Here is a 537,841-nt window from a genome sequence, read left to right as displayed (position 1 = left end):
CTACTTCGTGGGAGTTGGGTCCCCTCGTACCTAGCTACTATGTAGCGAACACGAGGGCTTCCCTAAACCCTATACATTCATGGCTTTTTGCCAAAAAGTACCCGCACGACTATTTTTGGTCTTTTCTCCTCTCCATAAGTGATGTTTTAATTAATTGATTGATTGATTAATTAATCTTTTTAATTAATTGATTAATTGATTAATTTTATAAGCATGACTGTTGGTTTTCTTGGAAGTTGAGAAGTCCCCTCACTTCTATTTAAACCGTTTTATTGTATCTTTTATTGTAAGTCCACTGATGATGGGGTGAAATTCCCCAGAAACATGTCTGGACATCTTTTCAATAATTTCAATAAAATTTGTTCTTGCTTATTTCTGGATCTTTCTGATGCTGCAAGTGATACTTTTGTTAAATGTTAAATGTTAAATGTTAAATGTTAAATGTTAAATGTTAAATGTTAAATGTTAAATTTTAAACCCTAAACCCTAAACCCTAAACCCTAAACCCTAAACCCTAAACCCTAAACCCTAAACCCTTAAACCCTTAACCCTAAACCCTAAAACCCTAAAACCCTAAACCCTAAACCCTAAACCCTAAAACCCTAAACCCTCAACCCTAAACCCTCAACCCTAAACCCTCAAACCCTCAACCCTAAACCCTAAACCCTAAACCCTAAACCCTCAACCCTAAACCCTCAACACTCAACCCTCAACCCTCAACCCTAAACCCTCAACCCTAAACCCTAAACCCTAAAACCCTAAACCCCAACCCTAAACCCTAAACCCCAACCCTAAACCCTAAACCCTAAACCCTAAACCCTAAAACCCTAAAACCCTAAACCCTAAACCCTAAACCCTAAACCCTCAACCCTAAACCCTAAACCCTAAACCCTAAACCCTCAACCCTAAACCCTCAACCCTCAACCCTCAACCCTCAACCCTAAACCCTAAACCCTAAAACCCTAAAAGCCTAAAATGTTAAATGTTAAATTTTAAATGTTAAATTTTAAACCCTAAACCCTAAACCCTAAACCCTAAACCCTAAACCCTATTCATTCATGGCTTTTTGCCAAAAAGTACCCGCACGACTATTTTTGGTCTTTTCTCCTCTCCATAGTGATGTTTTAATTAATTAATTGATTGATTAATTAATCTTTTTAATTAATTGATTAATTGATTAATTTTTTAAGCATGACTGTTGGTTTTTCTTGGAAATTGAGAAGTCCCCTAACTTCTATTTAAACCGTTTTATTGTATCTTTTATTGTAAGTCCACTGATGATGGGGTGAAATTCCCCAGAAACATGTCTGGACATCTTTTCAATAATTCCAATAAAATTTGTTCTTGCTTATTTCTGGATCTTTCTGATGCTGCAAGTGATACTTTTGTTAAATTTTAAATCCTAAAGTTCCTTCTTCACGCTGCCGTCAGATTTTTCCAGTTTTCCTGAGGCTTTGCTATCGGTGCTTAATGGCTTCTCCAGTTCACTTTTCTGTCCTGGTGCTTCGCTGTTGATGGCTTTTTTTGCTTCGGGTCTTGGCGGATGGTTCGTGGTTGGTTCCACCCTTGCTGTCCCCCTTTGCGATCTTCGCTGGTGCCGGATTTTTGTGGGTTGATCCTCTTTCCTTCGCCTTCCTCTGGTTTCGGCAAAGGCCCGGGCTGTCGTTTTTTATGCCCTTTAGGGCTTTGCGGCCGCTCTGCTGCTTTTTTGCAGCTTTTTGGCACTTTGTGCCCCTTGGCACTGGGTGCATTTTGCACCCCGTGCCACCTTGGATCCCTACTGGCGATGCCGTGGCCTCCTTCGTCGCGGGTTTGCATTTTCGGCTGGGGGTTCTTCTGCTCCATGCTGCAGTTCTGGGCTTTGTTGCCCCTTCGGACGCCGCCTCTCTGTTGTCGCAGGATGCCGCCTCCTTGGATCCCCCTTGGTGATCCTCTTCTCTGCAACTGGTTCGTGTTTGGCCCCTGCCCTCTTCGTCGACTTCCGCATTTTTGGCGCTCGGTGTTTCCTCTCTCGGCCCCCACGGGCGGTTTTGGTGGTTTCCGCTTCCTTTCGGTGGTTTCCGGTTTCCTGGTTTTGGTCCCGGTTTTGCTGCCTTGGTGGTTTCCATGCTCGTGGTTGCTCTTGGTCGCCTTCACTATGGTTTGGATTTGTGCCTCCTACTTCGTGGGAGATGGGTCCCCTCGTACCTAGCTACTATGTAGCAAACACGAGGGCTTCCCTAAACCCTATTCATTCATGGCTTTTTGCCAAAAAGTACCCGCACGACTATTTTTGGTCTTTTCTCCTCTCCATAGTGATGTTTTAATTAATTAATTGATTGATTAATTAATCTTTTTAATTAATTGATTAATTGATTAATTTTTTAAGCATGACTATTGGTTTTTCTTGGAAGTTGAGAAGTCCCCTCACTTCTATTTAAACCGTTTTATTGTATCTTTTATTGTAAGTCCACTGATGATGGGGTGAAATTCCCCAGAAACATGTCTGGACATCTTTTCAATAATTCCAATAAAATTTGTTCTTGCTTATTTCTGGATCTTTCTGATGCTGCAAGTGATACTTTTGTTAAATGTTAAATTTTAAATCCTAAACCCTAAACCCTAAACCCTAAACCCTAAAACCCTAAACCCTAAACCCTAAACCCTAAACATTCATGGCTTTTTGCCAAAAAGTACCCGCACGACTATTTTTGGTCTTTTCTCCTCTCCATAAGTGATGTTTAAATTAATTGATTGATTGATTAATTAATCTTTTTAATTAATTGATTAATTGATTAATTTTATAAGCATGACTGTTGGTTTTCTTGGAAGTTGAGAAGTCCCCTCACTTCTATTTAAACCGTTTTATTGTATCTTTTATTGTAAGTCCACTGATGATGGGGTGAAATTCCCCAGAAACATGTCTGGACATCTTTTCAATAATTTCAATAAAATTTGTTCTTGCTTATTTCTGGATCTTTCTGATGCTGCAAGTGATACTTTTGTTAAATTTTAAATCCTAAAGTTCCTTCTTCACGCTGCCGTCAGATTTTTCCAGTTTTCCTGAGGCTTTGCTATCGGTGTTTAATGGCTTCTCCAGTTCACTTTTCTGTCCTGGTGCTTCGCTGTTGATGGTTTTTTTTGCTTCGGGTCTTGGCGGATGGTTCGTGGTTGGTTCCACCCTTGCTGTCCCCCTTTGCGATCTTCGCTGGTGCCGGATTTTTGTGGGTCGATCCTCTTTCCTTCGCCTTCCTCTGGTTTCGGCGAAGGCCCGGGCTGCCTTTTTTATGCCCTTTAGGGCTTTGCGGCCGCTCTGCTGCTTTTTTGCAGCTTTTTGGCACTTTGTGCCCCTTGGCACTGGATGCATTTTGCACCCCGTGCCGCCTTGGATCCCTACTGGCGATGCCGTGGCCTCCTTTGTCGCGGGTTTACGTTTTCTGCCGGGGGTTCTTCTGCTCCATGCTGCAGTTTTGGGCTTTGTTGCCCCTTCGGACGCTGCCTCTTTGCTGTCGCAGGATGCCGCCTCCTTGGATCCCCCTTGGTGATCCTCTTCTCTGCAACTGGTTCGTGTTTGGCCCCTGCCCTCTTCGTCGACCTTCGCGTTTTTGGCGCTCGGTGTTTCCTCTCCCGGCCCCCACGGGCGTTTTTGGTGGTTTCCGCTTCCTTTCGGTGGTTTCCGGTTTCCCGGTTTTGGTCCCGGTTTTGCTGCCTTGGTGGTTTCCATGCTCGTGGTTGCTCTTGGTCACCTTCACTATGGACTGGATTTGTGCCTCCTACTTCGTGGGAGTTGGGTCCCCTCGTACCTAGCTACTATGTAGCGAACACGAGGGCTTCCCTAAACCCTATACATTCATGGCTTTTTGCCAAAAAGTACCCGCACGACTATTTTTGGTCTTTTCTCCTCTCCATAAGTGATGTTTAAATTAATTGATTGATTGATTAATTAATCTTTTTAATTAATTGATTAATTGATTAATTTTATAAGCATGACTGTTGGTTTTCTTGGAAGTTGAGAAGTCCCCTCACTTCTATTTAAACCGTTTTATTGTATCTTTTATTGTAAGTCCACTGATGATGGGGTGAAATTCCCCAGAAACATGTCTTGACATCTTTTCAATAATTTCAATAAAATTTGTTCTTGCTTATTTCTGGATCTTTCTGATGCTGCAAGTGATACTTTTGTTAAATGTTAAATGTTAAATGTTAAATGTTAAATGTTAAATGTTAAATGTTAAATGTTAAATTTTAAATGTTAAATGTTAAATGTTAAATGTTAAATTTTAAATGTTAAATTTTAAACCCTAAACCCTAAACATTGTATGGCTTTTGCCAAAAAGTATCCGCACATGCCAATTATTTGGATATTTTTCTCATAGTGTTGTATTTAATTAATTAATTAATTGATCAATTAATATTTTATTGATTAATTAATTAATTGATTCTTGAACATGACCTTTGGTTTTCCTGGAAGATGGAAAGTCATTTGGTTTTCTTGGAAGATGGAAAGTCATTTTCCCTTCTATTTAAACCGTTCATTTTTATTGTAAACATATTGAGTCCACTGATGACGGGGTGAAATTCCCCAGAAACATGTCTGGACATCTTTTCAATAAAAATTTGTTTCTCATGTTCTTCTTCTGGTTCGAATCTTTGCTGCGAGTGATACATTTGTTAAATTTTAAATCCTAAATTGTTTTCTTCACGAATGCCTTCGATTCCTGCTAGTCGTATCGGATGGTGTATGATGTGCTTGGATATTTCATCTTCTCCATCCGTTTCTTGCGATCTTGGTCTCTTGCAGATCTTTCATTGCTGATTCTGGGGTTTTTTGTTGTCACTGTGGCATTTGTTTGCTGTTGTGGCAACCTGCTCGTCTTCTTTTGGCGTGCCTGGTATTCTTCTTCCTCTGTCCATTGTCCTGCCGCATGGATGGAGGCTCGGGCGTCATTTTTGTCGTTAGCCCTTTGGGCTACGTGCATGGTTCACGCCCTTTGTTGGCGCCGCGTTTTGGTTGGCCCCTTGGGGCTTCCTTCTCCTTGCGGCGTCTTTCTGCTGGTTACGACCAGCCCTCGGCACCCGCGTGCATTTTTGCTGGCTGCGTCCAGCCTGCGGCTCCAGCCTGCGGCACCCGCGTGCCCTTGAAGACCCCCCTGCCGAATGGTCTCCTTCCTCGCGTGTCGCGGCTCGGCGCGGACGGGCTTCGGCCCCATTTTGGATGCTGCCTCCTGCGGATTTCGGCTGCCTCCACGGGACGCCCACTGGGTCTCCCTCTTCCGTGCTCATGCTGTTCCCTCTTCACGTGAGAATTTTTCTGTTCGGCTCCCAGTTTCTTCCTGCGAACAGTTGATGGCTTCGGTTTCTCTTGACGGTTTCCGTGCTTTCTTGTTCGTGGGTTTCTCAGCTGGATCGCCCTCACTATGAGATTTTTTGTGCCTCCATATGGAGTTGGGTCCCCTCTTGCCTAGTTACTTTGTGACGACCAGGAGGGCCTCCCTAAACCCTATACATTGTATGGCTTTTGCCAAAAAGTATCCGCACATGCCAATTATTTGGATTTTTTCTCATAGTGTTGTATTTAATTAATTAATTAATTGATCAATTAATATTTTATTGATTAATTAATTAATTGATTCTTGAACATGACCTTTGGTTTTCCTAGAAGATGGAAAGTCATTTGGTTTTCTTGGAAGATGGAAAGTCATTTTCCCTTCTATTTAAACCGTTCATTTTTATTGTAAACATATTGAGTCCACTGATGACGGGGTGAAATTCCCCATAAACATGTCTGGACATCTTTTCAATAAAAATTTGTTTCTCATGTTCTTCTTCTGGTTCGAATCTTTGCTGCGAGTGATACATTTGTTAAATGTTAAATGTTAAATGTTAAATGTTAAATGTTAAATGTTAAATTTTAAATGTTAAATGTTAAATTTTAAATGTTAAATGTTAAATGTTAAATGTTAAATGTTAAATGTTAAATTTTAAATGTTAAATGTTAAATTTTAAATGTTAAATGTTAAATGTTAAATGTTAAATGTTAAATGTTAAATTTTAAATGTTAAATTTTAAACCCTAAACCCTAAACCCTAAACCCTAAACCCTAAACCCTAAACCCTCAACCCTCAACCCTCAACCCTAAACCCTAAACCCTCAACCCTCAACCCTAAACCCTAAACCCTAAACCCTAAACCCTAAACCCTAAACCCTCAACCCTCAACCCTCAACCCTAAACCCTAAACCCTCAACCCTAAACCCTAAACCCTAAACCCTCAACCCTCAACCCTCAACCCTAAACCCTCAACCCTCAACCCTCAACCCTCAACCCTCAACCCCAAACCCTCAACCCCAAACCTAAACCGTCAACCCTCAACCCTCAACCCTCAACCCTCAACCCTCAACCCTAAACCCTCAACCCTAAACCCTAAACCCTAAACCCTCAACCCTCAACCCTCAACCCTCAACCCTAAACCCTCAACCCTCAACCCTCAACCCTCAACCCTCAACCCTCAACCCTAAACCCTAAACCCTAAACCCTAAACCCTAAACCCTCAACCCTCAACCCTCAACCCTAAACCCTAAACCCTAAACCCTCAACCCTCAACCCTCAACCCTCAACCCTCAACCCTCAACCCTCAACCCTCAACCCTAAACCCTAAACCCTAAACCCTATACTTTATCGGCTTTGCCAAGAAGTCCCCGCACTGCGACATCTTCCACTTTCGAGAGTCTATTGGCGTAACTCAAGAAAGTTGGGTTCCTTTCTTCTTCGCAGCAGGTTTTTCTCCAGATCACAGCACTCTTCGATCCACTAGGGCCATTGATCCTTTTTTGATCAAATTTTTTCCCCCGCCTTTTTATAATATACTAAGTTTATAATATACTAAGTTTATAATATACTAAGTTTATAATCTGGCGGGGGTCCCCTTTTCGGGTCGGCCTATTCAAGGGTCACACCTCTTGGATTTCCTCGGAAGATTGATATTTATATCCGTCTTCCTCCCATTCTCTTCCACATATTTCTCTCTTCTCTTGTATCCGTTAAATCCAACTGATGAGGGCTGATAGCCCGAAACATGTTTTGGATTCTGGAGATTGTATATGAGATTTTTAATTGTGGAATTCAATTGTGGAATTTATTTCTTTCTGGATTACTCCTTTCTATCAGTTTTTTAATTCTTTCAGAGCTGCAAGTGATCTATTAAATTTTTTAACACTCTAAAGTTTTGGATTTCTTCACGATGTCCTCCGGAGAATTAATTGTTCATGGCTCTTTGCCATCCGCTCAAGGCCAATCTCCATCTGCTCATGATGCTGCTCTCGCCCAGGGTGGAAATCCATCGAACCAGGATAGAAAGAAACGAAGAGCTGACAGCGGCGCCATTATCTCAGCTCAGGAAAAATCTTTTTTGGCCGAGTTTGCTGCTGAATCATCTCGACAACAAGACTCTTTCTTGCGGAAATTGAATCAATTTATGGTAAAATTCTGTGAGAATACCAATAATTTTTCTTTAAAATTTGATGCATTCTTATTGGACTCCCACAAAGCACAGGAAGAAGTTTGTTTGCAGGCTGATAGGGCTGCCCAATCCTCCAGAATGCATGCAGATTCTTCCGCCTCCGTCTTGACCGATATTTCTTCCATTCTTGAGCGCTCCTTTGATGTCGTTTTAAAACGGCTTGCAGTTTTGGAAGACAGGGTGGCACAGAGTTGTCAACCCCACCCTGCCTGCGCGGATTCTGCCCAAGGCTTTGCTGTTCCAGCTAACGCTGATGCTGCTGTTGCAGCCCAACCGGACAGTGCTGCTCCCCGCGCCAACTCCAACCTAGGCCCGCACGTTGTTGACAGCGCTGCTCCTCGCGCCAACTCCAGCTAGGGCCCGCATGGTTATGGAGTCTCTGTCGCCCATGGAGCCTTTGCTGCCCACGAGACCCCCCCTGCCTCTCCTTTGGTCGCAGAGATGGCTGCAGCTCCTCTGCATGATGATGCTCAACCCTCTTCTCACAGCAGAAGAAAATACCCGGACCAAATTCATCTGCTTGTCAACAAAGCGTTTGTAGACTTTAAACGGGTCTCTCTGGCTGCTGAAAGATCCAAGGACTATCTTGGAAAACTCAACAATTTTAAATCTATTGGCTCTCTTCCAAAAAGCTTGATGATTAAACCACCAAAGCTCTCCATTAACGATGATGAAAGCAATGCTCTCCTCTCTTCTAAATTGGAAACTATTCAGGCTGATGCCAACAAGCTTTTTCTCGATGCCTACATAGATGTTGTTTCTAAAGCATCCATCAATCATAATGCTCAGATTTCCAGCGTTGTTGAGAATTTCGACTCCTCTCTCAAGGGCACTTGCGTCGCTCTCCAACACCTTCCTCTTTTAGGCACTTTCTCTGTCTCTGCTGATGAATGGTATGCTGAAGCTTTGCAAGAATTTCAGACTTTGTGCAATAAATTCACTATCGATCGAGCCATCAAAAAAGCTGCCAAGGAACAGGCTGAAGCTTCTAGGAAAGATTCTCAAGATACAGCTATGTCTTATGCCGAACAGCTACCGCCCGATCCCACTATTGCACAAATTATTAATGATAAGATTAATCAGAAATATGGTCATCTTTCTAAAGAAATCATTGCTCTGAAAAATCTTCTCTCTGCCCCCAATGAAACACAGGTGAAGAATAAGAATAGGAAGAAAAAGAACAAGAAGAAAAAGATCTCCTCTGGTGCCCCTCCAGTCAAGACAACTTCTAATGTGGACTCTACTCCAAAAAATGGGTCTCGTGTAGCCGGGAAGAACACCTCGGCTGCCTCTGGACAGTTGCAATCAAAGGGAAACTCTGCCCCCCGCCAGTCGGTGAAGAATGTGCAATCTGCCGCACATTCAAATCCATCCAACGGCAAAAATCGTGGGCAGAATTCCTACAAGAATCAAACTCAAGGCCATCAAAAAGGAAGAAACAGACAGCAGAACAGACAGTTACACAACTCCCGCATCCGCGATCCCGGCCCCGCTTAAATCACTGGGGACCTGCCATTGATCGGGACTTCATGGCTCGATCATTTTTTTCTAGAAAGACTGCCTCGGAGGTTGAGAATCGGATCTCTAACATTGCCATTCATAACCTCTCTTCTCGGCATCTCTCTGCTGATGAACGCAGATTGTTAGGACTTGGAATTAAATTTATTCCTCGTCCTCCTCCAATTTCTATTCTTGATCTTCATAAGGAATTCAGAGCTTTTGCCAGACTTCTTCGTCTTCGTGCTTTCTTTGGTCCGGAAGCACCTCCCGTCTCTTGTTCTCCTCTTGTTTCTGGAGTTTTTCCTCATCCTTTCTGCCAAAAGAATCCCTTTTGGAATTCGGATGAACAAAACTTCCAACTTGAAGAGATCATCCATAAAGCTGAAGACATTTTTCAGTCTCGCATTGCTTCTTGTTCTGGCTCGTTTGTTCGGCGTCCTCTTCTTCCTGCTAGACTCCTCAAGAGTCTCAATGATTTGAAGAATGACTCTTCCATTGTCATCAAACCAGCAGATAAGAATCTCGGCCTTGTTGTCCTCAATTCTTCTTGGTACAAATATGAAGGTCTTCGCCAACTTTTGGACCCCCTGGTTTATCTTCGTGTTGATTGTGTTCCTTGGAAGCTGATTTGGAGCAGACTCTCTTTTATCATTGATAAGTTTATGTTCTTCCTCAAACCTGTTCGTTGCTTCCTTTTGAAGAATCCTTGTTCTTCAGCTAAAGCCTGTGCTTTTTATCTCCTGCCTAAGCTTCATAAGCCTATTCTGGTGGGTAGACCGATTTACAGCTATACAGGTTATATGTTGGAACCAGCCTCAAAGCTTCTTCATGTTCTTTTGTTTCCGATTCTCCTACAACAGCAGCCTCATCTTCCTGATTCTCTCAGTCTTCTTCGTGAACTTGATCGCAAGACTTTTCCTTCTTCTTGCATCTTGTTTACCTTTGATGTGGAGTCTCTTTATCCGAGCATCCCTACCACTGAGGGCCTTTATGCTCTTCGGGAGATGGTTGTTGAGTATTTTCATACTCATAATCTTAATCTGAGGTTGATTGATCTGATTTTGGAGCTTGCTGAACTTGTTCTTCGTGAACACTATGTTGAGTTCGATGGTGTTTTTTATAAACAACTCCGGGGTACTGCTATGGGCAGCAATTTCGCAGTTGTCTACGCCTGTCTTTTCCTTTGCCATTTGGAAAAGCGTCTCTTCTCTCAGTTTGATTGCTCCTGTCTTATGTTCTACAAAAGGTTCATTGATGATGCTGTTGGTATTTGGACTGGTGATGAGTCCTCTTTGTCAACATTCTTTTCTCAGTATCAGAGCTTCTACCCTGAGATCAGAATTACACCTTCAGTTTCTTTCTCTTCTGTGGACATTCTTGACATTGCCCTCTTCAAGGGAGATCGCTTCCATGCTTGTGGTATTCTTGATACCAAATGCTTCCAGAAGCCCCTCAATGCCTTTCAATACATTCCGTATTACTCTTGGCATCCTCCTCACCAAAAGAAATCCTTCATCTTAAGTGAGCTCAAGAGGTATCTCCTCAGGGAATCAGATCCATTTGGTTTTATGAGACTTCGAAAATAGTTCTACTCTAGACTTCGTGCTCGTGGTTATCCAAAGAAGTTTCTTCTCTCCTGCTTCAAATTGGTCTCTTGGCTTGATAAGTCAGTGCTTCTCTCACGCCTACATAATAGTGCCTCTCAGAGAACTGGGGCCCCCCTCGTTCTTAAGCTTGATTTCAGTTCTTCTGCTAAAGCTTTAAACTTGGGGGCCACCCTAAACCCTATACTTTATCGGCTTTGCCAAGAAGTCCCCGCATTGCGACATCTTCCACTTCCGAGAGTCTATTGGCGTAACCCAAGAAAGTTGGGTTCCTTTCTTCTTCGCAGCAGGTTTTTCTCCAGATCACAGCACTCTTCGATCCACTAGGGCCATTGATCCTTTTTTGATCAAATTTTTTCCCCCGCCTTTTTATAATATACTAAGTTTATAATCTGGCGGGGGTCCCCTTTTCGGGTCGGCCTATTCAAGGGTCACACCTCTTGGATTTCCTCGAAAGATTGATATTTATATCCGTCTTCCTCCCATTCTCTTCCACATATTTCTCTCTTCTCTTGTATCCGTTAAATCCAACTGATGAGGGCTGATAGCCCGAAACATGTTTTGGATTCTGGAGATTGTATATGAGATTTTTAATTGTGGAATTTATTTCTTTCTGGATTACTCCTTTCTATCAGTTTTTTAATTCTTTCGGAGCTGCAAGTGATCTATTAAATTTTTTAACACTCTAAATTTTTTAATCCTACTTCATGGGAGATGGGTCCCCTCGTACCTAGCTACTATGTAGCGAACACGAGGGCTTCCCTAAACCCTATTCATTCATGGCTTTTTGCCAAAAAGTACTCGCACGACTATTTTTGGTCATTTCTCCTCTCCATAGTGATGTTTTAATTAATTAATTGATTGATTAATTAATCTTTTTAATTAATTGATTAATTGATTAATTTTTTAAGCATGACTGTTGGTTTTCTTGGAAGTTGAGAAGTCCCCTCACTTCTATTTAGACCGTTTTATTGTATCTTTTATTGTAAGTCCACTGATGATGGGGTGAAATTCCCCAGAAACATGTCTGGACATCTTTTCAATAATTTCAATAAAATTTGTTCTTGCTTATTTCTGGATCTTTCTGATGCTGCAAGTGATACTTTTGTTAAATGTTAAATGTTAAATGTTAAATTTTAAACCCTAAACCCTAAACCCTAAACCCTAAACCCCAAACCCCAAACCCAAAACCCCAAACCCCAAACCCGAAACCCCAAACCCCAAACCCCAACCCCCAAACCCCAAACCCCAAACCCCAAACCCCAACCCCTAAACCCCAAACCCCAACCCCCAAACCCCAACCCTAAACCCCAAACCCTAAACCCCAACCCTAAACCCTAAACCCCAACCCTAAACCCTAAACCCTAAACCCTAAACCCCAACCCTAAACCCTAAACCCTAAACCCTAAACCCCAACCCTAAACCCTAAACCCTAAACCCCAAACCTGAAACCCCAAACTCAAAACTCGAAACCTGAAACCCCAAACCCCAAACCCTAAACCCTAAACCCTCAAACCCTAAAACCCTCAACCCTAAACCCTCAACCCTAAACCCTCAACCCTCAACCCTCAACCCTCAACCCTCAACCCTAAACCCTCAACCCTAAATCCTCAACCCTCAACCCTCAACCCTCAACCCTAAACCCTCAACCCTCAACCCTCAACCCTCAACCCTAAACCCTAAACCCTAAAACCCTAAAACCCTAAACCCTAAACCCTAAAACCCAAACCCCAAACCCCAAACCCCAAACCCTAAAACCCCTAAACCGTCAACCCTCAACCCTCAACCCTCAACCCTAAACCCTAAACCCTCAACCCTCAACCCTAAACCCTCAACCCTCAACCCTCAACCCTAAACCCTAAACCCTCAACCCTCAACCCTAAACCCTCAACCCTCAACCCTCAACCCTCAACCCTAGACCCTAGACCCTAGACCCCAAACCCCAAACCCTAAACCCCAAACCCTAAACCCTAAACCCTAAAATTTGTATGGCTCTTGCCAATAAAGAACCTGCACATGCCTATCTTTTTGGGTTTCTTTTCCTTCCATTTAGTGACTTTAAATTGATTGATTAATTAATTAATTAATTGATTAATTTATAAGTTTGATGGTTAGTTTTTCGTGGAAGTTGAGGAGTCCCCTCACTTCTATTTAAACCATCTTATTGTAATATTTTATTATACGTCCACTGATGACGGGGTGAAATTCCCCAGAAACATGTCTGGACAATCTTTTCTACAAAATATTCTTTCTTTTTTCTGGATTAATCTGGTGTTGCAAGTGATACTCTTGTTAATTGTTGATTGTTGATTGTTGATTGTTGATTGTTGATTGTTGATTGTTGATTGTTAATTGTTAATTAAACCCTAAACCCTATACCCTAAACCCTAAACCCTAGACTTTGTATGGCTTTTGCCAAAAAAGAACCTGCACACGCCTATCTTTTAGGTCTTTTTCCTTCCTTTTAGTGACGTTTTATTAATTGATTGATTAATTAACATTATGTTAATTGATTAATTAATTAATTTTTAAGCATGATTGTTGGTTTTCTTCGAAGTTGACAAGTCCCCTCACTTCTATTTAAACCGTTTTATTGTAACTTTTATTGTAAGTCCACTGATGATGGGGTGAAATTCCCCAGAAACATGTCTGGACGTCTTTTTAATAATTTCAATAAAATCTAATCTTGCTTTTTTCTGGTTTCTTCTGATGCTGCAAGTGATACTTTTGTTAAATTTTAAATCCTAAAGTTCCTTCTTCACACTGCCGTCAGATTTTTCCAGTTTCCTGAGGCTTTGCTATTTGTGCTTAATGGCTTCTCCAGTTCACTTTTTTGTCCTGGTATTTCGCTGTTGATGGCATTTTTTGCTTCGGGTCTTGGCGGATGGTTCGTGGTTGGTTCCACCCTTGCCGTCCCCCTTTGTGATCTTCACTGTTGCCGAGGTTTTTGTGGGTTGATCCTCTTTGCTTCGCCCACCTTTTGGTTTCGGCGAAGGCCTGGGCGTCGTCGTTCTTTGCCCTTTGGGCTTTCTGCGGCCGCTCTTCTTGCGTTGCTTTCTTGTAGCATTTTGGCACTTTGTGCCCCCTGGCACTGCGTGCGCTCTACACCCCGTGCCTCCTTGGATCCCTGCTCCTGTGCCGTGGCCGCTTCGTCTTCGGCCTGTGTTTTTCGGCCCGGGCTATTCGACCTCCTCACCGTGGATTTGGGCTTTCGCCCGCCTTGGTTGTTGCCTCTCTGCAATCGCAGGATGCCGCTCCCTTCGGATCCCTTTTTGGATCCTCTTTGCGTCTGGTTCGTCGCTTCGGCCCTACCTTCTTCCTAGGCCCCTGGTGTTTTGGTCGCTGGTGCTGTCCTTTCTCGGCCCCTGCGGGTTGTCTCAACGGCTTTCATCTCCATGGCAGTTTCTGGTTTCTCTTGTTGGGTTCCAGCTTTGCTTGTTGGTGGTCTCCGTGCTCGTGGGTTCTCAGTGTTAGATTGCCGTCACTTTTGGTTGGATTGTGTGCCTCCTGTTTCTCGGGAGTAGGGTCCCCTCGTACCTAGTTTTCTTAAAACGAATACGGGGGTTTCCCTAAACCCTAAACTTTGTATGGCTTTTGCCAAAAAAGAACCCGCACACGCCTATCTTTTGGGTCTTTTTTCCTTCCTTTTAGTGATGTTTTATTAATTGATTGATTAATTAACATTATGTTAATTGATTAATTAATTAATTTTTAAGCATGATTGTTGGTTTTCTTCGAAGTTGAGAAGTCCCCTCACTTCTATTTAAACCATTTTATTGTAACTTTTATTGTAAGTCCACTGATGATGGGGTGAAATTCCCCACAAACATGTCTGGACGTCTTTTCAATAATTTCAATAAAATCTAATCTTGCTTTTTTCTGGTTTCTTCTGATGCTGCAAGTGATACTTTTGTTAAATGTTAGATGTTAAATGTTAAATTTTAAATGTTAAATTTTAAATGTTAAATGTTAAATTTTAAATTTTAAATGTTAAATTTTAAACCCTAAACCCTCAACCCTAAACCCTCAACCCTCAACCCTCAACCCTCAACCCTAAACCTTGAACCCTCAACCCTAAACCCTCAACCCTCAATCCTAAACCCTAAACCCTCAACCCTCAACCCTCAACCCTCAACCCTAAACACTAAACCCTAAACCCTAAACCCTAAACCCCTAACCCCTAACCCCTAACCCTAAACCCTAAACCCTAAGCCCTAAGCCCTAAGCCCTAATCCCTAAGCCCTAAGCCCTAAACCCTAAACCCTAAACCCTAAACCCTAAATCCTAAACCCTAAGCCCTAAACCCTAAACCCTAAGCCCTAAACCCTAAAATCTCAACCCTAAACCCTAAACCCTCAACCCTAAACCCTCAACCCTCAACCCTAAACCCTCAACCCTCAACCCTCAACCCTCAACCCTAACCCTAAACCCTAAACCCTAAACCCTAAACCCCAAACCCCAAACCCCAAACCCTAAACCCTAAACCCAAAGCCCCAAAGTTTAGGGTTTAGGGTTTAGGGTTTTAGGGGTTTAGGGTTTAGAATTTAACATTTGAAATTTAACATTTAAAATTTAACATTTAACATTTACAGGGGTTTCCCTAAACCCTAGACTTTATATGGCTTTTGCCAAAAAAGAACCCGCACACGCCTATCTTTTGGGTCTTTTTTCCTTCCTTTTAGTGACATTTTAATTGATTAATTAATTAACATTTTGTTAATTGATTAATTAATTATTTTTTAAGCATGATTGTTGGTTTTCTTTGAAGTTGAGGAGTCCCCTCACTTCTATTTAAACCATTTTATTGTAATCTTTATTGTAAGTCCACTGATGACGGGGTGAAATTCCCCAGAAACATGTCTAGACGTCTTTTCAATAAAATTTAATCTTGCTTATTTCTGGTTTTTTCTGGTGCTGCAAGTGATACTTTTGTTAAATGTTAAATTTTAAATGTTAGATTTGACAAAGGTTGCTCACTAGTTTCTTGTGTCTTTCACCATGCCATGGACAATTACAATACTGTGGAAACTCTGCAGATGCAGCCCCCTCATTCTTCACGTGGGCAATCTGAATGTAGTGGTGGATTTTGTTCTTTATTCTGTGTTGGTAAACAGATTTGTTCTTTTTATTTTCTGTGAAAATATGACTCTTAATGCCTAGATTATGAACAATATCTATTTACAATAGATTTTTGGCGACTTCGTTGGGGAGACGAACTGTCGCTTGATCAAAAAGCCTATATCATGAGGAAAAATGGTACTACCTCATGAAATATTATTCCAGTTCTCCAACCCAACCTTGGTTTTCAAGATGATCAAGAAGATATAATCTCTTCGCTCAACACATTTGTTTGGAGACATAGAAGGAATGCAGAACACTATAGGAACGCAAACCAGGTATTGGAAGAAGAAGAAAGAAGAGCTGAAGTCTTGGAGAGAGATATTCAAAGAAGAAATATCCAAATAGTGGAAAGATAATTGGGGTAAAAGCTCAAGGATAAACAAAGTTCAGCATCCTAGAAATTTTTAGGTTCCTTAGAAGTACCAGGGAACAAGGTGGGAAGGACCCTATTTTTGATAAGCTTACAAAACTCAGTTTTCCTATCTTAGACGTTCCAAAGCAGAAGAGTGAAGAACAAATTCGAAGCAAGCCATCTTCACCTATTAAAGATCAAGATATTAATGCTTCTCATTCTACTTGTCAGGTATTATCACTTCACAGGGTAACACCTCCACCTGTTGTCAATTTTCCTTCTTATAATTCCAGAGTAATCATGGCTGCGCCATGGGCCGCAGTGATTAGACCCTTGGCCTTGAACGCTTATCATCCACTTCCAAATGGATCAAGGAAGAATTTCCCTAAGTTTTCAGGTGATGGGAAAGTTACTACTGATGAACATATTAAAGCTTTCTTTGTAGCCACTCATATTCTTGGTGTTGGACATAAGGATGTAGCTATAAGATTGTTCGTAGAAACTCTTACTGATGGTGCAGTGGATTGGTTTCACCACTTAGATGATGGTTCAATCATTGATTGGAACACATTGAGGACTACTTTTGAAGCAAGGTTTAAGACTACAGAAGATAAACATGCTCTATTGACACAACTTACATCTATTAAGAAGTAGCCAACCATGAGCATGAGAGATTTCGCTGCCTGTTTCTACAAAATTGTTAACAGAATTCCAACTACTGCTAGGCCGACTGCAGGCAATTTGAAGACCTTCTTCATAAGTGCAATGCCCCCTGATATTAACTATGATTTGAGAAGAGCAAGACCCACAGATCTGGCTGAAGCACAAAAGATGGCCATTGAATGCTAAAATGACTTAATTTTCATAGGAAAGTGGAAACAAGAACTTCATACCAAAGGAAGTTCAAGTAGTACTATGTCATTTGAAGATGATTCAGAAATTATCAAATGAGCTAGTATCTATCAAAAAATAGTTACCAGGATTCAATAATTCCTACCAGCAGAACTATCATAATTCACCTAGGAGAAACAATGAGGGTAAGTTTCCACAACTTACCGGTCCGTAACCCAGGTTGCAAATTGAGGCAGCACCAAAGAAAGGAAACATGTGTGTCTTTCATCTTACCACAGACCACGATAGTGAAAGTTGTCTGGAAACAGCCTGCATGATGCAATTATTGTCAACTAATGAGTTGAATAATGTGAATCCTATTTCAAAACTCGATTCCTATCAAACTAGTGACTCTAGAAATTTATTCTTAGAATATGAATCAAATTCTGAACCTAAGGGAGAATGTTACGCAACCATTGATGGGACCTCATATACAGTACTTACTCAAGGGCAAAAACAGAAAAATCAATTCCCAAGTAATGCTCAAAGAAATGATTCTAGTCCGTCAACAAGTAATGCACCTGCTGATCATGAGGTATCTGCTTCACATGTGGGTAAGAATCAATCATCCTTTTATTTTCTTAAGTTTTGTGAAGAATCAAAAATTCAAATTTCTACCATTGATTATTTGAAAACTCATCCTATTGAGCTGAAAAAGCTAATAGACCAATGTAAAGGAAATGCAACAGATGCAAATTTTAGTATAGTGGTTGAAAGAGAAGAAGAAACCTTAACATCTGGTATATTTGATCAAGAGAATCCGATAATCTTAGCAACTTCCCCTAGACAAAAACCTGAGCCTTTTTATATTTCATTATATATAAATGGATGTAAGCTCAGTAATTGTATAATAGATTTGGGTGCTTCAGATAATGTCATACCTTATTCTATGGCCAAAGCCTTAGGTCTTAACCTTACCAAGGTGCATGGAAGATGTTATTCAATGGACGCTAAACAAGTCCCTTTTCTTGGGAAAATTAAAGATGCACAAGTAGCTCTAGCCTCATATCCAGAAAAGAAACTCCTGTTAACCATTCTGGTAGCTGATATTCTTGCAAGTTATGGACTCCTTTTAAGTAGAAGTTTTTGTTGAGACTTAGGAGGAGAAATCAAGCTAGATTGGTCCCAAGCTGTGATACCTATTGGTAATAAGAAGGTCAAGTTAGAAAGTGAAGAAAAAGAAAAATTCACTGTCTTGAAATCGGATGATCCCAAAGCTCAAATTTTATATCAGGAATTGGAGTTTGGTAATTATATGTTATTTACTAAAGAAGATTCAGGTAAACAAATGAATGAGAAATAGGGTGAGAAGGTTCCTGATGAAAACAAAAAGGCTTCTAGCATCTAGACACTCGAATTTGATGGGAGTTGTGCTTCCTTAGGCTCTGGAGCTAGCATAGTATTGATATCCCCAGAAGGAGACGCTGAGCCCTTAGCTTTCAAATTAGAATTTGGTAACACAAACAATACAGTAGAATATGAAGCTTTAATATTGGAGATAGTTACTGCAAAATAAAGAGGGATAAAAATCTTGAAGGCACAAGGTGATGCAGAGCTTCCTTGTTACTCCCACATCCAGATTTTAAGGATAAGAAATATCAAATTGAAATTATATATCGATCTACTATCCCAGATAATATAGAAGCCTAGCAAGTCTTTAATGATGATAAGAGTTTGCAGCTGTTTCTTGAAAATGATAAATCTAGCTTTGAACCTGAGTCTCATGAGGATGATGAACATAACAAAAGTGGTGAGGCCCAACTGAAAAGCAATATTATTCCCCCATATTTTGTAGCTCTGGAAAAGTTATTTAATAGACATGATGCTTATGTTAAGTAGAAAAGAATAGAAAAAGGACCTACCACAGGTGAATATGAAGGATCGAACATTGGAGATGTCCATGGTCCCAAAATGATTAATATTGGAAAATGTTGTACTCTCGAAGAGAGAGAAACTGCAAAGAAATTATTCAAAGAATATAGAGATGTCTTTGCTTGGAGCTATGAAGACCTGAAGAGCTACAGAGGAGGAGAGGTGAAACATCAGATTCCTCTCAAACCGGATGCAGTGCCTTTCTGGCAAAAGCAAATAAACTATAATTCGAAGGTTGCAAATGCCATTTTTTGAGAAGTTGATAAAATGTTAAAAGAAAGGATCATTTATCCTATCCATCACTCTACCTAGATAGCTTACATAGTACCTATCAGAAAGAAGAACGGAGAGATAAGGATTTGTGTAGATTTTCGTAATTTGAATCAGGCATCTCTCAAAGATAATTTTGCTCTCCCGAACATGGACCATTTGTTACAAATAGTTTTTGGATCTGAGATGATCTCTATGCTCGATGGCTTTTCATGTTATAACCAGATCAAAGTAGAAAAGAAAGATCAACATAAAATGACGTTTACAACTCCTTGGGGTACATTTGCATATCACAAGATGCCTTTCAGACTGGTCAACGCTGGGGCTACGTTCCAAAGATGTATGAGTGAGACCTTCACTGAGATGAAAGATCGAATAATAGTCATATACCTGGATGATCTCACTATTTTCTCAAAGAAAAGAAAAGACCATATGGAAGATCTGAGAAGAGTGTTACAAAGATTCAGAGAGCATGGGATTTCTCTCAATCCAAAGAAGTCAATTTTTTGTGTAACTGAAGGAAAGTTGCTTGGACATATAGTGTCACAGGAAGGCATTAAAATTGATCCTGACAGAGTAGAGGCCATCTAGAGACTAAGCCTGCCTATAAACAAAATAGGAGTTAAATCTTTCTTTTGCCAAGTGAATTTCCTTAGAAGGTTTGCTCCCAATTTTATAGAAACCATTAAGCATATAGTAGATATGATGAAGAGATAATCAAATTTCAAATGGAGTGAGGAGGGAAAGCGAGCTTTTCAAGATATAAAAACTACTATTGCCAATGCCCCTGTGCTATGCCATCCAAATTACAAGTAGGACTTTATTATTTATTGTTATGCTTCAAAACATACATTATCAGCTATTCTTGTGCAGGAGAATCATGAAGGAATACAAGCTCCCATTGCTTTCATGAGTGTACCTTTGAAGAATCACGAGTTAGAGTATTCACAGATTGAAAAACATGCTTTTGTAGTGGTTAAAGCCCTTAAAAATTTCCATTTTTACATCCTGCATTCACATTCAATAGTCTTTGTCCCAGAGGTAGCAGTAAAAAGTGTATTGACACAGTAGGATATCGGTTGTAATGCTAGAGGAGCATGGGTGGCAAAGATACAAGAATATGATATAGAGATTAAACCTACCAAGTTGATAAGAGGAAATTCTCTATGCAGAGTAATTGTAGAAAAAAAACTACTGGAGAATTAGAAGAATCAAATGAGAAGCAATTGGTGCTAGCAGTAGGTCTCTATGATTCATGGTTCGAAAACATTTCTTACGTTTTAACATATGGTGAATGTCTAGAAGGTTTGAATGCAAAACAAAGAAGAGACCTTAAATTGAAAGCGGCCAAGTATGTGATTTGGGATGGAAAGCTTTTCAAAAAGGCTATTGATGGTACATTCCTGAGGTGCGTAGATAAACCACAACAAGAAAAGTTGTTGAAAGCATTTCATGATGAGGCCTGTGGAGGAAACTTCTCTTCTTCAGTTATAGCTTTCAAAATACTAAGGCAATGTTATTACTAGCCTGGGATGTTCAAAGATGCATATGCATGGGTAGCGAAATGTGAGAAGTGTAAAATGTTCTCTAGACGCCCTCAATTAGCTGCACTGCCACTAAGACCTGTTATCATCGAAGGACCTTTTCAACAATGAGCCCTTGATTTCATTGGTCTGATTACTCCTGCATCCACTGCTGGTCATCAATACATCATAACTGCAACTGACTACTTCACTAAGTGGGTAGAAGCTAAAGCCACGAAGAAGACTACTACAGAAGTAGTGTGTGAATTTATAAAGGAGAACATTCTAGTCAGGTTTGGTGTTCCTATCAAATTAGTGATGGATAATGCATCTTATTTTTCATCAATTGAAATCACTGATTTTTGTTTTGAATATGGGATTACTATTGGTCATTCATCTGATTATTTTCCTCAAGGGAATGGTCAAGCGGATTCTAGCGACAAAAACTTGATTAATATTGTTAAGAAGTTAGTCTCCGATAATCAGAAAACCTGGCACAAGAAGATCCATGAGGTGCTCTAGGAAGATAGAGTAACACCTAAGAGGGCAATTGGAATATCTCCTTTTGAGTTGGTTTATGGAACTGAAGCTAATCTACCTTTACCATTGGAACTGGCCACAAGCAAACTCAGAATAGTAATTGAAGATGATGTCTATAAAGATGGTCTAGAAAAGAGAATCTTGTATCTGAATAAAATGGAAGAAGAAAGGATGGAAATTGTTGATCATATCACATAGCACCAAATGCGAGTAAAAGAACTTTTTGACAAGAAAATAAGACCTCAAAAATTTATGGTGGGAGATATGGTGCTACTCTGGGACAAAAGAAAGGCTCCAAAAGGAATGCATAAGAAGTTTGATATTCTATGGAAAGGTCCTTTCAGAATTCAACAGGCATTTGAAAATAATTCTTTCAAATTGGTGTATGAAGATGGTGAAGTACTACCCCTGACCTATAATGGTCAGGATCTCAAGCTCTACCAAGTTAGAAATTGAAAATAGGTAACCCCTGTAATGTACCATAGTTAGACTTAGTGTTGTGTGTGTCTTAGTTAGCCTTCCCTTTCCGGTGTCTTTTCCTTGCTTTCTTGTTTTGCCTTGTTTTTGTTGTGTTGCCGCCTTTTATTTTCTTCTATGAAACCAAAGATTCTAAGTCCCTTTGCTTGGGCGTACTCTACCCAAGTCCCCAGTCAGAGCCAGTTGTTGCCCCAATTTTCACCATATACAAATTTTGTAAAGTGGAAATTAAACTAATGACATGTCTTGTCAAAGTCAGGTCAATAGGTCTTTCCTCTTTAGGTGCTAAGTTTCTCCATCATGTTTTCATCTTTTCCCTTCTCTCGTGTCACATATAGCCTGGGTGGGTTTTTTCTGATTGTCATGAGTCTTAGGGGTAGTTTAGAGCCATACTCGATGGAGATTCTTGAATTGTGCTATATCATTTGATTTTCTTGCAGCTCATTTGATCTGGAGATAGAGAAAATTGAATTGGCAGAAAATCAAGTTCTGGCTTCTCCTCGGCGGGTTTTCGCACCCCGAAGTTGAATTTTTGCAAGGACTAGAAAATGCTATTTGTAAGCTTTATTGAAGTAAAGTGAATCATGTTATGGAAGGATCATTCAAATGATGTCATGATTTCACAGCGAGAATTATTTTTAAGTTTGAGAAATGATTGGAATAGTGATCGGCAAAAAATCCGAAAAGAACTTCTCCGTGTCAGGTTCCAAAGTCAGAAGTCAGTTTTTCACAAAGGCTTTTATAAAAGGGTAAAATGACGTAGTGGGTCCCACTCTTTGTCGGCAAAGTTACTTTTATGCTTTCCGAAGGCTTTATATAAAAGGGGTTAAGGCAAAGAAAATAAAAGAAAGACAAGCAAAAAATTAGAAACTGGCTTCTCCACTGCGAGTTTTCTACCCTCGAAGGCCATTTTTTGCATTTCAGGAAAAATCATCCCTGCAAGCATGGTAAGTATGTGAATTGATTGCAGATTGTTTTGGGCAAGGAAAATAGAAGCAAATCAATGAATTGATAGGGTTTTTGCAAGCAGAATTGAGTTAAGCAGATTTTGCCCTAGGAAGTACTCTATTCTTGTTTTTCCAAAAGATGGGTGAAAATGGAAAGTAAACCAGTAATTAATGAAAGTTACTATTGAGCCAACAAAAATAGTGAAAAGACAAAGATAAATCCGTTAGAACCCTTACATTCACCAATCCAACGTATTCACCCTTGAATTCGCTCATGTGGCACAGTTTATGAAATTCAACGGGAAAATCTAAGGTTATTCTATAAAGAGGGATGTAACAAATTTTCAAACTACCATTTTACTGTTATACTATTGTATTGGATAGTGCCTTCAGTGATTTTCAAAGTTACAGAGTTTGCTTCTTATATCATTTTCAATTGTTTGAATTTTTGTTATTGTACATTAAACAAGATGGCAACAAGATTCGTGGGTTTCGATGAATTGGGTGGAATTAAGTCGGTGTGGTCAACTATCACGGGTATTTCACTCCATTTCTATGATATGCAAGATTTTCAAAGGAGATTAAGAGTAGAGCCAATTCATCCCATAACGGAGAAACTTCGAGGAAGCGGATTAGTGGAAGCAACTGGGTTTCCTGTAGCAGTACAAGCCCTGGAGTTGATTTTGGAATGCATCAATCATTACAATCCAGATACAAAGCAGATTCTATTGCTCAACCAAATGGTGTTAATTTTAATTGATCACCAAGTAGTAGTGAATTGCTTGCGGATTCCAGAACGAGAAGAGTTCTCTGATTTAACGATGGGAGGAGCTATGTCTAAATTCTCTCTGAAGAAGATAGTCTAGAGAAAGGAGATCATGCAGTCTTGGTTTCAAAGGCCAAGGGGAGCTAAGAGTAAAGTCCCTAAAACTCTTTTTCGGTACAGACCTCAAATCATAAATTGTTGACATTTTGCTTCTATTGCATTGACTCAAAGGTGAGGTAGAAGCCTTTAATTTTGTAGAGCAATATTTCTTTTTGGTGCAAGTTATTTGCTCAGACACACAGTATATTGACTGGGCGTATGAGGTCAGTGAGCATCTTTCTAGGGCTCTCAGTGTAGCTAAGTTTTATAATTCATTTTATATGTCCTCTTTCTTGATATATATGTTGGCTTCTCTTCAATTGTGGTCAGGACTCCCTAGGATTGAGAATTTTCCTGATAATGTAAAAAGTTACAAGTTTTATCCATGCTTGCAATTACAGAATAGTTATGCAGAATATATCTGGGTAAATGATGCATTCACCATGAGGATTTGCAGAGAGCTCCAAGGGTGTCCAGAGCGAAGATTCAGTCCAAAAGCGATGGCAGCCATCAGCCAATTTGGCAATTATTTCATTCAGTTCTCATCATTTTCTTATTTACGTCTTGCAACGTTTAATGGATTTCCACTGAAGCTGCCCAGGTATCCAAATGATATGATCGCACTCGTGGAGATCGTGAGACAAGAAATCCAAGTGAATCTGTTGAGTGCCAGCCTAAAGAAGAAAGGGTATGAATTCCCTATAAAAGTCAGAGCATACAGTTGTGAGACCAAATCGGATGCAAAGAATATACTCAAAGCATTCAAAAGAAAATACAAATTGGAAGAGTATGAAGTAGTAAGGCCCATGTTTGATCCAAATGGATATGCCAGAGATGTGCTTCAAATTGGAAGCATAATCAAACATGTGACAACCATGAAGGATTATTGGGCAGATTGTAAGAATGAATTGGAGAGTCGAGATCATTACTTTGCCAGATTTACAATTGATCAAGTAAAGACATATGGTATAAATTTAGATGTGGAAGGGTTGGAAGATGATGGTCAAAATATGTACAGTAATACATATTTGACTAAGTTGAGGAATACTCCCATTAGTTCTGAACCATATGTTGACATAGAAGAAGACTTCGATGTCATGATGGAAAGAATTATCAAAAGGACTGGGAAGTGGGTTGAGTGGATAGCTAGGAAAGGTCAGAGCAAGAGCAAAACTACTCAAGCTTCTCCACTTGCAGCTACTCCTGCTTCATCTCAAAGTGCCACACCCAGTGCTACTACCACAGCTGCTCAAGGACCAACCCAATCTGCAGGAGGAGGTGATCAACCCCTGGAGAAGAATGTTCCAATAGCCCCAACCTGTCAAGGTGGATCACTACCGGTCATTGGAGCTCAAGATGAAGCTGAAAAAGGAACGAAAAAGCAAAAAGATGGAGCTCCTGCTCTAGTCTCATCTCCACATGCCACTCTACCCCCATCGCCTCAGCCTTCTCCAACTCAATCTCCTCATGTCACCCTTGTCTTATCACCTCATCATAGCCCTACTCCATCTGTAAGTGCCCTACTTTATAACTTGCATATAAAATTAAATCAACAATGTTGAATAGTAAATATAATTATGCACTAAGAGAACTCATAACACCATTATTTGTTAACTAGTGAAACCCTGACCAAGGGAAAACTTCGGTGGGGATGATACCCACAAGATGATCCACTAAACAAAAGAATCTTGTTAAGGATATTGAACCTGCTAGGAGTCTATGAAATACATATAGTGTCTCGAGTCCTTGTTAAAGGACTAAGCCTTATTAAAAATCTCAACCCTGTTAGGAGTTGGTAGACCAAATACAATGTATGCAAGAAGGGCCCACTACCCTAACATGCAATTATATAATTAACTTCTTCACAAGAGTAGGTGTACATACAATATTGTCTTGCTGATGCATCTCACACTTGCTATGATCATACATCAAATTTTGCATCACATAAGGCTCACATATCATATAAGCTTTCTTCACAATAGTTTGCATCACTTTTCCACTTCACACTATTTGTGCAAGATAAGATCTTTACTTATATCTTGTGAATTGATAAAACTCTACTTAGTTTGCCTTCATGTCTTCACATGTTTAACTTAATATAAAACTAACTTAGGGTAAACATCTAGGATGTTGACCCATCATGAATTGGTAATTATTTTGTCACCAAAATAGTTTCTTAAGTTGTACAATATAAGTCTTTGATATGCTCTATTCTATTCTATTAAATTCCAGAACTAACAAATCAACTATAACTTGCATCATGCAGCCCGTATAGGTCTGTACACTGACATACACGATCACCAAGTTGTCATATGTTGATCCTCAATTGTGCATGAGCTAACTCAAAGTGTGTCATCTATACACATCACATTTGTCTCTATATAGTTGCAAACTGTTTAACACTTAGACAAATTTCTAACTCTAAATACATAAATGAAATACTGAATATATATTTCCATAAATGACAACACTTTAGACATATAACTAACCATATTGCCCATAATCTCTCCCTTTGGCATTGATGGAAAAATTTGGGAAAATTGGGTAAGTCCCAAAATGATGTCATACAAAAATGAATACAAAAAGTAACTACATAAAAATTGCCTTCAAAATAGAAAATATTTTATTCATGTTTTAATGGATCATTACATTCCTTATCACTCTTTACAATGGTATATAGGTGTACTCTCTCTTACATATACGTATACAATTTTTCTTAACTATACTTCTCCCCTTATGACATCAATGCAAAAGGTTTCAAAAACTATATACAAAAACTATATGGCCTTATACTGATCAACTTGTAATCATGGAAAAACACTCTGCAAAATCATGTTTTAGTCATTCCAGATCTTTCTGTTGAAAACAATTGGTTAATTGTGCATTATCTTTGATGTTACACAAAATGTCATATCTTTACCAGTCATTGTATACTGAGCTTACTCAAGCAATGAAGATAGTTTCCTGTCTCTACCAAGCATTCCAGTGGTTACCAAGTTCAAAAGGAAGTGTCTACCAAGTTCACTTAGGTGACGAAGAGAAGTTCACAAAAGTTGAGAGTTAACCAAGCTCACTCGGTTAATTAAGGAAATGTTGGATGGAACTAGTATTAACCAATCTCACTTGATTACCAAAAGAAGTTAGCAAAGATGCAATGTTAACCAAGTTCACTTGGTTAACATAGGAAAATCATTTTTAAGTTAATGTCTACCGAGCATGATCAGCTAACAAAGAATTTTCTTGTTTTGGCATATTGAGTTTAATTATTTTGTTTGTTGGTTCTAGCCAACTAAGGAGATGGATATTAATTATTCTAAGTTGTATTCAAGTAGACTTGACAATACATAAGGTATAACTATAAGGTCAAGTTGAGGATTGCATGTGCACAAATGTATGGAAGAATAGAATATGCTTGGAGGAAGAAAATTAAAATAATAAAAATAATATCCTTGTGGAGCTACAAAAATACATTTGATCAAAAAGGATCAAGCATTCAAGAAAAAATTGAAATATGAAATCAGCAATATAGTTGCATCAGAAATTAGGTAATCTCATTATTACTCTCTAACCATTGTAGAAATGTTCTAAATCTCTTAACAGAGTTAGCTTAACAACTATTTATAAATCCTCTAACAAAGCGACATTTCTAGATTGAAGTGTTTAAAGACCTCCAACAAGGCCACTCCTAACTGGGTGATTAAATCTGCTAATAGAGTCACACCTAATAGTGTGTTTTGTAACCTTTAATAGGGTTGGATCCTAATAGGGCTCACTTCAAAAGAGTGAAAATTAGTAACTAGTTGCAATTCATGATTTTTCCCAAATTGGATTTCCATGTTAAATCTTGGTGTCACTTGTCTTCATGCTATTTCTTTTATGTGTATGCAACTAAGTTAATTAAGGTTAATCACAGATAATATCCTAAGATTTTCATGTTAACAATTTGTAGGAGTTGATGAAATCCAACTCTGCAGAGCACCAAGATCACCTACATGCAAATAGCTTGCCAAAGAGAAACTGAAGGAGGAAGACCTTGGAGCAAACAATGAAAGAGAAAATATTGTAAAAGCAGAAAAATATACTTACAATAAAAAATGAGATGTGAAATACAAAGTGAGAGCCTGAATATAAAGGCCTCATGGAAGGTTGTAGAACAAGCTGGAAGGTGGTAGAAGATAAGGTTGACAACTAAGCATACATCCACAAAAGGTGGAATATCCTCGATCAAGGTGAGAGGATAAGTATGACTTAGATAGGAACAAACTCCCGTGTTGTCAACAACTCATCACTACAACTATTAACTAAATGCATTAACTTAAGTAAGCTTAAGTAATAGAATAGATAATTAATAAATAATTATTTACTCTAACACCCCACCTTAAGTGCAACTTAGGGGAACGCCTTAAGCTCACAAAAAGCTAAGATGAAATGCAGAATGGGTCCTGGCAATGAGGCCATGTTAAGTACCCATGAACAAGGAAATCTCTGTAAAGAGGAGACAAAGGAGAAAATCTAGTGGAAAAAACCCCTCTCCAAAAAGAGATAGCTGAAAATCTTGTGAAGGAAAGAAGAAGCCTCTAACTAGAGAAATGTCCCAACAAACAAGAACAAAAAAGTGATCATGAAGAGCATTAGTGAAGCATGAAGAACCACAACTCTATCATCAAAAATAAACTATTGATCTAAAGAACCAAAATGGAAGAAGAAGGCACAAATCGAGCATGTCTATATAGTAGATGATCCATCTCACCGAAATGCATAGGTAGCCAACCACTGCAATCACTTAGTATATAGGATCAGGTACTAAGTACATAGCTCACACTAATGAACCATCAAACCAAGGAAGCATTAGAACAATAGAATAACCCCCCCTTAATGCAGATGGGGTGAGATGACATGCAACTGAAAAGGTGGGCCAATGTCTCCTACAGAAAGACCCAAGAATGAGGAGAGAGTGAAGAGGTACAAACACCTATAAACACACGGTCACACTAACTGTGCATGGGGCAAAAAAGGAAGAAGGCACAAAAGTGGAAAACAACTATCCCCCCATGGTGCTTTATTAAATAGTGCAAGTACAACTGTCTCAAAACAATGTTCCTGAACCCAAAATGCAAGAGTAGCACTTTATCTCAGTGTGTTTACATAAAGATGCTTACAAATGATAGCTACAATGATCAAAACAAGACAAAAGTTGATACAAAAGATAGTACAACCCAAAACGAAAGATCTCGTGCCAAGAAAATGATCCTCGGACCTGTAATACCCAAGATATGCACCACAGGAAAAAAAAATGCCAAAAACATGATAGAAAGTGCATGGGGTAGAATTTGAAGAAAAATGATAGTATTTCTGAAAAGTAGACAAAACCAACTTTCCAAATATATAACGTTGTCAAAAAATGGACATAGCACGTAAAAGATATGCATGCCAGAGTAAAAAATAGAACTTCAAACTTCAACTACAAAAATGAGCAACAAAATTGCATCAAAACTTAAAAATACTTGCACCAATGTCTCCGTCTCGGAACTCACTTTTCGACACTTATTTTGGATCGAAAAAATACCTCTGTATGCTCAAGATATGGCCAAAAAACTAATAGTAGGTCAAAAAGGACCCTGGAGAGCCTAGCAGGGGTGCTAATGTAGGGTGACATCATGCTGATGTCAACAAAATGCTAGAAAAAAATTGACGGCCTCCACGCCATCGAAGCAAAAAAAAGAGCCACGTACCATGCCACATGGATGCCACATGGTAGGTGGCTAAGGTGTTGGGTGATGTGGCAGGGTCCACATGGCAGTGCCATCATGGCACCCATGCCACGTGTCACCCCCAAAAAATTTCCAACTATGCTCAAAACTACCAAAAAAGCCACCCAGGATGGTGATTGTGTGGAGGCAGCGTTGGAGCTAAGAAAATCGATGAAGAGGTAGTGCAAACGAGCAGAAGTGGAGGAATTTGGGGGTGTTGTTGGGTTGTGGTGGCCAGAAGGAGGCCTGCTGATGGCGGCTAGGTTGTGGTGTCACCATGGCGACATGGCCGCTATGGACTGCACGCTGGCAGGGTGGTGGCACGACGGTGGCTGTCGGGTGGTACGCTAGCAGTGCACCCTATTTATTTATTATTATTATTTTTTACTTGCAAAAAAATCCATACTGTCCATAGGGCCACCTGTAGGTGGGCCTAAAATTTTTTTCCAGATGCCTAGAAGCCAAAATCAAAAAAAATTATATGAATCCTGACTACAAATGGCCTTCCAGATCCAACGGCAATGTCCATTTTAGACCAAAGTGCTCTGAAAAATTGCTCTACCCCCAAATTGAAGAAAAATGCATAAAAAAATTAGGGTTTGTGTCTTCAAATTGCGGCTTCAAAAATCCTTCGAACAAGAAGCAACAGGGAGGCTCTGATACCATGTAGGAGTTGATGAGATCCAACTTTGCAATGTGCCAAGATCACGTGCGTGCAAATAGCTTGCCAAAGAAAAACTAGCAAAGGAAGAGCTTAGAGAAAATAATGGAAGAGAAAATATTGTAAAACTAGAAAAATAAATTTACAATGAAAAATGAGATGTGAAATACAAAGTGAGAGCTTGAATATAAAGGCCTCATGAAAGCTTGTAGAATGAGCTAGAAGGTGGTAGAAGATAATATTGACAACTAAGCATACATCCACAAAAGGTGGAATATCCTCAATCAAGGTGAGAAGATAAGTATGACTTAGATAGGAACAAACTCTTGTGTTATCAACAACTCATCATTACAGCTATTAACTAAATGCATTAACCTAAGTAAGCTTAAGTAATAGAATAAATAATTATTTACTCTAACATAATTTACCAAGTTACAGTTGTTATTTCAGTGGTTATCGAGTTATTACATATTATTAATATTGACTGAGTGCCTATGTGTTTTCTGAGCAACAGTATTTTTAGTAAACTTTATGTTTTTTTCTAAGATCTAAGGGATCTAGGATTTATTTTAGTGTTAACTGATTCACCCCTCCCCTCTCAGTTACTCTTCTTATATTTTCAACACTTTCTTCCAATTCTTCATGACTGCATCAGATATATTGAAGAGTACGCAAAGTGCATAGGATGCCACTTCAATTGCACTCAAGTTAGTATAGGAAAATTTGTCATAGGAGGTCTTAGCTGCAAGACATTCATCCAATTGCCTCTACAAAATGCTAATCTTAGGTGAAAAAATTTCTCTAAGAGTATAGAACCTTCAAATTACCTATTCCTTAACAGCTTCAATGCTCTTGATAGTATTGTGAATCTTCTCTACTTCAGTTCCAAAATATTCAATGCTGCCCTCTTCTAACTACAACATTGTAGTGAGTGTTTGAAGCTCACTCAATTGACCTTTGATCTTATTCTCAAAATCTGATAGGTAATTGTATGACAATGTGCACTATCCATACAAATTCTTACCTTCATCAATGTTTTTTCTCAAATCCTTGATGCATACATCAAGTGATTTTATATCATTTCTCACCTTAGTGCATATTGTATCAAACAACGATGCATCATGCTTGACTTGTGCTTTCACTGAAGTTATTTAATTCAAGGTTGTGAATTCTTTATCAAATGATTTCACGAACTCTTTTGCCTTAGCCTACAAGTCTAGAATTGTAACATTTTTGTGAACTATCCTTTGTATCCTATCCAAGACTTTTGTCAATGTTCTCTCCAACGCCTTAACAAAATTGTTCTCCTCCTGAAGTTTTATTTAGGAGCTCATCAAACCTTTATGATCATCATCATCATCAGATAATACTGGCAATAGTTTGACTATTGATGATGGGCTAGTTGTTGATGTTGCAATAGTTGTGACTACTAGTGCAACATAAGGTATGTTAGCTTCATACTGGAACTCTACCTTCCCAGATTTTATTTCCACATGTTTCAAATTAGGAAAGAATATTTATTCTTGCATTATAATCTTCCATCTCTGATTCAACTCTAATTTTCTTCTTCTTTCTTCTTTTTCTTCTTGCGTCTTCTTTCTTTCCTCTTTTTATGTCTTTACTTCATCTTCCCATTTCTTCCTTTCTTCTTCAATCCTCTTCTCTTATTCTCTTTTCTTCTTTGTTTCCTCTTCTTTCCTCTTCTTTTCTTCTCTATGTTTATTCCTTTTCTCTTCTTCTAACTTTTTTCTTTTCTTCATCCCTTTTTATTTCTTCTTCTTCATCCTCTTCATTTGAATTGGTATATGCAGTAATATTTCCATCAATGTGTATTCCATATGTTGCAAAAGGGTTCTCTTTAGTATCCACTATTATGTGTATACTATCCACTTGCATAGATTTGGTACCCATAACTATGTGAGGAGGTGAGTATTCTTTTTGTGTCTCCTCAACATCTTGTTCACCATCAGATGGTGTATTGTCTTCTACATATAGTGGGCTTGTTGATTGTGGTTGCACACTCTCATTAGGCATGGAAGTCATGTATTTGACTATGGTTTCCTCAATTTCCTTTCTAACTTCTTCGTAATTTCCTCCCATCAAAAGAATAACTCTTCTTTTGTTCCTCAGCAAGGGTTCAATGCCCTTCAAAAGTTTCTCCAAATCATCCTTTTTACTAACCTCACACAATTTATGAATCATGTTCTCTCTCAACTTAGAGTCTTCTTCCACTACTCTCCTATTTCTATTTAAGAATCTATTGTATAGATCTTTTGGGATCTTTCCTTGCATGCTATCAAATATTTTATTTCTCAAAATCATATTCCTCACTATGGAATTTTCTCATTGTCTCCTATCCATATTGCTATACAAACTATAATATTGATTCAACTATACAAAGTTGTCATTTTCTATAATTTGCATTTTCATTTTCTCTACCTTGGGTTTCCATGCTTTATTGTATATAGGTGTTCTTCCTTCTTTAACTACTTGCTCAACTGGCTTATTTGTAGTTTCTTCCTCTGAATCGTTGATTTGAAGCGTCTTTCTCCTCTTTCCTGGTCCACTTGTGGTCTCCTTGACCCTTTTCTTGGAGGATGGTGTAGATTCTTGCTTTACTTTCACCAATATCTCAAAATTTCTCTATGCAAATGATGATTCAACCTCTAGTTGCTTCTTAGGTTGATGAACTTTTACTAGTTGTAGTTATGCAATTGTTGCATAGGGTACAATGGGTACCTGTGCACTAAGTTTTGATCTATTATACCTTCAAATGGTGTTGCAACAATAATTTATGTTTTTGTTATCACCTTAGTCTGTCTGCTGGCTTTCATTTCTACCACAATACCTTTAATCTCATTAAAATCTTCTAATTCCTTGAGAATGGGATCTATCTTCTTCTCCACATTCTTTTTGTTTTCCTTGTTGTGAAGTTTGGAATGTACTTCCCTTACTTTTTCTTCATATGTACCCCATCTAGGGAATTCAATATCCTTCTCTAATTGGAGTATGATCTGCTCATACCCTTCTATGAGTTCTTCACTCATTTCATATCCCATCGGCTCAATGAATTTCACCCTGGACTCTATTGCTTTCATAAAGGTGTTATCAATTTCCATCGTGAAACATATATCATCTTTTTACTTTTCCACCATAGAGGGAGGGATTGTGTATCTCAGTTTCATTTCAATCTAAAATTTCTTCATCATTCTATCAATGTCACTATCTCTGACATTCTCCAATCTGGCCCTGTAACATTATATCACCAACTTCATAGCACATTCATTACTTTCCCAACTTTTCATGCCTAGGATTTTCTTGGTTCAATAGGGGAATAGATAAGTTAACAAAGACTCAAATCTAAAGACTGCATTCTTAGTCTTCTTCAACTTTGCAATGTTGCCTAACAACTATGTTTTGATTATCTCACATAGGTTTACCTTCCTTCTTTCTATAGCCATTACATATGTTGTATGTATAAATGTTGCTAGCACTAAGTTCACTCTAGAACTGTGGTTAAACTTGTATCCTAAAATTTTACTTAACATCTTAACTCCTTTGTCCTGAATCATGTCCACCTTCATGTTCCTCCCATTATACCTAGCATATAGGTTTGTCTCAACTATTTTTCTTACATTTCTATCATTCACTGGATTGCATCCCTCATTACTTAGCGTTATGACCTTGTGAATTAGGTCATTTTTAATTGCAACTGGTACATCACCTATCCAAAAAATCTCATCATGAACTCTATTCAGAATAATCCTAGTCCACTCATGATTATTAAACTTTGTGTTGAACATATGCTTGATCAAATTTAGTTCATTTAGGTGTGTGTACTCAGATTTAAGGGTTAGGTCATTATTACACATGACTCCTAAATCCTTGTGTATGTCCTCATCTCCAATGCTTTCAAACTTCCAATGAATTTAACTTCAAACATCTTCTACATGAAGAACATTCAATGAGATTTGCGAAAATGATCCTAACAGATCATCCATAAGAGAAATAAATGGGTATTTCTTGAACTTCTACATGGGTCTTTCACTAACATCATATATTGCCTAACTTTTCATAATCCTTAATTGTATATACTAAAAATTCAAATTTGAGCTTTGTAAAATATCTTAAATGTTGCACTTAAGGCTTTTACAACTTCACAGTTCAATCACTTCTTTTCACACTTCACCTCGATGTCAAATCACTCATGAATAACACTAAAGTCTTGGCACGATCAAATGGTACTCAAAATCTTTCTCCCACTCCTTAAATCATTTCAAATCTTGCTTTGCATTAAATGTGTATCTACCACAAGTTCAAAGATTGTCATTGATTACCAGTAAACTTATTTTCATCTCTACAGCTTACTACCATCACAAAAATACTTGTGCTCTAGACCATAGATTCCTCTTTAGGTTCTCTACCTTTTGTGAAGTACAACTTCTAATTCACTTTCCAACATTAGTTCTAACCAATTGACACTCTGCCTCTATTGCAAATGCTTAATTCAAATAGGATGAGTCAAAAAATATGTTTGACTTCTATTTCTCATCAAATGCATCAAAATATTGTTGCTCCGAAACTATATAATAACTTTTTGGATCCTCATCTTTCACAAATGCTTCTTTGAATTCATCAAAATGCTCTTTCACTACTTCTTTCCGACTAATATCTTTGATTTTATCATTCCTTATATCATTCATATTATTGTTCCTTCTATAATTAGGATTCCTATTGAAGTTTATTCTATCCATTCTACATAATTTTGTTGTGTATCCAAATTTATTACATAACTAACATACAAGCGCATTTCTTCTTTGATTGGTTCCATTTTGACTTTCAGGTGCTCTATAATTCTTTGCAACATGTCCAGGATTGTTACACTTGTAACAAATAAACTATTTCTTTTCTCCATTAGGTTTTTCGATCATTAGATCTACTTCGTGATCTTCCTCTTTCATTACCTACAGGGTTAGTATTCCTAAACATTCTACTATTTGCATTATTACTATCAAACTTAGGTTTCTTATAGTCTACTACTTAATGTCCATAACCATGACAATTATAATAATAGAAATTAGTAACAGGTTTGAAAGACTTACCTATGCAATCTCTTTTCATATGACCAACTTCATTGCATATGAAACATCTACCTTTGAATTCATGTCTCAATTCCTTAGGTAGTTCATCTTGCTTAGGTTTATCAACTTTCTCTGTTTTCTTAGGTTGATTATGTCTCGTAGAAAAATCAACTAGTTCAATCTCTTTGGATACTTTAGTAGTAGTGCTTGATTCAATCTTACTCAAATCAAATTCTTTTGGGGACTCAATGACTAGATCTAGTTATTTTCTAATGTCAAATTTCTTTACAAATTTCTCTCTACTAAAGTAACGAAGGCTTGTCTTATCATAAGAGGTTCTCTAGTGAAATATGTGTTCATCAATTTTCTCATTATTGGAATAAATTTTTTCTAACTATTGTTTAGCTTGTGTCAAATCTCCTTTCTCAATGGTATTTTACTTTTCTAATTCTGCATGCTCAATCTTAATAGAATCTAATTTAAATGTTACTTGACTTAACTAGGATATAAGGTTTGCATTCTTAGATTTCAGATCAGGTTCATTCCTACAACCATCTTTCATAAGACTCAACTTAAGTTGTACAATTTTCAACTCATGTTTCAAAATCTCATTTTCTTTCTTGAGAACTCTTACTTCATCATTATTACTGATCTACACATTTGATTCCTTACCAAATTTCAGATCATCAATCTTGTCTTTCAGTTTACCAATGTAGATTTTTGCATCCTCATACCTATCTTTTAGGTTGTCTCTTTCTTCTCTAAGAAGATCAATTTGTTTAAGAGCTTCTTCAAGGTTTCTCTTCAATTGTTCCATATCTATAGGGATCTTACTCAAGCTATTAAGCCTCTTTTGAGCAATTGTGCTCTGATACCAGTTGTTAGAAATAGATAATACTGAGAGGTGGGGGTGAATCAGTATTCTACAAAAAAATTTCCACAATGGAATTTTGTTAATGACTTTATAACTTTCATATGAAAGTAAACAAAAAATGTTGAACATTAAATATAAAATTGCACAAAGAGAACTCATAACACCATTATTTATTAACTAGGGAAACCATGGCCAATGGAAAACCCTAGTGGGGATGATACCCACATGATGATCCAGTAAACAAAATAGTCCTATTAAGGATATTGACCCTATTAGGAATCTATGAAATACATATAGTGTCTTGAGTCCTTGTTGAAGGATTAGGCCCTGTTAAAAGTGTCAACCTTGTTAGGAGTCACTTCAACCCTATTAGGAGTTGGTAGACCAAATACAATGTATGCAAGAAAAGTCCATTGCCCTAACATGAAATTATACAATTAAGTTCTTCACAAGAGTAGGTGTACATATAATATTTTCTTGTTGTTGTATCTCGCACTTGCTCTGATCATACATCAGATTTTGCATCACATAAGGCTCACATATCATATAAGCTTTCCTCACAATAGTTTGCATCACTTATCCACTTCACACTATTTGTGCAAGATAAGACCTTTACTTATATCTTGCAAATTGATAAAACTTTGCTTAGTCAGCCTTCATGTCTTCACGTGCTTGACTTAATATAAAATTGACTTAGGGTAAACATCTAGGATATTGGCCTATCATGACTTAGAAATTATTTTATCACCAAAATGACAAAATAATTCCTTAAGTTGTACAATCCAATTCTTTGATATGCTCTGTTATGTTTTGTTAAATACCAAAACTAGTAAAACAACTATAACTTGTGTCTTACAATCTATACAGGTCTATGCACTAACATACATCATCACCACGTTGTCATATGTTGATCCTCAACTGTGCATGAGATAATTCAAAGTGTGTCATCTGTACACATCACATTTGTCTCTGTACTAGTACAAACTATCTAACACTTAGAAAATTTTCCAACTCTAAATACATAAATGAAATACTAAATACATGTTACAATAAATAACAACACTCTAGACATCTAATTGACCATATTGCCAACAGAGACTCCAAAAGTCCTATGAAGAAGGTGAAGAAAGAGTTTAGGGATCTACTTTTGAAAAAGAGATGAACAAAGTGGTTATTTCCTCCAATGAGGAGTATAATGAAGAAGATAATAATATGGAGGCATGTTGGAAAATGAAGATGGGGTAACTGAGAGGGGAGGGGTGAATCAGTTACCACAAAAACAAATTCAACAGTCCCAAAGATGCCTTAAAACTTAGTTGCTGCTGCTACTCGGTAAACACATAAATTACTGCTTAAAACTTGATAGATGTTTAGTTAATTTATTAAGCATTTACTGAAATAAGCAACCATGCAAAGGAAAGTAATCATGAACATAGTAGACACCAGATTTACGTGGAAACCCAATATGGGAAAAAACCACCAGCAACTAGTCACCAATTTTCACTCTTCTGAAGTGAGCCCTGTTAGGAGCCAACCCTGTTAAAGGTTACAAAACACACTGTTAGCTGTGACCCTGTTAGAGGATTTAATCACCCTGTTAGGAGTGGCCTTGTAAGAGGTCTTTAGAACAATTCAACTGAATTGCCACCCTGTTAAAGGATTTATGGAATGGCTGTTAAACCAACTCTGTTAGGAGATTTTGGAATCACTGTTACAATGGTTAGAAAGCAACAATGAATGATCTGAAAATACATGCAACTTATCTTGCTAAATACAGATCTCAGTTTAGCTCCACAAGGTCCTTACTGATTAAGTATATTTTTGCAGCTCCAAGATTTCCCTTTGCTCAACTCTGCTTAGGCACACGCAAGTCTCTTCCTTGCACTTCCTTGCACTATCCGTATCTACTCTCTATTCCACACTTTTTCGCATCTTGAGAACCTCTTTATATACTATACATAATACCAGGTCGGCCCAACCAACTTGACAAAACATTTTCCAAAGTCGGCTTGAACTAATAATCAAAACAAAATTCTTCACTGGCCGACGCTGCTAGAAAAAAAAATTGCTTCCTGTGTTAACCGGCAGAACTCGGTAAAAACTACAATTACCGGGGAATTCGGTAAACCTGCCACTTCCTTTGGAAACTGACTAGACTCGGTAAAAGCTGTCTTCGACTACCTAGTGAGCTCGGTGAAAACTAAGCTTTCCTTAGCTTACCGTGCGAACTCGGTTAACACTAACTGTCCGCTACAAAATCCTTTGATACCCGAGTGATCTCGGTAAGAACTAAACTTTCCTTAGCTTACCGTGCAATCTCGGTTAACACTAACTCACTGTGTGACATACAGGAATGCTTGGTATACACTACAAAAGGCTTTACTGACCGACTGAGCTCGGTATACTCTGTAAACTGTTTTCTTGACCGACAGAACTCGGTAGACTCTGTCTGATAACTGATATGGCATTTGTGTAACATCAAGGACAATACACAATTACTTAATTGTATCCAACAATCTCCCTCTTTGGCATTGATGGAAACACAACATGTCATAGCAGAAATGAAATTTGAAAGCAAGTCTACAGCAACACAACACAATTAACAATTCTCCCTCTAAGATAGAGAACTCTCCCTCTTACAGTAATCTCCCTCTGTGAAGGAATTACATAATCAAATTTTGGAAAGATATGACAGTAAAACTCTCCCTCTTTGACAACACATGCCAAAGACAATCCAATTTCAATGAATTTCATTGTACCTCTAGTACTGATTCATATGCAATATTTTCTTGATTTGCTGCATCAACTGATGATTGTTCAATTTTGTAAGAGCTGATGCATCACTAAAACTTATTTTTAGTGAACTTCAGATAGGGGAATGACCCCTAATTTACCTCTGAGATACAAAAATGCATCCTTAGGTAAAGGCTTTGTGAATATGTCAGCAATCTGTTCCTTTGTATGGACATATTCCAATCTGATTTCCTTGTCCTGCACCAATTCTCTGACAAAGTGATACTTGATTGCAATGTGCTTAGTCTTAGAATGCATTACTGGATTCTTAGATATTTTGATTGCACTTGTATTATCACAAAACATGACAACTGGTTCCTTGATTTCCATCTTCATGCCTTGTAGCAATTGCTTGAACCAAACAATATTAGAATAGTTTACTGCTGCAGCATCATACTCTGCCTCTGTTGTTGATTGAGCTGTACAATTTTGCTTTTTGCTTGTCCAAGAAACCAACCTCTTTCCAAGAAAGAATGCACCTCCACTTGTGCTTTTTCTGTCGTCAAGGTTTCCTGCCCAATCAGCATCAGTAAACACTTTTAAGTCTAGGTTTCCTCCAAATTTATACCATAATCCATAATCTTCAGTTCCTTTCAGATATCTCATTATCCTCTTGATTGCCATCATGTGATTTTCTCTTGGTTTAGCTAAAAATCTTGCCACAATTCCAACTGCAAGAGCAATATCTGGCCTAGTATGAACTACATATTACAACTTTCCAATCATAGATCTGTACAATGTCTAATCTATTTCCTTTGAATCATCTTCTTTGGTAAGTTTTAGTCCAGTACACATGGGAGTTCCAACTGGTTTACAGTCTTCCATACCAAACTTTTTCAATATCTCTTTGATGTATTTTGCTTGAGTGATGTAGATGCCATTCTTGTTCTGCTGAATTTGAAGTCCAACAAAGAATTTGATTTCACTGAACATTGACATTTCAAATTCCTTGCTCATTTGTTCTGAAAATTCTTTGCAAAGATCATCATTCCCTGTGAAAACAGTATCATCTACAAATATTTCTGCCAGGACAATCTTATTTTCTGGTCCTTCCTTCATATACAAACTACTGTTGTTATTATTTCTTTGAAATCCAATTTGAATAAGATAGCTATGCAATCTTTCATATCATGCTCTAGGGGCTTGTTTCAGACCATACAGTGCCTTGTGAAATTTGCAAACCGTGTTCCTTTTATCTGGATCTATAAAACCTTCAGGTTGTTCAATGTAGACCTCTTCATCTAGTATACCATTTAGAAATGCTGACTTGACATCCATCTGATAAACTTTAAAACCTTTGTAAGCAGCATATGCTAATAAGGTTCTAACACCTTCCAATCTAGCAATGGGAGAAAAAGTTTCTCCATAATCTATGCCTTCCTCTTGAGAATATCCTTTGCACACTAATCTAGCTTTGTTTCTTGATACTTTACCATTTTCATCCAACTTATTTCTGAAAATCCACTTTGTACCGATTACATTTTTGTCTTTAGGCCTAGGTGCAAGAGTCCATGTCTTGTTTTTCTCTATCTACTCGATTTCTTCATTCATTGCTTCAATCCAATTATCATTTTCTAATGCATCTTTGACAGTTCTAGGTTCAAAATTAGCAAGTAAACAAGTACCTTTCAACTTACTTCTTGTGATGGTTCCTTCAGATTTATTTCCAATGATCTAATCTGCTGAATGATGTCTCCTGACATATTTGGCTAGAACAGGTTCTTTTCCTTTTGGATGAATCTTGTCGTTATCTTCTTGCATTTCACCTTCATGCTCGATTTGGTCTGGCTCGGTATCAACTGGCTCGGTATGCACATACTCGGTTACCTCTGGCTCGGTAATCTCTAACTCGGTATTCTCTGACTCGATAGACGTTGGCTCGGTAGATGTTGGCTCGGTAGATGTTTCCTGCAACTCGGTTAGTGATGACTCGGAAGAAGAAGGTTTTTGATTCTCAGATGCAGTTGATATTATATCTAGTTCACTGAAGACGAATCTTTTGTAATCTTCTGGTTCTCTTTTGCTTTCTTCTTCAGTCTTTTCTGCAAACTCATCAACTTTCACATGTATACTTTCTATGACTTTGTGAGTAGATAAGTTCAAGCATCTATATGCTTTACTCTTGCATGAGTATCCAAGAAATATACCTCCATCACCTTTTACATCAAATTTGCCTTTTCTAGATTCTTTCAAGATATAACATTTGCTTCCAAATACTTTCAGATAACTTATATTGGGTTTATAGCCATACCATAATTCATAGGGAGTTTTGAATGAGTCTTTTTTCAATTGTACTCGGTTTAAGGTATGAACTGTTGTACTGATAGCTTCCTTCCAGTATTTGATAGCAACATTCTTTTCTATCATCAAGGTTCTAGCACAATCCATGATGGATCTGTTCCTTCTTTCAGCTATGCCATTTTGTTCAGGAGTACCTGGTGTTGAAACCTGTCTTTTGATTCCTCTTTCAATACAAAAGTTATTGAATTCATGTGAAATAAATTCACCACCTCTGTCTGACCTTAGGCATTTCAATCTTTTTCCTGTTTCTTTTTCTACTCTTGCTAAATACCATTTGAACTTTTCAAATGCTTCTGATTTGTTCCTTAGGTACATGACGGTCATCATTCTTGAATAATCATCAACAAAAAGAATAAAATATTTTTCACCAGTATAGCTTTCAGTTTCAATAGGTCCACATAAGTCAGTATGCACAATTTCTAATAAATCTTCAGATTGATAATTTTTTCTTTTGAAACTAGACTTACCCATCTTTCCAATTTGACAATTCTTGCATAAACCGACCTCTGGTTTCTTTAAATCAGGAATGCCTCTCACTTTCTTGAATTTGCTTATCTTTACCAAATTGTCAAAATTCACATGACATAACCTTTTATGCCATAACCAACTCTCTTCTACTTGAGCAATAAAACATGAATGTTCACTAAGTTCAAGATAGAACAAGTTACCTTTAGTTTGAGTACCAGATCCAATCAGCTTTCCTTTACCGTTCAGCAGTCTTGCTTTGCCTTGGATGAATTCTACTTTGAGTCCATTGTTGAGTAACTGTGCCACACTCAACAAATTGTGCTTTAGGCCTTCTACCCAATAAGCATTATCACATACAAGTTCCTGGGTTAGAGTGATTCTTCCTTTTCCTTTGATGCAACAAGGTTCATTGTTTCCAAATCTTACACTGCCACCATCATATTCTTCAAATTGATCAAACTTTGTTTTATCTCCAGTCATATGATGTGAGCAGCCACTATCAATGATCCATGTATCATTCTTACTTATGTTGGAGATGAGTGCCATTTCTTCATTGTCAGATTCATCTTTTACAGCAATGTAAACAATCTCATCCTCTTCTTCATCATTAGAATCATTAGAATCTTTAGCCATAAAACATGATTTCTTACTTTTATCCTTAAATGATTTGAGATCCTTTTTGCTGTTCCATTTATTATCTTTCTTTTCATCTTTATCTTTCTTGTTTGGACACCTTGCAGCAATATGACCAACTTCTTCACATGAAAAGCAGATTAGGGGTACTTTACCTTTGTATTTACCTCTTCTTCTTGAATATTTTCTTGCAAGTAGAGCTTCAATTACTTCAAGGTCACTGTCAGAACTCTGATCTGATTGATCTTCACTCTCTGACTGAGATTCCTTCTTCTTCTTGCCTTTGTCCTTGAGTGAAAGCTTGGCTTCAAATGCAGACTCAATGTTCTTTGTAGTTGGAACATAATTATCAAAATTATCTAGTTCAAATGCTGTCAATCTTCCAACTATGGCCTCTAGGTTTATCTTGTGATTGGCCTCACACCTTCTTTCTTGAATGGCTGATACCCTGATGGCATAAACTGGAAGTAGAGTTCTAAGAACTTTACTTATGACTGTCTCTTCACTGATACTTCCTCCAGAAGCTTTGATAGCACTGACACATGTTTTAATTCTTTCAACATATTTGGCAATGTTTTCATCTTCTTTCATTTTCATCTGATCGAACTGTCCTCTCAGACTTTCAGCTTTGGCTCTTCTGACATTGTCATCTCCACCATAGATCTCTTTCAGTCTTTCCCACATTTCATAGGCAGTAGTGCAGTCCTTGACATCATCAAACTCTTCATAACTCAAGGCAGATGCAATATCAATCATCATAATGTTATGAGTCTTCTTTATAGCAATGTCATTGACTGATAATGTACCTGATGGTTCTATATATTTTTCATCAAGATATTTCAGACCAGTGTCACCAACGGAAGCTAGATGAAGTCTCATTAATCCCTGCCATGCTGAGAAGTTGTTTCGGTTAAGCCTTGGGATTTCCCTCTTGTAAGACATCTTGATCTTTGGCTTAGATCTTTGAAATCTCCTCCTGCAAGCACCAAAGCTCTGATACCAATTGTTGGAAAATGAAGATGGGGTAACTGAGAGGGGAGGGGTGAATCAGTTACCACAAAAACAAATTCAACAGTCCCAAAGATGCCTTAAAACTTAGTTGCTGCTGCTACTCGGTAAACACATAAATTACTGCTTAAAACTTGATAGATGTTTAGTTAATTTATTAAGCATTTACTGAAATAAGCGACCATGCAAAGGAAAGTAATCGTGAACACAGTAGACACTAGATTTACGTGGAAACCCAATATGGGAAAAAACCACCAGCAACTAGTCACCAATTTTCACTCTTCTGAAGTGAGCCCTGTTAGGAGCCAACCCTGTTAAAGGTTACAAAACACACTGTTAGGTGTGACCCTGTTAGAGGATTTAATCACCCTGTTAGGAGTGGCCTTGTAAGAGGTCTTTAGAACAATTCAACTGAATTGCCACCCTGTTAAAGGATTTATGGAATGGCTGTTAAACCAACTCTGTTAGGAGATTTTGGAATCACTGTTACAATGGTTAGAAAGCAACAATGAATGATCTGAAAATACATGCAACTTATCTTGCTGAATACAGATCTCAGTTTAGCTCCACAAGGTCCTTACTGATTAAGTATATTTTTGCAGCTCCAAGATTTCCCTCTGCTCAACTCTGCTTAGGCACACACAAGTCTCTTCCTTGCACTTCCTTGCACTATCCGTATCTACTCTCTATTCCACACTTTTCTGCATCTTGAGCACCTCTTTATATACTATACATAATACCAGGTCGGCCCAACCAACTTGACAAAACATTTTCCAAAGTCGGCTTGAACTAATAATCAAAACAAAATTCTTCACTGGCCGACGCTGCTAGAAAAAAAAACCGCTTCCTGTGTTAACCGGCAGAACTCGGTAAAAACTACAATTATCGAGGAATTTGGTAAACCTGCCACTTCCTTTGGAAATCGACTAGACTCGGTAAAAGATGTCTTCGACTACCTAGTGAGCTCGGTGAAAACTAAGCTTTTCTTAGCTTACCGTGCAAACTCGGTTAACACTAACTGTCTGCTACAAAATCCTTTGATACCCGAGTGATCTCGGTAAGAACTAAACTTTCCTTAGCTTACCGTGCAAACTCGGTTAACACTAACTCACCGTGTGACATACAGGAATGCTCGGTATACACTGCAAAAGGCTTTACTAACCGACTGAGCTCGGTATACTCTGTAAACTGTTTTCCTGACCGACAGAACTCGGTAGACTCTGTCTGATAACTGATATGGCATTTGTGTAACATCAAGGACAATACACAATTACTTAATTGTATCCAACAAGGCAAACATTGAGGAGTTGGATAGTAGCAAGAAGAAGAAGGGCTCTTTAGTCAAGAGTAATGAAAATAAGAGATTTTTTTTTACGAACACCACTAGCAAAGATGGAAAGAAATATGACCTAAAATGTTCAATTAACATCCTCCAAGAGCCTGTTAGGGATTCTCCCAAGGCTATTATGAAGATGTGTAGCAAAGAAGGTAAAAGGAAGGCCAATGAGTCCCATGGTATGTCTTCTTAGGCTCCTCTACCGAATAGCCCTATTAGTTTATGATCAACATATATCTCATTAATAATTATTACATTATCCATTTATCAAAATTACATCATTTGTACATCACTAAAATCATCATCAAGATGAAGATACAAGACCATGAGATGATAAATCTTGATATGTGTCCTTCAGTGTATCTAATCTCCAAAGCCATCAGAAGTCATCCATATGCTATATGAGATAGGAGTGTGGCCCATACGCTTTTACCTCGCCAACCAAGGAATGTTTACTCCCCCAGGATTCTTCCTAACACAAAGAATGCCCATATCCTAGCACGAGAAGCCTAGCTTCCTGGAACAAGATGGATCAAATGGATCTAGTGCAGCCATGAAACATACTACATACAACCATGTTCCTAGTAGCCTAATAACGTAATGTGGTATGAAAAAGAAAAGACCACTACACATCTACTCATATGAAATGAAACAAAAATTGTAACATATCTACCCACATGTACATTTTCTTTTAATCACAACATATGTACTCATATGCAAGATAAAATAAGCATAGTCAAACACATATGCTTCATGTCAAAAACAACATACTTAAATGCAAACAAAAAAGGCTTAGCCAACCACTAAATTCATCAACATTACTCAGATAGAAACAAAATGTAATAAATCCTATCTTCAAAATATGACAAGTATAGATATAATGCTTAGATATTCACCAAAATTTATAGTTAAACATAGCTTTCCATTCCATGCCTATAGGTTCTAAGAAAAGCATGTTTGTTCAAGATTGTGCATGACTGAAATTCCATTATTCCGTGCAATTTCAAGGTCTGGAATTCAATTTGGAACTAGAAAAGGTTGTACAATAGGGGCACTGATAAGTAATAACTAAACAAAAGAAGCTACAAATGCCGTTACAAATCTTAGAGGAATTCAATGATGTTCCTCTATTCTTATTTCCATCTTTGTTTGTACACCCCGCCAAATTATTCTTTTTAGAGAAACACAACTTAAACGTTGCTGACCCAAAACCATCGTTAATTACCTCTCAATGGAAGCCCTTTTTAAATTAAATTTCAAGGATCAACTTGGTATTTAGAGTGAGTACCATATTTGCTTGGGCACTCCAATGATGAGGTCTTATTACAACTAGGGCACAACGTAACTAGTCAGTTTTTGAATAATACATTTACAATCACATCAGCACTGTGTTTCAGATGTGCTTCTCCCTATTATTTTCCCCAGAACCTAGGTTATTATGACTTGGGTTCCCTCATATGATACTGGGACTTCTACTCTAAAACGACAAACTCAAGATTGGTGTCTTCATTCGAATTTGAACTGGTAAAGTCTAAGGTTATTTAAGGTTTTTCCCTTTTAGCCAAACGTTAACCATTCATTCTTAGAAGTTAAGGAGGAAATAAAATATATATGAAGCACTAACTAAAAATGGTAAACAAAGTAGGAGGTATAGCTTCAAATGTTCATTCAATAGCACAAGAAATTACATAGCAAGGAGTTTATTAATAGCAAGAAGAAAAACACTCCATTCGAAACAAAGAACATGCCAATTAAAGGGAGAACCTGGTATTTCCGCCTACATGCCAGACCTCCTTCCCAACTATCACTTCCCTGCTTCCCAAATCTAGCCGCCACCTCCTTCCAATGAGCCTTTGTTTTTTTTTATATACATTCAAAAAAATAAATAACCTAATCGTTGCTTTTTTTCACACAAAAACAATCCGAATTCAGGTGGGTAAGGTTAAAAGCATAGTGTCATTTTTAACAAGTTAAAAGGAGAAAAATGTATGGTGGCAAGATATAGTCATAATATATAGCCAAGATGTGAAGTTTTTTTTTTTTTTCCATTCTCATAAAATCACTCATCATTTTAATGATATAATAAACATACTAACAATACATCTTTCCATAATGCAACATCCATTTCTATCATCTAAATTTCATTTTGAGCATATAAAGATTAAGTCAGAAAAAATGCAACATGAAATAAATATTGAATCCTAAGTGGTGTGTGTGAGTGGCTACGAGAAAATCTGATTCATCCCCTTCCAAGAGGCTAACCCCCTCTACCTCAACTACACTCTCGTCCCGTCGATCCTGCATCCACTCTTATTCTTGCAACAAGAGAGGAGTCTATAACCATCACAACATAATTAGTTACGAGATATGAAATATACTCATGGTGACATAACATGAATCCATATAACAAAATCACATAAAAATGAAATGCGACATCTCATAACATTCATCTATGCATCAATTAATCATTAATCTATCTTCATAAATAAAATAAAGTTACAAAACTTAGAAAATTAGCTTAAATATTTCTTAATTGTTGTCCAACAAAAGGGTTGACCAACCAAAATTTGACTCGATCACCACATAAGCAACCATCTAAGCATGTCAAGATGTGAGACATGATAGATTATGCCTTAATCTACCAAGAATACTCAGATGACATGTGGAATGATTATAAAGAGCATAGTATTTATGCTTTCTAGGAAAGAAGTTCCATTTAGCCCTTTTATCTTCTGAAATAGCTATCCAACTAATTTCCTAAACAAGTATGTACCACCTCCATGGATAAAAATATTATTTACATAGACAGTAAGAATACAAAGTTGAAAGATAAATTATTAAATGGTCCTCCAGTACATTGTAAGGGTTTTAAAGTAAATTTCTTTAATTGGGAATTTAATTTTGCAATGTCTTTGCCTATAGGTGGATTAATTTCCCTAATTTCCTTATAGAATTTTTAAACAACCACATTTTATGGAAGCTAGGAAATTCTCTAGGTAGTCTCAAAGTTCTAGAAGAAAACTTCCTAGACTTGGACAATATTAAGATTCTAGTCATATTTAATACTGCAAACATTTGAAGCAAGATCTTATAACACAATCTTTGAGGCCTTGGGTTTGAATCTACTTGATCTTAACACATGATAATAATTAATCTCAAAAAATAATAATAATCAAATAATAGATTATATAGGCTTCGGCCAATTTTCTATCCAAAAAAAATAGTGCAAGACATTTGAAACCCCTTAAAATTATATAAACCCAGTCAATCTACACCTTGAATCCAAAATTTTACAATGACACAATCAAGTTAAAGTTTTTTTCAAAAAAAAAGAACTTTTAGATGTATTTTATGAATCAATAAACCCTAACCTTAAGGAAGGAAAAAAAAAATCATTCCCACAAAGATCAAATTTAGGGAAAATGGTTGTTTCCTTTTACCTTCCTTTGATAATAATGATATTGAGGAAAGGAAAAGTTTTAGAATATAATAAGTAGCATGATTTGGTAATTAATGCAATAAAAACTAACATGATTAAATAGTCAAATATGAGAAAGACAAAACCACTCCACAGACAATCACAAAAACCTTAAGCAATAGTTGTAAATTGAAAATATTTGATAACCAAATTAACTTATTAGATGTATAGATTGATCCAAATAGCTCAATCTTAAAATATATTCAAGAACTAAAGAACAAAATGAATTTAGAAACCTTCACAAATACAACTCCGGTCAAACTTATCACAAAACTAGAAACACAACTAACCCAAATTACCTAGCCTCTAATATCAAAGGATATTAATATTACTAATAAATCTCAAGGTAACAACCAAGAGCAAGAATCTCCCTAGAATTAGAAACTATATATAATATTATAGGGTTCAATCAAATATATGAAGAAGCAAATTTGTATTTTAATTCAAACACTAATAATCCAAAAATTGATAGACATAATATTTATGACTCTCTTAGTGAAGCATTGGTTAAAATAGAAGGAAAAAATAATAATTTCCCTAGACCAAACGTTACTATCTAATGGCAAAAACAATGTTAACCTAGGTTTGATTTGTAGTGAACAAGGAATTGAGGCTCCTAATTGTGGAAAAATAAGATACAAAAGGGGAAGAAAATATATCAACGAACTTAGGCACAAAGATGGTGAAGCCAAAAATCAATCAAAGATATCCAACATATTCCATGTAGGGAGGCAGGGGGGAGGGGAGGGGAAGTTCCCTCTCACATCGAAATGAAACTCACTTTAGAGAATGTTAGGGGCCTTAATGCCCCCAAACAAAGATTGTTTAAGAGATTCATTAAAAACTTTAAATTATGAAATTATAATGATCTAGGAAATAAGATTAACTCTGATGAGCTTAACAAAGTTAAATATAGATTGGGCTTATGGAAAATGTAAAGTACAAAAAACAAATACAACTTGAGGAGGGTTAGCTATACTATGGGATCCTAGAAAACTAACGTTTGAAAATATCATTATTGAATTAAAAGCGCTAATAGTAATTTAGCTTTCTTCCTTTAATGTTTATTGTCCTATCAATACAATAGGGAAAGCCCAATTATGGAAAAATTGAGGATAGTTTGTGGAGTTACATAAGGAATGGTCAATTGTAATAAGAGAAGACTTTAATGCAATTAAAGACCTAAATCAAAAATCAAAAGGGGTTAGGCACATATCATAATTTAAAAAATATATATATTAATAATTGGATTTCAAATTATAACCTTTTGGATATACAAACAATAAATGGAATGTTTACATGGAATAACAAAAGAGGGGGCCCCAACAACATAGTAGAAAGGCTAGATAGATTCCTTTCCAAAGGATATTTAACGCCATTTGATTATTCTATTTTAGCTTCTATAAATGTTATTTAAGGTTCAGACCATTTACCAATATCATTAGGTAATTTGGAAAAAACTAAACCATCTAGAAATACGTTCAAGATAGAAAATATGTGTTTTTGGATAACACCTTAGGAAATGGTGGCTAGAGGGATCCTTTGAAGGTTCAAAAATATTTTACCTCATTTTCGAACTTAAGTGCTCAAACTTAAAATAAAAATCTAGAACAAAAACCATTTTAGAAGGGGGGTGCTGAATCAAGATCTATAAAACTTTCCACTAATAAAATAATTAACTGCATTCACACCTAACTACCATATAATCATAAAAATGTAATGCTAAAATGAAATCTACCTAAGCATAACATCCATGAAAATATAACCTCATAACACAATAATTTTGGTACCCAAAAACACTTCAAGTTGAAGGTAAAACTGAGGTGGGGATGAAACCCACAAATCTTTACTGCTGCAACAACAAAGTTTGCATGTTAGAGCTACAATTTGATCATATCTTATGATCTAACCTACGAGGAGTTTTCCCTACCAAGGGAGTTCAAAACTATTAGGTCTTACCTTGTTAAAAGATTTTACACTTGCAATAAAGTCAGGACTCTGTTAAGATATTTAAATAAGGCAAGTTAGAACCACCCTGTTAAGAAATTTGCATCCATTTGATCCTTCAGTTTTCTCTAAAAGCTAATTGCAGATCTCCTCTCGAAATCTCAAATATGATCTCCTTTAAATTTTGCCTTGGAAATGACTAAATGATAGACACTAATAGACAACTTGGGCTTAGAGATCAACATAAGATACTATAAAATATGACATGGATTACAATAGATATTTTAAGGAAAAAGAACTATTGAATAGGAAAGAAAATATTTTCTCGAAAGAAGAAATATTTTGGAAACAACAATTATGGGAAACCTGGCTCAAAGATGGCAAAAAAAGTACCAAATCTTTTTATAACAATACAGAACAAAGAAGAATATATAATTGTTGAAGTTGATGAAAGATCAACCCCATAGCTCTTAAGAATCACATGTATGCAAACACTTATCACAAAAGAGAAGAGCAAACATATGGAGCTTGGAATTCTCAGATCCACAAATGAGACATTCTTGATGAGCAAAAAGATAAATTGCTATTATTAAAAATGAATAAAAATAATTACAAAGAGATCAATCCTTATAAAGAAGATTAAAACCTTGAAAGGCAAAACCTAAGTTGCATTATAATAATTAATAAAAAAATTAAATTATTATATGCCTAAAATTTAGCTTAAGTAAAATAGAGTTAATTAGAAATATCTAATTAGTCTTAACACCCCCTCTTACAATAAACTTAGGGAGTAGCAAAAACCCTAGAAACTACCACTAAAAGTATATGTGGGTCCTGATAACAAACTCTAATGAGGTACTCAAACACAACCAAATCTCTACAAAAAGAAGAAATAGAGAAAACCACATGGGAGAAACCCTACTCCACAAAGAGATGGAAAAAATGTTGAAAGAACTAGTGAAAGACTAAAGAAGCCTCCAAATTAACAAATGTCCCAGAAGATAGAAACGCCATCATTTACATTCCTCTATTTAAAACAAATCTAAAGAACAAATTTGAAAAATCAAATCCAATGCCAAATATTTTAATTTACACGACATACTCTTGAATGACTTAAAAATAAATTAAGACCATGTAAATTTTGATACTCTTGGTGGTATGAAATGTTAAAGCTCCTTATAGTGGTTAGTTTCAAAGAAATGTAGTTTATAAACGTGATCCAAATTCGTTCTCTCTTGAATATTGGAAGAGAAGTTTTATTAGTTGTTTCTACCAAGGAATGAGAATTGAATGAAAAAAGAATTTAGAGGCATCTTCAAAATCAAGAAATATGGGACCACGAGGCTTGACCCTATGACACCATATATCTGAAATAAGCATAATGTCAACAAAAAGGTTTGTATTACAAGAATAGTTATCATGTTTATATTATGTAGCATCATAATTTGAGATGGATGTGATCTTCACAATTTTACGAGTATTTTGTTCATTGATGTCATTATATCCATAATTTAATTTTGAAATATTCGCATGTTTTGTTTTCTTTTTTGTCCTTTCAACAGAAGGAAGTCTGCGCACAGCAACACGTATTTTCACCAAAAAAATCACGGGAAAAATTGAAGATAGATAACGGCAAAGATATAGTGCCGGACTTTCTTTTTTAGAACAACATATGGGTTTGAATAACTTCTGAATGCCAAAAACCATATTCAAACAGCCTATTTTGCAGATGCTACTATTTGTGTCTGAGCAGGTAGGCTAGCTAGCCAATTAAGAAGTTTTTCATGAACCAAATCAGGATCATCATCGTGAGGGCAGTGCCCCACTCCTTGGAGGATCACAAACTCCACATTTTGAAACATTGACGGCAGAGAGGAGAAGTATTTTCCAACAGGACCATCGAGTGGAGTAAACGGATCCTCGTCGCCCCATAAAGCAAGGACAGGAACTGAGATGCTGGGCATTAGCGAAATCGGATTTGGCCCTGGTGGCCCTGTCAGTACAGAAACGAATACATCTAGAGCCCCTGGATCATCGGCAGGCTTATTAATCACCTGCACTCATTATATCATGTCATTTACCATGTTCTAAATGAAACCCATTCAAAAGTAAAATATATTTCAGCAGACCAGCATACCTCTACCAACTCATCATCTACAGCCATTTTGTTGCTGTATACTGCCTGTAATATGCTCTTCAAGTTTTCTCTGAATTTTATTAAATGCAAAAGTTAGTTTCGCATTGTAATGCATATACGACTACTATATATTTTACGACTAACCTTGTTTTGACACGTTCGAACAATGCTGATGCAATTCTTCTCTGCTTGAGTAAAATATCTATAATCCAAAGTAAAGGAGTCACAAGTTTAATCTGCCAATCATCAACAATGGCCTTGTTGTTCATGCCTCCAGCACAGTTGAGCAATACAATCCCACGCACCAGGTTTTCTGGAGCCTCTGGTCACCAAAGCAAGATCAACAAAAACTCGTGCACATTCTCCACAGATAAGTAAAACACATCTATAATTTCAAAAAGTGTGTGCGGAATGAATCTTACATCTCATTGTTCCTTGAAACTTGCATATAAAATATTGCTGGCTGAATAAAACATTTTATACTTAAGGACTGTAAACACCTGAACTGGCAATAAGACAAGCCAAGCTCCCAGCGGAGTTTCCAATCAATACAATCGGTTCCTGTATCACATCCTTCGAGAAGTCTAAAACTAGCTGCTTAGAAGTGATAACAGACTTTAATTAGAGGTCGTATAATCATCGCCTGCGGGATTGTGGATCTTCAGGAGCAACTGAAAAGCAGTAAGTATAATGAAACTTTTGTAAAAACATTCTTACCTCAGCCCATACTTCCATTGAAAAGTCTAACTTGGCCGGTTTGTCTGATGCACCAAAACCCAGTAAGTCGATAGCATATACGGTGTAGCTTTCAGCTAACACCGGTATATTCCTGCCAAAATTCACATTGTACTAGCCAATAAGAAAGGGTTCCCTCACTGCAATGTGGCATCAAAGACCAAAAAATTAAGGTAAAAACAGTCAGCTGTATCTGCTAATTCATAGTGTTGATGCAAAGATTCTGAAATAGAAAAAAAAAATAACTGAAAAATTAACAAGAAATTTTATCGTGAATATGGACAAGTTTGTCCATTTGTTTGCATTGTGGACTAATTTTGTTATCTAAAGATCAAACCTCTCACATATGCAACTCCTTGGGTATAAAATTAGTCACTATCATCTTGCAATTTGGAAATATTTAAAATTTTCGATTTTTTTGGCCAAGGTGCAGTTCCTCTTCATCCCTATTGATTGGGGGACATGACAAGGGAGTGAGGCCCTAAAGTCTTGCAACATGAGCAACCGTGGATTACATTCTTTTAGCCAGAAATTTTCATCTACTTCTCTACTTTTGCTTCTTTATCATAGACATATGCAATCTGCCCCTATAGCCTATTCTTAAGCTAGTTGAACTTTCCAATCCCATTGACCTTTCCAGTCATTTCTGGATGTGTTTCCTTCTTTTCAAAGATTCAGATTATGACTTATTTTAAAATAATAAGGGTTTAAATACTTATAACCTCATATATTAGAAGGTATTCTTTGAATTTCTGGAAGAAATACAGAATAGATTTTAAAAGTGGCACTGTGGCACATCTCCTTGGTAGTGGCAGGATGATAAAAATTATAATAGAGCAAACAAGAGAGGAGAAGCCATGGAGAAACCCAAATATGGGCTCTGCTGATCACAGGCCCAGCTTATTCTATTTATAAGCAAATACATATTAAATGCTGTAGCAAAGAGTTGGCAATACAATTAATGTTGGGCGGTGAGGCTGGTGTGTTGGCCGGTGCTTGGACGGCAGTAAACCGTTGCAGATGTTTTTTATTTCCTTCTAGATAATTCTATTGTCTGTGCTGACCATGCTATTTGTTATAATAATTAATTTACTTTTCAACATCCCCCCATAATCAAGAATGGATGGGTCCTGGCTTAAGGCCTTTTTAGGTACCCATTTATAATCAATTATCAAATGCTTTCACTCATTATTTCCCCCATCATAATCACTCTAGGTTTTGTATGGATTACCCATAACCGATGCAATATCAAAATGGTTTTAAGTTCACCACAAACTTCTCAAACATCACACAAGTGGTTTTAAGATCACTACAAACTTCAAGGACTCAAGTGGCTTTTGCTCACCACAAACCTCACTCACAAAATTTTTTTAAAATCGCCATAAACTTTGCACATTTTGGATTACCACAAACCAAACACTCACTAGTTCTAATGACCATGAATCATCACTACGGGGAAACTATCATCACTCTGGGATTTTCACTTTTTGTACTTGCATAAAATTGATTATTGAGTCCATATAAAAAGAAATTCATCTACCGGGATACATGGGTACCCAGCCACTATACTCGTCAGTTCTATAGGAATCCTTTTCACATACATGGTTCGTCAATATGTCAAACCAAAAACCTTTGGGATGTCGGGCACAACCGATAATGCACCCCATACATTCACATATCCCATCAACAATCATCACTAGATTGGGGGATATCAATGCAACAAGCTTCTATTACATGACCACTATCAACAACATCATAGCCTTCAAAATTAGATAGACTCATTCTCTCATCACCAACTCAAACACTTTGCATACCAAATTAGAACACACACAGGCCTTTGCACCATGACAACAAACTCTAGCACACCATCTTATTTCAACCCTGCAAACAACACACTTTGGTGATACTCAATCCATAATAGATAAAAAAACACAACTCACACAATACAGAGACAAACATAGCAAAATTCATTCATTCAGAACATGTTGATCTTATCCTCCTTCAAACTGCCCTCTCTTCACCATATTCTTTTCACTCTCTGCTCTCTCCAAACCCTTGGATCATTTACCATTAGCTATGCTACCACGATGAACTTTGAAATAAAAAGAAAAAAATAGAGCAAGAACAGTAGCCAAAAATAGAGAGATGTAGGGCAAAGAAAATATAAACACTACAAATTTAGAACTTATATTAACAGAGAAATCAGCTATAATTTTTCGTTACATACATGGGCCAAGAGGCTGGGCATTTATAAGCATATTGCAGACCTCCAGAAAGTTCTAATAGGCTACGGTGAAGATAAGGAGAAATCTGGATAGTTCAGGATGTTTCTGGACTGCATATTAAATGCCCAACTACCAAGAGATAAATAAACATTATTTATTCTAACACAGGATACTGTTGAAGCAGAATTAATGGACCTGAACTGCAATTTCTTATCTTTGCAGGAACAAGAATGTGTTAACAGTGCAACCGTCTATGTTCATCCCCTTGGAACTAATATGGTCAGTTTTTGGAATCTATACTCATTGTATTGGCCTTGGAGCCTTTCATAATGTACACAACTGCAGTGGTGGTGATGATTTTTCGTTCTTGGTCTAGCCTTAGGTTCATCTTTTGCTCTTGTTTTGCGGACATGTATAATAATAAAAATTAACCATATTAGGGGTTTTGAAAATGTAAATGGAGTCTCAGCTGAAGTCATGGGCAACAATTTGTAATGGTGGTGGGATAACCCCTCCTATTGTTGGGGTTGAGGCACTTGTCCACTTCAAACTCATTGATGGGAGAGATAGAAGAGCTAGAAAGCTTACTTGAAGGTCTATGGCCTCCCTCCTATTACCACTGACCCACTGGACATGACATACACATTTCTTTGTGACCAGCTAGAGTTTCCTAATATTTCTCTTGATAGGGCATGGATTGGATATGATTCCACTTTGCTCCTATGATTTCACAGTTCTTCAAATTGACTTTGCTTACTCAAGGCACATAGGAAACTGTTTCCTCTACCATCAAACATATATCTTGATGAGGACCTTACAAAATCACAAGTAGTTGAGCTAAAACAGGCTCGGGCTCTTGTAGCACCAACACATCGAGATGGCAAGTAGGTTGTGATATGAAACCTTAAAGAAGTTATTTGTGGGTGAACCAACAACTGTGGCTACTAAGTGATGGTTGGGCATGAAGGAACGTAGAGATGGCTCCTTGCATGTCAACTGCTAGAATGATATTGGATTCTTTTTATCTATTTTGAGTTTGCTTCATGATACGGTTCACTTTGTGGGTCTTCTTCTTGTCACTAAGGCCCATGAGAGTCCTACTTGGCCACTTCCTGGCATTATTGGATTTCAGTGGTTGTCAATTTACAAGGGCAAGGTTCGATGATCTGGGGGTGTCATATGTTCTAGTGGGATTGCTTGCCTCCTTACCAGTACACTTTAGAATACAATTTTTATGGTTCACTCAAACAACATTGCTAGATTTTTGTGGCTTCATGTGTGCTAGGTGGCTTCTCACCTTAGAGATATTTTCATCACAGTTTGTTACTTTCCACTGACCTCCTTTCTATATGCTATATACAATGAGTCACAGGGAAGCCATTCACGAACCTATTTGACAACATTACTAGGTTCTTTGATTTGGGGATATCCATATTGTTGGTGATTTCAACACATAGACTAGGGTCTTGTAGACTCCACTCCATGTTCGGGCATCAATTCTAATAATTACCTCTATGTTAGATCTGGTCCCCTTTTGGTTCTTAGAGGTCCTTAGATGACTCTTTAGTCCCCCTTATGAAGTATAACTGCCATTTGCTTCAGACGTGCGAGTCCTCAGACTTGGTGGTCCTGAATGATTTTCCTAGCCTTCTTGGCTCTGGTTTGTTCACTTGTTAACCTCACTGTGAGGTTGTGAGCATTGTGGACTACGTGCTTGCTTATTCCTCTCTCATTCTTGCTTTCAGTCACCTCGCCATCAATTCCCTTCCTATTGCTGATCGCACCCTCCTCAACCTCACCATCCTGGCACTTCCCTTAGCGTTGACGATGGGGGCCGCAACCTCTTCACCACACACCTCAATTGACCCCTTCCTCCAGATTGCTTCCCCTCCTATAAGAGCACCTTGTCCTAGTACGATTGTCTTGCCAATTTCATTTGGGAAGATACCCTTCTCTCTTTCCCCACCGAACCACACATTGGACCCCCTCCCCTACTTGTAGGATCTCTTGCCCATGAACTAGTGGTATGATGATGACTACAAATTCTTCCACCACAAGTTGTGTGCAGCCTCCACCCTTCACTTAGCTTCCTTCGAGCAATTTAAGTACTCTTGTTGCCACTTCCTCAGCTACAAGGAACACGCTTTCATCTTGTATTGCAGTGGGTCTCTTTGGACCTTTCTTCAATCCCCCAAGGCTTTCTGGCACACCCTTTTTCTTCATAGTTCCTCATTCCCTCTGCCTTAGACCACAACTCGTTGGTCTCTCACACCTCCACCCTCTACGATATCCTTGGACAACCTTCCTTCAATGTCACCCCCCCTCCACTGCTACCTTTTCACCTTCACCGACATCAACAAGGCGATTACCTCCATACACAATAACAAGGTTGAAGATGAAGGGTTCTAGGCAAAGCTCTTCAAGCACAAAATCATAGTTTTGGGCCCATTTCTCACTATTTTTCTTAACAAAGTGGTTTGTATGGGGTTATCTCCATCTTGGTCACACCATAACATCCATCTGATTCATACGGTTGGGTTTGCGTTGGATCCCAACAATTATAGGACCATCACGGTGGGGCGCACTTTCTCTAAACTATACATTTTACACAATATTCTTTCCCAAGAGCTTGATCAGAGACATATTCATGCTAGAGGGCAGGAGGGCTTTCAACAAGATGTTTAGACCATGGACCACATCTTGACTCTTGGAGCTATTTTTGAGGAAGCATGCCATTGTTCCTCGAAGGTTTATTGTTGCTATGTGGATTTCTACAAGGCGTTTGATTCACCCCTAGGACAACCCTCTTCCAGAAATTGTGTAACATTAGTATTTTGGAGACTCTCTTGAGTGTCATCATAAGACTCTACAAGATGGTGGTTGTGTTAGCATGAATGTTGATGATATTCCTATGGGGGAGTATCCTAGCATTGTTGGAGCACTTGAGAGATTGTTACAATGGTTACATGTTGCATTCATGACTGTGCTTGTCATTAATGTCAACATATTGAAGACTGAAAGAGCAACGGATAGAGATAGAGACAGTATGGTTTGAGGATTGAAGATGAGATCAAGCGAAGTTGAGGAAATGTTCTACAGAGTATCCTGATGCTATGGGTAAGAGCGCATGCAGGAAGTTGAAGATTGGTAATAGTTATTCAAGATCTACAAAAGATAGTATACAAACAGAGTTCCTGAGAAGTGGTTTCTGGTAATGAAGTTGTATCTCTTAACAGGGATAGAATCTGGTTATGTGAAGTTGGACAGAGGTAGAAGACATCCTGATGATGACGTCAGTGAGCACACGAAGTTTGAGGTCACACATGTGAAAGATTTGTAAAGATCGTGAGCTGACAATGTTATATAATTATGAAAAGATGTAATGTAGCATGTATTGTTTTATCTTAATGGGGTCCTATTATAAGTGTAAATTGGGAAAGCCTCAAGGCCAACTCAATGAATTGATTTGAGGACTTGGTATAAAGGAAAGTTATTTTCCTTGTGATTGATGGAAAAGTGTTGTATCGAAGAAAGAAAGCGAATTGAATTGCAGATTATATGCAAATAAGCGATCTAAGGGATTATTGTGATGCAAATTTGCAGATCTGGTATTGAGATCTGAGAAGTATTTGGTGCAGCAAAGGCATAGTGATGGAGCGCAGTGATTACATTTGGCAGAAAGTGCTAGTGGACAATTGATCATTTGCTATTTTTCTGAAAGGAATAATGTAGAGGCCAGTTGGATAGTGAGTTCGGTGGTCTTGCCCTTTAAGCTGTTTGGATAGTGGGTCCTTCTGCCTTCCACAACTCCTGACAAAGATTCAAAGTCTCCTAATAGGGACTAATATGTATTGAATGTATTTCATTGACTCCTAATAGGGTCCATCCTCTTATAAGGAAATATTTGTACATCATTTTGTGGGTACCATCCAGAGTTTTCCCTCTGATCAAGGGTTTCCCTAGTTAACATATCTAGTGTTATTGTGTATGGATCATGGGTTTCCCTAATTAACATATCTGGTGTTATTGTGTATGGATCATGGGTTTCCCTAATTAACATATCTAGTGTTATTGTGTATGGATCATGGATTTCCCTAGTTAACATATCTGATGTTATTTTGTATGGTTATCTTCTTACAGTTGTTTATATTGATCACATGCTTGAGAATTAATAAGGTTAATAAAAGTTGTTTTAATCAGATAACCGATTCACCCCCCTTCTCAGTTATCTTGGTGGACTTTACTTTCTAATAGGTTGGTCACATCAGGACCCCTTATGGGTGTTAAGAAATTGGGATCAAATTATAATACATTTTTTTGCTTGATATGATAAATCAATCTCATAGAATCTCCTTCACAATTTTATTGATTTATTTTTTCTTGCAGATTTGTACTATTAGATGTTGCAACTTGTAAGTATATTTTATATTCGATTGAATATGAAATGCTCACTTATATAAAAGAGATCTTTGCAACTTGTAATAATATTGTTTTTTATTAGGAAAACAAGTTTTGATGGGGTCCTAAAACCCATTACATCTTGATTTTGAAAGGGATCTGCAACCCAACATAGATGAAACACTGCAAATAGATTTTCAACAAAACAACAATAAAAAGTCAACCAAAGGCCACCAGAAAGACAACAAGAAGAAGATAGAAAGAGTAACATCTGAGCTACACACAGAAACCCAAAAAGAGCCAAATCATAGGGAAGAAGGGACTTCCTCCTAGTCCCCCAGCATAGGTAATATCTTTAAACACCATCTGATCAACCTTCTAAAAGTAAATAGTCTTAGCTCTAGCTAAATCCTTAAGGGAGAGAAAGCATCATCCAATTTTCCATCCAAACCCTCTTCCACCTCAATAGAAAGGGAACCCTCCATGAAAGAGACTTGAAGAAAAAGGGACTTCTCAAGTAAAACCACTTTAGGTTCATCCACCCAATCCAACAAGTCAAAGGGCAAAGCCCACCACCAACAACACCACCATTATAGAATATGACAACCTCAATAGGTGATACTTGAACCTCAATATGAACTAAGCACTAAAGGACAAGAATCCAACCCTCAAACTTGATAGCCTCCAAAAGAAACCAAAGAGATCTCTGGAGTAGCCTCGTTTCAAAAGAAGTAACTGGGAAGGGAAACCTAATATAACTTTTTTGCCATGATATCAGTCCCCTATATTTTTTAAGATCATAGGATTAGGGTTGTGTTAATGTTTCACGTATTCTATCCTTTTTGCTTACTTGGTATGACACATTAGCAGCTTTCCTTTCAAAATCTGGTCTTCCGCCCTTACACTAAATCAAGATCTCTAGTCTTTGTAACCCCGAAAACACCTTTGGCAAGCAATCATGTTCCTCTGGTGATGCCTTAAAACATCCCAGGTGTAAGAGCATTAAGCCCTTTTAAACACTGCATTGAAATCCTTTTACGCCTTTACGCAACCCTGTACACCATAAGATCTCAAAACTTCTCAACTGACACCTTCACTGTTACGATTTAACCACTCCTCGTATGAGCATAAATACCCTTGTTAAGACTTTCTCTTTACCCTTTACAATCCCACATACACGTATCAGTGAAAACCCTAAAAAAAATTTCTACGTTGCTCCGCTTACTTCATTACCCAGAACACCGTAAGACTTCAAAATTTATCTTCTGATCATACGCTCTTACCTTCACTTGTAGCATCAAAATATCTTTTAGCTTTCTTTTACTAATCCTTTACACCTTTATGGGTTACCTTTACCTCGTATTCTCAGAGAGCCTTCTCGAATGATAGCCCACTCCTACATTTACCCTTTCTCATGAAAGTGTAAGGCCCTTTCATTTATTTCTTTTATTTACCATTTTACGCTTATACGCTGAAACTAAACTCGTAACCATAGAGAAAGGATAAAATAGCCCTTCGCTCATATGCTTACCTTGCAAGCGTAAGGACGTAATGACAAAACTTCTTTTTCCACCTATCAATGACCCAGATCTAATCTAAAAAATGAAAAAATAACATCACCTTTGATTTTGTGCACATGCAAAATTTAGAACTTAAGTTATATGCCACGCGGGCTGGGCCCATCTGACATGGCTATCGTGTCTTCATCTGATTTGCTTGCACCATGGCCCATCTGACACTTCAACAGGTCCCACTCGACACTTTTACTGCTAGAACAGGGCTTTACGGTTGTCTGCGAGTTCAAAAACATATGTACGTAAACACATTTGAACCTTACTTTCGTTCTTACAGAATCCTTTTACCTGTAGAATCGTAAAACCTTTCATGTACCTTTTCAGATCAAGCTTTATGCCATGCCAAGGTATCACACCCTTACGCTATCCATTGAAATGTATATGCATAAATCATAACTCAATATCTCTCCACCTTTTTGCTCAAACTACTTACTCGTAAGCCCGTAATAAGATCTTTCAAAGCGCAACAGATCTTTACACTTCTTTGCTCCAAAGCCCATTCATATGATTGGGAAGCCTCTGGCCAAACCATTTTGCTACTACAAAAAATAAAAGCGTACCCTCATAGAAAATGAAATCCTTTATGCTATTACACTACATTATGAAATGTGACCATGGAAACAAAAGGAATAAGGTACTCTGCTCTTACGTGAAACCCTACACTGTAAGACTGTAAAGGTTGAATTTTAAGCACTTTACAAATCCTTTTCAAAAAATTGAAAGGAAACCTAGGGATTTTCACACTTAGGGTATTTTCATGGCTACATTAAGGGACAAACCTTGAGAATTTAATAGAGTTTGACAGCACACGAAACAGGGCACGACTAGGGCAACCTAAAAATTTAAAACAAAAGAGGAATGAAGACCCTTATCTGCTTAATTTAAAAAACTAAATGATTTTTCACCAAAAATTTAGAGTTTTTCTACACTATGAAAAATCAGACCAATAGGATACATGAGTGTTCTTTTTTCTTCTACAAGTAATTTTGGATTTTAAAAGTGCTTGGCCAAGCCATTTTTTTTTCTAGATATTGCATATGTGTACATGGTTATGCTTATTTGGTTTTACTACATATGTGTAGATGTGTAGTTTATTATTGTTTTCAGCTACATTTCGTGTTTAGACTACTAGGCACATGGTTGCAATGTAGAAATGTTCCATGGTCACACCGGATCCATCTGATCCATCTTTTTTCCAGGGAGCTAGGCTTCTCATGTTAGTGTCGAGTATTCTTTGTGTTAGGAAGAATCCTAGGGGAAGTATTCACTCTGTGGTTGACAAGGTTAAAGTGCCTCAAACCATATTTTATGTGATGATTTAATGGTATGAAGGTCATACATCACAACATGTGCTTATATGTTGGTTAAGCACACTATGGTGACAAGATGGGCTTGAGGGCCTAAGGTCACTAAATTGATAAAAATTGGATTTACTGATTCTTTTAGGTGATTGGTGAGCATACCTAGATGATGTACTTAATGGTGTTGATCATATGGTAGATGACATTGCACTTGTACGATGTGCTTATTGTTCCATAACCGACATGTAGGTTGAAATTTTCTATGATGCCCATTGACGTATGATGCTTTAAATTATACTTTGTATATTTATTAAATCATGCATTTGATGGATGGATTCCTTGGATAATGTCATGCATTACATTCATAAATGGATAATTAATTGTTAATCCTTGATTATGGCAATGAAATAGATGTTAACTAATCAAGCTATGGGTTTTCTTATTTATGTGATTCTCACAATTGATAATGAGGTAATTGCTTAGCAGGACATGGTTTTACATATGATAGAATAAAGTTGGACATGTAGGTCAACTTCTTCTGATATTTTCATCTATGGCATAGTCATGTGATGATATGTTGTGTTTGACAATTTGGTCGATAATTGGTTATGAAATATAACTTTATTTGCACCTATCATTTCGACATGTATGTTAGAAAGTAGAATAAAGTTACAAAATTAATTGGAAGATATTGTATCTACTTGTTGACTCAACTAATTGTAGACAACTTTTGACTAACCTGATTTGAATTTTTTCCCTATGTGGCAAGTGTATGAAAATATGGTCTTCCTATGAGGATGTAGACAGGTATGTATAGATCCCTATTTTATCTATTTTGATAATATTTTTGCATTGGTGTTATGTATATGTGATGATCCACCATGCATGTGACTTTTACTTTATAGAAATTTGTTAACAACTTTTATTTAGTCAATCTAGTCAATGAACAAAAATTGACGATTTGGTCATCTCAAGTTGTATGTTTTGGACTCTTAGTCGACATGTTGTTAGATATAGACTTGGTAATTATTTCTTTGACTTACACCTTTTGGTCAATATATCTAATTGGGATTTGGGTTTATTAAATGATGATGAAGAACTTTGGGTCAATGTTGCCTGATGATAATGTGACCTTTATATCATTTATTTACTTATCATATTGGTTGGATAAATATCATTAATTTTGAGCTATATGATGTAATTACATTGTATATCAACTTTTGCAAGCATATGTATGCATTATGATGATCAAATGTTGATAAGTACATTGATGATTTAAAAAATGACAAAATAGATGTATCGTGATTATATTACTTGATTATGTTTTGTGGACACTAACCTATTGATGTGGATATTAATCACTTAGAGAGCACCACATGTTAGATGGTGTATGGTTGATTATTTAAGTTACTCATGATTAAGATGTGATTAAAATATGAGTTAAGAATTTGTAAAGATAAAGGGAAAAATGTTGACTCCTAAAATTTGAATTGATCTCCTTGAGATACTAATATTGTGAATGGGCTATGAGTGTATGCATATAAGTATGGCAGAAAGTGGATATGAAGTAGCTACTAGTGGGGTCAAATGCAGGTGTCCCAAGGTATGATAAGTAAGCATAGGTATGTGTGTGATATCATAAAATTTTAAGGTAATGTGTTACTTGAATTTTGAAAATCATGGAGATAAGGAAGTATTTGATTAGATATTTCATTTGATATTTGATTTGGATTATGATATATGATAGACTAATACTTTTGTGTTGTTCCTATAATGCAACAGAGGGAACAACACATCATAAGGAAAGGGGAATATTGTCAGAGAGAGGTAGTCTGACCTTGTAAAACTATAGAGACGTAATGGAATTCACACACTCACATAGGAAGTTCTTCAAATGATTGAATAATTTATATATTTATTTAAGTATGTATGTTTTCCATTAACTGTGTCACTTCACTTATGTGTTAATGATGTCTTCGGAAGGTTGTATGTTAATGTATCTAAATGTAATTACATTTCATTCAAGTGATAAATTTGACAATTTTCCTTAAGTAGATCGTATACAATCTTGTTGATTCTTATAGTATCTTAATCATAATCTATGCATAATTTTAAGCATTGAAACAATGGAAGTCAAATTGTAAAAAATGGTTCTCTTTGATTATGGATGCAATATTCATCAAGCATTATGGACGATGCATCTCCTTAGAGGGGAACGATGTCACAACCTATTCCCTCAAACCGAATAAATTGGTGAACTTATTTCCATATAGATTTTATTCTTAAAAAATCTTACTATTTATAAAATTAAAATTTGACATTAGTTGTTGATTATTATTGTTAAAATGAATGTAGTTAATTTTCAAACCTATTAATTTTCACCATTGATAGAATTTCGAGAATCAATTATTGGATTAGTTATGAATTGGTTAGTATTTCCAACACATTTCTGGCAAGAAAAGAAAATTAATATCGTATCCTTAGAACTTCTACTCCCGTAGTAATGTGCTTTATATTGGGAAGCCTAATTCCAACCACACATCAACAATGCATGTGTTAAAGCTCAAAGTATCTTCTACCACAACACAAGAGATTGAAAATAGTGCAAAAGATCTTGTAGGCTCTCTTCTTTCCATGAACTCAAAAACTTCTTGGTATTGCATGCTTTAGGGAAAATGGAAAAATTCAGAAGAATGGAAGGAGAACAATCTAGGGAAACAACACAGGAAAAGGAAACTTAGACATTGCATTCCAGGTTCCTTCTCTCTTTCTAAGTGTTGCATTAATGAACAAATTGTTTGATTCAAGACATGGTGAATCTGTGAAAGTGAATCTCTGGAACATTTTCCTCATAGCTCATTGATATTGTTGGGTTTTTCTCCTAATTGTGGTCAAGTTCATTCATGAAGACAAATTTTTATTTCTTGCCAAGTTAATAAATTTTCAATAGTTCATCGGTATCACCAATGGTGATCTTGATGTTCAAGGGCAATTAATAATGGTCACCCTATAGTTAATAACAAGACATTTTAGCGGTCGGGGGTTTCTTAAATTGGAGGTCAACTAATTTATGTTCTATGTATCTCTTTTCATTATTGGTAGTACAAACTTTGATACTAGAGGTGTCATGTGTTCACAGTAGGGCACATATTAATTTTGTTTCAATTTTGTGTTAGAGAAGGATTGACTAAAATGCTATTTGACAACTGAGCATGTTTGATTTTTTTGCTTTAGACAATTTTGCTGTAAGGTCAATTGGGATCTCATAAATGTGCATCTTATTTTTTTGTTGTATAGGTATATAATCAATTTTGGTGTCTTGGAAAGGTTAACAATTTTCAAATCATGGATTTGATATTAAGATATCTATCCTTCTTGACATAGGGTTTATATAGTTCATTTAAAACTATTTATTTACCTGGGCTAAGATACACCGATGCCTTCTTATTTTGGAGGTACCCAATTAAATCTACCTTGATAAGAATGTTTACTTCTACCTATTGGGTTTTCTTTAACTTATTGAAGTATCCCTTCCACTTCCTTTTGGTTTATAATTTAAAAAAAAAAAACCTTTCATTCTTTATTTTGATAATGTCGAAGCCTTCTTAGTGTAATGAAAATGTCTGAAATATGTCCAATTTTACATTAAAGAATTTTACATTGAAGCTCGGTAACTATGTTTAAAGATGTGTCAGTCTCAAGTATGATACTATGCGAGTTCATTTTATAACATATGACACTTTCATGTTATTTGATAGATTGGAGGTTGGAGAGGCACACTGTAAAAAGGAATCATGTGGTGTGCAGATAATGGAGTCAATGCAGGGTGTTGTTTTTATTTTGTTTGACAAAGTAAAATGAGGCATTGTTTAAATTTTATTGTGATTATTTTCTGTATAGAGAAGTCTTTTCATTGCTTGCTTAGATTTTAGCCTCATTCGCATGTTGTGAAGGCTTTTATATGTATGTGTGTGTGAATTATAGAATTTTCAATGTTAAAGTATGACTATATTCTAATTACTTCCCTTTCAAGATTTGCATCTCTTGTTGCGGAAGTTATACATGCTAGGTGCTGCCATCTTTTAGTTATGTTTCTTATTGTTTTATTTCCTTGTTCTGTAGAGAAGAATTGTGAACATATTTTGTTTGATGTTTGTGAGAAGAATTGTAAACATGATCATTTCTGATCCCATAATTCTTTTATGAATCTTTATTTTGATTGAATGTTGCTTAGATTTCCATGTTTGCAATGTAATGTGTCCTCAGGCCTATTAAAGTAGAACTATATTATTAATTTGATTGATTGTATAGATTCAAGTCCTAGATTGAAGGATTCATATTAATAGTATATGTAAATTCCATGTAAAGCCTTTATGTTCTTGCGTAATGTAGAATGTACATTTGAATTCAGAGCAAAGAAAACTTATGAAATCCATTAAACTAATGGGGTCAAGTCGAGTTGTTTTAAATTGCTGAGTTTATGTATAATCAAAAGAAGAAGTTTGTTTTCACATACATAAATGATGATTATGATGTGAGTTGGTAATAAGGATAAATTATCTTAATTATGATAAGATGGATACTAACTTAATTATGTGGTTATTGTGAATTTCTATGTAGTATATTAATTTTAGAATATGACTTTTGTTACTACACAATTCCATTACTCCTCTAAGTTTACTTGTTTAGACCATCTCATTATCAGGTTGGGTATCTTTCATGTCAAGAGATATTCTAGGGAAGCTTAATAGCTTCATGGTAGGGTGATAAAGCACTCCTACAATATTCTCGCCCTTTTGTTCTTAGGCAGGTTTCGGAGCTCATTTCAACTTGGTCATCTTGGTTAGGCCATCTAGTATCTAGTATCTAGTATTGGTAATCTGGTAATGAATTTATTGTTTCTTTTAGATGTGAGCATATATGTATATGTATCATTTTGTTTAAAGTTAAAGATAGTTAATCAACTAATGTTGACTAGTCAATATTCAAAAGACTTTGACTCCCATTGAATTTTTTCCATTTTATGGAGACTGCAGATGTGGTATTTTTTTTGCAAGGGTAGTCCTTACACTTCCAAAGAAAGTTTTTCTTCTCTTCTCTTCTCTTATCTATAGATAAGATGGGTTTGCAAGGCAAGAAAAATTTGTAGCCCATTCCAAGTGGAAGAATCTATCCACTAGAATAGGAATTTTGAAGAAATGGTTAAAATGGAGAAAGCTATAGTCTCGCAATTTTCCAAACTATTTCCTTCATATATTTTTTTAAAGTCACATATCAACTTCGGGCATGTTGAAGAAGTGTTTTTGATAATCACGTTAAGTTGTTTATAGTTGTTATGAAAAGTTTCATCTGAATCCCCTCCACAAATGTTTCAGTCAAGCAAGGCACTAGAATATGAGCCCACCAAATGTGACAATAACATCAACTAGCTACCCTTCACAATATTAAATATCTTCCAATTTTCCACCACAAATGTCTTTGTACAGTGTGAGATTTCGGCCAAACTAAAAGTTAAAAATCATTAATGTTTTGATGACTCAAGGAACTTGACTATGATTTCATTAGTGGTGACATTTAGAGAGGTGCAAGGGATAGTTTATAGGTAATATACTAGTAATTTTACTTGAGTTTGCAATGGGTAGACATAAGAGGCGGTATGTCAATTGAAGAATAGTTTGGTCTATGTTTTGTATAGATTAGTAAAATACATGAAATAAAATGATAGGCTATTAAATATAAAATATTATTTGTGTAATAAAGTTATTAATAGAAATTAAATATTATCTTAACCAATGGTGAGCCTGGAGGGGTCACCAAATGAGTGTGATAGTGATGTTGGTTCGAATTTAAATTTTTTGAGTGGAAAAAATGGTGGTGGTGAGCAAGAGGCTAGATGTTTGGAGGAAACATCAGGGTTGTCTTTCCCTACTATATGCTTTATTCCTGATAATAATATGTTCCCAAAGGTTCCTCTGATAAAGCATTGAAGGATGGTCTTGTACAAACTCTAGTTGGATGGTCCCACTTTCTTCTAATGATGTCTCTAGATTTGGCAAAGGGGGACTTGAGGTGTCTTCAAAAGTAGGTTATGAGGGTCTTGTGATAGAGGCATTCAAATGGAAACAAAAAGATTGGGGAAGTTTTTTGGCATCACCTTGAACTATTATTGTCATACCCTTGATTAGTGGTGTCACCAAAAGAGTGGGATAGTGATGTTGGTTCGAATTTAAATTTTTTGAGTGGAAAAAATGGTGGTGGTGAGCAAGAGGCTAGATGTTTGGAGGAAACATCAGGGTTGTCTAGGTGATGCCAAAAAACTTCCCCAATCTTTTTTGTTTCCATTTGAATGCCTCTATCACAAGACCCCCATAACCTACTTTTGAAGACACCTCAAGTCCCCCTTTGCCAAATCTAGAGACATCATTAGAAGAAAGTGGGACCATCCAACTAGAGTTTGTACAAGACCATCCTTCAATGCTTTATCAGAGGAACCCTTGGGAACATATTATTATCAGGAATAAAGCATATAGTAGGGAAAGACAACCCTGATGTTTCCTCCAAACATCTAGCCTCTTGCTCAATACCACCATTTTTTCCACTCAAAATATTTAAATTCGAACCAACATCACTATCCCACTCTTTTGGTGACCCCTCCAGGCTCACCATTGGTTAAGATAATATTTAATTTCTATTAATAACTTGATTACACAAATAATATTTTATATTTAATAGCCTATCATTTTATTTCATGTATTTTACTAATCTATACAAAACATAGACCAAACTATTCTTGAATTGACATACCGCCTCTTATGTCTACCCATTGCAAACTCAAGTAAAATTACTAGTATATTACCTATAAACTATCCCTTTCACCTCTCTAAATGTCACCACCACCATTTTTTCCACTCAAAAAATTTAAATTCGAACCAACATCACTAATGAAGTTTTTTGGCATACCCTTGATTTTTGTCAAACTTGTCAAAGTGGAATGCCCGAATAGGGAGTTCTCAATTTTTACTCCTAACCCCCTCTTGGATTCTTCTATTTCAGCATTGGAGATTACACTTATAGGTAAATTTCTTGGATCATATCCCAATATTGAAGAAGTTTTTTCCCATGTTATAAAAAAATGGATTTGAAAGGACAAGTTGACATTGTGGCCCTTCCCAAGGGTTTTTTGTCCATCAAGTTCTATAATAAAGATGAATATAATTGAATCCTTTGTGGGGCACCCTGGATGATTGATAAAATGGCTCTTTTTTTCATAATGGACTCCCAAAAGGAACTTTGAAGAATTTTTTTGCCTCTATCCCTTTTTAGGTAAGACTCCCTAGGTTATCTTTCGATTTTTGGAATGAAGCAGTTTTCAAAGGTATTGCTATTTTGTTTTGGCTAGCTATTGGTTGTTGATTAGTATATGACTACTAGGTCTAGGCTGATCTTTGCTTGTATATGTGTCAATATTTTTAAAATGAATAACATGTCATATATTATTATGAACAATTCTAACTAGGGTTTACTAAAACATGAGTAGGAATTTGAAACCCTTCCCTTTGCTTGTATTATTTGTAATAAGACAGGTCATTGCACTAAAAATTGCCCGAAGAAAGTCAAGAAGCCTACTCAACCTCATACCCAAAGGGAATAAAAAAGGATCCATAAATAGGGATCTATCCCCAACAAGGATTCTAAGTTAGAGGTATTGGGTGAGGTGAATCAAATTATTCATTCCTCCTCATATTCTCCTGTTGAGCCCAATATTACTAGTGGAGCACTGCCTTGGAGCCTCGAGAAGTAGGTATCTTTTCCCCCTTAGTTATGGCTAAGACTTTTGATTTAGATATGAAGACATAGTTGTTGCACTCCTAGAGGGTTGACCCTCTTGTGAATCAGGATCTTCAAGGTGATGGTTCTATGTGTGGGGTTTCTAAGGAAGCAGTTGGTGGGGAAATGCATGAAGCTACATGTCCCTTGGGTTTGGTGAGGTAGTAACTGTGGGATGATCCAAAATTTCCAAGTGGTGTTATCTAGACCTTCAGTCACCTATATAGAGGTAGTTGTGAATTTTTTGGAGCCTGGTTTTAGGCATGGAAGTCCTCTAATTTGTTGGAGGTCCTTTATCAAGTCCCCAAAATGTGTCTTTCTTTAGAGGGTTAGGAGTTTAAAGCTTTGGTAAAGATGAAATCTACACTTTCCTCTTCTAATCAAGCTTTGTAGTTTGTGATTCATAGGAGAAAATTAAGAAGAAAATGTCAACTTTTGTCAATAAACTAACCCAGAATATCATCAAACCTATAGTGGGGGCTAAGAAATGAGGTCCTGTTAAGAAATATTATGGAGGCTTGGGAGTCAACCAATAAACAAGATATTGAGGATGGAAACACTACCATATTTGGGGTCAATTTGGAATGGCAATTTGAGACGAAAATGTAATTTCTAATCAGTTTCATTCTTTTTTTGTAATTGTCCTAGATGCAATCACAATGCCAATGTTAGCATTATAATTGCGATGACATTGAGAGTGTAAATAAAAAGAAAGAAAACATGTCATAAATTATTCCCTATTTGTTTTGATTGTGAAAAGCTATGTAGGGAGGAGGGTGGAGAGCTCCAAACAAGGATTGAGAGATCTAAACATTGTCATGCCCTTGTCATTGGTGCATTTTTGTTGTGATCTTTGAATTTTGTTGTCATGCCCTTGCTCTATGATTTAATTGTTGTGTATATATGCATTTCATTGTTATGCCCTATTGATCTTAGATTAGTTTTGACATATGAGTGAAAATTTACTTAAGTCATTTACTTAGTTCATGTCGAACAAGTAATACATGTCTAGTATAAGTTGTCAAATAGTATATGTCAAGCGAAGGATGTTTAGTATATGCTGAGTAACTAGTAAGCATCGAGTCTCCCGAGTGTAGAGAAGATAGTATATGTTGAGTCATTCAGAGGCCCAATAACAACATTGAAGTTATAGTTGATGCCAAGCATCATAAACTTCAAGTGCTGAGTTATATAGTTTTGACATAGATGTTTGTAATAGCACAAACTTGTATGTAAACCATTTTTGGGGCAACTTAATGATTGATTTACAATCTTAAATGATAAGGATGAATCTTAATTATGAATTCCTATGCATCACATGCATCCAATCAAAAAAAAGGAAGGATTAAGCGGCAATATGGGTGAATCACTATCGTTGATTCATACCTAACCCTAAGTCACCTAGGTCTTCTTCAGAAGAGAAAACCCTAAAAAAATTATGAATGTTGTAAGAAGAAAGGAAAGAAGTTTGCATGCACAAATAGAGAATTCATGGTGACTAAGGAGTTATAATTTGAGTTACATTGCAGAATCAATTGAAGGAGAATAGAGGAAAGGAATCAAAAGACAACAAAGATACATCTGATCATAAAGGATCAAGTGCACATTAGAAAAGAGGTGATCTGACATCAAGCAATAGAGTGCTAACCAAAGGATCATTGTTGAAACATTCTAATAGCTGAATTAGTTAAATTTATTAACAGAGTAGTCTTTGTAGGTTGTTCTAAATCCTTTAACAGGGTTCTTAATTCAATGTAAGTTAAAGTCATTTTACCAGACACACTTTTAATAGGGTGTTGAAATCCTTTAACAAGGTAAGATCTAACAATCTTGTAAGCCTTTAATAGGGCAGGCCTTTCACATGGTAGATCATATTTCATGATCAAAACATTGTAACCTTCATTGGATGCACTTTATTATTGTAGTAGTGAATATTTGTGGGTTTCATCCCAACCCTAGTTTTACCTTCACCTTGGAGGGTTTCTGGGTAACCAAATATCTTGTGTTATACATGTGTTGAATGTTTTACTTTCACATTATTAAGAAATTGACACTATTGAATTGTTTGCAAATGGAAACACCAATGAATTTGATGCAGTAGTTGTAGATCTAATGGAAAAGAATGGAAACCTAACTGAAGAGGTCAAAAATCTCAAGAGAGAACAAGAAGTCCAATCAATATTGCTATGTGAGGTGACCAAGCAGAAAAAAAAATTTGAAGAAGAAAAAGTCATGATTGAAGATGACAAAAGGATTTTGACCAATAAACTCAAAGAGAAAACATCAAAGGTAAATAAGATTGCTAACATGCAATTGGAAACTTTGAGTCAAATGATGATTGCAAATAATGAACTAAATGCAAAGGATATTGATATCACAACACTGAAGTTGCAGAATGAACAACTAAGAAATGATCTAAAAAGAGAAAAATATTTTGTTGAAAGTTTCAACAAACCTAGTGAAGCCATAAAGTATTTTGAGGAATTGATGAGATCTCCTAGATCTAATAGTGATACTTTTGGATTAGGTTACACTATTACTAAAGAAGGAGAATCATCCAAAAGTGGTGAAGAAAAAAGTAACAAAGGTAAGAACACCAAACAGACTTCTCATAATTTTGGTAAGATTGGTCATACTCCCAATGTTTGCAAGAGCAAGACTGCAAATCAGAATCCCAAGCAAAATTTCATGGGTCATTGTTGTATATGAGCAATGTTAGTATGCTAATAGAAACCAAATTTAAATAAAGCTTCTACAAACTAAACAAAATTCATAAACTTCAAGATAGACTAAGATGAACTCTCAATTGAGAATATGAGCCATTAATGGGCTCTCTCAATGAGAAGCTCTCTTGTTGAGTGGCTTTGTCTAAATAGATAGGATGTATGCTCAAGGTTATGCTTCAAAAGGGGCTTCAAATGGAGTTGGAATTTGGGTGTGAGTGTATGGTTTTGATGTAAAATGGCTTCTTAAAATGGCATTATGACTTTACTCCATGGATTGTGTTAAAATGGATTGAGAGAGGATTCCTTAAATAGGCAAAGGGCTTGAGGGATCAAGGGCTAGGATGCAAGGATGGAAAAAAGCTTATGGAAGGCTCAGATTGCATGAGAGGAGAGCACATGGATTGTGCTTCCTTACAACCAATCAAGGAGTGACACATGTCACAGGGTGAGAGGATGGAGGAAAGGGGAAGGATGAGTCAACAAAGGAGGCTGAAGGGATAAAATCTTCATAAAGACCCTCATAATGGCTTGTAAGAGCAATGAAAGGGCTTGGAAGAGTCATTTATGGCCTAGTGGGCTTCATAAAGTTTTATGGTTGGGATATTTTGAGGGAGATGAGAGAAATTTTGACTTGGGCTTGATTAGGAAGGTTTTAAGCTTGCTTAGGATTGTGCAACTGATTAGAGGATGGATTAGGATGGTTTAGGATTAGCTTAGGGATAGGCAAGTGGATGGCATTTAATGAGGGTGGGTGAAGGAGGAGATGTTTGTTAACTTTGCCTTGGGTTAGTAAGTCTTAACCCATGCTTAGGGAATGTGACAAGGTTAGGAAGGGATTAGGATTAGGTTTAAAGACATCTTCTAGAAGAGTCTAGACTTTGGATGAGGATAAAGACTTTCTAGAATAGTCTAGAACTTCCTAGGATGAGGATGAAGACTTTCTAGAAGAGTCTAGAACTTCTTAGGATGAGGATAAATTAGATTTTTAGGAAATAAATAAAGTTTTATTTATTTGAAGGCTTTGGGTTGAGGAGATATTTATTAAAACTTTTTTAATAAACATGAGGATTAATATTTAATCTTAATTAAATATTTTGAGTTGGGATTAGGGGTAGGAAATGATGGGATTAGCCTTTAATCAAAATTAAAAGAAGGATTAGAAGATTTTGGAAGAGGTTAGTGGTCTTAAGGAAATTGGCCAAGTTTTGGGCAAAAAATAATTTTTTATTTATTTTGGATTTTTTTGGTTAATTTATTAATTAAATAATTAATAAATAAGGAAATAATATTTAAATAAGATTTAAACATTTTTGGTAGGGATTCCTTAATTAAATATTTTTAATTAAGATAAAGGGATTTAATGGCATAAAAATAAATAAATTAATTAAATAAATAATTAATTAATAAATGCTGATGTCATCAGGAATTTTTTTAGAAAATAAAAATACTTTATTTTCTAAAGGATTTAGGTGTCTACATTTTGCCCCTCTTTGATGTGATGCCGCAAGTGGCATGGCATCAAAGATAAGAAAATAAGATGCCCAAGGTTAGAGCAGAGGAGGAGAGAATGGACTGCGAGATGCCCCCTCAAGAAGGTGGCGGGGAGAGAAAGCGAGGCTTGACAGCTTCTTGAAAAGTACAAGAATTCGAGATGAGCAAGGAGACTCAGATTGGCTTAAGAGAAGAGGTTTAGTTAGCTCAAACTCTCACTACGAGAGAATGATAAAGGGAGAATCAGAGGCACAAGAGGAAGCAAGCTTAAGATCTCAGGGATTACAGAGGATGAAGGAGCAGAGCGCTATAAAAAGGAATCCAGGATAGGGAGATGGATGATGGGATGATAAAGCTGATGCAACAGGATTTCAAAGAGTCAGATTGGTAGAAGATGGGTTTCAGAGATCCCTAGGACTAGGATTGTGGAGCTCGAAAGATGAGGCTTGGTGGATTGATTGGATTGGTGGATCCCTAAGACTAGGATTGTGGATCCCTAAAACTAAAAGTGCAAATTGATTCAAAGAGATACTGATGCATAAGCTGGGGTAGGAGAGACAGATGCTGGATATGGATGGGGGATAATGGAGATGAAGGGAAACCATTGAATTTTTTTTGAGCAGGGGGATACTTCAAAGAGAAGTACCACCATGTAGTTGAGCACTAGATTTTCTATAGGACTGTTGGTTAATTGCCAAGGTTACCAAGAACATCAAGGCCTTTTCACCAACCTTCCAGAGGACTAACGGACTAACTCAAAACAAACACACAAGGATTGCCCCAGCATCACACATAAATCCCAAAGGAAGCAGCCTGGAACCAACACTGGGTAACCCACAAGCAGAAAAGAAAAACAAATGAAAGACCTGATCAAGACCTTATGCTCAGATTGCCCCATTTGTAGTATACCATGATATGGAAGATCGTGGCAACTTTGAGGAGGGAACAAAAGGATTGTTTGGAAAAGATATTTCAAGACCCAAAAGGGAAGATTCCAAATCAAAAGAAAGCAAAAATTCAAAAGAGAACCATTTGCCAATGAGATGGGTAGGACGAGGTACTAACAAACCAAGATCAGACATGAGGAAAGCTATATCCTACAAGGATCTATCGGAGAGTACCTAAACTGATGGATCTAGATGAGTGATGCATCTAGCAAGTTGAACTAAGAAGGATAACACTTTGGTGACAGGAGATCTACCTAAAGGATGCATTGGAAAAGCTAACCAAGGGTTGTGTGATGTGTGCAAGATGTTGATCAAGGAGGAACTAGCACGAAAGCTAGATAGATACAATGGTACTAAGCTAAAGAGGATGTACAAGCTGACAGACCAAGATATGTTACAAATGTAAAGGATTTTTCATGTTTTGCTTTTGTGAGATGGAAATGTTTGTGAAGGGTGGGATGTTTGTAATAGTTGATAGGCAGATAGGTAGATGGTTTGTGAAAAGCTTAAGTGAAAATAAGGTTCTTTGTGTGCATGTGATAGGATAAAAACTAGGATACAAGCTTTGGACAAGATTTGGATATACAAGATATGATATAAGGGATGATACAAGATTTAAAAGATAGGGTACAAGATTTATAAGCTGAGGTACAGGATTTACAAGCTGTACAGGAGGTATTTACAAGCTTCATTAGATTTTGGATATTTGGTTGGAACACCAAGGGAACAAGCAGGTGTTTTATGGGATGGTGGGTGAATGGATGAGGGATGGGATAGTGATAGATAATGGATTAGTCTTAGTACACAAGGTGCCTAAATTACCAGGTTTTCACCAAGGTACCTATCCAAGGCGCTTGAATTGCCAAGTTTTCACCATTGGACACTTATTTCTCTTTACTATTTTTTTTTTGTATTTTTCAAAAGCTGGGTATACCAAGGATCTTCAAGCATAGAACTTCTTGAGATGAATGATGTTAGTAGGATCATTCAAGAGTTCTCCTTTTGGTGTAGATAGCTGATAGGCTCCAGAGCCAAAGGATGCAGTGACAACATAAGGACCAAGCCAAGTAGGTTCAAACTTGCCTTTCTTTTCTCAATCTGCTTGGACTTTCATGTTTTCTTTGAGGACCATGTCACCCGACTAAAAGTGTCATGGAAGCACCTTCTTGTTGAAATTCCTTTTGAGACAAGTTTGATAGACTATGAGATGATCATAGGCTTGTTGTCACTTCTCATCTAAGAGATCTAGCTGGGTGAGTTGAGCTACTCTATATTCTTCATCTGATATTTGCCCTTGCAAAGATATGTGAAAGGAGGGAAGTTCAACCTTGATGGGTAGTACCGCTTCCGCACCATAGACTAGGGAGTATGGAGTTGTGCCTATGGATGTATGGAAGGAGGTTCGATAGGCCCATAGGACTGGATTTATTTGTAGGTGCCAATTGCGATCGGAATCATTGACAACTTTCTTTAAGATTTTGAGGAGAGTTTTGTTAGTTGCCTCTGCCTGGCCGTTACCTTGTGGGAAATATGGTTTATAAAAGCGGTGATGGATGTAGAGGGAAATGCATAATTCTTCCATCTTGAGATTTTCGTGGTCAGTGAAGATGGTGGATGGGATGCCGAAGTGGCAAACAATGTGGTACAAGATGAACTTGGAGACCTAAACTCCTGTAGCTGAGACTAGGAGGATTGCTTCCACCCACTTAGTGAAATAGTCTGTAGCTATTATTATCCATTTATGTCCATTAGATGAGAGAGGTGTGATAGTTCCAACTAGATCAAGGCCCCAACAAGCAAAAAGCCAAGGTGGTGGAATAGGCTGTAGATCCTATGCTGGAGCGTGCACAAGATTTGCGTGTTGCTGACATGGGAGACACTTTCTGATAAAGTCACAGGAGTCTTCTTCAATGGTAGGCCAATAGTAGCCTGCTCTAAGGATTTGTCATGCTAGGAAAATACCACTCATGTGGGTACCACAAAGTTCGAAGTGTACTTCTTTTAATGCCATCGTGGCCTCATTTTCATCCAAACATCGAGAGAGAGTATCATGATAACCTCGATGATATAGGGTATTGGCTATGATAACATAGCAGGATGATATTCGGATAAGGTTCTAGCATTGGGTACGTGTGAGGTGAGGGGAGATGATACCATCTTTAAGGTAAGCATGAATCTCATGGTACCAAGGGGATTGGGGACCAACCAAGATAAAAACATGGTTTGAGTCATCATTCGCATAGGCAGGTGTGAGGAGTTGCTCGACTAAAAACTCATACTTTGTAACCGCTTGGGGAATTTCCAAGAGTGAGCCGATAGTAGCCATAGCATCTGCTGCTTTGTTCTACATTCAAGGTACTTGTGTAAACTGAAGTTTTGTAAAATGCTAGGTTAGCTGATCAACTAGCTCTTTGTAGGGTAATAGCTTTTCATCTTTGGTTTGATATTCATTTAGGGCTTGCTTGATGATGAGCTGAGAATTGCCAAAGATTTGTAACTCAGTGATGCTCCATTCTATAGATATCTTTAATCCTCCTATGAGAGCCTCATATTCAGCTATATTGTTGGTGCTAGGGAATTATAGCTTGAAGGCTTTTGGAATGTAATCTCCTTGAGGTGTGACCAACAATATTCCTGCCCCTAATCCATGAGATGTGTATGAGCCATCAAAATAAAGTTTCCATGGGGGTTGTTCTCCAATTAGACAGATATGCTCATCTAGAAATTCTGTGATCAAAGGATATGCATCTATTAGAGGTGCATCAACGAGGTGATCTGCTATAGCTTTCCCTTTGATTGCCTTTTTGTCCACATACTGGATGTCAAATTCGCTAAGGAGCATAACCCATTTGGCCAAACAGCTTGTAAGTGCTATTCTGGAGATCATTAAGAGGGTTGATCTTGGAGACTAGTTGGATGGTATGACTTAGCATGCAGTGGCAAAGCTTTTGAGTTGAGAAAACAACTGCCAAACAAGCTTTTTCCATAGGAGTATAATTGAGTTCATAACCAACTAGGGTTCTACTAATGTAGTAGAAGGCTCTTTCTCTATCGTAGTCATTGAGCTGTGCGAGAAGTGCCCCTAGAGCAGTAGGCATTGCTAATATGTACAAGATCAAGGGACGACCAAGAACTGGTGGAACCAAGATAGGGGGATTAGCAAGATACTGCTCTAGTTGATTGAAGCCGCGTTGACATAAAGGATCCCACTTGAAGTTTTCATCCTTCTTCAGTAAATGTGTAAATGGCGTACACTTATCTGCAAGCTGGGAGATGAAGCGCCGAATGGTTTGAAGCTTCCCCTGAAGAAAGTGAAGTTGTCGCAGTGTCTAGGGAGGAGGCATGTCTAAGATAGCCTTGACCTTCTCGGGGTTGATCTCTATACCTCGTTTGGAAACTATAAAGCCTAGAAGCTTGCCAGATGTGACCCCAAAGACACACTTCTTGGGATTCAGCATGAGATGATATTTGGCTAACCTATCAAATACTTTCTCCAGGTCAGCAAGATGATCCATGAAGGTGTGAGATTTAACCAAGATATCATCCACATAATCATCCAAAATGCTATGGATAACATCATGGAAAATGGTTGTCATAGCTCTTTGATAAGTAGCCCTTGCATTCTTTAGGCCAAAAGGCATCATGTTGTAACAAAAGGTTCCCCAAGGGGTAGTGAATGTTGTCTTATGTTGATCCTCTTCTGCAATCTTGATTTGATTATACTCAAAAAATCTATCCATGAGGGACAAAATTTCATGTCCAACTGTAAGATCTACAATCATATCTATGTTGGGCAATGGAAAATCATCTTTTGGACAAGCTTTGTTAAGATCTCTAAAATCAGTGCAAATTCTGATGTCACCAGAAGGTTTAGTGATGGGGACTATGTTGGAGATCCACTCTAAGTAGTCGATAGGTTGGATAACCTTAGCAGCTAACATTATTTCTAATTTAGCTATGACCAGTAAAGCTACCTTGGGGTGCATTTTTCTAAGCTTTTGTCTGACGGGCTTGATCTTTGGATCGACTGCAAGATGATGAACTACAAGATTTGGATCCATCCCTAGCATGTCTTGATATGACCATGCAAAATGGCCAATGTTCTCTCTTAAGACCTCAAAGAGGATATCAACTTGGTCTTGTGATAGGGATGCAGCAATGTGAACAAGTATGGGGATCTCTGAAGAACTGATGTTGACTTCTCTAGTATCATCAATTAGAATAGAAGACACCTCTGGTCGATTATCTTGAGGAGGCAATGCTAAATCTTCATGTTCTACTTATGACTCTAGATTTTCTATCTGAGGGGTTCTCTTTGCTGCCTTAGCTAGTCCCAAATTCACCTTAGTTCCAGTGTTGGGTGTATCAGAACTAGGTTGGGGATTTTCTCCAAAATACCCCTTGGGATCTAGCTTATAGATATAGGCAGAATCTGGCTTTGTTTGCTTTTGAGGAGTTTCAGCTCCCATGAATCTCAGAAGTGCTTCCTCTGATGTGAACTCAATAATGTGTATGATTCTTGGTTGGTCCCAATCTATGAGTTGTGGATGAGCGAGTGGTAGGTCAATGAGGTGGATGGATAGTTCTTGGAGAATAGAGTCTCCCAAGGAGATTTGGTCTGGGATATCATAGTAGGCTCTCTTTTTAACTTCCTCAGGAATGTCTTCAATTTTGACAAGGTCGCGATGAATGTTCGAAAAAGTGTGACCATTCTCATTGGTGCCCCCAGTTGTGGGTATGCCAAAGCCAAGACCTGACTTCGTTTCCCATTGGTGTGCTTTGATGGGGCATTGCATGCCTCTTTCTTTTGTTCCTAGACCACCACCTTGATAGTTCCATTTTTCAGTGATGAGCTTATGTTCTTGAGGATACTTCTAGCTAAAGTGATCAAGGCATGCTTGATTTCTTGGAGGTGCATCCTTATGTAACCAATTGTTGATATCTGGAGTGAGCTCCTCATGAGGAGGGATTTTTGAGGATACAAAGGTTGTTGGCCCAAACTATTTGTATCGAGGAAGTGGAGTCTCATTAGCTTTGTGATATGTCGATCGTCCATGGGCATGTGGATCAAGTGGGAGTGCCCTGACAACAAATGCATCTAACAAACTATACTCTCCACAACCTTTGTTATTGATCTTCACGGTAGACAGGGTGGAGGCAAGGATGGTTTCTGGGTCATTACAAGTGTGGGATGAGCTGGCGATGGTTGTGCCGATATCAATTCCAAGGCAATGGTTTGTATATGAAGCTTCAACCACATTGCAGTAAGCAAAGGGTTCTGGATCGGCATGGATGGTTACCTCAGTGCCCTGATGCGAAAATTTGATGCACTGATGGTAAGTGGATGGAACAGCTTTCATGGCATGAATCCATGGGTGGCCAAGGAGGATGTTGAAAGGTAGGTTTAGATCAATAACATGGTAGAGTGTTTCTTGGATGATTGGCCCAACCTTGATTGGCAACAAAATAGTTCCTTCTGTGGTTCTTCCCAAGTTGTCATAAGCTTTGATGGTGATAACCTCACTGATGATATCTGCCTTAGTATACCTAGCTTGTTTTATGAATTTTAGGGTGCAAATATTCAAGGATGATCCATTATCTATCATTACTCTTTTCATGGAAAAATTGGATACCATGATGGCTATGTGAAGCGGAAGGGTGTGATCTAGCTCGACCACGGGTATGTTGGTGGGTTTGAAAGATAAGGCACATGAGGATGATAGGTGTCCAACAAGATTACGAAAATCAATAGTGTTGATATCTGAAGGGACACAAGATTCTATGAGAGCATTTTCAAGGATGCTTTTGTACACAGGACTGGTGTGGAGAAGGTCTAAAATGGAGATTTGGGCTGGCATGTTCCCAAGGTGTTCCAAGATATTGTATTGGCTTTTTGATGGAGCTGATGGTGCTGGTGGAACTGGTGGACCTGCGATGTTAAATTGTGCTCTTCGAGTGGTGACTGCACACTCATTGTTTGGTCCTTGGATATTGATAACATTGACAGAAGGCTCTTTTTTAGATATACAACTGATGAGGCTACCATAGTCTATGTAGGATGAAGTGTGGTCATTGTTCTTCCCATGCTGTTAGTTTGGCTAGCGGTTGTTGGTGTTGTTGTTGTTGGTTTGTATAGGTGCTTTTCCAAGATTTTGGTTGTTGTGAGGAGGAAAAGCATTTTGATAGATCTGTAAGCCTACATTGGGAGAGGTTTGGGCACCAATGGTGATTTCTTTTCAATCAATGAGGTCCTGCACATAATCTTTCAGTTTCATGCATCTGAGGGTAGTGTGACCTTTTACCCTATGAAATTTGCAGTACTCATTGTCTTTGTACCATGCAGCTTTGGATTGGCTTGGGTCAATTTTCTGGGTAGGAGGAAATTTGATGAGGTTTTCCTTGACTAATTTTTCAAAAATGACATCCAATGGCTCACCAAGGGGTGTATAGTTTCTAGGTGCAAGTTGGAATCTAGGCTTTTGCCCTGTAGCTACATTGATGGCATTAGCTTGATTGCTAGATCCTTGGAAGTTGGGCCTTGGATTGTGGGTTTGATAGCTTTGGTTATTCTACTATTGGTAGTTGATAGCTTGCTAATTGTTTGGTTGATATGGTGGGTTGGACTGATTTTGGGAAGGACCAACAATATTCACACGTCTGGTGTCAGTGACACCATCTGTTGCAACATGCTTATTTTTGTTCCAATACCTAGACTTTTCATTTGAACGTGTTTGATTTTGGTTGGCTTCCTTGTAAATATTGACCACACCATCTTTAATGAGTCCTTGCTCAAGGATCATTCCTTTCTCTTTGATATCTTTGTAGGTCTGCAAATAGTTCATGGTCATGTGGTGAGCCAAGCTAGGATGGGCATTATCAATAAACATTTTCACCAAATGGTGCTCTGGCAAGGTGCAAGATATGCTAGTGGTAAGGTTTCACCATCTTTGCAGATATTCGGGAAGGCTTTCTCCACCTTTTTGCTTAGTATGGACAAGATCAACTACTGATAGCTCTGTTTCAACAAGATGGGCATATTGGGCTACAAATGCCTCAGACAATTCAGCAAAGTTTCTAATTGTGCCATATGGGATTCTATAAAACCATTCAAGAGCTGGTCCGACCAAGATTTTGGAAAAAATGCGCAAGAGGAAGACATCATTGTATGCCACTTCTTGGCAGTGCATGTAAAATTCTTTGATATGTGTGACAGGGTCTCCTTTTCCTCTGAATTTGTCAAACTTGGGTATCTCTAAGTGTTTGGAAAATGGTTTCATGGTAATGGCTTTGTCAAATGGGTAAGGACATACATTCTCAAACTTGAAGGTTTTTGGATCATTTCCCTCCTGGATGTTCTTCAAAGCTATCTTCATGGCTTCCCATTCTGAACTAATGGGTGATGGCTGGGGTGTCCCCAATGTAGGAGTGCCTTGAGGTAGGGATGTGCTAGATGGGGCAATGGAATATGGATGGCTTTGGGGTATGGGCTGGTAAGGATTGTACATGGCTTGGGCAACTAAATGGTGGATGATGGGTTGCTGAGGTGGAGGTGGCACATATTGTTGCATGTGTTGTGAGGCTTGCTACTGATATTGGATTTGAGGTTAGGATTGAGAAACATAAGCTAGCTATGGGATAAATGGATTTCTTTGTGGAGGTAAGGTATAATATGGGTGTGAAGCTTGGGGAAAGGATCGGGGAGCTTGTGGAACTTGACATTGGATTTGAGGAGTTTGACCAATATATGTGGGTTGTGCCCCCATTTGGGAAGGTATCTACATGGAAAAAGAGGCCAAGTAATTGGTGGTTTGTGGTGGTGGATTTCCTCCCAGAAGTGGCATATAAAAATAGTTAGTAATAGGAGGTAGTGTATTAGTTGGTGGTGGAGGTGGTGGGAATTGCAAGCTTGTGAATGGAACTAATGGGGTTTGATAGCTTGGTGGCTGGATTTGAAAGCTTGGTAGAGTGGTGGCAGGAGCTTGGGTCACTTAAGAGCTTGGCAGAACATTGGTAGTAGCTTGTGTGGTTTGATAGCTTTGTGGAATGAGGGTAGTAGCTTGTGGATTTGTGGCTGATGGCACTAAGCTCCAAGGACCTAGTGGAAATGATGGAATTATGTTCTGAGCTGAGGTAAATAGGTTGGGGGTGATAAAAGGTTGATTACTTGGCCCCATGGGTGGCATCCCAGTTGTATATTGTTGCAGTTGGCCAAAGATGCTAGCACTGATTTGGGAGATGGGTGGATTTGGAATACTGGGTTGGGGAGCAGTAGCAGCAATAGTGAAGGGAGTTAATGGTGACATGTTTTGGGCAAAGGGGGTTTGGGATGGAGTGGTATGGACCAATGGTGGAGTGGTGGTGGCTGGATTGGCTTACAGAAGGGAGATTTCAACTTGAGTGGAGGTTGGTATGTTTGGGTCAGTTGGATCATAAGGACTAGTTTGAGGCTCTTCTTTTGGCTCATATTGAGGATAATTTGAATCATAAAAGCCTATTGGGAGTGGTAGTTGCCCAAAAAATGAGTGAGATGGTTCTAATAAGGGAGGAGGTCTTCCAAAGTCAAAGACTCCTATGTTGTCCCTTCGAAAGTTAGCCATGATTGTTTCTTTGTTTTTGTCTATAATGGCGTTCACCAATACTGCATTTCCTGGTTGATTCATGAAAGCTTCGATGTCAATAGGTGATGGTATAGTGTTCTCTGGGCTAAAGGATGGTTGACTGCTTAAGAGGAGCGAAGCTATTTGATCCAAATGATAGGGCTCCATTGTTTCCTTCTTCTTCTTGCCTAAGCGAGTGACGGGTGGCATGAAAATGCAGAATGTTTCCTATGGATGAGATGCAACAATGCTGATGGATGCAAAAGAGGAAGGCTTTATGTAAATGATTTCCTAGGCTGAGGCAAAGCTATATGAAAAAACCTAAGGAGGATTGGGTTGGGAATTCTAACTTCAAAGATATGTTGACAAAGCATGAAAGGTATTTTTTCCTATGTGCAAGCTTGGTGGTGATTGTGTCAACTTAAGGATAGATTGATGATCCTTTAGGAAGAACACGAGATTGACCACTTGTGCATCCCAACCTTTAGCTCAAGGTGATGAGGGATAAAAAGTGACAAAGCTAGATTACCCTAGACAAAGCTCTGTCAAAGGGATAACCTTGGTGAGATCGGTGGATTTGGAAGATGTTTAGGAATGGCAAACTTTTGGCAAGGTGACAACAATTTTGAAGGTTTGGATGGTGAAGTTTTTGGATTGCTGGCTAGATGGTTTGGTTCTAAATGAGATGGATGAGCTAAAATGCTTAAGGGGATGACTAAGGATGTCTGGCTTACCTACAAAGATAACTCTAATGCAAAAGTGAAGCTTATGCAAGAAGATGTGGAGAAACTAGGGGATCTAATCATAGAAATCATGCCTAGTTGGTAAGGTATAAGCAGGGTTAACTCCTGGATGTTGGTTAAGTTGGATGGTGCGATCTAACCAGGCATCTTGAAGGGCTTCGTCGGCAGCTTTGTCCTCTGCTTTGTGGAGTTTAGAAATTTGAGGGCTTGGTGTTATTTCTTTTCTCTTGGTTGAAAGTTCTTGGTATGCTTGAGATGGCTTGAGTTTGGCTTTGTGAAACTTCTATTTGGGTTTGGGTTGTTCTGACATGAATTCCTAAATCTGCTTGGCTTAGAGAGATTTTGGTTGTTTTGCTTCGACTTGTTCAACTTTTGAAATAGGCAGTGACTACACTAAGTATGCCCTAAGCTAGGATTGACAAAGTTTGGCAAACATTCATTCAACAAGTAAAAAAAATCAAACAATAGATAGGAACAACCAGATAGAAGTTTTCGATTCTCAGAATGTGATACTTGCACCGAGGAGTGTATATGTTTTATAAATGTTTCAATCAGTCACTTCAAACACATTAACACCCTAGATGGTTGTCTGCAAGGCTGACAGTTGGTTTAGCTAGGGAGTCCTCAATATACCCAAGGTATGTGAGGCCCAAATCCATAGATGAAAACAAAATGATGTCACACAGCCGAGAGGAGCAGTAACCTACTTCTCCTCTTTCACTTCTCAAGGGTATAAAGTTCCTTGAGGCTTAGCCTGAGTGATAGAATTTTGATTCCAAGAGAGGTGTCTTTGGATTCACCTCCCGATCTTTATACTCTGCCAGAATGCTAGAGTTAAGGTCATTCAAGGGGTGATGAAATTTCCAAGTAGGCCTCCTAAAAAGAGAAACAAGGTTTTGGATCCTAATCTTATGCACCCAAGATGGCCTCAAAAGACGACAAGGGGAGAGAAGACTTGGATGACCTTGGGCTAAAAAACACGCTTGTTCTTTTACCAACTGACTCTTATGTGTGTTGATCTAGATTTTGCAAGCACTCATGTTTAAGAGACAATGTTCAATTCTAACTTGAAGCGTTTAAAAAAAGTAAAATCGATGGAAGAATGAATACATCAAGAAGATTTAGGGTCAAAAAAAGTAAACTCGCGCGCCCGGAGGCCCTCCAAGTCAAGTGTCGATTGAATTTCTTTAAGGCATTCAAGATTGAGTGTTTGTTCGTTTTAAACCCAAAATAAAGATGTGTGAAACTCGATTATTAAGCGCACGCTTGGAGTCCCTCCACGTCAAGATTTTTTCAATTATTATGCTCAAATGAAGTGTTAGTGAGACTAATGCTCATTCAAGAGATTTTCTAACTTAGAAAAACCACTAAAAACCCAAGTGAGTGGAATTTGATTTGCGCGGAGCACTTAACACCCTCTTAGGTAGACCCATCCCCATAGATGGCGCTGAGATTGCAACCAATGGTTAAATTGATGGGTGATTAAAGAGGGTGAGTCCAACTACAAACTCACTCAAAGCATCTTTAATTAGCTTTTGTAACTTAGGAAATTTCTAAAATGTGGATTCTTTTTATGCCCCAAAAGATGAAGTGTGATGTATTGTAATGATTAATTGAACCTTTTGCATTCAAGATTGGATTTGTTGTTTTAATCATGCATTCATAAAAAAAAAAAACTTGATTTTAATTCATGGCACTCAAGAGTGATTTTAGCAACATGCATTCAAAGACGAGTGATTAAATATTCAAGTTTTTTCCTTTGAGCATTCAAGATTGAGATTTTGTGTGTTGTTTTAAGAACTTTGAAGTGCTTTGTGTTAACTTTAGATTATTCAAGATTTTTTTGGACTCAAAAGTGAAAATGACTCTTTGGACTTTGGTTTTCATTCAAGATTTTGTGTTCTAGTTTGCATATTTTAAGCCCAAAAATGATATTCCTAGGTTGTTTTGATACATGAAAAACCTAAGAAACATTCAAGATTTTGCAACAAGACATTTGTTTGGAACAAATAACAAAGCTTTTAGGACAATTTTTGGAAACCATTTAGGACTCTTAGTTTTCATGAGATTTTTAAAAGAACTTTAAAATATTTGCAAATGAGGTTCATTTTATCCTTGATTGATGCTTTGAGTTTGATTTAGATTTTAGTGTGCACTTAGTGTTGATTTTGAACCTTTTAAAATGGAAACTTGAAGTTCTTTTTAAATTCTCAAAAATGAAGTGTTCCTAACTTTGCATGAATGCATCTAAAACCTTGATGTTGCAAGGATGCAAATGATTGGATTGGTTTAGTTTCACTTGTTAAAAGATTTTTTTTTTTTTGCAAATTTTTATATTTTAATGGATTTAAGTATGATTTGGGGGTTCATTTAAAGCACTAAAAAGAAGTGTGTATGATTTTACTTCCTTAAAAAAAAAATGGCCAAGATCTCCCACAAGAAGAAGAAGAAGAAGTAGATGGAATAAGAAGAATATAGACAAGAAGAGGAAGAAGAATTCTAAGTGCTTTGTCCACCTACAAGCTTGAAAATTTTGCAAACACTATGAGATAGACTATGAGTTCCTTTGTCTTCTTCATGCTCATGCAGACCTACAAAACCAATTTATACAATCCTACCAATCACAAAAAACAAGCAAAATTAGTCAAAATTAGCAAATGACATACAAAACTTGACTAAAAAAGTTAATGAAGATGACCCATGCGGGGTCCCACTGGGCGTGCCAAAATGTATATGAGCAATGTTAGTATGCTAATAGAAACCAAATTTAAATAAAGCTTCTACAGACTAAACAAAATTCATAAACTTCAAGATAGACTAAGATGAACTCTCAATTGAGAATATGAGCCATTAATGGGCTCTCTCAATGAGAAGCTCTCTTGTTGAGTGGTTTTGTCTAAATAGATAGGATGTATGCTCAAGCTTATGCTTCAAAAAGGGCTTCAAATGGAGTTGGAATTTGGGTGTGAGTGTATGGTTTTCATGTAAAATGGCTTCTTAAAATGGCATTATGAATTTTCTTCATGGATTGTGTTAAAATGGGTTGGGAGAGGATTCCTTAATAGGCAAAGGGCTTGAGGGATCAAGGGCTAGGATGCAAGGATGGAAAAAAGCTTATGGAAGGCTTAGATTGCATGAGAGGAGAGCACATGGATTGTGTTTTCTTACAGCCAATCAAGGAGTGACACATGTCACAGGGTGAGAAGATGGAGGAAAGGGGAAGGATGAGTCAACAAAGGAGGCTGAAGGGATAAAATCTTCATAAAGACCCTCATAATGGCTTGTAAGAGCAATGAAAGGGCTTGGAAGAGTCATTTATGGCCTAGTGGGCTTCATAAAGTTTTATGGTTGGGATATTTTGAGAGAGATGAGAGGAATTTTGACTTGGGCTTGATTAGGAAGGTTTTAAGCTTGCTTAGGATTGTGAAAATGATTAGAGGATGGATTAGGATGGTTTAGAATTAGCTTAGGGATAGGCAAGTGGATGGCATTTAATGAGGGTGGGTGAAGAAGGAGATATTTGTTAACTTTGGCTTGGGTTAGTAAGTCTTAACCCATGTTTAGGGAATGTGACAAGGTTAGGAGGGGATTAGGATTAGGTTTAAAGACATCTTCTAGAAGAGTATAGACTTTGGATGAGGATAAAGACTTTCTAGAATAGTCTAGAACTTCCTAGGATGAGGATGAAGACTTTCTAGAAGAGTCTAGAACTTCTTAGGATGAGGATAAATTAAATTTTTAAGAAATAAATAAAATTTTATTTATTTCAAGGCTTTGGGTTGAGGAGATATTTATTAAAAAAAAATTAATAAACATGAGGATTAATATTTAATCTTAATTAAATATTTTGAGTTGGGATTAGGGGTACGAAATGATGGGATTATTCTTTAATCAAAATTAAAGAAGGATTAGAAGATTTTGGAAGAGATTAGTGGTCTTAAGGAAATTGGCCAAGTTTTGGGCAAAAAATAATTTTATTTATTTATTTTGGGTTTTTTTGGTCAATTTATTAATTAAATAATTAATAAATACGAAAATAATGTTTAAATAAGATTTAAACATTTTTGGGAGGGATTCCTTAATTAAATATTTTTAATTAAGATAAAGGGATTTAATGGCATAAAAATAAATTAAATAATTAATTAATTAATAAATGATGATGTCATCAAGAATTTTTTTAGAAAATAAAAATACTTTATTTTCTATAGGATTTAGGTGTCTACAATTGCTACAAATGCAATAAACAAGGACATCAAGCACGTGAATGTAGAACTAAAACCATAAACACACAAAGAGTTAAAGGATACTGATATAACTATTAGAAGTATGGACATAGAGCATATGAGTGCAAATCCAAGCTTAAATGGTCATCAAACAAGTAGACAAATGTAAAGCACAATGATAAATCTTATAATTTGGATTATAATACTTGGTATACTTGTCACTATTGTCAAGAGTATAGACATGTTGCTAAAAATTTCATAAGAACCCATTTTATAAGTGACTACAAAAGATGGTTGAGTCAAAGACGTGTTTTAGCTGGTTGAAGACTAGTCACATAAGTACGAATTGTCCAACAAGGTCAAAGACACCAAGCAATGAGTTTAATAAAGGAAAAGGAAAGTCAAATGTTGAAAATGCCACAGATGAGATGAACAAGACATGGAAGAGAAAGGAAGATTATAGCACATCAAGTGCAGATGGGATCACTTCACCCAATGGGTGAAGTGATCACATCACCTCCAATTAAGTAATCAAGAGGTATTTATAGGATTGATATTTAAAAGACATACTATACATCAGTTCCAAATATTTAGTTATGAAAAGATTATATATGTATGAAGAAAGATGCAAGGTGTTGGTTATAACTTGGAAGAAATCTTTAAGTTTCGTCATTTTTCATGTTACTATGGAGCATGAAAACTTTCGCTATGATTGTTGGGTGAAATGTTAGTTGATTTTGAGCTATCAAAGGTGATAGTATTGACCAAGCTCATAGTATTTTTTTAGCATAAAGGAAGTTGAAATTCCTATTGAAGTTGAGCTTACAGTTGTGTAAGCACTAAGCATTAAACAAAAGGTTTTAAGGTTTATATGTTTGATTTCTACTCATTTGACACCATTCAAATTTGGAGAAGAGAACGAAGAGAAAAAAGGAAAATTGAAGGGATCATTCCAACCATTTGCAAACAAGATTCAATAGTTGCTCGACATCATCTTAGTAGATTACAAAGGTATTTATTGTGTGCTGAGCTATGCAGTTTGAATTACCCTAGGTTTTCATAATGGCATCTAGTTCTTTAGCTCCTAAGGTTAAAGAGGGTAAATAAGTTTTGAATGAGCAATTGATAAGAAATGAGATCAGACAACCAAATTTTAGAGCTATTCCTAATTTTTTTACAAGCAAGATCCATCTGGTGTGTTATCAATGATATCACCTTGAGTTTTAATGATTCAAGATGTGAGATGTTTATATACATGCAAGGTGGGTAGCATGGGTGAAACAAAAATTAGGGAAACCTATGGGAAATTATGTCAAAAATAAGTGTTGAAAGAAGAATTTGAAATTGTAGAGAGAAAAGGGTTAACTCATACCCTAGATTTTGACAATGTCTTCAAAACTAAATGGATAAAGATAGTTTTGAGTAGAACTCATGATAATTTTATATGGTTGGATAATGGACTAATGAAGATCACAAAGAAGATTGTTCATCGAGTAATAGGGTATTCAACCCTTGATTGACCTAAAACCATGAGGAGTGAATCTAAATAACTTATTGAGAAGAATATAAGGACAGTGTGGAACAAATGAGGAATGACAATTGACACTATCTCAAATCCCCTAATTGCTTTTGTAGTGATGATTATAGCACATAAATTTTATCAATCCAGAAGGCTCAATAATATACCTTGTATTTCTAGTGACATGGACTATAAAATAATTAAGAAGGATCATACCAATGACCTTGCCAAGTTGCAGATGCAATAGTTGTCAAAAAAATTGGGAGCAATAAGGAAGACCAAGAGTGCACAATCTAAATTTGGTTCAATTCTTGTATGCATATTATTTTATGTATAGAATATATTCCCTACTTTTGGTAAATTTTCATGGAAACAAACAGATCTATTGCAGTGCAAATAGGTGAATTTATTGAGCAACTTAGAAACAATTTTGAGTTTATAATGACCAACTACTTTGAAGATATAGAAAATACTCAAGTTACCACTTTCACTGGCTGAGAAACATTTCAATGATGTTTTCTTTCAAATTGACAATGATTTTACATATGTTCAAGCTGTTGTTTGAAGGGTAAGGTGGCTAAGGCCACTAGGCTATGAGATCAATGTGGATGAAGCCTTTGAAGCAATCACAACATTACTTGTAGAAGATGTAGATGCTAAAGCTACTGCCTTTGGGAATTATGATGTGACAAAATATAAGGTAACAATGGATTTGAAGACTACCTCTATGATAAGAAAGAAAAACAAGATTATCAAGAAGCTTAAAGAGAAATTTGGTGAAGGAGCAGAGGAAAATGAAGAAGATGGTGATGATGAAGCTAAAGAAGAAGATGATATTCCTATTCAAGAACCACTAGCTTTAACTCAAGGTCAAGGTGAAGATCAAGCAGAAGAGATAGAAATTGAAGAAAGTGTCAAAGAAGAAGAAGCTAGTGAAGCACCTGAGTAAAAGAAGAGGAAAGCTAAAGCCCTAGTAGTTAGCAAACCAAGGAAGGTTGTAAAACCTAATCTTACAGTTCAAGAAACTTAGACCAGCACAAGAGATACTACCAAAAAGGAAAGAGAAGAGGGCTAGATCAACTATTAAAAGAGAGGAGCCTGAGAAAAGACCAAAGAGAGGAGCCTGAGAAAAGACCAAAGAGAAGCTATATTTCTCTTGCTAAATCTGATGAAGAGAGGACAAAATCTGATGACAATAGCCAATTCAAAGTGGTAAGTCATTGTCCTTCCTCAGATTTAGACAATACATGTAAGAACATTAGGAATAATGTTGATTTGTGTAGTCTAACAAATATTGAGTTTGAAAACTTGGAAATTTTGAGATCAACCAAGTAGAGGAGGCAATATATGCCATGATGGTAACAATCAAACAAACTCCAATTGAGATTGCCAACTCATTACCAAAAGATCTATGTGATAGAGTTGAGAAAAAGTGGCAATATAGTCTCAATATAGAAAGAAAAATCTAAGAGACTACACTTGTACAAGTAATGCAAAAATTAGATAGGAAAACAATGGAAAACGCAATAAAGAAAAATGTAGGAAAATTTGCACCTATATATAGAGCATTTAGCATACTACAAAATAATATTGAGGATGTTGTACAGAAGACCACTTTGATTTGGAAATCATTATATGGCTTGACAAAACCTAAGGAAATAGTGTAGACACCTATTGAGGTAGGTCAGGAAAAATATGAACAAAAAGTAACTAAGGTTACCATGGTTAACACTAAGATAGTTGCACATGAGGAAGGCATCGAGACACATATGAAACATAGGCACCAACTGAGGATGAGTAGCAAACATAATAGAGTGTACAAGAAGATACACTAGTATCGAGTGCCAGTCCTCAACATGAATTGAATTCAGATAGTGATAATGTAAATATAAAGGATTTTTCTAATATTGTCACTTAGAAAATCAATCCTGTTATAGAGTAAGACTTGAAGAAGATATTGGTAAAATCCATGACCTAGGGCAAACTTTGTGGAAATCCTATACTGGTAAGTGTTGATGAGATTGAGAAGGAAGACAAAGCATCTGTAGGGGAGAAAGTTCACACACAAGAGACATCTACAATGCCTACTCAACTCCCCTTGATACCTACTACATTACCTATTGTAGTCTATTAAAGGAAGGAGAAAACAACTTCTACTATTAGTACATTGGTACAAAAAGCTCTAGTCTCTAGAAATGAAAAGGAAAAGTAAAATAACAAGAGTGAGACACATGGAGAGAAAAAAGAAGAAACAAAAGAGAATAAAGGAATAGAAGCACAAATAGGAGAGGAAGCTACTCCTACACCCACAATAGAAGATCAAGGTGCATCTATGAATGAAGAGCAAGCAAAGGATAGGACTAAAGAGCTAGGTATAACCACAAGCCCTAAGGAGCAAATTGTAATACAAATACTGGTGACTATACTAGAAATTGCTACTCCTCCAAGTCAAGTTCTTCATAGGCTGAGTATAGAAGCTATACCCCTACAATCATCTAAGATGAGTCCAAGCACATCCAAGATAGCTAAACTTACATAATTTGGTGATGTGAACTTAGATAAAGTGATTGAGTTACCAAAATTTAATCTTGAAACCATCACTATTGAACATATGGGCATACTACAGGATGATCTTGCAAGGAAAAAGGAACAAGAATTTCTCAAAAGGAAGCTAAGGCAAAAGAAAGCTTTGTTAGATATCAAGGAATTTTTTCTTGATGCATTTGATCTGCTAGCTCTAGAAAAAACCAAGCCTATCATAGAGAAGCTAGCCAGCTTACTTGAGAAGGTCAGTGACACAGGTCTAGATTCAAATGAGAAATTACTTGCATGGTCTGAGGGAAAATTCCATAGTAACTTCAATGAAAAGATATCAAGTTTTATTGCACTATCATAGGTTGAGTTAGCAACCAAAATTGACAATGTGAAGAAGATACTAGAGAAAATTTTCTCTTTATACACCAAATTGTGCAATCCAACACTCTTCACATAGGAAATTAGGAGACACATACTGAGTTTAGAGAGTCTTATGCAATCATCTAGTATAAATTTGCCAAGATCTCCAACCCAAAGTAAGAAACATTTATGGAATATTTCAAACTCCTAGAGTCAGTTAGCAATGCTACATTTAGATGACAAAAACATAAAGGCTAAACTAATCAACATGCAATCTATCCTAACTCCACATATGGAGATATTGCACAAGGAACTAGCCTTTTCTGAGACACTCATGAAGAAAGATCTGCATCTTTCTACTCATGAAGGCTTAGTTCACCTTGGTGCCAAGCTAGCCATCCAAATTGAATCATTAGATGTAGCTTTTGACAATTAGGATGTTTCTTTGAAAATATATGTCGATTCATTTAGAGGCCAAGTTATAACATTGATGTTGCAGTTGATGTTGAGCACCAGGGACTTCAAGTGTCAAGTTATAAAGTTTTGACATAGTTATTTTTAATGGCACAAACTTGTATGTAAACCATTTTTGGGCCGACTTAAGGATTTTTTTATGATCTTAGATGATAAGGACAAAAACTAATTGTGAATCCCTATGCATTACATGCATCCAATCATAAAAAGGGAAGGATTAAGAGGCAATATGGGTGAATCACTATTTTCAATTCATACCTAACCCTAAGTTACCTAGGTCTTGTTAAGGAGGGAAACCCTAAAATTTTTATGAATGTTGTAAGAAGAAAGGAGAGAAGTTTGCATGTGCAAAAAGAGCATTCATGGTCACTAAGGAGTTATAATTTGAGTTACATTGCAGAATTAGTTAAAGGAGAATAGAGGACAAGAATTAGAAGACAACAGAGATACATCTAATTAGAAAGATCAAGTACACATCAAAAAATCGGTGATCTGACATAAAGAAATAGAGTGCTAACTGAAGGATCATTGCTAAAACATTCTAACATGTGAATCGGTTAAATCTCTTAATAGAGTAGTCTTGATAGGCTATTGTAAATCCTTTAACAAGGTGATTACTTCATTGTAATTTAAAGTCCTTTTACTAGGAACACTTCTAATTGGGTATTTAAATCCTTTAATAGGGTAAATCTAACAATCTTGTAAGCCTTGAACAGGGAAGACCTTTCACAGGGTAGATCATATTTCATGATCAAAATATTGTAACCTTCATTGGATACACTTTATTACTATAGTAGCAAGGATTTGTGGGTGTCATCCCCACCCTAGTTTTACCTTCTCCTTAGAGGGGTTCTTGGTAACCAAATATCTTGTTTAATATATTTGTTGAATGGATATATATACTTAATTTGGTATTTCAGTTTATATGCATAGATTGTGAGATGGATGTGTGGTGAATGATTTTGAGGTTGAAAGTTTTAAGTGTTGATTCACCACCCTCCCCCTCTTAGAGTCTACTTTCCTATTGTATTTCCAACATTCCCTTATTCTATGATTTGGTTGTTGTGCCCTTTTGATCTTTGCATTTAGTTTTTATGCACTTGCTCTACAATTTTATTGTTGTGCCCTTGTTCAGCGATTTTGTTGCCATGTTGTGCCATTAAGATACAATTTTGTTATCATGTCATGCCCATGCTCTATGATTTCATTATCATGCCCTAGGTCTATGATTTCTAAGATTTAGGAATATAATTGCGCACCATTAATGTTCTTTCTCAAACCGGTCTTGCTCTATTCAAAACATGGTTTTTAGAGAGGAATTTGTTTTCCCCACATGCCAACATTTGTAATTTTGATTTGGGAAAGTTAGTGGTTCCCAATGTTTTTATGGAATATGACCTCTTGGAGGCTATTACAAAGAATTATGATCAAGCAGCTAGAATAATAAGGAGAATTGATTGTGTGCCTTTGGTTACAGTTATTCCTAAAGATATTAGAGAGGTTTTCTATCTAGAGCCTTTGACAGATTATCATGTGCCTATTAATTTGCAAGAATTAGAAAAAGAGTACATGTTAAAAAGGGAAGTGGTTAGGGGAGGTGCACTGAGGGCCCATATTTACACAATTGGGAATTTTCCAGTAATTATAGCTGCCTCTAAGGAACCTTCCAAGAAAGAGTTTTTAACTTCCTGGGCTATAGAGGCATACAAGACATTATGCCGAGTTTTGGGTGAGGCTAGATAGAATGTCATGCTCGTCAATCTTATGTATATGATGGTTCAGATTACTTCTTTTGGTGTGAATGTTATTTTTGATTTTGCCTCTTATTTAGCAGAAGAAATTCATATTGACCTAGTAGGAATTGCAAAGGAGTAGAAAAAACTTTTGGCCATTATTCTTTGTTGATGCACACGTTCTTGTTTAAAGAAGTGACATATTTTGGTTGGTAAGGAGATGGAATTGAATAGAGAATAAGATGGAGAAGCACTGCCGGTCCAATTATGGAATATAGCTATGATCTAGGATGCAGAGAATGCTAGCTTTGTTAGGTTTGATAGGTATTTCACTTCAAAGTTGAGATGCCTCATATTAAGTGATAATCGAAGAGTCCCTAAGGCACTAATGAGACTCATTAGGCCTATGGATAATCCTAATGGTTTAAAAGTTTCACACAATTGCGAAGATATTATCCCATACTCTATTTCTACTATCATTAGAATTTGTGGTTTTAAAGGAACCCCTCATGTGTTGCCTTACCAGGTACCTTTAAAGGTAGGAATGGGTAAAGTTTTATGGCAGTTGGGAGGACCAGAAGAAACTTATTTGTTGAAAAGGAAAAGGGGTTCAATTTTCCCTACTTGTACTATAGCCCATTAATTTGTAATCACTAAGGGGGGTTGGCTTTTCTTATATAAAATTTTGGATCAGTACAAAATGGTTCTTTCCCATCCCCATTTTTTTGATACTGAGGGATTTTACAACTTGTTTTTCAGGCATAGAATCAAACTAGTAAAAGTAAAACATGACTTATATTACCTTGAGGACATCATAAGAAATGAGTTCTCATTGTAGGAATAGGAAACCAAGAAAGAAAAATGGAGGGTTTACTCCAAGGTCTTGGAATTTATACATTGTTTTGATAAGGATTATAGTCCTCTAGATAATGCTACTACAGAGGTAGATAAAATAAATAAGCTCATGAATACTTTTCGTGAAAGAATGGAAGCTATGAATGAGAATAAAAAATTCTTTGTGTATTCATACCTATATAAGGCTGGGGAAGTCATGAGGAGGTTGGCATTCATTCCTAATGTAGGAGCTAGACATTTGATTGTCCAAAAGAGGCTAGGTTATACCATAATCTAAAATAAAAAGGCTACTGTAGATAAGGGAAAACAAATAATGAGATCTACTAGTGCTATCCTAGAAGAGAGACACGATGAGCCTTCTCCTAAGAGGCAAAGAATAATAAAGGAATAAGATCCTCATGTTGAGGAATATTCGCCTACACAATCCCCATTGTAGATTGGAGAGGAGTAACTCTCTAGGGAACAAATTGAACAAATAGGGTCACAAGGAGGTGTGTTTATTACTTAGGTAGAATTGGATGAGGGAAACCCTCAAGAGCCTCTTGTGCCAATCCTTGAATTGATAGTAGCATATTAAAAAGGTAGGGAATTGGACCCTATCATAGAGAAAATTAGTCATCAATTTTTATTAGATGATAGCTTTGTTAAATTTATAGCTTTCCACCAATTTGCGTGGTGGGCCAATATGGGAAAATTTGAAGAAAGATGTAATAAATTGAGAATAGAGCATCCAGAAATGGATGAGACTGCCTTGTAGAACTAGGTGAAAGAAGAAATGATGAAAGAATTTCAAAATATAAGCCTTGAAGAAGGAAGGCAGAAGGTGAAAGCATCAAACATTTTATTGTTACCCAATTTGGACATAGTAGATGCTTTAGTTTTCAATTTTGTTTCAAATAAATTAGATTTGCAAGACCATAATAAGAAAGAATTCACAAGCACTACATTCATGAAGACCAGCCTACCTTAGTCATTTGGTCATTAAGGAAAGGGTCAAGAGCTACCTCATCACAGCCAGATGAATCTGGACTGATGGGAAATATTATTGTAAGAAGAGTGGAAAATACCTCCCATGTATAGGCTACACACATGAATGTTGGGACATCTCAATTTGTGTTGGCCATTGCTAAAAAAGAAGAAAAGGCAATGTTTGAATTGCAGAGCAAGTATGAGACATATTTGAAGGCTTATAATAAAGAGGTCCAAAAGAGGATTGAGCTAGAAAATAAGGTGTTGGGAAGGTCTTCTAGACCAAGGATTACATATCCTTGCCCTCTACTGGAACCTTTTAAATCCACTCCCCTTATAGAAATACCAGATACACCACAAAGGCCAGAGTACTACATAGGTAAAGATTTTGAAGAGGAAAAAATAAACTTGTGGGCATTACATGTAGAGCTAAATGTATAGTATGAAGATAAGTTGAGAAAGGCTCTAATGTATTTGGTAGATAAAATTGAATGTCCACTATTCTATGATCAATTAGCAAAAATAATAAGCATATGCAAAGAATTGAAAGCCCATGAAGATATTTTGAAACCCATTGCTAACAAGTGGGGAAAGAGAAAGAAGGAAATCACATTTTTTTGTTACTCTTTTATAAGGTCTTCTCATGGCCAGATTGAAAAAACATATGATGTTGCTAATGATCTATTAGATTTTGATGACAGAAGGGTGCACTGCAACTAAAATTTGTTTCTTATCTCAATAAGTATAAGATTGTAAAATTTTATTTATTCCCTTATGCTTTAGATAGAAAAAATAAATTAAAGAATAAGGACGAGTGGTCGAAGGAATTGAATGACCTATTCTTGTCTGAGAATGAATAAGGTTATTAATGAGACAAGGCATGCTTGGTGGGCCACCACAATAGAGGAATTGGTGAAAGTCTAGTTATTCTTTGATTCTTTGAAAACCAATTTGGTTAGTATTGAAAGGGAAGCTGAGTATGTACTCAAAAGCAAAGTGATATTTTGTAATTCAATTGGCCAGATGATACACTTTTTGACCAATGGATGACAGGTATTTCTTCTGGTGAACAACTTGAGGAAGTTTAAATGAATGATGATGAGGTGCAAGAGGATGAGGTGTATATTATTGAGACAATAGCACCAGATCAGAGAAATGAGGAAGATAAAGGTCACCAATAAATTTCAGCTACAGATTTAGAAGCCCAAGATGTGGACATGATAGAAGAACAATCAAGAGTAAAAGTAGTTTTGTCTATTCAGGATGAAAATAGTTAAAACCCATAGGTAGAAATTGATTTTCAAGCACCATAGTTAGATTCATCATTAGCTAGCTTAGTAGCTACATATTCTGAAGATTCAGAATAGTGGTGGAAAATCAAAGAGCTAGTAGCTTGTAATGATGTAACAAAAATGGGACCTACCAAATAATATCTTGATGTGTTAGCACTCTGTTACACTAAGTCTTGTCTTTTATAGACTATATTCATCTTTTGTTTGGAAGGACAACTATCCTTTTCTCTGATCCTAAAGCTTGTTGCATCTCACACTATATAAGTGAGATCCCAGGGCTAGAGAAAGGGTCCAAATACTTGTGTATTTTTTAACTTCCAAGAAAAGTTCAATCGGTCCAGTTATATAAAGTTGTTTTGAGTTTACTTCCAATTTTGTACTCTCTAATGATATAAAGAAATTATAGAATCAACAAGATATTTTGGGCTTTCCATTGAGTTTCTGTGGGTTATTGTATTAGTCATCTAAAAGGATAATACAAAAGGGTATTTACACTATATTTGTGTCATCAACTTCTATCTCCATTTTATGAGTGTGTTTACTTTGAAGTCATTTAAACAAGATTTAATTGATTGAATGCAGTCTAGATCGATTGTATTCTAGTTCTATTATTTCTTTTAGTTCAAGGAGTTATATAAATGCTTTAGTGAATCAATGGGGTTTATGAATTTATGAAAGGGATATTGCATAAGAATGGAAATGAGTGATTACAATTGATAGATTTGTTTACAAGTTATTTGAACCAGATCTCCTACCAATAGTTAAATTTTTTCCCAATTGATAAGGCACTCGTTACATAAATTAGAAATGGTTCAGAGTAAATTCAACCTTTACATGTCAAATCAATTATAAATTCAAAATCATTTTCATTCCATTTTGTTCAAGGTTGTAATGCTGGTCAACACTCATTTATATCTTATTTATGAGTCTAGGTAGCTTCTATTTCTAGAATTATTTGTAAACTTTAAGGAGAATTGTGACCAAATTTGCTTATGAGGGATGTGTATGAATCAGAGAATATCAAGAAGTGGATAAATTGTGTATATGTCTAGGATAGAAGATAAGAATCAGAATGAAACTAATATAATTCTCATACAACAATATCCCTTTGAATCATTCCCTAGGTATACCCACCTTGGTTTTGTAGAGCCTAAAGAGTAGAAAACCTATTCTAGTTTTTTTGAAGTTGGTTCCAAATGGCTTACCCATGTAATTTTTACTAGGAAGTAGCTACTCCTTAGATTATGTGAGTATTATCATTCTAGTATTGAACATTTTTTTGTTTAATAGTTTTAAACATCAATACACCATATGGTCTCAAACACACTCATAGAGCCTTGTATAAAAGACTGCATAACTATTTGATTCATATTGGTTTTCAAAGAACAAATGATAACAATAGTCTGTATATCAAGGAAGGACCATATAAGAAGATTGTGTTAATATAAATATTTGTTGATGATACTCTATTTATAGGAAATGATGACTTGTGCAAAGAATTTTTAGAAGAAATGAGTAAAGAATTTGAGATGTCCATGTTTGGTGAGATAAAATTCTTTATTCGATTGCAAATAAAATAGAACAAAAATGGTATCTACATCACTCAATCTATGTATATCAAGGAGATACTAAAAAAATTTGGAATGGAAGATTCAAGACCAGTTGGAACTCCCATGTGTATTGGACATAAGCTTACCAAAAATAATGACTCCAAAGAAGTAGATCAGACCTTATACAGATCAATGATTGGGAAATTACAATATGTAGTACATACAAGGTCTAACATTGCCTTAGCAGTTGGGATAGTGACAATATTCTTAGGAAAAATCCAGAGAAAACCACATGGTGGTAATCAAAAGAATTATGAGATATCTAAAAGGTGCTTAAGATTATGGCTTATGGTACAAACTTGGAGGTAATTTGGACTTAAAGGTGTTTACTAATGTTGATTGGACAAGAAGTCTTGATGATAGAAAAAGCACTAGTGGTGGAGCATTCTTTCTTGGTGAAAGACTGGTATCTTAGACAAGCAAGAAGCAAAATTGCACATCTCAATCCAAAATAGAATAAGAGTATATGGTAGCAATAGTAAATTGTTCTAACATTGTTTGGTTCAAACAATTGTTGGAAGAAATGAAGGTTGAAATCAAAGATCCAGTAGTCATATATTGTAATAACACCAATGTAATCAACATATCAAAGAATCCAATGATGCATTCCAAAAAAAAAAATCACATTGCTATAAAATATCACTTTTTAAGAGAATTAGTACATGATAAAGAAGTCAAATTGGAATATGTGAATATAAAATAATAGATTGCAGATATATTCACCAAGCCATTATCTAAGGATGTATTGTTGTATCTAAGAGGTAAGCTAGGGATCATTCTCCTATTTGAAGCTCACTAAATAAAGTTTAGTGATGCATCAACGAGAACTAAGTTGAAGATCAATCAATTGATGCAATATTGACAAAGACATATTGTAGATGATTCACTACTCAAGGTACATTGGTACTAATCAGAGTTGTCTTTGGCATGTGTTGTTAAAGATGGAGAAGTTTACTATCATATCTCTCAAAAATTTTGTCATTCCAAGAGGGAGAAGTTAAGAAGTTCTATCACAGAGGGAGACTACTACAAAGTAAGAAAAATTCTAAAGGAACATCAAGGAATGAAGTTGGTAGAAGACTATTGCAAACTGAAGCTCACTGATAGAGGGAGTCTTATCTTCAAAATTTCATTACGCTATGACATGTTGTGTTGCCATCAATGCCAAACAAGGAGATTGTTGGATACAATTGATTAATTGTGTATTGTCTTTGATGTTATACAGATATCATAACATTTGTTAGTTAGTGTATGCCAAGATCACTTGGGCAACAAAGACAATTCTATGTGTCTACTAAGCATTCCTATGTAGATGACAATGTCTACCAAGTTCACTTGAGCATTGAAGGAATTCATATAGAGACAGAGTGTTAAATGAGCTCACTCAGTTAATGAAGGAAAAGTTGAACAAAGTTAGTGCTAACCAAGTTCACTTAGTTACCAAAGGATTTTCATAAGTTCACAGTGTTAACCGAGCTTTTTTTGGTTAACACAGGAAATCGCTTCAGAGTTAGTTTCTACCGAATAGGGTCGACTAACGAAGGATTTTCTTATTATGGAATCTGAAACTTAATTGTTTTATCTATTTTTTCTAGCCAACTATGATGATGTATATTAGTTATTATAATTTGAATTTGAGTTGACTTGACAATATGGAAGGTATAAGTAAAAGCTCAAGTTGTGATTTCAAAGTGTGAAAGTTGTATGGAATGAATTGCAAAGAATGAAGAGAGGAAGCAAATTTTAAAGATAAGAAGAATATCCTTGAGGAGAAAAGCTATATTCGATCAAGAAGTATTAAGTACAAGACAAAACTGAGATCTATAATTAGCAATTCATTTGCATCTCAATCAGGTCATTTCATTATTACTCTCTAACCATTGTAGCTGTAATCTAAAATCTCTTAACAGAGTTGGTCTAATAGCCATTTGTAAATCCTCTAACAAGGTGGCAATTCTATTGAATTATTTCAAGACCTCTAACAAGGCCACTCCTAATAGGGTGATTAAATCCTTTAATAGGGTCACACCTAACAATGTATTTTGTAACCTGTAGAAGGGTTGGCTCCTAACAGAGCTCACTTCAAAAGAGTGAAAGATAGTAACTATTTACAATTGTTGATTTTTCCCGAATTAGGTTTCCATGTTAGATCCTGGTGTCATATGTGTTCATGTTATTTCTTTCATGCTTGTAATTAAGATTAATTAATCACTCACATTATCTTAAGATCCACAAAGTTAACACATTCTGTATTTACCAAGCTACAGTATTTTATATGTTTATCAAGCATCAACAGTACTCAGTTTTCAAATTATAATTATATATTGACATCTACGGGATGTGGGATTTATTTTAGTAGTAACTGATTCACCCCTCCCCTCTTAGTTACTCCTCTTATATTTCCAACAATTCATATCTATATATTTCTCATTCTTGGTTGTTGTATCTTAAGATGATCGTTCATATATAATAGGTGCTAAATTACTTTCTTGATTCCTTGGATGATTTGAATGCCTATGCTTTTGAAATGTGACACTAAGGAGAAATCAAATGAATTCTCAAAATATTTGATTGATTTATCAATCAACTAAAGCTCAAGAAATACATAAATTTGTTATTTACTTTACTTCATTCTTTAGATTATCTTAATGTTCTCATGACCCTGTAGAATGAAGTTAAGTTGGGGGGAAATCCCTCCAATTTTGAGGCTCTTGGTTGATTCACAATAAATCTCCATCAATTTTTTCATTGGACCTTCTAGTAAACCTCCAAATGTGAGATCTCAACCAATTCAAGGTATGTGTTCTTGTGTTGATCAGCATTGATATCATATATAAAATTTATTCATTCATTTTATTATTATCAATTTTTATAACTCTACCCATCATTCAAAAATTAAATGGTAGAGTTATCAAATGAATGATATTTCTTTACTATACTTGATATGCTTAGTCCTGAGAATATGGTTATAGGTCTCTTATTGTGGTGAGATGATATCAATTGGTTATTTTTCTTTGTGTGAGTGTTAAGTAAGACTCTATCTTGGCTTTTCCAAGCTATATGGAGCATGATGGTTAGTAACTTGGTTAGTATCTTGGCTTTTCCAAGCTATCTTGGTGATAACTTCAAGTTCATAAGGCACTCAAGTTTCAACAACTCCTTTTGCATGGCCATGTACAAAATACGAGTTTTGGATGGTATCATTTTTCATCATGCATGTTAGGATTTCATTTCTTTGGTCATTGTATGCAGTTATTGAAAATTAAAAAAATTAAAAATATAGAAAAAAGAAAAAAGAAAAAACAATAAAAGATCCAACAATGAAAACATTTTGGCATTGTTGACCAGTTAATATCTAAAAATTGGTTTCTAGTGGATGTTAACTACAAAATAAATTCTTAGTGGTGAAAACTATTTTTATAGCACCATTAAGTAGTAAGTGATTGAAAACTAGCTTGTGAGTGGTCACTTGTCATTATACAAATTTATTTCAAAAAAAAAAATGAAAAAATGAAAAAATGAAAATGAAAAATGCAATAATTGGTGTTCTTGATTTTTCTGCTGATCATTCTTTTCTGGAACACTCATTGGCTTCAATGGTTCTTTCCTTCTTGGCACCTCCTATCACTCACTCTTGTAGCTCTGTGTGATCCTCGAATCTTTGATCATCCCTAGTATGTGTTGCATGATCAATTGAGGTGTTTCAGTGGAATTATCTACCTACTATATGATCTCTAGTGATTCAATTGATGGTGGTGGAGCCTTAGCTTGCCCTCTATGTTCCAATTTTGTTGTTCCTTCCAGTGGTCTTCTCTTCAATGCTTTCAATCAGATGGTGGTATTTTGTGGTGTTGTGGTTCTTTTTACCTTTCTTTGTTCATTGATGATGATTCCTCTCTTTTGATAGTGACAGTTGTTGAGTTACTCTCTGTTCCAACCTTGCTCTCTTTGCACATTCATGTTGGTAAAATAATCAATTTTGTTTTTGATTATTTTATCTCTTAACTTTATTTTTATTTCTCATTATGTTAATCATTATGAAACACCCCTCCCTATCCTCTCCTTATTTCCTATGGGCAGTCAACCTTTTAGTTGGGGGGAGGCATGTCATCATATTATCTTTCATCCATCGCCCTTAATAATTCCATTACACTATCCATTCTATGCATCATACCATTTTATGTTGCATATGATATAATATATATTTAATATGGTTTTGGAATTTAAATATAGAAAATACATTATTGATTATTTTACTAGTTATAATCCTAAGCATTTGAAAAATCAAGATTGTAGCATACAGATTACAAGAACATTCTGTAACTTCCTATCACCTATCAATTGGGACTACAACTTCATGTCACCTACTAGACTTCTTGTCGCCATTCAAATTTTATACACTTTGTGTTACCCATGGGTTTATTTTCCAACAAATGAATTTGTGCCATATTATTAGTTTCCATGAGATACTTTTGCTATTTTGTTGTAACTAAATTGATATGTTGTTTATGACTCAATGGAAGAGAATTCACATCAAAAACAATATCATATTTTGTTGTAACTATGAGCTAAATAAGCTCCTACATTTTAGGGAAGTTATTTCCAACAAATAGAAAATCCAAATGTGAGCCACAAAATAATAGAAAAGTGGCATGAAAATAGGGAATAACTTGCAGCCATATTATGATATAAATATGAGCTATGTGAGAGGAAAAAAGAGAGAATAATCTCTTATATCACTTCTTTGATAAATGTAAATTGGAATTTGCATGATCACAGTTGTGTAGAGAAGCTATAATTTAATCTGTTGTGCAAACCAGGAGCAAAGGCCCACTCCTTGGGAAGCTTGGTGATATTTATTTTATGCATTTTTGTTTGGTTTGTTTCAATTTTATTAAGATATATTTCATTTATAATTGCACATTATTTCAATTAGTTTATTTGTAATGCCCCACCTAGAGATCCTTGGAACAAGGATTCAATACAAGCCAAGATTTTTTTTTTTACAAGTATGAATGCACATGAAAACATCATATAGGCATCACAAAAATCACAACTGAAGACTTCACCACAATCCCAGCAACCAATGGATCTTTGAATGCCACTACCAAACTGACATATGCAAACAAAAGTCGACAACGACCACACACAAGATGAGGGCTCAAATAAATGACCACTCATCAACAAAACACCAAGTTGGGGTAGAATGCAGAATCCTAAAATTTGGCTAAGTCTGAAATCCCAAAGCCTTGAAAATTGGCTAAGTCTGGATTTTTAAAGTCCTAAAATTTCCTAGAATCTTTATCTTATCTCTAAGAGCTCTGAAAGCTATCTCAAAAGATTCATTGCATATATTAAAATATATCTTAAGTATAAGGAATTAAATATAATTCCTATAGTTAAATGATAAATTTTAAACCCCAAGAGACTGACTACAGAAACACACATAATAGAAATCAAAATGCAACACCATAGGGTTGAAGAGCACTGAAGAGGGTATCCAAATCAACTCTCAAAAAGTTTAGACCAGACCGAAAAGTGCCTCCTGCCCGCCTGCACAGGTTTTTACAAAAACTAGGTGATACTTTAATACAACATAAAAAAGTACCACATGACATTTATAAAGAAGGAAGGCAACACTTTCAGGGACTAGGCGATACTTCTTCTTAAGGCATGCTACACTTTAAGGGTGTCGTATGACATATCTTATAAGGAGGTGTGATACTTTCTAGTATCGCATGATAATTCTCCAAGAGGCATGTGATAGAATCAGGAGATGCACGACAAAGTTTCAATGGGCATGCGATACATTTTTGTGTTGCACCATGCTAATAAAATGTCACCCAAAGAAACACAAAAACACTTAAGGAAAACACAAAAGGGGAAAAATAGAGAAAAATAGAGTTTAGAACCTCTACACCAGGGAGTACTAGACTGACATAGATCGAGGAGAAAACACTCGAGTGCACAATCAAAAATATGCCAAGGAACAAGAAAGAGGAACATCTATCCATCTAAATCATAGAAATAATAGAACATATTGAAAACAACATCACAGTGAACATAAGCAACATCGCAATGTATAGAAATAACATCACAATAACTGAATAACCAAAACTAAGTACGCATATCCTCCCAACTGTCAATAGCATCATAAGACCATCATGGATCCTAGCCATCCCCTACACGTAACATCCCAAGCCACCGATTAGATCATCAGTACTATTGTAATAGGGATGTCAATACTAAAACATGCTACAATATAAGCATAAGGAAATCTAACATGCTAGTAAAAAAGCATTAGATAATCCTACAAGTAGATAACACCTCCTACCACATGATAATCATCATAATAGGGAATGTGTCAAATAAACTAACATCATCTAAACATGATATCCAAACATTTCAATAAAAGCATACTCCAAAACTCGAAGCATCAGGTGAAAACATCCAGCAATGGTCACACTAGGATACAAGGCCATCTTTGTACACCAGTCCCTAGCAGTGGTGAAAGTAGCTACACCTCCCAACCACATGGCACCCGTAGGTCCACACTTTCCATGCTGATGGAGATAAAGATCCAACCACAAACACACAAAACAACATCCATGCCTAACACTCATGCTAGACAGTATGATGGCTATAACCAAGAACCTAAGACAATGCAAGGAGTATAGGTCCTGGTCAGACACTCAATAGGCTACTAAGTAGGGGTTGACATTATGGAGAGTCATTTGGCATCAAAAAGCCCAAGCTCAAACTTGTGTAGATTCTACATCCCTCAACAGAAAGGCTCTAGCACCCCACATTTTTATTATCTTAAGTTTATATTACCAATCACACATTTTATTTAGTTATCACTTAGTTAAAACTTCCTCTGCCAACCCTCTAGGCACAATGATCACCAGGCTATAGGATAGAAGCCCCCTCCATATGCTACCCTATCCTACCCATGCTCATCCTACGACAAGTGCCCATGGGCATGCATACTCCCATCCCAACCCCAATGATCATAACTTCTGGAAGTACCATGGAAGATCGGCCCTCACAAGTCACTCAACAAATGTACGCGTACATACTCATGTATGGTGCACCACCATCATGAAGATCAAAACACAAGGACATGATGAGAACACAATGCAAAACAAAACACCCAATCAAAAGCAACTCAGGAGGACGGATTCTACATGAATCCCAAAGCCAAAAAAACCATACATCATGAAATCACTCTACCGGCCTCAATCTAGGAGTATGGATTCTACATGAATCCCAATGATGCAACAAGACCAAACCTCATGAACTCACTCAACCAGCCTCAATTTGAGAGCATGGATTCTACATGAATCCTAGTGTCCACAAAACAAAAGCAAAGGTCCAAAAGAAACCATAACACTAGGAATAAAATTACTCAACCAAACACAAAGTTGAGAGTACGGGTACGATATGCATCTCAATGAAACATAAAAGTGCAATAGTGGTTTGACTAATATCCAAACAAATCATCCAGGTCTACGACCCACATTGTGCCAAAAGAACTTGAGAAAATATGGTGGCACACAAAACAAGGTAAACCCCCAAAATTTTGGAAAACTTAAAAATTAAAACCCATTTGACCTTTGGGCGCAAAAACCCCAAAAATCCAAAAATAAATGAGTTCAAACACCGTATGCAAAAATGGCTAGCATAACGGCATAAAACTCCAAACCCTCATGTTGAAAAATAGGAAAATGTTCATACCCACCCAACCAGGCAGAACTAGCATCTAGAAATAGAGGAGAATAGTAGTTCTCAGCCTCCAAACAAATGGCTACCAAAAACAGAAGCAAAAATAGAACAGAAACAATAAAATAGGGAAGCCCTACCTCACAACTAGAAAGGGCAAAACAGGAATCTGAACGATAAAATAAATAGCCTGCAGAAGTAGCTGAAAATCACGGCAATCCAAGGTTTCCTTGAGTTGAATCCAACGAGCCCAATCTCATGACGATCCCACACCCATAGCTCCCACAATGAACAAAACAGTAAATCCTCATGAAGAGGATTTTCGGTTTTACTCTCAAACTTTCTAATTTAAAAGTGAGAAGTGAGGAATTCAATTCCTTTTTGGATATTTATTCACTTTTCAAGTGAATAATCAATTAGGGCAATTAACTAGCCAACCTAGTTAAACCTCGAATTGACCCAAACGAAAACATGCTATTCCTAAAAATAGAAATTCATCTATGGAAAAGCTACCAAAAATTAAAATAAATCAATTAAAAAGCCTGAAAACCCAAAAATACATAAATTTCCTTAACAACTTTCGCGACAATGCAAAACTCTAAATGCACAAACATGCTCACTGGTCTAATCACATAATGCAAATGAGTTTGGATTTAATAATCACTGAAAGGCTTAATTAAACAATTAAAATAAGGATATGTTAACCATACAAGGACGACATTGGTAAAATATGAATGGTTGAATCACTAGGGATATAAATCTTGCACACTAAACAACACGATCAAGTGCAATTGCATATAACAACATAGCCAAAGCAATAAATGCATTAAATCACCTAATTTAACCATTTATTTAATTATATTAAAATAATCTATTTACATCACTCACATTTGAATAAAGCATAACAATGCAGGAATGAAGTAAATAACAATAGCATTAAATCCATCACCTAACATAATTAGAGGTATGTCCAAATACTAGATAACCAGATATCATCATAAAACACACTATCATCTCAAAATGGCATCATCATGCAAAATGATCAAATGAACAACATAGTAGTCTAAAATCTATGATACTGAAATCAAAGTATAACATTTGACTCTCAGGTCCTCTCAAATGTAAAACATAACATAAGTAACACATAACTCTTAGATCAAAATATAACAAGGTAAATGTTCGTAGCACATTACCAAATAATCCAAATGGACAATCCATTTCTAAACATTTAAGCATTTAATAAAGGTAGATTAAAGTACAACAAAAAGGCACTTTAAAAACATAAGTGAACATAGTCATAAACATGACTAACCAGTGCTACAGGAACCTAGTCCCATGTAGCATGGTAATAGTTCACAATGCAATCTCTGCACACATCTCAGGGTAATCATGGAACAACCTCATGATAACATCTCAATCCTAGTAAACGCTGGTACAAACCTCAGTGAACCATAAATCATCTCATAAGCATAATCAAAGTAACTGATATAGAAAGATACATCAAATCACCTCTACAATGTAGAGAACTCATGGTCACAATCATGATCCATCACAACAAAAGATCAACAAGGTTGTATCCATCAGGATGACTTACAAAAGTCAAATGGGAAAGGCACTACATTATTTTTATTAGCTCTAATTGTTTTAATAGTTATGTTATTTTAATTAGTTTTGCTTAATCAAGATAGCTATAATTTATTTTAATATATGTATGATTTAATCAATACAATTTTATTTAACTAAGATTGTTTAAATTTACTTTAATGATCATGAGATTTAGATTCTATTAGTTTAATTTTTATTAAATATTTATACTTTGAGCTTGGTTTGGAAAGTTGATTAATGTTTGATTTTAGTGTTATTGATTTGGTGAGATGATTTTATTAAATTATTATTTTTGTTTCATGTGTGTATAGTTCCAGTTACTAAGAAGTGACAATTCCTATCTTTGGAATTGTTTTATTTGTTTTAGTTTTCCTTTTGTGTGATATAGCTACACTCATCCCCCACTTGGCATGCTATCTTCATCTCTTGAGCAAATTTCCACTATACCTTTCATCAATTTAAGAACTCGAATTGACATTTAGATGCAAGATAAACTAGAACATTTATTATCAATATTAGAACCACAATTTATCCCAAAAATGCCCATCATTGTGAATATCATTTGAATAAAAGGCATAAAGAAGATGAGCATATGATCCGTTTAAACATGTGGTGCAAATCCTTATCGATAATGTCACAATTGAGGTTGATGTTCCTAAAAATAATGAAGATCACACAAAATTCAAAACCCCTTTCTTGAATCATGAGAAAGGAAAACCTTCTAACTCAAATAAAACTAATAGAAGTGGAAACAACAAAGTAATTTTGCCCATACTTATGACAATACCTTAAATTATTTATCCAAGTATGAGAATACCATCAATTTCATAGTGATAAAGGAAAAACAAGAGAAATAATCATCTAATGTTGTAATAGGGGGGGTGCACAGGCACCTTGAGACATAGGGCCCTCACCAATAGCAATTTTTTTGTGCTATTCTCTAATAGAGATTTGCAATTAGAATAAAGGTCTGAGTACCTAGTTGTGTGCCTTGGCAATGTTGGTTAGGTGATAGGAAGTCATAAGTGTCCTAGGAGAGGCCTTGGAATTTGCAAGGTACTCCTTGTCATGAAGTCCTAGGATAGGTCTCTAGCCTAGGAAAGGATCTCTAGCCTTGGAAAGCTAAGGGTTAGCCAATATGGAAAGACAAAGATGTAAACAAAAAGTTGCAAGGAACAAAAGTTGCAACTTTGAAAAAATTACTAAACAACTTTGTAAAACCCCTTCGAAACATGGTGGAGACTGATGGCAACCCTATTATGATGGGAAAAGACCTAGGAGGCAGTATATAAGCCTACAAAACCCTAAAGTTTCCAGGATATGGGTGTTAGTGTACAAACTATATGCTGAAGTGTGGTTTTTGAATGTAAATAGACAAAACAAAGAGCAATGAAAGCCTTTGAGTGTATAATCAATTACTGTATCACTTAGCATTTTGATTTGGTTTGCATAGAATAGTTTTTTTTAGTAAGTTAGGTATGTGTGTGTGTTTCTTTTCCTATTTGTAAATCTTTTTGGTTTTGCCAGTTCACTGTACTGAACTAGGCAGTTGGCATTGAAGAACATGTAACCCACTATCTCATTGTAGAAATAGTATGAACTCTTGGGGATAGGGAGTGTACTTTATGTACTCCTTGCTTGCAGAAGGAAGGGCCCTCAAAAGCCATGGAGGCAATTTTAAGCTCTTGCCCTAGGTGAGCCAATGCATGCCTAGCTAGGAAAATTGATATTACAGAGCTTATAAACAATAGGGTTGTGAAGGTCATTAGCAAAACCAGTATGGAGTAGGAAGGGGAGTGAGTTAAGACTCCTTGGAAAGAAGGAGAGAGTGATAGAAATCTTGTAAAGTGTCAAACTAGTCTATACAACAGACATACCTAAGAAAGGCCAAAGAAACCCTTAAAACCCCTCAAGTTGTACAACGACGTGGATTTTCGTACTGTACAAAATTGTACAAAAATCACAGACATGTCCAGCTGACTGTATGCAGACGTGGGTCGCTGACGAGATTGTGGATTCGATGTGGCAGGCTAACGTAGCTAACTAAAAATGTAGAGATGGTGCATGGCAGGATACGACATGGCCACATAGCGGCCACGTGGATGGCAGCTGTCAGTGAGCTATCACCACGTGGCAATAGGTTGTGACGCCTGTGAGCACTGACTAGGCTTTGCGCAATACACAGATCCTACTGGAGAACGGACGCCTGCGATGCCGAAGGGAACAATTGACGCCAGAATACTCTGCAAGACTGTCGATGTCAAAGTTATACTCTATTGTCGGATTTTGCTTTCGCATTGCTGGAAAATCTTTAGCGACGCCAAAATCAGCAGGGTTTAGTCACACACACAGTGGGAGTCTACTCTCTGCTCTTTTTAAATTCAAGCTTTCGCAAATGCTAATGTGAAGCGGTGCCCAGAGGAAGATTTGGCCGCTGAAATGCGGATTGGCCCCCGGTAAAGCTAGATATTGTAGTGCACCAATATTACAGTCAAAGGAACCAGCACATATAAATATATTTTTTTCTCTTTCAATGAAAGCATTTTTATTTTTATTTTTAATTTTTTTAATTTTCCTTTATCTACTGTATTGATGTGCATTACTACAATACATTTAACTAACTAACTTCACTAACCACTTTAGTTTCTTCCAACCAGAAAATTATTTGAAATTCTAACAGAATGCCTTTATAACCAAATGTAGCAATTTCAAATGGAGACACATTTTCTCTTAGAATCATTTTAGAAACAAAAACATAACAACTTTACTCATTTCTATATACTATAGAATAGTGCATGATATATAAATTTCTTTAATCACTGAATGTAGCAAGATATCAACAAGTACAGTACACTTATACAGTCCACTTATACAATTTCCAGCTTACAAGCTGTTATAAAACACAAGACTAGGGGTTACCCAAGGGTGACTCTCCCTAATACAATAAGAATTCACTTGGAAGTATGTTTTTTTTTTGTTGCACATGAAAATAAGACAACATTCTTCTTCTCTTCAAGTCTTCAATCCATAGATCACAACCTGCAGTACAACACACACCAACAAGCCCATGGTACTCTCCTCCCAACCTTAGGCCTTTTAAAGGCCACCCCCGAGCAGGGAGAACCTTGACTAGGTGGACATACATTACTAACAACCATTTACAACACAATGCACACATTACAAAACTATTCACACATTTTACAGTTGACAAATAAAACCACAAAAATTCCCAACCAAGGTAGACCACTTAGGATCACATGTAGATCCATCTCAAGGGGTAAGGGTGGAAAATGAATGTTGGGGAGACTCCACCTACAACTATGCCTTCATTAGGCTATACATTTTATACACATGCCTTCACAAGGCAACCCAATACCACATACATGCCCTCACATGGCATCTTTACAATACTTATAACTCCAACAAGGTGGCATATGGGGCCCATAACACCCATATGGCATCCCTCTCCTACACTAGGAGAGACTCTCACCCAACACATTCCCTATGCACCCCTTACCCTCACAAGGCTCTCTTTCCCTCCCAAGAGATGAGACTCACCTTGTCACACCCAAAATAGAAAACTGCAACAAGAACACATGAATTCACAACACAAAGTAAATCACAATACACACATACACCAAAACTGAAACATGATCCCTCAACCTTACACAACACAACATTACAACACACCATATTACAACTACATTACAAAAAACTCACATGCATAACACAATAAAAATAATCTACTTGACAACAAGCTTTCATAGCAAGGGTACATAAGGTTACCAACTTGGTTTCCAAGCAAATTTGAGCTCCCTCTCTTTTTACCAGCAATCCTCCTCCTAAGCTATCTTCTTCTCCTTGTTTTTCCCTTTCCCAAAATTTACCCCACTTAGATTCTTTTTCCAAATCTATCCAAAAATTCTCCCCCAAGAACTCTCCAACCAACTCTCCCTAAAGAATGTTTTCTTTTGATGCTTAAGTTTCCAAATTCGGCCAACTTGGGAATCCACAATTTTGGGTGCTCTTTTCAATGCCTAGGGAAGCTTATAATACTTTAAAATGCCCCTACCCCCTAGGTATATCATATGGGCTTTAAAATAAGGCCTCAAACTACCCCTAGGGATGGTGTAAACCTCCTAGAAATTCACAAAAGGTGTGCATTCGACCTAGCATGAAAAGAATCCCTCTTGGACCCATAAATACACCTAGGGAAAATAAATCCTACCAAACCACTCCTTGGTTCACTCAACCACCTACCATCCCACTAAGCATGCTACAAAGGAGAACATGTGTCAAGTGACACCACAATACACACAACACACTTGGCAAGCCATCAAGAAAAACAAATTTACTTTTATAGAATCACAATAATACACACAAATTGGTTTTACAAATAAAATACAAGGGTAAAAAGGTTATACCCTCCTTAGGGTTAACCGTGGTTTTTCCAAACACTTAGCAAGGTTCTCCATAAATCCATGGGCTTCTTTCCTGCACACTTATTGCAAATATCAGTAGTCCAAGAATAAGGTGATAAAATGATAAAGTAAATATAAATCACATAGATTATATCATCCATGAATAACATAACTAATATGAAATATGCATTTCCATTCATATCACATTACACACTTCACATTTGTAGCAATTCTCTAGTCTAGATAGTAAAACATTATGATCATTTATTCTTACAGAAAATTATGGAATTAATCTACCTAAATCAATGCATCAAATATAATATAAGTATACAATTCTAGTTTATTCAAATGATACATGAATTCTTAATGTTACTCTAAATATGCTAAGACATGATAATCTAGCACTATATGGAGACCACAATTCAAAAATTAAACATTCACTTGAGTATAACATAAGCTTTAATCATGACATATGGATCATCAAGAAGGTAAGTAAGCATATCTAAATAACATCATAAAAACTACTTAGAATATTAGTGTCCTAGTAACATCATAAGGAATCATCATATAGCCTAATGATATAGGTATCAATGTCCCAATAACATAACATGAAATCAAATAGTCTAAGGATCAAAATATCAATGTCCATAGGGGGTAATAATGTGTCATCTAGAGTCTAACTATCAAAGTCCAAAAGGAAACAAAATGTCAATAGTGCTATGATGGTCGGGGCGGGACATGACAGATATACCCACGGTTGATTTGGTTGCCGAAATTTTAGTGAAGTGTTCAGCTTACATTTGCAGTACGGCCAGTGATTGTGTGACGCAAAATATATATGATGCCAGATTTAAATGAAGAAGCCCGCCTAATTAATTAAATAATGCCCTGCAAAATTAATATAATAATCTGCACACTGGGGTGTGACGACCCAGCAAAAATATTTTCTCTGTGATCGGGCAATAATAATGTCGAAAATACTTTCGAAAAATACCCAAGATATACAGAGAATAAAATAAATTCAGATCCGAAAATGAATTAAATAGATCTAAAATAGATCATACGTGAACTGCAAATCGGGGCCTTTGGGTTCCGATTTGCAAAAAAAATTTGCCTCACGATCAACTTTAGCCGAACATAGGCAAATTTATAGTCGATTTTCACTGAATCGACACTCCGGACGCAACGGTGAGGTCAGATCTGGCTCTAGATGCTCCCAATTTTTGCGGATCCTCTGAATTCGTGTCAAGATGCTGAAGCATGAACGATCTCGAACGGTTACGTGATGAGAATCTCCCTCAGCTCTAATACCATGTAAGAATTTGGCTTAGGTCAGAATTCACCCAAGAACTAAAGAACTCAACACAAGCACACAGTAGACCAAAATAGATAGAGTATGATCAGAATGACGATATTCATTCAATAACTGGTTGAGAGTACACTAAGAGTGCCTCAATATAAAGGCCTTAGGAGAGCTTCTAGAATGCATAGAAGTCAGCATCATGATATGTCATACAACTAGGCACATGTCCACCAGATATGGGTTATCCTCCATTGAGCATGGGATTAAGTGCGATGATGTGAGGATAAGCCTACAATGGTGTAGCACGCAAATCAGTGGTGTAGACAACATGTGCTAAATGAGGAGTGTTGATAATTGTGTTGTCATCATGACAACTCAGTGAATGATGCATACTCCTGTGTTGTAGACACCATGTGCATAATTAGAGTTGCGTAACTCAATGAGAGTTCACAAACTCCTAAATGCCTCACCTAAAATAATAATAAAATAATGCAAAATAATTAAATAATGCATTAATCTAAGTAAACTTAAGTAAGTGTAATAAGTAAATACTTATTTACACCAACACATGGACACTTGAATCACCCTAAAATGGACTTAAATATACATTTTACATAAATTTGAACCTTTATACGACATTCTTTCATATTTTTATCTTTTTAACCATGTTGACCTCCTTGCACAATTTTGACAACTTATTACAAATAGCTTCTCCAGCCTTTACATCTTGACTTAATGGACTCAAATACATTATAAATGGATCAAATGAATTTAAATATCTCACATTAAGACTCTTATCCTCCTTGTGTTCTTTTTTATTTAGATGCTCCAGCACCATCGTTTCACAACAAGAAGTTCACAACCATAGAGAAGCTGGAGATTGTTCACACAGATCTAAGTCTTCCCTCTAGAACAAGAGGATTCTATGGTGAAAGCTATTTCATGATTTGTGTTGATGATTTCACTAGAATGATGTGGGTATCATTTATTAAAGACAAGTCTAAAGCATTTGAGAAATTCAATATATTTAAAAATAGAGTTGAGAATGAATTTGGTGTTAAGATAAAATGTTTGAGATCATACAGAGGAGGAGAATTCACTTCTAGAGAGTTTAAAATGTTTTCTGAAGAGAATGGATTCAAGAGATAGTTATCTTCACCTAGGACACCTGAACAGAATGAGATTGCAAAAAGAAGAAATAGATCAGTGGCATAAGCAACAAGAGCAATGTTGTTTGAGAATGATGTTTCTAAAAATTTTGGAGAAAAGCAATCTATACAATAGTATACACTATGAATATAGTACATATCAGAAAAGGTATGAATAAGACACCTTATGAATAATGGTTTGGTTTGACCATACATCAATTTTTATTGAATATTTGGTAGTTTACAACTTCCCAACTACCTTTTGAACCAACTCCTTACATTCTTTTAATCATGAATCATTTTCATGACAACATTTTATGCATTTTGCATTACATTTTTACAAGTCAAACTAACATTGAAAAATCTTTGCATGAACACTTGAATCACCCTAAAATGGACTTAAATATACATTTTACATAAATTTGAACCTTTATACGACATTCTTTCATATTTTTACCTTTTTAACCATGTTGACCTCCTTGCACAATTTTGACAACTTATTACTGTTTACACTAATCTAATATGTTAAAAATACTAATTTAATGAAAACAAAAACATTTACACATTAAACTACCATAACATATAAGAGAGACTAAAGAGGAACCCCTAATTGGGAATGTGAGCCAAATGAATGGACTCTCCCAATAGGATTTAACTCTTTGTTTATTAGATGAGTCTAATTAAAAGATTGGTATGTATGCTCAAAGGGCTTCAATTTTTCTTCAATGGATGTTGGGATTTGGATGTGGATGTATGTAAAAGCTATGGAGTTTGTTCTCAAAATGGCATAGTAACTTTAGCTAATGGATTGTGATTAAAATGGCTTGGGAGGGGATTCCTTAAATAGGCAAAGAGCTTGAGGGATGGAGGGCTAAGATGCAAGGGGAGATGAAAGCTTAAGGAGGGCTCAGATTGAGTGAGAGGGGAGCACATGGATTTTGCTTGTCTACAGCCAATCAGGAGGTGACACATGTCACAGGGTGGTTGGGTAGAGCAAAGGGCTATGAGGGGTCAACAAAGGGGGCTCAAGGCTTTAAATGGCCCTCATAAGTGTTTGTAAGAGCATTTAAGGGCATTTAAGGGATAGTGGGCTTCCTTTATGACTAGGTGGCTGGGATATTTTGAGAGGAGACTTTGCTTTGGTTTAGGAAAGTCTTAAGCTTGCTTAGGAATGTGCAAATGATTAGGGGTAGGATTAGGCTTGGTTTAGGATTAGATTAGGGATGTTAGAGATGGGCAAGTGGATGACATTTATGAGGGTGGGTGAATTAGTAGCTAAGCTTGGTGTTAGTATGGGTGGATGGGGTGGATTAGGCTAAATGGAGGTTTAAGGATAGGTTAGGGGCTATTAGATTTGAGGGCTTTATTTATCAAATAGACTTATTTAATAAATGAGGGTTTTGGAATTAGATAGGAGAATAGGATTTAATTGATAAATGATGGGTTATTTGATTTATCAATTAGGACTATAGATGATTAAATAAGATTAATCAGCTAGGGGATGGCAAAGGATTAATTAAATAGGAATTTAATTAATGATGCCTTTAGAGATAGCTAAATAGGATTACCAAAGCAGTGTAATCAAATTTAGGTGTCTACAATTACAAATAGCTTCTCCAACCTTTACATCTTAACTTAATGGACTCAAATACATTATAAATGGATCAAATGAATTTAAATATCTCACATTAAGACTCTTATCCTCCTTGTATTCTTTTTTATTTAGGTGCTCCTACACCATCGTTTCACAACAAGAAGTTCACAACCATAGAGAAGCTTGAGATTGTTCGCACAGATCTAAGTCGTCCCTTTAGAACAAGAGGATTCTATGGTGAAAGGTATTTCATGATTTTTGTTGATGATTTCACTAGAATGATGTGGGTATCATTTATTAAAGACAAGTCTGAAGCATTTGAGAAGTTTAATATATTTAAAAATAGAGTTGAGAATGAATTTAGTGTTAAGATAAAATGTTTGAGATCATATAGAGGAGGAGAATTGACTTCTAGAGAGTTTAAAATGTTTTCTGAAGAGAATGGAATCAAGAGATAGTTATTTGCACCTAGGACACCTGAACAGAATGAGATTGCAGAAAGAAGAAATAGATTAGTGGCAGAAGCAACAAGAGCAATGTTGTTTGAGAATGATGTTTCTAAAATTTTTGGAGAAAAGCAATCAATACAATAGTATACACTATGAATAGAGTACATATCAGAAAAGGTATGAATAAGACACCTTATGAATAATGGTTTGGTCATTCACCATTAGTTAAGTATTTCAGAATATTTGGGAGCAAGTGTTACATTAAGAAAGATGATGATATTGTTAAGTTTGATCTAAAAGTGATGAAGGTATGTTTCTTGCCTATTCATTGAAAATCAAAGCATACAAATGTTTTAATCATAGAACTAAGACAATAGTTGAATGCACAAATGTAAAGATCGATGAAAAGTTTGGAACTAAGGAAAAGATGTTAGATTACAATTCAGATGAAGAAGAAAAAAATACTGGAATTGTTAGACAGAATGTAGAATTTTTCTTTGAGACTAACAATGATCTGCAGAATGATATACAAATTGTTGAGAAAAGAGGAAAACAAAGATCTGAACCAAGAGATAAGAAAAGAGTTGAGTTAGCAACCCCTACCTCTAATAAAAACATGACAAAGAATCACCCTCCAGTGTAGATAATTGGAAGAAAACACAAAGGTGTGATGACAAGAAACAAAGTTACTGGGGAATTATGTCTAATTTTTCATGTTGAACCTAAGAGTGCAGATGAAGCATGTAAAGATGATCATTGGATTCAAACAATTAAGGAAGAACTAGATCAGATTGTGAAGAATGAAATATGAGAATTAGTTCCTAGACCTAAAGACAAGAATGTTATTGGAACTAAATGGGTATTTAGAAACAAGATTAATGAGTAAGGCAAAGTTGTAAGAAATAAGGCTAGACTTGTATGCAAAGAATATTCATAGCAAGAAGGAATAGACTATGAGGAGACATATGCTCCTATAGCTAGAATGAAAGCAGTAAGAATGTTCTTGGCTTTTGCAGCAAATAAGAAGTTCAAAGTATATCATATGAATGTTAAATCAACTTTCTTGAATGAAGAACTTGAAGAAGAGGTATACATTGAGCGGCCTGATGGTTTCCCTCTGACAAAAGACAAATATATGGTATGCAAACTAAAGAAAGATCTCTATGGATTGAAGCAAGCACCTAGAACCTAGTATGCAAGGTTAGACAACTATTTGGCAAAACTTGGATTTGCTAAAGGTACGACAAATAGTAAAACTTGTACTTGAAAGAAATTGAGAATGGTTTGTTGATAATAGTAATATTTGTCGATGACATAATATTTGGAGGTAATGATGAAGCAAGTGATAAGTTTGCTGGAGAAATGAAGAACGAATTTGAGATGAGCATGATAAGAGAAATGAAGTTTTTCCTAGGTTTGCAAATTGTATAGAATAATAATGGTATTTTCATTTCACAAGCTAAGTACTTGAAAGATTTGTTGAAGAGATTGGATTGAAAATTTGTAAGCCTGTTGGTACACCTATGAGAATTGGTCACAAGTTATCTAGCAAGGAGGAGACACGCGTAGTTAAGCAGAAGAAGTATAGACCCATGATTGGAGGTTTGCAATATCTGACTCACACCATACCAGATATAGCAAATGCAGTTGGGATTGTAGCTAGATTTCAAGCTGATCCTAAAGAGTATCATTATACAACGGTAAAGAGGATATTCAAATATTTGAAAGGAACATCAAATTATGGAATATGGTATTACAAATCAAGCGATTTCACTCTATGGTATGTTAGAGGATGGACCCTATTAGGAGTCTATAATATCATTCAGTGCATGTCAATCCCTATTAGGAGATTTTGAATCCCTGTTAGGAGTTGTGGAAGACAGATGGACCCACTGTCCAAACACCTTTAGGGCAAGACCAATGAACCCACTGTCCAAATGATCTTTGTATTATTCCTTACAAAATAATAGAAATGAATAGTATTGCTCCTTTCTCTTTCTTTGTCTTTTCAACCAGACTTCTACTCCTTTTGATCTTGTAACCAGATCACAAATCTCACATCCAACAATCCTTGGATCGTTTATAACAGGTGAATAAGTTATCCAACTAATATCACCATTATCAGTTGTATTAAAATTTAACCACATGAGCAATATAATCGAAAACCACAACAAGATACTCATGCACAATAACACCAAATATGTTAATCAAGGAAACCCTTGATCAGAGGGAAAACCCCGATAGGGATGGTACCCACAAGATATATGATAACAAGTTCTGTAAACTCAATCCTAATATCCTTCAACATATGTTTCATCCACATAACTTGATTACAATTATTAGTTGTTGCTACATTCTCTTTCTCAGTTGTACTCTATGAGATACAATCTTGTTTCTTGCTCAGCCAAGTAATCAAGCTTTCTTTAAGAAAAAATGCTCCACTGCTGGTGCTCTTTTATTTATATTAGTACATCATCTTGTGAGTATCATCGCCATCGGGGTTTTCCCTCTAATCAAGGGTTTTTCTAGTTAACATATTTGGTGTTATTGTGCATGAGTATCTTGTTGTGGTTTCTAATTATATTGCTCATATGGTTAAAGTTTAATAAAGTTGATAATTGTGATATTAGTTGGATAACTTATTCACCCCCCGCCGCCTCACTCTTAGTTATATTGGTGGACTATATAGTCTAACATTTGGTTGCTACCCATGTGTATTATTCCTCTTGTTGGGCTCCTTCCAAGGTCTCTTATTTTAAGTTAAAGAAACTCCCTTTAAGTTGGAGAAACTCCTTGGGATTCTCTTTGGGCTTCATAAGTAAACTGCCATGGATTTCACAGTCTCGCCTAGGAGTTCTATTGTTTGTCAAAAGAGTTTGGTGACCTTGGCCTTATTTCCACTTACAAGAAGGGTATTTCTTTATGTGTCAAATAGGTCATCCATGCTCTTACTTGGACGTGAAGCCTAGAACATTCTTCTCAAGCATTGCATTTCTTTTGGTTTTTGAGTCAACAGACCTGCTCGGAAGGGATTGGTTTTCAAACCCTTCTCATCACGCCTAAACTAGTGCAAATCCAAAGTGCTTTTATCGTCAAAAGCATCTAGAGAGCCTGGGAAGCCATCAAGTCATGACTTTGTTAGGTTTATGAAGGTTTTAGGGATGAGCTATCTATAAACCAACATAATATTTGGTGGTCTCCCCTTTTTGTAGTGCAAGGGGTTCCACTTGCTAAAGTACAAGGTGCCAGTACGTTGCAATTTTTTCAAATGTGGCATCAAGACACCTAAATATTTGTTTTCCAGAGTTACCACGAGCCTCAGAAAATTAGAAGGCATGCAGGTCCAATTTCATTTGACTCTTCCAAACACTAGACATTTGACCTATTGGTCTTTGCTTTGCCTCCTCATTTGCTCCATAAGTTGGGTATTCAACTATTCAAGCCATGGTGGAAGGACTGAAAGTAGTATTCATATAATCAACTTGTTCATTACAAGCCCAAGATGGGATACCTCTGGTTGGTGCCACACTTGCCTATGGTTGATACTCTCAGCCAAAGGTGGCACCTCCAGTCTTTTCAGTAGAACTAGAGATACAAATGTAACACTATTTGGAATGTCATCACTGAGCCGAAGATTGCACACTTTTCTTGGTGTGTTTTGTTCTAGTGGTTGCCTCTAGGTCCTCAACTCAAAGATTGGGGAGTTCTTGACCTTCAGTGTCCCTTTTGTGGGTAACCTAAGTACTTTTTTTCATATTTTTTGGTTATGTTGCAGAGCCCAATAGTATTGGAATCTAGATTTGTGATTTTTTCAAGCCATTTAGGCTGGAGCCTTTTTCTTAGCATATGATTTTGCTAGGGGACTAACTTAGAATTCCCTTCAAGTATACCTAGATTTGACATGCTTTCAGGATGGAGATTCTATTCACACCTTGGAAAGATATGAATGTTGTTCTTTTCACTCACAACTTTCTTGATATAAATGGTTTTATGTATAATAAAGCTTATATATGTAACAATGTAATGATGCAAATACAAGTACAAGCTAATAAGGTGGTCCACCTGTAGGAGTTGCTCAATTAATGGGGTAATGCCCCATTTATGGTGACTAGAGTGCCCCTAGATTTTGGTTCTATTGATCGCACTTCATCCCGTGGCTATCATTGGGGCCGTAATTCTTCTGCCTACCACTCCTAGACACCTTGGTTTCAAGCTCCCCGTCGTTGTCCTGATGATGGTAATGATGGTTGGAATCATCACTCGGCCTCTGCCACGATGTGGGTCCTACTCCTATTGTCGCTGGTTGGTCCACCCCCGATAGTGGTTTTGCATGGTCATTTCCTCACCTAGCCTTGACAATTCCGCCTCTAAGGAATGAGGAGGAAAAATAAAAAGAGAAAAGATGCTATTGATGATGGGTGGTCTTGCTAGACAAACCCATTAATCTCGTTGATGTATGGGGTTCTGACAATCACCAAGATCCTTCATCCTCAACTGACACTGTCTGAGGTTTCTTTATTTGATTTTTTAATGAATAATTTGTAATCTAACCTTGCTACCATCTATACTTTTGCGAAGGTAATCTTGTATCCCTACACCCTTTTTTGTAAATATACTAGCAGTTGCACGTTTTTGTACATGCAACGAGAAGCCGATAGAGGTGATATGTTTAGTGCAATGCATAGTTTTGAAATCTAATTCCTTAAAATAGATGAATAGTAAGAAAGTTTTGCTTAATATAAAAAATTCTAAGTGATAGTTGAATTGTAGAAATTGTTGATATATTAACATTTGGAAATGGAGAATCAAGGTATTTAAGATGTTTTCAAAAATATATTTAGTTTTGTAATGTATATAAATATTCAATTTTAGAATAATAAGATAGTAAAATCTATATAGTTGTTTTGTAAGACAAGTAATGTATTCTGCATAGATAAAAATCAATTTAATCAATGGTAAATAAGTGCAATATTTTTCTATACGTTTGAATGAGAAGAATGAATTTATACATGTATTCTATTCATAATAAATGAGTGATCCCTTAAAAGAATGTAATACCTTACAATTTGACACATTAGTTTTAATAAAACATCTTAAAATCTTAGTTCACCAATTTTTTTTTTCATTTTTAGTTATTTTAATTCTTAATTTTAATATATATATATATATATATATATATATATATATATATATATATATATATATATATATATATATATATATATATATATATATATATATATATATATATATATATATATATATATATATATATACACACATATTTAAAAATTAAAATTGCTAAATAGAAAATAGAACATTAATAATTTTATAAATAGATATATATATTTTTAAAATGCACGTTTAAATAATAAAATCTAGATTTTAGTATAATCTTTCTATAATTTTATACATGTTAGTTTTTTAATTTTATTTTTTCATATTTAAATATTTTTATTGTAATATTTTTATTAAAAATTTATTGACCCACAAATAGCTTTTATGTATAATCTAGATTTTAATAAAAACTTTCTATACTTTTTCATATGTTTTAGATTTTCTTTTTCTTTTTAAATTTGAGTTACTAAATAATAAATAGAAACATTTCAATAAAATTTTTAATTAAATCTTACTATAATTTTTACATGTTTAAGAAGTATTTGTATTCTTTTTAAATTTAATTTATAAAACTATAAAATAAAAAATAAAAACATTAATAATTTTAAATGTGTATTTTTTAAAAAAATTGTAACTATCAATAGTAATTATTTATATCATTCATTACCAATAATTTTTTTTCAATGAGTTTTTATAACTACTTGTAGAAATATGAAATATTATGCGCTAATTGTACTTTCTTACAATCTATTAATCTTCATACATAATGGCTGAACTTTTTTAAAAATTATAACAATTGTAAAAGAAACTCACTAATCCAAAGTTGATGTAATCCATTTTCATTTTAAATCTGATCTAAATAGTATGACTTCACTCTAAGATCAAATTTTATTTTTTCTTGATCTTGGATTGAAGTCACAGTTTTTAGATCAAATTTTTTAAAAAGCTAGGACAATCCATTTTCTTACGTAGAAATTCAATTGTAAAGCTCTAACATCTTATATATTTTATAGTTAACTCATAAATTGGCTTTACAGTACAATCATATTTTGAAGTATAAACAATAAATTGCCCTACTAATCAAAACAACTAAGATGCAAGCCTCTAAAAAGATAATAGAGTAGTAGAGCAAAAATGAGGAATGAGTGATCTCTCTGGAATGAATCATCTACATTGTGATAAATTAAAATCTCAACTATATCCTATATTTTCAAATATACAAGCTGATGGTATGCAACAATGACACACTATAGAATATATCTTAAAAATTTATGCATGCACTATGGTTATCGAAACTGACCAAATGGATAAAAACAAGGTATTTATTGGAATCAACATATTTTTAAAAATATATTTAGTTTTGTAATTTGTATAAATATTAAATTTTAGAGTAATAAGATAGTAAAATCTATATAGTTATTTTGTAAGACAATAATGTATTATGCGTAGAGCATCACAAAAATCAATTTATTCAATGGTAAATAAGCGCATAAAAATTTTAATTGCTAAATAGAAAATAGCAACATTAATAATTTTATAAACAGATATATATATTTTTTAAATGCATGTTTAAATGATAAAATCTAGATTTTAATATAATATTTCTATAATTTTATACATGTTAATTTTTAAAATTTTTTTAAAACATATTTAAATATTTTTATTGTAATATTTTTATTAAAAATTTATTGACCCACAAACAACTTTTATGTATAATCTAGATTTTAATAGAGACTTTTTATACTTTTTCATATGTTTTAGATTTTCTTTTTCTTTTTAAATTTAAGTTACTAAATAATGAATAGAAACATTTCAATAATTTTTTAAATAAAATCTTACTATAATTTTTACATGTTTAAAAAGCATTTGTATTCTTTTTAAATTTAATTTATAAAATTAAAAAAATGGAAAATAAAAACATTAATAATTTTAAATGTGTATTTTTAAAAACAATTGTACTTTCTTACATATATTAATCCATTTCCATTTTAAATATGATCTAAATAGTATGACTTCACTCTAAGATCAAATTTAATTTTTTCTTGATCTTGGATCAAAGTCACAGTTTTTAGATCAAATATTTTTAAAAAGCTAGAGCAGACCATTTTCTTACTTAGAAATTCAATTGTAGACCTCTAACATCTTATATATTTTATAGTTGTCTCATAAATTGGCTTCACAGTACAATCTTATTTTGAAGTATAAATAATAAATCGCCCTGTGGATCAAAACAACTAAGATGCAAGCCTCTAAAAAGATAATAAAGTAGTAGAACAGAAATGAGGAATGAGTGTTCTCTTTGGAACGAATCATCTACATTGTGATAAATTAAAATCTCAACTATATCCTATATTTTCAAATATACAAGCTGATGGAATGCAACAACGACACACTATAGAGCATATCTTAAAACTTTATGCATGCACTATGGTTACCAGATCTGACCAATCTGTTGAAGCAAGAAAACTACTATCAACGACCTTGAAACCACTATATATTGCACCTTCCCTATTTCTCCCTCTGTATTTAATAAAAAATCCTCTACATTAATTTCAACATACTATTAATTAAGAAATATAAAACAAAATGAGCAGTTACCTTCTCCACCTGGATATTCTTATTGACAAATTTGAGGAATATAGAGCCCATATTACTTTTGTTGTATCCTTGAACATATGAAAAATTGCTTCTCTATGACACCACCTCTTGTGTTGTTGCATTTATACCCAAAACATAATTGAGGTAAACAACAAAGGAATTATTAATTTATTTATTTGGTGAAGCAAATCCAACAAAAATAGAAATCGAAAAAGATAGAATGAATTTATTTCTATAATTTAATTTATATCTATAATTTATGTGGCACAAGAATAGGAAGAAATAGATAGAAATATGGAAAACAAATCAAATAGTTAGAAAATAGTTGTAACTCGCCGGAAATAAATTTTAATGATTGAGGCTAACAATTTTCTGACAAAAAATGTAAAAACCGGGAGCAAAGCTCCCACATAAATATTTCTATAATTTATGTGGTACAAGAATAGAAAGAAATAGATAGAAATATGGGAAACAAATAAGCCTATCGGCTTAATAACTTTAATAGTTAGTTAATAGAAATAGGATTGTTCATAGAAAAAATTAAAAAGTTTAAATGATATGCTTTTCAATTAAGGAAACAATTAAAAGAAAGGCAAGAAAGGAAATAAAGAGAAAATTTAGAAAGAAAGATTTACTTCTCAATTAGGACAAATATGCTTTTCAATTAAGGAAACAATTAAAAGAAAGGCAAGAAAGGAAATAAAGAGAAAATTTAGAAAGAAAGATTTATTTCTAAAGAGAAAATTTAGAAAGAAAGATTTACTTTTCAATTAGGACAAAAATTAAAAGAAAGAAAGATTTACTTCTCAATTAGGACAAAAATTAAAAGAAAGGCGGGAAAGAAAATAAGAACAAAAAAAAATTGAAAGAAAACCCTATCATGAATAGATCAGAGTATCAGGTGCGGTTTAAAGTCTGAATTTTTCATTTCCATTTGTTCAACTGCGAGCGACAATGAACGAAAATTTCCAACTACAAGATGGTAGCCCTGCCGATACTGATCTAGAGTTGCGTGACGACTCTAATAATCTGCTTCGTACTCTGCGCCTACATTCCTGTGTCTTGAAAATGGCTCCGCTGACTTATCCAGATTTACATGGAGCATGGTCTACAAAAGGGCCGAATCCCATACTAAACGTATTACCCTATCTCACTGTTGAAGATTATTTGAGATGTCTTCGTGTGATGTACAGCATTTATAATAAAGAACGTGTGGATTTCCATAGTGTAGATGAAGTAATCAATTCCACTATTCCCATTTTTGACAATTTTCTATTTCGCGAAGGCATTATGCAATGTATTGATCATTTGGCATCAGTGCCATGGTCTCGAGAAGAATATCTTGGAATCAGTTCTTTAAACGATGCATATGATTCACTTTTTGCCAAATATGTGAACGATTCTATTGACTTGTAGTCTCGGCTTCAAATATTTGATTCTGTAGTCTCGGCTTCAAATATTTGATTCTGTTTTTGCTGAAGACTCGAATTCCTCAAAACAGAAATTGGAAACATTGTTCCAGGGTGTATGGAGAGATTCTCGGAACCATGCTTCCATACCTGTGAGGAACAGGCGCGTGACGATGGAGCAGTATTTGAAACAACTTTTTGAATTAAATGATGTGCCTCATATGCACAAGGCATGCAGAGAGGTATTTATATCTGAATTCAGATCTAAAATTGCCGATATCAAAAATAGCGGAAATTTTATTGAGGCAAGGATTTTAGACTGCGAAAATCTTCTCTGGCTTCTAGATATTGCATTTCTTTGTAGCAAAGAAATAGTGGAAACATCTTTGTATATTTTGATCAGTGATTCCGAGCTCCCCTTCTCATTACTGGAGGAACAACTCACAGAACCATTCTCTGCTTTCCTTTTACTCATTTTAGATGACAAATACATGAAGAGTTTGGCAGATGGGTACATATGGCTTACCAAGAGATCAAGAATTTTATTTCTAGAGATGTGGGTCCCAGTGATATCACATCACATTTCTAGAATCGGCTTGGGTTGCCATGAAAAATTAGTCCGGCATATTGCTGAAGTGGTGAGGACCCTCTCCTTGTACGATCAGAAGGCACTTTTTGCAGCTTGGGGAGTTCGCGGGAAGACATTCCTAGGCAGGAAGAAGAAGATTTTCAATGGTTGAGTGACGCCATATGGTTAGCAGTGACAACAATAAATGTGACCGTTGGAAGACCCTAAATTACTGGGAGCCGAGCGTTTTTAGCATTTTTTTGTAAAATTAGTTTTTAGCATTTTTTTGTAAAACTCTCGCAGATCTAAGACCTTTATAAGGTTTTGCGATTTTTTTCGTCAGTGGTTTATGAGTATCTCGTTGTTAGAAATATTTTAGGTTCTTTAATAATTCAATTTATTTGATCTGGTGAAGTTTTTTTTATTACAAGCTAAACTATTGCATTGCTTGTTAGAATTTGCAAATTTAATTTGACATTATTTTGTTGTTTCTTGCCGCAATTTTGTATTGGTTGTTCAATGAGTATCCTAGTCCACCCCTTCGAAATTGGCCTTAGTTTTGGCAGTCTCTTATTTGCAGCCAACAAATTGGATATAATACTTTATCAAAATCTCAAACACTGGAGTTCATTCCATTCAGCTTGGGTATTTTTCATGCTAATGCTTGTGTGATGAGTATTTAATTTTTAGATACTTTTTATTATCTAATCTCCTTAATGTAGATGGGACATATTAGGACTTTCATTCTTGTTTCCATGTTAATTCTGGTATGATCATTAATTTAATTTTTAGATACCTTTTATTATCTAATCTCCTTAATGGAGATGGGACATATTAGGACTTTCATTCTTGTTTCGAGATGGGACATATTAGGACTTTCATCCTTGTTTCCATGTTAATTCTGGTATGATCATTATAAATATTTTGTATGCTATTTTTCTATTTTTGATCTAATGTGATTGATGAAGGCAGGACAGATTATGGCCCTTCGTAAGGTTTAGTGGTGTATGGCCATGTTGATACATATTTAAGAAAATTAGAGGGAAAAAAAAGGAAATAATAATAATAATAAACATAAATAGTCGAATCTGCAAATAGTCAACATCAGGATGCCCCCCATCCTTGGTGGAGGTGGTGGAATCTAGTAGCACCGCTGGGGACGGGGGGATGGAGTCCCCAAGTACCTGGTGCGTTGAAGTCTCCGGGACGTGGGGCAAAAGGGGGGGGGGGAGGGGATGCGTCCCTGTGTTACTATGGCTGTAATGCTAAGGAGACGAGTATTTTATTATAGGTCTTCTACTATAATTGAAGAGGTAGGAAAGGGGCTAATCCTTATTTGGTTCTGTGCTGATTTAGTTGGGAGTTTCTTGTCTTGATTTTGACACTCTCTAGAGTGCATCATTCATGCTCGCTGGTATTTAGTTTACTTGAGCTGATGACACACTGTTAGATGGCAGTTTCAAACCACTTTTGTGTGTATTAGGTGATAAGTGGATTGAGGGTTAAACTCTCTTGCAAATGCTCGAGTGTATTCAAAACCTTAATTTTTACCGCTGAGAAAATTCCCAAAATATTCAACTGGGTACCCATTAAGCAGTTTATTTTTTGAGGTTGCCTCCTGGAACTGTTTTAAAAGAAATAGCATCTATCCTCAACGTCACTAGAGTTATGTAATCCTTATAGAGTCTATGTTTCAAGGTTTTTTTAATGGTAGGTACCTACCAATTCATTGCATGGTTCATGTGGCTTGATGTTATAAGGCTGTATACTGTATAGTTATCTGTAGAGTTCGTACAGAGTTTTGACATGCACCAAATGAGTTTAATCAATTATCTGTTTTCTCTGTATGTGAATCTTTATCACTCACTGGAGCAGTTTTCCTTAGCGTTTTTATTCCTTTGGTTGTTACTCAGGCATCCATTGACCCTTGTTTCAGTAGTTTTTGATTTGTATTATTGGCAACTTTCAAATCTAATCTGCCAGCACCACAAACTTTTCAAACCTCAGAACAAGTCTGCATGATTGTCTTGCATTAACATTTCCCATGTCATTCAAGTATAGACAGTACGAGTGTTTTAATAGAACAATCAATTATATGTTTTCTCTGTATGTGAATCTTCATCACTCACCAGAGCAGTTTTCCTTCGCTTTTTTTTATCCCTTTGCTTGTTATTCAGGCATGCATTGAACCTTGTTTCAGTAGTTTTTGACTTGTATTATTGTCAACTTTAAAATATGGTCTGCCAGCACCGCAAACTTTTCAAACCTCAGAACCAGTCTGCATGATTGTCTAGCATCAACATTTCCAATGTCATGCTTTACTTTTTACTTATATTTTAATCTGTAGCAGTGGTCCATTATGTTCTTTAAAAGGTAAAATGGCACTATGATCAGACATCCACACAAAAAGTTTCCACCAAGGAGTTTGGCTTAGAAAAAATATGGCCTTATGAAATAGCTTCCTTCAAGAGTAGTACCAGGCATAAATGTCTACCTTTCGTCATTATCACCATAGGCTTGCATCATGATATTTGAGAATGACATGTTGTTGGCATATCTGAACTAGTCTTTAATGTCAAATAATCATCATGCACAATTGATTGTAATTATGAAACTTTTTAATTAAACTTCAAAAATATGACTAGGTGAGAGCTTCGGTCAGCTCTCCATCAGTGGAGATACTTTGGTTTAACTATCTTGTCATAATTCCACTATAATCACCCAAATCATATCTCAGTTAAAGTGCAAGCTCAATGAGGAGAAAATCTTATATTTGGGAGGCTAACTCTCGGTTTATATTCTAATGAACTTATGCATAGAAGGGGATCATGAGATATCAAATAACACATTAGATAGAAGATAGTTTTTGTGAAGTTATCATGAGATTTTATAATTCGGCAGTACAAGTTTGAACCAATTGCCTATCGATTGCGAGCTGATTTCTAGGTGTTTCCTGTGAATTTGACAACTATGCGTAGTCCAAGATATTGAAAACACTTGCAGAATCTGATTGTCATTTCAGGATGTATTTCCAGTGGTTTCTGAAGTTACAATTTCAGCAATGATTGTATCATGCAGGTTACTAGACATGAAAATATAAAAAGATTACCACAACCATATAATCAGTGGAAGTCTGGGTAAATAGCTTGTTGAGTGTTGTATAATCCTGGACAAACTACACATTTGAGACAGTTCCAAGTTTAGCTAAGAAATAGATGCAAGTAGTTACATCCTCTATATTTAATTTAGCCTGAAATCTATCCTTTATGCGCTATAGCAATATGGTTTTGGATTAGTATACATTTCAGATAAGTTACTTTCTAATTATAACCTAAGAAAGTTTTTGAATGTCAATTTGCATACGTCAGTGCAATAAATAGTCTTCATGGTTTTGTCTTCAATGAGAAATGGTAAATTCATCACATAAAATATCAGAACTGATCAATAGGTAAGTATTTTTCATGATTTATCAAGAATATTCATTTGTATTTACAAAATAAAGCAACTTTAGGGTGTTCGAGTCAATAATTAGGTGGATTCAATTGTTTACCACTGCAACAATCTCCTTATTAACTGTTGATGTAATGTGTTTTTCTGTCTCATTCATTCTTACCTCAGAAAACACATGGATCCATTGATGATTGACATGCCAGTCCTTCCCTTTTCTTTGTCTGCTTTCCCTTGATCTGCTTTTGATTTTAAGCATTTAAGTTACCAGTTGTTTGATGGTAGTTTCTTTCTTTCCCGTATTTTTTTGGGTCAGAGAGTTCAATCTCATCTTTAAAATTACATTGTAAAATCTAAAATTTTCAATTTAAATAGAATAGAAAATTCTGTTTATTCCTGCTGTAAAAATAAAAACTCCATAAGAAATTGAGCTTGAAAACGTTAAGAGATTTATTCTATATTCTTTGATTACAACTTTTTCTCACAATTTTTTGAGAGGCATTCTTAGTGCTCTTAGGCAAATTTCCTTTGGGACTATTTTATGTTTCATCTTATAGGCTAAGACGTGAAACTTCTTCCAATTTCTACACCTGACTGCCTGGAAAGTACAGGACCAGGGATGGGTTTTCAACTACCACATGAAATATGGGCGTATATATATTTGTGCATATGTTACAACTGTTGTTGCATTTATGCAGTTAAACTTCTTAGATCCACATTGTGAATAGTTTGTATGTTATATATATGTCTTTTCATTTCGCAAATATGTCCACCATGATAGTTGTAACCACAAAGAACAACCACCATTAATGGATGTCCAAGACTTGTCAAAGCTCTGATTCTGCTGGAGAGTAGATGGACACAAACCAGATAAGATTACAGAGACTGACTTCACACTTGCCAGCATTCTTCCAGTTTGTAACAAAAATTACGGCCTTGGGAAAAGGCATGGAAATTCATGAAAATAGAAGAAAAATATGTGTTCGATTTTGCAATAGTTTGGTGGGCGTGTTTGCAAAAGATTTTTAATATCACGAACGAGAGTAATTGTGGTAGCACTCACAGAAGTTGGAAAATTTGCTATTTTATATTCTCGATTGCATACTGTGTTTCTTAGAGTAAGGCATGGTGGCTTTCATCCTCAAACTATTTGCAAAGACTAAAATCCTTGGTGCTGACACATTACACAGAATAATCTGCTAGTCCTTGCGTTTTAGGCAGAGCCTAATGTTTTCATCAGACTCTTCGAATCAATGCTGTTCTCGGGAACCATGCTTCTTAGAAATTATTATATCTAAAGCTATAGAGATTGACATCATCATTGTGAAAAATATGTACCTCCATAATATGGCCTAGTGGGTCGAACGGGACTTGATATGTCAGAATATTGAATCAGATAAATTCCTTGGAAGTGAATCATCGGGTTACCAGGATTGTATCTCGGACAAATTTCAATAAGTACCGAGTGAAGACTTTGAACAGACATTGTTATAGAGAAATTCAAAAAATGCTTTTTGTCTCCACGGAGGTGTTACTATGAAAAGTTGTTACCGCTCATGTGCTCTGAAGAATAAGGTCGGGAGTATTATCGTGGAATTGCTTACTTCAAATCATGGTGTTAGAAGAAGTTGCATCTGTTTTGCGTGAATTGTATTTGTTGGGAGTCATCTGGAGAACACTGTTTGTATTTGATGGGAGTCATCTGGAGAATACTGAATTGTATCTAGCGGAAGTTCATCTGGAGATTACATTCCATTTCATCACTGGGATCTTATACAAAATTCACATCAATGGCATCGGTGTACAACTGTTATGGGCATGTTCAAGATCTGCAACTACTCAGTGTATTAGAGGGAATATGCAGGTGCAATAATAAACCTTAATTTATCGTAATTGGCTTCATTCCTGCTTAAATGTGAATTTGAAAGTTCTTCTTTGCATTCCAATTGAATCAAACTGAATATTGATTCTGTTGCATACCATGAGATTACTGTTGTATAAAATAATACTAAATAAAATAAGGGATTGGGAATACAGTCTAACAGATAACAGAATTAAATTATTAACAATTGAGGGTATATCCTGTACATAGGCAGTAAAACTATTTAAGGATTAGATGGAATTTTACATTGATATCGGAGCTTTAATTCTTGCCAGCTTGCGGGTAAAATCACATAGACATATGCAAAAAGGAAATTATAATTTCCGTAATACCAGAGTCAGACAAAACAGAGAGCCTAACACCTCAATAGAGTCATGTAATTCATCCTTACAGGTTGACATTGAAGATGGTCATATTGACATAGACAAAGAAATAATCTTTGAACAAAACAATAACATGGGGGAAGCAAATCATACTCGAAATCTTGTTGTAGCCTTGCTTAGGAGTCAACAAGATATGCAGAACAATGTTAATCGTATGACTCAGTTCATGACTTACAATCTTAATCAAAATTAGAATAATGCAATGAGGAATGGTGGACGGAAGGATCATTTAGTAAATAACCAGCCCGAGGGTTCTACAACCTCAAGGCCTTCCATGCCTACTTTCACCCCTAGGAATCCTCAACCTGAAAGATAACCCTCCATTATAGAATTACAAGAAGAAATATATCTGGATTGGTTACAGTCGGGGGAAGAATTTAGAGCATCAATGACCTTCAGGGAATACTTGGATGTTAGGATAAAACATAGGCCTAAGGGAAACGGGGTTATAACAATGAATTTCAGAAAAAAACTGGTAAGATGTCTATTCCTTATTTTGATGGGTCGGGAAAAGCCATAGCTAGAGCCTGTGTGCAAAAACTTGATACATATTTCCAATTGAATCTTATGATGGAAGATGAAGCAATCAAATATGCATCCTTACATTTAGAGGGGTTGGCACGAGTGGTGGCACCATGGGCAAATAACACTGGGTCATGATCAGATCAACACATATGTTACCCTCAGTGAGAGACTCATAGACAGGTTTGATTCTAAGGATCCTGAACTTTATCTTAAAGATTTAACCTAGCTTAAACAAACTAGGACAACGGAACAATATATCTCTGAATTTAAAAAATTAGCAGTCCTACTAACTGAGATCACAGAGAGACAAAAAACTGTGCTATTCATAGATGGGTTATCTTATGCTCTCAAAGGTTGGGTCAAATCCCTAAACCCTCCTTTACATACAACCATTAAAAAGGCAAGGGAATTGGAACCCTCTTCAAAAGGGAAACCCTTTAGAGGACCACCACCAAAACCTTATAATGAGAAGAAACCTTTTTATAGAGACATGCCTCCTATAGCCAATATAGATAAAGAAGAATGTGATGAACTTAGAAAGAAAATGTTGTGTTTCAATTGTAAAGAGGCATGGGCACCAAGTCATAGATGTTTGGGAAAAGGGAAAATTCATTACATTGAGGTAGTATCAGAAGTGAAGATGAGGAAATCATAGATCCAAATCAAGAACAAGGGTCTCAAACTACAAAACATGCTCAAGAAAGTTCACTAGTGAAAGGTGAAATACAACAAGTTATTGTTATGATTAATAGTGGTGCTACCCATGATTTCATTAATACTACTCTTGTTAAAAAATGCAGTTTACATACAGAGAAGCATGAGGATTCGATGTTTGAGTAGCAATTTGTACTACTTTAGTGAGCACATATAAGGTTTCTCAATTAAGTATTGCTCTTGATAATTATACAGTAACAAAAGATTTTTATGTGTTTGATTTGGCTAACTCTAATGTTATGTTGGAAATTTAATGGTTGGAGACTTTTGATAAATACTCGCAGAGTTTTAAGCGCATGGAGTTCTCTTTCAAAATTGATAGGAAAAAGATATTCTCAGGGGAATGTCAAATGGTTGACCTAGGATCGTGTCTGCTAACAAGATGGAAGCCATTTTCCATCATGACGATGTTGGTTGGTCAACACAATTCCTTATCTCCACTAAGGTAACAGGTTTTGAATCTAAGCATTATCAAAATGATTTGTTGCAGATTTTAGATTCACATAGTGTGGTTTTCAATGACATACCTGTTGGTAAATAGAGTCGTCTTTCCAGTTCTGACTACAACAGTTTGGAAAGTGGCTTCTTGAAGATTTACTTTCCTCTAAATTGTTAGGTACAACTCCCTATTATGAATTTTGTTTATTCCTAGATCTAAGTAGGGTATGTTCTTAACCATAGAACAGAAGAGGAAAACTAAGTCAAACCTATACAGAATTCAACTTAGGCAAGAAGTAATGTTTTGAGGGTTAGTCAAATCTAACGAACTCACACATCTTATGAATTCATAGCTAATATGCACTGAGATTAATTGATCTATCTAGGAACTAATTTGTGGAGAAAGTTATATTGAATGAAAATATCTAAAAAATCTCTTTGAATTTTAAGTGACAATTCCTATCACATTCAACTCACTGTATTAAAACAAGGGAAGTAAAGCTCTATTTATTCCTCGCTTCAATCCCAAATAAAGAGAAATAACAAGCTAATAACAAATATTTCAAATGGAACAGAAAATGATTGATATAAAAATACCATTTAATTGACTCTGCAACATCAAGTCTTTCATACCAAAAATTTGTCGACCCTTTATTAATCTTTCATTATCATACATATAGGATTCCGAGATGACCATTACAAAGGAAGTTTAATTGGTTCATCTTCTCAAAACTGACAAATGACAAAGAATCAGTTTGTCTATTACAATGATTACAAAAATAAAAATGGAAAGGGCAGAATATGAGTTACTTCGCCTTCTTCCCTTTCTCTACTTTTGCCCTACAGGCCTTGGTGGCAACAATAATTGGAATCAGCTCTTCATGTCTTTGTACATGCACTCAAGAGCCATCTGGATTGTTTCCTAGCCAAATCTTTGACGGCATTCAGTCTGTCTTGCAATTCCTCCATGGCCACATGTATGCATCCGCCAAGTTTCTGAAGTTTAGAAACTTTGTTCTGGTGCCCTGAAGATATGCTTGTCAGATTATCTATAAAATTGGAGAAATTGGTTTGCGTGACAATGATTCCAATTACTCCTTTTCCTTGCCCACTATTCTACGAATCTGTGTGCAGTGTTTTTAGGAGTTTTGTAATCTCTGTCTTGATCTTTCTTTACCTTATCTTTAGTCTCCTTTAGACCTTTCTCTGCCTCCAAGATCATTTTTTACTTGAACTGCATGCTTTGTAACCATTCGAACAAAGGCTCATCTCCTTTGGGCAAAATCTTAGCTTCAACAGCTTCCTTTGATTTCATTTGAATAATCATCTTCAATAGGGATACACAATCATCACTCTTAGTTCTCTTCGCGGCCAAGGTATTTCTATTAGATGAAATGTTATCTTTCTCTGTTTCTAGTCTCAAGATAACATTTCCGATTTGCTCTATAATGGAGAGTCCTTGTGATTTAAGCTTGTCACTCCATTCTTTACCAATCTGGCCATAATGCTTATCTTCTTGAAGCTGGGAGATAAGTGCTTGAACATCTGCAACAGTAGGATTGCTAGTCATGGGCATTCCAGAGATACTTGCCAACGGAGTGACCAATTGTCTCATAAACCTATTCAATTCTTGTATCTCCGCCTTCATCCTAACCTTTGACAATTTGAGGCTCTCTGATTGTCCTTCAATTACCTTGTTTGTTGACTTCCGCAAGCCAACCTTGGTATCATGTTTGGCTTCCCCAAGATCTACAGAATGCAAAGTAAAATCATTAGCAGACATATCTTCAATTCTCCCATCTTTGGTGGTTTTTGTAATCTCCATTGTTAGGTGTCTTGTTTCTGGGTCTTGTTCGAGAATAGACAGGGTCTTCTGTTTATTGACCTTAATGCAGATCCAGAGCGAACTGCAAGAGATAAGGTGTCCTTATTGGGAGCCCTTTCATCCTTTCTCTTTCTCTTTCTCTTTCTCTCCAGAGTGTCCTCCAACCAGGAATTAGTGCCTATCACCTTGGAAGTCGTCCCGAGTGAATCTATGCTAAACATTTTCCTCTTGACCGGAGTAATTGTTTTCGCGGTCAAAGAGAATGGATTCTTTTGGGCTTGAGAGACAAGATTTGAAGACTCTTGGCCTTTCTCCATTTCTGTGGTCTTCATAGCTACTTCATCTGACTTGGTGGACTTACTATCATTGCTTCTTCCATCTCCCAAATCTAATACTTGCACTTGAGGGCTACTTGGCAGGAGAAGTATAGCACTCATAGTTGGAACAAAACTACTATGAGGTGAAGGAACTAGAGTAACAAAATTGTCTTTTGGCTCCTCTGCTTTCTTCTCAACTTCTGATTGAGCACCAATCATTGGAGAAGATCCATCTTGACAAGTTTTTGTCAAAGGAATGTTTTTATCTGGGGGTTGATCACCTCCATCCGCCAGTTGAGCTGGTCCTTGAGTAATGGCCAAGGTCACACCTCATGTGTCAGCTTGTGAGGAGGTACGGGAAAGATGTTGAAGGAGCTTGAGTAGGGGTGCTCTTACTTCGGCTTCTTCTCGCTGTAGTCCACTCTACCCACTTCTCAGTTCTTTTAACAATTCAGGCCATCATAATATCTAGATCATCCCCAGCACCTTGATAGGGCTATGAACTAATAGGGGTATTTCTTATCTTTGTTAAATATGTATTACTATACATATTTTGCCCATCATCTTCAATTCCTTAGACATCAAGGTTGACTTGATACATTTTTACTTGATCCACTGTGAATCTAGCAAAAGCACGGTCCCGACTCTCAAATTCATCTTTACAATCCGCTCAGTAGTCTTCGATCATGGTGATGTGCTTGATCACACTCCCAATCTACAACACTTCCCATGCATACCCATTTGGATCAAACATGGGCCTTAAGACCTCATACATTTCCAATCTGTATTTCATCTCGAAGGCCTTCAGCATGTTCTTTGCATCAAAACGGGGCTCACAGCTAAAAGCTCCCACCTTCATAGGGAACTCATATCCCTTCTTCCTCAAACTCCCACTCAGCACGTTCAATTGGATTGCTTGCCTCACTATCTCGATCAGCACAATCATGTCGCTCGGATACCTCGACAGCTTCAAGGGGAATCCATCAAAGGCTACAAGACGCAAATATGAGAAAGATTAGAACTGGATAAAATAGCTTCCAAATCGGCTAATAGCCGCCACTGCTTCTAGACTGAATCTCCTCTTCGGGCATCCTTGAAGCTCCTTGCAAATTCTCATTGTAAACGCATCATTAACTCGTATATTCAGCACACCTATTTTCCAGCTGCAAACATGGGTAGAATTCATAAGACATCACATCGTCAGGGAAATTTTCCACCCTTGGGAGGCCCGGCCATAACTGTAGAGAAGCTAGCATGTAAATCAGAAAAGAAGACATATAGAAGGTGTTGTAGAACTTCAAGAGCATTGGATAGATTCTCACTTACCTCATGAGGCCAGTCAATATATTTTGTGTACCAAAAAAGAAATATTGCTCAACAAAATTTAAAGTTTTTTTCTCACCTTTCAATCTATGCAGAAGAACCAGAATGTCTACAATCTCAGGTTTGAGATTAGTACCAAAAAGGGTCTTAGGAACCTTACTCTTGGCGCTCCGCAGCTTTTAAAACCATGTCTACATAATCTCCTTTCTCCAGATTATGTTCTTTTCGAAAAACTCAGAGACAGCTCCACCAATTGCCAAATCTGAAAACTCCTCTCAATCTAGAATTCGTAGACAATTCACCACTGTTTGTCTATCAATGGAAATCAATACCGTATCATCAGGCAATACAATCTGCCTGGTATCCGAGTTGTAGTGATTTATGCATTTGTAGATTAATTCCGGGGCTTGGACTACTACTTGGAAACCAACTGCTTCGACTAGCCCACATCCTTGGAGCTTCTTAGTTATGGGATGAATTTGCTCCGATTTTACTCTCTTTTGAAAGTCTTACATATTATAAAAATGGAGAGAAGTGTCCGTGAAATTTTGCAATATGGACTTGATTCCATTCAGTTCGTCAAAGCCCGCAAATCTGGTTGTCATTCTATCCGAGAATGAATTGAATTTTGAATCTAGAAGAAGAAAAGAATAGTGAATGCACAAACGCAAGCTATTTGAAAAAGTTGTGCAAATTAATAGAATAACAGTTCAATAAAGAGCGGTAGTTTGTATAACTGTTTATGTTTCCATCTATATAGGAGTTTTAATTCACCCGTTGATCTTTAGGATTTGTGCCACATGAATGAATTAAAGGATAAATCTGTTGAAACAGTAAATGCAGGAGTCTTAATGGATAACTCGGTGTCTCTTCACTGTTCCGTTGGCCCAACGATAAATTTCCATCCTTTCACACTTACTTTCCTGTTTCCTCATTAGGTTTCGAGAAGTTATGAACAGAGTACTCCGTAAGAAAATATCCACCAAATCAAATCCTGCCAATAGATCTTTCTCGCAATGGTTAGATTGTTTCCATTATAATCTTAAGATATTTTGCATGCGAAATGTGGGTCCAATTCACTCGTAAACTTGATTTTCTTTTAAATGTGGAAAATCGTCCTCATGGGTTGGAAACCTACTAAGGAGAAGACGATTTTCATTTCTCCGCCTAGGCCTTCTTTTAACTTTACCTTTTGACTTATTGCTTCCTTCGGGTTCGGAGATGTCCATAAGGAGTGTGAATCTTAGTTAGGGACCCACCTATCGTTTCATTTCCTCTAGAATTGCCTTTTACGGAAAACAAACTTCATGGGTGAAAAACCCGCCGAGGAGAAGTCAATTTTCATTTTTCCGCCTAAGATGATTTTGAGAGCTGCGATGGATCTTTAATACCTCCTGAGGCAAATAATCATAAAAGAAATAGGATTTCATCATAAGGTACTTTATCTTCTTCTTATTGTGGCTCATATGCATCATTTGGTGCTCTTCGCGGGAAATCGCCTTCATGGGTTACAAACCTGTCCAAATTTTCGCAAGCTTCTTCTTTCAATGGAGAATATGATAGACAACAAGCATACGCAACTTTCATAGAATGATCTTTGCATGTTATGGGAATCTCCATCGGATTAGGTACTAAGCTACCCACAAGACTCACATCATAAAGGAAAACCACCCGGCTATGAAATGTGGGGAAGGAGAAAATGAAAAATCCGATGAAGACTCCTCCCACCTAAGGGGACTTGAACTTAGACTAGGACATACCTAGGACTTAACTAGGACACAAAATTTTCCACTTTGCAAAATGGTTACGGGGTGAAAAGTGGGGCAACAATACCTCCAAGACTATCGCTGGATAGATGTTTTGAACATACTATTGAATTAGAAGAAAGGGCAAAGCTAGTGATCACTACTTCATACATATATCCTAAGGCATTTAGAGATGAAATAGAAAAAGTTATTAAGGAGTTGCTGGATATGAGACATATCAGGCCCAGTTCAAGTCCATTTGCTTCTTTGGTAGTGCTGGTTAAGAAGGATGGGATTCTACGCATGTGTATAGATTATTGTGTCCTCAATAAAAAGACCATAAAAAATAGGTACTTGATTCCTTGAATTGATGAATTGTTAGATGAATTACATGGTGCTATGTATTTTTCTAAAATTGATCTAAGGTCAAGGTATCATCAGATTAAGGGAACATGATATTCATAAAAAAATTCTTTCATTGTCATTATGGTTACAATGAATTTTTAGTCATGCCTTTTGGACTAACAACATTTCAGTCTTGTATGAATCATATTTTTAATAAACAATTGAGGAAATTTTTGTTAGTCTTCTTTGACGATATATTGGTTTATAGAAAGACTTGGGAGGAACACTTGAGACATATTGATGAGATTTTGGGTATAATGGAATCATAGTCCCTTTATGCAAAAGCCTCTAAATGTGAATTTGGTATGACAATCATCAGTACTAAAGGTGTGCAAGTACATCAAAAGAAGATTAGAGCCATTTTGGATTGGCCACCTCCACGAAGTCTTTCAGGTCTAAGAGGTTTCTTTGGTTGATGTAGTTATTATAGGAGATTTGTTAGAGGGTTGTCACAACTTGGAGCACCATTAACAAATCTTACTAGAAAGAGGGCATTCAGATGGACTGAAGAAGCACAAGTATTTGATAAACTCAAGGAGGTAATGAGTTCTTGTCCAGTTCTTGCACTTCTAGATTTCAATCAGCCATTTGTCATAGAATGTGATGCTTCTGCTGAAGGAATAGGGGCATTATTAATGCAAAACAAACATCCTATAGCTTATGAAAGCATGAAACCTAATAGTGCTGAAATAAGGAAATGTTAGCAATAATGCATGCATTGGCTAAATTTCGACAATATTTGGTGGGTGGTAGGTTTGTGGTTAGAATTGGTCATAATAGTTTGAAATATTTCTTAAACTAGAAAGATTTGAATGACAGGCAACAGAAGTAGATCAGTAAGATCCAAGCTTATGATTTTGAAATTGAATATGTTAAAGGTAAGAACATGTGGTTGTTGATGCTTTATCCAAGAAACTTGAAATAAATGCTATATCAGGGGTGACAGCTCATTGGAAATCTCTTTTATTAGTAGAATATTCTAAGAATGCATTTGCATGTGAGTTAATATATCGGAATGTACAGGATGACAAATATAAAATTGTGAATGATATTATTTACTACAAAGATGAAATCTTTCTTATACCTAATTCTAAATTAAAATTGAGAATTATGTAGGCACTCTATGATCTACCTTTGGCAGGACATCCTAGTTATTTCAAAACTTACAGGCAAATTTGTGAATGGTTTACATGGAAAGGGCTCAAAAATGATGTATTATGGTATTTGAAGGAATGTATCACATGCCAGCAAAATAATCCCGAGCATTCCTATCAAACAGAGGACTACTTCAGCCTTTACCCATTCCAGAACAGGAATGGGCAAGTGTTTCTATGGATTTCATTACCAGTTTTCCTCGAGTACAAGGTAAAGATTATATTTTTGTTGTGGTTGATAGACTAACAAAGTCTGCACATTTCTTTGCTATCACTACATAATTTACAGCAATTCAGATTGCCTTACTTTTCTTCAAAGAAGTTTTCCACTTATATGAACTACCAAAGAATATAATCAGTGATCGAAGCAATAGATTTCTGAGCATCTTTTGGGAGGAATTAATCAAGTTAAGTGGAACAAGATTGAATCATAGTACCAACTACCATCCCCAAACAAATGGTTAGACCGAAATTGTGAAAAAGTGGATTGAAGGGTATCTTCGCAATTATGTTGCGGGGCTAAAAAGGCTTGGATTTGTTGGTTACACTTGAAGGATATTGCTATAATACAACATATCATATGTCTATTTTTATGACTCATTTAAGGCCTTGCATGGGTATGAGGCTTTATCTTTTGTTGATCTTGCTTTTGACAACAACAGTAAAGTACCTAAATCCTGAGATTGGCTTCAAGAATGTCAAAATATCTTCAAAACACTGAAGGAAAATTTACAGACTGCTCAGAATCAACAAATGGTGTATGCAGATAAGAAACACGTAGAAAGAAGTTTCGAAGTTGGGGAACTGGTGCATCTCAGACTACAGCCTTATCGACAATCTTCTCTTAAATGCAGTGGAGCTGAAAAATTAAAGCCTTGATTTTATGGTCCTTATTCGATTACTCGCAAAGTTGGTGCAGTAGCTTATGAATTGGACTTGTCATAAGGGAGCAGGATACACAATGTTTTCCATGTTTCTTGTCTCAAAAAGGCCTTGGGACAACAAATAATCATATCAGATATTCTTCCACCAGCAAATGACAAGGGCCAATTAGAAGTGGTACCTGAAGAAATATTAGATACCTAAGTAAGGAAGCTCAGGAACAAAACCATTAGGGAATACCTCGTTCGCTGGAAGAATTTACCAATAGACGATGCTACCTGGGAAAATGAGCAAAGGATTCAACATCCAAATTTTAAGTTGCTTTTGGGCAAGCAACATCGAGTAGGGGTAACTATAATGTTCCCAAATAAATCATAGTTGAGGAGGTGAATAATGACAAATTATTCCTAGGATCAGCCTATAAGTCTACCGTTTAGTCTATCTATCGCTTTATTTTGTGCTTGCTCGCTCCTCTTCCTTTGGTCGATTGCTAGCGATCAGCTCGTAACCTTCACTCCGTTCAGATGAGGCCTCTAGTTTTTATGGCCCTCAATAGTGGTTCAAAAGGCTCAATGCATGCATCTACAGAAGGCACCCCCCAAACAGATTATTATAAGGTTGCACCTGCTGGAACAAGATTCTCCTGCTAGAACAACTAGAGATGTGATGGGGAACACTTCGATAGGGACCAGTCAATAGGCGATAGAAGGATACTAGTTTCGTTCGCCCTACCCAAAAATTCTATGAGAATAGTAGAGTATATTATATTAGCATTCCACAATAAACTACTACAATATAATTAGATGTTGCCATAGTTTTAGTTAACAAATGTTAATTTCTTGATTTCGGTCCATTACAGGACAGTTGCACACCTGAATTCGAAAGTCCTACCGAAGACATTCACTTTAAAAAAGGGCCAACGATTGGTAGCAGTGTTGAGATACAAAGTTTGTGAAGATCTAAGAGGACGCGGTTCTTCATCCTTTCTTAAAATAAAAGTTGGCCTAGTGGATCGAACAAAACTTGATCTGTCAAAATATTGAATCTGGATAAATTCCTTGGAAGCGAATCATCAGGTTACCAGGATTGCCAAGAAGTACTCGGTGAAGACGTTGAACAAACATCGTTATAGAGAAATACAAGTAGTCCTTTTTGTCTCCACAAAGGTGTTACTATGAAAAGTTGTTACCGCTCAAGTGCTCTGAAGAATAAAGTCGTGAGTTATACCATGGAATTGCTTACTTCAAACCCTTGTGTTAGAAGAAGTCGCATCAGTTTAGAGTGAATTGTACTTGCCGGGAGTCAGCTGGAGAATACTATTTGTATTTGATGGGAGTCCTTTGGAGAATATTGAATTGTATCTAGCGGAAGTTCATCTGGAGATTACATTCCATTTCATCATCAGGAGTCTTGTACAAAATTCACATTAGTGTCATCGATGTACAACTAACGGGCATGTTCAAGAACCGCAACTACTCAATGTATTAGAGAGAATATACAAGTGCAATAATAAACCTAAATTTATTGTAATTGGTTTCATTCCTGCTTAAATGTCAATTTGAAAGTTCTTCTTTGCATTCCAATTCAATCAATCTGAATATTGATTTTTTTGAATACCATGAGATTACTATTGTATAAAATAACACCGTGAATAAAAGAAGGGACCAGGAATACAGTCTAACAAATGACAGAATTAAATTATTAACAATTGAGGGAATATCCTATACATAGGCAGTAAAACTACTTTATTAGACAGAATTTTACATTGCTACAACTATCCTTGAAAATATAATATATGGGAAAGCAGATGCTGCTATGGAAGAAGTTGAAGGAGGACCAAATGTTGCAAATGCCCGCAGTTTCATAACCCTACTTCTGTATGGCTACAAATTACAATAACGCAGTTTAGAACCTCTTTTCTATATTTATTCCCAAAATGCTTTATTCATATATTAACCTCACAATATCACATTTTATGCATAAACATTTATTGCCTCACTTTTTGTCCATCCCTTGGCATTGATCCTGGATTCTTGCTTGCTTTATGGTGCTATAAATCAATTACACTATGGTAGGAGTCACCAATGGCATTTATAATTTTATGCAATACGCTAACATCCAATCCTATTTTAACCTGTAATGAAGAATTTGAAATACTACAATCAATCTCCAAAGATGAAACTTTCAAAACTAAGTATAGCAATTGATTATAACCATAAATATGCTAGACTTAGCACTACTTAATAGTTTAAGGACTTCTGTGTTGCATTTTGTGCACATGTAGGTTGGGAAAAGAGAGCTTCGGTTATCTAGAGGGCCATATTAAAGAACCTTAAAATTCTTTTCCTTGATGAAGCAACAAGTGCTCTTGATGTAAGCTCTAAGAGAATTGTACAGGAAGCTCTCGACTGTCTTATGATAGGAAGAACCGCTGTTGGTGTTGCTCATTGCAGGGGAACCATTAGAAATGCAGACATTATTGATGTTTTGTAGCATGGTCAGATTGTCGAATTGGGAAATCACAAAAAATTGCTAGCCAAAAATAGCAATGGTGCTTATTACTAGTCAAGGTCCAAGAGAATGGTTTTGAGGACTCTACCTATCTCAGCCACCCATTATCAACCAAATTTCTGAGCCTCCGTTCACGTAGCTTAAGAACTGAAATGTTAGAGGGGATAGGAGATTAAAATGATTTCAAATGCTAGGGTTCAAGACCTCTGCACCAATCAAGATTGCTCCAACAATATTTACATAAATTAGCCCTTCCATACAAATTTATTTATTTTGCTTTTCATTTACTAGTCTTTGCCCAAACAACTTGTTCATAACTGGTTTCTAACAGGCGAGCTCCAACTGCAAGGGCTGCAGCAGATGCTGGTACAATTATGGTAAAATCAATATACCAGTTTATAAGTCCTTGCTTCTGTTTATTTTATGCTTCATGGTCCAGTGATCTGCAGAGAAGTTTTTTGTTTGGGATCAATTTTTGAACAGCATAGCACACATACTATATAGATTAAAGTGCCAATGTTTCCTTAATCACCTAGGGTGGTTGTTATATGGATATACTGGCTTCCTTGTTTTCAACACACTGACATCATTATCGTGCAGATTGTTTCATTTTCCTCAAGTTGCATTGTTGAGGAGATTAGCCACTGGCGATGTTGTTTGTTTTCTTTAACTCGATGCATGTGAACTTCAAACAAATTTTTAAGGGATTCATTAGATCTTGATATTAAAAAACATTGCACTTCACATTTCATTTTAATAAAGGAACATTAACACCTGAATTTGAAGTCATAATATGCCTCTATGTTTTCATTCTTGAATAGATATATTAGAACAGAAATATCTCAGCTGAAATAGCACGGTGTGCAGAGCGTGGACTCTACAAAGCGGTTGATTCAACAATTGACACTCCAAAGCTTGGATGCAGGAAGGTAGACATGAGAAGCAAGGATGCCTTGATAAACTTCTTATAGGCACATAACAATACTAGGCCTGTGCAGGGAGGTTCCAGTAGATATCTACTAAGTTACATATTCGATGGTCCACCCCCAAATTCGGAAGTTGATTCACTCGACATTCGAATTCGTATCAGATTCGCATTTTTCTGGAAAATTCACTGTAGAATCTCCACGCAGAACCCTGGTCAAATGTGACGCGACTTTGACTGACTTCAGACCTCTCCCAACGATTTGGAAACATATTTATGTTTTTTCCAGTGAATTTTGACCGACTTTCTTGTGATGCTGAAGCGGGTTTTGTTTTTTAGATAAGTTTTTAATTCTTATTTTCTGTCTCACCAAATAGGGCACTGGTAATCTTCTAAAGATCTCCATCACATTGTATCTGTTCATCTACAACTTCCACAGATTACCTGGCACCACCCTTATACAGAATATGCACACAGAAAAAACAAAAAAACTGGGACAGCGCTATCCAAACTGGGATAATACTTCTCCACTGTTAATGGCCCTTCGTAATGTTGAAAATGGAAAATCTCTGCACAATGAAGAAATCTGGTCATGCCATGCTCATTCCATCTGGTCCACCCATATTAAAAGTCTGCTAATATGAAATTATATGTTATTTTCCTCCTGACTGCATTGTGCATCATCATTAGTTTTCAATGAAATAGGTTCTTGTTTTGTGAAGGATAGTATATTTATATATAACCTTTCATGGAAAAATAAAATGACACTACTATACAAGCTGATATTAATAATTTTAATAAATGTATATAGAGATATAGATATAAGTTTGAAGGAAAATTATATATATAATTTTTACATATATATAATTTATTTATTTTTAAATCTAGTATGGATGAATCTAAAACGAACCCAAACCCAACCCCCCCACCCCCAAAAAAAAAAGAGCGAATGTCGAATCCGCATCCGAACCAGAATTCGAACTAGCAACTTAGGATATCTATTAACATGTCATTTGATGTTCACACTTTCTCTGCAAGACAAACATAAGGGTTTTCATTTTCCAAATCTTAGTTTCAATATAAAAATGATGGTATCACAAATCACACATCCCTATTGAATTTTTAAATTGACCTTGTGAATTAATATCAATTAAATACCCTTGAGAACTTTATTATTATAGATGATTCAAATCACATTTACTGCTCTTAGAGATCTTTGTCATTGTATGGCCTAGTCATTTATGTGGGCTACAGTTCTTTGCCATTAAGTGGCTTAGCCATTTATGTTGGCTGTCTAGCACTATGTAACATTTGCTCAAGACAGTTTATAAGAATTTTCTTTTATTGATTTTATGTTCGATGGTCGAGTGATTTGCAGAGAAGTTTTTCATCTGGAAGCAGTTTTTGAACAACATAGCAAACTTACTATATAGATTAAAGAGCTAGTATTTCCTTGATCACCTAGGGTGGTTGTTATATGGATACCCCGTCTTCCTTGTTTTCAACTCACTGACATCGTTACTCTGTAGATTGTTTCATTTTCCCCCAGTTGAACTGTTGAGGAGATTGCAGCCACTGGTGATGTTTGTTTTCTTCAACTCTTGTGCATGTGAACTTCAAACAAACTATGGGGTTCAGTAGATATCAAGGATAAACTTAAGAAACCCCCTTTGGATAAAAGTATAAAATTTTGGCAAATCAAACATTAGTTCTGGGGAAAAAAATTAATTTCTATTGGTGATTTTTTTTGAAGTAGGAATTTTTTTAACTTTATTGGCCATTTCTTTCAATTGAATGAAAAATCTATAAAATCATAGCGAATCTTTCATTATTGATGAAAATTGTGAAAAAAGGCACACATACCTAAAAACCATGATTTTATTATTATTATTATACGAAGCCTAATTAATTATCAAACTTTAAGGTTAACTTTAGCCCACTCTTGTCATTACAGTTTCCCTCCAAATTATTGAATGGTGGTTTGGGGATAGCACCCCTATTATTTATAACCATTGGATGATCCTAAATCAATGGCCTAAATCCTATTTTGAGCAAAACTTTTAAAAAGATACCAAGTTTAAAAGAAAGTCCCCAAAACAAAGACATGTGTCCCCAATCAAATCTAGGATAAAAAATTTCATGAACAGTCTTAATAATAGAGTATTAGAGACACATGTAAAATCTACGTACTTAATCTGTAACCTAACTTAAATTTTTACCATCTATTGGTGAATATGACCACCAATTAAGACAAGCCTTGGAAATTGCAGGCGAAAATATTTAATTTATTTCGTAGAAAAATTAGAGTCCATTGGTGAAGTCATCACTAGAATACAAATACTTCTGTGTTATTATAGGCGATTGGCATAAGAATGGGACCCATTTTGGTAAACTGCAGGTGACATGGACACCCCAAAAGTGCAAAACAATTAGCCAAATTTGGGGTCCCCGATGAGTGAGATTAGCCAATTGGCGAATATTAGCCACTAAACTTTTCTTTGGTAGATCTTGATATTAAAAAGATCAGATTTGCACATCACATTTGATTTTAGTAAATGAACACTAACACCTGAATTTGAAGTCATAATATGCCTCTTATGTCTTCATTCTCGAATAGATATATAAGAACAGACATATCTCAGCTGACATAGTGCAGTGCAGAGTGTGCAGGCTACAAAGCGGTTGTTTTAACAGTTAACACCCCAAAGCTTGGATGCGGGAGGCAGACATGAAGAGCAAGGATGCCATGATGACCTTCTTATAGGAACATAATGATAACATGGTTTTAGGCCTGTATAGGGAGGTTCTTATAGATATATACTAACATGTCATATGATGTTCATACTTTCTCTGGGAGACACATAATGAGTTTCATTTACCAAATCTCAGTTTCACTATAAAAATGATGGTGTCACAAATCATGCATCTCTATTGAATTTCCAAACTGACCTTGTGAATTAATATCAGTTGAACTCCCTTGAGAACTTCATATTATAGATGATTAAAATCACATCAACTGCTCTTAGAGTTCTTTGCCATTATGTGGCTTAGCTATTCATGTTGGCTGCAATCTAGCACTGTCTAACATTTGTTAGAGATGGTAAGAGAAGAATAACACCCAACGTAGCTGGAAATCTGTGCTTAAAATATCATGTGGGAAGGGTAGAAATACTTACAAACCACTTGCCAATGCTTTTAGTTTCAGTCTTTCAGATGCTATTATCTGGCTTTGACTAGCATGAAAACTTTAATTTGGTGGGATCTTATAATTTATGCCAGGCATAGCCCATCTAAGTGCATGTTTAAAGTTCTTATTTAGTCTAATGGAAAGCCCCATGGCATGAAAATTGCTGGCAACATAAAAATGACAAGCAACTTCAGTTGTTTTCTTTTGCCAACATCTAATGTGACCAAGCAGTTTTATGCTGTGATGAATCATGAGAAAAGTAAAAGCATGTCTTTATTTACATTGGAGCTGACCTTCATGCTATTCTTTCATACCTGTATCAGCATTTCTTCTTTGGTATTGTGGGCAAGAATCTTACAAAAAGAGTCCAGAAGATGATGCTTGCTGGTAAGTTTAATATCTCTTGTAGGTGTCTTATTCATTCAATCAATTGTCTAAGAATGTAAGAGTTGTTAGTAAAATCCACTGCTTTATTTTGTGAGATTTCTAAGCAAGCTTGGGCCCTATTCATTTGACTTGAACCCTCACCACAATCAATGAAGTAAGCTAGTTTGATGAAGAGGAGAATAACTCAAGCCAGACAGCTTCTCGTTAGGCAACCAATGCAGCCAATGTCAAATCAACAATTGTAACAAGAACCTCAGTTTTTACAGAACATGACTTAATTGCTGACTTCATTGATGGTTGTTTCTTCAATGTGGAGTGGTGAATGGACATTCATACTACCCACTTGCTTTGTAAGTAATATTGTAGCCTAATTCAAATCTGAATGCAGCTGGAACCCTCTTAGACTCTCAGCTTTTTCTTCTATGAACTTAAGGACTTCGCATATGCCTACATTTAAGTTTCTTATCTTTCTACAGAAGACATTCAGACCTCCAATGCCATTTAAATCAACAATTGGAGTAAGAATCTCAGTTATTGTACAGAACGTAACTTCATTGCCGACTTCATTTATTGTTGTTTTTGTTGTGGAGTATGTGATAATGTAGCCTTAGTCAAATCCGAGTACAGCTGGAACCCTTTTAGGCTCTCAACTTTTTCTTCTATGAACTTTAGGATTTTGTATATGCTGACATTCAACTTTCTTATCTTTCTTTTGAAGACATTCAGAGCTCCAATCTCATCAATGCAGAATAAGTAGTTAGAATATGCGGTTGCTTTTTTTCACTTTTTTAAGGCTGTGATTTTTACTCAGCTTTCTGAATAGTGCCCATTTTCTAATAATTTATAAAATATTTTAACAGTTGTCGCCCAATGCTTGCCTCAGTTTGCTGCAAAAATAATTTAAAATGCCCAGTTTTGTGGGTTTGCGTATTTTAGAAGTGATTATATGTTGTGTCAACAAATTTCGGAAAAACTGACTTTAGAACTTGTGGATATCCAAATCAGTGGAATGGTTTGTTAATTGAGGCAGTCAGAAATTGTATTTCTAGAAGTTGAATATTGTCGCAATTATGTAGTAGTAAATTCCCGCATTCGTAAAACTCTAGCATATTTATTCATACTTGTAGACATTAATTTTGATGTTTATGAATCATTTATGGTTTTATTGAGTTAGAGAGGAGCTAATTTTGTAGAAAGTTGATGTCTGTATGAGGCAGGCAAACAATGTAGACCAGCTATGTATGCATTGAGATGTGGCTGATGCTGCCATGTTACGTTATAGTTCATGGATAAAATATTTTAAATTGTTTATCTGGGAAACAATTTGTACCTGCACAATGCTGCAGATGTATATATTGCACATTATGAATGTCATTTGTATGTATGCAAAATGTTGTATATGTTTCTAATGAAGATACAGTAATTCTTTAAATGTCTGCTCAATAACTAGCAATGTTAAGATTTCTTGTGTGGTGTTTTGCTTCAGGTGGCTCGGCTCCTACCAATATTTTCCATTATCTAATAAGTGCTCCAAATTATTGTGTACAGCTGGTTACCCCATGCTTGGTAGAGGCTGGCATTCTTTCTTGCCATCCAATTGCCCAACTTCTCTCATTGCAACCGATATACAACATTAATGCATTAAGTTGTATGTCATATGTAGTCTCTTTTGTTGCAAAATTATATTTACAGTTATTTTTCTCTAGTACAAGACTACAAAAGCCTCAATGTGACTATATATTTATATCAGACAAAATTATACATATATTTGTTTTGTTATTACACCCTAGGACACCGTGGTGTTTGTAAGCACATTACGTTCAGTTGCACTTGGTTCTTACGTGAGAAAATGAGGCACAATTATATAGTTATTTGAATTTTGAATTACTTCTTTCTAATGTTGTGATGTGCTATAATAATTTTGATTTTTAGGCAATTTGTGACGTTTGTTGAAGAATATCCAGTCTCTTTTGTTGCAAACATATTGTCTGCAGTTATTTTTCTCCAGTACAAGACTACAAAAGCCCCTTTTTTTGGGCAAATGGCAGGGACTCCAGCTGCAAGTAGCTCTTGTTAATATTACTACTAGAAATTCTCTTCTACACCTCAACATGTAACCATAAGACAAAATTACACGAATCATGTGAGGAAAATAAAATAGAGTGAAATAGTTCTATAATTCTCTTACAAGTTATTGACAGTAGGCCAGAAGTAAATGGCTGGCATTTTGTACTTTAAGTGGACCTCTCCCCTCACCTAAACAACCACAACAAGCTATCTTTTAAAGCTCTTCTGTAGGCATGTCCCATGCCTGCTAGGATAGCTCATTTGATGTCATTTTCAAAGAATTGGACTGGTCATGGAATCCCTTCGTTTTTTTCCCCTGGTAACTTGCCCATTGGATATTTGAAGTGTAATTTATGCATTTCTTCCATTAAGAATGTGTTCATCCCAGTCGTAACATAAGAAATGGTCTAAGACAAGACATACACTTGTGAGACTCATTGACGTGAATCACAATAATGATTAAAAAATAGCAGGGTCTGGTTCTAAAACTTTGCCACAAGATTAAAAGCCAATGTATACAACAGTAAAAAAAGTTTCCTTGTTACTAAATGGGTCACTCTAAACATTTAAGAGGCATGCTGGCTATGCGGTAACCTGAAAGATTTAACTTTCTGTTGGGAAGTTGGTGCCTCTGTCCCCTCTAGGTGAAGGTACCATTCCGCATAGACTGATGGATTTGTGACATGTGCTCAACCACCTCTTGTAGATCCTTGTCTCTGGCTGTCGTGATGTTCATTGATAGCTCAAGCTTTTGGCGTAATGGCAGTGGTGATTCCAACAAGTAATATCAGAGAGCTGGGTTATGGGTTCAAATTCCTCGAGTCATGTTGAGGGGGCAATTGTTGGGAGGTTGATGCCTCTGCCCCCTCTAGGTGAAGGTACTTTTCAGCATATATTGATGGATTTGTGACGTGCTTAACCGCCTCCCGTGGATCCTTGTCTCTGGCTGTTGTGACGTTCATTGATAGCTCAAGCTTCTTGTGTAACGACAGTGGTGATTCCAACATTCTCCTTTATCTTTAACTATAAAAGGGAATATCTGTGCAATTACTTTTTAACATCAATAAATGTGCCAACTGTACAGTATTTAAGGTAGTGAGAAGTTTTTATGCTCAACCTCCAAGGATCTTTAAATTAAATTGTTTCCCCACATGTAATATTTTATTGTGCTATTTATTTCACAACTCTTGTGGATAGATCAAAATGCTTCTCTGTCCATCTATGTCTGTTCCTCATATGCATCAAATATCTATTCAATCTTTAATTCTACATATGCGTCTCCCTGATTCAATCTTTCAAAAAGCGAAAGATGTCAACAAGCTAGGAAATTTCGAAGAATTGTGCTTTGCTTCACTGAATACACTTGATTGCACTTCTACTCTTTATACAAGATCATTTTTTATTCAAAGGCAAATACTTTGAGAGCTTTCTAGTGACCTATTCACTTTAATTTTTAAGTCCTATTGACATAGCCATCTTATTGTGAAGTAAAAGCAGAATAGACAACTGCAAGGAAAGTCTACTGAGGATGTCAAGAGCTTGTAAGCTATGCAGTTCTCCGTCAAGGGCTATCTCGAGTAGGCTAAAGAGTGATCTCCAGTTGCTTTGGCACTTATAAGACAGAGAAGGTGATAATGTTACCTAAAAAGACTTCAAATTTTCAGGCTGATCAGCCTTTCAAATGTATTTTTTCCGTATATACTATATAAATAGTAGGCTCTCCTTAAAGACCTCCATGACAACAAGAAGTATTGCAAAACATGAAGACATAACTAATGTCATACACCAGTTGTGCGGATACAAGAGAGCATTGAATAATGTAATGTCTGACCTAAGTCACAAGGTTTGAATTTGAATTCAAGTTCGTCGATCATAAAACTGTGATGAAATTTGGCAAGGGTAGAAAATGAGGAAAAATTTGACATTAAGTTTAACTTATATAAATTTATTTATTTTTAGATATAAGTAATGTATCCACAAAATTGTCAAAATATTTTGACATTGCTAAATAATTAAGCTAAATAACACAATATTATTTTATTTTATTTTAAAATAATATTATTATAAAATAACAATATTATATTAAGTATCATAATATTCAGATGAAGTTCAGAATGGGTAAATATTTGATGAAATTCGAACTTCATGGATGAGATTTGGTGTATCCCGTTCCTTAGTGTCTGACCATGACTGTGCTAACTCTTCAATTAATGAAGAACTCTCTTCTGAGCTAACAGCTTCCATTAAGGATTTTTTAACTGCTGAATATTTTCAAAATAAAGAATTGTCATAAGGTTTTTGAATAACTAAAAATTGAAGGTTGAACATTTTCCATCTGCACTTTTGATGTTTTCATAACCTACAGCTCAAATAAATTGTATTAAGAAGTGAAATATAGTTAAAAGTAGGCAAAAGCCTACAACGCAACAGTAACTTGCGAGCCTCTCATGTGGGAGGTCTTAGGTTCGAATCTGCCTTTGCTTAACATATAATATTGATTAATTCTAACAAATAATAATAATTAATCTAGGCTTCGGCCGATTACCGATCAAAAATAAAAATAAAAAAATATATAGTTAAAAGTAAATGACTAACGTATGCATAAATATAAAAGAGTGACCACAAAGTATGTTTCCATAACAATTCTAACTTTAAATAGTCCCAGTTCATTCAAAGACAAAATCAATTGATGCTTACATTTAGATTGGTGGTAGGAATAAGTCAAGTTGATGCAGAGGTAAAACACAACGGAAGCAAACACAATAGCAATAGGAACCAGCACTAGCAAGAGATAGATTATAAAATTCTTCTATTTAATTTATCAAATGAACAGTACATACATTAGCTCTCCTGCAGATTTCTTCTCTCTGTAACTTAGTATCCAGAAACTTTGCTCTCCAACTTGACCTAAACCTAAACCTAAAACTCTATTTATACTTGCTAAGATAATCTATGACACCTTCTAGATTATTACAAAATAGGAAGAACAACTTATAGAAAATTCTAGATCCAGTATAGAATGGGGAAGAGTGACCCCACAATGATCTGTACAAATTCCAAAAAAATTATCTTATCCTAATGATGAAATCAAGATAAATTTCTCAAGTCGGCTCGTGCATAAAACTTGACCTAAATACTTTATATGAAACTTTGACCTAAATACTTTATGTGGGTGCTCCTGCACCACAAGTCCCGTTCAGTCATTTGGTTAAACACTTTATGAACATTAACTGCACCTGACATGCATGATGTCAATGTGTTTTTGATAACATTCGCCCCTAGGAAAACTGAATCCCCTCTTATGATGAAAGAATGGATTAGCCGATCACCACAATCGCTAGTTTTGGTAATACTTGTCTGTAACAATTGAAAATAAGTGGAAGAGCATAAGCATGAGTAAAAATTGAAAGTGATTTTTTCCCGATGTAAGTAGTAAGCACAATTACATAATCACAGCCATTTACTTTTAAGTTTTCTGTAGCAGTTGTGAGAGGTTTTAAAACTATCATTCAACATATAGCACAAAATATTAATTGAGAGTTACACATTATAATAAAGGGGAGAGAATAACATTTCAAAGCTCTAATCATTTCAAATCGACAATGTTTTAGGTGAGCAATAAGCAAATCAATGAACGTTCATGTACAGAATCTATACATGCACATTAATCCACACATTTAATGTTTTTGCAGAATTAAATGCATCTTTGCTTTATGGACATATATCCATAAAGCAAAGATGCATTTAATTCTGCAAAAACATTAAATATAATCTAAAATGCAATATTAGATTAGTTATGTGAGATGTATCAATCTACTTACAAGATGTATGCAATTTGAGCAATAAAATGGAAGCACCGGTAACGCCTTGATGAAATGCCTGCATCAATAACACTTTGATGAAATGCCTAATTGCAATCTTGTTTGAAAAGGTGAAATAATTCCGTGTGCGTGAATTTGTTTGAGTTAAAAAAAGTTCAATTATTGAATCAATTAATTGCACAAAATGCATAGTAAGAATCAATTGCGAACACAAACCTTGTGAAGGTACGTGAATTATTTGCCAAAATGCAGTCTCACAGAAGGTTGAATAAATTGAGATACAAATAAAAAAATAGATTTGTTGATGAAATCTAAGATATTCTTAAGAAAATATCATGCGAAAGCGTTGAGAACAAATGAATTTTTTGTTGAATGAAATAGTGTTGCATTCTAAAAAAATATATTTTTTTGCTAAATCAATCTTTAGTCTCCAATATTGTGCTATGTTTGACATTTCTGTTCAAAGCAAGAAATAAAACATTGAAGTTCCACTTTAAAATGCTTGATCTTTAATTGAAACTTGGTCAATTTTATGACTTAAATGTCTCCGGTTTTTCCTCAGCTCTATCTTGCATTTCAAGTTTTTGAAAAAGCTCTTCTGAGCCAAAAGGTACCTTGGTTAAGCATGTCTCTTTTTCACGTTTTCTATTGAATTTGTTAACCAAAACAAGTCGAGCGGATTAATCAATCATGTCAAGTTATATGTTTTTAATCGATTCATTAATTTCACTTAAATATTAATTTAGAAAAAAGAAAGAAGGGAGGAGGTTAATATGCTTTTCTAAAACACTGAAAAGGAAAAGATTGCTTAACCTGTTTAAAAATTATAACTACCGTTTTGAAAAGTAATTCAAAAACATATGCAGGTACAGGGGAATGTTGTTACCGTACATCTGTATTTTACAAATCCGGATCAGATTTCTGGTCGGCCTACTTATAATGAGAGAACCAGGGAAGGCCAATCTGTTCTGGGGAGCCTCTGGAATGGAGAAGAAAAGGTTTGTGCATTTCCAAATATTATGTTGGATGAAATTCTGGTAAAACATCTTTTATCTTCGATAGCTGGTGAAGATCTTCCATGTTAGGGATGGTAGACACCTCTTCAAGAAATATGAAGTTTGAGAAAGTTGTGGAGCCTGATGGTAAGTCCGGAATGACCCCATCGGCAGTATTGGCAAAGATAAATAGAAGTATAGGCAGGAAAATGGAAGAATAAGGAAAGTCGTGGTCGGAAGATCTCCATTGCATCAGGCAAGGCCAAACCCAAAGCGTTGGATATGCACACCGGACTCATTTTTGACCACTCGAAGTAAGGGTTTAGGATGGATTTATTTATTTATTAGTTTGGCAGAAATACTATTGTTTTTGTTTTCATTCAATTCAATTTTTCAATTTAACTGACCAAAATCAATGTATGGGATTTAAAAAGGCAGAAATACTATTGTTTTTGTTTTCATTCAATTCAATTTTTCAATTTAGCTGACCAAAATCAATGTATGGGATTAAAAGATTAAAAAAGAAACTTCAAATGTTTATATCATTTTTTAATTTTTCATTATTTTATAAATCACATTTTCCATTTTTGGCAATGCTTTTGTTTTTTGTTTTCATTCAATTCAAATTTTCAATTTAACTACCAAAATCAATTTATAAGATCTAAAAATTAAAAAAGAAACTTCAAATGTTTATATCTTTTTCTAAGTTTTCATTATTTTATAAATCACATTTTCAATTCATTCTATTGGACCATTCTATTTTTGGCAATGAAAAAATTCAATTTTCTCCGACAAAAATACAAATATTTTCTAACATCTTTATCATCTATTAATGAATGCATTAATTACAACTTTATCTTTTCTACATTTTTGAGAAGTGGATTAACTTTTTAAGAACAATCACAAATGAATATCTAATCAATATTATTAATTATTACTATTTTTTTTACCAAGTTCAAATATAGATATTTTAATCAAGTTAAATGTTTTATATTTCTTATTTTAAATACATTTATTATTTAAAATAGTTTATGAGGAAGAAGTCATATGAATTTATAGAGTTAAATATTTTTAAAGTTGTATAATTTAGATATTTTAATGAAATATAGAGTTAAATGTTTTAAATTTCTTATTTTAAATATATTTATTATTAGTTTTACATTGATGTTTATTTTTGTAATTTGTAAAATGTTATTTCTTAAAGTCAGTTTTCAAATAGAGTGGAGTCGTTCCTATACCTACCGAGAGCATCTCTCTTTTCTGACTCATCATATTCCTTCCCACCCATCTTTTCACTATGTTCAATTTTTTTTATACCATTAATATTATCCCTCAAACTTACTACATATTTTGGTACTTTGATTTAAGTAATCAACAATTATTATTTTTAAATTAAATATTTCAACTTATAATTGAATTGGTAGAAATGAGTAGTTCATTCATATAATATAATTTTTATTATTATTTATATATATTTTTAAAATAATAAAATAATTAATATTTTTCAAATTCTCTTCAACTCTCTCTATTATTCTACCTTTACTTGACATATCATTCTCTCTTTTAGCTCTCTCTTCGTATACTTCCTTTCTATCTATAAATCTATATTTTCCTTCTTTTCCAATTATATGATTGAAGTGTTCAAGTTTTTGCTAAAAATTGTAACTAATTTAATTCCCCCTTCATGCAATACTACTTCAGTCAACCATGAAAACATGAAGGCAGGAACTTTGGCACATGCGCCCCTTTTTTATTTTTCAAGTGGTTAGTTTCATGACTTTTATAATAGACTTCAAGTTTTGAAATATTTAAGTTAGAACTATAATTTAATGAAATGGGTGGTGTCATGATTTTTTTTAATTTAACATACTTAATTTGTTTACTAAATAAACACAAATGTTTAAAAATTTTATTAAATAATTGACATGTCACAGAAGAAAAGTCTAAACATATGGGGTAATTTTTAGCCTCCACCTTTTCCACCCTAAAAAGTAGCAGTTCCTATTTTCAAGGAGATGATTCTAATTAGTCTTGTAGCAAACCTTTTTTTGCTTCTAGGGATCACTAGCTCCTTAAAAATAGACCATGCAACCCCCCTTATAGGATCACACCCTAAGAGCTTAATAGGTAGGAGATAGTTGGTATATGTTGATGTGAGCCATTAACAACATTGGTTTAGCCCGTGTATGATGTAATCCTACTTTTAGCACCTGAGTTTTAAACTTTCAAGGTCAAGTCATAAAGATCAACTCTCTTAATGCTTCCCGGTCTTATATTGATCTATGTTGGAAACACCCTTCCAGATTTAAGGTTGAGAAACATGATGATAGTGATTCAAATTTGAAAGATTCTTTAGGAGCATTATTGGTTAGAAAAATAAGAAATAAATATCAAGGAAAGCCAAAATGCTTCGGTTGTAGTCAATTGGGACATTTTGCTGCAAAGTGTTCCTATGCTGATCAAGATGATAATTATGAGAAAATTGAAAAGTTTTCCAAAAAGAAATCTTGGAATCAAAATAAAAGATTCAAGAATTTTAAAAATAAGAATCTCTTGTCAAAAGAAGACTCAAATGAAGAGTCAAGTGATCGAGATGAAGAAAGAGAAAAGTTGTTAATAGCTAAAATAATAAATTTTCCTAAATCAAAATCTAGTAAATGATGACCTTCATTTGATTTTGATGAAGAATTTGATCTTGTGGAAAAACTTCTTCATTCTTTACAAGAACTAATGAGATAAAATAAATTAATCTCAAATCATGAAACAAAAAATAAAATGTTGTAGGCCAAACTAGAAAAAGAAAACCAACTCATTGAAAATCAAAGATTATTATATGATGAAAAAGAAAAAGAAATGGTTCAAAGATTATTGCTTCTGTTGGGACTCAAAATTAAAGCCTCGATTTTGAGTACCATTGAAAAATTAAGCCCTATAAGCACTTTTTGATGCATATGTACCTGACTGCCCTTTTGAGGTCCATGAGGTGTTTAATGTTTCTAACACCTTGCATTTAGTGTGTTTATGTGTCCCATGATAATAAATTGTCATTCTGAGCCATTTTATGAAGTCTCATTTTGAGTAATTTTCAATTCCACATTTTCACCTAAGTGTCAAACAACGACGAGAGGCCTTGTTTGCATTTGGATATCTTGCACCCAGTAATGTTTCATGACTCACTACTTTGAGAGTGTTTAGTGTCCATACAGAGAGCCTATGTTTCAAATTTTGAGTCTGTTTGACTAGGTTTTGAATCGCTCAAAGTTGGTCATTTATTGATGTCACGCTGATGCAATTTGTTCTGAACTCTGGGAAGCCCGATTTGACTTATCATAACTTTAACCCAGTTGATCAAAATGCTAAAATTCCTTTTGCGTTGCATTTTAGAGGTTAGAGACTTGTTATGTTTCAATTTTGAGCTTATGATGAATCCGTTTGATTAGTTTTTAAATGCAATTCCAAATGCAATTTCTAACTTTTTACTGGTGTCAAAAGGTACAGAGTTGTCGGTACCCTTGTTCGTGATGCATATCTCAAAATCTGTGATAAGTGAGATCGAATGGATTGTACCACTGTGTTCTTCTCTAAAAATACTTTAAGTGTGCCAATTTTCAAAACTTGATGAATCTGTCTGCACACTTTCCCAAGTCAATTCCATTTGCAAAAAATGCTTTTCTTCAGTGTTTCCAATCTGCAAATTCTGAGTAGCCTACTTTGATTGCTAGCCATTTGCATCCTATTTTTCATCACGAGCCCAAATCGTAGATTTATACCCTCCTCATGAAAGTGAACTAATGCCCCAGTTTCTGTGCCCCCAAATGTCAATTTTCCCTATTTTCAGAGCTAATTCTAAATGTGATTTAGTGTTTTCTGACATGTTTTCTTGCAAGCAGTTCTAAGAGGGCAACTTTGACAATCAATATCTTTTGACCCTGAATTCGTCATGGCACGAGATTCAACGGGGTAAAAGTATGTGGAACAGATAATTAGTGTTGTTGATTTCAGAGCCTAATTATTTGTTTGGGTTAGTTTTTAAAGCTAGTCGACAGGCCTTGTTAGCAGAAAATCACAGTTGGTAGATAAGATTTCAAATGAGTTTTAATGATAAATTAAGAGCTCAAAATTAATCCTAGTCAGTATTAGATGTTCTATGGATCAATTTGAGGGATCAGTTGTTCGAATTTTTTTTTTTTTTTTTTTAGTTGAACCCACTTTGGGGCCCGACTAATCCCATCACATTGATATGATGTTTGGAGATAAGGGTACTTTGATATGAGAGCAATATTATGAGTCAAATTGGTGAGCAAGGTCTATTCATGGTAAATCATAACATAACAGAGTACCTACATGGTCTTTTACCACCAATTTACCTATCACAAGATCTTCAAGCAAAGAAGCCCATGAATATGATTCGTCAATATCAGGCTCCTTTACAGAAACACATGGTAATGATGGACCTTGAGGAAAGGAATGAAAGATTGTTTTATAAAATCTTAGTGGACCATGTAGAAGAGTTACTTTCCATAGTTTATGCTCCAACTATTGGTGAAGCCTATTAAAAATATGGATCAATCTACAAATTCCTACAAGGTCTTTATATCAGCTTGAAAGAGAAAGGCAAGATTCTAGAAGTCTTGAAGAATTGGTATGAGAAAATATTGGGGTTATTGTTGTACATATGGTGAATGCATTTTGGGACTTAGGGATTGGGTATGAGCATACTAGTTGGCAAATTAGATATGCACACAGCACTAGGTGTTGTTAGTTCTTTGGCGTGCCTTCCCATTACAATTGATGTGGGAACCAACAATGAGGAGCTGTTAAATGATGAATTTTACATTGGACTTCGGCGAGAGCATGTTACTAGACAAAAATATTATGACCTCCTTGATGAGTTCATATCTTCCATCAAAGTTGCAGGGGAAGCATCTCATTTCAAAAGGAGACCAACAAAAATGTATATTCCATTGGACTTGCATGCATCATTAGAGAGTTTGCAATCATTTTGTCCCATCAGAATCTAAGCCAAGTTAGTAAAGGAAACAACAATGAAGTTCCACACTAGTAGGTATGTAAAGAAGTAGGATAGACAACATATGGAGAAAGAAGCTATGATATTTTGCAAAAGATAAGTGTCCACATTAGAAAGGACCACTCCATGGCAGCAAGGAAGGCAAATATTGTAGGGGAAGTACGTGGGAGGAGCCCCTATGTTAAAGAATGAAGGAGAGCCTTTGCGCAAGGAGACCATGGAAAATAATATAAGGAAATAAAATGTTCCAACAAGAACAATAACAAACAACATAGAAATGAAACAGTTTAATAGTGATCAAGACCTGTGAATGTGATGTATTGCTACCAGTTTCGTGCATAATGTAAGCAGATAGGCTATGTTTGAACTTGGAACATTGACAACTCAAACAGAAGCCATGGCTACTATATTGATCTTGCACGCATGTAGAGCCTCTTACACCAATATTTAACATAAGGGCTAGGAACGTGTGCTTCAATACTCGTTCTACAACCTTTCCAACCCTAATGCCATACACCTATGTAAGCTTCCACGCAAACCCTAATGAGGATTTGTCGATACTAAAAGAGAAAAATGGGTAGCATGAGGAAGTGGAGTGTTAGGATAGACTTCTATAGCCACCGATGTAGTTGGTCCTAGGCATGTATGTTCCCATGAACAAATTCCCCAAAAATATAAACACTTTTCCATAGCTCACAAAGTGACCAAGTGCCAAAGCTTCTACCCTCATGGAGATCAGAGGGAGATTGCCACAATAAATGAAGAAAGGAGGCGCAGTCATGGCCGTAGCCCATAGAGGAGGAAAAAGCCATAAAAAAATGTTTGTCCCACATTCATTATGTGGTAGAAAATTGTAGTGTTTAAATACCTTGCATTGTGTTATGTTTAATGTCTTCAAGATAAAGGCTTTTGAAACGTCAAGTTTGTGTTGTGGGGCCCGAAGTGGATGACAACTGGATAGAGGGTGCAAGAAATAAACTTTTGAACATAGGCTCACCGAAAGAAAATCACCAAGTTGACATCACCAGAAGAAAAGCATCGAAAAAGTTGAGGTTTCTGGTGGTCACCATCACTGGAAAATGGGAGGATCTTGCCGGTAGTGATATGTTGACCTCTCGAAAAGTTGAAATTTTGGCAAGCGACCTCCCAGAAAGTTGAAATTCTAGCAAGTGGTTGAGATAAAATATGGGATCTGGCGGTGGTTAGAGAATGAATTAGAAACTAACAAGTGTCAATATGTGGCAGGTGGATTGAAGTAGATCTCATTGATGTATATGATGACAACACATGGCAAATCTGACGGTGGTCGCCATGTCACCAAAGCAAAGTTGCTCGATCATTAATATAGTGACACGGTGACTCAATAAAAAACTAACACGTGGTAATGAGCTAGTGGTGAGGTGGTGTTGATGTGGCATGATGAGGTGGATTGATGATCGAATGTTGAGGTGGCAGTAGGTGACACGTGTCGCAAGGTCGCTATGTTGCTGATGATGTGGCAGAATGTTGACTAGGATAGCAACATAGCAACCAACGATGTGGCACGGTGACATGGAAAAGTAGGTTGCCAATGATATGATGCCATGTGGCATCCAGGTGGCAAGGGTCAGATGAAGAAGCAACAATCAACCAATCAGGGCATGTCACATGTCAACATGGTCAAACCAAGTTTGACCTGGATGAAAAAATAAGGAAAATACAAAATTGCATAAAATTCGTTCTTTTTAAAAAATTTCTCTGAAAAGTACATGCAAACTCAAATTTTAAATAAATTCTAACTTATTCTATAGTTTGAAACTTTATATAAAGATAAATTTATGCAATAATGTTATACAAGGGCATAACAGGAGCCTGAAACTTTGAATGGCCACTAGAGGGGCGATTTTTATCCAAAATAGGCACTTCAATCTACCATTGGAACCAGGAGGAAATGAACTTTCCAAATATGAGGTCGAATTTTGCACAAATATTCACTGGTTTGCACTATAAGTAGATTTATGTTTTCTAGGGCATTCTCAGTAGAATGGGTAGATTTCACCATTAAGCATCAAGGTTGGTTATGAAGCAGATATAAAAGCTTGTTGAAGCTTAATTGTGGAAAAAAATGATTCTGATAAGTTTATTGTGCCTCTAGAGACCATTTAACTAATTTTTCATTTTTGTCTTGAGTTCAAATTTGGCATCAAAATTAGTTATGATTCTCATCAAATATCTGAGATATTTTGTGCTTTTGGAGGCCAAATGATGAGGATTTGATTTACCAGTTGCAAAGAGAGATTAGAGAGATTCTTTTCACTACTAGGGGATGCTTTCCAAGTGGACACATGTTGTCTTCACAATAGATCTAGGAATTCATTAGTCTATATCACTCTCTTTCTCATTCTTTGTAGAGGTTCTAGTTTTGGAAAGAAAAAGATTCATTGCTGTGATACTATTTGGGGGTTCCAGTTTTTCAGTGTGAGACCATTGGTTCTAGTTTTTGATATGTTTTCATGACTATGACACCACATTCTTTAGCATATCTCTTGTATGAACAATAGTAGTGAAGATAATATAGCTAGTTATGATATGTTAGGCATTTCTATATTTTAATTTCATGCATTTGAATGTATAGTTTGAAGGAAATGAATACAAATGAGTAAGAATTTCTTTAGTTTCATCCTGATTCTTGTCTCCTACCTCTGTAATCTGAAATCTTATGTGGTCTAGGAACAAAGAACTGAGACTCATTTGCATCCCCTTAAGGTTGTATGTCTAATGCATTTTATTGTTGGAACAAAGGGCCAAGTAAATGCTTGATGTGTTTGATAAGATTGTTGGTTATTTTGAGAATGATACTTCATAAGAATGAGGTCTTTATGAACACTGATCTCTAATTCACAAAGTGATTAGATAGATCTGATATCTGGGTGTATAGAATACGTCATTGATATCACATATGCATGTATTAGATTCATGGAATTTCCCAATAGATAAGGCATTGATCAACTACAGGGTCAACTTGTTCTTACTATTGCATTTTTGGGGTTTTGCTGAAATCAACATCATTTATCAAACATTTTTCCCTTTTTTGTTGAAAATTATTCAAAGTCTAACCCTCACTCAACTTATGAATTGCATTATCTTGCATTTAGTTACTGCAGATCTATGTTGTTGCATGACTTAATAGGAGAAATAAGGGTTTCATCTACTGTTAATAGATTCAAGAATATTCTTAGTACTGGTACCATATTAATTGAATCTAAGGTCCACCCACCTAGGTTTTTCAAAGCCTAAAGTAGAAGAAGGGTCTAGCCTTATAGTTGGTCTAGTGTTTGAAATAGTATGTTGAAGATGGGAGTTAGCTGCCTCTAGATGTACTTTATTCTCATCAGAGTAATTTGAAACCTATAGCATTTCAAAACACCAACAGCTTCAATTATAATTGTTTTGATCATAAGGCATATCATTGTAAATGGACATAAATGATTGTGAGATTAAGGCATATCATTGTAAATGGACATTAATGATGTATATTTTGTAGAAGGTTTGAAACATAATATTCTAAGTGTAAGTCAAATTTTTGATAGCAGATACTCAATTTCTTTTAATGCTAAAAAATGTTCAATAAAAATGAAAAGAATAAAGTTATTGCTAGTGGTTTAAGAACATGAGGAAATCTTTATAATTTGATTGATTCTACAATTCAAGAGTCAGCATTGATTAATACTTGTCTTGTAAGTCAAGTTGAAGAAAATGGTTATGGCATAAAAGATTGGGGCATCTAAATTTCGAGAATCTTGCTAGGATCAGCAAGAATAAAAAGGTTAGAGGTTTACCTCTAATTTACAAACTAACTAATGTTTGTGAAGAGTGTGTAAAAGGAAAACAAACAAGAATGTCTTTCAAAACTAAAGAATACCTATCCAACATACCACTGAAGCTTGTGCATGCTAATATTTATGGTCCAACTAAAACTCCACCCTTGAATGGTGAAAAATATTTCATGTTATTTGTAGATGATTATTCAAGAATGGTTTGGGTAACTTTTTTGAAACACAAATCTAAAGCCTTTGAATGCTTTAAAATATTCAGAAAAATGGTGGAAAGGGAAATTGATCTAAAGTTGAAATGTTAAGGTAAGATAGAGGTGGAGAATTCACCTCCTAAGAATTCATCAAACATTGTGAAAAATGTGGTACTCAATTGCTCGTACACCCCAGCAAAATGATACTATGGAAAGAAAAAATAGAATTGTTAAAGAAATGGAAAGAACAATATTGAATGAGGCTAAACTAACTGATAAATTTTGGAAAGAATTTTTTCATATAGTTTTATATATTTTAAACATGGCTCAAATAAGAGTAAGAATATGGAACATTCGTAAAACAACAAATTCTATGTATGCTTCTAGGTAAGATTGTTTGTTATTTTGACAACATCAATGTTTCAAATCATACTCAATGATCCATCATCAGGATGAGAGAGCTAAGAGAACATAATGATAGGTTGCAGACTTAAGCAGAATAAAAAGAGAGAGAACGGTGGGGGGCAAAGAGGGTAGCACGTAGGTCGAGGAGATAAATGATTAAGATAGGAGGGGAACAAAGATAGAAGGGAGAGCTCAGAAAAAGAAAAACATGAAAATGAATGAATAAATATGAGAAAAAGAGAGGTTATAATAATAACAATAAAATACAATATAACAAAAGTAGAGAGATAATAATTTAAGAAAAATAAGTTGAAGCCAAAAAATTGATAATAATAATGATAATAAATAAGTCACCTAAAAGAAAAGAAAAAAAAAGAAGACTTTTACTAATATATATATATAAAAACACAATAAAAATAATAGAAGAATCAATAAAGATAATAGAAGAATTAATTGAGTATGATCCGAAACGTTGATGCTGTCAAAATAACACACAATCTCACCCAGAAGCATACATAGAATAGCATGGATTGTGGAAATCTGTTACAAAACAACAAATGTCAAGAATTTTAAATTTTTTGGTTGCAAATGTTTTACCATAAAAGATAATGATTCTTTAGAGAGTTTCAATTCAAGATCTAATGAAGGTATCATTTTAGGATAATTTAGACATAGAAAAGATTTTAAATGCTACAATAAAAGACTAAATAAAGTTGTCGAAGCTATAAATGTAGTATTTGATGAAAGTTCCTTGTTAAATAATAGAAATGAAAAGAATATTGATGAAAATATTTTTCAAAGAATAAAACAAAATTCTAATGATCAAGAGTTAGACAAGGCTGATTTAGAAATTTCTGATCAAAATGAACAAGAAACTTGCTCATCTCCTAAAGAGATGAAACAATCCTTCTATAATTATTGCAAAAAGACATCCTGAGTCTCAGGTTATAGGAGATAAATAGGCTGAAGTCTTAACAAGAAGAAAAGCACAAAATAATGAACAAGATCACATAATAGAACATTTAAGTTTAATATCATATTCTGAACAAAAAATGTGGTTGAAGCACTCATAAATTCTTGTTGGTTGAATGTTATGCAAGATGAAACTAATTAGATTGAGAAAAATGAAACATGGGAAATTGTTTCGAGACTTGATGAAAAGAATGTCATAGGTGAAAAATAGGTGTTTCATAATAAATTGAATGAAGATGGAAAGGTTGTAAGAAATGAAGCCAAAGTTGTATGTAAGGACTACGGTCAACAGGTGGGTATTGATTTTGGTGAAACCTTTGCACAAGTTACAAGAATGGAATCTATTAGAATATTTCTTGCATATGCTAGTTATAAGAAACTCACTCTTTATCGAATGTATATTAAAATAAAATTCTTTATTGGCTATCTTGAAGAGGAAGTCTACATGGAACAACTAGAAGATTTTGAATCTTCTGATAAACCATATTATGCATATAGTCTTAAAAAGGTATTATATGGCCTGAAAGAAGCTCCTAGAGCTTGGTATTCTAGGCTAGATAAGCATCCCATTTCTAATGACTTTACTTGTGGTAGTGCCGACAATACCTATATACAAAAGTTGTGAAAGATGATATACTAGCTATTGGAATCTATGCAGATGATATTATTTTTGGATCTACTAATGATGATTTGTTAAAGAAGTTCTCTATCATTATTGTATTTGAATTTGAAATGTCATTTTTGGGTGAACTTACTTTCTTCCTTGGCTTGCAAGTATCACAACTTGAACATGGTTTATTTTTATCTCAAACAAATTATGCCAAGGTAATGTTAAAGAAATTCAACATGGTTGACAACAAACTTGTAAACACACCTATGGAAACAAGTTGCAAGTTGGTTAAAGAAGATGAGTAACCTTTTGTTAATAAAACTTCTTAGATATCCATGATTGACAATCTATTATACCTTACAACATCTAGACTTAATATAATGCAAGCAGTTTGTATGGTTTCTCATTTTCAATCTAATCTTAATGTAGTTAATAAAATATTTAAGTACATTCAAGGTACTCTTGATTTTGGCATAATGATGATTTCACCCTGCTTGGTTATACAGATGTAGATTGGGGTGGTTCTAAAGATAAAAAGAGCACTAGTGGTGCTGTATTTTTTCTTGGTGATTGGTTGGTTGCTTGACACAAAAAAAGGAGCGTGTGACCTTATCTAATCGTGAATCTAAATTTGTTTCTACTACAAAATATTGCACTCATTTAATTTGGATGCATTATCATTTATCTAATCTAGGTATTCATGTACCAAAACCTATTTCTATTATGTGTAACAATATGAGTGTCATTCAATTGAGTAAAAACCTAGTAGTGCACTCTCACACTAAATATGTGGCCATAAAACTACATTTTTTAAGAGACAAAGTCCTTGACAATGAGTTTAACTTGATATATGTTCCTACTTAGGCACATGTGCCTGATATTTTTGCTAAAGCCCTACCTAGGGGCATTTTTGAACAACTACACACTTGATTGGGAGTTTTCTCTCAATCCTTGTTGCACTCAATCTCTTATTTTGGGGGAGTTTGTTATAGATTTATGCTCCTATTCATAGTCATATATCATGTATACAAGTAGTGTTGATAGTGTATCTTACCTTTGATTATGATTATATATGCAGTGATATATGACAATGTTTTTCTGACCAATTTGATCAGTCTTGTGTACCTATAATTTTTGGTCCTTGATACAAAATGGGGGAGAACATCATTTACTCTCCAGATTTATTTTTTATGGTGACTGGTACATGTGACACAATCTTGATGTGGTGAATGGATTATGTGACATAGTATTGACATTAATCAGTTGGTTTCAAATTTTGGCATAGATTTTGGTTTTGATTAGCTCATAGATATACGTATTGATCAATTGATGGTTCACAAGGTATACAACATTTCATTTGTTTTTACTCCATATATCATGTTCAACATAGTCAAATGTACATGTTGGTTTTGGTTATCATGTATGCAAATAAGTATACATTCTTGCTACTTATATATACTTATTTTTTATACGATCTTCTTAAAATGTTCACCTTTATTTATTCAAGTGTAAACTCAATTTTTTTTCCTCAAGAAAAATAAGGGAGTTTTTAATATTTTTTTTCTTGATGCAAATTAGTCGAGAAAGGTTATGTTGATTGTTTTATTTACACGTAAAACATTTAATATTATATTGGTTGTGTAAAGTAACAAAAAAATATTTCATGCTTTGACATACATGATGAACATGGTTAGTAATTACTAAGCTTGAGTTAAGTAACTTAACTTGTGTTAGAATTTAACTTGGCTATGAAAAAGGCACTTAGCAAAATTTTATGGTGGATTTGAAATAATTATGAAACTCAGTTGAGGAAAATAAAAGAGTTGTGAAAGTAAGTGTTTAGGGTTTATTATTTAATTGTTTAGGAGTCCTAGAGGCTTCCGCCATAACATTTCTTGATAGTCTAGAGAAGTTCCTTCTTGACAATCCTTAGATCTTTGAATATATCATCAACATGCTCTTAGGAAATAATGATGGAATTCTTGAATAAAAATGCTAAAGGTCTTCTTCAAAATAGGGGTTTATTTTGAACAAAAATGATTGCATTATTTTTGTTGTTTTACTACTAACAATTTTTTTTGCTTCCTCATGTGTTGGATAAGTTGAGGGTTTGATAAAGATAACATGGACAACTCTCAGTAATGTTTTTTTGACAAAGGAAATGATTGCATTCAATGTTTTCTTTCATGTATGTGACTCCAAGGTTCATGTGTTTGATTTAGTTGATCAACAACAAAAATGATGTGCAAATATTTTTTTGAGACCAATTGTTAGAATTGTTGGCCTTGATATAAGAATCATTTTTAAATAGAAGTTTAGATTTCTATTCATAAAAGGGCACATGGGTTTTGATGAACATTTTTCTATATACTGATACAAACATTTAAAATAAGTTTTTTCTTTTATTCTCAATATGATTTTGTACAACACGCAGTAATTATGGAAGAACATAGCAATTTTTGTTGTGATTGTTTACTCTAAAATAAGAAATGCTAGTTTTTTTCGTATAAAAACTTTGGCGGTTATTGCTTATCTAACAAAAAGGGATTATGGAATCAGTTACATATAGCTATGCAATTTTTGAGGTTTATCTAATGCATCTTGTCTATCATACAAACATACAAAGGTCTTTGTAAAAGATAATGTTAAATACTTGTTAACCCCAAACAAGAGTTTAATTTGGTGACAATTTGTGAAGATCATAATATTGTTTATACTTTGTGGTTTGATTGGTATAAAGCATTATCAATTTTTTTAAAACTAATTACTTGAAATAATTGTAAACATTATTCATTTGAAGCTAACCCTATCAAAGGTTTTTTGGTTAAAATTGGTAACAATTATAGTCAAGTAAGTGATATTCAAAAAAAAATTCATTATAAAATTCTAAAATGTATCCCTTTTTAAGGGGCATAGGTGTGTGTGTGTGTGTGTGTGTGTGTGTGTGATATGAGTATGAAGTAACAAAGACACATCTATTCTTCCTTATGTAAAAAACATTTGAATTATTTTAAAAGATTTGTTATAATATTACCTATGCATATAGGTGAATGAAGTTGAAAGCATATAGTTAAATGTGTATATAATATTGGAACCAAATACAAAAGAAGAAAATAGGGTTTTAGCCCTGAGCAGTTGTAGTTGCAAATGTAAAGAAGATTTGTAACTCAATAAAATGACAAGTTCCCACATTATTATTTTTTCTCTATGCAAAAACTAAAAGGTTTTGAGGGTTTCCCACTCAACACAAAAAACTCGTGTCTCTCATTTGTGAGTTGTATAAAAGGTTTAAATTTTAAAAATCTCCATATTCTGATTCACCCCACTCTCATAACAACATCTACTTCCAATAGGTTGGTCAGTTCTAAAGTTTAACTTCAAGGTTCAAAAGTGCAAGTCTAGGTTCAAGGTTCAAGAGTTCAAAAATTTGAAGACTCGGGTGGCCAAATAATATAGAATTGTTCTTCAAAATTTTACGTCAGAAAGTTATCATATTGAACTTTGAACCTCAAACCACATAGTTAAATTTTGAAGTTCAAATTCACTAGTTCAAAAGTATAGATCCAAGTGAAAAACACAAAATTGAAATGTGGCTTAGGACTCCCAAACCATAAATTTAGTTTAGAATCATTATGGTTCGAAGTTTAGGACTAATAAGTTCAATTTCAAAGGTTGAGAATGTGCAGGTTCAAGTTTGCAAGTTCAAACTATTCAATTTTAACAAAAACAAATTGTAAGTAAAAGATTTCTAAAATTGAAAAAATGGGTCTTAAGGCGGGATATAACTTTTAGCTCCACTATTGGATCTTTTTGATTTTTGGATATGTTGTCCAATACCAAGTTTTCTAAATAATTAAAATTTTGATTTGAAAAATATGTCCATATTCAAAAGTTATAACTAACTATGTGCAAAGTAGACCAATAACCATGAATTTACTAAAGCCAAAAATAGTCATGTTGCAGGGGGCATAAATTTTAATCATACTATTGGATGAGGTAAGTTTTGGATATATTTTTAAAAAAACATAATGCTCTAGATTCTCACCAATTTTTTTTGCAAAATTATTTATAGATCAAAACCTATGAGCATCTAAGTGCAACACTATCAAAATTGTCAATGTCAGTTATAAGATGATAACAACACTTTGTCATCAACATGTGTCACCTATCCAAGAATACATATGGTCTTCATTTTAATTTGGTAAATGTATTTTTTATTATCATTAGTAACTTTAAATGGGTGAAATATTAAAGATTTATTAAGTGATAAGAGGGAGATGATTTACAAGAACCAATTTTGATAACTAAAAAAGACCGGCTAAAGAGAAATAAGTTTAATATGCAAAATGATAACAAAGAGAGGGTCTTCTTTTTCCAAGAGTCATGTGGCTATGAGAAGAGGGAAAATATCTATGCGCTAATTGTAGTAGAGATAATGGGGAGATAATTTACTTTTCTACAATTTGATTGTAATAACATGGATGATATGATCTTGTCGTCATGTCATTTTCTAACTAAAATAAAGAGTTAAGTCATATTTTGGATATGTTGGTCCAAATGTTGATTTCTTTGATTGAGATAAGTCATATGGTGATCTCTTTTAGACCTTAGTTACTATCATGTATTTCTCATCATTCATTTCATGTTGATGAATAAATGTTAATCACCTTCATGTCTTCAGGTTAAAGGAATACCAGTTTATTTGATTCATTGCATATTATTTAAGAGGGAGTTGTACCTCATAGTTCAAAGGAAAACTATCAACCTCACAATAGAATTTCCAAATATTGGTTCTATTTGTCTTCTCATTTTAGAAATTTAAGGGTTATTTGTGGAGCTTTTGTAAAGAGGACAAATATGTTTTGCAATAGTTTTTTGGTAACTTTGCTAGGGACATTTGAAACAAAGATTAGTGTCTAAAATTTGGCTCTTAGGTTTTTATTTTGTCTCTATATGCAAGAGACTGGCAGCTCCATGCAATGACCATGCCAAATGCAAAGGTCACAAGATAGATGATATCTAACCCTACCGTTTTGGACTCATTTAAATGAATGACAAAGTATTGCAAGATTTCTTTGAGAACTACAAAGAAAGCATCTCTCGTGTAGGAAGGATCAACTTCAACATTGAAGATGACCACACCTCTACCTTGTTGTGGAAAATCCTATGCTTTAGATTTCAAAAATCAAAGGACCTCCAAGAACACAAGAAAAGAGTGGAAAAAATTGAAAAATAATTGGAGGTTAATGATGAAGAAGCCGAGGTGACCTCATCCAATTTTATTCCTCACAATATTTTGGTCTTGAGTGAGCACGAGGTCCAAAAATGAAAATAACCTAGAAAAAGACCTACTAATGAAGAGATAAATGAAGAGGAGGATCAAAAACTCTAATATTTTTGTAATGCCTATAAGGGGAGTATATGTGAAGCTAAAAGGAATAAGCTCCACCCCTATGAAGATCATCGCTCCTATTTTCTAGTGAAATATGTTGATAATGATATAATATTTAGAACAATTGAGAGGGGGGGGGGATCAATTATCCAAGGTCTAGATGTGCCAATTGAGAAAACAACCAATTAAACAACTTTAGATTTAATCAATCCACTACTCAATCTCCACTGCAAACTTTTAACAACATTAACAAGTAATTCATAGTCTTAAATAACAAACTTGCAGAATGTAAACATTTAATCAGTAAAACACCATAATAACATCCATGCAAGTTTGACACTAGGATTTAACATGAAAACCCAATTTAGGGAAAACCACCAGCAGCATGTCACTAATTTTCCCTCTTCTAAATTGAGCCCTATTAGGAGCCAACCCTATTAAAGGTTACAAAATACACTGTTCAATGTGACTTGGTTAGAGGATTTAATCACCCTATTAAGAATGGTCTTGTTAGAGGACTTTAGAACATTCCATTAGAATGTCACCCTGTTAAAAGAATTAGACATGTTTAATTCATAAGATGATTCATTGATAGGCCCTCATTTCCATCTTTGTCCCTGATTCACTTGGCAACCTTTCAAGCAACCACTTTTGTTAACTCTTTTCAGCCTTCTGCTTAGATTCACCTATCAATAACATCAATGACCTATTTCAAGTTTATAGAACACTCTCTCTATGCTTTCCCCTTCTTCTTACTTGAGCACACACACTTTCTCATTGAATTTTTGGCTTGGAACCTCCTTAAATAGGCAATTATGATCATTTACTGCTTAACCATCACCATAGATCTTAGGGTTAACAATTAGATCCATAAAATACAATGTATTTGATCACCAATTTTCTCTCTCTTCTTTTCTAGAAGCTTCTCTAGGAATCTATCCATTAGGTCATTTACCTAATCCTCTCCTAAAATTATATGGTCCAACTCATTAATCTTTATCTTCAACACACTTTCCATATCCCAAGAAATCAACTTAGTCGATTGGAAATTACAATTTTTCATAAACAGTTAAAATGATGTTCCTCAGCCAACACTATGTTTTGACACTTGGTCAACTAGGTTACTTAGTCGATAATAGATTTATTGCTCGACACATATACTATCACTCGGTCGACATTGATGCTCTGTCAACATTAAATTTGCTTATCTTGTTTTGGCACGATTGACACTAGCATCAGGCATCATAGACTTCAAGTTCCTTAATCTTTTGCATTATTGCTCACTCATGCCTATGCATTTAGTCTATCTTTGATCACCTCTTCAAGACTTGAACATTATTGTCTTCTCCACTTGTAATATGATTGAAACAATCAATTTGTCTTGTCAAAGTTCAACTAATCAAATGTCCATTTTTAGTTTCCTTTTCATAACTCAACCTTTCCTCTAGGTTCTTTTTTATTAGAAACTTCTGAAATCCTCTTCATCAATCAAATAGATATGATAGTTAGATTAGATAGAAAATTCTCACACCAATAGGTTTGACATCAATGACGATATAATAATTGTTCCAGTTGTAGTTTCTAATATATAAAAGGTACTATGACCTTAAGAGTCTCAAACAAGAAACTCATGCGAAGGCTGTAATTGTAAGAGAAAGATCTAAAACTAAAGAATCCTTATCTTATGATTTTCTTGATTATAAGAGTAGAAGATCTTGGGCCGGCATTGATTGGGCCTTCTATACCTTGGGATCACAATCAAAAGAAAAGTCACCTGTATCAAGCTAAAAATATAAAACTTGGATTTTTTTGTGATGGATTAAGGTCAAGCAAGAAGAAAGGTCATCCACATTCTTGGAAGGAGAGAAATTACTTGCTAGACATAAGAATATCTACATCTCAAGGAGGTTCTTAAAAGACTCAAGTGAGTTTTAGCACAACATTGAGACCTATAATGAAAACATTTTTGAAATAGGAGCAGAGGTATTCTCACATTACAATAATGACTTCCAAGAAGTGAATCTTCTTGCATGTCAAAGTGAAACAATCAAATTTAAACAAGATAGAACAACATCAAATGAGGAGATAAAGAGTTTAAAATTCTAGGAAATATAATCATTGACAATTGGCTATATGTAGATATGTAAATTTTGTCATTATTGGCAACACATGATTTACATGCTTATAGTAAACCTTGGAAATAAAGATACTTAGCTTTTTGGTACTCAGAAAATTTTCTAAGTATGGAAATGGTTTGCAACAGTGTATTGATTTATGCATAACTTTTTTATACGATGTTATTCCTGAGAGAGAAGATATTTGGAGATAATATACATGTTGATGATGATGTTATAACCTCAAACATCAATACGGACAGTATGAAAAAGAGATATGTAAGATCTACAAGACAAAAGAATGAAAGGTAAAGGAATTATTTTGTTTACAAAACAATTACTTGACCAATTAGGGATGACATCCTAGATGCTTACTCTATATTGGAAAGTTTATTTTGGTATTAGCTGATCTAGCAAAAATTTGTGAAAAGGCATGGTATTTATGCAAAGACATCTTACAAGATTATCGTAAATTAACATGCGAAAGTTGTGAATGAAAAGTTTTGTATCATATACAGAAGCAAGTTTTTGATAACCTAATTTTGTGATATGAGATTGAGCTAAGGTCAAAGATCAACTATAAGAAGGTACAACATCCACTTCTATATTTAAGCAACTTTAATTACTTGTTTGGGTAGTGAGCTCTTCTTGTAATTGAAAGTGCATGTTTGGCTAGTGAGCTCTTCTTGCACACATTGTACCACAACTCCTAATAGGGTTGGAATCTCCTAACAGGGATTTAAAGTCTCCTAATAGGGACTCATATATACTGAATGTGTTTATAGACTCCTAATAGGATCCATCCTCTAACAAGGAACATTTATATTAGTACATCATCTTGTGGGTGTCATCGCCACTAGGGTTTTCCCTTGGCTAGGGTTTCCCTAGTTAACAAAATATGGTGTTATGAGTTCTCTCTATGCATGGCTACTTCTTCTATTCAACATTACTTGTTTAATTTCTTATGCATGCCTCAAAGTAATTAATAATATTTATTTGGTGACAGAAGTTTGTAGAATACTGATTCAACCCCCCTCCCCCCGCAATCTCTATTTTTAACAATTGGTATCAGAGCTCAACTACTCACAAGAGGCTTAAAACTTGAGTAAGATCCCTATGGATATGGAATAGTTGATGAAGAACCTTGAAGAGGCACTTGAACAAATTGATCTCCTTACTAAAGAAAGAGATAAGCTGAAAGATAGATATGAAGACTCCAAAGTAAACATTGGACAACTAAAGGACAAGATTGAACATCTCAAATAAAAGCCCGAATCTACTAAATCTAAAACTAGTGATGATAAATATTTAAAACTAAAAATAGAGTATAAGATCTTGAAGCATGAATTGAAGATTACCAATCTAAATTTGAGTTTGAAGAATGATCCTGCTAAAGTTGAATATGATTTGAAGACTAAAAATTCAGATCTTAGGGTGAATCTAGCAAAAAGGACATTTGAATTTGAAACATTAAAAGCAGATCGTGAAGAACTTCACAAGTACAACACTATTGTGAAAGGCAAACTAACTAAAAACAAGATACAACTTCAAAATCTTGATTAATCAATGTCAATACAAAGACCTACCTATTATAAGATTGGTATTGGTTACTTCTTTAACATGTCTATGAAGAAACCTAAAAGTGGATCATATCTGAAAAGAAAAGATAAATTTGATGATAAGATTGAATCTGATCAATCTTCTGATAAATGTAAAGAAGTTGGACAAGAGAAGGAAACAGAGAAATTGGATGAACCTAAGCAAGTGGAATCTCCTAAGGAAACCAGGTATGAATTTCAAGGTAAGTGTTTTTTATGTAATTGAATAGGTCATATGAAAAGAGATTGTACAAATAAGTCATTTAATCATATTACAAATTTTGATTGTCATAATTGTTATGGTATTGGTCATAAAGCAATTGATTGTAAGAAGCCTATGTATGATAATGATAAAAGGAATAGTATAATGTCTAGAAATACTAACCTTGCGGATAGAAGAAGATCTAATGAGAGGAAATCAAGAGAAAGAAGACCTTATGAAGAAAGAAAGCAGATATTGTGTTATAAGTGTAACAACTTTGGACATAGAGCCCAGAATTTTCAAGCACCTATTGATCAACATAATCCTAGAAGCAGAACCCTAGTATGTCAGTCATGCAACAACTTTAGATATATAGTGAAGTATTGTGGAATAGAAAGAAGCAACAATGGAAGAAAATTCGAAAACAAAAGCAACAATGGAAGAAACTTTGAAGATGATAGAAGGAATCATGAAAGTAACTCCGGAACTAAGACAGATAATGAAGATTAAACAAATGTAGTTAGTGAACTTTGAGAAGAACCTGATGAGACATTTGTAAAGGAATTAATTATTGGATTTAAAAAAAACTCAATTAATATTGAAAAATGAAGATTGAAGTCAAGAATCAAGTTTGATTCAACCAAGTTCAATTAAGCTTGTTCACAACACCAGAATTTGAAACTTCATTTAGAGACCAAACTATGAGTAGAAAGGTTGAGATAAGATGTATCTAGATGAGTTTAGATTGTAGCTAAGCTTGCTTGCAATTTGGAGCTTATCAAAACAAGTTACGAAAGAAACAAGAGTTACTGTTTCAACAAAGAAAGTTTATTCTATGACAAAAGCTGGAATCTATGTTTTCACAACAAATTTCATAGAGAGAATTTTTGTGGAGAATTGTAATGATGAAAGGAAGTTATGATTAACTTCAGGTAGCATTGAAGATTGGACAAATGATTTTGAGAAGATATTTGATTTCAGAATGAAATTAATAGCTTTTTCAATTTAGCAAAAGTATGCAATTAATGCAAGTTCAAGTTGGATAAATAGAGTATGAAATTGATTATTTCCACATTGTGATCATCTTAGAAGCTTAGAGCACTCAAAAGTGATTTCGAGCAAAAACATACTCTAAAAAAAGGCATTTTATCATTTTTTGCACAGAATTTCTTCGATAAATTTATATTTGGTGAACTCATGGATATGAAAGTAATTCATAATGTTGAGGATATTGAGAGACCCAAATTGAAGGTTGCCCCTATGAAACCCTTAGAAGGAAACCTTAATTTGACTCAGTCAACAACTCTGAACAACATAGTATATTTGGAAGACGTAGGAAGTTATTTGTCTAGCAAGTTTGAAACTATTGGAAGTGAATTTATGAACAATGATATGGAAATTATTTTCAAGCATGATATGACTGAGAAGCCCAGATTTGAACATCTGAAGGATTTAGACTTATTTAGATATCATTTATACTATGAACTTGATAATGAAGAATGGACTCAAATTATATTAAGCAAAATTCATAATGGAAAGTTATGGATGGGAGATAATGTAGTTGACATTTCAATCAACCTTATTCATGAGGTTACTAGCCTTAGCAAACAAGGTAGTGTACCTATTGGTGAAAAATTAGTTAAGAAAAAGGTTGAAAGTTATACTAAGGTCATTTATAATGGAAAGGCAATGATGATCAACACCATCAGACAACATGATGTGATATTCTTGAGTAGAACCATTGCATATTCTATTTGCACAAGTTCTAAGAGTGATGAGTTGCCAAGAATATTTATCTATGTAGCCTACAAGATTTGTGTTGAGAAAGAACAAGTGAATTTGAGTGAGATTTTGAGAGTGCAACTCCTTGAGAATATGGAGAAGATTAAGAGAACTAGGAATGATGTATTCATATTTTAGTCACTAATTAATCACATTTTCTTTCATGTACTTAAAAGATTTACATTTCTATTAGTTATATAGATTATGAGCAGTGAAAGATGTACTATGAATAAGATAACAGATGTATGCAGAAGGCATCCTATAGATAAAATTTTGGATAGTGGCAATTTGATTATGAGAACATTCTAGAATGAAATGAAAAAGACATTCATAATTGTACCTGCAATTGTCAAAAAATTTAAGGATGACATGTTTTTATGGTAGATACAGACCTAACTTATGTTGAAGCAATAGGACCAAGAAAACAATTTTTGAACCCTTACGTTATGAATTGAATGATGATGTAGCTATTGGTTAGATTGATCTATTGTTGAACTTTAGAAAGGACAAAGCATCTTACAGATTTTGAACATATGAGGAGATAACTCAGTCAGCTTACAAGGCATCTTTAGACAAAGCATCTCATAAGAAGGTTGAGACTATGATGAAGAAAGCATTAATTGAGGTTGGTATGTCAGAAGAAGAATCACAGGTAGTTAAACAAACTATCTCCAAACTAAAGAAAACTAGTGAACAAGGTGTGATGTATGTGATACCTCTATCAGTTGGGAAAGCATCAGATGTATCCATTGCAATAACTCTTGCAAAGCAGAGCATCCCACATGCTGCTATATTAGCCAAGCAAACTAGTGAACCCAAAATGAAGTATGAAAGGTTAGTATAAGTTGAGATTCATAAATCAAAGAGAGTTAAGCAACTAGCTACTGAACCTGAGAAGAGGAAGACAACATTGTTGACAATTGAAGACTCCAGTGAGGAAGATGATGATGATTGATCTAAAGGAAACACCTACCACAATAGAGAAAACTTTGGAAGTATCAATAAGTGGTGATACAATGAAAATTGATCAAACTAATATTAATATTAGTATTGAAGATGATCCTTTTAATCAACTTGTGTCCCATTCTAAAAACATTCAAGATCAGTTAAAACTGATTGAGGAAGAGAAAAGGTAGTTAGAAGAAGAAAAGAAAAGTATTGAAGAAGCCAAGCTGAAATTGACTGAGGAGGATAAAAGGCAAAAGAGGAGAGCAAAAGAAAAACAAAAGAAGCTAGAAGAAGAAAAGAAAGAGGAAAGGAAAGAAAAAGAGAAGGAAGGAGAAGAGATAAAATAAAGGGAGGCAATAGAGAAGAAGCAAAAGGAAGATGAGACTAAAGCATCTAGCTCATCCACTCCACTATCTCTCACCGACCTTGCAGGTGATGATGATGATCAATCTAACTTGATCTCATCTTTGAAAAATTAATTGAGAAGAACAAGAAAGTCAAGAGTCTACAAAGAGCATTAATGGAGGTGACTAATAGATTGCACAACACTCAGGCAGCCAAATATATAGAGGTATACCCCAAATAGAGAGCCAAAGCAATACTAAAATCATTTGATGATGAATTAACCAATTTGTTGAATGTTGCATAGTCTAAGGCACAAATCTCCCATGATGCTAATCTTTTTAGCATTGTTTGTCAGAACATGAAGAATGATTTGATGAGTCTTGATACTTATATCAAGGAACTCCAAAGATGTCAAAAAGATGGAAAGGTACTTGTACATAAAATCTACTTTATCTCACAAGTTGACTAAAGTTTGTGACAATAAGATGGAAGAGAAGCTAAGTGAGCTAGAAGCTCTGACAAGTCATATACATCAACCCTCTAGTAGAGTTGATGATTTTGAAGGACAAGTTTCCAGTGTTCTCACTAACATAAAAAAACTACAAGTTGAGAAAGAGCTAATTTTGAGAAGATTATCAGATTTTAGAGAATCTATAACTCTGAAACTATCAACCATTGAGAGACAACTGGAGGAATGCATTAAAGCAAAGGATACTTATTCCAATTTTATATACTCCAACCTTAATTTAGTTGAGATTGCATCATATGCCTTATGTGAAATTCTCACTACTACTAAAGTAGTCAAGGACACATGGGAGAAAGGTATGGATAGTCTAAAGGCAAATTTTGATGACTGTATGAAGATGATACCAGCTGGAGGCAGCAAGGCAAAAAAAATTGACAGTTTTTGACAGCAGTTAGCAAAAACATTTGACAATTTATTTCTGGAAATTTTGACCTATATCATTGATGTCAAAGGGGGAGAAGTTGTATAAGAAAATTGTAAGTTATTTATTTGTAGTCATGTCAAAAGGGGGAGCATTTGTAAGATGAACTATTTGTAATAGATAGTAAGTATAGTAATGTTGTAAGTTTTGGTAAAGTTTTTGATACTTAGCCAATTTTCCTATTTTGTTGCCATCAATGCCAAAGGGGGAGATTATTGATAATTGGCTATATGTAGATATGTAAATGTTGTCATTACTAGAAACACATGATGTACATGCTTATAGTAAACCTCAGAAATAAAGATACTTAGCTTTTTGGTACTTAGAAAATTGTCTAAGTATGGACATGGTTTACAACAATGTATTGATTTTGTTAGAAATAGCAGTCCTCCAATATAATTGAGGTAGGAGGGGGGTGGGGGGTTAATCAATTATATATCAATAATTCTTACTTAATCAACCAAAGAAAAAAATAATCATAAATATGTGTGCATACACAAAAACACTAGATATGTTGACTAGGGAAACCCTTGATCAGAGGGAAAACCCAGGTGGGAATGATGCCCACAAAAGTAATGTACTAATTTGAATATTCCTTGTTAGAGGATGGACTTTTTTAGGAGTCTATTATAATACTTAGTACAAAGAGTCCCTGTTAGGAGACTTTGAATCCCTATTAGGAGATTCCAACCCTATTAGGAGTTGTAGAAGGTAGCTAAACCCACTGTCCAAATAACTTCAAGATCAGATCAATGAACCCACTGTCCAATTGATCTTAGTACTATTCCATTTAGAATAATAGATGTAAAACAATCTCTTTTCTCTTTCTCTATCCCCTACGTTAGACTTCTTCATGTTCAGATCATACAAATAGATCTGAAACTCATTAGTAACCCTTAAGGTCACTTACATGCATTAGCAAATTACTCTACTCTTCTACTTTGTAATTTGCAAGTATTCTCTTTACTTTTCGATCATAATTATGGGTGGAAATTTTTTTTCCTTTATACCACACTCAATATTAATTCTTTGAGTCGGCTCCATACACTTAACATTAATTCCTTGAGTTGGCTCCATGAAATATACATTTAATGTTGTCGGCTCATAGTTATACACAAACTTCCACACATGCAACTTCCATACCTATGCACTTTCTGAAATCATCAGTGGTTAGTATACTTCCTCCAGTTAACTACACAACCCTTCATTCCAAACATAATGTGCTATATTGATCATACAATATAAATTGTTTTCCCAATACTTTGTTTCCTTATGGTTCTCTGTAAATTATTAATATCTTCTGTATGTTGTTGACTTAGATTCTGCGCACTCTCCCACATGTCAAATACATGTTGTAGTATATGCTGATAACTACACATAGGTAGATATGCAATGTGATTGTCATGCCCAATTTTTTTCTTTTCTTGGACAAGACACACACATACACAATATTTTCTTTTCTTGAACAAGACACACACTATAATAATATTCCATTTTAATTCTTGGAAATAGTTTAAGAAATATTAAAACTAAAATATATTCACTGTTACCCTCATAATGGTTTTTGACAATTGAGTGCCAACACACTTAATCACATGCTACACCATGTAAGCCGAGTACACCATGTAAGCCGAGGCACAACATAAGCCTAGTCAGGAAGGTATTTAGGTGTCGTGCAACTTTCAGATGCCGAGTGAAGATCAGGTACTGAGTAATGTTTAGATGTCGAGTAAAGTTTAGATGCCGAGCAAAGTTTAGATGCCGAGTGAAGAACAGATGCTGAGTGATATCAAGTGCCGAGTAGCATAAAGTGCCGAGTGATACAGTTTTGTGTAAGTGACGAGTAATCTAGAAAATAGCATGTGCTGAGCATCAGGAATGCTTTAGGAGCTGAGTAACTCAGGATATGAGCATAGGAATCTGTACTTGCACATATTATGATGTAAATCATTTTTACAGCTGACGTGAGGTAAATATCGAAGGATTTAATGATAAGATCAAATCTTTTATCCTTCCTATGCAATCTACATGCAGCCAATAACAAAAATGATAAAGGCATGCAACCAATAGAAGAAGTGCAAACAATAAGCGAAAAATGAAGATTGAATATGGATTGTAGATCCATACCTAACCCTAAATCCTCAAATGTCTTTATAAGGAAGACGAAATTTCATTTGTAAATATATATGATAATGAGTGGATGGACGAGGGTATGAAAGGTAATCTATTTTCAGAAGCGAAAGTTATCAGATCACAAAGGATCAAGATCAGACAAAGCGGAACAGAGCCTGCATTCAGCAATCAAGGATTGCAAACAATCAGGTTCATTATACCTAATACTTTCTAGCCATTGTATTAGAATGAAAATCCTATGGTGATAGGCTAGCTTAACATCTATTTCATAGATCCTTTGAATAGGTGATTAAATCCTTTAACAGGGTGACACTTCATGTTAAGTGTTTGTAAATCCTCTAACCAGGTCACTATTGATACAGTGTAAAGCCTTTAACAGGGTAGACCATCAGAAGTGGTTAAACAATATTGCTGCAGTAATTTTTGTGGGTTATCATCCCCACCCCAGTTTTACCTTCTTATTCCTGGAGGGTTTCTGGGTTACCAAATTCCAGTGTTAAGTGTTATTAATGCATGTGTTTAGCTTCATGTTTACTTTATGTACATACATGCATGCAATTTACTTTCACCTAGAAGTTTTATTGGATAAAGTGTGGTACTTCTGATTCAACACACCCCCCCCCCCCCCCCCTCAAAAGTACTCTTTCCATATTTAAATATTCCAACAATTCACAGTATAAAAAAAAATTCCTTTCAAATATTACAATCACTTTTGGATCCTTACATCAATTTACAATTTACAAGAAGATCTACTTCTGATCTTTTACAAAACATAACTTTTACAAATGTCCATAACAAAACATCTTCAAATCTCCAAAAGAAGGTGAAAAATCTTCCAAGCTTTTCTTCACACACATCCATTTTAGAAAACCTATACAAAATGACCATGTAAACCATGGAGAGCTCACCTCCCAGCCTAGGTCTCTAAGAGACCACCCACCGAGCTTGGAGAACCAAGACCAACCGGGTAACAATCAAACACACACATATAAATCAACAATACAAGATACAAAATTTAACACCCTTTTTTTGAGCTTACACAGTAGGCTACCAGATGAACCAATAGAATGGGTGAAGGTGTGCCTAAAACCACGATGAGAAGCCAAGTATAGAAAAATCAAATCTGCCTTCACAAGGCATACAAAATAAATACCAACTCTCACAATACTTCTCCCCTTATCACCCCCAAAATGCATAACAAAGTACTGACACATGCTCTCCTTATCACCATCAAAGTGCATAACAAAGTAGTGGCACATGTAGCCCATACTACATGCTTATCCCTCTTCCTTCTAGGGAAGAGACTTTGCACTCAGAGGATAGGCCCAACTAACCCCTTCACCCTAAAGGCCACTTCTTCCCTCCCATGGGTGAGTGATGTCCTTCCACACCCATAACATCATACTCTCAAAAATCAAATGAAAATAAGGCAATAGAAAATTCAACCACATCCAGCAATACAACAGGGACAATGAACAACACACATATGCATCTGTAGAAAAATTTACACATTTTATATTCAGAAAAACAATGCAACACATAATTTCCAAAACATGGCAAAAGCTCCAATCTTTCTCCAAGCTATGGTAAATGACCCGATTTGAGAAGAGCCCTCTATCCTTCCTTCAATCCATTCTCCAAAACTAAAAATCTCTAAAACTAGAGAGTGGGTGAATGAAAACCTATTTTCCAATTTCCCTCTAAAAGAAGAACATTCCTAATTTTTCTCCATCATAAAAGGGAACAACCACTTCAACTCCACCTAAGTTTCCCTATTTTTTTGGAATTATTATCTCACTGGAGATAAGGTAGGAATTTGGGTAAGACTTCTTTCATTTTCGCAATACTTAAAAAATGGAATTTTATGAGTGTTAGAAAAGAGATTTTAACTCCAATAAAGCCAAAATTAAAGCCCTAACATATAGTACTAACATGTAGGTAACTTAATTTCACTAAAAGAACACTCTAAGACTCAAACAAAGCCCTCTAAAGTCACCGCAAACTTGAAATCCAAAATTTAACTCAATTTAAACCTTTATAAGATATTTTATGCAAGGGGATGAAAACTTAAAACATTTCTAACTAGTTAGGAATAAGGTTGGGTGTCTTTTGCCAATATCACAACCTGACTTGCCGCTTAACACATAACAACACAAGTGTCAAGTTACACTATAAAATACACATTTAACATTATGAGTGGCAAATCAATTTTCACAAAAAAAAGAAACCTAATTTTAAACATCCATTCACATCACGTTCACAGAGTAAAATACTTAACAACGAGGTTAAGATCTCTTCATTAGATCTAACCTTGGAAATCTCAGTTAATACAAAGGTATAGTCTTAGTTCTCCATTTTACCATGGTTATTTCCTACACACTCAAAACAAATATTAGTAGTCCAAGATAAATAAAACATATGCATATATATAAATCCTTAATGAATTCTATATTCATAATTGAATCAAAAAATAAGGCATTCTCAATTGAATAACATTTTTCCATTTCTAAACATTGTGCATATATAATACTACCATTATCGAACTAACCATCACATGACTCTTTTGTACATTTCATAATTTTCATATATATATATATATATATATATATATATATATATATATATATATATATATATATATATATATATATATATATATATATATATATATATATATATATATATATATATATATATATATATATATATATATATATATATATATATATATATATATATATATATATATATATATATATAATCCATCTAACATTTATATTCAAATATAACTTCCTACTCATTAATAAACTAACCAACCAAGTACATGAACGTAACTAATCATCAAGCATCATAAATAAGTTCTAACATCATGAACGATTACCATAAAATAAAGTGTCCCATAGTATCCAATAGTCTGAGTAATAGTCCAAAATAGTCTAACATATAACAAAGTCTCAAAATATAAAGTATCTGTAATGCAAAATATAAAGTATCTAAAATGTAAATAAACTACTATGATATTCTGTGACAAGGTATGTAAAATGCAAATGAACTGCTATGATATGCTATGATGGGCCAGGATGAGGCCTCACAGTGATGACTTTAACACATAATTCTCAATTTGCTGCTATATCAATCTTCTGCAATGTTATTGCTATGTTGTCATCAATGACAAACACAGTCATAACATTATTCTACACTACTCCCCCATAGGATCAACATTCATGCTAACAATCTCCCCCTTTGGCATTGATGGTAACATAGATGAAAAACATCTAGCTCCAAGAATACCTATAAAAAAATTTTTATAAATTTTTTTTTATCACTCAAATCTTTATGCAAATATTTTATTGCAATAAAAGTCTCTCTAATGTTTTTCATTTTTCATATCACTCTCTAGCAAAACTCTCTCTAATGTTTTTCATATCACTCTCTCTCCCCCATTGACATCAATGTCAAGGGTAGTACACAATTTGAATTAATAACAATCTATTAGCACAACCATAAGCCAATTTGTTAATTTAAAATTTTTGCATATCATTCTATAAATAATACAAGTGTCAAAAGACATTGTTGCATACCAATTACCAATTGCCAAGAGTCCTTGATTGACTCTTTTCATCACAGATACTCCCCCATTAAGGAGGCATCATCATTCAGTCCAGTCTAACAATGGTGCTATGTACCCTAGATCGATGCACTTTTGCATCTTCTACTCTAAGCTAGGTAGGGTAGGGGCATAACCCCAAGCATACCTTTCAGGTACTCAAATGTATCCTTTGGTAAAGCCTTTGTGAAAATGTCTGCAATTTGTTCCTTAGTGTTGATGTACTCTAATATGATTTCTTTCTTTGCAACTCTCTCTTTCAACACATGATACTTTATTGTGACGTGCTTTGTTTTAGAATGCAAAATAGGATTCTTAGACATGTTGACTATACTTGTGTTATCACAGTAAATGATAATAGGTTCTATGAATGTTATTCCAATATCCTTGATCATTTGCTTCATCTACATGACTTGATTACAGTTGTTTTTTGCTACAACATACTCTACCTTTGTACTACTTTGTGAGGTACAATATTGCTTCTTATAGAGCCAAGAAACTAGTCTTCCTCCAAGGAAAATGATCCTCCACTAGTGCTTTTACTATCATCCTTGTCTCTGCCCAATCAACATCTATATAAGTGCAAAGAGTAAAGTCATTGTTTCTGTCATACCAAATACCATAATCTAATGTTCTTTTCAGATATCTGAATATTCTTTTTACTACTGCATAGTGATATTCTTTAGGATCAACTTGAAATCTTGCTACAATTCTAGCTGCACTAGTTATATCTAGTCCACTATGAGTCAGATATTTCAATCCTTCAATCATGGATCTATACTTCTTTTGTTCAAAAATAGGCATCTTATCTTTGCTTGATAACTTATGGCCAGTTACCATAGGAGTCCCAACAAGTTTACAATTTTCTAGACCAAATCTTTTCAAAAACTCTTTGAAGTACTTGGTCTATGAGATAAAGATACCTTCTTTGTTCTGAACAATCTTTAATCCCAAGAAATTTTTTATTTCACCTATCATGCTCATTTCAAATTCATTCTTCATGTCTTCTAAGAAATTGTTACTGGCTTCATCATTTCCACCAAAAATGATATCATCAACAAATACAATGATTATTAGCAAGTCATCTTCTATTTTTTTCAAGCACAAGTTACCATCTATTGTTCCTTTAGAAAATCCAAGCTTTGCTAAGTATTTGTCCAACCTTGCATACCAGGTTCTTGGTGCTTGTTTTAATCCATACAATGTTTTCTTTAGTCTGCAAACCATATTCTTTTCTTCAATTAAAGGAAAACCCTCTGTTTACTCAATGTAAACTTCTTCTTCAAGTTCTCCATTTAAGAATGCTGACTTAACATCCATCTGATGTACCTTGAAATTCTTGTTTGCTACATATGCTAGAAACATTCCGACTGCTTCCATTCTTGCTACAGTTCCATATGTCTCTTCATAATCAATTCCTTCTTGCTGAGAGTAACCTTTTGCATACAAGTCTTGCTTTGTTTCTTATTACTTCTCCTTGTTCATTCATTTTATTTCTAAATACCCATTTAGTGCCAATCGCATTTTTATCCTTAGGTCTAGGAACTAATTCCCATGTATTATTTTTGATTATCTGTTAGAGTTCTTCCTTCATTGCTTCTTTCCAATAATAATCTTTGATTGCTTCATCTACGCTTCTTGGTTCTACTTGAGATATTAGATAGTTCTTCATTAATTTTGTTCCTTGTTATGACCCCTTTTTCCTTACTCCCTATTATCTGATCTACATAATTGTTTCTTATCAAGTTCTTGTTTAGAGTAGGAGTTGTTGCTTCAATTCTTATTTCTAGTACTGCACTCTAATTTTCTCTCATATCTTCAATTTGCACATTATTCTACATGTCATTATTAGTCTTGAAAAATAATTCATTATTTATGTTAGTCATTTTGGAGTAATCATCTTCATTAGAGTTGCAATCCATTATCTTTTCCTTGGTACCGAACTTTTCATCAATTTTAACATTTGCACACTCTACTATAGTTTTTGTTCTATAGTTGAAACATATGTAAGCTTTACTTTTCAATGAATAACCAAGAAACATACCTTCATCACTCCTTGGATCAAATTTACCAATATCATCATCTCTTTTGATGTAACATTTGCTTCCAAATATTCTAAAGTACTTAACTGATGGTGAGTGACCAAACCATAATTCATAGGGTGTATTGTCCATACCTTTTGTAATCTGCACTCTGTTTAGTGTGTATACTATTGTATTGATGACTTCTCTCCAAAAGATCTTTGGTACATCATTCTCAAATAGCATATCTCTTGCTGCTTCAACAATTGATTTGTTTCCTCTTTTAGCAATCCCATTATGTTTAGGTATATGGGGTGAAGATAATTGTATCCTAATGCCATACTCTTCACAAAATATATTGAATTCTCTAGAGGTGAATTCTCCTCCTCTATCTGATCTTAAGCATTTGGTTTTAACTCCAGTTTCATTCTCAACTTTTTTCTTAAATATCTTGAATTTCTCAAATGCCTTTAATTTTTCTTTAAGAAAGGCTACCCACCTCATTCTAGTGAAGTCATCAACAAAAAACATAAAGTACCTTTCTCCATAGAATCCTCTTGTTCTTGTAGGACCACTCAGATCTATATGAACTAGTTCTAGCTTTTGTTTAGTACAAAACTTCTTGCTAGGAAATGAGACTCTCTTTTTCTTAGCCAAAATACATTCCTTACAAATAATGTCAATGGGCTTAGTGATCTTGGGTAAATCTCTTACAACAAGTGTATTATTGGCCTTAACAATGTTATCAAAGTTAATATGACAAAATCTTATGTGCCATAACCAACTATTGTCAATCTTTGCTATAAAACATGTTATCTCACTAAAGTCTAACTAAAATAAATTACCTCTAGTTTTGTGCCAGTGCCAAGTAGTTTTCCTTCCTTATTCTTGATAATGCATGTGTCATTACCAAACTGCAGTTGATAGCCTTTGTCCATAAGCTGTCCAACACTCAACAAGTTATGCTTTAGTCCATCAAAAAAATAAGCATCATCAGTGTATGTTTTACCATCAAGTGTTATAGATCCAATTCCTATAATATGACAAGCTACATTATTCCCTACTCTGACAATTCCTCCATCCTGGCTTCTAAATTTGACAAACTTGCTTATGTCACTAGTCATATGATGTGAACAACCACTATCAATGATCCAATATTTTTTTTCAACTTGTGAGATTAGCAAAATTTCTTCTCTTATTTCTCTATCAAGATCATCCTCTTTTATAGCTACAAATCCTAATTCATCTTTACTCAAGTTTTGATCAGATTCCTCTTCTTCTTCTTCTTCTTCATTAGCATATAAACAATTTCTAGGTCTTCTAGATTTGAACCTTCCCTTAAACTTTCTTTCTCTTTTAGGACACTTAGATGTTAGATGCATAATGACCATACTCATCAAAAGTCCAACATTTAAAGATATTCTTACCACCTTTTTCTCTTTCCACAAGAAGAGCCACTCTTCTTGGATCTTTTCTTTAATGGATTTGTTGCTGCTAGCAATGTCTTCCTACACTTTTGTGCTCCTTGCTAAACGAGGTTTGATGTTTAATGCACTGAATGTTGTCTTAACTTTTTCCAATTCTCCATATTATTTTAGGTCAAATTATGTAGCTTGCAATCTACCAAGCAATGTCTCTTTGGTAAAATTAATAGTACAGGGTATCATCAGTTCAATCATTTGAGCTACTGATTTGAAAGGTGGTGTCAAACCTTTCAAGATCTTCTATATCACTTCATCATCAGATTTATTTTCATCATGAGATGTGATTCCTGCAATAATCTTAGATATTCTCCCAAAATAGCTTTTTTCATATTCATCTTCTGTCATTCTAGCATCTTGAACTGTGCAATACAAATTTTGAAATCTAACCCTTTTTGCATGTGTATCACCTTCATAATTAGCTTTTAAAGTTTTCCAAATTTCATGAGATGTTTTGAGTAGCTTTACCTAGCTGTACTCACTTTTAGGTAATGTTGACAGTATTTTCTCTCTTGCCCTTATGTTGCACATAAACACTTCTCTCTATTCCTCGGTGCAAGTTTCAAGATTGTCTTCTTCTGCAATGTTCTTAGAAGTCTTGGTCACAAGCCAATATCTTGGACCCATGCACAAGAGATGAGTCTTCATTTTATCCTTTTAGCTATTGTAGTTTGTGCCATCAAATATAGGACTTTCCTTCCTAAACACATTTGCCATGGATCTCCCAAAGTTATTAAACTTTCTTTCAAGGACCTAATGCTCTAATGCCAATTGTTAGAAATAATAGTCCTCCAATACAACTAAGAGAGGGGGGGGGGGGGGGGGGTGGTGGGGTGAATCAGTTATACATCAATAATTCTTACTTAATCAACCAAAGAAAAAAACAACCATAAAGAAATGTGCATACACAAATACACCAGATATGTTGACTAGGGAAACCATTGATCAGAGGGAAAACCCCAGTGGGAATGATACCCACAAATATAATGTACTAATTTGAATATTCATTGTTAGAGGATGGACCCTGTTAGGAGTCTGTTACAATACTTAGTACAAAAAGTCCTTGTTAGGAGACTTTGAATCCCTGTTAGGAGTTGTAGAAGGTAGCTAAACCCACTAACCAAACATCTTTAGGATTAGATCAATGAACCCACTGTCCAATTGATCTCGGTACTATCCATTCAGAATAATAGATGTGAAACAATCTCTTTTCTCTTCCTCTATCCAATATGTTGGACTTCTTCACCTTTAGACCATACAAACAGATCTAGAACTCATCAGTAACCCTTAAGGTCGCTTACACACATTAACAGATTACTCTTCTCTTTTACTTCACAATTTGCAACTCTTCTCTTTACTTTTTTATCACAATAATGGTGTGGAAAACATCTTTCCTTTATACCAAACTCAATATTAATTCCTTGAGTTGGCTCCATACACTTAACATTAATTCCTTGAGTCGGCTCCATGAAATACACATTTAATTAATGTTGTCGGATCACAGTTATACACAAACTTCCACACATGTGACTTCTGTATCTGTACACTTGCTAACTTTATCAGTGGTTAGTATACTTCCTCCAGTTAACTACACAATCCTTCATTCCAAACACAATATGCTATATTGATCATACAGTAGAAACTATTTTCTCAATGTTCTGTTTCCCTGCGGTTCTTTGTAAATCATTAATATCTTTTGTACGCTGTTGACTTAGGTTTTGCACACTCACCCACATGTCAAATAAATGCTATAGTATATGCTGGTAATTGTGCATAGGTAGATATGCAGTGTGATGTATTTAACACATAATTCTCAGTTTGCTGCTCTATCAATCTTCTACAACCTTATTGCTATGTTGTCATCAAGGAAAAACATAGTCATAACATTATTCAACACTACTCCCTCATAGCATCAACATTCATGCTAACATATTTATGTATAACTTGTTTATATGATGTTATTGTTGAGAGAGAAGATATTTGGAGATATTATACATGTTGATGATGATGTGTATAACCTTAGATATCAGTATAGACATTACAAAAGAGATATGTAAGATCTAGAAGACAATGTAATTAAATGTAAAGGAACTATTTTGTTTACAAAATAATTACTTGAACAATTAGGGATGACATCCTAGATGTTTACTCTATATTGGAAAGTTTATTTTGGTCTTAGCCGACCTAGCAGAAATTTGTGAAAAGGCATGGTATTTATGCAAAGACATCTTGTGAGATTATTATGAAGTAACATGCGAAAGTTGTGAATGTGAAGTTTTGTATCATATGTAGAAGCAAGTTTTTGATAACCTAATTTTGTGATACGAGATCAAGATGAGGTCAAAGATCAGCTATAAGAAGGTACATCATCTACTTCTATATTCAAGGAACTTTAATTACTTGTTTGGGAAGTGAGCTCTTCTTGTAATTGAAAGTGCATGTTTTGGAAGTGAGTTCTTCTTGTAATTGAAAGTGCATGTTTGGGCAGTGAGCTCTTCTTGCACACATTTCACCACAATCCTAATAGGGTTGAAATCTCCTAACAGGGACTCATATATACTGAATGTTTTTATAGACTCCTAACAGGGTCCATCCTCTAACAAGGAACATTTATATTAGTACAACATCTTGTGGGTATCATCCCCACCGGGGTTTTCCCTTGGCTAGGGTTTCCCTATTTAACAAAATATGGTGTTATGAGATCTCTCTATGCATGATTACAATTACTATTCATCATTACTTGTTTACTTTCTTATGCATGAGTCAAACTAATTAATAATATCCAATTGGTGACAAAAGTTTATAGAATACTAATTCGCCCCCTCTCTCAGTATTTCCTATTTCTAACAATAATTTCTTGGGGTGAGATTAAGGCATTGTATCTTCCTATAGGGTTTTATGAAGATACCATGATTAGGGAAAATCCTCTATTTTATCTCTATGATTCCCTATCAATTCATGAGAATTTGCTTTCTTCTCTTAGAAAGATAAATCCTAAAATGAATACGGAGCAAGGTGGGGATCAAGTTCTCCAACTCTTATAGGCTTAAGATTCATTAGAAGTTTCAACAAACACCTTGTCTAGTGAGGAAGAAGTAATGCCTTAGTTCTTTCCAACCATTGAAGAAAGATATGCTCCAATAAAAACTTCATAATCTTGCCTAGGAAAAGAGTCCTTTATTTATGAAAATCTACTCAGAAAGGAATTATCTAAAGTAAGTAGAGAGTGTGTCAAAGACTTAGTTGAATTATTGCAGCTCCAAGGGTTGTTAGACATCTAGGGAAGAATTCCTTATGAAGGATAAGTGAATGAAAAGTTCTTCTTATCCACTAGGAAAGAAATGGTGTAGACTTGAAGGGACTGAGCTCCAACAATAAAGAATGATGTAAGTGAAAAATATTTTTCTTAGTTCTCTCTTTCTCTTGAGTTTATGACTGCTAAAGATTCCTCCTCTTTAAGAAAGTTTGAGAATAAATTCTTTTATCCTTATTTACAATCATAATTCAAATTCTATCACTTTACTCGGCTCGAGGTGGAATATAGCTCTTCTAATCAAATTGTTTTAGAATCCATCCCAAACCCTTGTGGTGAAGGTAAAATTAATTTATGACCATCTGAAATCTTTCTAGATTCTAATGACTTAGAAGGAAAGAGAAAATGTAAGATGAATCCAGAGCTTAATGATGATAGGAATGTTAATATATTGTAGCCCCCACCATTATCGACCTACTTGGATGGTGCTTCTCTACATAGGTAGAGATTATTAATGAATTCTTATCAGTAATCAAGAAAGAAAGTCCCTATATGTAGGAAATCCTACCTATTGGAAGCAAGAGTGAACAAGAAAATGTTAGACATAATAGATATACCAAGCATTCAAAGTAAAACAAAGTCTAACTAACACTTGCTTGAGTTTTGCAACTCCAAGCAACCAAAAGATATGGTCATCAAGAAACATCAAACAGCTCAACAAAGGCACCCATGAGAGGCCTTGTTGGTGTGTTTAGATTGGAGGGATGTTGGTGTGCCCTCCCAAAACACAACTATCTTGAACCTCTTGATATGGAAATGCAAGCATGATAATGATCTTATGCTAAATGAATGGAGAACACCTCAAACAATGGCTATGAAAGTAACCATGCTTGAGAGTATTCAAGGATATGGATATGGATGCAAGAAAGAAAACTAAGCTAATATGCAAGATTAAATGAACATAGAAATGTAAGAAACAAAGCTAATCTAACAATGAAAATGTAAATGCAAGCTATCAACTACCAAAGATTAGTACACAATATGAAAAATCACTATGAAAGCTCTAAATTCAAACTAGCATGATAATAATGCAAATGAGGGAGATGATCAATGCTTGAGACAAGGGCTCTATTTATAGGCTTGAGAGAGGCCTTGGGGAGATGGCATCTATGTGGCATCCACATAGGTGTCACAAGGGAGACATGTAAGCAAGTCATGCATATGGATAACATTCAAAGTTTTCTCACACATGTGTGAGAAAACTTGAAGAAATGAGTGGGGGACAAAGGTATAAGAGGTGTGAGAAGTGTGAGGGGTGTGCAAAATGTGAGGCTTCCTCACATGTGTGAGCACACACTTAGGCTTAAGAGGAGGTTTAGCAAGGTGATTAGGGTAAATAAGTAGGATTAAATAGTGGATAGGCTTAGAAGGATGAAAGTGATGGGTGTAGACTAGGTTTTAGGGTAGGTTTAAGACTAAATTAAATAAGATTTAATTTAATCATCGGTTTAGAGAAATTAATGAGATGAGGGGAATTAAATAAATGAGATTTATTTAAAAGGGGATTTATGGAGGGTCATGTATTAAATAAATTTAACACATTAAGGGTGAGAATATCTAAATTAAATTTAAATACTTTAGGAAAGTGAACCTATTTAATTAAATAAGTAGAAGAATATGACAAATATAATTAATAATTAATTAATTAATTACAATGTCAAGGGAAATATTAAATAAATTAATATAGTGTTTAGGACAATTTTAAGTGTCTACAGTCCCAAAAGGAAAGACTCAAGTATTGATCCACCTCATGTATTGATTTTAGATGAAGGTTTTCAAACTTTGTAGCAAATAATTATGATGAAGTTATTCTAGTTGACATTGACCCTATGTTACATGAAGTTTGTTTATGTGTTGAAGAGATTTTAGATGCTGGAGACTCTTAAAGGTGGTGAAATTGAAAATATAAATCTAGTTAATGATATGATTTTTCCTTTGGGAAAAGATGACCTACATTTTTTTTCAGCCATAGGTTGGAGATGGTCTCAAGGATCCCATGATATCTAGAAGGATAAAAAATTATGACGAGTTATGGTTCTTTGGGCCTAAATATTTTCTCTCTAAACTCCTGCACATAATTAGTTTGACCTACAATAATGATGACCACTATTTTTTTCAGCCATAGGTTGGATATGGTCTTAAGGATTCCATGCTAGAATCATAAATCTATGATGAGTTGTGGTTGTTTGGGCCTAAATATTTTCTCTCTAAAATCCTACATATAATTAGTTTGACCTGCAATGATAAAGGGTTTTCCAAATGGGTTTGATATGGAATGCTATTTAGGAAAGGATAATTCTTATCCCACCCTATATTGACCTTGTGTAAGTACTCTTTCTTTCTAGCTCTTTGTGGTGAGGTCTTCACACTTGTGTATATTTATAAATAAATTTTTGCTCTCTTAGTTTTTGTTGTATGTATATTAGGTTGCTTGGTGTCATCTTGGGTTTATATTTTTTGTGGTGTTGGTAGTTTAGGTGTTTTGGTGTTCCCTTGTCCATCACCATCTCTACAAATAGTCTCTTGATCTCTACTTTGTGTTGATTCTATTTCCCCAATGGCTAGACACTAATCTCTACCAAATATTGTTGGATTCTTCATGTTCCTCATGACCCATATCCCTAATCAAAGCCAACTATAAGAATTATTTGAGGACCTAAATTTAAAACTTCAAAAGTTGAGTTGTAAAGATCAACTCTTTTATTTTTTATAGACCATGTTGGAAGTAACAATGAGAAAGTAAGTATTGAGAGGGTGGGCAGGTGGGGAGTGGGGTGTTAATCAACACTTAAAACTTTTCACCATTCATCCATCTCATAAATTAACATGTAAAATGAAATAAGTAACCATGCATCACATCCATAGCATAATGTAAATAGCAACATAAAAAAAATATTGATTATCCAAAAACCCTTCAATGAGAAGGTAAAAATGGGGTGGGGATGAAACCCACAAATCTTCACTACTGTAGTTGTAAAGTGTGTCCAATTATGGCTACAATGTTATGATCATAAACTATGATCTACCTTATGAAAGTTCTTCCCTATTAAAGGCTTACAAGACTATTAGGTCTCATCTTGTTAGAAGATTTCAACTCACAATTAAGTAAGCACTTTGTTAAGAGATTTACAAAATCTTGTTAAGACTACTCTGTTAAAATATTTGCTCTGTATCACCTGTTAGAATGATTCAACACCTAATCCTTCAGTTAGCACCTTGCTACTTCATGAAAAATATCCTCTTAACAATTTATTTCTTGACCCTCCTGATCAAATGTATCTTTCCCAACCTTTCATTGCTTGCCTTCATTCTTCTCAAACTGATTCTACATTATGTAACTCTGTCTTAGCCATCTTTACCACCATGAATGCCTTTTATATTATTAAATTCATCTCTGTCATACATTCTTAAACCTCCTTAGGTTTTACCTCCTTAAATAGACATTATGGAGATGGGCTAGGGCATACTCAATGACTGTGGTTGATCCTTCTTGCCACCTAATTGTTTCCCTTTTCTGACTAGTTGCATGCATTTCATTAGGATGTATAATATGACTCAATCCTTATCTCTTATAATAAAAAAATAAAGTTTATGTCAACCAAAAATGGTTTACATAGTAGTTTGTGCCATTACAAACAACTATGTCATTGATTGGTTACTCGACATCAATAGGCTCTGATGCTCAACCTTCTTTGTGCTCTTTGTGTTGATACTACGCTCCTGAATAACTTGGCACTTACTATTTCTTGACACATGAATCACTTGACACATACTATTTACTTAGCACCTTTTGTTGGCTTGGCACCTGAGTGAATCATCACAAATTGACTACTCGACACCTACCAGTGCTCGACACTAACTATCATATTACTTGACATGTACTGTCTGGAAACTTATGCTCGACACAGTCTGCTCAGTCATCTCACACCATTCACTCAGCATGCACTATGCACTCAACTTTCACTAGTCTTTGCTAGATAATGACAAAGTGTTTTGTCACTGCCTTGTTAAAACTAATATGCGATCAACAATCTCCCCATTTGGCATGAGTGGCAAAAACACTTTGTCATAGCATATACAATCTTGTTTTGTGTTGGAAGTATAAGAGGAGTAACTAAGAAGGGAGGGGCGAATCAGTTACTACAAAAATTAATCATAGATCCCTTCAATGTCAAAACAAGTCAAAACATAAAATCTTATTAAACTATATTCTATTGTTACTCGACAAACACAGACACTCGGTTAACACTAGTAGATATTGCAACTTGACAAGCACTGAGAATCAACTATAACTTGGCAATAACTGAATATAGTGATCTTAATGTAATTAACCTTAAAATTAGTTGCATACACATAAACAAAATAGCATGAACACAAGTGACACCAAGATTTAACGTGGAAATCCAATTTGAGAAAAACCACCAATTGCAACTAGTTACCAATTTTCACTCTTCTAAAGTAAGCCCTTTTAGGAGCCAACCCCATTAAAGGTCACAAAACACACTGTTAGGTGTGACCCTATTAGAGGATTTAATGACCCTACTAGGAGTGGCCTCGTTAGAGGTCTTTAGACACTTCAATCTAGAAATGCCACCTTGTTAGAGGATTTACAAATAACTGTTAAGCTAACTTTGTTAAGAGATTTAGATAACAATTACAATGATTAGAAAGTAACAATGAGATGACCTAATTTCTGATACAACTAAATTGCTGATTATAGATCTCAACTCTGGCTTGTATACTTCATCCTTTCTGATTGAATGTATCTTTGCAGCTCCACAAGGATATTCTAGTTATCCTTCTAATTTGCTCCCTCTAAGCGTCTTCAAATGTTCTATTTACCTCCACATTCAATCCTCAACTTGACCTTATATTTATATTATACACATTGTCAAGTTGACTTGAATTCAAATTAGAATACTTAATATTCATCTCCTTAGTCAGCTTAGAACCAAGAAACAAATCAAATGAACTCAATATGCTAGAACAAGAAAATCCTTCGCTAGCCAACCCTACTCGGTAGATCACTAACCAAAATATATTTTCCTTCATTAACCAAGAGAGCTTGGTTAACATTGGTTCCATCCAGCATGTCCTTCACTAACTAAGTGATCTTAGTTAATGCTCAACTTTTGTGAACTTCTCTTTGTCACCCGAGTGAACTCAATAGACATTGTCTTATGAACTTGGCAAACTCTAGAATGCTCAACAGACATAGGAAACTATCTTCATCACCCGAGTGAGCTCGGCATATATTGACTAGCAATGACATGATATTTTGTGTAACATTAAAGACAATATATAATTGATCAATTCTTTTCAACAATTTTGTGCATAAGTCATACAGTGTATCTTCTTTTCTTAGCTCCTATAAAAAATCTCAAAATTTTCAATTATACCGTTGTCCCCCATACCTTATTGCTCCCCCTAAGTAAATACTTAATTTCATTTTTGTCACTCCTTTTGAGTAGATATCTACCTTGACAAAATTCTTAAAAATTCACAAAAACTTCATAATCCCCCTTTTTTGACACTTATGTCAAAGGGGGAGATTGTTGATCTCATTTTGGTTTTGACAAGGTAGTGACATAACCAAAATGAGATCAATAGATCGTATATTGAACTATGTTGGAAACACCCTTGTAAAACTGATATTTTGTAGAAAGTGTTATTAAGGTGAACTTTTGGAGTCCTAAACTATTCAAATTTTAGGTTCAACATTAACTGACTTATGATTCCTAACACATACTACATTTCTTGACATCCATTTTCAAAACACTCAGCACAAACTAAAGTTTACTGGTGCTCGACATCAACTAAACTTTACTCAGCTTACACTGTTTCACTCGACTTACACTAAAATTGACTTTTCTTGGCTCCAACTACTTTTCTTCTTGGCTTGCACTAACTTTTCTCGACACCTACTATCCACTCGGTCAAGCTTGGTAGACAAACTTCATTTAACTTGTTCTTCCAAACTTACTCAGTGTAATCCAACCTTTGCAACCTTAAGTAGACTATCAAAACTTAGCCTTTCCTCTAGGTGCTATTGTTACCTGATTTAATAAAATCCTCTTCATTAATCAAATAAAGCATAGTACTTAAATCATATAAGAAATTGTCTTACCAACAAGTAGCAGGTTTGAGATCAGTGACAAAAAAATGATTGAAACACATTTATCATACTTATATCAATCTATTTTCAACAAGGGTATGATAGATAAAGTGATTTCACTTTATGTGCTTATACTAATGCAGACTAGGTAGACAATATGGATGATAGAAAGTGCACTAGTGGTGGAACATTTTTCCTTGAAGGAAGATTGGTTTATTGGCTAAGAAAGAAACAAGATTGTATTTCACAAAGTACAACTAAAGTAGAGTATGTAGCAACAAAAAATAATTGTAATTAGATCATGTGGATGAAGTAGATGTTGAAGGAGATTGGGATAATTTTTTAAGATCCTATTATCATACACGAGTATAGTAAGTATGTCTAAGAATCCCATATTGCATTCTAAGTCTAATGATATATCTACTAAGTATCATGTTTTGAGAGAGAAAGTTGTAGAGAAAGAAATTAGATTAGAGTATGTCAGTACAAAAGATCAAATTGTAGATATCTTTATGAACCCTTGTCTAAAGATATATTTGAGTACTTGAGAAGTATGCTTGGAATAATGCCCCTACCTACTTCTGAGTAGGTGATGTAGAGATTGCATCAGAATAGTGGTACAAAGCACTATTGTTTGACTGGACTAAATGGTGATGCTTCCTATATGGGGGAGTATCTAAGATGAGAAGAGTCATCTAGACTCTTGGTAGTTGGTCTAGAATAGTGTCTTTGGACACTTGAGCTAATTGAAGAATTGGATGGATGATTAACATAATGACGCCTTTGTCATTGATGTCAATGGGGGGAGTATGCATGAAATAAATCTCCTTATGATCTCCTATGTATGAATCAGGGAGAGTATGAAGAGAAAGTATAATGAATGGGGGAGAAGATCCTCTAATGGAGGAAAGATTGATCAATGGGGAAATACATTAAATGGGGGAGAAATTGAGAGTTATTTATGTGTGAAAAAATGATGCGAGTTTTTTGGTGTGCAAAAAATTGATGCCGATCCTAAAGAAATATGATTGGTGATATGAACAAGTTTGTTGACCTCAAAAGTCAAGATGGAGGCATTGTCAAAGTTGGAAACAATGTAGCATGTCAAGTTAAAGCTATTGGATCCATAACTCTTTCTTGTAAAACTAACAATGAGGATGCATATTTTGTTGATGGTTTGAAGCACAATCTTCTGAGTGATGGACAACTAGTAGAAAAAGGTTATTAGTTGTAGTTCATAGAGAAGACATGCATGACCAGAGATAAAGATGGAAAGGTAATTGGAACAAGAACAAGATATAGAGATAATGTATTTTAGTTGAATCCTACTAAAATGACATGTTTGGTTGCAAAGGTAGATGAAAGTTGGTTATGGCATAAGAGATTTTGTCACATAAACTTTGATAATATTGTGAAGACCAGTAGTATGTTTGCAGTTAGAGATTTGCCAAAGATTGTAAAGCCTACTAACACAACTTGCAAGGAATGTGTGTTGGCAAAACATAACATAACTTAATTTCCCTGCAAGAAGTTTACTACTACAACAAAGATTGAGATTGTACACACATATCTAATTGATCCTATGAAGACTAAAGAATTCTATGGTGAAAGGTATTTTATGATTCTAGTTGATGACTTTTCTAGAATGATGTGGGTTGTATTTCTTAAAGAGAAATTTTAGGCATTTGATAAGTTTAAGATATGCAAGAATAGAGTTGAGAATGAATCAAGTATGGAGATTAAATGTTTAAGATCAGATAGAGGAGGAGAATTTACTTCAATTGAGTGTAACATATTTTGTAAAGAAAATGGAATCAAAGGATAGTTATAAGCCCCAAGAACCCCTGAACATAATGGTATTGCTGAGAGAAGGAACCAATTAGTTACAAAAGTGGCAAGAGCTATCTTAGCCGAGAATGATGTATCCAATATGTTTTGGAGAGAAGTTATGAATATAACAGTCTACACTATGAACATAGTGCAATTCAAGAAAGACATAAATAAGACCCCTTATGAACTGTGGTTTGGTCACTCGCCTATAGTTAAGTATCTTAGAATTTTTGGGAGTAATTGTTATATCAAAAGAGATGATGATATTGGTAAGTTTGATGCTAGAAGTGATGAAGGTATGTTTCTTGGTTATTAATTAACATACAAGGCTTATAGATGTTATAATCTGAGAACTAAGACTATTATGGAAAGTGCAAATGTAAGAATTGATGAGAAATTTAGGATACAAGAGAGAATAGTTGATTACAATTTAGACAATGATTTTGTTACTAAGCCAAGGAATAATATGGTATTTCTTGAGCCTAACAATGATTTGCAGAATGGAGGAAAGCTAAGGAAGGAACAAATCTTGAAACCTTCAGTAAAGTCAAGATTTGAGATAACAACTCCTACTTCAAGAAAGAACAAGATAAAGAATCACCCATCCAAGAAAATCATTGGAAGCAAAGACAAAATTGTGATGAAAAGAAGAAAAGTCAATGAACAACTATGCTTGATATATCAAGTTGAACCTAAGAATGTAGATAACTTTGAATATTTCATGAAATCAATGAAGGAAAGAATGAGGATGCTAGTTTCTTTAGTTGAGAAACATTATAATGATATATGCTTTCTTTTTTATGCTGATTACATCGTTGTGCAAGTTGCTACACCAAGGGTAAGATGGTTGAGACCACTTGGGTATGAAATTAATGTTGATGAAGCCTCAGTAGCCATCACAACACTACTAAAAGAGTAAATTGATAATAGTGCAAAGATATTTGGCAACTATGAGATGGTAAAGTCAAAGATTACCATGGAGTTGAAAACTAAATTAGTTATTAAGAAGAAAGATAAAATACTGAAGAAGCTTAAAGAAAAATTTGGAGAGGGTGTAGATGAGGAAGAAGAAGAAGAAGAAGAGGATGAAGAGGAAGAAAAAACACAAGCACAAACACCTCTTGCAATATTGACCCAAGGCATGGGAGAAGACAAGGAAGAGGTGGAAACTAAAGGTGCCAAGGGAGAAGAAGATGAGGTATCACCTACTCTTGCCAAGCCAAAGAAAAGGAAGGCTAAGGCACAACTAGTGGCAAGGGAAAAGAAGATTGACAAACCTAGCCCAACCAAGCCCACTGCTCCTACCAATAGAGCAAAAGAAAAGAAGGAAATATGTGGCATAGCTAGAGACAGATGAAGAGAAGACTGAATCAGATGACATCAGCCAATTCAAGGTGGTAAGTCATAATCCTTTGTCATATCTTGAGAACTTATGTGAAAATGTAAAGAATAATGCAGACATGTTAGGGTTTTCACATACTAATTTTGATAAATTAGATAAAGTGGAGAAAAACCAAGTAGAAGAAGCCATATATGGTATGATGGAAATACTAGAATTTTCCAACTCTATACCTAAAAGTCTATATGACATAGTTGAGCAAAAATGACATTATTGTCTAAAATTGGAAAGACAAATCAAGGAAACACAATTAGCCCTAGTAATGCCAGAGTTAACCAAGGGATAGATTGCTAAGGTTGTCAAGAAATATGCAGTTAGGTTCACACCTAAATATAAAGCCTTTAGAATTCTTCAAAATAATATTGAGGATGTTGTGAAAAAGTCAACACATATATGGAAACTCATTTATGGGTTAACCATAGTAAAGGAAGGAGAAATTGATCCTTTAGAGACTAAAGATGATGATAATAAGGATGATGATAAAGAAGATGATGAAAAAGATAATACTATAGGATGAGAGATAAAAATGAAAGAAGATGACATGGCAATAGTTGAGCTTGAGCAGCAAGAAGAATAGAGTGTGCATGACACACAATTATCGAGTGTTAGTGCTCCTCATGACATAAGTGTAACAACTGAGACAATAACTATAAAGGATGTTCCTGATGCTTCAGCTCATAACATTAATCCACTTAATGTAGAAGATTTGAAAATTATTCTAGACCAATCTACACTCCAAGCTAAAATTTGTAAAAATCTAGTTTTGGTTAATGTAGAAGAATTGCAGAAGGCACTAACTGAGGTCACAAGGGAAAAGGTGAGTGCAAAAGAACTACCTTCTATCATCCCTTTAGTTACTAATGTATAACCTTGTTCTTAACAATAGTATATTAATCTATCAAGGTTGATAAAAATGTTATAGTTTATACTGTTGAGAAGAAAGCAGAAGAGAAATATAATACAGGACAGTAAAAAATAGGATAGATAGATTCATCTATACTTACAACACAAGAACAACGTACTATTCAAGTCTTAGTCGTAGATAAGGGAAAGCTTGAAAAGCATGAGAAAACACTAAAAATGAAGGAACAAGAGGCCATCCAAGCACTAGTAGCCTTACCAAATTCTGGCACTCCTTCTACACAAATTCTTCAGAAGTTGAGCACAGAAGCCATTCCTTTGCAAATATCAGTTCCGAGCCCTAGCTCATTAAAGGTTGATAAGCTAATTCACTATGGAGATATCACTATTGATGAAGAGATTGCTATACCTAAGTTTTATTATGATACTATGACATTAGACCAAATAGGCATATTGTAGCAAGCATTAGAAAGAAAAAAGCATCAAGAAATGCTTAGGAGAGAACATAGGCAAAAGCAGACACTCCAAGATATTAAGGACATCGTTCTAGATGCATTTAGTCTACCAACTCCTAAAGAGACCAAACCACTAATAGAACAACTAATAGATATAGTGGAAAAGGTCAGTAATGAAGACCTTGATACAAATGCAAAACTTTTAGAATGGTCAGAAAAAAGTTTCCAGGCAAAGTGAATGAGAAAATATCTAGTAAGATAGCACTAACTCAAGTTGTATTGACAACTAAGCTTGAAGAGGTGAAGAAGGTACTTGAGAATATCTTATCATTGTACATAAAGCTATGCAATCCTACACTCTTCACCCAAGAGACCAGACATCACATTTTGAGCTTGGAGAGAAACCTCAACATATCAGGTACCAAGTTACCTCAGAATCCAACTCAGAGTGGGAATCATTTTAGGACATTTCTTTAGACACAAAGTCAATTAGCTATATTAACAATAGAAGAGGCTAGCATAAGAGCCAAATTGACATGTATGTAGGCATATCTTACCCCACATATGGAAATACTACACAAGGACCTAGGCTATGTTGAGACTCTACTGAAGAAAGACCTCAATCTTTCTACTTTAGATGGTCTAGTGCATCTTGTTGCCGACCTTTCTATACAAATCAAGTAATTGGATGTTGCATGTGACAAATAGGATGCAACCCTCAAGATCATAATGGAGGTCCATAAATCCTCTTTGGACAAACACACAATCAGTGTATAGCCCATTTGACATAAGTGTCAAAAAGGGGGAGACTAAAGGAGAATAAAGAAAGGAGGAGAGACATCATTGGGGGAGACATAGAAAACAAAGATATCAACTAAGGGAGAGAATGAAGGAGTATCAGTATCTCAGTAGAGACAAATTTACTCAAAAAGGAGCATAGGTTTTGGTAACAGAATAGATATATTAACTCAATGTGAGTTATCAAATTTTTAGGTATATAGGCTATTGCAAAATTTTGAAAATTTCAAGTTTTGTATATAAGCCAAGTCATGGACATGTTATGCTTGTAAAGATCAAGATTGATAATGTATATTCAAGTGTTTTTGACACTCATGTCAAAGGGGGAGATTGTTAATCTCAGATTGGTTTTGACAAGTGAGTGTCAGCACACTTAAACCATTTACTTAGTTCATGTCGAACTAGTAATACATGTCGAACACAACATATAAATATTAGACAATGTTGAGTTACAATGAGTGTCTTGCCACTCATGTGCCTAGTCATTCAAGTGCCAAGCAAATAGACCATGTAGAGTGATTTAGGAGATGAGTAAATAGTGGATGTCAAGCAGTGCAGGTGCCAAGTTAGAGCAGAAAGAATAGTGCATGCTGAGCATCAGTGACTTCTTATGCCAAGTGACACAATTTTGACATATTTGTTTGTAATGGCACAAACAACTATGTAAACCATTTTTGAGCTAACATCAAATTAAATTACAATATTTTGGAGATAAGGATGAATCTATATTTGGATTCCCTATGCAATTATATTTAGCCAATCAAAAAATTGGAAGGTTTAAGAGGCAATATGGATGAATCTCAGCCATAGATTCATACCTAACCCTAAGGCTCCTAGTCTTCTTAAGGAGGACAAAGCCCTAAACACTTTATGGGCGAGTGATCAAATTGGAGGAGTGAACAAGATAGTTTGTAGAGCATTCAAGGTGACTTAGAAGAAAGAGTGAATTGTAGAATCAGTTAGAGAAGAATAGAGGATAGAGCAAACGATACAACATTGAGACATCTGATCAAGAAGGATCAAGAAAATAAGTGTTTAGAGGTGATCTATCATTAGGAAAGAAAGTACCAATTGAAAGATCTATACAAAGACATTTTAACAAGTGATTTCAATCAAATCTCTTAATAGAGTAGTCTTAATAGGCTATATGAAATCCTTTGACAGGGTGTTAACTTAGTTGTAAGTTGAAGTCCTTTGACAAAGCACACTTCTAATAGGGTGTTGAAATCCTCTAACAAGGTGAGACCTAATAGTATTTGTAAGCCTTTAACAAGGTAGACCTTTCATAGGGTAGATCATAATTCATGATCAAAACATTATAACCTTAACTGGATACACTTTACAACTGTAGTAGTGAAGATTTGTGGGTGTCATCCCCACCCCAGTTTTACATTCTCACTTGGAGGGTTTCTAGGTAATCATATCTAGTGTTATATGTGTGATTGCTTATGTGTTTACATGATTTAGATGTATGTTCTTTATATGTTATTTTAGTTTATCTATTGAATACATGAGATGGATGTGTGGTCAAAGTTTTATGGGTCCAAGTTTGAACTGCTGCTTCACCCCACCTCCCCCAGAAGTTTAGTTTTCCTATTGTAATTCCAATAGATAGTAGTCTATATTAGAAAGAAACTGATGATGGTTTGATGATTTTGGTAATATTTGTTGATGATATCATATTTGGAGGAAATGACGAGGAAAGTGAGAAGTTTGAAAAAGAGATGAAGAAAGAATTTGAAATGAGTATGGTAGGAGAAATGAAATATTTTTAGGGATTATAGATTATATAGAATAAAGAAGGAATCTTTATTTCTCAGACTAAGTACTTGAAGAATTTATTGAAAATTTTTTGTTTGGAACCATGAAAACCTATTGGAACACCTATGGCAACTAGACACAAGTTATCTACAAAGGATGAGAGATCTACTGTTGAGTAGAACAAGTATAAATCTATGATTGGAGGATTGTAGTATCTGACTCACATAAGGCCAGATATAGCAAATGAAGTTGGAATAGTTGCAAGATTCCAAGCTGATCCTAGAGGAGCACATTATGTAGAAGTCAAAAGGATAATTAAATATTTGAAAGGAACATCTAAGTTTGGGTTATGGTATGATAGATCTAATAATTTTACTCTAAGTGCTTATATTGATGTTTGTTGGGTAGGCAGTATGGATGATAGAAAGAGCACTAGTGTTGGAGCTTTTTTTCTTGGAGGAAGATTGGTTTCTTGGCTTGTTCGATGATTGTTTTGACAAATGTCTTTTGACACTTGAGCTAAGCAAGAAATAGTTGTTGCTAAGTTTGATGTAGTAGAGTTGGTTGCTAAAACCTTTAACATTGATGTTAATGGGGGAGATGTTTGACATGAAAAATATCATGTACAACATGATAGTTTGATAGAAAGCACATTCAGGTATATCAATGGGGGAAATTTGAAAAGTAAAATGAATAGTCTTTTGTTGGTATTCTTGGAACCAGATGTTTTCATCTATGTTTCCATGAATGCCAAAGGGGGATATTATTATAAGATTGTTGGAATCATGATGCTAATGATATTCCTATGGGGGAGTATTGTAGATATGCTACTATGATGATATGTTACATTCATGACTAAGTTTTCCATTGATGTCAACATAGTAGTTTTTTGTGGTATCTAATAGAAGAATAGTGAAAAGATCAAGTTGGTATGGATGGCTAGTTGAGTCTTCTAACTATCTGAGGTTATGAGAGATGCATCTGAGTATCTAGTATATGCATTTAACATTGGATGAAGAAATATTAAGTTTGGAAAAAGTTATGTAAGTTTTGGTGATGTTTGTTCTGAGATAGATTTTATAGAGGCATGTTCTAGTAAACTTATTATATCTCTTAGTAGAGTGGTTATTTCGAGAATCAAAGTTGAGGACATGTAGAAGACATGTTGTAATGATGTGGCTAAGTTCACTCATCATAATGACACATGTATGAAAAGTTATTCGAGTTGCAAGGTAGAAGATTAATGTTATTGCTAAATGTATCATGTTTGTAGTGGTCCTATAATAATTAATTGAGAAGGTCTAACAGCTGATTCGGGGAATTTTTTGAGGACTTGATATAAAAGAAGGACATTTTCCTTTGTCATGGCATGGTTTTTTGATTGATGATAAGAAGCTGATAAGAAGCAGTACAAGTGGAATGTGAATTTGACCAGAGTAGTGTGAATGTGATGGAAACTTTTCCAAGGTTTTTTTGAATGATCTGAGGTTTGATATTTGGATCTGAGGTTTGTGGCCTAGTTTACAAGGTCTAACATTGATTGGTTTGGTTGACAGAACAAAGGAAAGTAGAACATAACAATTAATTACTTGTTTGAGTAGTGAGCTCTTCTTGTAGTTGAATTTTTATTTTTGGGCAAGGCAACGGGGGGTTGCGGTAGTCCCGACTTGCCGCCGTCGAAATGACGGATCCCTGGCGCAGCTAAGAAGACATTGATTATAAAGAGACATATGCACACGTGGAAAGAAATAATAAGAAATAATTTCAATGTTTATCAAATGGATGTAAAGTCATCTTTTGTGAATGGAGAATTTGAAGAAGAATTCTATATTGAGCAACCTAATGGATTCCCTCTTATAGAAGATAAAGATTTTGTATGTTGACTAAAGAAAGCAATGTATGGTCTAAAGCAAGCACCTAGAACCTGGTATGCAATGTTGGATAGGTATTTGTCTAAGCTTGGATTTATTAAAGGTACAACAGATGGTAATTTGTATTTGAGGAAAATTGATGATGGTTTATTTATCATTGTAATATTTGTGGACGATATAATATTTGGAGGAATAAAGAAAGTGATAAGTTTGTTGAAGAGCAGAAAAATGAATTTTAAATAAGCATGATAGGAGAGATGAAGCTTTTCCTAGGATTGCAGATTGTGCAAAAGAAAGATGGGATATTTATTTCAAAAACTAAGTATCTGAAAGATTTGTTGAAAATATTTGGTTTAGAAAGTTGCAAACCTATTGGTACACCCATGATAATTGGTCGCAAGTTATCTAGTAAAGGTGAAACTCCTACAATTAGGCAGAAGAAATATAGCTCTATGATTGGAGGATTGCAATATATGACTCACACCAAACTAGATATAGAAAATGTAGTTGGGATTGTGGCAAGATTCCAAGCTGATCCAAAAAAGTATCATTATGCAACAATAAAAAGGATATTCAGATATTTGAATGGTACATCCAATTATGGAATTTTGTTTGATAGATCAAGTGATTTCACCTTATGCACATATATTGATGTAGATTGGGCAAGCAATATGGATGACAGAAAGAGCACCAATGGTGGAGCATTCTTTCTTGGAGGAAGATTGGTTTCTTGGTTGAGCAAGAAACATGGTTGTATATCTCAAAGTACAATTGAGATAGAGTATGTTGTAGTATTAAATAACTGTAATCAAGTTATGTGGATGAAACAAATGTTGAAGAATATTGGAATTGAGTTTACAAAACTTGTTATCATTTATTGTGATAACACAAGTATAGTAAGTATGCCTAAGAATCTGGTATCTTATTTTAAGACAAAGAACATATCCATAAAGTATCATGTTTTGAGAGAGAAGGCAACAGAGAAACAAATGAGGTTGGAGTATGTAAGCATTAAATATCAGATTATAGATATCTTTATGAAGCCTTTTCCTAAAGATACTTTTGAGTGCCTAAGAGGTACGCTAAGGGTTATGACCTTACCTATGTCAGAGTAGATGAAGTAAGGAGTGCATCAGTCCAGTGGTAAAGAGCACTATAGTTAGACTAGACTAAATGCTGATGCTTCTTGAATGGGGGAGTATCTAGTATGTTTTGAGTCATAAAGGACTCTTGGTAATTGGTATTGAATAGTGTCTTCGGACACTCAAGCTAGTTGATGATTTGAGTAGCTGATTAGCAATTGGTATATAACAATTGGTATTATGATAGACACCTTTGACATTGATGTCAATGGGGGAGAAAATGTACATGAAAAACATATCGAGAGAATGTACATAAGAAATAGGAAGAGAAGCACCTATTGAGATGGCAATGGGGGAGAGTTATCTCTTTAGGGAGATTTAGAAAGATTCATGTAAGCAAACATAAGGAAATGCAAGTGCACATAAAGAAATGTAAGTGCACAGTTAGAAGTGCAATTATGTAGATGCAGCTAGAAAGTATTGTAAGTTGTTTACTATGAACAACTATTTCTGATCCTACAAAAAGAGGAAGAAAAGTACAATATTCTAGAAGATTTAGATTGATGAAGAGGATTTTAGAAGATGTTAGCGACAGTGTACAATTTGGTGTTCTTGGAACTTAGAGGTTTTTCATCTATATTGCCATTAATTCCAAAGCGGGATATTTTTAGCATGAATCTTGATGATACTACATTAGGGGACTATCCTAAGAATTGTAAAGTATTTTTGTGTTGCATTCATGATTGGTTTTGTCATTGATGTCAACATAGCAATAATTATGTTAAGACTGGAAGAATAGCAATTAGTAATCTTAGTATGCACAGAAGCTGAGGAAGTTCTAGATGATGCAAAATAGAGGAAATGTTCCTGAGGTTTTCCTAATGATGTGATTAAAAGGACTAATTTTGATTAGATGGTGTATGGAAGTTACACTTGATTTACTGAAAGCAGTGTAGAAATAAAGCATATGTTTTGCAATTTATAATGTTTGCATTATATCTTTTAGCCAAGCTATAATGAGGTGATGCGCAGTTAGCTAGAGAAAAAAGATAGTCATGTGATGATGGCAATGTGTGTGCAAGATGTGGTTTCACATGTGTGAATTTTTTAATAGACTGTGACCAAATAGTGCTGTTATAATTGTGAACTAATTAATTATCTTATTTTAAATAATTGGGAAAGCCTCAAGGCTAACTCAAGTAAATATTACGAAGATATAGGTGATCAAAGAACTCATGAGAATATTTAAAGGTGGTAGAAACAATTTAAGCAACTAGAGCAAATAATCTCAGCAAGTCATCAGAAAATTTGTGAAGTGAAGTAAGTGTTGTCACTTAGGTTTGCACCCTTGTCCAAGGCCTATGCGCGAGGACAACCTAGTGAAACATGGAAACAACCTCCAAGTTGTGGGACTTGAACTATGAGGTTGAGTCTCCGGAGAAGGTCGGCTTCCTCTTACTATCAGGGCACACCTAACTACTTCTTGGAGAGGAAAAGCCAGAAGGAGGGCATGAAAGAAAATCTACCTACTCTATTCTAAGGAGGTGATGCACTGAAATAGAGTGTTGGACCAATTCCTTGCCCATACATACGCTAATGAACCAGAATGAAACTAAGGATATTACACATCCAGACTTGCTTTGATCAAATAACTACACACAGATCAGAAAACCAAGATGAATGACACAAGGAAGAAGTTCACTTATATGTCATTCATAGGCCAGCAGAGATACAATTATATGAGTTACAGATTTCCACAAAACAATGGTACAGGCAAAGAATTCTTGCACTTTAACACCAATGGCTGAAGGAGAATAGTAAGAATCAAACAATTCAGAGGCACAAGGGAGTTCACACTAGAATTGCAGAGCAATGATCAAGGAGAAAATCAGAGAGAGGGTCCCCCAAATCTTTTTACAGAACTGCCTTTATAGCTCAGGCATAACTGAGATCTCTTTTTTGCTGAAATGACCCTGCAGCTACCTACCATTAAGTCCTATGGAAAGAAATCATGGAAAAATCTCAAGAAAATTTGATCTCTTTGTCAATATTTCCTTGAGAAGACTAAAAACGGCGCCATAACTACACTCTGACCCGGTAGACGAATCGACCAAGACGATGGAGTGTTTCCTTTATGCTTTGCATTTATCTCCGGTAGGTCAAGATTGATCATGGAGATCAGATCACTCGACAAAATCAATTATCTTCGCTTCCTGGTTCATGAATGTGTCGAAGTCAAAAGGTCAACTAGGCTCCTTATGCGTCAACTAGGCCACGCGGGCCAATTGCATTTCTTTACTTTGCCACCTGGGGGTCCTCCCGCGGTTGACCACCCTTCATTGGACTAACTGCACCACCTTTGAATACTATCATGGCTGTGACAGTTACACTAACCGCCAACCGCCATCCTCGATTGGGCCGACAAGACACGTGGTGCCCGGGTGTTATGTCGCCAATGTTATTTCCTGAGGGGTTCCTGATGGTGAGATAGTGCCAGCCGTAGATCCTTGCAGATCTGACGATCATGGGAGCTCGTCCTTTGACTATGTTGGCCGAACTGAGATCTGGCGCCACCTCATGTCTGCATTCTGAACCAGCACACGTGGTTGTTCCTAAGTCACCGTAAAACTAATTGCCATCGGCACACCTTTTCGACGACGCAATCTACCCATTGTGAGACTTCTGACCCATCGTGAACCTTTCAATCTGCGACTGGGCCCATCCTATTTGGCGCCACCTTGGCAACCGCACCACACTTTGAATGACACCTGGCGATATCTGGTGAGACTTGGCCTTGCTGATCCACGTGGCAGATGGGTGCTATGTCGCCATGGTAAAGACTATACAGTTTCACCATAATGAGATGGCGCCATCTGTTGATACAACTTAATCCAAAAATTGTGAGGACTCATCGCACTTCGCACCTTCACTCCCCATTGTCGGCACACCTGGCATCACCCTGAGGTTTATGAGACAACATGACCCTACCTGACGTGTGTCATTGAGGCGTTATGTCGCCATGGTAAAGACTGTGCAGTTTCACCATAGTGAGATGGCGCCATCCGTTGATCTGAATTGATCTGACGGTGGAGATCTTAACTTCTGACGGTACTGACAACGCAGACGATCTGGTCCCATGCACTGACTGTGTTCTGACTTGGTACATGTGGTAGTTCTTCATTAGCCCAGCAAAAAACCTCCTCGGTGGACTTAAGGCTTGACCCCATGGGGCGGCTATGTGTCCTGGTCTGATTTTCCCCTATGGTGCTGGACCCTCTGACTGTGCAGATGAGATACCTATTGGGATTCGCTGTGCTAAGATTATTCATCATCGAACATCCTCCGGCCGGTCGGGTGCTATGTCACCAACGAAGAATTCGTGAATTTTCCGTTAGTGCAATGGCACCTTGCTGTCCTTTAGATTTTTTGGCCTGTCGCTGGACCCACCGGACACGTGTCAACTGGGCGCGATGTCGCTAATGTAACTTTCGCACAACTTTGCCATAGCGAGATGGCGCCCTCCATAGATCTCCCTTAGATCTGACGGCCAAAAAACTTGCAGGCCATGGAAACTTTTATATGGTTTGATCTTTGGCATTAAAATAATATTTTTGCGGGCGTTTGAATATGGGTGTTTCGAAGGCGGGAAGGGCAATATGAATTACAAACTCTGGTGGGAATTTAGGATATAACATTTCTGGCAACTCTCAGGGGGCATGAGTCTGCTTGATGCATAAGACCAGTGCCTGCAAAAAACTCCATTAGGCTACAGGGTCAGAAGATAAGGCAAAATCTGAGCATTATGTGACCCTAACCCTACCATGAAAGGTCAAAAAATGAAACCCTATTCTCTGAAACCTGGAAACAAAAAACCCAAAACTGCCAAAACTTTCAAAGGCTGGCAACTCTTAGAGATAACTGTGTGCCCGTGCACTTATTGAAAGCAGGAAACAACAAAAGGAACCTAAAATGATATGTACATGTTTTCAAAAAACTTTAGAGACAGGGCTTCAGATAGATCCCATTAACTGGAATGTGCAGTATTTCTCCATTGGGCCTGCTCAGCTAGAATGCATTGGCCTGCTTGCAACTGGATATTAGATAAGGGCCACTCCATAATGCATGAAACTTGGAATGTCTTCTTGGTTTCGCTCTGTCTGAATCCCATTTGAGGACTAAATCCCCTTCTTTGAAAGTTCTGACCCTAGCTTTCTTATCAAAGTTTCTTTTCACCTGTTGCTGATGTATCTCCAGGGTCTTCATAGCTTTATCCCTTTTTTCTTCTAGCTCCATCAGCTCTGCCATCCTTACTAACATGACATTATCTTCAATCAATTCCAGTTGATGAGCCAATTCCAAGGATGGGAACTCCAATGAGATTGGGAGTCTGGCCTCCCTACCATATACCAGCACAAAAGGTGAATTCCCAATAGATCTCTTGGGTGTTATCCTATCAGCCCACAGAGCAGTTCTTAATTTCTTATGCCAGACCCTCTGATTGTCTTCTATTGTCCTCTTCATGATTCTAATCAAATTCTTATTGGAAGACTGAGCCAAACTATTGCCCTGGGGATAATAATTTGATGATGTGCTCAGGTAGATATTGTGATTCATTTCCCATGCAAAATCTGGGTTCCAACAAAAGATTTAGCATTATCTGAGATGATAGTAGAAGGAGCACCAAACCTGGACACAATCCCATCAAGGAATTCAACAACTGATGGTTATGTGGCATCCTTCAAGGCAACTGCCTTTGTCCACCTAGTGAAATAATCAGTAGCAGCCAAAATCCATTTATGACTTGCACTAGATGGAGGATTAATGGGGCCTATGAAATCCAAACCCCACTGGGTAAAGGGCTGATCCACCTGAATAGGATGAAGGGGGAGAGCTGCAAGCCTTTGTTTTCCTGAAAAGAAAGCACCTTTTTCACATTTTCTCACATACCTGTAACAATCATGGAATAGAGATGGCCAATAATAACCAACCCTCATGATCTTCATGGCAGTTGTTTTTGCAGAGAAATGGCCGCCATCAGGGCCATCATGAAGTTCTTTAATCATCCTTTTAGCCTGATCCTCTTCAATGCATCTCAATAGGGTCCCATTAAAATCCCTCCTGAATAGGATGCCATCAATCACAACGTAGGGAATGGACTGCAGTCTATATTGTCTCCTTTTAGTTCTATCCAATCCCTAAGGGTATCTATTCACTGATAAGAAGTTCTTCATGCCATTTATCCAGCTCCTTGGACCATTAACATTTCTTTCCTCCTGCTGCTCTGCTATTACCATAGCAACTACTTCATCTGAATCCCGACCTGATAACATTTCTTTGCACAATCCTCTCCCTCTTACCATCTTGGTAATCTAAATATCAACATCATACTCCATTACCCTAGTGATCCATCCAGCTATCTTTTCACTGATATCCTTGTTTAACAAGAAGTCTTTTACACTGGCATGGGGCACCAACAAATGGATCTTATTGTGGGATAAGAGGTGTCTAAACTTCTTCAAGGCTCTGATGACCGCAAGGGCTTTCTTCTCAACAAAGCTACACTTATCTTCATATTCCTTAAGCCCTTCACTAAAGAAGGCTATGGGCTGCTCCTCATCCTTGTCATTTGTTTGAGTCAAGACAGTAGAAATACTTGACTCACCACCTAGAGTGTAGAGGATGAAATCTTTCTCAAAATTTGGGTTCATGAGAGTAGGGGTTGAGGCTATGGCTGCCTTGATCTCTTCAAAACTATCCTTCCCTTCCTTGGTCCATGAGAAGACCATATCATTCTTAAGCATAGCTGTAAGGGGTTTCACCATGGTAGCAAGATTAGGAATAAACCTTCTTACAAAATTTTTCCTACCAAGAAAACTTTGTAGCCCCTTCTTGTGTTTAGGAAGAGGAAGGGCAAGTATTGCCTTTGTTCTTTCTGGATCAATAGTCAACCCATCCTTAGATACAATGTGACCTAGTAATTTTCCTTGGCTTGTAGCAAAGACACACTTGGCTAGGTTAAGGGAAACCCCAAACTGTCTACATCTTAGAAATACCTGTCTCAAATGATCAAGATGATCTTCTACATTCTTTGAATATACAGTTATATCATCAAGGTATACTAAGAAAAACTTGTCAATTAATCTTTTGAAATCCATCTCCATTTCCTTTTGGAATGTGGCACCTGCATTTGTTAGCCCAAATGGCATCTTACAATAAGCATAGGTGCCCCATTTAGTAGTGAATGCTGTCTTATATCTGTCAGATTCCTTAACCAACACTTGATTATAACCAGAGAATCCATCAAGAAAAGAGAATCTCCTTGACCCACTGACCTTGGATAGAATTTTCTCCATGGAAGGGAGAGGATGGTGATCTTTGAGGGAAGCCTGATTAAGATCTCTAAAGTCCACACACAATCTAATTTCTCTGTTCTTCTTCCTTACAGGGACAAGGTTAGCTACCCATGATGAGTGCTTGATAGGAAAAATTATGTTAGCTTCAATCAACTTGGATAGTTCCTTCCTCATTAAAGGTTCAATCTTGGGATTCACTAGCCTTTGTTTTTGTCTTACTGGTTTGACCCTATCAACTAAATCTATGGTATGCTGAAACAAACTAGGGTCAAACCCTTTCAAGTCATCATATGTCCAAGAAAATACATCGTTAAATTCTTGACATAGATGAATGAAATTTTCTTGCTCAGTTTCAGAACATACCTTCCCCATATTAAGATATTTTCCATCAGCAATTGTAACTGGGGCATGATCATCTTTTTCTGCAGCTAGATTCATTCCTTTGCCTCTTGTCTGATCATCAGGATTAAAGACACTTTCCAAGGTAATGAGACCCCTGAGCAACTTATTGGAACTGAGGTGAATAATCTGATCGTCATATTGGTCTTGCAACCTTGACTGATTCCTTTCTGAAAACTTTGCCTCATTCTGCAAGAAGCTCACAATCTGCTCATCAGAATCAAACACTTGCCAATGAGTGTTGTTGTCAGGGATGGCAGGCCTTACTACCACCTTAATTTGTTGCTTCTTCTCTTCCTCAAGATTCCTTGGTACATCATAAGATGCACCCACTGCTGCAAGTCTATCAGCATGTTTATTTTCTTTCCTAGGAATGCTTTGAATATTAAATGCTTGGAAGCCCTCAAGCAAATCCTAGACTTTGTGTTTGTAAGACTTGAGCAGGCTGTTTTTGGTGATGTTCTGATTTCTCACTTGGTTCACTACCAACTCACTGTCTCCATATACTTTCAAAGCTTGAATTCCCCTCTTTTGGGCAAGTAAGAGACCTTGAATCAAAGATTCATACTCGGCCACATTGTTGGTACAACTGAATTGGAGTCTAAAAGAGAAATAATATCTTATTTGTGCAGGAGAGATCAACATAAAACCAACCCCTGATCCATTTCTATTCCTTGAGCCGTTGAAGTACATACTCCATATTCCATTTATATCATCATTAGTCCCAACAAGATCAGGAACTTGAGCCTCTTTCTCTATTATGCAATATGTACTAAGGCCTGTCTCAAGAGTTTCTGACATAGGCTCAAACTGATATGCATTTGCCCACTCATCCAAGAAGAAATTAGGAATCTCTACTATGGAAGTGATAGGCTCACTTACTATGTCATTTTCATCTATCTCTAGAATAGGGCAATTCATATTGATGAAGTTGGGGGTGTAGGGTTCAGTGTGATGAAGGGCTTGAGGTTCTGCTCTAATTGAGGCATTGGCTCCATATCTAGTCCTAAATGACATATATGACCAATCAGCAGATATGAATCCACCAATTTGAGCAGTGAAGTCTCTTGAAAGATAGATGGCAAAATAGGGCTTGACTTCAGCAACAGATATATCTTGAATCACAGTGCAACCAAGGCATGCATGTAGGGCCATCTCCACATTCCTAAGGATACCTATAGTTTTGACAGTACTACCATCTAATTGTAACACATCCCTAACAATGGGTTCATATTCCATTCCTAAAGCATCAACAACACACCTAGGCATTACTGAGCTACTAGCCCCTGAATCTATCATGCAATTATGGACTAATTTGCCTCCTATAATCAGAGAAACATAGAATGGGGGAGGTCTAACCTTTTTACTTGTCTCCACATCTCCGGTTGGTTGTACTAGACTTGTGGCACTCTCTATGCTAGATGGCTGATCCTTGGGTTCAATCTTCTCTAATTCTTTCTGCAGCATCCTCTTCTGCATTGGTATGGTAGCAACAACATCCCACATAGAAATATTCACATTGGTTTTCTTCATTTTCTCTACAACACTGAAAGGTGTATTAGGAACTTTGGTAGAAACTTTGGGAGCTGCACTTATAAGGGGTTGAGATGGGGAAACATAAGGATCACTTGCATCTTTCTTTCTTGGATCTTGCTTTTGCTGTTGTGAAGTACTTGTCTGCTCATTTGCTGCTTGTATATGAGGTGTAGCACTTGAAGTTGAGGTCTTCTTAGGAGAAAGAGAGGCAACATGTTCCATAGCTCTCTTCTTGCTTCTTGTGTTATGAGCGATGGAATCCTGGTTTACATTACAATGCTCCCCAACCTAATGATTCATGAAAGAACAATCATCCTATCTTTGAATATATGAGGCCTCCTTGGGATGGTCTTCCTTGTATGATTGCTTTGCTACAGGTTCTTGGACAGTTAGGGCCATATAAGATTCTGCCTTCTGGCACATGCAATAGGTATACAAATAGTTGCAAGAAGGACAAAAATCTTGATCTTGGGCCAAGTTATTTTGAGGGACTACAGCTCTGTTTTGATTTGAGATTGAAGCAGAAGCATGACTATTTTGCCTATTCTGATCAAAAGAGCTATTCCACTGATTAGGAGGCCTACCACCACTTGGAGCTTGATATTGTAATTGGGGAGGCTTACCACTTTGAGCTTGCTACATTTCTAAGGCCACCACCTTGTTACTCATTTTTTGTATTAGAGAAAAACTATCCTCTAATCTCTTCCCTTGGTCCTTCAACTCCCTCCCCTGCTCTTGCAATTTTTTATCCAGGGTCTTCTTTCTTTTATCTGTATTCAGCACTAGGCCTTGGAGCATTTCTTTGAGTTCATCCATCCCATTTGAGGATATAGAAGCTTGAGGGACTGGGGTGAGGGCTTGTGACGTAAAAGTTGTAGGAAGAGGGGCTATTGCTGGTTGGTGGTTGGGAACATCAGGAAAGAAAGGCATAGGGGGCCTTGGAGCCAACTTTCCTCCTTGTATTAGGATGTTCTCAGCTTTTATGGCTGTCTCATAAGCATCAGGCAAGGTATCTCCTCCCATAGTTTGGATTGTAGTGGCAATATCACTGTTGAAAGCTCTAAGGTAATGCAAGAAGGCATTACCAGGGGTAGGTTTCACCGAAGTAGGTATTCTATCCCATGTCTTTTGAAATCTATAATTAAAATCAGTCATACATTCATGGGGGGCTCTTTTATTGTAGTCAACTACTCTAATAGTGACAAATGGTCACTCTTATCCTCAAAATGTTTGCATAATCCTGCTCCTAGTCCATCCCGATCAGTTATAGAACCATGAGCTAAGCCTCTATACCACTGTAATGCTTTTCCTTTTAAAGATGAGGCTAGAAGTCTGACAACAACATCATCTTCTGTAATACCATGGATATTACAAACATTTGCTATTTCTTGGGTATGCTCTAAAGGGGAGATGAAAGTTTCACCAGTAAAATTAGGTATACTTTTTAGTGCAGATACTGGTATATCATATCTTTGGGCTAACAATAGAGGACTTCCACCATTAAAGGTGGAAAAAGCATGAACTCTTGGCTGTGCCATGTAAACAAGTGTTCTATTGATGAGTGCTGATGGCAATCTAGGCTGAGTTTGAATAGTAGGAGGAGTAGAGATAGATCTTACAGGTATATTAACTGTTATTCTACCCCTAACTGGTGATAATGAAGTTCTAGTCCTCCTTCTTCTAGGATCTGAAAGAGAAAGTTCTTGATATTGAAATTTACCTCTAGAAGATGCCCTTGTTTCATCTCTGGGCATGAATCACTGCAACTTTGGCCTGGAACCAAATTTTTTTTTATGTTCAGAGTCGCCAAGTACTTGAAGAATCAGCCTCTTAAAGGCTTGAATACTTAAGCTAGTACTACCTCTTCAGCATTAATCTCTGAAACTCTTTCTTCTTGACACATTTAGACTTTAAATCTTCAATAGGATAGTCCCACTGGGCGTGCCAAAAACTATTGTCACTTAGGTTTGCACCCTTGTCCAAGGCCTATGTGCGAGGACAACCTAGTGAAACATGGAAACAACCTCCAAGCTGTGGGACTTGAACTACGAGGTTGAGTCCCCGGAGAAGGCCGACTTCCTCTTACTATCAGGGCGCACCTAACTACTTCTTGGAGAGGAAAAGGGAGAAGGAGGGCATGAAAGCAAATCTACCTAGTCTATTTTAAGAAGATGATGCACCGAAATAGAGTGTTGGACCAATTCCCTACCCATACATATGCTACTGAATGAGAATGAAACTAAGGATATTACACATCCAGACTTGCTTTGATCAAATAACTACACACAGATCATAAAACCAAGATGAATGACACAAGGAAGAAGTTCACTTATATGTCATTCACAGGCCAGCAGAGATACAGTTATATGAGTTAGAGATTTCCACAAAACAATGGTACAGGCAAAGAATTCTTGCACTTTAATACCAATGGGTTAAGGAGAATAGTAAGAATCAAACAATTCAGAGGCACAAGGGAGTTCACACTAGAATTGCAGAGCAATGATCGAGGAGAAAATCAGAGAGAGGGTCCCCCAAAACTTTTTACAGAACTGCCTTTATAGCTTAGGCATAATTGAGATCTTTTTTCTGCTGAAATGACCCTATAGCTACCCGCCATTAAGTCCTGTGGAAAGCAATCATGGAAAAATCTCAAGAAAATTTGATCTCTTTGTCAATAATGCCCTGAGAAGACTAAAAACGACACCATAACTACACTCTGACCTAGTAGACAAATCGACCGAGACGATGGAGTGTTTCCTTTATGCTTCACATTTATCTCTGGTAGGTCGAGATTGATCATGAAGATCAGATCACTCGACAAAATCAATTATCTTCACTTCCTGGTTCATGAATCTGTCGAAGTCAAAAGGTCAACCAGTCTCCTTATGCATCAACTAGGCCACGCGGGCCAATTGCATTTCTTTACTTTGCCACCTGGGGGTCCTCCCGTGGTTGACCACCCTTCATTGGACTAACTGTGCCACCCTTGAATACTATCATGGCTATGACGGTTACACTAACCGCCAACTGCCATCCTTGATAGGGTCGATAGGACACGTGGCGCCCGGGTGCTATGTCGCCAATGTTATTTCCTGAGCAGTTCCTGATGGCAAGATAGCGCAAGCCGTAGATCCTTGTAGATCCAACGATCATGGGAACTTGTCCTTTGACTGTGTTGGCCAAATTGAGATCTGGCACCACCTCATGTCTGCATTCTGACCCAGCACACATGGCTATTCCTGATTCGTCATAAAACTAACCATCATCAGCACACCTTTTCGACGATGCAATCTGCCCATCGTGAGACTTTTGACCCGCCGTGAACCTTTCAACCTGCGATTGGGCCCATCCTATTTGGCACCACCTTGGCAACCGCACCGCACTTTGAATGACACTTGGCGATATCTGGTGAGACCTAGCCCTGCTGATCCATGTGGCGGATAAGCACTATGTCGCCATGGTAAAGACTGTGCAATTTCACCATAGCGAGATGGCATCATCCGTTGATACAACTTAATCTGACGATCATGAGGACTCATCGTACTTCGCACCTTCGCTCCCCATTGTTGGCACACCTGGCATCACCCTGAGGTTTACGAGACAACACGACCCCACCTAACATGTGTCACTGAGGCATTATGTCACCATGGTAAAGACTGTGCAGTTTCAACATAGCGAGATGGCGCCATCCGTTGATCCGAATTGATCTGACGGTGGAGATCTTAACTTCTGATGGTACTGACAATGCTGACGATCTGGTCCCATGCACTGACTATGTTCTGACTTGGTACATGTGGCTATTCTTCATTGGCCCAGCGAAACACCTCCTCGATGGACTTAAGGCTTGACCCCATGGGGTAGCTACGTGTCTTGGTCTGATTTGCCCCTATGGTGCCGGACCCTCTAACTGTGCAGATGAGATACCTGTTGGGATTCGCCATGCTAAGATTATTTTCCATCAAACATCCTCCTGCCGGTCGGGCACTATGTCGCCAATGGAGAATTCATGAAGTTTTTGTTAGCGCCATGGTGCCTTGCTATCCTTTGGATTTTTTGGCCCGTCACTGGACCCACCAGACAAGTGTCAACTGGGCGCGATGTTGCTAATGTAACTTTCACACAACTTCACCATAGCGAGATGGCGCCCTCCTTAGATCTCCCTTAGATTTGATGACCAAAAAACTTGCGGGTCATGGAAACTTTTATAAGGTTTGATCTTTGGCGTTAAAATAATATTTTTGCGGGCATTTGAATATGGGTGTTTCAAAGGCGGGAAGGGCAATATGAATTACAAACTCTGGCAGGAATTTAGGATATAATAGTAAGTATTACTCTCATTACTGAGTAAGGTATTTTGTGAAAAGATTTTATTAAAAACCCTAGTTTACAATGTCATCTGGTAGTGAAATTGTAAAGTATATCACTGCACAAATCATTAGGAATGATCATGAACCTCCACCAAATTTTAGAAATTTAGTTAACATTGAAACTCCTATTAATGATATTGGAGTGTTGTCATTAGTTCCACCCAAAGTCTTGACGGTTCAAGATATCAGATCATGCTATCAATGTAAGATTGGAGAGATTGGAGATTATGAAATAAGAGTAGCATACGAGAAGTTATGTGTTGATGAAATTCTAAAAGATGAATTCAAGATTGTTGCTAACAAAGGACTTATCTATGCCCTAGGTTTTCCTAAAGTTTTCAAGATCAAATGGATCAAGATTATGCTCAGCCAAGTGCATAACAAAAAAATATGGTTGGAAGGGGGACCAATAAAGATAAACAAGGCAATCATTTGAAGGGTAACTAGGTACCCTACATTAGATCAACGAAGAGAATAAGGAGCATAACCAAGAATGAGATTGAAAACTTGACCAAGGCGAAGTGGAATGGTCATGGAATGTCAAAATATAGTATTGAGGATCCACTAATTGATATTTTTGTTCATGTGATTGCACACAAATTCTATCAATCAAGAAAATTGAACAATGTACATTGCATAGTAGTTGATTTGGACTACGTGATTGTGAAGCAAGATCATTTACATGACCTTGCTGAGCTGCAGTTGCATCAACTCATAGAGAACCTAGAAGTAATAAGGAAAGTGAAGAACTCATATTGTAATTTTGGCTCCCTATTAGTTTGTATATTTTTCTATTTACAGAATTATTTTCCTACCACTGGAAGGATTGGATGGGATAGAAATAAAAATGTTGTGGAATAATTAAATGACCTAATAGACAGGTTGGGAGAAAATTTTGAGATAGTAATGGACAACTATTTTGAAGAGTTTAAAGCTAAAATGAAGAACATGATGAGGATTCCAAATTATATTGTAGACAAATATTATTATGAAATATGTTTCATGATAGACACAGATTTTGTGTATACACGGATAGTATTATCGAGGGTATCATGGTTGAGGCCAATGCCCTATGAAGTAAATGTAGATGATGTTATGGTTGCAGTTACTGCACTATTGGTAGAAGATATTGATGCTAGTGTCAAGTAGTTTGGCACATATGAGACTATTATTGTTGAGCTAACTAAAGATGATGACACACCTAAGGTAGGAAAGAAAACAAAAACAAAATTTATCGAGGCTAGTAGGATGGAACAAGGAGAAGGGTCTAGACAACCCTCAGAGGATGAGGAAGGCAAAATAAAAGAGCTAGTAATTGTGAAGAAATGCCAGTAGGCAAAAAAAAGGTTGTAATAATTGAACCTAAGGTGAAGGAAGACCTTCAAAAAAACATGCAAGAAATGGTGACACCACTGAGGGAAAAAGGAAAGGTGATCATTGCTAGAAGAAGGTTAGCACAACCTCTTGTTGAGCTAGTACCAGGAAGTAGTCAGATGTGCAAGTTAAACCAACAAGGAAACTGATCATTGCACAAGAGGAGGAGGAAGATGAAGAAAAGATAGAGTCTGATGATGCTAGTAAACTACAAGTTGTGAAGAGACTCCCTCCAATGAATGTAGATTAGGTATGTGAAAAACTGAAAGAATCAACAAATATTTTGGCACTTAAAGACTTACAATATGATTCTTTGGGCAATGATGATCAAGTCAAACTTGAAGGCACAATAATTTATATGTTAATTAAATTCAGGCATATACCCATGGAATTGGGAACTGGAGTTCTAGTAGGATTGTACAACAAAGTGGATGCCAAGTGGAAATGGGCATTAACCACTAAAAAGAAAATAAGAGAAACAATATTGGCATAAGTTATACTAGGTTTGGGAAAGACACACATGACTATATCCTTTAAATTTTTTGTTAAGAAGTTTATGCCAACAAAAAGGACATGTAAAATTTTGAAGAATAAAGCTCCTGAAATTGAGCAAGACAATGTAAGAGTATGGAAAGAAGCATTTGGAGTGCTTACTCTAATAATAGAGGAGAGGGAAGGCCAAGATGTTGTAGAGTTCAAAGATGATTATAAGCAAGAAGTGGTCAAGCTAACAATAGAAATTGAAGAACTTGTTAGTGGATATGAACAAAAGGACATTATCATAATTGAGGATGACATTGACACCCCTCTACCTAATCCTAATATATTGACTGTAGAGGAAATTCAAAGTTTGATGAAGGACTCAACCAAACTCTGTACAAACCTAATTTTGTTACATATAGTTGAATATCCAATGTTTGAACTCAAGCAAACTAATGATCTAGTAGTCACACTAGTTATTGGGGTTGTAAGTTGCAAGCACCTTGGTAAGGCATTAATTGTATATACACCACCAATATATATGAAAAATTTGAACAAGGATATAAATTTTATGAAAGATTCATGCACCCAAAAGACAAAGGATGAAGTCACACTAAAAGAGCAAGATGCCATTCAAGCTCTTATTCAATTTCCATTGCAAAGGTTTTCAAACATATCCATGTGGCACATATGCAATAAGTGATATCTACACCAGTGTAGTAGCTAAAGGAGAGATCAAGTGAAAAGGGGAAACAAATGCAACTATCTATGCCAAGTGAAGCACCCTTCAAATCTCAGGATGCGACTCATACAGAGCAAGATGATGATGAGTTAGTGAATCTTGATGAGATAATCATATTGCCTAAATATTATTTTAATAACATTACATATGAAAAATTTCAAGAATTACAAGTCTTTTTGAGCCGTAAGGAAAAAAAAAGAATAGTTGAAAATAGAGCAGAAGAGAAGATAGGTATTACATACTATAAAAGATATTTTTTTAGATCTATTTGGAATTATAGATGTAAACAATCAACATCCAATTTTGGACTGGCTACCATATGTGGTTGACAAAATTTAGACATGTGATATAGAGACGAATAAGAAGTTGTCACAATGGTTTGAAAGGAGGACGGAACATAAAGTGTTGCAAAAAGTCTTGCATGAACTAAAATAGAGACAAGCTGAGCTTTCTACATCTATTACATAGTTGGAACCAATTTTGAACACTATCAATTCTTTATGTGTAAAATTGTGTGATATCAATTTATTTATAGTGGATACTTCATGCTCATTAGAGCTATTGCATGCAAGCATGAAATCTAATGTTCATTCATTGGGCAAGAACACGAGTTCAAGCTCATATTCTTACAATGAACTTACATTCAATCAGACAATGTTAGCTGAGCTCATAGCTAAAGATGTAGTGATAAGGCATAAGTTGACATTGATTCAACTTCAACTATTGCCACATATAGAAGTAACTGAGAAGGTAATCTTTGTAGCTGGAGATATTTTGAAGAGAGAAGATTTATTGACCTAGTTTCTAAGCTAGAGATTTAATTCATTATTTTGGATCAGGTAAAACAAAGATGGAATACTAGCTATGCCAATATTGTGGTAAGTCATAAATAGTTTTTTGTGAAATATGAGCTCATCCCAATAACCCCAAGTTCCATCAGTGACAAAAACAAAGGGAAATGACGAGAAATGAGAAATGATGAGAAAGGATGAAAGATCAAAGGGGGAGATATCCAATAATGCAAAAGGGAGAGATAAGAACAAATTGAACATAAATGATTTCATGACAAAGTAGTTTTTTGCCACTAATGTCAAAGGGGGAGATTATTGATCTCTAAGCCTATGTTGTTGACTAGTGTCCCAACACTTAGTCATTTGTAAGTCATTTACAAGGCAATATTACAAGGTCATCACTGCAACCAAGTTATCTAGTAGCGGCTGAGCATACAACACTTATAGTGAGTGAGATAGTGATTTCTAAGCATTCAGTAGAGACCGAGAAGATATGCGAGCTGAGAAATATAATATGAGACAAGAAATATAATAAAGAGTAGCATATTTAAATGTTATTTATATCTTAGCAAACAGACATATAGAAGCCAAGTAATAGCATAAAGGTTTATGCAAGATCAAGCATTAAAATATTCAAGTGTCAAGTAACTCTGTTTTGATATACGAGTTTGTAATCACACAATCTCATATATAAACCATTTTGGTTGAAATTTATATGAAATTTAATATTTGTAGAGTTAGAAAATATGTTGATTATGTGTCATTACAAAAGGTAATGATCCCTAGGCATACAATTCAACCAATCAGAAAAAGGGATGTAAACGAAAAAAGATAATGAAGTTTAAGTCATTGATCAAGATCTAGAAACTTCACATGGTGTCTATTTAAGGATGATTCTAACCCTAGAATAAAATACAATAACAATGCATTAGGGATATGTGCAAGTGAAGGAGTGAAGAAAAGTTTCAAAAGGTAGATCCAACACAAAGAAATCAGAGTAGTGAAGGATTGAATAGATTTATTAGATTAGGAGAATCAAATCAGAGATAAAGGAAAGAAGAGACCTGTTAGTTGATATTTCAACCCCAATTTTTAAACTTGTAAACTTTATCCCCTTGATAAATTTTTCATATTTTCTTCTTTAGTCTCCCTTAATCCATATTGAAAAGTGCTTTGTGGAGTTTTTTTTTATGAAGGCAATGTTCAAATTAATTATCATAACATCAAACCAAAGGACACATGTGCCAAAGTTTAAGATTAAGAAAATAGGTAAAAAGTGGTTCTGAATCACTTTGTACCAATTGAACTAATTAAAAGTGGTTCAAAATTTTAGTGGGTATACTTCAAACAAATTTTTAAAAGACTTCAAAACTATGTGGGACCCATTCTGAAGGCTCAGATTTAATGACTCAGAACGCCCAAGAGGTCATATACTTATACTTAGTTGCCAAAAAAGGAAATCCTATGTCCTAAATCTTGATTGAATTATGTAGGAATTTGTATATGCAAAGGATTTAAGGTATCCTTTGTAATGCTCAAAGAAAATTAGAGTCAAACTATAATCAGTTCAAATAGATTATAGAATGCAACTCAATGATGGGAGCAATGTATGATAGAAGAATGTGCCCCACATTTTGATGAAATGTCCATGACAAGTCATCATGAATATAACTAGAATGAGTATAATCTCCATACATTCTTAAGCATGATGAAGATGCAAATATGCATAAAGGATTTGGTTCATAATGCAGTCATGAATAACTCATCCAAACTATAATGGAAGGTGTTTGACAAAGTAACAAATTCAAGCCCCATGGATGCTGAAAGGAATGCTTTGTGGTTGGTCAACTAAGAAAGTTAGGTAATATAGATGGTCTCTCATAGCCCCAAAGGTACCCAGTTCAGGCATCATACCAAGACATGTGCAATGGAGATAGCTGACATCATGTATAGTGGTGACACCCTCTACACCTCATTGACATATTTGTAGTCCAACATAGAGGGTGGAGCCCATAAAATGCATACACAAAATATCACATATTAACGTGGAGAGTGGTTGGTTGTGAACTATTTGGTTAAATGATGATAAATTTCCCATTCAAAGAATGAGAGGAACCCACAAAGGTGGAAGGAAGAAAACCATTTGGCTAAATGTTGAGAATGGTAGATATTGGGTTGCAAAGAGGAATTCTTCATTTCATGCAAAACACACTAAGACATATAGTCCTAGTATCGTCTTGGAAGGAATACCCTTTCAAATAAAAGATCGATACTCAAAGTTGGACACAAACACTCAAGCCATGGACGTGAATCAAGATGTTTTTTAATGTTGAAAATATATGATAGGCTAAGTTACTGAGAGGGGAGGGGTGAATCAATAACCAATAAAACTTAATCTTTACTTACCAATTAATCATTCATGTGTATTCTGATCTAATTACATGCATGAAAAATTGAAAGCATTAAAACATTGATAACAGTTTGACACACAATATGGTGACCCAAAAACCTTCCAAATAGAAAGTAAAACTTGGGTGGCAATGATACCCACAAGCTTTAGTATTGCAGTATAAAGTTGGCATGTTAAGGCTTACAATGATCACTTCTGATAATCTACCTTGTTTGGAACAATAAGGAATGCTAGGTCCACCTTGCAAAAGGATTTACAAACATACAATGAAGTATGCACTTGATAAAGAGATTTACAAAAGACTATTAAGTCTACCTTGTGAAAGGATTTAATTGATCCACCTGTTAGGATGAAACAATGGTTGATCTTTGATCTATAACTTGGTTTGTTGAATGAGATACCTTGAGTGTAATGATCACCTTGATGTGATAGATAAGTCTTTGCTTCTCCTTATACTATTGTAGCCTTTTTTTACTTCTCACTTCTACCCTTTTCTTCTTGTTAAATACACATTAGGATGTGATATAATACATTATATATATACTGATCCAATTTAAAATTCATCAAAGTCGACGACAATAAAAGTTTACACAAAATATCCAAAGTTGGCCCAATTGTTGGTACTTGGGTTCTAAAGACTAACTCAGTGAGGTTCAGACACTCAACATCAATTGTCAATTCTTAGCATCATCATGCACTCAATAGACATAGAAGCTTAGTCCATACTAATCACTTCCAAGTAGTCTAAACTGGGTCTGTGCTGGTGACTCGGTGAACACTGCGAAACTTGACATATAAAATGAATCACTTGATTCCCACTACATAGCTTGGTCAATGCTATTACAATGAGCTTGGTATAAATTGAATCACTTGTTTGACACTATATGGCTTGGTTAACACTGGATTGACATCACTAAAACTATGAACTCGATAATGACTATAAAGCTCAGTTTGCACTGAGAAACTTGGTAAACACTAAGAAGCTCAATTTATACTAATAATTGTAGACACCTAAAAATCCTTTAGAAAATAAAGTATTTTTATTTTCTGAAAAAGTCCTGATGACATCATCATTTATTAATTAATTAATTATTTAATTAATTAATTTATTTTTATGCCATTAAATCCCTTTATCTTAATTAAAAATATTTAATTAAGGAATCCCTCCCAAAAATGTTTAAATCTTATTTAAACATTATTTCTTTATTTATTAATTATTTAATTAATAAATTGACCAAAAATGCTAAAATAAATAAAAAATTTATTTTTTGCCCAAAACTTGGCCAATTTCCTTATGACCAATAACCTCTTCCAAAATCTTCTAATCCTTCTTTAATTTCGATTAAAGGCTAATCCCATCATTTCCTACCCCTAATCCCAACTCAAAATATTTAATTAAGATTAAATATTAATCCTCATGTTTATTAAAAAAGTTTAATAAATATCTCCTCAACCCAAACCCTTGAAATAAATAAAACTTTATTTATTTCCTAAAAATCTAATTTATCCTCATCCTAAGAAGTTCTAGACTCTTCTAGAAAGTCTTCATCTTCATCCTAGGAAAGTCTAGACTCTTCTAGAAAGTCTTTATCCTCATCCAAAGTCTAGACTCTTCTAGAAGATGTTTTTAAACCTAATCCTAATCCCCTCCTAACCTTGTCACATTCTCTAAACATGGGTTAAAACTTACTAACCCAAGCCAAAGTTAACAAATATCTCCTCCTTCACCCACCCTCATTAAATGCTATCCACTTGCCATCCACTTGCCTAGTCCTAGACCATCTCTAACCCTTCCTCTAATCATTTTTACAACCCTAAGAAAGCTTAAAACCCCCCTAAACCATCAAATTCGAATTTCATGGTATCTCTGACAAATATCTTCAACCATAAAACTTTATGAAGCCCACAAAGTCATAAATGTTCTTACAAAGCACTTATGAAGGGTCTTTATGAAGATTTTATCTCTTGAGCCTCCTTTGTTGACTCATCCTTGCCCTTTCCTCCATCCTCTCACCCTGTGACATGTGTCACTCCCTGATTGGTTGTAAGGAAGCACAATCCATGTGCTCTCCTCTCATGCAATCTAAGCCCTCCATGAGCTTTTTCCCATCCTTGCATCCTAGCCCTTGATCCCTCAAGCCCTTTGCCTATTTAAGGAATCCTCTCCCAAGCCATTTTAACACAATCCATGAAGTAAAGTTATAATGCTATTTTGAGATCCAAATCCATACTAAAGCCATCTATCCACACTAAAAATCCACAATCATCCATTGAAGCCTTTGGAAGCATATTGAGCATACATCCTATCCATTTAGATAAAGCTACTCAACAAGAGAGCTTCTTATTGAGAGAGTCCATTAATGGCTCATATTCTCAATTGAGAGTTCATCTTAGTCTATCTTGAAGTTTATGAATTTTGTTTAGTTTGTAGAAGCTTTATTTAAATTTGGTTTCTATTAGCATACTAACATTGCTCATATACAATAATCACCAACCTGGTAGAAATTTCTTGGCACAAACTGAATACTATTCCTGATAGTCAATAGCATCTGTAGAACTTGGTAGAGCCTAAATTACTTGGTTAACACTATTAACTGTACAATAAGCTCAGTAGCTATTAGCTATCTAATTAAGTGTGTGTGTCACTAATAAACTAACTTGACTGATATGTCAACAATCTCCCCCTTTGTAATTAGTGACAAAAACACTTACCAATCAAAATTGCATTCTCAAAAATAAATTCAAACAATCCTTAGTCTTCAACTTGTGTCTTCAACTTGTGTCTTTAACTCGGTAGCATACTTCATTTTTGAGATTTTTCAAAATTTCTTTTGTAAGAGATGTACTCTGTTCATCTGAATATCTATACAAGTATATAATATGATGATTCTCCCCCATACATATATTTTCAATATACTTTACATTATATACATCTTCTCATGTCTTATCTTCTTCCTTTATATTACATGTTCTCCTCCTTTGTATATTACATATTAAATTACATCTTCTCCCTTTTTACAATATGTTATATACATCTTCTCCTCCTTTTTGACATAAATGCCAAAGATGTGTTCTACATGGTAATGCCAAAATGAGATAAGAAATCAGAATGTATCTTTAGATTTAGTGTCATTGTCTTGTCCCAATTTTCTTGCAACACCTTGCTTGTGTGCAATGCAATCTAAACTTCTGCTGATAATTCATTCATGTGATCAATAATAGAGAAGTTGTTATCATGGACTAGAGTTTTAGCATGTGCAATATATTTTTGCAATGCATCCATGTTTAGGATAATCATTCCTTGTATATCTACAAGTGTAGCCCTTATCCTAGCTTCTTCTCTTACCAATTCATCCTGCATATCAGTTAGAAATTTGATCTTTGTATAGTGAGTAGAACTGTAGCTCCGGTCAAGTGACAATTGTTATTCACTTTCCTTCAGAACTTCATCAATCTTGGAAATTTTATCTTGGATTTCCTATGTGAAAATGGATGTGTCATAAAGTTTACCAAATAGAGAAGTCACATTGTTGATAGAGGTTTCCAATGAGCCTAGAATAGTAGACAAGTCTACTTGGTATATTGTAATCTTATGTGCAATTAGCTCCAATACTTTATTTTCAAATTTCTTCTCTTCTCTCTACAAAAATTTCTCTTGTACATTCAAATCTTCATTGAATTTCTAGACCACTTCTACTAATTGAGCCAAAATTGGTTGAGAAATATCAACCTCTGTGTTGAGTGCCTCTACAAGAATGTTCTTTGCATCTTCAAGCACTTGAAATTCTTTGTTTCTTTCCTCTCTAAGCCTCTGTTTCTTAGCTTTCTTTTATAGTAGCTCTCCTACTATATGCATTTGATCAAGATTTAGATTGGATATATCCCAATTTGGGATAACTATATCCTCATCAAGATCAATGTCTTCTTCCTTATCTTTGCCTTTATTGGAAAATTTTGTACTCAGTTGAGGCTTGCTCTCAACTTTCTTAGTACTTATTATTTGCATGCTTTGAATAGAAATAATGGTAGAAATAGTAGGACTGGCAATAATAGTAGATATTGAGCTTATTGAGGAAATATCTTGTTGCCAAGTGACCAAAATTGATGGTGGATGAGGTATTGACTGCTTGGTAGATGAAGTGTTGGTCACTTCTATCAATGAAATACTAAGTTGAACAAGTGCAAAGATTGGTTGAGTGCATGGATTTTCAGTGTTTGACACAACCAATTGGGTAGTAGCTTTCTCTGAGCTTGATGTTTTTAATGCTTTGCTCGAAGAGTGAGGAAGTGAGGCTATTACTACTGCTGCAATCTTCTCAAGGTCGGCATCCTCAATGCTCTAAATCTCAGGATTATAGCCACTTAGGACCATGTGTGTTTGTTTTAGTGGAGTTAGTTTTCTTTACATTGTAGTTTGAGTGTGCAATGATTTAAGAATCCAATCATATCCTAAAAAATGACAGATAGTTGGTAGCAGGAATATTCATAATTTTTGAAAGAGTCTCTTATTATTGGATAGGGATGTTTCATATTCCTTATATAGGGAGTCAATTTTTAGAGAGGAAGAGAGGGAAGAATGTGATAAGTAGATTGTTAAATTTTGAATTCCATTCAGAAGGGAAAAAAACAAGTTTTAGTTTTGGGTCGAATTCGGTATGTTTGCAGAAATATGTACTCTGATGCGTGGTCAATATATCAAGTTTGAACTGTTGGATTTCTCTCAAATTTTTATAGGTTGTTTGAAACCTAGTTACACCAAATATCAATGGTTGGATTGAGAAAATATTGTCTAGTTCAAAATTTATTCATATCTGAGTGCGGGTCTATCCAGAAGACAGCAAGAATGTATTTTCTGGGCAATTTGTTTTAAGAGTTTTGTTTAATGGATTTAGTGGATGGAAAAGTATATGGAATGGATTTATGGAGTATAATTGATCAGAGGAATATCCCTAAATGTTCAAGGGTTACACAAAATTCAGTTTTCAATGTGTAATACTCTTGGTTATTCAAATTAAAATGCTTGACTTGCTACAGGAAGATGAGTTTATGATAGTCCATATATGCAAATTTGAATTTACTCTGAAGTTTATAATTTTGTGATGTAGAGAAGAAGATATACTATTGATTCCCTTGAGTGTTTAATTCCTTAAGGAGAGTTCTAGTGTTGATCGCTCTACATCAGATTTTCCTCGATAGCTTCCTATTCCTATTCCTCATCATCTTTATTGTCATAGTTTGTTACTTCTTCATTATCAATTTCCTCTTGTTATTTTCTTCATCATCTTCCTTATTAATAAAATTGACAACAAAATTACTCTATTTATGAAGATTGTAGATGGTTTTCCATGTGTTGGTGGCATTCCTTACCACATGTTCAATGTCATTGATCAATATCAAGCAAAGTGTTAAACTTCAAAGTAAGTTTCTCTTCATTCTTCTTGATAGATTCTTTGACTTCTTTGTCACTCAAGGTTGGCATGAGTTGCCTTAGGGTCTTCTCATATATGTCCTTAGTAGATTTATTTGCACACTCCCATCTTGGCTTAATTTTCTCCATTCATTCATTGGGAATCTATTGTACAAGTTGGTCTGGAGAGTATTTCCATTTTCCTAACTTTGCTATGACCATGTCTTCAACTTGTTGCTTCTCCTTTACATTTATTATTTTATACTTTAATGATCTAAACAAATTTATGTAAACTTTATAATCAATTTCTTTCAATCTTTCTTGAAAGGTGGGTGGAGGCTTTTTGAAAATCACATCCTCTGCTTCTTCACCCAACTTCAATTTCTTTTAGGATGTTCTTCTTGTAAACATTGCAGTGGATGTCTTTGTAGGTTTGGTTATTATAACCTTACCTTTCTTCTTTACTATCTCCTCTTCTTCTAACTTTTCTTCATCTTCTGCATCATCATCTTCTATGTCATCTCCTTTACCTTTTGTCAACAATAGAGTAGAGTTGGTTTGTTTCAATTTTTCTATTCTTTTATTTCCTTTGTTGACTGCCTGAGGGAGTTTTATCTCTAGTTAAATTATAGCCTTAGCTTCTTCATATGCTCCAAAATATGTAGCCTTTAGATCAATAGGTTCATTTAATAATGCTTCAATGATGTCCTTGGTTTCATCTATATTAACCTCATAAATTAGAGGTTCGACCCATAAAATTCTTTCTTTGACTACTTGTAATACACTTTATCACAATCAACCATAAAAAAAATATCATCATTGTAGTCTTGTACAAGTTTCTTTAGTATCCAGAACCTATTGTTCATATTCTTTTTGAATGCATCAAAATAGTTGTCCATGATACTAACATAATTTTCTCCCATTTCTACTATATACTCATTGATTTGATAAAGAACAGGTACATCTTTTCTCCATACAACTATACCTCTTGATGGGAAGAAATCTTGTACAAAGAAAAATAAATAGGTTAAGAGTGAACCAAACTTACAAGGGTTATTCTTTGAAGTGTTGATGCTTTCCATATTTTTATTGAACTAGTTCAACATCAACTTGGTAAGGTCAAAGGACATATTATTCTTGATGACATTGAAAGTGAGATCCACTGCTTCACATGATACATTGTTGAGATGATTGGAGTTGTATATCTTATGTGCAATTATATGAATACTGAATTTTATATCCATATTGCTAACACAATTGATCTTCATAATCCTTCCATCCCATTTGGAAAGGGTTTTTTTCTCCGGTTCCACCCAAATGAGGGTTTTAGTTGTTTTAGCCTTTACCAATATTGGAAGCCCTATGATCTAATGGATCATTTTCTTTGTTATCAAAAAAGGTTGCTCCAACCATAACTACATGTTATGCACACAACTGAGGATAAAGCTTATCTACTTTATCTAAAAAATTTGGGGCATGTGTGGAATGTGGGTTAAACCCTTCACTTCTAGATGTTGATGCTCTAGTTTTAATGCACCATTCACATGCAATTTCTCCAAAGATTCATCCATATCTAGGGTTCCTATGTCTTGGATAGAACATCAAAAATGTGAACAAAGATCATTTATTAGAAGTACCTTTGGTGGAATATAATATTGTGCTCTAGTGGGATCAAGTGTTTTTGCAATAGCTGGACTAAGCTTAAAATTAGGTGCCTTCCATTCAACACCTCAAACCAACATTTCTGACCCTTTCTTTGTCTTTTTGTTGGAGGATGCCATCGCTTAGTAGGGTTTGAAAAAGCATGAAAACTTCAATAATAATTTGCATAGATCACTCTGATGTACTAAAATTTCTCTGCACAAATAGCTCTTGAAAATTCATGATGAAAAATGAATTTGATTTTTCCCTTTTTTATCAAATTATGCCTTTCAATCGCCATAAATGTTTGGTACAATAGATTTCTCGATGATAGACTTTCTTCCACTCAGCTTGCATTAATATCTTAGTAGAGTCATCCATGACTCGATGTCCACACAATAATTTAGTTACTACCGACTGTAGACACCTAAAAATCCTTTAGAAAATAAAGTATTTTTATTTTTTGAAAAAATCCCTGATGACATCATCATTTATTAATTAATTATTTAATTTTTATGCCATTAAATCCCTTTATCTTAATTAAAAATATTTAATTAAGGAATCCCTCTCAAAAATGTTTAAATCTTATTTAAACATTATTTCCTTATTTATTAATTATTTAATTAATAAATTGACCAAAAATCCTAAAATAAATAAAAAAATTATTTTTTGCCCAAAACTTGGCCAATTTCCTTAAGACCAATAACCTCTTCCAAAATCTTCTAATCCTTCTTTAATTTCGATTAAAGGCTAATCCCATCATTTCCTACCCCTAATCCCAACTCAAAATATTTAATCAAGATTAAATATTAATCCTCATGTTTATTAAAAATATTTTAATAAATATCTCCTCAACCCAAACCCTTGAAATAAATAAAACTTTATTTATTTCATAAAATCTTATCCTAGGAAGTTCTAGACTCTTCTAGAAAGTCTTTCTCCTCATCCAAAGTCTAGACTCTTCTAGAATATGTCTTTAACCCTAATCCTAATCCCCTCCTAACCTTGTCACATTCCCTAAACATGGGTTAAGACTTGCTAACTCAAGCCAAAGTTAACAAATATCTCCTCCTTCATCCACCCTCATTAAATGCCATCCACTTGCACATCTCTAACAAGCTTAGTCTAATCCTAAATCACCTCTAATCCCCCTCCTAACCTTGTCACATTCCTTAAGCAAGCTTAAGACTTTCCTAAGCCAAACAAAGTCAACAATCTCAACTCCCTCCAAAATATCCCAACGACCCAACAATAAATGCTCTTACAAATCCATAAATGACTCTTACAAGCCCATTCATTGCTCTTACAAGCCATTATGAGGGTCTTGATGAGCTTTGAGCCTCCTTTGTTGACCCCTCAACCCCTCTTGCTCTAACCAATGACCCTATGACATGTGTCACTCCCTAATTGGTTGTAAGGAAGCACAATCCATGTGCTCTCCTCTCATTCAATCTAAACCTTCCATAAGCTTTTTCCCATCCTTGCATCCTAGCCCTTGATCCCTCAAGCCCTTTTCCTACTTAAGGAATCCTCTCCCAAGCCATTTTAACACAATCCATGAAGTAAAGTTATAATGCTATTTTGAGAGCCAAATCCATACTAAAGCCATCTATCCACATCAAAAATCCACAATCATTCATTGAAGCCTTTGGAAGCATATTGAGCAGACATCCTATCCATTTAGATAAAGCCACTCAATAAGAGAGCTTCTCATTGAGAGAGCCCATTAATGGCTCATATTTTCAATTGAGAGCTCATCTTAGTCTATCTTAAAGTTTATGAATTTAGTTTAGTTTGTAGAAGCTTTATTTAAATTTGGTTTCTATTAGCATACTAACATTGCTCATATACACCGACCTTACTCGGCATGGTCTTGCATCCTGACCTTGCTCAATAATGTCAAAAATTTCCTTGGATGCTTGGTGATCCTTTTACATCTTGATTGCTGATATGGATCTTTCCTTTTTTACTGATTGGACTAATGTAAGACGTCTACTTCAGAATCCTAGTTCTGGTTCTCCTTGTGGGAGATCAAGTAGAGATGCTTGCATCACCCATTTCTTGAGTGACATGAGCTTCATTGCTCAGACTTACATTCTTAGAAGATTTCAGAATCCATTGCTCTCTCATTTTCTTTCTGATGTTGTCAACCTTGGATTTCTTTTCATCTTCAATTCTTCCAATTTTCATATAGTTCTTGGCAACATGACCAAGTTCTATATAAATAAAACATCTCCTACAAGATGTGTTGTAGTCCTAACCAAATATAGCTTTTACAATGTGTTTTGCTGGATTCAATATCTTAGTTTTTCATTTAGAAGATTTGTGCCCATGCTTCTTGCATTTGTGAAATTTGCCTTCAAATTTAAGTTTCTCTCTGCATTCATTAGCTTTATGACCATGTTGATTACAATTTTAGCATTTTCCATTGAATTTAGCTTTGCCATTGCTCCAACATTTGTTTGATGTATGACCTAGCTTACCATAGTGATTACAAGTAGGTCTTTAATTATTTTGAGCTCCTTGCTTGGATGATTCACCTTCTTCTGTGTATCCAATTCCTACTTTTCCCTTTTGTCTGTATTGGATTTTCTCATTCAATTGATTCATGTCGACTTGAAATTTCATCATCCTTTCATTGGCTTTCTTTCTAGTGTTTAGATCATTATGCAATCTTTCATTCTCTGATCTTAGATTCATGATCTCTTCATTTGCATTAGTAAGATGTTCAATGAAGTCTTCCTATTTAAGGGATAGATGCTAAATTTCATTGTTCTTTCCTTCCATCTCTTCCTTTATCTTGTTTTTCTCTTCCATGACTTCACACAATCTTACTAACTAAATTTCTTGTTCTCTTTTTAGTTTTCTAACTTCTTCTTGAAGGTTACCATTATTTTCTAATAGTTCTCTGATTGCTTCATTATCTTCATTTGAATTACATTCTACATGGATGCCTTCATTTCTTTCTTCAATGTAGAGTTTTTCATTCATCTATATTGCAAGATCTTTTCTTCTTTTCAAGGATTGAGAGAGTTGCTCCTTTTCTTTCTTGAGTTTCCCAATAGCCAATCCCAAATCTAGCTTTTCATTATCAATAACCTTATCAAGTCTGAATACCTCCATTGCTTCTAATCTTTGCTCAAGCTATCAAACTTCTTCTTTGAGAACCACAAAGCTTTGATACCAATTTTTGGAGATATATGATAGGCTAAGATACTAAGAAGGGAGTGGTGAATTGGTAACCAATAAAAATTTATCTTATTTACTAGTTAATCCTTCATGTGTATTCTGATCTAATTGCATGCATGAAAAACTAAAAGCATTAAAACATTCATAACACTTTGACTGATGCAGGAGCATCCAGAGGTATAAGGGTAATCCCGTGTCACCCAAAAAAAAATGTACTTAGACTTAGTTTCTGTTTCATGTGTTTTCATTTTTGGATACCCATTTGGGTCAAATAAAGGTTCCAACTCTCATAGTTCCACTATCAGTGTTCGTGTAAATCTCAAAAAAATAGGAGTATGTAATTGAGCCATCATTTTGGTGAACTAGGAGGTGTAAATTGTCTAGATGAATGTAATTGTAATTTAGAGAATTCCAGAAAAAGAAACAGGTCAAAAGGCCCCATGGTTTGAAAGTTATTGCAATTTTTTGAGTTTTGGAGACCTCCTAAGAATACTTCAAAGTCAGGTTAGGGGCATTAAATGACCTCAAAAAGGACCAAAAAATGGGAGACAAACAGAGCTTGTCCATAGGGCTATAGAGCACTTTGAGAGCTTTCTGGAAATGTAAATGGTTCGTCAATCGGAGCTACGGTTCAAAAGTTATGCCTCCTGGAAGTTCAATTACCGTTTCTGGATTCCTCTAGATTTGCGTCGACTTCTAACGCAGCTTCTGGAACCTTCTATTTGGTTGGTGGATGCCTACTAGCACTTTCTAGAATGTACTCCTGGTCCTTAACCCTTCGGGGTCTATTTAAGGAGGTTTTTTAGCATTGTAAAAGGCAGTTCGGAGTGGAGATTGAGAGGAGGTACTGAAAGGAGAAATTATCTCCAGATTTATGCTATTGTAAGCCCTTAGGGCATGTTTTGAAGTTTATTTTATCTGTCCTATTTGTACTAGCTTATTTTCTCAGTTAATATAATTTCCCCTTTTTTGTTGTGTCCATTTTGGTTGTGGGTTGAGTCCCCATCAAGTGGTATTAGAGCTGGTTTTCTTGAGTGTGTAGACAGAGCGCCGGCTGTGAGGCAGTTTGCACCAGGACTGTGTGGTTGTGGGTTTGAGTTAAGAAGATGCCTCCACAAAGAGAGCATGGTGGAAGGGCCAGAGCTATTAATTCTAAGGAGGTTAGAGACCTCCAAAGGTAGGTACAAGCATTGCAGGAGGAGCTCCATAGAGGAACAACTGTGGCCGTAGGTGATGAAAGTGAGGATGATAATGAAGAACACAAAATGGGACCAGAAGGGGAATTTGATGGGGAAGTTTTGAATCATGCAGAGGAAAGGATTTTTAGGGCCATTACTAAGTTTGGGAAAAGACCTACAATTGAAGTGGGCGTATTTTCAGGAAATCTAAAACCAGATGAGTTGATCGATTGGATCAATGATCTGGAAGAATATTTTGAGTATGAGGATATTAGGGACCCAGATAGGGTTAAGTTTGCAAAGGCCAAACTGAAAGGCAATTCCAAAATCTGGTGGCAAGAGGTCCAATTGGAAAGAAACAAAAGAGGAAAGGAGAAGATCACAAGGTGGGATCGCATGGTGGACAAATTGAAGAAGCAGTTCATTCCTGTGGACTACAAGCTTGATTTGTTTAAGAAGATGCATGGGTTAAAGCAAGCAGGAAGATCAGTCCAAGAATATACAAAGGAGTTTTACTAACTCTTGATTAGAGTAGGGCATGTAGAAGCAAATAAGGAGAAGGTTGCTCATTATATCAGTGGGTTGCGACCTAGCATCCAAGAGGAATTAAGTCTGGTAAGAATGACTAGCGTTGAAGAGGCATACCAGTTTGCCCTGCGAGTTGAAGAGAAGCTGAATAAAAGGTATGAAGGAAGACAAAGAGGGCATGGTCAAGGAGGGAGGGGAAGCAGTAGGTCATCTGGAGGTCACAATGAAACCCAAAAGAAAAATGAAGATGAGGGTACTAGTAGGAACCAGAGGAATGAGGGTTTCAACCACTCCCGTGATCAAGACTTTGGCAATCAGAGAGGAAGAGGTAGAGGACATGGACAAGGAAGAGGAGGCTTTTGTGGTACCTATTTCCATTGCAATGAAGAAGGTTATCATGCCTTTGAATGCCCTCAACAACAAGGAAGGACAGATAGGAGAGCTGAGGGACAAACTAGGGTTGCTCATGTGGATGAGGATGCACAATCATCACATTCAGAGGATGCAGAAAGAGGAGAGACCTTGGTAAATGAAAGAGTCCTACTAAGTGGCGAGATTGAACTAGGACAACGGAGGAGTTTTTTCCATACCAGATGCAAGTGTGAGGATAAATGTTGTGACGTGATTATTGATGGTGGTAGCACTGATAACTTGGTATCAGAAGAGATGGTCTCTAAGCTGAAGCTCAAGAGGGAGAAACATCCCCAGCCCTATCGGATTACTTGGGTAAAAGATGATTATAAGGTCCTGGTAAGTGAACAATGTTTAGTGAAATTCAAAATTGGGAGTTACCATGATGAAGTTCTCTGTGATGTTATTCTGATGGATGTTTGACATCTATTGTTGGGTAGACCATGGCAGTTTGATAGACATGCAGTACATGATGGACATGCAAACACATACTCTCTAACAAAGGATGGAGTTTGCCATAAATTGAAGCCCATGAAAAGGGAAGGTGAAAAGGTATGTAGCAGTGCTAGGATTTTTCTTGTTGATGGAAGAAAGTTTTTAGATGGCATGAAACATCAACGTATGTGCTATGCTTTGATTCCTAGGAAAGATAAAGAAGGTAGTAGTGAAATACCACTTGAAGTTTCAGATTTACTAGGTGAGTTTGGAGATATTATCTCTGATAATGTTCCAAATGGATTGCCACCAGTAAGGAAAATCAGTCATCAGATAGATTTAATCCCAGGAGCTAGTTTTCCTAACAAGGCTACTCACAGGATGACTCCTACTAAAATAGAGGAGCTAAACAGACAGGTTCAGGAGTTGTTGAGTAAGGGTTTGATTCGAGAGAGCCTAAGTCCATGTGCAGTACCTGCAGTACTCGCACCAAAGAAGGATGGAGAGTGGAGGATGTGTATAGATTCTCGAGCTATAAATAGGATAACCATCAAGTACCGGTTTCCTTTGCCAAGGATGGATGATCTTATGGACTGCTTGAGTGGAGCTCAGTACTTCACAAAGATAGATCTGAAGAGTGGTTATCACCAGATGTGGATTTGAGAAGGAGATGAGTGGAAAATAGCCTTCAAGACCAAGGAGGGTCTTTATGAGTGGTTAGTCATGCCCTTTGGATTGATGAACGCCCCAAGCACCTTCATGCGGCTCATGAATGAGGTACTTAAGAAGTTGTTGGGAAAATTTTTTATTGTTTATTTGGATGATATTTTAATTTTCAGCAAGACTTTGGAAGAACATTTATTGCATATTCGTAGTGTCCTTGAAAGGCTAAGGGAAGAGAAACTATTAATTAATCTGAAGAAGTGTATCTTTGCAAAAAGGGAGTTAGTCTATTTGGGGTTTGTTATATCACCTGAAGGTCTCAAAATGGATCCAGAGAAGGTAAAAGCCATCTTGGAATGGCCTACTCCAAGGTCTGCTACTAAGGTAAGATCATTTCATGGTCTGGTTAGTTTTTACAAGAAGTTTATTAAGAATTTCAGTGGCATATGTGCACCCCTAACTGACACAATAAGAGGGGATAGAAAAGGGTTCAAATGGACTGTAGCAGCTGCGAGAAGTTTTGAATTGCTAAAGAAGAAGGTGATAGAACAGCCTGTGTTGGCACTTCCAAATTTTAGAAAAGTGTTCCAAGTGGATTGTGATGCTAGTGGCAGTGCTATTGGGGCTATATTAAGCCAAGAAGGTAAGCCTATTGCATATTTTAGTGAAAAATTGAATGATGCAAAGAAGAAGTATTCTGTTTATGATCAAGAGTTCTATGCAATAGTTCAGGCCTTAAAGAAATGGAGGCATTATTTATTGCCAAAGGAATTTGTTTTATATAATGATCATCAAGAATTATAGTACCTAAATAGCCAAGGTAAATTGAATCAGAGGCATATGAAGTGGGTAGAGTTCTTGCAGAGCTATACATTTGTGTTGAAGCATAGAAGTGGAAAATCTAACAGGGTTGCAGATGCACTAAGTAGGAGACAGTTGTTGCTTACAGTAATGCAGGTTGAAGTAGTTGGGTTTGATGAACTCAAGAATTTGTACCCTGAGGATCTTGATTTTGCTGAAGCATGGAAAGCTTGTAAAGAGCTTGTTGTTGTAGATAGAACCAAGTGGTTAGACTATTTGATTTAGGATGGCATGTTGTTCAAGGGTAGTCAATTGTGCATTCCAAGGAGTTCCATGAGAGAAAATTTGATTAAGGAGAAACACAGCAGAGGGATGGCAGGACATTTTGGTTGAGATAAGACCATTTCCATTCTTAGAGAACATTATTTTTGGCCTTAAATTTCACAGGATGTGAAGAAGTTTGTATAGAGTTGCCAGATTTGTCAAGTTGCCAAGGGATTTAGTCACAGTATTGGCCTATATCAGCCAGTGCCTGTTCCATCAAAGCCATGGGAGGACATAAGTATGGATTTTGTTCTTGGATTGCTGAGGACACAAAGGCGTAATGACTCAGTATTCGTGGTGGTTGATAGGTTCTCCAAAATGGCACATTTCATTCCATGCCACAAAACTCATGATGCTGTCCATATTGTAGACTTGTTCTTCAGAGAGGTGGTGAGACTACATGGTCTCCCAAGGAGTATAGTTTCTGACAGAGATACTAAATTTGTGGGGTATTTCTGGAGGACATTGTGGAAGAAGTTAAGAACAGACCTAAAATTTAGTTCCACGCATCACCCATAGACTAACGGCCAAACAGAAGTGGTAAACAAAAGTCTGGGCAATTTGCTGAGATGTTTAGTTGGGGATAAGCCCAAGGGATGGGATTTGATTCTACCACAGGTAGAGTTTGCTTATAATAACTTTGTAAATAGGAGTATTGGAAAATCACCATTCCAAATTGTATATGGGAATAGCCCAAGGGCTGCACTAGAATTGAGGAAGATAGAGCAAGGGGAGAGGACAAGTGCTGAAGCAGAAGAATTTGCTGAACATATCATGCATCTACATGAGGAGGTTCAGACACACATTACCAAGATGAATCAAGAGTATAAAGCTAGGGCTAATCAAAGGAGAAGACATAAGGAATTCCAAGTAGGAGATTTAGTCATGGTGCACTTACGAAGAGAAAGATTTCTAGCTTGTACTTACAACAAGCTGAAAATGAAGAAATTTGGCCCCTGCAAAATTTTGAAGAAACATGACTCAGGAAATGCATATGAGGTGGAGCTGCCAGATGGTATTCACATTTTTCCTATTTTCAACATTGCAGACTTAACAGAGTATCATGATGATGGTGTAGATGACGAGCCAGTGTTAGAGCCATGTCCAATTCCTTCTTCCAAGAAGGAGGAGATAGAAGACATTCTAGATCATTGTGTGGGTAGGAGTACTAGAAATAGGCAGTATAAAGAATATTTGGTAAAGTGGAAAGGATGATCGATCGAGGACTCAACTTGGATTTCAGCAGCTAAGGTTTCCCATTTGGGATTTCCTCTACCATTCATAAAGTGACAGGGTCACTTTTCAATCTACCCTAGGTGTCTGATGCAGGAGCTTCCAGAGGTATAAGGGCAATCCTGTGTCACCCAAAAAAAAATGTACTTAGACTTAGTTTCTGTTTCATGTGTTTTCATTTTTGGATACCCATTTGGGTCAAATAAAGGTTCCAACTATCACAGTTCCACTATCAGTGTTCGTGTAAATCTTGAAAAAATAGGAGTATGTAATTGAGCCATCATTTTGGTGAACTAGGAGGTGTAAATTGTCTAGATGAATGTAATTGTAATTTAGAGCATTCCAAAAAAAGAATCAGGTCAAGAGGCCCCACGGTTTGAAAGTTATTGCAGTTTTTCAGATTTTGGAGACCTCCTAAGAATACTTCAAAGTCAGGTTAGAGGCATTAAATGACCTTGAAAAGGGCTTAAAAATGGGAGACTAGCATAGCTAGTCCATAGGGCTATAGAGCGCTTCAAGAGCTTTTTGGAAATGTAAATGATTTGTCAATAAGAGCTACGGTTCAAAAGTTATGCCTCCTGGAAGTTCGGTTACTATTTCTAGATTCTTCTAGATTTGTGTCGAATTCTAACGCAGCTTTTGGAACCTTCTATTTGGTCGGTGGATGCCTACTAGCACTTTCTAGAATGTACTCCTGGTCCTTAACCCTTCGGGGTCTATTTAAGGAGATTTTTGGCATTGTAAAAGGCAGTTCGGAGTGGAGATTGAGAGGAGCTACTGAAAGGAGAAATTATCTTCAAATTTATGCTATTGTCAGCCCTTAGGGCATGTTTTGAAGTTTATTTTCTTTGTCCTGTTTGTACTAGCTTATTTTCTCAGTTAATATAATTTCCCCTTTTCTTTTGTGTCCATTCTGGTTGTGGGTTGAGTCCCCATCATTGACACACAATATGGTGACCCAGAAACCTTCCAAATAGAAAGTAAAACAAGGGTGGGGATGATACCCACAAGGTTTAGTACTAAAGTATAAAGTTGGCTTGTTAAGGCTTATAATGATCACTTCTGATGATCTGCCATATTAGAAGCAATAAGGACTACTAGGTCCACCTTGCAAAAGGATTTACAAGCATACAATAAAGTATGAGACTGTTAAGTCTACCTTGTGAAAGGATTTAATTGATCCACCTGTTAGGATGTAATAGTGGCTGATCTTTGATCTGCAATTTGGTTTGCTAAATGAGATACCTTGAGTGTAATGATCACCTTGATGTGATAGATAAGTCTTTGTTACTCCTTATAGTGTTGTAGCCTTTTTTTACTTCATGCTTCTTCTCTTTTCTACTTGTTAAATACATATTAGGATGTGATAAATAAATTACATATATACCAATCCAATTTACAATTCATCAAAGTTGGCTACAATATAAGTTTATACAAAATACACAAAGTTAGCCCAACTTCTGGTACTCGAGTTCTAAAGACTAACTCGGTGAGGTTCTAATAGTCAACATCCATTGTTGACACTCAACATTGTCATGCACTCGATAGACATAGAAGCTTGGTCCATACTAATCACTTCCAAGTAGTCTAAACTCAGTCTGCACTGGTGACTTGGTGAGCACTACAAACCTCAACATATAAATTGAATCACTTGATTCACACTGCATAGCTTGATCAATGCTATTAGTATGAGCTCAGTATAAATTGAATCAGTTGGTTGACACTATATGGCTCGGTCAACACTGGATTCACATCACTAAAAATGTGAACTTAGTAACCACTGTAGAACTCATTTCGCACTAAGAAACTCGATAAACACTAAGAAGCTTGGTTTACACTGATAATCACAAACGTGGAAGAAACTGCTCGATGCAAATTGAATATTGTTCCTGATACTCGATAGCAACTATAGAACTTGGTAGAGCCTGAATTACTTGGTTAACATTGTTAATTGTACAATAAGCTCGGTAGCTATTAGTTGTCTGATTAAGTGTGTGTGTCACTAATAATCAAACTTGACTTATATGTCAATAGTTAAGTACATACAAACCATTTAACACAATTCCTACTTGAACATGGTTAATAGTCTATGTCTTAATAAAAACAAGGCAAAGATAAAGCACAATACTTGGAATGTTGTGTATGAGCTCAAGTCTTTTAAGGGATGGTAGGCGACATGTTTATCTTGAAGGTAGAATTGATAAAAAGTGATGGTGCTTGAATAATGACACAAAATGTCAAGGTCAAACCTCTGATCTAGATAAAGTATGGAGGATGACATAGAAGTGTTTGACATAAAGCATGCTTGTTATATATGCTTAAAGTCGGCCCATACATAGAAATATTTTTAAGCTGTAATTAATTGCGAGAATCATAGGCTCATTTAAGATGGAGGTACTATTAGGAGTCTTAGAACTAGTGAAAGAAGTCCAAATGAAGCTTTATAAGCATCATCCATGCAGTTGAAGATTGGTTCATGGCAGATCACATTGCTAACAACTACTAGAATAGATGTGAAAGGGTGTGCTAGAATACTAATATATTCACAAGGGAAAATCTTGAATCTTTGTGACAACTTTCATGATGCTTATCACAAGGTGCATACTTGGAATACAATCATGACTTATGTAATCTATTCCACAAAATGATCGAATATGAGGAATACGAGGCCTTCATTAATCAAAATCAACTCTCATATCACTGCCAGACATGTCAAATATGTATTGAATGTTCAACAGAATATTTGAACCAAAGAAGCATATGGAATGATGTAGATGACAAAGATTTTGAGGAGGATAGGTATTGGAAATTTATTGGGATCATTCAAATACTTTTGGATCTATATGAAGTAACCCACATCTATTGAGGAAGTATTCTATGAGCAATTTTGTGTCTAACACTCTTGATGACATTTGTCAATTAACATCTATCAATGAATTATGTATAATCATCAGAGCTATATGTGGTAAAAGTTAGGTGTCTAAACATTGAAATGAAATCATAAAATTATTAAAATGATTTGATATTTCATTTGTGGTGAAATAACATGCAAAGGAATAATTATGGTTTTCAAGATTGAGTTATGATAACTAAATAATGGTCGAGTGAGTCTATTTATTGTAAATCTTTTGGAAAGAGAAGAGTTTTAGTTTTCATTCTTTTTTCTAAAAGATGTAGACTATGTGTTGCATATGATAGGAAATGTAGAATGTATAGAGATGAGTAGTTTTTGATGGTGATAAATGCTGATAGTTTTAATTTAGATGTCTTTTTCAATTCTTTGTCAAATATTTTGAATGTTTAGCAATATAACTTGTTCAAATCAATTTAGGATGAATGAAAATCTCCATAGCTTATTTGAAGGTTGTATACTTTGAATCTTTTTCTATGGCTTATCTTTGAATCAAGATTGGATTATGGGTTCATCTTGTATTGTTGGGTTTGTATATTGGGAAAAGTTCTGGTTCACTTAGTCATTTTTTGACTTTTCTAAAAGCATAGATGAGGGGAGGGAGTGTGTGTTTTTATTATCACATATGTAGGTTCCTTTTCATTTATGTTATATTTATTTTCCCCCTATCTAAGAATAGTGAGGGTATTCTTTACTTTCAGGTTAAAAGGATTTCCTAATCTCATTCTTTGCATATCTAATTGAGGAGATATGCCCTATAAAATTCAAAGGGCGCTTGGAAAATTCAATGGCAAAGTGACCCAATTTTTGGTAGTTTTTTGTGTCTTTGTTGTTGGGTGAATAAGGGTTATTTTGGAAGTTTTGTGTGAATAAAATCTATTTACCAACAAGACCCAAGATCATCTTGTAGAGAAAATTGAGGCTTAGGTACTAAATAATTATTTTGTAATTGAGATAGGGTAAATCTCTTAACAAAGTGGTCGTAAGAAGCCTATGTAAATCTCTTAACAGAGTCCTTAATTTATTGCAAGTGCAATATCCTTTAACAAGGTGAGACCTAATAGTCTCTTAAGCTTTTAATAGGTTAGAACCCTCACAGGGTAGATCATATCTTATGGTCAAACATTATAACCCTAGTTGGTTAATGTTATTGTTGCAACAGTGAAGATTTGTGGGTTTCATCCCCGCCCCAATTTTACCTTCATCTTGGAGTGTTTTTGGGTAACCAAATAATTTTTTAATCTATTGAAATATTATGGATTTGATGTATTACATTTATGTTTCATCATTACTCTTTTATAGATAGATCAGTGAAATTATTTGGATATGAATTAAAGGAATTATTTTAATGATAAAAGTTTAAGATACTGATTCACCCCCCTCCCAATATCTTGTTTCTCATATACTTATTCTAATAGGTGTCTCTTAGAAAGAAATTTAAAAAATCCTTTAACCAGGTAGATGTTATAATAAAAATTAGTGACCCTAACAAGTTACAAACATTCCTAAAAGGATGTGCTTCCAAAAGTACCATTTGTAGCTCTTAACATGGCATCTATTACATGCATTAAAAGGGCTAGTGGCTATATTATTCCCACTATGGTTTTCACCCTCTCATCGAGGGTTTCCATGTAAAAAATATCTATGCAACTTGATGAATGCTTTTGTGTGTGAGTTAATATGTTTCTACTTTACATTAGTTTTCTTGTTTCAAAGTGTAAAGTAGGTTATAATAAGTATAGTTGAAAGGATAAGAAGAAGAACCAACTTTGCAAATGGTATGTATTTGACCACCCCCCCACTTCCCCCCGCCCCTCCCCCCCCCCCCCCGCCCCTCGCCTTCCCACCACCTCAAAACCATTAAGGAATAATAATTGGTATGAGAGCTAATCCTTATTGCAACAAGTTTAACAACTTGAGGGAAGACAAAATGACATTGATACAAAGACAACTAGAAGAAGCCTTAGATACGTTTGAGGACTTGAAAGAGAAGTTAAGAAAGTCCCTAGCTAAAAGGAAGAAGCTGATGAAAAAACTTAGTGAAAGCCAAGAAGTCATTGAAAAATAACATAGTGGCTCTGAAGAGTCATACAAAGTCATCTTTGATTTAATGGTTGAAATATAATAGATGAAGGGAACCTCTGCTTAGCTAAGCAAGGATAAAGATGAGCTAATTAGAAAAGTTTCCAAACCTCAAGACAAATGAGATGTCACCATCTTAACTAGAGATGAAGTCATTACAATGAAAAGGAGAGTGGGCAAACTAAAGAGTGAAGAGTGTAGTCTCCCAATATGGAACAATTTATGGAACTTTCTAAGCAAGTGCTCAAGCTTATTGATGAGATAAGAAGCAAAAATGAATGAAATGAAAAGTTGAGATAATTCAATAAAATCTCCAAGAAGATTGATGAGAAATTGAAAGCTCAGATGAGATAAAAAATCATAGTCAATCTTTCTTACCAAGGCATTATCAAGACTGAAGAATGGAAGGCATATGAAGGAAAGAACCCAAACTATGGAAGATTAAGGCGAAATTCTCAAAAAGGTAAGGGTACTACTAAACCCACTTTTACTTTTTGTGATAAGATATGGTACACGTGTAGTTTATGTTGGTTTAAGAAGATAACACCGATTCAACAATGCACCTATGAAGGGTACTGTAACAAATTCCATCTCTATGACCACACCACAGTAGTGTATATCTCATTTTAATGAGAAAAGAATCAATGGATGTTGCTACAAGTATGGACATAGGGTAGAAATTGCAAAAATAGAGCTCGAGACAATCAAAGGTCTCCTAAGACAACAAGTCTAGTTGGAAGAGATAGGTTTCCTAAACTAATCTACATGACCTGTGGAAATGAAGGGCATATAGCAATCCACTGCAAGATGAGGAAAAATATAAGGAACGACACTAGACCATGGAAAGGTACTGGAGTAAATTATTATGTCTTCCAAAATATTGGGCATATTGCAAGAGATTGCTGATGTAGTAGAAGATGAGGCAGTAAATCTCTGATGAGAAAGGACTAGACCATGATCGTAGAGAAATTAGAAGAAGGATTTTCCACCAAGTGGACAAAGAAGATTGAAGTGGCTGAGAAAAAGCCAACTAAGGTAAAGGACTTACTAGCCACTAGTGAGATCTCACAAAAAATCTAATCTTGCACAACATAGAGGGGTAAAAAGAATAAGGAAATAATCTAAATTTGGTCCCCTAATTCAAAATAGGTAGCAATGTAAACAAGGAATGCAAACACTAGGTGCAACCTATTGATCAAAGACTAAGAAAATGTGACTGTTGCAAAATAACTTAGTGAATTTATGATATATATCATCTAGTAGGTAAGTCATTTTTTGACCATTATAACCCTAATGGTGCAATTTTTATGATATAAATATAAGAACTGTGAGTCATTTGTTACTTTGCATTTTGAGAAAACGTGTGCTTTCAAACTACAAAAATCCTAAGTGATGAAAGGTAAAATATTGTGAAAAATATCATCTACTAGAATAAACTCTTACAAAATCTGTCTGCACCATAAAGAATCTCAAATCAAGTAGAAAATGGTGGAGGAAATCAATAAAGTGGACCTAATTGATAGTAGGGTACATAGTCAACTAGAATACAAAGGAATCATAGCAAGAGGAAGAGATGTTGAAAATGAATAGGCACTATCATCACTATATGATGATGTCCAACTCATAAAAGATGTGATCATGTATCTATAAGCTGAGATACAAGAAATTAGTGATGAGGGAATAAGTGAGTTATAGGACATTCTTCTCTAAAGGATCCCTAAAAGAACACAAAGATTTGGTGGAGTCCACACTGAATAGAGCAATGGAAGTACCCAATTTATTCCATAAGGAATGGGTAAGGTTTTTTTTGCAGAATCCACAATCAACATATGTGGTTGGATGACAACATAGGATCACTAAATCCATAATTAAAGGATCACCAAAGCCCTAATTAAAAGGGTAACTAGGTTCAATGCATCTAGTATTGATCTATCTATGAATTTTGTCTCTGCAAAATAAGAAGTCTCATTTATGAGAGGAAATATTCCACGAGGTGGAATGGGGCACCATAAGCAACATTTAAAACCCTAAGTTGAGGCTTGTGGCCATGGTGTTGGGTTCCAAGTTGTGTCACAATAGAAACATTGATAATGTTCTAGGTCAAATAACCTACAGAGAAGTTCAGATAATCCACAATAAATTGAAGCTTGATCTATGTGGGTATCTTCATAGAAATATAAGGGAAAATATTGGGAAAATAATGAATGGTCATTAGAGTCAAAAAGTAAGATATGGATCCATACTAGTATGTATGTTCTTCTAACTCAAAGGGGAATTCCTCGAATCTCCAAAAATCAACTAGATCAATGATCAACTGGTCATCACTCAAATAGGAGACTTATATAGGAAATTGGGAAGAAAGGGAAATGCCATGTTATAGGATTACTTCAAACAATTCTAGAAGGAAATGGATTAGGGAGAAAGAATAGCCACAAGTCTAGTAGAAAGCTACAAGGACAAGGTATTCTTTCTAAAAAGTACAGATAAATGCATTGTGTGCCTAGTACAATCTAGAGCTATGTGGCTAACACTTTTTGGCTATTAGGTGAAAGATAAGGAAGTAAGACATCACATGGGTTGAATTTTGGCCTCTGAGGAAATCATCAATTTGCCAAGGTTTGGTACCTGTGCATAAATTAGAAACAGACTCTTACTAGAGTGGAAGGCATTGTGAAAGCCCACTCCACCAATGATGATAAGGATTTGGGAAAAAAAGAAAGGGAGAGAATCATCTTCTGAGGCACCAGAAATTGAAAAAACTAAATCTAATGAAAATGCAATTGGAGTAGCTATGATTACTAGAGCTATTGAAGAGGAAGCAACACCAACACCTAAGAAAGGTAAGAAAAAGCCTAAAACAATACCTATCAGTAAGGTTGTAGAAAAAATTATAAAGAATCATGATTACACTATTCTTAAGAACATATTTACATGGTTCACAAAGGAAAATAAAGAAAAAGATGTAAATTTCATCTTATCTAGTCTAAGAATCGGGGATAGAAGGTCAATTGATGTTGGATTGGAGTTTCCCAAAGATGTAAGGAAGGCATTAAATGATAAGTGGAGTACTAGAGTACGATATTTTGAGAAGATGATGGAAGAGTCACTAATGAAAATGAGACCCAAGATGAACGTGTCTCAGAAAAGGTCCATAATAGGGGTATACAGAGTGAAATTCAATAACACAGGAGATATAATCGAGCTCATAACAGGTAAAAGGAGCTAGAAAAAACAAATATTATTCAGAATTTGAAAGAGTTAACTCCAAAAATAGATGCCTAACTGAAAGGAAATCAACTACCAGGAAGTGAAGCAACTAAGATAATGGATAAGCCCAAGCAAACATGCACAACAACCCACCCAAGGAAATAAGCAAAGAGAAAAGAACAAGAAAGGTGTCAAGGAACTCATAGTCCTCAAAAGGAGTAAGATGTTTAAGAAAAATATCAAGAACCAATAAAAGAAACATGAAAGGAGATAGTGGTGCCCAAGGAAATAGTTTCAAACAAGTCCACATTTGGTTGGATGAAAAATGGCCAATCAGTAGATCCCCATCGACCATTCAAACTAAACAACACACAACAAAGAAAAAGTTAGGTCACCAAAAGATGTGACTCATTGAAAAAATTCAAGAGATGATAAAGACTGCAACCATTTCTATTTATTCATCACAAGAGGAGGAAGAAGGTGAAGGGTGTTAGAAATAGAGACTACTGGGAGGGGGGTGAATCAGTAATCTACAAACTTTAGTTGCCAAATGGATATTATTACTTACTTTAAACTATACATAAAAAAAGTAATAAAGTAATGCTAAATAGTGACAGTAACCATGCAAAAAGATAACTCATGACACCATATTTTGTTAACAAGGGAAACCCTAGCCAAGGGAAAACCCCAGTAGGGATGATACCCACTAGATAATATACTAGTATATAAGTTCCTTGTTAGAGGATGGACCCTATTAGGAGTCAATGAGAAAATTCAATATAAGGAGTCCCTATTAGGAGACTTTGAATTCCTATTAGGAGATTCCAACCCTATTAGGAGTTGTGGTATAGTAGATGCAAGATGAACCCACTACCCAAACATGCACTTCCAATTACAAGAAGAGCTCACTACTCAAACAAGTAATCAAACTTCTAAAAATAGGTACTGTAACTTCTTCCTCGACTAATCTCTGAACTTCATCTTGATCTCAAATCACAAAATAGCTTTCACAAAACTTTGCATATATCACTTTCATAGTAAGTTCGCATATCACAATACTTGCACAACTTACATAACCTTTACAACAAAATACTTCACACTCTTCATCGCAAAATGTCCTTTGCATATATACTATGCCTTTACACAAATTTCTCCTAGGTCAAGTAAGACCATAACGCACTTTTCCAACTTAGAGTAAACATCTAGGATGTTAGCCCTAATTGGACGAGTAATTATTTTATGAACAAAATAATCCTTTCCTTTAATTTTGCTATCTTGTTTCACTTAAATAGGAATATTCCTTTTTCATACAGTCTGTACTAACTTTTGAAGTTATACATGTCATCATTAACATGCATACAATCTCCATCTAACTTTGCTAGTCATAATATGACATTAGCAACAAATTATAAATAAAACAATATGTTGTTGTATACCAAATTCATACTTAGATAATTTTTTGAGTGCCAAAATCTAAGCATCTTTATTTTTGAGGTTTCCTATAAGAATGTACATAATTTATTTCCATAAATGAAAATAATTACATATCCTCATTAGCCAATTTTCAAAAATCTCCCCCTTTGGCATTGATGGCAACAAAATAGGAAAAATTGACTGAGTAACAAAAACTACATCTATTATTTTGTTAAGTTTGTACATAAGCTCCCCCTTACAATATACTTTACACTTTTATCTTGTTTACCCGATTTACAATTTTCCATTGTACTTCTCGCCCTTTGACATTAATGACAAAGGTCAAAATGTTAAAAACTATTCAAAAACTGTCCATCCGCTATCAAAAATGTTGTCCCTCTGCTTAAGCTGCTAGAATCTTCATGCAATCATCAAAATTTTCCTTAAGAATATCCATACCTTTAGTCCATGTCTCCTTGGTAGATTTAGTAGAGGTGAGAAATTCACATAAGGCATATGATGTAATCTCAACTGCACTAAGGTCTAAATACAAACGGTTAGAATAAGTGTCCTTGGCCTTCACACATTCCTCCAACTATTTTTCAATAAAAGAAATTTTTAGAGCAATAGACTCTCTAAAATCTGATACTCTTTTCAAAATATATTCCTTCTGAAGTTATATTTTCTTGATATTATTGTGAATAATGGCCACTTGTCCTTGAAAATTATCAACTTTACAATTTGGATGTTGTATTTGGCTAGATAAAGCTTCAAGCTCACTTATTTTTTGTCCAATCTGACTGTCAATGTCTTTAGTGAATTTATATGATAAAGTACACTTAATGTACAATATCTTACCATCCTATTGACACTTTTGAAGTTCCTTAATACAAGTTTCAAGACTTAACAAGTCATTCTTAATATTTTGACAAATGGTGCTAAACAAGTTAGCATCATGTGAAATATATGCCTTTTCTTCTGTAACATTCAACAAATTAATAAATTCTTCATCAAATGACTTTAGAACTGCTTGTGCCCTTTGTTCTAGATCTACTATTGTATGCTGCACTGCCATAGTACTATGTAATCTGTCAATAACCTCCATCACAATTTTTTGTAGGTTCTTCACCATTATGTTCTTCTTAATAAGTTTTGATAGGGATGAGATCAAATCATTTTGATCATCATCATCAGTTTCTAAGCTGGCAAGTGAAAGCAATGTAGATAAACCAGAAGGTTTAGTGTCATTCTCCCTTTTCTTCTTCTTTCTTCTTCTTCTTTCTTTTCTTTTTCCTTTCTTTAATTTTCTCTCTTCTCTTCCTCTTCTAGTCTCTTCTTCTTGTCTTCCTTTGTTTTCCTTCTCATTTCTTCTTCTGGTACTCTTTTCTTTTCCTCCTCTTCCTTTCTTTTCTTCTCATCCTCAAGCATTTTCTTCTTGACGTCTTCTACTTTCTTCTTTTCTTCTTCAAGTATTCTCTTCTCCTCTTTAATTTTCCTTAGTTTGTCTTCTATATCCTTGATATTAGGCTCATTATGTTTGGAACCTTCAAATGGATTAGTATCATCAATATTAATGGTAACATTAGTCCGATCCTGCATAGTGTCACCTCTTATTAACACTTCCAAGCTTCTCGATGCTGGTGAAGATGTTGTTCTAGTCTCTGTCAACATCTGACTTATTACTGCCATAGTTTCACTTCTTAACTTGCCTTTCTTACCCACCATAATTAAAAATGGTCTCACTTTATTTCTCAGATAAGGTGCAAGATTATTTAATAATCTCTTAATTTCTTCTTCATCACCAGTCTAGAATTTTGAAGTTCTAAATCTTCTTCTCTTGCTGGCACTTTCTTCTCGATAAGTCTACCATAGACCTTTTGGTTTACTATGCCTTCAATATCCTTCAATTTTAGATTATTGGCTATAATGTATCTCAAAGTAGAGATAACAATTTGATCTTTCCCAAAATTATAATACAAATCATAAAATTTGTTCATCTGAACAAAGTTACCCTCAATAGCAATAGTTGAGTTTATCTTTTCTATCTTTGGCTTCTAGGGTTGTTGATCTTTTCTTGTTGATTGCTTTGATGTTGTCACCTTATATGCTTTCTTGACTTCTTCTTCTTCTTCTTCATCACTAGACTCAACAATTGTCAACAATGTCTTGTTTCTCTTTCCTAGTCTAGTGGCTTGTTGCTTGAGTGTTTTAGTCTTTGTGGTCACAACTTCCACTAATCTCTCAAATTTTCTCTTTCGTTCACTAGGTTGCACATCTAATACTACTGCATACATAATGCTTTGTTTCAAAGATGTCTCTATTAACAAAGGTTGCACATTCAGTATAAATTGTTGCACGGTTTGCCTGACTACCTCAAACTCACTCTTAGTCATATTGGCTTCTAATAAAGCTTTCTTCATAATAGTTTCTATTTTCTTATGAGATTCCTTCTCCAAGTATGCCTGATTAGCTGACTGGGTAATCTCATCATAGGTTCCAAATTTGTATTCTACTTTATCCTTTTCTTATTTCAATAATAATTCAATGTATCCAACTACTATATCATCATTCAATTCATAACCTAAGGGATCAAGAAATGTTTCTCGAGGCTTTACTGCTTGAATATAAGTATAATTTGTATCAACCACATTAAAAATGTCTTCTTTAAATTTGTCTAAAATTGCAGGTGCAATTTTGAATCTCTGTCTCATTTCATTATGAAATATCCTCATTATCAGGTTTCCACTATCCAATATCTTATCTATAGGATGTCTTCTGTATAATTCTATGATCTTCTCCATTGTTCACTTACCACTGCTCATTATCTTTGTGATCGATAAACATGAAAATATTTTAAGCACATGAAATAATAAGTGATTAATTAGTGACTAAAATCTAAACACACAATTCTTAGTCCTCTTGACCTTCTCTAGGTTCTCAAGTAGTAGCATTCTCAAAATTTCATTGAGGTTTACTTGTTCCTTCTCTACACATATCTTGTAGGCTACATAGATGACTCTCCCTGACAATTCATCAATCTTTGAGCTTGCACATACAAAGTAGGCAATAATTCTACTGAGAAATCTTACATCATTTTGCTTAATGGTGTTGATCACCATGGCCTTTCTATTATATATTGCTTTGGAATAACTCTCAACTTTCTTCTTAACCATTTTCTCACCTATAGGTACACTGCCTTGTTTACTAAGACTAGTTACCTCATGAATAACATCGGCTGAGATATCAACTACACTATCTTGCATCCATAGTTTCCCACCATGTATCCTACTTAGTATAATCTATGTCCAATTCACTGTAGAAATGATATTTGAATAGGTCTAGTTCCTTTAAATTTTCAAATCTAGGCTTCACAGTCATGTCATGATTGAAAACCAATTCCATATCCTTGTTCACATATTCACTCCTAATAGATTTGAATTTACTATTTAGATAACTTCCTATATCTTTCAAATATACTACATTGTTTAGAGTAATGGATAATGCTGAGTTAGGGTTTCCTTCCATAGGTTTCATAAAAATAACCTTCAACTTAGGTATTTCCTCATTCTCAACATTGTGCACTACTGACATATTCATGTTTCTAATAGATATGAACTTTTACCAAATAAATTTGTAGAGAAATGATAAAATACCCTTTCTAAAAAGAGGGTTTGCTTTGAAATCGCCTTGAAAAGTCACTTCTGAGTGTTATTTTCTTCAGATGTATTCATAATGAAGTGAAAATCAAGTCTATAATCCATTTATTCCATCAACTTGAACTTTCATTAATTGTGTACTTTACAAATAAAAAAAATCTATCAATTACAATCTGTAATCAAATATCTGCTCAAGCTCATCTATCTGATCTTCAGATGCCATTTGAGGTTTTCCATAAATTTCTTCCACTGTGACAAAGAACCTCAAGACCTTGCTTCACAAAATTCTTTGCAAAAACATAGTCTTCATCTTCTACTACAAAATTAACTTTTCTGTAATAACAGTAACTCTTACTTCCTCCATAACTTGTTTAGATGAGCTCCAAATTACAAGCAATCTTAGGTACCATCTAAACTTGATACATCTTTTCCTAGCTTCAGTACCTCTAATTTGATCTATGAACGAAGTTTTCAAATTCTAGTGTTGTAAACAAGCTTAATTCAACTTAGTTGAATCAAACTCGATAACTAACTTCAATCTTCCCATGTCACCATCATCTAACTTATCTTTTAAGATGTCCAATATTTTTACGAATGCCTCATTGAGTTCTTCTAAAAGTTCATTGACTAAATTTCTTTGTTTCTCATTTTATTTGTTAGTTCTAGAGTTCCTCTCATTGTTCCTTCTATCATTTCCTATGTTTCTTCCATCATTCCTTCTATTTCCAAAGTTTCTTCCATTGTTCCTTCTATCTCTAAAGTTTCTATCCATTCTACAATACTTTGTTGTATGTCTGAAGTTGTTGCATAACTGACATACTAGTGCTTTTCTTCTAAAATTTTGCTAATCATTAGGTGTATGATAGTTTCAAGCAATGTGTGCAAAATTGTCAAGGTCTTCCTTCTCTTGATGTCCTTTCATTAGATCTTCTCCTATCTATAGAGTTAGTATTTATAGACATTCTACTATTTCTTCTATCATTATCATACTTAGGTCTCCTACAATCAATTACTTTATGACCCATACCATGGAAATTATGATAATAAAAGTCCTTAACATGATAAATGACTTATTTGTACAATCTATTATCATATGACCAATTTCATTACATGAAAAACACTTACCCCTAAACTCATACCTGGTTTTCTTAAGAGATTCCACTTGCTTTGGTTCATCCAAAATTTCAACTTCCTTGTCTTGTCCAACTTCTTTAGGTTTGTCAAAAAGATTGAATGGATTCAATCTTATCATCAGATAGGTCTTTTTCTTTTTGATTTGATCTAATCTTTGGTTTCTTTCCAGAAATGTTAATTAGATAACCAAGACTAGTCTTATCGTAAGTAGGTCTATGTATTGACATTGACTCATCAAGCTTTTCTCTACTAGAATAAAGCTTCTCAAGTTGTTGCTTGCTCCGAGTTAATTCACCTTTCACAATAGTATTGTATTTTTGAAGTTCTTCATGATCTTATTTCATTATTTCAAGCTCATATGTCTTCTTTGCCAGACTTTCTCTATGATCTGCATTCTTAGTCTTCAAATCAAATTCAACTTTGCTAGGATCATTCCTCAAAGTCAACTTTAGATTCATAATCTTCAATTCATGCTTCAAAATCTTGTACACTATCTTTAGCTTTGAATAATTATCATCACTAGTTTTAGATACAGTAGATTCAGGCTTGGATTTGAGATGTTCAATCTTTTCCTTCAATTGTCCAATGTATACTTTGGAGTCCTCATATATATCATGTAGCTTATCTCTTTCTTTAGTAAGGAGATCAATTTTTTCAAGTGCCTCTTAAAGTTTCTTCGTCAACTATTCCATATCCATAGGGATCTTACTCAAGCTATTAAGCATCTTCTGAGTAAATTTGCTCTGATACCCATTGTTAGAAATAGGGATTACTGAGAGGGGCGGTAAATCAGTAATCTACAAACTTTAGTCATCAACTAGATATTATTACTTACTTTAAACCATACATAAAAAAGTAATAAAGTAATATTAAATAGTGATAATAACCATGCATAAAGATAATGCATGACACAATATTTTGTTAACTAGGGAAACCCTGGCCAAGAAAAAAACCCCCTGGGGATGATACCCATTAGATAATATACTAATATATAAGTTACTTGTTAGAGGATGGACCCTATTAGGATTCATTGAGAGAATTCAATATAAGGAGTCCCTCTTAGGAGACTTTGAATCCCTATTAATTCCAACCTTGTTACGAGTTGTGGTACAATAGATGCAAGATGAGCCCACTACCCAAACATGCACTTCTAATTACAAGAAGATCTCACTACTCAAACAAGTAATCAAACTTTTGAAAATAGGTATTGTAACTTCTTCCTCCACTGATCTTTGATCTTTAGCACATTCTCAGATCACAAAATAGCTTTCACAAAACTTCATATATATCACTTTCATAGTAAGTTCACATATCAGAATACTTACACAACTTACATCACAATTACAACAAAATAATTCACACTCTACATTGCAAATTTTCCTTTTCATAAATACCATGCCTTTACACAAACTGTTGCTAGGTTTGGTAAGACCATAATACACTTTTCCAACTTAGAGTAAACATCTAGTATGTCAGCCCTAATTGGACAAGTAATTATTTTGTGAACAAAATAATCCTTTCCTTCAATTCCATTGTCTTGTTTCACTTAAACACAAATATTCCTTTTGCTACAGTGGTAGAGAAGAGAAACGCTATAGGAGGCAACATTGTTAAAAATGTAATAGGAAATTTAATGTTATGTTTTAAATGTTTTAGTTTTTGAAGTTTGTAATAATTTGCTACAATGTGGTGGCATAAAGGGAGGAGTGAAATAATAAACTCTCCAATTATACCCACTTAGGACCATGTGTGTTTGTTTTAGTGGAGTTAGTAGTGTGCAATGATTTAAGAATCCAATCATATCTTGAAAAATGACAGATAGTTGGCAGCAGGAATATTCATAATTTTTGAAATAGTCTCCTATTCTTGGTTAGGGACGTTTCATATTCCTTATATAGGGAGTCAGTTTTTAGAGAGGAAGAGAGGGAAAAAGACAAGTTTTTAATTTTGGGTCGAATTCGGTATGTTTGCAGAAATTAGTCTCAGTGCGTGGGTAATATCTCCCAAATGCACTGTTGGATTTTCATGAGCTTTGGATATGTTATTATAGGCCTAATTACACCCATCTTCAGTAGAGCGATCGAAGAGTTTTGATCTGGTTCAAAAGTTATTCATGTCTGAGTGTAGGTCTATCTAGAGACAATAAGAAGCAATGTTTTGCAGAAAAATGTACTCTGATGCGGGGTCAATATCTCAAGTTTGAACTGTTGGATTTCTCTCAAATTTTTATATGTTTTTTAAAATCTAGTTATGCAAAATATCAATGGTTGGATTGAGTAAATCTTGTCTGGTTTAGAAGTTATTCATGTCTGAGTGCGGGTCTATCCAAAGGCAGCAAGAAGATATTTTGGAGGATTTTATTTTCAAAATTTTGTTTATTGAATCTAGTGGATGGTTATAGGAGTCTTATGAGTTGAGTCTAGGGTATCTCTGGTTGTTTTTTCATAATAATAATAATGATAAGAATAGTTGGTTCAAATTACAATGGGTGGTTATAATATATCGTGTGTGATCCTGAAGGTTGTAGATGCCCCTTGAAGCAACTCAGTTGAGTGACTGATTCCTCCTGAGTTTTCCAAGGTGTGGCTCTGCATCACCTTTTTCGTACAATTCGTACTAACTTCTAAAGTTATACACATAATCATTAACATGTATACAGTCCCTGTCTAAATTCTCTAGTCATAATATGACATCAACAAAAAGTTATAAATAAAACAATACACTGATGTATACTAAATTCATACTTAGACAATTTTCTAAGTACCAAAAGCTAAGTATCTTTATTTTCGAAGTTTCTTGTAAGCATGTACATCATGTGTTGCCATAAATGACAACAATTACATATCCTCATTAGCCAATTGTCAACAAAGGGAAGGAGTCACATTTTATAGTTCAGATTCTAGATGAGGAACCCTTGAAGGAAAAGTTTCCATTTATGGAAGAAGACATGGTATCCACATCGAAGATAGGAGTACATCAAGGTGAATCACAAAAGAAGAGGTAAGAAGTCATAGCTAGACCAAAAGTGTCATAATCAAAGGTGTCCAAGAGTAAGACACACAATCTGGATAGTAAAAGAAAAACACCAATGAATACATGGATAGTAAAAGAAAGAGAAAATTTAGAACATGGATTTAGAAGAAATGAATCAATACAAGCAACAACTGAAAAGACAAATAGAAATAAAAAAGGAGCAACAAGCCACTACACTAGTGACAACTAGGAATATCATCATGGAACTAGCCTCTGACATGCAATATGATCCAAACACAGATCTCATCAACTAACTCTCCACATTATTTGATAAAGTCAAAGACAACCAAGGAATTATAGAAGCATTGGTTGAGAAGAATATTGAATCCAAGAGGATAAGCATGCTACAAGAAAAAGTGGCCAAGAATCAGACCACACTACAATAAATCACCAAAAAGATGAAAGAAACCTTATAGACCACAATCACAATTATGAAGAAGTCATATGATCCACATACCCTATTACTAGATCTAGAGAAGGAACTTCAAAAAGCTCAACAAGAACTATTGAATCTAAAAGATAATTACAATGTGGTCACTAACTCTGCAATTGACTATCTATCCACAACACAAAAGACACTACATCTCATACACAAGATTAAGAATGAATAGGATAAGAGAGATCTAGGGATCATAGAAATTCAATGAAAACTATCTCCATTGATAGGCATCATCCAAACACAAATTGCAAGTGTCAAAGTCATTATCAATCAACTCCTCAACACAAGAATGACTAAAGTAGAGACAGTTTTGGGAGAAATAGAGAGTGAGATCATTTTTCTCAAAGCATTTTAGGCATAATCGAACATCCATTTTCCACCATCCAATGATAATATCCAAATGTGTTCAACAACATATAGTGACAATGAAGAGGAGAATACACAAAGTGAGAATATGAAGAATATATAAGCACTTACACCTTTATCATTGATGACAAAAAGGGGAGAATACACATGAAGCAAAAATGAAAAAAAAACAATATACATGGGGACTATATACACATGAATCAGAGAGGAGAATATAAGGAGATGAAGAACATCAAAGGGGGAGAATATATAAAAGAAGGAAAATGATAATATTAGTAATGGTGAAAATCAAAGGAAAGAGAACTCAAACAAATAGGAGCACAAAGTCCATCTACCAACAGTGTTCATTGGTACATGAAAAAGGGAGAGGACTTCATAAAGAGGAAAGTGGAAAAATGGTGGTAAACAATGTTTTTCCATCAATTTGAAGGGGGGGATTCTTAACCCCACATGCATCATTAGCATGTAGAATAAGAAGAAGCATTAAGTGTTTTCATTGATGTCCAAGAACATCTATTTGGGAAAATGTGTGATAACCAGTCAAGAGGAAATGTAATCACCCAAAAATGCTCACTAATATTTTAGCTAAATTATTTAATCATTTGCCTAGATCAAATAATCAAAAATCAATTTATTCAAAAATAACCTATTGGTTAACTATTATATTCTAAGTCCATATTTGATTAAAAGAACATTTCCCCTTTTAATTAAATAAAAGACTCATTCCCACATATTCCTAAGTTGCATACATAAGTCATTTCTCCTATTTTCAAAATAAAAGAAAAAGACTTTGTCTCATATGAAAAGTCAACTCATTTCTATTGGAGGAGATGAATGTGCACATGGATCATGCCAATTAACCCCCACCCTTGATCATTCATCTCTTTATCTTGATCTCAACCATTGGTACATCTTTAAAAGGGAGAGCTCTCTCCTCATCTAGGGATCTTGATCTTGAGATATTGTTATACTGTAAGTTTCCTCATAGGTTTACTTGGAGCATTTTGTGATGAACTTCTATCTTCTACCTTCATATTCTTGCATACTCATAATTAGTTTAGTTCATTTGCATTAGCTTAGTATTCCCTTTCTACAATAGCATAGCTCACTTACTTTAATTAATATGGTTGTAATTCTCTCATATTCTTAGCTTAGTTGCATCTTTGCACTTCATCCTATAATATTAGTATTTGCATTGCATCATTTGAGAGTTATTTGGCATTAAAACTCATGCTCTTGTGTAAAGAATCTCTCATTTCATGGTTTAATACCAAGGGTTGCATCTCTAAGCCTCAACTAAGAGCTATTTTCATGCTTATGCACATGACTTTCTGCTCCATGACTAGCAATCTCTACACCACAATTCAAGCTTTCCAATCCATGGAATACCTTGGATAGAAGGGCTTCGAGGACTATACTTTCTTAGTGTACATTTTTTGTGCCCACTATGGGGTAGGAAAATGTTTTTTTGCCTCTCTGATTGCATTTAGTCATGAATTTTAACTTTTTGCTTTGTACTTTTTTTGGTTTCCAAATGAAATTGTCATGCGATATTTTCTTAGTATTGTACAATACTTTTTTCCACTATGGTGCAATACTTGACAAATAAAGGTATCATACCCCCTTTCATAACTTTCGCACTATAGTTGTGAAATATATTACACAAGTATTATAGAGAGTATTGCACAAAGGAAAAGTGTTGCTTCTATATACAAAAAAGTATCGTACGATACTCTCTTGGCATAAAATATCACCCTATTTGGAACTAATTTTTGTTTGGGTTATTTGATCAAATTTTGAGTCTTTAACATTTTTTTTAATGTTTTCTCCGAGTTATTTGTTGTCTAACAGAGATCTTTTGCATGTTTATTCAATTTTTGGCTAACCCCTTGATGGACTAATACATTTTTTTTGGTGGGTTGCCTAAAAAAATGCTTGCCAATCATTATAAATAATGCATGTCAAAGACCTAATGCTAAAAGGGATACTAAATCTTGTTTGCATGGCAAGACAAAGCAAAAAAAAACTACCAAGAATGCTTGTTCATTATTTCATTTTACGTGTTACAATATACTAGTTATTTATTTTTCATAGACACATTAAACTTGTGAGTAGGGTATTTTGGTAGTAGGAAAGTATGATCTTCATGCTTGAAGTGAATCAAAAATCTTGATCCACCCTTAGATCCCTATACTCCACATTTTAGCAATTTTAATTTAATTTAAAGTGAAAGTAGGAACATTATATCTCTGTACAAGTCATATTGTACCTTCTAATTTAATTGTTTCAAATAAAAATGAATGTTTAGGAATAGTTGTTGCAGTTAAGCAAGGAGAATAAATAGTTATTGTAAATTTTGGTACAGTGCTATGGCACAATAGACTTGGGCACATGAGTGAGAAAAGTATGAAATTACTTCATTCAACAAGTTTTACCAAGTTTGAAATGTGTTAATATGGATTTTTGTGAAAGTCGTGTGTATGGAAAACAAAAGAGAGTGAGTTTTGTGAAGAGTAGGAAGGAAAAGAAAAGTGAGAGATTATAGCTTGTGCATACAGATGTATACGGACTAGATCAAGTATATTCCCTTGGTGGCTCTCATTTTTATGTTACATTTATTGACGATGCAACTAGAAAACTATGGGCCTATTTTCTTAGGTAGAAATCTAATGTATTTCAAACTTTTAAGAAATGGAAATGCTTGATTGAGGATGAGATTGGTAAGAAATTAAAATGTCTTAAATCTGCTAATGGTGGTGAGTATTATAATCATGAATTTGAAGATTATTTCTCCACTAATGGTATTCATAGACAAAAAATTGTTCCAAGGACTCCGTAAAAAAAAGAAGTGGTTGAATGCATGAACATGACTATAATGGAGCATGCAAGGAACATGAGGTTACATGTTGGGTTACCCTTAAACATGTGGGTGGAGGCTATCAATAATGTTGTATATTTGATTAGTAGAGGTCCCTCTACTCCTTTGGGCTATGGTATTCCAAAGGAAGCATGGACTGGTAAGAAGGTGAGTTATTCTTTTCTCAAAACCTTTGGTTGTGAAGCATTTTATAATATAGATTCTAAAAATACAACCAAGTTGGAAGCTAATTCAAAGAAATGTGTATCTGTTGGATATAGGATTGATGAATTTGGTTATAGGATTTGGGATCTTGAAAATCATAAAATTATAAGAAGTAGGGATATCATATTCAATGAGAAAGTGTTGTACAAAAATCTATTGTAGCAACATGAGAAGAAAGAAGATGATTATGTAGTGTTCGATGATACTCCAAAAGATGATGTTCCAGCAATTCCTCATGATGTACAACAACCACAACAATAAATACCATACACCTTAGTGAATTCTAGATGGTCAACAAGGCTAGGTAGACCTATAGAAAGATTTTCTCCTTCTTTGTACTCTATTTTACTAACAAATGCTAGTGAACCCGAATGTTATGATAAAGTTGTGGAGGCAGATACTAAGATTCAACGGGAATCTAAAATGGAAAATGAAATGTACTCCTTGCTAAAAAATAAGACTTGGGATTTATGGAAGTTGCCTGTAGGTAAAAAAGATTTACAAAATAAATGGTTTTACAGGTTGAAAGAAGAGGATTAAGGTAAGAAAAGATTTAAAGCTAGGTTAGTTGTAAAAGGATTTGAATAGAAAAAGGACATTGATTTTGATGAGATATTCTCTCCTTTTGTAAAAATGATTTCTATTTGTACTATTTTAAGTATTGTGGCTACTAAAGATTTGCATTTGGAGGAGCTTAATGTTAAAAAAACCTTCCTTAATGGTGATTTGGATGAAAAGATATATATGGCATAGCCATAGGGATTTGAGATCAAAGGTAAGGAGAACTTAGTGTGCAAATTGAAGAAAAATTTATATGGCTTGAAGCAAGCACCTTGGAAATGGTATCTAAAATTTGAAGGTTTTATGCATAAGCATGGATATAGTAGGTGTCATTCAAATCATTGCATTTATTTTAAGAGGTTGGATGATGACAACTACATTATTTTATGTTTATATGTTGGTGATATGCTTGTAGTTGGGTCTAACATGGATCACATTAAGGGGTTAAAAGAACAATTAGCATGTTCATTTTCTATGAAGGATTTGATGGAAGAAAAATAAATCCTTGTTATGAAAATTTCAAGAGATGGGAAGAATAGGAAATTGAAATTATCTCAAGTTGATTATATTGTGAAGGTGTTGGAACATTTCTCTATGACAGCTTTACCTTTACCTAGTCATTTGAAGTTGACTAAGGAGATGTGTCCCAAGACACAAGAAGAGGAGGATAAGATGTCTAAGGTACCTTATGCTTCAGCTGTAGGAAGCTTGATGTATGTTATGATATGTAAGAGGGCAGATATTGCACATGCAGTGGGACTCATTAGTAGGTATATGAGTCATCTAATAATTGAGCATTGGAATGCAGTAAAATGGATTCTCAAATATTTGAGAGGTGCATCCTTTAAGTATTTACACTTTGGGGGCTCTACTACTGATTTAAAAGGACATGTTGAATCAAATTTGGTAGGGGATATTGATACCAGGTAGAGTACTACAAGTTATGTATTTATTGTTAGTAGAGCAGTCGTGAGTTGGGTTTCTCATTTGTAGAAGGTTAATGCCTTATCCACTACAGAGGTAGAGTATGTTGTTTCTACAAAGGTAGAGTTCCCTACACTTTCGGCTCTGCAAAACTGAGGTGGGTGTACCTAATTTTCTAAGCCAATAGTCTAGCTTATTTACAATCTTGACAAGCATAGCATTCCACAAATCAACTAGCAAAGCTTGAAAAGAAAAAGGAATAACTAGAAAGTGGAAAATTTCCTTGTGTGTAACCCATTTTCATTCAAACTAGTTAAGCCAAGGTGGAGCTAGCATAAAAGACTGGCTATAATAGAGCATTTTATGCCATTGAAAAGTAGAGCCAGAGGCTTGGCAAAAAGTGTCAAGGTAGTTCAAGGCATTAGTGATATTTTCTTCATCCTCCAAAAGAGTGAGAAAGGAATCATCAGCAAAATAACCATTGACCAACTGGGAAGAGGAATCTTGTAAGGAAATGCCATGAACCAAACTTGAAGAGATGGAGTTGGCTAGCAAGTAACCAAACCCTTCAGCAACAAGAATATATGTTAGAGCTAGAGGGAAACCCTACTTGATGGAACAAAAGAGCCCAAAGCCTTCAGATTGGGAGCCATTGATAGTAATACAAGCATCAACATCTCCAAAAATAATCTCCATAGATTGAAGAAAAATGAAATTAAAACCAAGAGCCTGGAGTATTGCTAAAATGAAAGGTATTTCAATCTAGTCATAGGCTCTAGAAATATTCATTTTCTAAAAAATAGATAGCTTATTTGACTTGCATGCCCACTCCATACCTTCCCAGATAGCAATGATGTTGTCAAGAGTATACTTGGATTTGATAAAGCCATTTTTCTCTAGCCACACAAATAAAGGAAGGAGATGGCAAATTTTAAGAGAAATTTCCTTAGCAATGATCTTATAGGACACATTATGCAGGGAAATGGGCTGCCAATTACAAATATCCTCATGATTGCTAGCTTTTGGTGTGAATTTGATGTTTCCTTTGTTGATAATAGCTCCTAAGCTTTTAGAATCATAGGCTTTGAGATAAAATTTATGCAGGTTGGGACCAATATACTCCTAGAGGTGTTCATAAAATTCACAAGGAAACCCATCGCACTGGGGGGACTTGTCATCAGCCATGAAAATAACTACCACTTTAAGGTCTTAGATGGTGAGAAGTCGCTCATAGAAAGCATGTTCCTGAACCACTAGGTGGTTTGGAGTAACATAAATACACTTTCTAAGGGCTTCCTCTTGTAGACACTCAAAAATGGTTTGTATCTATAGTTTCATCACTTCTTCATACTAATTTGTCCCATTTTCTCATTCTACTAACTTTAATCTTATGGCCAAATTGATCATACTTTATCATTTGTATCCTCTTTCACATCAATTTCATGTCATTTCAAAACCATTTCATATCAACTCAAAACCATTTCATATCAACTCAAAATCACTCTAAATCAACTCGAAATCACTTAGAATCAGTCCTAATCAACCCAGAACATATCAAACATCCCAAATCAACCATCACTTATCAATTTCTAGGCATTGTTGTGGCTTTCAGTGCCTTGGAAACCTATCAACCTATCAATCTTATCAATTTGACCTTAGTACTGTCATGGCTCTCAGTGCTAGGTCAAACTATCATTCATGTCATTCAATCTTTGACATTGTTGAGGCTTTCAATGTCAAATAATAGCATCATCAACCATTTTAATAATATTGATAGTGTCCATCGATGTTATTATGATCAAACTATTTCAATCAACTTCAATCCTGTAGCATTTACAATGTCAGTTAAATGTTAGATATCAACCAATTCATGTCATGTGTCCTTGGCATGTTATCAATTGCGATCAATCAATCAATTTGAGCATGGCTTTGGTCCATCTATCATCATCATATTCAATCTATATCATTATCACATTTTCTTCAAAGGGTACTGTCGCATTTCTTTTAATCAATTTTGGCCAATCATCTACTAATTTCCCCTATAGCTAGATTAAATAACCCATAATTTAATCCTATTATTCTTTCTAATTATTCTTCCTAATTATCACCCTCAATTAATTAATTTTATTAATTAATTGATTCATTATCCGAAACCATGGAAATTCACAATTTTCTAAGTTCCATTTTCCATCATTAATTCCATTTTTTACTAATTGTTATTTTGTGGAATAAAAGGATTTTAAATTCAAATATTCCATAAAATATTGCATCATAATGACACTTGGATATGACACCTCATGGATTCTCCTTTGACACTTGGCTAAGATATTTCATAATTCAATATTCTTATTCTCTTACGCATGTCCTTAGTTGGCTTATTTGTCATAGATTCTTGGCTTTAAGTGGGTTGAGTTGTCTTATGACGTGTCATAGATTCTTTGCCTACAATTAGCCAAGTTTGACTTCCATGCATCATAGAATCCTACATTTGGCATCTTTTTTCCTATGCATCATGGATTCTCAAAGGAATCTCTTGCAACATTGCATATCTAAAGGTGACAAATCCAATGCTCTCATCCTCCATGCCCATTATAAAATGAGCATTCTTTCTCTCATTTTCAGTCCTTAGGTCCTAACTCTCGAGTCCTTAAGTCCTAACTCTTGAGTCCTTAGCTCATAATTCTTGAGTCCTTAGCCTCCTTGTATTATCACACCATTTTCTCTCAAGCTTAAATCACATCTTCAAGTATTCTCATGGCATTATCCATATCATAGACTTTTGCTTCAATATTGTGTGCACTATCGGCAACTTTTGAGCTACATCATTTGGAGAAGAAAGAAGGACATGAGAGCTACAAATGAAAGAGGGGGTTTCTAACCTTGTGTTTGCTTCTTTTGATTAGTTTGGCTTTAATGGTAGACTAGTGGGTGCTAACTTATTTTGATTGAGTTTGTGATTTCTCATAGTATGTTATGCATTTAGCCCATTTTCTAGGTACTACATTTGGTGAACCCGACGTGAACATGCATATCTAACTTGGGTTCTCTTGTTTTGTGCTTGTAGGTGCAAGGAAGGAGCTCACTTGGAAGGGTATAATGACTATCTTCTCTTCCTTTTCACACCTAGATTAATTAGGGGGTCCTGTAACATGCTTGTATGCTCTTTTTTCATGCATTCTATTAGCTTGTTGTCTTAGGTTGCACTCTGCTTTGTCAGGGCACACTTGGGACCCCTAAGAGCAGTTTTAGGAGTGTAGAAGCCACCAAAACCTATTTCTGCTATTTTTGACTTACCAACTACATCCAAAATTTGCCAACTACATCATTGATGTAGTCTACACTATTTGGACACAGTTGGGAGTGTAGCTTTGAAAATTTGCAGCTTTTAGGTCTCATTTAGGGTACCATTTCCCCATAGTTTGCACCTGACCTCTCAACTGCATCCTAAAATTACCAACTACACCCAAATGGACCCCAACTACATCATTGTCTTAATCTACACTATTTGGACACACTTGGGAGTGTTTTGAGCCATTTTGGCCTTCTAGGGTACCACTTACTCTGTCAAAGCATACCTAGTTCATAGTAAGCACATACATCAATCAGAATCCACATATAAGGTTTCCAATTCCTTCTAGAACATAGATTAGATGATTTTATGTTACTAATGGTCTACTTGTAGCATGTGGCAATCTTGGGATGAACACATGATCATAACAAACTACTAATGTTTACTTTGCAGGATGTTGTTGAAGACCATTGTGTGTTTGTCAAAATAGTGTATGTGGATTTTGTAGCTTAGATAACACTTTTTTTGGTGCTTAAAATGAAAATTTTATTCTCTACCTAGCATGTCTATAGTTTTTAAATCCCTAGGGGTTACATTGTATGTATCCTCTCCCTCACCATTCATGGATCTTGGGTGTAAGAGAAATATGTGTAACTTCTATAGGAGGCTTGCCTTGGACTAAGATACTCTATATTGGGTATGCTAGGGGACGACCTCAGAGTGGTAACAGGCCAAAAGCCAGATCAACATTACAGCTAATATACAAAATTTGATTATAGTGAAAGTCATGTCAATGGTATTGCTGTGTGATAGCTCTCCTCTAGTACCCTTGTGGTGCGTCAAACCCTGGTTCTTAGGGCTAGGAGACCTTCTGTGAAAGTTTATCATTCACTTGCTGAATAGAATGTCCTTACTAAAAGCTATGTTTTAGTGGCCAAAATCCTTTCTATCCACTAGCTCAAGGGGTCACCCATGCCCATGAAGACATCCTACATTCTTGCGGTCCTTAGTAGAGGCAACAGTCCCTTGGGAAGTCATGCCCCTTGGGAAGCAGATCTTGGTAGCCCTGAGAAGTGAGTGCACTGTAAGGGGGAGCCTGTGGTGCCAAGATCTTAGGTTGTTTGCTCTGGATAAGTGTGGATAAACTTTGGTTGAAGTAGGAATTTAGTGGATACAGTCCTAAAAGCCTAGGTTGTGGTGTGTTTGTTCACTTTTAACAATAGCTACTCTTGTCTTAATGTGTCTTGCGTGTGTGTAAAACATAATCAAGATAAAAACCAAACTTATAAATTTACACCTTGGATATCATTTGAAATTGTCAAAACATTACACATTGTCAAAATCTTTCAACATTTGTCCAAACTTTGCAAACTTTGGTTCAACACTTTCAAACCTTGGAAAACATGGCAATTTGTGCTCTTAAGTGTGCTTGGGAAAACATAGAATTCATCCTTGTATAGAGCTCCACTTGCATTTAACCTAGTCTAGGCCTCATTCTTGCATCATATAGACTTCATATTGGACCTTTTAGTCCTCATTTAGTATCCATTACTTTTCATGTTGTACCCATTTGGGTTTAGTTTACCTTCCTTAGCTTTTACATTCCAATCTCAAAATCTGCACTTTGCATCCACCACCTTGTATCTTGGCATACTTAACCATCATATTTCACACTTTAACCATAATTTCAGGTACCTTAAGCATCATTTTGAGCATTCATACTAGTCTTAACACTGTCCCCTACTATTTACCTCTCTATAGCATCAATCTGGAAAACATAGCTCCCAAAATTGCCTTAGTTTTAGCCCAGTTTACCAACTGTGTCCTGAAACTACCAACTACATCCTAAAACTACCAACTATGTCATTGACATAGTCTACACTATCTAGGCACACTTGGTGGTCCTCAGACCCAGTTTTGGATTCCAAATAACATTTTGGGGCTTCAACTGTGTCTTTAGGTACCTGGTTAGCTCCCCTTGCATTAGCTTGCCCAGATTTGCATTCTACATCACCTTGTCTTTATTTACCTCACATAGGACATCAATCCTTAGGTAATAACCTCTATTTTTCATCTCCCAATCCATCCTAACAAACAATCCAAACATCTTGTCTTTCTGGCATATCAGTTTGGCAACCATACCTTTCAGGATCAGCAAACATTCTTCCTAGCTTACCAACTGCACCCAAACTGGCTCCAATTGTTTCAATGATTTATTTTTTACTATTTGAGTGCACTTGGAATTTCTAGGGTGCACTTGGGAACATGCATGACCATTTTGGGCCACCAAATTGCACTTCAGGACCCCACAACTACATCTAGGAGCCTCTGTACCTCCCCATTCTACACTTGACCCAAAACCACATCTTGCACCCAAAATCCTATTTTGCATCATAAGAATTGTCTTTATTGCATATCCACTTAGCATCACCACCATTTTGAGTACCTGAAGCATCATTTTGAACCCCAAAACCTTTGAACTTAGTCAAAAATCTAAATAAACATATAAACTCTAGAGTATTACATTGTATAAACGGATGATAGTTCTTCACCATGGTCATTTTATAATTTTTTCTTATCATTTTCTTTGGTCAAACACTACCTATGTCAAGGTAGATTTGACTTTGTCATTTTGATCTTATTACTTTTGTCTTTTTTTGGTCAAGATCCAAAGTCTATTGTCATAACGTTAAACTCTTAGGTTAATACCTTGTAAAGATTCCACATAAGTTCAAACCTTGCATATACCCTTGTCATTGCATTGTGATACTCTTAGTGTCCCTAAAAATCATCTTGACTTACCCTAGTGGTATATCTCCTTCATCTTGCATTGATCAATCCTAGCATCATTTTCATTACCAAACCCTATCAAATTGTCCATCAACCAAATTGCCTTCTTGAGCATTTACCCTCATTTTTCATGTCCCAAACTTCATTATCAACCCTTGGAAACCATCCCTTGCATAGTCTACCTTGCATACATCAACCTTTAGCATCCTTATCAAGTCCAAAACATAACCCTAATTGCCATTGTGCATACCTTAGAATCATTTTCATCCCCTCTAGTCAGACTTCAAAACCACACCTTACATTCGCATTTGCATAATATCCCAACACATTTGCACTTTGCATGCCAAAACCCTAGCTCATTTAGCATTTCCTCACATTTTATAAACTCCCTAAAACACTTAAAAATCCTAAAAACACTCATATCTTGCATACCCACATCTTAGTTATCAAGTTTTGACCTCTTTTACCAACTGCAACCCTATTTTACCAATCACAACCCTATTTTACCAACTGCACACTTCAAGTGCACAATTGGTGTTTTCAAGATGTACTTGGTAGTTTCAAGATACACTTGATAATTAGGTGTTTCATTCTAGGTTCCAGAACCCTAATCTGCACTTCCACACCTTGCATTGCATCCCAAGACCTTAGGAAACACTCTAAATCACTCAGAACACTCAAAATTTGTATTGTATCTGCATTCTTAGGTATCATGCTAGCACTTACTAGGACACATTCAGCCTAGAGACCTGAGGAAATTTATCAACCTTTTTTTTCTAAGGCACAAACACAACCAAAACCTCATCCAAGATAGAAGAAGAGCAAGAAAACCCAACAAACCATTGACGAAGAAAAAATTGAGGCATCACAACCTTTACTTGCAAACCCCTTAAACATGTATCCACAAGAGCACCATAATCAAACTATGATGCAACAAACCTTAAATAATGCACCTACCATGATATTTCTTCCAAAAACTTCCCCCACACATGGGATGGTTTAGTGGAGTGCTGACTTTGAACTTATATTCATGCCGATACCACCTCATGGAGGTGGAGGTGTACCAACCACACCTGAGGATGAACAAACACATTCCTTTGAATTCAGCAAACCCAATGCAAGTACCTTCAACTATAACACATCAAAAATACAACAAGGTAATATACACCTAAATGATGACTCTAACACTGATTATGGCATCACTAACAAAGAAATGGCTAGGGCATGTCAAGACAAAAACTTTCGTAAAAAATTCAAACTTTTGGTAGCCCAAGAAATTGTCAAATTCAACCCAAATGTGGAAGGACCTAAGTCCAAACATCAAACCAACATAGCCATTGAAAACATACAACCCACGATCAATTTGGACTTAGATAAGGGAAAACAACCTTTGGAGTTTTCAAACACAATAATGGCACCTATAAGGTCCCATCAAGAACCAACAATTAAAATCCTCCAAAGTACATTTGAACACATCAATGTTAATCTTTTCTTTGATGAAATACCACCAATTCCTAAACACCCCAAAAGGACATTGAGACTTGATTTTAGTCACATGATGCAACAACAAGATGCACCTAAAGGGACTTGTGATCTAGGGATGCTAGATATACCTTCTTTGGAGGCAAATCAACAAAGTGCACCTTTGATCCTAACCCTACCAAGTGGTATGACATCAAGTGTTATCGAGCCTCACATGAGTACACTATGTGCAACATCAACTACAACAATCCCTATTGATGTGCAAAGGAAAAGCCTTATTGACATTACACCTATTCCCAAAAGAAATGCACCTCATTGTCAAGTCAATATGATGTCCCATGGAGAACCCTCCAAAACAAAAAGGTATCAAAGAAACAATACCAACATGATGATCACTTCTCAAGGACATAACCAACTACCCCAACAACATCAACCTATGATGATACAAAGACTTAATACTTCCAACCCCCAACCAAGTCTCCATCCACTTAATGCACATCCCACATATCAATAACAACATCAACCACAATGACAACAACCTCAAGTGGGGCAAACATCCAACATTCCTAATGCACAGTCCCATGTGAACACATTTGACTTACACACAATTTATCAACAACAATTTTAGCAGCAATTCCAACAACAACAAACCATGTTTGCTAAACAACAAGAACAACTCAAACAACAAATGGAATATCAAAGATGCCTTGAGCAACATATTGCATACTAGCAACATTTATTACAACAACAACATGTGCCACAACAACCTCAACAGATACCTCTACAAAAATAATCACATACATGGTCTCACATACAACCAACAGAGGTATCCCAACAACAACCACAACAAATGGAACAACAACAATACATGGTACATCAATCGCAGTAGATACTACAACAAGTGCCACATCAAATACCCCAACAAGTACCCGAACATGTATCACAGTAGCAACCCTTTTGTCTTCAAGGTACCAACATACCTCCACCACCAAGTGACACATCACCAGACTCATCAAACATAGAAATGTCAGAAGCAAGCAGACATAGTTCATGCCATAGCAAACGATCTACTCATAGACACAAAAGACTTGAAGGAAAGACCATCATGAAAAACCCCAATGAAGAACTATTACAACAATTCAAACAACTTTCCAAACAAGTCGAGGCAATGGGAGTCCAAAAGAAATAGGCTCTTTATATAGAAAGGGACCTACATCCTAATCTATTCAATAAAATTCTATATATGCCTCCATTCCCAAAACACTTTGAGGCTCTAAGGTTTGAAAAATACTAAGGAAAAGGCAACCCTATTGATCATATTAGAGAATTTTGTGCTTCATTTACCAAACTCAGTGATGAGCCCACTTACCTCATGAGATTGTTCCCTCATTACCTAGGTGGGCTCGCACTTGAATGGTACTCCAATCTACTCGATAATATCAAATCTTGGTTGGAACTCGCAAACAAGTTCATCTCCCACTTTACCTTTAACATTACAAATGAGGTGACACTTTCTGACTTGTTCTCAACTAAACAAAAGGCAAGACAACCATTCATCACATTCTTACTTCACTAGAGAAGCTTAGTCAGTCAATGCTCTCTAGACATTCCTAAAGAACAACAAGTTAACTTGTGCATTGAAAACTTAGTCCTGGACTTAATGTATGAACTCAAAATCAAGAGTCCAAGCACCATTTCTAAATTGATGAAAAAGGGGGCTGGTATTGAAGATGCTCTTATCCGTATGGGAATCCTCAAGATAAAAAAAGAAAACACAAACACCAGTTCCTCTAATGACAAGCCAAAATTTTTCTCCAAAAATAAGAATGTGACTAATGATGGTATTGTGGATGCATGAACAATTACCACATCACAACCTCAACTGAATTTGAAGGGTGCAAACTCTGCGAATTCACAAACCTCCAATCAAACATCAAGCCCACAATAGAAAACTGAGACTTCCACATAGGACAAACCCCACAGACATCCTATATCCAAGGACAAGGAATTCACACCATTGGGGATACCTCTTGAGACTACACTATAATAGTTACTGAGTAATAACTTCCTACAGTTACCCCCAATCAAAGATGAACTGTTGACTAAAGCTGATTGGTGGGATGAAAAAAAGTATTGTGATTACCACCACACCAAAGGACATAAAACTTCATCATGCTTCCAACTGAAACATGCAATTCAGACCTTATTGATGATGGTATAATCATGGTTGATCCATCACTATTAGCATCCAAATCTAACCACACTATATTCAGAGATCCTTTGGGTAATCATGACAAAGAGAAACCCTCAAGTTAAAACTCAAACTCACAAGGTAATGTGAATTACACACGCACCAGATATGACTACACTATCAATTGTTTCAATGAGTCTAATTCCCACATATCCACATTCAAATTGAAGGTTGAAGACCCTTGTTGCACTATCACTACACACCGTAACAAGATCACCCTACCTGGACCTCCATCTAGACCTACTGCTTCTACTAGACTTGCACCCCCTAGTAGACCTACTACTCCTACTTTATCTAATTATAGCCTTTTTGAATAGGTTGGTAAGACCCCTATGCAAATATCCATTTTGGACCTCCTACGTGCATCTCCCCAACATCAGAAGATCTTGGATCAAGCCCTTAAAGAGTTAGTAGTCCCAGATAACGTTGATGTTTCCCAATTCCAAGCCATGGTTTGGAACCTATTCACATTACAACATATCACTTTTCCCCCTCGAGATATTCCTAAAGACAAAACCAACCACAATGATCCCCTCCCCCTTGAAGTTTTCATCCATAAGGCCAAACTTAGATGTGTCTTAATAGATGGAGGACCAATACTGAACATCTACACTCTTAAGGTTGTCAAAGGTTTGAGTTATTCTGAAGATGATGTGGATCCCTCTCGAAGAATCATAATAAAAGCTTATGATGATGGTGAATGCTTCTCCAAGGGTGTCATCACATTACCTGTCAGAGTTGGCCCAACTACTGAAGACACATTGTTCCATGTCCTAGATATCAAAATGAACTGCAACATGATACTAGGACACCCTTGGCTTCATGATATGAAAGCAATCCCTTCTACATATCATCAATGTCTGAAGTTTTCTTATGACAACATGGAGGTTACCATCCTCAGCGATCCAGATCCTTTCTAGTTTTGTGTTAATCTAAGAGATGCTACTGCATACTAGATCCCAAAAAATAATGAAGCACAACCCATAGATTCATCTAAGTATGTGGATGCTATTATACTCCTCAATAAGGCCAAGGAAAAGATGAAAATTGGAGACAATGGGTGTGGAGAGTACTTTATGTCTCAAGTCTCTCACATTAGGGAGCTGCCACTTTCTCCTCAATCTCATAAAAAATCACAACTATTTCAAGCACAACACTCTGAGATTAGTATGCAAAATACCACTTCTACTAATGAGAATACATCCATATGTATTGAGAAAGCAAAAGAAAAATGAGAACCCACCTTGATATCTCCTACCAAGCATGGACTTGGTGTTGGAAATATTCAAGATATAATAGGTTACTGAGAGGGGAGGGGTGAATTAGTAACAATAAAACTTTTAAGACAATTCAGAATAACCATATAAAACATTCACTCATCTAGACTGCTGCACAAAAGAACTATTAAACATTTAAACCATATATGCACAGAGATTTGGTGACCCAGAAACCTTCCAAAATAGAAAGTAAAACTGGGGTGGGGATGATACCCACAAAGCTTCGTTACTGCAGTATGAAGTTGGCTGGTTAAGGCTTACAATGATCACTTCTCGTGATCTGCCCTGTTAGGAGCACAGAGGATTGCTAGATCCACCTTGTTAGAGGATTTACAAACACACTTTACAAGTATGCACTCTGTTAGGAGATTTGAATAAAGACAGTTAAGTCTACCCTGTTAAAGGATTTACAAGAATGATTCATCTATTAGGATGAACCAACAGATCAACTTACAATTTGACTAGATTCTTTACTGTAGATCACCTTCTGTGATTGATGAAATCATTTTTGCTCCTTGTAGACCTTGCTAAGTATTCTTTATTGTTGATGAATTTGCATTATCATAAGTCCCCCTTTTTTTTTTCTACATTCTATATGTTTTGAATGATATAATACATTACATATATTTACCATTCCAATAATTATTCATGCAAGGTCAACCAAACACAAGTAAACAAAATATAACTGAGTCAGCCAAATAGTAAAATAAACTCAGGTTCTTTAGACAGACTTGATGACCTTCTGATACGCAGCATCCACTATGTTACTTGGCATTGTCATGCACTCGGTAGAGGTAGGGGCTTGGTTCATACTAATCATACAACATTGCCTAGAACTCGGTAACCATTGGTGACTCGATAGATATAGTGTCACTCGGTAGAAACTAACTTCTTTGTTAACCTTTTGAGATCAGTTATCATTGAGTCCTTCTTTACTCGGTCATCACTGAGTGCTTCCTCACTCGATTAATACTAAGTGCTTCTTCACTCGGTTAACACTAAGTGCATCTTCACTCAGTTAACACTAAGTGCTTCTTCACTCAGTTAGAACTGTGTCTTCGACGCTCGGTTTGGACTGTATCTTTGATGCTCGGTTTGAACTGTGTCTTCAGTGCTCAGTTTGAACTGAGTCTTCAGTGCTCGGTTTGAACTAAGTTGCCATCACTCGATCTGAACTATATTACTCGGTGCTTGGTTAGAACTGTGAGATGAGTGTTGTCACCAATGGAAAATAACTTTATGCCAACACTTGGGTTTACTATCATGTAGAAACAAGGCTATGATGGCTATAACAGTCTTGGATATCAGAACCAAGGAATAACTAAACCTATCACTACAAAAGGACAACCTCCTAGCTTGGGGCTTGGATTTAAACCATTACAAATAGGTCCTCCTAGTACTATAGTACCTACATGTAAGACTATGGATGTTTTGAACAATGAAAAGGCATCTGAGGATATTCCAGCTGAAACCAACAATCCTCTAGCTTCTGAGCATAACACTGATGACCCAATTGAATCAGATACCCATATATCTACCTTCAACCAAAGCCCATTCAATGCTGATGATGAAATCCTCTCAAGTTATCTTGAACTATTGGATTGGGACCAATGTGGACCACCAATTTTTGTTCGATTTGACAATGATGACACTCTTATAATAGACTTTGAAAGATATGAAGGCATTATTATTGACAATCATAAAGAAGTAATTTCTTCTAAAGAGAACATATTGGCATATTTTGGGGAGCCAACTCCACCTTCTAGTTACAAAGCAAAAAGAGAAAAAGATAGCAAGCATAGGTCTCTTGGTGAAAACTAGAAGGCACCATTAGACTATGAAAGATCAAAAGCTAAGCAGCTCCCAAAGATACAAAATGAAAAAGATGATGCCATGAATATCAGTGTTCCAATGTTCAACATGCCACAAATTTTTTTGGAGCTCTCTTGATCAGCATTCATGTGGAAGGTCATTGGTCTCAACTCTCCCAACCCTCCCTTATATCTAGTTGTTTATTCCCAAATCCAGCAACCTAATTTTCCCAACACCTAAGATCAAATCTTTATCCCACAAGCCTTTGCATATGTCATTATGAGTGACATCCAACATGACATATTTGTTGACCCATTTATCCTCAAATTCCTTGATTCACAAGAGGTAGACATTGTATTACATATGGTACATGATGGTATATCTCGAGGCCTTTCCATTGGTTTGATTTCAGCTACAAACTCAGAACAAATCCTACATAGTTATGGTCAGTCATGGACCTCGAGATTATTAGCTAGTAGTAGCAACAATATATTTCTTATCACCAATTGTTAGAAACATTCTTGATTCCATCTAAAAGTCCTAAAAAAAAATCAAAAAAATAGTAAAATCTCCTTAAAAAATGAAAAGAAAAAAGTGAAAAAAGTAAAAAAAAAATGGATGCCTTGAAAAAAACCTGGCAAACAGGCATCTTGGCACAAAAATTTGAGTCAAGAGAAAAATTTCATCCATAGGTGAAAACTTGGGAAACAGGCATTTTGGGCAAGTACCATGGTGAAAACTTGGCAAACAGGTGCCATGTGTAATCAGTTGTTGCTCCTCCATCTATCGAGATTCCATCTAGTTTGTTCCCCTTTTGTCATTCCTTGATCATATCCATCATCCTACGAGACATACTTGGCTCCTTGACCATGGCTCACAAACTAATTAATATCCATTGTTATCCCACTTAATGCATCACCCGTCTGTACATACTCTGTCATTGGCCTTTGTACATAGTTTGTGTCTTGTTTGGGGGTATATCACCTTCATAGTACATGAGTTTAAATTTGAATTGGGGGCATATCCCTAAGCACTTTTTATCCATTGGAACTATCACATAAAATCACATAAAATCACATAATATCCTTAAAAAATCCTTAAAAAAATCAAATATGATCCTAAAAAAAATCCTAAACATTCAAATATGATCCTAAAAAAATCACTAAAAATTGTAAAATGTCCTAAAAAATAAGTCACTCAAAAAAATCAAATATCCTCAAAAATCCTAAAAATCACAAAACCCTTCAAAAATTTGCAATAAACCTTGTACATATTCACTGTGGATAACCACCCCTTTTGCATACACACTTGCACTTTGTCGATTGAAACTCAAAGCACTACAATGACAATCACACTATTTAAGCAATGTGAACCAACAATCAATCCAACATATCACTATGAACCTATCAACTGAATCAACAACCAGAACTATCACACCATCAACCTGTCAAACACCATCTAAACACTTAAAACATTAAAAAGAAAGTAATAAAAGAAAATCATAGTTGTTGGCTCATGCTATTTAGTGAGTGATTTATTTATTTTTTTGCTTTGTCTTTCTTCGATCATGTTCCTATGCTACTCGATGATACAAACTGATCTATGAGAGTGGCCTGGATGGTTCATGGTCATCTTTTTCTGTTTCTTTCTATTACAATGTACCTTTGAGAGTCTGGGGCATGTACATATGCTTCAGGAAGGACAAGCTAATTTTTTGTCTGCATCGTGCTTGTTTATGCAAAAGGCTTGCATTTGCACTTTGGCCCTTTATGCCATGATGCGTTGCATTCTGTTTGCCATATCAAAATAAAGCTCCATTTGAAATATAGTGCACTTTAAAAAAGAAAAATTCTTTCCATCATACTAACATCTCCTCATCTCATCATTCTTCTTCATCTCATTCTCCATCACCATGATCATGTCTTCCAATTCACCAAATCATCTTTATCTTGCATCCATGCATTCCTGCATCATCCCACACTGTCAATCAACTTTTTGTGGCTTTCCACCTAGTTCAGTCTCATCATCTTTGACAATATCTAAACATTTTTGATGATTTCACATATGTTATGACATCTTTCCATCATTTTGGGCATGCACGCAAAGTTTCGGGGCATTCCAAGTCCAATTGGGCTATTTTTGGCCCCTAGAGCCTTTTAGGGTGCAATCTACACTTTTAGAGCATAGTTGGGCTAATTCCCAAGTGCATCTAGGAAACACTTGGTACTGTCATGACGTACTTGGGCTTACCGAGTGCGTCTAGGATTTCGGGACCTAGGGTACCCAAAACTACTCTTGGAACCCCTATGTTCCACTCTGGAGGCCATAAATTTTGTATTTCAACTCCAATTTATGAACCATTAGTTATTTTGGACTCATGTATTTTTCATGAACATAATGAGCTATCATTTTAATTATTTGGTCACTATATGGAGTGGTAATCCTTGAAACTACTCTTGGGCTCCTGGTTGCCCCCTATAATGTTGATTTTGGCCCCCGGAGCCTTCTTAGGCACATTTTGCACTTTCTAAGTCCACTTGGGCTTCCCAAGTGCATCATGGACGCACTTGGTACTATCATGATGCACTTGGGCTTACCAAGTGCGTCTAGGATGCACTTGGTTGAGTTTTGGACGCACTTCGGGACCTAGGGTACCCAAAAATGCTCCCAGAGCCCCTATGTTGCACTCCGGAGCCCATAACTTTTGCGTTTTAGATCAAATGTGCAATCTGTCAGTTGCATTGGATTCATATCTTCATTGTGGAAAAAATGAACTATAATTTTCTTCATTTTGTGTCTTTCTTGAGTGGTACACCATGCAATTACTCTTGGGCTCTTGATTGACCTTGTTCTACACTTTGGACCTCATAACTTTCACATTTTAGCTCTAATTTGCGATCCGTCAATTGCTATGGTCTTGTCTTCTCATTGTCAAAAAATTGACTTATCATTTTCTTATCTTAGTCAATTTCTCAAGGGGCCACCCATATATATCATCCCTAATGGGGCATGTTCTAGCTTTCTCACTAGTTATTCTTTGACACAATGCTCTAAATCACATTGTATCAAAGAGGGGCAAAATGTAAATGCTCAAAAATGGTTTGCATCTATAGTTTCATCACTTTTTCATACTAATTTGTCCCATTTTCTAATTCTACTAACTTTTATCTTTCGGCCAAAGATCATACTTTATCATTTGTATCCTCTTTCACATCAATTTCATGTCATTTCAAAACCATTTAATATCAACTCAAAATCACCCCAAATCAACTCAGAATCACTTAAAATCAGTCCTAATCAACTCAAAACATATCAAACATTGCAAATCAATCATCACTTATCAATTTCTAGGTATTGTTTTGGCTTTTAGTGCCTTAGAAACCTATTAACCTATCAATCTTATCAATCTGACCTTAGTATTGTCATGGCTCTCCGTGCTAGGTCAAACTATCATTCATGTCATTCAATATTTGATGTTGTTGAGGCTTTCAATGTTAGATCATGGCATCATCAACCATTTTAATAATATTGACAGTGTTCATCGATGTTATTATGATCAAACTATTTCAATCAATTTCAATCTTGTAGCATTTACAATGTTGGTTAAATGTTACATATCAACTAATTCATGTCATGTGTCCTTGGCATGTTATCAATTTTTATCAATCAATCAATTTTACCATGGCTTTGTCTATATATCATCATCATATTCAATCTATATCATTATCACATTTTCATCAGAGTACTATCACATTTATTTAATCATTTTTGGCCAATCATCTACTAATTTTCCCTATAGGATTAAATAATCCATAATGAAAGGATTTTTAATTCAAATATTCCATAAAATATTGCATCATAGTGACACTTGGATATGACACCTCATGAAATCTCCTTTGACACTTGGCTAATATATTTCATAATTCAATATTCTTATTATCTTACGCATGTCCATAGTTGGCTTATTTGTCATAGATTCTTGGCTTTAAGTGGGTTGAGGTATCTTATGATGTGTCATAGATTCTCTTTCACATTTAGCCAAGTTTGACTTCCATGCATCATAGAATCCTACATTTGGCATCTTTTTTCATATGCGTCATAGATTCTCAAAGGAATCTCTTGCCACATCGCATATCTAAGGGTGACAAATCCAATGCTCTCATCCTCCACGCCCATTATAAAATGAGCATTCTTTCTCTCATTTTCGGTCCTTAGGTCATAACTCTTGAGTCCTTAGCTCATAATTCTTGAGTTCTTGAGTCCTTAGCCTCCTTATATTCTCACACCATTTTCTCTCAAGCTTAAATCACAACTTCAAGTATTCTCATGGCATTATCCATATCATAGAATTTTGTTTCAATTTTGTGTGTACTATAGGCATCTTTGGAAATACATTTTTTGGAGAAGAAAGAAGGACATGGGACCTACAAATGAAAGAGGGGGTTTCTAACCTTGTGTTTGCTTCTTTTGATTAGTTTGACTTTCATGATATACTAGTGGGCACTAATGTATGTTGATTGAGTTTGTGATTTCTCATAATATGTTAGTCATTTTTGCCTTCCCGCCAGAATCACCACATTTGAATTCAACGTAGTAACGTTCACAAGTTTTAAAAATTCAAATATTCAAAAGGGCATGAAATACCTTATGCTAACCTTATGATTTTTTCTTGTGCATTTCAACTATTTTGGCAGGCCCGCAAGACCTCATCGTTGGATCAAGAAATATCTATGGTTGGCACTATCTCACTATGAAAAGTTACATGTCATTTTGCCATAGCGACATATCACCTTTTGGCCACGTGGCCGGTGGGTCCTCCCTTTTTCTTGATTGTTTCTTGAGCACTGAGTTTTGATATATCAACGGTGGGTGCTATGGCGCTATCAAAAAATTTGTGTTCCTCATTGTTAGTGACATAGCACCTAGATGGAAAGTGATAATGCGGCAACATTAGAAGGAAGGTGGGTCCCAAGTACGAGTTGTTGGATATTAGCAATGAAACTTGGTACACATTGGCAGTTGGTCATTTTTTCATTGGCTAAGGTATGACTATCTAGAATGTGGGTCCTACTTCCCTTGGCAGCCACAAATGAGGACTTGTTCGATAGGTTGGCACGTGGCCAGTTCTTATTGATTGATACACTAATAGGTCAGATCCATCCCACCCACCTTCAGATCTTGAAAAATCAATGGTGGGCAATATCTCGCTATGGAAAGCTACGAGGATATTACCCATAGTGACATAGTGCCTCCATGATGTGTGGTAGGGTGGGGCCAAATGTTATGAAACCACAAGGATGGTGCTAGATTGGGCCAAGTCAGATGCCAAGTGTGCTGAGTGGTTTGTGGGCCCAAGTTTTCAAGTTCTTTTTTCATAGGAGATAGCACAGTAATACGATGAGTCTTCACGATCGTCAAATCCAAGGAAAATCAATGGTAGGCGCTATCTTGCTATGGAAAGCTGTGAGGATGTTACCCATAGTAACATAGCACCTCAGCAATGCATGTCCTTGTGGGCCCGACCAAGATTGGTAGTTAAGGGTTGGCAATTATGTTGAAGCTATCGCGATCAGGTTTTTAAGAAGATGGCGTAGTTAGTTAGAGAAAGGCATGGTCAAACTCATAAGACCTTGCGAGGTGGCAAAATGAAAAGAGATCATTGGTCCACATGGCTCATCCTGGTGCCAAGGATAGGTTGACCTACTGATCATGCTGATTCATGTGTTAAAAGCAGGGGAAATTGAGGTTTTTCATGAATTTGATCTTCATGATTGATTCCAACCACTAGAGGTGAATATGAAACATGTAGAGATGCACTCCACTTCCGATCTAATCCATCTACTTAGTCAAAGTGGCCTAATGGCACCGTTTCTATCTTCTTAAGTCATTATTTGACTCAGAGGATCAGATATCATTGCATTTGGATTTGCACCCAGATTAGATTTGCTCCATGATTTTTCTCTGAAGGACTTCAATGCAGTGGTTGTAGAATAATTACAATTAAAGGACATCTCAGTTGTGCATGAACTATAAAGGCAGGTTTTGTAAATTTGGAGGGGGTCGGCCTTTCTCTATTTTCTCTATTATTGCTCTGCAGTTTCTCAGTGTAAATTCCCCTATGCCTTTGAACTACATGATTTTCTCCCTTATCTCTTTCAGCCATTGGTATGAAAGTACAAGAACTCTTTGCCTCTTACTAGTGTTTTGTAGAGATCTATGATCTGCATGACTATATCTCCTTGGCCTATGAATGATAATATAAGTGAATCTCTCTTTCCTTATGTCATTCATGTTGGTCTCCTAATCTGCATGTGATTATTAGATTAAAGCAAGTCTGAATGTGTATATCCTTAGTTTCATTCTAGTTCAATAGTGTATATATGGGAAGAGATTGGTCTGAACACTCTATTTTTGTGCATCACCTCTTTAGATTAGATTAGGTAGATTTTCTTTAATGCTCTCCTTCTCCCTTTTCCCCTTCAAGAGTAGTTAGGTGCATCTTGATAGTAAGAGGAAGCCGGCCTTCTCTAGAGATTCAACCTCATAGTTCAAGTCCCATAGCTTGGAGGTTGTTTCCATGTTTCACTAGGTTGTCCTCATGCATAGGCTTTGGACAAGGTTGCAAACCTCAGTGACAACAGTTATACATTTAGCCCATTTTCTAGGTACTACACCTCTTGAGAACCAAAATTTCCCTATAAAGAAAACATGTTTTCATAATGGTGAACAAAATTTTGCAAGATGTTAGGGAGATTAGAAAGAATAGAGGTGCCTTGTTTGCTTTGTGAATCCCAAAATTGATGTGACAAGCTTGAAGAGCCTGAAAAACTCCTTTGAAGCTTTATTGCCAACATCCAACCAATGGAGGTGAGGTTTGATTTGGTTCCCTCAAACAACATATCTATCCACAACCTATTTTTCATGGCATAGTTGAGCAGGTTGAGTTTGTAAATTAACATCAAAAGGGTTAAGGGTGAGAGCCTTAGAAGCTTTCTTGAGAGTAGTGGTAGTGGATTCATAAGACTACCTTCTAAAAAATGCTAATTTCTGCCCATAGATGCACATAAATTTAGTGGTTCTGGTAATGGCATCATTCCACCACTAAATCCACCCTATCTAAGAATGTGGATGTGGCTCCAAATTCCAGACACATAGGATATGAGCAATAGTGGAAGCATGCATCAACACTAACGTATTAAGGAAAACTTGAGTCCTGACAACTCATTGGATAGTTATGTGCCACGAAATAGAAAAATAAATGGGATAGTGGTCTGATGATGTCACATATGGCAAGGGAAAAATAGGTAAATTTTGATTCTCAAAAAAAGAGAAAAAATATTGTGCAATAATCATGGCGCAATCGAGACATTTTAAAATGAGATCAGAGCCAGCTTGAAAGTTGGACCAAGTGTGCCAAACCCCACTATGTTGGTTATGCATTTAGTACTAGGCTTCCCTTTCCCTAGTTGTCTAGTGAAAGGGAAAATTGTCATCTTTTTTAGAGGCCAGCTCAACCATATTGAAGTCACCATACATAACCCAAGTAGTTGGAGGCAAGTTGTCAACCATCCAACCTCACTATTAAGATCTTTCTACATTATCATTGGAAGCATAAGCATTAACTAATCCAAAATAATAATTGTTGATAGAAAGAAAAAGTCAAATGATTCTGTGCATGGGGTCAGAACCATGTAAATTAATAGCAGAATGAAGACAAGGTGATAGAAGAGTAACTACACCACATCTACTAGAATTGTGCTGAGAGGAAAACATAATGCCATCTGGCCAAATGACGCGACATGCAAAGGAAAGCATGAAACTAGGAATATTAACTTCTTGCGTATAGAGAAAACCTAAATTACCAAGTCTATGATATGTATCCCTAAAATAGTACTTTTTGGAGAGATCTTTAAGACCTCGCATATTCTATGATAAAAAAGTTCGTGAAAATTCTTCCATATCTTCCTCATCCTTGAGAGAGGATTAGTTATTCTACAAGAAAGTTGAAACTTGGTTAAAGCCAAAAGGATAATCCTCTAGACTGATGGCCTGACATTTCTCCTTTGGTTTTTCAGCACGTTCGGGAGGACTGCAAGAATGCCTCACATTTTGAGTCATAATGGAGGAAGCATTAAGAGGATTTCAAATCATAATCAAGGTGTTAGCCCTAGTAGCCACCTTGATCCCCTATGAACCAAAGTTTGAAACCTATGAAACACCAGGGTTTGGTTTAGAAAAAACTACTTGCATTCTTATAATGGTTGGGATTTGTGCTCATGTTGAAATAGGAGGAACCAAAATGATAGCAGCATTAGCATATGACTATTTAGGATCCAAGAGAGCCTTGCCCTTGCACCCAATAGTGGTCCATTCTTCTCTTTTCTCCCTTTTTCTAGTTTGATAGAAGCCTCTTTAGGTAGGGTTTTAACCTTGGGTATAGCCAAAGAGCAATCCCTAACCTTATATTTCACTGATTGGCACCTATAATGTAAACTAGGATTCCATTGCTCATAACACTAGAAGCAAAAGAAGAGCTATGGAAGATGTTGTCCCTCCTCCTCCCAATCAGGCATCAACTTCAAGTACAACACCTCATGAACAAGCAGTCAATAAGAAATCAAATGTTTCTCGGCAGCAAAAGCAAAATAATGCAAATGATCCTCTAGTTGTTCCACCTCAACCTCCTACAAGGACAACTCCCAAGGCTTCTACCAAGCACCTGCTATGCCATTTAGTGTGGTAGAGAAAATGAAGAAGAAAAATGTGAATATCTCCATGTGGGATGCTATTGCTACTATACCCATGCAAAAGAGATTGCTGTAGAAAGAATTGGAAAAAATTGAACCAAAGGATCAGAAACCTAGTATGGAAAGTGCCACAAGCCTAGTACAACCATCAAGGGAGATAGAAACAAGTAAAAAGGTTAGACCTCCTCCATTCTATGTTTCTCTAATTATAGGGGGCAAACTAGTCCATAATTGCATGATTGATTTAGGGGCTAGCAATTCAATGATGCCTAGGTGTGTTGCTGATGCTTTGAGAATGAAATATGAGCCCATTGTTAGGGATGTATTATAGTTGGATGGTAGTACTATCAAGACTATATGGATCCTTAGGAATGTGGAGATTGCCTTACATGCATGTCCTGGTTGTACTATAACCCAAGATATCTCTATTGCTGAGGTCAAGCCATATTTTGCCATCTGTCTGTCAAGGGATTTTACTGCCCAAATAGGTGGTTTCATATCTTTTGATTGGTCATATATGTCTTTTAAAACGAGATATGGAGCCAATGCTTCAATTAGAGCAGATCCTTAAGCCCTCCATCATACTAAATCTTACACCCCCAATCCCATCAACATGAATTGCCCCATCCTAGAGATGGATGAGAATGACATAGTGAATGAGCCCACCACTCCCCTAGTAGAGATACCTGATTTTTTCTTGGATGAATGGGCTAATGCGTATCAAGTTGACCCTATGTTAGAAACCCTTGAGATAGGTCTCAGTATATATTGTATATTGGAGAAAGATGCTCTAGTTCCCAATCTTGTGGGTACTAAAGAAGATACGAGTGGGATATGGAGTATGTACTTTGATGGATTAAGGAATAAGATTGGGTCAGGGGCTGGTGTGATGTTGGTTTCTCTTGCACAAGTAAGGTATTATTTATCATTTAGGCTCTAGTTTAGTTGCACTAATAATGTAGCCCAGTATGAATCCTTGATTCAAGGTCTCCTACTTGCTCAAAAAAGAGGAATCCAAGCCTTAAGGGTGTATGAAGACAGTGAGTTGGTGGTTAATCAAGTGAGAAATTAGAATACCACCAAGAATGGTTTGCTCAAGTCTTATAAAAATAGGGTATGGGATTTTCTTGAAGGTTTCAATGCATTTAATATTCAAAGCATCCCTAGAAAAGAAAATAGACATGCTGATAGACTTGCAGCAATAGGTGCATCTTATGATGTACCAAGGAATCTTGAAGAAAAGAAGGAGCAACAAATTAGAGTGGTAGTAAGGCCTGCCATCCCTGATAACAACATCCATTGGCAAGTGTTTGACTTTGATGAGCAAATTATCAGCTTCTTGCAGAATGAGGTAGAATTTTGAAAGAGAAATTAGTCAAGACTGGAGGATCAGTATCGTGACCAAATCATTAACCTCAGTTCCAACAAGCTGCCTAAAGGTCTCATTACTCTAGAAAGTGTTTTTAATCTTGATGATCAAGCAAGAGGCAGGGCCATGAACCTAGCTACTGATGAAGATGATCATATTCCAGTCATGGTTGCTGATGGAAAATCCTTGAACATGGGTAAGGTATGTTCTGAAATTGAACAAGAAAATTTTATTCATCTATGTCAAGAATTTAATGATATATTTGCCTGGACATATGATGATTTAAAGGGTTTTGACCCAAGGTTATTTCAGCATACTATAGATTTAGTTGATAATGTAAAACCAGTAAGACAAAAATAGAGTCCAATGAATCCTAAAATTGAACCCTTAATGAGAAAAGAGCTATCCAAGTTGATTGAGGCCAATATAATTTTTCCCATCAAACACTCATCATGGGTAGCAAACCTTGTCCCTGTTAGGAAGAAGAACAGAGAAATTAGATTGTGTGTGGACTTTAGGGACCTTAACCAAGCTTCCATTAAAGACCACCATCCTCTCCCTTCTATGGAGCAAATTTTGTCCAAGGTCAGTGGTTCAAAGAGATTTTCATTTCTTGATGGATTTTCTGGCTACAATCAAGTGCTGGTTAAAGAGTCTGATATGTATAAGACTGCATTTACCACTAAATGGGGTACCTATGGTTATTGTAAGATGCCATTTGGGCTAACCAATGCAGGTGCTATATTTCAAAATGCAATGGAGATGGCCTTCAAAAGATTGATTAACAAGTTTGTCTTAGTTTACCTTGATGATATCACTGTGTATTCAAAGGATGTAGAAGATCATTTTCATCATCTAAGACATGTATTCTTAAGATGTAGAGAGTTTGGGGTTTCCCTTAACCCAAGCAAGTGTGTCTTTGCTACTAACCAAGGAAAATTATTAGGACATATTGTATCTGAGGATGGCTTAACCATTGATCCAGAGAGAACAAAAGCAATACTTGCCCTCCCTCTTCCTAAACAAAAGAAAGGGCTACAAAGTTTCCTGGGTAGGATAAATTTTGTGAGAAGATTTGTTAGTGTAGTTTTTTATTTTTCCTATTTTGCTAGGTTTTTTCTATACTTTTAATAATCTCGCTTAGGTTAATAAAGCATGTCTTATTAGGTGAATGGTTGTGAGGTGTCACCTTCCTATATGTGAGCATCCATTAGCTATCTTGGGAAGATACGTTGCTATCTTTAGTCCGATAGATGGTTGCTCCTCATTGGTTGGTGTTGCCACCTCCTCCCTCTTCCTATCCTATATAAGTATGCTACCAGGCTTGTATTTGCATCTCTTATTTTTGCATCCTCTTAATGCTATTTTGCTTCCAGCATTTGCATTACTCTCTTGGAGACTAACTCTATGATGCTATTTTGATTTTGTATCATTTGCATTCATAGTTTAGATATTTACTCTTTGTACTAGTTTTCTGGGTTATTAATCTTTTCAGATTCTAACATGGTATCAGAGCTTTTCTATGTGCAAGAGTAAATTTTAGTTTCCTTATTTGAGAGATTCGGGGGGGGGCAAATAAACTTTATTGTAGTTTTTTGAAAAAAAAAGTATGCTCTTCTCTTGCATCTTTGGATGATCCTGAGAATCAGAAAAGTTTTGACAAAAACAGTTTTTCTCTGGGGTTTCAATCTCAAATCTGACAACCAACTTGCATATTTGGAGTTTTCAATCAGTTTTGCAGGTTCCAGCATGCCATTGATGGACTTAAGAAGCTGATCCAACATTTGCATGTCATATTTTGGTTGCTGGGGTCATTTTTTGATTTTTGGAGCTGTTTTTTACTGTTAAAGGCGTCTAATTTACACTACAACAACATCTTCTGTACATCAGCAAGAAAAATGCTTTTTGAGTTTTGTTCGCAGCTCTGAAAAACCATCTGGGTATCTTTTAGAATTTGCATGCAAGCTGTATATTTTTCAGAAGCGAGCATTCAAAGCTATAGCCATACCCCTCTCCGTTGGTAGTCGCAGATTTGAATGCAGTTTTCAAATGACTCATTCTTGCTCATACGGACTCTGATTTTGATGATTCTTGTTATGAACTTGGCTATTTTTTTGTGCTCTATCCACTAGTGGAGTTGTTTTTTGATTTTCATGCATGAATTCTTCAAAAATTGTAGATTCTCAGCCGTGACTGTGCATAGTTCTCGTTTTGGAAACTTCGGAGGATCATAACTTTCTCATACGACCTCGTATCGAGGCGATTCTTTTTTTGAAAGTGCATGATTTTTCAAGTAGATCGTAGTGGTGATATTTTTTTCCTTGATTATTGTGCCCAAGTTTCACTTTTAGCATATACTCTTCATGAGGGTTTGTAATGCATTGAAATCAAGACCACTAAGTATCTCTTTCTAGTGGTAGTTGTAAATGCACTAAAATAAAGTACCAAATCATATTTCTTTAGGGGAGGGTTCTTTGATTGAGTAAAAAGGGGGGGGGCATTGTCGTGGCTGGGTTCTCTTCTTTTTAGCATTTCTTTGCATTTCTTCATCATGGATCAAACAAAGATGCCCATCCTAACTCCATACAATTACTTTGAGTGGAAATCACGCATGATAATTCACTTAAGGAAAGCTGGATTAAATAGGATAACTATGGGATTTGAAACTGAACCTGCTAAAGATGAAGACAAGCCTAAGTGGTTTAACAAATGTGATGAGGCATATGGAACATTGTGTTTGTCTATTTCTCCTGACTTGCTATTTCACATTGAGTCTTTGGATACACCAAATGAAGTATGGACAAAGCTAGAAAAATTATTTGGCACACAAGATTCAATGAGGGGTCATATGTTGGAAAATGAATTAATTAGTTTGAGTCCAAGATTTTTCAACACAATCCAAGATTTCTTCACCAAATTGAAGTCACTAAGGCTATAGTTAAAACAATGTGGAATTGAAAAGAAAGATGAACAACTGATTCTCAGTATTCTCTCTAAGCTAAGTTCAGAATATTCTGTGTTTGTCTCTACCTTCTATGCTACTAAGGGTGCACTTGGTACTCAATTCACCATGCCATCTCTAGATGATTTTTCTGTCAATCTCACTCGAGAACAAGACAAGCTAATCCAGATGGGCACTCTTAAGTCCTCTAAGTCACATGCCTTAGCAACCAACCAAGGCACAAAAGAACAAAAAGGACAAAGTAGTAACAACAATAGTAAGGATGAGAAACAAAATAATAGTGAGGAAAAGAAGGATCAGATACCAATTGCTTCAAAAGAAACTATTGATGCCTCATCCTCTAAGGGTGATAAGCCTAAGAAAGAAAAGGTTAAATGTGCCTATTGTAAAAGACTCGGTCATGATGAACATAAATGTTTGAAGAAACAAATTGATCACTTGACATACATTCTTGAGAAGAATAATATTAGTGTTCCTAAGTCTATCAAACAAAGTTCTAATGAAGAGTCTAACAAGGCAAAAGAAAACAACAAGGGGAAAGGAAAGGGCAAAGCTCTTGTTGCAGTTGCTTCCTCACCATCCACTTGGGTTCTTGATTCGGGTGCTTCGCACCACATGGCTTCATCTAAGGAAGAACTTGCATCCTTGGAGCCACGTACTATGCCTTCTATTTTGATGGGTGATGACACTCCTATTGAGGTGTGTGGGAGAGGGTTTGTTGATGTGGGGGATGGCACATTCCATGATGTTCTTTGTGTACCCTCATTATCAACTAATCTCCTATCAATATACCAAATCACTCACATAGGTTTAGGCAAGCGGGTTGAGTTCACTCCTGATTCAGTGGAGATACGTGAGTTGCATAGTGATTCTGTAGTTGTAGTTGGGAGAGCAGATCATCAGTCACGACTCTATCTATTTTCTCACTTTGTTCCTAATCCTCCTTCATCTGTTTTGCTCACTCACTCTAATGATGTGAGTAAATTATTGCATGAGCGGTTTGGCCATCTTAACTTTTTCTATTTGCATTAGCTCAATCAACAGAGCATGGTCACAGGGTTGCCTTCGGTTCAATTCTCAGGAGGTGTTTGCCAAGGTTGCATTCTTGGTAAGCATCCTAAGGAAAAGTTTGAAAAAAGTAAGGCATGGAGAGATTCACAGATACTAGAGTTAGTTCACAGTGATTTGGCTGGTCCATTTCAACATCCTTCTTTCAGCAGGGCCCGATATGTTCTCACATTCATTGATGACCTTTCTCGATATACATGGGTGTACTTTCTCAAATAGAAGTCAGAGGTATTTGATCATTTTCAAGACTTCAATTTTTTTTTAGAAAAGCAATCTGGGAAAGCCATCAAGGTTTTGTGCACAAACAATGCAAACTGTATGATTCACTGTAGATCTCTTGCACCATAGTATTGGGCAGAAGCCATTAACTGTGCTTATTATATCCAGAACCGTGTTCCTCACCAAGCCTTGAAGGGAGTTACTCCTTTTGAAGCTTCGAGCGGTCGAAAACCATCAGTTAAGCACTTTCAAGTTTTTGGCTCCCTTGCATGGGCCCACATTCCTACAGAGAAATGTAAGGCCTTGGATCCGCAAAGCAGACCTTGCATATTTGTAGGTTATCCTGATGGTGTGAAGGGTTATCGGTTGCTCCACCCTACTACACATGAGTTATTCATTGAGAGGAGTGTTCAGTTTGAGGAGGGATCTTCAAGCTCACTTTCTATCACTTCTCCAGCTCCTTCTACCTTGACATTAGAGTCACTTGGAATACATGACAGATCTTTTGATGAGTCAGATTCACCTGAACAGTCTTCTACCTCTACTTCTGATGTAGAAAGTGATTCTAGAACTCACCTCCTTCCTCTCCTAGTCATCATTCAGAGGTTAATGATTCCCCTCCAAATTCTCCATCTTCTTGCCCACTTTGGGCTAGAGAGACCTTGCAGTCTGCAGATGATTGAGCTGGGGATCCATCAGACACCAGGCGAACTCGTTCACAATTCCAGGATGCTCCACATGTCTTCATTGCTACTGCCTCAGATCCATAGTCCTTTCATGAGGCTTCTGGTATTTCTGAGTGGGATACAACTATGCAGGAAGAGTATAGTTCCTTGATGAGGAACCACACTTGGGATCTTGTCCCTCTTCCTAAAGGAAGAAAACTTGTTTGATGTAAGTGGATCTATCGAACAAAATTTGCAGTAGATGGGCCAGTTGACAAACACAAGGCTCGCTTGGTCGCCAAAGGATTCTCCCAGGTTCCTAGGATTGACTACTCTGAGACTTTTGTGCCAGTTCCTTGAATGAATTCCATTCGAATTGTTCTTGCCATTTCTGCAACTAATCATTGGGAAGTACATTAGATGGATGTGAAGAGTGCTTTTCTTCATGGTGACCTTCATGAGGAGATCTACATGGAACAGCCACAGGGCTTCCTTCAGGATTCTTCACTTGTGTGTCATCTTCGAAAGTCTCTCTATGGCCTCAAACAGGCTCCTCAAGCTTGGTATGCCAAGATGGACTCCTTCCTTCTATCAGTTGGGTTCACATGGTGCCATTCTGATCCTAATGTGTACATTTTGCAATAGGGTGATTCACTTCTATTTTTGGTTTTGTATGTTGATGACTTGCTGATCACAGGAAGTTCTTCACCCACCATTAAGGCTGTCAAAGTGGCCCTTCAGGACAGTATTTTGATGACTGACTTGGGCTTGTTGCATTACTTTCTCAGGATTGAGATCCTTCAGTCTCCTTCTGGGATCACCATCACACAATCCAAGTATGCTCTAGATTTACTCTCGAGGTTTCATATGGCTGACTGTAAGCCTGCTCCGACTCCCTTCCTTTCTGGAGTCAAACTTGAGGCTCAATGTTCTTCTCCACTTGTTGATGGCACTTTGTACCGCCAACTTGTTGGGAGTCTCCTTTATCTGACTCATACGAGACTTGACATCTCCTATGCTATAGGCATGGTCTCTCGATTCATGCAGGAGCCCCATGAGTTACACTGGAAAGTAGCCAAGCGGATTCTTCACTACATTCAGGGTTCTCATAGCTATGGGATTCACTATGCAACAGGTATTGAGCTTGATTTGGTGGGCTACACAGATTCAGATTGGGCAGGTGATTCTGAGGATCACAAGTCTATTTCAGGGTATAGCTTCTCACTTGGGTTAGGTCCTGTTTGTTGGTCGAGCAAAAAGCAGTCTGCTATTGCTTTGTCCTCTACTGAGGCTGAGTATCGGGGGGCTGTAAATGCCTCCACTGAGGCCATTTGGCTTCAACATCTTCTCACTAAGTTTGGTATCCAAATCAGATGGCCATCAGTCATATTTTGTGACAACCAAAGTGCCATTCAGATCTCATGGAATCCAGTTCATCATTAGCGAACCAAACACATAGAGGTCCACATGCACTACATCCGGGAGCTCATCCATGGTCATGTCATTGACCTTTTCTATTGTCCGACTTTCAAGCAAGTTGCTGATATCTTCACCAAACTCTTCATTGAGAACAAGTTCCTTCATTTGCGAGCTTTGTTGGGTGTGCGAGATGCTTCATCTTTTGGGGGGGCCTCTTCCTCTCACTCGGAGTCCTGACTTTTTTGTGTGGGGGGGTCTCTTTTCTCTCTCTTTTGGGAAATCTTATGTACATGGGTACCTCATCAGGCTTGACTTGCTAGGACCCATTTCTACATCCACCTAAGCTTCACTTATGGGGGGTGTTAGTGTAGTTTTTTATTTTTCCTATTTTGCTAGGTTTTTTCTACACTTTTAATAATCTCGCTTAGGTTAATAAAGCATGTCTTATTAGGTGAATGGTTGTGAGGTGTCACCTTCCTATATGTGAGCATCCATTAGCTATCTTGGGAAGATACTTTGCTATCTTTAGTCCGATAGATGGTTGCTCCTCATTGGTTGGTGTTGGCACCTCCTCCCTCTTCCTAGCCTATATAGCATGCTACTAGGCTTGTATTTGCATCTCTTGTTTTTGCATCCTCTTAATGCTATTTTGCTTCCAGTATTTGCATTACTCTCTTGGAGACTAACTCTATGATGCTATTTTGATTTTGTATCATTTGCATTCATAGTTTAGATATTTACTCTTTGCACTAGTTTTTTGGGTTATTAATCTTTTCAGATTCTAACAAGATTTATTCCAAATCTTGCTACCATGGTGAAACCTCTTATAGCTATGCTCAAGAAAGGTATGATCTTTGCATGGACCAAGGAAGGGAAGGAAAGTTTTGAAGAGATCAAGACAACCATAGCCTCAACCCCTACTCTCATGAATCCAAATTTTGAGAAAGATTTCATCCTTTATACCCTAGGTGGTGAGTCAAGCATTTCTACTGTCCTAACTCAAAGAAATGATAAAGGTGATGAGCAGCCCATAGCTTTCTTTAGTGAAGGGCTTAAAGAGTATGAAGATAAATACAACTATGTAGAGAAGCAAACCCTTATAGTTATCAAAGCTTTAAAGAAATTTAGACACCTCCTGTCTCATAATAAGATTCATTTGTTCGTACCCCATGCCAGTGTGAAGGATTTCCTTTTGAGAAAAGTTATTAGTGAGAAAAGAGCTGGTTGGATTACTAAAGTGATGAAATATGATATTGACATTTAGATTACCAAGCTGGTAAGAGGGAGGGGGTTGTGTAAACAGATGTTATCATCTCAAGAACTTGATGAGGAAGCTGCTATGATACTGACAGAGCAACAAGAGGTAAGAAATAGTGACTCAAGGAATTGGATGGATGATATGAAGAATTTTTTGCTAGGAAATGGATACCCTCAAGGGTTAGACAAAGCTAAAAGGAGACGGTATAGATTGCAGTCAATCCCTTATGTCATAATTGATGGTATCCTTTTTAGGAGAGATTTTAATGGAACTTTATTGAGATGTATTAGTATAGACCAAGCTGAAAGAATAATCAAAGAGCTCCATGATGGTCTTGATGGTGGTCACTTCTTAGCTAGAACAACTGCAATGAAGATCATGAGGGCTAGTTACTTTTGGCCATCCTTGTTCCATGACTGTCATAGGTATGTGAGGAAGTGTAAAAAATGTGCCTTTTTCTCTGGCAAGCAAAAGCTTACAGCTCTTCCCCTTCATCCTATCTAGGTGGATCAACCTTTTGCTCAATGGGGATTAGATTTCATAGGCCCTATCAATCCTCCTTCTAGTTCTGGTTGCAAATGAATTTTAACAGCTATAGATTACTTCACCAGATGGACAGAAGCAGTTGCATTGAAGGATGCCACAAAATCTTTAGTTGTGGAATTCCTTGATGGAATTGTGACCAAGTTTGGTGCCCCTTCAACCATTATTTCAGATAATGCAAAGTCTTTTTTTGGAGCTCAGATTTGTACATGGGTAGTGGATCATAATATCTATTTGAGCACATTCTCAAATTACTATCCTTGGGGTAATGGTTTGGCTGAGTTCTCCAACAAGAACTTGATCAAGATCATGAAAAGGAAAATAGAAGATAACTAGAGGTGTTGGCATCAAAAATTGAAGACCACACTGTGGGCTGATAGAATAATGCCTAAAAGGTCAATAGGGAATTCACCATTTGTGTTAGTTTATGGCAGAGAAGCAAGGCTTCCAATCTCATTAGAGTTCCCATCCTTAGAGCTAGCTCATCAGCTAGAGTTGATTGAAGATGATGCCATGATAGTAAGAATGGCAGAGCTGATGGAGCTAGAAGAGAAGAGAAATAAAGCCATGCAGACCCTAGAGACTCACCAACATCAAGTAAAAAATAGTTTTGACAGGAAGGCTAGGGTCAAAATCTTCAGGGAGGGAGATTTGGTTCTGAAATGGGATGCAGATAGGGAAAAACAAGGAAGACACTCAAAGTTTGATGCATTATGGAGTAGTCTCTATTTGATTGTCAGTTGCAAGTAGGCCAATGCTTTCCAATTAAATAAGCTTGGTGGTGAAGTTTTGCCCATCCCAGTCAATGGGATCTATCTCAAGCCATGTTTCTGAGGGTTTGAGATTCCATGTACTTAGTTAGCTTAGTTTCATTTCCAGTTTTTTTCCTACTTTTTCAAGAAGTGCACAAGCACAAGATTGTCTCCAAGAGATAGCAAGTTTTCACAATTTTGAAGGACACAGAGGAGGAGCTTTGGTCTCTGGTTCCAGTTGCAGAGACAAGGGTTTTAGAGTTTTCCTCTTGGAGGTCAGGTTAGGGTTTCACAGTGTACGCAAGATCCACATCTTTTTGACTCTATAGCCCAATGGATGCATGAGGTCATAGGTCTATGCATAGCTGGCTTGTGTCACCTTTGAGTTGCCAGATTTGTTGGCCATTTTTACCTTCCCGCTAGAATCACCACATTTGAATTCAACGTAGTAACGTTCACAAGTTTTAAAAATTCAAATATCCAAAAGGGCACGAAATACCTTATGCTAACCTTATGATTTTTTCCTGTGCATTTCAACTATTTTGGCGGGCCTGCAAGACCTCATCGTCGGATCGAGAAATATCTATTGTTGGTGCTATCTGGCTATGAAAAGTTACACGTTGTTTTGCCATAGGGACATAGCGCCTTTTCGCCGTGTGGTTGATGGGTCCTCCTTTTTTCTTGATTGTTTCTCTGGCCCTGAGTTTTGATAAATCAACGGTGGGCACTATGGCACTATCAAAAAATTTGTGTTCCTCACCGTTAGTGAAAATTTCCAAGACGAAAAGTGATACTGTAGCAACATCAAAAGGAAGGTGGGTCCCAAGTACACCCAGTCGGATATCAGTGATGAAACTTGGTACACATTGGCAGTTGGTCATTTTTTCATTAGCTAAGGTATGACTATGCAGAATGTGGGTCCTACTTCCCTTGGAAACCAAATATGAGGACTTGTCCGACAGGTTGGCATGTGGCCAGTTCTTATTGGTTGATAGACAGATAGGTCAGATCCATCTTGCCCACTGTCAAATCTCAGAAAATCAATGGTGGGCACTATCTCGATATGGAAAGCTAAGAGGATATTACCCATGGCGACATAGTGCCTCCGTAACGCGTGGCAGGGTGGGGTCGAATGTTATGAAACCATAGGGATGGTACTAGATTGGGCCATGTCGGATGCCAGGTGTGCTGAGTGGTTTGTGGGCCCAGGTTTTCAAGTTTTTTTTTCATAGGAGATAGCACAGTAATACAGCGAGTCTTCACGATCGTCAGATCTTAGGAAAATCAATGGTGGGTGATATCTTGCTATGGAAAGCTATGAGGATGTTACCCATAGCAACATAACACCTCGACGATGCATGTCCTTGCAGGCCTGACCAAGATTGGCAGTTAAGGGCTAGAGGTTATGTTGTAGCCATCGCGGTGAAGTTTTTAAGAAGATGGCATGGTTATTTAGAGAAAGGCATGGTCAAACTCATAAGACCTTGCGAGGTGGCAAAATGAAAAGAGATCATTGGTCCATGTGGCTCGTCTTGGTGCCAAGGATAGGTTGACCTGATGATCATGCTAATTCACGAGCTGAAAGTAGGGGAAATTGAGGTTTTTGCACAAATATGATCTTCATGATCGATTCCAACCACCAGAGGTGAATGTGAAACATGCAGAGATGCACTCCACCTCTGATCTAATCCATGTACCTGGTCAGAGTGGCTTAATGGCACCATTTCTATCTTCTCAAGGAATTATTTAACATAGAGGATTAGATATCATTGCATCTAGATCTACACCTAGATTAGATTTGCTCCATGATTGTTCTCTGAAGGACTTCAATGCAGTGATTGTAGAATAATTATAGTTAAAGGACATCTCAGTTGTGCCTAAACTATAAAGGCAGGTTTTGTAAATTTGGAGGGGGTCAGCCTTTCTCTATTTTCTCTGTTATTGCTCTGCAGTTTCTCAATGTCAATTCCCCTGTGCCTCTGAACTACATGATTTTCTGCCTTATCTCTTTTAGCCATTGGTATGAAAGTGCAAGAACTCTTTGCCTCTTACTGGTGTTTTGTAGAGATCTATGATCTGCATGACTGTATCTCCTTGGCCTATGAATCATAATATAAGTGAATCTCTCTTTCCTTGTGTCATTCATCTTGGTCTCCTGATCTACATGTGATTATTAGATTAAAGCAAGTCTGAGTGTGTATATCCTTAGTTTCATTCTGGTTCAATAGTGCATATATGGGCAAAGATTGGTCTGAACACTCTATTTTGGTGCATCACCTCTTTAGATTAGATTAGGTAGGTTTTCTTTCATGCTCTCCTTCTCCCTTTTCCCCTCCAAGAGTAGTTAGGTGCATCCTAATAGTAAGAGGAAGTAGGCCTTCTCCGGAGATTCAACCTCACAGTTCAAGTCCCATAGCTTGGAGGTTGTTTCCATGTTTCACTAGGTTGTCCTCATGCATAGGCTTTGAAAAAGGGTGCAAACCTCAGCGACAACAGTTATGCATTTAGCCCATTTTCTAGGTACTACACCTCTTGAGCAACAAAATTTCCCTATAAAGAAAACATGTTTTCATAACGGTGAACAAAAGTTTGCAAGATGTTAGGGAGATTGGAAAGAATAGAAGTGCCTTGTTTGATTTGTGAATCCCACAATTTTTGTGACAAGCTTGAAGAGCCTGAAAAAACTCCTTTGAAGCTTTATTGCCAACATCCAGCCAATGGAGGTGAGCTTTGATTTGGTTCCCTCAAACAACATATCTATCCACAGCCTAGTTTTCATGGCATAGTTGAGCAGGTTGAGTTTGTAAATTAACATCAAAAGGGTTAAGGGTGAGAGCCTTAGAAGCTTTCTTGAGAGTAGTGGTAGTGGATTCATAAGATTGCCTTCTAAAAAGTGCTAATTGCTACCCATAGTGTACCTATGAAATGTGGGCCTCTGAACCTCACAGACACTTCGACATAGTCATTGTATGCGGATTCATCCCGAAAAGAACATTGGATTGTTCATCCAAAAATCAGCCCTGCAAAGCGACCTGTTGCCTTCTATCTAAAGGGAATTGCTTGTCAGATATCCTCAGATTTGAGGTGTTTAAGCAACCAGACCCTCTAAGAATGAAGGATTTGAAAGAAAATATGACTAATCTATATGAGAATGCAGATTAATCTAGAATGAAAGATGCAATGTAATCTAAGAACAAATAAAGAAAACTAGATTAAGCATATGCATGATTAAACTAAAATGAGATTAAACTAAGAATGAGAATGCATGCAAGAAATGTAAGTAAATGTGAGCATGAATTTCAACAGCAATCCGATAGCAAAATCCATTCATCCCTTTTTGAAATGAAGAGAGGAGGGTCTCTTAAATAGACTTTCCTGGAATCCATCAACGGTTGAGATTGATTTCAATCAACGGTTAGGATTGAAGATGAGGTTCAATCACTATTACCTCTTATGCATGTCCCTATTTGGCTTATTCATCATAGATTCTTGACTTTAAGTGGGTTGAGGAATCTTATGACGTGTCATAGATTCTCTTCTAGATTTGACTTTTGGTGAGATATTTAATTTAATAAAATGAGATATGCTCTCATAATTACCTTTTTCATTTAATTAAATAATTTTATTTAATTAATAAAAGATGCTTTTCTCATTTAATTAAATAAATTCATTTAATTAATTAGGAATGACTTCCCATTTAATTAAATAACTTCATTTAATTAATTAGAAATAGCTTTCTCCATTTAATTAAATAATTTTGTTTAATTAATTAAAATAGGCACATTTATTAAATTAAATAAATTTAATTCCATAGTACATTAGCCTTAGGATATGATTTAATTTAATTAAAGTATAAATACTCAGTAATTAAATTAAATATTAATCAATAGGTTTAATGTGACTAATATGACTCAATACTATAGGAATTAAATAAAGAGTATGATGAATGCAGATTTGGGTTTTCTGCATCTGACAATTAAGTCAAGTAGCGAGTAGTCGAATAAGAATTGCCTATTAGAATAGGTCTTAGGATTGATTAAAAATAGACCAAAATTGGTTGAAGTAGCAATGAGCCAATTTTGGGATATTACATTTTTCCCCTCTTTGAATGAATGTGCAAGCAGCACGTTCAATTCAAAGAAAATCAGAAAAGCGTGATGCGAAGATCAAGAGGACGAGATTGGTTCTATAATTGATAACATAGAGACCAATTGATAAGCTTTTAAGGACCATCTCTAGAACAAAGCTTAATCCTAAGTGATCCAAGTAGAGCACCTAGACACCTAAGAGTGATAGCATTTAAAAGACTATCTCCATAATGGAGCGTAATCTTTAAGGATCCAGACAGAACATCTAGATGCCTAAAATTGAAAGCATTTAGAAGATTATCTCCAGAATGGAGCTTAATCTTCAAGGATCTAGATAGAACACCTAGATACCTAAGATTGAAAGAATTTAGAAGACAAGGCTCATAGGATTCCAATCTATGGTTTTGGGAAACAACAGATTGGCGACTCTACTAGGGAGACTTGCAAAACAAACCCTAAGTGTTTCTGATTGTAGACTAGTAAGAGTTAGATTCTATTTAATTTCTCAAAACATTTTGATAAGTTTATTATAGTGAATTTAATTTCCTTGAAGATTTCAAACTTTCAGAATTATTTTATAAAAAGTGCTTTATGAAGATTTGATCTTGTAGAAGCATTGTATGTTTTTCTTTAAGCCTTTTGTGCAGATTCAATCTTTGGTGAGAAATACTATACTGGAAGCAAGAATTCAAATTCTTGAAGATTATTCATTTCCTCCATTTGGAGGTGGTAACTCTATTGTATTTTGATTGGTACTTTAACAAAAGGAGTGCCCGAATCATTAGTGGCTCTGTTGAGGGAGTAGACTCAAAAGAAAATGGTAGATGGTTTTTCAGATGTATCGATCATTTGAAAGAAAACCTTTTCTTTCAAATGGCATCAGGCCATTGGATTTCAGCAAGTTTGATTATGAACCTTACAAGTTATTCCCAAAGCTTTCACAACTAGTACCAAAGTTCCATGGAGAATGGGATGAATTGCCAATTCGACATTTGGATGCATTTTACTCATTTATGGAAGATTATGAGATTTGTTCGGAAGATAAAGTAATGAAATTGTTTGCTAAGAATTTGAAGGACAATGCAAGGCAGGAATATGAATCATTACCCACACAGTGTATCTCGTCTTGGAAGAAAGTTGAACAGTGGTTCCTTTATGAATTTCATGATACAAGCAATGAAGAAGAGATGTGTTATCAACAATATAAAGATCAGAATTGCAACATGGAAGACGATCCTGACATGTCTCCACTTGACTCTTTTCTCAATTTGGAAAGATATGAGGGCGAGACTTCAGCACATTTGTTTTTGAGGGTGATGAACACTTATCATGAGATTTCATCAAACCTCAAACCTCCTTACAAGGAATTTCTAAACAAAATTGTTAAGTTGAGAATCTCGCCGAAGGACCCTGACGTGAAGCTTCTTCTTCAGATATGGGATCAAGCTATTAAAGATGAAGAAAAGGATACTAAAGTAATACAAGACCATAATGATATTTCAGATCCAAATGTAGAAGAAACCGAAGAAAAGTCCGATCATGATGAGACCCATAAGGAATTAGATAATGAAGGGCATGAAAATAATGAAGAGGATTCCTTCAGTGTGGATGAGATTTCAATCTTGTTGGACATGGAATATCAAAAGTATGTTGAAAAGGGTGGTCAAATTTTTCTTCCTGTATACAAAGAAAAGCATATTAATGAAATAATAAATGTGTCTTATGAAATATTCAACGAACAAGAAAGTTCAATCATCTCTACAAATCCATATTACTTTCACAAGATGGCAACCAATGAAAGATCCTTGATGGATCTCTGCCGCTAATCTGCTGTAGCTTTATTATATTTTTTCTTTTTAATTTTCTTTCTCCTGTTTATTAAAGTTTTCTTGCAGAACTAAATGGAAATACAAAAGAGTTTATTTGTTTTTGCATTTTTGATGATTATTCAACATAGAAATGAGAAGGAGAAAATGATATGAAAAGAGTCTGAAAATAAATAACAATATGCAGCAAAATCAAAATTGATACAAATCGTACTAGGCAGATCTCTGAATTATAGAGCCAAATAAAGGATCCAGTACATTTTTCCTAACAATGACGCCAAACTGGCTGATGGAAAAGGACTGAACATGCAAATGTCTGCTGCTGATTATCCGACTCTCTATATTTCAAAGTGTTGCAAATGGCGGCTACTGCTGCAAGGCTCATTTTCCCATGTACCAATAATCGTGCCCAGCTAAACAATTCTGTAGACCCAAGCTAAAATGGTGTCCTCCTTCCCTGATAATAGCTGATACCACTAAAAATTCCAAGACCAAATACTATTGAGGGTTACGTCCCAGCCAGTAAATACCCTGGGGTTTGCATCCCAGAATAAAATCGCCCAAGCAGAGCAAATTTGTAAACAAGTTTAAAATGCATAATATGAATGAGGAATCGTGCCTCCATCTCCTTATAACCCCTTCCAAAGAAAAATGAACCCTAAAGTGACTTCAAAAGGCATTGGGTTACAAAAGTGATTTAAGTCTTATTTTAAAGTGGCAATGTTACTAAAAATGACCCTTTTTCTCCATAGACATAAATCTGTTCTCTGAATCACCCTGAGACCAAAGAGAAAGATTTAGAAAAGTTCAAGACCTTTCCAACGAGCTATCACACCAAGGGGTATGCATCCAAATGAGGTCAAAATTCCCCTTATTACTCCAAAATGGCTATTAACTTAGCCTTATTTAATTATTAAATGCTAACTTAGGAAATATTAAAAATATAACCCAAATAGCTACAAAATGCCCAACTAACATCACAAACCATAAAATCATCTTGTCACCTGTCTGTGATTGAAGTTGAAAATCAAGGATCCACTGGCAGTCTCATCCCTAAAATCTAGGGATGCTCCTAAATGTTAGGAAACAAGCTCTATCCCTCTGAAACTGAACCCAAAGAGCAAACTCATGGAAACCCAACCCTGTGCATGATCATACCTCCTAAAAAGTAGGAATGAACCCCATAAATATAGGAACTGTCTCCTAAAAACAAGGAACGTCTCCCAACTGATCAATAATCTCCAGAACACGAAGTCCCCAACATTGAATAACCATACTGGGTCTTTATCCAACCCTGTCAGCCTACAAGACCCCATAATAAGTTGACTCACATGTCTTTGCTAGACTAAGCTAGAGTGGGAACATGACAGTCCTCCCCTCTCGGAGACGCTTGCCCATAAGCAACTGTAATGCTAGATGCTATAAAATGCTCTCACCCTCCCAGGTGGCATCCTTTATGGGAAGATCTCTCCATCAAACCAAATACTCTCGAATCACCTGGCTTCTTAGCCGTCGTTCCGTCACCTCAAGAATCTCATCGGGGACCAAAATCAATTCACCTTCCTCATCCATAGGAGGTAACTCGGGTGAAATTGTAATATGTTGTCCAAGGGCCTTTTTCAGGTTAGATACATGAAATACATTATGAACTCTGCTGCCAGGTGGTAACTCAACCTCATATGCAACCTCTCCCACTCACCTGAGTATCCTGTATGGACCATAAAAATGTGGTTTGAGCTTCTCAGCTCCCCCCCTTTTTAAGTTGCTCTGTCGATATGGTTGTAAGCGTAGAAAGACCATATCATCCACCTCAAATGCTCTCTCATTCCTGTGCCTGTCAGCATACATCTTTTGTTGATTCTAGGCCTGCTGTAAATTCTCCCTAAGAGATCTCATGACATCCTGGTTTTTCTGTAACCAATCTTGAGCCAAGGGTACTCTACTATCACTAAATGCCAAATCAGTGAAAGATAATGCCTCATATCCATAGAGAGCTCTGAAAGGTGCCATACCAATGGACATATGATGCGTAGTATTATAAAAATACTCGCCCAAATGCAACCAATGCACCCATGCTTTTTTCTGTCCTGACACATAGTTACGCAAATATCCCTCAACCCACTTGTTGACTATTTCTATCTGCCCATCAGTTTGAGGGTGGTAACTAGTACTAGGTGTCAACAAAGCACCTGCTAGCCTAAAAAGTTCCTGCCAGAAGGAACTCGTGAATTTGCTGTCCCTATCACTCACAATGGTCTTGGGAAGACCATGAAGTCTAAAGACCTCTTTGAAGAATAATTCAACCACCTGAGATGTTATAAAATCTAACGCAATCGAAAAGAAGTGGGCATACTTTGTTAGCCTCTCCACAACAAAGTAAATGCAATCTTTCCCTTGAACCCTAGGAAGACCTATAATGAAATCCATTGAGATCCCCGTCCACTTTTGTTTCAGTATAGGTAATGGCTGCAATAATCCTGCTAGGTAGGTATGCTCCGACTTGTTCTGCTGACAAGTCATACACTCACAGACATGGTGTAAAACATCATCTTTGAGACCCTTCCAAGAGAATCCTGGGTGTCCTGCTGTATGAGTATCATGGAGAGCATGCAAAATTTGTTCCTTCAACTGAGAACCTAGAACAAGGTAAACCCTGCCTTTGTAGTAGATAATATCATCTACCACACTGTATCTGTCATCCACTATCAACCCTTCCAAGATCTCACAAGCATACTGATCCTTGGAGTACTCAACTAAAAGTTGAGCCTTCCAATCCGCTGAAATCTCACTCAATGAACATAGGGCAACCAATGAAGGTTTCCTAGAGAGTGCATTAGCCACAGTATTATTCTTCCCCTTTATGAATTCAATGTCAAAGTCATAAGCCTGAATTTTGCTAACCCATTTTTGTTGTCGATCATTGAGCTCTGTTTGATTTAGGAAATACTTCAGACTATTATGGTCTGTTCTCACCACAAATTTGCTGCCAACAAGATACTGTCTAAACTTAGCTAACGCATGCATAATAGCCAACATTTCCTTATCATAGGTAGAGTACAACTTTTCATTATTTTGCAGCTTCCTACTCTCATAGGCAATGGGGTGTCTATTCTGCATCAACACTGCTCCTATACCCAAACCCGAAGCATCACACTCTAGGACAAATGCCTGTGAGAAATCAGGTAGTGCCAAAACGGGGCAAGTACTCATAACCTCCTTGAGTCTATCAAAGACCCCCTGTGCTTGTTCTATCCATCTGAAAGCCCCTTTCTTAGTGAGATCTCTCAAAGGTGCTGCCAACTGCAAGAAACCCTTCACAAATCTTCTATAATAAGCACACAATCCAAGGAATCCTTGTAACTCAGTAATGGTCCAAGGAACAGGCCAATTCTGAATCGTTTGAATCTTCTCTTCATGCACCTTCACCCCCTCAGCATTGATCACATGACCCAAATATAACACCTCCCTCAATCCAAACTCGCATTTGGAGAGCTTAGCAAATAGAGACTAACTCTCCATTATGCTAAGTACCTCCTCGAGATGTCTGAGGTGGTCCTCCCAAGTACTACTGTAAATTAATATGTCATCAAAAAAACTAGAACCGATTTCCTCAACTGCTTGTTGAAGATATGATTCATGTAGGACTGGAACGTAGCTGGTGCATTAGTAAGGCCAAAAGGCATTACCAGAAACTCATAGTGCCCGTAGTGACAATAGAAGTCAATCTTGTGTACATCCTCTGCCCGTACCCGTATCTGATGATAGCTTGAACGGAGATCAATCTTAGAAAAGTAGATAGCCCCATGTAACTCATCTAACAACTCATCAATGCGTGGAATGGGATATCTATTTTTTATTGTCTTCTTGTTCAAAGCTCTATAGTCTACACAAATCCGTAGAGTCCCATCCTTCTTCTTAACCAGCACTATAGAAGAAGCAAAGGGGCTAGAACTAGGCTGAATGAAACCCATGTTCAATAGCTCATGAATAGTCTTCTCAATTTCATCCTTATAGGCTCTAGGATGATGGTATGGGGTAGTAATCACTGGCTTCGCTCCATCCTCCAACTCTATACCATGCTCAAACCCTCTATCTGGTGGTACTCCAGGAGGTATATCACCAAACACTCTACTGTGACAACCCATCACTGACTAAATGTCCACATGAAATACACGGTCATCCTGAGATATGGGTGTTTTGGATTTAACCAAACAGTGTGTAGCCCAAAGCACATCAATATGGCTAAGGATGGTCTCCATCCTACGAGAAGTCACCTCTCTAGGTCCACCATCTGACGCTACCCTCAAAATCACCTTCTGCCCACCAGAAAGAAACTCTAATTGCATAAGGTGGTGATCAATAATGTAATGCCCAATACCTTGTAACCACTGCATGCCCAAAACCACATCATAATCTTCTATGGGAAGCACATAGAAGTCATCCATCAAAGTATAATCTCCCATCTGAATACTAAGTTATGGAATCCGCTTGGTACAACCCAAGATAGCACCATCAGCCACCTTCACTCCAAAACCACCAAACTCCTTGTACTGTAAGCCACGCCTCTCAACTAATTTTTGATCAATAAATTTATGCGTAGCACCTGTGTCTACCAAACTGGTGATCTGCTTACCCTTAAGTGTACCTTTCAACCAAAAGGCATGAAACTTAGGATAACTGGAGAGGGTAGCCATAGCTACTTTAGCTGATGCCACAGGCTCAGGGGTGTCTAACTCCAACTGTGTCTGAAATTGCTCAACATCCTCTATATTATCCTCAATATCAATATCAAGAACCTCCTCATCCCCTAACTCAAAAGTCACCTCAATCAAATGAACCTTTCCTTTACCCATACAACAGTATCCTAGTTCCCATGGTTCTTTGTAGGAAAAACACAACTTTTTCCTCCTCAATTCATTCCTTGTCTCCTGATTCATCCAAGGATTTTTAGATGAGGTCCCTCCTTTGTTCTGTGATGTATTGGCCTTCTGTGCAGGCTGTGAATCTCTAAATGGTTTCTTATCTGCTTGATAAGAAGTGGGAAGAGTATCCAATCTCAATGTCACATCAATAGCCTCCTTAAGAGTAGCTGGTTGGAAAGCACGTACCAACCCCTTTAGCCTATCCTGCAAACCCTCAATGAACAACATCAAACTATGTTTCTGGGGCATATCAGGTACCATAACTGCAATATGTTGGAACTCATTAATAGAGGCTTCTACATGACCAGTTTGTTTAAGGTGAGCCAACTCTCTGTAATAAAGTTCTGTATCCTTACGGTCAAACCGTGCAATGAGTCGCTTGGTGAACTCAGCATAGGAGTGAACTAAGGCATGATCCTGGGTGACCAATCCATGGTGCTACCAATCATAGGCATTCCCCTCTAAATGCAACATAGAAAACTGAATAGCCTCACACTCAGGCATGGGCCTTAATGAAAGATATATGTCTAGCTTGTGGACCCAAGCTCGTGCGCTAGTGTCTCCTGAGCCATTATATGGGGCCAATGTAATCTTCCCAGTAGCTCTATTGAGGTCATAATTTTGCTACTACTATGGTAGTCTATTACCATGATCTCCCCTGAACCTGTTTGTATCTCTATGTTGTGCACAATACTGGGGAAGAGGGAAGATGTCCCTAACCTCAGGAGGTAGAGCTCTCCACTCAGCTGTGGCCACCAAAACTGACTCTTGAAACCCCACTTATGGTGGTTCCACCTGTGCTATCTATTCACCTAGTATGAATTGGGGAAGCAATGGCCTATTTGTAGTAGGTGTATGATGGAGATGCCTCCTACTGGAATGAAGGGAGCTCCCAACTAAAGAATGGGACTGATGGCTGCACTGACTACCAACCACTGAAACTGATCTACCTTGCCTGCCTCTGTGTCCACCCATCTCCAAATGCTCCAAGGTATCTTGTAATCTGTCTAAAGCCTGAGCAATCCTAGGCTGAGTAGTGAATAGGGTCTGCACCATCTCTCTTTCTTCTGCCTTTGTAGGCATGCCGTCGCCAGCAGCACCCTGTGCCTCACCCATAGTTAGTATTTGTGTGTCTTTGGTGGCCTCTGCTTGCCACTGGTTTCTCTTGTGCTCGTAGAACCTATGTATTTCTCCACCAGGATGCATAGATTTGTATTCAATCCACCAACTAGTGACTACCCAGATGCCAATATGAATTATTAAAACTTTTTAGCTAGTACCCAGATGCTGAAATGAATTATCAAAACTTTTTATCCAATACCCAGAAGCCAAAAATTGTTGTAATAATTTCTCACAAACCCTACAAGCTGGCAGGATGTAAGCTCTGATACCATTGAAAGATCCCTGATGGATCTCTACCGCTAATCTGTTGTAGCTTTATTATATTTTTCTTTTTAATTTTCTTTTTCCTGTTTATTAAAGTTTTCTTGCAGAACTAGACAGAAATGCAAAAGAGTTTATTTGTTTTTGCATTTTTGATGATTATTCAACATAGAAATGAGAAGGAGCAAATGATATGAAAAGAGTCTGAAAATAAATAACAATATGCAGCAAAATCAAAATTGATACAAATCGTACTAGGAAGATCTCTAAATTATAGAGCCAAATAAAGGATCCAATACATTTTCCCTAATAATGACACCAAACTGGCTGATGGAAAAGGACTCTAAACATGCAAACATCTGCTGCTGATTATCCGACTCTCTATATTTCAAAGTGCTGCAAATGGAAGCTACTGCTGCAAGGCTCACTTTCCCATGTACCAATAAGCATGCCCAGCTAAACAATACTACAAACCCAAGCTGAAATGGCGTCCTCCTTCCTTGATAACAGTTGATACAACTAAAAATTCCAAGACCAAATATTACTGAGGGTTACGTCCCAGCTAGTAAATACCTTGGAGTTTGTGTCCCAGAATAAAATCGCCCAAGCAAAGAAAATTTGTAAACAAGTTTAAAATGCATAATATGAATGAGGAATGGCACCTCCATCTCCTTATAACCCCTTCCAAAGCAAATCAAACCCTAAAGTGACTCCAAAAGGCGTTGGGTTACAAAAGTGATTTAAGTCTTATTTTAAAGTGGCAATGTTACTAAAAATGACCCTTTTTCTCCATAGACATAAATCCGTTCACTGAATCGCCCTAAGACCAAAGAGAAAGATTTAGAAAAGTTCAAGACCTTTCCAACAAGCTATCACACCAAGGGGTATGCATCCAAATGAGGTCAAAATTCCCGTTATTACTCCCAAATGGCTATTAACTTAGCCTTATTTAATTATTAAATGCTAACTTAGGAAATATTAAAAATATAACCCAAATAGCTACAAAATGCCCAACTGACATCACAAACCATAAAATCATTCTGTCACCTGTCTGTGACTGAAGTCAAAAATCAAGGATCCACTGGCAGTCTCATCCCTAAAATCTAGGGATGCTCCTAAATTTTAGAAAACAAGCTCTATCCCTCTGAAATTGAACCCAAAGAGCAAACTCATGGAAACCCAAACCTGTGCATGATCATACCTCCTAAAAATTAGGAATGAACCCCATAAATATAGGAACTGTCTCCTAAAAACAAGGAACGTCTCCCAACTGATCAATAACCGCCAGAACACCAAGTCCCCAACACTAAATAACCATACTGGGTCTCTATCCAACCCTGTCAGCCTACAAGACCCCATAATAAGCTGACTCATATGTCTTTGCTAGACTAAGCTAGAGTGGGGACATGACAACCAATGAACCCCAAGAGGCATACAACTCTGAGGAGGATAATATATTTGTTGAAAATGGGAATTATGGTCTAAGTTTAGAAACATATCAAATTGGATACAATTTCAAAGAATTTTCAGATCCCATATATGATGAATTAGCACAAGGGAATGAAGAATTTAGCTCTTATACAATTCTGGATCTTGAGGGTAATGCAAACATTCAGGGAGAGGAAGAAAGTACATACGATGCAATATATGAATGTGAAAAGGTTTCAAATTAAAGCTCTCATAAAGATATGCCCGGGGTTTCTTTCTTGAATTCATTATTTAAAGATCTTTTATGCAATCATAAATATCATCACTATCACATACCTAATGATTTTGAAGTTGACAAAATTCATGATATGTATTTAGAAGATGAGACATCTCCTAGTTTATTATATGAACAAGAAAAGCAATCATATGAGCATGGTTCCGAATATCTTCCAAATTTCATATCTGACCAAATTCTTGATAAAAGAAAAGTTGCATCCCTTGAAGAAGACCCATTTTCAAATCAATTTTATGATCAATTTTTGCATTTAAAATGTGAAGATGAAATGGAACCGAATGTACATAATAAGGAGGAAGTGTTGGAAGCTAGTCCTGAATTTTTTTCTAATTTTTCAATTGATCAGATTCTTGACAAAATGAAAGTAATGATGCTTGAATGCGGGTTATATTCAAAATTTTCTTGTGGGGAGAATCATTCGGAATGTGGGGTAGATTGTGTGCCAAAGGAAAATCGGACAAAGGTGACTTGTTCTAATGAAAGTATGACTAATTACATACATAAGAACCCTCCAGTCAGCAAAAATCACAATATACTTAATTACTTCTCAAAGGCTAAACAAGAGTTTGATGCAAAGGATTGCATTCATGGAGCAGAGACAGTAGATATTACTCATAAGAATGATGCATTTGATATAGGTATGAAGTACGAGTGGCCTACTGAGGTAAGTATCCCCGAAGACTCTGTGATGGCATTTATTGAAAAGATGCTCAGGGAAATTTTTTTAAGTTATATTCATAATTCTTTTAAAGATTTTATTTCTCTATATACTAATCAAATCAGTGAAGTAAGATATCAGATGTTTGGATTAAATGACACTGAAATTTATTTCTTTTCAAGTAATCTTGTTGATAAAGCAATGGTGAGATTTAAGTCAAGACAAATGATGAATGAAATGCACATGTTATCTAATGATTGCTTTCTAACACTTGTTAGTGGATCAGATTTTATCAAAGAACCATATAATACCGTATTTAGTAGGTTCAAAGTGTTACACAATCAGAATCGAGTATTTGATAGAGGAAAGAGGCAATGTTAACTTTTTGGAAGGTCGAGGGCCACCCAATTTCACTGTGCACCATGTTAAGCATGGATGCTCAGTCTGCTCCTCCAGAGATAGCTAGAATTTTCACTATGCCCACAACGGGCATATGTCCCCAACAAGAGCCACTGATGGAGCCCAAATTTTTAAGGCTTCCATTTAAAAAAATAATGTTAGAGATTGATGAGGCATTGAAATTGATGTCAAAGAATGTGAATAACTCTTCTCACAAAAAATTAGTTATGTGCTAACAGTACTCATAATCAGTATGATTGTCTATGGATAGGAATTTGTTGTTGCTTAGAAGACACTATAAGTAGTAAGAGAGCTTATAGATTTGAGGAAGTTGAGCAACAATAGTTATAATCAATAAATTGAGGAATGCTGGAAACAACAATACAGAGCACTGATTATAAACAAGAGTTCAAGTGGACTGATATGCATAAAGACATATCTGCTTAGGAATCATAATAAATGAATGACAACAGAAAATATATTTTTAATATTCAAGAACTATGTTCATGTGCAATAGCAATAAAAAAGAGTATGATATCTAAATTGATATACTAGGTTATCAGATAGTGATGGAGACAACAGCAAGTATGTAATCACAGTATATGTAACATACCCAACAGTTTATCTTCAGTCATGAATAATAGTAATCTCAGTTTGGATTTAGAAGATATGGGACTGTAAGGCAAAAAATGACATATTTGAAAAGTAATACGCAGGATATATTAGATTCAACAGCAGTACACCATGAGGATGATAGCCATATTTGAAGCCCAACATACCTGCAACTGTGGCAATCACATACTATGTGAAACGCATTTTCCATCCTGTGGCATAACTAAGGGACTACTATGCTCATCCTTTGCAGCAGTATAGAAGTATGGATGATCTGTCTCCCAGTCTTCATAGGGCCTCTTGAGCGGGAGAGATGTATTGTCTACTATCAATCATTTCTTTTTTTAAAATTATTCCTAATGTGATTTTATGTTATGTTGCAGATCTTTGAGCACATACACAAGAGTCACTGGTAACGTCTGCAAGTTGGAGACAAGGAGTTAAGAAGTTTTCAATGCCAATCAAAGAGAACAAGCACGAGATGAGGAGCAGAGGATTTTCTGAAAATTGAGGCCCTCAAATATGGAGTCGCAAATAAAGATATGAGAATTTTTGTTAAACCATTGCAACTAAAGAATTGAGAGCTTCCGTCAATGATATGTGACTATCCGGGCTAAAAGCATATTCATGCAATCCTCCTTCCAATTTAAATTTCAGAGGCAAATAATTATTTATGATTTGCTCTTGCAAAAGGCCCGATAGGAGGAGGAACCGTCCGAATATGAATAAATCAAGAAAAGGAGAAAGAAAGTGTATTTTCAAACTCACACACGTCATCAAACAAACCACTTAATTCATGTCCGGGAGAATGTTTGGTATCATCGGCAAGGATTGAAAAGTGAAGCAAGTTTAGGATTTTTGTGAGTATTCAGATTACGTAGGTTGGAATGTCTCGTATTTCTCCAAAGATCAGACAACTCTCCATCCTCGTATGCGGCTGAAGATGTTTTATTATTGATTAATTTCCTTCATGTCGAATTTATGATTTGTGGATGAATTAGCCAATCAGTTATTTGTTATGAAGAGGTGCAGAGGATAGGATGTATTCTTTCATCCTCTATAAATATATGAGCCATAATTGGCGAAAAGGGGCATTCATATTTTATTTTAAAAAAATTATATACTATGATGCACTTATGATGTATTATATTTTTTGATTGGTAAAGGAATGAGTGATTGAACAAAGCTCCTGGATTTTGGATCATTGAGCAAATTTATATACGATTCTAGAGTTGAATTCACAATAAATTGATCATCTATAAGGAGTACCTTTATTGTGATTTATTTTTGGCATAATTATTTATTTTATATTTCAAAGTTTTAAATTATTATTAAGTTGTGTCCTTTGTAAATATTTTTTATTAATTTTTATAAATATTTTAATAGTCGGATAACTGGATTGGGTCATTATTGCATTTTAAATTTGATAAACATAAATATTGTGAAATATTTTATTATTTTTGTATTTATGTCTAGTTTGTCTCCATAGGAGTTAAAGTGCATCCTAGACTAGTTCAAAATTGCATTCATATAATTGATCCGTCGCATCTGAATTATTTAAATTGTTTATAGTTTAAGTGTATTGAACTTTATAAAGTTGTACATTTCAACTAATAATATTGACTCTGATTGCCCATTTAATTAAGCACTGGTCTTTTACTCTTGATTCATAATCCATATGTTGGCAACTATTTCATTTCTTTTCATTGAGGAAATAATATATTCATTTGTTGCAATCATCTATAATAGTCACTTTTATTTCAAAAACTCTCATATATTCTTTTATTATTCTTAATTCGTAATCCACAAATTTGAAGTTTTCTATATTTCTTGCCATTAGGAAAACTTTCATTATATTTGTGTTTTAACCGATCTACCTTAAGCATCTTGGATATAAGGTTGTTGTCCATGATCAGGTACACCCACCTTTTTGCAGAGCTGAAAGTGCAGGGAACTTGGACCCTATTGTTCAATTTTGTCAAGTTGGCCTTAACCGGTTGGATATCCTAGCATCGAGTAGGCAAGGCTTGTAGGATTCCAATCTGTGATTTTGGGAACCAACACAGCTCATCACCCCATTTTTTATAGTGATTCTCCCCACACAAGGTACCAAATAGGTGCTAGATCCCCCTTTTGGGTTTCTCAGGGATGTGAGATCATGTAGATCCTTTACTTAGCAACAACCTTCTTCTTCTAGTGCTTCCAGGGACTCTTCAAGACAACTTGGGATTTCCTATCCTACGACTTATCTCTCAATTCTAGACATTTTCCCAGTTGATTTGTTGAGTTGTTAGATTTCCTCTTGCTCTGGTTCTTTATTTCTTTTCTTTATATTTTGTCTTTCTTCCAGACATTGATTGGTGTTCTCGCTATTCACTGGGTTGCTGCTCTATTTCTTGTAGTCCCTTAAACCCTTTTTGTGATCTTTTGTCAGAAATTAATAAGATCATCTTAGCTTTATTTAGAACATTAGTTCTCTTAATCAATTCTATTTTTAGATGTTGTCATTATTTAGACTTTTCTTTTAAGTAGAAGCTTTTTATAGCATCTATAAACTCTATTTATTTTTGCATTTTTAATACAATCATTCATCCCACATTTTGAAGTTTAAAAATGAAGCTGCCTTAATGTGGAAAATCATGCTAGGTTCTTCTTAATGATTCCAAAAATCAGCCTATATAGTATGCCTAATAAACATATTGTATATGAACTTAAAACAACAAAAAATAGCAAATAACATCAGCATAAGATAACAGCAAAGAGACAAAAATTGTTAAATTTATTAGCTTCATATGAAATTTTGTGTGATTGTTTTTTGCTCACTTTGTTAGTGTGATTTATGAGTTGAGTATCTGCACTTACAATTTATAGGTAGAGAACTTTGTATTTGGTTTCATTTCAAATGAACATTCCTTAGCCAAGTGTCACCGTGTTAGTGATTTGGAGATGTCTTTGTAAGTTAACTATGTTGCTTCACCGCTTCGATTAAGTTTTGTAATTCATTCATATTCATGTGTTCTTTCTAGCAATGGTTATATTTAGCGTGTCTAATATAACGTAAAAGGAAAAAGAGCCTTCTTTTCGAACGGAGTATGAGTGAAGAGGAAGATCAAGGTTCAATTCGTCATTCTTGCCATCATAGAAGATAGACGTTATTCGAAGAAAGCAATATGATGTGTTTGCCTCCATTGGACCACCGTCGTTAGTCACTTAATAAGTAACTTCTTTCATATTTGTATTCCTGTTGGGCAAGGATACAATCTCTCACTTGCGTCTAGTTTTAGATGTTTGTTGTTTTCCAAATTTGTGGTTAAAGGCTTCTGAATATCAATTATCTATAATATGCTATTATCCTTAGTGCTTTAATTCGATTCTTCTGGTGATCGCTCAGGGCATTGAATATTGAATGATCGTATTTCTACTTCTTTTTATGCAACATCGAATGATCGTATTTCTACTTCTTTTTATGCAACATCGATTGATCGATGTTCTCAATCAATATTTTTACAAGCTTCTTTCTTAAACATAAGTGATATTCATATCACTTTGATTATGCTATTGTAAACCATTTGATTTCTTCAATATAAGTTTTCATTTGTTGGGGCTGGGTTGTTTCCCTCAGTGAAGAGGGGTTTTCCCAAGGTAACTAGTTGTGCATAGTTAATTATTTATATTTCTAGTTCCAGTTTTAACAAAAATCAACAACATAGGAACACCACATAATGAAAAAATTACATGAAGAAACCCTTGCGAGAAAAAGCTCCACCAAAAAGATAGGCTAAGCATGCATTATCAACAATAAATGCAATTGCAATACATTCACTTTCATTCTCCACTTTGCTTTTAACATAGCAGCACCTGAGGGCTTGTGAACAACTTGTTGATGTGAGTTTTTTACCACTACAACATGCATAATCAAATGCTTAGTATCTCAAGATGTAACACTAAATCTCTAATTCTCTCTTGAATAAGGTCACGTCTTACGCTAAACTTGCAAAGAAAGAACATGAAATGACTTCAAGGTTCCTCCTATTGTGGATACTCACGCAATGAAATAATATGATTTTCTGGTAATCACTAAGGGGACTTATGTTGTTCAATCAATGGATATCAACTTCTTCCACTTCTAAAGATTTCCCTTCACAATGTGCAATGAAAATATAGTTTGATTTTCCAATTCTCCACTTAAACTTTAACTTCTACTTCTATTACTAACTAGGAAAAAGTAAACATTGATGAACTTGGACTCTACTAGGTGCAATCTTGTCAGTGACTCCACCCACCTAATGCAAGCTTCTAGGGAACGCTCAAGTGGTTCTCACATCAATATATCCTCTTCAATCCCATCAAATGGATGCAAACTAAATATTGAATATTAATAAAAGATAAGTGTAATCAATCATCGGCTAACCATACAAGGCACACTTACATTCACTTTCATAGCTCCTCTTTTCCTCTAACATAACAAAACCTAGATACTTGTGAACAACCTGTTAAAGTGAGTTTTGTTTCACTACAACATGCATAATCAAATGCTTAGTATTCCAAGACAAAACACTAATCTCCAATACTCTCTTGAATAAGGTCACTTCTTATGCTAAGTTTGCAAAGTAAGATCATGAAATGACTTCAACATTCTTCCTATTGTTGATACTCGCCTAGTGAAATAATGTGATTTGTTGGTAAACACTAAGGGAACTTATGTTGTTCAATTGATGGATATCAACTAGTTGCACTTTTAAAGATTTACCTTCAGAATGTGCAATAAAATTATAGTTTGATTTTCCAATTCTCCACTTTAACTTTAGTTTCTCCTTCTAATTCTATTTCTAACTAGGAATTAAAGGAAGCATGAATGAACTTGGACTCTACTATGTACCATCTTGTCAACAACTCCACTCACCTAGTGCAAGCTTCAAAGGAATACTCAAATGATTTTCACATCAATATCTCCTCTTCAATCCCATCAAATGGATTGAAACTAAAGATAGAATATTAATTGAAGTTAAGTGTGTTCAATCATCCGCTAACCATGCAAGACATACCTAAAAAATTGGCAAGATGCTAGCGGCCCAATATTGCTCGAGTTAAGAAACACTTCAAAGCAACATTAAGTAATTCCCCATGAAGAGCCAACAATGAATTATCACTTTGAAAGCATTACAGCAACAATTTGATCAAGTCTCTCCCTTAGCTAAAATTCTATTTCTAGCTCTCTAATCTAATCTCTTCTATCCTTCTAACTCTTCTATAATTGTTACAAATGAGGATGGATGTTTAATTACAATGAAGGGCCAAGATCAGTTCAAGATCAAGGGCCAAGATTGTTAGATTGTGGTGACTGATCAGGAAAGTACTGTACATACTTCATAAATAGTGGGGTTCGGGGCATCGCCCCGAAAAAAATTTTTTTTGGAAGTAGCCGACATCGACATGGTAGCCGACATATTATGGCCGACATGTTATAACCCTAAAGCGGTTTAATACTTGTATAAAAAGGGCTTAGGGTTGGGTATTTTTTGATATGTGGTGATACGAAATTGGTTCTTGCGGCGGTATTGAGCTGTAAGGGATTACGGATTGTAATCAGGTTGTAATCACTGGATTGTAATAAGATTGGACTTGCTGTTTGGTGGACGTAGCCCAGGGATTGGGTGAACCACGTTAAATCTTGGTGCCTTGTGTTCATTTCTGTGTGTTCTATTATTTTTTCTGTTATTGGTTATATTTGCATGTAGTTTTTATTTCTGTCCGTGGTTTATCCTAACAAAGATTAATCCCTACAAACCCTAATTAGGGTTTCCATAATATCAACCAATTACATGAAGCCAATAGGAAAATGTTTTTGATAGCCAATGATAAAATTGAACACTTATCATGCTTTGATTGACCACACTTGAAATGGGAATTTTTTGATTGCAGAAGACAACTAGGTGCCACCTCATCATTCTAATCTTGTAGATTAGATCAATCTTTTGGTGATGGGAAGATATCTCTTGATACTCAACATTTTTAAGCTATCCCACATGATAGTATATTCCCAAATTGCTTCACCTTTTCAATCCTCTTCATACCTTGAAAATTTTCTCATTGACATGACTTCAATTGCTTGCATCTTGAACCTTTTAAAGTAATGAGGCCTTCATGTAGCTTGCATTCCTTTATGGTAAAATTGGATTTTGAAAGGAAATCCAAGTTGATAAAAATTCTTCTCTGATTCTTCTTCCTTCTTGGATTCCTTCCTGATCTTGAACTTGAATTGAACTCTGATCACCTTGGTGTTGAATTTCCTCCCTATTTGAAACGTTTGAGCTCGAACATGAAGTAGGCACTTTCTTGAAATCTTGAGTTTGAGCAACCTCCTTGCATCCACTTGAAGGCTTTATGTTGGTCTTGATCTCTTCGAATATCTTTTCTTCCTAAGCTTTCGAAAAGAAAATTTTCATTAAACTTACGAAGTAAAAGTCATCATGTAAGAAATCCTAGATTTTCATGAAAATAAACTTCATCATATCAAACAAGAACGGACCAAGTTATAAATTATCTCAAGTTGGAAGCTGTATCCTTTCATTTCCTTGCAGATTCTGAGATAAAAACCTGCTGAAAAGATTTAGAAAATAAGTAAGTCACATGCCCAGATTTGTTTTCTTGTCATTTTTCATCTTTGATCTTAGAAAATCAGCCTTTATGTTAAAAAAGGCTGCTCCTTTGGTGTCTTAGAATCACCCTTCAATACAGATTTTAAAGTCTTCCTGTTACATCAATTTGAACCTGCTACCTCTTAGAAGATAAAGTTGCTATTGATTGTTGAGTAACATGGATCGATTTCTGCAAACGTACTAATATGGCCATTGTAATTGGTGTGTTCCAAATACAGATTTGAATCTCATATAAATATGAAAGAAGACATGTCTCATGAAGATACATGTCTCTAAGGTTTAATCATTATTTAATTAATATATTAAAAATAATAATTTATATTATATATATGTATAGTATATATATGTATCATATATAATATTATATGTATATATATATATATTATATACTATAATATATATAAAATAATGTATTTAAAGCATGAATAAGTATATATAGGAAATGATGATTTACCAATAACAACAATTTATAATTAATCCGACTGAACCTACATTTTAACACTCCCTCTTAGCTAGGGAGGATTTATAGAACACATTATGCTCTCAAGCATATGGAAAGATATCATCTCAATACGATATTTTGGAATGGCATATCAACATATATCCATCAACTTAGATGTTATCATGACTTCCAACACTTTAGAACAACAACTTAATGAAGCCTATCATGATAATAGGTCTACCATTTATAAGATCATCACCTTACAATTGTTACTTTCTATCTATATATGTCAATGAAATATCATCATCTTTCATTACATATCATATGTGAAATGGTAACCACCATGAACCAAGTCAAAGGGTGGTACAAGGGCTTTCACCTCAATTCTCTCTCACAGAGAAAAATGCATTACGAGGAATTTCACTTTGAACTTCTCACAGAGAAGATATCATTCACAAAGGATTGCACCTCAACATTCTCCCTCTAAACAATGATCGTGGGAAGTCAAGTCGAATAGTTGCTCCCTTAGAGGCTCTCTTCCCCCAAGGATTCTTGTCAAACTCACTCTAAATTTGATATCAATCTTCTGATTTTCTAGTGATAAGTTGATACTTCCTTATGATGCACTCAAGAGTAGGCCCATAAAAATCATGCAATCACACATGTATTTCTAGACTCCTCTGAGTATCAATCTTCTAAACTCCTGTGTTGCCTTCAAAGAAGGGTCATACTCCCTCTTAATGTAGAAGAATTCTCATAATCTCAATCATCAAAGATAGTTGCTTCAAGAGCCTCACTTTATCCTGCCTGATCACAAAATCTTTTAAGCTACTGTCATAAGACTGAGTCTGCACAATATTTGGTAGCATGTTCAAGTACCTTTTCCTACAAGAACATCCACAAACACAAATGAATAGATCAAGGCATATAGCTCTTTATAGTATATATAGAAATGCAAATCAGAGAGAGAGAGAGCGAGAGAGAGAGAGAGAGAGAGATTATAGTGAATAGATAAATGTAATACTCAAAGATAATGAATACTTATCTGTGTATCCTTTATACAAGTTGCTCTAATGAAGGTCCATATGTATTAAATCAAAAAATACCTCCAATGCGAATGAAACATTGGTTAAGGTAATTATTCCCCACACAATGTAAAATACCCACATACTTCATTATATAGAGTTTTCAATCAATTTGAACCATCAACTGGAACACCACTTCCACTTCTAGAAGAATATCTACAATTACATTCCTATTCAGTCCTCTTGAAATGATCATTGTATTCTTGCTTTCTTTCTATACCATAATGCATATCCTTGTCATCTGATAATTTTGTTGTGTTCTCTTAACATTCCATAATACCAATCTTCAATTCAAAGTTACTTAGTTAACCATCCAAATTTGACCTTATAGTAGGCCCAACATTGGAGTTCCACCACCAACTCACTATACTGAAAGGCTCTCATCCGACTCTTCCTCTAGCATTTCTTTCACTCTACAAAGATCCTCATCGTGTATCTCCACACATTTATTCTCTTGCTACCACATTACTTTTGATCAGCTTGACCTTCCGTAGTGGACAAGTTGAATCTTTGTAAAGCCTCGGTCAATCGCTTGTAACACCTATGGGAAAATCTACTCTCACCTAATGCTCAGGATGATTGATACTATGCTTAGGTTCAAGTTGACATCTTTAAGAAATTCTTTTGCTAGTAAGACTCCTTTGATAGTTGTTGGCGAGCATCAATCTATTCGAAAAAATATGATTCAAACTCTTGTGCCTAGGAAATCAATCTCATAAAATTTGGGAGCTTAATAATTGGACTTCAAAATTTCTAGTAAATCCCTTGCATATACTTCTAAATTTTTACACTAATCCTATGCACAATTCATCGAACACTTTGATGGCTTTTCAAATGCCTTTCACTATCGATTTTCATGAGGATAAGAGACAACGATTTATCAGTGAACATAAACTGCTATATGCTTTATCATACGACGATAATATTGTTCTTGTCTCTGTTAGAGATCCCATACTTCATTGATGTAGACATTTTGGTTAGCTTATGCCTTATACCTTGACACTATGTTTTATCAATTGGGTGCCTCTGTTGAAGTAGCTTTATATTTTATAGAAACACATTTAATCTATGTTAGATTCCGATGCACGATATCACCCTTTAACAAGTCTATTCTGCACACATAATGTTAGTTCACATGTGCAAAATTCTTCATGATATTAGCTGAGTTGTTCACGTGCAACTCTGGTAAAAACAAACTCCATAAGTTTACGATGTTGTCTTTAAACAATCTCTCAGTGACTCTTATAAGATACACTGGGTTCCATATGACCAATAAAGCAATTTCATCTGGAAATAACATTTTCTCGACTGCTGACTTATAAACATGATGTGTTTAAGGTATTTTTAATCATAGTCATGACTTAGAGTGACTGTAATATATTGTCCCATTGTGATTTGAAACTGGAATGTCCATATGATCTGTTCAACTGTATTGAATTGATATGATATTACACTCACAGTTTGCAAGGAAATAATCGATTAAGTCTTTCAACAAATATGACTTGATATCAAACGCTATTTCATAGTGAGTTGTGTACTTCCTATATTTAAATTGGCTTTGGTAATTATTACCCATGATAAATTATAATATCATGTCACTGCTATATAGTAGAAAACAGGTTTCGTTGATACACTTGAGCATTAATGTGACCTTGCTAAAGGTATCTCCTAATGTGAAAGTCGATGCAGATTTTAAACAATTTGTGCATGAATATCATAGGTTCACATTCACTCCACAAGTCATATAATCAACTTAAGGATCTGCTCCTACAATAATCTCCAAATTTAGATGAAGGTAGCCATCATCAAACTCCAATGTTATTTATGGGAATGAAACTCTAGTTTCGCTAATGGGAATGGCTTAGCAGATAGATTTCATGACAACCACAACATTTGTATGAAGAGTTTGACATAATTATTATATATTGCACACCATTAATGTTTCGTCTATACTATATATTTGCAATGTCTAGAAAAAACAAGTTGTGTAACTTAAATCTAACGAATCCTCTTACTAAGTGTGCCCTACCACTAATGGTATAATAGTGTGTTGATGTCTATTTATAATCTTCTTCACCCGATGTTTAAAAAATACACTGAACTTGTTCCATCCATCAATAATATGAATATACTCCGAATGTAACTTGCTTCCCTCGTGTTGTCATAGACGGGATGGTCGACTTATGCCTTGTGTGGTTTGTGCTTTTGTTCTACATGTGGTATGTCAGTTTGTGATTCAGTTGATATTTCCAAAATATGTATTATCTGATGCTCCATCCATGTGACCTTCCTTGACCTTGGAACTCATAGTATATCTTCCCTCTATTATATTAGCACGAAGGATTTTCATATTATGTTTTTGGAGTCATTCTCAAGGCTCAAGTCTGATTACAGCCACATGTCCAGAGTTGGCATCACAATAGAAAATAATAATCTCTTCCTTTTTCTATCTTTTTTCTTTTTATCTTTTTTCTTTTTTAAACATTTGCAGTTTGACTTTGATACCATATTGAGTAACATGGATCAATTTCTGCAAAAGTACTAACATGGCCATTGTAATTGGTGTGTTCCAAATACAAATTTAAAACTCATATAAATATGAGAGGAGGAGACATGTCTCATGAATATAGATGTCTCTAAGGTTTAATTATCATTTAATTAATATATTAAAATAATAATTTGTATAATATATATATGTATATATGTATTATATATATATATATATATATAAATTATATATAATAATATATATTTATAACATGAATAAGTATATATAGAAAATGATGATTTACAAATAACAACAATGTATCTCAAACCAAATTAATCCAACTGAAGCTACAAGCATTGATCAGGCCCAATTTTCTGTCTGCTACAGACAGAATTTGATGCTATAGGCAGAGAGAAGATCACTGCCTTATCTAGGGAACCTTGATGCCAAAGCAAGGGGAATTCACTTCTTAATCAGAGTCCCTCACTGCTAATTAGGAATAACTTGCAACCTATAGAGCAGAGGGAAGACTGTGTTTGCTTGATGTTAAATTGAATTGGAGTTACATTTCTTACATAGGTGATGGTGTACATGAAGGCGCCCAACCCCCAAGAGGACCAACCTTGGCCTTTTGGCTAAACAAAATTATTTATGTAATTGCTTTCAGGGCCTGCAGGCTGACTTTGGCAATGATTTTAACTTAAAATCAAGAAAATTGCCCTTTCCCTTAGTAGAAAATCTTGGGTAGAATTCCTCTAATTCAAGGAATTCTGCCAAGAAATTTTTAGACCTTTTTATCAGACTCCAGTTTACAAAAATGACTTTCAAACTCAAGCCTGCCCATGAATGAATGAATTTTAGCAAGAAACTCTACTTTGTTTCTTTTTTTCTTTTTTCTTGTTTTTTTTTGCGGGGTGGGGGGGTGGGTGCAATGGGTGCGGAATTTTTATAATCAGAGGAATTCCACCACACTTGGCTTCATCTATCCTTGACACTTCATCTTAGGAATCATTTTACTGACATCACTTAACTACCCCTTCATCCATTTTTCTTTTGCAGCACCTTGGCTATCAATTTGATTTAGTTTTAATCACCCTTAAAAAGGGGCAGAAATTTCTAGATTAGAGAAGAAAAAATGATGGGTGAAATTCCTAAGGTTGGAGGGATTCTGCCACTTTCCCTTCATGCACAATTCTGGCTTAGTTGATCCACTATGTGTCCTTTGCTCATCAGCTACTTTGCAACTTAGACATTTTCCATCCTAGAAGGGGTCAGCTCTCATAGCAGAATATTTGGGATTAGAGGAACTTTCATGTGCAGAATCCCAACCAGAACTGATGCATATACATTTATCTTCAAAATGCTCGACTTCATTTGTTGCCCCACTTTGGTTTCAATTCCCACCTCCCTCACTTAGGCACTTCAGTTGCCATTGAAATCAGGGACCCTATGCTGGGGGGAACTTTAGGAAAGAGAAATTTCATTAGGCAGAATTCCACTAATAAGAGGAATTCCTACCTGCCTTCTATGGTCTCAAATTTTCTTCCAACTTTGCCACTTCACCACTTTGACCCTCACAATCAGTTTGCCTCTCCCAAACCTTCCGATTTGAATCAAAATTCAGGACTTTAGGCTGGGTGAATAATCCTGAAGTTGAAGAATTTCCCTAGCGGAATTCCACTAGTCAGAGGAATTTTGACTAGAATTTTAGCATACACCAAAACCTCCTTTCCTAACCTCAAAAGTATCCTAGCTTGACCCTTCATTATTTTGATTCTTTTTCCACATGTAGGCAACTTCATTTGCTTTCAAAATCAAGGCCTTGTAGGTGAAGATTCCTGACGTTGAGGAATTTCCATGGCGAAGTTCCCTAATAAGAGTCAGAGGAATTCCAACCAGAATTTTCTTCACTTAGACTTAGCCAATTTTTGTCTTGTAACCTTTGCCCATTTCCTTAGCTGGACACAAGACCATAGATTTGGCTCGAATGAATCTTTGTTACATGCTCATGATGAAGTCTAATTTGGCCTTTGATTACGCTCCTCTCAATCAGATCAATAGTCACTCTCATAACCTCAAGAATTCCTCACTTGAATTCTAAGATTTGACTGGTTTCAAACTCCATCTCTCTAACTAGAACAAATTCCTCTTCTAAGGTATATAGATTTGAGGTTGCTACCACCTAAGACTCCTAAAGCACTTAGTCCTACAACTGCTAAAGCAAAGAGGGGGTCCCCATTTGCAATGGGGCGATGGTGTGAAAACCTCACAACACAACCTCCTTATGCTCCCACATGTCCTTGTTCCTATAAAGAGTCCCTAAATTCAATTGTTCTTCATTTAATTGTGCATTCTACATCTAGAGAACTGAATTTATAGGATTTCAAGAACTCCAACTCCACTAATAAAGGTGTACAAATAAGAGCCTTCATTCCAGCAACCACAACCTTTGGAAGACCTCCACAGAAGCTAAAAGGACACAAATTTTGGCTCCAATACTTTTCCTACATCTTGGGCACCCAATCTTGCAAGTAAATATTACATTAAATGTAATAAATGATGGTATACCAAGAGAAACATGTTGCCTCTTCTAAATCCCCGCTTGGAGAAGACCAAAGGTCACTTATTTGTCTTCTTCCCATATCATTGATTATCCCCTTCTAGGCATCTAGTGGTGGTGAAAATAATATTAAATAATTCTGTTCACAAACCATTTTTGTTCCTTGTAGTAGAACCCATCACCCCTTATTAATCTATTAAAGGCAAGCACATATAAATATTACAAAATACTTTCCCAATACACTTTAAGTGCCTTAGGAAAATTTTCAAGGTTGTCGAAACCATGCCATGACATTTACAAGGTAGATAGCACCTTAGTCCTAACAACAATGTATTTGAGAGACTTTCCTATAGTCTAGCTTCCCATTACAAATTGCTCTCCATGATCTAACAAGTAACCTAAAAATAGCCTAGTGTTAGCAACAAGTAATAGCATGTGAGATTTTCTAATCCATAGAAAACTCTTCCTATGATAGAATGTTTCAGGTAGTCTACTCAAATCTATCAAACAATGGAAGGCTCTTAACATAGCGACTCTCTGTATGACAAAATGAACCTTTGCCACTCGGGCATACGTAGAGGGGAAAGTTTATAACTCAAGGATGAGCTTTCTATTTATAGCTTGTGGAGACAACACTCACCCCATGGGTGATTGATACATGCATTTTTTGTTCCTTTCATATTTGAGCTCATACACAAAAATTAAAGTGAATATAAAGGCATAAGAATACACAGGCACAAGCTTGCAACCTTAAAAGTCCCAAATGTTAGTACACATGCACATGTACATTGAAGGCATTATGTACATAAAGTTACAAAGTAGTATCAACATAAATGTTTTATGTGACTACACAAAGTAGAACACTCTATCTCGAAGAAGAAAGCGACAAACAAATAGAAAAAAGAAATAGTAGAACGAAAAATTGTTGACATAATATCATGCTTGGGTTTGCCTAAAGGAATCAGTCACCATCTTTTCCTATTCAACATTATATGGGAAGTACATAGAGAATGCATTTGTAATTCACCAAAAGACACTTCCTAACGAGTCTTTTCTATTGATATAATCTCATTTACAAACAGTATAGCCAACAATTTTGAGATAAATCCCTTTGCAATGTTGGTTAATTCCCGAAATGTAAGGAAACTACTTTCATTTACATTTTTTCCAAAAAACATGGATAAAGGATTCAATATCCTTTAACCATTCTTCTTTACACCTTGATGCTCCATTTTTGATGAAATAAGAGTGTTGGGATTAAGGTTTCTCAAGCTTTGAGAGTCCTGACATTTACTTGATTGGTTTAGTTGAAATGAAAGACCATGATAATTTCCACGAGAATGACAAGACAATTGCATTAAGATACAAGAATGGTATTACTAATAATAAACATTGGACATTAACCTATTAAAATGTACATAATATGCTTTCATATATAGGAAAGGCAATAAGAGACGATGATAATAACTAGATAAGTTATCACCTGCACAAGGTGGAATCACATGTCCACAAAAGGTGGATCATCCTCCATTATGCAATGAAGTATGTACCATGATGGGGATGATAATGTGAAATGTGCACTAGAGGTGGATCTCACACATAAAAGTGGAATTAGATAATAACTATAACCACCTAATGTGGAATTCTCCTACACCATTTGCTTAAGTGAGGTGCAAACTCCTAGGTGTGTCAATGACAAATTACTATGCAATGCATTATCCTAAGTAAGCTTTAGTAAAATGTAATTGGTGAATATTGAATTACACCAATACCGCCCCTTAAGTGCAACTTAAGGGAATGCACTTAAACTCACAAAGAAAAATGTATCCTGACTACTAGGCCATATTAGGCACCCATGTACAATATGCAATGTAATACATGAAATGCAATCTCTTATACAGCAGAGGAGGGAAACCCTCATTGGAAAAACCCTCCCCCAGAAAGAGAGATTAAAAACAGATGCATGGATGGAGGGAGTACTCCAGACCCCCCAAGAACTACATATATGATGTGTATACCAGAAATTATCACCCCATAAGAAGGATAGTAGGAGTAATAATAGCCCCCCATAATAAAGAGTCTCTTGCAAATATGGTGAGTGTTTGAAGACAAAACATAGTCCAATGCCTAACAACAATATCTCTTCCCTTGCGAAGAAAATACATCAAGTACAAATGCAAGAATGCTTCCCATTGTGGTTAGGAACTAGGAAGTGGAATCCAAATGAATAATGACAATGATGTCATGAACCAATCCACATCCAAATAAAAAGGAGGAAGGTCTCCAAATATGCATTTCTGTAGACTGAACAGGTATCTCCAAGTTCACATCATCAAACTAAACCATGAGATTTAACAAACCAAGTGAAGGAGAAGAATCAAGAGTGCCAATCTCCAAAGAAGGTGAAGAAGTATCAACTCCAACTGTGATGAAAGTGTCATCGAAGAGAAGAGAAACCCCCTCAAATATATCTCCCAATTCTGAAATGTGATACTCCAAAAATAATGAACCAATATCTGGCAAATAGGAATCCCAATCAAGAAGACAAATAAGCATCTCTAGTAATGAATCAATGAAATCACCAACAAGAGATGGATGTGTGGTCTCATCCAAATAAGTCAAAGTTTATGATGGAGTCACTGGTATTAGAATAGTATCATGTTATTAATTTAATGGTCAATAATGTATTATATTTGATTATTTGTAGATAAGATCATCTTTACGATCTTCTTAAGTTTCTATTAGACAATAGAAACTTTCTATTTTGTACATTTGTAAATTCCTTATAATGATCTCTTTAATCATTTGTTAGTACATCAAATATTTTACCAATTACTTTGCATAATATGGTATCATAGCAAATTCTTTTTTTCAAAAAATTTATAATTTATTTATTGAAATTTTGTCTAAGGTTTTTCAAAAAGCTTTTCTTTGATTTGTTTGCAAGATATCTTTGAAACCCAAGTAGGGTTTTCATGGCCAAAATTAGGTCATTTTTTGGGATGTCAATTTTACTAGGTGTTTTTACAGATTTTCATTCTCATGCATTTTTGTTGAATCTGCAACTTCTAAGCTATTTTCTATTCTAGGAACCTCCAAACAAGTTTTTTCCTAAGCATTGTCGACCAATTTGTAGTTGTTTTCTTTTGTAGACAATTCTATGCTCATCATATCTACAACCCACGATGGACATTTTCTCTTGTATTTCACATTCACAGCTTCTTTTATGCATTTTGTGTCATGTATGGGCTTACATTTCTCAAACACGACCAATCTTCTACAACCTACAGCATTTTCAAACGGCCTGTGATTTTCCTCTACAAGATCTGTAGAGTTTACTAGATCTTAATTGGTGGAGACTTAGAATTTATGTATCAGTCTGTTTTCCTTAATTCAGCAGACTTCTGAATTGAGCGCTTGACTTCTTAAGTATGTATTCTTGTTGTGGTAATATTATGTTCTCATCTGAGATTTGTATGCCAAGTTTATTGATATCATCTCAGATACAAAATGGAACTAATATATATACATATTGAACCACAACCGAGTAGAGGCATAACACTACGTGATCATGCCTCAACATGCATACATATTAGCACCTCTTCATAATTGATATTAGTTAGACCCGATAACAAATTGTGAAACACAACCGATGCCAAAGGATGTCTCCCAATAACTCAATTGGTGTGATCAAGTTAATCATCATTGGAGGAAATTATTAACATTCAATCATTGGATAGCAATCGATCTATGTTTATCGGTGATGTATCATCTATAATTGATATCTTCAATATTAGAATGTACAAGATTTTACATTATAATAAGAATGGAAATACACTGCAGTAATATAGTGACAGAAATTAAAAAACTATATATATATATATATATATATAATATCAACTACTAACTTCTGAGCAGATGTGTCAGTACGCTTAACTGCTAACATTCTTAACAAGATCCACATTTTAAAACACATTTTTGAACTTGTCTTATGCTCATGGTGCCATTTGGGTATTCCTCTCTGCAAACATGCCAATTAAGCTCCATTTTTTACCTTACATGGTCACTTTTCTGCCTCCATTGTTATTTTTGTAATTTTTTTAAGGTTTGCTAATGTCAGCTAGGGTTTTGTTCAACCATTTTAGCTGTCTTGCTGGATTTGAAATCTAATTGTAGAATCTTTGTGGGTTTTTCAAGAGCTCAACTTCAGTCCCAATTTTTTTGAGTGTCTCATTTTTTGTGCACTGATTTTTGTGCTAGTAGGTTTGAATTTTGACATCAAACTCTTTCTATGTTTTTTGCAAGGATTTCTAGGTTATCTTTGGATTTTTCTAGGTCAGCCAAAAATTTCTCTCAAAATTTGTGCCAGTCGTACTTCATTTTTTTTTAAGTTTATACTTGCATTTGCCTCAGTTTTTTGCATTGGGATTCATGGTTTTGAATCCATGCCATTGCCTCTCCAATAGTTTTCATTTTTGTGCATTGGTAAATGTGCAAGATGGCATCATTGACAAACTTAATGTTGGAGGGCAATCAAAGATTCAATGGCAAGAATTATAACACCCGGAACTAACACATGTTGACAATCTTCAAATATTGTCAACTTGAGATGATTGTTTTGGGCACAAAAACTTGTCCTAAAACTGTAGAAGCAGATATAAACAAGTTTGAAGATTAGAATCAAGAAGTTTTCATGCTTCTCAAGTTCTTTGTCATAGATGATCACTTGCCTCAGATTCCTTCTAGCTAGTTTGCAACAGACATTTGGTAGTATTTGAAGGAGTTGCATGAGACATCCAATAAAAATCAAGCATTCTTTTTGAAGAGCCAGTGTTTTTCCATCATGATGGATGAACACGTCCTTACAACAACATCTCACAAAGATTAAGGGCATTCAAGATCAGCTCGAAGCTATTGGTTAGAAAATGGAGGAAGAAGAAATGGTAGTCATCACCTTGAGGAGTCTACCAAAACCTTATGAGAACTTTATAAAGACTCTCAACATTACTTCTACTAATGTTGATCTGAAATTTCTAGAGTTATACACCAAACTTCTACAATAGCATTGTTGGAAACAACAGTTTAGTAGCATTGCCACCTCATCCTCCTCAGAGCATGTCTTTTCAACCAAATCCTTTCAAAAGGATAAAGGAAAATCTCAACACTCTCAGTCATCTCAACAGAAGGGCTCAAATTAGTCATAGGATAGAAGAAGAAAGTGCAGTGTAATTATTCTCACAAATATGGCCATTTGCTCAAGGAATGTCACAATCGGTTGGCTTCTGAACAACAAAAGCATGTTGGGTCTCAACATAAAGAAAATGTTGTTGAGCACATAGAGCAAAAAGAGTCCACCTTTTATGCCTTCATGGCTAAAAGACCAGCATACCATGTAAAATATTTTGCTTGGCACATAGATTTTGGTACATCTTGGCATTTCACTCATAGGTGTGATTGGTTTACAGATTTTTCTCCCTTTACTTATTCAATTATCTTTGGAGGAAGCGAAGAGTATACTGTTATCCACAAGGGCAACTTACAAAAATAGTATGGTGGGAGGAATCTCATTTTCCTCAATGTATACTACGATCTTGGCATGGAACTTAAACTATTCTCTATGAGTCAGATCATGCGGCATTCTCCTCAACTTGATGTGGTTTTCAATTCCCACAAGTGCTCGATTGTTGATCGTGTGACACGCACTACTACTATTGTTATTGAGGATCATGGTCTATGTAGACTCATGGATACTAATGATTCTCTTAAGCATGTTTTTGTAGCTAAATCATCTTCTATTAGCAGTATTTGGCATCGACGATATGGTCACCTGAACATTCACCATCTATCTCAATTTGTTCAAGATGATTTAGTACTTAGCCTACCTAAACTTCAAACTCTAAAATAGCGAGTTTGTGGAGCTTGTTAGGCTAGAAAGCAACACAGGACGTTGTTCAAGGGGGGTGACTCATGGCAAACCTCTAAGGTACTGCAATTGGTTCATGCTGATGTATGTGGTCTAATGAATACTCCTTTTGTTACTGGGTGAGAGTATTTCTTACTTGTTGATGATTTCAGTAGAAAAATGTGGGTGTACCTTCTTAAATAGAAATTAGAGGTGTTTATAGTATTTCAAAAATTTAAGGCCTTAATAGAAAAAGAGTTTGGTTGTTTTACTATATCTCTTAGGTCTGATAATGGGAGTGGAGGGTTGTTTTATTGCTTTCTCCACTTTCTGTGATACACATGGTATAAAATAACAGTTAACCACACCATACACCCCTCAATAGAAAAACATTGTAACCATACTATTATAGAAATGGCTGGGTCTATGATGAGGCACATAAATGTTCCTAAGAAATATTGAGCAAAAGAAGTGTTTACTGTGGTCTATCTCCTTAATAGGTCTTCCACACATATTAAGGGAAAGACTCTTGAGGAAGCCTAGGCTGGTCCCAAACCTAGGATCTGTTGAATTTGATGAAAAATCAACCCCACAGCTCCCAAGAATCACCTGCATGCAACCACCTGTCACAGAAAGAGAAGCAAAAAGCTATGGAGGTAGGAATTGCTAGATCCGTAGATGGAACATTCTTGATGAACAAAAAAAGAGATTGCTATTATCAAAAGTGAATGAATAAAATTACAAAGAGATTAATCCTTATAAAAGGAGATCAAACCCCTAACAGGAAAAAAGCTAGGTTGCATGAAAATAATTAATAAAAGAATTAATTATTATATGCCTAAAGTTTAGCTTAAATAAACTAGAGATAATAAGTAACTTAATAATTAAATCAAAATGATTTAATTAATAAGGAAATATCTTATTACTCTAACACCCCCTCTTAAGATAAACTTAGGGAGTAGCTAAAAACTTAGAAACTATTGCTGAAAGTAAAGTTGGGTCCCGGTAACAAGGCCTGATGAGGTACCTAATCACAACAAAATCTCTATGAAATGGAGAAATAGAGAAAACCTAGTGGGAAAAACTCTACTCCAAAAAGAGATAGTTGAAAATCTAGTGAATGACTGAAGAAACCTCCAACTAGAGGAATGTCCCAAAAAATAGGAACAAAGAGTGATCATGAAAAAAACCACTAAAGCATGAAGAAGCCGCAAACTTCGTCAAAAGAAATCGTTGATCTATAGAACCTACTTTGAGATGGAACCTAACTAGGTAGAGAAGACTGTAATCTGCATCAAATAGGAGGCGAACAAAGGCAAACAACTGCACTCAAAAAATACAGATGGCATGAAATACCAAATCCTGAAAGCTTGATCAATCGAACCAAGGAAGCATGAGAAACAATAGAAGAATCCTCCCCTAATGCAAACAGGGTAAGGTGATAGGAAACTGAGAAAGTGAGCCAAAAAGAACTGCAAGTCAAGGAACCACAATCAAGATGCACAAAAGAGTACATAACTATGTACTGAGGTGATCAATTTCAAACACGTCATGAGGCTAATGTCACAGAAGAGACACTCACTAGACAAAGGAAGATGGAAAACAAAGGCAAAACATCAACCCCCCCATGGCACTTTATTAGAGTAGTGCATGTACAATAAGGCAAAAGATATGGTGAATCTCCAGAATATAATAATCTGTACGAGTATCCTTATATGACACTGCTCGAATCAAAAGGCTAAACAAGGCAAACAACTGGAACGAAAATACAGATGCAGTATGGTACTTTATCTTAATGCATTTGAAAGAATTCATACAAATGATGTCTAAATAGATTAAAAGAGACATAAAACTAATAAAGTAGTAGTACAAGTCATGACAAATCATCTGAAGCAAAGAAATCGATCCCCAGACCTAAAACAACCAAGTTATCCACCAGAATGCAAAAATGCAGAATACTGAATAGAATGTGTCTGGAGAAGAATTTGGAAAAACAACCAGCATCAATAAAAATAGGTTGGAAAGACCTTTTCAACGATATAAAGAATTCCCAAATCGGAGATCGGATGCTCAAGATATGTCTCCCAAAGTGCAAAATAGAACTTCTAGTTTTGACTGCGTAAATAGGAAACCAAACAGCATCAAAATTCCAAATAATCAGCACCATCGTAATGGGCTCGAAAAGAGCTTTCAAATGATATAAGATTTGTCAAAAAATATCTCCATATGACAAAGATACGGCTAAAAAACCACAGCCAGCTTTTTAAGACAAAACAAATCATAGAAATGATGGTTTGAAGACCATCAAATTTCAGCCCAAAAAAGGATGATGTTAGCACTTGTGGCTGTTATTATTTGGATTGACATGTGTCAATACCTTGCTGACATAAGCATCACATGATTTTTATTTTTATTTTAAAAAGAATAAAAGAAAGCATGTAAGTGCTTTTTGAAACTTTTATTTCATAATTTTTTGGAAAAAATATGCTTTTTTTTCTTTAAAAAGTGCTTTCTTTTTTTTCCTTTTTTTTTCTGATTCAATTTTTTAATAAAAAGATAAATCATCACCTCGTGAAGTGTGCCCAAATTTGGAAGCAATTTTTTGCCTCAAATTTCAACTTTGTCCAAATTGGACAAATTTTATATGAAAAGAGGAGTTTTTTGGGTGCTACGAATCCAACGGTGAGGCCTGTTTGGGCTCAAAATGCAACGAAAAAATGAGCCCCCCAAATCTAATACAAAATAACTCTAAAGATTGAAACCCTCTGAAATAAAAAAGTACAGATGTGAAAGCCAAGAAAAAAATCTCATAAACTGATTAGGGGCATGAAGATCTAGAGCTCTGACACCATGTTGAAGTTGATGAAAAATCAACCCCACAACTCCCAAGAATCACCTATATGCAAACACCTGTCATAGAAAGAGAAGAAAAAAGCTCTAGAGGCAGGAATTACCAGATCCATAGATAAGACATTCTTGATGAGCAAAAAAAATAAATTGCTATTATCAAAAGTGAATGAATAAAATTACAAAGAGATCAATTCTTATAAAAGGAGATCAAATCCCTAAAAGGAAAAAAGCTAGGTTGCATGAAAATAATTAATAAAAGAATTAATTATTATATGCCTAAAGTTTAGCTTAAATAAACTAGAGATAATAAGTAACTTAATAATTAAATCAAAATGATTTAATTAATAAGGAAATATCATATTACTCTAACAGGATCAACCACCTAAATTTTTTTGGCTCTTTAGAATATGTTTGGATTCCAAAAGCTCAATGCTTTAAGTTGGATTCCAAGAGTTAGAAGCTTATGTTTACAAGTTATAGTGACAACAATAAGGCTTACCAACTTTGCGTTATATGATATCATAGCAAATTATTTTTTCAAAAAAATTATTATTAGCCTACAAATGACTAGCAAGCTGATTAATGGGTTTATCTCTGAGATTATAGGCCGGTTGACACTTTCAATAACATTTTGGTTTGAAGACTTTTTAGGTATCTTCAATCCAATTTTCTTTTAATAATTAGAAGTGGAAAAATAAGTTTTTTTAATCAATCCACTTCAAATACAACATATTAATATTAATGGCAAGTAATTGAAAACAAAATGTTTCATTCAAGGTTGCATGGGCACTCGTACCCACACCCCTAGCACTCGTACCCACATACCCAAGTACTGGGTACACGTATCCTACGTACTGGGTACTCGGTGGAGAACATCATAGCTAAGGACCTTGATTAAGATTCTGATTTTTTTTTTGGTTTTTTGATTTTTGTATTAGCTTGTTGTTTATCAAACTTAATTCAATACCAAATCAGTTTGAAACTTTGATACTTATTAACAATAAACTTTTTCACTGTTCAAGTCATAAGTTTATCATTTGCAATATGTCATTGTCATATGATTTAGGATCTTCTTGTTCATGTTTAAAGTTTGCCTTCTTTGTTATGCATATAAGCATTTATCATGTATTATTATTTCAAACATATAGAAAATCTGAAACTGAAAACAATACATTACATTTGCAAACTTTATCACTGTTCTTGTTTTGAAAAACCATTGTCATGACTCATAATTTCAGATTTTTTATAAATATAAAAGTATAATTTTTAAATAAGTTTGACATACCCAAGTACCCCCGTCCCCTATTATGAAAAATACTTTAAACATTAAACATTCAGCAATAGCATATATATATATATATATATATATATATATATATATATATATATATATATATATATATATATATATTTGACTTATGGCTCATATTTTCAAATTTCTTGTTTTGAATGCTCAATGTCATGACTCATGACATATATTTTGATTTTTATATTTTCTATAAAATATTAATTATATAGAAAAAAATTAGGCATACACACGTAGCCCCGTACCCTATTTTGAAAAATATGCGTACCCGTACCCACGTACCCATGCAACCCTAGTTTCATTAAGTACAACATGGTTAGTTGCATGATTTTGGTTCAACTTATTTGAAAAAAGAACTCTACAACATGTGTCTTGGATTTGCCACGACAGCTTTGCTCGAATCCTAACTCACGACATTTGTAATAAAGAAGATGCTTCGTAAAAGATAAAAGTTGGTTTTACTTTGTGGAAACTATTAAGGAAACGATTTTTCATCTATGACAGATTTACTAAAATATTTTTTGTTGAAACCCTAATATGGGTATGTGATTATTCAACAAAATAAAAATCCTACGCGGGTGTTGGTGTTTGAAAACGTTACCCATTTCCAATTACCCTGATGAGAACAAAACTGCATCTAGGGGCAGCTAACTCCCATTATCAACACATCCATTCAGACACCAGGCCAACTATAAGGCTATACTCCTTCTACACTTCAGGCTCTGCAAAACCTAGGTGGGTGAACCTCCAAATTCCTTATATGGTACCAGTTGTCAAAGCATACACTGAATCTAATGCAAAGCAGATAGAAACCCTTATTTCTCCTAATAACTTATGAAATAATGTATATCTGCAGTAGCTAGATGCAAAACAATGAAATTCATAAGCTGAGTGAGGGCATTCTGTTTAGAGCTCTTCAACATGAAAGGGAAATTCATTTGATTAAAGATGTTGATTCAACAAAACCTCAAAAATGCAACAGTATAACTAGTGATCCTATAACTGATCAGTGCCTAATCCATTGGGCAATTCCATGAATTCAAAACATACATCTGTGACATCAGGGTGTATCTCATATACCCAGACATCAGATCTATCCAACCACCTTGTGATTCAGACATCAATGTTCATTCAGGTCTCATTCTCACAAAATATCCTTCTCAAACAACCAGTAACCTTGTTTAAACATATTGAGCATTTACTTGGCCCTTTGGTCCAACAGCAAAATACATCAAACATACAACCTGAAAGGGATGCAAATGGGTCTCAAATCTTTTTTCCAAAACCACATAAGATTTATAGAATGCTGAGATAGGAGACAAGAACCAAAACAAAACTAGTGAAAATATTGCTCATATGTATTCATTTCTTTGAAACTATACATTCAGATGCATAAGATTAAAACATGAAACAACCTAATATCTTAGAACTATCTATATTATCTCTACAATGCTGTTCACATGAGAGTTCTACTAAAGAAAATGGTGTCACAGTCATGGAAACATTTCAAAATACTGGAACCCCCAATGGTATCACAGCAATGAACTTTTTCTTCCCAGAAATTGGAACCAACTGGTTTCTTAGTGACAAAAATTGGAACCCCTAAAAATGAAGAAAGAAATAAAGATATAGCAAGAAATGAATTCCTGGATCTGATATGCAATTGCCAGGTGTCCACTTGAAATCCAATCCTCTGTAACTGAAAAACTTCTTTCTTCCATCTCCCATTCTGATCTGATCTTGTTTCATCATTTATATTACTGACTTGCACAATATCTCTGTTGAAATGATGAAACCTTGCTGAGTCACCAAAATATCTGATTTACCCATTGAAATGTTTGGCAAAAATTGGGTTAAATTGGGTGAATGCGAGAAAAGTGAACTCCAACTGCATTCTTTCCAAGTTTTACTGATCCCCTAACTAGATTTTCAATTTTTTACCCATTCCATTGAGGAAACCCCAAAATTCATGTTTCTGGCTATAGCTCAAACTAGGAAGCACCTGTGCAAAAACTGACTTCAAAAATGGAAAATTTGGATTCTCATGATTCCGGCGGTATATGATAAGGCATATCTAGCCTCTCAAAAACGCCCAGAATCTCAATTTGAAAAATGCTCCCCTGGTAGAAAATATTCAGGTCTGCAACTTTGATTTTAAATTTTGAAAAATTTAACAATATTCTAAGGTTTCAGACATCTATTAAAAATCCCCTTTGATTTTAAAACTCATTCACGTGCAAACCTCTTTAGAAAATAATTAAAAACTATTTTTTACATTCTTCAAATTTTCTCCTATCCTTTGAATTCGGGGTCAAACCTGTTGACCAAGCTGATGACACGTGGCACTTTCTGATTTGCCCCTTCAATGTACAGTCATTACCCAATCACTCATGCCACATCATCATTGCTACCTCGTTATATTAAACCTCGTGCATCTTCTACTTGGCGAGTAAGCGAGGACCGTTGGATGTGCCACGTGGCACAATCTCATTGCAACCGATCTGATCATGCATATCACCTCCTGCTCGCTCAACCATCTGCCACTTGTCACGATCTAATTTGCTAACGGCACTGCAATGGGACCCACGTAACATTTTTGATCTTGCCAGATTTTTATGGTTTTTTGGCAACCTCGCTACTTCGCTAGCCGGATTTACCAAGATTTTTCAACTAGCGAGTTGGTGAACTAGCCGGATTTTTGGTTTTTCGACGCCTCAAATCGTGCTGACGTCACCAACTTAGACTGTGCATTTGTTTAAAATTATACTTATCTTCCAACTGGCCGGATGAATGGGACCCATACCATGCAGTTGCCTTTACAAAAGGCCTTTACTTGAATTCATATTGAACAATGTGTTGCATGGTATTTAAAAACTATATTGTCCTCTTCCACAGTAAATGTGGGAATAATGTTTATCATTGTTTTCCCCTCCATTCTCTGCGTGAATGATCTTTTTGTATGATGGTGGCTTGCTACTTCGCTAGATACGCCTCTTTTTTTTATGCATGGGTAGCCTTTTATACTTCTGCCGCTGCCTCCATTTGCATTTGGTTTCTTATTTGCTAGTCGTTACTTTGACTTTGGCGTCTTCTCAACAATAAAACAGTTCACCTGCAGTCTATATCCTTTTCATTGAGTTCCCTCTCTGCGTTTTCAATTGGCTTGCGTGGGTGCTTTGTTTTAATGCATGGATTGTTTTATCTTCTTTTTTGATATATTTTTATTCACTTAAGGCATTCTACTCAGATTTTGACTGCGGTTAAGAATCTCCTACCTCCATTGTTGCCCACGGCTTCCTTGCATATGTCGTTTCTCTGTCTTAGCATGGAATTCTTCCTCAACATGCCGCCTCAATATTCTTCAGATGGATTCCTCTCTATATTGCGTGGTCTACTCTGAAAATTACCTACTGAAGCTGTGGGATCCTTTTAAAACATCTGGGCTCACATCTTCAATACGCTGCCTCCTTCAGCATGGGATGTGGGCATTGCAAGGGATTCTACTTGCATGGGTGTGAGTGAATAAATTTCTTGTTTTGACTGTTCTTTATTGTCTGTGCTGCCTTCTTCTTGTGTTAGCTTTCAAATTGATGCGTGGGATCTCACTTTCAATTTGCTACCCTCCCTTTGCTTCTTGGGCATCTCTTCTAACATGTGGAACGTTGCTTCTTAATGGCTGACCTTGCATGGGCATCTTTATACTTTTTCATGCGTGGAGTGTTTCCTTCAATGCACTTGGCACAATCTGTCCATTGCAATTTGACTGGCATCTTGTCCTCCTTTAACTGGCATAGATGGTGCCTTTTACATTGGCGTCCCATGTTTAGCACTTGACTGCGGCTTACTTGGCCTAAAACTTCTACGTTGTTGCTTCAGTTTCCATTAATGGCGTGATAATCTTTATGATGTGTTCTTCCTCTTACTTAAGCTGCTGTCCTATTTTAAAAAGGCTTCCTCATTGAAGCGGCCTCCCCTGCCATTCACTTTTGAAAATCTGGGTTTAAAAAGAGAGAAACCATTTAACTCTGTATTCCCATCTTTGTCCCCAAAATTCATGTTTCTTCTCTATTTCAAACCTTCTCATTTCGTCATGTTCATGATTGCTTTGTCTAAACCATCTTAAAATCTCACCAGCTATCAAAAATTTGATGAATTTAGCCGGGCCCCAAAGTGGGTCTGGCTAAAAAATTTCGTTTTGGAACGATTGAAATGCAAAAATGATCCAAAAATCTCCTTGAATTGTTTGGAACCAAATTTTAAGACAAACATGCCACAGAAACTCATTTTAAATCACTTCTGCATTACTATGAAATCTCAATCAGGAGGCTTGTTTCCTGGCTTTAAAAACTAATTCAAACACCTAACCAAGCTCTGAAACTTAAGATCTTTGTTCTCTCTGACATGTTCAATAGGTCTGCCTGATCTCGTTGCATGACGATATTAGTGTAAAAAGATATCGACCTCTAAAGTTGCTCACTTGAAATCATCTGCAGATAAACATGTTAGAATGCAAGAAATTGCGTTTGGTTTCGGCCTTGAAAACTAGGCAAACAGGCACTTGAGATTCTGGAAATTGGGGCACTGGTATATTGTCATGAGGAGCATATGATTCTATGATTTGGGCTCTTGAAGAATCACGCGCATATTAGGCGAAGGTCTGAAACTGGCTACTTGGATTTGCAGGACAGGAAACAATGGCAACATAACAATTTTTATAAATGGATTGACCCTAGAAAAGTGTGAAGACAGATTCATCAAGTTTTGAAAACTGGCACACTTGTAGTATTTTTAGTGGACAATATAAGAGAACAAACCATTTGACTTGACCAATCATGGATTAGGAGATAAAATGTCACGAACAGGGCTACCAATCAATCTGCACTTTCAAACACCAGTGAAAGGTTAGAAATTCCATTTGCAATCACCCTTGAAAACTGCTCAAACGGATTCGTCAAGAGCTGAAACTTGAAACATAACAATTTTTTGACGTCTACAATACAGTGCAATAGGAATTTCAAGATTTTGATCAACTGGTCAGAATTTATAGTACGTCAAACAGGGCTTCCTAGTATTGTGTACAAAGTGCAAATGAATGAAAATAGTGAATGACCAACTTTGAGGGATTCAAAACCTATTCAAACGGATTTGAAATGACACAAAATCTGGAACATAGGCTGTTATGTATGGATATTAGATATTCTCAAAGTGGCAGGTCATGAAACATTTCTGGGTGCAAGATATTCACTGGCAAACACAGCCTCCTGTCGCTGTCTGACACTATGGTGGAAATGCAGGTTTGGCAATTGCTTAAAACAGGACTTCGCCAAACAGCTTGAAATGATGTTTTAACTTCATGGAATAGGTAGACAGGCTGAATGGAAGGTGTTAGAAATATTAAACACCATTTATGCATTAACTCAACAGCGGGGCACAAACTGACAGCCATGTACAAAGTCAGTTTTTAAGCATTTATAGGACTCAAAATTTCAATGGTGCTCAAAATTGACCATGCAATTTTTTAGCACCAACAACGGGTTTGTTGTACAGAACAACTCTCTTTGACATAAATAATTAAAAAATAAACTGAAATAAGGTGAAAGCATATGCAAAATAGTTTTTGTTGAACAAGAATTTATCATGTTTCTAATATCCTTCATAGGGTTCATCTTACCCTAGTTCGGGTAAATCTAGCAGACAGATACATTCAGTTACTTTCAGTTGGAAAATATATTCTAAATCTATAATTATTTCATATATTTAGAATCACAGGCATGCATGCAATATAGAGCAGTATGTGTGTTTATGTATCTATATACATGAAATTGTATCTGTATTGGATTCATTGAAAGTCTTAAAGTTACTACTGATCTCATGACTACAAGACCACTAGTGATTTGATAACATATCAGTTGAATATTTGAAAAGGGGTTGGTGCTCCTTGCAGTCGGAGCTGCAAAAATGCATTTGTAACAGAGTTGGTGCTCTTGCAGTAGGTGTTGCTTAATGAATTGTAAGAGTTGGTGCTCATTGGATCAATAAAGATACAGGTGTCTGGAGTGGTTTTTCTCTCTATGACAAAGCCTGATAAGTTTTGAGGGTTTCCCACTAGGCAGAAAACATGTGTTATGTGATGTTTCTTTTTTATTCACATGTCTTCATGTTGTGATAGATTTTAGTTTATTTATATGTTTTAATACTTTCAGTTTCTTCTTTAGGTTTCTATAGTTAAATGTTCAAACTAGTCATCGTGTTTTATGTCTTACATTGAATCAGCACATTTCTTGCATCATCAAGGTCATCTTTTCATATTGTATTTCACTTCATTCTATGTTCACAAGTTGGTCAGTGTAAAACATTCTAAAATTGATCATGATTACTTTTACTTTCAGTTTAGTAATATATGTGCTTAATCAGTTCATCAATTTTTGTTATGGTACACAACACTATCAAAAGTTGTGTAGTGTTAGATAGATTCAAAAATAAATTTATTCACTCAGAGTGAATCGATTCACTTCCAACACTACTTACTCTTAAATATTCCTAAAAATTATCAGCGACCATACTCTAATTTTAAGATAGACCCACTCTATGAGACCCCAGCCTTATTTTCATTTCCCAAACAATAAATGCTCCACAAATATAAGAACGGATTCCATATTTATCCATTTTTTACTTTTTTAATTTTCCATAAGAACACTTTAATTACTTAAATTTAAAAAGAAAATGCAGCCGAATGAGACATGGGGTTATTCTGTCCTTGTTCCCAGCTATAACTTGGTATAACACTGTTATCAATAAGGATTGACATAACACTATTAGTTGTGAGCAATTCCAACTAAAATTGTCTACAGATACGATAGAGTAAGACAGAATACCTGCACCAATGACCAATGGAAGCACCGAAGCCATGAACGAGCAGTAATGCTGGTCCTTTTCCTTCGACAAAGTAGTATATATTGTAACCTTTCCACTTCCACATTTTACATCTTGCGTAAATTGAGTCCAATTCACTCCAATTACCATCTACGCGTCCACACCCCACTCTACTTTTCCTCCTATTAAAAGGCCATAATACCTTGTCAAATGAATAAAATCTTGTCCCCAACATAAAGTAAGCTTGTGCAAGAGGCAATTTAGGGGATGAAGAATAACAGGCAATGCCATTGCGATGACTGAATTGAGCAGTAGGGCAAGGGATCTGGCGCATAATTAATATCTGATTCATACTTGACCACCCTCTTCTTTACCCCTCCTAGCTAATTTCTTCAGCTCTGCTTAGAATGCTTTGGCGGAAAGAAAGCAGCATTGTGAACGCAAGTAACACTTACAAAAATCTGATAGTTAAATAAGAAAACAAAGCGATGTCGCCGTACGAAAGTGAATATTTTCCTCCAGCTGAAGTTTGATCTGCAAATCTCGAAGTAAAAAACTATACAGTAGTTTAGGGGAGAGAGGTAGCGATGGGAAAAGATATCTTGGTCCATTCCACTTTGTGGTTGTAAATCGGATATTTATTTGCATTTACGGAGACACTCATTTTTTTATATCTATTTGTTACTGTAAAGCTTCTTGTGGGCGACTCGAGATTTTTATATGGATATTCGTATATTGAAAATTTCCTTAAATTTGATGGCTTATTGTGGGCCCATTTGCCGTTGCACCAAAATCCATGACTGTTAGTGAACATGGAACACCGCATAATTAACCACCTGTGGGCAGGGGAGCGTGTTGCATCACCCAACAATCTCCCCCTCGACGCGCATACCAGGTGCTTATGCGGGTCGGGAAGGCACCGGGGAGATTTGAACCCATGAATAAGCCAAAACCAGGCTCTGATACCAATTGCGGGGCCCATTTTTCGTTGCACCAAAAGCCATGACTGTTAGTGAACATGGAACACCGCATAATTAACCACCTGTGGGTAGGGGAGCGTGTCGCATCACCCAACACTTATGATAAAATATAAATTTGTTTTAAATATTTTAAAATACTGGGTATGAATATTTTTAAATATTTAAATATAATTTTTATTAATAAAATTCTAACTAGTGATACTAACTTAAAAATTAAAACTTTAGGAAAAATAGTGAGAGGAAAATGTCACTCTTGAAGAATCCTATAGATAATAAATATAGTCTACAAGTCAAAGTTTTTGAAAACATAAGGGTCAAGCTCTAAAGAAAGAACAATATAAACGCACCAAGGCATAGTTCAAAAGGAAAGCACCCTCATGCAACTAAAGTCATAGCTAAAGGAGGGGAAGGTATGGTTCATTCTTCTTTGCTTGTCGTGGCTCTTGGTCTGACTCAGGGCCAAATGATGTCTAACAATGTGCATTTTCCGCTTCAATCTTCTTCACTTCAAGCCTTGGGAGACAACCACCAATCTAGGAAAGCCTTTGGAAGACAAAGGCCAACCTAAGCCTCTACTAGGCCACCCACAAAAGTCCAGCCAAAGGGTGTTGAAGAAGCACGACTTGTCGTAGGCCACCGAAACCAGGACCCATAATAATCACAATTAATAATTGTTAGATAATCATCATTTAATACTAGTATGAGATATAGTTATTTTATAATATTTATTATTTTAATATTAATTTAGATTTCTTTTAATATTATAAATTTATTTTAGCAACTTCCTTGGTAAATTTGAGAATTTTTGTATATAATACTAATTTATATAATATTAATATGTAATATACATGATTGTACATATTGCTTATTATATATGTATATTAATTTAGAATTTGTTAAAATAAAATATTTGAAAATGCATGAAGTGCATGACCCTTAAAGCCCAACATGGGTCCCTTGACACACCATCCATCATAGTGGCTAAAGATAAACTGAAGGAAAAGAAAGGAATGACCCCCTTTTAAATTGAAAGTCAAGGCTTACAAAAAAAGCTAATTTTTTAATACAAGAAATAGATTTGGATATCTAAACTACTGGAGAAAATTACACACTTTTTTGATCTAGTAGATTGGCTATGAAGGCTATAAGATAGGGGAAAATTGAGAAGGTGGAATCAAATTTCAAGAGGGCGTACAAAGTAAGTATGGTAAAAAATATCAAAAAGAGGAGAAAATTGTTGAAAGGAGTTTACTCTATAACTATGAGTATTTCCTCCCATGTTTCTAAGAGCCTCAACCCTAGTCCTTACTAAAAAAGTTGTTATCAAGGTGAAAGTTAAGTCACCTAGTATAAGCAAGGGCAAGGCTACTCTCAATGGATTAGGTGATAATTTGGAGGACACTTAGAAGAAATAAAAAAAATAAAAAAATGAATTGCAGGTATGGAAAACCAACTTTATGATGTTACTCACTTTTCACTAAGGATTATCCATAGATTGACTACCACATTGTGCCTATTGCAAAAAGATACACATGGAGCAAAGGATGAGAAGGATGGAAACTACAAGGAACTTTACAAGCTCCTTGATAAGATCCAATTATGTTTCATTGTTACATCATAGTTTAGCCTCTTTCATGCACCTCCATACCTAGTCTTGCATTCCATATTCTATCATTTTACCAATTTATGTTCTATATTAGTGGTATTTAATATAGTTTTTGGATAAGATAAGGAAAATAATTATTAATTGTCTTCAGTAACAAGCATTGTGATTATAAGCCTTGGAAATACATCTTCCAACATACAAATTTCCTATCATCATCATGTAGACTTCTTGTCATCAACACATAGACTTCCTATCACATTCTTGACAAGATTGTGCATACTGACAACTAACTTTATAAATTAATATTATTTTATAAATTATTTATTATATTGCTCATATGACATAAAATAACATATATTATTTGTTGGTATAGTGAATGAAGGCAAAGCAAATACTAATTTTTAGGGCACAAAAATCCCTATTTTTATGGCACAATAGATTCCATTCTTGACACACACAAAAATGATAATATTATGCAAAAAGACTCAATAGTTGCCCAGGCTAACTTCACGCACCTAGAACTCCTAATTCGTAAGTTGGATTTTGGTGATTTTTTTGATCTACCTTCATAGGTGAGTGAAGAGCTTAAATCTAAGGTTTTATCTTTTGGTAATTCATAGATCTCTCTATAGGGATCGTGAAGAGCAAAGTGGTCAAAAAGTGTTATTTCAAAATGCTCGCCTGATACCCACTATGTTCATGCACCAATAGTCTTTCACTCAAAAAAAACCAATATGTAATGAAATAACTTGTACAATGGAAGAAATAATATGAAATATTATATAAATATTTGATAATTGCTAAGAGTAATAGGCTACTTCGAGGAGGCAACCTCCAAATATCTCCAATGAGAACACACATAACAATATGATGCTAAAGTAAGACTCACAACCACCTATATATACCTAATTAAGCTTAGGTTGAATAGACACAACCCTTCATAACACCTAGTCCAACTTACCTACTTAAATTATAATATAATAATGATAACATGACTTAATTAAGGATTAAGATAGCCACAAGTTGATTATTCATAACCCTATATACAATAATATTAAGGGCATAACATGCCCCATCTCTTGAAAGAAGCATTTTACTCAATGCTAACCAAGTGGATTCTTTTGAATGAACTCCTCATCCTCCCATGTGGCCTCTTCAACTAGTAAATTTTTCCATTGGATGAGATATTGAGTCAGGGTTTTGTTCCTTAGCTTCTTTGTGCTTGTTTGAAGAATGCACTCTGGTTCCAAAATTATTCTTCCTTATTCATCAAGTTCTAGTAGTACTATTTGAGTAGGAATATTCTGCCTAATTACCTTCTTCAAACAAGAAACATGAAAAACTGGATGTATCTTTCTTGTTGGTGGCAACTCGAGCTTGTAGGCAATAGTACCAATCTTTTGCATGATTTGGTATGTTCCATAATACCTTGGAGACAACTTATTATTCTTTTTTTGTTGCTTCATTGAGATTTGAATATAAGGCTACAATCTCAGAAGACCCAATTCCCAACTTCAAATTTTCTTTCACTACGATGTTGGTCTCCTTGTTGCATTCAATTTTGTGCCATACCTAAATTTTCCTTGAGTCCTGTAAGTACCTATTGTTGATGAAGCAAATGATCCTCTACTGCTTGAACTCTTGGTAACACCTTTAATGATGATGTGATGGAAGGAGGATGATATCCATAAAATGCCAAAAATGGAGACATTTTTGATGAGCTATGAAAAGAAGTATTGTACCACCATTTTGCAAGAGGTAGCCAATCTACCCATTGAGATTATCTTTATGAAGTGAAAAAATGTAGATATCCTTCCAAACATTTATTAACCACCTCAGTTTGCCCATCTAATTGTGGATGGTATGAAGAAGTATGAGCCGATTGAGTACCCAAACGTGAGAATAAATCTTTCCAAAAGTGACTATAAAGATAGGATCACGATCACTAACAATAACCTTAGGTGTACCATATAGCTTTTGGATATTCCAAGAAAAAATTTTCCACTATAATTGGTGTAAAAGGATGTGATAATGCAATAAAATGTGCATATTTAGTGAGGTGATCAACTACTACCATTATGACATTATGACCTTTAGATTTGGGGAGCCCTGTGATGAAGTCCATGGATACCTCTTCCCAACGTTGGCTAGGAATAGATAAAGGTTGCAAGAGACCTGGTGTCTTAATTGTTTTCCCCTTATTTCTTTGAAAAACCAAACATTCAGCCACAAACTTTTGAACATCATCTTTTAGCCCTTCCCAAAAAATCTTGCTTGACCAGGTATGATATGTCTTCAAAAATCTCGAATGACCACCAATTGGGGACTCATGTAGTTCTTTGAGAATCTCGTGTTTAAGAGTGGAATTCTTGCAAAGATATAAGTGCTCTTTATATCACAGAATATCCCCCTTTAAACAAAACTTATCTAAACTACTAGGGTCATTTTTATTTTGATGGATGAGATTACTTGTTGCAACATCATTTTTTCACTCTTCTTTGGCTTCTACCACCCAATTTTCTTGTAATTTTGAAAGGACACACAATAAGGATTCATCTTATTCATCCTTCCTAGAAAGTGCATCAGCCACAATATTTTCCTTCCCTTTCTTGTATGCAATTTCAAAGTCATATCCCAACATATTAGTGACCCATTTTTGTTTCCCTTCTAATGATAGTCTTTGTTCCAAAAAATATTTTAGACTATCATAATTTGTCTTAACCTTGAAGTGTTGACCCATTGAATAAGGCCTCCATTTTTTTACTGCATGAAGGATTGCTAACATTTCCTTCTCGTAAATAGGTTTGAGTTGATTTTTACCTTTTAATTAATGACTCAAAAGAAATTGGTTGATTTTCTTGCATGAAAACTACTCCTATCCCATTTCCAGAAGCATCACATTCCACAATGAATTCCTTGGTGAGGTCTGTAGTGGCAAGTACTAGAGTTGTGCACATAGTCTTCTTCAATTTCTCAAATGATACATTAGTAGATTCATTCCAATGAAAAGAATCCTTCTTCAACAAAGTTGTAAGGGGCACTGCTATACGACCATAATTCTTCACAAATCTTCTATAGTATCTGTATATGAGCAATGTTAGTATGCTAATAGAAACTAAATTTAAATAAAGCTTCTACAAACTAAACAAAATTCATAAACTTCAAGATAGACTAATATGAGCTCTCAATTGAGAATATGAGCCATTAATGGACTCTCTCAATAAGAAGCTCTCTTGTTGAGTGGCTTTATCTAAATGGATAGGATGTATGCTCAATATGCTTCCAAAGGCTTCAATGGATGATTGTGGATTTTTGGTGTGGATAGATGGCTTTAGTATGGATTTGGCTCTCAAAATAGCATTATAACTTTACTTCATGGATTGTGTTATTTTGCAAAGGGGAAGGATCCAATTTATAGGCAAGAGGCTTGAGGGATTGAGGGCTAAGATGCAAGGATGGGAAAAAGCTCATGGAGGGCTTAGATTGCATGAGAGGAGAGCACATGGATTGTGCTTCCTTACAACCAATCAAGGAGTGACACATGTCACATGGTGAGAGGATGGAGAAAAGGAGAAGGATGAGTCAACAAAAGAGGCTCAAGGGATAAAATCTTCATAAAGACCTTCATAATGACTTGTAAGAGCAATAAAAGGGCTTGTAAGAGTCATTTATGACCTAGTGGACTTCATAAAGTTTTATGGTTGAGATATTTTGAGGGTGATGAGAGCAAATTCAGCTTGGACTTGATTAGGAAGGTTTTAAGCTTGCTTAGGCTTGTGCAAATGATTAGAGGATGGATTAGGATGGTTTAGGATTAGCTTAGGGATAGGCAAGTGGATGGCATTTAATGAGGGTGGGTGAAGGAGGAGATATTTGTTAACTTTGGCTTGGGTTAGGAAGTTTTAACTCATGTTTAGGGAATGTGACAAGGTTAGGAGGGGATTAGGATTAGGTTTAAAGACATCTTCTAGAAGAGTCTAGACTTTGGATGAGGATAAAGACTTTCTAGAATAGTCTAGAATTTCCTAGGATGAGGATGAAGACTTTCTAGAAGAGTCTAGAACTTCTTAGGGTGAGGATAAATTAGATTTTTAGAAAATAAATAAAGTTTTATTTATTTCAAGGGTTTGGGTTGAGGAGATATTTATTAAAACTTTTTTAATAAACATGAGGATTAATATTTAATCTTAATTAAATATTTTGAGTTGGGATTAGGGGTAGGAAATGATGGGATTAGCCTTTAATCAAAATTAAAGAAGGATTAGAAGATTTTGGAAGAGGTTATTGGTCATAAAGAAATTGGCCAAGTTTTGGGCAAAAAATAAATTTTTTATTTATTTTAGGATTTTTCGTCAATTTATTAATTAAATAATTAATAAATAAGGAAATAATGTTTAAATAAGATTTAAACATTTTTGGGAGGGATTCCTTAATTAAATATTTTTAATTAAGATAAAGGGATTTAATGGCATAAAAATTAATTAATTAATTAAATAATTAATTAATTAATAAATGATGATGTCATCAGGACTTTTTCAAAAAATAAAAATACTTTATTTTCTAAAGGATTTTTAGGTGTCTACATTTTGCCCCTCTTTGATGTGATGCCACAAGTGGCATGACATCAAAGATAAGAAAATAATATGCCCAAGGCTAGAGCAGAAGAGGAGAGAATGGACTATAAGATGCCCCCTCAAGAAGGCGGCGGGGAGAGAAAGTGAGGCTCGATGACTTCTTGAAAAGTACAAGAATCTGGGATGAGCAAGGAGACTCAGATTGGATTAAGAGAAGAGGTTTAGTTAGCTCAAACTCTTACTATGGGAGAATGATAAAGGGAGAATCAGAGGCACAAGAGGAAGCAAGCTTAAGATCTCAGGAATTGCAGAGGATAAAGGAGCGGAGCGCTATATAAAAGAATCCAGGATAGGGAGATGGATGAAGGGATTATAAAGCTGATGCAACAGGATTTCAAAAAGTTAGATTGGTGGAAGATGGGTTTCGGAGATCCCTAGGACTAGGATTGTGGATCTCGAAAGATGAGGCTTGGTGGGTTGATTTGGATTGGTGGATCCCTAAGACTAGGATTGTGGATCCCTAAAGCTAAGAGTGATGAGTGATTCAAAGAGATACTGATGCATAAGCTGGGGTAGGAGAGACGGATGCTGGATATGGATGGGGGATAACGGAGATGAAAGAAAACCATTGAAGCTTTTTGAGTGGGGGGATACTTCAAAGAGAAGTACCACCATGTAGTTGAGCACTAGATTTGCTATAGGACTATTGGTTAATTGCAAAGGTTACCAAGAACATCAAGGCCTTTTCACCAACCGTCCAAAGGACTGACAAACTAACTCAAAACAAACACGCAAGGGTTGCCCGAGCATCACACATGAATCCCAGAGGAAGCAGTGCGGAACCGACACTAGGTAACCCACAAGCAGAAAAGAAAAACAAAAGAAAGACTTGATCAAGACCTTACACTCTAATTGCCCCATTCGCAGCATACCATGATATGAAAGATCATGGCAACCTTGAGGAGGGAACAAGGAGATTGCTTGGAAAAGATACTTCAAGACCCAAAAGGGGAGATTCCAAATCAAAAGAAAGTGAAAATCCAAAAGAGAGCCGTTTGCCAACGAGATGGGTAGGACGAGGTACTAACGGACCAAGATTAGACTTGAGGAAAGCTATATCCTGCAAGGACCTATCGAAGAGCACCTAAGTTGGTGGATCAGGATGAGTGGTGCGTCTAGCAAGCTGAACTAAGAAGGATAACACTTTGGTGACAGGAGATCTAGCTAAAGGATGCATTGAAATAGCTAAACAAGCTATGTGGTGTGTACAAGATGTTGATCAAGGATGAAATGACACGAAAGCTGGATAGATACAATGGTACTAAGTTAAAGAGGATGTACAGGTTGACTGACCAAGATATGTTACAAATGTACAAGTTTGTTCATGTTTTGGTTTTTTGTGAGATGGAAATGTTTGTGAAGGATGGGATGTCTATAATTGTTGATAGGTGGATAGGTAGATGGTTTGCGAAAAGCTTAAGGAAAATGGAATTCTTTGGGTGCATGTGATAGGATACAAGCTAGGATACAAGATTATCTACAATTTGGAGTATGGTACAAGCTTTGGACAAGATTTGGATATACAAGGTATGGTACGAGATTTACAAGGTATAATACAAGCTTTGGTACAAGATTTTACAAGTTGTACAGGAGGTATTTACAAGCTTCATCAGATTTTGGATATTTGGTTGGAACATCAAGGGAACAAGCAAGTGCGTCTAATGGGATGGTGGGTGAATGGATGAGGGATAGGATAGTGATAGATAATGGATTAGTCTTTAGTACACAAGGTGCCTGAATTACCAGGTTTTCACCAAGGTACCTATCCAAGGTGCTTGAATTGCCAAGTTTTCACCATTGGACGCTTGTTTCTCTTTACTATTTTTTTCTTTTGTATTTTTCAAAAGCTAGGTATACCAAGGATCTTCAAGCATAGAACTTCTTGAGATGAATGATGTTAGTAGGATCATTCAAGAGTTCTCCTTCTGGTGTAGATAGCTGATAAGCTCCAGAGCCAAAGGAAGCAGTGACAACATAAGGACCAAGCCATGTAGGTTCAAACTTGCCTTTCTTTTCTCGATCTACTTGGACTTTCATGTTTTCTTTGAGGACCATGTCACCTGGCTGAAAGTGTCGTGGAAGCACCTTCTTGTTGAAATTTCTTTTGAGACGAGTTTGATAGACTGTGAGATGATCATAGGCTTGTTGCCACTTCTCGTTTAAGAGATCTAGCTGGGTGAGTCGAGCTACTCTATATTCTTCATCTGATATTTTCCCTTGCAAAGATATGCACAAGGAGGGAAGTTCAACCTCTATAGGTAGTACCGCTTCAGCACCATAGACTAGGGAGTATGGAGTTGTGCCTGTGGATGTACGGAAGGAAGTTTGATAGGCCCATAGGGTTGGATTTATTTGTAGGTGCCAATCACGGCCGGAATCATTGACAACTTTCTTTAGAATTTTGAGGAGGGTTTTGTTAGTTGCCTCTGCCTAGCCGTTACCTTATGGGAAATATGGGCTAGAAAAGCGATGATGGATGTGGAGGGAAGTGCATAATTCTTCCATGTTGAGATTTTCAAAGTTACCTTTGTGGTCGGTGAAGATGGTGGATGGGATGCCGAAGCGGCAAACAATGTGGTACAAGATGAACTTGGAGACCTGAACTCCTGTAGCTGAGACTAGGGGGACTGCTTCCACCCATTTAGTGAAATAGTCTGTAGCTGTTATTATCCATTTATGTCCATCAGATGAGAGGGGTGTGATAGTTCCAACTAGATCAAGGCCCCAACAAGCGAAAGGCCAAGGTGGTGCAATAGGCTGTAGATCCTGTGCCAGAGCATGCACAAGATTTGCATGCTGCTGACATGGGAGACACTTTTTGACAAAGTCACAGGAGTCTTCTTCAATGGTAGGCCAATAGTAGCCTGCTCTAAGGATTTGTCGCGCTAGGACAATACCACTTGTGTGGCCACCGCAAAGTCCAGAGTGTACTTCCTTTAACACCATCGCGGCCTCATTTTGGTCTAAACATCGAGAGAGAGTATCGTGATAACCCTGACAATATAGGGTATTGGCTATGATAACATAGCGGGATGATTTTCGGATGAGGTTCTGGCGTTGGGTAGGTGTGAGGTGAGGGGATATGATACCATCATTAAGGTAAGCGTGAATCTCATGGTACCAAGGGGATTGGGGACCAACCAAGATACAAACACGGTTTGAATCCTCATTCGCATAGGCGGGTGTGAGGAGCTGCTCCACTAAAAACTCATACTGTGTAGCTACTTGGGGAATTTCCAAGAGCAAGCCTATAGTAGCCATAGCATCTGCTGCTTTGTTCTGTATTCGAGGCACTTGTGTAAACTGAAGCTTTGTAAAATGTTGGGTTAGCTGATCAACCAGCTCTTTGTAGGGTAATAGCTTTTCATCTTTGGTTTGATATTTATTTAGGGCTTGCTTGATGATGAGCTGAGAATCGCCAAAGATTTGTAGCTCAACAATGTTCCATTCTGCAGCTATCTTTAATCCTGCTATGAGGGCCTCATATTCAGCTATATTGTTGGTGCTAGGGAATTGTAGCTTGAAGGCTTTTGGAATGTAATCTCCTTGAGGTGTGACCAACAATATTCCTGCCCCTGATCCATGAGATGTGTATGAGCCATCAAAATAAAGTTTCCATGGGGGTTGTTCTTCAATTAGACAGATATGCTCATCTGGAAATTCTGTGATCAATGGATAAGCATCTATTAGAGGTGCATCAGCTAGGTGATCTGCTATAGCTTGCCCTTTGATTGCCTTTCTATCCACATACTGGATGTCAAATTCACTAAGGAGCATAACCCATTTGGCCAAACGGCCTGTAAGTGTTGTTCTAGAGAGCATATACTTGAGAGGGTCAATCTTGGAGACTAGTTGGATGGTATGACTTAGCATGTAATGGCGAAGCTTTTGAGTTGAGAAAACAACTGCCAAACAAGCTTTTTCCATAGGAGTGTAATTGAGTTCATAACCAACTAGGGTTCTACTGATGTAGTAGATGGCTCTTTCTCTGTTGTAGTCATCAAGCTGTGCTAGAAGTGCCCCTAGAGCAGTCGGTGTTGCTGATATGTACAAAATTAGGGGACGACCAAGAACTGGTGGAACCAAGATAGGGGGATTGATGAGATACTGCTTGAGATGGTCGAAGCTGTGCTGACATAAAGGATCCCACTTGAAGTTCTCATCCTTCTTCAGTAAATGTAAAAATGGTGTACACTTATCTGCAAGCTGGGAGATGAAGCGCCGAACAGATTGGAGCTTTCCTTGAAGAGAGCGAAGCTGTCGTAGTGTCTGGGCAGGAGGCATGTCTAAGATAGCCTTGACCTTCTTGGGGTCGATCTCTATACCTCGTTTAGAAACTATGAAACCTAGAAGCTTTCCAGATGTGACCCCAAAGACACATTTCTTGGGATTCAGCATGAGATGATATTTGGCTAACCTATCAAAGACTTTCTCCAGGTCAGCAAGATGATCCATGAAGGTATGAGACTTGACCAAGATATCATCCACATAATCCTCCAAAATGCTATGGATGAGATCATGAAAAATGGCTGTCATAGCTCTTTGATAGGTAGCCCCAGCATTCTTTAGGCCAAAAGGCATCATGTTGTAGCAAAAGGTTCCCCAAGGGGTAGTGAATGCTGTCTTATGCTGATCCTCTTCTGCAATCTTGATTTGATTATACCCAGAAAATCCATCCATGAGGGACAAAATTTCATGTCCAGCTGTAAGATCTAAAATCATATCTATGTTGGGCAAGGGAAAATCATCTTTTGGACAAGCTTTGTTAAGATCTCTAAAATCAGTGCAGATTTTGATGTCACCGGAAGGTTTAGTGACAGGGACCATGTTGGAGATCCACTCTGAGTAGTCGATAGGTCGGATAACCTTAGCAGCTAACATTCTTTCTAATTCAGCTTTGACCAATAATGCCACCTTGGGGTGCATTTTTCTAAGCTTTTGTCTGATGGGCTTGATCTTTGGATCAACTGCAAGATGATGAACTAAAAGCTTTGGATCAAGTCCTGGCATGTCCTGATATGACCATGCAAATTGGCCAATGTTCTCTCTTAAGACCTCAAAGAGGAGGTCAGGTTGGTCTTGTGATAGGGATGCAGCAATGTGAACAAGTCTGGGGATCTCTAATGAACCAATGTTGACTTCTCGAGTATCCTCAATTAGAATAGAAGACACCTCTGGTTGATTATCTTGAGGAGGCAATGCTAAATCCTCATGTTCTTCTAGATTTTCTTGCTGAGGGGTTCTCTTCGTTGCCTTAGCTAGTCTTAGATCCACCTTAGTTCCAGTTTTGGGTGTATCGGAACTAGGTTGGGGATTTTCTCCAAAATACCCCTTGGGATCTAGCTTGTAGATATAGGCAGAATTTGGCTTTGTTTTCTTGTGAGGAGTTTCAGCTCCCATGAATCTTAGAAGTGCCTCCTCTGATGTGAACTCATCGATGTGTATGACACTTGGCTGGTCCCAATCTATGAGTTGTGGATGGGCGAGTGTTAGGTCAATGAGGCGGATGGATAGTTCTTGGAGAACAGAGTCTCCGAGGGAGATTTGGTCTAGGATATTGTCGTAGGCTCTCTTTTCAACTTCCTCAGGAATGTCTTCGATTTTGACAAGTTTGCAGTGAATGTTTAAAAAAGCGTGACCGTTCTCATTGGTGCCCCCAATTGTGGGTATGCCAAAGCCAAGACCTGACTTCGATTCCCACTTGTGTGCGTCGATGAGGCACTGCATGCCTCTTTCTTCTGGTCCTAGACCACCACCTTGATAGTTCCATTTTTCAGTGATGAGCTTATGTTCTTGGGGATACTTTTGGCTGAAGTGATCAAGGCGTGCTTGATTTCTTTGAGGTGCATCCTTATGTAACCATTTGTTGATATCTGGAGTGAGCTCCTCATGAAGAGGGATTTTTGAGGATACAAAGGTTGTTGGGCCAAACTATTTGTATCAAGGAGGTGGAACCTCCTTAGCTTTGTGATATGTCGGTTGTCCATGGGCATGTGGATCAAGTGGGAGTGCCACGACAACAAATGCATCTGACAGACTATACTCTCCACAACCTTTGTTATTGATCTTCACGGTAGAGAGGGTAGAGGCAAGGATGGTTTCTGGGTCATTATAAGTGTGGGATGAGCTGGCAATGGATGTTTCGATATCAATTCCAGGGCAATGGTTTGTATATGAAGCTTCAACCGCATTGCAGTAAGCAAAGGGTTCTAGATCGGCATGGATGGTTACCTCAGTGCCTTGATGCAGAAATTTGATGCACTGATGGTAAGTGGATGGAACGGCTTTCATGGCATGAATCCATGGGCGACCGAGGAGGATGTTAAATGGTAGGTTTAGATCAATAACATGGCAGAGTGTCTCTTGGATGACTGGCCCAACCTTGATTGGCAGCAAAATAGTTCCTTCTGTGGTTCTTTCCAAGTTGTCATAAGCTTTGATGGTGATAACCTCACTGATGATATCTGCCTCAGTATACCCAGCTTGTTTTATGAATTTTAGGGTGCAAATATTCAAGGCTGATCCATTATCTATCATTACTCTTTTTACAGCAAAGTTGGATACCATGATGGCTATGCGAAGTGGAAGGGTGTGATCTGGCTCGACCACGGGTATGTCAGTGGGTTTGAACGATAAGGCACATGAGGATGAGAGGTGTCCAACAAGATTACAAAAATCAGTAGCATTGATATCAGAAGGGACACGAGATTCTATGAGAGCACTATCAAGGATGTTCTTGTACATAGGACTAGTGCGAAGAAGGTCTAAAATGGAGATTTGGGCTGGCATGTTCCCAAGGTGTTCCAAGATATTGTACTGGCTTTTTGATGGAGCTGATGGTGTTGGTGTAACAGGTGGGCCTGCGATGTTAAATCGTGCTCTTCAAGTGGTGACTGAACACTCACTGTTTGGTCCTTGGATATTGATAACATTGACGGAAGGCTCTTTCTTGGATATACAACCTATAAGGCTACCATAGTCTATATAGGATGAAGTGTGGTCATTGTTCTTCCCATGCTGTTGGTTTGGCTGACGGTTGTTGGTGTTGTTGTTGTTGGTTTGGATAGGTGCTTTTCCAGGATTTTGGTTGTGGTGTGGAGGAAAAACATTTTGATAGATCTGTAAGCTTGCATTGGGAGAGGTTTGGGCACCAACAGTGATTTCCTTCCGATCAATGAGGTCCTGCACATAGTCTTTCAGTTTCATGCATCTGAGGGTAGTGTGACCTTTTACCCTATGAAATTTGCAGTACTCATTATCTTTGTACCATGCAGCTTTGGATTGGCTTGGGTCAATTTGCTAGGTAGGAGGAAATTTGATGAGGTTTTTTTTGACTAATTTCTCAAAAATGACATCCAATGGCTCACCAAGGGGTGTATAGTTTCTAGGTTTAGGTTGGAATCTAGGCTTTTGTCCTGCAGCTACATTGATGGCATTAGCTTGATTGCTAGACCCTTGGAAGTTGGGTCTTGGATTGTGGTTTTGATAGCTTTGGTTATTCTGTTGTTGGTAGTTGATAGCTTGTTGATTTTTTGGTTGATATGGTGGGTTGGACTAGTTGTGAGAAGGACCAACAATATTCACATGTCTGGTGTTAGTGATGCCATTTGTTGCAACGTGCTTGTTTTTGTTCCAATACCTAGACTTGTCATTGGAATGTGATTGATTTTGGTTGGCTTCCTTGTAAAGCTTGACCAAACCATCTTTAATGAGTCCTTGCTCAAGGATCATTCCTTTCTCTTTGATATCTTTGTAGGTTTGCAAACAGTTCATGGTCATGTGGTGAGCCAAGCTAGGATGGGCATTATCAATAAACATTTTCACCACATGGTGTTCTGGCAAGGTGCAAGATATGCGGGTGGTAAGGGTTTGCCATCTTTGCAGGTATTCGGCAAGGCTTTCTCCACCTTTTTGCTTGGTGTGGACAAGATCAACTATTGATAGCTCTGTTTCAATGAGATGGGCATATTGGGCTACAAATGCCTCAGATAATTCAGCAAAGTTTTTAATTGTGCCATAGGGGATTCTATAAAACCATTCAAGAGCTGGTCCAACCAAGCTTTTGGGAAAAAGGCGCAAGAGGAAGACATCATTGTATGCTATGTCCTGGCAGTGCATGTAAAATTCTTTGATATGTGTGACAGGGTCTCCTTTTCCTCTGAATTTGTCAAATTTGGGTACCTCAAAGTGTTCGGGAAATGGTGTCATGGTAATGGCTCTGTCAAATGGGTAAGGACACACATTCTCAAACTTGAATGTCTTCGGATCATTCCCTTCTTGGATGGCTTTCAGAGCTATCTTCATTTGCTCCCATTCTGAATTGATAGGTGATGGCTGGGGTGCCCCCAATGTAGGAGTGCCTTGAGGTAGGTATGTGCTGGATGGGGCCACTGAATATGGATGGCTATGAGGGATTTGCTGATAGGGATTGTACATTGTTTGGGCAGCTGCATGGTGGATGACAGGTTGCTGAGGGGGAGGTGGCGCATATTGCTGCATGTGCTGCGAGGCTTGCTGTTGATATGGGATTTGAGGTTGGGATTGAGGAACATAAGCTGGCTGTGGGATAAATGGATTACTTTGTGGAGGTAAGGTATAAGATGGTTGAGAGGCTTGGGGAAAGGATCGGGGGGCTTATGGGGTTTGACCAATATATGTGGGTTGTGCCCCCATTTGGGATGGTATCTGCAAATAATTGGTGGTTGGTTGGGGTGGTGGATTACCTCCTAGAAGTGGCATTGAAAAGTAGTTGGTAATTGGAGGTAATGGATTAGTTGGTGGTGGAGGTGGTGGGAATTGAAAGCTTGGGAATGGAACTGATGGGGTTTGATAGCTTTGTGGTTGGATTTGGAAGCTTGGTAGAGTGGTGGCAGGGGCTGGGGTCACTTGGGAGTTTGGTAGAAAATTGGTAGTAGCTTGTGGGATTTGATAGCTTTGTGGAGTGAGGGTAGTAGCTTGTAGATTTGTGGCTAATGGTATTGAGCTCCCAAGACCTAATGGAAATGATGGGATTGTGCTTTGGGCTATAGTGAACAAGCTGGGGGTGATGAAAGGTTGATTACTTGGCCCCATGGGTGGCATCCCTGTTGTATATTGTTGAGGTTGGCCAAAGATGCTAGCACTGATTTGGGAGATGGGTGGATTTGGAAGGCTGGGTTGGGGAGCAACAGCAGCAATAGTGAAGGGGGTGAACGGTGAGCTGTTTTGGGTAAAGGGGGTTTGGAGCGGAGAGGTATGAACCAAGGATGGAGTGGTGGTGGCTGGGTTGGCTTGCGGCATGGAGATTTCAACTTGGGTGGATGATGGTATGTTTGGGTCTGTTGGATCATATGGATTGGCTAGAGGCTCTTCTTTTGGCATATATTGAGGATAATTTGGATCATAAGAGCCTATGGGTGGTGGTATCTGCCCAAACAATGGGTGAGATGGATCTGATAATGGAGGGGGTCTTCCAAAGTCAAAGGTTCCTACATTTTCCCTTGGAAAATTAGCCATGATTGTCTCTTTGTTCTTGTCTATAATGGCATTTACCAATACTGCATTTCCTGGTTGGTTCATGAAAGCTTCAATGTCAGTACATGATGGCATAGCTTTCTGTGGGCTGAAGGATGGCTGAGTGCTCAAAGGGGGTGAGGTTGTTCGATCCAAATGATAGGGCTCCATTGTTTCTTTCTTCTTGGCTAAGCGAGTGACGGGTGGCATGAAAAATGCTCCTAGGGATGAGATGCAATAATGCTGATGGATGCAAAAGGGGGAAGGCTTCTCTATGCAAATGATTTCCTAGGTTAAGGCAAAGCTATATGACAAAACCTAAGGAGGATTGGGTTGGAGATTCTAACTTCAAAGATATGTTGCCAAAGCACGAAAGGTCTGCTTTCCTATGTGCAAGCTTGGTGGTGATTGTGTCAACTTAAGGATAGACTGATGATCCTTTAGGAAGAACACGAGATTGACCACTTGTGGATCCCAACCTTTAGCTCAAGGTGATGAGGGATAACAAGTGACAAAGCTGGATTACCCTAGACAAAGCTCTGTCAAAGGGATAACCTTGGTGAGATTGATGGATTTGGAAGATTTTAGGAGTGGCAAACTTTTGGAAAAAGTGACAACAATTTTGAAGGCTTGGATGTGAGGTTTTGATTGCTGGCTAGATGGTTTGATTCTAAATGAGATGGATGAGCTAATAATGCTTAAGGGGATAACCTAAGATGGCTGGCTTTTCTACAAAGATGACTCTAAAGTGAAGCTAATCCAAGAAGATGTGGAGAAACAAGGGTGTCTAATCATAGAAATCATGCCTAGTTGGTAAGGCATAAGCAGGATTAACTCCTGGACGTTGGCTAAATTTGATGGTGCGCTCTAACCAAGCCTCTTGAAGTGCTTCGTCGGTAGCTTTGTCCTCTGCTTTGTGGAGTTTGGCAATTCGTGGGCTTGGTGTTATTTCTTTTCTCTTGGCTGAAAGTTCTTGGTATGCTAGAGATGGTTTGAGTTTAACTTTGTGGAACTTCTGTTTGGGTTTGGGTTGCTCTGACATCAATTTATGAATCTGCTTGGCATTGAGAGATCTTGGTTGTTTTGCTTCAACTCGTTCAACTTCTAGAATAGGCAATGACTACGCTAAGTATGCCCTAAGCTAGGATTGACCAAGTTTGGCAAACATTCATTCAACAAATAAAAGATCAAGCAATAGATAGAAACAACCAGATAGAAGTTTTTGATTCTCAGAAATTGATACTTGCGCCAAGGAGTGTGTATGTTCTACAAATGTTTTGATCAGTCACCTCAAACACATTAACATCCTAGATGGTTGTCTACAAGGTTGACAATTGGTTTAGCTAAGGAGTCCTCGATATACCCAAGGTACGTGAGGCCCAAATCCGTAGATGAGACCAAAAAGATGTCACACAGCCGAGAGGAGCGGTAACCCACTTCTCCTCTTTCACTTCTCAAGGGTATAAAGTTCCTTGAGGCTTAGCTCGAGTGACAAAATCTTGATCCCAAGAGAGGTGTCTTTCGATTCACCTTCTGATTCTTATACTCTGCCAGAACGCTGGAGTTGAGGTCATCCAAGGGGTGATGAAATCCCCAAGAAGGCCTCCTAAAAAGAAACAAGGTTTTGGATCCTAATCTTATGCACCCAAGATGGCCTCGAAAGACGACAAGGGGAGAGAAGACTTGGATGACCTTGGGCTAAAAAACATGCTTGTTCTTTTACCAACTGACGCTTAAGTTTTCTGATCTAGACTTTGCAAGCACTCATGTTTAAGATACAATGTTTATTCCAACTTGAAGTGCCAACAAAAGTAAATCGATCGAAGAATGCAAACAATAAGAAGAGTTAGGGTCAACAAAAGAAAACTCGCGCGCCCAGAGGCCCTCCACGTCAAATATCGATTAATTTTCTTTAAGGCATTCAAGATTGAGTGTGAGTTTATTTTAAGCCCAAAACAAAAGTGTGTGAGATTCAATTTCAAGCGCGCGCCCGGAGGCTCTCCACATCAGTTGTTGTTCAATTTTAGTGCCCAAACTTGAATTGTGATCGATTTAATCTAGAGTTTTGATCATTTAAGAATTTTGATAAAGTTAAAGCAAACATTCAAAGACCAAGTGAGTGAGTTAGATTGTGGAACATTTAACACCTTTTTCAAGTAGACCCATCCCCATAAATGGCGCTGAGATTGCAACCAATGGTTAATATTTGATGGGTGATTAGAAAAGAGGTGAGTCCAAAGAACTACTCAAATTGATTTTTGCAAATTTGTATTTTAACTTAACAAGGTTTCTTAAATGTCCAAAAATCAAACTTTACCTAGATTGCATGTGGAAAAGAGATTTGTTTTGTTCAATTTTTAGAAGCTCCAAATGAAGTGTTTGATATTGCAATGGTTAATTGATCCTTAGAATTCAAGATTGGATTTGTTGTTTTAATCATGCATTCAAGAAAAATTTGATTTTAATCCATGGCATTCAAGAGTGATTTTAACAACATGCATTCAAAGAAAAGTGGTTAAACATTCAAGTGTTTTCTTTTGAGCATTCAAGATTGAGATTCTGTGTGTTGTTTTAAGAACTTTGAAGTGCTTTGTTTTAACCTTAGATCATTCAAGATTGTTTTGGACTCAAAAGTGAAAATGACTCTTTAGACTTTGGTTTTCATTCAAGATTTTGTGTTCTAGTTTGCATATTTTAAGCCCAAAAATGATATTCCTAGATTGTTTTGATGCATGAAAATCCTAAGAAACATTCAAGATTTTGAAATAAGAAATTTGTTTGGAACAAATAACAAAGCTTTTAGGACAATTTTTGGCAACCATTTAGGACTCTTAGTTTTCATGAGATTTTTTAAAAGAACTTTAGTGTGCACTTAGTGTTGATTTTGAACCTTTTGAAATGGAAACTTGAAGTTCTTTTTAAATTCCCAAAAATGAAGTGTTCCTAATTTTGCATGAATGCATCTAAAACCTTGATGTTGCAAGGATGAAAATGATTAGATTGGTTTAGTTTCACTTGTTAAAAGATTTTTTCTTTCTTGCAAATTTTTAATTTTTCAATGGATTTAAGTATGATTTGGGGGTTCATTTTAAGCACTAAAAAGAAGTGTGTATGATTTTGCTTCCTTAAAAAAAAATGGCCAAGATCTCCCACAAGAAGAAGAAGAAGAAGTAGATGGAATAAGAAGAATATAGACAAGAAGAGGAAGAATAATTTCAAGTTTTTTGTCCACCTATAAGCTTGAAAAATCTGCAAACACTATGAGATAGATTATGAGTTCCTTTGTCTTCTTCATGCTCATGTGGACCTACAAAACCAATTTATACAATCCTACCAATCACAAAAACAATAAAAATTAGCCAAAATCAGCAAATAACATACAAAACTTGACTAAAAAAGCTAATGAAGATGACCCATGCGGGGTCCCACCGGGCGTGCCAAAATGTATATGAGCAATGTTAGTATGCTAATAGAAACCAAATTTAAATAAAGCTTCTACAAACTAAACAAAATTCATAAACTTCAAGATAGACTAAGATGAACTCTCAATTGAGAATATGAGCCATTAATGGACTCTCTCAATAAGAAGCTCTCCTGTTGAGTAGCTTTATCTAAATGGATAGGATGTATGCTCAATATGCTTCCAAAGGCTTCAATGGATGATTGTGGATTTTTGGTCAATTTATTAATTAAATAATTAATAAATAAGGAAATAATGTTTAAATAAGATTTAAACATTTTTGGGAGGGATTCCTTAATTAAATATTTTTAATTAAGATAAAGGGATTTAATGGCATAAAAATTAATTAATTAATTAAATAATTAATTAATTAATTAATGATGATGTCATCAGGACTTTTTCAGAAAATAAAAACACTTTATTTTCTAAAGGTTTTTAGGTGTCTACAGTATCATGTCAATCCCAATAAACCCCTCAACTTCTTAATAGTTTTTGGAATAGGTCATTCCATGATAGCCTTAATTTTGTTAGGCTCAACCTTTACTTCTTCATGTGAAACTATGTGTCCCAAATACTCCACCTCCTTGAGACCAAAAGCACACTTAGATGGCTTAGCATAGAGTTGACGATCTTAAAGTAATTTTAATGCTTGATCTACATGCTGCAAATGTTCTTCCCAAGTCTTGCTATAAATTAATATATCAACCAAAAACACTAACACTAACTTGCTCAAGAACTTCTTAAAAATGGATTTCATCAAACTTTGGAATGTAGATGGTGCATTGGTAAGACTGAATGGCATCACCAAAAATTCATAATGACCTTCATGTGTTCAAAATGTTGTCTTACAAATATCTTCCTCCTTAATCCAAATATGGTGATAACCTGATCTAAGATCTAACTTGGTAAAATACATAGCTCCATTTAATTCATCTAGAAGATCATCAATGACTAGAATAGGAAACTTATTTTTAATGGTGTACTTATTGAGCACTCTATAATCTGGACACATGTACCAAGTTTCATCCTTCTTACACACTAGCACAACAAGTGAGAAGCAAGCACTTTGGCCATGCCTGTAATAATTCCTATCTCTAGCATTTCCTCCACAATTTTTTCTTTCTCACTTTTTTATATGTGTGGGTACCTATAAGGCCTAATGTTTGGTGGTTGACTCCCTAGAACTAGTTGTATGACATGGTTATGAACCCTCTTAGGAGGAATTCCTTTAGGCATATCTCCAAGAATCACTGAGTGATGATCAATTATTGCTTGTAAATCTGGATTAATAAGAGCATTAGATTGAGACTTCTAACAAACATAGCTTGGCCACAAATCCATCTGCACCTTTCTTAAGAAGTTTTTACATTTGATGAGAGCTTACCATTTGTGGGGATTTTTCCTTCAATCCTCTTAGCTCCACTACCTTTCCTTATGATTGAAATCACACAAATAGTTCTTGGAAGTTCATCTCAATTATTCCCAATGTAGTAAGCCATTGTACTCCCAAAACAATATTTGTTGCACCCATGGATATCACATATATTGGGGCATCAAGTTGATAATCTCCCATGGATAATTTGATGCTATGACACTTTCTTGAACAACTAACTATGCCCCCATCTACAATCAAAACCTAAAACTTTGGGGCTAGATATATAAAATAATTTAGAAGAGTTGCCAACTTTTTATTGATGAAATTATGAGTACTACCTAAGTTGATCAACACTATTACTTTCTACTTCTTTAGGAAACCCACTACCTTGAGAGTTTGTGGTGCACTAGAACCTAAAAGAGCATGACAAGAAATGATTGGTTGAGAATCATATGATTCCTCACCTGACTCCCTATCCTCCTCTGATATGGGACCATCCACTTCTTCCTCACTTGGACCTTCAATATAGAACAATTTCTTTTCACTACATTTATGTCCTTGACTATATTTGCTATAATAATTGAAACACAACCCTTTTGCTCTTTTCTCCTCAATTTGTTTTGGAGTCAACCTAGTAGGTTGAGGAAGATAAGGTGTTGAATATCCTTTGTCTCTTATCACATTAGCCCCCTACTTTCTAGAAATCAAGAACTTCTCCTCTACCCTGCATACCAATATAAAAGAATCATTTATTGAATTGGGACAAAACATGTGTACCTCATGTTTAATGTGATCCTTAAGACCACCCAAGAATAAATCATTTAAGTTCTCCTTTGTAATTGTATCCACTCTTAAGGATAGATTTTGGAATTATTGAATATAATTCTTAACTGATCCTATTTCTTAAATCTGAGCAAATTAGCTAAAGAAATTTTTTGTCATGCTATTGCTATATTGTGCTTGGAGTTCTTCTGTGAAAACTGACCATGATACAGTGAGACCCTCTTTCCTGTTATGAGTACAAAGCCAAAAATACCAAATGAATTGATTTGGTTCTAGATATAAGGAAGCCATCGTAACCTTTTGTCCATATGGGATTTGATGTATTTCAAAAAAAAAACTCCATTTGATTTATCCATGTTAGAGGATCCTTGCCATAAAATTTGTGCATATCCACCTTTGGAAAAAAATTCCTAGATCTCATAGGATTAATAAAATTTGTGTCATTATTAAGTCGACTTGAAGGTTCCACCTTGATTGCTTGAGAGCTCCTTCCTTGTTAAATTCATATAGGTGCTTAACATGCTTCATATATTTGATATATCTCCTCATAGGTCACACATACCCTTCTTAACCTCTTCCTTGAACTTACTAAGTTCCTCATTGGGCTTACTATCCTCTGTTGCTTCCCAATCTTGATCAAAGGATTTCCCCATTGTGGTAGAATTCTTTTTGCCTCTTCTTGGAGGCCCCATCATGATGGAAACCAATATTTTTGAAATAAATCACACAAATATAATGTAAATTCTATGATTTATTTATTCTTTCATTGTAACTTACTTGGGTCAAGAAATCCTTGGAAAAAATCCCCAAAAAAATTAACAAATTTTTTGCCTTGAGAGAAAATTTTCCTAATTTTACAATATCTTGTTTATTTTGTTTTTCACTTTTTCCAAGCTTTGAATTTAGGCTTCTCTACTATCTATTAAAAAACCCAATACAAGTTTTACTCAAATTCGGCAGGATGTGAAAGATATGAAGATCTCAAAAAATTGTGTAGAAATAGTAATTCTACAATAATTTTCTCTAATTTGCTCCAATTCCTCTAAATTTTGGATTATAGCTTCTTTAATATGTTCTTTGAAAACCCTTTAAAAATCTTTGAAAAATTTGCTAAAATCTGAAAGTAATGCTCTTCCCAAAATTGCCCCAATGTTGAGAAAAAAATCTTGCCTCTATGGTGGCAAGATCATGTTCTGATACCGCTTGTAATGAAATAAGTTGTACAATAGAAGAAATAATATGAAATATTATATAAATACTTGATAATAGCTAAGAGTAATAGGCCACTTCGAGGGGGCAACCTCCAAATATCTCCAATGAGAACACACTTCACAATATGATGATGAAATAAGACTCACAACCACCTATATATACCTAATTAAGATTAGGTTGAATAGACACAATCCTTCATAACACCTAGGCCTACCTACCTACCTAATTATAATATAATAATGATAACGTGACTTAATTAAGGATTAAGATAGCCACAAGTTGACTATTCATAACCCTATATACAATAATATTAAGGGCGTAGCACAATACTTATGGTTAAATGTCTCATTAGTCTTTATGAAATGTCCCAATAGAGATGCACGAATTGGTCAATCACTAACCAAAACATTTTATTTTTTAAATGATTGATTATTAGTACATGTGTGATCGGCTATTAGTACACATGTTTTCATTTTTTGGGGTTCTAATTAAAGGGGTATCTATGCAAAACTATTGTGGTTATTAGGCTTGGTGCAAGGGCACCCTAACCATTTTGTTGCGAAATGTAATTATTTGATGTAATAAGGTCTACAAGCAAACAAATTAGTGAGATTGAGCCTAATTGGACCCATTTTGGTTTGTAAACCTTAATTGGTGGACATGATTTTGGGGTCTTGAGCCAACAAGGGTGGTCATAGTGTAAATATTGCTTAGGAAGGGTGTCCCAAGGTGTATTAGGTGTTTGGAATAGTTTCTGGTTGATTTGGTACACTTGGGTAAAGATTTGAGCATTAGAAGTGCAAAATTGCAAAATGCTCCTTTGCAAATTTTGTAACATTTTTTGCAAAATATTGTAAGAGTACAAATTCAAGCTTGAAACTTAGTTGGGAATGAGTACAAATGATTCAAAACAAATATGAGCCCTTGGAAAACTATTTTAAAGTTAGTTGGATCAATCAAAGCAAGAATCATGTTTTTGTGTTTGAATTTTACTTTATTTTTCCTTTTAGAAGACATTTTCCATACTAAAACTCATAGCATATTGATTAGTTGTGTAAATAAGTAGTTTAGATCTTAAATCTTAGTCTTTTAGCTTTCTTTTTCACCTAGTTTGAGGCTCTAAAGTTATGTGTATGAAGAGAGTCATGATTTTCAATCCACATAGGTCTAAAACCCTCAAAACCTAGGTTTTTGTACTTAAATGCATTTTTCCGAGAATTCCATAGTCAGAATTCATTATGCCTTCTTGGAATGCTAGGTACACATGTATAGTAGTTTTTTTTTAAAAAAAAATTCTAGTTTTTTGGTCTTTCCAAGATTGCTTCTCTATTTTTGCAATGATGCCCTAATTTGATCATTGTGTAGTGGTAAGATATGAAGAGAGAAAGATAAGTTGACTTTAATGAACAAAAGATCGAATGGTAAAATCTAAAGGTAGATTGGGATTCCTTAGACTTGTGCATATCCCATTCAAGTGTCTAGACTTCAAGATGATTGATCTGGTGATGGACTACAAGTATAGTTTGTAAAATTGCTTTAAAGATGATCAATAAGCTTATAAAGTGCTTAATCTGGGTTTAGGATCTTAAAGGCAAAATCCAAGTGTAAATCCTTGATATTGTTTGGAACACCCAAATGGGTGGTAGAAACTATAATTTGATGTTGGGGTCATTTAGCCAGTTAGTAAGGTAAAGGCTAAACACTCAATACGCAAGGCTAATCAGATTAGACCTATTAGGACTTCTTATAACAACTTGGAGTATTAAGTAAGTTTGAATACAACCCATTTAACCATTGCCTAAATTGAATGAAACCAACATATTTAAATTCCACAAAGGGTATTAAAAAATTAAGATCCTAGTTAGTGGAGGAATTGTGGTAGTAGTCCTTTGGTAGGAGAAACTTGTTAGTTCAATAAGGTTGTGCAAGGTCTACAACCTAGTACCAAGTGAATTTTTTGAATAGAAATCTTGGGAAGGTCTAAACAAGTCCTTACTGGGTCTTTAGGAAGTCCACTATAGTCATAACCATTAGCAATATGGTTAGATAGATGTCTTGATGGTTTTTATTTATGGCAACACACATTCAACATTTCATTTATGCATTTAGAGTTAGAAATTTGTCTAAGTGTTAAACAATTTACAGTAGCACATTGTACAGATGTTAAGTGTATGGATGACTCATTGAGAGTTAACTCATGTGCAATTTAGGGAAGCTTCATGATAGTATCATGATGATGTGTATCAGTGCACAAGTGTTTACAGATAGTATAGCTCAAGATATGGTTAAAATACCAATGCAGGTATTAAACAGTGTAGAACAGATCATAGTAGAGAATTGGATTCTACAGCCTTAAGAATTATTGTGGTTATGAAATAATTACTAAATTGTGATGAGCCAAGTATGTGGACATTATTATGTCAAGCATGTGAACACATGAGGCCGACAGAGAAGATTTTTGTAATGTGCAAGGTATAAGTAGAAATCTTATATTGTGCAGTAATTGAAATATGTGTGAAGCAATATGTGAACTATAGTGTGAATGATCTAAAAGATATGCAAGCCTTATGTGATGCAAATTTTGATGTATGAAGAGTACAAGTGTGAAGTACAACATACAACAAGTATTGTATGTATATCTATTTTTGTGAAGAACTAAATTATATAATTGTTGTTAGGATAGTGGGCTCTTCTTGCATACATTGTATTTGTTCTACCAATTCCTAATAGGGTTGAAGCAACTCTTAATAGGGTTGAGGCTTCTAACAAGGCCTAGTCTGCTAAGAGGGACTTGAGACACTATATGCACTTCATAGACTTCTAACAGGGTCAATATCCTTAACAAGATCCTATTGTTTAGTGAATCGTCTAGTGGGTATCATCCTCACTAGGGTTTTCCCTTGGCCAAGGTTTCCCTAATCAACAAATAATGGTGTTATGAGTTCACTGTGTGCATAGTTATATTTACTGGTGATCATTTTTGATTTACTTTCATATGCAAGTTATAAAATAATTAACAATATTCAATTGTGGCCAAAAGTTTTTAGAATACTGATTCACAACACCCCCCCCCCCCCCCCAGTATTATCTATTTATAATAATTGGTATCAAAGCCCAATTACTTTGAATAAGTTTAACAACTTAAGCAATATCCTTGAAGATGTGGAATAGTTGAAGAAAAACCTAGAAGAAGCTCTTGATTAAATTGACCTTACTAAAGAAAGAGATAACCTGAAAGATAGCTATGAGGATGTGAAAGTTTTCATTGGCAAGTTAAAGACAAGATTGATGATTTAAAATCTGGCAAGGAATCTATTACACAAACTAGTGATAATGATGAAGTAGGAGATCTTCAAAAGGAAAATGAGATCTTGAAACATGAACTAAAAATCGTTGAACTTAAGTTGAGTCTTAAGAGAAATGGTAATAAGAATGAATTGTAATTGAAAATTGAGAATGCAAATCTTAGATCCCAATTAAGTCAAGTTACATCTAAATTAGATACTATTAAGATTGAACATGTTGAGTTAGAGAAGTACAAAATTATTATGAATGGAGTATTGACACAAGCTAAGCAATAGTTAGAGAAAATTTATTCTAGTAGGGAAAAGATAGAGCAGTAGATATTTCATCATAGACATTCTGATGACAAGATAGGACTTGGATATCTGATTGGAGATAAATCAACCAAGAAAGTTGAAATCAGAAGAGAACCAAATCCAATTATTGAATCCCCTATGAGATTTGATCTGAGTAAAGTAGAATAAAGCACATCTATTGAAGTATCAAAGGAAGTTGAGTTGATTGATTTGTCAGCTAAACTTGATGAACCTAAGAAACCATAGCAAGTTGATAAACCTAACCAAGATGAACCACCCAAGGAAGTAAGATGTGAGTTCAAAGGTAGATGCTTCATTTTTAATGAGGTTGGACACATGGAAAGAGATTGCACAAGTAAGTATTTTAAACCCATTACTAATTTCTATCATTATAATTGTCATGGTTATGGACATAAGGTAGTAGAATGTGAGAAACCTAAGTTTGATGGTAATAATGTAAATAGTATAATGTCTAGGAATACTAACCCCACAGATAATGAATGAGGGAGATTACAAAATAGATCCAATGATGGGGAGACATCTAATGGAGAAAAGAACCAGTTTGTGTGTTACAAGTGTAACAATCCTGGACACATTGCAAGGAATTGTAGAGCACATGTGAATCAGAATGGAACTAATCAGAGGAGAAATGCACTTGTATGTCAATTATGTAATAACTTCAAACACACAACAAGTTATTGCATAATGGATAGAAGGGGCATTAATAGGAATCCAAATAACAGAAGGAACAACAAAAAAAATGACAAAAAGAATATTAATGAAAATGGCAATAGTCAAAAGGAAGCAATTAAGGAACATGTTGATGAATTCAAGGAAGCATTTGTGACAGCTAAAGATCCAAAAATCTCTCATACTATTTTGGAGGAACAATTTTTTGATGCACTTGATAAGGCATTGAAGTCACATATTGTTTGTGACTCATCTTACCTAAAATAAGCAACTCTAGCAGTAGTTAAGAATCAGTTGGTCAAAACTAATGTTAGAGAGAGAGTTGGAAGTTGTGTAGTTAATAGGAGCTTAAGGACATAGATAGAAGGCTATGGTCAAGTGTGCAAGTCTTGATATGATCACAGTGAGTAAGAATTGAGAAATCAAGCTTACTAGTAAATAGAGATAGTATTTGAATATGTGGTAGATATTCATTTAATGCACAGTGAGTTTTGAAATGATTTAAGGATTGCAAACAAGATTTTATGTACCATTTGTTCATGCAAAGTGTCTTGAGAGAATTAAAGAGTGATTTGACAACAAACTAAAGTGTGAAGTGTAGTTTGAGAAGTAGAGCATAAGCCCTAAATCATGTTTTTAAGGTATTTTGTGAAGCTTGAATCAAAAATTTTAGTAATTCCAGTCATAGTTCAAATGACAAGTAAAAAAGTGCATGATATAAGTGATAGACCACATTATGAATTCAAGAAGCATCTATTTGTGTCTTTATTGTATGATCTGATGGGCACATTTTTGCAAGTTCCAAAAAATGTGTTACATGTTGAAGATATAAGAAGCTACATTCACTGTAAGATTGAGAACATAGGTGATGATGAAATCCACGAGGACTTGGGAAAGATGTGTAACAGTGACCTATACCTAAAGTCTGAGTATGCACACCTAGAGAATTTGAATTTTGAGTAGGATACATGATGATATATTTTGATTAGGAGATGAGAAGATTGTTATTGACACTGACCTAATTCACAAGGTCACAAGATTGAGCAATGAAGGATGTAATCTTGTAAATATGAAGAATGTCAGGAAAATGGTTGAGATGGACCTAAAGACAAAGTTCAAAGGGAGGAACATGAAGGTTGAACCTATTCAAGATAGAGGAGTAAAGTTGTTAACCAAGATATTAGGGTACAAGTTGAACCATGGATCAAGGGTTAACTCAATACCAACTGGATTTCTTCATGAAACTTATGTAATTGCAGCTAAAGGAAGAAAGATCAACCTATGTGAGATTATTAGACTACAATTTTTGGATAACATTGCAAGGTTGAAGAAAGCTAAGAATGCAATATTCAAATTTGAGTCCTTGTTGACTCATATATTCTTGTACAAGGAAGTTTCTTGAATTGATAAATTGGGTCAACAATGAGTGTGCAATGAAGATGGTGACTCAATGCTACAGATCCAAGATAGAGAATGTTAGAGATGATGACATTGATAGTATGATGAAAAGTTTCCAATCAGAGATGAAACTAAAGTATAGAATACCTCCCTCTATGGTAGAGAAGTACAAGGAAGATTTATGCTTCATGGTGGAGACAGACAACACCTACATGGAAGTAGTGATTCCTAGAGTCAAATTCATTGATCCTATGGGTTATGAGATGAGTGTAAAGCTCACAGAAGATTATGCAAGATCATATTTGAATCTAAGAAGGACATCGAGTGCCCTAGATGGGGAACTTATGAGGAGAGATCAAGAATAGTTTAGTATGAACTATACAAAAAAGAAAGCAAGAAAAAGGTTAAAAAAGAGATAGATTCCATTCTTAAGGAATCTAGCATGACAAAACAAGAGTTCAATGAGATTAAAGGAATTGCACTAGAGATGACAGCTAGTGTTCAAGCTAAGGTGTTGGTAGTAACTCCTATTTTTGTGGTAGGACCTTCAAAAGGAGTAAATGTGGCACTACCTTTTACGCAAGCTCCTACTACACCTTATGCAATAGTTGCTCAAGTGCAACTAGTGAGAGCAAGATATATACAGACTAAAAAGCATTCAAAGGTGGAAGCACCTATTGCGTAGAGGAAATCAGGGAGATTGTTAAAGGTTAAGAAAGAACCAGAACCACAAGTCAAGAAAAGGGTTAAGTAGATTGCCAATAGACCAGGAAGGAGGAGGAAAACAATACAGATAAGTAGATAAAAAAGTTTTTAAGATCAAGTTGGAGATAAACATGTTGAACAAGATAGATAGGAAGCAAGAACAATAGTAGGAAAGAAAGCTTGGAAACCCAAGGTAGAGAATTTGAATATGCAGATATTAAATGATGATAATTTTGTACATTTGAATAAATATTACAATATGCATAGTAATATGGACAAAAGGTAGTTAGAGAATGCTATTATAAGAAATATGATATTGAAGAAGAAGAAATTTGAGAATACACAAAATAAGATTCCTGAAGACCTATACAATAGATCGATTAATTGGACAAAGAGAGTTTTGAAAGAGGATTTGAATATGAGGATCACAACAATAAATAAACTATGTGATGTTGGATCCAAAGAGGAATCATATAGATTTTTGAAGGGTATTGAGCCCTTGCTAAGAAACAAAAGAAGATCAATTCTTCTGATGGGAGGCAATTATGAGGAAGTTAGATAAGAATTAGAGGAGGTTATATTAAAATACATGTCCTCAATAACTAAGGTGAGTGCGCAAACAAAGGCTGATAGTCCAGTGTATGTATAGGCAGATACACCTTCTAGTGAAATGGAAGAAGAAGAGGAGACATGACAGGCACCCTCACCACCTCACATCATTATGGGTACAAAATTAATGCAAGTGGATAGTACATGCATAACTATAGATATAAAGGAGAATCCTTTTGCAGGATATGGAGTGACTATTGTTTGATGTAAAGGAGAATCCTTTTACCAGTACCATCTGATGATGATTAGAAGGGTTTGATGAGCACATTGAGTAAGTTATTTGAGAAGAACAAATCAGTAAAGTATTTGGAGAAGACTCTCACTAAAGTCTTTGAAAGAATGTAGAAGACAATTACTACAACTGTAGCTATTCTAGACTTGCAGTTAAAGGCCATGGAGGTGGTGAAAACCTTAGATAAGGAATTCACAACTTTAGCAGAAGTAGCTTCAATGAAATCTCAAGTAAAACATGATACAATTCTATTTAACATAGTATGCACCAATGTGCACAATGATCTGAAGGCACTTGATGGAAACATAAAGGGACTGAGAAAGCATATTAATGAAGGAAAAAGAGTGTATGGACAATGTGCACAGTTATACAAGTAGCTTATAGACTTTAAGAGTCAGATTAGAGGCAAGTTAAGTGAACTTGAATTTTTTTTTTTGTCAAGTTCCAACTCCCAAAATCCAAAATTGAAGACTATAGAGTAGAAGTGGAGAAGATACATGGTATGATCAAAGACTTGAAATCTAAGAAAGAGAAAGCAACAAGGAGATTATCTAGTCTTAGAGAAATTTTGTTGTCTAAAATTATTATTTTGCAAAGACAACTTGAGGAATGTCTTACAACTAAGGCTTCATATGATAAGTTTTATTATAGTGATTTGAGTGCAGTTGAAGTGGCATCCTATGCACTTTTCACACTTAGTATCTCAGAGATAGTAAAGGACAACTAGAAGAAAGAGATAGCAAGACTACAGGTTTCTTATGCAGATTTTTTTTCCAGATTAATAGGTTGATCAATAATAGAACACCCAATTTTTTGTACACAAATTTTGGCACCTTTGTCATTATGTCAAAGGGGGAGAGTAATATGTAAGAAAAATTACATATTTGTTTATATAAGTACAAAGGATTATACACAAAGGAGGAGTAATATTGTATATGTAAGCTATTGTAAGGACAAGTGCACTTATGAATCAATCTAAAGGAGTGATAAGGGATGTAATGATACATCAAAACATGAATAAAACTATTATGTTTTGATGGTAATTTTGTAGTTACTTTTATTTATTTTTGTTATGTATGACATCATTTTGGGACTTTGCCAATTTTCCCAAATTTTTCCATAAATTTCAAAGGGGGAGATTGTTGGAAATATGGTCAGATATATGTATTGACCATTTTCATTTATGAAAACACACATTCAGAATTTCATTTATGCATTTAGAGCTAGAAAATTGTCTAAGTTTTAGATAGTTTATAGCAACATAGTGCACAAATGTTAAGTGTACAGATGACTCATTGAGAGTTAGCTCATGCACAGTTGAGGGAAGCTTCATGACAGTATCATGATTACGTGTATCGGTGTGCAAGTTTGTATGAATAATATGATACAAGATATGGTTAAAATACCAGTGCAAGTATTAAATAGTGTAGAACATAGCATAGCAGAGATTGAATTGTATGGCTTTAAGAATTATTTTGGTTACAAAATAATTACTAAGTTATGATGAGCCAACTATGTGGACATTATTATGTCAAGTGTGTGAACACACGAATGTTGACAGAGAAAAGTTTTGTAAATGTGCAAGGTATAAGTAGAAATCTTATATTGCGCATTAATTGAAATATGTGTGAAGCAATATGCAAACTATAGTGTGAACGATATGAAAGATATGTGAGCCTTATGTGATGTGAATTTTAATCTATGATCACAACAAGTGTGAAGTACAATAGAAAACAAGTATTGTGTGTATATCTATTCTTGTGAAAAACTGAATTGTATAATTGCATGTTAGGGTAGTAGTCTCTTCTTGCATACACTATATTTGTTCTACCAACTCCTAATAGGGTTAAAGAAACTCTTAATAGGGTTGAGGCTTCTAACAAGGCCTAGTCTCCTAATAGGGACTCAAGACACTATATGTACTTCATAGACTCCTAATAGGGTCAATATCCTTAACATGATCCTATTGTTTAGTGTATCATCTAGTGGGTATCATCCCTACTAGGGTTTTCCCTTGGCCAGGGTTTCCATAGTTAGCAAATAATGGTGTTATGAGTTCACAATGTGCATGATTATATTTACTATTCAACATTGTTGGTTTACTTTCATATGCAAGTTATAAAGTAATTAATATTATTCAGTTGTGGGCAAAATTTTGTAGAATACTAATTCACCCATCTCCCTCCCCTAAGTATTATCTATTTCAAACAATGTGTTTTTACATGTCTTAATGAAACTTTGTTCAAATGCAAGGCTACAATATGGAGAAACCATTTAGAATAGATGATGATGATCCTTTATACACTTCTTCTTCCCAATAGGTAAACCTCATTGTTATTATACAAATTAGATACAAGAAAAATGCTAAATAGTGTTTTTTTAAAAATGTTTTTTTTCTTTACTACATGTTTTGGAGTAATTTTACCAGTGCTAATGTTATTGTTCTCAGAAACATATGTTGATTAGAGAAAGGAAAAAGAACATTTAGTCCCTTAGGAGGAGTCCTATGAGGAAAACCCATTCACTATTGATCTCACATTAGCCCCTAACCCAATAGCTCTAGTTCAAAAGGTCCTCCATAAAATTGGACTAGAATTGAATCAATTGGCAACTATATACCCTTAGATTGCTAAATTAATGCACATAGATGAAAATTATAGAGTAACTATTAATAATGTAATTTTTAATTATAAAAAAAAGCTCAATAATTATTTTTATGTTATACTCTTTTATGTCATTAACTAACATTTAGATGTGTTGTTTTTACAGACTTTTCTAGCTAATTATATATCTCATGGCCTTGATGAGGGTGCTTCAACTAGTTCAAGTAGATCACATCTTCTACCTCCACTTGTGTCTTCCACTATATATATAGGAATGATCATAATCAATGATAATATGATTGAACAATCTTTTTTTCACGCTCTAACAATCTTTTCCATGCTATTCCATGCTTCTCTTATGCTCTAACAATCTTATGTTGGTCCTAATCAGTATTGAGGGGGTGGAAGTGGGGGTGAATAGATACTATTCGTAAATATGGTTGTTCTTCTTATCCTTTCAGCTATACTTATTATAACCCACTTTAAACTTACAAACAAGAAAAATGTTGTTAAGTAGAAACATATTAACTCACACAGAAAAGCAATCATCAAGTTGACATAGATATTTTGTATGTGGAAACCCTTGATGATAGGGTGAAAACCATGGTGGTAATTGTAGATGCTCAAAAATGGTTTGCATCTATGGTTTCATCACTTCTTCATATTAATTTGTCCCATTTTCTCATTCTAATAACTTTGATCTTTTGGCTAGATTGACCATATTTCGTCATTTGTATCCCCTTTCACATCAATTTCATATCAACTCGAAATCATATCAAATCAACTCAAATCCATTTCAAATCAACTCAGAATCACCCCAAATCAACCCGGAATCACTCGGAATCAGTCCTAATCAACCCAAAACATATCAAACATCTCAAATCAATCATCATTTATCCAACTCCTAGGTATTGTTGTGGCTTTCAGTGCCTTGGAAACCTATAAACCTATCAATCTTATTAATCTGACCTTAGTACTGTCGTGGCTCTCAGTGCTAGGTCAAACTATCATTCATGTCATTCAATCTTTGATGTTGTTGAGGCTTTCAATGTCAAATCATGGCATTATCAACCATTTTAATAATATTGACAATGTCTGTCGATGTTATTATGATCAAACCTTTTTCAATCAATTTCAATCCTATAGCATTTATTATGTTGGTTAAATGTTACATATCAATCAATTCATGTCATGTGTCCTTGGCATGTTATCAATTTCAATCAATCAATTTGACCATGGCTTTGGTCTATCTATCATCATCTTATTCGATATCCATTATCATTACATTTTCATCAAAGGATACTGTAGCACTTATTTAATCAATCTGGTCAATCATATACTAATTTTCTCTATAGGATTAAATAACCCATAATTTGATCCTATCATTCTTACTAGCTAATTACTCTTGCTAATTATCATCCTCAATTAATTAATTTTATTAATTGATTCATTATCCGCAAACCATGGGAATTCTTAATTTCCTAAGTTCCATTTCCCATCATTAATTCCATTTTCTACTAATTCTTATTTTGTGGAATAAAAGGATTTTTAATTCAAATAGTCCATAAAATATTGCATCATCATGACACTTGGATATGACACCTCATGGATTCTCCTTTGACACTTGGATAAGATATGTCATAACCAAATATTCTTATTCTCTTACGCATGTCTCTATTTGGCTTATTTGTCATAGATTATTGGCTTTAAGTGGGTTGAGGTGTCTTATGACGCATCATAGATTCTCTTCCACATTTAGCCAAGTTTGACTTTCATGTGTCATAGAATCTTACAATTGGCATATTTTGTCATACGTGTCATGGATTCTTAAAGGAGTCTCTTGCCACATCCCATATCTATGGGTAACAAATCCAATGCTCTCACCCTCCATGCCCATTATAAAATGGACACTCTTTCTCTCATTTCTGATCTTAATGCTTGAGTCTTGAAAATCCTTAAGTCTTGATTCTTGAGACCCTAGCTTCTTTGCATTTTGAATTCTTGCTCTCACACTAAAATCACACTTCTAGTATTCTCATGGCATTATCCACATCATAGACTTTTGCTTCAATTTTGTGTGCACTATAGGAAACTTTGGAGCTACATCATTTAGAGAAGAAAGAAGGACATGGGAGCTACAAACGAAAGAGGGGGTTTTTATTGCTTTCTTTATTAGTTTGGCTTTCATGGTAGACTAGTGGGTGCTAACATACGTTGATTGAGTTTTGTGATTTTCTCATAGTATGTTATGCATTTAACCCATTTTCTAGTTGCTACATTTGGTGAACCCGATGTGAACATGCATATCTAACTTAGGTTTTCTTGTTTTGTGCTTGCCGGTGCAAGGAAGGAGCTCACTTAGAAGGGTATAACAACTATCTTCTCTTCCTTTTCACACCTAAATTAATTAGGGGGTCTAGTAAAATTCTTATATGCTCTTGTTTCATGCATTCTATTAGCTTTCTGTCCTAGGGTGCACTCGGTTCTGTCAGGGTGCACTTGGGACCCCTAGGAGCAGTTTTAGGAGTCCAAAAGCCACCAAAACCCCTTTATGCTATTTTTGACTTACCAACTACATCATTTATGTATTCTAAACTATTTGGGCACACTTGGTAGTATAGGTGTCAAAGTTTGCAGTTTCTGGGTATCATTTAGGGCACCATTTCCCACAGTTTGCACCTGGACTCCCAACTGCACCCATATACTACCAACTATGCCCGACTGGGCCCCAACTATGTCATTGATATAGTCTGCACTATTTGGGTGCACTTGGTGATGTTTTGAGCCATTTTGGCCTTCTGGGGTGCCACCTGCTTTGTCAAAGCACACCCGGTTCACAGTGAGCACATACATCAATCAAAATTTGCACATAATGTTTCCATTTCCTTCTAGAACTTGGATTAGATTATTTTGTGATACTGATGGTCTATTTTCAGCATGTGGAAATCATTGGATGAAGATGTGATCATAAGAAACTACTAATTCATGCTTTGTAGGACGTTGTCGAAGACTTTGTGTGTCTGTCAAAACTATGTGTGTGGATTTTCTAGCTTAGATAACACTTTATTTTGTGCTTAAAATGAACTTTTTATTTTTTTTCCTAGTGTGTCTATAGTTTTTAAATCCCTAGGGGTTACATTGGACGTATCCTCTCCCCTCGCCATTCATGGATCTTGGGTGTAAGAGAAATCTGTGTCACTTCTATAGGAGGCCTGCCTTGGACCAAGATACTCAATATTGGGTATGCCAGGGGATGACCTCAGAGCGGTAACGGGCCAAAAGCCAAGTCAACATTTTAGTTGCTATATAAAATTTGATTACGGTGAAAGTTGTGTCGATGGTATTTCTGTGTGATAGCTCTCCTCCAGTACCCTTATGGTGCATCAAACCCCGATTCTCGAGGCTAGGAGGCCTTCTGTAGAAGTTTATCATTCACTTGCTGAATGGAATGCCCTTACTAAAAATTGTGTTTTAGTGGCCAAAATCCTTTCTATCCATTGGATTAAGGGGTCACCCATGCCTGTGAAGACATCCTACATTCTCACGATCCTTAGTAGAGGCAACAGTCCCTTGGGAAGTCATGCCCCTTGGGAAGCGGATCTTGGTAGCCTCGAGAAGTGAGTGCACTGTAAGGGGGAGCCTATGGTGCTAAGATCTTAGGTTTTCCACTCTGGATAAGAATGGATGAACTTTGGTTCAAGTAGGAATTCAGTGGATACAGTCCTAAAAGCCTAGGTTGTCATGTGCTTTTTCACTTTTAACAACAGCTATTCTTGTCTTAATGTGTCTTGCGTGTGTGTAAAACATAATCAAGATAATAGCCAACATTCAAATTTACACCTTGAACCTTCTCCAAACATTACAAATTGTCAAAACTTTACAACCTTTATCAAACTTTGCAAACTTTGGTTCAACACACTCAAACCTTGGAAAACATGGTGACTCGTGCTCTTAAACGTACTTGGCAAAACGTAGATCTCACACTTGCATAGACTTCACTTGCATTCAACCTAGTATAGGCTTCATTAATTCATCATATAGACTTCATATTGCACCTTTTAGTCCTCATTTAGCATCTATTACCTTTCATATTGCATCCATTTAGGTTTAGTTTACCTCCCTTAGTCTTTTGCATTCCCATCTCAAAATCAACACTTTGCATTCACCACCTTGCATCTTTGCATACCTATTCATCATCTTGACAACTTTATCCATCATTTTGAGTGTCATAACCATCATTTTGAGCATTCATACTGGTCTTAACATTGTCCCCTACTGTTAACCTCTCTGTGATATCAATTTGGAAATCATAGCTCCCAGAATTGCCTTAGTTTCAGCCCAGTTTACCAACTACGCCCTGAAACTACCAACTTCATCATAAAACTACCAACTACATCATTGACATATTTGGCACTATCTAGGTGCACTTGGTGGTCCTTAGACCCAATTTTGGATTGCAAATAGCATTTTGGGGCTTCAATAGTGTCCTTAGGTACCTGGTTAGCTCCCTTTCCATTAGCTTGCCGAGATCTGCATTTTGCATCACCTCATCTTCATTACCTCCACTTAAGACATCATTACCTAAGCCATAAAATTTTTTTTGCACCTCCCAATCCATCCTAACATCAACCCCAACATCTTAGCTTCCTGGCATATCAATTTGGCAACCATACCTTTCAAAATTAGCAAACATTCTTCCTAGCTTACCAACTGCGCCCAAAAACTACCAATTGCACCCAAACTAGCTCCAAGTGCATCAATGATGTATTTGGTATTTTTTGAGTGCACTTGGAACTATTAGGGAACACTTGGGTACCTTCATGACCATTTTGGGCCTCTGAACTGCACTTTAGGACCCCAAAACTGCATCTAGGAGCCTCTACACCTCCCCATTCTACACTTGACCCAAAACTGCATCTTGCACCCAAAATCACATTTTTCATCATAAGAATTGTCCATATTACATACCCACTCAGCATTACCACAATTTTGAGTCCCCAAAACATCATTTTGAACCCCCAAAACCTTTGAATTTAGTCAAAAATCTAGACAAAGTATGACTCTTAGAGTATCTCCTAGTGTTGACGGATAATGGATCTTGACTAGTCTTTTTATCTTTTCTTATCATTTTCTTGGGTCAAAATCTATCTATGTCTTGATAGATTTGACCTTGTCATATTTTATCAATTTGATATTTTCATCTTTTGTCACTTTTTGGTCAAGATCCAAAGTCCTTTATAAAAAGGTTAAAATCCTAGACAAAATACTTTCTAAAAGGTTTTACCTAAGTTCAAAACTTTCCATATATCCTTGTCATAGCATAATCATATCCCTAGCATCCCCAAACATCATTTTGACTTACCCTAGTGGTATATCCCCTTCATCTTGCATGGTCCAAACCTTAGCATCATTCTCACTACTAAACCCTATCAGATTATCCATCAACCAAATTGCCTTCTTGATCATTTACCCTCATTTTTCATATCCTAAATGTCATTATCAACCCTTGGAAACCATCCTTTGCATAGTCTACCTTGCATACACCTACCTTTATTGTCATTACCAAGTCCAAAACATAACCCTAACCTTCATTTTGCATACCCTCAAAACAACACCTTGTATTTGCATTTACATAATATCCCTAACACATTTGCACTTTGCATGTCAAAACCATAATTCATTTAGCATTTCTTCACATTGCATAACATCCCTAAACACTTAAAAATCCCAAAAACACTCATATCTTGCATACCCACCACTCTAAATCACCCAAAACACTCAAATTTTCCATTGTATCTGCATTCTTAGCTATCATGCCAGCACTTACTAGGACACAATCAGCTCAGTGACCCAAGGAACTCTATCAACCTTTTTTTTCTAGGGAACAAGCACAACCAAAACCTCATCCAAGATAGAAGAAAAGCAAGAGAACCCAACAAACCATTGACGAAGAACAAATCGAGGCATCACAACCTTTACTTGCAGACCCCTTAAACATGTATCCACAAGAGCACCATAACCAAGCTATGACACAACAAACCTTAAACAATGCACCTACCATGATATTTCCTCCAAACACTTCCCCCACACATGGGATGGTTCAGTGGGGTCCTAAATTTGAACCTATATTTGTACCAATACCACAAGTAGGAGGAAGTGTGCCAACCACACCCGAAGATGAACAATCACATTCCTTCAAATTCAACCAACCTAACACAAGTACCTTCAACTATAACACATCAAACATAAAACAAGGTACTATACACCTAAGTGATGACTCTAACACTAATTATGGCATCACTGATGAAGAAATGGCTAGGGCTTGTCAAGACAAAAACTTTCATAAAAACTTCAAACTTTTGGTAGCCTAAGAAATTGTCAAATTCAACCCAAATATGGAAGGACCTAAGTCCAAAAATCAAACCAACACAACCATTGAAAACCTACAACCCATGATCAATTTGGACTTATATAAGGGAAAACAACCTTTGGAGTTGTCAAATGCAATAATGGCACCTATAAGGTCCCATCAAGAACCAACAATTGAAATCCTCCAAAGTACATTTGAACACATCAATATTAATCCATTGTTCAATGAAATACCACCAATTCCTAAACACCCCAAAAGGACATTGAGACTTGATTTTAGTCACATGATGCAACAACAAGATGCACCTAAAGGGAATTGTACTCTAGGGATGCCAGACATACCTTCTTTGGAGGCAAATCAACAAAGTACACCTTTGCTTCTAACCCTACCAAGTGGTATGACGTCAAGTGCACTATGTGCAACATCATCTACAATAGTCCTTATTGACATACAAAGGAAAAGTCTTATTGAAATTACACCAATTCCCAAAAGGAATGAAAGAGGAAGATACTTTTAGGGATTGGTCAACGCATCTCTTAAGGGCATACGATACTTTACAAGTATTACACGATACTTCTTCAATGGGGGTGTGATACTGGAAAGTATCGCATGAAAAAACTTCAAGAGGCATGCGACATAATCAGGGAACACACAATAGAACTCCATTGGGCATGTGACACAAAATCCTATCACCCCATTCTAACACATGGTCACCCAAGAAAAGAGAGAAAACTACTACGAAAGAATAAAAGAAGAAACTGAGCACACAACCTCCACACCAAGGAGTACCGGATCCACATAAATCGAAAAGTGAACACTCGAGTGCATAAACAAATAGATGTCAAGAAACAAGGAAGAAGAACATCTAACCATCTAAACCAGAGTAGTAAAAGAACATACTAAAAGAAACATTGTAGTGTACAAAAGCAACATCGCAATGTATAGAAATAACATCTCAGTAACCAAACAACCAAACTAAGTACATGGTTCCTCCCAACCATCAATAGCATCATAAGACCATTGTGGATCCTAGCCATCCCTCGTGCATAACATCCCAAGCCATCAACCAAATTTTCGATACTATCATAATAGGGACATCACTACTAAAACATGCTACAATATAAGCATAAGGAAATCTAACATGCTAGTAATAAAGCATAAGATAATCCTACAAGTAGATAACATCACCTATAAACATCAATAAGCAATAGATATACCAAAAAAGCAATTCACATCATCTAATCATATGCTAAACATCATAATATAAGAATGTGTCAAATAAACTAACATATCTAAACATGATATCCAAGCATTCTAATGAAAGCATAAATCACAAGAAAGCATACTTCAAAACCTGAAGTACCAAGTGAAAACATCTAGCAATAGTCGCACTAGGACAAAAGATCATCTTTGAACACCAATCCCTAGTAGTGGTATGGGTAGCTACGCCTCCTAATCACGTGGAACTCATAGGTCCACACCCGCTATGTTGATGGAGATAATGATCCAACAACAAACACACATAAAGCACAACATCCATGGCTAACACTCACGCCAGATAGTATGATGATTGTAACCAAGAACCTACAACAATGCAAGAAGTATAAGTCCTGGTCAGACACTCAAAAAGGCTACTAAGTAGGGGTTGACATCGTGGAGAGTTGCTTGGCATCGACAAGCCCAAGCCTAGATTGTGTCGATACAACATCCCTCAACGAAAAGGCTCTCACACATACATTTTATTGTCTTAAGTTTTATTAACACACACATTTTAATTTAGTTATCACTTAGTTAAAACTTCCTATCCTCTGTCAACCTCCGGTGCCATGAACGTCGAGCTATGAGATAGAAGCCCCCTCCAGATGCTACCCTACCCTACCCATGCTTATCCTGTGACAAGTGCTCATAAGCATGCATACTCCCAATCCAACCCTAATGATCATAACTTCCATAAGTACCACAGAAGATCGGACCTCACAAGTCACCCGACAAATGTACACGTAAGTGCTCGTATGTAGCGCACCACCATCATGAAGATCATAACACAAGGATAGGATGAGAACACAAAACAAAAGATCACTCAACTGAAAACAACTCGGGAGGATAGATTCTACATGAATTCCAAAGCCAATAAAACCATACATCATGAAATCACTCAACCGACCTCAATTCAGGAGTATGGATTCTACATGAATCGCAATGATGTAGCAAGACCAAACATCATGAACTTACTCAACTGACCTCAACGCAGGAGCATGGATTTTACACGAATCACAGTGTCCACAAAACAAAAGCAAAAGTCCAAAAGAAACCATAACACCATGTATAAAATCACTCAATCTAACACAAAGTTATTAGTACGGTTGTGACACTCATCCTAGTGCAACATTAAAGTGCAATAGTGGTCTAACTGATATCCAAATGGATCATCCAAGTCCACAACCCACATTGTGCCAAGAAAAGCTGAGAAAATAGGGTGGTATGCAAAACAAGGCAAAACTCCAAAATTTTGAAAAAGTTTGAAATTAAAACACATTTGACCTTTGGGTACAAAAACCCCAAAAATCTAAAAATAAATGAAATCAGACACCGTATGCAAAAAAGGCCAGCATAACGGTGCAAAACCCCAAACCCTCATCCCAAAAAATAGGAAAATGTTTGTACCCGCCCAACCAGGTAGAACTAACATACCAAAATGGAGGGGAACACTAGTTCTCAACCTCCAAAAAAATGGCTACCAAAAACTAAAGTTGAAATAGAGTAGAAACAATAAAATGGGAGAGCCCTACCTCACAGCCAAAAGGGCAAAATGGAAATCTGAGCCATAAAATAAATAGCCACAAAAGTAGCTGAAAATCATGGCAATCCAAGGTCTCCCTGAGCTGGATCCAATGAGCTTAACCTCACAATGATCCCACGTCTGTAGCTCCCGCAAGGAACAAAATAGTAAATCCTCATGAAGAGGGATTTGGGTTTTACTCTCTAACTTTGTAATTCAAAAGTAAGAAGTGAGGAATTAAATTCCTTTTTGGATATTTATTCACTTTTTGAGTGAATAATTGGTTAGGGCAAATAACCAGCCAACCTAGTTAAACCTCGAATCGACCCAAACAAAAACATGCTATTCCTAGAAATAGGAATTCATCTATGGAAAAGCTACCAAAAATTAAAATAAATCAATTGAAATCCCAAAAACCCAAAAAAATAGAAATCTCCTTAACAACTTTTGCGACAATGTAAACCTCTAAATGCACAGACACACTCACTAGTCTAATCACATAATGCAAATGAGTTCAAATTTAATAATCATCGAAAGGTTTAATTAAACAATTAAAATAAGGATTCATTGACCATACAATGATGAAATTGGTAAAATATGAACGGTTGAATCACTAACTCCATGTGCCACTACTAGGGATATAAATCTTGCACACTAAACAACACAATCAAGTGCAATTGCATATAATAACATAGCCAAAGCAATAAATGCATTAAATCACCTAATTTAACCATTTATTTAATTTTATTGAAATAATCTATTTACATCACTCACATTCGTATAAAGCATAACAACGCATGAATGAAGTAAATAACCATAGCATTAAATCCTTCACATAACCTAATCAAAGATATGTTCAAATACCAGATAAACAAATAACATCATAAAACACATTGTCATCTCAAAATGGCATCATCATGTAATATGATTAACTAAACAACATTGTAGTCTAACATCTATGATACTAAAATTAAGGTATAACATCTGACCTTCGGGTCATCTCAAAAGTAAGCATAACATGAGTAACAAATATCTCTCAGATCATAATATAACAAGGTAAATATCTGCAACACATAACCAATGAATCCAACATGGAAAATCTATTTATAATTATTTAGGCATTTAATAATGATTGTTTATACAACACAAAAAGGCACTTAAAAGATATAAGCAAACATAGTCATAAACATGACCAACCACTGCTACAGGAACCTAGTCCAGTATAGTATGGTAATAGTACCCAGTGCAATCTTTGCATGCATCTCGAGGTAATCATAGAACAAAATCATGATACCACATCGATCTTGGTAACCACTGGCACAACCTCAGTGAACCATAAATCACATCATAATCTCATAAATCAGCCATAAGCATAATCAAAGCAACTGATACAAAAACATAAATCCAATCACCTCAATGGTGTAGATCACTCATGGTCCCAATCATGATCCCATCATAATGGAAGATCAACAAGATTGCATCCATCCAGATGAATTACAAAAGTCAAATGGGAGAGGCACCACATCATTCCCCCCCCCCCCCCCGCCCCCCAAAGACTAGGCTTACTCCTGGAAGCCTACAATCCAAGAATAAAAACTGAAACACACCAAGAGAAACATCAAAATTGAGTAATAGGGATGACTCACTGACTCCTTCTCAAGTCCAACCAAATCACTCCAACATTCTCAAACCATTACATCAACCGCTAAGCAAGTCAACCACAAGAGAAAGGTGTCACACTGACATAAGGTCCTCCAACAAGGAACATTCTATGTGCTAGGAAAAAAAACCATCTAGCCATAAAGTCAACAATACAAGGTAAGGAAAAAGTCACTCTACCTTGTCCACAGGTGTCTACCACATGACCACAAAACAAGGTCAAAACATGACACACTTCCAACAAGAGTTGGAATCATGGGGAATAACCATCCCAAAATTCCCAAGAATACTATCATGTCACACATGACCATCCTTGAATCTAAGTAAAATCACCCTTAGAACAAAGAGGATGGCTGTTTACTAACAAAATTACACACTCCAAAAGGATACTCACCACTATTAACCACCAAGCATAGGAGAAAAATGCCTCTCCAAGTTACAAAAGTTCAAATACCATCGGGAACAAGGTTACATAACCCAACTAGAAAAATATCACCTTTCCACAAGGTTGCAAAGACTTTTGTTAGTGGACACAATCATGTAATATCTGCATACCAACTCATAAGATGGTAACATGTGTCCAATGATACCATGTCCTTCCAGCACCATGGTGTGAGTACTACACCCAACTTACTACTAAAATCAATCTCCAACCTCAAGCCGACTGTCAAAGAGAAACTTGACTGAGATAAGCCTCTTGAAGAAACAAGCTTAGGGAGAAAGAAACTACAGAGATGCGCCAAGGTCACCATCCCAAATGGTGAATCTAGACTCATCAAATGATTGAGTCACTTCCAAATGACAATACAACATCAACCTCGAGCAAGGAATGCTCACAAACCACATTTCACCTCACGAGGGTGGGTTGGTGCTATAGGAAACACATAATCCCAAGCACATATCCCAACAAGTACCTAGTAGATTATGAAGATTGTTAACACCTCCCTTTTAAGAATAACATGAAGAGTTAAACTTCTTCAATGGCCATAAATGTGATATGTCATGATTGAATTGACCTCTACTTGATAAAGGGTCCTCGAAACATTGATCTGCACCTTCAGAAGTGTTAACGAGTTGCTCATTGTTCCCCAAGAAAAATTTTGCATTAGCACAATCTCGCGCAAAGTTTCTCATCAAACCAAGTGAGAAAGTGCAATGAACCACTTTCTCACGTGGAATTTCAAATCAGCATAAAAATTGCCTTCACTCCGAAGGCCACAGCTTTCAGATCCAGACTCAGATTGACTCCATTCAAAAAGTGTCGAAAAGATAGAGTCCTAAGATCTAAGAGTTTGAGTCACCACTCAAGACAAAACAACATAGGCAAAATCAACAGTCTTGGTCACCAATACAAGCAACAGATGAAACGACCAAAACTATTCAAGAATCCCACATTCCCAAAACAACATAAGACATGGAAAGAAAGGTAATTCACACACTAAAAACTATCATCACTTATCTTTCATAATTTTATTAATTAAACATAACATAAGCACTAATGTACAATGAAAATGAAAGGTTTTCAAAGCAAGGGTTCAAGAGTCACCATAAAACAAGTACATATCTTTCAATTTCTTTCAAGAATAACATTAGGTTTGCTCATCTTTTAAACCATCCAATTACATTAACAACTTTAAATTTACTATAAGCACACTAGCATGTTCTCTATGATATTATCCCTTGTATGTACTACCAGAGGTTCGAGATGAACATAGTAAATATAAAAAAAGTGCACATTTCAACAATAAGTCAAATGTGACAACAATCACAAAGAGAGCAATAGATAAAATTTGATGACTATTCCAAGAGAGGAAAATACTATAAACCAATGCTAGCCCAACAACATGAAGAAAATGCCTCCAGCCAAATAAAATAAGGCATCAATCAAATCACATTACATTTGATGACTGAGGACAGTCACAGGAGAGGCATAAATCACCGCACAATGCTAAGGAAAACATCATCCCAACAGTGTTAGAGAACAAACTCACACACATCAAGCAATATACCATTAGTAATCTCATGCATATGCAGACAAAAATAATTTCCATAATTATTTTTTCATGCAATGGAATATTTAAATATTCATCAATTTAATGCAAATTTCCATAAACTTAAGAAATATTTAGATTGGGGACTTAAGTCATTAACCCAAAAGATCCTAATACAACACCTATTTAATTACAATGATTCAAGATAAACACTCATTTCTCAATGAAATGAACCATCTCATTATTAAAATGACAAAGCATAGAATCACAAAAGATTTTCATTTATTTACATACAATTAGGAGAAAATAGGGAAACAATTCACCTAACTCCGCAAGGAGAAACAAAAGAGGCACTCAAAGCCAATACATAAATCGAGGAGCAAGCATTCGAGTGCATAAACAAATAGATGTTAGGAAATAAGAAAGAAGAACATCTAACCATCTAAATCATAGCAGTAAAAGAACATACAAAGCAACATCCTAGTGTATAGAAGCAACATCGCAATGTACAGAAATAACATCTTAGTAACCAAACAACCATACTAAGTATGCAATTACTCCCAACTGTCAATAGCATCATAAGACCATCATGGATCCTAGTCATCTCCCATGCATAACATCCCAAGCTACTGACCAAATCATCAATATTATAGTAATAGAGACATCACTACTAAACATGCTACAATATAAGCATAAGGGAATCTAACATGCTAGTAATAAAGCATAAGACAATCCTACAAGTAGATAACATCACCTATCACATGCTAAACATCAATAAGTAATAGATATACTAACAAAGAAATTCACATCATCTAATCATATGCTAAACATTATAATATAAGAATGCATCAAATAAACTAACATCATCTAAACATGATATCCAAGCATTCCAATGAAAGCTTAAATCACAAGAAGCTTACTCAAGAACCCCAAGTACCAAGTGAAAAAAGTCTAGCAACGGTTGCACTAGGACAAAAGATTGTCTCTGAATACCGATCCCTAGCAGTAGTATGGGTAGCTACACCTCCCAACCATGTGGAACCTATAGGTCTACACCCACCATGCTGATGGAGATAATGATCCAACTACAAACACACATAAAGCACAACATCCATGGCTAACACTCACACCAGATAGTATGATGACTATAACCAAGAACCTAAGACAATGCAAGAAGCATAGGTCCTAGTTAGATACTCTAAAAGGCTACTAAGTAGGGGTTGACATCATGGAGAGTCTCTTGGCATTGACAAGCCCAAGCTCAAATTGTGCAGATACAACACCCATCAACGAAAAGGCTCTCACACATACATTTTATTATCAAAGTTTTATTAACACTCGAACATTTTAATTTAGTTATCACTTACTTAAAACTTCCTATCCTCTGTCAACCTCTGGTGCCATGAACACTGAGCTATGAGATAGAAGTCCCCTCTAGATGCTATCCTACCTTGCCCATGCTCATCCTAGAACAAGTGCCCATGGGCATGCATACTCCCAACCCAACCCCAATGATCATAACTTCTAGAAGTACCAAAGAAGATCAGGCCTCGCAAGTCACTTGACAAATGTACGCACACATACTCATGTGTGGGGCACCACCATCATGAAGATCATAACACAAGGATTGGATGAGAACACAATGAAAAAGATCACTCAACCAAAACCAACTCGAGAGGACAGATTTTACATGAATCCCAAAGCCAATAAAACCATACATCGTGAAATCACTCAACTGGCGTCAATCTGGGAGTATGGATTCTACATGAATCCCAATGATGCAACAAGGCCAAACATCATGAACTCACACAATCAGCCTCAATTCGGGTGTATGGATTCCACACGAATCATAGTGTCCACAAAACAAAAGCAAAGGTCCAAAAGAAACCATAACACCAGGTATAAAATGACTCAACCGAACACAAAGTCACGAGTACTAATGTGACACACATCCCAATGCAACATAAAAGTGCAATAATGGTCTGACTGATGTCCAAACAAATCATCTAGGTCCATGACCCACATTGTGCCAAGAAAACTTGAGAAAATAGGGTAGCACACAAAATGAGGCAAAAACCCTAAAATTTTGGAAAACTTCAAAATTAAAACACATTTGACCTTTGGGTACAAAAACCTTGAAAAATCTAAAAATAAATGAAATCGAACACCATATGCAAAAATGGCCAGCTAACGATGCTAAACCCTAAACCCTCATCTTGGAAAACAAGAAAATGTTCGTACCTGCCCAACTAGGTAGAACTAACATATAGAAATGAAAGGGGACACTAGTTCTTAGCCTCCAAACAAATGGCTGCCAAAAACAAAAGTTGAAACAGAGTAGAAACAATAAAACAGGAGAGCCCTTCCTCGCAGCCAAAAGGGCAAAACAAAAATCTGAGCCATAAAATAAATAGCTCACAAAAGTAGCTGAAAATCATGGCAATCCAAGGAGCCAAGCTGGATCCAATGAGCTCAACCTCGCAATGATCCCACGCTCGTAGCTCCCACAACAAAAAAAATAGTAAATCCTCATGAAGAGGGTTTTGGGTTTTACTCTCCAACTTTCTAATTCAAAAGTGAGAAGTGAGGAATTAAATTCCTCTTTGGATATTTATTCACTTTTTGAACAAATAATCGATTAGGGCAAATAACTAGCCAACCTAGTTAAACCCCGAATCGACCCAAATGAATTTAGGTTATTGTTAGAAATAGGAATTCATCTATAGCAAAGATGCTAGAAATTTAAATAAATAAATTAAAATCTCAAAAACTCAAAAACACAAAAATCTCCTTAACAACTTTCATGACAATGCAAACCTCTAAATGCATAGACACGCTCACTAGTCTAATCACTTAATGCAAATGAGTTTGGATTTAATAATCACCGAAAGGTTTAACTAAACAATTAAAATAAGGACACATTGATCATACAATGATGACATTGGTAAAATATGAACGACTAAATCACTAACTCCATGTGCCACTGCTAGGGATATAAATCTTGCACACTAATATAATAACATAGCCAAAGCAATAAATGCATTAAATCACCTAATTTAACCATTTATTTAATTTTATAAAAATAATCTATTTACATCACTCACATTCGTATAAAGCATAACAACGCAGGAATGAAGTAAGTAACCGTAGCATTAAATCCTTCACATAACCTAATCAAAGATATGTCCAAATACCAGATTAATAGATATCATCATAAAACACATTGTCATCTCAAAATGGCATCATCATGCAATATGATTAACTAAACAACATTGTAGTCTAACATCTATGATACTGAAACTAAGGTACAACATCTGACCCTCGAGTCATCTCAAAAGTAAACATAACATGAGTAACAAATATCTCTTAGATCAAAATATAATAGGTTAAATATCTGTAACACATAACCAATGAATTAAATATGGACAATCCATTTCTAATTATTTAAGCATTTAATAATGATTGTTTATACAACACAAAAATGCACTTAAAAGATATAAGTGAACACGGTCATAAACATGACCAACCACTACTATAGGAACCTAGTCCAGTATAGCATGGTAATAGTGCCTAGTGCAATCTCTACACACATCTCAAGGTAATCATGGAACAACATCATGATACCATATTGATCCTGGTAACCACTAGCACAACCTCAATGAACCATTAATCACACCATAATCTCATAAATCAGCCATAAGTATACTCAAAGCAACTGATATAGAAACATAAATCCAATCACCTCAACAGTGTAGACCACTCATGGTCCTAATCATGATCCCATCACAATGGAAGATCAACAAGGTTGCATCCATTTAGATGACTTACAAAAGTCAAATGGGAGAGGCACTACAAACTTGTTAGGGTCACTACAACTCTATTACAACTACCTATTCAAAAGATTTTTCAAATCTCTTTCTAAGAGAAACCTTGTTAGAGGATTTCACAACAAGCTTCCCTATTAAGTTGGCCTTGTTAGGAGCTTCCAAGTAGGTACAATGATAAGTCTCATGGAATTCTCGTTAATCCTATGCCTAGGGTCTAGATTGGTAGCATTGCCAATTCTTGGTTGCACGATAATGAAATTTTTCTATCCTTTTCTTCTTCCACCATATAGCTTTTCTCTTCTATCACATCATAGGTGACTCATTGTATTGAAGACTCAGATCAACTAATATCCATTTCTATCTTGTTGTCAAGTGTGCTAGAGTATATCTCAATGCTTCTCGACTGGTAACCTTAGACATCTTCCTATACACTAAGATAGTGCACTCCTCTAAACCCTTTTATCCAAGGTATTTCATGGATTGGAAAGCTTGAATTGCGGCTTTGAGCTCCCTAGTCATGGAGTGCAAAGGCAAGTGCATAAGTATGAAAAATATCTCTTAGCTGAGCCTTAGAGATGCAACCCTTGCTAGTAAACCATGAAATTGGAGACTCTTTAGACAAGAGAAAGAGTGCTAATGCCAAATAACTCAAAGGATGCAATGAAAATGTTACTATTCTAGGATGAAGTGCAAATATGCAACTAAGCTAAGAATATGAGATTATTACAACCATACTAATTTAACTAAGTGAGCTATGCTATTGTGAAAAAAGAATACTAAACTAATGCAAATGAACTAAAATGAGTATGCAAGAATATGAAGGTAGAAGATATAAGTTCTCCACAAAATTCTCCAACTAAGCCTACGAGAAAACCTACAACATAACAATAGGTCAAAATTAAGATCCTTAGATGAGGAGAGATCTCTCCCTTTTAAATTACAAATGATTGAGATTAAAATCAAGAGATTAATGATCAAGGGTAGGGTTTAACTTTTGGCATGATCCATGTGCACATTCACCTCCTTCAATAGAAATGGGTTGACTTTTCATATGAGACAAAGTCTTTTTCTTTTAATTTAAAAATAGGAGAAATGACTTATGTGCGTAACTTTATTTTATTTAATTAAAATGGGACATGTTATTTTAATCAAATATGGACTTATAATATTATAGTCAAACCATAGGTTATTTTTGAATAAATTTATTTTTGATGATTTGATCTATGCAAATGATTTAATAATTTAACCAAAATGTTGACAAGGGGGATAATAGTCTAAGTGACCATTTTAGGGTGATTACATTCACCCCTATTTTAGTAACATGTGATCGATCTAGGAACACATTATGTCAAAGAATGAAGAATCCAAGTAGCCAAAAATAGATAGAGAGATTTGATTCCGAAGAATGAAAATGCAGAGTGAACCAACAAGTCCTTAGTGCACAACCTGGTAGCAACAATACTAAACACTAGGAGAAAGAGATGATGTTAGGACTCAAGAATAGTACTAATAACAAGAAAAGAAGGTAGATCAAGAGGAAATGGAAAGGTCAAGCATATGCTCCTGAGAAATAGATAATCAGAGCAAGAAAGCAATTTGCAATATTAATAGAATATTCCTACCCCCTTAGGATCAAAATTGAAATGAGGTAAAAGGGATGCATAAATGAGGAAAATATGATTTAAAAAAAAAATTGAGGTCCATAATGACAAATAAGACATTGAAACCAAAGAGTGACCACTAAGGAGTGATATAATGCCCCATTTTGACTAGTGTTGACCACATAGGATAAGGTATTACAACTAGGTCAAATCAAGTAGAAAGTTGATACAGAAGTGAAGTGAAGTGAATTGGAGTAAGTGAGAAGTGTGGAAATGATGAAGACATGAAAAAATGGTGATGCCCTAGTGAAATTTTGAAGAATAGTCCTCCAAAGTTCAACTAACTGCATAGAAGAAGGTAGAATTTAAAATGAAAATTTGACCATAAAGATGAACTCAAATTTTAATTTTGATCTCGAAAATGGATTTAGAATGTTAAAATTAGCTAGTGGTTTAATTTTTGTGGAATTTCAAGGAGTTTGAAAAATGGGTCAAAATTGGGCCAAAGGACAATATAAGGGGTCCAAGGGTCATTTTCAACTCATTTTGTCTTTTGTGATTTTGAGAGATTTGAGTGATCTAAGAGAGATAGTGATGGCCCAAGCAGGTATTCCAATCAATCGACATTGATTCAAGCTCTGTCGGTTGCACAACCGGCCTCCACAATACAAGGATCTGATGAGTTAGCAAAATCTTTGAGCTTTTTAGTCATTTATTGCACATTTTAGCACATTTTTATTAATTTTTTATAAGTTTGGTGTAGAATATTGTATGATTTATTGCACACCTACTATGAAAAATATCGCATGATACCTTTGACAATGCAATTGTATCTCGTGAGTATTAGAGATTGTATCATATGTGGACTACCCATAAGTTGTACGACATTGTGCAAAGTATCATATGACACAAAAGTGTCACACACATATTATGAGACATATTGCAAGACACATTATCAGCCAAAATTATCGCATGGCTATTGTAAAAAGTATCACACAATTTATGTTTGAGCATTTTCACATGTTTAAAGGCAGAGTTTGATCATGAGGCTTTTGATTTCTCACTTGGTTGGATTCTTATAGCATTACTTGACTCGTCATGATTGGTACTAAAACTTTTTGCTTCTTGATTTAGTCATGTTGTTGGTTTTTTTGACATTGCTCATCAGAGCCCCCAAGGTGGTGGGGTTACAAGTCATACGACATCTAGATGCTCATGAGACTGTAGTACTAGAGACCATGGGCTTTTGTTGGCTATTGCATATAACCCGTATCTAGGTGAACCATGACCTATTGAAAGTTGTGGCAAAAAGGTGGCACAATGATCATAACACCTTTTACTTACCAACTGGTGAGGCCATGATCACTCTTGATGATATGTATTGCATCCTTTAGGTACCATCTCATGGACATCCAGTGAGTAAGATCGATATGTCTTTGAGGTTTCTATTTTTAGTGCATGGTTTCCATATAATGAGTACTAACATGAGTGTTTGTGTGTCATAGGTATATTATGATTAAACCCTGATAAAGGGGAGGATAGCCATGTAGGAGCTATTTGAGGATGTCACCATCTTGGATCAGCATCACAGCTAGAATCGATTAATAGATGAGTATGAGGATTAGTATCTCATAGCTTGTGTTGTGTGTTTGTTGGTAACCCAAGCCCTAGTCATAAACAAGAGCCAGAAGGGCTTCCCTTTGGGTTGGGGTCAGCTAGTAGCAGATCTGATCGGACAACCTCAAAGGATGGCATGGGGACCAGTGAGCCTTGCTGACATGTACCTTGAACTCTATGGGATTTTTTATATAGATGGGAGGACATGGGCTTGTGACATAGTTTTAACCCAAATTTGGGCATGGGAGCATATAGTAGTAGTGTGGTCATGGGTACAACCTTGAGAGTGAAGACTTCCATTCATTTATAGATATACCATATTTATCCCTTAGACTCATAGTGGGGATTTGAAATATTACAAGAGACTTTTTAATGAGCTAGCATCATTTGAGTGGAGGCCCTATTGACAATGTGTGAGATTATTTGATGCTTGGGAGCTAGAGTAAATATTCTATAATAGATATCTTATGGGAAGACACTTTGAGATTATTGAGAGATTTGTCATTATCCAGGTATGGAGATAGTTTGGGCACCAGCAAGGTGTATCTATAGAGATGACTACATATGCCTACTTCAGGGGTGAAGAGGATTAGGGGTGGCTACCCATGTTGGATTATCAAGCAGCTTTGAGGAATACTGTCACACTATAATAGGATACATGGGATTATTGTCCTGATGTCATGGTTGTAGGAGCAGAGCCAACATATCTTCATGAGATACAGAGACACTTGTTTCCCCATTTTACTAGACCAGATGCATTACCTTGCATAGGAGGATAGGGAGGGGATGATGGAGATGGGGAGATGGTGAAGGTAGAGGGGTTAAGCAAATAGAGGTTGGAAGAAGCTCTTGGGGAATTGCAGGTAGGCTGACATGGTCACGAAGTCAATCCATAAGGGAGGAGGCCGAGGAGGAGGAAGGGGATGAGGAGAAGGAGGAGAAGCCTAAGGAGGAGAAGAGGCTAGTTAGACATAGTAGGGTGGAGAGGACTAAGCCTATGCAGGAGAAACCTATAGGGGGAGATGGGGAGGATTTGAGGAATGATTAGATTCAGGCACTAGAGGTGGAGGTTAAATAAAAAAATATTATCATCATTGTGTGGGACTATCAACACACTAATGAGTGTACACACAGTGAGGAGTTCCACATGGAGAGAGACGTAGCTAGGCAAGAGGTAGAGCATCATGGTGTGTGGGTGAATTACTACTATGACACATATAAGGGTGTGGTACCTCTAAGATAGGGGACTTCTTGACTACTTAGAGCGTGTAGGGAGATTAGAGGGTGTGGGATAACTACCAAATAGGAGACATGCTCCTCTACCATGACCACCGCTAGCACAAGAGGACGAGAGTCAGTCCTAGGTATAGGACTAGATCTAGGCTGATGTTCTTGAGAAACATTTTAATGTATATATGTATTTCAAGATATGTATCCAATTTTTTGGATCTCACATGTGTATGTACTTGATTCATGATGATATATATGAGATACTAGATTTGATTGGTTTCATTGTGTACTTATCTCATTTTCTGCTCATGAGATGGATTTGTATGGATGTTTCAACACTTGTGTTTATATTTCTATGTGATAATGCTCATATGTGATATTGCTCATATGTTTTCATGCTCATACTCATGTTTATATGTTCATGGATGTATCTCTCTCATAGATGTTTTAGCTCTCATGTTTATGATGTTTGAAAATGTGATACTTACTTAGATTATATTTGATGATGACATTAACCCCTTGTAATGACAGGTATATAAGAGATAAGATAGTGGTTGTGATTGAAGAACATGATCAAGAGGAAAGATTACAAGAAATGAATGTAGTTGGTTGATGTATCCATGAAAGGTGAAGAGAGAGAACTCTCCATATGTAAAATGCAAAACTAAGGTAGAGTGATCTCACAATGTAAACTAATATGTAAAGTAGTTTCTTGCAAAGGACACATAACTTTTAGACTCTAATTTCATTATTGAGTATTATTAGGGACATCAAAAGATCATACAATGCTCACTAGTATAACTATGAGGATATGAATATGATCTATATCAGATAGGTATGTGGGAATCCAACCTAAGAATCAAAGCCATGTAGGTCAAGATGACTAAAGCAATTTGATTCCCTAAGTTTAGTATAGCAAGATTACACATGTATCAAGGCATAAGCACTAGGATAACCCTCAAGTGCAGTCTTGTAATAACATACAAGGATGATACATTGTAGGCCCAAAGTGTCAAGTAGGACAAGCAAGAAGGCTCTTAACACTTTAGACTAACAAAGTACCCAGAAGAAAAAAGTAAGGAAAACATGCCCCATGCCCCCAATCTTCTAGTCTGTGTCATCCTTGAAAGGCTATTAAGGAGGGAACACTTAAAAAAAATCATCATAGACAATACCAAAAAAAAGGGTTCACCATGTCTTAGCAGGTTTAATGTTAAGTGTGTGTATGTAAGTGACATGGTCATTTCCTTAGGACTTGAATCTGCTAGTGAGAAATATTGTAGCATCCTAGACTATAGCCAAGGTATCTGAAAAGTGTTGAGAAACACTTGATGTCAAAGGGGGGAAGTGTTTAGAAACATTGTTTTAACTAAGTTTCTAGAGAAACCCTAATGTACAAGAAGACCCTCATAAGCTAAGCAATTGTGCCCCCTAGACGAGGATAAGAGTCAATTCAAAGCTAGGAAAGGTAGCATAAAATTAATAAGCATAAAGTGAGACTGATAGACATAGGTGCAAGGATCTCAAGTAGCACTTGTTTCTAGGTTTTCACCACTTGCCATTTTTTTAGGACTTTTTGTAATTGGTTTTGTATTTTTTGTATTTTTTGATTTTTTTTGGTGATACATCAAAGCACCTATTGCTAGGTTTTCACTGAGATGATCATTTTTCAAGACATTTTATACTTTTAAAGATTTTTTTAGGATCATATATGATATTTTGGATTTTTTTAGGATCATAAGATATGTACAAATAGTCAAGCCATGAGAGCCTTAAGCATAGCACTTCTTCAAATGTAGGACATTGATGGGTTCGAGGAGTTGTTTCCCCTTAGGTGTTGAAAGTTGATAAGCACCAAATTTGAATGCAATAGTGATAATGTAGGGACCTAACTAGTTAGGCTTGAACTTTCTATTATGTTCTCTATTATGTTGATTCTTAGGGTTCTCTCAAAGAACAAGTTCACCCACTAAGAACTTAAGAGGATTGAATTTTTTATTATAGCTAGTGGAAATCCACTTCAGATAGGCCCCCATGTGATCAAAAGTGATCGTGCAACTCTCATCTAGGGTTTCTAGCTCATGGATCTTCATAGCTCTATGGTCCTCATCAGTAATTAAGCCATGTAGATAAACTCACAAAGAGGGAATCTCAAATTCTAGAGGGAAGACAACTTCATAACCATAGACCATTGAAAAGGATGTAGCCCCCATAGGAGTACATATAGTAGTTCTATATGCCTATAGCACTAGATTTATTTGCAAAGGCCAATCCCTTCCTAATTTGTGAACTATTCTATGCAGGATTTTTAGTAGTATTTTGTTTGAGGCCTCGGCTTGGCCATTCCCTTGCCAATAGTAGATAGAGGACCAATGTTTCTTAATCTTAAATTTCTTTCATAATTACCTAAGGTCCTTATTCCTGAACTACCCTCCATTATCAATGAATATAGAGGATGTAATACCATAGTGAACAATGATATGGTTGAGTAAAAATAGGGAAACATGTTATCCTATAGTAGTAGATAATGGAATAACTTCAACCCATTTTTGTGAAGTACTCAATCACTATAATGATAAACTTATATCCATTAGATGAGCTTGGGTAAATTTTATTGACTAGATCAAAGGCCCATTGCTGAAAAGACCAATATGTAATGCAAGGAATAAGTTCATGCCTAAGATAATGAATCAATTTGTCATGTAATTGACACTTCTTGCATGATTTGGTGTACCAGATAGCATCAACCTACAGAGTTAGCCACTAGGAACCCACCCTAAGCAATGTTTGAGCAAGTGCAATACCCTTAGAGTGTGACCCACAAATGCCATCATAGACTTCAAAAAACTCATTTTTGGACTCTTCTATCTCAAGGAACCTAAGAAGTGTTCCATCTAGACCCTTCTTATACAAGTCACCAAAGACAAGGGTTTAATGTGAGGTATTGTGAATGAGTTGGCATTTTTCATTATGCATGCGGTTTTCAAGATTAACTTGGTCATATAGGTAGGAAAAGATGGTGGAATAGTAGGAGGAGTCATGGATGGTAATAGTGCAGATTATGTAGGTGTCAAGGGAGTTATAGGCAGGGTGTTGTAGTTCATCCACTAGGAGCTCAAAGAGAGACTCATGTTCTTGCAATTGTAATATAGATGCTAAAGTAATCACAGCATCTACAGCCTTGTTTTTAGTCCTAAGAATTTGCTGGAATGTTACAAATGTGAAATAATTCCTTAGGGAATCAATCAAATTCTTATAAGGTATTAAATTGTCATCCTTAGTTTGGTACTCATTATTGACTTGATTAATGACAAGTTGGGAGTCTCCATAGATATGAAGTTATGTGATTCTCCATTCAAGAGCCAATATAATCCCATTAGTCAAAGCCTCATAATCAACTATGTTGTTAGTGCATGGAAACAAATTTTTTTAAGACTTTGGGATTATATAGCCATGAGGTGTAGTAAAAAAATCACAGCACTGACTCCATTTTGAGTGTGTCAGCCATCAAAGAACATCTTCCATGTCCTCTCTGTGACATACATAATAGAGGTGTCTGGAAAGTCAATCTGCATTAGAGCACTATCTATAATTGGGAATTTAGTCGATTGATTGGAAATTGCTTGTAATTTAATAGCTTTACATTCAACATATTGAATGTCAAATTCTAAAAGAATCATCATCGATTTGGAAAGTTGACCCATAAGCGTAGCTTTACTTAAGAGGTATTTTAAGGGATCTATCTTTCCAACTAGTTGTGTGGTATGTGCAAGCATATAATATCTAAGTTTATGGGACACAAACACTACTATTAGGCAACCTTTTCCATATTGTTATAGTTAAGTTCATAGGTCACCAAGGTGCAACTGATATAATAAATGACTCTTTCTTTACCATTTCCATATTGTTGTGCCAATAAAGCTCCTAGTGAATTTGTTGTAGTTGAGATATAGAGGACCAACATTTTCCCTTGAATTAAAGGCATGAGAATAGGAGGATTTGCTAGATATTCCTTGATTTAAGCCAAGATTTTCTCACATTCTTCATAACAGCTATTGACAAAACCCTTATGTAGATTCTTATTGAAAGCTTGTGACCTATTAAAAAGTTGAGAGATGAACCTCCAAATTGACTGAAGGCATCCTTGTAGACTCCTTAGCTGACTAATATTTCTAGGAGGTGACATGTCCATGATAGTTTGTACCTTTTCAAGATCAACCTCTATGCCCTTGGCCGAGATGATGTACCCTAGAAATTCTCCCAATGTGATGCCATAAGCACACTCCTTTAGATTAAGTCTAAGTTTAGATTGTTCCATATGCTCCAGTATCAAACTCAGGTCTGACAACTGAGTGCTTCTTTGTTTAGATTTTCCCAGAGTGTCATCAACATAATCTTCCATGTTTCTATGCATCATATCATGAACGATAGTGATCATAGATCTTAGATAGGTAGCACTAGCATTTTAAAGCCAAAATGACATTACATTCTAGCAGAAGGTTCTCCATGCACAAGTAAAAGCTATTTTCTCTTGGTCTTCTGGAGCTATCTTGATTTGATTATACCTAGAGAAACCATCCATCAGGGAGTACATTTTGTAGCTTGCAATCGTGTCCACTATCATGTCAATGTTAGGTAGTGGAAAGTCATCCTTTCATAATTCTTTATTGAGATCTCAAAAATCGTACATACACAAATGGATTGTCATGTTTTGAAACAAGCACAATATTGGAGATCCATTTTGCATAATCACTAGCTCAAATGAATTTGGCACTTAATAGTTTTTCAAGCTCAACTTTAACTAACAATTCCACATGAGGGTGCATTTTCCTTAGCTTTTGTTTGACTAGTTTAATGCTAAGGACTATGGAGAGATGATACATGATGAGTCTTGTATTTAGATCAAGCATACTAGCATAAGTCCATGATAAATTGAATTTAATTTCCTTAAAGAAATCTATAAATTATTCTTTCTCCTCTTTTGATAAGGATTGAGCCACATGTATTAGCGTAGGAGACTCTTTAGTACCTAGATTGATTGGTCATGTTGGTTCTATTAGAACTGATGACCTATCTTGAAAATATCTTGGGAGACTACCAAGCACCTCATCCTTGGGTGCCTCGAATAGGATTTCACCCTCATTTATGTCTTTATTTGTACTATTTTTAGGTTCAGATATCACCATAAAGTGGTTTTCGCTATTTGAATACTTGTTTTTTTATTTTCTCTTTATTTTGTGACTAAGGTACTTGATATCCATCTCTGTCATATTAGTCATTGGTTCCTTGGTGGAAGACGCCATGTTTTCAATAGCATTTAGATAATGGAAAATCTCATAATCATTTTGGAAGGATGGTAGTTTTGATCTTTGATGCTAGAGAAACCAATCTATGAGATTAGGGTGTACGAATGAAATGGAGGTGGAAGTTTCAAGATTGCTGACATGAAAGGAATCATCTCTGGTGACAAGAGAATTTGAGCTTATAAAGAAATCTATGTCAAGAGGAGGCCTAGAGAGATTAGCACGATCTACTAAGAAAATTATGAGTCAAATTCATCTGGCCCTACACTAGACTCGTCAACTATACTAGGTTAGGTGACACAAGAATTTATTACATCTACTCCCAATTCACAAGAGGCATCTAAAAGAGATTCTCATTCATAGTCACCAGAATTGGTACTCTAATTTCAAGCTAGCAGACGAGCAATATTTTCTCTTATTCTACCTCTATTAGGATTTTCATTATTAGATTCATCAGATTCATTTTGTATAGATGTAGAGGCTTCAACATCATTTTTGGTAATTATTGTTTGTTCTCCCCAAAGATGGAAAGTAGAGGGTGTGAAGTCTTCTTATTGTGTAGTGGAGGTAGCAAAGGCTTGATCATCATCTTCTGATTCACTAGCCACAAGGACCTTTCTATCAAGCCTTGGAAAGTCATCATCTACCTCAAAGACTAGACCAACAGTATCCTTTCTTTTTCATCCCTTAGTGTGACTTAGGGGTTCCACAAGAGCCTTTTTGTCACCATTCAAGGATCCTTGATCATGATAGCCCATTATTTGAAAAGCTTATAGCCTTTCCCATATAATTTATGAGAAATGGGAGTAGTAAAAATAACTTCCTCAACACCATCTTCTTCTCTATAGATCTAGTCCCTTATAGCTTGTTCTTCCTTCTCTACTTCTAAAGGGATGGATGATTGGACAAAGGTCCCAAAGATAGTCATTGGAAAAGTTGAGGGTTTCATTTTCTCAAAAGGTTTCCCATAAGATCGTGGATAAATCGGTAATGTAGTAATAGAGTATAAAGTGTACTTCCTCATACCAATGCTCATCATTTTTAGTTTATGTTCACATTCTATAAGGCATAGTTTGATCTTATAGGAAGAACAATTATGTGGTACTAGCATTTCTATAGTAGTAAGCATGTTAATAGACATGGAGTTGCCCCTTGGAATGACAATATCTACAGCATTGAATGAGAATTTTATGCATTGGTGGTATGTCGCTAACACAACTTGCATTTTGTGGATCCATGGTCTTCTACACTAAAGATTGTATGCAATTGGGGTATCTAGGACTTGAAAGACCACATCTTTCTCTACATGATCCACATAGATAGGTAGCACAAGTAGGCATTTAGAAGACCATTCAACTTTATTGTATGCCTTGATAGTGAATATTTGTCTAAGATCAATGGAAAAATCATACATTCTTAGTTGTTGGATAACATTGAAAGATATAATATTTATCCCAACACTATTGTCTACCAAGACTCGGTGAACTCGAGTGCGAAAGATTTAGACTTCAATATGGAGGGATAGGTTGTGTGGATGACTAAGAGACATGTCATCTTCATCAAAGAAATTGAGATAATGAGGTGAGGAGATATGATTGACCATTTATTGGAACCTCTCAGAATCAATATCTATGGGAATGTTGGTTGTTCATAAAGCCTTTTCAAGGATCTCCTCATGCAAAGGAGACAACCCTAGTAACTCAAAGATAGAGATTTGTGTAGAGGTTCACTAGAATTGATTGACAAGTTCATAACTAGATATGGCTGATACAACCACCTATTTGGAGGAAGAGGAGTTCTTGATATCATTTGCTACTTTGAGGACAACCTTAGATTGCCCCCTAGTGACAATGTTTAGCATCTCACCATGTGAAGAGGAATATTTTTCCACCTTAAGAGTCACCCTAGCCATAGTGTCTCTATAGTTTTGCAAAGAGCTAAATGTTCTCAAGATTACTTTAGGCCATTTGTATCATACTTTGGTTCCTTGTCAAATTTGGGACCCATTATGTAGATGCTTTCAAGGAGTTCCAACATGTTGATGACATTGTCTATTTCAATGTAAGTATAGTTGATCTTAGCATCATGATTCTTCTTCTTAGTGTGAGACAACTCCCCTTTTTCATACTTGAGTAATGGTTATGATCATAATTCTTGACTAAGCCATATGTAACAACCTTGTCTCCATCAATGAGGTTTTGGATGACATCCTTAAGCTTGTAACAATTATCAATGTTGCTTCCCTTACTCTTATGATAGTTGTAAAAGTGATAATCTCTCCATCAATTAGGCTTGATGGGTGGGTCATAGGGTCAAGAATTTTTAGGTAATGTGATAATCTTTTTAGCATGTAAGGTATTTAAAACTACCTCATACAATTCAACCATCAATGTGTAGACATATTTTGGCTTAAAAGACTTCTTAGTCTTGTCAAATGATTGAGACTTTGAAGTCTCCTATTGTTTAGCAACATAAATAGCATTAGAAAAATGGAGGATGGATATTTTGTCTTAGGAACATCTATGAATCCATCATTTACTATATATTTATTCTTGCTCCGAGGTTTTCCTTTATCCTTTCCATTTCCATTGCCATTCTTGTCTTTGTTAAGCATGTTGTCACCCTTCTTGATGGTAACATCCTCGATAAGGTAAGAACTCCCAATCATGTCACTAAATGATGTGAATAATTATTTTCTAAGATTATAATATAACTCAAGCACAAGCGTGTTAACAAAAATGTCAATTTTATTGGTTTCAAGAATCTACCTAGGGTACCTAGAGTGTAATGATCTCCAGTGTTGTAGGTATGTAGCAAAGGGTTCACCCTATTTTTTCTTGATATTGCACAAGTCCAACATAATGATAGGATTTTGAATATTTTAGGAATATTTTTGGATGAATCATTTTACAAGCTGATTAAAAAACTTGAGGGGGTATGACAATTTAATGAACAATTCTATAGCTTGTCCCCTCACGATTCTAGGAAAGAACTTCATGAGATAAGTGTCTTTCTGCATAAAATCCATGGTAAGAGCATAGAAGTGGCATACATGATAATGGGGATCACCATTTCCACTATATTTATCATATTTGGGAACCTCTATTCCCCTAGGAAATTGGACCATGTAGAGACTCCTATCAAATGGAAGAGGGCATATATGATTGACAAAAGAAGTCTTAGGTTGCTCTTTGGCTACTTGCAATTTAGCAAGTTGGTTTTTGAGCTTTTGCATCTCTTTCCTTAGGAATTCAGCCTCAGTGGACTCTCTCTTTTGTATGATCCTTTGAACATCATAGTCATAGGGGAGTTTCCATCCCCTATAGGTCATATATTGGAAATAGTGGTCATTTTTTTGTTCTAAGGCCTTGAGCATGATTTTTTGAAGGATTTCATCTTGTTGGAACCTCATGAGTTCTTCACTAGTAATTTCTTCATCCACCTCAATTTCATGATGATATTGCGAGTGTCTAGGTGGTGAGGGACATGCTTTTGTGTATATTTTTTGAGACCTTGGTGGTGTATTATTTCCATTATTACCAATGGTTGGGTTATCCATGAAGGGATTTTTGTAGTGACCATGAGCATGTCTATTCTCAAAGTTATGTGCATGAGTGTTAGTCTCAATGTGTTGATGAGACATCTCTCTAGAAGCCATGCGTCTAGTGTCTCTTAACTTTTCCCTATCTTGTTAGGATTAACCTCAGACAGAAATAACAATTACATGCAAATATAATTAATGTCAAAAAATAATAAATTGAATAGAATAGAACACAAGACACCAAGATTTAACATGGTTCACCAAAACCCTGGGCTTCATCCACTAAATAATAAGTCCAATATTATTATGATCCAGTTATTACAACTTGATTACAATCCATAATCCCTTACAACTCAATACCACCACAAGAAGTAATTTTCACATCACACATCATATAAAATCCCTAACCCTAATCTCTTTTATAAAAGTATTTTTGGCTCTTTAGGCTTATAATTAATTATTATATGTTGGCCCAAAATCTTGATAAAATAGGGCCCAAAAATTATTAAGTATGTAGAATACTTCCCTGATTAGTCACCACAAACTAACAATCTCCCACTTGGGGACTCATCAGGCTCCACACTAAACAACAATCTCCAACTTGGAGACTGATCCTATAGCTATGCCACTACTCCATGAGGCTCCCACTGGATCAAACCACCTTGGACTCTATTGTTTTTTTTATTCTATTTAGTCTAGAAGACCAACCAAAGTTGAGAGGAGTTCAACTTCTCCCTTGTCACTACCTTTGTAAACATATCCACTGGCTTGTCATCTGTATGTATTTTTTTGATCTTAAATTGTCTAACATCCAAAACTGACTGAATGAAATGGTACCACAACTGTACGTGTTTTGTCTTTGAATGCAGAGAATAATTATTTGCAAGATCGATGACACTTTGACTATCTGTAAATAAATAATTATCCCTCTGAGGGTGTCCCAATTCTTCCAAGAATAATTGAAGCCATATCATCTCCATGGATACCTTTGTAGCAACAACATACTCTACCTCTGTAGTGGATAAAACATTAACCTTCTACAAATGAGAAACCCAACTCATGACTGCTCTACTAACAATAAGTTCATAACTTGTAGTACTCTACCTGGTATCAATATCCCCTACCAAATTTGATTCAACATGTCCTTTTAAATCAGTAGTAGAGCCCACAAAGTGTAAACACTTAAAGGATGTACCTCTCAAATATTTGAGAATCCATTTTACTGCATTCCAATGCTCAATTCTTAGATGACTCATATACCTACTAATGAGTCCCACTGCATGTGCAATATCTACCCTCTTACATATCATAACATACATCAAGATTCCTACAGCTGAAGCATAAGGTACCTTAGACATCTTATCCTCCTCTTCTTATGTCTTGGGACACATCTCCTTAGTCAACTTCAAATGACTAGGTAAAGGTAAAGTTGTCATAGAGAAATGTTCCAACACCTTCACAATATAATCAACTTGAGATAATTTCAATTTCCTATTCTTCCCATCTCTTGAAATTTTCATACCAAGGATTTATTTTTCTTCCATCAAATCCTTCATAGAAAATGAACATGCTAATTGTTCTTTTAACCCCTTAATGTGATCCATGTTAGACCCAACTACAAGCATATCACCAACATATAAACATAAAATAATGTAGTTGTCATCATCCAACCTCTTAAAATAAATTCAATGATTTGAATGACACCTACTGTATCCATGCTTATGCATAAAACCTTCAAATTTTAGATACCATTTCCAAGGTACTTGCTTCAAGCCATATAAACTTTACTTCAATTTGCACACTAAGTTCTCCTTACCTTTGATCTCAAATCCCTGTGGCTATGCCATATATATCTTTTCATCCAAATCACCATTAAGGAAGGTTTTTTTAACATTAAGCTCTTCCAAATGCAAATCTTTAGTAGCCACAATACTTAAAATAGTACAAATAGAAATCATTTTTACAAAAGGAGAGAATATCTCATCAAAATCAATGTCCTTTTTCTATTCAAATCCTTTTACAACTAACCTGGCTTTAAATCTTTTCTTACCTTAATCCTCTTCTTTCAACCTGTAAAACCATTTATTTTGTAAATCTTTTTTACCTATAGGCAACTTCCATAAATCCCAAGTCTTATTTTTCATCAAGGAGTACATTTCATTTTCCATTTTAGATTCCCATTGAATCTTAGTATCTGCCTCCACAACTTTATCATAACATTCGGGTTCACTAGCATTTGTTAGTAAAATAGAGTACAAAGAAGGAGAAAATCTTTCTAGAGGTCTACTTAGCCTTGTTGACCATCTAGCATTCACTAAGGTGTATGTTATTTATTGTTGTGGTTGTTGTACATCATGAGGAATTGCTAGAACATCATTTTTTGGAGTATCATCGAACACTACATAATCATCTTCTTTCTTCTCATGTTGCTACAATAGATTTTTGTACAACACTTTCTCATTGAATATGACATCCCTACTTCTTATAATTTTATGATTTTCAAAATCCCAAATCCTATAACCAAATTCATCAATCCTATATCCAACAGATACACATTTCTTTGAATTAGCTTCCAACTTGGTTCTATTTTTAGAATCTATATTATAAAATGCTTCACAACCAAAGGTTTTGAGAAAAGAATAACTCACCTTCTTACCAGTCCATGCTTCCTTTGGAATACCATAGCCCAAAGGAGTAGAGGGACCTCTACTAATAAAATATACAACATTATTGATAGCCTCCACCCACATGTTTAAGGGTAACCCAACATGTAACCTCATGCTCCTTGCACGCTCCATTATAGTCATGTTCATGCATTCAACCACTTCTTTTTCTTACGAAGTCCTTGGAACAATTTTTTGTCTATGAATACCATTAGTGGAGCAATAATCTTCAAATTCATGATTATAATACTCACCACCATTATCAGATTTAAGACATTTTAATTTCTTACCAATCTCATCTTCAATCAAGCATTTCCATTTCTTAAAAGTTTGAAATACATCAGATTTCTACCTAAGAAAATAGGCCCATAGTTTTCTAGTTGCATCGTCAATAAATGTAACATAATAATAAGAGCCACCAAGGGAATATACTTGATCTGGTCCATATACATCTGTATGCACAAGCTATAATCTCTCACTTTTCTTTTCCTCCCTACTCTTCACAAAACTCACTCTCTTTTGTTTTCCATACACACAACTTTCACAAAAATCCATATTAACATATTTCAAACTTGGTAAAACTTTTTGAATGAAGTAATTTCATACATTTCTCACTCATGTGCCCAAGTCTATTATGCCATATCACTGTACCAAAATTTATCATAACTATTTATTCTCCTTGCTTAACTGCGACAACTATTCCTAAACATTCATTTTTCTTTGAAACAATTAAATTAGAAGGTACAATATGACTTGTACAGAGATATAAGGTTCCTACTTTCACACATTTTTCTACTACAAGGGAACCTTTTGAAACCTTCCAATTTTTATCATTAAAAGTAACTACACAACCCTCATCACCAAGTTACCTTGCTGAAATTAAATTCCTACTCAGCCTTGGAACATGTCTTACCTCATGTAGTAGCCAATGATTCCTATTCTGCAACTTAATCTTAACTTTTCCCTTTCCAACAATCTAATAGGGTTCATTATACCCCAAATAAACAAGTCCAAAATCCCCTTGGACATAATCAATAAAATAACCTCTATGATGTGTAGCATGAAATGAAGCAATAGAATCTAAAACCCATGAATCATCAACACTTTCTAAAGATAGAAGAAAAGCATCTTCTTTGGATTTGTTACTTACCACATTTACCTCCTTGTCTTCATCTTTCTTTTCTACTTAATTTTTCTTTCGAGTCCAACAATATTTCTTCTTATGCCCTAGTTTCCCATAGTACCAGCAATCAGTTGGTCCTCTTAATTAAGACCTCTTCCCCTTTGATTTTCCTCTCTCAATTTTTCTACCTTTTCTTTGTGCATTCAAAACACTTCTTGATGTAGATCCACCTGACATTTTCCTACAAGTTTTCTCACTCAGAATAACACCAATCACAACATCAAATTTTAGAGTATTAGTTTCAGAAACAGAATTACTCACAACCATTACCAAGACATTCCAACTTTCAGGAAAAGAATACAAAATCAAAAGAGCCCTAATTTCTTCATCAAAATTAATACCCATAGAAGATAACTGACTAGTAATAGTATTAAACTCATTTAAATGATCCACAATAGATCCACCTTCTTCCATCTTCATATTAAATAAATGCTTTAGGAGAAATAACTTATTTGAAGCAGAGGGCTTTTCATACAATGTCACTAGGGTTTCCATCAACTCTTATGTCACCTTCACTTTTGTAATGCTAAAAGTCACCGATGGTGCCAGGCATAACTTAATACTTCCAAGTTCCTTTCTATCAAAAATATCCCAATCCTCATCTGTCATAGTTCCTTATTTCTTGGATTTTCCTTCGAATGGCTTCCATAAATCCTTTTGATAAAGATAGTCTTCCATTTGCATCTTTCATAACTGAAAGTTTTGCCCATTAAACTTGTCAACCTTCAACTTGCCCTCATCTTCCATTGCTCCCACTCAACCTAAGACTCCGACTCAACCACGAGACTTTCCTATAGAGGATAACTAAAAAAACCAACCTCATTCTGATAACAATTATTAGGATTAACCTTATATAGAAATAACAATTAGATGAAAATATAAACAATATCAAAAAATAATAAATTTAATAGAAGAGAACACAAGACACCAATATTTAATGTGGTTCACCCAAACCACGGACAACATCCACCAAACAATAAGTCCACTATTATTATGATCCATTGATTACAACTTGATTACAATATGTAATTCCTTACAACTCAATACTACCTCAAGAATCAATTTCCAAATCACACATCATATAAAATCCCTAACCCTAAGATCTTCTATACAAGTATTTTTGTCTCTTTAGGGTTATAATTAATTATTACATGTCATCCAAAAATCCTAATAAAATAGGGTCCCCAAAGAATTATGAAGTATTTACAATACTTCCTTAATCAGTTACCACAAAATAACATATCTAAACATTCGTGTTCCTCCTTTTGTGCAAAGAGTGCTTCTAGGTGGTGATTCCTCTCTTCAGCATGCATGGTGAGTGAAATGTTGTCTTTTGTCCAAGGGGTGTCAAAGGAGCATCAAAGAAGTTATCAAAGCTATAAAGTGGATTGTGTCAAGTGTTGGCTTCTCCTGGCCTATCAAGGATGGGTTCTTCCTCACAAGCTTGACTACAAGGACGTCTAGTTGGAGTTGTCAATTGTTCAAAAGTGAATGAGGGATAAAGCTTTATTTAATTAGATGAGATAAAGCTTTTAATATTTATAGTTTACATAGTCAAAATGATCACTTGTCAAAGATAAAATAAGTGAGTGGCTTGTAAAGAGTCCTCAAGAACTTACAACACTAATGACTCAAACCAAGAATTTGAGTAAGAAGATTGATAGCAAGTAGTTAGAATAGTAAGGTAACCAAATTTCAACAAGTGATTGTTAGTGACATTTTAGCTCAAATCCAACAAACTAGGTCCATATTTTGAACTTAGAACAATACCAAACACACAGATTTCAAACCAAATTCAAGTAGGAGTAGACAAAAATACCCTAAATTTAACTAAGATGCAATTAAACTCTATTTTGACAACACTAAGAACCACGTGTTATTTCACAGTAAAGCATCTAATACTTGTTCAAAAAATAGTATTGTATAATATTTCTCTTAATAGCTAGGTGATACTTCTTGTACATATGATACTTTCAAACAAAGGATGTGATAGAACCTATAACCAAAGTGTGATAGAGTTTTATACTGATAGGCAATACTTTCTCAGGTGAGAAGTATTGCACAATATTTCTCAGGAATGTAACTTAATGCATATAATGCCTATGTTTTAGTTTGGTTTTTTGGGTTTTTTGGACCAAAATGTAATAGTGATAAAATAGAAATTCAGTTTGTAGCAATAAACACCATGGTTTGAAAATAGTAAGGGAAATGAACATGTCTCAAAAAGTTGAACAAGGGACAAAGCAACCTTGTCAGCACAAGCAATTGGGATATCAAAAGAAAAATCCTACAAATGTTAACACCATGTTTGATATTTGAGAAAATTTACATGATTCATCACATTGGAGTACACATTCCAAGAAGAACTACCCAAGGTCATAACTCAACAACTTGGCCCATGTTTGATTTTTCTCACCTCACACAAAGTGGTTTCCCACAATAGATGTTGGATTTGTCATGAAGGTGCCATTGGGACAACCAAAGGGACACAAATGATGAGTATAAAATCTTGGAGTGATCTAGGTAGTCCACTAGGATCAATCCTTACACTAGGATGTTGAGTGGATAAATAAGGTAGCTTCTATTCCTATGGTGTTTAGAAAGGGTCCCGTTTGCAACACTCCACTTGCACCTATGAATAAGATACCCTACCTTGTGGTAGGTAATGGACCTCATGGCCACAAGAGTACCTTAAGCATTATTGCTTAGTATTTTCCTCATGGTCCCAATCTCACAAGTACTTCTACTGAGTGAAGACAAGTACTATGCCCCCCATGGCTTTGGCCTTTGTAAAGGAGTTTGTGATTATAGTGGGTCGGGTTAGCTAGGTTTTGCTTGATCTCACTTTAGGTCATTCCTATTTGTATCTTTCCACCAATAGAAGGCTCTCTAAAGGTAATATCTCTCTAGGAGATAGAAATAAAATGGATCCACTCTTGGAGGTCAAGATTTTTGATTCACCCAAAGATGAAGAGCGTACTCTCCTATTCCAAGAGCTTCTCCCAAACACACCAAGAAGATAAATTAAAATTGCTAAAAAGTGGAGTATAGGGATCTAAGGGTGGGTCAAGATTTTTGATTCACTTCAAGCATGAAGATCATACTTTCCTACTACCAAAATACCCTACTCACAAGTTTAATGTGTCTATGAAAAATAAACAACTAGTATATTGTCACACCTAAAATGAAATAATCAACAAGCATGCTTGGTAGTTTTTTTTTGCGTTGGGTAGCCATGCAAACAAGATTTAGTATCCCTTTTAGCATTAGGTCTTTGACATGCATTATTTATAACCATTGGCAAGCATTTTTTTAGGCAACCCACCAAAACAAATGTATTAGTCCATCAAGGGGTTAGCCAAAAATACAATAAACCTGCAAAAGATCTCTGTTAGACAACAAATAACTCGGAGAAAACATTAAAAAAAATGTTAAAGACTCAAAATTTGATCAAATAACCCAAACAAAAATTAGTTCCAAATAGGGTGATAGTTTATGCCAAGAGAGTATCGTACGATACTTTTTTGTATATAGAAGCAACACTTTTCCTTTGTGCAATACTCTCTATAATACCTGTGTGATAGATTTCACAACTATAGTGAAAAAGTTATGAAAGGGGGTATGATACCTTTATTTGTCAAGTATTGCACCATAGTGGAAAAAAGTATTGTACAATACTAAGAAAATATCGCATGACAATTTCATTTGGAAACCAAAAAAAGTACAGAGAAAAAAGTTAAAATTCATGACTAAATGTAATCAAAGAAACAAAACAACATTGTCCTACCCCATAGTGGGCACAAAAAATGTACACTAAGAAAGTATAGTCCTCGAAGCCCTTCTATCCAAGGTATTCCATGGATTGGAAAGCTTGAATTGTGGTGTAGAGATTGCTAGTCATGGAGCGGAAAGGCATGTGCATAAGCATGAAATTAGCTCTTAGCTGAGACTTAGAGATGCAACCCTTGGTATTAAACCATGAAATGAGAGATTCTTTACACAAGAGCATGAGTGTTAATGCCAAAGAACACTCAAAGGATGCAATGCAAATACTAATATTATAGGATGAAGTGCAAAGATGCAACTAAGCTAAGAATATGAGAGAATTACAACCATATTAATTAAAGTAAGTGAGCTATGCTATTGTAGAAAGGGAATACTAAGATAATGCAAATGAACTAAACTAATTATGAGTTTGCAAGAATATGAAGGTAGAAGATAGAAGTTCATCACAAAATGCTCCAAGTAAACCTATGAGGAAACTTGCAGTATGACAATATCTCAAGATCAAGATCCCTAGATGAGGAGAGAGCTCTCCCTTTTAAAGATGTACCAATGGTTGTGATCAAGATAAAGAGATGAATGATCAAGTTTGGGGGTTAATTGGCATGATCCATGTGCACATTCATCTCCTCCAATAGAAATGAGTTGACTTTTCATATGAGACAAAGTCTTTTTCTTTTATTTTGAAAATAGGAGAAATGACTTATGTATGCAACTTAGGAATATGTGGGAATGAGTCTTTTATTTAATTAAAAGGGGAAATGTTATTTTAATCAAATATGGACTTAGAATATAATAGTTAACCAATAGGTTATTTTTGAATAAATTGATTTTTGATTATTTGATCTAGGCAAATGATTAAATAATTTAGCTAAAATATTAGTGAGCATTTTTGGGTGATTACATTTCCTCTTGACTGGTTATCACACATTTTCCCAAATAGATGTTCTTGGCCATCAATGAAAACACTTAATGCTTCTTCTTATTCTACATGCTAATGATGCATGTGGGGTTAAGAATCCCCTCCTTCAAATTGATGGAAAAACATTGTTGCCCACCATTTTTCCCCTTTCCTCTTTATGAAGTCCTCTCCCTTTTTCATGTACCAATGAACACTGTTGGTAGATAGACTTTGTGCTCCTATTTGTTTGAGTTCTCTTTCCTTTGATTTTCACCATTACTAATATTATCATTTTCCTTCTTTCATATATTCTCCCCCTTTGATGTTCTTCATCTCCTTATATTCTCCTCTCTTATTCATGTGTATATAGTCCTTATGTATATTGTTTTTTTTTTCATTTTTGCTTCATGTGTATTCTCCCCTTTTTGTCATCAATGATAAAGGTGTAAGTGCTTATATATTCTTCATATTCTCACTTTGTGTATTCTCCTCTTCATTGTCACTATATGTTGTTGAACACATCTGGATATTATCATTGGATGGTGGCAAATGGATGTTCGATTATGCCTAAAATGCTTTGAGAAAAATGATCTCACTCTCTATTTCTCCCAAAAGTGTCTCTACTTTAGTCATTCTTGTGTTGAGGAGTTGATTGATAATGACTTTGACACTTGCAATTTGTGTTTGGATGATGCCTATCAATGGAGATAGTTTTCATTGAATTTATATGATCCCTAGAGCTCTCTTATCCTATTCATTCTTAATCTTGTGTATGAGATGTAGTGTCTTTTGTGTTGTGGATAGATAGTCAATTGCAGAGTTAGTGACCACATTGTAATTATCTTTTAGATTCAGTAGCTCTTGTTGAGCTTTTTGAAGTTCCTTCTCTAGATCTAGTAATAGGGTATGTGGATCATATGACTTCTTCATAATTGTGATTGTGGTCTATAAGGTTTCTTTCATCTTTTTGGTGATTTATTGTAGTGTGGTCTGATTCTAGGCCACTTTTTCTTGTAGCATGCTTATCCTCTTGGATTTAATATTCTTCCCAACCAATGCTTCTATAATTCCTTGGTTGTCTTTGACTTTATCAACTAATGTGGAGAGTTGGTTGATGAGATCTGTGTTTGGATCATATTGCATGTTAGAGGATAGTTCCATGATGATATTCCTAGTTGTCACTAGTGTAGTGGCTTGTTGCTCCTTTTTTATTTCTATTTGTCTTTTCAGTTGTTGCTTGTATTCATTCATTTCTTCTAAATCCATGTTCTAAATTTTCTCTTTCTTTTACTATCCATGTATTCATTGGTGTTTTTCTTTTACTATCCAGATTGTGTGTCTTACTCTTGGACACCTTTGATTATGACACTTTTGGTCTAGCTGTGACTTCTTGCCTCTTCTTTTGTGATTCACCTTGATGTCCTCCTATCTTCGATGTGGATATCATGTCTTCTTCCATAAATGAGAACTTTTCCTTCAAGGGTTCCTCATCTAGAATCTGAACTATAAAATGTGACTCCTTCCCTTTGTTGACAATTGGCTAATGAGGATATGTAATTGTTGTCATTTATGGCAACACATGATGTACATTCTTACAAGAAACCTCGAAAATAAAGATACTTAGCTTTTGGTACTTAGAAAATTGTCTAAGTATGAATTTAGTATACATCAGTGTATTGTTTTATTTATAACTTTTTGTTGATGTCATATTATGACTAGAGAATTTAGACAGGGACTACATGTTAATGATGATGTGTATAACTTTAGAAGTTAGTACGAATTGTACAAAAAATGAATATTTGTGTTTAAGTGAAACAAGACAATGGAATTGAAGGAAAGGATTATTTTGTTCACAAAATAATTACTTGTCCAATTAGGGCTGACATACTAGATGTTTACTCTAAGTTGGAAAAGTTTATTATGGTCTTACCTGACCTAGCAACAGTTTGTGTAAAGGCATGGTATTTATGAAAAGGACAATTTGCGATGTAGAGTGTGAATTATTTTGTTGTAATTGTGATGTAAGTTGTTCAAGTATTCTGATATGCGAACTTACTATGAAAGTGAAATATGTGAAGTTTTGTGAAAGCTATTTTGTGATCTGAGAATGTGCTAAAGATCAAAGATCAGTGGAGGAAGAAGTTACAATACCTATTTTCAAAATTTTGATTACTTGTTTGAGTAGTGAGATCTTCTTGTAATTGGAAGTGCATGTTTGGGTAGTGGGCTCATCTTGCATCTATTGTACCACAACTCGTAACAAGGTTGGAATTAATAGGGATTCAAAGTCTCCTAAGAGGGACTCCTTATACTGAATTCTCTCAATGAATCCTAACAGGGTCCATCCTCTAACAAGTAACTTATATATTAGTATATTATCTAATGGGTATCATCCCTAGGGGGTTTTTTTCTTGGCCAGGGTTTCCCTAGTTAACAAAATATTGTGTCATGCATTATCTTTGTGCATGGTTATTATCACTATTTAATATTACTTTATTACTTTTTTATGTATGGTTTAAAGTAAGTAATAATATCTAGTTGATGACTAAAGTTTGTAGATTACTGATTTACCACCCCTCTCAGTAATCCCTATTTCTAACAATGGGTATCAGAGCAAATTTACTCAAAAGATGCTTAACAACTTCAGTAAGATCCCTATGGATATGGAATAGTTGATGAAGAAACTTTAAGAGGCACTTGAACAAATTGATCTTGTTACTAAATAAAGAGATAAGCTACATGATATATATGAGGACTCCAAAGTATACATTGGACAATTGAAGGAAAAGATTGAACATCTCAAATCCAAGCCTGAATCTACTATATCTAAAACTAGTGATGATAATTATTCAAAGCTAAAGATAGTGTACAAGATTTTGAAGCATGAATTGAAGATTATGAATCTAAAGTTGACTTTGAGGAATGATCCTAGCAAAGTTGAATCTGATTTGAAGACTAAGAATGTAGATCATAGAGAAAGTCTGGCAAAGAAGACATATGAGCTTGAAATAATGAAATAAGATCATGAAGAACTTCAAAAATACAATACTATTGTGAAAGGTGAATTAACTCAGAGCAAGAAACAACTTTAGAAGCTTTATTCTAGTAGAGAAAAGCTTGATGATTCAATGTCAATACATAGACCTACTTATGATAAGACTAGTCTTGGTTATCTAATTAACATGTCTGGAAAGAAACCAAAGATTAGATCAAATCAAAAAGAAAAAGAACTATCTGATGATAAGATTGAATCCATTAAATCTTTTTGACAAACCTAAAGAAGTTGGACAAGACAAGGAAGTTGAAATTTTGGATGAACCAAAGCAAGTGGAATATCTTACTACCCTGCACTTTCTTATCCTGATGATGGATCATGTAGTATGATCTGAAACGTTGATGAAATAAACAAACACAATCTAATCCAGAAAACTTAGTACTTAACCAGGTATGAGTTTAGGGGTAAGTGTTTTTCATGTAATGAAATTGGTCATATGATAATAGATTGTACAAATAAGTCATTTATCATGTTAAGGACTTTTATTATCATAATTGCCATGGTATGGATCATAAAGTAATTGATTGTAGGAGACCTAAGTATGATAATGATAGAAGAAATAGTAGAATTTCTATAAATACTAACCCTATAGATAGGAGAAGATCTAATGAAAGGACATCAAGAGAAGGAAGACCTTGACAATTTTGCACACATTGCTTGAAACTATCATACACCTAACGATTAGAAAAATTTTAGAAGAAAAGAACTAGTATGTCAGTTATGCAACAACTTTAGACATACAACAAAGTATTGTAGAATGGATAGAAACTTTAGAGATAGAAGGAACAATGGAAGAAACTTTGGAAGTAGAAGGAATGATGGAAAAAACATAGGAAATGATAGAAGGAACAATGAGAGGAACTCTAGAACTAACAAATAAAATGAGAAAAAAAGAAATTTAGTCAATGAACTTTGAGAAGAACTCAATGAGGCATTCATAAAAATATTGGACATCTTAAAAGATAAGTTAGATGATGGTGACATGGGAAGATTGAAGTTAGTTATCGAGTTTGATTCAACTAAGTTGAATTAAGCTTGTTTACAACACTAGAATTTGAAAACTTCATTCATAGATCAAATTAGAGGTAGTGAAGCTAGGAAAAGATGTATCAAGTTTAGATGGTACCTAAGCTTGCTTGTAATTTGGAGTTCATCTAAACAAGTTATGGAGGAAGTAAGAGTTACTGTTATTACAGAAAAGTTAATTTTGTAGTAGAAGATGAAGACTATGTTTTTGCAGAGAATTTTGTGAAGCAAGGTCTTGAGGTTATTTGTCACAGTGGAAGAAATTTATGGCAAACCTCAAGTGGCATCTGAAGATTAGATAGATGAGCTTGAGCAGATATTTGATTACAGAATGTAATTGATAGATTTTTTGTATTTGTAAAGTACACAATTAATGAAAGTTCAAGTTGATGGAATAAATGGAGTATAGACTTGATTTTCACTTCATTATGAAAACATCTGAAGAAAAGAACACTCAAAAGTGACTTTTCAAGGTGATTTCAAAGCAAACCCTCTTTTTAGAAAGGGTATTTTATCATTTCTCTACAAATTTATTCGATAAAAGTTCATATCTTTTAGAAACATGAATATGTCAGTAGTGTACAATGTTGAGAATGAGGAAATACCTAAGTTGAAGATTACTTTTATGAAACCTATGGAAGGAAACCCTAACTCAGAATTATCCATTACTCTAACAATGTAGTATATTTGAAAGATATAGGAAGTTATCTAAATAGTAAATTCAAATCTATTGGGAGTGAATATGTGAACAAGGATTTGGAATTGGTTTTCAATCATGACATGACTGTGAAGCCTAGATTTGAAAATTTGAAGGAACTAGACCTATTCAAATATTATTTCTATAGTGAATTGGACATAGATTATACTAAGTAGGATACATGGTGAGAAACTATGGATGCAAGATAGTGTAGTTGATATCTCAGCCGATGTTATTCATGAGGTAACTAGTCTTAGTAAACAAGGCAGTGTACCTATAGGTGAGAAAATGGTTAAGAAGAAAGTTGAGAGTTATACCAAAGCAATATATAATAGAAAGGCCATGGTGATCAACACCATTAAGCAAAATGATGTAAGATTTCTGAGTAGAATTATTGCCTACTTTGTATGTGCAAGCTCAAAGATTGATGAATTGTCAGGGAGAGTCATCTATGTAGCCTACAAGATATGTGTAGAGAAGGAACAAGTAAACCTCAATGAAATTTTGAGAATGCTACTACTTGAGAACCTAGAGAAGATCAAGAGGACTAAGAATTGTGTGTTTAGATTTTAGTCACTAATTAATCACATATTATTTCATGTGCTTAAAAGATTTTCATGTTTATCGATCACAAAGATAATGAGCAGTGGTAAGTGAACAGTGGAGAAGATCATAGAAGTATACAGAAGACATCCTATAGATAAGATATTGGATAGTGGAAACCTGATAATGAGGATATTTCATAATGAAATGAGACAAAGATTCAAAATTGCACCTGAAATTTTAGAAAAATTTAAAGAAGACATTTGTAATTTGGTTGATACAAATTATACTTATATTAAAGCAGTAAAGCCTCGAGAAACATTTCTTGATCCCTTAGGTTATGAATTGAATGATGATATAGCAGTTGGATACATTGAATTATTGTTGAAATAAGAAAAGGATAAAGTAGAACAAATTTGGAACCTATGATGAGATTACCCAGTCAGCTAATCAGGCATACTTGGAGAAGGAATCTCATAAAAAAATAGAAACTATTATGAAGAAAGCTTTATTAGAAGCCAGTATGACTAAGAGTGAGTCTGAGGTAGTCAGGCAAACCATGCAACAATTTATACTGAATGTGCAACCTTTGTTAATAGAGACATCTTTGGAACAAAGCATTATGTATGCAGTAGTATTAGATGTGCAACCTAGTGAACAAAAGATAAAATTTGAGAGATTAGTGGAAGTTGTGACCACAAAGACTAAAACACTCAAGCAACAAGCCACTAGACTAGGAAAGAGAAACAAGACATTGTTGACAATTGTTGAGTCTAGTGATGAAGAAGAAGAAGAAGAAGAAGTCAAGCAAGCAGAGAAGGTGACAACATCAAAGCAATCAACAAGAAAAGATCGACAACCCTAGAAGCCAAAGATAGAAAAGATAAACTCAACTATTGCTATTGAGGGTAACTTTGTTCAGATGAAATTTTTTTATGATTTTTCTTATAATTTTGGGAAAGATCAAATTGTTATCTCTACTTTGAGATACATTATAGCCAATAATCTAAAATTGAAGGATATTGAGGGCATAGTAAACCAAAAGGTCTATGGTAGACTTATTGAGAAGAAAGTGCCAGCAAGAGAAGAAGATTTAGAACTTCAAAATTCTATGCTAAGAACTATATGCAAGACTGGTGATGAAGAAGAAATTAAGAGATTATTAAATAATCTTGCACCTTATCTGAGAAATAAAGTGAGACCATTTTTGTTTATGGTGGGTAAGAAAGGCAAGTTAAGAAGTGAAACTATGGCAGTAATAAGTCAAATGTTGACAGAGACTAGAACAACATCTTCACCAGCACCGAGAAGCTTGGAAGTGTTAATAAGAGGTGACACTATGCAGGATCAGACCAATGTTACCATTAATATTGATGATACTAATCCATTTGAAGGTTCCAAAAATAATGAGCCTAATATCAAGGATATAGAAGACAAACTAAGGAAAATTAAAGAGGAGAAGAGAATACTTGAAGAAGAAAAGAAGAAAGTAGAAGAGGTCAAGCAGAAAATGCTTGAGGATGAGAAGAAAAGAAAGGAAGAGGAGGAAAAGAAAAGAGTAGCATAAGAAGACATGAGAAGGAAAAAAAAGGAAGACAAGAAGAAGAGACTAGAAGAGGAAGAGAAGAGAGAAAATTAAAGAAAGGAAAAAGAAAAGAAAGAAGAAGAAGAAAGAAGAAGAAAAGGGAAGATGACACTAAACCTTCTGGTTTATCTACTCTGCTTTCACTTGCCAGCTTAGAAACTGATGATGATGATCAAAATGATTTGATCTCATCCCTATCAAAACTTATTAAGAAGAACATAATGGTGAAGAACCTGCAAAAAATTGTGATGGAGGTTATTGACAGATTGCATAGTACTCTGGCAGTGCAGCATACAACAGTAGATCTAGAACAAAGGGCACAAGCAGTTCTAAAGTCATTTGATGAAGAATTTATTAATTTGTTGAATGTTGCAGAAGAAAAGGAATATATTTCACATGATGCTAACTTGTTTAGCACCATTTGTCAAAATATTAAGAATGACTTGTTAAGTCTTGAAACTTGTATTGAGGAACTTCAAAAGTGTCAATAGGATGGTAAGATATTGTACATTAAGTGTAATTTATCATATAAATTGACTAAAGACATTGACAGTCAGATTGGACGAAAAATAAGTGAGCTTGAAGCTTTATCTAGCCAAATACAACATCCAAATTGTAAAGTTGATAATTTTCAAGGACAAGTGGCCATTATTCACAATAATATCAAGAAAATATAACTTCAGAAGAAATATATTTTGAAAAGAGTATCAGATTTCAGAGAGTCTATTGCTCTAAAAATTTCTTTTATTGAAAAATAGTTGGAGGAATGTGTGAAGGCCAAGGACACTTATTCTAACCTTTTGTATTTAGACCTTAGTGCAGTTGAGATTACATCATATGCCTTATGTGCATTTCTCACCTCTACTAAATCTACCAAGGAGACATGGACTAAAGGTATGGATATTCTTAAGGAAAATTTTGATGATCGCATGAAGATTCTAGCAGCTTAAGCAGAGGGACAACATTTTTGATAACGGATGGACAGTTTTTGAATAGTTTTTAACATTTTGACCTTTGTCATTAATGTCAAAGGGCGAGAAGTACAATGGAAAATTGTAAATCAGGTAAACAAGATAAAAGTGTAAAGTATATTGTAAGGGGGAGCTTATGTACAAACTTAACAAAATAATAGATGTAGTTTTTGTTACTCAGTCAATTTTTCCTATTTTGTTGCCATCAATGCCAAAGGGGGAGATTGTTGAAAATTGGCTAATGAGGATATGTAATTATTTTCATTTATGGAAACAAATTATGTACATTCTTATAGGAAACCTCAAAAATAAAGATGCTTACATTTCGGTACTTAGAAAATTATCTAAGTATGAATTTGGTATACAACAACGTATTGTTTTATTTATAACTTGTTGCTGATGTCATATTATGACTAGCAAAGTTAGATGGAGATTGTATGCATGTTAATGATGACATGTATAACTTCAAAAGTTAGTACAGACCGTATGAAAAAGGAATATTCCTATTTAAGTGAAACAAGACAATAAAATTAAAGGAAAGCATTATTTTGTTCATAAAATAATTACTCGTCCAATTAGGGCTGACATCCTAGATGTTTACTCTAAGTTGGAAAAGTGTGTTATGGTCTTACTTGACCTAGGAGAAATTTGTGTAAAGGCATAGTATATATGAAAAGGACATTTTGCGATGAAGAGTGTGAAGTATTTTGTTGTAAAGGTTATGTAAGTTGTGCAAGTATTGTGATATGCGAACTTACTATGAAAGTGATATATGCAAAGTTTTGTGAAAGCTATTTTGTGATTTGAGATCAAGCTGAAGTTCAGAGATTAGTCGAGGAAGAAGTTACAGTACCTATTTTTAGAAGTTTGATTACTTGTTTGAGTAGTGAGCTCTTCTTGTAATTGGAAGTGCATGTTTGGGTAGTGGGTTCATCTTGCATCTACTATACCACAACTCCTAATAGGGTTTGAATCTCCTAATAGGAATTCAAAGTCTCCTAATAGGGACTCCTTATATTGAATTTTCTCATTGACTCCTAATAGGGTCCATCCTCTAACAAGGAACTTATATACTAGTATATTATCTAGTGGGTATCATCCCTACTGGGGTTTTCCCTTGGCTAGGGTTTCCCTTGTTAACAAAATATGGTGTCATGAGTTATCTTTGTGCATGGTTACTGTCACTATTTAGCATTACTTTATTACTTTTTTTATGTATAGTTTAAAGTAGGTAATAATATCCATTTGGCAACTAAAGTTTGTAGATTACTGATTCACCCCCCTCCCAGTAGTCTCTATTTCTAACACCCTTCACCTTCTTCCTCCTCTTGTGATGAATAAATAGAAATGGTTGGAGTCTTTATCATCTCTTGAATCTTTTCAATGAGTCACATCTTTTGGTGACCTAACTTTTTCTTTTGTTGTGTGTTGTTTAGTTTGAATGGTCGATGGGGATCTACTGATTGGCCATTTTTCATCCAACCAAATGTGGACTTGTTTGAAACTATTTCCTTGGGCACCACTATCTCCTTTCGAGTTTCTTTTATTGGTTCTTGATATTTTTCTTAAACATCTTACTCCTTTTGAGGACTATGAGTTCCTTGACACCTTTCTTGTTCTTTTCTCTTTCCTTATTTCCTTGGGTGGGCTGTTGTACATGTTTGCTTGGGCTTATCCATTATCTTAGTTGCTTCACTTCCTGGTAGTTGATTTCCTTTCAGGTAGGCATCTATTTTTGGAGTTAACTCTTTCAAATTCTGACTAATATTTTTTTTTTCTAGCTCCTTTTACCTGTTATGAGCTCGATTATATCTCCTGTGTTATTGAATTTCACTCTATATACCCCTATTATGGACCTTTTCTGAGACACTTTCATCTTGGGTCTCATTTTCATTAGTGAGTCTTCCATCATCTTCTCAAAATATTGTACTCTAGTACTCCACTTATCATTTAATGCTTTCCTTACATCTTTAGGAAACTCCAATCCAACATCAATTGACCTTCTATCCCCAATTCTTAGACTAGATAAGATGAAATTTACATCTTTTTCTTTATTTTCCTTTGTGAACCATGTAAATATGTTCTTAAGAATAGTGTAATCATGATTCTTTATAATTTTGTCTACAACCTTACTGACAGGTATTGTTTTAGGCTTTTTCTTACCTTTCTTAGGTGTTGGTGTTGCTTCCTCTTCAATAGCTTTAGTAATCATAGCTACTCCAATTGCATTTTCATTAGATTTAGTTTTTTCAATTTTTGGTGCCTCAGAAGATGATTCTCTCTGTTTCTTTTTTTCCCAAATCCTTATCATCATTGGTGGAGTGGGCTTTCACAATGCCTTCCACTCTAGTAAGAGTTTGTTTCTAATTTATGCACAGGTACCAAACCTTGGCAAATTGATGATTTCCTCAGAGGCCAAAATTCAACCCATGTGATGTCTTACTTCCTTATCTTTCACCTAATAGCCAAAAAGTGTTAGCCACATAGCTCTGGATTGTACTAGGCACACAATGCATTTATCTGTACTTTTTAGAAAGAATACCTTATCCTTGTAGCTTTCTACTAGACTTGTGGCTATTCTTTCTCCCTAATTCATTTCCTTCTAGAATTGTTTGAAGTAATCCTATAACATGGCATTTCCCTTTCCTCCCAATTTCCTATATAAGTCTCCTATTTGAGTCATGACCAGTTGATCTTTGATCTAGTTTATTTTTGGAGATTCGAGGAATTCCCCTTTGAGTTAGAAGAACATACATACTAGTATGGATCCATATCTTAGTTTTTGACTCTAATGACCATTCATTATTTTCCATTATATTTCTATGAAGATACCCACATAGATCAAGCTTCAATTTATTGTGGATTATCTGAACTTCTCTGTAGGTTATTTGACCTAGAGCATTATCAATGTTTCTATTGTGACACAACTTGTAACCCAACACCATGGCCACAAGCCTCAACTTAGGGTTTTAAATTTTGCTTATGGTGCCCCATTCCACCTCGTGGAATATTTCCTCTCGTAAATGAGACTTCTTATTTTGCAGAGACAAAATTCATAGATAGATTGATACTAGATGCATTGAACCTAGTTACCCTTTTAATTAGGGCTTTGGTGATCCTTTAATTATGGATTTAGTGATCCTATGTTGTCATCCAACCACATATGTTGATTGTGGATTCTGCAAAAAAAACCTTACCCATTCCTTATGGAAGAAATTGGGTACTTCCATTGCTCTATTCAGTGTGGACTCCACCAAATCTTTGTGCTCTTTTAGGGATCCTTTAGAGAAGAATGTCCTATAACTCACTTATTCCCTCATCACTAATTTCTTGTATCTCAACTTATAGATACATGATCACATCTTTTATGAGTTGGACATCATCATATAGTGATGATAGTGCCTATTCATTTTCAACATCTCTTCCTCTTGCTATGATTCCTTTGTATTCTAGTTGACTATGTACCCTACTATCAATTAGGTCCACTTTATTGATTTCCTCCACCATTTTCTACTTGATTTGAGATTCTTTATGGTGCAGATAGATTTTGTAAGATTTTATTCTAGTAGATGATATTTTTCACAATATTTTACCTTTCATCACTTAGGATTTTTGTAGTTTGAAAGCACAAGTTTTCTCACAATGCAAAGTAACAAATGACTCACAGTTCTTATATTTATATCATAAAAATTGCACCATTAGGGTTATAATGGTCAAAAAATGACTTACCTACTAGATGATATATATCATAAATTCACTAAGTTATTTTGCAACAGTCACATTTTCTTAGTCTTTGATCAATAGGTTGCACCTAGTGTTTGCATTCCTTCTTTACATTGCTACCTGTTTTGAATTAGGGGACCAAATTTAGATTATTTCCTTAGTCTTTTTACCCCTCTTTGTTGTGCAAGATTAGATTTTTTGTGAGATCTCACTAGTGGCTAGTAAGTCCTTTACCTTAGTTGGCTTTTTCTCAACCACTTCAATCTTCTTTGTCCACTTGGTGGAAAATTCTTCTTCCAATTTCTCTACGATCATGGTCTGTTCCTTTCTCATCGGAGATTTACTGCCTCATCTTCTACTACATCAACAATCTCTTGCAATATGCCCAATATTTTGGAAGACATAATAATTTATTCCAGTACCTTTCCATGGTCTAGTGTCGTTCCTTAGATTTTTCCTCATCTTGCAGTGGATTTCTATATGCCCTTCATTTGCATAGGTCATGTAGATTAGTTTAGGAAACCTATCTCTTCCAACTAGACTTGTTGTCTTAGGAGACCTTTGATTGTCTCGAGCTGTATTTTTTTAATTTCTACCCTATGTCCATACTTGTAGCAACATCCATTGATTCTTTTCTCATTAAAATGAGATATACACTACTGTGGTGTGGTTATAGAGATGGAATTTGTTACAGTACCCTTCATAGGTGCATTGTTGAATCGGTGTTATCTTCTTAAACCAACATTAACTACACATGTGCCCTATCTTATCACAAAAAGTAAAAGTGGGTTTAGTAGTACCCTTACCTTTTTGAGACTTTCTCCTTAATCTTCCATAGTTTGGGTTCTTTCCTTCATATGTCTTCCATTCTTCAGTCTTGATAATGCCTTGGTAAGAAAGATTGACTATGATTTTTTATCTCATCTGAGCTTTCAATTTCTCATCAATATTCTTGGAGATTTTATTGAATTATCTCAACTTTTTATTTCATTCATTTTTTCTTCTTATCTCATCAATAAGCTTGAGCACTTGCTTAAAAAGTTCCATAAATTGTTCCATATTGGGAGACTACACTCTTCACTCTTTAGTTTGCCCACTCTCCTTTCCATTGTAATGACTTCATCTCTAGTTAAGATGGTGACATCTCATTTGTCTTGAGGTTTGGAAACTTTTTTAATTAGCTCATCTTTATCCTTGCTTAGCTAAGCAGAGGTTCCCTTCATCTATTATATTTCAACCATTAAATCAAAGATGACTTTGTATGACTCTTCAGAGCCACTGTGTTATTTTTCAATGACTTCTTGGCTTTCACTAAGTTTTTTCATCAGCTTCTTCCTTTTAGCTAGGGACTTTCTTAACTTCTCTTTCAAGTCCTCAAACGTATCTAAGGCTTCTTCTAGTTGTCTTTGTATCAATGTCATTTTGTCTTCCCTCAAGTTGTTAAACTTGTTGCAATAAGGATTAGCTCTCATACCAATTATTATTCCTTAATGGTTTTGAGGTGGTGGGAAGGTGAGGGGCGGGGGGGGGGGGGGGGGGGGGGAAGTGGGGGGGTGGTCAAATACATACCATTTGAAAATTTGGTTCTTCTTCTTATCCTTTCAACTATACTTATTATAACCTACTTTACACTTTGAAACAAGAAAAATGATGTAAAGTAGAAACATATTAACTCACACACAAAAGCATTCATCAAGTTGCATAGATATTTTGTACATGGAAACCCTCGATGAGAGGGTGAAAACCATAGTGGGAATAATATAGCCACTAGCCCTTTTAATGCATGTAATAGATGCCATGTTAAGAGCTACAAATGGTACTTTTGGAAGCACATCCTTTTAGGAATGTTTGTAACTTGTTAGGGTCACTAATTTTTATTATAACATCTACCTGGTTAAAGGATTTTTTAAATTTCTTTCTAAGAGACACCTATTAGAATAAGTATATGAGAAACAAGATATTGGGAGGGGGGTGAATCAGTATCTTAAACTTTTATCATAAAAATAATTCCTTTGATTCATATCCAAATAATTTCACTGATCTATCTATAAAAGAGTAATGATGAAACATAAATGTAATACATCACATCCATAATAGTTAAATAGATTAAAAAATGATTTGGTTACCCAAAAACACTCCAAGATGAAGGTAAAATTGGGGTGGGGATGAAACCCACAAATCTTCACTGTTGCAACAATAACATTAACCAACTAGGGTTATAATGTTTGACCATAAGATATGATCTACCCTGTGAGGGTTCTAACCTATTAAAAGCTTAAGAGACTATTAGGTCTCACCTTGTTAAAGGATATTGCACTTGCAATAAATTAAGGACTCTATTAAGAGATTTACATATTCTTCTTACGACCACTTTGTTAAGAGATTTACCCTATCTCAATTACAAAATAATTATTTAGTACCTAAGCCTCAATTTTCTCTACAAGATGATCTTGGGTCTTGTTGGTAAATAGATTGTATTCACACAAACCTTCCAAAATAACCCTTATTCACCCAACAACAAAGACACAAAAAACTACCAAAAATTGGGTCACTTTTCCATTGGATTGTCTAAGCGCCCTTTGAATTTTATAGGGCATATCTCCTCAATTAGATATGCAAAGAATGAGATTAGGAAATCCTTTTAACCTAAAAGTAAAGAATACCCTCACTATTCTTAGATAGGGAGAAAATAAATATAACATAAATGAAAAGGAACCTACATATGTGATAATAAAAACACACACTCCCTCCCCTCGTCTATGCTTTCAAAAAAGTCAAAAAATGACTAAGTGAACCAGAACTTTTCCCAATATACAAACCCAACAATACAAGATGACCCCATAATCCAATCTTGATTCAAAGATAAGCCATAGAAAAAGATTCAAAGTATACAACCTTCAAATAAGCTATGGAGATTTTCATTCATCCTAAATTGATTTGAACAAGTTATATTGCTAAACATTCAAAATATTTGACAAAGAATTGAAAAAGACATCTAAATTAAAACTATCAGCATTGATCACCATCAAAAACTACTCATCTCTATACATTCTACATTTCCTTTCATATGCAACACATAGTCTACATCTTTTAGAAAAAAGAATCAAAACTAAAACTCTTCTCTTTCCAAAAGATTTACAATAAATAGACTCACTCGACCATTATTTAGTTATCATAAATCTTGAAAACCATAATTATTCCTTTGCACATTATTTCACCACAAATGAAATATCAAATCATTTTAATAATTTTATGATTTCATTTCAATGTTTAGACACCTAAATTTTACCACATATAGCAATGATGATTATACATAATTAATTGATAGATGTTAATTGACAAATGTCATCAGGAGTGTTAGACACAAAATTTCTCATAGAATACTTCCTCAATAGATGTGGGTTACTTCATATAGATCCAAAAGTATTTGAATGATCCCAATAAATTGCCAATACCTATCCTCCTCAAAATCTTTGTCATCTACATCATTCCATATGCTTCTTTGGTTCAAATATTCTGTTGAACATTCAATACATATTCGACATGTCTGGCAGTGATATGAGAGTTGATTTTGATTAATGAAGGCCTCGTATTCCTCATATTCGATCATTTTGTGGAATAGATTACATAAATCATGATTGTATTCCAAGTATGCACCTTGTGATAAGCATCATGAAAGTTGTCACAAAGATTCAAGATTTTCCCTTGTGAATATATTATTATTCTAGCACACCCTTTTATATCTATTCTAGTAGTTGTTAGCAATGTGATCTGCCATGAACCAATCTTCAACTGCATGGATGATGCTTATAAAGCTTCATTTGGACTTCTTTCACTAGTTCTAAGACTCCTAATAGTACCTCCATCTTAAATGAGCCTATGATTCTCGCAATTAATTATAGCTTAAAAATATTTCTATGTATGGGCCGACTTTAAGCATATATAACAAGCATGTTTTTTGTCAAACACTTCTATGTCATCCTCCATACTCTATCTAGATCAGAGGTTTGACCTTGACATTTTGTGTCATTATTGAAGCACCATCACTTTTTATCAATTCTACCTTCAAGATAAACATGTCGCCTACCATCCCTTAAAAGACTTGAGCTCATACACAACATTCCAAGTATTGTGCTTTATCTTTTCCTTTTTTTTATTAAGACATAGACTATTAACCATGTTCAAGTAGGCATTGTGTTAAATGGTTTTAATGCACTTAACTATTGACATATAAATCAAGTTTGATTATTAGTGACACACAAACTTAATCAGACAACTAACAGCTACCGAGCTTATTGTACAATTAACAATGTTAACCAAGTAATTCAGGCTCTACCAAGTTCTACAGTTGCTACCGAGTATCAGGAACAATATTCAATTTGCATCGAGCAGTTTCTTCCACGTTTGTGATTATCAGTGTAAACCAAGCTTCTTAATCGAGTTTCTTAGTGCAAACTGAGTTATACAGTGGTTACTGAGTTCGCATTTTTAGTGATGTGAATCCAGTGTTGATCGAGCCATATAGTGTCAACCAACTGATTCAATTTATACTGAGCTCATACTAATAGCATTGATCAAGCTATGCAGTGTGAATCAAGTGATTCAATTTATATGTTGAGGTTTGTAGTGTTCACCAAGTCACCAGTGCAGATTGAGTTTAGACTACTTGGAAGTGATTAGTATGGACCAAGCTTCTATGTCTATCGAGTGCATGATAATGTTGAGTGTCGACAATTGATGTTGACTATTAGAACCTCACCGAGTTAGTCTTTAGAACTTGAGTACCAGAATTTGGGCTAACTTTGTGTATTTTGTATAAACTTATATTGTAGCCAACTTTGATGAATTGTAAATTGGATTGGTATATATGTAATTTATTTATCACATCCTAATATGTATTTAACAAGTAGAAAAGAGAAGAAGCATGAAGTAAAAAAAGGCTACAACACTATAAGGAGTAGCAAAGACTTATCTATCACATCAAGGTGATCATTAAACTCAAGGTATCTCATTCAACAAACCAAATTGTAGATCAGAGATCAACCACTGTTTCATCCTAACATGTGGATCAATTAAATCCTTTCACAAGGTAGACTTAATAGTCTCATACTTCATTGTATGCTTGTAAATCCTTTTGCAAGGTGGACCTAGCAGTCCTTATTGCTTCTAATATGGTAGATCATCAGAAGTGATCATTATAAGCCTTAACAAGCCAACTTTATACTTTAGTACTAAACCTTGTGGGTATCATCCCCACCCTTGTTTTACTTTCTATTTGGAAGGTTTCTTGGTCACCATATTGTGTGTCAATGATGGGGACTCAACCCACAACCAGAATGGACACAACAGAAAAGGAGAAATTATATTAATTGAGAAAATAAGCTAGTACAAATAGGACAGAGAAAATAAACTTCAAAACATGCCCTAAGGGCTTACAATAGCATAAATCTAAAGATAATTTCTCCTTTCAGTACCTCCTCTCAATCTCCACTCCGAACTGCCTTTTACAATGCCATAAATCTCCTTAAATAGACCTCGGAGGGTTAAGGACCAGGAGTACATTCTAGAAAGTGCTAGTAAGCATCCGCTGACCAAATAGAAGGTTCTAGAAGCTACGTTAGAAGTTGACACAAATCTAGAAGAATCCAAAAACGGTAACCAAACTTCCAGGAGGCATAACTTTTGAACCTTAGCTCTGATTGACAAACCGTTTACATTTCTAGAAATCTCTCGAAGCGCTCTATAGCCCTATGGACCAGCTTTGCTCATCCCCCATTTTTCAGCCCTTTTCAAGGTCATTTAATGCCCCTAACTTGACTTTGAAGTATTCTTAGGAGGTCTCCAAAACCCAAAAAATTGCAATAACTTTCAAACTGTGGGGCCTTTTGACCTGATTCTTTTTTTGGAATGCTCTAAATTACAATTACATTCATCTAGCCAATTTACACCTCCTAGTTCACCAAAATGATGGCTCAATTACATACTCCTATTTTTCAAGATTTACACGAACACTGATAGTGGAACTGTGAGAGTTGGAACCTTTATTTGACCCAAATGGGTATCCAAAAATGAAAACACATGAAACATAAACTAAGTCTAAGTACATTTTTTTTGGGTGACACAGGATTGCCCTTATACCTCTGGATGTTCCTGCATCAGACACCCAGGGTAGATTGAAAAGTGACCCTGTCACTTTATGAATGGTAGAGTAAATCCCAAATGGGAAACCTCAGCTACTGAAATCCAAGTTGAGTCCTCGATTGGCCGTCCTTTCCACTTCACCAAATTTTCTTTATACTGCCTATTTCTGGTACTCCTACCCACACAATGATCTAGAATGTCTTCTATCTCCTCCTTCTTAGAAGCAGGAATTGGACATGGCTCTAACACTGGCTTTTCATCTACACCATCATCTTGATACTCTGTTAAGTCTACAATGTTGAAAATAGGAGAAATGTGAATACCATCTGGCAGCTTCACCTTATATGCATTTCCTGAGTCATGTTTCTTCAGAATTTTGCAGGGGCCAAATTTCTTCATTTTCAGCTTGTTGTAAGTACAAGCTGGAAATCTTTCTCTTCGTAAGTGCACCATGACTAAATCTCCTACTTGGAATTCCTTATGTCTTCTCCTTTGATCAGCCCTAGCTTTATACTCTTGATTCATCTTGGTAATGTGTGCCTGAACCTCCTCATGTAGATGCATGATATGTTCAGCAAATTCTTCTGCTTCAGCACTTGTCCTCTCCCCTTGCTCTATCTTCCTCAATTCTAGTGCAGCCCTTGGGCTATTCCCATATACAATTTGGAATGGTGATTTTCCAATACTCCTATTTACAGATTTATTATAAGGAAACTCTGCCTGTGGTAGAATCAAATTGCCCAGACTTCTGTTTACCACTTCTATTTGGCTGTTAGTCTACAGGTGATGCATGGAACTGAATTTTAGGTATGTTCTCAACTTCTTCCACAATGTCCTCCAGAAATACCCCACAAATTTAGTATCTCTATTAGAAACTATACTCCTTGGGAGACCATGTAGTCTCACCACCTCTCTGAAGAACAAGTCTGCAATATGGATAGCATCATGAGTTTTGTGGCATGGAATGAAATCTGTGTCCTCGGAAATCCAAGAACAAAATCCATACTTATGTCCTCCCATGGCTTTGATGGAATAGGCAATGGCTGATATAGGCCAGTATTGTGACTAAATCCCTTGGCAACTTGACAAATTTGGCAACTCTATACAAACTTCTTCACATCTTGTGAAATTTAAGGCCAAAAATAATGTTCTCTAAGAATGGCAATGGTCTTATCTCGACCAAAATTTCATGCCATCCCTCCACTGTGTTTCTCCTTAATCAAATTTTCTCTCATGGAACTCCTTGGAATGCACAACTGACTACCCTTGAACAACATGCCATCCTGAATCAAATAGTCTAACCACTTGGTTCTATCTACAACAACAAGCTCTTTACAAGCTTTCCATGCTTCAGAAAAATCAAGATCCTCAGGGTACAAATTCTTGAGTTCATCAAACCCAACTACTTCAACCTGCATTACTGTAAGCAACAACTGTCTCCTACTTAGTACATCTGCAACCCTGTTAGATTTTCTACTTCTATGCTTCAACACAAATGTATAGCTCTGCAAGAACTCTACCCACTTCATATGCCTCTGATTCAATTTACCTTGGCTATTTAGGTACTGTAATGCTTGATGATCATTATATAAAACAAATTCCTTTGGCAATAAATAATGCCTCCATTTCTTTAAGGCTTGAACTATTGCATAGAACTCTTGATCATAAAAAGAATACTTCTTCTTTGCATCATTCAATTTTTCACTAAAATATGCAATAGGCTTACCTTCTTGGCTTAATACAGCCCCAATAGCACTGCCACTAGCATCATAATCCACTTTGGAACACTTTTCTAAAATTTGGAAGTGCCAACACAGGCTGTTCTGTCACCTTCTTCTTCAACAATTCAAAACTTCTCATAGTTGTTGCAGTCCATTTGAACCCTTTTCTATCCCCTCTTATTGTGTCAGTTAGGGGTGCACATATGCCACTGAAATTCTTAATAAACTTCCTGTAAAAACTAACCAAACCATGAAATGATCTTACCTCAGTAGAAGACCTTGGAGTAGGCCATTCTAAGATGGCTTTTACCTTCTCTGGATCCATTTTGAGACCTTCAGGTGATATAACAAACCCCAAATAGACTAACTCCCTTTTTGCAAAGATACACTTCTTCAGATTAATTAATAGTTTCTCTTCCCTTAGCCTTTCAAGGACACTATGAATATGAAATAAATGTTCTTCCAAAGTCTTGCTGAAAATTAAAATATCATCCAAATAAACAATAACAAATTTTCCCAAGAACTTCTTAAGTACCTCATTCATGAGCCGCATGAAGGTGCTTGGGGCGTTCGTCAATCCAAAGGGCATGACTAACCACTCATAAAGACCCTCCTTGGTCTTGAAGGCTATTTTCCACTCATCTCCTTCTTGAATCTCTATCTGGTGATAACCACTCTTCAGATCTATCTTTGTGAAGTACTAAGCTCCACTCAAGCAGTCCATAAGATCATCCATCCTTGGCAAAGGAAACCGGTACTTGATGGTTATCCTATTTATAGCTTGAGAATCTGTACACATCCTCCACTCTCCATCCTTCTTTGGTGCGAGTATTGTAGGTACTGCACATGGACTTAGGCTCTCCCAAATCAAGCCCTTCCTCAACAACTCCTGAACCTGTCTGTTTAGCTCCTTTGTTTTAGTAGGAGTCATCCTGTGAGTAGCCTTGTTAGGCAAACTAGCTCCTGGGATTAAATCTATCTGATGACTGATTTGCCTTACTGGTGGCAATCCATCTGGAACATTATCAGAGATAATATCTCCAAACTCACCTAGTAAATCTAAAACTTCAAGTGGTATTTCACTACTACCTTCTTTATCTTTCCTAGGAATCAAAGCATAGCACATACGTTGATGTTTCATGCCATCTAAAAACTTTCTTCCATCAACAAGACAAATCCTAGCATTGCTACATACCTTTTCGCCTTCCCTTTTCATGGGCTTCAATTTATGGCAAACTCCATCCTTTGTTAGAGAGTATGTGTTTGCATGTCCATCATGTACTGCATGTCTATCAAGCTGCCATGGTCTACCCAACAATAGATGGCAAACATCCATCAGAATAACATCACAGAGAACTTCATCATGGTAACTCCCAATTTTGAATTTCACTAAGCATTGTTCACATACCAGGACCTTATGATCATCTTTTACCCAAGTAATCCGATAGGGCTGGGGATGTTTCTCCCTCTTGAGCTTCAGCTTAGAGACCATCTCTTCTGATACCAAGTTATCAGTGTTACTACCATCAATGATCATGTCACAACATTTATCCTCACACTTGCATTTGGTACGAAAAAAAATCCTCTATTGTCCTAGTTCAATCTTGCCACTTAGTAGGACTCTTTCATTTATCAAGGTCTCTCCTCTTTTTGCATCCTCTGAATGTGATGATTGTGCATCCTCATCCACATGAGCAACCGTAGCTTGTCCCTCAGCTCTCCTATCTATCCTTCCTTGTCATTGAGGGCATTCAAAGGCATGATAACCTTCTTCATTGCAATGGAAACAGGTACCACAGAAGCCTCCTCTTCCTTGTCCACATCCTCTACCTCTTCCTCTCTGATTGCTAAAGTCTTGATCACGGGAGTGGTTGAAACCCTCATTCCTCTGGTTCCTACTAGTACCCTCATCTTCATTTTTCTTTTGGGTTTCATTGCAACCTCCAGATGACCTACTGCTTCCCCTCCCTCCTTGACCATGCCCTCTTTGTCTTCCTTCAAACCTTTTATTCAGCTTCTCTTCAACTCATAGGGCAAACTGGTATGCCTCTTCAACGTTGGTCATTCTTACTAGACTTAATTCCTCTTGGATGCTAGGTTGCAACCCACTGATATAACGAGCAACCTTCTCCTTATTTTCTTCTGCATGCCCTGCTCTAATCAAGAGTCGGTAAAACTCCTCTGTATGTTCTTGGACTGATCTTCTTGCTTGCTTTAACCCATGCATCTTCTTAAACAAATCAAGCTTGTAGTCCACAAGAATGAACTGCTTCTTCAATTTGTCCACCATGCGATCCCACCTTGTGATCTTCTCCTTTCCTCTTTTGTTTCTTTCTAATTGGACCTCTTACCACCAGATTTTGGCATTGCCTTTCAGTTTGGTCTTTGCAAACTTAACCCTATCTGGGTCCCTGATATCCTCATACTCAAAGTATTCTTCCAATTCATTGATCCAATCGATCAACTCATCTGGTTTTAGATTTCCTGAAAATATGCCCACTTCAATTGTAGGTCTTTTCCCAAACTTAGTAATGGCCCTAAAAATCCTTTCCTCTGCATGATTCAAAACTTCCTCGTCAAATTCCCCTTCTAGTCCCATTTCATCTTCTTCATTATCATCCTCACTTTCATCACCTGCGGCCATAGTTGTTCCTCTATGGAGCTCCTCCTGCAATGCTTGTACCTGCCTTTGGAGGGCTCTAACCTCCCCAGAATTAATAGCTCTGGCCCTTCTACCACACTCTCTTCATGGAGGCATCTTCTTAACTCAAACCCATAACCACACAGTCTTGGTGCAAACTACCTCACAGTCAGCGCTCTGTCTACACACTCAGGAAAACCAACTCTGATACCACTTGATGGGGACTCAACCCACAACCAGAATGGACACAACAGAAAAGGGGAAATTATATTAACTGAGAAAATAAGCTAGTACAAACAAGACAGAGAAAATAAACTTCAAAACATGCCCTAAGGGCTTACAATAGCATAAATCTGGAGATAATTTCTCCTTTCAGTACCTCTTCTCAATCTCCACTCTGAACTGCCTTTTACAATGCCAGAAATCTCCTTAAATAGACCTCGGAGGGTTAAGGACCAGGAGTACATTCTAGAAAGTGCTAGTAGGCATCCACTGACCAAATAGAAGGTTCCAAAAGCTGCGTTAGAAGTCGACGCAAATCTAGAAGAATCCAGAAACAGTAATCGAACTTCCAGGAGGCATAACTTTTGAACCGTAGCTCCGATTGACGAACTATTTACATTTCTAGAAAGCTCTGAAAGCTCTCTATAGCCCCATGGACAAGCTCTGCTCGTCTCCCATTTTTTGGTCTTTTTTGAGGTCATTTAATGCCCTTAACCTGACTTTGAAGTATTCTTAGGAGGTCTCCAAAACTCAAAAAATTGCAATAACTTTCAAACCATTGGGCCTTTTGACCTGATTCTTTTTCTGGAATGCTCTAAATTATAATTACATTCATCTAGACAATTTACACCTCCTAGTTCACCAAAATGATGGCTCAATTACATACTCCTATTTTTTTGAGATTTACACAAACACTGATAGTGGAACTGTGAGAGTTGGAACCTTTATTTGACCCAAATGGGTATCCAAAAATGAAAACACATGAAACATAAACTAAGTCTAAGTACATTTTTTTTGGGTGACACAAGATTTCCCTTATACCTCTGGATGCTCTTGCATCAGTCAAAGTGTTATGAATGCTTTAATGCTTTTAGTTTTTCATGCATGCAATTAGATCAGAATACACATGAAGGATTAACTAGTAAATAAGATAAAGTTTTATTGGTTACCGATTCACCACTCCCTTCTTAGTATCTTAGCCTATCATATATCTCCAAAAATTGGTATCAAAGCTTTGTGGTTCTCAGAGAAGAATTTTGATAGCTTGAGCAAAGATTAGAAGCAATGGAGGTATTCGGACTTGATAAGGTTATTGATAATGAAAAGCTAGATTTGGGATTGGCTATTGGGAAACTCAAGAAAGAAAAGGAGCAACTCTATCAATCCTTGAAAAGAAGAAAAGATCTTGCAATATAGATGAATGAAAAACTCTACATTGAAGAGAGAAATGAAGGCATCCATGTAGAATGTAATTCAAACGAAGCCGATGAAGCAATCAGAGAACTATTAGAAAATAATGGTAACCTTCAAGAAGAAGTTAGAAAACTGAAAAGAGAACAAGAAATTCAGTTAGTAAGATTGTGTGAAGTCATGGAAGAGAAAAACAAGATAAAGGAAGAGATGGAAGGAAAGAACAATGAAATTTAGCATCTATCCCTTCAATAGGAAGACTTCATTGAACATCTTACTAATGCAAATGAAGAGATCATGAATCTAAGATCAAAGAATGAAAGATTGCATAATGATCTAAACACTAGAAAGAAAGCCAATGAAAGGATGATGAAATTTCAAGTCGACATGAATCAATTGAATGAGCAAATCCAATACAGACAAAAGGGAAAAGTAGGAATTGGATACACAGAAGAAGGTGAATCATCTAAGCAAGGAGCTCAAAATAATTAAAGACCTACTTGTAATCACTGTGGTAAGCTAGGTCATACATCAAACCAATGTTGGAGCAATGGCAAAGCTAAATTCAATGGAAAATGCTAAAATTGTAATCAACATGGTCATAAAGCTAATGAATGCAAAGAGAAACTTAAATTTGAAGGCAAATGTCACAAATGCAAGAAGCATGGGCACAAATCTTCTAAATGAAAAACTAAGATATTGAATCCAGCAAAACACATTGTAAAAGTTATATTTGGTAAGTGTAGACACCTAAAAAATCCTTTAGAAAATAATATTTTTATTTTCTGAAAAAAATTCCTGATGACATCATCATTTATTAATTAATTATTTAATTAATTAATTTTATGTCATTAAATCCTTTTATCTTAATTAAAAATATTTAATTAAGGAATCCCTCCCAAAAATGTTTAAATCTTATTTAAACATTATTTCCTTATTTATTAATTATTTAATTAATAAATTGACCAAAAATCCTAAAATAAATTAAAAAATATTTTTTGCCCAAAACTTGGCCAATTTCCTTAAGACCACTAACCTCTTCCAAAATCTTCTAATCCTTCTTTAATTTTGATTAAAGGCTAATCCCATCATTTCCTACCCCTAATCCCAACTCAAAATATTTAATCAAGATTAATTATTAACCCTCATATTTATTAAAAATATTTTAATAAATATCTCCTCAACCCAAACCCTTGAAATAAATAAAACTTTATTTATTTCATAAAATCTTATCCTAGGAAGTTCTAGACTCTTCTAGAAAGTCTTCATCCTCATCCAAAGCCTAGACTCTTCTAGAAGATGTATTTAACCCTAATCCTAATCCCCTCCTAACCTTGTCACATTCCCTAAACATGGGTTAAGACTTGCTAACTCAAGCCAAAGTTAACAAATATCTCCTCCTTCACCCACCCTCATTAATTGCAATCCACTTGCCATCCACTTGCCTAGTCCTAAGCCATCTCTAACCCTTCCTCTAATCATTTTTAAAACCCTAAGCAAGCTTAAAACCCCCCTAAACCCTGAAATTCGAATTTCATGGTATCTCTCACAAATATCTTCAACCACAAAACTTTATAAAGCCAACAAAGTCATAAATGTTCTTACAAAGCACTTATGAAGGTTCTTTATGAAGATTTTATCTCTTGAGCCTCCTTTGTTGACTCATCCTTGCCCTTTCTTCCATCCTCTCACCCTGTGACATGTGTCACTCCCTGATTGGTTGTAAGGAAGCACAATCCATGTGCTCTCCTCTCATGCAATCTAAGTCCTCCATGAGCTTTTTCCCATCCTTGCATCTTAGCCCTTGATCCCTCAAGCCCTTTGCCTATTTAAGGAATCCTCTCCCAAGCCATTTTAACACAATTCATGAAGTAAAGTTATAATACTATTTTGAGAGCCAAATCCATACTAAAGCCATCTATCCACACCAAAAATCCACAATCATCCATTGAAGCCTTTGGAAGCATATTGAGCATACATCCTATCCATTTAGATAAAGCTACTCAACAAGAGAGCTTCTTATTGAGAGAGTCCATTAATGGCTCATATTCTCAATTGAGAGCTCATCTTAGTCTATCTTGAAGTTTATGAATTTTGTTTAGTTTGTAGAAGCTTTATTTAAATTTGGTTTCTATTAGCACACTAACATTGCTCATATACAGTTAGGACTACAACACATCTTGTAGGAGATGTTTTATTTATATAGAACTTGGTCATGTTGCCAAGAACTATATGAAAATTGGAAGAATTGAAGATGAAAAGAAATCCAAGGTTGACAACATCAGAAAGAAAATGAGAGAGCAATGGATTCTGAAATCTTCTAAGAATGCAAGTCTGAGCAATGAAGCTCATGTCACTCAAGAAATGGGTGACACAAGCATCTCTACTTGATCTCCCACAAGGAGAACCAGAACTAGGATTCTGAAGTAGACGTCTTACATTAGTCCAATCAGTAAAAAAGGAAAGATCCATATCAGCAATCAAGATGTAAAAGGATCACCAAACATCCAAGGAAATTTTGGACATTATTGAGCAAGGTCAGGATGCAAGACCTTGCCGAGTAAGGTCGGTAGTAACTAAATTATTGTGTGGACATCGAATCATGGATGACTCTACTAAAATATTAATGCAAGCTGAGTGGAAGAAATTCTATCATCGAGCAATCTATTGTACCAAACATTTATGGCGATTGAAAGGCATAATTTGATAAAAAAGGGAAAAATGAAATTCATTTTTCATCGTGAATTTTCAAGAGCTATTTGTGCAGAGAAATTTTAGTACATCTGAGTGATCTATGAAAATTATTATTAAAGTTTTCGTGCTTTTTCAAACCCTACTAAGCGATGGCATCCTCTAACAAAAAGACAAAGAAAGGGTCAGAAATGTTGGTTTGAGGTGTTGAATGGAAGGCACCTAATTTTAAGCTTAGTCTAGCTATTGCAAAAACACTTGATCCCACTGGAGCACAATATCATATTCCACCAAAGGTACTTCTAATAAATGATCTTTGTTCACATTTTTGATGTTCTATCCAAGACATAGGAACCCTATATATGGATGAATCTTTGGAGAAATTGCATGTGAATGGTGCATTAAAACTAGAGCATCAACATCTAGAAGCGAAGGGTTTAACCCACATTCCACACATGCCCCAAATTTTTTAGATAAAGTAGATAAGCTTTATCCTCAGCCATGTGCATAACATGCAGTTATGGTTGGAGCAACCTATTTTGATAACAAAGAAAATGATCCATTGGATCATAGGGCTTCCAATATTGGTAAAGGCTAAAACAACTAAAACCCTCATTTGGGTGGAACTGGAGAAAAAAACCCTTTCCAAATGGGATGGAAGGATTATGAAGATCAATTGTGTTAGCAATATGGATATAAAATTCAGTATTCATATAATTGCACATAAGATATACAACTCCAATCATCTCAACAATGTATCATGTGAAGCAGTGGATCTCGCTTTCAATGTCATCAAGAACAATATGTCCTTTGACCTTACCAAGTTGATGTTGAACTAGTTCAACAAAAATATGGAAAGCATCAACACTTCAAAGAATAACCCTTGTAAGTTTGGTTCACTTTTAACCTATTTATTTTTCTTTGTACAAGATTTTTTCCCATCAAGAGGTATAGTTGTATGGAGAAAAGATGTACCTGTTCTTTATCAAATCAATGAGTATATAGTAGAAATGGGAGAAAATTATGTTAGTATCATGGACAACTATTTTGATGCATTCAAAAAGAAGATGAACAATAGGTTCTGGATACTAAAGAAACTTGTACAAGACTACAATGATGATATTTTTTTTATGGTTGATTGTGATAAAGTGTATTACAAGTAGTCAGAGCAAGAATTTTATGGGTCGAACCTCTAATTTATGAGGTTAATATAGATAAAACCAAGGACATCATTGAAGCATTATTAAATGAACCTATTGATCTGAAGGCTATAGATTTTGGAGCATATGAAGAAGCTAAGGCTATAATTTAACTAGAGATAAAACTCCCTCAGGCAATCAACAAAGGAAAGAAAAGAATAGAAAAATTGAAACAAACCAACTCTACTCTATTGTTGACGGAAGGTAAAGGAGATGACATAGAAGATGATGATGCAGAAGATGAAGAAAAGTTAGAAGAAGAGGAGATAGTAAATAAGAAAGGTAAGGTTATACTAACCAAACCTACAAAGACATCCACTGCAATTTTTACAAGAAGAACATCCTGAAAGAAACTGAAGTTGGGTGAAGAAGCAGAGGATGTGATTTTCAAAAAGCCTCCACCCACCTTTCAAGAAAGATTGAAAGAAATTGATTATAAAGTTTACATAAATTTTTTTAGATCATTAAAGTATAAAATAAGAAATGTAAAGGAGAAGCAACAAGTTGAAGACATGGTCATAGCAAAGTTAGGGAAATGGAAATACTCTCCAGACCAAGTTGTACAACAGATTCCCAATGAATGAATGGAGAAAATTAAGCCAAGATGGGAGTGTGCAAATAAAACTACTAAGGACATATATGAGAAGACCCTAAGGCAACTCATGCCAACCTTGAGTGACAAAGAAGTCAAAGAATCTATCAAGAAGAATGAAGAGAAACTTACTTTGAAGTTTAACACTTTGCTTGATATTGATCAATGACATTGAACATGTGGTAAGGAATGCCACCAACACATGGAAAAACATCTAAAATTATCATAAATAGAGTAATTTTGTTGTCAATGTTAGTAATAAGGAAGATGATGAAGAAAATAACAAGAGGAAATTGATGATGAAGAAGTAACAAACTATGACAATAAAGATGATGAGGAATAGGAATAGGAAGCTATCGAGGAAAATCTGATGCAGAGCGATCAACACTGGAACTCTCCTTAAGGAATTAAACAATCAAGGGACTCAATAGTAGATATTCTTCTCTACATCACAAAATTATAAACTTCAGAGTAAATTCAAATCTACATATATGGACTATCATAAACTCATCTTCCTGTAGCAAGTAAAGCATTTTAATTTGAATAACCAAGAGTATTACACATTGAAAACTGAATTTTGTGTAACCCTTGAACATTTAGGGATATTACTCTCATCAAATATACTCCCTAAATCCATTCCATATACTTTTCCATCCACTAAATCCATTAAACAAAACTCTTAAAACAAATTGCCCAGAAAATACATTCTTGTTGTCTTCTGGATAGACCCGCACTCAGACATGAATAACTTTTGAACCAGACAATATTTTCTCAAGCCAACCGTTTATATTTGGTGTAATTAGGTTTCAAACAACCTATAAAAATTTGAGAGAAATCCAACAGTTCAAACTTGATATATTGACCACGCATCAGAGTACATTTTTCTGCAAACATACCGAATTCGACCCAAAACTAAAACTTGTTTTTTTCCCTTCTGAATGGAATTCGAAATTTAACAATCTACTTATCACATTCTTCCCTCTCTTCCTCTCTAAAAATTGACTCCCTATATAAGGAATATGAAACATCCCTATCCAAGAATAAGAGACTGTTTCAAAAATTATGAATATTCTTGCTGCCAACTATCTGTCATTTTTTAGGATATGATTGGATTCTTAAATCATTGCACACTCAAACTACAATGTAAAGAAAACTAACTCCACTAAAAAAAACACACATGGTCCTAAGTGGCTATAATTGGAGAGTTTATCATTTTACTCCTCCATTTATGCCACCACATTGTAGGAAATTATTACAAACTTCAAAAACTAAAAACATTTAAAACATAACATTAAATTTCTTATTACATTTTCAACAATGTTGCCTCCTATAGTGTTTCTCTTCTCTGCCACTGCAGCAAAATCATCCTGAGATTTAGAGCATTGAGGATGCCGACCTTGAGAAGATTGCAGTAGTAGTAATAGCCTCACTTCCTCACTCTTCGAGCAAAGCATTAAAAACATCAAGCTCAGAGAAAGCTACTACCCAATTGGTTGTGTCGAACACTAAAAATCCATGCACTCAACCAATCTTTGCACTTGTTCAACTTAGTATTTCATTGATAGAAGTGACCAACACTTCATCTACCAAGTAGTCAATACCTCATCCACCATCAATTTTGGTCACTTGGCAACAAGATATTTCCTCAATAAACTCAATATCTACTATTATTGCCAGTCCTACTATTTCTACCATTATTTCTATTTAAAGCATGCAAATAATAAGTACTAAGAAAGTTGAGAGTAAGCCTCAACTGAGTACAAAATTTTCCAATAAAGGCAAAGATAAGGAAGAAGACATTGATCTTGATGAGGATATAGTTATCCCAAATTGGGATATATCCAATCTAAATCTTGATCAAATGCATATAGTAGGAGAGCTACTACAAAAGAAAGCTAAGAAACAGAGGCTTAGAGAGGAAAGAAACAAAGAATTTCAAGTGCTTGAAGATGCAAAGAACATTCTTGTAGAGGCACTCAACACAGAGGTTGATATTTCTCAACCAATTTTGGCTCAATTAGCAGAAGTGGTCTAGAAATTCAATGAAGATTTGAATGTACAAGAGAAATTATTGTAGAGAGAAGAGAGGAAATTTGAAAATAAAGTATTGGAGCTAATTGCACATAAGATTACAACATACCAAGTAGACTTGTCTACTATTCTAGGCTCATTGGAAACCTCTATCAACAATGTGACTTCTCTATTTGGTAAACTCTATGACACATCCATTTTCACATAGGAAATCCAAGATAAAATTTCCAAGATTGATGAAGTTCTGAAGGCAAGTGAATAACAGTTGTCACTTGACCGGAGCTACAGTTCTACTCACTATACAAAGATCAAATTTCTAACTGATATGCAGGATGAATTGGTAAGAGAAGAAGCTAGGATAAGGGCTACACTTGTAGATATACAAGGAATGATTATCCTAAACATGGATGCATTGCAAAAATATATTGCACATGCTAAAACTCTCATCCATGATAACAACTTCTCTATTGTTGATCACATGATAGAATTATCAGCAAAAGTTTAGATTGCATTGCACACAAGCAAGGTGTTGCAAGAAAATTGGGACAAGACAATGACACTAAATCTAAAGATACATTCTGATTTCTTATCTCATTTTGGTATTACCATGTAGAACACATCTTTGGCATTTGTGTCAAAAAGGAGGAGAAGATGTATATAACATATTGTAAAAAGGGAGAAGATGTAATATAATATGTAATATACAAAGGAGGAGAACATGTAATATAAAGGAAGAAGATAAGACATGAGAAGATGTATATAATGTAAAGTATATTGAAAATATATGTATGGGGGAGCATCATCATATTATATACTTGTATAGATATTCAGATGAACAGAGTACATCTCTTACAAAAGAAATTTTGAAAAATCTCAAAAACATAGTATGCTACCGAGTTAAAGACACAAGTTGAAGACACAACTTGAAGACTAAGGATTGTTTGAATTTATTTTTGAGAATGCAATTTGGATTGGTAAGTGTTTTTGTCACTAATTCCAAAGGGGGAGATTGTTGACATATCAGTCAAGTTATTTTATTAGTGACACACACACTTAATTAGATAGCTAATAGCTACTGAGCTTATTGTACAGTTAATAGTGTTAACCAAGTAATTCAGAATCTACCAAGTTCTACAGATGCTATTAACTATCAGCAATAGTATTCAGTTTGTGCCAAGAAATTTCTACCAGGTTGGTGATTATTAGTATAAATTGAGCTTCTTAGTGTTTACCAAGTTTCTCAGTGCAAACCGAGCTTTATAGTGGTTACCGAGTTCATAGTTTTAGTGATGTCAATCCAGTGTTAACCGAGCCATATAGTGTCAAACAAGTGATTCAATTTATACCAAGCTCATAGTAATAGCATTGACCAAGCTATGTATTGGGAATCAAGTGATTCATTTTATATGTCAAGTTTCGCAGTATTCACCGAGTCACCAGCACAGACCCAGTTTAGACTACTTGGAAGTGATTAGTATGGACTGAGCTTCTATGTCTATTAAGTGCATGATGATGCTAAGAATTGACAATTGATGTTGAGTGTCTGAACCTCACTGAGTAGATTATCAGAAGTGATCATTGTAAGCCTTAACATGCCAACTTTATACTGCAATACTAAAGCTTGTGGGTATCATTGCCACCCAAGTTTTACTTTCTATTTGGAAGGTTTTTGGGTCACCATATTGTGTGTCAAACTGTTATGAATGTTTTAATGCTTTCAATTTTTCATGCATGTAATTAGATCAGAATACACATGAATGATTAATTGGTAAGTAAAGATTAAGTTTTATTGGTTATTGATTCACCCCTCCCCTCTCAGTAACTTAGCCTATCATATATTTTCAACATTAAAAAACATCTTGATTCACGTCCATGGCTTGAGTGTTTGTGTCCAACTCTGAGTATCGATCTTTTATTTGAAAGGGTATTCCTTCCAAGACAATACTAGGACTATATGTCTTAGTGAGTTTTGCATGAAATGAAGAATTCCTCTTTGCAACCCAATATCTACCATTCTCAACATTTAGCCAAATGGTTTTCTTCCTTCCACCTTTGTGGGTTCCTCTCATTCTTTGAATGGGAAATTTATCATCATTTAACCAAATAGTTCACAACCAACCTCTCTCCATGTTAATATGTGATATTTTGTGTATGCATTTTATGGGCTCCACCCTCTATGTTGGACTACAAATATGTCAATGAGGTGTAGAGGGTGTCACCACTATACATGATGTCAGTTATCTCCATTGCACATGTCTTGGTATGATGCCTAAACTGGGTACGTTTGGGGCTATGAGAGACCATCTATATTACCTAACTTTCTTAGTTGACCAACCACAAAGCATTCCTTTCAGCATCCATGGGGCTTGAATTTGTTACTTTGTCAAACACCTTCCATTATAGTTTGGATGAGTTATTCACGATTGCATTATGAACCAAATCCTTTATGCATATTTGCATCTTCATCATGCTTAAGAATGTATGGAGATCATACTCATTCTAGTTATATTCATGATGACTTGTCATGGAATTTCATCAAAATGTGGGGCACATTCTTCTATCATACATTGCTCCCATCATTGAGTTGCATTCTATAATCTATTTGAACTGATTATAGTTTGACTCTAATTTTCTTTGAGCATTACAAAGGATACCTTAAATCCTTTACATATACAAATTCCTACATGATTCAATCAAGATTTAGGACATAGGATTTCCTTTTTTGGCAACTAAGTATAAGTATATGACCTCTTGGGCGTTCTGAGTCATTAAATCTGAGCCTTTAGAATGGGTCCCACATAGTTTTGAAGTCTTTTAAAAATTTGTTTGAAGTATACCCACTAAAATTTTGAACCACTTTTAATTAGTTCAATTGGTACAAAGTGATTCAAAACCACTTTTTACCTATTTTCTTGATCTTAAACTTTGGCACATGTGTCCTTTGGTTTGATGTTATGATAATTAATTTGAACATTGCCTTCATAAAAAAAAAACTCCACAAAGCACTTTTCAATATGGATTAAGGGAGACTAAAGAAGAAAATATGAAAAAGTTATCAAGGGGATAAAGTTTACAAGTTTAAAAATTGGGATTGAAATATCAACTAACAGGTCTCTTCTTTCCTTTATCTCTGATTTGATTCTCCTAATCTAATAAATCTATTCAATCCTTCACTACTCTGATTTCTTTGTGTTGGATCTACCTTTTGAAACTTTTCTTCACTCCTTCACTTGCACATATCCCTAATGCATTGTTATTTTATTTTATTCTAGGGTTAGAATCCTCCTTAAATAGACACCATGTGAAGTTTCTAGATCTTGATCGATGACTTAAACTTCATTATCTTTTTTCGTTTACATCCCTTTTTCTGATTGGTTGAATTGTATGCCTAGGGATCATTACCTTTTGTAATGACACATAATCAACATATTTTCTAACTCTACAAATATTAAATTTCATATAAATTTCAACCAAAATGGTTTATATATGAGATTGTATGATTACAAACTCGTATATCAAAACAGAGTTACTTGACACTTGAATATTTTAATGCTCGATCTTGCATAAACCTTTATGCTATTACTTGGCTTCTATATGTCTGTTTCCTAAGATATAAATAACATTTCAATATGCTTCTTTTTATTATATTTCTTGTCTCATACTATATTTCTCAGCTTGCATATCTGCTCAGTCTCTACTGAATGCTTAGAAATCACTATCTCACTCACTATAAGTGTTGTATGCTCAGCCACTACTAGATAACTTGGTTGCAGTGATGACCTTGTAATATTGCTTTGTAAATGACTTACAAATGACTAAGTGTTGGGACACTAGTCAACAACATAGGCTTAGAGATCAATAATCTCCCCCTTTGACATTAGTGGCAAAAAACTACTTTGTCATGAAATCATTTATGTTCAATTTTTTCTTATCTCTCCCTTTTGCATTATTGGATATCTCCCCCTTTGATCTTTCATCCTTTCTCATCATTTCTCATTTCTCGTCATTTCCCTTTGTTTTTTTCACTGATGGAACTTGGGGTTATTGGGATGAGCTCATATTTCACAAAAAACTATTTATGACTTACCACAATATTGGCATAGCTAGTATTCCATCTTTGTTTTACCTAATCCAAAATTTGGAATTAAATCTCTAGCTTAGAAACTAGGTCAATAAATCTTCTCTCTTCAAAATATCTCCAGCTACAAAGATTACCTTCTCAGTTACTTCTATATGTGGCAATAGTTCAAGTTGAATCAATGTCAACTTATGCCTTATCACTACATCTTTAGCTATGAGCTCAGCTAACATTGTCTGATTGAATGTAAGTTCATTGTAAGAATATGAGCTTGAACTCGTGTTCTTGCCCAATGAATGAACATTAGATTTCATGCTTGCATGCAATAGCTCTAATGAGCATGGAGTATCCACTATAAATAAATTGATATCACACAATTTTACACATAAAGAATTGATAGTGTTCAAAATTGGTTCCAACTATGTAATAGATGTAGAAAGCTTAGCTTGTCTCTATTTTAGTTCATGCAAGACTTTTTGCAACACTTTATGTTCCATCCTCCTTTCAAACCATTGTGACAACTTCTTATTCATCTCTATATCACATGTCTAAATTTTGTCAACCACATATGGTAGCCAGTCCAAAATTGGATGTTGATTGTTTACATCTATAATTCCAAATAGATCTGAAAAAATATCTTTTATAGTATGTAATACCTATCTTCTCTTTTGCTCTATTTTCAACTATTCTTTTTTTTCCTTACGGCTCAACAAGACTTGTAATTCTTGAAATTTCTCATATGTAATGTTATTCAAATAATATTTAGGCAATATAATTATCTCATCAAGATTCACTGACTCATCATCATCTTTCTCTATACGAGTCGCATCCTGAGATTTGAAGGGTGCTTCACTTGGCATAGATAGTTTCATTTGTTTCCCCTTTTCACTTGATCTCTCCTTTAGCTACTACACTGGTGTAGATATCACTTATTGCATATGTGTCACATGGATAGGTTTGAAAACCTTTGCAATTGGAAATTGAATAAGAGCTTGAATGGCGTCTTGCTCTTTTAGTGTGACTTCATCCTTTGTCGTTTGGGTGCATGAATCTTTCATAAAATTTATATCCTTGTTCAAATTTTTCATATATATTGGTGGTGTATATACAATTAATGCCTTACCAAGGTGCTTGGTACTTACAACCCCAATAACTAGTGTGACTACTAGATCATTAGTTTGCTTGAGTTCAAACATTGGATATTCAACTATATGTAACAAAATTAGGTTTGTACAGAGTTTGGTTGATTCCTTCATCAAACTTTGAATTTCCTCTACAGTCAGTATATTAGGATTAGGTAGAGGGGTGTCAATGTCATCCTCAATTATGACAATGTCCTTTTGTTCATATCCACTAACAAGTTCTTCAATTTCTATTGTTAGCTTGACCACTTCTTGCTTATAATCATCTTTGAACTCTACAACATCTTGGCCTTCCCTCTCCTCTATTATTAGAGTAAGCACTCCAAATGCTTCTTTCCATACTCTTATATTGTCTTGCTCAATTTCAGGACCTTTATTCTTCAAAATTTTACATGTCCTTTCTGTTGGCATAAACTTCTTAACAAAAAATTTAAAGGATATAGTCATGTGTGTCTTTCCCAAACCTGAACTTATGCCAATATTGTTTCTCTTATTTTCTTTTTAGTGGTTAATGCCCATTTCCACTTAGCATCCACTTTCTTGTACAATCCTACTAGAACTCCAGTTCCCAATTCCATGGGTATACGCCTGAATTTAATTAACATATAAATTATTGTGCCTTCAAGTTTGACTTGATCATCATTGCCCAAAGAATCATATTGTAAGTCTTTAAGTGCCAAAATATTTGTTGATTCTTTAAGTTTTTCACATACCTAATCTACATTCATTGGAGGGAGTCTCTTCACAACTTGTAGTTTACTAGCATCATCAGACTCTATCTTTTCTTCATCTTCCTCCTCCTCTTGTGCAATGATCAGTTTCCTTGTTGGTTTAACTTGCACATCTGACTGCTTCCTGGTACTAGCTCAGCAAGAGGTTGTGCTAACCTTCTTCTAGCAATGATCACCTTTCCTTTTTCCCTCAGTGGTGTCACCATTTCTTGCATGTTTTTTTGAAGGTCTTCCTTCACCTTAGGTTCAATTATTACAACCTTTTTTTTGCCGACTGGCATTTCTTCACAATTACTAGCTCTTTTATTTTGCCTTCCTCATCCTCTAAGGGTTGTCTAGACCCTTCTCCTTGTTCCATCCTACTACCCTCGATAAATTTTGTTTTTGTTTTCTTGCCTACCTTAGGTGTGTCATCATCTTTAGTTAGCTCAACAATAATAGTCTCATATGCGCCAAACTACTTGACACTAGCATCAATATCTTCTACCAATAGTGTAGTAACTGCAACCATAACATCATCTACATTTACTTCATAGGGCATTGGCCTCAACCATGATACCCTCGATAATACTACCCGTGTATACACAAAATTTGTGTCTATCATGAAACATATTTCATCATAATATTTGTCTACAATAGAATTTGGAATCCTCATCATGTTCTTCATTTTAGCTTTAAACTCTTCAAAATAGTTCTCCATTACTATCTCAAAATTTTCTCCCAACCTGTCTATTAGGTCATTTAATTATTCCACAACATTTTTATTTCTATCCCATCCAATCCTTCCAATGGTAGGAAAATAATTATGTAAATAGAAAAATATACAAACTAACAGGGAGCCAAAATTACAGGATGAGTTCTTCACTTTCCTTATTACTTCTAGGTTCTCTATGAGTTGATGCAACTGCAGCTCAGCAAGGTCGTGTAAATGATCTTGCTTCACAATCACGTAGTCCAAATCAACTACTATGCAATGTACATTGTTCAATTTTCTTGATTGATAGAATTTGTGTGCAATCACATGAACAAAAATATCAATTAGTGGATCCTCAATACTATATTTTGACATTCCATGACCATTCCACTTCACCTTGCTCAAGTTTTCAATCTCATTCTTGGTTATGCTCCTTATTCTCTTCATTGATCTAATGTAGGGTACCTAGTTACCCTTCAAATGATTGCCTTATTTATCTTTATTGGTCCCCCTTCCAACCATATTTTTTTGTTATGCACTTGGCTGAGAACAATCTTGATCCATTTGATCTTGAAAACTTTAGGAAAACCTAGGGCATAGATAAGTCCTTTGTTAGCAACAATCTTGAATTCATCTTTTAGAATTTCATCAACACATAACTTTTCATATGCTACTCTTATTTCATAATCTCCAATCTCTCCAATCTTACATTGATAGCATGATCTGATATCTTGAACCGTCAAGACTTTGGGTGGAACTAATGACAACACTCCAATATCATTAATAGGAGTTTCAATGTTAACTAAATTTTTAAAATTTGGTGGAGGTTCATGATCATTCCTAATGATTTGTGCAGTGATATACTTTACAATTTCACTACCAGATGACATTGTAAACTAGGGTTTTTAATAAAATCTTTTCACAAAATACCTTACTCAGTAATGAGAGTAATACTTACTATTATATCCTAAATTCTCGCCAGAGTTTGTAATTCATATTGCCCTTCCCGCCTTCGAAACACCCATATTCAAATGCCCGCAGAAATATTATTTTAACGCCAAAGATCAAACCTTATAAAAGTTTCCATGGCCCGCAAGTTTTCTGGTCGTCAGATCTAAGGGAGATCTACGGAGGGCGCCATCTCACTATGGCAAAGTTGTGCAAAAGTTACATTAGCGACATCGTGCCCAGTTGACACTTGTCCGATGGGTCCAGTGACGGGCCGAAAAATCCAAAGGAGAGCAAGGCGCCATGGCGCTAACAAAAAATTCACGAATTCTTCGTTGGCGACATAGTGCCCAACCGGCCAGAGGATGTTCAACGGCAAATAATCTTAGCATGGCAGATCCCAATAGGTATCTCATCTGCACAGTCAGAGGGTCCGGCACCATAGGGGCAAATCAGACCAGGACACGTAGCTACCCCATGGGGTCAAGCCTTAAGTCCGTCGAGGAGGTGTTTCGCTAGGCCAATGAAGAACAGCCACATTTACCAAGTTAAAACACAGTCAGTGCATGGGACCAGATCGTCAGCATTGTCAGTAGCATCAGAAGTTAAGATCTCCACCGTCAGATCAATTCGGATCAATGGATGGCACCATCTTGCTATGGTGAAACTGCACATTCTTTACCATGGCGACATAATGCCTCAGTGACATGTGTCAGGTGGGGCTGTGTTATCTCGTAAACCACAGGGTGATGCCAGGTGTGCCAACAATGGGGAGCGAAGGTGCGAAGTATGACGAGTCCTCACGATCGTTGGATTAAGTTGTATCAACGGATGGTGCCATCTCGCTATGGTGAAATTGCACAGTCTTTACCATGGCGACATAGCGCCCATCCGCCACGTGGATCAGCAGGGCCAGGTCTCACCAGATATTGCCAAGTGTCATTCAAAGTGTGGTGCGGTTACCAAGGTGGTGCCAAATAGGATGGGCCCGGTCACAAATTGAAAGGTTCACGGTGGGTCAAAAGTCTCACGATGAGCAGATTGCGTCATCGAAAAGATGTGCCGACAACGGTTAGTTTTACGGCGAATCAGGAAAAGCCACGTGTGTTGGGTCAGAATGCAAACATGAGGTGGTGCCAGATCTTAGTTCGACCAACATAGTCAAAGGACAAGTTCCCATGATTGTTGGATCTATAAGGATCTACAGCTGGTGCTATCTTGCCTTCAGGAACTGCTCAGGAAATAACATTGGTGACATAGCGCCCGGGCGCCACGTGTCCTATCGGCCCAATCAAGGATGGTGGTTGGCAGTTAGTGTAACTGTCACAGCCATGATAGTATTCAAAGGTGGTGCAGTTAGTCCAATGAAGGGTGGTCAACCACAGGAGGACCCCCAGGTGGCAAAGTAAAGAAATGCAATTGGTCCGCGTGGCCTAGTTGACGCATAAGGAGCCTGGTTGACCTTTTGACTTCGACGGATTCATGAACCAGGAAGTGAAGATAATTGATTTTTTCAAGTGATCTGATCTCCATGATCAATCTCGACCTACCAGAGATAAATGCAAAGCATAAAGGAAACACTCCATCATCTCGGTCGATTCGTCTACCGGGTCAGAGTGTAGTTATGGCACCATTTTTAGTCTTCTCAGGGCATTATTGACAAAGAGATCAAATTTTCTTGAGATTTTTCCATGATTGCTTTCCACGGGACTTAATGGCAGGTAGTTGCAGGGTCATTTCAGTAGAAAAAAGATCTCAGTTATGCCTGAGCTATAAAGGCAGTTTCGTAAAAAGTTTTGGGGGACCCTCTCTTTGATTTTCTCCTCGATCATTGCTCTGTAATTCTAGTGTGAACTCCCTTGTGCCTCTAAATTTTTTGATTCTTACTATTCTCCTTCAGCCATTGGTATTAAAGTGCAAGAATTCTTTGCCTATACCATTTTTTTGTGGAAATCTGTAACTCATATAACTGTATCTCTGCTGCCCTATGAATGACATATAAGTGAACTTCTTCCTTGTGTCATTCATCTTGGTTTTTTGATCTGTGTGTAGTTATTTGATCAAAGCAAGTCTAGATGTGTAATATCCTTAGTTTCATTCTGGTTCAGTAGCGTATGTATGGGAAGGGAATTGGTCCAACACTCTATTTCGGTGCATTACCTCCTTAGAATAGACTAGGTAGATTTGCTTTCATGCCCTCCTTCTCCCTTTTCCTCTCCAAGAAGTAGTTAGGTGCGCCCTGATAGTAAGAGGAAGTCGGCCTTCTCCGGAGACTCAACCTCGTAGTTCAAGTCCCACAGCTTGGAGGTTGTTTCCATGTTTCACTAGGTTGTCCTTGTGCATAGGCCTTGGACAAGGGTGCAAACCTAAGTGACAACAGTTTTTGGCATGCCCGGTGGGACTATCCTATTGAAGATTTAAAGTCTACTGGTGTCAAGAAGAAAGAGTTTCAGAGATTAATGCTGAAGAGGTAGAACTGGCTTCAGTATTCAAGCCTTTAAGAGGCTAATTCTTCAAGTACTTGGCGACTCTGAACAAAAAAAAAAATCTGGTTCCAAGCCACAGTTGCAATGATTCATGCCCAGAGCTGAAACAAGGGTGTCTTCTAGAGGTAAATTTCAATATCAAGAACTTTCTCTTTTAGATCCTAGAAGAAGGAGGACTAGAACTTCATTATCACCAGTTAGGGGTAGAATAACAGTTAATATACCTGTAAGATCTGTCTCTACTCCTCCTACTGTTCAAACTCAGCCTAGATTGCCATCAGCACTCATCAATAGAACACTTGTTTACATGGCACAGCCAAGAGTTCATGCTTTTTCCACCTTTAATGGTGGAAGTCCTCTATTGTTAGCCCAAATACATGATATACCAGTATCTGCACTAAAAAGTATACCTGATTTCACTGGTGAAACTTCCATCTCCCCTTTAGAGCATATCCAAGAAATAGCAAATGTTTGTAATATCCATGGTATTATAGAAGATGATTTTGTTGTCAGACTTCTAGCCTCATCTTTAAAAGGAAAAGCATTACAGTGGTATAGAGGCTTAGTTCATGGTTCTATAACTGATTGGGATGGACTAGGAGCAGGATTATGCAAACATTTTGAGGATAAGAGTGACCATTTGTCACTATTAGAGCAGCTGACTACAATAAAAGAGCCCCCCATGAATGTATGACTGATTTTAATTATAGATTTCAAAAGACATGGGATAGAATACCTACTTCGGTGAAACCTACCCCTAGTAATGCCTTCTTGCATTACCTTAGAGCTTTCAATAGTGATATTGCCACTACAATCCAAACTATGGTAGGAGATACCTTGTCTGATGCTTATGAGATAGCCATAAAAGCTTAGAACATCCTAATACAAGGAGGAAAGTTGGCTCCAAGGCCCCCTATGCCTTTCTTTCCTAATGTTCCCAACCACCAACCAGAAATAGCCCCTCTTCCTACAACTTCTACATCACAAGCCCTCACCCCAGTCCCTCAAGCTTCTATATCCTCAAATGGGATGGATGAACTCAAAGAAATGCTCCAAGGCCTAGTGCTGAATACAGATAAAAGAGAGAAGACCCTGGATAAAAAATTGCAAGAGCAGGGGAGGGAGTTGAAGGACCAAGGGAAGAGATTAGAGGATAGTTTTTCTCTAATACAAAAAAATGAGTAACAAGGTGGTGGCCTTAGAAAGGCAGCAAGCTCAAAGTGGCAAGCCTCCCCAATTACAATATCAGGCTCCAAGTGGTGGTAGGCCTCCTAATTAGTGGAATAGCTCTTTTGATCAGAATAGGCAAAATAGTCATGCTTCTGCTTCAAGCTCAAATCAAAATAGAGTTGTAGTCCCTCAAAATAACTTGGCCCAAGATCAAGATTTTTGTCCTTCTTGCAACTATTCTTATACCTATTGCATGTGCCAAAAGGTAGAATCTTATATGGCCTAACTGTCCAAGAACCTGCAGCAAAGCAATCATACAAGGAAGACCATCCCAAGGAGGCCTCATATATTCAAAGACAAGATGATTGCTCTTTCATGAATCATCAGGTTAGGGAGCATTGTAATGTAAACCAGGATTCCAATGAAGAACAGCCACATGTACCAAGTCAGAACATAGTCAGTGCTTGGGACCAGATAGCCAGCGTTGTCAGTACCATTAGAAGTTAAGATCTCCACCGTCAGAACAATTCAAATGAATGGATGGCGCCATCTCACTATGGTGAAATTGTACAATCATTACCATGGCAACATAATGCCTCAGTGACATGTGTCAAGTGGGGTTGTGTTGTCTCATAAACCTTAGGGTGATACCAGGTGTGCCAACAATGGGGAGCGAAGGTGCAAAGTACGATGAGTCCTCACAATCATCAAATTAAGTTGTATCAACAGATGGCGCCATCTCGCTATGGTGAAACTGCATATTCTTTACCATGGCGACATAGCGCCCATCCACCACGTGGATCAGCAAGGCCAGGTCTCACCAGATATCGCCAGGTGTCATTCAAAGTGTGGTGCGGTTGCCAAGGTGGCACCAAATAGGATAGGCCTAGTCGCAGATTGAAAGGTTCATGGCGGGACAGAAGTCTCACGACGGGCAGATTACGTCATCAGAAAGGTGTGCCGACAATAGTTAGTTTTACGGTGAATCAGAATAGCCACGTGTGTTGGGTCAGAATGCAGACATGAGGTGGCGCCAGATCTCAGTTCAGCCAACACAGTCAAAGGACGAGTTCCCATGATCATTGGATCTGCAAGGATCTACGGCTGGTGTTATCTTGCCATCAGGAACTGCTCAGGAAATAACATTCGCGACATAGCGCTCGGGCGCCACATGTCCTGTCAGCCCAATCAAGGATGGCGGTTGGTGGTTAGTGTAATCGTCACAGCCATGATAGTATTCAAAGGTGGCATAGTTAGTCCAATGAAGGGTGGTCAACCGCGGGAGGACCCCCAGGTGGCAAAGTAAAGAAATGCAATTGGCCCGCGTGGCCTAGTTGACACATAAGGAGCCTGGGTTACCTTTTGACTTTGATGGATTCATGAACCAGGAAGCGAAGATAATTGATTTTGTCGAGTGATCTGATCTCCATGATCAATCTCAACCTACCAGAGATAAATGTGAAGCATAAAGGAAACACTCCATCATCTCGGTCGATTCATCTACCGGGTCAGAGTGCAGTTATGGCACCATTTTCAATCTTCTCAGGGCATTATTGACAAAGAGATCAAATTTTCTTGAGATTTTTTCATGATTGCTTTCCACAAAACATAATGGCAAGTACCTGCAGGGTCATTTCAGCAGAAAAAAGATCTCAGTTATGCTTGAGCTATAAAGGCAGTTCTGTAAAAAGTTTTGGGGGACCCTCTCTCTGATTTTCTCCTCGATCATTGCTCTGCAATTCTAGTGTGAACTCTCTTGTGCCTCTAAATTGTTTGATTCTTACTATTCTCCTTCAGCCATTGGTATTAAAGTGCAAGAATTCTTTTCCTGTACCATTGTTTTGTGGAAATCTATAACTCATATAACTGTATCTCTGTTGGCCTGTGAATGACATATAAGTGAACTTCTTCCTTGTGTCATTCATCTTGGTTTTCTTATCTGTGTGTAGTTATTTGATCAAAGCAAGTTTGGATGTGTAATATCCTTAGTTTCATTCTGGTTTAGTAGCGTATGTATGGGAAGGGAATTGGTCCAACACTCTATTTCGGTCCATCACCTCCTTAGAATAGACTAGGTAGATTTGCTTCCATGCCCTCCTTCTCCCTTTTCCTCTCCAAGAAGTAGTTAGGTGCGCCCTGATAGTAAGAGGAAGTCAGCCTTCTTCGGAGACTCAACCTCGTAGTTCAAGTCCCACAACTTGGAGGTTGTTTCCATGTTTCACTAGGTTGTCCTCGCGCATAGGCCTTGGACAAGGGAGCAAACTTAAGTGACAACAATTTTTGGCACGCTCGGTGGGACTATCCTATTGAAGATTTAAAGTCTACTGGTGTCAAAAAGAAAGTGTTTCAGAGATTAATGCTGAAGATGTAGTACTGGCTTCAGTATTCAAGCCTTTAAGAGGCTGATTCTTCAAGTAATTGGTGACTCTGAACACAAAAAAAAAATCTAATTCCAAGCCAAAGTTGGAGTGATTCATGCCCAGAGCTGAAACAAGGGCATCTTCTAGAGATAAATTTCAATATCAAGAACTTTCTCTTTCAGATCCTAGAAGAAGGAGGACTAGAACTTCATTATCACTAGTTAGGGGTAGAATAACAGTTAATATACCTGTAAGATCTATCTCTACTCCTCCTACTATTCAAACTCAGCCTAGATTGCCATCAGCACTCATCAATAGAACACTTGTTTACATGGCACAGCCAAGAGTTCATGCTTTTTCCACCTTTAATGGTGGAAGTCCTCTATTGTTAGCCCAAATACATGATATACCAGTATCTACACTAAAAAGTATACCTGATTTTACTGGTGAAACTTCCATCTCCCCTTTAGAGCATATCCAAGAAATAGCAAATGTCTATAATATCCATGGTATTATAGAAGATGATGTTGCTATCAGATTTCTAGCCTCATCTTTAAAAGGAAAAGCATTACAGTGGTATAGAGGCTTAGCTCATGGTTCTATAACTGATTGGGATGGACTAGGAGCAGGATTATGCAAACATTTTGAGGATAAGAGTGACCATTTGTCACTATTAGAGCAGCTGACTACAATAAAAGAGCCCCCCATGAATGTATGACTTATTTTAATTATAGATTTCAAAAGACATGGGATAGAATACCTACTTCGTGAAACCTACCCCTGGTAATGCCTTCTTGCATTACCTTAGAGCTTTCAACAGTGATATTGCCACTACAATCAAAACTATGGGAGGAGATACCTTGCCTGATGCTTATGAGACAGCCATAAAAGCTGAGAACATCCTAATACAAGGAGGAAAGTTGGCTCCAAGGCCCCCTATGCCTTTCTTTCCTGATGTTCCCAACCACCAACCAGCAATAGCCCCTCTTCCTACAACTTCTACATCACAAGCCCTCACCCCAGTCCCTCAAGCTTCTATATCCTCAAATGGGATGGATGAACTCAAAGAAATGCTCCAAGGCCTAGTGCTGAATATAGATAAAAGAGAGAAGACCCTGGATAAAAAATTGCAAGAGCAGGGGAGGGAGTTGAAGGACCAAGGGAAGAGATTAGAGGATAGCTTTTCTCTAATACAAAAAATGAGTAACAAGGTGGTGGCCTTAGAAAGGCAGCAAGGTCAAAGTGGCAAGCCTCCCCAATTACAATATCAGGCTCCAAGTGGTGGTAGGCCTCCTAATCAGTGGAATAGCTCTTTTGATCAGAATAGGCAAAATAGTCATGCTTCTGCTTCAATCTCAAATCAAAACAGAGCTGTAGTCCCTCAAAATAACTTGGCCCAAGATCAAGATTTTTGTCCTTCTTGCAACTATTCTTATACCTATTGCATGTGCCAGAAGGCAGAATCTTATATGGCCCTAACTGTCCAAGAACCTGCAGCAAAGCAATCATACAAGGAAGACCATCCCAAGGAGGCCTCATATATTCAAAGACAGGATGATTTCTCTTTCATGAATCATCAGGTTGGGGAGCATTGTAATGTAAACTAGGATTCCATCGCTCATAACACAAGAAGCAAGAAGAGAGCTATGGAACATGTTGCCTCTCTTTCTCCTAAGTAGGCCTCAACTTCAAGTGCTACACCTCATATACAAGCAGCAAATGAGTAGACAAGTACTTCACAACAGCAAAAGCAAGATCCAAGAAAGAAAGATGCAAGTGATCCTTATGTTGCCCCATCTCAACCTCTTATAAGTGCAGCTCCCAAAGTTTCTACCAAAGTTCCTAATACACCTTTCAGTGTGGTAGAGCAAATGAAGAAAACCAATGTGAATATTTCTATATGGGATGTTGTTGCTACCATACCAATGCAGAAGAGGATGTTGCAGAGGGAATTAGAGAAGATTGAACCCAAGGATCAACCATCTACCATAGAGAGTACCACAAGTCTAGTACAACCAACCAGAGATGTGGAGACAAGTCAAAAGGTTAGACCTCCCCCATTCTATGTTTCTCTAATTATAGGAGGCAAATTAGTCCATAATTGCATGATAGATTCAGGGGCTAGTAGCTTAGTAATGCCTAGGTGTGTTGTTGATGCTTTAGGAATGGAATATGAACCCATTGTTAGGGATGTGTTACAATTAGATGGTAGTACTGTCAAAACCGTAGGTATCCTTAGGAATGTGGAGATGGCCCTACATGCATGCCCTGGTTGCACTGTGATTCAAGATATATCTGTTGCTGAAGTCAAGCCCTATTTTGCCATCTGTCTTTCAAGAGACTTCACTGCTCAAATTGGTGGATTCATATCTGCTGATTGGTCATATATATCATTTAGGATGAGATATGGAGCCAATGCCTCAATTAGAGTAGAACCTCAAGCCCTTCATCACACTGAACCCTACACCCCCAACTTCATCAATATGAATTGCCCTATTCTAGAGAAAGATGAAAATGACATAGTAAGTGAGCCTGTCACTTCCATAGCAGAGATTCTTGATTTCTTCTTGGATGAGTGGGCAAATGGATATTAGTTTGAGCCTATGTCGAAAACTCTTGAGACAGGCCTTAGTACATATTGCATAATAGAGAAAGAGGCTCAAGTTCCTGATCTTGTTGGGACTAATGATGATATAAATAGAATATGGAGTATGCACTTCAATGGCTCAAGGAATAGAAATGGATCAGGGGCTAGTGTTATGTTGATCTCTCCTGCACAAATAAGATATTATTTCTCTTTTAGAATCCAATTCAGTTGTACCAACAATGTGGCCGAGTATGAATCTTTGATTCAAGGTCTCTTACTTGCCCAAAAGAGGGGAATTCAAGCTTTGAAAGTATATGGAGATAGTGAGTTGGTAGTGAACCAAGTGAGAAATCAGAACATCACCAAAAACAACCTGCTCAAGTCTTACAAACACAGAGTCTGGGATTTTCTTGAGGGCTTCCAAGCATTTAATATTCAAAGCATTCCTAGGAAAGAAAATAAACATGCTGATAGACTTGCAGAAGTGGGTGCATCTTATGATGTACCAAGGAATCTTGAGGAAGAGAAGAAGCAACAAATTAAGGTGGTAGTAAGGCCTTCCATCCCTGACAACAACACTCATTGGCAAGTGTTTGATTCTGATGAGCAGATTGTGAGCTTCTTGCAGAATGAGGCAGAGTTTTCAGAAAGGAATCAGTCAAGGTTGCAAGACCAATATGATGATCAGATTATTCACCTCAGTTCCAATAAGTTGCCCAGGGGTCTCATTACCTTGGAAAGTGTCTTTAATCCTGATGATCAGACAAGAGGCAAAGGAATGAATCTAGCTGCAGAAAAAGATGATCATGCCCCAGTTACAATTGCTGATGGAAAATCTCTTAATATGGGGAAGGTATGTTCTGAAACTAAGCAAGAAAATTTCATTCATCTATGTCAAGAATTTAACAATGTATTTGCTTGGACATATGATGACTTGAAAGGGTTTGACCCTAGTTTGTTTCAGCATACCATAGATTTAGTTGATAGGGTCAAACCAGTAAGACAAAAACAAAGGCCAGTGAATCCCAAGATTGAACCTTTATTGAGGAAGGAACTATCCAAGTTGATTGAAGCTAACATAATTTGTCCTATCAAGCACTCATCATGGGTAGCTAACCTTGTCCCTATAAGGAAGAAGAACGGAGAAATCAGATTGTGTGTGGACTTTAGAGATCTTAATCAGGCTTCCCTCAAAGATCACCATCCTGTCCCTTCCATGGAGCAAATTCTATCCAAGGTCAGTGGGTCAAGGAGATTCTCTTTTCTTGATGGATTCTCTGGTTATAATCAAGTGTTGGTTAAGGAATCTGACAGATATAAGACAGCATTCACTACTAAATGGGGCACCTATGCTTATTGGAAGATGCCATTTGGGCTAACAAATGCGGGTGCCACATTCCAAAAGGCAATGGAGATGGCTTTCAAAAGATTAATTGACAAGTTTGTCTTAGTATACCTTGATGATATAACTGTATATTCAAAGAATGTAGAAGATCATCTTGATCATTTGAGACAGGTATTTCTAAGATGTAGAGAGTTTGGGGTTTCCCTTAACCCAGCCAAGTGTGTCTTTGCTACAAGCCAAGGAAAATTACTGGGTCACATTGTATCTAAGGATGGCTTGACTATTGATCCAGAAAGAACAAAGGCAATACTTGCCCTTCCTCTTCCTAAACACAAGAAGGGGCTACAAAGTTTTCTTGGTAGGATAAATTTTGTAAGAAGGTTTATTCCTAATCTTGCTACCATGGTGAAACCCCTTATAGCTATGCTTAAGAATGATATGGTCTTCTCATGGACCAAGGAAGGGAAGGAGAGTTTTGAAGAGGTCAAGGCAGCCATAGCCTCAGCCCCTACTCTCATGAACCCAAATTTTGAGAAAGATTTCATCCTCTACACTCTAGGTTGTGAGTCAAGTATTTCTGTTGTCTTGACTCAAGCAAATGACAAGGATGAGGAGTAGCCCATAGCCTTCTTTAGTGAAGGGCTCAATGAATATGAAGATAAGTATAGCTTTGTTGAGAAGAAAGCCCTTGCGGTCATCAAAGCCTTGAAGAAGTTTAGACACCTCTTATCCCACAATAAGATCCATTTGTTGGTGCCCCATGCCAGTGTAAAAGACTTCTTGTTAAACAAGGATATCAATGAAAAGAGAGCTGGATGGATCACTAGGGTAATGGATTATGATGTTGATATTCAGATTACCAAGCTGGTAAGAGGGAGAGGATTATGCAAAGAAATGTTATCAGGTCGGGATTCAGATGAAGGAGTTGCTATGGTAATAGCAGAGCAACAGGAGGAAAGAAATGTTAATGGTCCAAGGAGTTGGATAAATAACATGAAGAACTTCTTATCAGGGAATGGATACCCTTAGGGATTGGAGAGAACTAAAAGGAGACAATATAGACTACAGTCCATTCCCTACATTGTGATTGATGGCATCCTATTCAGGAGGGATTTTAATGGGACCCTGTTGAGATGCATTGAAGAGGATCAGGCTGAAAGGATGATTAAAGAACTTCATGATGGCCCTGATGGCGGCCATTTCTCTGCAAGAACAACTACCATGAAGATCATGAGGGTTGGTTATTATTGGCCATCTCTGTTCCATGATTGTTATAGGTATGTGAGAAAATGTGAGAAATGTGCTTTCTTTTCAGGCAAACAAAGGCTTGTAGCTCTCCCCCTTCATCCTATTCAAGTGCATCAGCCCTTTACCCAGTGGGGTTTGGATTTCATAGGCCCCATTAATCCTCCATCTAGTGCAGGTCATAAATGGATTTTGGCTGCTACTGATTATTTCACTAGGTGGACAGAGGCAGTTGCCTTGAAGGATGCTACAGAACCATTAGTTGTTGAATTCCTTGATGGGATTGTGTCTAGGTTTGGTGCTCCTTCTACTATAATCTCAGATAATGCTAAATCTTTTGTTGGAACCCAGATTTGTGCATGGGCAATGAATCACAATATCTACCTGAGCACATCATCAAATTATTATCCCTAGGGCAATGGTTTGGCTGAGTCTTCCAATAAGAATCTGATTAGAATCATGAAGAGGACAATAGAAGACAATCAAAGGGTCTGGCATAAGAAATTAAGAACTGCTCTGTGGGCTGATAGGATAACACCCAAGAGATCTATTGAGAATTCACCTTTTGTGCTGGTATATGGTAGGGAGGCCAAACTCTGAATCTCATTGGAGTTCCCATCCTTGGAATTGGCTCATCAACTAGAATTGATTGAAGATAATGCCATGTCAATAAGGATGGCAGAGCTGATGGAGCTAGAAGAAAAAAGGGATAAAGCTATGAAGACCCTGAAGATACATCAGCAACAGGTGAAAAGAAACTTTGATAAGAAAGCTAAGGTCAGAACTTTCAAAGAAGGGGATTTAGTCCTCAAATGGGATTCAGACAGAGCAAAAACAGGAAGACATTCCAAGTTTGATGCATTATGGAGTGGCCCTTATCTAATATCCAGTTGCAAGCAGGCCAATGCATTCTAGCTGAGCAGGCCCAATGGAGAAATACTGCCCATTCCAGTTAATGGGATCTATCTGAAGCCCTGTCTCTAAAGTTTTTTGAAAACATGTACATATCATTTTAGTTTCCTTTTGTTGTTTCCTGCTTTCAATAAGTGCACAGGCACACGGTTATCTCTGAGAGTTGCCAGCCTTTCTAAGTTTTGGTAGTTTTGGGTTTTCTGTTTCCAGGTTTCAGAGACTAGGGTTTCATTTTTTGACCTTTCATGGTAATGTTAGGGTAACATAACGCTTAGATTTTGTCTTATCTTCTGACCCTGTAGCCCAATGAAGTTTTCTATAGGCACTGGTCTTATGCATCAAGCAGACTCATGCCCCCTGTGAGTCACCAAAAATGTTATATCCTAAATTCCCACCAGAGTTTGTAATTCATATTGCCCTTCCCGCCTTTGAAACACTCATATTCAAATGCCCACAAAAATATTATTTTAACGCCAAAGATCAAACCTTATAAAAGTTTCCACGGCCTGCAAGTTTTCTGGCCATCAGATCTAAGGGAGATCTACGGAGGGCACCATCTCGCTATGGCGAAGTTGTGTGAAAGTTACATTAGCGACATCGCGCCCAGTTGACACGTGTTCGATGGGTCCAGCGATGGGCCGAAAAATCTAAAGGACGGCAAGGCACCATGGCGCTAACAGAAAATTCATGAATTCTCCATTGGCGACATAGCGCTCGACCGGTCGGAGGATGTTTGACGGTGAATAATCTTAGCATGGCGGATCCCAACAGGTATCTCATCTGCATAGTCAAAGGGTCTGGCACCATAGGGGCAAATCAGACCAGGACACGTAGCCGCCCCATGGGGTCAAGCCTTAAGTCCACCGAGGAGGTGTTTTGCTAGGCCAATGAAGAACTGCCACATGTACCAAGTCAGAACACAGTCAGTGCATGGGACCAGATCGTCAGCGTTGTCAGTACCGTCAGAAGTTAAGATCTCCACCGCCAGATCAATTCGGATCAATGGATGGCACCATCTCGCTATGGTGAAACTGCACAGTCTTTACCATGGCGACATAACACCTCAGTGACACGTGTTAGGTAGGGTCGTGTTGTCTCGTAAACCTCAGGGTGATGCCAGGTGTACCGACAATGGGGAGCAAAGGTACAAAGTACGATGAGTCCTCATGATTGTCAGATTAAGTTGTATCAACAGATGGCGCCATCTCATTATGGTGAAACTACACAGTCTTTACCATGGCAATATAGCACCCATCTGCCACGTGGATCAACAGGGCCAGGTCTCACTAGATATCGCTAGGTGTCATTCAAAGTGCAGTGTAGTTGCCAAGGTGGCGCCAAATAGGATAGGCCCAGTCATAGATTGAAAGGTTCACAGAGGGTCAGAAGTCTCACGACGGGCAGATTGCATCATCGGAAAGGTGTGCCGACGGCTGTTAGTTTTACGGTGAATCAGGAACAACCACGTGTGCTGGGTCAAAATGCAGACATGAGGTGGTGCCAGATCCCAATTTGACCAACATAGTCAAAGGACGAGTTCCCATGATCATCAGATCTGTAGGGATCTACGGCTGGCGCTATCTCGCCATTAGGAACCACTCGGGAAATAACATTGGCAACATAGTACCTAGGCGCCACGTGTCCTATCGGCCCAATCGAGGATGGCAGTTGGCAGTTAGTGTAACTGTCATAGCCATGATAGTATTTGAAGGTGGCGTAGTTAGTCTAATGAAGGGTGGTCAACCGCAGGAGGACCCACAGGTGGCAAAGTAAAGAAATGCAATTGGCCCGTGTGGCCTAGTTGACACATAAGGAGCCTGGTTGACCTTTTGACTTCGATGGATTCATGAACTAGGAAGCGAAGATAATTGATTTTGTCGAGTGATCTGATCTCCATGATCAATCTTGACCTACTAGAGATAAATGCGAAGCATAAAGGAAACACTCCATCATCTCGGTCGATTTGTCTACCGGGTCAGAGTGTAGTTATGGCATCATTTTTAGTCTTCTCAGGGCATTATTGACAAAGAGATCAGATTTTCTTCAGATTTTTCCATGATTGCTTTCCATAGGACTTAATGGCGGGTAGCTGTAGGGTCATTTCAGTAGAAAAAAGATCTCAATTATGCCTGAGCTATAAAGGCAGTTCTGTAAAAGTTTTGGGGGACCCTCTCTCTGATTTTCTCCTCGATCATTGCTCTGTAATTCTAGTGTGAACTCCCTTGTGCCTCTAAATTGTTTGATTCTTACTATTCTCCTTCAGCCATTGGTATTAAAGTGCAAGAATTCTTTGTCTGTACCATTATTTTGTGGAAATCTATAACTCATATAACTGTATCTTTGTTGGCCTGTGAATGACATATAAGTGAACTTCTTCCTTGTGTCATTCATCTTGGTTTTCTAATCTATGTGTAGTTATTTGATCAAAGCAAGTCTGGATGTGTAATATCCTTAGTTTCATTCTGGTTCAGTAGTGTATGTATGGGTAGGGAATTGGTCCAACACTCTATTTCGGTGCATCGCCTCCTTAGAATAGACTAGGTAGATTTGCTTTCATGCCCTCCTTCTCCCTTTTCCTCTCCAAGAAGTAGTTAGGTGCGTCCTGATAGTAAGAGGAATTCAGCCTTCTCTGGAGACTCAACCTTGTAGTTCAAGTCCCACAGCTTGGAGGTTGTTTCCATGTTTCACTAGGCTGTCCTCGCGCATAGCCCTTGGACAAGGGTGCAAACCTAAGTGACAACACTTACTTCACTTCACAAATTTTCTGATGACTTGCTGAGATTATTTGCTCTAGTTGCTTAAATTGTTTCTACCACCTTTAAATATTCTCATGAGTTCTTTGATCACCTATATCTTCATAATATTTAATTGAGTCAGCCTTGAGGCTTTCCCAATTATTTAAAATAAGATAATTAATTAGTTCACAATTATAATAGCACTATTTGGTCACAGTCTATAAAAAAATTCACACATGTGAAACCACATCTTGCACACACATTGGCATCATCACATGACTATCTTTTTTCTTTGGCTAACTGTGCATCACCTCATTATAGCTTGGCTAAAAGATATAATGCAAACATTAGAAATTGCAAAACATATGCTTTATTTCTACACTGCTTTCAGTAAATCAAATGTAACTTCCATACACCATCTAATCAAAATTAGTCCTTTTAACCACATCATTAGGAAAACCTCAGGAACATTTCCTCTATTGTCCATCATCTAGAACTTCATCAGCTTCTGTGCATACTAAGATTGCTAATTGCTATTCTTCTAGTCTTAACATAATTACTGCTATGTTGACATCAATGACAAATACAATCATGAATGCAACACAAAAATACTCTACAATTCTTAGGATACTCCCCTAATGTAGTATCATCAAGATTCATGCTAAAAATATTTCGCTTTGGAATTAATGCTAACATAGATGAAAAACCTCTAAGTTCCAAGAACACCAAATTGTACACTGTCGCTACCATCTTCTCAAATCCTCTTCATCAATCTAAAATCTTCTAGAATATTGTACTTTTCTTCCTCTTTTTGTAGGATCAGAAATAGTTGTTCATATTAAACAACTTACAATACTTTCTACCTGCATCTACATAATTACACTTCTGACTATGCACTTACATTTCTTTATGTGCACTTGCATTTCCTTATGTTTTCTTACATGAATCTTTCTAAATCTCCCTAAAGAGATAACTCTCCCCCATTGCCATCTCAATAGGTGCTTCTCTTCCTATTGCTTATGTACATTCTCTCAATATGTTTTTCATGTACATTTTCTCCCCCATTGACATCAATGTCAAAGGTGTCTATCATAATACCAATTGCTAATCAGCTACTCAAATCATCAACTAGCTTGAGTGTCCAAATACACTATTCAATACCAATTACCAAGAGTCCTTTATGACTCAAAACATACTAGATACTCCCCCATTCAAGAAGCATCAGCATTTAGTCTAGTCTAACTATAGTGCTCTTTACCACTGGACTAATTCACTCCTTACTTCATCTACTCTGACATAGGTAAGGTCATAACCCTTAGCGTACCTCTTAGGCACTCAAAAGTATCTTTAGGAAAAGGCTTCATAAAGATATCTATAATATGATATTTAATGCTTGCATACTCCAACCTCATTTGTTTCTCTACTGCCTTCTCTCTCAAAACATGATACTTTATGGATATGTTCTTTGTCTTAAAATAAGATACCAGATTCTTAGGCATACTTACTATACTTGTGTTATCACAATAAATGATAACAAGTTTTGTAAACTCAATTCCAATATTCTTCAACATTTGTTTCATCCACATAACTTGATTACAGTTATTTAATACTACAACATACTCTACCTCAGTTGTACTTTGAGATATACAACCATGTTTCTTGCTCAACCAAGAAACCAATCTTCCTCCAAGAAAGAATGCTCCACCATTGGTACTCTTTCTGTCATCCATATTGCTTGCCCAATCTACACCAATATATGTGCATAAGGTGAAATCACTTGATCTATCAAACAAAATTCCATAATTGGATGTACCATTCAAATATCTGAATATCCTTTTTATTGTTGCATAATGATACTCTTTTGGATCAGCTTGGAATCTTGCCACAATCCCAACTACATTTTCTATATCTAGTTTGGTGTGAGTCATATATTGCAATCCTCCAATCATAGAGCTATATTTCTTCTGCCTAATTGTAGGAGTTTCACCTTTACTAGATAACTTGCGACCAATTATCATGGGTGTACCAATAGGTTTGCAACTTTCTAAACCAAATATTTTCAACAAATCTTTCAGATACTTATTTTGTGAAATAAATATCCCATCTTTCTTTTGCACAATCTGCAATCCTAGGAAAAGCTTCATCTCTCCTATCATGCTTATTTAAAATTCATTTTTTCGCTCTTCAACAAACTTATCACTTTCTTTATTCCTCCAAATATTATATCGTCCACAAATATTACAATGATAAATAAACCATCATCAATTTTCCTCAAATACAAATTACCATCTGTTGTACCTTTAATAAATCCAAGCTTAGACAAATACCTGTCCAATGTTGCATACCAGGTTCTAGGTGCTTGCTTCAGACCATACATTACTTTCTTTAGTCAACATACAAAATCTTTATCTTCTATAAGAGGGAATCCATTAGGTTGCTCAATATAGAATTCTTCTTTGAATTCTCCATTCACAAAAGATGACTTTACATCCATCTGATAAACATTGAAATTATTTCTTATTATTTCTTTCCACTTGTGCATATGTCTCTTTATAATCAATGTCTTCTTACTACGAGTAACCTTTGCAAACAAGTCTAGCCTTGTTTGCCACAACCTCTCCTTGCTCACTTATTTATGAATACCCACTTGGTCCCTATAACATTTTTATCTTTAGGTCTAGGAACTAATTCCCATGTGTCATTATTCACAATTTGATCTAGTTATTCTTTCATTGCTTGGCTCCAGTGATCATCTTGTTAGAAACAATAGTCCACCAAGATAATTGAGAGGGGGGGAGGGGTTGAAATTAGTTATTTGATAGTTAAAACATTTATCTTTCTTAAATAAACTTAACCATTCAACCAAAGTAAACATAAAACACATAAATCATACAAAGATGCACATAGACAATTACACTAGATATGTTGACTAGGGAAACCCTTGATCATAGGGAAAACCCTAGTGGGAATGATGCCCACAAGATGATGTACTAATATAAATATTCCTTGTTAGAGGATAGGCCCTGTTAAGAGTCTATTACAACAATTAGTACATAGAGTCCATGTTAGGAGACTTTAAATCCCTTTAAGGAGATTCCAATCTTTTTAGGAGTTTTGCCAACCATGTTAGAAGTTGTAGTATAGTTATGCAAGATGAGCCCACTGCCCAAAAATACAAATTCAACTACAAGAAGATCTCACTGCTCAAACAAGTAATTTATTGTTATGTTATGCTTTCCTTTGTTCTGTCAACCAAACCAATCAATGTTAGACCTTGTAAACTAGGCCACAAACCTCAGATCCAAATATCAAACCTCAGATCATTCAAAAAAACCTTGGAAAAGTTTCCATCACATTCACACTACTCTGGTCAAATTCGCATTCCACTTGTACTGCTTCTTATCAGCTTCTTATCATCAATCAAAAAACCATGCCATGACAAAGGAAAATGTCCTTCTTTTATATCAAGTCCTCAAAAAACTTCCCTGAGTCAGCTGTTAGACCTTCTCAATTAATTATTATAGGACCACTACAAACATGATACATTTAGCAATAACATTAATCTTCTACCTTGCAACTCGAATAACTTTTCATACATGTGTCATTATGATGAGTGAACTTAGCCACATCATTACAACATGTCTTCTACATGTCCTCAACTTTGATTCTCAAAATAACCACTCTACTAAGAGATATAATAAGTTTACTAGAACATGCCTCTATAAAATCTATCTTAGAACAAACATCACCAAAACTTACATAACTTTTTCCAGACTTGATATTTCTTCATCCAATGTTAAATACATATACTAGATACTCAGATGCATCTCTCATAACCTCAGATAGTTAGAAGACTCAACTAGCCATCCATACCAACTTGATCTTTTCACTATTCTTCTGTTAGATACCACAAAAAACTACTATGTTGACATCAATGGAAAACTTAGTCATGAATGTAACATATCATCATAGTAGCATATCTACAATACTCCCCCATAGGAATATCATTAGCATCGTGATTCCAACAATCTTATAATAATATCCCCCTTTGGCATTCATGGAAACATAGATGAAAACATCTGGTTCCAAGAATACCAACAAAAGACTATTCATTTTACTTTTCAAATCTTATTCATCAACCATTTTCCCCCATTGATATACCTGAATGTGCTTTCTATCAAACTATCATGTTGTACATGATATTTTTCATGTCAAACATCTCCCCCATTAACATCAATGTTAAAGGTTTTAGCAACCAACTCTACTACATCAAACTTAGCAACAACTATTTCTTGCTTAGCTCAAGTGCCAAAAGACATTTGTCAAAACAATCATCCAACAAGCCAAGAAACCAATCTTCCTCCAAGAAACCAAGCTCCAACACTAGTGCTCTTTCTATCATCCATACTGCCTACCCAACAAACATCAATATAAGCACTTAGAGTAAAATTATTAGATCTATCATACCATAACCCGAACTTAGATGTTCCTTTCAAATATTTAATTATCCTTTTGACTTCTACATAATGTGCTCCTCTAGGATCAGCTTGGAATCTTGCAACAATTCCAATTTCATTTTCTATATCTGGCCTTATGTGAGTCAGATATTGCAATCCTCCAATCATAGATTTATACTTGTTCTACTCAACAGTAGATCTCTCATCCTTTGTAGATAACTTGTGTCTAGTTGCCATAGGTGTTCCAACAGGTTTTCATGGTTCCAAACCAAAATTTTTTAATAAATTCTTCAAGTACTTAGTCTGAGAAATAAAGATTCCTTCTTTATTCTATACAATCTATAATCCCTAAAAATATTTCATTTCTCCTACCATACTCATTTCAAATTCTTTCTTCATCTCTTTTTCAAACTTCTCACTTTCCTCGTCATTTCCTCCAAATATGATATCATCAACAAATATTACCAAAATCATCAAACCATCATTAGTTTCTTTCTAATATAGATTACTATCTATTGGAATTATAATAGGAAAACTAAACTTCTGGGGGAGGTGGGGTGAAGCGGCAGTTCAAACTTGGACCCATAAAACTTTGACCACACATCCATCTCATGTATTCAATAGATAAACTGAAATAACATGTAAAGAACATACATCTAAATCATGTAAACACATAATCAATCACACATATAACACTAGATATGATTACCTAGAAACCCTCCAAGTGAGAATGTAAAACTGGGGTGGGGATGACACCCACAAATCTTCACTACTACAGTTGTAAAGTGTATCCAGTTAAGGTTATAATGTTTTGATCATGAATTATGATCTACCCTATGAAAGGTCTACCTTGTTAAAGGCTTACAAAGACTATTAGGTCTCACCTTGTTAGAGGATTTCAACACCCTATTAGAAGTGTGCTTTGTCAAAGGACTTCAACTTACAACTAAGTTAACACCCTGTCAAAGGATTTCATATAGCATGTTAAGACTACTCTATTAAGAGATTTGATTGAAATCACTTGTTAAAATGTCTTTGCATAGATCTTGCAATTGGTACTTTCTTTCCTGATGATATATCACCTCTAAACACTTATTTTCTTGATCCTTCTTGATCAAATGTCTCAATGTTGTATCCTTTGCTCTATCCTCTATTCTTCTCTAACTAATTCTACAATTCACTCTTTCTTCTAAGTCACCTTGAATGCTCTACAAACTATCTTGTTCACTCCTCCAATTTGATCACTCACCCATAAAGTTTTTAGGGCTTTGTCTTCCTTAAGAAGACTTGGAGACTTAGGGTTAGGTATGAATCTATGGCTGAGATTCATCCATATTGCCTCTTAAACCTTCCAATTTTTTGATTGGCTAAATACAATTGCATAGGGAATCCAAATATAGATTCATCCTTATCTCCAAAATATTGTAATTTAATTTTATGTCAGCTCAAAAATGGTTTACATAGTTGTTTGTGCCATTACAAACAAATATGTCAAAATTGTGTCACTTGGCATAAGAAGTCACGGATGCTCAGCATGCACTATTCTTTTTGCTCTAACTTGGCACCTGCACTGCTTGACATCCACTATTTACTCATCTCCTGAATCACTCGACATGGTCTATTTTCTTGGTACTTGAATGTCTAGGCACATGAGTGGCAAGACACTCATTGTAACTCAACATTGTCTAATATTTATATGTTGTGTTCGACATGTATTACTAGTTTGACATGAACTAAGTAAATGGTTTAAGTGTGCTGACACTCACTTGTCAAAACCAATCTGAGATTAGCAATCTCCCCCTTTGACATGAGTGTCAAAAACACTTGAATATACATTATCAATCATGATCTTTACAAGCATAACATGTCCATGACTTGGCTTATATACAAAACTTGAAATTTTCAAAATTTTGCAATAGCCTATATACCTGAAAATTTGATAACTCACATTGAGTTAATATATCTATTCTGTTACCAAAACCTATGCTCCTTTTTGAGTAAATTTGTCTCTACTGAGATACTGATACTCCTTCATTCTCTCCCTTAGTTGATATCTTTGTTTTCTATGTCTCCCCCAATGATGTATCTCCTCCTTTCTTTATTCTCCTTTAGTCTCCCCCTTTTTGACACTTATGTCAAATGGGCTATACACTGATTGTGTGTTTGTCCAAAGAGGATTTATGGACCTCCATTATGATCTTGAGGGTTTCATCCCAGTTGTCACATGCAACATCCAATGACTTGATTTGTATAGAAAGGTCGGCAACAAGATGCACTAGACCATCTAAAGTAGAAAGATTGAGGTCTTTCTTCAGTAGAGTCTCAACATAGCCTAGGTCCTTGTGTAGTATTTCCATATGTGGGGTAAGAGATGCCTACATACATGTCAATTTGGCTCTTATGCTAGCCTCTTCTGTTGTTAATATAGCTAATTGACTTTGTGTCTAAAGAAATGTCCTAAAATGATTCCCACTCTGAGTTGGATTCTGAGATAACTTGGTACCTGATATGTTGAGGTTTCTCTCCAGGCTCAAAATGTGATGTTTGGTCTCTTGGGTGAAGAGTGTAGGATTACATAGCTTTATGTACAATGATAAGATATTCTCAAGTACCTTCTTCACCTCTTCAAGCTTAGTTGTCAATACAACTTGAGTTAGTGTTATCTTACTAGATATTTTCTCATTCACTTTGCCTGGAAACTTTTTTCTGACCATTCTAAAAGTTTTGCATTTGTATCAAGGTCTTCATTACTAACCTTTTCCACTATATCTATCAGTTTTTCTATTAGTGGTTTGGTCTCTTTAAGAGTTGGTAGACTAAATGCATCTAGAACGATGTCCTTAATATCTTGGAGTGTCTGCTTTTGCCTATGTTCTCTCCTAAGCATTTCTTGATGCTTTTTTCTTTCTAATCCTTGCTACAATATGCCTATTTGGTCTAATGTCATAGTATCATAATAAAACTTAGGTATAGAAATCTCTTCATCAATAGTGATATCTCCATAGTGAATTAGCTTATCAACCTTTAATGAGCTAGGGCTTGGAACTGATATTTGCAAAGGAATGGCTTCTGTGCTCAACTTCTGAAGAATTTGTGTAGAAGTAGTGCCAAAATTTGGTAAGGCTACTAGTGCTTGGATGGCCTCTTGTGCTTTCCCTTATCTATGACTAAGACTTGAATAGTACGTTGTTCCTGTGTTGTAGGTATAGATGAATCTATCTGTCCTATTTTTTACTGTCCTGTATTATATTTCTCTTCTACTTTCTTCTCAACAGTATAAACTATAACATTTCTATCAACCTTGGTAGATGAATATAATATTGTTAAGAACAAGGTTATACATTAGTAACTAAAGGGATGATAGAAGGTAGTTCTTTTGCACTCACCTTTTCCCTTGTGACCTCAGTTAGTGCCTTCTGTAATTCTTCTACATTAACCAAAACTAGATTTTTACAAAGTTTAGCTTGGAGTGTAGATTGGTCTAGAATAATTTTCAAATCTTCTACATTAAGTGGATTGATGTTATGAGCTGAAGCATCAAGAACATCCTTTATAGTTATTGTCTCAGTTGTTACACTTATGTCATGAGGAGCACTAACACTCGATAATTGTGTGTCATGCACACTCTATTCTTCTTGCTGCTCAAGCTCAACTATTGCCATGTCATCTTCTTTCATTTTTATCTCTCCTCCTATAGTATTATCTTTTTCATCATCTTCTTTATCATCATCTTTAGTCTCTAAAGGATCAATTTCTCCTTCCTTTACTATGGTTAACCCATAAATGAGTTTCCATATATGTGTTGACTTTTTCACAACATCCTCAATATTATTTTGAAGAATGCTAAAGGCTTTATATTTAGGTGTGAACCTAACTGCATATTTCTTGACAACCTTAGCAATCTATCCCTTGGTTAACTCTGGCATTACTAGGGCTAATTGTGTTTCCTTGATTTGTCTTTCCAATTTTAGACAATAATGTCATTTTTGCTCAACTATGTCATATAGACTTTTAGGTATAGAGTTGGAAAATTCTAGTATTTCCATCATACCATATATGGCTTCTTCTACTTGGTTTTTCTCCACTTTATCTAATTTATCAAAATTAATATGTGAAAACCCTAACATGTCTACATTATTCTTTACATTTTCACATAAGTTCTCAAGATATGACAAAGGATTATGACTTACCACCTTGAATTGGCTGATCTCATCTGATTCAGTCTTCTCTTCATCTGTCTCTGGCTATGCCACATATTTCCTTCTTTCCTTTTGCTCTAGTGGTAGAAGTAGTGGGCTTGGCTGGGCTAGGTTTGTCAATCTTCTTTTCCCTTGCCACTAGTTGTGCCTTAGCCTTCCTTTCTTTGGCTTGGCAAGAGTAGGTGATTCCTCATCTTCTTCTCCCTTAGCACCTTTAGTTTCAACCTCTTCCTTGTCTTCTCCCATGCCTTGGGTCAATATTGCAAGAGGTGTTTGTGCTTGTGTTTTTTCTTCCTCTTCATCCTCTTCTTCTTCTTCTTCTTCCTCATCTACACCCTCTCCAAATTTTTCTTTAAGCTTCTTCACTATCTTATCTTTCTTCTTAATAACTAATTTAGTTTTCAACTCCATGGTAATCTTTGACTTTACCATCTCATAGTTGTCAAATATCTTTGCACTATTATCAATTTACTCTTTTAGTAGTGTTGTGATGGCTACTGAGGCTTCATCAACATTAATTTCATACCCAAGTGGTCTCAACCATCTTACCCTTGGTGTAGCAACTTGCACAACGATGTAATCATCATAAAAAAGAAAGCATATATCATTATAATGTTTCTCAACTAAAGAAACTAGCATCCTCATTCTTTCCTTCATTGATTTCATGAAATATTCAAAGTTATCTGCATTCTTAGGTTCAACTTGATATATCAAGCATAGTTCTTCATTGACTTTGCTTCTTTTCATCACAATTTTGTCTTTGCTTCCAATGATTTTCTTGGATGGGTGATTCTTTATCATGTTCTTTCTTGAAGTAGGAGTTGTTATCTCAAATCTTGACTTTACTGAAGGTTTCAAGATTTGTTCCTTCCTTAGCTTTCCTCCATTCTGCAAATCATTGTTAGGCTCAAGAAATACCATATTATTCCTTGGCTTAGTAACAAAATCATCGTCTGAATTGTAATCAACTATTCTCTCTTGTATCCTAAATTTCTCATCAATTCTTACATTTGCAGTTTCCATAATTGTCTTAGTTCTCAGATTATAACATCTATAAGCCTTGTATGTTAATTAATAACCAAGAAACATACCTTCATCACTTCTAGCATCAAACTTACCAATATCATCATCTCTTTTGATATAACACTTACTCCCAAAAATTCTAAGATACTTAACTGTAGGTGAGTGACCAAAGCACAGTTCATAAGGGGTCTTATTTATGTCTTTCTTGAATTGCACTATGTTCATAGTGTAGACTGTTATATTCATAACTTCTCTCCAAAACATATTGGATACATCATTCTCGGCTAAGATAGCTCTTGCCACTTCTGTAACTGATCGGTTCCTTCTCTCAGCAATACCATTATGTTCAGGGGTTCTCGGGGCTTATAACTATCCTTTGATTCCATTTTCTTTACAAAATATGTTACACTCAATTGAAGTAAATTCTCCTCCTCTATCTGATCTTAAACATTTAATCTCCATACTTGATTCATTCTCAACTCTATTCTTGCATATCTTAAACTTATCAAATGCCTAAAATTTCTCTTTAAGAAATACAACCCACATCATTCTACAAAAGTCATCAACTAGAATCATAAAATAACTTTCACCATAGAATTCTTTAGTCTTCATAGGATCAATTAGATCTGTGTGTACAATCTCAAACTTTGTTGTAGTAGTAAACTTCTTGCAGGGAAATTAAGTTATGTTATGTTTTGCCAACACACATTCCTTGCAAGTTGTGTTAGTAGGCTTTACAATCTTTGGCAAATCTCTAACTACAAACATACTACTGGTCTTCACAATACTATCAAAGTTTATGTGACAAAATCTCTTATGCCATAACCAACATTCATCTACCTTTGCAACCAAACATGTCATTTTAGTAGGATTCAACTAAAATACATTATCTCTATATCTTGTTCTTGTTCCAATTACCTTTCCATCTTTATCTCTGGTCATGCATGTCTTCTCTATGAACTACAACTAATAACGTTTTTTCTACTAGTTGTCCATTACTCAAAAGATTGTGCTTCAAACCATCAACAAAATATGCATCCTCATTGTTAGTTTTACAAGAAAGAGTTATGGATCCAATACCTTTAACTTGACATTCTACATTGTTTCCAACTTTGACAATACATCCATGTTGACTTTTGAAATCAACAAACTTGTTCATATCACCAATCATATTTCTTTAGGATCGGCATCAATTTTTCACACACCAAAAAACTCGCATCATTTTTTCACACATAAATAACTCTCAATTTCTCCCCCATTTAATGTATTTCCCCATTGATCAATCTTTCCTCCATTAGAGGATCTTCTCCCCCATTCATTATACTTTCTCTTCATACTCTCCCTGATTCATACATAGGAGATCATAAGGAGATTTATTTCATGCATACTCCCCCCATTGACATCAATGACAAAGGCTTCATTATGTCAATCATCCATCCAAGTCTTCAATTAGCTCAAGTGTCCAAAGACACTATTCTAGACCAACTACCAAGAGTCTAGATGACTCTTCTCATCTTAGATACTCCCCCATAAAGGAAGCATCACCATTTAGTACAGTCAAACAATAGTGCTTTGTACCACTATTCTGATGTAATCTCTACATCACCTACTCAGAAGTAGGTAGGGGAATTATCCCAAGCATACTTCTCAAGTACTCAAATATATCTTTAGACAAGGGTTCATAAAGATATCTACAATTTGATCTTTTGTATTGACATACTCTAATCTAATTTCTTTCTCTGCAACTTTCTCTCTCAAAACATGATACTTAGTAGATATATCATTAGACTTCGAATGCAATATGGGATTCTTAGACATACTTACTATACTTGTGTATGATAATAGGATCTTAAAAAATTATCCCAATCTCCTTCAACATCTACTTCATCCACATGATCTAATTACAATTATTTGTTGTTGCTACATACTCTACTTTAGTTGTACTTTGTGAAATACAATCTTGTTTCTTTCTTAGCCAATAAACCAATCTTCCTTCAAGGAAAAATGTTCCACCACTAGTGCAATTTCTATCATCCATATTGTCTACCTAGTCTGCATTAGTATAAGCACATAAAGTGAAATCACTTTATCTATCATACCCTTGTTGAAAATAGATTGATATAAGTATGATAAATGTGTTTCAATCATTGTTTTGTCACTGATGTCAAACCTGCTACTTGTTGGTAAGACAATTTTTTATATGATTTAAGTACTATGCTTTATTTGAATAATGAAGAGGATTTTATCAAATCAGGTAACAATAGCACCTAGAGGAAAGGCTGAGTTTTGATAGTCTACTTAAGGTTGCAAAGGTTGGATTACACTGAGTAAGTTTGGAAGAACAAGTTAAATGAAGTTTGTCTACCAAGCTTGACCGAGTGGATAGTAGGTGTCAATAAAAGTTAGTGCAAGCCAAGAAGAAAAGTAGTTGGAGCCAAGCAAAGTCAATTTTAGTGTAAGTCGAGTGAAACAGTGTAAGCTGAGTAAAGTTTAGTTGATGTCGAGCACCAGTAAACTTTAGTTTGTGCTGAGTGTTTTGACAATGGATGTCAAGAAATGTAGTATGTGTTAGGAATCATAAGTCAGTTAATGTTGAACCTAAAATTTGAATAGTTTAGGACTCCAAAAGTTCACCTTAATAACACTTTCTACAAAATATCAGTTTTACAAGGGTGTTTCCAACATAGTTCAATATATGATCTATTGATCTCATTTTGGTTATGTCACTACCTTGTCAAAACCAAAATGAGATCAACAATCTCCCCCTTTGACATAAGTGTCAAAAAAGGGGGATTATGAAGTTTTTGTGAATTTTTAAGAATTTTGCCAAGGTAGATATCTACTCAAAAGGATTGACAAAAATGAAATTAAGTATTTACTTAGGGGGAGCAATAAGGTATTGGGGACAACGGTATTTTTGAAAATTTTGAGATTTTTTATAGGAGCTAAGAAAAGAAGATACACTGTATGACTTATGCACAAAATTGTTGAAAACAATTGATCAATTATATATTGTCTTTAATGTTACACAAAATATCATGTCATTGCTAGTCAATATATGCCGAGCTCACTTGGGTGATGAAGATAGTTTCCTATGTCTGTTGAGCATTCTAGAGTTTGCCAAGTTCATAAGACAATGTCTACTGAGTTCACTCGGGTGACAAAGAGAAGTTCACAAAAGTTGAGCATTAACTAAGATCACTCAGTTATTGAAGGACATGCTGGATGGAACCAGTGTTAACCAAGCTCTCTTAGTTAATGAAGGAAAATATATTTTAGTTAGTGATCTACCGAGTAGGGTCGGCTAGCGAAGGATTTTCTTGTTCTAGCATATTGAGTTCATTTGATTCGTTTCTTGGTTCTAAGCTGACTAAGGAGATGAATATTAAGTATTCTAATTTGAATTCAAGCCAATTTGACAATGTGTATAATATAAATATAAGGTCAAGTTGAGGATTGAATGTGGAGGTAAATAGAACATTTGAAGACGCTTAGAGGGAGCAAATTAGAAGGATAAGTAGAATATCCTTATGGAGCTGCAAAGATACATTCAATCAGAAAGGATGAAGTATACAAGCCAGAGTTGAGATCTATAATCAGCAATTTAGTTGCATCAGAAATTAGGTCATCTCATTGTTACTTTCTAGTCATTGTAATTGTTATCTAAATCTCTTAACAAAGTTAGCTTAACAATTATTTGTAAATCCTCTAACAAGGTGGCATTTCTAGATTGAAGTGTCTAAAGACCTCTAACGAGGCCACTCCTAGTAGGATGATTAAATCCTCTAATAGGGTCACACCTAACAGTGTGTTTTGTAACCTTTAATGGGGTTGGCTCCTAAAAGGGCTTACTTTAGAAGAGTGAAAATTGGTAACTAGTTGCAATTGGTGGTTTTTCCCAAATTGGGTTTCCACGTTAAATCTTGGTGTCACTTGTGTTCATGCTATTTAGTTTATGTGTATGCAACTAATTTTAAGGTTAATTACATTAAGATCACTATATTCAATTATTGCCAAGTTATAGTTGATTCTCAGTACTTGTCAAGTTGCAATATCTACTAGTGTTAATCGAGTGTCTGTGTTTGTCGAGTAACAATAGAATATAGTTTAATAAGATTTTATGTTTTGACTTGTTTTGACATCTAAGGGATCTATGATTAATTTTTGTAGTAACTGATTCACCCCTCCCTTCTTCGTTACTCCTCTTATACTTCCAAAACAAAACAAGATTGTATATGCTATGACAAAGTGTTTTTGCCAGTCATGCCAAATAGGGAGATTGTTGATTGCATATTAGTTTTAACAAGGCAGTGACAAAACACTTTGTCATTATCTAGCAAAGACTAGTGAAAGTTGAGTGCATAGTGCATGCTGAGTGAATGGTGTGAGATGACTGAGCAGACTGTGTCGAACATAAGTTTCCAGACAGTACATGTCAAGTAATATGATAGTTAGTGTCGAGCACTGGTAGGTGTCGAGTAGTCAATTTGTGACGATTCACTTAGGTGCCAAGCCAACAAAAGGTGCTGAGTAAATAGTATGTGTCAAGTGATTCATGTGTCAAGCAATAGTAAGTGCCAAGTTATTCAGGAGCTAAGTATCAACACAAAGAGCACAAAGAAGGTTGAGCAACAGAGCCTATTGATGTCAAGTAACCAATCAATGACATAGTCGTTTGTAATGGCACAAACTACTATGTAAACCATTTTTGGTTGACATAAACTTTATTTTTTTATTATAAGAGATAAGGATTGAGTCATATTATGCATCCTAATGAAATGCATGCAACCAGTCAGAAAAGGGAAACAATTAGGTGGCAAGAAGGATCAACCACAGTCATTGAGTATGCCCTAGCCCATCTCCACAATGTCTATTTAAGGAGGTAAAACCTAAGGAGGTTTAAGAATGTATGACAGAGATGAATTTAAGAATATAAAAGGCATTCATGGTGGTAAAGATGGCTAAGACAGAGTTACATAATGTAGAATCAGTTTGAGAAGAATGAAGGCAAGCAATGAAAGGTTGGGAAAGATACATTTGATCAGGAAAGTCAAGAGATAACTTGTTAAGAGGATATTTTTCATGAAGTAGCAAGGTGCTAACTGAAGGATTAGGTGTTGAATCATTCTAACAGGTGATACAGAGAAAATATTTTAATAGAGTAGTCTTAACAAGATTTTGTAAATCTCTTAACAAAGTGCTTACTTAATTGTGAGTTGAAATCTTCTAACAAGATGAGACCTAACAATCTTGTAAGCCTTTAATAGGGAAGAACTTTCACAAGGTAGATCATAGTTTATGATCATAACATTGTAGCCATAATTGGACACACTTTACAACTACAGTAGTGAAGATTTGTGGGTTTCATCCCCACCCCATTTTTACCTTCTCATTGAAGGGTTTTTGGATAATCAATATTTTTGTTATGTTGCTATTTACATTATGCTATGGATGTGATGCATGGTTACTTATTTCATTTTACATGTTAATTTATGAGATGGATGAATGGTGAAAAGTTTTAAGTGTTGATTAACACCCCACTCCCCACCTGCCCACCCTCTCAATACTTACTTTCTCATTGTTACTTCCAACACGGTCTATAAAAAATAAAAGAGTTGATCTTTACAACTCAACTTTGGAAGTTTTAAATTTAGGTCCTCAAATAATTCTTATAGTTGGCTTTGATTAGGGATATGGGTCATGAGGAACATGAAGAATCCAACAATATTTGGTAGAGATTAGTGTCTAGCCATTGGGGAAATAGAATCAGCACAAAGTAGAGATCAAGAGACTATTTGTAGAGATGGTGATGGACAAGGGAACACCAAAACACCTAAACTACCAACACCACAAAAAATAGAAACCCAAGATGACACCAAGCAACCTAATATACATACAACAAAAACTAAGAGAGCAAAAATTTATTTATAAATATACACAAGTGTGAAGACCTCACCACAAAGAGCTAGAAAGAAAGAGTACTTACACAAGGTCAATACAAGGTGGGATAAGAATTATCCTTTCCTAAATAGCATTCCATATCAACCCCATTTGGAAAACCCTTTATCATTGCAGGTCAAACTAATTATATGTAGGATTTTAGAGAGAAACTATTTAGGCCCAAACAACCACAACTCATCATAGATTTATGATTCTTCATATGATTCTAGCATGGAATCCTTAAGACCATATCCAACCTATGGCTGAAAAAAATAGTGGTCATCATCATTGTAGGTCAAACTAATTATGTGCAGGAGTTTAGAGAGAAAATATTTAGGCCCAAAGAACCATAACTCGTCATAATTTTTTATCCTTCTAGAGATCATGGGATCCTTGAGACCATCTCCAACCTATGGCTGAAAAAAAATGTAGGTCATCTTTTCCCAAAGGAAAAATCATATCATTAACTAGATTTATATTTTCAATTTCACCACCTTGAAAAGAGTCTTCAGCATCTAAAATCTCTTCAACACATAAACAAACTTCATGTAACATAGGGTCAATGTCAACTAGAATAACTTCATCATAATTATTTGCTACTAAGTTTGAAAACCTTCATCTAAAATCAATACATGAGGTGGATCAATACTTGAGTCTTTCCTTTTGGGACTATAGACAATTAAAATTGTCCTAAACACTATATTAATTTATTTAATATTTCCCTTGACATTGTAATTAATTAATTAATTAATTATTAATTATATTTGTCATATTCTTCTACTTATTTAATTAAATAGGTTCACTTTCCTAAAGTATTTAAATTTAATTTAGATATTCTCACCCTTAATGTGTTAAATTTATTTAATACATGACCCTCCATAAATCCCCTTTTAAATAAATCTCATTTATTTAATTCCCCTCATCTCATTAATTTCTCTAAACCGATGATTAAATTAAATCTTATTTAATTTAGTCTTAAACCTACCCTAAAACCTAGTCTACACCCATCACTTTCATCCTTCTAAGCCTATCCACTATTTAATCCTACTTATTTACCCTAATCACCTTGCTAAACCTCCTCTTAAGCCTAAGTGTGTGCTCACACATGTGAGGAAGCCTCACATTTTGCACACCCCTCACACTTCTCACACCTCTTATACCTTTGTCCCCCACTCATTTCTTCAAGTTTTCTCACACATGTGTGAGCAAACTTTGAATGTTATCCATATGCATGACTTGCTTACATGTCTCCCTTGTGAGACCTATGTGGATTCCACATAGATGCCATCTCCCCAAGGCCTCTCTCAAGCCTATAAATAGAGCCCTTGTCTCAAGCATTGATCATCTCCCTCATTTGCATTATTATCATGCTAGTTTGAATTTAGAGCTTTTATAGTGATTTTTCATATTGTGTACTAATCTTTGGTAGTTGATAGCTTGCATTTACATTTGCATTGTTAGATTAGCTTTGTTTCTTACGTTTCTATGTTCATTTAATCTTGCATATTAGCGTAGTTTTCTTTCTTGCATCCATATCCATATCCTTGAATACTCTCAAGCATGATTGCTTTCATAGCCATCGTTTGAGGTGTTCTCCATTCATTTAGCATAAGATCATTATCATGCTTGCATTTCCATATCAAGAGGTTCAAAATAGTTGTGTTTTGGGAGGGCACATCAACATCCCTCCAATCTAAACACACCAACAAGGCCTCTCATGGGTGCCTTTGTTGAGTTGTTTGATGTTTCTTGAGGACCATATCTTTTGGTTGCTTGGAGTTGCAAAACTCAAGCAAGTGTTAGTTAGGCTTTGTTTTAATTTGAATGCTTGGTATATCTATTATGTCTAACATTTTCTTGTTTTCTCTTGCTTCCAACAGGTAGGATTTCCTAACTTTCTTTCTTGATTACTGATAAGAATTCATTAATAATCTCTACCTATGTAGAGAAACACCATCCAAGTAGGTCGATAATGGTGGGGGCTACAATATATTAACATTCGTATCATCATTAAGCTCTGGATTCATCTTACATTTTCTCTTTCCTTCTAAGTCATTAGAATCTAGAAAGATTTCAGATGGGCATAAATTAATTTTACCTTCACCGCAAGGGTTTGGGATGGATTCTAAAACAATTTGATTAGAAGAGCTATATTCCACCTCAAGCCGAGTAAAGTGATAGAATTTGAATTATGATTGTAAATAAGGATAAAAGAATTTATTCTCAAACTTTCTTAAAGAGGAGGAATCTTTAGCAGTCATAAACTCAAGAGAAAGAGAGAACTAAGAAAAATATTTTTCACTTACATCATTCTTTATTGTTGGAGCTTGGTCCTTGCAAGTCTACACCATTTCTTTCCTAGTGGATAAGAAGAACTTTCCATTCACTTCTCCTTCATAAGGAATTCTTCCCTAGATTTCTAACAACCCTTGGAGCTGCAATAATTCAACTAAGTCTTTGACATACTCTCTACTTACTTTAGATAATTCCTTTCCGAGTAGATTTTCATAATTAAAGGACTCTTTTCCTAGGCAAGATTATGAAGTTTTTATTGGAGCATATCTTTCTTCAATGGTTGGAAAGAACTAAGGCATTACTTCTTCTTCACTAGACAAGGTGTTTGTTGAAACTTCTAATGAATCTTAAGCCTATAAGAGTTGGAGAACTTGATCCCCACCTTGCTCCGTATTCATTTTAGGATTTATCTTTCTAAGAGAAGAAAGCGAATTCTCATGAATTGATAGGGAATCATAGAGATAAAATAGAGGATTTTCCCTAATCATGGTATCTTCATAAAACCCTATAGGAATATACAATGCCTTAATCTCACCCCAAGAAATTATTGTTAGAAATAGGAAATACTGAGAGAGGGGGCGAATTAGTATTCTATAAACTTTTGTCACCAATTGGATATTATTAATTACTTTGAGTCATGTATAAGAAAGTAAACAAGTAATGATGAATAGTAATTGTAATCATGCATAGAGAGATCTCATAACACCATATTTTGTTAAATAGGGAAACCCTAGCCAAGGGAAAACCTCGGTGGGGATGATACCCACAAGATGTTGTACTAATATAAATGTTCCTTGTTAGAGGATGGACCCTGTTAGGAGTCTATAAAAACATTCAGTATATATGAGTCCCTGTTAGGAGATTTCAACCCTGTTAGGATTGTGGTGAAATGTATGCAAGAAGAGCTCACTACCCAAACATGCACTTTCAATTACAAGAAGAACTCACTTCCAAAACATGCACTTTCAATTACAAGAAGAGCTCACTTCCCAAACAAGTAATTAAAGTTCCTTGAATATAGAAGTAGATGATGTACCTTATTATAGCTGATCTTTGACCTCATCTTGATCTCGTATCAAAAAATTAGGTTATCAAAAACTTGCTTCTACATATGATACAAAACTTCGCATTCACAACTTTCGCATGTTACTTCATACTAATCTCACAAGATGTCTTTGCATAAATACCATGCCTTTTCACAAATTTCTGCTAGGTCGGCTAAGACCAAAATAAACTTTCCAATATAGAGTAAACATCTAGGATGTCATCCCTAATTGGTCAAGTAATTATTTTGTAAAAAAAACAATTCCTTTACATTTCATTACATTGTCTTCTAGATCTTACATATCTCTTTTCTGTACTATCTATACTGATATCTAAGGTTATACACATCATCATCAACATGTATAATATCTCCAAATATCTTCTCTATCAACAATAACATCATATAAAAAAGTTATACATAAATATGTTAGCATGAATGTTGATGCTATGAGGGAGTAGTGTTGAATAATGTTATGACTATGTTTTTCCTTGATGACAACATAGCAATAAGGTTGTAGAAGATTGATAGAGCAGCAAACTAAGAATTATGTGTTAAATACATCACATTGCATATCTACCTATGCACAATTACCAGAATATACTATAGCATGTATTTGACATGTGGGCGAGTGTGCAAAACCTAAGTCAACAGCGTACAAAAGATATTAATGATTTACAAAGAACCGCAGGGAAACAGAGCATTGAGAAAATAGTTTCTACTGTATGATCAATATAGCATATTGTGTTTGCAATGAAGGATTGTGTAGTTAACTAGAGGAAGCATACTAACCACTGATAAAGTTAGCAAGTGCACAGATACAGAAGTCACATGTGTGGAAGTTTGTGTATAACTGTGAGCCGACAACATTAATTAAATGTGTATTTCATGGAGCCGACTCAAGGAATTAATGTTAAGTGTATGGATCCAACTCAAGGAATTAATATTGAGTTTGGTATAAAGGAAAGATGTTTTCCACACCATTATTGTGATAAAAAGTAAAGAGAAGAGTTGCAAATTGTGAAGTAAAAGAGAAGAGTAATCTGTTAATGCGTGTAAGTGACCTTAAGGGTTACTGATGAGTTCCAGATCTGTTTGTATGATCTAAAGGTGAAGAAGTCCAACATATTGGATAGAGGAAGAGAAAAGAGATTGTTTCACATCTATTATTCTGAATGGATAGTACCGAGATCAATTGGACAGTGGGTTCATTGATCTAATCCTAAAGATGTTTGGTCAGTGGGTTCAGCTACCTTCTACAACTCCTAACAGGGATTCAAAGTCTCCTAACAAGGACTTTTTGTACTAAGTATTGTAACAGACTCCTAACAGGGTCCATCCTCTAACAATGAATATTCAAATTAGTACATTATATTTGTGGGTATCATTCCCATTGGGGTTTTCCCTCTGATCAATGGTTTCCCTAGTCAACATATATGGTGTATTTGTGTATGCACATTTCTTTATGGTTTTTTTTTTCTTTGGTTGATTAAGTAAGAATTATTGATGTATAACTAATTCACACCCCCCCCTCTTAGTTGTATTGGAGGACTATTATTTCTAACAATTGGCATTAGAGCATTAGGTCCTTGAAAGAAAGTTTAATAACTTTGGGAGATCCATGGAAAATGTGTTTAGGAAGGAAAGCCCTATATTCGATGGCACAAACTACAATAGCTAAAAGGATAAAATGAAGACTCGTCTCTTGTGCATGGGTCCAAGATATTGGCTTGTGACCAAGACTTCTAAGAACATTGCAGAAGAAGACAATCTTCAAACTTGCACCGAGGAATAGAGAGAAGTGTTTATGTGCAACATAAGGGCAAGAGAGAAAATACTGTCAACATTACCTAAAAGTGAGTACAGCTAGGTAAAGCTACTCAAAACATCTCATGAAATTTGGAAAACTTTAAAAGCTAATTATGAAGGTGATACACATGCAAAAGGGTTAGATTTCAAAATTTGTATTGCACAGTTCAAGATGCTAGAATGATAGAAGATGAATATGAAAAAAGCTATGTTGGGAGAATATCTAAGATTATTGCAGGAATCACATCTCATCATGAAAATAAATCTGATGATGAAGTGATATAGAAGATCTTGAAAGGTTTGACACCACCTTTCAAATCAGTAGCTCAAATGATTGAACTGATGATACCCTGTACTATTAATTTTACCAAAGAGACATTGCTTGGTAGATTGCAAGCTACATAATTTGACCTAAAATAATATGGAGAATTGGAAAAAGTTAAGACAACATTCAGTGCATTAAACATCAAACCTGGTTTAGCAAGGAGCACAAAAGTGTAGGAAGACATTGCTAGCAACAACAAATCCATTAAAGAAAAGATCCAAGAAGAGTGGCTCTTCTTGTGGAAAGAGAAAAAGATGGTAAGAATATCTTTAAATGTTGGACTTTTGATGAGTATGGTCATTATTCATCTAACATCTAAGTGTCCTAAAAGAGAAAGAAATTTTAAGGGAAGGTTCAAATCTAGAAGACCTAGAAATTGTTTATATGCTAATGAAGAAGAAGAAGAAGAAGAGGAATCTGATCAAAACTTGAGTAAAGATGAATTAGGATTTGTAGCTATAAAAGAGGATGATCTTGATAGAGAAATAAGAGAAGAAAGTGTGCTAATCTCACAAGTTGAAAAAAAATATTAGATCATTGATAGTGGTTGTTCACATCATATGACTAGTGACATGAGCAAGTTTGTCAAATTCAGAAGCCAGGATGGAGGAATTGTTAGAGTAGGGAATAATGTAGCTTGTCATATTATAGGAATTGGATCTATAACTCTTGATGGTAAAACATACACTGATGATGCTTATTTTTTTGATGGACTAAAGCATAACTTGTTGAGTGTTGGACAGCTTATGGACAAAGGCTATCAACTGCAGTTTGGTAATGACACATGCATTATCAAGAATAAGGAAGGAAAACTACTTGGCACTGGCACAAAACTAGAGGTAATGTATTTTAGTTAGACTTCAGTGAGATAACATGTTTTGTAGCAAAGATTGATAGTAGTTGGTTATGCACATAAGATTTTGTCATATTAACTTTGATAACATTGTTAAGGCCAATAATACACTTGTTGTAAGAGATTTACCCAAGATCACTAAGCCCACTGACATTATTTGTAAGGAATGTATTTTGGCTAAGCAAAAGAGAGTCTCATTTCCTAGCAGGAAGTTTTGTACTACACAAAAGCTAGAACTAGTTCATACAGATCTGAGTGGTCCTACAAGAACAAGAGGATTCTATGGAGAAAGGTACTTTATGTTTTTTGTTGATGACTTCACTAGAATGAGGTGGGTAGCTTTTCTTAAAGAAAAATTAGAGGCATTTGAAAAATTCAAGATATTTAAGAAAAAAGTTGAGAATGAAACTGGAGTTAAAACCAAATGCTTAAGATCAGATAGAGGAGGAGAATTCACCTCTAGAGAATTCAATATCTTTTGTGAAGAGTATGGCATTAGGAGACAATTATCTTCACCCCATATACCTGAACATAATGGGATTGCTAAAAAACGAAACAAATCAATTGTTGAAGCAGCAAGAGATATGCTATTTGAGAATGATGTACCAAAGACCTTTTGGAGAGAAGTCATCAATACAATAGTATACACACTAAACAGAGTGCAGATTACAAAAGGTATGGACAATACACCCTATGAATTATGGTTTGGTCACTCACCATCAGTCAAGTACTTTAGAATATTTGGAAGCAAATGTTACATCAAAAGAGATGATGATATTGGTAAATTTGATCCAAGGAGTGATGAAGGTATGTTTCTTGGTTATTCATTGAAAAGTAAAGCTTACAGATGTTTCAACTATAGAACAAAAACTATAGTAGAGTGCGCAAATGTTAAAATTGATGAAAAGTTCGGTACCAAGGAAAAGATAATGGATTGCAACTCTGATGAAGATGATTACTCCAGAATGACTAACATAAATTATGAATTATTTTTCAAGACTAATAATGACATGTAGAATAATGTGCAAATTGAAGATATGAGAGAAAATTAGAGTGAAGTACTAGAAATAAGAATTGAAGCAGCAACTCCTACTCTAAACAAGAACTTGATAAGAAACAATTATGTAGATCAAATAATAGGGAGTAAGGAAAAAAGGGGTCATAACAAGGAACAAAATTAATGAAGAACTATCTAATATCTCAAGTAGAACCAAGAAGCGTAGATGAAGCAATCAAAGATAATTATTGGAAAGAAGCAATGAAGGAAGAACTCTAACAGATAATTAAAAATAATACATGGGAATTAGTTCCTAGACCTAAGGACAAAAATGTGATTGGCACTAAATGGGTATTTAGAAATAAAATGAATGAACAAGGAGAAGTAATAAGAAACAAAGCAAGACTTGTATGCAAAGGTTACTCTCAGCAAGAAGGAATTGATTATGAAGAGACATATGGACCTGTAGCAAGAATGGAAGCAGTCAGAATGTTTCTAGCATATGTAGCAAACAAGAATTTCAAGGTATATCAGATGGATGTTAAGTCAGCATTCTTAAATGGAGAACTTGAAGAAGAAGTTTACATTGAGTAAACAGAGGGTTTTCCTTTAATTGAATAAAAGGATTTGGTTTGCAGACTAAAGAAAACATTGTATGGATTAAAACAAGCACCGAGAACCTGGTATGCAAGGTTGGACAAATACTTAGCAAAGCTTGGATTTTCTAAAGGAACAATAGATGGTAACTTGTACTTGAAAAAAATAGAAGATGACTTGCTAATAATCATTGTATTTGTTGATGATATCATTTTTGGTGGAAATGATGAAGCCAGTAACAAATTCTTAGAAGACATGAAGAATGAATTTGAAATGAGCATGATAGGTGAAATAAAAAATTTCTTGGGATTAAAGATTGTTTAGAACAAAGAAGGTATCTTTATCTCATAGATCAAGTACTTCAAAGAGTTTTTGAAAAGATTTGGTCTAGTAAATTGTAAACTTGTTGGGACTCCTATGGTAACTGGCCATAAGTTATCAAGCAAAGATAAGATGCCTATTTTTGAACAAAAGAAGTACAGATCCATGATTGAAGGATTGCAATATCTGACTCATAGTGGACTAGATATAACTAGTGCAACTGGAATTGTAGCAAGATTTCAAGTTGATCCTAAAGAATATCACTATGCAGTAGTAAAAAGAATATTCAGATATCTGAAAAGAACATTAGATTATGGTATTTGGTATGACAGAAACAATGACTTTACTCTTTGCACTTATATAGATGTTGATTGGGCAGAGACAAGGATGATAGTAAAAGCACTAGTGGAGGATCATTTTCCTTGGAGGAAGACTAGTTTCTTGGCTCTATAAGAAGCAATATTGTACCTCACAAAGTACTACAAAGGTAGAGTATGTTGTAGCAAAAAACAATTGTAATCAAGTCATATAGATGAAGTAGATGATGAAGGATATTGGAATAACATTCATAGAACCTATTATCATTTACTGTGATAACACAAGTATAGTCAACATGTCTAAGAATCCTATTTTGCATTCTAAAACCAAGCACGTCACAATAAAGTATCATGTGTTGAAAGAGAGAGTTGCAAAGAAATAAATCATATTAGAGTACATCAACACTAAGGAACAAATTGCAGACATTTTCACAAAGGCTTTACCAAAGGATACATTTGAGTACCTAAAAGGTATGCTTGGGGTTATGCCCCTACCCTACCTAGCTTAGAGTAGAAGATGCAGAAGTGCATCGATCTAGGGTACATAGCACCATTGTTAAACTGGACTGAATGATGATGCCTCCTTAATGGGGGAGTATCTGTGATGAAAAGAGTCAATCAAGGACTCTTGGCAATTGGTAATTGGTATGCAAAATTGTCTTTTGACACTTGTATTATTTATAGAATGATATGCAAAAAATTTAAAGCAACAAATTGGCTTATGGTTGTGCTAATAGATTGTTATTAATTCAAATTGTGTACTACCCTTGACATTGATGTCAATGGGGGAGAGAGAGTGATATGAAAAACATTAGAGAGAGTTTTCCTAGAGAGTGATATGAAAAATGAAAAACATTAGAGAGACTTTTATTGCAATAAAAGATTTGCATAAAGATTTGAGTGATAAAAAAAAATTTATAGGTATTCTTGGAGCTAGATGTTTTTCATCTATGTTACCATCAATGCCAAAGGGGGAGATTTTTAGCATGAATGTTGATGCTATGGGGGAGTAGTGCAGAATAATGTTATGACTATGTTTGTCATTGATGACAACATAGCAATAACATTGCAGAAGATTGACATAGCAGCAAATTGAGAATTATGTGTTAAAGTCATCACTGTGAGGCCTCACCCTGGCCCATCATAGCATATCATGGCAGTTCATTTGCATTTTACATACCTTGTCACAGAATATCATAGTAGTTTATTTACATTTTAGATACTTTATATTTTGCATTACAGATACTTTATATTTTGAGACTTTGTTATATGTTAGACTATTTTGGACTATTACTCAGACTATTGGATACTATGGGACACTTTATTTTATGGTAATCGTTCATGATGTTAGAACTTATTTATGATGCTTGATGATTAGTTACGTTCATGTACTTGGTTGGTTATTTTATTAATGAGTAGGAAGTTATATTTGAATATAAATGTTAGATGGATTATATATATATATATATATATATATATATATATATATATATATATATATATATATATATATATATATATATATATATATATATATATATATATATATATATATATATATATATATATATATATATATATATATATATATATATATATATATATATATATATATATGTATGAAAATTATGAAATGTACAAAAGAGTCATGTCATGGTTAGTTCGATAATGGTAGTATTATATATGCAAAATGTTTAGAAATGGAAAAATGTTATTCAATTGAGAAATGCCTTATTTTTTGATTCAATTATGAATATAGAATTCATTAAGGATTTATATATATGCATATGTTTTATTTATCTTGGACTACTAATATTTGTTTTGAGTGTGTAGGAAATAACCATGGTAAAATGAAGAACTAAGACTATACCTTTGTATTAACTGAGATTTCCAAGGTTAGATCTAATGAAGAGATCTTAACCTCGTTGTTAAGTATTTTACTTTGTGAACGCAATGTGAATGGATGTTTAAAATTAGGTTTCTTTTTTTTGTGAAAATTGATTTGCCACTCATAATGTTAAATGTGTATTTTATAGTGTAACTTGACACTTGTGTTGTTATGTGTTAAGTGGCAAGTCAGGTTGTGATATTGGCAAAAGACACCCAACCTTATTCCTAACTAGTTAGAAATGTTTTAAGTTTTCATCCCCTTGCATAAAATATTTTATAAAGGTTTAAATTGAGTTAAATTTTGGATTTCAAGTTTACGGTGACTTTAGAGGGCTTTGTTTGAGTCTTAGAGTGTTCTTTTAGTGAAATTAAGTTACCTACATGTTAGTAATATATGTTAGGGCTTTAATTTTGGCTTTATTGGAGTTAAAATCTCTTTTCTAACACTCGTAAAATTCCATTTTTTAAGTATTGAGAAAATGAAAGAAGTCTTACCCAAATTCCTACCTTATCTCCAGTGAGATAATAATTCCAACAAAATAGGGAAACTTAGGTGGAGTTGAAGTGGTTGTTCCCTTTTATGATGGAGAAAAATTAGGAATGTTCTTCTTTTAGAGGGAAATTGGAAAATAGGTTGTCATTCACCCACTCTCTAGTTTTAGAGATTTTTAGTTTTGGAGAATGGATTGAAGGAAGGATAGAGGGCTCTTCTCAAATCAGGTCATTTACCATAGCTTGGAGAAAGATTGGAGCTTTTGCCATGTTTTGAAAATTATGTGTTGCATTGTTTTTCTGAATATAAAATGTGTAAATTTTTCTACAGATGCATATGTGTGTTGTTCATTGTCCCTGTTGTATTGCTGGATGTGGTTGAATTTTCTATTGCCTTATTTTCATTTGATTTTTGAGAGTATGATGTTATGGGTGTGGAAGGACATCACTCACCCATGGGAGGGAAGAAGTGGCCTTTAGGGTGAAGGGGTTAGTTGGGCCTATCCTCTGAGTGCAAAGTCTCTTCCCTAGAAGGAAGAGGGATAAGCATGTAGTATGGGCTACATGTGCCACTACTTTGTTATGCACTTTGATGGTGATAAGGAGAGCATGTGTCAGTACTTTGTTATGCATTTTGGGGGTGATAAGGGGAGAAGTATTGTGAGAGTTGGTATTTATTTTGTATGCCTTGTGAAGGCAGATTTGATTTTTCTATACTTGGCTTCTCATCGGGGTTTTAGGCACACCTTCACCCATTCTATTGGTTCCTCTGGTAGCCTACTATGTAAGCTCAAAAAAAGGGTGTTAAATTTTGTATCTTGTATTGTTGATTTATATGTGTGTGTTTGATTGTTACCCAGTTGGTCTTGGTTCTCCAAGCTCGGTGGGTGGTCTCTTAGAGACCTAGGCTGGGAGGTGAGCTCTCCATGGTTTACATGGTCATTTTGTATAGGTTTTCTAAAATGGATGTGTGTGAAGAAAAGCTTGGAAGATTTTTCACCTTCTTTTGGAGATTTGAAGATGTTTTGTTATGGACATTTGTAAAAGTTATGTTTTGTAAAAGATCAGAAGTAGATCTTCTTGTAAATTGTAAATTGATGTAAGGATCCAAAAGTGATTGTAATATTTGAAAGGAATTTTTTTTTATACTGTGAATTGTTGGAATATTCAAATATGGAAAGAGTACTTTTGAGAGGGGGGGGGGGGGGGGGGGGGGGGGGTTGGGGGGTGAATCAGAAGTACCACACTTTATCCAATAAAACTTCTAGGTGAAAGTAAATTGCATGCATGTATGTACATTAAGTAAACATGAAGCTAAACACATGCATTAATAGCACTTAACACTGGAATTTGGTAACCCAAAAACCCTCTAGGAATAAGAAGGTAAAACTAGGGTGGGGATGATAACCCACAAAAATTACTGCAGCAATATTGTTTAACCACTTCTGATGGTCTACCCTGTTAAAGGCTTCCCCTGTTAAAGGCTTTACACTGTATCAATAGTGACCTGGTTAGAGGATTTACAAACACTTAACATGAAGTGTCACCCTGTTAAAGGATTTAATCACCTATTCAAAGGATCTATGAAATAGATGTTAAGCTAGCCTATCACCATAGGATTTTCATTCTAATACAATGGCTAGAAAGTATTAGGTATAATGAATCTGATTGTTTACAATCCTTGATTGCTGAATGCAGGCTCTGTTCCACTTTGTCTGATCTTGATCCTTTGTGATCTGATAACTTTTGCTTCTGAAAATAGATTTCCTTTCATACCCTCATCCATCCACTCATTATCATATATATTTACAAATGAAATTTCGTCTTCCTTATAAAGACATTTGAGGATTTAGGGTTAGGTATGGATCTACGATCCATATTCAATCTTCATTTTTCGCTTATTGTTTGCACTTCTTCTATTGGTTGCATGCCTTTATCATTTTTGTTATTGGCTGCATGTAGATTGCATAGGAAGGATAAAAGATTTGATCTTATCATTAAATCCTTCGAGATTTACCTCATGTCAGCTGTAAAAATGGTTTACATCATAATATGTGCAAGTACAGATTCCTATGCTCATATCCTGAGTTACTCGGCTCCTAAAGCATTCCTGATGCTCGGCACATGCTATTTTCTAGATTACTCGCCACTGACACAAAACTGTATCACTCGGCACTTTATGCTACTCGGCACTTGATATCACTTGGCATCTGTTCTTCACTCGGCATCTAAACTTTGCTCGGCATCTAAACTTTACTCGACATCTAAACTTTACTCGGCACCTGATCTTCACTCGGCATCTGAAAGTTGCTCAGCACCTGAATACCTTCCTAACTAGGCTTATGTTGTGGCTCGGCTTACATGGTGTAGCATGTGATTAAGTGTGTTGGCACTCAATTGTCAAAAACCATTATGAGGGTAACAGTGAATATATTTTTGTTTTAATATTTCTTAAACTATTTCCAAGAATTAAAATGGAATATTATTATAGTGTGTGTCTTGTTCAAGAAAAGAAAATATTGTGTATGTGTGTGTCTTGTCCAAGAAAAGAAAAAAATTGGGCATGACAATCACATTGCATATCTACCTATGTGTAGTTATCAGCATATACTACAACATGTATTTGACATGTGGGAGAGTGCGCAGAATCTAAGTCAACAAAATACAGAAGATATTAATAATTTACAGAGAACCATAGGGAAACAAAGTATTGGGAAAATAATTTATATTGTATGATCAATATAGCACATTATGTTTGGAATGAAGGGTTGTGTAGTTAACTGGAGGAAGTATACTAACCACTGATGATTTTAAAAAGTGCATAGGTATGGAAGTTGCATGTGTGGAAGTTTGTGTATAACTATGAGCCGACAAAATTAAATGTATATTTCATGGAGCCAACTCAAGGAATTAATGTTAAGTGTATGGAGCTAACTCAAAGAATTAATATTGAGTGTGGTATAAAGGAAAAAAAATTTCCACCCATAATTATGATCGAAAAGTAAAGAGAATACTTGCAAATTGCAAAGTAGAAGAGTAGAGTAATCTGCTAATGCATGTAAGTGACCTTAAGGGTTACTAATGAGCTTCAGATCTATTTGTATGATATGAACATGAAGAAGTCTAATGTAGGGGATAGAGAAAGAGAAAAGAGATTGTTTTACATCTATTATTCTGAATGGAATAGTACTAAGATCAATTGGACAGTGGGTTCATTGATCTAATCTTGAAGCTGTTTGGACAGTGGGTTTAGCTACCTTCTACAACTCCTAGTAGGGTTGGAATCTCCTAATAGGGATTCAAAGTCTCCTAACAGGGACTCTTTGTACTAAATATTATAATAGACTCCTAAAAATGTCCATCCTCTAACAAGGAATATTCAAATTAGTACATTACTTTTGTGGGCATCATTCCCACCTGGGTTTTCCCTCTGATCAAGGGTTTCCCTAGTCAACATATCTAGTGTTTTTGTGTATGCAGACATATTTACGATTATTTTTTTCTTTGGTTGATTAAGTAAGAATTATTGATATATAATTGATTAACCCCCCACCCCCCTCCTACCTCAATTATATTGGAGGACTGCTATTTCTAACAAAATCAATACATTGTTGTAAACCATTTCCATACTTAGACAATTTTCTAAGTACCAAAAAGCTAAGTATCTTTATTTCTGAGGTTTACTATAAGCATGTACATCATGTGTTTCTAGTAATGACAACATTTACATATCTACATATAGCCAATTATCAATAATCTCCCCCTTTGGCATTGATGGCAACAAAATAGGAAAATTGGCTAAGTATCAAAAACTTTACCAAAACTTACAACATTACTATACTTACTATCTATTACAAATACTTCATCTTACAAATGCTCCCCCTTTTGACATGACTACAAATACATAACTTAAAATTTTCTTATACAACTTCTCCCCCTTTGACATCAATGATAAAGGTCAAAATTTCCAAAAATAAATTGTCAAATGTTTTTGCTAACTGCTGTCAAAAACTGTCAATTTTTTTTGCCTTGCTGCTTCCAGCTGGTATCATCTTCATACAGTCATCAAAATTTGCCTTTAGACTATCCATACCTTTCTCCCATGTGTCCTTGACTACTTTAGTAGTAGTGAGAATTTCACATAAGGCATATGATGCAATCTCAACTACATTAAGGTTGGAGTATATAAAATTGGAATAAGTATCCTTTGCTTTAATGCATTCCTCCAATTGTCTCTCAATGGCTGATAGTTTCAGAGTTATAGATTCTCTAAAATCTGATAATCTTCTCAAAATTAGCTCTTTCTCAAGTTGTAGTTTTTTGATGTTAGTGAGAACACTGGAAACTTGTCCTTCAAAATCATCAACTCTACTAGAGGGTTGATGTATATGACTTGTCAGAGCTTCTAGCTCACTTAGCTTCTCTTCCATCTTATTGTCATAAACTTTAGTCAACTTGTGAGATAAAGTAGATTTTATGTACAAGTACCTTTCCATCTTTTTGACATCTTTGGAGTTCCTTGATATAAGTATCAAGACTCATCAAATCATTCTTCATGTTCTGACAAACAATGCTAAAAAGATTAGCATCATGGGAGATTTGTGCCTTAGACTATGCAACATTCAACAAATTGGTTAATTCATCATCAAATGATATTAGTATTGCTTTGGCTCTCTATTTGGGGTATACCTCTATATATTTGGCTGCCTGAGTGTTGTGCAATCTATTAGTCACCTCCATTAATGCTCTTTGTAGACTCTTGACTTTCTTGTTCTTCTCAATTAATTTTTTCAAAGATGAGATCAAGTTAGATTGATCATCATCATCATCTGCAAGGTCAATGAGAGATAGTGGAGTGGATGAGCTAGATGCTTTAGTCTCATCTTCCTTTTGCTTCTTCTCGATTGCCTCCCTTTATTTTATCTCTTCTCCTTCCTTCTCTTTTTCTTTCCTTTCCTCTTTCTTTTCTTCTTCTAGCTTCTTTTGTTTTTCTTTTGCTCTCCTCTTTTGCCTTTTATCCTCCTCAGTCAATTTCAGCTTGGCTTCTTCAATACTTTTCTTTTCTTTTTCTAACTGCCTTTTCTCTTCCTCAATCAGTTTTAACTGATCTTGAATGTTTTTGGAATGGGACACAAGTTGATTAAAAGGATCATCTTCAATACTAATAGTAATATTAGTTTGATCAATTTTCATTTTATCACCACTTATTGATACTTCCAAAGTTTTCTCTATTGTGGTAGGTGTTTCCTTTAGCTCAATCATCATCATCTTCCTCACTGGAGTCTTCAATTGTCAACAATGTTTTCTTCCTCTTCTCAGGTTCAGTAGCTAGTTGCTTAACTCTCTTTGATTTATGAATCTCAACTTATACTAACCTTTCATACTTCATTTTGGGTTCACTAGTTTGCTTGGCTGATATAGCAGCATGTGGGATGCTCTGCTTTGCAAGAGTTATTGCAATGGATACATCTGATGCTTTCCCAACTGATAGAGGTATCACATACATCACACCTTGTTCACTAGTTTTCTTTAGTTTGGAGATAGTTTGTTTAACTACCTGTGATTCTTCTTCTAACATACCAACCTCAATTAATGCTTTCTTCATCATAGTCTCAACCTTCTTATGAGATGCTTTGTCTAAAGATGCCTTGTAAGCTGACTCAGTTATCTCCTCATATGTTCCAAATCTGTAAGATGCTTTGTCCTTTCTAAAGTTCAACAATAGATCAATGTAACCAATAGCTACATCATCATTCAATTCATAACGTAAGGGTTCAAAAATTGTTTTTCTTGGTCCTATTGCTTCAACATAAGTTAGGTCTGTATCTACCATAAAAACATGTCATCCTTAAATTTTTTGACAATTGTAGGTACAATTATGAATGTCTTTTTCATTTCATTCTAGAATGTTCTCATAATCAAATTGCCACTATCCAAAATTTTATCTATAGGATGCCTTCTGCATACATCTGTTATCTTATTCATAGTACATCTTTCACTGCTCATAATCTATATAACTAATAGAAATGGAAATCTTTTAAGTACATGAAAGAAAATGTGATTAATTAGTGACTAAAATATGAATACATCATTCCTAGTTCTCTTAATCTTCTCCATATTCTCAAGGAGTTGCACTCTCAAAATCTCACTCAAATTCACTTGTTCTTTCTCAACACAAATCTTGTAGGCTACATAGATAAATCTTCTTGGCAACTCATCACTCTTAGAACTTGTGCAAATAGAATATGCAATGATTCTACTCAAGAATCTCACATCATGTTGTCTGATGGTGTTGATCGTCATTGCCTTTCCATTATAAATGACCTTAGTATAACTTTCAACCTTTTTCTTAACTAATTTTTCACCAATAGGTACACTACCTTGTTTGCTAAGGCTAGTAACCTCATGAATAAGGTTGATTGAAATGTCAACTACATTATCTCCCATCCATAACTTTCCATTATGAATTTTGCTTAATATAATTTGAGTCCATTCTTCATTATCAAGTTCATAGTATAAATGATATCTAAATAAGTCTAAATCCTTCAGATGTTCAAATCTGGGCTTCTCAGTCATATCATGCTTGAAAATAATTTCCATATCATTGTTCATAAATTCACTTCCAATAGTTTCAAACTTGCTAGACAAATAACTTCCTACGTCTTCCAAATATACTATGTTGTTCAGAGTTGTTGACTGAGTCAAATTAAGGTTTCTTTCTAAGGGTTTCATAGGGGCAACCTTCAATTTGGGTCTCTCAATATCCTCAACATTATGAATTACTTTCATATGCATGAGTTCACCAAATATAAATTTATCGAAGAAATTCTGTGCAAAAAATGATAAAATGCCTTTTTTTAGAGTATGTTTTTGCTCGAAATCACTTTTGAGTGCTCTAAGCTTCTAAGATGATCACAATGTGGAAATAATCAAGTTCATACTCTATTTATCCAACTTGAACTTGCATTAATTGCATACTTTTGCTAAATTGAAAAAGCTATTAATTTCATTCTGAAATCAAATATCTTCTCAAAATCATTTGTCCAATCTTCAATGCTACCTGAGGTTAATCATAACTTCCTTTCATCATTACAATTCTCCACAAAAATTCGCTCTATGAAATTTGTTGTGAAAACATAGATTCCAGCTTTTGTCATAGAATAAACTTTCTTTGTTGAAACAGTAACTCTTGTTTCTTTCTTAACTTGTTCTGATAAGCTCCAAATTGCAAGCAAGCTTAGCTACAATCTAAACTCATCTAGATACATCTTATCTCAACCTTGCAACTCATAGTTTGGTCTCTAAATGAAGTTTCAAATTCTGGTGTTGTGAACAAGCTTAATTGAACTTGGTTGAATCAAACTTGATTCTTGACTTCAATCTTCATTTTTCAGTATTAATTGAGTTTTTTTCAAATCCAATAATTAATTCCTTTACAAATGTCTCATCAAGTTCTTCTCAAAGTTCACTAACTACATTTGTTTAATCTTCATTATTTGTCTTAGTTCCGGAGTTACTTTCATGATTCCTTCTATCATCTTTAAAGTTTCTTCCATTGTTGCTTTTGTTTTCGAAGTTTCTTCCATTGTTGCTTCTTTCTATTCCACAATACTTCACTATATATCTAAAGTTGTTGCATGACTGACATACTAGGGTTCTGCTTCTAGGATTATGTTGATCAATAGGTGCTTGAAAATTCTGGGCTCTGTGTCCAAAGTTGTTACACTTATAACACAATATCTTCTTTCTTTCTTCATAAGGTCTTCTTTCTCTTGATGTCCTCTCATTAGATCTTCTTCTATCCACAAGTTTAGTATTTCTAGACATTATACTATTCCTTTTATCATTATCATACATAGGCTTCTTACAATCAATTCCTTTATGACCAATACCATAACAATTATGACAATCAAAATTTGTAATATGATTAAATGACTTATTTGTACAATCTCTTTATATATGACCTATTCAATTACATAAAAAACACTTACCTTGAAATTCATAGCTGGTTTCCTTAGGAGATTCCACTTGCTTAGGTTCATCCAATTTCTCTGTTTCCTTCTCTTGTCCAACTTCTTTACATTTATCAGAAGATTGATCAGATTCAATCTTATCGTCAAATTTATCTTTTCTTTTCAGATATGATCCACTTTTAGGTTTCTTCATAGACATGTTAAAGAAGTAACCAATACCAATCTTATAATAGGTAGGTCTTTGTATTGACATTGATTAATCAAGATTTTCAAGTTGTATCTTGTTTTTAGTTAGTTTGCCTTTCACAATAGTGTTGTACTTGTGAAGTTCTTCACGATCTGCTTTTAATGTTTCAAATTCAAATGTCCTTTTTGCTAGATTCACCCTAAGATCTGAATTTTTAGTCTTCAAATCATATTCAACTTTAGCAGGATCATTCTTCAAACTCAAATTTAGATTGGTAATCTTCAATTCATGCTTCAAGATCTTATACTCTATTTTTAGTTTTAAATATTTATCATCACTAGTTTCAGATTTAATAGATTTGGGCTTTTATTTGAGATGTTCAATCTTGTCCTTTAGTTGTCCAATGTTTACTTTGGAGTCTTCATATCTATCTTTCAGCTTATCTCTTTCTTTAGTAAGGAGATCAATTTGTTCAAGTGCCTCTTCAAGGTTCTTCATCAACTATTCCATATCCATAGGGATCTTACTCAAGTTTTAAGCCTCTTGTGAGTAGTTGAGTTTTGATACCAATTGTTAAAAATAGAGATTGCAGGGGGAGGGGGGTTGAATCAGTATTCTACAAACTTTTGTCACCAAATAAATATTATTAATTACTTTGAGGCATGCATAAGAAATTAAACAAGTAATGTTGAATAGAAGAAGTAGCCATGCATAAAGAGAACTCATAACACCATATTTTTTTAACTAGGGAAACCCTAGCCAAGGGAAAACCCTAGTGGCGATGACACCCACAAGATGATGTACTAATATAAATGTTTCTTGTTAGAGGATGGATCCTATTAGGAGTCTATAAACACATTCAGTATATATGAGTCCCTATTAGGAGACTTTAAATCCCTGTTAGGAGATTCCAACCCTATTAGGAGTTGTGGTACAATGTGTGCAAGAAGAGCTCACTACCCAAACATGCACTTTCAGTTACAAGAAGAGCTCACTACCCAAACAAGTAATTAAAGTTGCTTAAATATAGAAGTAGATGTTGTACCTTCTTATAGCTGATCTTTGACCTTAGCTCAATCTCATATCACAAAATTAGGTTATCAAAAACTTGCTTCTGTATATGATACAAAAATTTTCATTCACAACTTTCGCATGTTAATTTACGATAATCTTGCAAGATGTCTTTGCATAAATACCATGCCTTTTCACAAATTTTTGCTAGGTCAGATAATACCAAAATAAACTTTCCAATATAGAGTAAGCATCTAGGATGTCATCTCTAATTGGTCAAGTAATTGTTTTGTAAAGAAAATAATTCCTTTACCTTTCATTCTTTTGTCTTGTAGATCTTACATATCTCTTTTTCGTACTGTCCGTACTGATGTTTGAGGTTATAACATCATCATCAACATGTATATTGTCTCCAAATATCTTCTCTCTTAGGAATAACATCGTATAAAAAAGTTATACATAAATCAATACGCTGTTGCAAACCATTTCCATACTTAGACAATTTTCTGAGTACCAAAAAGCTAAGTATCTTTATTTCCAAGGTTTACTATAAGCATGTAAATCATGTGTTGCCAATAATGACAAAATTTACATATCTACATATAGCCAATTGTCAATGATTATATTTCCTAGAATTTTAAACTCTTTATCTCCTCATTTGATGTTGTTCTATCTTGTTTAAATTTGATTGTTTCACTTTGACATGCAAGAGGATTCACTTCTTGGAAGTCATTATTGTAATGTGAGAATACCTCTGCTCCTATTTCAAAAATGTTTTCATTATAGGTCTCAACGTTGTGCTGAAACTCACTTGAGTCTTTTAAGAACCTCCTTGAGATGTAGATATTCTTATGTCTAGCAGGTAATTTCTCTCCTTTCAAGAATGTGGATGACCTTTCTTCTTGCTTGACCTTAATCCATCACAAAAAAATCCAAGTTTTATATTTTTAGCTTGATACAAGTGACTTTTCTTTTGATTGTGATCCCAAGGTATAGAAGGCCCAATCAAGGCCGGCCCAAGATCTTCTACTCTTATAATCAAGAAAATCATAAGATAAGGATTCTTTAGTTTTAGATCTTTCTCTTACAATTACAGCCTTCGCATGAGTTTCTTGTTTGAGACTCTTAAGGTCATAGTACCTTTTATATATTGGAAACTACAATTGGAACAATTATTATATCGTCATTGATGTCAAACCTATTGGTGTGAGAATTTTCTATCTAATGTAACTATCATATCTATTTGATTGATGAAGAGGATTTCAGAAGTTTCTAATAAAAAAGAACCTAGAGGAAAGGTTGAGTTATGAAAAGGAAACTAAAAATGGACATTTGATTAGTTGAACTTTGACAAGACAAATTGATTGTTTCAATCATATTACAAGTGGAGAAGACAATAATGTTCAAGTCTTGAAGAGGTGATCAAAGACAGACTAAATGCATAGGCATGAGTGAGCAATAACGCAAAAGATTAAGGAACTTGAAGTCTATGATGCCTGATGCTAGTGTCAATCGTGCCAAAACAAGATAAGCAAATTTAGTGTTGACAGAGCATCAATGACGACCGAGTGATAGTATATGTGTCGAGCAATAAATCTATTATCAACTAAGTAACCTAGTTGACCAAGTGTCAAAACATAGTGTTGGCTGAGGAACATCATTTTAACTGTTTATGAAAAATTGTAATTTCCAATCGACTAAGTTGATTTCTTGGGATATGGAAAGTGTGTTGAAGATAAAGATTAATGAGTTGGACCATATAATTTTAGGAGAGGATTAGGTAAATGACCTAATGGATAGATTCCTAGAGAAGCTTTTAGAAAAGAAGAGAGAAAAATGGTGATCAAATACATTGTATTTGATGGATCTAATTGTTAACCCTAAGATCTATGGTGATGGTTAAGCAGTAAATGATCATAATTGCCTATTTAAGGAGGTTCCAAGCCAAACATTCAATGAGAAAGTGTGTGTGCTCAAGTAAGAAGAAGGGGAAAGCATAGAGAGAGTGTTCTATAAAGTTGAAATAGGTCATTGATGTTATTGATAGGTGAATCTAAGCAGAAGGCTGAAAAGAGTTAACAAAAGTGGTTGCTTGAAAGGTTGCCAAGTGAATCAAGGACAAAGATGGAAATGAGGGCCTATCAATGAATCATCTTATGAATTAAACATGTCTAATTCTTTTAACAGGGTGACATTCTAATGGAATGTTCTAAAGTCCTCTAACAAGACCATTCTTAATAGGGTGATTAAATCCTCTAACCAAGTCACATTGAACAGTGTATTTTTTAACCTTTAATAGGGTTGGCTCCTAATAGGGCTCAATTTAGAAGAGGGAAAATTAGTGACATGTTGCTGGTGGTTTTCCCTAAATTGGGTTTTCATGTTAAATCATAGTGTCAAACTTGCATGGATGTTATTATGGTGTTTTACTGATTAAATGTTTACATTCTGCAAGTCTGTTATTTAAGACTATGAATTACTTGTTAATGTTGTTAAAAGTTTGCAGTGGAGATTGAGTAGTGGATTGATTAAATCTAAAGTTGTTTAATTGGTTGTTTGCTCAATTGGCACATCTAGACCTTGGATAATTGATCCCCCCACTCTCAATTGTTCTAAATATTCTATCATTATCAACATATTTCACTAGAAAATAGGAGCGGTGATCTTCATAGGGGTGGAGCTTATTCCTTTTAGCTTCACATATACTCCCCTTATAGGCATTACAAAAATATTAGAGTTTTTTATCCTCCTCTTCATTTATCTCTTCATTAGTAGGTCTTTTTCTAGGTTATTTTCATTTTTGGACCTCGTGCTCACTCAGGACCGAAATATTGTGAGGAATAAAATTGGATGAGGTCACCTAGACTTCTTCATCATTAACCTCCAATTATTTTTCAATTTTTTCTACTCTTTTCTTGTGTTCTTGGAGGTCCTTTGATTTTTGAAATCTAAAGCATAAGATTTTCCACAACAAGGTAGAGGTGTGGTCATCTTCAATGCTGAAGTTGATCCTTCCTACACGAGAGATGCTTTCTTTGTAGTTCTCAAAGAAATCTTGCAATACTTTTTCATTCATCTAAATGAGTCCAAAATGGTAGGGTTAGATATCATCTATCTTGTGACCTTTGCATTTGGCATGGTCATTGCATGGAGCCGCTAGTCTCTTGCATATAGAGACAAAATAAAAACCTAAGAGCCAAATTTTAGACACTAATCTTTGTTTCAAATGTCCCTAGCAAAGTTACCAAAAAACTATGGGAAAACATATTTGTCCTCTTTACAAAAGCTCCACAAATAACCTTTAAATTTCTAAAATGAGAAGACAAATAGAACTAATATTTGGAAATTATATTGTGAGGTTGATAGTTTTCCTTTGAACTATGAGGTACAACTCCCTCTTAAATAATATGCAATGAATCAAATAAACTGGTATTCCTTTAACCTGAAGACATGAAGGTGATTAACATTTATTCATCAACATGAAATGAATGATGAGAAATACATGATAGTAACTAAGGTCTAAAAGATATCACCATATGATTTATCTCAATCAAAGAAATCAACATTTGGACCAACATATCCAAAATATGACTTAACTCTTTATTTTAGTTACAAAATGACATGACGACAAGATCATATCATCCATGTTATTACAATCAAATTGTAGAAAAGAAAATTATCTCCCCATTATCTGTACTACAATTAGCGCATAGAGATTTTCCCTCTTCTCATAGCCACATGACTCTTGGAAAAAGAAGACCCTCTCTTTGTTATCATTTTGCATATTAAACTTATTTCTCTTTAGCCGGTCTTTTTTAGTTATCAAAATTGGTTCTTGTAAATCATCTCCCTCTTATCACTTAATAAATCTTTAATATTTCACCCATTTAAAGTTACTAATGATAATAAAAAATACATTTACCAAATTAAAATGAAGACCATATGTATTCTTGGATAGGTGACACATGTTGATGACAAAGTGTTGTTATCATCTTATAACTGGCATTGACAATTTTAATAGTGTTGCACTTAGATGCTCATAGGTTTTGATCTATGAATAATTTTGCAAAAAAAATTGGTGAGAATCTAGAGCATTATGTTTTTTTAAAAATATATCCAAAACTTACCTCATCCAATAGTATGATTAAAATTTATGCCCCCTGCAACATGACTATTTTTGGCTTTAGTAAATTCATGGTTATGCTCTACTTTGCACATAGTTAGTTATAACTTTTGAATATGGACATATTTTTCAAATCAAAATTTTCATTATTTAGAAAACTTGATATTGGACAACATATCCAAAAATCAGAAAGATCCAATAGTGGAGCTAAAAGTTATATCCCGCCTTAAGACCCATTTTTTCAATTTTAGAAATCTTTTACTTACAATTTGTTTTTGTTAAAATTGAATAGTTTGAACTTGAAAACTTGAACCCGCGCATTCTCAACCTTTGAACTTGAACTTATGAGTCCTAAACTTCGAACCATAATGATTCTAAACTAAATTTATGGTTTGGGAGTCCTAAGTCACATTTCAATTTTGTGTTTTTCACTTGGATCTATACTTTTGAACTAGTGAATTTGAATTTCAAAATTTAACTATGTGGTTTGAGGTTCAAAGTTCAATATGATAACTTTCTGACCTAAAATTTTGAAGAACAATTCTATATTATTAGGCCACCCGAGTCTTCAAATTTTTGAACTCTTGAACCTTGAACCTAGACTTGCACTTTTGAACCTTGAAGTTAAACTTTAGAACTGACCAACCTATTGGAAGTAGATGTTGTTATGAGAGTGGGGTGAATCAGAATATGGAGATTTTTAAAATTTAAACCTTTTATACAACTCACAAATGAGAGACACGAGTTTTTTGTGTTGAGTGGGAAACCCTCAAATTCTTTTAGTTTTTGCATAGAGAAAAAATAATAATGTGGGAACTTGTCATTTTATTGAGTTACAAATCTTCTTTACATTTGCAACTACAACTGCTCAGGGCTAAAACCCTCTTTTCTTCTTTTGTATTTGGTTCTAATATTATATACACATTTAACTATATGCTTTCAACTTCATTCACCTATATGCATAGGTAATATTATAACAAATCTTTTAAAATAATTCAAATTTTTTTTACATAAGGAAGAATAGATGTGTCTTTGTTACTTCATACTCATATCACACACACACACACACACACACACACACACACACACACACACACACACACACACACCTATGCCCCTTAAAAAGGGATACATTTTAGAATTTTATAATGAATTGTTTTTTGAATATCGCTTACTTGACTATAATTGTTACCAATTTTAACCAAAAAACCTTTGATAGGGTTAGCTTCAAATGAATAATGTTTACAATTATTTCAAGTAATTAGTTTTAAAAAAATTGATAATGCCTTATACCAATCAAACCACAAAGTATAAACAATATTATGATCTTCACAAATTGTCACCAAATTAAACTCTTGTTTGGGGTTAACAAGTATTTAACATTATCTTTTACAAAGACCTTTGTATGTTTGTATGATAGACAAGATGCATTAGATAAACTTCAAAAATTGCATAGCTATATGTAACTGATTCCATAATCCCTTTTTGTTAGATAAGCAATAATTGCCAAAGTTTTTATACGAAAAAAACTAGCATTTCTTATTTCAGAGTAAACAATCACAACAAAAATTGCTATGTTCTTCCATAATTACTACGTGTTGTACAAAATCATATTGAGAATAAAAGAAAAAACTTATTTTAAATGTTTGTATCAGTATATAGAAAAATGTTCATCAAAACCCATGTGCCCTTTTATGAATAGAAATCTAAACTTCTATTTAAAAATGATTCTTATATCAAGGCCAACAATTCTAACAATTGGTCTCAAAAAAATATTTGCACATCATTTTCGTTGTTGATCAACTAAATCAAACATATGAACCTTGGAGTCACATACATGAAAGAAAACATTGAATGCAATCATTTCCTTTGTCAAAAAAACATTACTGAGAGTTGTCCATGTTATTTTTATCAAACCCTCAACTTATCCAACACATGAGGAAGCAAAAAAAATTGTTAGTAGTAAAACAACAAAAACAATGCAATCATTTTTGTTCAAAAGAAACCCCTATTTTGAAGAAGACCTTTAGCATTTTTATTCAATAATTCCATCATTATTTCCTAAGAGCATGTTGATGATATATTCAAAGATCTAAGGACTATCAAGAAGGAACTTCTCTAGACTATCAATAAATGTTATGGCGGAAGCCTCTAGAACTCCTAAACAATTAAATAATAAACCCTAAACACTTAATTTCACAACTCTTTTATTTTCCTCAACTGAGTTTCATAATTATTTCAAATCCACCATAAAATTTTGCTAAGTGCCTTTTTCATAGCCAAGTTAAATTCTAACACAAGTTAAGTTACTTAACTCAAGCTTAGTAATTACTAACCATGTTCATCATGTATGTCAAAGCATGAAATTTTTTTTGTTACTTTACACAACCAATATAATATTAAATGTTTTATGTGTAAATAAAACAATCAACATAACCTTTCTCGACTAATTTGCATCAAGAAAAAAAATATAAAAAACTCCCTTATTTTTCTTGAGGAAAAAAATTGAGTTTACACTTGAATAAATAAAGGTGAACATATTAAGAAGATCATATAAAAAATAAGTATATATAAGTAGCAAGAATGTATACTTATTTGCATACATGATAACCAAAACCAACATGTACATTTGACAATGTTGAACATGATATATGGAGTAAAAACAAATGAAATGTTGTATACCTTATGAACCATCAATTGATCAATACGTATATCTATTAGCTAATCAAAACCAAAATCTATGCCAAAATTTGAAACCAACTGATTAATGTCAATACTATGTCACATAATCCATTCACCACATCAAGATTGTGTCACATGTACCAGTCACCATAAAAAATAAATCTGGAGAGTAAATGATGTTCTCCCCCATTTTGTATCAAGGACCAAAAATTATAGGTACACAAGACTGATCAAACTGGTCAGAAAAACGTTGTCATATATCACTGCATATATAATCATAATCAAAGGTAAGATACACTGTCAACACTACTTGTATACATGATATATGACTATGAATAGGAGCATAAATCTATAAAAAACTCCCCCAAAATAAGAGATTGAGTGCAACAAGGATTGAGAGAAAACTCCCAATCAAGTGTGTAGTTGTTCAAAAATGCCCCTAGGTAGGGATTTAGCAAAAATATCAGGCACATGTGCCTAAGTAGGAACATATATCAAGTTAAACTCATTGTCAAGGACTTTGTCTCTTAAAAAATGTAGTTTTATGGCCACATGTTTAGTGTGAGAGTGCACTACTAGGTTTTTACTCAATTGAATGACACTCATATTGTTACACATAATAGAAATAGGTTTTGGTACCTGAATACCTAGATTAGATAAATGAGAATGCATCCAAATTAAATGTGTGCAATATTTTGTAGTAGAAACAAATTTAGATTCATGATTAGATAAGGTCACACACTCCTTTTTTTGTGTCAAGCAACCAACCAATCACCAAGAAAAAATACAGCACCACTAGTGCTCTTTTTATCTTTAGAACCACCCCAATCTACATCTGTATAACCAAGCAGGGTGAAACCATCATTATGCCAAAATCAAGAGTACCTTGAATGTACTTAAATATTTTATTAACTACATTAAGATTAGATTGAAACTGAGAAACCATACAAACTACTTGCATTATATTAGGTCTAGATGTTGTAAGGTATAATAGATTGTCAATCATGGATATCTAAGAAGTTTTATTAACAAAAGGTTACTCATCTTCTTTAACCAACTTGCAACTTGTTTCCATAGGTGTGTTTACAAGTTTGTTGTCAACCATGTTGAATTTCTTTAACATTACCTTGGCATAATTTGTTTGAGATAAAAATAAACCATGTTCAAGTTGTGATACTTGCAAGCCAAGGAAGAAAGTAAGTTCACCCAAAAATGACATTTCAAATTCAGATTCAATAATGATAGAGAACTTCTTTAACAAATCATCATTAGTAGATCCAAAAATAATATCATTTGCATAGATTTCAATAGCTAGTATATCATCTTCCACAACTTTTGTATATAGGTATTGTCGGCACTACCACAAGTAAAGTCATTAGAAATGGGATGCTTATCTAGCCTAGAATACCAAGCTCTAGGAGCTTCTTTTAGGCCATATAATACCTTTTTAAGACTATATGCATAATATGGTTTATCAGAAGATTCAAAATCTTCTAGTTGTTCCATATAGACTTCCTCTTCAGGATAGCCAATAAAGAATTTTATTTTAATATACATTCGATAAAGAGTGAGTTTCTTATAACTAGCATATGCAAGAAAGATTCTAATAGATTCCATTCTTGTAACTTGTGCAAAGGTTTCACCAAAATCAATACCCACCTGTTGACCGTAGTCCTTACATACAACTTTGGCTTCGTTTCTTATAACCTTTCCATCTTCATTCAATTTATTATGAAACACCTATTTTCCACCTATGACATTCTTTTCATCAAGTCTCGAAACAATTTCCCATTTTTCATTTTTCTCAATCTGATTAGTTTCATCTTGCATAACATTCAACCAACAAGAATTTATGAGTGCTTCAACCACATTTTTTGTTCAGAATATGATATTAAACTTAAATGTTCTATTATGTGATCTTGTTCATTATTTTGTGCTTTTCTTCTTGTTAAGACTTCAGCCTATTTATCTCCTATAACCTGAGACTCTGGATGTCTTTTTGCAATAATTATAGAAGGATTGTTTGATCTCTTTAGGAGATGAGCAAGTTTCTTGTTCATTTTGATTAGAAATTTCTAAATCAGCCTTGTCTGACTCTTGATCATTAGAATTTTGTTTTATTCTTTGAAAAATATTTTCATCAATATTCTTTTCATTTCTATTATTTAACAAGGAACTTTCATCGAATACTACATTTATAGCTTCGACAACTTTATTTAGTCTTTTATTGTAGCATTTAAAATCTTTTCTATGTCTAGATTATCCTAAAATGATACCTTCCTTAGATCTTGAATTGAAACCCTCTAAAGAATCATTATCTTTTCTGGTAAAACATTTGCAACCAAAAAATTTAAAATTCTTGACATTTGTTGTTTGGTAACAGATTTCCACAATCCATGCTATTCTATGTATGCTTCTGGGTGAGATTGTGTGTTATTTTGACAGCATCAATGTTTTGGATCATACTCAATTAATTCTTCTATTATCTTTATTGATTCTTCTATTATTTTTATTGTGTTTATATATATATTAGTAAAAGTCTTTTTTTTTTTTCTCTCTTTTCTTTTAGGTGACTTATTTATTATCATTATTATTATCAATTTTTTGGCTTCAACTTATTTTTCTTAAATTATTATCTCTCTACTTTCGTTATATTGTATTTTATTGTTATTATTATAACCTCTCTTTTTCTCATATTTATTCATTCATTTTCATGTTTTTCTTTTTCTGAGCTCTCCCCTCTATCTTTGTTCCCCTCCTATCTTAATCATTTGTCTCCTCGACCTACGTGCTACCCTCTTTGCCCCCCCACCGTTCTCTCTCTTTTTATTCCGCTTAAGTCTGCAACCTATCATTATGTTCTCTTAGCTCTCTCATCCTGATGATGGATCATTGAGTATGATTTGAAACATTGATGTTGTCAAAATAACACACAATCTCACCTAGAAGCATACATATAATTTGTTGTTTTACCAATGTTCCATATTCTTACTCTTATTTGAGCCATGTTTAAAATATATAAAACTATATGAACAACTTCTTTCCAAAATTTATCAGTTAGTTTAGCCTCATTCAATATTGTTCTTTCCATTTCTTTAACAATTCTATTTTTTCTTTCCATAGTATCATTTTGCTGGGGTGTACGAGCAATTGAGTACCACATTTTTCACAATGTTTGATGAATTCTTAGGAGGTGAATTCTCCACCTCTATCTTACCTTAACATTTCAACTTTAGATCAATTTCCCTTTCCACCATTTTTCTGAATATTTTAAAGCATTCAAAGGCTTTAGATTTGTGTTTCAAAAAAGTTACCCAAACCATTCTTGAATAATCATCTACAAATAACATGAAATATTTTTCACCATTCAAGGATGGAGTTTTAGTTGGACCACAAATATTAGCATGCACAAGCTTCAGTGGTATGTTGGATAGGTATTCTTTAGTTTTGAAAGACATTCTTGTTTGTTTTCCTTTTACACACTCTTCACAAACATTAGTTAGTTTGTAAATTAGAGGTAAACCTCTAACCTTTTTGTTCTTGCTGATCCTAGCAAGATTCTCGAAATTTAGATGCCCCAATCTTTTATGCCATAACCATTTTCTTCAACTTGACTTACAAGACAAGTATTAATCAATGATGACTCTTGAATTGTAGAATCAATCAGATTATAAAGATTTCCACATGTTCTTAAGCCACTAGCAATAACTTTATTCTTTTCATTTTTATTGAACATTTTTTAGCATTAAAAGAAATTGAGTATCTACTATCAAAAATTTGACTTACACTTAGAATATTATGTTTCAGACCTTCTACAAAATATACATCATTAATGTCCATTTACAATGATATGCCTTAATCTCACAATCATTTATGTCCATTTACAATGATATGCCTTATGATCAAAACAATTACAATTGAAGTTGTTGGTGTTTTGAAATGCTACAGGTTTCAAATTACTCTGATGAGAATAAAGTACATCTAGAGGCAGCTAACTCCCATCTTCAACATACTATTTCAAACACTAGAGCAACTATAAGGCTAGACCCTTCTTCTACTTTAGGCTTTGAAAAACCTAGGTGGGTGGACCTTAGATTCAATTAATATGGTACCAGTACTAAGCATATTCCTAAATCTATTAACAGTAGATGAAACCCTTATTTCTCCTATTAAGTCATGCAACAACATAGATTTGCAGTAGCTAAATGCAAGATAATGCAATTCATAAGTTGAGTGAGGGTTAGACTTTGAATAATTTTCAACAAAAAAGGGAAAAATGTTTGAGAAATGATGTTGATTTCAGCAAAACCCCAAAAATGCAATAGTAAGAACAAGTTGACCCTGTAGTTGATCAGTGCCTTATCTATTGGGAAATTCCATGAATCTAATGCATGCATATGTGATATCAATGATGTATTCTATACACCCAGATATCAGATCTATCTAATCACTTTGTGAATTAGAGATCAGTGTTCATAAAGACCTCATTCTTATGAAGTATCCTTCTCAAAATAACCAACAATCTTATCAAACACATCAAGCATTTACTTGGCCCTTTGTTCCAACAATAAAATGCATCAGACATACAACCTTAAGGGGATGCAAATGGGTCTCAGTTCTTTGTTCCTAGACCACATAAGATTTCAGATTACAGAGGTAGGAGACAAGAATCAGAATGAAACTAAAGAAATTCTTGCTCATTTGTATTCATTTCCTTCAAACTATACATTCAAATGCATGAAATTAAAATATAGAAATGCCTAACATATCAGAATTAGCTATATTATCTTCACTACTACTATTCATACAAGAGATATGCTAAAGAATGTGGTGTCATAGTCATGAAAACATATCAAAAACTAGAACCAATGGTCTCACACTGAAAAACTGGAACCCCCAAATAGTATCACAACAATGAACCTTTTTCTTTCCAAAACTAGAACCTCTACAAAGAATGAGAAAGAGAGTGATATAGACTAATGAATTCCTAGATCTATTGTGAAGACAACATTTGTCCACTTGGAAAGCATCCCCTAGCAGTGAAAAGAATCTCTCTAATCTCTCTTTGCAACTGGTAAATCAAATCCTTATCATTTGGCCTCCAAAAGCACAAAATATCTCAGATATTTGATGAGAATCATAACTAATTTTGATGCCAAATTTGAACTCAAGACAAAAATGAAAAATTAGTTAAATGGTCTCTAGAGGCACAATAAACTTATCAGAATCATTTTTTTCCACAATCAAGCTTCAACAAGCTTTTATATCTACTTCATAACCAACCTTGATGCTTAATGGTGAAATCTACCCATTCTACTGAGAATGCCCTAGAAAACATAAATCTACTTATAGTGCAAACCAGTGAATATTTGTGCAAAATTTGACCTCATATTTGGAAAGTTCATTTCCTCCTGGTTCCAACGGTAGATTGAAGTGCCTATTTTGGATAAAAATTGCCCCTCTAGTAGCCATTCAAAGTTTCAGGCTCCTGTTATGCCCTTGTATAACATTATTGCATAAATTTATCTTTATATAAAGTTTCAAACTATAGAATAAATTAGAATTTATTTAAAATTTGACTTTGCATGTACCTTTTAGAGAAATTTTTTAAAAAGAACGAATTTTATGCAATTTTGTATTTTCCTTATTTTTTCATCCAGGTCAAACTTGGTTTGACCATGTTGACATGTGACATGCCCTGATTGGTTGATTGTTGCTTCTTCATCTGACCCTTGCCACCTAGATGCCACATGGCATCATATCATTGACAACCTACTTTTCCATGTCACCGTGCCACATCGTTGGTTGCTATGTTGCTATCCTAGTCAACATTCTACCACATCATCAACAACATAGCGACCTTGCGACACGTGTCACCTACTACCACCTCAACATTCGATCATCAATCCACCTCATCATGCCACATCAGCACCACCTCACCACCAGCTCATTACCACGTGTTAGTTTTTTATTGAGTCACCATGTCACTATATTAATGATCGAGCAACTTTGCTTTGGCGACATGGCGACCACCGTCGGATCTGCCATGTGTTGTCATCATATACATCAGTGAGATCTACTTCAATCCACCTGCCACATATTGACACTTGTTAGTTTCTGATTCATTCTCTAACCACCGCCAAATCCCATATTTTATCTCAACCACTTGCTAGAATTTCAACTTTCTGGAAGGTCGCTTGCCAAAATTTCAACTTTCCGAGAGGTCACCATATCACTACCAGCAAGATCCTCCCATTTTCCAGTGATGGTGACCACCAGAAACCTCAACTTTTTCGGCACTTTTCTTCTGGTGATGTCAACTTGGTGCTTTTCTTCCGATGAGCCTATGTTCAAAAGTTTATTTCTTGCACCCTCTATCCAGTTGTCATCCACTTCGGGCCCCACAACACAAACTTGACGTTTTAAAAGCCTTTATCTTGAAGACATTAAACATAACACAATGCAAGGTATTTAAACAATACAATTTTCTACCACATAATGAATGTGGGACAAACATTTTTTATGGCTTTTTCCTCCTCTATGGGCTACGGCCATGACTGCGCCTCCTTTCTTCATTTATTGTGGAAATCTCCCTCTGATCTCCATGAGGGCAGAAGCTCTGGCTCTTGGTCACTTTGTGAGCTGTGGAAAAGTGTTTATATTTTTGGGTAATTTGTTCATGGGAACATACATGCCTAGGACCAACTACATCGGTGGCTATAGAAGTCTATCCTAACACTCCACTTCCTCATGCTACCCATTTTTCTCTTTTAGTATCGACAAATCTTCATTAGGGTTTGCGTGGAAGCTTACATAGGTGTATGGCATTAGGGTTGGAAAGGTTGTAGAATGAGTATTGAAGCACACATTCCTAGCCCTTATGTTAAATATTGGTGTAAGAGGCTCTACATGCATGCAAGATCAATATAGTAGCCATGGCTTCTGTTTGAGTTGTCAATGTTCCAAGTTCAAACATAGCCTATCTGCTTACATTATGCACGAAACTGGTAGCAATACATTGCATTCACAGGTCTTGATCACTATTAAACTGTTTTATTTCTATGTTATTTTTTATTGTTCTTGTTGGAACATTTTATTTCCTTATATTATTTTCCATGGTCTCCTTGTGCAAAGGCTCTCCTTCATTCTTTAACATAGGGCTCCTCCCACGTACTTCCCCTGCAAAATTTGCCTTCCTTGCTGCCATGGAGTGATCTTTTCTAATGTGGACACTCTATCTTTTGCAAAATATCACAACTTCTTTCTCCATATGTTGTCTATCCTACTTCTTTACATACCTACTAGTGTGGAACTTCATTGTTGTTTCCTTTACTAACTTGGCTTAGATTCTGATGGGAGAAAATGATTGCAAACTCTCTAATGATGCATGCAAGTCCAATGGAATATATATTGTTGTTGGTCTTCTTTTGAAATGAGATGCTTCCCCTGTAACTTTGATGGAAGATATGAACTCATCAAGGAGGTCATAATATTTTTGTCTAGTAACATGCTCTCACCGAAGTCCAATGTAAAATTCATCATTTAACAGCTCCTCATTGTTGGTTCCCACATCAATTGTAATGGGAAGGCACGCCAAAGAACTAACAACACCTAGTGTTGTGTGCATATCTAATTTGCCAACTAGTATGCTCATACCCAATCCCTCAGTCCCAAAATGCATTCACCATATGTACAACAATAACCCCAATATTTTCTCATACCAATTCTTCAAGACTTCTAGAATCTTGCCTTTCTCTTTCAAGCTAATATAAAGACCTTGTAGGCATTTGTAGATTGATCCATATTTTGATAGGCTTCACCAATAGTTGGAGCATAAACTATGGAAAGTAACTCTTCTACATGGTCCACTAAGATTTTATAAAACAATCTTTCATTCCTTTCCTCAAGGTCCATCATTACCATGTATTTCTGTAAAGGAGCTTGATATTGACGAATCATATTCATGGGCTTCTTTGCTTGAAGATCTTGTGATAGGTAAATTGGTGGTAAAAGACCATGTAGGTACTCTGTTATGTTATGATTTACCATGAATAGACCTTGCTCACCAATTTGACTCATAATATTGCTCTCATATTAAAGTACCCTTATCTCCAAACATCATATCAATGTGATGGGATTAGTCGGGCCCCAAAGTGGGTTCAACTAAAAAAAAAAATAATTTTCGAACAACTGATCCCTCAAATTGATCCATAGAACATCTAATACTGACTAGGATTAATTTTGAGCTCTTAATTTATCATTAATACTCATTTCAAATCTTATCTACCAATTGTGATTTTCTGCTAACAAGGCCTGTCGACTAGCTTTAAAAACTAACCCAAACAAATAATTAGGCTCTGAAATCAACAACACTAATTATCTGTTCCACATGCTTTTACCCCGTCGAATCTCGTGCCATGACGAATTCAGGGTCAAAAGATATTGATTGTCAAAGTTGCCCTCTTAGAACTGCTTGCAAGAAAACATGTCAGAAAATACTAAATCACATTTAGAATTAGCTCTGAAAATAGGGAAAATTGACACTTGGGGGCACAGAAACTGGGGCATTAGTTCACTTTCATGAGGAGGGTATAAATCTACGATTTGGGCTCGTGATGAAAAATAGGACGCAAATGGCGAGCAATCAAAGTAGGCTACTCAGAATTTGCAGATTGGAAACACTGAAGAAAAGCATTTTTTGCAAATGGAATTGACTTGGGAAAGTGTGCAGACAGATTCGTCAAGTTTTGAAAATTGGCACACTTAAAGTATTTTTAGAGAAGAACACAGTGGTACAATCCATTCGATCTCACTTATCACAGATTTTGAGATATGCATCACGAACAGGGGTACCGACAACTCTGTACCTTTGACACCAGTAAAAAGTTAGAAATTGCATTTGGAATTGCATTCAAAAACTAATCAAGCGGATTCATCATAAGCTCAAAATTGAAACATAACAAGTCTCTAACCTCTAAAATGCAACGCAAAAGAAATTTTAGCATTTCAATCAATTGGGTTAAAGTTATGACAAGTCAAATAGGGCTTCCCAGAATTCAGAACAAATTGCATCAGCATGACATCAATAAATGACCAACTTTGAGGGATTCAAAACCTAGTCAAACAGACTCAAAATCTGAAACATAGGCTCTCTGTATGGACACTAAACACTCTCAAAGTAGTGAGTCATGAAAAATTACTAGGTGCAAGATATCCAAATGCAAACAAGGCCTCTCGTCATTGTTTGACACTTAGGTGAAAATGTGGAATTAGAAATTACTCAAAATGAGACTTCATAAAATGGCTTAGAATGACAATTTATTATCATGGGACACATAAACACACTAAATGCAAGGTGTTAGAAACATTAAACACCTCATGGACCTCAAAAGGGCAGCCAGGTACATATGCATCAAAAAGTGCTTATAGGGCTTAATTTTTCAATGGTACTCAAAATCGGGGCTTTAATTTTGAGTCCCAACAGAAGCAATAACCTTTGAACCATTTCTTTTTCTTTTTCATCATATAATAATCTTTGATTTTCAATGAGTTGGTTTTCTTTTTCTAGTTTGGCCTACAACATTTTATTTTTTGTTTCATGATTTGAGATTAATTTATTTTATCTCATTAGTTCTTGTAAAGAATGAAGAAGTTTTTCCACAAGATCAAATTCTTCATCAAAATCAAATGAAGGTCATCATTTACTAGATTTTGATTTAGGAAAATTTATTATTTTAGCTATTAACAACTTTTCTCTTTCTTCATCTCGATCACTTGACTCTTCATTTGAGTCTTCTTTTGACAAGAGATTCTTATTTTTAAAATTCTTGAATCTTTTATTTTGATTCCAAGAATTCTTTTTGGAAAACTTTTCAATTTTCTCATAATTATCATCTTGATCAGCATAGGAACACTTTGCAGCAAAATGTCCTAATTGACTACAACTGAAGCATTTTGGTTTTCCTTGATATTTATTTCTTATTTTTCTAACCAATAATGCTCCTAAAGAATCTTTCAAATCTGAATCACTATCATCATGTTTCTCAACCTTAAATCTGGAAGGGTGTTTCCAACATAGATCAATATAAGACCGGGAAGCATTAAGAGAGTTGATCTTTATGACTTGACCTTGAAAGTTTAAAACTCAGGTGCTGAAAGTAGGATTACATCATACACGGGCTAAACCAATGTTGTTAATGGCTCACATCAACATATACCAACTATCTCCTACCTATTAAGCTCTTAGGGTGTGATCCTATAAGGGGGGTTGCATGGTCTATTTTTAAGGAGCTAGTGATCCCTAGAAGCAAAAAAAGGTTTGCTACAAGACTAATTAGAATCATCTCCTTGAAAATAGGAACTGCTACTTTTTAGGGTGGAAAAGGTGGAGGCTAAAAATTACCCCATATGTTTAGACTTTTCTTTTGTGACATGTCAATTATTTAATAAAATTTTTAAACATTTGTGTTTATTTAGTAAACAAATTAAGTATGTTAAATTAAAAAAAATCATGACACCACCCATTTCATTAAATTATAGTTCTAACTTAAATATTTCAAAACTTGAAGTCTATTATAAAAGTCATGAAACTAACCACTTGAAAAATAAAAAAGGGGCGCATGTGCCAAAGTTCCTGCCTTCATGTTTTCATGGTTGACTGAAGTAGTATTGCATGAAGGGGAAATTAAATTAGTTACAATTTTTAGCAAAAACTTGAACACTTCAATCATATAATTGGAAAAGAAGGAAAATATAGATTTATAGATAGAAAGGAAGTATACGAAGAGAGAGCTAAAAGAGAGAATGATATGTCAAGTAAAGGTAGAATAATAGAGAGAGTTGAAGAGAATTTGAAAAATATTAATTATTTTATTATTTTAAAAATATATATAAATAATAATAAAAATTATATTATATGAATGAACTACTCATTTCTACCAATTCAATTATAAGTTGAAATATTTAATTTAAAAATAATAATTGTTGATTACTTAAATCAAAGTACCAAAATATGTAGTAAGTTTGAGGGATAATATTAATGGTATAAAAAAAATTGAACATAGTGAAAAGATGGGTGGGAAGGAATATGATGAGTCAGAAAAGAGAGATGCTCTCGGTAGGTATAGGAACGACTCCACTCTATTTGAAAACTGACTTTAAGAAATAACATTTTACAAATTACAAAAATAAACATCAATGTAAAACTAATAATAAATATATTTAAAATAAGAAATTTAAAACATTTAACTCTATATTTCATTAAAATATCTAAATTATACAACTTTAAAAATATTTAACTCTATAAATTGACTTCTTCCTCATAAACTATTTTAAATAATAAATGTATTTAAAATGAGAAATATAAAACATTTAACTTGATTAAAATATCTATATTTGAACTTGGTAAAAAAAATAGTAATAATTAATAATATTGATTAGATATTCATTTGTGATTGTTCTTAAAAAGTTAATCCACTTCTCAAAAATGTAGAAAAGATAAAGTTGTAATTAATGCATTCATTAATAGATGATAAAGATGTTAGAAAATTTTTGTATTTTTGTCGGAGAAAATTGAATTTTTCATCGCCAAAAATAGAATGGTCCAATAGAATGAATGGAAAATGTGATTTGAATGAAAACAAAAAACAAAGGCATTGCCAAAAATGGAAAATGTGATTTATAAAATAATGAAAAATTAGAAAATGATATAAACATTTGAAGTTTCTTTTTTAATCTTTTAGATCCCATACATTGATTTTGGTCAGTTAAATTGAAAAATTGAATTGAATGAAAACAAAAACAATAGTATTTCTGCCTTTTTAAATCCCATACATTGATTTTGGTCAGTTAAATTGAAAAATTGAATTGAATGAAAACAAAAACAATAGTATTTCTGCCAAACTAATAAATAAATAAATCCATCCTAAACCCTTACTGCGAGTGGTAAAAAATGAGTCCGGTGTGCATATCCAACCCTTTGGGTTTGGCCTTGCCTGATGCAATGGAGATCTTCCGACCACGACTTTCCTTATTCTTCCATTTTCCTGCCTATACTTCTATTTATCTTTGCCAATACTGCCGATGGGGTCATTCCGGACTTACCATCAGGCTCCACAACTTTCTCAAACTTCAAATTTCTTGAAGAGGTGTCTACCAACCCTAACATGGAAGATCTTCACCAGCTATCGAAGATAAAAGATGTTTTACCAGAATTTCATCCAACATAATATTTGGAAATGCACAAACCTTTTCTTCTCCATTCCAGAGGCTCCCCAGAACAGATTGGCCTTCCCTGGTTCTCTCATTATAAGTAGGCCGACCAGAAATCTGATCCGGATTTGTAAAATACAGATGTACGGTAACAACATTCCCCTGTACCTGCATATGTTTTTGAATTACTTTTCAAAACGGTAGTTATAATTTTTAAACAGGTTAAGCAATCTTTTCCTTTTCAGTGTTTTAGAAAAGCATATTAACCTCCTCCCTTCTTTCTTTTTTCTAAATTAATATTTAAGTGAAATTAATGAATCGATTAAAAACATATAACTTGACATGATTGATTAATCCGCTCTACTTGTTTTGGTTAACAAATTCAATAGAAAACGTGAAAAAGAGACATGCTTAACCAAGGGTACCTTTTGGCTCAGAAGAGCTTTTTCAAAAACTTGAAATGCAAGATAGAGCTGAGGAAAAACCGGAGACATTTAAGTCATAAAATTGACCAAGTTTCAATTAAAGATCAAGCATTTTAAAGTGGAACTTCAATGTTTTATTTCTTGCTTTGAACCGAAATGTCAAACATAGCACAATATTGGAGACTAAAGATTGATTTAGCAAAAAAATATTTTTTTTTAGAATGCAACACTATTTCATTCAACAAAAAATTCATTTGTTCTCAACGCTTTCGCATGATATTTTCTTAAGAATATCTTAGATTTCATCAACAAATCTATTTTTTTATTTGTATCTCAATTTATTCAACCTTCTGTGAGACTGCATTTTGGCAAATAATTCACGTACCTTCACAAGGTTTGTGTTCGCAATTGATTCTTACTATGCATTTTGTGCAATTAATTGATTCAATAATTGAACTTTTTTTAACTCAAACAAATTCACGCACACGGAATTATTTCACCTTTTCAAACAAGATTGCAATCAGGCATTTCATCAAAGTGTTATTGATGCAGGCATTTCATCAAGGCGTTACCGGTGCTTCCATTTTATTGCTCAAATTGCATACATCTTGTAAGTAGATTGATACATCTCACATAACTAATCTAATATTGCATTTTAGATTATATTTAATGTTTTTGCAGAATTAAATGCATCTTTGCTTTATGGACATATATATATATATATATATATATAATTATTGAATATGTGGATTAATGTGCATGTATAGATTCTGTACATGAACGTTCATTGATTTGCTTATTGCTCACCTAAAACATTGTCGATTTGAAATGATTAGAGCTTTGAAATGTTATTCTCTCCCCTTTATTATAATGTGTAACTCTCAATTAATATTTTGTGCTATATGTTGAATGATAGTTTTAAAACCTCTCACAACTGCTACAGAAAACTTAAAAGTAAATGGCTGTGATTATGTAATTGTGCTTACTACTTACATCGGGAAAAAATCACTTTCAATTTTTACTCATGCTTATGCTCTTCCACTTATTTTCAATTGTTACAGACAAGTATTACCAAAACTAGCGATTGTGGTGATCGGCTAATCCATTCTTTCATCATAAGAGGGGATTCAGTTTTCCTAGGGGCGCATGTTATCAAAAACACATTGACATCATGCATGTCAGGTGCAGTTAATGTTCATAAAGTGTTTAACCAAATGACTGAACGGGATTTGTGGTGCAGGAGCACCCACATAAAGTATTTAGGTCAAAGTTTTATATAAAGTATTTAGGTCAAGTTTTATGCACGAGCCGACTTGAGAAATTTATCTTGATTTCGTCATTAGGATAAGATAATTTTTTTGGAATTTGTACAAATCATTGTGGGGTCACTCTTCCTCATTCTATACTGGATCTATAATTTTCTATAAGTTGTTCTTCCTATTTTGTAATAATCTAGAAGGTGTCGTAGATTATCTTAGCAAGTATAAATAGAGTTTTAGGTTTAGGTTTAGGTCAAGTTGGAGAGCAAAGTTTCTGGATACTAAGTTACAGAGAGAAGAAATCTGCAGGAGAGCTAATGTATGTACTGTTCATTTGATAAATTAAATAGAAGAATTTTATAATCTATCTCTTGCTAGTGCTGGTTCCTATTGCTATTGTGTTTGCTTCCGTTGTGTTTTACCTCTGCATCAACTTGACTTATTCCTACCACCAATCTAAATGTAAGCATCAATCGATTTTGTCTTTGAATGAACTGGGACTATTTAAAGTTAGAATTGTTATGGAAACATACTTTGTGGTCACTCTTTTATATTTATGCATACGTTAGTCATTTACTTTTAACTATGTATTTTTTTATTTTTATTTTTGATCGGTAATCGGCCGAAGCCTAGATTAATTATTATTATTTGTTAGAATTAATCAATATTATATGTTAAGCAAAGGCAGATTCGAACCTAAGACCTCCCACATGAGAGGCTCGCAAGTTACTGTTGCGTTGTAGGCTTTTGCCTACTTTTAACTATATTTCACTTCTTAATACAATTTGTTTGAGCTGTAGGTTATGAAAACATCAAAAGTGCAGATGGAAAATGTTCAACCTTCAATTTTTAGTTATTCAAAAACCTTATGACAATTCTTTATTTTGAAAATATTCAGCAGTTAAAAAATCCTTAATGGAAGCTGTTAGCTCAGAAGAGAATTCTTCATTAATTGAAGAGTTAGCACAGTCATGGTCAGACGCTAAGGAACGGGATACACCAAATCTCATCCATGAAGTTCGAATTTCATCAAATATTTACCCATTTTGAACTTCATCTGAATATTATGATACTTAATATAATATTGTTATTTTATAATAATATTATTTTAAAATAAAATAAAATAAAATAATATTGTGTTATTTAGCTTAATTATTTAGCAATGTCAAAATATTTTGACAATTTTGTGGATATATTACTTATATTTAAAAATAAATAAATTTATATAAGTTAAACTTAATGTCAAATTTTTCCTCATTTTCTACCCTTGCCAAATTTCATCACAGTTTTATGATCGACGAACTTGAATTCAAATTCAAACCTTGTGACTTAGGTCAGACATTACATTATTCAATGCTCTCTTGTATCCACACAACTGGTGTATGACATTAGTTATGTCTTCATGTTTTGCAATACTTCTTGTTGTCATGGAGGTCTTTAAGGAGAGCCTACTGTTTATATAGTATATACGGAAAAAATACATTTGAAAGGCTGATCAGCCTGAAAATTTGAAGTCTTTTTAGGTAACATTATCACCTTCTCTGTCTTATAAGTGCCAAAGCAACTGGAGATCACTCTTTAGCCTACTCGAGATAGCCCTTGACGGAGAACTGCATAGCTTACAAGCTCTTGACATCCTCAGTAGACTTTCCTTGCAGTTGTCTATTCTGCTTTGACTTCACAATAAGATGGCTATGTCAATAGTACTTAAAATTAAAGTGAATAGGTCACTAGAAAGCTCTCAAAGTATTTGCCTTTGAATAAAAAATGATCTTGTATAAAGAGTAGAAGTGCAATCAAGTGTATTCAGTGAAGCAAAGCACAATTCTTCGAAATTTCCTAGCTTGTTGACATCTTTCGCTTTTTGAAAGATTGAATCAGGGAGATGCACATGTAGAATTAAAGATTGAATAGATATTTGATGCATATGAGGAACAGACATAGATGGACAGAGAAGCATTTTGATCTATCCACAAGAGTTGTGAAATAAATAGCACAATAAAATATTACATGTGGGGAAACAATTTAATTTAAAGATCCTTGGAGATTGAGCATAAAAACTTCTCACTACCTTAAATACTGTACAGTTGGCACATTTATTGATGTTAAAAAGTAATTGCACAGATATTCCCTTTTATAGTTAAAGATAAAGGAGAATGTTGGAATCACCACTGTCGTTACACAAGAAGCTTGAGCTATCAATGAACGTCACAACAGCCAGAGACAAGGATCCACAGGAGGCGGTTAAGCACGTCACAAATCCATCAATATATGCTGAACAGTACCTTCACCTAGAGGGGGCAGAGGCACCAACCTCCCAACAATTGCCCCCTCAACACGACTCGAGGAATTTGAACCCATAACCCAGCTCTCTGATATTACTTGTTGGAATCACCACTGCCATTACGCCAAAAGCTTGAGCTATCAATGAACATCACGACAGACAGAGACAAGGATCTACAAGAGGTGGTTGAGCACATGTCACAAATCCATCAGTCTATGCGTAATGGTACCTTCACCTAGAGGGGACAGAGGCACCAACTTCCCAACAGAAAGTTAAATCTTTCAGGTTACCGCATAGCCAGCATGCCTCTTAAATGTTTAGAGTGACCCATTTAGTAACAAGGAAACTTTTTTTACTGTTGTATACATTGGCTTTTAATCTTGTGGCAAAGTTTTAGAACCAGACCCTGCTATTTTTTAATCATTATTGTGATTTACGTCAATGAGTCTCACAAGTGTATGTCTTGTCTTAGACCATTTCTTATGTTACGACTGGGATGAACACATTCTTAATGGAAGAAATGCATAAATTACACTTCAAATATCCAATGGGCAAGTTACCAGGGGAAAAAAACGAAGGGATTCCATGACCAGTCCAATTCTTTGAAAATGACATCAAATGAGCTATCCTAGCAGGCATGGGACATGCCTACAGAAGAGCTTTAAAAGGCAGCTTGTTGTGGTTGTTTAGGTGAGGGGAGAGGTCCACTTAAAGTACAAAATGCCAGCCATTTACTTCTGGCCTACTGTCAATAACTTGTAAGAGAATTATAGAACCATTTCACTCTATTTTATTTTCCTCACATGATTCGTGTAATTTTGTCTTATGGTTACATGTTGAGGTGTAGAAGAGAATTTCTAGTAGTAATATTAACAAGAGCTACTTGCAGCTGGAGTCCCTGCCATTTGCCCAAAAAAAGGGGCTTTCGTAGTCTTGTACTGGAGAAAAATAACTGCAGACAATATGTTTGCAACAAAAGAGACTGGATATTCTTCAACAAACGTCACAAATTGCCTAAAAATCAAAATTATTATAGCACATCACAACATTAGAAAGAAGTAATTCAAAATTCAAATAACTATATAATTGTGCCTCATTTTCTCACGTAAGAACCAAGTGCAACTGAACGTAATGTGCTTACAAACACCACGGTGTCCTAGGGTGTAATAACAAAACAAATATATGTATAATTTTGTCTGATATAAATATATAGTCTCATTGAGGCTTTTGTAGTCTTGTACTAGAGAAAAATAACTGTAAATATAATTTTGCAACAAAAGAGACTACATATGACATACAACTTAATGCATTAATGTTGTATATCGGTTGCAATGAGAGAAGTTGGGCAATTGGATGGCAAGAAAGAATGCCAGCCTCTACCAAGCATGGGGTAACCAGCTGTACACAATAATTTGGAGCACTTATTAGATAATGGAAAATATTGGTAGGAGCCGAGCCACCTGAAGCAAAACACCACACAAGAAATCTTAACATTGCTAGTTATTGAGCAGACATTTAAAGAATTACTGTATCTTCATTAGAAACATATACAACATTTTGCATACATACAAATGACATTCATAATGTGCAATATATACATCTGCAGCATTGTGCAGGTACAAATTGTTTCCCAGATAAACAATTTAAAATATTTTATCCATGAACTATAACGTAACATGGCAGCATCAGCCACATCTCAATGCATACATAGCTGGTCTACATTGTTTGCCTGCCTCATACAGACATCAACTTTCTACAAAATTAGCTCCTCTCTAACTCAATAAAACCATAAATGATTCATAAACATCAAAATTAATGTCTACAAGTATGAATAAATATGCTAGAGTTTTACGAATGCGGGAATTTACTACTACATAATTGCGACAATATTCAACTTCTAGAAATACAATTTCTGACCGCCTCAATTAACAAACCATTCCACTGATTTGGATATCCACAAGTTCTAAAGTCAGTTTTTCCGAAATTTGTTGACACAACATATAATCACTTCTAAAATACGCAAACCCACAAAACAGGGCATTTTAAATTATTTTTGCAGCAAACTGAGGCAAGCATTGGGCGACAACTGTTAAAATATTTTATAAATTATTAGAAAATGGGCACTATTCAGAAAGCTGAGTAAAAATCACAGCCTTAAAAAAGTAAAAAAAAGCAACCGCATATTCTAACTACTTATTCTGCATTGATGAGATTGGAGCTCTGAATGTCTTCAAAAGAAAGATAAGAAAGTTGAATGTCAGCATATACAAAATCCTAAAGTTCATAGAAGAAAAAGTTGAGAGCCTAAAAGGGTTCCAGCTGTACTCGGATTTGACTAAGGCTACATTATCACATACTCCACAACAAAAACAACAATAAATGAAGTCGGCAATGAAGTTACGTTCTGTACAATAACTGAGATTCTTACTCCAATTGTTGATTTAAATGGCATTGGAGGTCTGAATGTCTTCTGTAGAAAGATAAGAAACTTAAATGTAGGCATATGCGAAGTCCTTAAGTTCATAGAAGAAAAAGCTGAGAGTCTAAGAGGGTTCCAGCTGCATTCAGATTTGAATTAGGCTACAATATTACTTACAAAGCAAGTGGGTAGTATGAATGTCCATTCACCACTCCACATTGAAGAAACAACCATCAATGAAGTCAGCAATTAAGTCATGTTCTGTAAAAACTGAGGTTCTTGTTACAATTGTTGATTTGACATTGGCTGCATTGGTTGCCTAACGAGAAGCTGTCTGGCTTGAGTTATTCTCCTCTTCATCAAACTAGCTTACTTCATTGATTGTGGTGAGGGTTCAAGTCAAATGAATAGGGCCCAAGCTTGCTTAGAAATCTCACAAAATAAAGCAGTGGATTTTACTAACAACTCTTACATTCTTAGACAATTGATTGAATGAATAAGACACCTACAAGAGATATTAAACTTACCAGCAAGCATCATCTTCTGGACTCTTTTTGTAAGATTCTTGCCCACAATACCAAAGAAGAAATGCTGATACAGGTATGAAAGAATAGCATGAAGGTCAGCTCCAATGTAAATAAAGACATGCTTTTACTTTTCTCATGATTCATCACAGCATAAAACTGCTTGGTCACATTAGATGTTAGCAAAAGAAAACAACTGAAGTTGCTTGTCATTTTTATGTTGCCAGCAATTTTCATGCCATGGGGCTTTCCATTAGACTAAATAAGAACTTTAAACATGCACTTAGATGGGCTATGCCTGGCATAAATTATAAGATCCCACCAAATTAAAGTTTTCATGCTAGTCAAAGCCAGATAATAGCATCTGAAAGACTGAAACTAAAAGCATTGGCAAGTGGTTTGTAAGTATTTCTACCCTTCCCACATGATATTTTAAGCACAGATTTCCAGCTACGTTGGGTGTTATTCTTCTCTTACCATCTCTAACAAATGTTAGACAGTGCTAGATTGCAGCCAACATGAATAGCTAAGCCACATAATGGCAAAGAACTCTAAGAGCAGTTGATGTGATTTTAATCATCTATAATATGAAGTTCTCAAGGGAGTTCAACTGATATTAATTCACAAGGTCAGTTTGGAAATTCAATAGAGATGCATGATTTGTGACACCATCATTTTTATAGTGAAACTGAGATTTGGTAAATGAAACTCATTATGTGTCTCCCAGAGAAAGTATGAACATCATATGACATGTTAGTATATATCTATAAGAACCTCCCTATACAGGCCTAAAACCATGTTATCATTATGTTCCTATAAGAAGGTCATCATGGCATCCTTGCTCTTCATGTCTGCCTCCCGCATCCAAGCTTTGGGGTGTTAACTGTTAAAACAACCGCTTTGTAGCCTGCACACTCTGCACTGCACTATGTCAGCTGAGATATGTCTGTTCTTATATATCTATTCGAGAATGAAGACATAAGAGGCATATTATGACTTCAAATTCAGGTGTTAGTGTTCATTTACTAAAATCAAATGTGATGTGCAAATCTGATCTTTTTAATATCAAGATCTACCAAAGAAAAGTTTAGTGGCTAATATTCGCCAATTGGCTAATCTCACTCATCGGGGACCCCAAATTTGGCTAATTGTTTTGCACTTTTGGGGTGTCCATGTCACCTGCAGTTTACCAAAATGGGTCCCATTCTTATGCCAATCGCCTATAATAACACAGAAGTATTTGTATTCTAGTGATGACTTCACCAATGGACTCTAATTTTTCTACGAAATAAATTAAATATTTTCGCCTGCAATTTCCAAGGCTTGTCTTAATTGGTGGTCATATTCACCAATAAATGGTAAAAATTTAAGTTAGGTTACAGATTAAGTACGTAGATTTTACATGTGTCTCTATTATTAAGACTGTTCATGAAATTTTTTATCCTAGATTTGATTGGGGACACATGTCTTTGTTTTGGGGACTTTCTTTTAAACTTGGTATCTTTTTAAAAGTTTTGCTCAAAATAGGATTTAGGCCATTGATTTAGGATCATCCAATGGTTATAAATAATAGGGGTGCTATCCCCAAACCACCATTCAATAATTTGGAGGGAAACTGTAATGACAAGAGTGGGCTAAAGTTAACCTTAAAGTTTGATAATTAATTAGGCTTCGTATAATAATAATAATAAAATCATGGTTTTTAGGTATGTGTGCCTTTTTTCACAATTTTCATCAATAATGAAAGATTCGCTAGGATTTTATAGATTTTTCATTCAATTGAAAGAAATGGCCAATAAAGTTAAAAAATTCCTACTTCAAAAAAAATCGCCAATAGAAATTAATTTTTTTCCCCAAAACTAATGTTTGATTTGCCAAAATTTTATACTTTTATCCAAAGGGGGTTTCTTAAGTTTATCCTTGATATCTACTGAACCCCATAGTTTGTTTGAAGTTCACATGCACAAGAGTTGAAGAAAACAAACATCACCAGTGGCTGCAATCTCCTCAACAGTTCAACTGGGGGAAAATGAAACAATCTACAGAGTAACGATGTCAGTGAGTTGAAAACAAGGAAGACAGGGGTATCCATATAACAACCACCCTAGGTGATCAAGGAAATACTAGCTCTTTAATCTATATAGTAAGTGTGCTATGTTGTTCAATCCAGATGAAAAACTTCTCTGCAAATCACTCGACCATCGAACATAAAATCAATAAAAGAAAATTCTTATAAACTGTCTTGAGCAAATGTTACATAGTGCTAGACAGCCAACATAAATGGCTAAGCCACTTAATGGCAAAAAACTGTAGCCCACATAAATGACTAGGCCATACAATGACAAAGATCTCTAAGAGCAGTAAATGTGATTTGAATCATCTATAATAATAAAGTTCTCAAGGGAATTTAATTGATATTAATTCACAAGGTCAATTTAAAAATTCAATAGGGATGTGTGATTTGTGATACCATCATTTTTATATTGAAACGAAGATTTGGAAAATGAAAACCCTTATGTTTGTCTTGCAGAGAAAGTGTGAACATCAAATGACATGTTAATAGATATCCTAAGTTGCCAGTTCGAATTCTGGTTCGGATGCGGATTCGACATTCGCTCTTTTTTTTGGGGGGGGGGGTGGGTTGGGTTTGGGTTCGTTTTAGATTCATCCATACTAGATTTAAAAATAAATAAATTATATATATGTAAAAATTATATATATAATTTTCCTTCAAACTTATATCTATATCTCTATATACATTTATTAAAATTATTAATATCAGCTTGTATAGTAGTGTCATTTTATTTTTCCATGAAAGGTTATATATAAATATACTATCCTTCACAAAACAAGAACCTATTTCATTGAAAACTAATGATGATGCACAATGCAGTCAGGAGGAAAATAACATATAATTTCATATTAGCAGACTTTTAATACGGGTGGACCAGATGGAATGAGCATGGCATGACCAGATTTCTTCATTGTGCAGAGATTTTCCATTTTCAACATTACGAAGGGCCATTAACAGTGGAGAAGTATTATCCCAGTTTGGATAGCGCTGTCCCAGTTTTTTTGTTTTTTCTGTGTGCATATTCTGTATAAGGGTGGTGCCAGGTAATCTGTGGAAGTTGTAGATGAACAGATACAGTGTGATGGAGATATTTAGAAGATTACCAGTGCCCTATTTGGTGAGACAGAAAATAAGAATAAAAAACTTATCTAAAAAACAAAACCCGCTTCAGCATCACAAGAAAGTCGGTCAAAATTCACTGGAAAAAACATAAATATGTTTCCAAATCGTTGGGAGAGGTCTGAAGTCAGTCAAAGTCGCGTCACATTCGACCAGGGTTCTGCGTGGAGATTCTACAGCGAATTTTCCAGAAAAATGCGAATCTGATACGAATTCGAATGTCGAGTGAATCAACTTCTGAATTTGGGGGTGGACCATCGAATATGTAACTTAGTAGATATCTATTGGAACCTCCCTGCACAGGCCTAGTATTGTTATGTGCCTATAAGAAGTTTATCAAGGCATCCTTGCTTCTCATGTCTACCTTCCTGCATCCAAGCTTTGGAGTGTCAATTGTTGAATCAACCGCTTTGTAGAGTCCACGCTCTGCACACCGTGCTATTTCAGCTGAGATATTTCTGTTCTAATATATCTATTCAAGAATGAAAACATAGAGGCATATTATGACTTCAAATTCAGGTGTTAATGTTCCTTTATTAAAATGAAATGTGAAGTGCAATTTTTTTTAATATCAAGATCTAATGAATCCCTTAAAAATTTGTTTGAAGTTCACATGCATCGAGTTAAAGAAAACAAACAACATCGCCAGTGGCTAATCTCCTCAACAATGCAACTTGAGGAAAATGAAACAATCTGCACGATAATGATGTCAGTGTGTTGAAAACAAGGAAGCCAGTATATCCATATAACAACCACCCTAGGTGATTAAGCAAACATTGGCACTTTAATCTATATAGTATGTGTGCTATGCTGTTCAAAAATTGATCCCAAACAAAAAACTTCTCTGCAGATCACTGGACCATGAAGCATAAAATAAACAGAAGCAAGGACTTATAAACTGGTATATTGATTTTACCATAATTGTACCAGCATCTGCTGCAGCCCTTGCAGTTGCGAGCTCGCCTGTTAGAAACCAGTTATGAACAAGTTGTTTGGGCAAAGACTAGTCAATGAAAAGCAAAATAATTAAATTTGTATGGAAGGGCTAATTTATGTAAATATTGTTGGAGCAATCTTGATTGGTGCAGAGGTCTTGAACCCTCGCATTTGAAATCATTTTAATCTCCTATCCCCTCTAACATTTCAGTTCTTAAGCTACGTGAACGGAGGCTCAGAAATTTAGTTGATAATGGGTGGCTGAGATATGTAGAGTCCTCAAAACCATTCTCTTGGACCTTGACTAGTAATAAGCACCATTGCTATTTTTGGCTAGCAATTTTTTGTGATTTCCCAATTCGACAATCTGACCATGCTACAAAACATCAATAATGTCTGCATTTCTAATGGTTCCCCTGCAATGAGCAACACCAACAGCGGTTCTTCCTATCATAAGACAGTCGAGAGCTTCCTGTACAATTCTCTTAGAGCTTACATCAAGAGCACTTGTTGCTTCATCAAGGAAAAGAATTTTAAGGTTCTTTAATATGGCCCTCTAGATAACCGAAGCTCTCTTTTCCCAACCTACATGTGCACAAAATGCAACACAGAAGTCCTTAAACTATTAAGTAGTGCTAAGTCTAGCATATTTATGGTTATAATCAATTGCTATACTTAGTTTTGAAACTTTCATCTTTGGAGATTGATTGTAGTATTTCAAATTCTTCATTACAGGTTAAAATAGGATTGGATGTTAGCGTATTGCATAAAATTATAAATGCCATTGGTGACTCCTACCATAGTGTAATTGATTTATAGCACCATAAAGCAAGCAAGAATCCAGGATCAATGCCAAGGGATGGACAAAAAGTGAGGCAATAAATGTTTATGCATAAAATGTGATATTGTGAGGTTAATATATGAATAAAGCATTTTGGGAATAAATATAGAAAAGAGGTTCTAAACTGCGTTATTGTAATTTGTAGCCATACAGAAGTAGGGTTATGAAACTGCGGGCATTTGCAACATTTGGTCCTCCTTCAACTTCTTCCATAGCAGCATCCGCTTTCCCATATATTATATTTTCAAGGATAGTTGTAGCAATGTAAAATTCTGTCTAATAAAGTAGTTTTACTGCCTATGTATAGGATATTCCCTCAATTGTTAATAATTTAATTCTGTCATTTGTTAGACTGTATTCCTGGTCCCTTCTCTTATTCACGGTGTTATTTTATACAATAGTAATCTCATGGTATTCAAAAAAATCAATATTCAGATTGATTGAATTGGAATGCAAAGAAGAACTTTCAAATTGACTTTTAAGCAGGAATGAAACCAATTACAATAAATTTAGGTTTATTATTGCACTTGTATATTCTTTCTAATACATTGAGTAGTTGCGGTTCTTGAACATGCCCGTTAGTTGTACATCGATGACACTAATGTGAATTTTGTACAAGACTCCTGATGATGAAATGGAACGTAATCTCCAGATAAACTTCCGCTAGATACAATTCAATATTCTCCAAAGGACTCCCATCAAATACAAATAGTATTCTCCAGCTGACTCCCGGCAAGTACAATTCACTCTAAACTGATGCAACTTCTTCTAACACGAGGATTTGAAGTAAGCAATTCCATGGTATAACTCACGACTTTATTCTTCAGAGCGCTTGAGCGGTAACAACTTTTCATAGTAACACCTTTGTGGAGACAAAAAGGACTACTTGTATTTCTCTATAACGATGTTTGTTCAACGTCTTCACCGAGTACTTCTTGGCAATCTTGGTAACCTGATGATTCGCTTCCAAGGAATTTATCCAGATTCAATATTTTGACATATCAAGTTTTGTTCGATCCACTAGGCCAACTTTTATTTTAAGAAAGGATGAAGAACCGCGTCCTCTTAGATCTTCACAAACTTTGTATCTCAACACTGCTACCAATCGTTGGCCCTTTTTTAAAGTGAATGTCTTTGGTAGGACTTTCGAATTTAGGTGTGCAACTGTCCTGTAATGGACTGAAATCAAGAAATTAACATTTGTTAACTAAAACTATGGCAACATCTAATTATATTGTAGTAGTGTATTGTGGAATGCTAATATAATATACTCTACTATTCTCATAGAATTTTTGGGTAGGGCGAACGAAACTAGTATCCTTCTATCGCTTATTGACTGGTCCCTATCGAAGTGTTCCCCATCACATCTCTAGTTGTTCTAGCAGGAGAATCTTGTTCCAGCAGGTGCAACCTTATAATAATCTGTTTGGGGGGTGCCTTCTGTAGATGCATGCATTGAGCCTTTTGAACCACTATTGAGGGCCATAAAAACTAGAGGCCTCATCTGAACGGAGTGAAGGTTACGAGCTGATCGCTAGCAATTGACCAAAGGAAGAGGAGCGAGGAAGCACAAAATAAAGCGATAGATAGACTAAACGGTAGACTTATAGGCTGATCCTAGGAATAATTTGTCATTATTCACCTCCTCAACTATGATTTATTTGGGAACATTATAGTTACCCCTACTCGATGTTGCTTGCCCAGAAGCAACTTAAAATTTGGATGTTGAATCCTTTGCTCATTTTCCCAGGTAGCATCGTCTATTGGTAACTTCTGATACTACTACAGTGGTGGCTATTAGCCGATTTGGAAGCTATTTTATCCAGTTCTAATCTTTCTCATATTTGCGTCTTGTAGCCTTTGATGGATTCCCCTTAAAGCTGTCGAGGTATCCGAGCGACATGATTGTGCTGATCGAGATAGTGAGGCAAGCAATCCAAGTGAACGTGCTGAGTGGGAGTTTGAGGAAGAAGGGATATGAGTTCCCTATGAAGGTGGGAGCTTTTAGCTGTGAGTCCCGTTTTGATGCAAAGAACATGCTGAAGGCCTTCAAGATGAAATACAGAATGGAAATGTATGAGGTCTTAAGGCCCATGTTTGATCCAAATGGGTATGCATGGGAAGTGTTGTAGATTGGGAGTGTGATCAAGCACATCACCATGATTGAAGACTACTG

General features: G+C 35.6%; 3 protein-coding genes across 9 annotated transcripts; 1 reads left to right on the top strand and 2 right to left on the bottom strand.

Moving 5' to 3' along the window:
• Positions 1-51,245: 51,245 nt before the first annotated feature.
• On the bottom strand, positions 51,246-345,105 carry LOC149570771 (uncharacterized). The gene is made up of 6 exons (XM_089817961.1): positions 344,756-345,105; positions 52,643-52,754; positions 52,426-52,519; positions 52,070-52,247; positions 51,926-51,995; positions 51,246-51,842 (listed from the first exon to the last, which is right to left on the bottom strand). Exons 1-6 carry the CDS (start codon positions 345,103-345,105, stop codon positions 51,507-51,509), a joined length of 1,140 nt encoding a protein of 379 aa, XP_089674087.1. The 3' UTR covers positions 51,246-51,506.
• Positions 146,775-157,262, bottom strand: LOC149570772 (uncharacterized). Of its 4 annotated transcripts, none has more exons than XM_089817957.1 (3): positions 156,819-157,262; positions 155,933-155,990; positions 146,775-147,039 (listed from the first exon to the last, which is right to left on the bottom strand). In XM_089817957.1, exons 1-3 carry the CDS (start codon positions 156,976-156,978, stop codon positions 146,973-146,975), a joined length of 285 nt encoding a protein of 94 aa, XP_089674083.1. In that variant the 5' UTR covers positions 156,979-157,262; the 3' UTR covers positions 146,775-146,972. The 4 variants fall into 4 exon arrangements, with proteins under 4 accessions (XP_089674083.1, XP_089674085.1, XP_089674084.1 ...); XM_089817959.1 differs by having other exon boundaries at positions 146,787-147,039; positions 156,824-157,252; XM_089817958.1 differs by lacking the exon at positions 146,775-147,039 and adding an exon at positions 154,904-155,468 and having other exon boundaries at positions 156,819-157,254.
• Positions 345,106-523,497: 178,392 nt separating the features above from the next.
• On the top strand, positions 523,498-534,402 carry LOC149570770 (uncharacterized). 4 transcript variants are annotated; one of them, XM_089823315.1, is made up of 3 exons: positions 523,498-523,932; positions 524,762-524,819; positions 533,688-534,402. In XM_089823315.1, exons 1-3 carry the CDS (start codon positions 523,773-523,775, stop codon positions 533,752-533,754), a joined length of 285 nt encoding a protein of 94 aa, XP_089679441.1. In that variant the 5' UTR covers positions 523,498-523,772; the 3' UTR covers positions 533,755-534,402. The 4 variants fall into 4 exon arrangements, with proteins under 4 accessions (XP_089679441.1, XP_089679444.1, XP_089679442.1 ...); XM_089823318.1 differs by having other exon boundaries at positions 523,500-523,927; XM_089823316.1 differs by lacking the exon at positions 533,688-534,402 and adding an exon at positions 525,271-525,835 and having other exon boundaries at positions 523,500-523,932.
• Positions 534,403-537,841: the final 3,439 nt, after the last annotated feature.

This window comes from Cupressus sempervirens, chromosome 3 (genome assembly GCF_028749045.1).
Source record: "Cupressus sempervirens isolate cs-2001-9-10 chromosome 3, ASM2874904v1, whole genome shotgun sequence".
NCBI classification, from domain to species: Eukaryota; Viridiplantae; Streptophyta; class Pinopsida; order Cupressales; family Cupressaceae; genus Cupressus; species Cupressus sempervirens.
The sequence above is the reverse complement of the archived record's forward strand: the minus strand, read 5'-3'. Positions and strand labels throughout refer to the sequence as shown.

Bases quoted from the DNA above. Each gene is read 5' to 3' on its own strand.
- LOC149570772 (XM_089817956.1), bottom strand. From the start codon at position 156,978: ATGTTTTACCAGAATTTCATCCAACATAATATTTGGAAATGCACAAAC. The intron at 155,991-156,823 runs GTACGGTAACAA...TTATTGATGCAG, and splicing joins CGGATTTGTAAAATACAGAT to GCATTTCATCAAGGCGTTAC. The intron at 155,469-155,932 runs GTAAGTAGATTG...CAATTGTTACAG, and splicing joins GCTCAAATTGCATACATCTT to ACAAGTATTACCAAAACTAG.
- LOC149570771 (XM_089817961.1), bottom strand. From the start codon at position 345,105: ATGAATCAGATATTAATTATGCGCCAGATCCCTTGCCCTACTGCTCAA. The intron at 52,248-52,425 runs GTGTTTACAGTC...TTTGGTGACCAG, and splicing joins TTGTCTTATTGCCAGTTCAG to AGGCTCCAGAAAACCTGGTG. The intron at 51,996-52,069 runs GTTAGTCGTAAA...AATAAAATTCAG, and splicing joins TTCGAACGTGTCAAAACAAG to AGAAAACTTGAAGAGCATAT.
- LOC149570770 (XM_089823314.1), top strand. From the start codon at position 523,773: ATGTTTTACCAGAATTTCATCCAACATAATATTTGGAAATGCACAAAC. The intron at 523,928-524,761 runs GTACGGTAACAA...TTATTGATGCAG, and splicing joins CGGATTTGTAAAATACAGAT to GCATTTCATCAAGGCGTTAC. The intron at 524,820-525,270 runs GTAAGTAGATTG...CAATTGTTACAG, and splicing joins GCTCAAATTGCATACATCTT to ACAAGTATTACCAAAACTAG.